General features: G+C 41.0%; 3 protein-coding genes across 3 annotated transcripts; 1 reads left to right on the forward strand and 2 right to left on the reverse strand.

Annotated features, from left to right (window-relative positions):
• Window positions 1-58,518: 58,518 nt before the first annotated feature.
• On the forward strand, window positions 58,519-462,506 carry GMDS (GDP-mannose 4,6-dehydratase). Its single transcript, XM_084282724.1, has 11 exons — window positions 58,519-58,689; window positions 116,151-116,195; window positions 119,844-119,931; window positions 124,644-124,753; window positions 210,716-210,908; window positions 211,786-211,890; window positions 239,545-239,672; window positions 381,753-381,871; window positions 390,982-391,078; window positions 461,144-461,212; window positions 461,620-462,506. Exons 1-11 carry the CDS (start codon window positions 58,624-58,626, stop codon window positions 461,680-461,682), a joined length of 1,083 nt encoding a protein of 360 aa, XP_084138850.1. The 5' UTR covers window positions 58,519-58,623; the 3' UTR covers window positions 461,683-462,506.
• An 8,296-nt stretch (window positions 462,507-470,802) lies between these two features.
• On the reverse strand, window positions 470,803-473,188 carry FOXC1 (forkhead box C1; the record flags this gene model as incomplete). Its single annotated transcript, XM_084281916.1, is given in 2 exon segments — window positions 470,803-471,366; window positions 471,368-473,188. Coding segments are annotated over 2 exon segments (1,800 nt in total). The 5' UTR covers window positions 472,604-473,188.
• An 85,466-nt stretch (window positions 473,189-558,654) lies between these two features.
• Window positions 558,655-563,487, reverse strand: FOXF2 (forkhead box F2; the record flags this gene model as incomplete). The annotated part of the gene is made up of 2 exons (XM_084306928.1): window positions 562,375-563,487; window positions 558,655-558,821 (listed from the first exon to the last, which is right to left on the reverse strand). The coding sequence occupies exons 1-2, from the start codon at window positions 563,390-563,392 to the stop codon at window positions 558,655-558,657; spliced, it is 1,185 nt and encodes a 394-aa protein (XP_084163054.1). The 5' UTR covers window positions 563,393-563,487.
• Between the last annotated feature and the right edge of the window lie 13,229 nt (window positions 563,488-576,716).

A 576,716-nucleotide genomic window follows, 5' to 3' on the forward strand; every position in this document is an offset into this window, starting at 1 on the left:
TCTACACAGAACTCCCCTGGGACTGGGGCTGGGTATTTTTTCATTTTGCTCTTTATTGCCTTGCACTGTGCAGTTGCGTGTATTTCTGCCTGAAACAGGAATCATGCAAAATATCCTCGCAGTCCTTTGCAGGCTCTTGGCATTAGAAACAACCCTTCCCCTCTGCCTCTCCCAGCCAAGTGATGTGTGCAGCAAAGCTCAGAGCGGGGAAGGGAAGGGAGAGGAAGAGGAAGTCATTCACCCCACCCTTCCAACCAGAAGCAGGAGCCTAAAGCAGTCGCTCAGATGGAAGAAGGTCACATTAAAAAGAGGAAAAAAATAAATTAAAAAAAAAGACAAAAGGTGTTCCCTCCTCCCACCCCATTAGGATCATTGTGGCTGGGTGTAACCTGCACACAGACACCAGCGACCCTTGCCAGAAGCACATTGGATGGTGTTGATAAGCTGATACCACCGTGAGAGGTGGAGTAGTCCCTGACATGCTTGTGGTTTTCTCTGGGAAGGTGCCCTGACATCCTTCCCACCAAATCCAATTTGCTTAAAGCTGTTCACTGGTTCTCAAAACTCCTCTCATCATAAAGTAAGCTGGACCCAAGTATTTCTAGTCCAGTCAGGGCCAATGCCCTGTCTCCAGCTATTTTTCGGAAGGTTGGTGTGAAGGACTGAGCAACAGGAGGTGCATATTTGTTCCCCAAAAAGGGGAAGGGTCATTAAACTGGAACATCTAGTATGCTTTTGGAGGAATTACATTACATCAGAAGGAGCCAGAAATAAGATACCATTTGTTAACTTTACTAATCCATTAAAAATACATTGGGCAACCGAGCTATTATTTGTAACTCTCTGCAATCTCTCCTACAGCGAGGAAACAATGTCTGACTGCGTTTAGGTGTGGTGTGTTCTCAGAGCACATAAAGCTTTCAGCAGCTTTGTATGAGGCTGATTTTGATTTTAGGTAACAGCACATATTGAATCAGCTGGGGAAAGAAAGTCCCCAACCAGAAATCTACTAGTAGTAAATTACCTGAAATTTCAAATGACCCATGGATATATTTATCATATTATCCCTATATTTATGAATTTGTGTGTGGGAGGGGAGGAGGTGCTCGAAGCTGCAAATTGTCAATCCACATCCAGTACTTCAAACTGAGCCAAATCATTCTCACCTTTTCTTTTAAGCTGGACATAACTAGAAAATAATTGAGTGGTTGAAATGAAAGATTTTACCTTGGGTAGTACTTTATTGTACTCAGTTCTCCTGTGTTGGTAAGAACAAGTTAACTGCCTTGTTCTCCATCACTACAATGAACTAAAGGGAGGATTGAAACGAACTGAGAAAATTATTCTTCTATTTTAATCTTATTAATCTTTTTTTCCTCTGTTCCAGTTAAAACAAAAGCAAGAGCTGCAGAGGCAGATTGACCCTGTAGCAGCAAAAGCATGATTCAGTGAATCTTTACATCTGAGAGTGGGTTTTTCTTGTTCTGTAGCTCTAAAAATTAGGATGGTTTTCCTAGCTTTCAGCAGAACAGGTTTGTACTCTGAAGATGAACATGTACTTCTGAATGGAAAAATGTAATTTTGTTTAGGATTCTTTTTAAAACACCAGGCTGTTTGACAGCAGAAATCATATTATAGGCATCTCTTGCCATCAATCAAGGACAAAAAATATCCTGAAAGGATTAAACTTGCCTGAAAGGACAAAAAAGGGACAAACTGCCTGAAAGGCAACCGGAGGCAGGACTGTACACATAGTAGTGAAAAACCCATGGCTTGACAAAACCCCGCCTTGCTGAGAGTTCAGGTTCTAAATTTAGGGCTCTAAATAAGTGATCTGATGTGTGAAGGGTCTACACTGCCAGCCAGAATCAAGAGGAAGAGCTGCTGCCTTCATGCCTTTCCAAATCAGGACATTTAAGTCTAAGGCACACTCTGAAAAGCCAGGCTTTATTTCTTGGCTTCAGTTCCCCCAGCAGTCAGATAAGGCTGATGTTCACAAAGGAGCAAGCGAGGGGTGAGCCTCACAGCCCCACCTCTATCAAAAGCAGGTCCCAGCCCTCAGCTGCGATCTGCTCCAGAGGGACTCCGTGCCCCAGCTGAGACCGACAGGATCCACACGGACCAGCCCAGCCCTGGGCACCTGGCCCAGGGAAACATGCTTTTAGGTGCTTACATGAAAAATGATCGCCCCGTTGCCTTTAGGGTAAAGCCTGCCTGCCTTCGGCTGAAATATTACTTCTGCCTGGTGAGACGCTGCTTTCACGGCTGATGCGTCTCTGGGTGAGAACTGGCTCAGAGGCCAGTGGCAGGTTTTGTGGCAGGATTTTGAGCAGACAGGGTTTCTGGCTGCGTTAAGCAATCAACAAGTGAATGTGCTGTGTAGGTAAGTGCGTGCTGGGCCAGCAAACCTGAGACTGCTATCACTCCTTTGCCTCTGGACACAGCTGATAGGAGCCAGAGGGCAGAAAGGAGGCTAACAGAAGAGAGGGTGGGCCTCCAGCGCTGTGGCCACTTCATTGCTGACTAACAAATTTTTTTTTTTTTTTTTGAAAACTGTCCTAAACTATGACGAGATTACAACAGCAAAGCACTTATCTGCCAGCACGCCTCGCCAGCTGTTCTTTAATAAGCTGCAGAGGGAAGAGGGGCCTGGTCTTTAAAAATGGCTGCAGTTTCCTCCTCGCCAGCAAAGGCTCTGCTTGAGTGTGCTGGGACAGGCGAGGTGCCAGAGGCAGCTGGTGCATCGAGTGCTGCAGGAGCAGTGATGTTGAAGGAGGGATTGAGGCCAGTCCTGAGGCCCTCACGCCATGTACTGCCTGCTCTCATCGTTAGCACGGTACCTGCAATGCTGCCAGACAGCCTTCGTATTTAAAATGCAGAGCAGTGGTACAAGGTCTTCCTGCCAGATCTGATCTGGGCAGGTGCCTTCCATCCAAACGTCCCTCTGTGGCAATGATACCCAGTTCTGGAAGTTCTTATTCCAACAAAGCTCCTCAGGTTCTGGTTCTTCTCTTACAAGACCCGTTGCAAGTGCCCAGCCCACCACATTTCACAGAATCACAGAATTTCTAGGTTGGAAGAGACCTCAAGATCATCGAGTCCAACCTCTGACCTAACGCTAGCAGTCCCCACTAAACCATATCCCTAAGCTTTACATCTAAACGTCTTTTGAAGACTTCCAGGGATGGTGACTCCACCACTTCCCTGGGCAGCCTGTTCCAATGTCTCACAACCCTTTCAGTAAAGAAGTTTCACTTCTTTTCACCCTGCCTCCCAAAGTAGCTCTTCAACGCCTTTCCCTAGTCTTGTGCATAGAGACTTGGAGCTTTCTTTTTGAGAAAAAGAAACTGGGGATTTTACTTTTATGGGACATATGAAGAAGTTACAGGGAAATGCATTCATGTTTTTGCCTTGCCCTTTTTTTCCTGGCACTTTGGTCTGTGCTTCAAGTCAGATGCTATGAGGTATGACTGCCACACTGCCGCCCCATGTTTGAAAAAACAGCATGTCTCCACTTCTCTCAAAAAAAATCATAACCAGAGGAAGCCCTACCTGTGTGGTGAGCAGTTTTTGCAAGAATCAGAAGCAACGTCTCCTCAGAGCTATGACTTCAGCAGGAACATGAAGTCTCTACCTCTCCCAGGAGCAAGATAGCTCCAACCCTCTGACAAAGCCACTTAATACCCTGAGAACTGTATCCTTATTCTTTGGATGGATAGCTACAGAGACGAGGATTTTGTAATCACAGTGTTTGCCTGTTCTTCCCAATCTAAATTGCTTTCAAATCTATTGCACATTCCCTAACCAATGTAGCAGAGGGGTAGGAATTTCACAGACAGGAAGTTCAGGAAAACTGGCAGCTGGATGGGGAAGAGTGCTCCCCTGCTCCCAACCCAGACACCCAAAGGGAAAGCATTTTCTACTTAGCCATTATCTATTTTCTTTGGTTGCAGCCAGCTGGTGGTTCACAACATGCATTACTACTAGCTGGCCACAGTAAATGCTGTTTATTTCTGATCTGGCAGTCATGGGGAATATGAGCAAGTTTTGGAGGTGATAGGCAGAGGAACAAGGGCCATCCTGTGGGAGGCTAAGCTTCGTTCGTTCTATCATTCAAGGGACAACTTGGTATTTTCTTAATTTTGAATATGACCAATGTTCTGTTTTTCTCTTTGGTTATGTAGTCGAGTCTCATGGAAATGAAAAGCTATTGCAAAATGGGAAGGAAAACTTGGTCCATCTGGTGTGTGTTTGAGCACTGCCAGGCAGGTGAGATAATCAAGAGCTGTAAGAATATAATAACCAGGGAAAACAGAAGAACTTATATGGAAATGTTATCATTCCAAGGGAAAAAAAAATAAGTAATAATAATAAAAAAAATGTTTTCCTGTGTGATTCTGACTTTTTTCTCCCTTTACAAGACTTCAGTTATCTGCTCTAAAGGACTGGCTCTTTGTGAGTGGCTGGAAATGGCTTAAGGAGTTCAAAGAAAGTAGGAGATACTAGGGACTTGGGGATAAGAGTCTTGCAAGTAAATTTCAAGGAAAATATTACAGCTTTAACAGCTACCAGGAGGCAGAAATCCACTGTCTAGGAGAGTGCACTGAGGTGTTGCCAAGAGCAAGCTGCTGATAATGGTTGCAAATATATTTGCTGATGAAATGTTAAGTTGCTTGATAGAGCTTTTTGGTTTTCAAAGTGACACTTTTCCATGAAAATTTACATCATAAGAATTTGAGGTGGGGCAAAATTGGAACCATGTGTTGTCTAAATCTGGCAATTGGTTAAAAAGGAGTGCAGAAACAAAGTGTCCATGCTTACAAATTGCAGCGTTAAAAGCTAACAAGATGTCTCCTAATCCAACTCGAACAGAAATAAGTTCCTGACCATGAGCGTCTCCCTACAGACTCAGGGTCAAGGTTGCTAAACAAACTATAGTCCATTACCCCTGTATCTGTCAGGAACAAAAAATACAGCACAAGATATTTTCAGTCCACCAAAATCCCTGGCAAAATCCAGCTGACAACAAAAGGAACAGCCATTAGACCCAATAAAATCTTTGTTTCTTGGGACCAAATTGTGGAATTTCTCCTCTTTCTTGCAACCTCTTTCGTCTGTTGTGCCTTCTGCCTTTCCTGTCAACTCATCTGCACAGGAAAAAGAGAAAGGAAGATAAATGTAGCCTAAGAAGAATAATTAAATAAATAAATAAAAAGTGTATGTCCATTTTGTATTCATCATAAACAACACCCAAAATCAATCCCTCCTATGAGGAGGGATTCTGGTCACACAGACCCTGTTGGCAAAACTCCTGTTGATTTTAGTGGGTGTGGATTTTGTCCTCTGCTATAGACTCTCTCTAAAGAGTGTAGCAAGTCTGCATGCAGACCTAAGGGACTTGGAAGTTGTTAAGTAAGGTGTGTGATCTAATTGCGAAAATAGCAGCTCTGGGAGTTTTCCTGACCACAGCTTTACTCATTCCCACCCAGTAACTTCTTTGGTCCTAAACCTGCAAGAGGCTCCACACATGGTTAATGTTAAGGGTGTGTGTAGTCCCATATCCATGAAGTCAGTGTGAATATTCATTTGTTCACAGCTAAAAGCGTGTAGATGTTGGAATGGTTGGGACCTTGGACAGTTTCAGTATTATGAATGGTGCTCGATGTAGTTATCTATCTAGCAGAACACCCTTTAGTATGACTCTTTAGAGCAAAGATTTTAAGTTGTAGACAAAGTAAAGGATAGGAAATTGGTACTTCAGAGAACTAGCTGAACAAGAGGCTGATCTCCTAAACTCTGCCTTAAGTGAACACACTTAATTAAGTTATCCTATATTAAACATGACTTCATCTTTAACAGCTTCTAAACATTATGATTGTAAATGACAGCAACTTAAGAAAGCAGCATGCTACTGACTATCTGAAACAAAGCTTACTTTTCTATTATAGAAGAGTTTATGTATAAAAGCTTAAATTCAAGAAAAAGGAAGCCCTCAAACTCTACCTTACTGCAGAGTTAGTGTAACCTAAAGTCATGTGTAAAATAAAGTAAATACTTAAATGCTTTCCTGAATAAGGGTCTAAAGGAATAATTTTTGCTGAATAAGCACTGAAGGGCCATAGGACTCTAAACAACTAACTATAACTATTACCAGTAAATATTTTCATTGTACCTTGTGTATCACTGCCAGCTATGATGGGCTGAAGCCAGATTCTTGCAGAGAGGAAAATGAATACACAGCAGTACAGAAAAGTGATCTCTGTTGTCTTGCCTTTTTGTCTGTAGGACTAAAAAAAAAAAAAAAATCACCACCAAAAAAGCATTTTGGCATTCGTATGCACAAATCCACAAACTGTGTGTTAAAAGATTATATTTTAAGTTTGTATACAAATTAATCATTTAAAAAATTACAACTCAGCAGTTGTTTATATCACATGACCAGACTATCAATCATAATAATAATAAAATGGGAGATTTTTAAGCTAGTACACTTCTGAGTATTCAACCAAAATGGAGAAAAATGGAGAAAACACATAATATATCTTCAGGGCAGTAATGTCCTGTTATTGTTAAAAAACTGCTGGGACCTCATTAGTGACTATGAAAACATCATCTGTGAATACTGTGAGGCAATAAATCTACAGTGTCCAAGGAAGAGAGTGCAGGGGGGAGGGGAGGGGCGAGGGAAGAGAGCAAGCACAACGTGTGTATTTGCCATTTTTTCTTACCCAGCTGTGAGTTAGTAATTTCCATATCTGCTTGCCAAACAGCTTCCAGAAACTATTACCGATTATGTGAATTCAATAGTCTGCTAATGAACGATAAGATAATGGGTCTGTGTTCAAGACTGCAGGAGACAAATACTTGTTTACATGTCAGAAATTCCTTTTCCATTTGGGTCATTGTACACAAATACACACGGCTCATGAGGCCATGGCTCATAGCAGTATAGCTCCCAGCCAGGGCTGCTGATGCCCCAGGTATGGACGTTCAGTCTCCAAACCAAATGCTAGTTGTTGAAGCACTCCTCCAATGATCAATTTTCCATAGCTTTAAATAAAGCAGGCAGTGTTTTAAAAATGAATGAAGAGTTTTGTGAAAAGAAAGAAGGAAAGAAGGGAGGTAAATAGCTTAACGATAAGTCCTGAGACATATTTGTGTAAATACATAGTATTTTGGAAGTGTCTGCATGAGACATTTAGGCTTGTGATAAAATTTACCTATCATAGCTGTTTTAGTAATGTTTTATAATGCTTTTCACCTCGGATGATTTTATCATCTGCCTGCCACATAGCACCATAGTGCAATGAGACATAAATCCATTGGTATCACATAGATGCAGCTGTGCTACAGTGAAATTTGGCTCTATATTTGAGGAAGTCATGTCACCTGTCACTGAAATGGGGCTACTTGTAGAGAGGAAAAGCACCACTGCCAGCAAGACTGTTTTTAGCAGAGGAAGCAAAGGGTAATATAGCCAACTAAAATGGCTTGAGAGAGTAGGTAGGAGGACCAAAAGTAAGCACTTGAGTCAGAGTTTCTTCAGGACACCAGGTCTCATGTATGCCTGAGAAATTAAGGGCTCTTCATGGCCATGAGTTTAACACCAACTGAACAAGTGGATACTACTTGCTGCCACAAAAATTACAGACTGGTTTACTGATTTTGCACAGGACTCCTGCCCCCCAAGTCATCCCCTGCACCCCACTTTTTTTCCTTTCACTCTAAATCCATTTCTTCCACTTGATTTCACAGCACTGGATCCTTGGTAGGTCATGGTCTTCGACTGGAGAGCTCTTTTGTACACTGAATCTGTAAAGACACTGAGAAAGCACAGAACTTGATTTACCTCCCAGGAAATTGGGTACCTTACCTCTGTATGTGAAAATTAAGTCACTGGGAAGTAAATATCACCAAAAAAGGACCTCACATTACCAGCATCACTTTTGTAAATCTTCAAAATTGGCAGATGCCTAACATAGTGGCCTGCCAGGGTTAGTAAAACAGCTGTTTTCCATATTTTGTTTATGCAAGGGCGTTGGACAATGAGACTTACGGCAGTGGGAGGACCAGAGTTTAGGTGGTATTGGACCCCAAGGAACAGCTAAGACCTCTGTCTCTAACTACAGACTCTAGTTTTACAGGATTGTTTTGGACTTACCCCATGCTATAGCAATTGGAATAGGACACTATAGAAGAAAATTGAAATGCTGCAGTTATTTCCAGAGATCTTGAGCACCTTTACCTCCAAGGGCTTCTGGAAGATGGAAATCAGGCACAGCTGAAAATCGGGTGTTCACATTGTAGAGCTTGAGTCGTTCTTGTGTATCAGCTTTTCTTACTCTTCTCTGAAAGCTACTTCTTCCACCTTTACCACCTGAGACCATACCCTTTTGCATGGTGTCTCCTCTTTGCTCTGCAGTGGAAACAACCCATAGAAGCACCAGAGGAAAGCATTTTCTGCAGAAGCTAGCAGCAATGTTGATTCTTGCTGCAGACAGAGCCAACAACAGCAAAAGTCAAAACAAAGATCTGGCCATGCCCAATCAAAGGTCATCTCCCGTATCACATCCCATTAGTCAAAAGGCAGAAAGGACCAGTTATGATTTAGAGTAATCTGAAATAAAGCACTAGTGCTTGGCTTGGAAGGAATTCCAGGTTTTGTAATGGATCTAGCAGAACTATATGTTAATGTGGTCTGCATTAATTTATGTTTTGTAAATGTAGAAAAGCTGATGGGAAAGCAATAGGCCCCTGCTGAGCTATATCTCTTGGAAGAAAAGTGACATGAAATAGGATTGGACCTTATAAAATCTCAAAGGTAGCAGGGAAAAGAGCATGCTGTTATTCATTCACAAGAGTTAGTATCTTCTTCCTTCTGGGCAGTGTGTGTACAATCACAAAAGGTCAATTCAGGCATATACATGATGTAAGCACAATGATTGGCAGCCACTGTAGTACATGCGTAGGGTATAGGCAAAAGACTTTCACAGGCAGATAAGGAAATAGCTATTAATCCAGGCAAAAGTTAGAATTGCTTGGTCAGACATACATGTGAGCAGTCTTGCCACTGTAACAGGGATTCATTCTTGAGACTGAATTTTCTGTGCTCTGCAGTATCTTGCTGTAGTTTAAAATCAGATCAGAAGTGATGTTTTCATTGGCTTCTTGGTCTACAAAGTCAGAAAGAAATGGTAAATGGGAAGAAAATATATGCCAGTTCTGTGTATATATCAACATTTTACTTCTGATTGCCTAATTGTATATTAATCCTGGACTGGCCAGTATAGTATATGAGGTGAAAGAAGAATTTGTATGTCTACGGTATTCAGAAGAAGAAAAAAAAATACTGTTTCTGATACTCCCCTTTCTTAATAACTGCATATACATTGTATTACACTACAATGTGAGCTGCTTGGCCTGTCAGGGTAGAGGAGTACTCTGCAGGATTTTCAACCCCATTGGGGGAAATTCAAACATTTAGCTAAAAAAAAAAAAAAAAAAAAAAAAAAGTCCCAGGAATGTGCATGAACATCACTTAAGAAGCTTCAAAAATCACAACTTTCATATGTGATGTTCTGCAGTATAAGCATTAGATGAATGTATGCCAGTACTGGTCTGAGATTCAAATTTTCCCCTCTCCTGGCCTCACTAACTTGGTTTACTAGATTGAAATTTCGTAATTTTATTCTCTTTATTCTCTTTATTTTCTCTTCCTCTCTCTTGAGACAGTTTGTTCTCTTCTCAATACATTGACACTTTTTCTGCTGCAACATTTGCCTTCTGTTGTTTTGATTTCATCTCCTCTTCATTCAAGAAGGATGATTGACCCAAATGCTCCATTATACTCACATCTCTTTAGCTACGAACTGCACTCTCAGTTAAGTCATCAACAATATAATAACTAATAGAAACAGTTATCTCTTTTTCAGAGGAAACATATCCTAAATGTTGAAAGACGTTGCCCGAAATCTGTTAAAAAATAAATAAAAATCATAGTGGAGCTAAAAAAATCAGTCCAAAGCTGGAGTGTATTAATTAGACTCCCATGCCAGTTGTTAACTCATCAACAACTCATGGCTCTTGGAGCTAAGGAGCACTCCTGAAGCCTGCCAGAGCTTTTAGTCCACTCCCTGGTTATGCATGGATGCATTTATCCCGCCAGACCTCCAACTCTGCCATTTTGGCCCCAGGTTCAAAGGCCTTCAGACATTTCTGGAAGGGTAGTTATTCTTGTTTTAGACCATTGACAATGCTAATGGTAAGAGCAGATTTTGATCTCACATTTTGCAAGTCTGATTTTTTTTTCTTTTTTCTGAAGTTAGTGCAAAAGGAGCAGAGGCAAGTCTAGAGTTCAGATTGAAGGCCACTGAGTGAAGCCTGGAGTTCCACTTGTTGCCAAAGGTGATGAGAATGATTCACAAAAAGTGTTAATTTCTGTGGAGATTACCACTGTGGAAACCAAAGAGGTGACCCAGGAGAAATACATGGTTTCAGTATAGACAGGTGAAAATTGTCTCCAAATCCCATGAAAGAGCAAACTGAGCTAATAACAATGCTTCATGGTCCTAGCTGCATGCACTGAATTAGTAGATAGACAACTGTTTTATCCTTATCGCATATTTCTGTTGTGTTACTGGAGGCAAGGTGGTGTTTATCGGTGACTGAAGTTTCATACTAGGATCTGCTGTGTCCAGGCAGCTCCTGAGCTTGTGTGAAGTGCCATGCAGACTTCCCCTCTCCTCCTTCCAGGGGTGAAAATCAACAGAGAAAGAAATCTAAGTGAGCTGGCTGCAAAACAAAAAACATGCACAATCAAGTTTTGTCCATGTTTATTGAATATTAATACACTAATTTAGACACAGAAGAACATAAAGCTCAGCCATTTTTATCCATTATTGACCCCAAAGTCTTTCTTTTTGAAAGAGTTATGCATGGATTATGAAAGGAATGCATGGAACATGGATTACTGTGAAACTCCAGACAACATTGCTGAAGAGAAGGCAAATATTGCAAATAATGTGCATAAGCATCCACATCAATAAAATTCAGGAAAATAAGATAAATAGAACTCCTTTTCTGTTTGCTTTTAAATAAACATTTATGAATATATTTGTTAGTAGAAATTTGATAGGGGGAAGCTCACATAATTTATCTGAGCCACATCAGATGCTTTTAGATGTCCATTTTGAAAGCTCTGGGTTTGTTAGCTTTAAGAGTTGATTAACTGAGGGACCCTCCTGGACAGTGACTACGACCTAGCTGAGTATGACTACCTGCAAGTATCGCCCGAAATTAAGGAACTCTTTGAGTACATCAGGAGGTATGCTCCAAAAACGATAAACATTGAGCACAAGCTGCAGCATTTTATTCCAGACTTTATTCCAGAAAATCAGACAACCAAAAAAAGTTGTACTAAGAGGAATTTCCAAGCATAGTTCATCAAAAATAAGCAGGAACTTGCATTAAAATACAATACCAGCATATCGATCAATTTCTCAAAAGTACTATGAACTCTGATTTTGCTATTATTTCTCATTCGTCTCCAAAGTTTACTGGTGCCAATGTTGTCAATGTTGTCAGTTTCTAACCCTCAGTAAACTAAAATACTTACATGATTTCATTATTTATTTTCTCCTTTTTTTTTTTTTTTTTTTTTTTCTTTTTCATTTCCACAATTGCACAAGTATGGAAGGTACCTCATACTACTATGTGCTAATGCTCTAAAGTATGATGTTAAATGTCATTGCCTTTGATGGGACACAATCTCGTGCTTATTTGAACTTAACTGATCTGTTGATCTTGGAGCCTTAGTTTTTGCAACATTTGCTATAAATTGCACAAAACTTTTCCACTTTCAATTGCAATTCACATTACCCACCAAAGATGAGTCACTGGAAGCACAAGAATGCGTCACTACTTTAGGCCAACTCTATCACTATCACATACTGTACATGACATCTTCTATTTTCTTCCTCTTTTAATTAAAAAAATATATCAGGAGAAGAAAAATCACCATTTTTTTCTCCCACTCATTTCCTGTCTTCCATACTTCTGACTCAAAAATCCAGTGAAGCACCTGTGTGTTGAAGCACTAATATTAACTTCATCTTAAACGTTTCCATTCAAAAAGCCCAGTTTTAGTTAGTTATTATTTTCATAAACTTTAGCCTTTTTGGCTGAACTTATTCCGTTGCTGTTCTCTTTCCAAAAGTGACTATTTTTGGAAAGTTTGAGCAAGAATCAAGTAAAAACAAAACTTAACAGAAATACACTTTTCCCACCATTTCCCCCAAATATTTGGAACAGATATAATGACCAAACCTTTTCAGATAAAAATCTGGTATTTGGCTGGGGACAGTCTGTAAAACAGAGAGATATCTTCCAACATTGTTCTGAAAACAGTCGGAGGCATCTGGAATCATCATTTCTGTTTCTTCAAACAAAGAAACTGAGGCATATGAATTGTAACCAAAACTAACTTCCTATTTCTTTGCTTGGCGTTCTCCCCATTTATTTCTAAGCTAATTAACAATAATCTCCTATGCTCTAAATAGCAGTGTTATGTGTTCCTTGTACAGATAACGTTGTGCAAAGAAGAGAGACAAGGTGGTGGTAACAGCTGGATGTGCAGTCTAGGTGTACACCAGGTAACTGTGACAAGCACAAAGGCACCCACTTATTGAACGGTTAGTTCATGACCAAGTGAGTGCTGAATGCACTTGAACAAATAACATTGTTTTCTGTTCTTCTAGGTCATGGCAAAGAAATATTTCATGGCTGCCTCTTTCAGTTAACAGCATCAGATCTGACCACTGAATCATAGGGTATTGGCATGGAATTGAAAATTCTATCTAGGGTCTCAATACAGCATTGGTTTTTGGTTGGTTGGTTGCTTGCTTGCTTCTTTTTTTTTTTTTTTCTTTTTCTTTTTTTTTTTTTTTAAAAAGGGTTTTAAAAAGATTTTTGGGGAGTCAGATGCCCACAAAGCAAGCAGGGTTCTCAGCCCTTCTGCATCAGGCTCCTTTGAATATTCCACCCACATAATATATGTATCATTAATTGTAAACACATGAGCAGTTCCACTGAAGCCTGAAGTTAAGTATGTGTTTAGGTACTTTGTTGGATGCTTTCTGTTTATGCTCCATAACAGAAAAAGTCCATGTGGTGGGGGGGAAAAAAAGAAAAAATTAAAAAAAAAAAAAAAAAAAAGGAACTTTTCAGCCAAGCTCAAGTCCTCGAGGAAAATGCACACATTAAAAAAATAATAATAATAATTGTACACTGAGACAAAATTGGGAACTGTGAATGCTTGGCTTGTATTCCCAATCCCTTTTAATGAAGGGGTTCATAGCTCAGGTGCTCTCGCCTCTGCAGAAGACAAAATTTTTTGCAAGCTGCTGTCCCTGTCATGCATCATTTGAGAAAACATGCCTTCTTGGTCTGTATTCTTTGTTCTGAAGAGACTACCAGGTTCAACACATTAAGTCAGTTTTAAGCAGTCTTCATCAAACACTACATATTTACATCAACAAACAGGTTGCCTTTAATGAGGTACTTGCATGCAGATTTTCTTTCCTGGATTTGTTGTACAAGGTAACCCCTGCAAACAAATAGATACTAACTGTGCAGCAAACAAGGCTGTTGTTTTCTGAAGAAGATAGAGGGTTTATACCTTGAGAAGAAAGGGGATAAAGGAAGAGGACAGCTTCACTAGAACTAGGCAATCATTGAGCAGTTATTTTACAATGCAACTATATGTGGGAACCCCCACACAGTGCTACATTACTTACTGTTGACCTATTTCCTGTGTTTCTATTCCCCTCTGAAAATTGAGGATGACTTCTTTTACCTTCAGGACTGGACTGAGTAAATGCAATGGCATATTCTATAAATATCTCACATTCTAAATTAGTGCGTTAGTGTGATATATGGCAGGGACAGTGGCACAGATCTGCACCCAAGGAGACTCAAATGTGTGTTGTTTTTTTTTTTCTTGTGGGTTTCATTAAAATTTGCTAACAAGTGAAGGATTTACCAGGAATCTTGGGTTGCAGCCCATTCTTTGGATGATGTAGATTGCATAGCCCATTTCTGCACATCATTCTCCTCTTCATTTCCCCTAACCTCCTTTTCTTAGACCAGCTACTTCTGCCTTGATCTTCCCAGGGTTTCCCTTTTCCAGAACTTGATTAATCAAAGATAGGGCTCTATTCAAGCACATTTAAGTTTCGATGCTTCCGAAGACCAGGCTTGCTAGATGGCAGCTTTGTCCCTGGATGAATCCCCTGTGATGACCCTAGCTGTCCTCTTCTTGGCAAAGATGTCTCACAGACTCCTCCTAAGTCTGCAAAACTCTTGGCAACAGTTCCACTGCCTCAGGTCAAACTATGACTCATTTATTATGCGTAGACAATAAAAGCTGTACCCCCTAGGTAGGTTTGCTCTGGTATATGCCCAAAACATGGTCTGTTGTTTTGCTGTCCATCTTCCTTTTTCTCCTTGACTCCTGTTCCCCACCACTCACTCCTTAACAAGTCTGATCAGAATACTTGGACCATTCTCTTCAAAAAAAAAAGAGACAAGTAATTTATTGACAAAATACATTGTTTGGTGCTTGGCATTTACCACATTTAGTGTTCTGTCACTCTTCTTTAGAAAAAGAAAGCAAAAAGTCTGTGTCTAATACAAAAAAGCTCCTGGTCCTACCCTCTACTGCCATAACACAAGAGTCAGATCACTGGCCCAGCAATGATCTCCTCATGATCTTCACAGTTGCCTTGACAAGCTCCCAGGAGAAGCCAGAAGATGTGTGGAAAAGAATGGAGGTAGAATGAGCTCCTTATAAATCCTATATATAACCCCGATCTGAACACACAGCTCCTGTGTCCTTTCTCCCTATTCAGCATGACTTTTTCCAATTCAGGCTCTGTTCAGCCTTGGCTGTGTAAGGTCTTGCCTAATAAATGTAATCCTTCGTAGCAGGGCTGAGACTTAGAAAAGAGAGAATTGGCACTTTGCGTGCCATACCTGTTCAGTGGAGAGACCACTTTGATCTCTGTGGCTACCCATCTAACAGCTCCCACAGCAGTAAGTTCATACACATTTTTTTTCTCTCTTTTTAAAATATATCTGCCAAGAAAGAAAAAAGTGAAAGGAAAAAAGCAGCAATTCCAGGAAGAAGCTGAAGTCCATAAAGTGATCTTTCATTCTCTTTTGCAAAGCTATTGCCTGTCAGCACCACCACGAATCTATCAGAGTATTTTCAGTAACAAGCTTTTGAAAAGCAGAATTTAAAATAAGAAGTGGGAAGTGGGGAGGGAGGCAGGGGGAGTATCTTCAAACCAAATGCCACAACTGCTCACAAGGCACTCTATAATTCAAAACTGGGTACCCTCAGGCACGCTGCGCATACATTTATATTTTCAAGGGAACAGTCCCACAATGCAAACACTGTGAGTGGTTTTGCCTTAAGGATCCTGTAGGATTTATACACACGAGGGCTCTTGTCGCTTGTAAGTAGAGGTCAGGAACCTGCCTGGGTGGAGAAGGCAGAGTCAGTGCTTTCCTGAAATCCCTCCTTGTGCCAGGAAATAATCACCACACCCACAGCTACTACATTTGAGCCAAGGTGTTCCAGGGACACAGTCTGTCATATAGGGCACGCCTGTGGAAAAAAGTTTTATAAACCATATCCCGTTTCTTTAATCTTCCATTCCTTGTTGCTGAAAGAAATGAAAAAAAAAAAAAATCAAGGTAGTTGCTTATGAGGGAAAAGAAAAGGCGTTTCTGTTCAATATCCAAAAGTAAAAGATCAAAAAGCAAACTTCTGATTTTTCACATATTCCAGATTGCTCAAGACAGGGTTTATTTCCACTGGGTTAAATAGCAGGTAATGAAGTTTTGACCATGGTGGCATAAATCAACTCTTTTGATGGAGTAAAGGGGTAAGGTAGAGAACAAAGAACAGGCAGAGAGGCTACAATACCAAATGTTACTTGTTAAAATATAGAGCTGGTATTTGTTCCTGGTAGGCATCTTAATCTGTGATTTATTGTTGATTCAAAAACTACCAGTTTTTTATTACAGCTGAATGGATTTGAAACTACCATTGCTACATAAAATGGCTAATTGTGTTTTACTGCTTCATTTCAAGTACATTGGTGCCAAATATCAGACTAAGAAAAATGACACACTTTATTGAAAATAATTGCAGTGAAAAAACATGTAGGTTTCTTTTGGCTGTGATTATATTACTGACTTATTTTTATTTTATTTTATTTTATTTTATTTTATTTTATTTTATTTTATTTTATTTTATTTTTTAATAATGAAAATCCTGAATAATTGTTTCTTGTCAATATCATCTGTCTTGTATCTACTTAGCTCAGAAAATATCCAGATATGTTCCATTTTATAGCCAATAAATTTTCCTGAGTTCTTTGACTTATTATTTTTCTCAGATGCATTTTGAAATCGTAAGTCTGATGGTTTTCTCATACATACTTAAACATCACATCACCCATTTTACTTGGAGGCAAGTGGTGTCTGAGAATGAGTAGGCAAAACAGATGCACAGAGATGTCCTCAGAGCCAGCGTGAAGCAGTGTGTGCAGATCACACCAGCAATTCTTTAACTGCAAATTGCAGGCATATCAATATGCTACAATCTCAAATACTCTCTAAACAAAACCACCGGCATTCAATGAGCTAAATATAGAGAGCTGAGAATAGATTTTTACTTTAGAAAACACCTGGGCTTGCTGCTTGGTGGCATGGCTACATGTGGGGAGAGCAGTAGGACATCTCTCATCCGCTCTGCTACTTAGCTGGGACAACTCCAGTCAGTCACCACACAGTAGGTGCTTTGCCAAGGGCAGAGCTGAGAAGGCTCAGAGGATGCTGTGGGGCCATAAAACTACTCAAACATCAGAGCTGGGGCACTCGGCTTTCATACCAATGTGCCCATGTGCTGCAGACCTGGCTTATTCCAACCCCTTCCTGCGATGCCAAGTCTTACAGCTTGAAATCCTGCCCTGCCTTCCTTGTCCCATGTGGCAGGTGTGTGTGATGCTGCTCTCCAGTGCCTCACCTACAGGATATAGGTCCTGACATTTACAAGGCATTTCCTAACCTCGGGCACTGGAGGCTGTTGTTCCAGACCTGTCAGTCTCACTGAGTTTTCTGATTATATTAATTTTAAGGTGTTGTGATAGGTGGAAGAAAAAGTCAGTAAGACAACACCATTGACAGCCCCCGCTCCTGGCTCTGCTTGTCAGACGTGGCAAGTCGCTCAGCAGAGCAAGCACTGCACCTCCATGGAATGCAGGTAACAACAGAGGATACTTCAGGTTCACTCTCATTTGTAAAATATTTTGAAGTCCCTTGATGACAAGATACTGCATAAATCACTATATTTTATTTGCAAATGTGCTGGTTTGGACAGCAGGTTTTATAGGTAATATATATTTTGCTCTGTTGCCTGGAAAACTCAAACTCTGCTGCAAAACAGTAGTTTAGTGAAATAGCAGTGAAGCCAGAACTCATGTATTTCTGCTGCTATTCTTCTTATAAAAGTATGTAACTACAACTAAGAATGTCGTTCTTTTAAACAGATGGAAGCAATTGTCTTCTGGGTAGATGTTACCTTGACTGTTCAGCTATTCCTAAAACTAGGTAGCACCATTTCTGAATTTGTGTGCGATGCACAATGTTGGTAGTGTTTGAGTGTGCGACTGTAACGTGAGGTGTGAAGCACAGAGACAGCTCCAAAATCCACTGAACTTAATCTGAGTCTTTTAGTTTACTTCACCGGCTATTGAATAACACCTATAAAATGTAGTTTATTGTATACAGTACATTTTGAACATATTCTGAGTTATCGTCAGTGGCAGTAATGGCAAACAGCTGAGGTAACTTCTGTTCTGGGGGAACTGCTTTCCAGCTATTCCTTGAAAATAGCTTTCACCATTTTTCATTGGACTTTATATGTGTAAGAACAAAAGTGTTAGGGACATATTATATTGCCAGAATCTAGTGAACTAATTTTTCAGGCACTGATACAGAAAGATCATATGGTTTTATTTTAGACTAATAAAATTATGTGGGGGAGTTAGTGTTTATGTCTTTGGCTTGCAAGATGCTGTCCACTTGACATGTCATATGAAGGAAAATAATTTGATGCTGTTTCTCTCAGATGATCAGTTAGCTGGAAGGGTGGAGTGGGGTGGGGGTATCTGTTTTTTCAAAAAACGTTAATTGGCTACCAACTGACTGATAAAAATCTGGTGTCCTAAAACAGGGACTTGAAAACAGAGTAGTGCATCGCATCCTGAAAATCCACTTTCTAGAAAATATCCGCTCCAGTTCAGACACTTTTCGACACTGTCAGATTTTCCACAAGATTTATAATAAGAGCTCTGTAAAACTCTGGCACCTAAGCTGAATACTAAGCATTTACAAAGCTCTCCCTGAGGATTTTTTTTGGACAGCCTTAGGGCCCAGGAGTACAAGGTCTTAACTGAAGAACCTGTGCTGCTCTGGGCTCTGTGCTGCACTGTGCACAGTGACTTAATCTGATCACGACTAAAATGTCTGTGCATCTTGCAGAATGGGGCCACAAAAGGAAAACATGGGATAAAATAAAGCCTTGGGTTTGAAACATTGGTTTAACACTGGTTTTCAACCCTTCTCAGGCTACCACCTGTTCAGGCACATTGTCTCAGTAGAGTTACGTGGGTACATCTCAGACCAGCATTTGGCCTCTGTGGACTCATTTCACTCGAGCTAAAGCCTTCATCAGTTCCACAGGGTGGATCCCAGCAAAGTGGCAGAAGCAAAGACTTACCTTGGCTGCCATGCAAAAATGCTGGATGTTTCCATATTTCAAAGAGTGCTTTGCATCGGCTACACACTGCGTCTGTGCTGTGGCAAAGCAATCTCCGGGAGGGCAGTGTCCTGGCCGCGACGGGGATATTGCTAGCCAATTCTTCACTACACTACTGGAGCTTCTGCTTGTCCTAACACATCCTGAAATTAAAGCCAGATGAGAGGCAAAATTTATTCCACCTTTTAGGTGAGTAAAAATGGGCACTGAAACCTTTTGAGCATCAGAGGTGACTGGGAGTGTGCTGGGTCTGTCTGGGATGGAGTTTCCCTGAAACAGCCCATATAGTGCTGTGCTCTGCACTTGTAGCTAGAACAACACTGGTATCATACCAGTGTTGTATTTACATTCTGAGCAGTGTTGGCACAGTATCAGGACTCCCTCCAGACCCCCCCAGAGCCAGCAGGCTGGGGGTGGGCAGGAGGTGGGGAGGGGACATCACCAGGGCAGCTGACCTAAACCAACCAAAGGGATATTCCATACCGCGTGGTGTCACACTCAGCAGTAAAAGGTGGGAAATGGCAAGGAGAAGGGGGATCTGGTTATGAAAACATTTGTCCTCCCAAGCAACTGCTACGTCTGTTGAGGCCTTGCTTCCTGGGATGTGGATGATCCCTGGCAAATTAAAAATATTTAACAGACATTGCTTTCTTCCAGAATGTTTCCTAAAATTTAAAGGAATTACGCTGGCAGTGTTTTGAAGCCAGCAGCCTTTGAAAGTGATCAAAAGCTTAGAGGAATAAAATCAGAAATATGGACAGATGAGTAATGATCAGGCTTCTTTGCCCTGCTTTCAGACATCATCTAAGAGAAAATGCATAAACCTGTCCCTGGCTACATGAAAAGGGCACATGTTCTGCTCCAGTTGCATCAGACATCAGAGGCACCTGTCACTGAGCTGCTCCATGCCCTCCACACTGCGTGGCAGCTCAGTGCTGGCTTTCCGCAGCCAGAAAACATCCGTGACAAGCAGGTTGTCTGGGTGCATGCAGATAGCTTCAAACTGTGCAGGGTCTGGTGTTTTCTTGTTACCACAGAACTGATTTCCTGAGTCCAAATCATTATCCCAGGACCCAGTCAAAGCAGTTAGTTTGCATTTTTGTAGGAGGTTGCCTGGGAGCAGAATCAACACAAACTCTTCTTGCCATAGGTCTGAATTAACATGCTTAAATTATAAGAACACTTAATTTCTCTCTGACTAAGGAGGCACTAAAGTTTCTCTGACTAATTTCAGTGGGTGGTGGGCACATCTGTAAATATTTTTAATATCCTAATTTTGGGATCTGTCTACTCCTATTCCCTGTGTAGTCAAGAGAGAGAGAGGGACAAATAGAGAGAAAACCCAAAACACACGCTCAAGCATACTTCTCCACAGAGCGATCCAAGGGAGCAGCCTCTCTGAAGTTTATATAGCTGTAAATGTCAGACCTCCGAGGCATTTTTTTTCATACTGTGGTTGCAATTAAATATATATATATTTCTGCATAATAATATGACAATATTGTACTGTCTGTACTGTTTCTCCCTCCACATGCAGAGAAGTTATGAAAAAAAAAAAAAAAAGAAAAAAAAAGAGCATTTGTTCAGGAGGAAAAAAAAAAAAAACACAGTAGGGGTAGGGAAGCATCAAATTGTCATAGGTTCAAGAGCTGAACTTCTATCTGTGCTTATAAAATTTGCCTGAAAACCCCCTGCCCTCTAGTCAGTATCCGTTTTTAGTAAAGCCTGTTTTACATCCTTTCAGATAAGATAATGTTTTGCCTAACTAAGGGGGAATTTTGTGACATAACATAGCCATGATGACATGGTGTGCTATAAAGCAGCTACTGATAGGAATCTGGAACTCATAATTCACTAAATTATGAGTTATGACTTACAATAGTCTTCTCAAAACAATGATTCAGGCAAACTCATAGGTTAGCTGGGAGTAGATATCTCATTCTATGCACAATGTTGTCCCAAACCTCCTCTTTCGTGCTGCAGCACACAAAATGATTCAGTAGTGATGCTGAGAGAGGAAGGATGTCTCCTAGTGGTCCCTTGAGTATAGTCCTTGGAAAAGACTCAAGCATCTCAGCTGGACAGTGTGCCTGGAAGGAAGCAACACTGCATTCCTCCTTCCTCTCTATCGCACGGCTCCAGAGGTGTAGCCCATACATTCTGATGAACATCAGAAATGCAGCTCTGCCCTGTCCTGACATCAGCTGTGCTAAATCTCCCTGTACCTCATGAGAGGCAGGCAGACTTTATTCCTGCATGACAAGGCTCGGCGTTTCACCTCAGATATTTCTACCTAAAAATGCCTAGTTTAAATGGCACAAGTTTGTTAGGGCCTTGGCATTCCTCATGCCAGCCTGTACTAGTTCTCTTCAGAAGGAGAACATTTCAGACCTTCACCATCACTCTAATTTGGATTAGGTCTAGGCATAAACAGCAAAGATTAAAAATAATCATTCTTACTGTTATCTTTAGTTATCACTCATAACAGGGGACCTTGTTAAGTATCCAGACACTTTCATGCTCAGCGTTCTCCAATACCCTTTCCCTCAAATTCTGAGGTGCAGCAAGCCAAGCAGAAAAAACAACAATTTCAATCACTTTTCCATTTTTTTTTTTTTGGCAGAGTAGAAGCTAAAGATTGAGACTTGGTATTATGTGTGACATTGGGTAACTCTATCAGATATATTTTTCATGTATGGTCTTGTTCTCAAGGATAGCTGTGTAAAAATGATTCTTCATAACCCAGTGGTCTGCTCAAGGTGAATTTTCAGCCCCATCCAGCCAACTTTTATTTTATTTTATTTTATTTTATTTTATTTTATTTTATTTTTATTTTATTTTATTTTATATTTTATTATTTATTTTCTGTGTGAGCTGTGAGAGCTGTGGACACTTCTTTTGTTTTTTCATTGATAGAATGATTTGCTAAGATCCATCACCATACTTTGGTATGGTTAATGCCACTTAAATAAATAAGTTGGACAGACCATTTTTAGTATTTCATTAGCGTACATGTGATCTCTCTAAATATAAAAATATGTGAATAAATATGTAGACAGACCAAAAAATATATATGCTTTTTAAAGATTATTATTACGATATTTACTACTTGTGTCTTTGTTCCATATTTCCAGAATTTGCCATTCTGTACAGGCACAGAATGTGTATCAAGATCCACACCAATACAGAAAAGTCAGGAAAAAACTAAGATAGGGAGACAGAATGATAGAGTCATGAAAGTTGTGAAGGTGAATTACCACAGAAAGGAATTATTCACTTCTTGATATAGGTTGAAAAACAACTACTTAAAATTTAAATTCTTTGGAGTCAGAGGTCCAGAAAAAAACTGTAACTTCTTTCCTAAGTAAAGGTACAAGTAGGAGGAGACCTTGTAGGAAGGAACTGAATAAAAATCTACCTCAAAAAATCACATAGATAATAACAGAGAGCCTAAAAAGAATTAGAAGAAAGATTAATCAGCAAAGAAAGCAGCATCATGGAGGTCAAAGTGCAGAAATAAGGAAAGAATTGCCAAAAGTCAAGCTGTGTTAGATCTTACAAAGGAAATAAAACTAATACCAAAAGAAAAAAAAAAAAAAAAAGTCAGCCATGTAAATAGGAACTGAACACAAAAGAAGAAAAGGGAACTGCCATGCAGTAGTGGAGATTATGACTTTCCTACTTTCCTAAAACTGACATACCATGCTTTTTTTTTTTTTTTTAATTTTTTCTTTTTTTCTTTATGCACAAAGACATTGACAATGGGGGGAGAGACAATATGGCCAGAATCTTATGGTGATAAAAGCAGAACTCAAAAGTGCTACACCAAACTTATTTTGGAAGGAACAGGTTTATCTCCACACCAGAAATCCTGGGGAAGTGGCAGATGAAATCACCAGTTCATTACAAATCCCCTCTCCTGGACATTCACGATAGAGGAAATGACTGAAGAAGAGAAAACATCATATCCATCTTTCAAAATGGGATAACAAGGGAGAACGTGCTCTGGATAGCTTGGGGTCATTTAGCTTGCAACAACATGCAAGTCTGTAGAACAAATTTTGTATGAAAAAAAAAAAATAGAGATAAGCAGTAAAGTGTAAAATGCCATTTTCAGTCTGGTTTGGTCATAGTCTGGTCATGCCAGACTAACATAATAGTTTTCTTTAACATGACTGTTTTCTCTAGACAAAGGAAATACAGTGTTCTGGACTTCAGTGAAACAGTTGGTTTGGTGCCATGTGACAAAGTGTCTGCTTAGCTAAGGAAAAGGAGGATTAGTAGAGAAACTGTGGGATGGGTAGAAAACTGGTTAAAGCAGAGATGACAGCAGACTGTTGAGAGAGGAAGTATTGGGCTGGAGATAGGCTATTAATGGAGTTCCTCAAGGGCTGGTTTTGGCTCAAAAAGTAGGAGTGGGCTTATGAAATGTGTTGATGACACAAAGTTGGAAGGCCCTGTCAATTCAGAGGAGGACTAGAATACCATGCAGAGAGAATTGGATGGCCCTGAGGACAGAAGTAATGGAAATGGAATGAAAGTGAATAGCACAAAGTGCAAAATCCAGCCCTTCAGGATGAATAACAAGAATTTCTGATTGAGAAACACATCTGGAAACAATGGAGGAGAAGGAGGTATACCCGGATATACCAGTCAATTGTAGAATGACTGTGATCTCCAAGCTCAGTGTGATTGGGATCTTAGGATGCACCTGGTGAAATATTTCTGTGACAGGTGTAAGACAATTTCAAGGCTTCACCTGAAGTGCAATATATGGTTCCAATTACCTGTGTTCAAGTAAGATATATTTAAGCTGGCAAAGGTTTACATAAGAGGAGGTAGAAAGACAAGGAGGTAGAGAACCTATTTCAAAAGAAGAATTTTAGACACAAATAAAAATTGTGGCAGAAATGCCCAGAGTGGCCTAGTCCAAGAACTGAATCCTGTGCAGTCACATCAACAGAAAGGTGGCATAGCTGGACTCAATTGCTAGAGTGAAATGCAGCTTTATTTCTTCCAGGGCTCCAGCTAGTGGTGACATGGTGTGGCTCTGCTCCCTAGAGGCCAAACAGCCCAAATTAAGCTGATCTGCTAACTACAGTAACTGATGTACTAGAAGCAGTTATGTTGTTTCTTCATGTATAAGTGAGTAGAGAACTAGTTAGGCAGAAGAGGTATGTCGTGAGAAGCTGTGGAAATAATATGGATATGACATCCATGAATTTAGGCTGAAATAAGATTTCTAACAATCAAGACAGTCAGATACTAGAGTAATGGGAGGGGGGGGGGTGGGGGGGAAGAGGGGGGGAACAGACAAACAAAAAAACAAACCAACAAAAAAATCCCACAGTCTTCCTAGACATTTAGACTGCTTGTTAAAATGGAGAGACTGCAAAAGAGCATGTATGATATCATAGTGCCCACACTGTCCTGTTGCAGGTGCCTCTCTCCTCGGAGCTTCTTCTGCCAGGTGATGGTGCTGTTGTTATTCTTGTCCCTATTGGCTGGGAAGACCTTGTCCATCTTTTATTAGGAGGACTATCTAATCATCTTGATGGACAGAAAGGTAAGCTAGCTCTGAAGCATTTTGTCCCCTGTGATTCTGTAAACAGCACCTATATCCTGTGCTGGCACCTCCCATAGGAGTACCCTTCACCACCGAGAAAAGGCTTATCTGTTGTATGTGTGTTTGGATTACACTGTGTTTTGTGGCAAGATGCTTTCTTCGTATTTCATCTGTGGTGAAACCACGAGGAGTTACTAACTGAACACAGACTTTTTCATACCCAGTTATTTTCTCATGCCGGGACTTTATAGTTCAGTTTCCAAAGGGCAACACATGCTAGGAGAATTGGCACTGACTTCAGACAATAGCTGGATGTCAGAATTTACAGTTAATTATACAGACTCTGTTCCTGATCTATCTATTAATGAAATGGTTACTAACAATTAAATTATGGTTGACATCATATTGCTGACCAGTGATTTCATTGTTTCATTAATTGCGAGCATCTGAGATAACTGAAACAGTGCTGAGGGGGGAAGAGAACAGCTCCAGTCTATACTCAGGACATGATCCTTGCTAAAGGCATCAGTATCTATCCAGAAGTGCAATTATTGCTCTCCAGGATTTGTTCTAGCAATACTTCTCCATGAGCGAGATGTTGAAGTTTTGTTCTGCCATTCTCTACAAATAGAAATGACAATCCTGAAAGCTCAGTTCTGCAGAGAAACAGGCTATCGGATCAAAACCAGTCTCTGCCTGGCTTTCACGCTCTTTCTTAGATCTTATGCCTTATCTGATATAGATCCAAGTTTCATGGTATCTGTTTGGAAAATAACATTTCAGTCAGAGTAGTGGTAGCACAACTGCAACACTGTATGTTAAGACATGGGGAAAAAACTTCAAGAACTAAGTAGAGCCTGCAAGCCTCCAGCTGACACCTTGTTCCCATTATGCAGTATTTATGTGTAGCATTTATGATGGGAGACAGCGTTTTGGCTTTGGGAAAAAAAGTTAGAATTTGTGCCACAAAATAAATGCTTGGAGCTGATTTTCAATTTGCCTTTTAACATGGTGCAGATTTTATATATTACGTGCCTGTGGAGCTGTACAGTGAGTAATGGTATCACAGTGTCATATCAATTGTAAATCACTGTGAGGTACATCCAAATGCCAAAAGAAGTCCATTCAAAGTGTTCAGACCTTGACCAGCCAGAAATTATCAGTCCGAGCAAATACTGTACCACACCACATCCTCAATTTAACTTTTGTTCAGGCTGCGAATGTATGTTCTGCTTCTTGTAACACTGCACTGACAGATCTTTTTTCACCTGTATGGTGTTTCACAGAGCCTTGAGACATAGCAGGGAAAGCCATGTGCTCAGCCTCTCTTCTGCCCAGGCTAAATTTCTTCAGACAGATGTCCCTTTCCTTTCAGGAGAACCTGGAGTCTAACAACAAGAGAAGGAGAAAATAAATGGGCCGGAAAAAACTTAGTATTTAGTTTAGTAATTCATTGTGGATTGGTTGCATATGCAGTAAACTGAGCACTCAGTTGTAACCTTAAAATATTTTCATATGGATGAAGTCTCACTTTGAAGGGGCTTGAATATCTCGCTATGACATGGCTGGGGTGTTCCAATCTGCTGCCTCCTTGGCAGGGGCAGAAGTCCCTGGCAGTGGGGCAAGGCTGGCAGCTGGACATTGTGGGGTCTTAAATTGCCTTAGGACCATTAACATGAACTCTTCTTTGTTGGATCCATGAGGCAGCACTTCTGTACAAGGAAGAGTCTTCTGCTGGATTAAATAAATGCAAGTAGCATCTCCTTAACTCATCCGAAGTTTATATGCAGTATATATAAAATGAACTGGGCAAGGAGGACTTTTGCTCTGATGATAGAAAGTGCCTTGTCATGTTGTATCCTAATGCAATTCAGAGGAGATTTAAAGCAGCCATGAGGCTGTTCTGAGCTACCCATTCTGTGTCCTGTTTACAGAACCAGGAGCTGAAAGGCTAGAGGAGGCAACTCCATCCTCCTGCTCCTTCATGAGCAAGTCTTCTTCCTAGAATTGTCTCATTTACAAACATCCCATTTGCATGGTTCAAGGGATGATGGTACTGGTCCTGTTGTCTTTACCAGTTCCGAGGGTCTCCCAGATCTTGCCAATCCACCATTCTCTTGTTTGAACAGCTGGCAGAAGGGAGGGGGTGGTTTAGAGGAAAGGGATATTTTCAGTTTGACAGCCAGTGAGTATAAGTGATGCAAGTACAGTATAAATTAGCAACTGTTGTTGATCTATATTCTGAGCATCCAGAAGTTCAAAGGACATGAGCCAAGGCCTTTAGTTCTGATCTTTCAAGTTACTGTGAAAGACTCATTTCATAAGGCGATCTGGATCTGAACATATATCATAAATATAACCAGTTTGGGAGGGTGGAAAATATACTGGGCTAATTCCTGCCGATGTTGAATCTGATGTTAGCCACTGATTTCAGGATGCCTCGGGTCAGGGTGATCTTGGATAGAGTTTCAGATCAATCCAGGACTGGCCAGGATTCATTGGTGTTCCTGATGCAACATTCACTGTAGTGGAGAAGAGCAGTTTGGAGCCCAGAGTTTAAAGTTTTGACTGCTAAAGTAATTGAACCACTTCAAAAAATTTTAGCTGCATTCTTCTTCACACAACTAGCTCCAGGGAACATTTCCTAATGCATCCCCAAGCCTTTTTTATTTTAATCTTTTTGATTTCATGCACTCTATAGAAAGTCCTTCCATAACTGATTACAAGGCTCCTAAAATTGTCATGCTTTTGTTGTAACCTGTCACTGTTTGGTTTAGTGAGTATGTATTGTGGTACTGCAATGCATTGCATTGTCATGATCCTCTGGTGAAAACAGCTGAGGAATTTGTCTCTGATGACCATTAGTTGGTAATACATTACAAATAAATAAACATACAAATAGGCAGTTCTGCAGTTCCTCACCCTCAACACTGGCTATTTTAGCCTTCTTTTTCTTAAATGACTCCTCTTAGCTGTTACATGGGTGGGTGGACAGATGTTTGCAATTATGTCCATATATGTGGTCCACAGGTATGCCAGAGCTGAGGAATCTGGCGCTTTGTTAAATATTTTCAAGTAACCAGCTGCCGCATTTCTCCGTGCAGCCAAACCACACCAAATGGAAATGTACTAAAAGAGATGGGTAAAGTGAAGTACTTTTTTAAAAACAGAAGAATGACTCATGCTCATAAAACATAATTACTGTAGTAATTCTTTAAATATACTGACCAATGATTGGGGGAAATTTCAATTGACCGTTCATTGGAGTAATTTTTTTTCCCTCAGCAAGGTTCTACATCCATAATTGATGCAGCCTACCAGCAGGCTGGAACTGGAAAAGAAGATGAGAAAGACCTACACATCTGTGAATGAGGGGACCCCAACCTGCAGCAGAACACCTCAGGTACACTCTACCTGCTGCCATGTCATGCACTGAGTTGGCAATCATCTGTGAGCAATGGAAGGCTGGGACTGAACTTTCTTTCACTAAATACTCTTCAGCAAGCCGTGGTGTTTAACATTCAGTCATGAGGTTCTCAGAAAGACAAATATGTTATGAAATAAGGAAAGTGGAAATTCCCGGATTTTATAAATATCTACTAAGTATACACTGATGACATGCTTTCAGTTTTGCTGGCATCACAAACCGCTATGTAATTTTTTTCCAGTATCTTGTAATGGTTCATAGTCCCCTGAGCTATTTTGGGGAAACTACCTAAGAAGACATGGGACATCAGCCCTCTATACTGAAATGTAACCTAGTTATTTTTCACTATTCTAGGCATCATTAGCCATCACAGTGTGCTTTTTGTCTCCCCCATTTACTTGAGCATACAGCAGGTACAAAGCAAGTGTAGAAAATGCAACTAGACAGAGAGGCAAAGACATACAATGAAGTGGAAGTAAGCAATGGGAGTTGAGATACTTTCACGTCCTACACATGTGTACACGTACATGAGCACACACGTGCTGCCTGTTTTCTGCCAGGTTTTTGAAAGAGAACAGAGTCCAATAGTTGTTACCCAGCCTCCAGGGAGCAAGATGTGTGCATTTGTGGTTGTATTTGAGAAGTGCAGACAGAGAAGAGTCTGTATGTGTTATATTTCTTGCTATGAGAAATTATAGTTGTAGAGCACTGTCTATTCAATAAATAGTTCCAGAACAAAACGTCAGCTTGTCAGACACTGGGTGACAGATCTGTTTTCTTCCTTTTTAGAATAAGCCATTAGGAAACTGCTTTCTTCTTGGGCACTTTAGAATCACAGAATTATAGAATATCCCAAGTTGGAAGGGACCCATAAGGATCATTGAGTCCAACTCCTGGCCCCACACAAGTCTACCCAAAAATTCAGACCATATGACTAAGAGAAGTCCAAACTCTTCTTAAACTCCGACAGGCTTGGTGCCATGACTATGTCCCTGGGGAGCCTGTTCCAGTTTAAATAATGTACATAATTTAATATCAAGATGCAATGCTAGTGCATAAGATTGATAGATCCAGAAGAGGAAGGCTAGTGTTCTGCGTTTGGTTTCCTGTGCCTGTACTCTTAGAGAGCAACAGACATAGGTATCCAGAAAGCCACAGCCTGAAGATTTACAGTCTGTATACCTAGCTGAAGCAAGATCTGTTGATTATTTTATTTTATTTTATTTTATTTTATTTTATTTTATTTTATTTTATTTTATTTTATTTTATTTGTTAACCAGGACTGGCTTTATTGGGTGCCCAAATTCATGGTCTCAGCTCCCTAGTTGAGCTCAATTTATTGAACTTTCATTCCTAAGCCATGACATTTTGTGTAGGAGTCTCTGGACTATTTCCATAAATGGTGTCATTCTCAATAGCACGATTGAGCTGTTTCAGGTGACTCTGAAAAGTGTTTGGGGATCTAAATTTGCACCACCAACACTAGCAGGAATTTTTTGAAGTGACTTTAACAGCAGGAAAACTACTCCCATTCTGATTTTATATAATAAAATGGGATTTTATCTTATTGTGAGGTATAGGGCTTTGTAATTAGACAGATAATATATAATATAATATAATATAATATAATATAATATAATATAATATAATATAATATAATATAATATAATATAATATAATATAATATAATAATTCATATAATAATATAATTCTTATAATTCATAAATAATTCAAATTAATATTTAATTAAATCTGGTAAGAGACTAATGAAATAATCCAGATTTACAAAGCTTTTTAAATTTAGATTCTGCATTATAAATGTTCCATGGAGGGCAATGTCTAGTGAATTTGTGTGTCCTCCGAGTGACTTGACCTTCAGAGTATTGAGACAGAATGGTCTCTTAAAACTGAACCTTGTTATGTTCTCTGGCCAGTTACCTGAATGTCGCTACTCTCTAAGACCTGAGCCAAATGTACTTTAACTACAAATTAAAAAATAAAAACATCAAAAATACATAATCTCTAACGATATCATAAATCTTTGGGAAGCAACCTGTGTTGCCTTTAAGCTGCTCGTATCATTACAGGAGACATCTGAAAGTATTTGGGATGCAACAATGCAAAACGAATAGTATTACTTACTTTCATTTAAATCCTGGTATGAATACAAAATTTCTGTTGAATAGTCCAGAACTTGTAGAAACCACAGATGGTGCAAATAGGGCTTGAGGGAAAATGCTTTGCAATGAAACAATGACAAAATGACAAACAACACGCCCACGCCGCAGAACTATAATAAAATGATTTGACGGTGTGTGCTGATGAAGCTGACATTTTGTGGCAAAGCAGAACAGCTATGCTCCACACTTGCTGGCACGTTGTTTTTTTTTCTTTTTTTCTTTTTCTTTTTTTTTTTTTTTTTTTGAGTGTAGCTGTGTGGGAAGAAATTCTCTTTGGTTCCAATTATTAAACCAGTGTAACTTTAATAAACATAACAGAACCAAGTAAACACCAGAGCTATTCAAAAGTTGTCTCGTGAGACCAGCATTGATATGTTATAAATACCTAGCAGACACACCATGTTGCAGGAAATGCCGTGTCTTTAGAGCATGTACCAAGTTGCATGTTCTTCACTGCCTACAGTAAGGGCAGCCTTTATACCCTGTCAGAAAACTCTCAGCAGTTTTGTTTCATTTGGGGTTCTCTAACAAGACTAAGCATTGATATACTTTCAACTGCCATGTGAGATGTAAAGCCAAACAACAAATAATTGCATTTTATTTTCCTAATTTCCAGCCGCATTAAATTATTTGCACAAACTCCTAAATGTACTCTGCTTAAAAAGAACAAACAAAAACTGAGTAATGGAAGCCATATCAAAGAACTGTCCTCTAAAATATTTCCATTTGGCATTCCTTCTGAAAGCAAAATCACTTTTATTTGTGGTAGTGTGGGCCTGTTTTTTCCACACATTCCAGGAATGGTGCTTGAGGTTGCCTTACCGCACTCGTGTTATACCCGAGAGGAAGGTCTGATCCACATGCAACCTCGTGAGTACCAAGAGGTCTGTGTTCACTCCTGGGTGACCACAGGCACTGTGACGATGGGATGCACATGCATGTGGCTGTACCCAGCACCTCAGTGCCCTGCCCATAAAATGGGAACCTCTCAATGTGGGAGAGGTGATGTGAGGATAAGAATCCACTGGCATTCCTGGGGTGGTAGTGAGAGAAGACATGTTAACCATTAAAGAATACTGTCGTTGAAGTCACCGAACAACTTAAATAAGCTGCTACTGAGTTTTCTGGAACAGGTGAAATCTCTCTTACTACACAGTCAAAGGCATGGGTGAATTTTGTAGGGACCACTTAAAACCACCCCTCCACAGAGACTCACTTGGGTAGAAGATCCCATCCCACTTTTATGGATCTTGGTTATCACATGACGAAATGATTTCACATCTCAGAGCAGTTGCAGTTTCAAATAGCATTGCCTGCGTGTCATGTTTTCACTTGTTTATTTTCTCAAATGTTTGAGAAATGTTGGTAGACCTGCCATCTTAGAAGAAACTTTTCTGCATTGCCAGTATCTTGGTAGAGGGACAAATTCAGCTGCTACAATATTAAAGGAAAAAAGAAGGGTGGAAGAGAATTTTACACAGGGAAAAAAAAAAAAAAAAAAAGAGGATCCCAGAAGAAAAAGGTGAGCAAAAGCCCAGCTATTCCAAATTGGACCATCCAGCTCTGCACTCTAGTCACTGCCTCTGGGAGCCGCTTACCCTCTTGGCAAATATCTCCCTGGCCTGGGTCAACTGGGCGAGGAAAAACATACGCTAAGATGGCTGAGACCCCTTTGCAAAAGGAGAAAAAAAAACCACACACCTCCTTTTTGGACAGCTTTTTGGAAAGCCATAAAATCAAATGCAGTTCATAATACATGCTGTGTGATCAAGCAGAGCTTCCCCTCACTTGCCAGAACTCTGCCCAGGGACCAAGAGGTCTTTTAAAAGCTGCCTGTGGTATTCTAATGTTTGCTTTCATACACATTGGAATAGATTATTCCAAGGAAATGAACCCCAAACATGTATGTGTTTTCATGTATCGTATTCCTGATTACTGGTATTTACACTAGATTTCCAAGAAGATTCTGCTCCCCTTGCCCCTTCTATTTATCAGACGCTTTATTAAAAATCCTGCATTTTTTCGATGACCTGTTTCCTCAGCAAAACCTTGAAAGTCTCAGATGATTACAGCATCCCCACCTTCTCAGACAAAGCTGTCTGCCAGCACAGCAATTAATTAACCTCGTTGAACAGCCATGCCCTTTTAAATATTTCTTCCATTCAAAAACTATATATAAAACAAACAGCTGATAATATGTTGTGCAAATGGAAATTTGTATTATTGCTTGCTTTAGTCAGCAACTTTTAAGCCTTACTGGTTTACTTACGTGGCTAAGCAATAAAACAAATACAAGCTCATATCTTAATAAATAAATCATCCTTGTGCTTGCCAGGTAGTTAGTAGTGGCAATGAGGGTCATTTGGTTAACTAATTGATGCCTTTTCCACAAGGAGCACTTCCTCTGGTAGAACATCCTGTCCAGACAGCAAATACAATGGGAAAACAAGACCACTGTAAAAGATGCAGAGGCTCAGGAAAACTCAAGTCTAATATGTCCATGAGCAAAGACATCTGACCTGTACTGCCCTGACAAGAAAGTGTTGTGATAAATATAGCTCTGCTCCAGGGTCCACCGTCGATTATTATTCAGTCTGATCTATGATTGTTTACAATACAAGTGAACCTGCTTACTTGGGTGACTGACCTTGGAAGGCATCCTGCCATGAGAGCCAGAGAAAGAGGTTTAGAAGGTCATTAAAACCTTTTACACCTTAGTCAATTTGATGAATGAGCCCTCGCAGACGCCCACATGCATAAAACTTGACATATCCTGTCTAGAAGTAATACCCACCATGCTTGTTTACTGAAAACTGATGGACATCCTTGTCAGATTCAAGACTAAACAATTTCATACGTGTCAGTTCCACCAATTAACTTCACTGGCTCTAGTCTATCCTACTTAACATTTTTAAAATATATGCAATCAAGAATGCTGTTTTCAGAACTGGGCAGATTTTAAAAAAAGAATAATATTTCAAATGTTTGTTTGCCTTATTTATTTATTTATTTATTTATTTATTTTTTATCCAGGTTGTTAGCATTTAAATAACTGACCTGCTATCTCAAGATAGCCCCAGTAGTTTTCTCTAAAACCTATAAGAAAAAACATAGTAATTTAGATTCACTGAAACCGGGAGGGTTATGAAAAAAAAAAAAAAAAAAAAAAAAAGTATGTCTTTAAAAATGGTTATATTTCATCTAGAACCGCAAATATGGTAGAGCATCAATTATTTGAAAAAGTCAATGAAAGACTAAGTTAAGGTTGTTTGTGACCTATATCTGTGCGTGCTTATAAAGTCTGGATTTCCTTGAACCAGGAAACTTTTTCCTGGGCTTTGGCAGTTAAATGCAAAAAAAAAAAAAAACTTGTGGTTTCACAAAGAAAGGTTTGCAGCGGAATACACACATCTCAACATATATTTCTTTTTCAATGTACTGAACTAAAAGCCTGCTGTACAGCAGAAGAGTAGGGAGGCCAAGTGTACAGCAATAGTCCATGCTAAGGACTTCTATTGTGTTTCCTTGAATGAGGGAACAGTGGTGGACAAGTGTCTTTCCGTTGAAAAGTGCCAGAGTTTCCCTTTCAGTTGAACTACCAGAGATAGCAGATGAACTACATGAGATGGGCCAGAAAGATTGTAGTTTTTCACAACAACAACAACAACAATAATAATAATAAAGGTGATGATGTTGGGCTTCAAATTTCTACAAAGGAAATTTCTGGTTAAGAAATGTGTATTTCTAGGGGGTTGTCTGGTTCAAAAAAAGTGCTCTGATATGAATTTGGATTGACAGCATGACTGATTTCTCTTCATTTTCTTGCACAATAAACCTAAGTTTGGAATCAATCTCACCATGATAAATCTTATATGTATAAACATTTCTAACCAGTATTTTATTAATGCAGCTGGAGGACTATCCAATAAAACAAAATATTTTGCCTTTAAGATATCTTTCATCCTGGAGAGCTTTACAACCCATATGTTATTTCTACAACTTTCCTGTTCTTGGGTGTGCTCAACAGACTGAACCCACAGCCCCTGGTTGGGATGCGGTTACATCCAATGCATATGCATCAGTGGAGTTAGAGACACCAACAGAGGTAAGGAAAGTTTTGTTTGTTGACAAGGTTGAAGACTTTTATTTTGCTGGTTATTTTAATGTTTACCAAGGTTAGGGATTTTGGCGGGGACAGTTGAACTTGCTATTGGTCTTTGAAAGACTGGTATCCAAATGGTTATTAAAAGCAGCAGGGATCTTAAAGAACAACTCATGTCACTGTTGCACCTAAACAAAACTAGCACTTCTGCAAGAAGAAGCCAGAATATCACAGTATATGCGATGGTGGGCTGATATCTCTCTCCTTGTAGAAGTAGGAACTAGAGGGTAAGTCCACGTGAGTATGACATTGTACATGTACAGGCATTGTCACCTAGTGCACTTTGCATTTAGACAAGAAGCACTGGAGCCTATGAACTGCTGAGCACTTCTTCTATGGCGTGCATGTCTTCAGCTCCCACGGATGGCAGTGTGAAACAAGGACACCATATCCTACACACAATGTTTATTCAGGTTTTTAAAACCCAGACCAGGACCTTTGGTGGAGATAGGAGCAGAGCAGTCTTCCTGATCCATCTGAGTCAGCGTGTAACAGGATTGTTCGACAGGAAATAAAATGGTTAGAAAATGGGCATTGCAGCATTTCAAAGCATGTCAGAACAGCCCCCACACAGCAAATTGTAGATGACATAACCTTGCCAAAATAGGGATCTTCACAACTCTAGCAGAGTCAAAGCTAACATTGAGGGCAGCCACAAGGTAAAGGAGATGAGGAGGTATGCAGGAGCACAGTGGCCCCACCATCCCCTGGCACAGGATGTGAAGCACACTTGCAGTATGGAAATCCCCTTTTCATGTCTTTTCCCTGCAAAAACTTTAGTCTCTGCATAAGGCAAAGACTGTGAAAAGTACCAAGCTGCTCAAACCTGCAGAATGAAAATCCCAGAGGAGTGAAACAGGGAGGTACTTCTGAAAATCCCAGTCAATGGTCTTTTGTGCATGTAGAGTCTTAAAGGACAGTGGAAATCTGTCTTTTAGTGGATTACGCCACCTTCACCAGGCAGGTAAGTATTCAAAATGAAACAGTTTATTAGGCATCAGCACTAAGCTCTGAGCGTGTTCGTTAACCAAAACACGGCTGGTTTCACGCAAGCAGCTATTAAGGCCTATGGTAAATACATGGAAATGTGCTTCTTGGCTGGGAGGGGAGCAGCATGGTCTAAGGGTTAGGACAGGAGTCTGAAACAGAGCTGTGGGTTCTGACTCTGGTTTGGCTGTGGCTGCAGCGCAAATCTGGGCAAGTCATTTCATCCCCTTGTGCTTCCTGGTTGGAGCCCATAGGCACTAATGTAACAAGAATAATAACAGGGAGCAATTTATAGTAGTTATTATTAAATTATGAACAAATGATTAGTTTTTGTTGTTGTTGTTGTTGTTTTGTTTAAACCTTGTTTCTATTTCTCCTCTCACTTCTCTAAAAATAATCTGTTATGTTGTAAATGGGGAATAAATGAGTGAAAATAGTTGAAATGCTTAGAGGTAAAATACTGTGTTTCTCTCTTGTAAAGAGAATCTCAGTATTTTTACTGGCTTTCAGACCAAAATTTTAAAAAATCAAAACACAGAAGAATTACTGTATGCAAAAAATAAGAACTGTACCTAAGGTTTGTGAGAGATATCCTGCATATGCAAGTATTAGTTAGCAAAATGGATTTCTGCTGAGTTGAGCTTCTTAGTAAGAATTATTCATCGTCTTTCATCAGGGACAACTAGCAACATCATGAATGTGCACCTATTTGTAACAGATGGTTTTGAAGTAATTGAAGCAAATAATTTCTGAGGGTCTTACATCTTTTATAGTCCATGTTTACATGGGATGTACCTACTTGCAAGAGAAAACGAAGTCACTGGGGTCAACTAAGGGGTCAAATAAGTAAATAAGATTGTTTGGGGTCTGTGCTCTGCCAGCCTTCCTCAGGCAGAGTGGGTTATTCAAATTTGCAAACAAGCCTTAGGAATAAATGAGAGCCACAGTGGAACCACGAATTAGAAAGCATGGGACATCCTGACTGCCACTGAACAAATAATAAACATGTTCCTCAAATTATATTGTTTACCTTCCTTACAGTGAATAGCAAGCAGAATTTTCAGTATAGTGAGCAATTTTGAAAAAACAAACAAACAAACAAAAACAACAACAACAACAACAAAAGCCAAAGAATGATGTATCTTATTTTGAAGACATTATCAGTTCTGTGTTATTACTTGTTTTTATCAGAATGCAATGATTGGATAAAAGTTGTTCCACTCAGAACACTCACAATGGGAAGTCACCTGTAAGCTATCTCACTGTTGTCAGAAAATAAAAAATACATGATTGTGAGGATGTGCATTTTCCAATACTATGTTTTTTGCTGGAGCAGTTACTTTTACTTGTTTGAATCTGCAGAACCTTTGAAGGAAAACAGGAACATCAACCTCAAAATAGAAAGGAAAAAAAAAAAAAAAAAAGGAAAGGAAAACAAAAAGAGAAAATAAAAAACAGGAAAAGAAACTGGAAAAGGGAAAGAGCAAGAGCAAGGGAAAAGAGCAAAGGAAAACAAAGAAAAAAAAAGTAAAATTAAAAGGAAAAATGAAGAGGAGAAGAAAAGAAGAAAGAGAAAGAGAGAAAGAAAGAGAGAAAGAAAAAGAAAAAGAAAAAGAAAAAGAAAAAGAAAAAGAAAAAGAAAAAGAAAAAGAAAAAGAAAAAGAAAAAGAAAAAGAAAAAGAAAAAGAAAAAGAAAAAGAAAAAGAAAAAGAAAAAAGAAAAAAAAAAAAAGAGAAAAAAACTTTCTTAGATGAGACCAGTAGGTGGGAGTATTGACTTTGTCCCAGAGCATTCACAACCTTAACATGAACTTTCCTTTTCTGTGAAAGGGCAATTCCCAAGAAATGAGCAAATTAATCTTATCTGTGTTTTGCTACTTTTAAAGATATTGTCATTTGTATCACATACCGAAGTGAGTCCTCTTTCAAAAGTACTGCATTGTTCATCTATTGTTTTTGGCACCATGTCTTGTTTGGGAGATAAAGGAAATTCTGATTTGTCAAGTTTTTGTTAACCCAAGTTCGATACTCACCACTCCCATAGGTGACTGGGAAACCACTGTTGGGCCTGGCAAATGCACTTCTATTTCACAAAAAATCAGAACAGTGGGAGAAAGGAGAAAAACATGAAAACATCTGCATTTTCATAGTGGAATTTGGGGGCAGTGAGAAATGGCAGCTTTATAAGTAATTATGTTAGTATTGGTTTTGAAACTTGGATATATTTTTTTGGAAGATCAGGTTCATTTGAAATGGCAGAAAGGGAAATAAGTGAAGAAATAAGGGAAGGAGAGCTATTTCTGTGCTAGAATGGAAAAGCTGTGCTGAGTAATCTGTAATGCCAGTGCCTCTAGCTCACCCTTCCTTTGGGCAAGAAGACACCTAGCACAAAGGTTCTCCACTGTGCCATTAATTTGGAATACCTGTGTTTGGGATGCTCGTGTTTATCTAGCTGTGAGTGTTAGCTGTTGTGGGATCACATAATAATTGAATCCATCCTGCTGTGATTCTGTGAGCTGGAATTTAGCCACTACCCTATGTTGCAAAACACAGCATCGCTGAGTGTATCTGAGCTCTGTATCTCTGCAGGGCCCCAAGGGCACTAAAAGCCCTGACCAGCCTCACGGGGGGCCTCCCCCTGTACCTTGCCCATGGCAGAGGCACCCTGTTCCATCTCAGGACTGGACACCCATATCCTGCCTGAGCAGCATCACAGGTGTGTCTGTCTCCAGTCCTGCTTCTGGCTTCCTCCAGGCTGGACCTCAGGCCTTTGCTATAGGCACTTTACCTTCCACATGGACCTTTCAGGCATGAACTGTAGGTCATCTCCAGCCCTGTCTCTGGTCCTGTCTCCTGCTGCTTCTGACTGAATGGACAGATTTCTCCCTGTGGAGGGACCCAAGATCTGATTCATCACCTTGCTGGGAATGTTGTTGATGGACTCTTGTTTCCAGCAGGCAAATGAAAGGTGCCCTCCACACTGCTGGGATCTCTGTCAGCAATGAGGGGCTGGAGTATCAGAGATAAAGCAGGAACAGGCAGTGGACCTCCACCAAAATGTTCCTTTTCTGGACCATGGGAGCTCCCAGGTCAGATATAGGCAGTGAGAGCAAATCTTTGTTCAGCAAGTAAAACACACAAAAGAAATACAAACAAATAAGCTTGAAATACCACCTTAAATAACTCCACATTAGCAGATGTTTCAATAGCTCTGGCTTTAGCCTAATTCTTTTTCTTTTTTTTTTCTTTGAAGTTGCTCAACAGTACAGAGGAGACATACTTAAGGTACTAGTGCCACAAATGAGAACTGAAAGAAACTATAAAATGGTAATTTATACTGCTGAGAGAGAGAAGGGTTCTGCCACCCCAATAGGGGTACAAGTTTCACACCAAAATATAGGAAAACCTTTTCCTACTGTCAGAGCAGTTCAGGTATTGCCTTCTGTAATGGGTAATTACCATGGGTAATTATAATGGGTCTACTTCTGAGAGCAAAGGACCTATTGTTTGGCATGATGGCGTTAATGCGCCCATACACCTCTTTGTCTCCTGTTTGCTGAGGGGGACAAGCTCTTCCTTGGCAATTGTGCTTTGCAGCTTTGCCTCCCCCTGGCATGGCTGATTGGTGCAGTGCCTGCAGGGAGCAGTGCCACGGAGCAAAAAAAAAAAAAAAAAAAAAAAAAAAAAAAAAAAAAAAACAGAATTCCTGAAGAGCAGAAAGAGGAATATTCTGGCTACACTGCAATTTCATTCTCATCTTTGGCATTGCTCTAGCAGTAAACTTGAAATAACATGATTTAGAGCATAACATTTACATTTGCACTTAAGGCACAGAGAGAAAGGAATATGAATATTTGTGGGGCAGGAAAAGTAGAGAGAATAGAAGCGAGAAGTTCTGCACACAATGACCCATAGTGTTACTTTTGTACAATAAACAACACAAGTCTTCAAAGGCCTACTTTCTTCCTCTGGAAGCCTCCAACTAGTAAGGACAATCCAGCTGCTTGTTGAAATCTAGCCCCTCTACCCCTTCAAAGAAGCAGACCTCAGCATTTCCACAGGCATTCATTAGTGCATGGTTTCCTGAAAAGCCTGTGTGTTAGATGCCCACCTCCCACTGCAATTTTAAGCAAGCTGGGAACTGGTAACATCTTTGTCCACCGTTAAAGATTTACTCTTCATTAAGACTAAGGACAAGAGTTACAGTAACAGAAATCTGCCAATGTCCTCTGCATAAAATGGTTTGTATCTTTGCTACAAATCACCCGAGAGAAATATTATGTACTTCACAGTAAGCCTTTTAGACAAAACATGAAGTAGAAATATTTCAGTATGTAAGAAAAACTGCTCTTATTCCAAAAGAAAATAGGTCTGGTACTTCTTCTTGTCTATCTTTCCTTAAGCGTTTGTTTAGGCTCATGTCTATTTATGTTTTAAATAAGTGTGGAGTACTTTTTTAAAGTCTCTAAGTTATTTCCATTTGCAAAGTCACTTCGGACTTTAAGACCTTACAACTGCTAGCCTCACAGGGTGCTACTTTACTGTAGAAAATTGAGCATATGCTCCTAATTCACTTACACCATTCAGAAGATGCTTACACAGAGTCTCTCCATCTAGGTTAAGGCTCTACTCCACACTGGTCACCACAGCATCTCAATAATACTTCCCAATTAGCCCACTTAATAGAAAGAGGACTGGTGGAGCCTTCAGGTGAAAATCTCCTGTCCAATCCAGATGGACCATCTGTTGTTTTTGCTTTGTTTTTCTGTGTTTTTTGTTTGTTTGTTTGTTTGATTGTTTGTTTGCTTTCAGTCTTTCCAGTGCAGCTTACTTCTTTGACACCCCCAAAAATATTAATCCAGATTTCATGCCTGCATCTGCAATATTATTTCACTTTTCTACATCATTCATTTAGTGCTTTTCAAACTGTCTGTGGATGAAAAATTGGAAAATTGTAAGGGCTGATATTCCTCTAAAATAGCTCTTATATTCTCATATTCTGAAGGGAAAAAAAAAATCTATTTACTGAGATTTTAAGTTCAACACATTGTTTTGTAATGAAATCCCGATTCAAACAGAATATTTTACCTCAGTAATATTTTCAGGGGTGAATAGAAGGGATTATGAACAACATGTGCTTTTTAAATTAAGGATAAAACACATTTCTGCACATATACCAAAAGCTATTTTGTAACACACATAGAAGCTGTTACATATTTCTTCTAAATGTTACCGTTACTATTCATGACTAACTACACGGGGAGTTTGACTTTTAGCAGAATACAGATTTTTTATATTCACATATTTTTCAGTCTGAGTTAGTTGTGATCTTGAAAACCAGATCTCTGAGTTATCCTCTGAGCAAGCTTAAAAAAAATGAAATCATTAGTCACGCATTATTTATCCATATTGCAAATTACAGATATGCTATTTCTTGTAGATCAGTAACCCACAAACCTCAGTGATCCTTTGGGACTTCACAACAACCTGACCAAACAGCTACTGAAGTTAAACTGGTATTCATTTAAATTTCTAATGTATTTTCAGTTAGCTTTGAAGACTGGTCAATCGTGGCACTTTCTTGAAATTAGAGACAAGTTTTGCTTTTGGAGTAGAAGTAAAATTAAGGTTTTCTTAAATCTAGACTACTAATCTTTGCAAGTCTAGCATGGGAAGTTCACTAATACAAAACTACACTTGGAGAGTAGTTTTCAGTAGCTGACTGTCAAAACTAGAATGCTGTGCTGACTGGGTTCTGACAGGGATCAGCCCTGGAACCAGAACTATTCGATATAATCCTAAACAATCTGCAAGTTTAAAAAGTATGTGTTCAAGTGAAATCAGGGTACAGGGTGAGGGTAGGCGATGTTCACTACTGGGGAGGTTAAAAATTCAAAGCAATTTCAACAAAATGCAGAAATGGTCTAGAAAAAAAAAGGGGGGGGGGAGGGATGATATTCGGTGGAGCAAGTGCAAGATGTGGCATTCAGGGAGAATTCATCAGACACAAATGCAGGACAAAGAGCAAATGACAAGGGACATTTCTGTAGAAAATGGGTGGAGACTACCTGTTCAAGATAAACCATGTGAAAATCAATATTTCATGGTGTTGTAAAGCAGAAAAACATGGTGACAGGTTGCAGAAATACTGGTACAATTTGTAATATACACAAAGTAATACTTTGCTCTGCCCATCATTAGGAAAGCATGGTGACAGTTCTGTAAGTGATACTACAATGTGGTTTTTGCCAGTTGTTTTTTCCTGAACCATCTCTAGTGAAAATCTTCAATGGTGTAAAGTATGACATGTATGAAAATCTTGAAATAATTGGGGTTGTTAAGCCTAAAATAGGGAAAACACAATAACAATCAGAACATAACAAGTTGCTGTAATGAAGAAGGGAATAATCTGTTCCCTCCATCTTTGTAGATTAGCATGGGAAGCACCTTGCCTGAACAGCAGCAAGGAGCATTCAGGTTAGACATTAGGAAATCTTCTCTTTTGACAGGGGTAGAGTAGCACGAGACCACAGCACAAAAAGGAACACAGGTCCTCCATCTACAAACAGGTGAGACAGTCACAGCAGGAATTATGTATCTGCCCTGGGGGTGAAGGATGGATATAATGAATAAATAAACGTCCATCCCAAGCAGTACTGTAAGTCAGATTTTCTCACAAAGAATAGGGATTTGTGTTCACTTCCCAGAGGAACTGCAAATATGGGTGTTGCAACTGAGAAGGCTGCAGGACAAGGTAGGAGCCATTCATGACATGGGAGGAAGAGTGGAGAGATGGAGGAGTGCCAGTTGCTTGAATGGAAGGAGATAATCAGTGCAAGAAGGAAGCCTGGGGGTGAAAATCAGGGAATGGAAGGATGTTACCTACTTGCTGCTATTCAGTGATAGCAGTAAAGGAGATAACAGACTGGCTTGCACCCAACTTTGCATGCCAATAATTCACCAAAGATTCAAGACAATTTCAAGATTATTCACCAAATGGTATGCTGCAACCAGAATGGAAACATGTACACACCCTACTAATTTTCCCCAGTGGTAGAAATTTTTAAGCTTCCAAAACTGTAACTTTGTTTTGCCATGGCTTCCAGCTTTTTTCTTTATAATATTATAATACAACTTTAATAATACGACTTTATAATATTACTCAGAATACTGAAAGCTTTGGTGCTTTGTCAATGTTAAAAACTGCAGCTGACTTATCTCTCTGACAGGTCTTGTATGTTTTACAATTACTCTTTGTTTCCACCTGAAAAAAAAAAAAAAAAAAAAAAAAAAGAGGAAAAAAAGAAAAAGAAAAAAAAAAAAAAAGGAAAAAAAGGCAGAATAAATGGAAGATAATCTGTTTGAATTACAAGACTCAGTCCTGAAGGGAGCAAAATATGACCTGACACCGATTTTAGGATGAAGTCCACCCTGAAGGAAGTGTTGGGTGTTGTGTATTATAGCCTTGGTATGACATGATGGTAGTTCTAACACAGAAGTTTTCAGAACAGAGTATTCAGTAGAGGACATGTATCAGCTGGAGCAACAGTAGTCTTTAAACATTGGATTTGTCACAAATGAACTGACCCATGAGTATGGTATCCCATTAACTTTTGAGCAGGCTTTTCATCAAGTCTGCCTTTTGGCCAAATTAGGCACAATTAATGACTGTCACATAGTTCTCAATCTTTGAGCAAAGAATTGGAAATGAGATTTCAAGAGCTTATTCCAAGGCAAGAAGCTGAGTTCTGATGGCTACTTAAAAGGCCAAGTTCATTATTGCCAGGGCTTTTGCTGTGTCAGTTGGACCTGGAAGCTACATTTGGGACTAATATAGTCTGTATTTCAGTATCTGTTTTGATCTGTTTTCATGTTCTTCTCTTCAGGGGTCTTCTCTGAAACTTCTCTCACTCCTGAGTCAGCATGTGAGAAATTAAGCAACAGCTACCTGAAAATACTTATTAACTTTCTTAACTGGAGGTATTGAGTTAGATTAACATCCCGAAGAGGTTTTGGATGTATCTTGCATGCTCCTTAAGTACCGTGCTCTTTGGTTAGTGAAGGGCCTTGCCCATGAAGCCAGGAGTTCTCAAGTCGAATCCCAGTTTTTATTTGTTTCAGCAGAAGGAAGGAGAGGAAGTGGAAACTAATCCTGGGCCAATTTGTATTTGGACGGGATGTTCAGCCACTTCAAAAACGAAGCCAAATACAATGCAGAAGGGCAGTCTTTTACCCAACGAAAATACAGCCATCCGTCCATCCACACCTACGCACGGCTGAAGTTAGATAGGCCCCTCCAGTCTCACCAATGTTCTAATTAAAAAAAATATGCAGGGCTTAAATTCCATTTAGGATTGTAGAACTGGAGGCCAAAAGGGACTAGATTGTATGGTGTAACCTGTAAGTTACAGGCCATTAAATTTTACTCACTTGCCCTTTTGAGCTCAATAATTTTTATTTGACTAAAGCACGGTTTGTGTTTTGGCTTCCAGTAAGGCAAACAATCCTTGTTTGAATGATAAAGAGGCAGAAAACTGTTATTTTGTTTATGTGACTGAATGCATATGTTGGTACATGTATGCTCTATTTTACTATCTGAGAACTGGGCTTTAGTTTGGAGGATACAGTCCTGCAAGAGAGTAAGTGTAACCCACCATGCAGCTGACAAGACTCACAACATGATCAGTGTGGTGCTGGAGAGAAGAGTAGGGGCAAGATGAGGTGGAGGAATGCATGCAAACACCCACCAGTCCTAGTTCAGCTCTGTCTCACGCACACACGCGCCTTTCAAGGTTTCCATTAAAAACAAAACAAAACAAAATAATGGGTCTTGTTATTAATCCCCCTATTAATCCCATCTGAGGAATTTGTACAAATACCTCAGATATGTAATGTTTTCCAAACCACAGTTTAAAGGCTCACATAATTAACCCAGCAATATCAATCACTGCTATTCTAGCTGAAAAAAAAAGGAGATGGCTGGTGTTAAAATGAGATTCAAAAGCAAGAGACTTTCACTAGAGTGAATCACTCACACACATTGCATAAGTTGATTTGGATGTTTTGTTTTTTATTAACATAAGTGCATGCCAATTAATAAATTAACTAAAAATAAGTTATAATTGCTGATATATAGATTCAAAAGTATAAAAAACATCTTTTTGGTAAGCCAATTGACTAACTACTCTTTAAACAAAAACAAAAACAACAAAGCTGTTGCTTTTATCAGAAGTGGGATGCCTTGTGCTTTATACCTTTTACATCAAATCTTTTTAGAAATCCAGCTGTAATTTGCTATTTTACTAATACCCCCCCCCTAGGCTTTGTAACACCTTATGAAGCATGCAGAACCTCCATGCAGAGCATTATGAATAAGCACAGTTGAACAGCCACTGAAGAGCAGTCTTAAAGCTACAGTTAAGCAAACTGGTCATACTTCAGCTATATGCCAACAAATTCTTAACTCAAGCCATATTTCAATTGCCCATATTTATGAATCCTCTGCTGATTTGGATAGCTATTGTCTTCTAGGTTCCCTTCCTAATAGCTTGAGTAGACTAAAATATCTCCAGAACTTCTGGAGGAAACTTTCTAGAGCTCCATCCAGTAAAAGCTTGATACAAAGCCATTTAGTTTAATGAAAGTCTTTCCATTGACTGAAGTAGTTTGCTTCCAACCTCATGGTTCACAGGCTCACTGTTTAAATGACTACACTGAAGTTTTGGTTGGTGAAATTAGGTGCCTATGATGTTTATTCCTTTTTATTCAGTGGGCCAAGAAGTGTTTTGTTTACTGTAACTTTTGTTGATTATTTCTCTGATGAACTTGACAGACAATCTCCTTCAAAGATCATGGAGCTCAGGAAGGGTTAATTCTGGACCACTGTGTTTGCTGCACCATGTCTGGTGTGGAGTCCAGGGCTGCAATCCCTTCTTAAGTATGTACAGGTGCCTCCAGTTCTAAAAACCCAAAGTGCAAGCCTGTTCATGCCAGTTGTGCTGAGGACTGAGACACCTAGAGAATTAATTTAAAGGAATATACCAACCTTTCTCTCTTATGAAAAAGGCAATACAGATAAATTATTCATAGCCACAGATCTCCTGATATTTAAATGTTTCCCTGGGTGAAGTTTGCACCTGCCAGAAATTTGCCAGAAGAAAACCATGGCTAAAATGAGGGTGAAAAGTCCTGCTTGGAAATACGGGGACACCCAAAATTTCTATATACCCCTTTTTGTTAAGATCCTGTCCTGTGCACTGTACATTGCTGGCCATCCCTTCCTTGTCAGTGGGAAGTTTTGTTGGTGTCAGGATTAGGCCTTTACTAGAAGAATAATGCAGGCTAGCAGTACAAGTCCAACAGCTTAGAAATACAATAACAATTTGGTTAAAAGTGCCAGGAGTCTCCTATGGGCTTTTGTCAGACCTCTGTGGTTTCTGTTTAAAATTACAGCAGATTTTTTCCAGTGAAGCATAGCAGCCGAATGTGCTAGCCCCGCGTGCAGAGTGGGAGGTTTCTCACATTTCCACCTTGCAGTCAAAAAGTTTTCTGGCAGCAAGAAGTGCTAATTTAACAAATTTCTTTCCAGTGCCTTTTTGCCAGCAGGCAACCAGAAACATCCCCAGGTATTCAAAGCAGAGGTGATGTCGGGAATGGAAAAAGGCAAACTTTACCCCAAGCAGCTTGAGGCCACTCCAGAGACTTTGTCCTGGGAGCCCCTGAAGGATTCTGCACAAAGCCAGTACATGGCCTGGTACAGGTATGCATCTAAATGAATGTCAGTTCAGCTTCCATCATGGAGAATAAAGTGTATGTACCATTTTGGGTGAGACCCTTGCATGTGCGACACAGAAAACACACCTTGCTTAATCCATTTTGTCCTGTATATATGCTTCCTTTTTGTTCTTTCTGTCCCTCAGTTCTTATTCTCCCAATAGCCAAAATAGTGCTCATACCAGAGTGGTGGCAGGAACCTTCTGTGAGTCTGATGAAATATATTTCCCTGATTGACTCATTTAGTATCCTTGTTTGAAAGTCAGGGCACGACTGCAAAAGCATTTCCTTATCCATGAGCCATAAGGATTTCCGTACAAACTGACCACTGCCATTTGCTTACCCAGAAAAGACAGCTCTTCCAAAACATCCCTGAAGGAAAGGAAAAGAGGCTGGACTATGAGCAGGGTGGGATTCAAAGAGATTAACCACCAGAATTAGGCAGATGCTTCTGCTAACCATCTGGCTTAGCCACCTCAATGGACAAACTGATCCAGAAAGCAGAGACACTACCTCATAGTCTATAATGCATGAGTCAGTGAAAGCATCTGACAAAGATGATCAAGTAATTATAGTCTCCAAAACTGTCAGATTTGCTGGTAGGGTCAGTGGTGTGACAGGCTTAGCTGATGCTGTCACTTCCTTGCACACATGGGCCAATTGTGTCACCAAGGCTATAGTCAAACACTTCAGCATGACGGCTCAAGTACTGCCAAATACATTTTTCCTCACAGTTAACTACAAAAAAATGTTGGTTTCAATAGTCATCTAGAGATTATAAAACACAGATTAAAATACTGAACATTTGGGACCAGATTCTCTGGTGGTCCACTGCTGATGGACAGCCTGATGATGGGCAAGGGGCTGCTATGAAAGCTGGTACAATCTTAGTTGTACTCAGAGAGGTTATGGGTGTAGCACTGGAGACTACAGTAGAGAAAACATGTCAGAAATAGAGTTGTGGTTAGCAAATCTGGTCTCTGGAGCCTACAGATGCAAGAAATGAGGGCATCAGAAATCTCACAGCTATCTCACAGCTGTCCTTTAAGACAAAACCCAACAAACCATCATTTCTTATGGTCATAGCTTTGAGATTATTAGCTAGTTAAAACCAGTCACTGTGATTGGAAATATGTGTTTTTTTTTTTATTTATTTATTTTTCCTAAGGCTGTGGCTTATCAGTAGCTTTTATTACATCAGCATGTGGCTATCCTTTAAAATCCAAAATCGGTCTGTGATTCTGGGGGAGTGCTCAGGAATTTGCTCTTTTGGTTCTGCACTGCCCTCCCCAGGGGTCTGGCTAGCTTGGATTTGGTGCCATTGCAGGATCTTAGATCACTGCTGTGGAAAGAGATGGGTGAGAAAAAGCTGTGAGAAGCAAGGGCCTCGTCTCCTTTGCTTTGTGCTCTGTTCAAGCTAAGGCATTCATCCTTGGTAGTTCCTTGAGCTACAATGCAGATGTGCCTATGCCTGGCCACGTGCCTCATTGACAGTGGCTCTGACTTGAAAACATGGCATCCTGGCTTGATCTCAGCTCTGCCTCACTGCGACAGACTTCTCTGGTGATCTGGACTTGGCCAACCCTAGTTACTGCCACAGGACCTGCTCCCCTCTTTGTTTTTGGGTACTGTAGTATTGGATGACTTCCTTGTCAGTGAGGCCACTGCCCTGGCAGCCTGGCTGTCACCCTCAGCTCCCACCCTCACCCCAGCTGCTACCTGAAACTGGGATTGTCATGTGTGTTTGTCCAGCTGTCAAATTTATTGCTGAAAAAACAAAGTAGTCTCAAGCAGTACGGATGTGGCACAATGGGTGAGGCAAAAGCAATTTATAGGACCCAGCCTCCTATTATCTGATTGCAGCTCTGCTACCTATGCGTAATATATTTACCCAAAATAAAAAGACTTGTCTCAGAGCAGAAGAAACTTTTGGTTGCAGTAGGATTAGCAACTGCTGTTTATGAGAGCTTGTCTGGCACTGGAAGAGTTGCAGGGAGTCAGTGGGACTCTTCAGCATTGACTTTGGGGAGGTCAAGATCCCACTCCTATCAAAATACTGTAGGGCTGGAGGCAATCTTGAAGCACCGGGTATGACACTGCTTATCCAGGGCACGGTGAGCTGTAGCAGGTTGTTCCTGACGGAACAACCTAGTCTATAAATCATAAATCATATTATCTAGTCTATAAATCAGAGAATTAAGATATGCCACAACCTGCCTATGGAAATCTGTTCCAGTGCTGTAAATCTCTATCTTTAAAATGATTTTCCTCGTGTTTAAAGCTACTGTGTCATGCACTATCCATAAGCAATACAGAGAATAGATCACTCTAATTCTTCATAGCAGCCTTTTATATATTAAAAGGCTGTCCTGGTTCTTTCTTTCTGGATGATATCACCCTTTCTCATGCTAAAAGAGCCCACTTTTTTCCCACCTTTCCTTCCATGTCATGTTTTTGAAAATTCTGGTAATTTTCATGGGTCTCAACATCCAGCACCAAAAGCAGGGCTGCTGTTGAGACCCTAACAGCAAATAAAGAACCAGGAGTACTTGATGCATTGTCAGATTATATATATACATGTATATCTATACTGCACTTGCCTATTTCAACAACAATATGCTGTTGTTGACTCCATTACAAACTTTATACTCCTTTCTATAACAGTGTTCCTTAACCTGTTCATTTGAAATTGCTAAGTCCCCCACAAGTGCAGTATTTTGCATTTGTCTCTGTTAATTTCATCTGATTTCCCCCCCCTTCTTCCCCCCCCCCCCCCCCCCCCCGACAATTTATTTATTTTACCCAGATCATCTCTGGCGATCATTTTCACTTCTAAGCTAGCTTATTTGCATTCCCCCTCAGCTTCATGGAGATCTCTATTCCATTTTCTAATTTGTTAAAGAAAACACTTCCTTGTCCATACACACTATGGACTCTGAACACTTGACAATATTTGTTCTTCCATTTTGATAGTGACCTCATGCTGTCTCAGTACGACTTTCCAGTTGGTTTTGCACCCATTTGTTATTAGATTCATTCAGCCTTAGTTTCTTTGGTTTGTTAATTTCAAAGAGTCTGTGTCAACAGCTTTGAGAACATGCAACAAGATCTTGTTGCCAGTGTGAGAACACAGCATATAACACTTACTGGTTTTCTTTTGATTCACAGGTCCATTAACAGCCAAAACAAAGAAAACAAATTAGATATTGACAAACCCATGGATTTAGTCAAAAATCCATGTGCGCTCTTTTTCTTCTCTCGTGATGCTTACAAATTGTCACAAATAATCATGTTTTACTATTTTCTCCTAAACTCCGAATAACTGAGTTAAATTGTTTAGTCAATAATTCTTTGGTTTTGTCATCCTCCTTTTCAGGGCAAGTCATGTTTGTTTTTATCTGCTTTTGAGTACCTCACCCATAAATCATATGTTCCCTAAGACCACCATAAATGGCCGTGAGAGTAGATCACACTATTCCTGAAGTACTCTAGGATTAAAGTTAGTTCTTTAGCCTCAACCAATTTGAAAATACAAAGCAAATCAAAGTGTTCTCTAACCTGTTCTTTCTCTGTGTGGGGGTCAGATTATTCCTTTTGCTATGGATCTTAGTTGTGGAAGCCAATTTTTAGGGAATGTTGATTAAAAAAAAGCATTAAATATGTTGTCCAGCCTTCCCCTTCAATTTACAAGTTGACTAACCCTGTTTTTACTACTATTTATGCATTGTTCAAATGCTTTCCGTAGCCAGGATTTCTAGGAATAACATCTCATTTTCTGCTTTGGCCTCTCCGATGTTGTTTCTGCGTGCTGCTGAAGATCTATCTTTAGTACTTCAATATAGTTTCTACTTCCTGTATAATTTCCTCTAATGTTTGGGATCAAAGTGACCTAAACAAGCTGATCACTTACTCTACTTCCTGCCCATCTTCAGCAACTGGAAAGTTTGAAGTTGCACCTTTAATAACATTTATTTAGAGTTATATAGTTTCGTTTGATTTCCCTCTTTACCTTGGATCAGCCTTCCAGGAAATCTTACCTAACAGTCCCCTGGATAACTGAAATCTGTCCTCCTGAAATCCTGTTGCTTTTACTGCAGCGTTGCCTCTTTCCAGTCCCAAGGAGATGTGAATTCTGTCATTTCCCCATCATGGGCACCCAAGTTACTCTTTGACCAGTCCCACTATGCGCCTCTGTTTGTTGGTTTGAATCCAGCACTCCTCTGTGGCAAACCAAAAGAAAGGCTGCAGGGGTCTGACTCTGTCAGCACCTAGCAAACAGTTAATGCATTGTAATAAGGGTAATAAAGAAGTAATTTTATGTATCGTTCTTCTGGTTTTGGTCACAACTAATCACAGAATGCTTTATCCCAGGCACACAAGCCTGGGAGAAAGCTTTTACCCACTTGAAATATGCATGTTAAAAATAACAGCATTAATTCTTACCTTACCGCTTTGCCACAAATAAATGTAAAGGAATATATAAAGAGTGTGAATAGCATCCATCTAGCCAAATACATGTATTGCTACAAAAAACTTAGTTTCAGCAATGTTAAGAGTCCCCTCTGGTCCATATCTTTGGTTTCTCTTACGTTCTGCTACTGATTTGTTCAGTGACTGTAGAGACAATTTAGAAAAGCAACCACTGGCATTTTGACCCACCTTCTAAGAGAATAATCCAGACTAGGGGACAGCGAAGTGATTTTTTTTTATTTCTCTGCTAGAATTTTTTATAACTTTCTTCTTGCTCTGCCCTCTGTTATGGTGCTGAGTTAAGTGACAAGGAACAGATGCTCCCTTACTGCTTCGTTGCAGTTAATTCTTTGAATAGCTAATGCTTGCTTAATGCGGACTTTCTTAACAGACACCACACCACTCTGTGACTGCATTGTTCTTTTCCCAAGGTGGTCTTTTTAATACTGTGAGAAATACAGTGTTGTTTTCTTTTCTGATTAGAAGCATTTTGGACAAGATTTACACAAGGACTTGTGTGTATACTGGACTATAGTTCTGCAAGGCCAGACGAAAGAAGAGAACCCCTGTACTATATTTTGATGACTTTCCAGACCAACAGGCTTTGATGTCCTCATTCTTGTTAGAGAGTAGAATAAATAGTTTTCTGAAATAGCCTTACCTGGGATTAACAGTGTGTGTAAACCCTGGCTTGTTCAAACTTACCCCCCATAAGGAAAAATGTCAGTGATAAAAAGATGACATTTGGCATCAGGGCTACAGATGGAGATACACAAGTGCATCTGTGTATATATAATGCAAATAGTGGTGGTTGTGAAAAAGCTGGCCTTCCAGTAGCTACTCATTTCTCTCTTTGGGCAGACTTTTAAGGCTTCCAGCATAGCAACTTTTAGTTCATTCTCTGCTATCCTCTTTAAAAATAAGATTTTAGCCAGACACATTTTTATGCTTTTCAAATGCATTTATTTCATTTCCACAGCATTCGTCGTATGAGGTATGTTTCTGTATCACTGCTATCCTGCTGGAAGCATTGCATCTATAGACCCACATGTGGAGGTAGATGTTTGTGATGGCTTCACGGTTGGGAACATCCTTTGAAACACACAAAGACACTTGTCAGTGCTAACAATATTATGCTTTTACAGTTTTCTCAACTTTGACCACTGGACTTCTCAAAGAACTTTCAAAATGTCCCCTGAAAGTCCTATGACTCCTTGTACATACAGAAATAATAATGCCAGCTGAATGTTTCTAGTCAGTCATGCACGGAGATTTCTCCTTCTCTTCCTGCCAGGAACCTGTCTTCCCTAAGGTGTTTAGCTGCATTGGCTCCACCCAGATGGCACCAGGCTGAGGGACAACTGTACATGCTCACAAGCTGCTGGGCTTGACCCGTTTTGTGGTCATGGCTCTTTGCCCTCTCCTGCGAATGAGAAGGGACACCTATCTCATGTTTCTGACAGAAACAATACCCATAATTAGGTACTTCCAGCTCATGCTGAGGTACAAAGGAGCAATTGTTAATTATTTCCGTGTGCTGCAGGAACACGTTGCAATGAATTAGCTCACTTACAGACCACAAGCAGTGCAACACTAGACTGTCACTACCACACACTTTTCAAACAAAACTGTTTTTCTTTTTGAGCCAGGGCTTGGCTTGTGTTCCTGGCTGCTATGTCCAAGCCCTGAGGACACCCATAGGCCTCATTTTTGCCAACCACCCCTGGGGCTCCCCCACAGGCCAGGCCCCTACATCAGCCCAGGGGCTGTCAGCCCCTGCCCCATAGAAGCCACAGCAGGGCCGGGCTCCACATCCCCCCTGCCTGGCCCTGCCTGGCCATGGGCCCCAGCATGGCAGCAGCAATTTGCCCACTGCAAAGGCACACTGAGGTATCAGGCAATGATACCTCGGCAGTAAGAGGCACCACAAGGTGCCAGCACAGACAGGCAGGTTGCATCTCATCAGATTCATGGAGTAATGAGACATTTCAGATGCCAGAGGAAGTTAAGGCATGTTTCTGTGGAAAGGGGAACATTCAGTCACACCCAAAGTACTAAAATCCATGAGAAGCAAGGGGGAAGTGTAATGTAATGGCTGGGTTTTTGTAGGGACCTTTTCTCCTCTGTGAACCTCATAGAACAGGGAATGAGCTGCTGGCCTTGAAAAAAAAACAAAACAAAACAAAAAAAAAAAACTGCTTTCAGATTACACGACTTTGAATGTAAAATCTGATGTGGTGACAGCTGTCAGGCCAGATCACACCCCTGTGCTGCAGCGTGTGTATCTGAGGCTACAAGGCCATTTTAAAGCTCCTCTTGACCACAGGAAATGTAAGCAAAGCTGAAAGGAGTTCTTCCCCAGCCTTCCTTCACAAAAGGGTGAACACAGGCAAGTTCCTTCCCATGTGCTGGGCTGGAAAGTGGCTTTTTTTGGAAGTCTAGAGGCACCAAGCCTGCACAGGAACAGCTTTGCCAATATCCCCATGTCTTCACACGCAATCTGCTTCTGCACCAAGTAAGAGAGGGATCGAGAGTCCTGTGCCCAGTTACGGCCCTGTACCAGTCTTGAGTAAAATTTCCAGAAGCAAGCCTGTAGGATAGAAAGAAAGAGTGGCAAAAAAAGATCAGCCTGGATCCTGCTCTTGCATTAGTTTTACTGCAGCATAGCATCATTTCACTGTAGTGCTGAGGATACTGTGAGGGTAGAATGGGGTACTGGCACTGTCTTTGCCTTTGAGACACCACACTACCCAGGGCGCTGAAATCACATCACAACACCGGTAACAGGAACTTGGCCTCTGCCTTTCAAAGGATGGATGCCTGCCAAGGGGTTAGCAAACACGGCCAATATTAACCACCCCTTCAAAAATAAGCAGCCAAGTTTTTGCAAAGAGGAAAGAGGGCTGCAAGTTCTTTGTGGGCTGGGCACAGGCGACAAATGCTGAATACAAGGAGCTCCAGCTGGGAGTGCCAGGATTCCCCTCAACTCCCAGCTTTGTAATGCTGAGTTGCAGCATAGATCTCTCAGCTTCTCATGGCTCTGCTATTTAGAAGGTCACCCTGGAAAGACATATGACAGCCTGTGGGGAGAGGTCTGCAATGCCAGATGTGTCAGAGGCATAAGAATCACCTGAGAGGCAAGGGTGGCCACAGCGCCGCTTACCTCCAGGCCTTGGTCTCAAGACTCACAGCCCAGTATGATCTCCTGAGCCCTCATGTTTCTGCTCCAGTGCCATTGCCACATCAGAGCACCAGGAGTAGGTCACTCCACGTGCCCTCAAATGTTCAAGCCAACAGTTCAAAAAAATATTTACAGGAACAGACTTCTCACAACTTCCCACTCTTCATTTTTTATTTCCCATGAGATCTGTCTCTCTGTCCTCTGTGACTGGTTACTCTCTAACACCTGCACCTTCTTTCACATTATGCTAGATCTCCCATGGGCTCTCCATTCCCTCCTCTTTCACATCCCTTTCCAGATCTACTCAGCTCTGTGAGTACTATTGTTTTCTGTTATTCCTTTAAAATAGCAAAGGAGAAAAGAACCTTTTGTGTATTACTTTCTTCTAGGCCTACTACAGCTCCCTCACTTGCTGCCAAGTGAAAAGGGAAAAAAAAAGAAAGAAAGGGACAAGCTGCCAGTTTTTCCCTATATCGCACTGAGTGATGCAGAGGCAGAGGACTATACTTGGTCCGATGACAACTTCTAACTCCTGTACGGAGCAGGATATACTGTTAACATGTCATCTTTCAGCAGAGCAGAATATATCAAAGTAATGTGGAAAAAGTATTTCTAGTATGAATAACACAATTAATGAAATAATACTAGGGATGCTTTCATTCCACAATGAATAAAAAGTTTGTTTTAAATCAGTAATTTCTACTTCTGGAGTTAAAGCATGGTTACTTTATTTCTCTAAGTACTAACAAGGGATTCATAAGAGATTCTTAAACCTCACATAACTACCTTTTCAAATCCCAGTCAGCAATATGGACAAATCCCCATACAAATAGCGAGGTCCTCAGGATTGCAATGTACGTGGTATTCAAGCATAACAAAATTTCAGTGTGTCTATGTTCTCCCTCCTTTTCCCTTTCCCTTAACACTTACAGTGGTGTTTTTTTGCAATCTAATATACTTCAGCCTTTTCCTCCTATTATTCCTTTCTTCCTTATTCTCGGCAACATTTATTTTCTCTTTAATTTTCCTTCCCTGCTTCCTTTTAGCTCATTTTCCATTATTTCCTACTTTGGTCAATTTGACATCAATCAGCAGTGCTTTCCATCCTTCTTTCTCTGTGATACATAATTTTATCCACAACCAAAAAGCAAATTTATCTGCATCTGTTCTCTCTCTTTCTCCCCAGTTCCTGGGGTGGCAGCTTTCATGTTAACACCATACAGGCTATGGCACATGCTTTTACTTTTATTTTTATTTTTTATTTTTATTTTTATTTTGGCCTCTTCAGAGATTTTCAGTTTATTCTCTGGGCTTAAAATTTACTTGACGCAATCTTCTCCTCTTACAGGGATTCAAGGGGACTGAGGGTGCGTGTGTATGTCTATCTGCTGTCTCCTCTTCAGTTAGGGCCTTGCCAATTTTAGAGGCCAGGAGGCCAGAGCCAGGTCTACAGACGCATGAAAAAGTGATTATGGTGTGGGCAGACATAGCTTTAAGTTAGGTAGCACATGTAATGGTACAGGTGCTGGAGACAGCAAGAAAGACATCAGTGCAGGCTAGCGCCCAGAGTACATATTAACCCCCAGATCCCTGGGGTAGTCCAGTTTTCAGCCTATCCTGAAAAATGCTGCAGTCTGTCATAAAATGCTGTCAACACCAGAGCAACTTAGGTAAAACCTAGTACCTGTGCCACAATCGAGCCTTCAGTCTCCTCTGTAAACAATGTACCTTGGAAGATTTTGGTGACAGAACGGTCTTTGTGCATTAAACCTGGAATGTGCCCCAGTGCATGCCAGGGGCAGATTTAACAGGATTATGGTAGCTGGCTAACAGTATCTGTAACTACCAGTGCCAGACTTATAAATGGAACAGAAATTTAAACAGGTTCAAGACATTTTTTGCTTCAGTCAGCTGGAACCTGAACTGAGCTACATCCTGTCTGGCTTCATCTGCCTGTTTCTAGTATTAGCATTGACTAAAAATACCAGTCTAAGCCCTGCAAAAGTGATCTCAGCACAGTCTGACTGAGATGTTCTCCTTGCATAAGTGACACAGATTGCAGTCTTTTGTTCTGAATCTCCCCACTCAGTGGGGAGTGCAGATGCTGAGTAGAAAGGAAGGCAATTGCTCTGAATCTGGGGAGAGCCCACAGTACTTGTCACCTGAGAGAGTACAGTCATAGGACAAGGCAGCCTTTCAGTTGATATAATTGATTAATCATCTGAGTTAGGGAAGGTGTGAGCAGGCTCCCTCCTTTGGTGAAATGCTTTGGAGAGTTAGTCAAGAAAAATGCTATATTTGAAAAAGAGTTCCAGTGGGTTATTGGACAAACAGGGGTAGACAAAATTCTGTTTGGAGGGTGACCAAAAAAAGCCTCTTAATTGCACATGGAAGCCCAGTGATGGGGGCTCTTAATCTAGTCCAGCTTCAGCCCTTGCACTGTCAGCACCTCTCTTTGCTTTCTTGAGCAGAACACAGAAAGAAAGCCAGCTTTACTTTGGAGTACATTTAAGAGACTGCCAGCAAAAGCTAGAAAAGATGAGCTTTTCTTGCCAGAAAAAAGATATTTCTTCATGCATCTGATGCATTGCTTTATGCAGGTCTGATCTATCAGGAGCATGAATTATCTATATAAACAAGTACATAAAGAAAGCGCGTTCTTCATTTTCTCTAGTGCTAATCCTAAGCTTTTAAATAAAAATAAGTTTTGTGCCTCATTCCTAGCATAAGGAGTCCTGCAGTTCTCAGAACTGTGTGTCTTTTTAAGTCTCCAGTGTTCTTTTAAAGCTGAGAAGGCAGAATTCATACTATTTGATCTTTCAGATCTGAGGTTGTACACCTATATTCAGAAATCATTACTGGAATGAAATCAGTTTGCAGAAGTAGTAGGCAATATTGTCAACTTTATAAAACTGCCTGTGTCTAGGAAAATTCATCTCCTGAACAGATATTATGACCATGTAATTCCTGAGAACAGCCAGCGTAATGCGTGGAAGAGACAACAGTCTGATTTTTGGTTTATTGCAGAATTCTCTCAGAAGCCTTTTTAATATTCTTCTTTAGTCTTTTTCTTTCTTGTCACAAGTAAGATCAGTGCTGTTTTGTTTCACATGAGGTATAACAAAAACATTTTCTGGCAAGTGAACACTGTGTCTTAGTGACAAGAGTCCAATTTGGTCTCAGTTTCTTTGGTAAATGCTCTAGGGAAATCTTGTAAGTTAACCAGGCAGAAGTGTGCTATAAGAAGTTGGTTTTCATGTTTGCAAAGGGACTTTATCAGCTAAGTTGGTAGGCTAGAGAAGAAACAAACACTTAGCATAAAACTACATGCATAAAGCTGATCTCTCATTCCACTGCACTCTTCCACCACCTCCACAAAAGCTTCTCTTTCTGTTCTTTTATAGACACCATGGCAGCCAACTCCCCTTCTTACCAGATACTGGCAAGGATAGCAAATAATGCTTGAAATGGCTAAATAGCGTTATATCATCTAAGTTGGCCAATCCTCTTAAAATGATGGGCTTCTTGTAAAATTTCCTGATGCCGCAGAAATGGTGTCACCGTTGAGTTACTCAAAACTTTGTTCCCAATTCTGGGAATGGCAAAGATAGAACATGGGGTGTGCTATCAAGCTAAAGATCTACTGGTATGTTAGTCCTGAAAAATAACTTAAAACTGTCAGGTCTTGCCTCACCCCGGAAAGCTTTGGAAACAAGATGCTGGAATGATACTGTTGGGATGAAATCTTACAACTGATTAACCATTCAGGGCAAGACAACATAGTGCAGGTACTTCACTCCATCCTAGATTACTAAATTGAGACTGAAGCAACAAGGAGATGTAAACTGGGAGTATGTAGGGACAGCGTGCAAAAAAGCTTTAAGGATTTCAGAGTATAGTTCCACTTGAAGAGGCTTTCAAAGATGCTGAATAATTTTTGACCATGCACAGTAATGACCCATAAAGAAACAATAATAATACACAAAACTCCAATTATTTGGGTATGTAGAGGTCCTGCCATCCAATCAAGTAATATGGAAATCTCTTTCTGACAGGCTTTGGAGATGAATAGTGAAAGACAAACAGGCCTCTTTTTATCGTTTATTACTTTTTAGATACAGGAAAGTAATACCTCAATAAAAGAGGGTACGTGTTCAGTGTTTCATCAGAATAAATGTGTATTATAAGCCCCATTTCCAAGAGCTCGCTCGCTCCAGGAAGGGTCATTTACAAACAAGCGTTTCCACAGGTAGGAAAGCTGATGGGGACCAGTTTTGCACAGCTTTATTTCTCTGGTGCCTGGATGCTCCCGTGCCTGATACGGAAGAGTTTAGATCTGGAGCTTCCTTCCGCAGCCGTGAGGCACTCACTGGCGCTTCTCTAAATGTAATTCTCTAAATATAACGTGCGCAGCCCTTCCTCCAGCGAAAGCTGAGGTTTTGTGGTGGCATATATGTGGCTGCCCAGTCTCACGAGATATGGAATTGCAGATTACTGATTGAAAAATTAGGGAGGCGGATAGGATGAGCGAGAAAACGCTAAAAAAAAAAAAAACGCTTCCTCAGCGCGGTGGACACCGCTCCTCCACACCACAGGGGGCGCTGTGACGCGACCACCCCCCCCCCCCCATAGGCACGACACGCGGCCAGGAAGCCGGCACCTCCTCCGCTGGGTCCCTTTAAGGAAGCGCCGCTGGCCGCCGATTGGCTGCGAGGCCGAGGGGGGCGGGGCGAGGCTAGAGGAGGGGGGAGGACAGCAGGGCGCGCTCCCGCGGCCGCTACTCCCTCCCTCTCTCCTTCCCCCCCCCCCCCCGCGCGGGAGCGCGCCTGGCGGGGCTGCACCTGCGGGCGGGGCGGGGCGGGGCGGGGCGGGAGCCGCGAAATGGCGGCGGGGAGGCGGGCGAGCTGGTAGCCCCGGCCGGTAGCCACAGCCCATGTGCAGGAGCTGCGCCTCCCCCGGGCTGCCCCTGCTCCTTTCCCTCGGCGATCAGCCATGGCACGGGCAGGAGAGGAGGGGTGCGGCAGGAAGGTGGCTCTCATCACCGGCATCACCGGGCAGGTACGGGTGGTCCGTGGGGGATGCAGCCAGCCTGCGGGCTGAATGGGTTTGGGGTGTGCTGTGCTGCAAGGGGGTGTGAGGGGGGTCCCCGCGGAGCTTGCGGCTGTGTTTCCTAGGGAATCGTCAGCACAGGTGAGTGCTGAGCTTTATCAGAAGGCAGCTGCACCTGCTGGAGGCTGGTGGAGCTCTTCTAGCTGGAGCTGCCAGCGTGGTGCTGCAGGGCAGCCTGCCTCCTGGGTTGCGCCTTTGCTCCCTATCACCTATCCCTAGCCATCCTTGCAGTCAGCATCGCCTTTCCACCCAGGATGCATGATGCAAACAGCTCCCGAGGCTGCTTGTTTTGCCTTCCTGCAGGTCCGTCGCAGTCCCTGCTTAATTTTTGGTTGGGTTAATCATAGGGATAGCAGTGAGCTCAGCGAGGGAAAGGTGGCGTGAAAATGAAAGCGTTTGCCTTGCAGCATCTCCTGCTCTGTGAAAAAGGATGTGCCAGTGGTGAGTTTTAACCTTGGGAGACCTGCAGGACTGTTCGTGCACAGCATCTGCAGCTCTCACTGCCGTCAGGCAGCCTGGATGTTTGGTTGGACTGTGTGTCCACGCGGAGCCTGACACTGCTGCATCTTTGCTGCCAAGTGGATGCTAAATGAAAGTTGCCCTGGACTTCCTTAATCAACCTTACTTTGCAACATAGATGCTGCCCGCTATGTGGAAAAACAGCTCTGCTTGCACACTATTTCTTAGAACATGCTGAGTGACTTTTGCTTGTAGGATGTATCTTTTGTGATGGGTAGAACCTGTTAAGTAGGTAACACGGAACAGCAAGCATTGTTACTTGTATTAGAATCAGTGGATCAGCTTTCTTTCCCTTATGGTTTATGTTTAACCAATGACACATTCATACGTGGAAGAACTTCTTCCCCTTCAATGGTGACATCTCCTGTAATGCTCAAAGATCCATCTGTGGGGTACTGGCGTGAATTGTTTGGCCTGTGGAAAAGTGCATGTGAAAACAAGCGTGTTAATCCTTTACTCTGCTATGATGTTAGTCAATGCTTCTGTCTTTTGTAATGGTCCTGACCTTTGAGGGAATAAATCAAGTGACAGTACAGTGTCATAGCAGTTTTTGTGTCTTATCAAAAGGAACCTGGACTGTACTTTGAATTTTCATCAGCTGTTTTTGTTTTAGCTTGTTATACCTGTTCTCATGTGTTCTTGAAACATATCTTGGAGTCACCTTTTCTGATGGGTTAGTGACTGTCTGCCAAGAGCAGGTTAAGAAATCCTACCAAATGGCTGTTTGACAAGGAGATACAACTGAGTCTGAGAAGGACAAAAAGATAACCTATATACACTAACATTTTTACTTGGTGATTGTTTTTAGCAAGAGTACAGACAGAGCTTTCCAAACAACTACTTAGATGAATAGTCTTCTGGTTCATTGACAGAAGTTATGTTTCTCTTATTAAAAAGTAAGAGGCCTCTAGCCATAGTGGTATTATTTTTTAGCGTAGTGTTCTGTGTGCTACCTTTTCTTATTTTCAGTGCAGCTCTTCCATCTTAGTTTAGCCTATGTCAGGCATATTTTTTTTAATGTTGAAACATGCAGGGATTCAGAGCTAGTAAAGGCCTGAAATACCTAAAAGGTAGCCAAAGAGGTTGGGTGCCTTAGTGATGAGACTGCCAGCTCTTGGCCTAGGATGAAAGCTTTATGCTGAGAGCAACCTCTTTCTGGGTCCTATAGTTTCTCATTATTTTGAGATCTACCACTAGGAATAATGGTCTGTCGTCTGTTCGTAGGTGAAATTTAAAGAAAAGTTGCTCTAGTAGTTGTTCCTTGCCCTTTTTCTTACCTGTCATTATTTACACTTAATGACTTTTTTTGTTTGGAGAGGCCTTACCCGGAAATGGGAGACTTGGATTCTGTTTCTTCCTTATCTGAGAATGGGCAAAGTTGTGTGTCCTACCTTCCGGGAGAATGTTTTTAAGCTTAATTATCATGCATAAAATGCACAGACACATGAAAGTGGAAACGAGCTCAGGCTTTGTCTTTTCTAGACAGTCACTTTAATTACTGGGCTAAACGGAGTTGGTCTCTCTCTGCATTCTTGCTTGGAATTGGAACTCTTTCAGGGTGCAGAAATAAAGGCCTGGATCCCTTCAGGCTGAGGAAAGCACAGAACAGCATTGGATAGTAAATTAATCTTATTCAAACTAGGGCCCTTCTGCTGCAGGATTCTTTTTCTTTTGAAAAGTGAGTTGGCATGGTTGTGTTATGTAAGGAGCCCGGCTTTTGTTTGCGTGTGGCCAGCGTGCTCCGAGACTGTTTGCTGAACCAAGGCCCCACAGAGCCTGGTTCCTGGAACAAGGGTAGGTGGGAGATAATACTGAGCCAAGTGGACCGTGACAGTTTTAGGTGAATGTAGAGTTTCTCTTTTGTGTTAAGAGGTTAAATGAAGTGCTGCTTGAACTGCAGTGGCACCTCCTGAGTCAAGATGATGCCACAGTGGGCATACTTGATCATAAACATTGAGATCAAACGCCTCATTACGTTTCTGAGAACTTCCAAGTAGTCATGAACATCTCAATTATCCTTCTCTTCCGCTGACAAAAGAGGGATTTTCATCCTGTTATGATGAAGAAGGAACTGAGCCCAGGTATGACCGTATTTTCATGATACAGGAATTGTCCTGTGGTGCAGCATTTAATTGAAGTATGCCATGGAGACATGGCACAGCTGCATCTTATAAGTTACTCCCTTCTAATGGGACTCACAAGGCTTTGGAGGATGCCAGAAGAGGGTGGGCTATCTGCACATCTTCCTCTGTATAGTCAATGGAAGCTTGTGTCATATGCCTCCTTACCTGCACCAGTCCATTAAAAATGGTTCATGCAGCTTACTTCCTTCATCTTGTACCTAAAAGAAGTACAGGCTCTGCAGGGTTCAATGCCTAACTGATAGGAAGGAGGCTGTGACTTTGCTCCAGATAGCAAAAGGAGGTTGCAACAACTCCCTCTGTATAGTGAATGGAAGTTTGTCATGTGCCTGCTTACCTGCACCAGTTGGTTAAAAACTCATCATGAGGATAACAGGATGAAGGAAGTACCTAAAAGAAGTACTGGCGCTGCAGGGTTCAATGTGTAACTGATAGGAAAGAGGTTGTGACCTCTGGCGAGATAGCAAAAGGAGGTAGCAACATGGGTGGTAAAGCCATAAGTGAAAACCAATTCTATAGTTGGCACCAGAATTCCTGATCATGCAAGAGCTGGACCGTAGTCTCTGTGAAATTATAGTATATAAACGAATCTCTATAAATCCTGCATTTACCAGCGGGGTTGGGGTGAAATCAGTGTCCTTCTACCACTTGTGTTACTGATAAAAGACTCTAGTATGTAACCAGTGGTGTCATATACTCCCATTGCAGCATTGAGATTTCCCTTATCTCCCTTCTCACACCACAGCAGTGGGGCAAACTGCAGTTTGCTGTTTTGCTAAAGTGACCTCTGGTCTGAGTAACTGCTGTATTTGGATGGATAAAGTGCTTCTGAAGTTTCACGTAGGTACTGGTCTGCTGGTAGGTTACTTCTGAGTAATGTTTAGCACTTCTTTTCATGTAACAAAAAAAATAACGTTGTTGAAACATGCCTCTTGTGTGTATTAAAACTTTTTTTTTTTTTAACAAACTGTGATTTTTTTTTTTTTAAGATGGATTTTTCCACAGTGCGAAATGTGGAAAAATGCTGGATTTCTCAAACTTTAGTACTTTGAAGAGCTATTATGAAGAACTATTATATGAAAATGAGATTTTTGTGACTCAAATAGCAGCTTAAATAACACTTACTACTGAATATCCAGATCTTTACCTCCTGTCTTGTCTCTTGTTTGGGGAAACTGCTGAAGCAGTGCTTTCTGACAGCTTTGTTTTCTAGGCACTATGACTAAATATCTGTTAGAGTTGCATTTAAATAACTCTGGAAAGTCTGACTGCACTGCAGTCAGTCTGATTGTCTTTCTGTATACTGATGCTTTTAAGAATACTTAGATGTTTAATTTCTTGGAGAAATGCCAAAAAATATTCTGGCCGAATCCAACAACTGGGTTATATTGATGTTCCCCCCCGCCCCCCTTCTGTCACTGGATTGTGAGCTGTGAATAGTGTCTATCTTGTATCTGGTGCTATCCTGCTTTACCTGGAGAGATGGTAAGATAAGAGTTTGTAGACCAATAGGATGATCATTTAACTCATAAAGCTAAGCTATGAATCACAGAATCATTTAGGCTGGAAGAGACCTCCAAGATCACCTAGTCCAGCCTCTGACCTAACAGTAACCAGTCCTCCACTAAACCATATCACTAAGCTCTATCCCTAAGCTCTACATCTAAACGTCTTTTAAAGATCTCCAGGGATGGTGACTCCACCACTTCCCTGGGCAGCCCATTCCAATGCCTCACAACCCTTTCAGTAAAGAAGTTCTTCCTAACATCCAACCTAAAACTCCCCTGGCTCAACTTAAGCCCATTCCCCCTCGTCCTGTCACCAGGCACGTGGGAGAACAGACCAACCCCCACCTCGCTACAGCCTCCCTTGAGGTACCTGTAGAGAGCAATAAGGTCACCCCTGAGCCTCCTCTTCTCCAGGCTGAACAAGCCCAGCTCCCTCAGCCGCTCCTCGTAGGACTTGTTCTCCAGGCCCCTCACCAGCTTCGTCGCCCTTCTCTGCACCCGCTCAAGCACCTCGATGTCCTTCTTGTAGCGAGGGGCCCAAAACTGAACACAGTACTCAAGGTGCGGCCTCACCAGAGCCGAGTACAGGGGGACAATCACTTCCCTAGTCCTGCTGGCCGCACTGCTTCTGATCCAAGCCAGGATGCTTCTTGGCCACCTGAGCATGCCCGTATTCAGCTATCAACCAATACTCCCATGTCTTTCTATGCCAGGCAGCTTCCTAACCACTCATCTCCCAGCCTGTAGCTCTGCTTGGGATTGTTGTGCTCCAGGTGCAGGACCCGGCACTTGGCCTTGTAGAACCTCAGCCCATTGGTCCAGCCTATCCAGATCCTCCTGCAGAGCCTTGCTGCCCTCGAGCAGATTGACACACGCACCTAAGCTGGTGTCATTCTCAAAGTTACTGAGGGTACACTCGATCTCCTTATCCAGATCATCGATAAAGGCCCTAGGACTGAGCCCTGGGGGACTCCACTAGTGACCAGCCTCCAACTGGATTTAACTCCATTCACCATGACTCTTTGTGTCTGGCTGTCCAGCCAGTTTTGATGAAGTAATACACTAGAACTCATGTCAATACAAGGCCAGAGGCTTTTGCAAATTGTAGACAGTGAAATCAGTTGTGTTTCTGCTTTGTAAATGAGAGCTCATGTAGTAGCCCTACTAGCAGCAGCTTCTATGCAGGTGCCTTCATTTCTGTCAAATGCATAGGCTACATGTAAAGCTATGGATAAGCAGTTCTGCCTCTTTATTAATACAGGCATTGTCTGGGTTGAAACTAGGTGCTCTCTATTTCAGCGGCTGTCTTTGAATAGCCAAGAGTTGTCTTGAGTGAGGCTTTCAGATGTGCTGAACATCCTTATCTTAGTTTGAGGCTGCGGAGAAGGAGGAACAGTAATTTCGGCTCAAATTGAAATATAAATTGATCTTGAGACAGATGCTTGTGTGTATGCTTGTATTTTAAATGGTGAGAGTGGTCCACCCTTGAAACAGATGGCCTAGAGAGGATGTCTATCATGGTCTATCCATGGAGGTATCCAAAATGAAACTGGATATGGCCCTGAGCAACCTGCTTTAGCTCATCCTGGCTTGTTCATGGATCTAGGACTGTGTGATCTAGAGGTCTGTTCCTTCTGATATCAACTTAAGTGATTGAGTAAAACCACCATAGTATCAGAAGCTGAACACCCACAATCAGACAAGGAGGTGGTGTAAGTGCCTAGTTAAGTTTTGCAGCACATGAATAATGGCTGTGGGGTGAAACCCAAGCTTACCTAAACTGTAATTCCAGGTCTTTCATTTTACGGAGTATAAAGTATTGCCATCATGTTTCACCCAAAACTCTAGAGAAAATGGTATTGGAAAATGTCAAAGAGTGAAACGGGAGGCTAGAATACTATCTGAAAGCACAGGCCCTAATTTAGAAAATATGCCATAATTTCTTTCTCTCAGCTCTTCCTTTGAAGGGAGGAGAACTACCAGTTGCTCTAATTCACTTAATGCATTGACTTGTTATCCAAGGCAATTACAATTAAATGGTCTTCTGTTTTACTGCCTTTCAGCTGTTTCATGTTCCACAACTCTATGCAGACTGGCAGGACTTTAATCTTCTCCAGGAGCTGAGAGTCCAGGCCATGCTGTCTGTGCCTGCTCAGAGGAGCCCAGCTGGGGCTGGTGGGGGGGTGTTTGAGCACAGGTGAGCTACAACACATTCATGATAAAGTGCAGCTGATACAAGGTTAGTCCATACACCTGTCTTGAGGTGTTAACTTCCTTTTTTTTTTTTCTTTCCATCCTTGTGCAACTTTGCTCAGTGTTTATGGCTGCTAGAAAGTCTATTCTCAGGCTGATTACTGGAAAGGGAAGTCATGGTATAGCAGCACAGATAACAGGTGTTGACTCAAGGATCAGTGGAGGCAATCCAGTTCCTTGTGCTTGAACAAGATGCCCACAGGATGTGGGCTGTAAAACATTGTCAACAGCAAGTGAATTATAAGATACTGCATACAGTGATATGTACCTGGTATAGAAGTAGATAAACTTTCTGGAGTGTGTTCAGTACTTTACAGTGTTAAGGTATATTCTAACAGTGCGAAGATATGAGAAAGACAGAGGCATAGTACCCAATAGTACCCAATCTGTGTTCGGGAAGCTGACTTGTGCTAAGCAAGCATGCTAAATAAAGCATGAAGGTTTATGATGTGGATTGCCATGGGGAGCTATTGCCACTGCTGCCCAGACTGACAAGGGGAGCATTACCAGCAGCATATGAATTTCTTAGTTTTGTTGTTTATTTCATTTTTTAAAACGAAGACTGGTGACCATCAGTGTAAACAGTTCCTGTATTTCTGTATTCTCTAAAATGTTACGGTTTGAGCATCTTTCTCTCTATATACCTACAGCCAATCCAAACTGAAGAGATAATTCCCTTCTTCTTGTGCTATAATGCTCTCTCACTAAGCTTTGGTCTTGTTTCTCCTCTGACCGCCTCTTTCACATTATTTTAGCTGTTGAGTTTTGTGCAGAAGGGAGTCTATTTCCTAGAAAACAGGTAGCTATGCAGGAGGACAAGGAAAATGGAGTACTGCCTGCTGTGGTGGACTGTGTGAAGAACAGAAAAGTTACTGCTCTTATTCCTGTAATCCAAGAAAGCTGCATCAAAGGTTTTTTCAGTGCAGTTATGATACTGGTGTTCATCCTATTGTTAATTCTGTTTTCCACATCTTATTTCTCTGAAGAGTGCCGTGACTGAGTCTGAGTTTCCTTGTGCTTACCTGTGCTTTTATTTGTTCTGTTGGTGAGGCATGAAATACTTTCTCTCTTGACAGTTTCTCACACCTTTAGCCCAGCTTCTTTAGGCATTTGAGTCTGGACTTGAATCCTGATTAAGTTATTTGTTCTTACAAACTTGTCAGCTCTGCTTCCCTTTCTATGCTGTTGCATTATAGCTCAGGCTTGTTTTAGAAAGCATCATTCCTTTGAACCAGAAAGTGAACAATGGTGTGAGAGAAAGTCGACGTAATGGTAGGTGTCTTAACTTTCTCTCACAGGTACATGTTATCTTGCTCTAAATCTCTTCTTGCTAATTTGCTTTTTAGCCAAATGAGCAAAATAAAAGCTTTTTCTTATTGTTTCTCACCTCCTGTCATATGAATTCTCTTTTTTCAGTACCTCAGTCAAGGAATTCCTTTGGGTTCTGTATGTGTCTGAGCCCATTCTGTCTAAAATACTCAACGAAGGAAAGCTATTGGATGGCGAGGTGAAAGAGTGGAATTCTCTCCTATCTGCCTTCTGTTATTAAAGTTCCTACTGTGCTTTTTTGTTTGTTTCTAGGGTGTGCACAGTTTTCACAATCTAAATCCATAATGAAGCCTGACAAACAACTTGATGTAAGCTGTATTGTCTCTTGTCACCTATTCCTTTTATGCGTCCTTAAGCAATTAAACTTCTTCACATGCAATACAAATCTTGTAACAACTTCTGTTTGTTCACATATGCACGCAAGTAGTATACCTAAGTCAGGCTTTCTTTAAGAGTTTTTGTCCACTTTTTTAAGATATCAAAAAAAAAAAAAGAATGGGAAACAGTTTTGCTTTGCAACTTGAATTTCATCTGACAGCAAGCAAATTGTCTAAGGATGTGTCCGACTTTTATCTGGTTGGAATCTGTTCAGGTTCCACTGAATAGCATTTCTCACTACCAGGAGACAACTCGGTTGCATTGAGTAATGGTGCAGCTTGCATCAGACAGTCAAATCGGTCAGATAAAAGTTGATGGTATCACACCAGCTTTGTACTGATGATCAGTAAAATACAGTGATCCAACAAGTATGTCAGCTACAAAAATTACTTGCCTTGGGTGTGGGATGCTGCGGATCTTTGTTTTTTTGGAAAGTTTCCTAGAAGATAAACTAGTTGGTGCTATGATTACTATAATTGAACACATTTGAAATAATAGGAAGAAAATATGCTTGATCTGGAAAAAGCTGACTCTTAAATGTGGTAAGATAGTTACCTTTCTATGAAAGCTTTCTGGTTTTAGCTGTCATTTGACCCAGTTATTGCTGCTTGAGAATTCCTCTCTACGGGGAATTCCTATGGTCTGTCATAAAATTTTGTCTGTTTGCAGGGGGGAATTGTCTTTTTGAAAGTCTGTTCAGGTGCTTTTGCTGTAATGAAAAGATACTGTGTCTGCTTCGTATCTGACACCTGCATAACTGTTAAAGACCTGCATCTCGGCTTTCTCATCGTTCACTTTAGAGGAGATATCCTTTTGTATGTGAGGTACATAATGCTCAATCTGTAAACTTCCACCTTTCAGGATGGTGCAAAAGCATGTGGCTGAGAGATGCACTGCCAGGTCTACTGTCTGTTCGTCTGTTCTTGGGTATTTGAAAGTATTTTGAGGTGGTATGTCACCAAACTGTATGGGAAACCTCAAGAACATACAGCCAAAACAAACCAAAAACCACAAACACAAAAAGCAAAGTCACAAATAAAAAACAAACAAACAAAAAAACCAACAAACTAGCAACTTGAAAATAGGAGATTCCTACTCAGACTTAATGTATAGACCTATGCCAGAAGTAGCTTGAACACATTTCCCACTCATGAAATGGTAAATGAGCCTTTCCTAAGGTGTATAGAACAATATGTACGTGTAGAAGAGAAGGAAGTCAGAAACACTCCCTGCCTGATTTGGGGCTGTTCCTATGTAGGCACACTGTTAATGACTTTTGTTTCCAGTCTGATACATTGCAAATCCTTCTGACTGCTCCTCTCGTCCCTCTCTGTAAGTGGCTGGTGCTATTCTGAATCCGGGACACACCACCGGGCTGTTTAGGCTGCTACTTGTCAAATTGCAGGCATCCTATGGTAGGAAGTAGGTGTGCCTCTTTTTCTAAACACTTTGTGCATGCGGGATCTCCGTAGATGCATTAGGTGTGTCAGGCTTCATCAGTGATGCCAGTGGTGATCCATAACATCATTTTAGTTTCAATTTCCTTTTTTAGAAGGGTGAACAGCTATTTTTTTCTGGTATACTTGATATTTTTGTGATAGATACAGTTCTCTAAAAGCATAAACATCTATGTGGAGAAAGCTGTTTTTTCAGATGCTGAAATTTCTGGCAAAGTTTTCTGGATTTTGTACAGCTAAATAATTGTGGTTTTCATGTCAGTGTAATTTTTCCCATGATTATATGGTAGTCTTCTGTCAAAATATTCATGCCAAAACTTAGCATGCTGTTTGCTTCTGAAATGAGAATATCATTACAACTCCATAGGATGTGCGGTATAAAAGGGACACACAAGTCTTCATTCAGATTTGCATACAGAAGTCTATATTCCTTCATCTTATAGATGGTGTGCCCGTACCAGTAGCTTTGTGAGATGTGTTTCGTGGGAATGCTTAAGAAGACATGGCCAAGAAGCCTCTCTACTGAAGCTGAACTGGCTGTTCCTGATCAAATGTTGTTCAGCTGAGCCCCAAGCCTGGTCTGCACTGGTGGAACTTGGCAATCTCTGTTGCTTACAAGCTGATATTTTTTTTTATCGTGTCCTCACCTCCTCCCACTGTGCTTGCAGTGATACTAGAGAGGGAAAGAGCAGTTTCGGAATGACTGGCCTTTGAACAGCTTCAGAGGCTCTGCTGTTGTAGATCTGCAGACTCAGTAGCACCTGTCCTTTCATTACTGAAGCTGAAATAGTTGCAGAACTCTTCTTGAAGATGAGAAGGCAAGGAAGTCACAAAGACTAAGAGCTAAACTTCAGTTTATGCCCTTTCCAGCCCATTTTAGGGGAGTAGTCATACTCATAGCTGTTCCTGCATCTGTGGCCGTGTGGTTTTGCTTCATGTATTTGATTTCTGTTTAATGCTTATCAGCTCATTGTAGGAAATTTAAGAAGTTTACTTTCCCATGTTCTTATTGCAGCCTTTTCTATTATGAAACAGTGCAACTGTTTCAATCCTTTTTCTCATTTTGAAACTTAAGGAAACTTACGATTAGAATGAGAAAGTAAGACTCCTATTTCATTCTTTAATAATGAAAAATCAGTGAAAAAATTCCTATCTAATATTTGCTGCGCTTTTATTAATATTCTTGTACTTTTGCAGAATGTCATGGTGTAAAAAAACACCATTGCAGAAACATTATGGTATGATTCTTTAATTTAGGAAGGTTGGATAGAATTTCAAATCATCACACTGTCTATTGTGCTGCTTTTTAAACAGTATGAAAAACAGGACTTTCTTTAAATTGGGAGGTAACACTTAAATGGGAGGATGCTGACTGCTTATTCCTCTTGCAGTCCAGTTCAGCTTTGCCACACGCATGCTGACAGTCCTTATCACCTCCAGTGTATCACAGCTATCTGTTACCTTCATCAGTTAAAGGGAAGCATAACACGGATTTGGCAAACAGAAGGCATCCGGAGCCTTTACAGTACCAAAATTCCCTGAGCAATAACACTGTATTTGTATTAACACTGTATTTATTTTGATAAAACTGAAAACTGTAAAATAATGGTTTAAGTTATTGCTGATTCATAAATATTTTTCTTAACATGGTGTCTAAAGAGTGAAATGTGAGAGAGTCCACGTGCATTTGAAATAATAGACAACCTCCCAATCATTAAATGTTGTAGCTGGCATTTGCAGAGGCAGACGTGCAGCTTACTTTTGACACCAGTTAAGTAGGCTGAGTTTCTGTTGGAAATACTTTGTGTGATTTACAGAAATGCGATGGTGAACTTGCACTAATTAATTGAAGCTGTTTCATTTCTTTCTTCGTACGAGCTTGTGTTACTAGTGGATGGATTCTGTCACTTCAAGTGGGAACCTCCTTACTCACGTGTCTACATCTCAGCAAGTTTCTAGGCAGCTGCTTAGGTGGGTGAGAGTTATCTAGCTGATTAAGTTCAGAGTGCAGGCTTGTTTGATCAAGTGCATGTTCCTACCTCAGGATAAGAAGAGTTGTGCTGTAACCTGTGTTGGCTACGCGGATGTTTGCTCTGCTGACTGTGGAAGGTGCTCAGGGTGACCAGCTGGTGGTACTTATGCAAATATTGCCCCACGTGGTGCTTCATTCTGTAATGAGGAAGCATTTATTTTATTTGAAGCTATCTATAGGATAGGCAAATGTGAGTTTGACTTGTAGTCTCTTTCCTTGTAGTAAGGAGAGCTTACATTACCTGGCCTCATTGATGTCTCATGTTACTCTATCACGTGTACTGTAACTTTCATCTTAAACCATGTGCATAGCCAAAAATATAATGGTTTTGCTTCCAAAACCCTCTGGAGAATTCAGGCATTTCTGTCTATTGGTTTACTGAGCCTGTGGCATTTCAATGTAAGCTAAAGTCTGTCCATATTCCCCTCGTAAAATGTTCCTATAACTACTTACAAATATTGGCATCTACCATATGGCCTGTGTGTGTTGAAGGACAGGATGGGGCCGATTTATAGCCCTAGATGGTAGGAAAAGGGAAAGGGTGGCCAAAAATCAATTAGACGTTCCTTCTGAAGGAAGTACAAGCCCACCTCCTTCAGGAAGGTCTAAAATCTTTTGAGTGATTCAGTATGCTGAGCAAAATAATATTGGTTTGATCCTGACCAGTTCTTGAGTTTCAATGACAGTGGTTTTGATGGATTTCTAATTGCTCTCATTAAAAGGATTTGATCTTATAGGAGTGTAATTGGCTAGTTATCAACACTTGCCTCTCAATATGGCTTAGAGAAAGGCTTAAGATTTTTAGTTCAGAAAGTTTTTAGTTTAGTTCAGTATTTTGTACCTTCAGCTTTCCCTCTAGTATGTCTTGGACTCTGAGGGACAGATGGGTGAGAGAGAGGCTTGTAAATCTATGGAATGAAGTGCATTGCCTTTAAATCTTCCTAGTTCCCTGTCTTCCTCTGAGAAGAAGCTTCATTTTAATATGGGAAAAGGGAAGAGAGATACAAAAGACCTGGAGGAAAAACTACTCTATTGTTCTTACCTTTGCAGTAAGACTATACTGTATTTAGCATTATGCAGTTAAGTTTAAAACATAGCTCTGGTATGTGTTTGTATACAATGAGAGGCAGGTAGGAAATCACATTATTAAAATTCAGTGTTTAATTAAGTAAATTGCTATATTACTGAACATAGCTAAGACATTACTGCTTTTCCTCACAGTTAGCCGTGTTAACCTTCTAAGGTAGTATTTAATGTTCATCATAATTAAACTTGGCTATTAAGTAGAATAAAATCCCAAATTCTTGTAATATGCCCGATGCATCAAACTATACTAGGAAAAAGCCTTTATGGAGTCTAGTTTCATTCATTGTGAATTTCTCAGGACCTTTTTATTTAAAAGAAGGTGCTCTTTCATTGCAGAATCTCTTCAGCAATATATCCCTGATGGGGTAATTGAAAAACTCCACTTTTTCATTCCTGTGTACAACAGACAAGTCCAGTGCCAGCCTGAGTGGTGCTTTTGACTTTGCACAGGACTAGTCACTCAGTGCTTACTACTTACACATTTCCTTGCTTGAAGAATCTCAAGTGATGTCTTAAAAATAAATGTTATTGCTGTTCTGCATTAAAACACACAGTGTCCAATTTACAAAGATCTATAGCTGTGAATTCTGTATTAGCACACGGTTTCTTTGGTATGCCTCTAATTCTTGAGGTACGTATGCCAAAATAGGAAATCACACATTCTTATTTCCCCACTTCTTGCACTCCACCGTGTTTGCCTTGCAGTATTTACCAAACTGTCCTTTTAAGGTATAGTCCCGTTTGGCAATGATTATATCCAAAAACAACTTGCAAATTTTGGGTCTTATTATCCAGAGATTATGTATTAAAATTGACCCTTGCATTTTTACCCAGTGAAAACAGAAATGTTGCTCCCCATGGATAGAGGCGTAATATGCTTGGTTCTACCGAAGGCAGTTTTCACAGCTGGGTGTTAAAGTCATGAAAATCAAACTGCTGACACAACCTGAATCATAGTGCCACAAGTAGCACTTCTTTGTTTTTGTGTGACAGTTTCATTGGTGCTATTAATAGTTGGCTCCTTACAGGTGTTCACGTATAATAATTCTTAGAAGACAACACTTGGTAAGTTTTCAAATGAATCATGTTAATTCCAGGATTAATTTTTGCAGAGAGGCCTTCTGACTCTTTCTTCCTTTTGGGGTTTTTAGTCATAAAAATCCATATGTTGAAAATCTTCGTTACTTTTAATTCCTGAAGTGCAGCTTTCTGGTAGGGAAGAGTAGAAAACCTGGCTTGCTTGTGATAATGGGCAGCCTCACTTGATCTGATGTTTCCATTGTCAATCTCCTTGGAAAAATGCTGATTTCTCTAGTTTTACTGGTGTGCCATTGATACTCAGTTGGCAGGAGATCTTGAGAGTTAGCTACAGTATTACCAGAACTGAGGGAACAGCAGATCTGAGGGAAAAAGCCTATGTTTCTAACACCAGCAAGGGAAATTGAACTGAATACAGTAGTAAAGATTTTTCTCAGCTATTGCTGGGCATATATACTGACAATGTCATGCGCTTTTAACAGAATGGATGACTGAATGCAGAAGCAGAGTTCCTGTTGCAAGGCTTTCTATTGCTCCCTCTTGGTTCTAGTTTATGTAGTGGTGTTGGGAGAACAAAGGAGTGACTGTGTACGTAGCTTGGATTTGGAATAATTTAGGTGGCTATAGTCATTCCTCAGACAGCTTGGTGAAATGCTCTCTATAAAACAAACTAGAAAACTGTGCTTACTCCTCTGGTTATCAATGAGCCTGAATTGAAATTAATTGAGCATTGGTGCATTGCCTCTTTCAGGTAGGGCTGATTAATGCAATAATGCACAGTTATCCTGACCCCTGGAGAAACTGAAGTAAGTTACTTGTTTGAGAACTGAGCAACTTTCTGTGTGGCTCCTGGCATCTATAAAGCAAACAAATCTTTGTTCAACTCTCGTTATAACCTCCTTGGGACTGCTGTTGAAACATGGCTAGCAGAAGTGGTATGGTACCAATACATTTCCTTTTCTCCTCAGTCTGTGCCTGAGCTTGCTGACATCTGTAAAACACATGTGAGGCTTATTTGCAAATGATAATGCTTTACTATGGATTTCAAAGATGTGTTGGATACTGTAGCATGCATGGGTATATAGTTGCACCTTTAAACAGTTTGGGTAATGAATTATTTGAACTCCATCTAGCTGAAAGTTGTTAGATTTTTAAGAGACTTTATAGGAGGAATGGCTTAATTAGCATGGAGACCAGACTTGCAGAATTAACACTCTTAGCATACTGCCATCTTTGTTAATACATTTAGCCACACTTAGTTCATTAATTACGTGGAAAAAGGCTGACTAATTCAATGGAAAAATGATGTTGGGGTGGGAACAAGAGAAAGAGAAGGAAAAACTGTAAAGGTGAAGTTTCTGGTCTTGCTGCCTTCCAGTTCACGTTGTTCTGATGGCTCTAGCAACATTACTGCTGCCTAGCCCAGCAAAGACCAACTCCTCTGCTGTCAAGAGACAGAAGACTGAAATTTAAAGATGTGATGATCCATTTCAATGGGAGAGTAAAATTCTGTACTTCAAAGATTTTAGTTTTTTCAAGCAAGCTTGCTCCTGAGTTTAAATTAATTTATTTGCTTAAATAATAAGGGGGGGGGGGAGAGGAAGGAGCATGAATAAACTTACTAATCCTGAAATAATGGTTAAAGGTGAGAAATAACAGGTTGCTTGAAGGTATCAGTGGCTGTTTAAACAAATTCTGACTTGATTCTCGATTTAGTTGATTTGGTTGTCATTCTCAGTACTTCAACTGTACCTGATCTTTCTTTAAGCTTTTACCTTTCAGCTATTTCCTGTGAATTCCTCATGACAAGATACAAACACTAGGTGAAAAGTCTAGTGATTAATATTATTGCTTTAGGTAAGTAATGGGACCTTACATAGACAGAAGGTGCTTCAGGTATCCTAAGCGTTATCAAGGAGTGCTGCTCTTCCGGACATCTGTGAAAGGTGTTCAGACCTCTTGGGAGCAAAACTCGAACAGGACTAAGTCAGCTCTATACTTTCTCTGTTATTTAAAACTGCCATCAAACACATTGAAGTTTGAGATGGGCATAGAAATTGTTGTCTGCTTTGTCTGATCCTGGTGATTAGTGAAGAAAGTGTGTGCGTGTGTGGCGATATGAGCAAGGAGATGAACTGTTGTTGAGATGGAGGAAAGCAGAATGGTTTAGGGAAATGAAGAAAGCCCAAGCTCAAAATCTGAAAACAGCACTGTTCTGAACAGAACATAGTGTTGCTCCCCTTGTTTCCCTGAATGGATGATCAGGATGCTTGCGACCTAGAAGTCCCCTAAAGGCTGTTCTGCTGGGTAGAATTTCATTTCTATGCTGGTGTTGCCTCCACTCGCGTGTGGTGATTTTTCTCTGCTGCGTGGACCAACGTGGACGCTTAATGGAGAAGTATACCCTGACAGACTGACCCTGCAGTAGTAGCTCTCCCCCTCCTATCCCAGCTGCAGCATGTGGGGCTGTGCAGCAGTGGCAGAGGAAAGCTCCCCACCTAGAGGGAGAGGCAGAGACTGCCTGCCTGTAGGCACTAGAGCAAGGCTGGCTGACCTGGTGGAAGAAGGGAAGTGGTGGAGTCACCATCCCTGTAAATCTTTAAAAGACATTTAGATATAGAGCTTAAGGATATGGTTTAGTGGGGATTGTTAGCGTTAGGTCAGAGGTTGGACTTGATGATCTTGAGGTCTCTTCCAACCTAGAAATTCTGTGATTCTGTGTGAGATCTGCACTTTCTCCAAGGGAAAGAGTGGCATGGTGGTTTACTAATAAAAGAGAATCAAGTAGCTATGAACTTGTTTATTAGTTGATTTCATCCACCAAAAACCAAAGCCCTAGTCAATGAGAAATAATATAATATGCTTGGAAAGAAATTGTTTGCTCAGTGATTTTTCTTTTGTCTGCTCCTTGATTTGAGAGCGGGCTTCTAAAGAGCAGCTGCGCTCCTTGCTCTAGCTGAAGGCACTACTCTGATAAATGCATTTCCCAACGTGCTCTCTGGATGCATGGCTGCACTTGCAGAATGGTGTTGGTTATGCCTAAACCTGAGATTTTTGTCATAGGTGGAAGGACGCATGTGTAAGCAGTAAGAAATTGTCTTTCTGGTGTCTTAACTTTCTCCACTTTATTCTTGGGTCTCTTTTTCCCATTGGCTCTTTTGTATTTTGAGCTTTATTACACGACCATTAGCTGCCCACCTCCTGTGCTGTTGATTTTAGATTATTAGGAAAATCCCTTGCAGAATTGCTGTCACTGGCAGCTACAGCTGCCGCTGTTTTTCCCCCCACCCTTTTCAAGCTTTCAAACTGATGGTTGACTTTAGAGCTGATGTCAGCACCTTAATTTCCCAAATTTGAGTGGGAAGGGAGAAAAATTCCTCAATGAGCAGTGTTCTGTCCAGATACAGAATTATGAAGCATGCGTCTTCCTGAACAGTGTTTCACTGTGTCACAGCTGGCGTGCTGTGATGTAGTGCTGGGTAATGAGCAAAGTAATTCATGGTACTTCTATCTGTCCTTCTCAGGGACTTGAGAAATTGCCAGTTTGTTCCCAGAGTTAAGTTTTTCATATGCATGAAAAAAGCCACAAAGTTGGCAAACAGCAGCTTTATTCTTTTTTACTTCGGACTTAGTGTTGTCCAGATGTTTCTTCTTCCACGCAGAAGAAACTGTAGAACTGTTGCATCAAAAGGTAACTTGAGGAGGTGCTAATATTTTTATCCGATCAAAATTATCTTGAAAGACTATTTAAAGTCAGTTTCTGAATATTTCCTTTGAAAACTTTATGCATAAGCTTGTTCATTGGGATACAAAATAAGTTGCTGCAGAAGGAATGTATTGCTTTGGCTTAGTGGCAGCCTTTTTTAAGAATCTTGGATGCTGATGAAGAATACAAGTATGTGTTTCTGTTTTTTGGCAAAAAGTATATTCGCTTTGGGTCCTGCGGAAAATATATGTTAAAGATTCTTGTTCTGTTGTCTTGACAAAGATCTTGGTTTCATTCCTTGTTTTTTTGAGAAGGAAGTCAACTTTAATAGGAATAGGATGGAATCCTTGTGTTTTTACACATGTCTGGGAGTGTTTTTACTTAAGCATTTATTTCATGTTTTGTAGTAGCAGCATATATACTTTCAGATTTCTTATAACCTGAGCTGGTTTTCTGTTCCAGTGTCAGTGAGAAAGCTTTGCTTATGGGTAACTGGCAGGACAACCAAGGATAGGGAAAACAAGGTAAACTAGTACTTCGACTACTTCATAGGCTTGCAGAAACTTCCTCCTGAAGACCAGTGTTTTGCCGCCTTTGTATCCTGCCAGGTTTCTCTGGTTGATCCTAAAATTTCCTACAGCCATCTGTTCCATAACTTTTCAGTCCAAATGAGCCAACTGTAATGAAAAATCAAGTGTGAGGAGGAGGGAGGAAGTTTTAAAGGGTTGCATGATCTTACCACTTTGGGGTAGGGTCAGTAGTTTGGAGCATGATCTCAAATTCTTTTTTGAGATAAGGGCTTTTGTCTCTGGGCTATGCTAATAAAATCTTTTGAAAATGACTCTTCTTGGAGTCAAATAGGGACTTCGTGGTGTTGCCTGTCCGACTTCTGAGGTTTTTCTTCATTCTGGCCATGTTCCAGTCCTTACAGCTTTTTCTTTTGCTAGACTCAGCATCCCTGTGGGCTTGTGAAGTATTTTCCAGACTGTTGTATCTGAGGCTTGAGGGGGCTTTTCTTCTTCAGTGAGCTAAGATGAGGCTGGGAAACCAGACAGAAATCTGACAGTACCTCTCTTTTGCTTTGTGTTCTAGGTAGTTTGGATCAAGAGGCAGAAGAACTGTGCTGTAATCCTAAGTGACGACTGTTAGGAGTGGGTCAGCATTGTACAGGAGAAGAGAAACAGGGACTGGAAGCCTTGAAATAGACCTGAGGCAGGGGTTATCTGCTGAAGTGGCTGATTAAAATTGTGCTGAGCATTTAGCTGAACAAGCGGCTGGACAAGAAGCAGTCAGGAGATGTGGGGCAGTACGGCTGATTTGGGCTGAGCAATGGGGTTGTAGTAAGAGTTTGGGAAAGGGATGGATGGTGTCAGAGGTGGGTGAAGGGCTTGTAAGGGGAAACTGGAAACGGGCATGTGAAGGAAGTAAGCCTGGGAGACTGGGAACAGGTTTGGAGCTGGGGAGCATCCTGCAGCTGAGATTTAGGTAAGCAGTAAGAGGGGGGCCTGGACAGGGAGGAAGCTGTGAGGGTAAGGCCTTGAGGAATCTTGCAGAGGGAAGGTGGATCAGCAAACTGATAAAAAAAAAAAAAAAAAAAAGCTAGCAGAGAGAAAGATCAGCTCAACAGTCCAGTGGCAACCTGACTTGCCTTTTAGTCACATGCCTTCTTGCATGGGATGCAGAAGGAGAGCAGAGGGCAGCCCTTTTGTGTCAAGTGTGGCTCTATGTTGAGGTTTTTGAACCTCAGTCAACAGAAGTTAATAGATTCCACATGTTTTTGTTTTTTTGTTTGTTTTTGAAGATGCTTAATACACTAAGAGCAAGGTTCCTTTAGCTGTTGCTTTGGCATGTTCAGAATCTTAACAAGTTAGGGGTGTCCCTGAAGCTCTCACCTAATACCTTTGGAAAATGAGGAAGGCATCATTAATGACTGTCCAAGTCTTGTATGTGATGTGTCCAGCATAGAAATGCCATGGCAGAGATGAGGACTCCTTGTTGGAAAGGATGTGATATTTCCCTGCATTTCACACCCAGGTCCTTAGCATCCAGTGCTTCAGTTTCCCTACGTTGCTGTAGGGGGAAAACAGTTGAGCAAAAAAAACTACAGCCATTTTTACTGAAATGTTTTAAAGCATTTTGTCCTTAAATACAAACTTCCTACAACACTTATTGCAATGTAATCTGTTCCCTTAATTCAACCCTGAGCGCTTTATACAGTACGCCTGGTAAATCTGTTGTCCAGTGCTAAATAGCACAATAGATGGTCCTTTTATTTGTTTTAACTGCCTGTTTTGATGCTGTTGATCTGAGGTCCCAGAGCATGAGATGTCAGTAGAGCTGTGGGTATTGGTGAGGGAGATGGGGCAGCACTTTGCTCTTGACCTGCCATGATTGACTGCAGCTATTCAGTGCTCTGTTTTGACCATAGTTAAAAATGTTGCAATCAAAGCTGCCTGGGACAGGCTGTTCATAGGACTCCTTGATTTCTGAGTAACAGCTCTTGATATCTTTTAATTGCTGAAAACAACGACTGCTATTTCTATGCTTGAAAAAGAAACAGCTTGTGTACTTCAGCTGTGACAAACAACACCTCTGTAAATGCCACATGCTATGATGATAACCTTCTGTTTTGTGTCAATGTATTATGCCAAACATGGTCTTTGTGCTGCAGTACAATGACAGCCTTATGTTTTGGGGCTCTTAGTAGTGACCTTCTCAGTTTTGAACAGAAATGTGAAGGAAATACTGGATTTCTCCCACGTACATTGTGTGTGCTGCTGTTCCTGTAGGTCTTCTGTTAATATTTTTCAACTTGGAGAATACAAAATCAACTATTGCATATTGTCAACATGGAGCATAGTCTTTGGTTTAAATGTAATTCAATTTGGAACTGACCCTTGAGAAATAAAGTATTTGCTGAACAGGCAATCAGGTGCTATTCTTCAAAGGTGTTTATACAAAATTATAAAAAATTCTGTGCAAAATAACAGACCTCTGTACTGTGTTTAATGGGCTGCTGCATCTCATGTGGTGTGTGGGCCAGATTTGGTTCTCTAACTTCTGTCCATCCCATTCCTCTGTGAGAGAAGGAAACGTGGAAGAACCAGGTCAGAGGGTGAAGCAGCAGGAACACTGCAGGGGTGCTGCAACTGCTATACTTGGTACTGGTTGTGGATGAGCAGCTCAGCAGGAGCTCTTTAGGAAGAAGTGTGAGCAATGTAATTAGTAGAAAGATGCTGCAATTCCCTTTCTTTATCTGTTTCCAGAGGTTGAGGACCTTTTCTGACTGCCTGCAGCTGAGTTAGAAAGGGAAAGAGGAAGGAAGGACTTTCTCAATAAGGTGGATATTGAATCCAGCTGAGGCTCTTTCCCTCAGCTTGCTGGTTTCTTTGTTCTTCTTTCTGTCAGCAATGAGGCAGGCATTTAATGTGCCTTGGTGCATGTGCTTTCCTCTCATTCATTTTCTGAGGAATAAACATACCTTCTGGCAAACTTTTCTTTAAGATGCCTGGAGAGCTCTAGTTAGAGAAGCAGTCCTGATTTTTGAGGATGATCTGAAAAGCTCTTTCTCCCTTGAATGTTGTCATCTGGTGTCTCTTCCCCCTTGGGGTTGTAGGACACAGTGGTGTTGGATTAAAGAGATGGTGATCCGCTCCAGTGCACTGAAGAGACAAATGTCCGCTGCAAAAGCTTGTCAAAAAACTTTCCTTGTCAGAAGTGTATGTGTTGCTCTATTTTGGCTACTCTCTCAATGGAAAGTGAGAGGCTGGGGGAGGTACAGACCTTGGTGTCCTTATTGGTGATACCAACATCTGGTTCAAGTGGCAACTTGTCAGCTTAGCGATAAAATGAAGTCTTACTTTTAATGATTAAATTTGGTGTATGTGGTTTGTTATTTCACTGTTAGCGTGGAGATGGAGGCTGAGGTTTGAGCCCTTCTCTGTGATAGTTGCAGATGGACAAAAGCGCACCAGAGATCTCGTACTCTAATCAGAATGATGTCAGTCAAAAGCTTTGTTTTAAGTGCAGACTTTAGCCACAAATACTTAAGAGCTCTGAACTGCTACAGGCATTTCTACACTAAATGAAATGAGGTGTGTGTATAGGTGTCTAATCAGTTCTGATGGTGTTCAGAAACTGCCTGTAGATTTATAATGTTGAATCAAGTGACTGCAGTATGTTGGATGTGAATAAGACTTTGTTTAACCACAGAAAAGACCGTCACTCTAATCTTGATTCTCAATTTGAGATTGAAAACTCTCCACTAAACTAAAACTTCAACAGCCTGTTCATAGGAAATGATCTCAGTACTTTAACTGTAATTAAAAGATGACATCTTAAAATCCCAAATTTCTGTTTATAAAAATATCTTTCACTTTTAGTAGGAATCGAACCTTTATGTATTTCGGTTCATAGCAAACTTTTTTGTACAAGCAGAGCTTCACGTGAAGGCTTTCTTAATTTAAGCCTGAAGTGATTCTTACACATGCAGTGCACAATCAGTGACTTATGTGTTAGTGCTCCCTCAACAATACTTATTCTTTCTATGAATGCTAGCAGATTTCATCACAGGATTTCTCTCAGAAGCAACAACCTTATGAACTGCGTGAAAATGCAGTTAAGGGTTAAAAGGGAGTAAGAGCATTATAGAGATGAAATGTGTTTTTTAAAGTAATTTCTTCAGGTTAATGAAAAACTGACTCTTCAGTTTCTAACTTGAAAAACTAACAACTTTCAACATTAAATATGTTCAAGGTAGTGTGGTAACCTGTGCTAGGTACGTGGTGCTCCAACCATGAGAACTTGTAGAGCTGCATCTTCAGTAAGTTAACGTTGAGGGAGAGTTTATATCTTTAACAAAGAAATAAGAGTTTTTACTAAAAAACACACAAATGCAAACTTTTAACCTTCTCTGGACTTCTCCACCAGCTGTTATTTAAACTCGTGTGCTCCTGCCTCATTAGGCTGCACAGCTGAGACTACTGTACTAGCCGGAAACCAGGGCATTTATGATTGAGTTCCTGTTATTGACTTGCTCTAGAGAAATGCCAAATTCCACTAGGCAAAGTACAGTAGGGCCACTGTGGGAGACTTGTGCAAATGCTGCTTTGACATTTTCAGACCAGGATTTTTATTTTTCTATTTCCAGGGTTATTTTCTTTACTTTTTTTTTTTTCCAAGATTTGTAAGTCTTGCAAGCAAAAGTGACCAACATTAAACAATTTGTTAGCTGACCTGGGTAAATGGAACTAGAAAAGCATCAGCAAATCTTTTTGTAATTATTTGAGCTCTCATCTTTTTCATACTTTAACACTTAATGTTTCAGATAAATGACTTATTGAGGGGTTTTTGAAACACTGATTTAAAAAGTGATCTGCGGTGTAATCAAAACAATAGAAATGTGAAGTAAGTTTGCTACAGCTTTGTTACATTTATTATGCAGTAATCATTTAATCTGTACTTATTATACAGTAATCTGTATTTATTATATAGTAATCATTTAAACTGTAGCTGTAATCGTTTAAACTTTCACCCTTTCACCCATTCATGAATGGGTGAAAGTTTAAAGTACACTTAATTTTTCAAGACAATCTGTGGCTTTCCAGAAAGTGGTGAAGGCTTCCTTCATTTTAATACTTCTCCCACAACATAGCATTAATTCTAGCTTAATGTACTTTTTTCCTTTATCATGTGTTACGTAGCTCATTATGCACAGTGTTCAGTTTTTTCCTTTGAGTGCTATGCTGAAATCCCTTAGAACTGAATTTGTTCCTGAATGATTTAAATGTTTCTTTCCTTCAAAGCTTTTCCGTGTGAAAATAACTTAGTTGTGGTGGACAACGGTTCCTATTATTGGGCAAAAGTAGCTTTGTTTATGGATTTACTTTCTTACAAATAAACATGTACAGATCTTGTTCTGTCTGTACACTTCCTTCTGATATGAATGGTAGATGTCTTAGGGAAATCAGAATCTCTGTTCCTTAAAAAGTGGAGTGCATATTGAGCCAAACCAGTTGCAATCATACAATGAAAGGCTCTTGATTTTTGTCAAATTCTTCATCTTGACTTTTTTGTATTCCCATACTTCTTGAGAAAATGAGTTAATTAGCAAAGCCTGTACAGGAAAAAAACCCTGTTTATGTATGTGGTTTGTGTACATGTATTTATACAGTGCTGTGAACTAGTAATTTTCTGCTTGTCTACTCCATGATAATATTTTCCTGTGACTTGAGCCAACCTGGACTAAATTAAAATTAAAAACCAACAATTGGAAATCCTTTTACGTACAGCAATTTTAACTCTCCTGAGGGGAGAGGAGTGAAGATGTGGTTTCCAGCTCAGGATCTCCAACTGAAAGCAGAAAGGAAAGGTACTGCCTATCTGGTGATCACCACTGTTTTTAAGTGTGGTGGGCAGGGGGGGACTTCTTCCATAGCCTGCTTCACTGCCTACAGCAGCGGTGGCTTTATGGTGTTCCAAGTGGAAATGTTCCCTCCAGAAAGTGACTGCAGGTCTCTTATTCCAATTTTAGATTGGAAAACTTGTTTTTCTTCCAAGTGTTCTGTTCAGAGCCACCCTGAGCTCTTAAAGAACTTGTTATTGAATTTAACAAGTCACGTTCAGGTGAAGAAAATATTCTTTGTGCACCTGCTGAAGAGGCTGCTGTTGCAAAGGAATTCAATAAAGCTGTCCTAGGTGTCCAGCTTCCAGCTTCCTTGAGTTCAAAGGCTCTTTGCCACCTTTCAAATATGTGGCAATCACTAGTCTGTTATTTGTGAACTTAAGTCTGCTATAATTAAACTAATTTTTAAGAGCTTCACCTGTATTGAACTGTATAATTGTTTAGAAACAGGGCATTTGTATTTAAATTATATCAAAATCCATTTAAAAAATGCCTACAGGAGGCTGTAGCAAGGTGGGGGTTGGTCTATTTTCCCATGTGCCTGGTGACAGGACGAGGGGGAATGGGCTAAAGTTGTGCCAGGGGAGGTTTAGGTTGGATATTAGGAAGAACTTCTTTACTGAAAGGGTTTAGGCATTGGAATTGGCTGCCCAGGGAAGTGGTGGAGTCACCATCCCTGGAAGTCTTTAAAAGACGTTTAGATGTAGAGCTTAGGGATATGGTTTAGTGGAGGACTGGTTAGTGTTAGGTCAGAGGTTGGACTTCTGGATTTTGGAGGTCTCTTCCAACCTAGATGATTCTGTGATTCTGTGACTTGTTCTCCAGACCTCTCATCAGCTTCGTTGCCCTTCTCTGGACTCTCACTAGTACCTCGATGTCCTTCCTGTAGCGAGGGGCCCAAAACTGAACACAGTACTCGAGGTGTGGCCTCACCAGAGCCAAGTACAGGGGGACAATCACTTCCCTAGCCCTGCTGGCCACACTGCTTCTGATACAAGCCAGGATGCTGTTGGCGGCCTTCTCGGCCACCTGAGCACACTGCTGGCCCATATTCAGCTGACTATCAACCAATACTCCCATGTCTTTCTATGCCAGGCAGCTTCCTAACCACTCATCTCCCAGCCTGTAGCTCTGCTTGGGGTTGTTGTGCTCCAGGTGCAGGACCCGGCACTTGGCCTTGTTGAACCTCAGCCCATTGGTCCAGCCTATCCAGATCCTCCTGCAGACCTTTCCTGCCCTCGAGCAGATCAACACACACACATAACTTGATGTCATCTGCAAACTTACTGAGGGTGCACTTGATCCCCTCATCCAGATCATCAATAAAGATATTAAAGAGAACTGGCCCTAGGATTGAGCCCCGGGGGACTCCACTAGTGACCGGCCTCCAACTGGATTTGACTCCATTAACTAGAACTCTTTGGGCCTGGCTATCCAAACAGCTTTTAACCCATTAAAGCATATGCCAGTCTAAGCCACAAGCAGCCAGTTTCTTCAGGATAGTACTGTAAGAAATTGTGTCAAAAGCTTTACTGAAATCAAGGTAGACCGTGTCTACAGCCTTTCCCTTATCCACTAAGTGCATCACTTTGTCATAGAAGGAGAGTTTAGGCTCATCAAGCAGGACCTGCCCTTCATAAACCCATGCTGACTAGGCCTGATTGCCTGGTTGCACTACATGTGCTGTGTGACGACACTCAAGAAAATCTGCTCCATGAGCTTCCCCGGTACTGAAGTCAAGCTAACAGGCCAAAAAAATGGAACACTTCACGAATTTGCACATCATACACTGGATTGTGGATTTCTTGTCACAAAGTAACACATAGTCTTGCTCATGTCCTGATGTAGCCTGTATGGAGCCTTCAAATTGAAAAACTTTATTGGATAACGAAGTTTTGGGGAGTAAACTAGTGTTATTTGTATGAACTAAGTCTATATATGTATTTGGAGTTGGGGGGGGGAAATAATTTTAATCTGCTGATTAAAGTGCTTAGCTGTGCTGTTATGGGTGATAGTTTCTATTAATTCGGATCATGTATGTACACTTTAGTAATTCCAACTAATAAATAAAAAGTTGTGAAACTTACTCTAGCACAGCAGATAACCTGTGACTGGTTGTCACCTGCTAAAGGCTCAGATCTGAGCACTGCCTTGAACCATGAAACTAAGACCCTTGTACTCAAAAACCCACAACATTTTTTTTCCAGTGAAAGTTCTCTAGTATGTTCCCATGAAAACGTAGTTGGAATTTTCTGTGTAAGAAACCCTTCTGCATTGTCAGAGAACTCCTAATAAGCTCATGAGTGGAGCTCTTCCTATGCCAGATGATAATCCCACTAGTAATAGAGTGACTATGCTAAATGGTACTTGTCCATAGAAGCAGAAAATCACTTTTGCCATTTTAAAAATACCTGAATTTCTCTAACTGAATAGAATAACCTATCAAGCTAAATTACATCAAGGCTGTAAGCTGTAGAAAGTTTCAGTTAAGAAACGCTGCTTTTTCTATGCAGTTCTCTGCCAATAAATGACTGCTATTGTCAGTATTGTTGCTTTATACAGCTATTAAATATTTATACAGCTATTAAATATAGGACGAGGCTGGACACCTCTTACAACCAATTTTTCTAAACTTTTTGGTTTTTAGAAGTATACACTACTAAAACATCTGAGTCAGACTCCAAAAAGATGATGATACAAGCACTTTGAGATATTTGATATGCGAGTGAAAGGTCCAGCGAATAAGGAGATAGAACAATTTTTCTAACATTTGCTCTATGATGTGATGGCTGTGACTTTCCTCATGTTACTAATTTTCTGTGTTCATACCAGCAGATAATACCTTAAATTTTATACAATGCTGAAGATATCCAGATCTGCGGCCAGAATGTTAGTCTTGAATTGCTACCTTTCGTTCTTATAACAGGGACACTACTAAATTGTCATTTTTAATGGTCTGTGAGCTGTTAACAAGTTAGCTGTTATGTCTTGAAGATGTTTATCAGGTAAACATTCTGTTTCAGTGTTTCAGCAGTGCATCAGACACTACATAACGTGGAGCTCAAGCACGGTCTTAATAATAAAATGACTAGTTTAAAATGTCATGTATAACTTCAGAAACAGCTAAGATGCTTTAAAAAAATAGTTGCATGTTTGACGGGTCCCTTGTGTGCAGATTTCACTTTGCTAAAAAGTACCCTACATTTTATAAAACAGCTTATCTCTGATTTGAGCTGTCTCTATCAGATTTTTTTGGCAAAGAATTTTTATGAATACAATTGTTGTAGTAAACGTACTCTTGAGATGTTCTCAAATTCTCTGACTTGGGAGTATACCAATGCTCCGTCACTGAGTTGTCTTTGGATAGTGCATCAAAGGGAAAACATGTTTCTAGATTTCTGTATTCTTTACTACAGAATAAAAATACCTTTCCTTGTTAAAACACTTCAATTGAAAGTAAATCTGTATTGCCAACCTAGATGGCTCTCGGGTTACACTTGAAAGGAGAAATTGGAAATACTTTTAACTTTGTGTTAATTCAGTTGTTATGTTAAAATGGAAAGTGGTAGTGGAGTATTAAAAGCTTAAATCTGATGCTGGAATATTCTCTAAAATTTGATCTGTATTTACAATCTAGCACAGTGGATTATCTCAGTTGACTTATAAATCAGCGTATTACTCTGGCTCAGTTATTAGTGTTCCTTTTCTAATGTCTATTGCTGATATGTCACACCCTTACTTCTGTGCTTTTTTTTTTTTAAAAAAAAAAAAAAATTATTTTAATATTTAAAAAAAAAAAAAAGCCTGCACGTGCCTAGCTTCCCCCATTTCTCTGAGTTCAGTGACTGAATCATAATCTTGATCAAATTGCTGAACGTTAATGAATGTCATTACCAAATAGACTTTTATTGGCATGGGAATACATAGTCCAGAATACTTTCAGACTATAGATTTTCTGGTTTGTTCCTTTCTGTAAAAACAAATCGAAGTAGTCTTGCAGGGAATTTAAGTTTGAAATGTTCTTCATAAAATCATAAATTTCCAACAAACAGGTTCTAGGAAAATCTCAATTACAGAACAAAAGTAATATTTGTAGGTAATGTGTAAAATACTTAACATCACAGTATACTAAACAGGGTAAATATTTATATAACTGTGAAAAGCAAAAGCCTACAATATGGTATTGTGTCACTTTTACATGAAACAAGTCATTAAATTTACCGAACTGTCACAGTGAAGGAGAAAATAAATAGTTGGCTTGTATTTACTGTTTTGCTTTCATGAATAAAACTACTGTATGAGTTTCAAAAAAAAAAAAAAAAAAGTTAGATAAAAGAATTTACTGGTACATGTGTTCTTTAATCGAAATTGAAAAAGTGTTGTACTCTTTTTTAAATTGGATGTCTAGACATGGGAGATGTATTTCCTTTTGCTGAAGAGAGCTGAATATTCTCTGAAGCTAGATTAGAGACTTTACAGTCAGATCAGATGCGGATCAGCTGCTTTGGAAAAGTTAACAGGGGTTTTTGTGCTGCCTAATTCCTTGTGTATAGAGACTCTGTATATATAAGCCCTTTCCTGAGTGCTAATACTATCTGAATTACAGATTTAAAGGCAAATTTCTTGCTTTGCCTGAAAGCAGCCTTCACAATGTTTGCCTGTGTTTTTGGTGATGGGAAGTGTTGATATGATTGGAAGAAGACAGTTAACCATCACCACAAAATAAGATTAAGTTTACGTACGTGACCGTACTTTGATTGAATCCTGGTATGGTATTCAAAATCTGTCTTCCAAAGTTTTAATTTAGGGCAGTCTACCAGCATTTTAGGGTTTTCTTTTTCTGTATTACTATTGACTATTCCTTACTCCTTTTTGACAGACATCATGCTATGCAATTCATACAATTACTTCAGTAGTTAACTGAAGGATAGGAGTCCTTTGAAAATAGCGAGTGATTTTAGTGTTAGATCACTAGACTATTTTTATTCTATATACATTTTCCTTCAGTATTAATTGATTTTTTTAATTATTATTTTTGGAGCAAGACTAGTACAGAATCCCATGCTAATATATTATGCAGTGTTTACATAACATTCGTTGCTATTTTTGAAATGTTCATGACGTGATAATTTAGACATTCTTAAATATCAGCATAAAGTTTTCAAAGTTTTTTGTTCCTCTAAGAATTAGCAGCTTCAGCTTTAACTTAGCCAACTTCAGGTTTTAATGCTTAACTATTGTAATGTCACTGCAGCTTTGCAAACCTTGAATATTTAACACCATCTCTAAACTTATTCACTGCTTACACTATACGGGATCCTGCTTGTTCAAAGCTTATGTTGTTGGCACTGAGGCATTTAATTTTATTAAAATTGAAACGATTGCATTAGAATTAAGGGTAGTCCTTACCCAGAATCCATATAAGCGTATGTGATGTTTCATGAAATACAGCAGACAGCTAGCCAAGGTAAGATTTACTGTTATTGTGATTTATTATTTGCATCTAATTGATGCAGTATGTCACTACTCAAATTATTTTTATTATTTTATCAATTACTTTATCATTTTATGTAAATCAAAAGCCAAAAAGTGAGGTTTTTCTCCCACCACTAGTGTGCATTTTGCCAAGTTTCCTCAGGACAAATTGTCCGAGCCTGGTGATTGGGATGTAAAATGTCCATGACACCCTCTACCTCTCTACCCGCAGAACCTTTGAGAGAAGGTAAGGTGCAAATTTATCTTCTTAAGGAAACCTTTTTTAAAATTGTAATTATGTGGGTATTGCTGTGGATACCTGGCATATAAACTAAGAGGGAGATAGTGCATCTGTTAGTGAATGCATAAATGGCAATGCTTAGGCATTTATTGTTAAAACCACCCTGATAAAAGATATTGAAAATAATCAGCATGGTACAGGTTGAAAATACAGGAGCATGCATTTTCTAGCATTAGGAAAAAGCAATTTTTTGATATTAGCATTAAAGCCTTTGTCCACAGAAATGCTACAGATGCTCTCCTCTTACTGACACAGTGTAACACTTAACTCTCTTCTTGGATTTGTTCCCAAGTGGTTTCATCCTGAATTTAGGCAGCTTTATTGGTAGAGGGGGAAATGTTTTTTTTTCCCCAAACTGGTTGACCTAAGTAAGGATGTTTTGGAGAATTTCACTGTTGTAAATTGAGTTTATGAAAGGCTTTTGGAATCACGGAGGCAGTATCTGGATAAGATTGAGACTGAGGGGTGTCAGGGACTTCTCAAGCCCACCTAAAGACCTGTCCCTATTTTTAACTGTTGTTCACTTCAAAGCTTTCAAACAGTCAAACATGAGAGAATAATTTTTCTTTTGATTGAGCTAGTTCATTTCAGTTGCGTGCTTTGAGCAAATGTGCGCTTTAGCTTTCAGCTGGTGCTGCTCTGCCAAAGTCAGGAAGGCTGAAACTGTAAAAAGGGTCTGGGGAGATTTCTGGTGAGGGGTGGTTGCAGGAAATGGATGGGAGGCTGTGTCAGTATTGCTCTGTATTCATCCTGTATTTTTCTTTCAAATTCAGATTTTTTTTCTAAGTCAGATTTTGGGGATGGAAGTTAATGTTATGCGTCTTCAGTGTTTCTCAAGGCTATGTGGGAACTGGAGTCAGGATTACATCTTGTGGTTTCATAAAGATAGTGTGGAAAACAAGGCAGTAATTTTTGTTGCTCTGTCAACTGTAGTATAGGTATTCCAGGGAAGGATTTGATGTGTCTTATCCTAATGATGCTAGTTATTAGTACTTTAAATTTCTGTGAAAAGGCTATAAAACCAGGTAAGGCATTGTAAATCTTCATTACTCCAAAACTTTTGGGGCTGATGGAAAGCATATGGCTTGCTGGTAATGTGTGGAAGCTGTCTATTTCGTTTGTCTAGAAGTTGAGTGTGTCCTTCCAGGATCTTGCCTGGCAGATCTGATTTTTTTCCTGTGTTTTGAGGCTTGGAACTCATTTTAGCATGTCCGGCATGGTTTGTAGTTAGCATGATGATGTTTCCATCTCCCTCATGTTATATTCGTGATCAGTATGTGTCATATACAGCAATAAGCAAGGATCTAAATGTCTCTACGTGTGAGGCTTTTTTTTTAATGGCTGCTGGCTGTTTGTGATATTGGAGGGGGCAACGACAAACTATAATCATTCCAAAAAGGAGATTCTGCTGAAGTAATGGTTACAGTGCAGTGGGTGAGAAGATTACAAAGTGGACACTATATGAATAGTGACAGGGTATAGAAACACCCTTGTCTTTTGGGTACTGTCTTAAAATTTAGAAGTGGAAAATCAGTCACTAGAATAATAGGTAACCATGTGATGGCTCACCTGCAATAACCAATACTTTGCCTGCCCTAGCAATAAACCAGTTAATAACCCCATGTGTGCAGAGTTCGGAGAGTTTGTATGTATTCCCCCCAGGTTCACTAGTTCCTAGTGGTTCTGTTTAGTAGCAATGCTACTCTTACTATTTTTTGTTGTCTCTGCTTTTTGTTACATTCTGTTAAGCCAGTGATTTCACAGCTAACCTTCAATCATAGGACTTAATTTCAAAGATAGCGTATGAGAGTATGAAAACTCTTGGATGTGAAAATCTCTTGGTCTTCCAAAAATGTAAGAATGCCTCTTCTTAATTCTTTTGGGGAGGAATTTATTAATCTGTATTTTCCCATATGATCAAGAGACTAGTTGTTTCATCCATAAGGAGTTCTGTATGTACAGCTGAAGTTATGCTGTTAAGAACTTGTTCCTCACAAAGTAATCTGCTGTGCATTTGGCTGGAATTACCAAGTATTCAAATAATGACTGAGAGTAGGAGTCGAATAGTTTTATGTAGTTTAGCTTCCAAAACTCATGTTTTTCTTACCAAAGGAGTATTGCTTCATGAGCATGCAGCGTTTCAGCTTTCTACTTTCTTTCTATGGGTTTTGTTGCCTGAATTTGATCAGTGAAACACTGTGACTTGCTAGGTAGCATTGTAATGCAACAAATATGCCACAAGGTGGCTCAACAATATAGTGCCTTAAGCATTTCTTAAATGTTTTTGGTTCACTTCGTGGCACAGTATTTCACTGCAGCTCAGCACTAATGTAAAAACACTTGTTCTGCCTCGTGCTGCAACCTGCTATCAAGTTTCAAGGAATTCACAGTTCAGTGCATCACTGCACATTGTTGCACAAGTGCAGAGAGCAAGGTGTTCCTGTACGTACTCCTATAGGGTGGTATTACAGCAGATTTGTATTTTAGTCACTTCTTGAAATTAGTGAGTGGGGTTTGGGTTACTGTTTGTAGGGGGAGAGAAAAGGAAGTACTGATATTTTTATGATGCTGAAATGTGAGCTATTTCTAAAGAAGATTAAATAAAAATGACCATGTAGCTACAGAAAATAAAAACATATTTGGGATCCTAATTTTCTCAATATGGTTAAGACTAAAAACTTACTGTAAAAGCATCATCTGGTTTTGAAACAGAAATGGGAGGTTCTCAGAGAACAGGTTTTCTGTCTGCCCCATTCCCCGTTTGACTTGATATATTTTTTTCATTTTAGCTTGGATACCAACATGAATTTTAAGACAGAAATTGGGGGTGCTTGAGCTAGAATATGCAGGAAGCTAATGCATGGAGGTGGGGGAGTGAGGTTTTCCACTGAGGTAGGGAAGAGAGGATATTGAAGATTCAGGCAAAACTGAATGTTTTCCTATTAAGATGGAGCTCTTACAGGTAGCGTGAAAATACAGCCTTATCCTGAGTTATCCTGGGAAGCCCTGGATTCCCTTATGTCTGCTGTTTGTCTAGGATGTCTAGTCACCTCCTGTCAGCGGATGAGTAAGTATGACGATCTGACTGTCACCAGCTGCTGATCTTTTTGGGACTGGAAAGACACGCCAGAACAAGCCTGACTGGAGGAGGCTGATATTATACAATTACCCGCTAAATCTGGAAGTATTCTGAATTGTAGTCAGCTTTTTTAGTCTTCACAGCTGGTAAAAAATGAAGCTAACTTTTTTTTTTCCTGTAGCAATGGATAATGGCCAGTGTAATCAAGTGATTGTGTCTTGTATCAGTTACCATATTAAGGGCTAAAACCATGTGATTAAATTCGAGAAGAAAAACGGGGTCTTGAATACTGAAAGTGTTGTGCTGTTATCCCAACATGCAGTGATGATTAACATGTTTCACTGATATCATGCTGACATGGCATGCTAGGAGTTGACTCAGAAGCAAGTGCTTACTAATCTGTTTTAACTGTGGTACTAAATGCACATGTAGTGTATATGTGGAGTTCATTGTGAATACATCGTGAGGAATATTTTTAAATAGAAGTCTTCCTGAGGTAGTCAAAACTTAAGTAACATAGGGTTCACTTAGCACTTCTAGTTCAGTTTTATACCTGGAAATAAATAACAGTTGTTGAACTCTGAGAAGCTTACAAATACAGGGAAGACTGCACAGAAAAAGGCAGAGCTTCCATAGCCCTGTACCAGCTTGTTGGCAGGTAGCTCAAGTACGTGCAGCTTGGAAATTCAGAATAATTCTTGACAGCAGTCTCTAGAAGGTGTTCCTCGTGCCACTAAGGTTTTGTCCGGCACATTGTCATTATTTGAAGAATGATTGCGGTGCCTCGGTCAATGGCAGAATACAAAAACCACTTTGGCACACCTGATGTTTGAATGGCCAAGAAGCAGTGGTGGGCCGTATAGGAAACTGAAGCTGGGAACAGAGCTGGAGCCCCTGAGGTGGAAACTTGTTTAGGTTAACAGTGATCTGAAGTAGCAGGTCCCTGTTGGAGCAGGTGGATTCAGGATGCTTAGTTTTGCCTTTCCAAACATAGACAAAACCTCAAAGGGAAATCTGGCCAACACCAAACTGTACCATAGCTTATTTGCTTGTAGGTTTGTTCTGAGAACAAATTTCCCAGAAAGCTAGCAGATTTTTCCCTTCACAGCCCTGTGCTCTGGAATCTCCTCTGCGTAGCATACTCACTAAAAGATCTTTGCTGGAAGTAGGACCATACTAAAGGAAAGGGGAAATGCTGTGTCTAGACTAAACCACAGCTCTTCTCCGTCTGACGTGGCTAGTTCTACCCAACCCAAGTTTGTAACGGAGGGACTGGCGAGATGGTTGAAGGCTCAGGCTATTTTAGATGCTCACTCAGGATGCAGGCAAGGCCAGACAAGTCTTGTACTTGCTCCTGTGTAATCACGTGCTTGTCCCACAAATGAGTGGGTCTTGTGTTACCTGCCCAGGCAAGAGCAAAATATAGACTCTAATGGAGGTAAATGGAAGTGGTCTCTCAACCTAAGTTTACAAGGTTGGCAAGAAGTTTCAACTGAAAAATTGTTTTATTTTTGTATCTGTTATGGTAGAAAGTGTTTCCTTTCCCCACTCATCTCGTATGAGGGTGGGGGAAAAGATTCATTCTCTTCAGAGGAATGTTGCTTGGCATTACTAACAGTTAAACATCCAACGAAGCCACAAATTGCTATTTCTTCCTATTAGAATACATAAGAGCAATTTCTAATATGGCTTTATTCCATGTAATTTAAACTCAAGTCATCCTTCTCTTTTCCCTCCCTCCATTCCTTTTTTTTTTTTTTTTTGGCTAGTAGACACTCTGGTCTCTGTACAATCCTTGAACAGACTCATGCTAGGCAAACTACTTGAAATCTATCACAGGGTTGGATGAAAGTGTTAATGATGTTATAGTATCAATTTAACTAATTTAATCGTTACTTGAGGATTTTGGATTTGGAACAGATTTGGGCTTTTGATAGCAATGAGACTTCTATTTGTTTTAAAGCGTACCGCTTTCTGTAAGAATGAAATTCTGAGCTTGGAACAGCAAATAGAGTTTCAAGAGCCCGAACTTCTGAGCACACCAGAGAATTCAGCTGTAGGCCACTGATATCTCCAGGTAAAAGGCAGCAGTGCTGTGGCGGTGTTTTCTTGTGAGACATCCCCCTCCCCAGCCCCTTACTGGGAAACATGCAAACATCTCCTCCCGTGTTGCAGACAGCATGTCTCAGAACTGTGGTTAGATACAACCCCTTCCAAGGTTGGAAGTGGGATGGACAGAAGATAATACTCCAGTAAATAGACTGATATTTTGTTTTTATGCCATTTATGCAGAATAGCCTTTGGTCAGTGATTACAGAGCATCTGTCTCCTTTGGCGCCTTCTGTAAATCCTTGCACCTTACTCACTGTGTTTTCATAACAAGTGGAAACACTCTTATTCGAAATACTTTTTTTCTCACACTTGAGCAAGGCATGCATCTATTATTAGTAGTACTGTCAGGCTTTTTTCAGATGAGTTGTGTATGTGTGCAGATGTTTAGGCATATAAATATGTGCGCTATTTTGCCGTTCTTCTGAATCAAAAACTTAAGTTTGAGGGCAAGTGGTGTTAGCAAGGAGTGCCTAGTTTGTGCACTGGCTCCTGGAACTAGAAAGGAAATGCTTGAAGTATTCTGGAGAAGCTATTTTTAAATGACTTCAGCTTCTTGCGTAACCACAGCCTTACGCTTGTGTTCTATATTATAATAGAAAAACTACCTTTCCTCTGTCAGCTTTAAAGAGAAAATAGAAATGCTCTCTCATGCACAGGCAACTGCTTAATCATGCCTTCCTGCCTTGTTAAGAACACCTGAAGATTTTAATGACCAGTTGAGCCATTTCTTACCATCTGAGTGTGGGTGTCCTGTGCTGTTTTCTGTTGTTGTAGATGAAAGACCAAGAGTAGTGGCATGCATGGTTGGAAACTATTCCAAAACTAATGTTGCCCTATTTGGTTTTTAGTTTACTCCAGCTGTGTTAGATTTGCTTTGTTTTGATGCCCCTAAACAATTCTGATGGGCTAAAAGCTAATACAAGTGTGGTAAGTATGCATTGTTGCACTTGAGTATGTAGGAAGGAATAATTTTCCAGCCTCTACTGTCTGCTAAAGGAGGAGAAACCTTTTGGCAAAAAGAGAAAGGAAAAACTTTAATTGAAAAGAGCCACTATTAAAATCATGAGACTTGAAAGAAATCTGTAGGAAAAGCTGAAATGAGGGAGGAAATGGGGTTCCCTCCTTCCCCTCCTACAAGGAAATTACTACTGTTCAGTAATGAAGGTGTCCCTCTCATTTTGGATAAGCAGGTTGGCCATTGTACTCTGTTAGGGGGTACTATCGGAATAAAATTCCCCTTTCACACTGAAGTGTTGTATTTTTCTATACGATATTAACTTACATCGTTGCTGGGATGTGCCCATTGCCAAGTAAGAGATGTCAGTAGTCACTGTGCCTTATTGAGAGGTGGGAAGAAGAGCAGAAGTTAAGACAAGTACAGTTTCATTGCCTAGAATGTGGTCTTATTAAAAACTAGCTTGTTGCCACATTCCCTGAAGAGTATCTATTACTGGGTAAATATTTGTATGTTCTGATACAGCAATGACTTGTTATATCTTTTTCTAGTCCTGTGAAATAGTGTTCTTCTATTAGTATGTGTTTAAAAAAAAAAAATGCAGAGAAGTGTTGCAGGGATCCGGTGGCTCTGTCTAGTCTATCTCTAAAGGTAAACTAAGCATCCTTTCGTGTTTCAGAATAACACTATAGATACATGTATGAAGCAGTTAACCTTGCAAGCAAAACATTTTTGCTTTACTGCTCCTGTTTGCAAGGAGGATTGGCTATTGAAAGCTACTAAAAAAAAAAGTAAAGTATACGTTAAGTATGAATTTCTCTGCCAAGAACTTTAAGTAACCAGACTTCAGTTTTGACAAGGATGTATTTCTTTAATGAAATGTTTAACTTTTATTCATCGGAATCCCATGGAAAACTCATACTCTGTAGCTGCCAATTTTCTTAAGCTTTGTATCGGGCTGTGGACATCAACTCAGACCTTGACAAGTCTGACATGTGACACTCTGCTCATGAGCACCGTGGATCTTGGAGAGGGAGTCTTCTGCTTTTTTTCCGTATGGACTTCTTGCTAGGGTGGATGTTCTTTTGTGCTCGAAACCTTTAAACGGTATCAGGTGTAATCTTTTTGTTTTTTTCCAAACTGTTTCACTACGCTGTATCCTCACCTATCTAAAAGATGTGAGATGAAAATGGACTTAACAGGGCTTGCAACTGGTTCTCTATTCTTAAATTTATTGAAAGGTTGGTCAATGCAATGAAATATTATGGGTGTAGTTTGTTGGAACCTAAATCTGTCTTGTGTGCTAGACTTGGATTAAGTTAGTCTTTTTGGCTTGGCTTCTTTAATGACGGAGGAAGAGAATGATGACCTTAGGTACACTTAAGTAAGACACTGTATAGTTACCTACTGGAAAAAGCACATCTTTAGCATACTTTCAGATGAAAAGGTAAAGTTGATAAACTGTATTTGCATCACTAACAAAGTGATGCCTGCAAACTACTCTTCATGATAGTAGTGGAAAGTTGCCTTTTTCTTAAAACGCTATTGTTACAAATCTCAAAATCATTCATCTCAAATCAGGTCAGTTAACAAGTGAGTAATGATTGTAAATGCTAACTGTTGCTTACGCTTCTTCCATGTAGTTTTTTCCAGTAAAAAATAGTTGGGTTGAACTGTAATAGAGTATCTTCTGACTGGCATTACTTTGTCTGGCATCTGTGGTTGTCAAGAAGTAGCATACATGTATGCCACACTAGTGTTTCTAAATCTAAATTTGTCTGCCGTGGTGACTTTGCATTTAAATGCAACCATATCCTTTACATCTAGTCCAGTATGAAAGCTGAAATCTAGTCTGTTTGGCTTCTGGCTTATTCTCAAGAATCCCTATTTTGCTTTGAAGGAACTAAACCTGGGCTTCTAGGTAGCTCTTAGCTTCTGCCCAACTGTTGCCTTATTTATTTTTTATTTTTATTTTTATTTTTTTTAAACCTTCTGCTTCTCTTGTTCATCTTAACTTTCTAAGCATCAGGCCCGGAATTGCCTTGCTCTTTCTGCAGCCTTAAAGCACAGAGGTTCAGAGCACTCCTGGTGTTTTTGTTTGGCATCAGAGAAGACACAGAAGAAGGAAGCTGAACTTAGTGTGTGATGCATGGTCAAAAAACTTTATGCTTTCTTCTCTATCATGTTGGATTGCTCTTGAATCTGCATATATATCTGCATATATATGTATATACACACATGCAATTTCGGTTCCTATTTCAGTATCTTTGAAGTCTTTGAGGATGGATTAACACACTTTGTTTAGGACACCAAAGCTCTCCAGTCTTTATAGTAGTACTTGATTTTCGATAGTAAGTTCCTGTTACTCTTCTTTGATCTTATTCCTTCGTAGGAGGGAGAGAGTGGGTTTTCTTTACCTTACAAGCTATTAAACGCATAATTATGCCACTCTCTGCCATAGTGATTAATAAGCATAGAATGATTTGCTGTTTGTTCTTTCTGGAAGTCAAGTGCTTTGAGCAGTGTTTGTTAATACATCGTAAGATGTTTTAAGCTGCCATTCACCAAGTGAATTTGATATTTACTTACAACATAGGCAAAAAAGTGCGCCAATGTTTCTGCAAACTAACCCATAAAAGGCACACTAGTCAGTAAGGCACGCTGTCTGAATCTCGCACGTAAAGCAAGCATGTTCTGGTTGCTTGTTTGGAACAGGAGAAACTTGACGGTGTGATGTGACTTGCCGGTCTTGGAAGGGCCTTAAAGACCATTCAGTTCCAACACAGGCAGAAACACCTCCCACCAGACCAGGTTGCCCAAAGCCCCATCCAACCTGGTCTTGAACACCTCCAGGGATGGGGCATCCACAGCTTCTCCGGGCAACATGTGCCAGTGCCTCAGCTCCCTCAGTGTAAAGGATTTCATCCTTATATCCACCTACCCTTTAATTTAAAATAGTTACCCCATGTCCTATCGCTACACTCCCTGATACTTTCCCCCTCTTTCTAGTAGAGGCCCCCTTTAAGTACTAGAAGAACTTCAGAGGAGTATTGGAAAAAACTTTTCTGAAAGGTTATGGGGTGCGATGGCCTAATTTCAGGTAGAGCCAATGTCAAATCAGTTAATCAAATTTTGAGTACTCAACTCTGTGTTTTCTCTTAAATTTCCATGCTCAACAAGCAGACTAAAGCTTTAAGGAATATTGCGGAAATTGCCAATCTTCTATTTTGTGGTAAACTACTTTCAGGGAGCAGTATTGTTCTTCACATTTCTTTACTAGATCTTATTCCCTAAATTATTGTTAACGTTGGCCAAGGGCAGATTTGTAAATACTAACTTCCCTTCAGAAGGATTTGTTTAATACCATAAGAATAATTGCTGCATCGCTTTATTAAGTATGCTGCACTGGTGTGTGGCTAAGCAGTAGAGCAAGTGATTTCAGTCTTGTCTTGTTTTTTTAAACAGTGTATGAAGAAAAGCAGTAATTGCCTAATAGGTAAATTTCTTAGCATATACTTTAACACAACCATTAGCTTGTTTGCTTGTAACAAAGTGGTTTCTGTAATGGACCTATTTTATAAGAATTATTTCTTTCTTAATTCTAGTTAGCATTTTATATCATTAGTTTGGCATGACTGGTTGGATTTTTTTTTGGCTGTAGTATTTTTGTTGTCTCCCCATCTTTCCGTTTGTCCCTGCCTTTTATTTCTGTCATGCAACTGGATATTAAGTCTGTTTTCTTGTGCTTTAGTTATCTGAGGAACCTCCAGAGTTCAAGTGCATTGCAAGAACACTAGTGGCTTGTCTTCTAAATAAACCTGAGTGGTTTTCTTTGTTTGTTTGTTTGTGTTTTTTTTTTTTTTTTTTTTAAATACTGATGTTAAGCTGTATACGCTATGGATGTAGACCACATCCTAAAGAGGATGGCCTGGACAGTTGAAATAACTGTGGGCTTTCTTGCAGAAATGGTAAGAGGATGTTGTAGTTGGGTAATCCTGATCAGTAGGCTAAATTGAATGATTAAAACTGATCTAGCACCCCTAGTTTGCAGAAGTCCAACAGCTCTTACCAAGAGGTGGTATGTTTTGGCTTTAGCATGTTAACAATTTAATCTCATTTACAGCAAGTCATTGGATCCTAGTGTGATCGAGATTTGATTTTTCTTGGAAGCAAAACCCCAAAATGAGGAAGACTATAATTATGCTATCTGAAGTCTGTGGCCAGAGACCATTTTTGTTCTGCTACTGATTTTTAGCTTTCTGAAGCATGACAGCTTTGTGAGACTGACATGGCTGTCTCTTTTGTAACTAGGAGTCATCAGGGCACTACTGAACCTGATAAATCTAATTCTGAAATTGCTGCCATGTGAGAGTGAGAAGAGACATGTATGTGAGCTTTTAGTTTGGGAAAGAGGCTGACAGTGAAATAAGGAATGTGGAAATGCAGAAATCCTGAACTGTTGTGACCCTCTTCTAGAGAAAAATAGAAGTTTTTGAATAGTTCTGGTGTCTCTGGAATTAAAAAAAAAAAAAAAAAAAAAAAAAAAAGTAACTAAAAGCTGTTTTAATATGCTTGGTAATCTTTCCTATTTGTATGATTTTTATAATAAATGATTTGAGACTGATAATCTTGTTCTTCTGCACTGTGTGAATGTGCATTGAGCCATACAGTAGAGTGGAAGTTGAAAATTGTATGAGTTTCTTTCTGTTTTAATCTTACACAGATTAGCACCAGAGAGCCATGGCACGATCTAAGGTCTTGGAAAGTTTTAAAAGGAAGACACTGTTGACTTAGGGGCTGTGAACCTTTGTCTTTAAACATAGCTTGTTTCCTTTGGAATTTGTCTTCCTTAAATCTTAAAATCTTTAAATGTAGGAATTGAAGGAGTTTTTGTGAACACATTCTTCTAGTGAATGCCAGTGACAGAAACGTGAGCAATTTTTCATCACCCTCCCTCTTCCCTTTGTGGAAAGGGAATGTTTTAAGTTCTGCTGATGCTTCGTTCAGGGGTAGGGGGATGAAAAGAAGTCCCCATGCAACGCAATTTGAATTACAATAACCAGAAGGTTATTTTTAATGTAGTAAAAATGATAGCTAAGTGAAACTGCTTATTCACAAGAACTGAAAATAATTTACCCTATTAAGGTTAAAGGGAGCATTTGGTATGACATGTACTCCATTAACACCTCATTTTTCTTAAGGACGGATTGTCCCTGAGGTGGTATGTTAATTGAAAAACCAGTGGTATTGCACAGGGTTTTTGTAATTAAAAAAAAAAAAGTTGCTGTGAGACCAGTCTCTGCTGTCAGTTTGGATTCAGGTAGGTTGAAATATCACTCAGTCTTCTGTTGGAATTGAGGAAATAAGAGGCTTCCTCTTAGCTGCTGAGGGAGTTGTTTATGAGGAATGTCCAGAAGGGGCTGTGAGCTCCTTGTCACTGTTTTCTAACAGGACATCCACCCCGCATTTAATTACTCTCGGCTACAAAATGTGGAAGTTCAGTTCTCTTTGGAACCAATCCAGTATTTTGATTTTCTTGATCAATTGCCAAATTAGTGAAAAAGTTTCACACCAGGTTAGAGTTCCTTAGTTCCTCCACTTTTCCTGTGTCATAATGTAGCTGGAGCAGAACAGCATCAAAGCTTTCAGCCATATTCTGTTATACAAGTTTGATTTCTTTATATTTATATACATGTCAACACAACCAAACGTGTACAAAAGGTTTAAGAGCATAATCAGCTTCCAGCACAGTGACAGTATGTAAGTTTTCCTGTGCAAAAGTGGTATTTCAGTCTGCAGGGAAGGGAAGAAGTTTGTCCTTTCTCCAACATCTGTGTTGGTATATTTGCAGGTGTGAGATGTCTGCAAGAGTAGATTAGATGGTGTCGCTTTTTAAAATATTTTTTATTAAAGTGATAATTTATAGCTAAACTTTGACTTGTGTGTTGGTTTTCTGTGATTTCAAATGATGACTGAAAATGTTGTGCTGCCCCAAAACCGAAGGTGTTGCATCAAGTTGTAGCCATGCAGTTCCTGCTCTGGGGACACGTGAGTGAAGAATTACTGTTTCTCGTGATGGAGTGATACCTCTTTCAGCCCTTGCTCTACCACAGATGAAGAAGCTTAAAATCCCAAACACTTACCACATGAGATGAGAGAATATACAGCGGACTGATTATTTGCAGTTGAATCACCCTGTTGGTGATTATTCCATTAATCCCAAGTACAGAGAAAGAAGTGTAGAACAGTATAGGGGTTGGCTTGTTAAGGCTGGATCTTAAAGTTTCTCTTGTATGAGAATGATGCGATGTGGCCTTCATTTGCATCTTTTACATGAGAACATCTTTATTTAATGCAGTGGATAATCTGGGAAGTGTTTTTAGGGGTCTGTGAACTGACACTGGTTCTAAAATCTGTATTAGTCTCCCTGGTATGTGAGATAATCTGTTGTCAAGTCTGTTCAAGTTTTAAAATAGGCTAACAGCTTCAGATGTCTTGATGAAAGCCTTGCAGGAAGATACTTGCAGCCTCTGTTACAGACCTGTTAAGCTGTGCTGTGATCTGTAATTCCATCACTGGGTCTTCAGGATGCCTGTGAGGATAGCCAAGGCTGTACTCTACTATTCAGCTGCGAGAAGTGGTGTTTGTGTTTTAATTCTAGATTATTTTGGAGGTGGAACCCCACATCTGTATAAATAATTCAGCCTAACATAGTATTGAAGGATTCAGCGTTATCTTAGAATTGCCTTATACTTCGAAACACGGAGGAAAGATTCAATTACTTGATCTGAACGCATTTGTTCTGCATGGGGTACTCACATGTTGTGAGTGTTTTGCCTTAAGCAGGCAGACCAATGACCAAGATTTCCCCTGTAATCTGAGGGAATTTATTCACCTTGAGCTAGACATTAATAGATAACATTTTACCTAACATGGACTGAAATGTTTTCAGGGAATTATGAAGTAATGTGCTAATATTACCTACTAAACAAAGCACAAGCTCCCCTTCCTTTTTTTCCCTGCTCTGTTAGTTTTTTCTCAGCTGTTCTTTTCATGAATAGGAAAGTTAGTAACCTTCAGACAGCCCACTGATTTGCACCATTTTGGAATACTGTTAACCAGTTTACATTTCAAGCTGTTATTTGTGTAACAGCAATTGGGAAGGTTAAAATACTTGCACTTAGTTGATGGAAATGTATATATTAGTCTTAGAATGGCTATCTAATGCGTACACAGACCTCCTGCTTCAAGCAATTTGAGTATATTTTTCAGTAGTGCAGATGTTCTGCATAGCTAATATACTCAAATCATTTTCAGTGGCAGAGATCAGATTTATTCATCTGCAGTTCACAGATCAGTAAACTTGGTGTGGTTCTAGAATTTGGTAATACTATAGTAATGCTATAGCATTCTAGAGATTTAATTCTTCTACCCTTCAGCAAATTCCATCTTCAGGAGGCATAACTGAAATAAAGCACCTGAGATAAATTCTCCCACTTTGGGAAAGGAAACTGTGACTGGGCTATATAGCCTTCCTTTTCTGAAAGCCATGCAAAGGACATCCATGGATCCGGGTTTCTAGAATTTTTTAAGTCAGTTTAGGATATTTTTATTAAAGAAACAAGTATCATTCATTTAATATGCATTCTAAAATCTCTAATTACTTGTGTTGTTTATCTCTAATTACTTGTGTTGTTTTTTCTTGTAAATTGTATGGCGTAAAGAAATCATAGAAGAAATCAATAGTTCATACCATAACATTTTTTTCCATAATTCACTGTAAAATACTACAAAACTTTATGTGAACACCAAGTGACACACTGAAGTTTGGGAAGTTAAAAACAATTCTAAGAATAAGGCATTGCAGTTTAGCATCTATTGTACTTGAACTTCTGTACTTTCCCCTTTTGTAATAACTTGTAGCATTTTTTTTGCATGATAAAATAAACTCACTAAGGGCCTCATTTTCTCAGGAACAATATGTACAGTGGCATATGTAGCAGAAGAGTTATGTAAATTGTAGCTGGTAAGCTTTAATAAAATATTCCCAATTCGTGTGTATTGACAAATTGCTCATAAGCAAAAAAAAAAAAAAAAGTTTTTAAGAGTTAAAAAGAATCTTCTTGTAAGAAATAATGATGAAAAGCCTAGAGAAATGTTGCAATATTTCTTGTATAGGCTTGAATTTCATATGGAAAAAAGATGTGGGAGGATTGCTTTAGACAGCAAGCTTAATTTTTTAGCCTAGTTATTGTGCATCTGGTGATATCAGGAGGAAATAATTTTATAAAGAGAAGGCCAGAGAAAGAAGCGATGAGATGCAATAGAGCTTCTTGCCAACTATTCTACAATGTACTCAATGGTTGTTGACAGGGAAGCTGAAGGCTTCTTTCTGAGCCTTTCAGTTGATTTAGTACTGCTCTCTGACTAGGTTACCCACAGGTCTGTCTTTGTTTTCATGTTCTATCTATAAAGTATTACTATTGTCAGTAGAATAATCCATTAAGACTGTGAGTTAATTAAAACTCTTCACATAAAACGCTGTCAAGGGTCAGTTAGCAGTCTTTGAATGAGTCAGTCAGTGGATCCCATAGAGGCTGGTGACATTTATATTACCTTAATAGTCTTTCCATTTTTCAGTGAAGCTTTTCTTCTGAATTTCAGTCAAATCCTGTGCAATTTGAAATGACTTGGTGCAGTGCCTGTTGCTTCCACTAATTTTAACATCAGTTCATTCTTGTTCTGTAACAATAGATTTGAATATGTCATTTAATGTTTCATGCAGGAAAAAAGAAGTCTTCCCTCATTTCATTCTGATGCTGTGAGTTTGCCTGAGTTTCTTCTGAAAAAAAATGACTTGTATACAAATGTTAATGAATTTTAATTCCTGAATGTTTATGAGTTTTAATTCCGGATGTGTTTTCAGGGCTGTTTGCATACATTACTATAGTATGTGGGGGTGTTTTATAACCAATCATTTTACACTTACAGGGGAAAAAAGCTTAAAAACAAAATCAGCCTGCTTGGAGGAGATCAAGTCATGCCAGAGGCAAAAGTCAAGGCACATGAGGCTGTTCTTTGCATGTTTTATACTAAGAATGTCAGTACAGCTAAGTCTTTGCCTTTTGTTATGACATCTTCAGAGCTTTAGTTCTTTTCAGCAGAATGACACAAAAAAACTCATCAAATTACTTTGCAATTTGTACTTCAACTGCATGGCATAAACAAGACAAATTTGTTTTACTTAGACACACTGTGTTAAAAGGGGGGGAGGGTAGATTGCTTTTAGTATCTTGCATTACATGTTAAGCAAGTTGCACTGTACGATGCATTTTTGTCAATCTGTAAATAAACACAAGCAAAATGAAATATTGTGAAAGTGTTATTAACCTTGTTATTAGCATCTAAGAAATTTGGGTGAGCATGAATAAATAAACTATTTTATAAGAATGGTATCTCTTCTTAGCAATGTGAAATGCTTTTGAGTGACCAGATAGGGGCCTCATATTCTGTATGTATGTGTGGGTATATCAAGAAAAACATATTAAGTACAAGGAAATATCTGAAACCACATATGAAATACCTATTTTCTATGGAAAGTAGCAGAGAAAAATGAAACTGTGACAATAGTAGTAACATGGTATTCCTCACAGGAACAGATGTACAAAAACTTTCACAGAAACCAACACGTTTACCTCTCCTGCGTGTCAACAGGCATGCAATGAGCTCAACCTTTGCTGGTCCTGTGCCAGTAACTTTGGAGAAATTCTTACATTGCATTTCAGCATGATGGGCACCCCTCCTTGTTTGCCTGTGCATCCAGGTGGTAGTTAGCCCTCTCCCTGGCACCAATGCTGGTTACTTTCTGATGCAAACATCGCTCACCTGATGGTTAAATTAGTTTGCCAGGCTCAGATTGCACTATAGAAGTACATGTGAATACCTGGAAACACTTTTCAAATTTGGATCTGAACCTGTTTTCATGTAAACCTGTCATGAGTAAAGTAGAAATACCTGGAAAAACTGAATATTCACCCTGTGGGTCTAGGACTGTTGTCACTTCTAATTTTCTCAGAACTAGAAGAGTTCATATTCCTGCCACAAGCCATGCAGATATGCTGAGTGCTTGACCTAAATGATGCGCAGGCATCCAGCTGAAAGGAGATTCTGGGAATTTTGCACCAGCTAATGCTGTTCTAGTCCTTCAACTTGTTGAGCTTCTCTTGAAGCAGCAAAGCCATATTGACAAACAGAATCACAGAATCACAGAATCACAGAATTTCTAGGTTGGAAGAGACCTCAAGGTCATCGAGTCCAACCTCCAACCTAACGCTAACAGCCCTCCACTAAACCATATCCCTAAGCTCTACATCTAAACGTCTTTTGAAGACTTCCAGGGATGGTGACTCCACCACTTCCCTGGGCAGCCTGTTCCAGTGCCTCACAACCCTTTCAGTGAAGAAGTTCTTCCTAACATCTAACCTAAAACTCCCCTGGCTCAACTTAAGCCCATTCCCTCTTGTCCTGTCACCAGGCACATGGGAGAACAGGCCAACCCCCACCTCGCTACAGCCTCCCTTGAGGTACCTAAAAAGAGCGATAAGGTCACCCCTGAGCCTCCTCTTCTCCAGGCTGAACAAGCCCAGCTCCCTCAGCCGCTCCTCGTAGGACTTGTTCTCCAGGCCCCTCACCAGCTTCGTCGCCCTTCTCTGCACCCGCTCAAGCACCTCGATGTCCTTCTTATAGCGAGGGGCCCAAAACTGAACACAGTACTCGAGGTGCGGCCTCACCAGAGCTGAGTACAGGGGCAAGACGTCCAAAAACCTGAAGCTGTGGTTTTTTGTTTGGATTTCTGCCACAGAAGCAGAATGGAAAGCTGGATGGCTGCCTGTATTTGTGGATGGTCTGCACACAGCAGATCGCACAGATGGTTGCAGTGCTAATCACAACTCTGGATGAATGAATGAGGCAGTGTTGTCAGATGGGCGGTGTGATCAGCCTCAGCGAGGGGAAAAAGGGAGGTAGCTGTGGTGCCTTCGATCCTGAAGGATGATTTTTATTTTTTTTTAACCACTATCTCAGAGCAGTTTGTGTAGGATTCTTTCTGAGTTGTCATAAATCAAGTAACTTCCTACAAAAATCCTGCTGGTGTTAACCTTCATTTTCTTTGAGGGTGGAGTAAAGTTAAACCTAGCTGTCTGCTTGTATACACCTATTAGTTGTCAGCATATTTGCTGATGCTTCTGTTGAGACAAATCCTTCAGTGTATTTCCAGATGCCCAAATTCGATGCAGTCAGCCCCTAAATAGTAAGGATGCTCATCTAGGCAATCCCAGGTAGTACAGTTTGAGGGCACGGGCAATCTGTAATCTGGTGTTTAAGTCACATTTCTGTTACAGTGCCTCTTGAAACATTTCAAGTAATGGATAGTCCTCAAGGGTAGTGATGGGAGGAAAATGGATCATGCCCTTTCTCTTGGAATAAGGTAGAAGGGTAAGACGAATGTTTGATGCAGAGTAGCCTAGTTGGTGTGGAAATGACAAACCTTTAAAATTAGTTTTCCTTGTGTGATCTAGTTCAGTGAAAACTTCCTTTTTCTGACTACTTTTCACATGTTTTGATTTGAGGAATAAGCATTCAAGAAGTTTCATAAGATACAAGACGCTATTTCTTGATGATGTTGTCCTGAACTGCTGGAAGGTGTTGTCTTAGCACAGGCAAAAGCCAGGTAGCAGCTGAATCTGCAAATATGAAGCATAAAAACTAATCTAAATAGCCATCTGCATGGTAGTGTTAATCTGTCATTCTTAATAGTGTTAAAAGGATGACCCTGGTACTTTATTTTAGGAACTTCTTTTAAAAAATTATGTTTTCCTGGGGTGCTTGGTATCCTGTTCAGAGGAAATTGTCATATTGAATCCCCATTTCTGAACATCTTGGGAACGCTTCTTGTACTATGTTTTATGTGCATGTGATACATATATTTAACAAAACCAGTGGAGTTTGTTTCCTGTGAATGATATGGAAATTCTAAATTTCTTTAAAAAACATAGTAATAAACTAGATACCAGTTTCTTCATGCTTTACTTCTTTGCAAACTGCTTTATTTGTTCAGTTAGTGTGCCTTCATGTCACTTGGCAACTAAACTAAGGAATTTTTTTGAAGATTTAAGCTGGTAATGCTTGTGATGCTGAATTGCTCGGCTTTGGTATGCCGTTATGAACTCAACCAGGAATAAATGTAACAGAACAGCTTACAAAGAAAGTTAGACAGGGAGGTTTCCGTAGTATTTCCTGTAGTTTCTAGGGCGCAAAGTGATTCAAACGAACTGCTAAGAAACCTTGAGATTAGAGGAAATTGCTATGAATACAGACAAAAATGACTAAAATGTGTCCTATGTACTCAGTCTCTCCACAGCTTGTAAAGTCAGTTAAATTTAACTAGTTTCAGGTTTTGTGGAACAGCAAATGAAAGAAGTTAAAGAAATGTTTGTGACAAGCTCTTTAAAGCAATTTGTTTTGATGCTTCTTAAAGACTTCTTTGTAGAAGTTTTAAATAGTTCTTCTGTTTTCAGAGATCTGTGTGAAATTGCATAATTCATCGGAGTAAAACCGAACTGGAAATACTTAGACTTTACGGTTGCTTTACCCTGATTATAGCTCTGCCCTAATCGTAATTAGGAAGCCATTCATAACGCAGCTGCAGACCAGCTAGCTGAAAATTCTTCTGATAATTGTACTCGAACCTGATACTAGGGGGCGATGTGCGAACTCGGACTACAGGTGACTTTTAGTATTTTATGAATTGAATAGGTATTCTGTTGGCAATGTTGTAGTTGCCTATTCCAGATCCTGCTCATGACAGATAGGATAAACAGACGTGATTGCTCACTTTCCTTCTCTAAGTTCCCCTTAGACAAAAACCTTGGCAATTGGTGGAACTGCATGTTTTTTTTTCCCCTTTCTAAGCTGACAGGGGAAAACTGAAGTTGGGTACGCAAGGCATTGTACAGGATCTGTAAATAAAAGATGACCTTCGCCAACCTTCTCTGAAAAAACATTGCATCCCTTTGCAGTCTATCGCCTAGATAATTCTTATCCTGCTCGGCCTGCCTGGCTCCTTGCCACCAGGAAGCTCAGTTCATGGGGAATCTGAGCACTTGATTAACAAGAGCTAGTCCACGTGGCCCTGTGGAAGAGAGGTGTCAGGTCTAATGTCCACTTTCAATCAATCTATTTTAATAAATATCAGTGCTCTTATTATATAATTAGGCATCTTCATCAGTGGCTGTCAGCACTTCCAGAGGAAGGCATGCACTGTCTGAATCGGTAGTTGCATTCATTGGTAAATTATGTACCTAATCAAGATGTACCAGCCATGTATTTCTTTATTTACAATTGGACTATAGAACATAACTGCAAAAAAATAAAATAAAAAAAAAATCCTAGACTATATAAAAGCAAACAAAAAAACTTTTTGAAGTATATTCAGCCTCTTGTCCAAAAATATCTGACAGTGCAGCTTCTGAGCATAATAAAAACGTGTGGCAAAACATGGATTTCAGAGTGTTGTCTTTGGAAAAACAGTTTAAAAGCATTCTATTCAAGTATTTGTAGAGTGTGTTCCTTTGACTTGCCTAATTGTTCCCAAGATTTTGTGAGGATGATCTTTCAGAAGGCATAGGAAGGGCTTTTCATCTCAGGAGTCCTATCATTTGTGTGTCTTTTTCATTGTTTTGAAGCATAGCTTTATGTATTTAAGACTCAAAATACTTACCGTGCCCCTGTTTCAGGTAATAAAAACACCTGTAGAGTAGAGATTAAGGAACAACTCCTAATCTTGGTCACTGAAATATTTACAACAGTGTGGATAGTGTTGGGGGTCACCTTTTAAACATCTTGCTCACGCTTTCTGATCTTTACTAATAATCCTGAAATGAAGAGAGAGGAATTACACAAACAAGCAGGGTTCTTGAAAAACTGTTTGTGCTTCAGAGGACGTCAGACCAGTGAATGCTGGGCTTCCACCATGCTGAATGGGAGAAGTAATGCCTGAGAGCGGATGATCAGCTCCAGCACAAGGGGTCTTATCCTAGGGTTTCAGATGTCCAGGAAACACTGGTTGCTCCTATGACTTGCAGACTGTATCACTGCTCTGCCAGACCACCCCGACTATGCTGCTGTATCAGTTTGGTGCTGCATGTATCAGTGCTGTCACTCAACCCAAGCAAATACTGCAAGACTGAGAGCTGTTGAAGCTCAGAAATACCAGCTGAGCATTCCTGGCTGCATTTTCAAACTTATAACCATGGAAACACTGAAGAAAAATGAAGTTGGCTTACTGCACATTGCTTCTCTATTGCAAATGTTACATGCTTTCCTACTGTTCTTCTTCATCTGTAAATAAATGAAGTTTCAGACTAAATTCCTGTGTTCATATTTAAAGCTGATGAGTACAGAAGATTGAATTCAGACCCTTTTTCTCCTATGTACATTCATTTACATCTCCCTCATTATGTTTGGTCTCATGCGATTCAGATAGCAAGTTTTATGTTTGTGTTGTTTGTCTGAAATAATATACCTTGCAATCCTTTATTTAAAAAAAAACAAAGTGTGGGGACAGTCAGAGGAGAAGAGGTCTTAGGATAAAGTTAAAGTAATATATGCTCAGGCAGTGAACATCGGTGTGAGAAAGCCTACTGGATTATCAGCAGGGGACTCTGGTGATGTGATGGTGAAAGCAGCTCTAACCCCAGCAGCTGTCGTAGGAGGAAAAAAGCTCCATCTGGGAACAAAGTGGGTTCTCATCTGGTATGACACATACTGAGCTATGCTCATGGGTTCAGGTGGCCTTGCCAGTTGCAGTAATAGCAAAGTTAACTGCTTTTGCTTTGATGTCTCCAGGTTGTTCATGGTAAAGATGCCATGTGAAGATTATGGCTAAGACTTCGTCTTTTCCTCCTTGTGTCAGTTCACAAAATTACTTACGTGCTGTGATCATAACAGATGCCGTGTTTCTTCCAAAACTCTTTCTGGACTTTATGGCGTTTTTTCATTACAGCAATGAATCCTGACTCTTTCAAAATGTGAGGCTAAGATCCTTCTTTTCAGAAGCTGCCCTGCAGTTTAGTTCTGAGTTCACTGATTTCTTTGCTCTGTGCAACCAGGTCTGCTTGTCTGGATTTCCACCAAGCAGTGTTTGGTCTTAGTTATTTTGCATTTGTTTGCAGATCAAGAGGTTTCAGCAGTAAGGTCTGGTGGATTAGTCTGGGTGCTAGAGGATGGGCATATCCAGAAAGCTCGTGGCTGCTGCTAGTGGGAATTGCTGCTACTGCTTTGGAAAGGTGAAGGACCATGAGGGTGGACAAAACCATCATCTTGTGGCTGTTAAGTGCTGCAGGTTTCCATTGCAAACACTACGTAGAAATTTTAATTTTCTCGTGGACTGTCATCCATATGATTTGTGTTGCTGTGTTTATAGAGCTGTTTGACACATTCTTACAATCCCTGTGGTTTCACTAGTGAGACAGAAAAATATAGCTAGGTTTTTCTCAAATTTAGAGTTCGTAATTGGTTTACTTTAGTATACTGCCCACATTCATATCAGAAGAAAGATGTAATGTATTATGGCTTATTACATGAATTTGGGAAAGGCTTGTTCTTTAAAATCTTTAAAGCTGCTTTACTGATACTTTTCCTTTTTACAAAAATAGTTCTTTGGACACATCTGAAAACTAGCAGTTATTTTTGGGTACCTCAATGTTTGAGTGTTTAGAGGGGCATGATTTAAAAAAAAAAAAAAAAAAAAAAAAAAAGCCTGTCAAGCATCTGACTGTCTTCATTGGGAAATTTGTGGTAAGCATATTTGGAAATAACACATTAGGTATCAGATTTTCTTACAATCATTAAAAAACAAACAAACAAACAAAAAAACATACGCATGTTAGTGTAATCAGTTTGGTGTAATTCATTTTATCCAAACTAAGTTTTGTGTTTTTTTTTTTTTTCTTTTTGTATGGCAGCTGCAGGCTGTTGGATATCGTAGAATCTGACTTAGACTGCTTTGATACTCAAAAATGTCTCACTTTTAATTAAACAATGTTTTTATTCTGTTTGTATTGGCTCTAGAAAGGCACAGTAAGTTTTTTAAGACAAGTGTCTATGCCCAGATTCGCAGTAAAATAGCTATAAATATTGATGATGTGGGTAACATTGTTCTGGATAAAGATAACTGCGAAGGGAGGAAGGAAGAAAAACTTTTTGCTGTTGTATGTAACAGCACTTGCAGTTCTTAATATAACTTAATAGTTTACCAGTGGAATAGCGTTGGAAGTCAGAAGGAGCTCAGACTCGGAAATAACATGGTGATTCACTTTTCCAAAGCAACTTCGCTTTTCTTTTAAATGACTCTTAATTGAAAAAGGACAGAGTAATGTAATTAGAATGCCTCTGATGTTGCTAATAGTTCTTCCTCATGCCTAGTTTTTTGTTGTACTGCATTTAATGCATTACAAAAACCTGCAATTGTGAGGAATGTTTAAAAAAAAAAATAAATACAATTTTTAACATTTATTACCTTTTGACTTTTTCTTTTTTGAGAACAAAAGGACACTTGTTTTCCTATTCTTACTTGGCCAGAATACGAATCTGAACAGCAAAATAGCTACTGCATTTGTAGGGTGGCAGCTTTAATAAATCAGTTAAAAACTTCAGAGTTCATAATTCTTCCTTTTTTCAGTATGGAGGATTTTTTTTAATGCATGCTTTAATGCTTTACCTCAAATGCTGCCTTGAAGACTTGAGACAAAGTCCAGCACTGTTCTGTTTATAGTAGCTACAAAAAATACTTATTTCCTCCATAAATCATTGAAAACGATTAGAAGTATGCATTTTTCAGCAAAAATAACATTACACTGTATTACTCTTTCAGATTTCTTTTTTTTTTTTGAAAGAAGGCCGTTATGTCATGCTATAAATAAATGAATAGTTTTTATTATGGATTGTTATTAAAATCATTTAGATGTTGCTTTAGAATGGTATACGTTCACTGCTCCAAAGAATCTGTCACCGCAGTCCAACTTAAGTCACTGAAGTAGCATTAGTCTATAGTTATATGAAAGTTTAAAATGTGATGAAGCAACTATTTATTGTGGAAGGCTACTAGTGCCACCAGTTCTATGTATCTTAATGGAAGTATATATTATTCCTTTAAATCAGGATAAAGGAACATTGAGATGGTGCAACGTTGGTGGAAAAAAATCCTTTAATTAAGAAATAAAAACCCATGTCCTGTGTCTGAATTTGTACCTCTTCTCTTCATGTTCCTTCCCCTGAACAGGCTAATTAAACCTATCAAAATTTGACTTTAGAGCACAATTCAAATTCTGGAATTCAAAAGGAGTTTAGGACTGTTATGAATGACTTTGATAATTGACACCATCTATATTTTGAACGGCCACGAACTCACCTTTGTAGCCTTATTCTTAAGGGTATGTCATTAGCCTTTTTCAACTGTGAACTTTGTAAGTATAACTATCATTGGCCTTTGTTGGAAAATTATGGCATTTTTTCCCAAAAGGAAGTCTGAAAACCTGGTAGAGGAGCTGCAGAAAGTACAGAGCGGGTCTATTAAGCATGTGACGTGGATAGATATTTCATCATACCCACTTTAATAATATGATAATTTTTAAAAAGATATAAACCTTCCTCAAACACTGCATCTGACTGAAGTTGTTGTGTTTTATGTTTTCAGGCTCTACTGCCAATATATTTGCAGATGGGCAGGCATTAGGAGCAAGGAAGACAGCGCAGTACTCAGACTCTCTCCCCTGTTATGTTACCCAATGATGTGATGCTTTTTCTATGGCTCTCTCTCTTCTGGGCTGGAGCCGGGTTTTGCAGGTTCTGGTTGATACCTACTCTGTTTTAGAAACAAGTAGAGATCTGGGCTGTTGGTGGACAGTTTCGTTAGGATCTTCAGCAAGATTTCTCAGTAATTTGTATGGCTTTGTTATAAAATTGCATGTTTGTGTGGGATGTCATCTTCACCACAGTACTGTGGAGATGTTTCCTCTAAGATGTTCATACCCCCACCCCAATCCTCTTCTTTGAGAGTCCTTTCTTCTTTGTGTAATGGTTATAGTACATCTGCATCACTTGCATTAGGTTTTTAATTCCTTATCCTCCTTCTGTAAAAACAACAAAAAACATCTGTGTTCTTTCCCACAGAATTCGAGGAATTGTAATGAGAACTCTATATCCTACTCCTGATCTCTCTTCACTTGTTTGTCTGGTGCTTTCTGCTTCTCTTTCTTTAGTGGAAAGGAGCTGTAGGGAAGGAGGATTCTTCTCTAAATTACAAACCTTCAGGTAGGATGTGTAGCTTAGTTCTTGATTCCAGGAACTCTGTGGGAGGTTATTGGAACTGGTTACATCAAAGGAAGATGTCTTGCATTTGGGATTGCTTTTTCAGCCTTATCTGAATGTGTCAGTATGTTTGAAATTAGTCCATGGGTACGAGTGTGACTTCCCTGTGAAGAACAGTACAAAATAGAGGAGACGTGGATAGTTAAACAGGCTATTTAATTCCCCTTACTTTCAGTTTTCTGTATAAATGATCCTATTCTTTGCTCATAGATCAAGTCAAATGTTACTTTTATTTTAGATGTTTGTGGTAAGGCTCTAACTCTTGTATATGTCTCAATTTCTTTGCTCTGTTGGAAGGGGTTTTCTTTGATAGCACGTCAAAGTTTATTGAAGTTCTTGACATTAACTACTGTATTAAATATAAAATATTGCATCCTAAGGTTGTCTCACTCTAGTTTATATGACTGTTTTCTTTTGTCTGGGAATTTTACAGACATGTTGTAAGACAGCTGCAGTTGGAAGCCTGCTGCTGTGTATTGGAAGCCAGCTAAGTATCATTCTTTGCATATGCTTTCAAGCTTCTTTGGCTGAAGGTGGCGAAGTGATTCTTCAAGTCTGATATGTCAGTGTGCTGATGAAGAACTGCTTTAACTGAGGCGGTTTATGTAACCAGTCTTGTCAAACTGTTTTGACTGTTCAAAATGGTCTGGAGCCAGGTCTCTCTACGATTCTACCTGAAGTAGTTTATAGCCTATTGTCTTTTATTAAAATGGATGTTTTTTTTCCACAAAAGGAAGTACTTCTGTCTTCTGAGGCTTTGTGACTCGAAGCAAAAGCTGCTACCTCTAACAAAAATTGAACTTTCTTGCTAATTACCACGTTCCCTTAATGCTCCTTTCCTGGTTTAGTGATCCTGGAACGCTGAAAGCTCTGTAGTATAAGTCAAAATACATAGCTTCAGTACTAGAATTTATATGCATAACGTAGGCTTAAACCACTTAACAGAGCTTGCTTAATAATTCATAGCTCCTTGATCCTGTTAGGAAAAGATTGAAGCTGCTGTCCTTACAAGCTGCAAACTTAGGCACTTTGCTGTTCTGATTACCATTCTTACTGACAGCTGCTATACTGAAAAGAAAAGGAAGGGAAATGTGAAAGTTGGGGGCTTTCTGTGATAATGTGTCATAGTGCAGGACAGCTCGAATCTGCATTGTGTGCGATTAGCAGACAGTAAATCAGCTGTGCCGTGCTACAGCCAGAAACCAGTAGCTTTCACACTTGCTGCCTGTTTCCCACTCATTGTGAAGCCCTGCCCTATCACTTGATAGACCTGGAAAGGAAGCACAGAGGAAGCAAATGCCACTGCTGGTTCAAAATGTTCCAGTGCGATTGGAAAGTCTGAGCAATGGCCTGGGTGAGAAGAACAAGACCTTATTGACAGGGTTCAATCCTAGTCGAGTCTGTTTCACGTCAACTTCCTAAGCAATCACAGCCTTTCTTTCTTCATCTCCTTTGCACTCCCTGGGTTTCCCACTTTCACCTCCTTTTTGTTTAGTTTGGTCGAATGCATAACCAAGGGGTCTTAGGGAGTTTTCCCCGATCCACCTCTGCTAAATCCTGGGGGATTTACTAAGAGAGACAACTACTTGAAAGGCTTTTGGGCCCAACCACATATTTCTCCAGAGTTTCCATTGCCCTTTCTTTGCTTCTCCCTTCAATGGGATCTTGTTCTGTGTGACGTCCAGGAGCACATACTGTTCCACTGATGCCATGGCACACATGGCTTGTTTTGCTCCAGATCAACCAGTGCCATGGTCTGTTCTGGTTACAGGCACTGGGAAGTTGCGAGTAGGAAGCTGTGAGCACATGCACATTGTACGTACATTGGGAGGAGTACGTGTAAGCTGAGACTTCTGTGGTTTTAGGCTCTTCTAGGCTGTGTAAGACTTCGAAGCATTTGCACCATCAAGGCTTTAATTTCAGCAATGCTGGAGTTTTAAACACACAGTAGTACCCTGCACCCTGCCATGGTGTGTAGATTTAAGCATCATTTTGCCATCAATGTACTACCCTCCATAGGCCATCCTGCTGCTTTAGGGCCTCCTGGTGCTTCTCAAATTTCTTTCTTCATTATGTTATTATCCTTAGGCAGTCTGAGATGAGAAAAGTTCATTTAATCTTAGGTGAGAGGTTGCTCTCTAGAAAGATGGTTTAAAAAAAAAAAGAAAAAAAAAAAGAGGACCAAAGAGCTGTGTGTTCAGTTTTGTACTTTGGTGTCTCTGGCCAGGATCATGTCAGGGCGGATGCACATAACAGAGCTTAAGCATGTGAGCAAAGGTGGTATTCCATGTTTTTATGGTGTTCCTGAGGCAAGGCAATTGACTCTGGAATGCTCTCACATTATTAGAGGAAACAATTAATTCAAGAAAGCAAAAGAAACAGACTATGGGCACGACTGATATTCACTGCATTGGTTAGCCCTCATTCCAGAGGGGTGAACTTTGCTGGATTTGTGATGGTACATATAAATTTGAGGATAATGTGACTTTCTGTATTTTGAAATCCTGGCAATAGTGATGCCAGGAAAATCACTTTCTTTCAGGAAAACACGTGCTTTGAAGCATTTGCTATTGGGGAGTTTTGTAATTTTTTTTGACAGGCATTCAAAAGGGAGAGGAGAGAGGGGGAACACCTCTCTACCCTCAATGATATACAAATTATGGTAGTGGCCTGTATTCAGTAATACAAATATGAAGTGTGCTAGGGATGTTTTTTGAAAAACTCAGTAGGTCAGGCAGAATGATTGCTCTTTAGACTGCTTATGGAAGGAGTGTGAGCACAGAGATGTGTATGACATGGTGCTACAGAAATCTATTGGTGCATTGTCAGTGCACTAAACTTTAGAATGTTTTTCCTTCCCTATCTCCAAAATAGTTCAAATTCAGTAACTGCTGCGGTTAGGATATTTTGGAAAGATGTCCCCAGACACTTTATAATGGAACTTGGGAAGAGATTCAAGAGACAGGAGTTCTCAACCAGCATTTGTAAGCAAGTTATTTTAAAATATACTGCTTATTAATCTAAAATTAACCAAAAAGCATCCCTAGCATTCTAGGTCAGTGCATAAATCTAGGGAAGTCAAAGTATATGTTTTCTATTCAGTCAACTCATTGCAAAATTTTTCTTCCCTTTTTTTGAGAGACTAACCAGTCCAAATCTCCCAGGCCCATTCACTGTGTTTCTAACACTTTCCTATATCTTTTTCTTCCCAGGATGGATCGTACTTGGCTGAGTTCCTGCTGGAAAAAGGCTACGAGGTGAGTGACTCGGTGACCAACTGCAGGCTGATGGAATCACTTGGATGCCGCTGCTCTAGCTTCCTTTGCTTCTGTCCTCTGTGTATGTTTTCCACTCAACCCTAGATAACAAATCAAAACTCCAGAGAGGAATGTGCAACACGGCCTGTAATCATGCCAGCTTATTGTACTATTTATCATCTAATGTCCACTGGTGGATTCCCTCTCCTCCTCAGGGTATAGCTGCTTTGCATGTTTCCCGCCAACTCAGATAAGCAGTAACCTGTGTGAGCCAAAACCGTAAGGAATTAGGGAATAATTTATGATGCAATGCACCACATAAAGGAATAAGGATCTCTTGTTCTTTTTGTCTCTCTCGACACTAATGGCCCTCTTATTTCAGCAGCTGTACTTTAATGAAAACCTTGCATTTTGCTTTTGTTATATTCTTGCTTAGCAAATGATTTTATTGACCTTTCCCTTAAAATAAAGGGAATCGGATTATTTCCTACCGTGTAACTTAACCTGCCAATCACACTTTTTTTTTTTTTTTTTTTTTTTCCTGTGGACCACCAGTGTAACAATCACATAATTATGGAATGATTCAGTGGGTTTGAACTGTTGTGGACATATGTCTGAGAATGCTAGCCAAATTAGTCATGAAAGATGCTTCCAGAGGTATGATAGTAGAAGAGAAAGGAAGAAAAGGGATGGTCAAATTAATCTCTTCACAATGAAGTATTTTCTGGGTCAGTAAAAGTTTAGTGCTCACTAATATTGGCTAATTATGTCTGTTGTAACATTGCTTTGTTGCTTAGTAAGAAGACTTCTCAGCAGGTCAGCACTTGGCGTGCTTTCGCACATGGTTACTCTTGCCTTGCTCATTACATTCTTTCTGCTGCTTTTGTTGATTGATCCAATTACTGTTTTTTTAGTGTTGTAAATAGATTATTTTTACTATTTCTCCATTCCACTTGGGGATGAGAAGTATCATTGTGGTAGCTTCTGCTGTCTTACAGATAAAAGCATGTGCTCTTTTCCTAGTCCATGATGAAATGAGAACTGCTAACTGCAACTAAAATGAAATATTAATTGACCCCATATGGAAATATGTGGATCTTTTTCATAGTAGCAAGATTACAGTAAGAGGGTAGAGGGTTTTTCCTTTTTGTTCCTCAAATCTCCATCTATTTGTTGAAATTCTTTATTGTGTTCCTAGCTGGAAACCTCAGTTCCTGAATAACTCAGTGCTGGGGTAAATGTGATAACTGATTGATTGCCTCCCTAACCAAGGTCATTTGTTTTACTGTTCATTTTTTTAATTGTGATCTATCTAAAAATCAAGCCCTATTGAGGGAAAATCCACCGGTCTTACATTCTTAACTAGATTAACCTGTTTGCACACATTTTGGCTTGTCACAAAGTTTGCATTTCACCTGTCCCATGCAGACAAAGGTACCTTTCATCATTTTTTACAGTAATATTGCTGTAATGGATTAAGCATTTGGCAGGCTTTCTTTCTCTTGTATGTGCATACCAGAAAAAGGAGTGGGAGGTTAAAAAAAAAAAAAAAAAAAAAAAAGCTGGGGTTGTTTTCTTGTAATTGCTGGATGCAAGAGGCTCCCTGGATTTGTTTGAAGCATTTTGAAGTCCTGGGGTGATTGCATTTAACACATCTCATTGGTCAAATGTTGGTATCGCAGTCATTCAGCTGACTCAAAGCTCTTGCAAGTGCAATCTTTCATCAAGTGTTGAGCTGGCAAGGTTTGACTTATTGGTCAATCATTTGTGTGAACTTGATTTTCAGCATGATTTAATTCAGAGAGAATTGAGAGATCAGAGGCCTCATCTGGATTTTAGGCTAAAATGTCTGATTTTGCTAGGACAGTTGAAGTATTTCGGTTAACTTCCTTCTGAATAACTTGATACTGTAAAATGGTGAAGTCTGTTTTGCTCAGCAAAACAAGATGTGCATTTCAGTAATCAAAGCATTGCCAGCATCTTTTGCAAAAGTGAAGTTGTTATGGAGGTGTCATGTTTGAAAACATTTCTCTATAAACCATATGTCCCTATAAATCGTCCACACATTCCATAAATTATCTTGATGGGGGTTTTAACTACAGAACTTAAAATGTACATTGATACATTCATTGTTTGGGAAACAATTTTTCATTTTTTTGTGGCCATGTGTCTTAAGTTCCCTGTTGATCTTCAAGAAATAGGTATTCTGCTTGGTTGCAGGATGTTTAGCGTTTGAATGCAGGAACAAGTTATATTATGAGCCTGTTGTGTATCTGGGCAATAGAAATTTAATGCAAGGAAATCGCATCATAGATTTGATGTGCTAGTTGTAAAGATGAATCTGTTCAGCTATAATTACAGACCTTGTCACTGAAATGTCATTCATAAAGCAGCAAGCTGGTCTCACTCTGAGGTTGTAAATACCTTTTATTTTTTTCAGTTAAATTTCAGACTTAAGATGGAATAAAGTGTGCTCTGTGTAAATAACTGTAGCTTGTGCCATGTGTAAAACAAAAACAAAACACAAAACCAAAACAGCGCACCAGCTCTTCCTGCTGGTGTATTCTTACCAGCAGGAAAGTAGTTAGCATGAAGTGAGCCTGAAGTGGTGGACCAACTTAACCAAGCTTTGAATGCCTCAAATTGTAAAAGGATCACCCTCTGAAATGAAGGATGGTGAGAAGTGGAGGACGGTAAGATGTTGAAGCTTGGTTTCACTTGTGCAAACACAATTCCTACAGCAGGTAACCTAAGCTAACGTGAATTTGGCAGCAAGCATGGGGCTATCTTACATAAGGAGGAACAGGATCTGTGTTAGAACAATTTCTCTAATGTATTAGGCACAAACGGGCTTTTCTTTTAACATTAGTCAGAAGTGCTGCTTTTTTACCAACTTATTTATCGTGGCTGGTTAAAGGAAATTCCCAACCTGTGTTGCAGTCTTAGACTTGCCTGTGTGTCTTGTAACCCATCTGAGAACACTGACTCATGAGGTGCAAAAAATAGGACTGACTGTTCTGTCTGTTCTTCCAAGACACCAGAGAGTGAATAACAGCTGTTTTCTAAAATATATTTGGGCCTTGCTGCTGCTGCACTTTCTTCCTTATTTTCTTCCCTCCTCTCCTCTCTGCCCACCTTTTTCCTTTTCCTAGTTACAACTCCTGCTTTTTCCATGCCTGTCACCTTTGGCTCCAGAAAGGCTTTTCTGTAAGCAGGTAGAAGTAGTTATCTTGGGATCCACACGTTGCTTCTCCAACTCTACTGATGTTGGCGAGTTCAGCTCACTAGGAGACACGGTGCTCCTGGGCAATTCAGTGGGTTTTCTGTACTGTTTGTGATGCTTGGGCTGCTAGTGGTGTCAACAAGGGAGAAGGTGAAACCGCTCAAGGGTACTAAAATAAATGACATCATCAGAACACATCTCAAAGTATTTTGTTAAGATTTGGACTGTAAAGGTCTGCCGTTAGGAATGGAGGCGAACTGATTACCTGATCAAAGGGCAAGGTACATCTGTCTGAAGGGAGAGATGATGGGTCTCCTGTTCTTAACATACCACAAAAATATAAACATAAAAGTTTTAAAGTTTAAATCATTTACCCCTCTTATGTTTACTACTTCCTTTTATATTTTTCCTTGTTTAACCCCCAGGTGCATGGAATCGTTCGTCGATCCAGTTCCTTTAATACAGGCCGGATTGAACATCTCTATAAGAATCCGCGGGCTCACACTGAAGGAAGTAAGACTGTGTTTTTATATTTAATGCTTTTTTAGTCTGCTTGTTTGATGAAGAAAGGTTCCCAGATGCAGGAAGGGAATCCCAGTTTCCTCTGACTGAATTGAATTAACGAGTAGTTATTTTTAAGCCATGCTTCATATAGGATTTGTTGTTTGAAAAAAAACAAAAAACAGCAAACAAACAACAAAAAAACACTTAATAGCTAAGCCTCCTGTTATGTTAGCTTCTATCTCAGGAAAGTAATTATTTTTCTATGATCAAAATGTGGCGAAGTATATACGTTTGTGTCAGTGTATTACCAAGAGGGGAAAACATGAAGGGCACAGGAAGACACTTTCTGTTATACAGAAATACTGATGTGGTTCTTGCATAAATTGTAGCAATTACAAAGTGGCTGGCCCTCCAAAGAGCTATAGAAGTTTGAAAACATCGAGATATTGGAACGCTAAAATGTTTGAGGCAGGTATCTTAAACATTTTACCTAAAAATCATTTATCAATATGTTACTGATGTAGCTAAATAGGCTTTTGCATCACTGACAGCATGAAATCTCATGTTTAAATAGGTGTTCGTTTAATTGCTAGTTTTCTTTTAGTTTTGTGGTCTCCCTTCATAGTTTCTGGGCCATATTTTGACAGATGGATTTTGACTTCACAATGGAGCTAGTCCCACTCACACAGTACAAAATATTGTACAGTAAGAGAGACAGTAAGAGAATAACATGATATGTTAGTGGGCTCTCCTCAGAACTATTTCTAGAACAACTTGTATCAATAAGATGCATTTATTTGGTTCTTCAGTTCACCCAGCAACCTCCTATTTATTACATGAACCTTCTTGGAGGGGTAAAATGTTATTGATGTTCTTCACCCCACTTCTGTTTCATCATGAGCTTCTTGGTATCTGATGGAAGTCTGAGGACAGCCTTATGTGACATAAATAAATAAAATGTGATCAGTTCTTCCTGATGACAGAAAGAATGAATGCTCAAACCTTCAAAATGTCACCATCCAAGGAAAGGAGTACCCATTTTTCCTGATGGAAAAGCATTACTCTTAGAAATTTGCTGAAAATAATTTACTGTGTACTTTGCTGATAATTTGGAGATCAGAAAGGATTACACTTTAGTGCACACTTGATTGTTTCAAGGTATTTTACTGTAAGGAGAGGTTAACTCTTTGTTTAATGAGGAGAAAAATTATTGCATGGTTCCGGTTCAGCAGACGTTTGGAGGACTGAGCTTTTGAATGAAAATGTAGTTCTTCATGCTATGCACATTTTGTAAAGTTGTGCATGCTGACATTGCCTTAAAGAAAGCCTTCCCATTTGAGGTGTTATTGCTAAATATCTCTGTGCCATAAGCAAATCTCATGTCTTTTGAAGTCTGCTTCCCACCGTGGTCCAACAGAACATAATTTAACAAATTACAACAAATAATGCAGCTTTTAGATTTGACTTGATTCTTTGCATGTCTCCTTAAAAAAAAAAAAAAATGTTTTGGACATGACTTCAGTGGAATTCACTGTGAATAGTTACTACTTACTGTACATTGCTGCTTAAAATATCTTCATGAAGAATACTGAACCCTGTGTTTCCAACAAGAGAAACATAAGAACTGTATCCCATGACTTAAATTTATGGCTTACAAGGTAAAATCAGGCTAAACAAGTAAATAAATGAATAAAAGAGCCTATATATTGTGAGGACCATCTTGTGAGTATGAAAAGTGATTTGAGAAGAAAATGCATATCACAAATAGTATGCATACAAACATTTAAGGAAAGGGATAGAAGAAGGGAACAAAGAAAGCAGACCTGAAGTGTTTCACCCCACTTATCTCATTTTCCTTTAACTGAAGAATGTAGCCATGTGAATTGAAAGAGGAGGAATTGCATTTGGAATCTCAGGAAAGGCTGCTCCATGGCAACTGGCTTGAAACAATGAGTTTCCAGGCAGTAGCAGAGGAAGCAAAGAAGCAATAGTAGTTGATGTGAACAAACTCTAAACTTGTTTGCCATGTGTTCTTCCCATGAAGAACTGATTACACATTGCAGGGGGTAGATGATCTTCATAGACAGTGATTCTCTTCATCCCAAAAAAGCAGGAAAAACACGAAGGAAAACAAGGTTCCCAGAAGCAAGCCCTGCAGCTACTGCTTGATGAGGAGGCTTTTAGAACGGACAACTTTGTTAACAACTTTATTAATGCCTACCACTGCTTACCCAAAGGTGTTGACGTTTAATCTGTATTTATAAGTCTTTGCACCCAGTAAACCCCATTTCTAGTAGGCCTTCCCACTTAGCATATTACTCTTGAAAGACCTCTTTTTCTCATGGGTCAGAAAATGAACGAGACCTACCCTTCAAAAAAGGCATTCAACCAAGAAACTTTGAGGATGGTGGTAGACCAAAATAGGCACACAGTAAGAGCTTTAAATATAAATTAACCATGGGAGAGCATCTCTGCTTAGCTCAACCCAGCTGGCAGCCCCCCTTCCCTTTGGGAAGCTCCAAGACTGCTCTCTGGCCTGGGGATGATGGCAGAAGTGGATGTCCTTAGCATATGAAGAGGGAGCTCTTCTGTGGCACCTCTTTTTTGCTCTGCTGCTGCTGAGCCTGGGGAGGAAGCCACTTTTTCAGATCTGGAGCCTCTTCTTGTAATGGCATCTTTCTCCAAAGCCTTCTCTCCAGAAGGCTGGTCCAGCACTCGGGGAGATTGCATTTAACTCCCAGATGAAATAAGTAGAGGAAAACAGGACTGCCCCTGTTGCTTAGGGGAAGCTTTCTTTTCTGGTGCATTTCAATTCTTCACTGCTCTCACCAGCCCATGGAGTTGTCTTGAAAAAAGTAGCAACTTCCATCGGAGAAACCACTTAAGTAATGCTTGCTAGTGGTCTCTATTCAGTGTTGCAAGAAAAAAAAAATACAGCAGTCCTTACAGTGATCTGAACACCAACAGTTTTGAGGATTACAGATTAACACCAATATCCAAATGTTTTTGTTTTACAACTGTTTGGGATTTTGTGGATGCTACAGTCCATGGGCAGAACTTGAATTTCATTTTGGAAGTAGAAGAGTTGAATTCCCTGCGAGGGGAAATATGGTGGGGTTCTTTCACGTAGAATTAGTGGCAGTAATGAAGGTAGTCCACATTGTGGTTAATGGTCTCTGTGTATACAGAGAGCTTCTTGCCATCCCTCAAATGTAGTCAGTTATTTTTTAAGAGAATGATAATGTGTCTTACTTGTTAGCCACAGTTTCAACTGGGTCTGAAGTCTTTTTCAGAACTATACTTTTTTCAAGCAATGCAGACGTACAAGCAGATTTCAGGAATATATTGTGGCCTGTTGGACTCTGACTTTATCAACTTGAGGAGCCTTAATCACCTGTTGAAACAGGAGGAATGTACAAAACCGAACACCTGAGAACTGTGACCTGTTACTTGCCTTCTTAAACTATTTGAAAGAAAAAGCACCAGCTTAAAAACGCAACTGGCATTTCTGAACAGTGTTTTAAAAATGGTAGTCTCTCATAACAAACCTGGTGTTTTAGTTTGGGGGTTGAAAGATGGTTACATCTATGGATGATACTGCCCCCAAAAAGGTGATCATCGTCAAGTGAGAAGATAGCTGAATTGTACTGAAATATGATGGCCTTATCTCCAAGATAAAAAGGAAATGTGAACATGAATTGAATACAGTCAAAAACATTATCAAATGAAAATAAATGTAAATTTGGCATCTAAGTGTAAAGGCTAATTCATCTATAGTTGCAACATTTTTCTTTTTTTGAATAAATATATGAGTAGCAGTGTGGTGATATAATTTGTTTGCTTGTTTTTAAAGAAGAAAGTAAGATCTATTTTTATCAGAGTGAATTTCACTTTTGGATGAGGTCTTGACAGGTTAGTATGAAACCAAGGCCAAGTTAATAAGCCATTGCAACGCCCTGTATTAATTTTTACAGGGGGTATACTCATGTTCTTATGCACTTTTTCACACACAAATTAGAAACTCAATCAGGAAAGATCTAAACAATGGCTGTCTGACTAACCACATTTGAGACTTGTGTGTAATGCTATGAAGAATGTTTTATTGATAGTTACAGTTTTTTGTGAAATAACTTTCTACTGTGTATCGAGATCTGTAAAATACAAAATCAGTTGTCGTGCACTGAATTGTACATTAATGTCACTGTAATTGTACATTAATGTTACCTAAATGTTCACCTTACAGGAAGCCTAGGCATTTTTGTACCTTTTTTTTGTAGCTGTGTTTTGAAATTATTTTCAGTGAAGGGGCTTAAACATGGATATCATTTTGGAAAGGAGGAGAGAGCTGTCGTGTATGCTTAAGTTCATAAAAATGTCTGCAAAAGAAAGATTGGAAGCCCCAAACTGAAATTCAGTATGACATTGATCAAATTTATTTAACTTGGGTTAATGAAGTGTAAGCTATTGAAGAGATGATGTAAATGTTGCTAGGTAAATCATATTATTCAAAAGATAATCTAAAATGATATTTATTACTCCTGCAGGGATATCAATACTGTGCCTAAAGAAGAAGAAAAGCAAAGTTTTACTTATCCAATGCTCTCTTAACTTTTACCGATAAGTGTTTATTTGGACTTTAAACTTGGAATAGGGTCTGGACCAAGAATTCTGTATTGTTTTGGCATTAAAGTGTATTAATGGTGTGTTCTTAAACTCTGAAGACATGAAACTGCACTATGGTGACCTCACGGACAGCACCTGCCTGGTGAAGATCATTAATGAAGTCAAACCCACTGAGATATACAACCTGGGAGCTCAGAGCCATGTTAAGGTAAATAATGTCTAGCACTGAAAATCAAGAATGTTCATTACTGCCACTGGTGGTATACTGCTTTGATTGTTTTGGCCTGCAGCATTTGTAACAATTTTAACAACACTTTTACATTTTAAATATTGCCTTAAATCAAGATAGTTGTGTTTTATGTGGTGCTGAATTATTGCGTGAGTTTTGGTACAGAATATATAATAAAATATCAGAATTGGTGGGGTTAAATTACCACTATCAACAAAATCTCTACGTTTAGAAGTCTGATTTTTCTACTATTTGAAACAACTTCTGCTGCACAGCATGCCACAGATCAACCCTAGTGGAAAAGTTGTACAATATATAGCTAGGTCAGACTATGGTTAGAACCACATTGTTCTATTTGCATTAAAATTGATGCATATATCTGTCACTTGCAAAAATGCTTCACGTATACCAATTATCAAGCACATGGCATTTTTTGAAAGACTGATCTATAAAAAGAGAAAACAGCTTTGCTACCACTTATGGCATTATTACTACTTCTGGTTGGAAAGTCAAGTTATGTAAACTGAAACAAAAAGTACGTGACCAGGGCAAATACTGCTGTATCACAATTTAGTATAAACAGTAGAGCAAAAAACTTCCATTTACATTTTGCATGTGTTAGGCTATATTACTTTGTTTTCAACTCATTTCACTAATGGGTAAACTTGCAAAACCTCATTCAGACTCCATGTTGTGATTACAAACTAAAACTGATGGCCAAGTAGCAAATTGTTATGCTTACATCCTTCCTAAATGTGTGCAATAAGAAAGCATCCTGGTTTCAGCTGGGATAGAATTAATTTTCTTCCTAGTAGCTGGTATGGTGCTGTGTTTTGGATTTGGGATGAGAATAATACTGATAACAACCAATGTTTTAGTTGTTTCTGAGTAGTACTTACACTGAGTAAAGTACTTTCCAGCTTCTCACGCTGCCCTGCCAGGAGGAGGCTGGAGCTACATAAGAAGCTGTGGGAGAAGGGAACCAGTTCAGCTGACTTAAACTGGCCAAGGGGATGTCCTGCACTGTGTGGTGTCATGATGAGCAATAAAACTGGGGGGAGTTGGATGGGAAGGGGGCTGCTGCTGCTTCAGGATTGGCTGGGCATTGGTCAACAGGTGATGGGCAAGTGCATTGTGCATCTCTTGCTTTGTGTATTCTATTATTATTATTAATTTCCCATCCTTTTCTGTCCTATTAAACTGTCTTTATCTCAACTGACAAGTTTTACCTTTTTGCAGATTCTCTCACCCATCCCACCTGGGGGAAGTGAGTGTATGGCTGTGTGGTGCTTAGCTGCCTGTTGGGTTAAACCACAACAGAATGTATTCTTAAGCAGTAAAATTCCCTAGCCTCTCTTGAGGGGAAAACTGAAGGAGCATTTAGCTTTATGAAAATGAGTTTGGCTTCGGTTTTGTAAGTCAGCCTTCCTACAAAAAGCAATGTGTTGCTCTTATCAATCTGCAAGCCTGGAAACCCATGAGGAAATCATGCTGAAAGACTCCAGTTATTGACAAGGCACACGGCAGAATATAGAGATGAAATGGGAATAATCTTGCTTTCAAATTGCTTGCATGATTGAATTATCCAGTTTGCTCTGTGCTACACATGGGTCTGGTTAGGTTTATTAGCTTGGGTACAGCATTGTAGGAACAAGGCTACATGACTCCAAGGGCAGCTCTGGTCCAGAAGACAGTTTATCTGCTGCTTTGCAGAATGAAACCTGAACCAGCAAACCTTGCAAGTTATTTGCAGCCTATGGTTGGGTGTTCCAGCACTTTGCTTCTTAAACCAGCGCGTTGGTTAACAATCTCTGTGGAATTGGCTTTTGCCCCTAGGGGTTGTTAACATGGTTCTGATGTTCTAGACCCAAACTGTATCCATATGCTTGCTGCATCTGCCAGCAGCTCAAATCACAGCACTGGGAGGTAGCAAAGGGGTGGTGGTGGTTATGCAGCAGTAGGTTCTTGCATAACACTGCCATGGGCTCTGGGAAAGTTGATTCCTCAAGTATTTCACTGGATGAACTTTCTGAGCCCGTGTGGATCTGGCGCTGAGTCTTGGTTTTTAGAGATCCAAAGTGCCTTGGAGCACAGTGAAGGGACATCAAAACAGCTTTTTCAGAAGCTAGCTTGAATGCAGCAGACCAATATTTAAACAATGTTAAGAAGCCCTGCTGCACATAGGTGAAGTCTAGGCAGGGGCTTCTTTAGGGGGTGCTTATCGTGCTTCCTAACATCTCCAGTAATGCTTCTGCTTTTGTAGTTAGGGGAAGAACCTAGGTACCCCAAGCCTGACAGAGCTGACTGGGGGACTGCACTATGGTACTGATAGTACCTAAAAGCTGTCCAACAGTCTTCACAGTTTTAAAACAATTCCCAGTGTTAGAAGAGGAGAGGGGTGAGAACTTGAAAACCTGTTAGAAGTGAATGTCTTCACTCCAAACCGAACATTTCTTGCCCTTAAACTTTGCTTATGTAAATTTACCCATTCTACCTGCATGCATGGTGTTTGGGGAAGGAAGAAAAAGTCTTCTAATCATAGTTTGTTTCACATTCAGGTCACTTTCAACCAGTGACGTCTTCAGTATTTTTTTGGTTGTGTTTATGTTGGCTTGTGTTTATGTAGAATAAAGTTTTTTTTTTTCTAGTGCTCTCACTTCCAGTTAGCTTTATGTGAGCCCATGCTGAAATGAAGGAAAACAAAATAATAGGAAGTTGGTCTGGTTTCCTGTAGGAAACCAATGAAGATGAAATTGGTTCTTGGAATGAACCCACGGTAGTCTGGGAAATACTGTCAGAGAAGACGTTTTTCTGAATCATAAATAGTGAGGATTATGACTCATAAAGTAGGTCACTGAGAGGCTGATCTGATCTTGTGCATGGGAGAAAGTGAGAGAAGGCTGAAACTTACTCATGATTAAAAACACTAAACTTAACAGAATGATATCATCAGTAGGAACAAATTATCCAGTGTGCATTCCTGTCTGTTTTGATGAGGAATGGGGATTAGCTATCCGTACTGTAACTTCCGCACTGGGTGTTCAGAAAACAGTAGCACATTCACTTCGTAGCTACTAAATAGGCAACTTAGCCTCATGTTCTCCATCCAGTCTTTGTATGTCTTGCTGCTCTCGCTTTTGGTGCTTTGGGAATCCACTGTGCTAATCATGATTTGCTTTCATTGAAGTTTTGTTGGAATAATTGTTTACAGTGTATTGACTCTAAATAATAACAGATTGCCGTGCACAGGTAGCATGCAGATGGCTGAATCTAAATAGTTACCAAAACTCTGCTTGTATCCATCTGTTAAATGCCTTCAAGTTCAATTATCCAAATGCTAGGTTGGCTAAAAAGTCCTTTCTTCATAGTGCTTCAGTAGATGCACACAGATGTAAACTTGAAACTGTTTTTCTCTAAAGGACAAGGATTCTGCCACTGTTGACTATGCTGTAAGATTTGTGCTTTGAGTTGTGTTGTACTGGTGGACTTTTGCTTTCAGCTCTTTAAACTGCACTGAGCAGTTACATATAGGACTGAAGAAACGACTCCAGTTTTGGTGCTGTTGTTATCCCAGTAGCTATGTATTAAATAGTCTAGTCCCATGGGTCTGTAGTGCAGATAGCCACAACTGTTCCATTTACTTTTTTAAACTGCTTTGAGTTAGCAACCTGGATTTTGCCTACTTACTGTTGGGGTTTGTTGGTAGAAATTTCATAGCAAATGTGTTTTATGAGATGAAAACAAGTTGGCTTTTCTGTGGTAGGTGTTCCTTGCACATGCAACATTGAAGGGCAGTATCTTACTTGCACCTAACTATGTTTAAAAAGTCAGTTAATGCTCTGTTCTTTACCTGGCAAGATGTGTACAAGTTTATTTTCTTCATCTTTAGTCTACATTCTGCTCAGTTTTAATTAGTTTTAATTCATTGTAAACATATGGGTGCTAGGAGATGTGCAGGAATTAATTTTCAGCTCACAGTAGTGGGGTTGGATGGAATGGGAGTGGTGGCGTTGGGATGGACTGTTCCTGAGCATGGAAGAGGAGATCTTAGAAAATCACTGAGCTCCCCTAGATCCCTCTTCTTTTGAGGGCTGTATCCAATGGTATCGTACCAAGCAGAACCCTGAACAGTCCAAAATTTGCTCTTCTGAAGTCGAGGATTGTCATCCTGCTTTGTGTCTTGCACCCTCCTCTCAGGATCAATGAACTCCACAGTCTCAGACACTGCAGCCAAGGATGCCAGGATGCCCTGGCTAGTTCTTCCATGTCTGTAAGAATCAGGTCTTTATAGCATTTCCCCTTGTTGGTTATTCAGTCATGTATGTCAGGAACTTATTAATGCACTCAGGAAACCTCTTGGATTGCTTGTGCCCTGCTGCGTTATTCCTACAGCAGATACGAGGATGGTGGAAGTCCTCCATGAGGACCAAAGCCTATGAATGTAAAGTTTCTTCTAGTTAGCTGAAGAAGGCCTTCCTACTACATGTTGTAAAGCCTGCTTGTGTACCTGGACTGCTCCTGGCTTGAGGAACCTTATGGAAGACAGGGCTTCCTCCTTACTTCCCACCACACTCTTAGAGGTTCCATTTTCCTACAGTTGTAACAGTGCTTTTGAACACTGCTGGGAGCATGTGGTGCTGTGTTACTTTATGGTGAGGAAGGCTGTGTTTGGGACACAGCCTCGAAGCTAGCATCCTTCTGTTCAGGGTACAAGTGTATCAAATACTTAGAAATATTGTTGTCTCTCTCCCGCAGGTTTTATCATAGATACTAGGGGGACAGTTTGGTTTCCTCGACCACTTTATATTCATGTAGTTAAATAGTTGAAAATAATTTGAGAAAAATCAATGTAGGAGAGGATGGTGTTACCCTGAAGCAGTCTCATGAAGATGCTGCTTCCACAGTGTGTCTGGTGAGTACTTAGCTATGAGGAAGGTCAAGGCACAACTTTAAATAACATAGCCCAGAAGTAAGGCAGAACTGAGAACCAAAGTCTCCTGATTCCGTTCTGTGATGCTTTCAAGATCTGTAGCCAGGTTGGGAGAACTTGCATTCTGTATAGAACAGCTCTTTGCTAGGACCCTTGTTTTAAAAATCCCTAAACTTGGTTTGGTTTAGCTTTAACCATCTCAGTAACATTGCACTAAAGTAACTTTAAGTTAGGCATTGCCTATTTGGTAGATTAGTTCTGAAAATACTTTTTTTTTTTTTTTTTTTTTTTTGTGCTGGAGAAGTGCTGTTTTAGTATTGTAGTCTGTTAAACAGAAATGTTCCCTGCTACTTTGTAGGGTGGATTTTTATTACCAATCAATACCAATCAGTAATCTTAATGCCACTTATGTGCTCATATTCCAACTGTATATTTAGGCAAATAGTTCTAGTTCTGCAGTGCTGACTTGTGGCAAAAGTTGCTTTTTAGTTTGCAGTCTCACCTGTGTGAAATTGCAGGCCAGGATTGCAATTTTTCTAAAATCCTGCATTAGTAGCAAGGCTTAAATTGTGCATCACATTTTGCATAATGAATGTTTTGTATACTGTACCTCATGGTTCTTACTGTTCAGTATACCATGTTCTGCTGTAGTTTTATTGCGTAGGTTTTGTTATAAATGTCACAGAAGCTCACAGCTGCTTGGAAAACATGGATTTTTTGCATTTTATAAAACAAGTAGTTTGCCTGTTCTGTGTAACAAGATCCAGTCTACCTAATTGAAAAGAATATTAGCAGCACTCTTTTGTAGAGATGTAATACTTATTCATAGGCAAAAGTAGGCCTAATGTACCTTAATTTTATGGAGTTGAAGAATTTTATAGTTGTGCTTTATAGAATATTTTATTGTCTCAAGATGATATCAAATTGCTCCTAATTTAGCATGTATGGCCATTCATGTTATTAGCCAAGAAGTTAGTTCCCCAACCTGATTTGTGGTATGACAAGGCTATAAATAGAGAACCCTTGGCCCCCGGGTACTTCTGCTTAGGATTGCCCCGTGCAGCCCTCTAGCACCATGCTCTGTGGCATGCTTGGGTACATGTCCATCTCCTGTCACCTGTTCATTGGTCGTGGCAGCTTATCACACCAGCCTCACAAACACAGCCTTGCATGAAAATTGTTATGCAAAAGAGCAAATTCCGTGCTTTTACACTGCCTCAAGTGATGGTGTCTTGGTTATTAGCCAGGGCAATTAGTATCTCTGCTGTAAATACAGAGGAATAAGAATTGGCTGGGCTACTTTCTGTCCCCCAGAATGCTTTATGGCGTTTGCTGATGCTGGTAGATACCAAGGATATGATCCTGTCAAGTGCTGAGCAGTCTTAATGTAGCTCAGCACACCCTATAACCACTTTAACTTGAGGCTGCTGGAATTACTCGGGTGTTTTCCTGAGCTCTGTCCGGGATGCTGTGTCCTTGTGGGATGAAGTTGTAGTGCACCAGAGGGCAGAATAAGCCTCCTGAGTGCTGCTTTCTAACGCTTGCATGCAGTGTTCTGTGTGTAGCTTACAAACTCCTTAAGCAATCTGACTCCTTTTAAGCAATCAAATTTTAGCTAGTTTTACACTTGAATTATTCAGTGTGATTTTTTTTTTTAATGTAATATTTACATTACCTGTTCAAACAGATTTTGTGTTTAGCATAGAAAGAAAGGCAATTCCAGTAATAAGTAACAATTGCCATTTTGTATGGTTCTTCATTTGACCCACTAAATATTTATGGCACTTCACACGGTCTTTGTAATTGTGGCCTGTATGGTCAGACTAAATAGATCTAAACCAAAATGTTTAGTAGCTTAGCGCGACTATTAATTTTATTAAGCAGATTAACTTTAATAGCTAAATACAGGCATTATGGCTGCGAATACATGAAAAGAACAATGGAATAACACGCCTGGTGTTACTGGTATGTATTAGAGTTATTAGCAAATATAAGCGTTAACAAATAGCTCCCCAAACCAAGTACTCTTTATGTCAATACCAATGAGAAAATTAGGGCATTAGGTTTATGGGCATGTTTTAACACCACAGAATATCTCATGACTGCTGTGTGTTAGTATTGTCTCTGTGCCCTCCTATTTTACCTCTCTTGCTTTCTCCTTACCTGCCCCTTCCCTCAACAAAAATCTTCTCCCTGCTCATGCTCCCAGGGAATATTACCCCCCCCCCCCCCCCTTTCTCTAGAAAACAGCATGAATTTGTATGCTTTTTTGGATTCCAGTAACCTTTATTTGTGGTTTCTATGATAACTTGTTAGGGTTTTGCTTTTTTGATCTTTGCCTTTGTTTTTTCTTACGGATCACTTCCAGGGTAAATGCAAAGCACATTTTTACTAATAAGTTGCTTTCATATTTTTTTTTTTTTTTACATGATACATGTAAATAATCATGTTTTTGAAAAAACTAAAAAGTATTTCAGATTTTAATCAGATGTCAAAAAGACCAGACTGAGGACTTTTCCACATGGCTTGGAAATTAAATAGCACAATGTCATGGTTCTGTAACTGAAGATTATAGATTTCTTTCAGGTTTCTTTGTGGCTTCAGTGGGTGTCTCTTGCAAATGCAAGTAAGGGACATTTTTTAACTGCTGTTCCTGTGTTGTGCAGTTGCATACAAAGCAGGCTGAACCCTGTGATGAATGAAGTGGTGTTTATCTTTGTGACCCTGATGATGGATAAAGTACCAGCTCCTTCATCTCCTGCTTTGTGTGTGGTTTCTGCTTTAAGGCTCCGTAATTTGACTTCCTGACTGACTTCTGAATTTTGAATCTGGTGTAGTAGCAGGGGGCTGCAATGGAATCCATGTTCATTCGGTGCTGTGGCCCTGATTAGGTCTGGGTAGCTGTTGTTGAAATCAAGCCCTCAGTTAGCTCTGCTGCTACATAAGTATATTTAAAAAAAAAAAAAAAAAAGCTTCAAAACAAATTTCAGAATTGGAATCATGTTTAAGGACATAAATGATGTTAAACTGAATGGTTAATAAATATATGTTCATATAATTTGTGCACCTCTCCTTGAATTGTAGCACTTTCTAAGTGCGAAAATAATTGCTGAACTGATTTCTGAATCTGGGGATGAGCAGGGAGAAGTGATGAAAAGGTCCTTGATAGTTTTTCCTCCAACAGCTGCTGTAGGGGAAGAGAAAGCTGGTGGAAAGGGAAGGCAAACACTTGTGGCATTCATGCAGTTGTATTTTTTCTGTCAAATAGATGGCAGCAGAGTGTTGTATACAATAGGGCAGCCACATCGTGTAATGGGAATGAAAGAGGAATGACACTTCAAGCTGACTTGTATCAACTGCAGCCTTGAACAACTTGTAGTTAGGCATAAAATAGGAAAGAAAGCTACTATTGATAATGCGAGCGCAAAGAGGATGAAGAAGGGTATGAGATGCTATAAAGTACTGAATTTCTGGAATAGTCCCAGGTGGCAAAACTTAATCTTTTAAGGTATGTCATCCACTCATGCAACATGATTGAAATCAGCTAACATAATATGCATGTCAAAATAAAGAGACAGAAAGAAAAAGAAAGTATTCACAAGTTGCAACTGAAAGTAATATACAGCTGCCTTGGGGTACTGTAGGAATTGGCCAGAATGCCTATTTTTTAGTTAAGCAAGTTAGAGAAAGGAAATGTCAGTCCTCAGTCAGGCGAGCATTCTTTGGTAAGGTTTGCTCAAATGTCAGCTTTTTTTTTTTTTTTTTTTTTTTGAAAGAGCTGCAGTCTGTTATGCCCTGATCCCCCAAATTAGATTTGCTGTTAAAATGAGCCAAGGTGCAGATCTGTCTCTAGAAGTGTTTGATTAATAATAGCTGTACAATGCTTGACTTAATATTTATTATGTACGAAATAAATGGCTGCAAAACACGGTCATCTAGGTATTAAAGAGGCTTTTGTATGCTCGTCTGCTTCTAAAATTTTGTAGTAGGGCTTTCTCAAGATAGAGGTAGAATTGTCTATATTGAAGGCTTTGACTTTGATGTCAGTGATTGTTCAAGACCTGGGATTTTAAGATCTTGTAGAAGAATAGAAGCCTTAAAAATGAATATTATAGCGTGACTAGAGTAGTCTAGAGATTATGTCAAGGCTGGAAAAGCCAAGATAGGGTGCTGTCTTAGTCATAAAGCACTTTATTTCTGATATGGCTGTGTGAGTGCTACCATCCTGTGTAAGCATAGCTTCAGTGTTTATTTTTCTGATGTACCTCATTAAAGTTTTACTTTCTATAAGCAGATGCTTTTGTAACCAAATTGACTGAAAAGCTGTTATAACAACAGCTTGGTGATACCTGGCAGGTTTCTATTGATAACTAATGTTTCTTTTTTCTCATACTTGGTGTTTTAGCGATCCGTTCACCTCCTTCAGCAGGCTAATATGAAAAAACAACCTATAGCATAATTTATTTCTAAGAAGTTGGAAGAAAAGCATTTAATTCACTTTGAAGTGTATCAGCTGAAGCTAGCTGCTACAGCATACTGAGATCAGAGGGTAATGCAGGTTTACAGAAGTGTAGGTGACTTTCGGTATCGTTCATTCTCCATAGTTTTATTATATATAGAATAGCTTTGATTTCTGGAGTTTATTCATGATGATTAAATTGTTGTTCATGCAGCTGTAGAGTAAGTCTGCATGTGTTTTGGGTTTTTTCTTTTGTTTTTTTTAAAATTGAAGTGCTTTGACAATTCTAAGAAACTGTTGATTATGTGCAATTATATGCTATGCCTGTTATTTGAACGTTAAGCACTGCTGTTAGAGAATACATGTGATTTTATTTAGATGAGTAATAACATGAAGCTACCTTAATGCATTTACTCTTGTTAAGTATCAAATTAATTTGTTATATCACATTTTAAAATCCTTATTGTGCCTCGTAGCACACTTCAATTGTTGTACATTAAATTATTGGAATTAAAAATATACTTGTTCTTATATATTTAGAAACCATTAACTAAGTTGCACTGTAAATGAAATTCTGTGAAATACCTGTGAATACATGATAGTACATGTATTGCATTGGTTATTCAGATAAACTAGGTTGGAAAAACAGATGTTATATTTTTAAAATAAGCAGTTCCGAAGTTTGTTCCCCAGTTCTTCTTGGGGTTAAGTGCTGCAGGATCCTATTTAAGCAAAACACCATTAAAATGAGTGCTTGGGGGGGGGGGGGGGTTGGTGTCTCTTGCCTCCTTTCCATTGAGGTAGGGATGTTAGCTTGAATGACATCATTTAATTTTCTCAATTTCTGAAATGATGTATTTGCATAACAAAGCAGTATTTTTTCCCTTTAGGATCATTAGTACTGCTGGGATGTATGTGTGCGTGCATGTTTCTGTTCTTCTTGCTGAGTAATGCTAGATTTGTTCTTTGTTCTGTGTAAGCTTGGCTTTGTGGTTTATGCAGTTTTAAAAACGTATGTTCATCCTCTCAACTTCCCTCATCAGTGGAAGAAATGCAATGTGCATCTTAAAGCTACTTGGTGTGTTTTATGGGCATGCACAATGAAATAAACTATTTTGTTGTAGAAATGGTTTGGCTTTTTTACAGCATAAAGCAGCACAGAGAACGTAAAGCACACAGTGATTTTGTTAAAGAATTGTTGCAGTGAGATGTACACACTTAAAATCACAGAACCTATGATTAAGAAATTCTGTGTGGTCAGTAATGACAGCGTGCATTTACATTAGGAGGGATTAATTTCACTGTTACTGCAGTCTGTGGACACAAGTTTCTATTTTTCCTGTAACATTTTGGAAATTGAAGATGAAACAACTTATATTCTTTAACTGAAATGAAACTTCTTGTTGCTTCACGAGTTTCAGTAAATTTTGGGAATGTTAAGAACAGACATCATTGTTCAACATAGTGATGTTTTAAAACAAAGGCAAAAAGTAAATTGTCATTTTGGGATGTTTAGGATCATTTACATCCTCCTGTTTTTAGCAAAATTCTATACAGATTCCCTCAAGGTCCTTGCTTTTTAACTGTTTCTCTTCCATAAATTTGATAACTGTTTACTTCATGTGTGTTTACTTTGTAAACAGTGTCCACTTGGTATTTATTCATAGTCTGTCCAAATCAGGAATCAGATTGTTTAGTGTTGCTACAGTTATATTTTATTCTGATGCTGCTGTGTTACGCTTTAGCAGACGGAAAAACATTATTCAGGAAATGGATTGGTTCTCCTCAGAAATGAAGAACTATGTATTAGGAACACTTGGGTCTGGGGAAAATCTTGATCAATGTTTGTGCCCTAACGTGCAGCTTGTTTTGCCAGAGGAGTTAGGTGTTTTTCTGAACAATAAGCTATCACGCAAAATACCTCTTTAAACTCATTGTGTTAAGAACTCTTCAACTTCTTTTAGTTTTTTCTTTGACATTTTTTGATGTATAGCTGTATCGAGCATCTTTGGCAACAGACTGACTCCAGAGTGTAATTAGCAAAAGGAGGAGCAGTCTGGTGGCTTTTCTTGCTATACAACTATCCATACTAGCTTTCCATTACTTTATTTTTTCATTAAGCATTTACTGAATATATTGACTTGAATAATTGCATTGTGAATGCCTAAACTGCATTTTTGCTATAACTGTGATGCAAAGAAATAGCATTTTAATTTTAGCCAGACATTCTTGCATAATGTTGCTTCGTGGTGATGCAATTTCACTGGCATAGCATCAGAACAAAGAACACAGCATCAAACAGGAATATAAAAACAAATTAAAGGATGCTAGAAGTTTGAAGCATTGCTTTAAAGATTTTAATATGCTTAATATTCTAGATTTTTAAAAGCTTTTTCTGTGTTTATGTAATAAGTGAGTTCTGTGGAGCATTTCTAATTTTATGCTGGTGTAATACTTTCTTCCTTTGACTTGTCTCTAAAACTGCATTGTGGCAAAGAACATCCTCTAGAAATGATGTATTTTAATTACAAGGCATATATATGCGACCTATGTATTTAGTTAGCTGGGTAGTAAAATTTAATTGCAAAGCTTGAAGAAAAAAAAAAGTTCCTGAAAACACTGTATACATTCAGCACACTGAGTGTATGGAGCTAGTAAAAGATTGTTTACTAAAACCATGTTATCTAAAATACCAATTCCACCAAAAATAGACTAAGAATTGCATTGAGTAGAGGATAATATAAGATGCTAATTATTTATGATACTGATCTCTTCTACACTGTAATCTCTTCAATGTATAAACTTCAATTATAGTAGCAGTTCTTGTCAGTTTTATCTGAAATAAAATGGTATATAATTCTTCCTGCTGATTTCAAAAAGTCCAACTTAATTGAAACAATATGGTATGTAAATAGCTGATAAACGAGAATTCTTTTCAAATGTACTACGCAATTCTGTAACAAAAAAAAAACAAAACAAAACAAAACAAAAAAAAATCACCTTTCAGGTCTTTTGGAAAACTAGATTTTTTTCTGAAGGTGGTGGCAGTAATTCTACTTGAAAGAGAATAGAGGTAATTGATTTGTCATGAGGTATGATCCAAAGGCCACTGAAGTCAATGGAGGGGACTCTGTGTACAGTGCTTGGGAGTATTTCTAACTTGTGTTGTTTTTTTTTGTTACTGCTCTGTTCTGTGCCTAATACTTTGGTTTTGTTCAGATGCTAGTATTTCTAGGTAGTGTGAATTTTTCTCTTGTCAAATTTAGATGCTTCAGTATTGTTATTTAATGTATGAAATTAGCAAGTATTTACATGCTACAATGTTACTATATTTGCTGCAATATTTTTATTAAATAGCTTGGTGATGAGAAATATGCATTAGGAAGTTGGACTCTAAACACTGGATGCTAAGTAAGATTTAAAACAATGCCATACAAGTCAGATGAAGACCAAAACTTCAGGTAGTTTTTGAGAATTGCATACTGTTAACCTTGTTTAAATTGTATGAGTACTCTATTACTTAGAATTCATTGCCTTATATTTGTGGTTAAGGTACTGAACTAGAATTCCTCTATAAATATTAGTGTAGGGTATTCTTTATTTATACTAAAAAAAAAATCAAAGCAAATGAATTGAACTTTCTTTTCAGTGCTTCAACTTAAAATAAATAATTGGAAATCTGATGATTAGCATCAAGTCATGTTGAAGACAAAATTTCACAATAATGACATGCAACTGATCAATATAAATAACTTATGATAGTGTCAGTGTATATTTAGTAATCTAAGAACAGTAATACTTTTGCAATTTAATGGTTGAAAATGCATGTAACACTATCTAACATGAAAACCTGTCCTCATTCAAAGGGTGATTTTGCCATTGGTTCTGAGGTTCCATATTAAAGTTGAATTATTTTTTTTAATCCAAGAATGCTTTGCTTTAAAACAAAAGAGTAGGTGGGAGGGGAAGCAAAGAAAGTTTAATATGGTGAGACCCGTAGGAAAAGAAAAAAAAATAAAAAAAATTGTCTGCTATATATTATCCTTTCTGTCAGCACGTATAGATTAAAGTTGACTTCTGTAAGCAAATGTTAACTCTCTTTTTTTTTGGGGGGGGGGGTATCTTTCTTAATGACATGTTATGTATGCATATTTACTGTTAGATGTTAACATGTTCACAATGTGTACTGTTAATAAAGCAAAACATGTGGCTTTCTAATGCCATGGAGTATAAATAATTTGAAGACTTAAACGTCACTAGAACAATATCTTGAAAACATAATTACGTTTTAAGACAAGCGGGTAATTGAACCTTAATTTAGATGTAGCTTAAGTTTTAATTTATGTTTGTTTTTTTTGTTTGTTTGTTTGTTTTTAAAGTCGACAGGCACTTTTGTAGGGTGTGGAAGGATGAACACTTAATACTAAATTCCTAAAGAAGAACTGTTTCCGTATTATAATTAAATGTTACGAATAAAGACTTTTCAAATGTTTTCAAGTGGCTTTCATTCACTATATCTATGAGTTTGAAAAGAACTTCCCAAGGTGTATGTGCATGTGTAGAAACCTGGCTATCACTAGAAATTTGCTTAGGTGTGCCATTCAGTTCATTTGTGTGCTCTTCTCTACCTGTTGTGTAGACTATACTGCAAGACTGTCAGCACAGAAGATATTTCTTCTTGTGTCTTCTAAGCTCTAGGAGAGCTCTGGTGTGGCTTATGGCTCTTGGACTGCAGTATGTGATAATAGAGAGGGCTTTAAATGAAGCAGTTGATAAGTAACGATATTTTTGGTCTACTTCCACTAGTGTACTGTTAGATACCTTACTTCAGACTAAGCTTTCTAACATGATTTTTGGTTTTACTTGGACTGCTGTTTGTACAGCATTTTTATTGTATGTCCTTGAACATGAGTTAGTGTTTTTTTTGCTTAGCGTTCAGCCTATGTAAGGTATTTTGTACAACACGATTAGATTTGTATCCAATCAAACTATACTTGTCAAATTAATATAATTTTTCCTTATGCTATAAAATTGTAGTTAAATGTTTGATACCAATGTGGGTGGGTGTATGTTTAAAATGAAGCACCGTTTATTTGTAGGCATAGCCTGTAAATGCAAAGGCGCACTTAGGTACAACCTCTAAATGCAAATCTAAACAGCATAGATCTTTCTGACAGTCTGTACTGGCCTATCTGTACTTTGTTTCTTTAGTAAGATATTTTTTAGTACATGTAATAACGTACTTGTACATTGTCATATAACATTTAGAACCTGTTTTAAAAAATTTTGCTTAAGAAATTGTGATTAAAAATGAGATGGTAATCGGGAAATAGTTATTTTGTAAATGACTAATTTAAAGGATTTATGTAAAATGAAAGATCTGTAGAGTTCTAGTCTCTGTATTTCTCTTACCATAGAAACATATTGCAATTATGATTAAAATAGTGTTGTAAAGTGATAAATTGCTTTCCTGACAGACAGTGAAATCTGGAGGGTGTACTATATGCATTGTTCTTTTTATAACTATTAGATGTATGTTATCTCAATTTCTGTCTTCCTTCTCCCTGTTTTTTATAACAGTGTGTGGGAAACTTTTATAAAAGATGCGTGGAATTACTGACAGAGCAGAAAAGAGTGCTCTAATTGTTTATTAAATTTAGTTACTACACTATGCACATTCAACTGCATTGCTATAATGTTTAGTTGCATTGTGTGGCACAGATGAATTACTTGGAATGCTATCAAAGCTATTTTTTATGCATTAATAATGCTAAAGATTCCAAGTATTTGTCGTGTCATGAGCTAAACGTAATGATAATAGTACAAGTGTAGTAGATTGGGTGTTGCATTACTATTAAAACTTACCAAGTTAAAAGTACAAAAGCCAGACTGAATGAATTAGTCTTTCATCTTTTTTTTTCCTCTTCTTCTGTCACTTTTTGATTTAAGTTTTCTTTTTTGTTAGATGGGTGGTAAGCATGGAGAGTATGTGAAAATGTTACACTTTGGAACTGATTTAAAAGACTTTGACTAGAACCATCTGTTCCCACCTCCTAATCTTCAAGCTCTTGAAAAATAGGCCAAACCTTATCCCAGGGGGTCCAGTGCATACAACTATCTTCAACAATAATAAGATGCAAAAATCCAAAATACACAGATACCAAAAGCTCAGTGATCTGTAGCAACCTACTCTTACTTCTGGGTACTTTTTTGCAGGTCTGGCTTTCTTAGGTGGGAAGGGGAATATAGGATACATATGGGGAAGTGGGGGAAGCCACCTATTTGTCTCCATGTTAAACAGTATGATACTAGCACAATGAAACTTGAAAAAGAAACATCATCACCTTTCCTGCCTACTATGTGCACATGTTTCCACTTTGACAGAGGAACTGATTTTCTATATACTCTCTGCCCTCAAACTGTGTTACCTTGTCCTGGAAAAATGTTCCATTATTTCTTTTTAGGACTAAAAGTGAGTCTGAACCTCACCTTTTAAAATTAATAAAATAAAATAAAATTAATGGATGCACAGTAATTTGTGACTCATCATAAATACACATCCACGTAGTATGCAAAAGCTGAAGCTGGCCTCATTCTCACCAATAAATGCAGTTATGCTGTGACCACATTCACCCTGAGATCTCTCTTTTTGTATGAAGTCCACTCTGAGAATGTGTTGTTTACTAATGGCATATCTGGGCTTTATCCCAGGTGCTGGAGACATGATCCTCACCTTTCACAACATGAGCTCCACAGCAGCTGTGTACCCACAGTTCAGAGGGTTATGATTTCCAAATGCAGGTCTTAGCAGGAGTCAGATCTTAAGCTATAGTATTTCCTCCTGGAAGAAAACGATTCTCCAGGCAACTTTCCGAACCAAATTTCTGTATTAAACTGTTTGAAAATGAATGATATTGTGCACCCCTGTCAAACCTGAAGAAAGGTAGCTGTTGGCTAGTGTGGCCCCCTGATCAAGAAAGTCAAAATTTTACCTGCATAGGTGCCTACATGGAGGGAAAGCAGGGAAGAGAGGCTGTTTGTTTGCTGTATATTAAATACTTTGGATACTATAGGTGCCACAGAGAAATCTTTTTTTAACCATACTAACATTGTTATAGAAGACAATGGAATTATTTTACTTTATGTTTCTCAGGTGTTGCTCAGAAAAGAGAGATCTCCAGCATACAGAAATGTGTGCTGTGGAACTGGTGTTGGTACCTGACTAGATTGCTTCAGTCCCATCTAGGACTTGTAACACAGCCTTTGTGCCCTAATGCTACTGCTATTTTGGTTTCAAATTTTTTAAAAAAAAATTATTACCATGGAGTGTTTTAGGAATGGTATTTTTCTGTTTTTTTTTTTTTTTTTTTTTTTATTATTTTTTTATTTTTTTATTTTATGTTATACATAAAGATGAAAACAAAGCTGGCTGCAAACCAGTTCTAACCTATTCTAACTGCTGTACCTAAGATGCTGCTGTTCCTTGAGCTAGCTCATTTAAAAAAAAAAAAAAAAAAAAGAAAAAAAAAAAAAAAAAAAAAGCAGAGTATCCATCTGCTTCTGTCAGAATTGTCTTTATTTCCACAGTGAAAAATGGCAGCGCATAACCACATCGACTAGTAGGAGGATGTGTTGGTTGTCCATTGGAAGTGTGCTGCTAATATAAATTTCAAGTTACATGCAGCAAGTACTGTAGCTCCTCAGTGTTACCGCCTTTCCTGCAAGGTCTGCTGTTGTGGCAACTGACGTGCATGGCCATGCGTGTTCTACATGAAGTGAAGAAAGCAACAGCTTTCATTTTCTGGCTTCCTACTTCAAAGCAAAGAGCTGTAACATAGCAATTCAAAGATAAGCAATTCTCAGAACTGCTTACGTTTCCCTAGCAGAATGTATGTGTTGTAGTCATTTAGTAGTAGTATTGCCTGGGTCACTTCATACTTGCATATTCTAATGACTAGGTTATGTTTATAAAACCGCTTTGGAAAAATAAATTCTTTAGTTTTGTTTTTAAGTGTTGTGTTCTGTGGGAATAATTCAGACTTCACGATGTGATAACTGTTTTTACTTTGTCAGGCACTATTATTAGCATGCTCCAGACATGACATGATTGTAAGCTAAGCTAATGGAGGTGGCTGATTTTTGTTGTTGTTGTTGTTTGAAAAACACACATTGGATTTTTTTTTAGTTGTTCTTTTATGTTGACTTTCTTTTTGCCTAAGACAACAGGGTACTTTGTCATTTCTTTTGCAGGTGCATATAGCACTTGATGTATCCAGTTAAATCAGCACTCCACTTAATGTTTCTTACCATAGCCAGAACGTGATCCTTTGATAGGAGGAAGAAAACATGATTTCTCCCATCTCCTCTTCCTGCAGGGGCAGTTTCTGTAGGGGAACTGAAATACGTTGCTTGGATAGAAAGCAAGGCGGTAATTTCATTAAATGCACCAAAAAGTGAATGTTCACACTGTTTTGTTCAGTGTACCAATAGTAATGGCTAATTCAGGTAGTCAAGATGATAGTGACTCCTTTCAGGATCAGAAGCATAGGCACAAGGATAGTGGTTATAGCTGTAAACATCTCTAATGCAGATATTGCTTTAGATGTTTGTACTGAGGGATATTATTTCCATTGTATCTTTGACTAATGTGCTAACTAGTGTGCTCTTCAGAAGGAGCTGCTGGTCCCTGTGTTTTAATTATATAATGTTTGGCTATATATGAATCCTATCAAACCCACAAATTACGTCTGTTAGAAACAACGACCGACAAAGCTTAGTGTAACATTGATATTGCAGATTTCGGGAGCTAGTACGTTTCGCTTCCAGTTCTCCTTTTGGTCTAGTGAACTGTTAGGATGTGGGATGGTTCTGTAACTCAGTTTGTCACAATTTATTTCAGGATGTTTTTTGTAGATATATTTTTATTTCAGACTTGAAGTATTTTAAATAAGTGATGATAGCAACATTTTAACACAAAATTATTATTTGGATAATTTTATTTAAAAAAATTGGAACAGGTATGTTTTCCCAACTTGCTTATCATGATAGCCAGTTAGACTGAGGCTTTTCAGAAGAGCAGGATTGTGCCAGTGTTCGTAATAGTTATTCATTGTTACAGTGTACCCAAGGTTGCAATATTCTTGAAAGAAGAAATAAAAATTACTTTTTCTTTTTTTACTATGGAAATGAAGTAATTACAATACACATTTAAGTATTTTTAAGTATTAGACGTGTGTAATAATGCAGTTCTCTAGACCTTCTGTGACCCTGTTGGTTTCTTACAGTTAAATAACAGTAGGTATATTAGATACCGTATGTAATTTCATCAGTATGCATTAAAAGTAGATAGTGATTGCTAAACTTTTTCTTGGTCTTTTGTACAATAAAACAGGAAACAATTTGGTTGGCGACATAGAGGTGGAATGCAGTACGAAAATGAAATAAGATAAAACTCCCTATGGAGAAGCAGTCTGCATGTTACACCCTGAAGGGATGAATGCTGATACTGTGCACGAAGGGCTTCTTTAGAGTCTTGGAATTTCTAAATATTTATTATGGCAGTATAAAATGGTTGAATTACATAATGTGTTGCTGTTTCCTGCTTTCTATATCCTGAAAATACTTGATAATCTTAAGCTTAAATACTTCTTGTAGTTGCATTAGAGTTCTGCAGATAGGAGCCGTGAAATAATCAACATTTTTGAAAAAAATTTAAGAGTGAAAGGGTGATTAGAAGGGCACATATTCTAACGGTTAAAGTACTAGGCTAAAAGTAGGAGTCCAGGGTTTTAACTCTTCTCTCACCAATGACTGTAGGGAAGTGAAGGCAGCCTTAAGTTCTGATATGTGGAGTGGTGTGATGCTCACTTGTTACAATCTTTGCAATTCATTGTGTGAAGTCCTGTATAATTCTATTGTGATTTATTTAGACAGCTGATTTGTTTTGAAGATTTATGATGCAAACAGATGCACCAAAAATTGTTTTCATCTATAAAAACTTCTTCAGGCTTTGAAGAACAGAGCCTCTGTTCTTTTACTTTTCTGTCTCGGAGAATCTTTGAGTATTACTTTTCTTGTTGTTCATCAGCAGCAATGTTACGGTAAAGTACAGATGTCAAGCTGTTCACAAAACTGAACAAAAGGCACACCGGAACAACGTATATGCAGTTATTGAGTTACTAGACCTGATACGTTATGCTGGTTTTACCTTGATGTTAATATATTTACTTAAAGCTTAAAATGTATTGGAGATGGTTGAATTGTTAGCAGAGAAAAAGGGGGAGGAGAATTCTGTCACAAGTAACAGAGGATTTCAGTATTCTGAGTAACTTGAAGGGGAAAAACACAGAGTTGTTTACAGAGTTGAAAAAAGTGATATTTATTAAAGATCTGCATCTGTAGTTAAAAACTTTTGGATGTACTGTGTGCACATCTTTAAGCAGCCATGTCATGCTCTAAAACTGAACTTTAAAAAGGCAAGGAAAAAATGTGTCTTTAACAAGATCCCACTTGGTTTCATATTGTGTCGTTGCCACCAAAACTGACTTTGTCCTCCCAGATGGAGCTCTGAAATTGCTAGAGTAAAAATCTGTTAGCTGCTTCTCAGTCTCGGTCCATCTAGGATTTAGCCCTAGTATTTTTCTGAGAGTGTGCTGCCTGCTCTGGCCGCTGATGTTATCATCGCTTTAGGGGGATAATGTGTGGAATGGTGTGACTGCAGCATGAGGTTTGGAGTGGGTAGCTGCGTGTTGTCACAAGTGGGATTCAACAAATCAACGTGAGTAGATGTACACATCCTACAAGAGGAGCCACCAAGCTGAGTAATGAACTCTGGCTTTTATTCTCCTAAACTTGTGGAAGGGCTTGCGCGACATCAAGCTTCCAGATATGAATTCACACACTTCTTATTGCATAGAGCTTTAAGGAAGAAAACTCGAATATTCTTAAATCTAAAGACAGATTTTAACTGAGCAATGGGAAGTTGCATTGTAGGACTGCAGAGTTGCATTGCTGTTTTGAGCATACTGTTTTGCTTTTTTGTTTGTTTGTTTTTAAGTGGTAACACAGAGCTAAGAACTACTGCAAAAAGTCACAGCTCCTGATTAGTGCCATTACCTTTGTATTAGCTATTCTTGGAAAATGGCCTGTCTCTTTGCTCCAAAGACAATTCCATACTTTTTTAGACTTCTAGAGGAACAAGTTATGCATCCTCATGAGTACAGAAGCTTCTAGATTGTAGATTTTCAGGGGTTGTGACACCAAAATAAAGGTTTATGAATATAGTAGGCAAAACACTCTTAGCAATACCTTCTCAGTTGGCGTTATTAAAATGATGTGCAGGCACTTTCCCACTACTTGAGTGGGCAAACTAGAGTCCATTTTAAAAATAATGCCCCAAGTCTCTTGGGTAGAATGTGATCACTCCAGAGTTTTATGATAGACTGACAGCTATGTCTTGCTGGATATTGATTCAGGCTTCCTGTTGACTCACTGTTCTCTGGCAGAAGGCTAGCACGCTTGGTTTCGTTGGTGAACAGCTAACAGAAGGAAAGGGAGCTTGTTATGACTAGGTCTTGTTAATCTTGTGACTTTTCTTTTTTTACGGTGGCCAATAAAGAGCAGCACCACTCTTCACACATTTCACTGGTTACTATGAGTCAGATGTTCAGCTGGAACTGAAGAAAAGAGACTTTGATGGTATCCAACCATTAGTCTGCTGTACAAGAAACATTCATGTATTACTAAGTTGGTTCGGAAAAGCTACTCCTGGATGTCTGATATAAAGCCAAGTCCTTTCTTAAAAATGAAATGACTAAGAACCTGATGTCAATCTACCAGGTGAAATATATACTGGCATTTATTTTTTCATGGTATCCTTTGCCATCATGCTGGGACAGTGATTCTCACAGTTTCTGTACTGATCGGCTACTGTTTACCCTTTGCCTTTTTTCAGGGAGGACTGTAGGTGATTCTGCTGAGTTTTTAATTTAAAACGTTTGAAGGAGATATGGTTCTGTAGGTCAGAATGTTTGCTTTGAGCTTGTGGACCATCAGAGACAGCGTGTGGAGAACAGTGTGCTGAGGAGTTAACTTAATGTAGCAGAACAGCTACGTTTAATAAGCATCAGTAACAGCTTTGTGTCTCAGCTTCATTTATTGACGATGTAATTACTAAAAGCTTTCTGCGCCCCAGTGCTAACCCTTCTTTTAACTCTAAGGCACGGATTTTCTACAGTTACCCTAAACTGTAAAAACATCAAAAGTCATTTACAGCTTTTCACCAGCAAATACGAAAGCTTCATTAAAAAATTGAGTATATTTTCCTTTGTCTTTAATCAAATATAATGACCTGTTATAATCCCTTAAGATGCAAATTAGAGTACCAATTAATTATGATATTAAGACTACGGTTCTTCCCCCTGAGCTTTTCTATATTGGCTGAAGATGTTAGTACAGTTCACTTCAACTGCAAAAATCAAAACAAAACATTGTTTACTGCTCAAGGAGAAGTCTGGTATGAATAAAATACTTCTTTAGGATTAGATGAGCACATACACCTTCCTTTCATTAGCAGAAAAAAAAAAAAGCATTTTTAGATCTTCGGCTATTACACAGATCATCAGGATGCATTTTTTCTCTACAAATCAGAAGTAAGGTTACGCTACTACTAATGATGTGCTACACAATTTAGTTAAGTGTTTGGCACTTTGAGTGAAACCACAATAGATGCATGGGAAAAGTAAAAACCAAGCAGACAACCAAAAAAGCCCCCAAACAAACACTCCTCTCCCTCTGCTGCCAAATTATATGTATGGGAAGAGGGAATGAAGAGAACCTCTGTGTATATAAAGGGAGATGTGGGAAATTTAAAACAATTTTATGCGTGTGATTTAAAAACAAAACATCACCTTGAGATGTACTGGTGAGTTCATTCATTAAGAAATACGGCCAAGAGGACTAGGAGAGTATCTGGCAGATATTTTGGTTCATGGCAGAAGAACAAGAACATATAAGCTTCTTAACAGGACAGAGCGATACTGAGGCATCAGCCAAAACTGTTGTGTTTAGACAAGTATGATTTTACTATTAACACAGCAGATGGAATGCTGCACTAAAACTTCCCTGTATTTGACATGCAAAGTGAAAGTTACTGATGTTCAAAGATTTTGTATGGAGGCTTTCAGTTTAACACGAGTTAAAGAGTTAGTTTGCCATATAACAAAAGTTTCTTGCTTCTGTTTGGAAGTAACTGTAACTATGTCGTACAAGTACAATTAATGCTTATCTAAATAGGTAAACAGTGTTATACCTGATATTATCTGTTCACAATATATGCAAGTTATTTTTTATATTCCCCTGTCTTTCATTGCTTTTTTCTTTAAGCAGTAACTTATGTTAGTAATAGTTTTCTTCCTTTTCCCTTCCTTTTGTTTTCAGGGGATGGAGGTGTGGGAAAGGGGAAAGGGCACGACGAAGAGAAAAACAGTGTTTTTATAGCTTTTAAATCGTCCTAGCCAGTCACTGAAGTTCACGCCTCACTGAGATAAAATGAGAATGTTGGAGTGCATATTTAGGTGGTAGTAAAACGTGTGGGACAAGATCGATTTCACAGTGTGGTATCCATAGGCTGCTCCCTCAAGGATGGGTAAAAGGCGGCAGTGCCACATCTGCAGAACAGATGCAGGCAGGAGCAAAATCATGCTTCTCTTGGGAGGGCTTGGACAGCACTGGAGAGAGCATTCAGAAATGCATTTCAGGAGGTATCCTGCCCAATGAGGCAAAAATATTTTTCTCCTAGAGAAAACTGGTCAAAATGTCAATACTATTTAAAATGTTTCCTTGTTTTAGATGTATTTTTTGTACATATGTGCACATACATACTCATGCAGCTAGTCAACTTGCCTGTGCCTTACTCAAGTGGAACTGCTAACTGTGGTAGACTTTTCTCCTTGTACCATATCTTCCTGTTGATATATATGTAAAACAGAATTTAACCATTCTGGCAACCCAGTGCTCGTGCGAGTGAGCACCTCTTCTGCTTTGTAAGTACTCCTGCAGGGGCTGCTAGAATTTAGTCTATGTATAGTTTTCCTGGTATCATCAATACAGCTACTCAAAATTGTGTGGTTTTAGTCATAGTTATATTTTCTCTTGTATTTAAGACCTTAGTGTATTTGTTCTTTCCCCCAAAAAAGCTTCTCTGCAGTCTTAAGGAGTAGTCATATTTTTCTTGTAATGAAACATTTCCTTTTTTTTTTTTTTCTTTATTACAGAAATGCAGGAGCTGGGGTGTTTATAAAGCACTAGGCTGTCTCCCCATTCTCTTGCACTTGTCCCCTCATTTATGCAAAAGAATTCAGCGGTGGTGACCTTGCATGAAAATTCGGTAGGGAAGACCAATTGGCTTCTGGTTTTGAGATGTTTCAGTAATGCTCTTCTGCAGGCTATCAGATAAAACCCTAAGTTTTGTCAAACCGAGGTGATGTTCCACTCACTGTAATGGTAAAAGGAATTAATCTTTTATAAAGACTGCTAAACTCTTAACAGATGTCCTATGTATAGTCTAATTTAGTTCTCCACTGCTGGAACACCTTTTTTCCATATATCATGGCATCTTTAAAAAGAACCATGTTCACAGATACACGATGATTGTTTTGTTCGACAAAAATGCTAAGAATGAAATTCTAATTTGTTGAAATGTATTTTGCCTTACTCTTCTGTGCAAAAACACCTGTTGAGCTTTCCCCTGGTTCTCACAAACAGCTGACTGGAGACCGGTCACGAAAGTTTGTCCTTGACAGAAAAATACTGAGAGGTTTTATTGTCAGATGAAAAAAGTAACTGGCCGCAGCTCTGGTCCTAATTAAACTTTATTGAGCAATTTGTATTACAACTGAAATAATAAAAAAAGGAAAAAAAAAAAAGAAAAAAAATTAGTTGTCTGTTTTAGCATCTAATTTTCATCTGATATCCATTAGTTTGCTGAAGTTGTTTTATTTGTATTTTCTGGTTATTCAGTTAATTACAGAAGCAAATGACGTATGGGCTCAGAATGCTGAGAAAAGGAGAGCTGGCCTATCTAGACTAAGAAACAGGAAAGAGAAAGGCACTTGTTTTGTCAGTCATAGGCAAGTCATGGTAATTCTTCAGTGAAAGTACATTTCTTGACATCTTCAATGCCAAAATAGGTCTGTAACTGAAAACTACGTTTCCTTTTTCTTAATTCACTTTCAAGGAAGAAATTGAGTAAAAAACTTACACCATTAGAGTTTGTGGCATAAAACAGGTTTGCAGCTTCCATTTTCTGATCTCTCATATTTTAGTCTTTAACAAAGACTTTAAGTTGTTTTAGAATGGACAGTTCCATGCTCTGGAGCATCATGAAGCTGACAGAGGAAAGGGAAACAGCAAATTGCAAGTATAAATTATTGGGGAAAATGTTATAACTATGACTGAATGAAACTTTGAAGACTTTCATTAGAAACACTTTTTTTGAGTAATTTTGAGCATCTTTTTGCCATGAGCTGGAATTTTAAGGACAGGAATAAACCCAGAGGCTTTGCTAACCTATAACTCTTCCTAGAAATGAACAGAATGATGTTCTGCGATCAGGTGAGATTTCAGACCCTGTTATGACGTACACATTCCTTAATATTTTGGGGGTCCTGTTGTCCTTTGTTTCTTTGACCAGTGCATGGTTCTACCAGAGGCATTGCGAAATTTCTGTGCGCTGCAGCCAGAAATCAGTTTTGTCACAGCAAACAAGAGTGGGAGATGCCTGCATCTCCTGTCAGAGCTGGGAAAAGCTGCTGACTCTTTCTGACCTCTCCTTTTGGGGCTGCAGCAGCTTACGGGCATGAACACCCTCACTTGGGATTGTTTTGCTGCTCCCCAGCAATCTGCACCTCTAGACTACTGAGTCTTTTGCCTGCGTGTAAAACCAGCCATGGTTTTGCCCCACTGGGATGCTGCGGAGACCAAATGTAACTGGAGATGTTTGGAGAGAGGCCTCCTGGGAGAGACCAGAGCTGTTCTTGTGAATCCAGCATGCAGGTGGCATGTGCGTATATTAACATCACTGGCTGCAGGTGGGAGTTGTATTAATTTTCTCTCTGCACTGACAGACTAATACAAACATTGCAGTGTAAAATCAAAGCTGTTAGCTAATATTTCAATGTAAGGGTCAGTGAGCCTCTGAAACTAAAAATACCTTTTGAAAACCAACAAAATTTTGGGAAGGCTCAAGTAAAATATTAAAAAGACCAAGGAACACTTCAGTTTTCACCTAGCTGAGATAGGTAGGTGTTCACTAGCCACCTTCTTTTCTTTTCTCGTAAAAGGTCTTTGTGAGGTGGAGGGAAGTAGATTTAACTTGATGAGAGAAGAGCAAAGTGAAAATTTTGCTCTCTTCAGCAACTTTTTTTTTTCAGATATTTCAATCTGTTTTCATTTGCAAAATCCTGATGGAATGATCTTGAAAGAGTTATGCCTGTTGATCTTGGCATTTCGTGATCTTACTCCATGCAGTGTGAAGGACCTGCTGCTTGTCTCAGAAATTATGAAATTGAATGGAGATTGATCTTGGATGTGTTCCAGTATCATTCCTTAAACCTTACATTTTATGAGCTCTCCCCATTTTCCTCAGATTCACCCCCCCCCCCCCCCCACACACACACACACACTTGCAGTGACCTTTGTAGGACCAAGGATTTCACTTTCACCACTGTAAAACATGAGAATGTATAGTTTGATATAGACATCAAGACACACATGGTTCATAAAATAGTATTAAAATGCTTTTAAACTCTTGTTGTTAACTACTGTATCCCAACTTAAGCAGGATATCTGTATGTTATTCCCTTATTTATTTATTTTTTTGGGGGGGAAAAATGTGGTCTGCTGCAGTGACCACAACACTGGATTCCTGTTGGGTTTATGACCCTTCTAATTAAAGACCATGTGCTTAAATAAGTATACAAATATACATGTGACAGTTTAATTTAAAAGAGAAAAAAAAAAAAAGTATAACTCATCTTTCCATAGGAATTTCTACTGATTTGAAGTCCCAGTACCAGAATGGCTGAACTTCCCTTCTTGTTGAGACCCTCGTGAGTTGAATTCCACAAAGGCTGCCCTGCCCTGGATAGGAATTACTCTTTGTATCAGTCTGTCAAGATCTTCTAAATCTTGGTAATTTTCTTTTTGAATGGAGTGAATGCTTTGACTTCCCTTATGAGATAATTGATGATTTCATTCATTCCTAATACCTTTCATTTTCTAATACCTAGGTTAGCAATATCAGTTAGCTTCCTACTGATCTTAAACAGTGATTAAGTAAAACAACCACAAATTTAGCTCCTGTGCAGCAGTTGGGATATCAGTGACCTCTGGTTCTGGTTTTGAGGTTTTTGAATAGCGCCTTTTTTTTTTTTTTTTTCCAAATGGGTGAAAGCATTTTGAATCGCTTTTTTTTGCCTCCCACTGAATGTAGCTGTCCTGTTGACTTTCACATGCCTCCCTTTCACAGGAGGTGAAGTCATTGGATCAAGTATTCGTCACCGAGTTGTTTCCAGAAGCTTTCTGCTGGTTTCCAATGTTCTGAAAATATTCTAGGCAAAACATCCAGCTAAAAAGGTTAAAGGATTTAGTTTGTTACTTAGCAGTATTATTGAATGTATGCTTTCTTATATAATATTACATAGTATATTTCACATCGTATTTTACTCTCCGGTGTCCAGGTGTAGCTGCTTTAAGAACGTGCCTAGTCTGTGCTCAGTTACTGAACTAAAGATTTTTTTCTTCTCAAATTGACACTTTTCTGTGTATGGCTGTCTTCTTACTTAGGGATCTATGATTCTGTCCTTTTTACGGCATTTTTATTTTCTCTAACACCTTAAGTAGGCAATCGGAGGTAATGTTAAATGCTATAGTAGGTTTTACTTCTCAGTTTTCTGTTGAGTAAAGTCAGTATTCCCAAGTTCATTTCAGTAGTTATTCTTGTATTTTTTGATTTCTACAAATAGATTACATCTTTCTCTGACTTTCTCTGAATCTCATACTCTGAATCTTGTTCCCAGTATTGAAAGGCACCCAAAAGTGACAGGAACAGCCACAGAAAGAACTAAAATAAAATTCTTAGAGTAGCCTCCTAGAGAGGGAAGTGGATCTAAGAACTCAAGTAGGAGACTGGAAAGGTTATGGGTCTGATTAAGCGAGTTAGCCTGTTACAAAGGTGCTTAACGCCTTGAGACCTTGCAGAGACTGCAGATAACATTTCCGTGGTAAATTTACAGAAGTAGTAAACCAGATGAAGAATAGTTGAAGATAGCTGCTTCAAAGATGAGAGACGTTCCTCAGGCATGACTTAAGCTGCTCAGGGAACCTGCTTACACTGCACATTTTTGCAGCCTTATATGCACCAGTGTGATATAGGACCTCTGTAGCTGTGCAGGTAGCTCCTCTGCCTGGTCTCACAGAGGGCTTCTTGGACAGGGAGCTGTTAGTGCTTCTTCTGGCTCCTCTGACAGGGGGGCTTCAGGCTCAGCTGAAGCTGCAAATCTCCTCAGGCTAATCTGGGAATTTATACTTGAGATAAAGAAGAGCAACTGCAGGATGCTTGCAGGCCATATGTGCTCAGATCTCTGGGGATAACCTCAACAGAGTAAACCTTAGGTAATCTTAAATGTGTTCTTGTAACTAAATATTCTTTTATATTTTCCACTTTTTTTTTCCCATATTGTAAATTAATGCAATTAATTTGGGAAGCGGATTGCTTTTATTTTCTTACTAGTACTGACCATCATCATTAAATATTGCTTGTCTTCCACAATGAGGCTTATTTCAGATCCGTAAAGTGTTTTGACATCCAGAGACAGAATGGTAATGTATTACCGTCTATCTTTCCATTTATGTTTTCCAACTCTGATTTTTCTTGCCCACCAAACCACGTAGTCTGACAGCCTAAGCACTCTGGAATAAAGTAATTATTGTCATTGCTAGAGACTGTACAAAACCAAGGATTTTAAAACCAATGACAGATTGCCTGCTTCCTTAGTAAGGCACCTCATCTTGTATTGAGACAGAAGTGATCTCTTAGATCACTTTTTGTCCAAGTTCAACATTTCTGTTTAAAATAAATGGAACAGATGACTTAAATAAAATAGAATCTTTAAAAAAATCTGTTTTTGTGAAATTTTATCAGGTAACCAAGAGGCGACACTAAATCATGTTGTCCGCCTTCTTTCTCTGCCTCCCTCCTCTCCTGCCATAGAAAAAAATAGAAAAAAATAAATCAGCACACAAGTCCTAGAGAAATGGAAAACATGAGGTATTACAATGCAGATATTTATCTTTAGATCCCATTTGTAAATTGCAGATAATTTTTCAAGTTGTGGGGTATGTTCCACCCTGTTATCTTCCGTGCATCAATGATGTCTAAATTTGCTCGTTACATGTGTTTATAACTATATTTGTAACATCTGGCTAACAAAAACACTATTTTTGAACATAAACACAAAGGTGGCAAGCATGACTGTTATTTATTGGTTGGGTTTTTAACCTCTCAGAACTGTCTCTACTCTCCATAAGCTTTTCTCTTTTTTTTCCCTTTTGCTCACAGCACATTTGACACACAAACAAAAGTGACTTTTGTCTTTTAATGGAAACATGCCAAGCTGCTTGACATAATGACAGGTGGGATATTATTTAGTGCTGCTGAAATTTGGGTTGTATGGGTGCTTTGTTCCTCCTAGATTGTGTTTTGACTTGCATGTTTCTGGCTGCCATTGTAGCATTAACCTTCTTTATTGGACTTGGAACATGCCTGCAAGAGTTAGCCTTATAAATGGCATCAAGTTTTTTCCTCAATTGTGAATGTGTTTCTGAAACAAATTGTACAATAGGAGTAAAAAGTTTTTTCTCTTGTATATTTTTCCATAGTAAATGACTTGTTAGATTTAGACATGCTTTTTTTTTTTTTTTTTTTTTTTACATTTCACGCTGAGGTTGGACTATGCTCATAAATAAATTTAAGTTCTGTTTTCTTCAGCAGCATCTATTAAAACTGCTGTCCAACAGTAGGGAGGAGAGATGAAATTATGCAACTTCCACTTCTGGTTGTCACATATTTGGAGAAGTCTTCTCTTTTTGTTGGGGTGGGGTTTGGTACTGGCAGAGTGCATGTTTGTTACCTCTGTGCCAGAATAGCTCAGCAGGAAACAAGCTATGATGTCACGCTTACAACAGTAGACACTTGTTGGCCATCAGGATATTAAGCAAATATGCCATTTTTATGCATTGTGTGTTTGTTTAGACTGTGTGTATTGTTGTAGTGAGTTCTCTTGCATGTAATGGTTGGAAAGGTATGTTGAAGGGATGGTCTTCTGCAAGTCAGTAATGCCAAATATAAGGGACTGGGTTACTTATTTTTTCCTGAGGGCTGGGACCGCAGCTCCAAAGGACCTCAGTGTGCTGTGAGCTGACTGGCTGAGGTACCTTTGGGCTTGTGCAGATGTCTGGCATGCTGTGGTGCTATAGCAGGTCTGGCTGTAGCACTCTAGGAACTTCTTCTCAACCTTAGTTTTGCTTAAATGAAAATTTGTACTAAGGCTGGGCTCTTCCATTCCTTTGTCTTAGCTTTGCATTAAGCACTGCCTTCAATTGCTTTTTTTTGATAGCCTCAAGTTCTCAGGCAGGTAAAATATGTAGCATAAAGCAAAGAAAATTATCTGGATAGTTGTGGGTATATTGAAACCCACAAGATAACTGGGGACAGAAAGGGATGAAAATTAGAACCTAGTTTTCTGATAAAATGAAAAAAAAAAAAAGAAGTTTTAAATTCAGCAATATACAGAGGTGTAAATAACTTAGGCTGCCTTGTGTTCAGGTTATTTTAGACTGTGTTGTAATGTTATAACCTTAAAAAAAACATTGGGAAAAAAAATGTTATCAGATGCTGGACCAGAAGGAGTGATGAGGAGCAGCCTGAGGAGTCAGGTGGATATTAGACCCCTAGACTATAGAAGACTTCTTGGTTTGAATTTAGCTCTTTCAGTGAGTCAGCCTTTAAGCAAAAAAAAAGGTAAGAACCCTTGACAAAGTTGTCAGTGAGCTAAGGAAAAGGCCAGAGCAGGTAGGGCCATCTAGAAACTTCTTGATTTACCACACAGGGAGCAGACATTAATATAGAAACAGGAAACCTGGTGTCTTCTGAATCTGGGAACATCGGGACCAAATACTGTGTAATGTTCGTACTGCAGACTTAATCCAGGGTTTGGAATTCATTGCTGTATCTGCAACATGAAGTAAATTAATAAATACATCACTGATTTAGCAAGGAATCAGAAAGAAGTCCAGGCCAGGTGGGTCCCTGAATTAAAAAGGAATTGGCAGTGAGTGAACTAGTGACTTCCCAAGCCTAGTGTGGTGTCAAGAATCTTTATATGAATTGCTGCTGACAAATTTGTCTTCTTTGAAGTTGTCTAATCCCTTTTCAATCTATTTCTACTGTTGTCTCACATATGCCTTGTATAGTTTATTTTCGACACTTGCTGGCTAGGATACATCTTGTGTTGGCTTTGTTATACTTTAGTTTTAGCATGGTCATTCGGTGAACCATTTAATAAATCCTGTTTCTGTAAGATTTCAGACTAAATTTAGATAGACATTTTAGTTATGGAGTTTCAATTGCTAAGTTTGTAAATACCTTTAAATATCTTGAAATATATGAATGTTAGCAGGTTGTATGAGTTGGTGTTCTCCTTTCAAGATAAATGTAAAAAAATAAAAATAAAAAAATCCCAAAAATTTACATTCAGAGGTTTACTATAAAGTTATTCAAAACTATATAGCTTTTCAAAGTATATCAAAGTAGATTTCAAGTATTCAAAGTAACTTCTGTAATCTGTTAGTAGTAATGCAACCTTTATAATTTAATGGTCCTTATCTTGTTATAGTGAATGGAAAAAAAAGCAAAAAAAGCTTCACCTAAAGCTGAAATCTGCCATAATGTTTAAAAGGTAGATTTGTTTCACTGTTCCTCTGCTGAACACTTCATTCTAACCCATCACTGTTAGCATTTACTGTTCTGAAAATCCACAGAACAGAAGAACACTGTAAGTGCTTTTCAGGATGATTACAGCAAATATTCATAAACTACATCTGTTGGTCTTCATTCTTGATTACCTTCACTTTTACGTGTGTTCTTTTGTAAGTCTTTCTTACAAAGATGTAGGCAGATGAATGAATTATCATGTGATAAGCCGGTGCTTGAACTTAACATGCATTTAACTGCTGTATGTGCCTTTATATGATTTTGAGTTGCTTGAACTGGTGTGGCATGGAATGAATTGGAAATGAGCTGTAGGTATGTGCAAGGAACTATGAAGGACCTGATGCAGTAGAAATTTGTGCTTGGTTTTTACCATTGTAACTTGCTTACATTCTTTGTAAACTGGTTAAAGATCTTGGCATATTGCTACTGCACTGGCTGGCAGAGAAATCTTTTCTGGCTTTCACTGAAATAAATTCAATAAATAAATAGTTGATTATAATGTGAAGTGAAATACAGAATCTAGTGGAAAAATTGGCCAATGAAGCTGAATTTTAGGCAAAATTATTACAAATACAGTAGTGGAATAAAGCAGCTGGGGTGTCTCAGTTTGCTCTTTGATGCGATCTATGACAAGGGTGTAGTACTGTATGCTTACATATGTGGTATATATGCTAGCAATCAAAAGAGCACTCAGAGTTACCATACTAATATGAAAATCACACAGCAAAAAGAGAAACATACAAAGATGATCATATAAATCTGAAAAAATAAATTATTTCCCTGTGTCAGCAAACGTGTCGAATTGATTCTACACAGTGCGTAAAACACTGATAAATAATAAGTTGGAATGTAAGAGTACATGCCAATCATAAGGAATAGAAATTTAACCTTCATGTTGGCAAACATACAAGGCTTCACTATTCGGTTAAATGCAAGAAAAGATAGACTGACTTATACCTAGAGTAAAATGTGAAAACCAGGTCTAAAAGCTTTCCCTAAAAACAATTAGGAAATGTGTTCTAACATTTCTTTTACAGATTATTTCAATGATAACTATATATTTAATTTTGGCAACCTATTTGAGGCAGGAAAATTGACTTGGAAAGGCCATCATAACTGAGTAGGTGGAAGTAACTGTTGAGGAGAAATATTTATGTATTTTAATATGTTGGAAACAAGAAAATGACAGCTATTAAAAATGTTAGAACTGCTCTTATATCATCTCAATGAGTGTGAAAGTGTTTTGTGAATCAGGAGAAGTAGATTGCAAATACCATTATGAGGCAAACGAGCAAAGAAAATTAAATTTTATTAAATTGTGCCCAGTGACAATTTTTCTATTAATTTTAAATTGGTGAATTTCTCCAAGCTAAGATCCCAGGCATTGTTTAATATGCCTGTAACACTTCTAACATGATTCTTTCCTTAGCAGTGAGCTTTTTAAAGAACATCTAATGCAGCATCTATACTTCTTGAGTATATCAATGTGAGGGCAAGAGCAACACAGTTATTTTCATGATTTCATGAGATAGTTATGAAAATGCGGCTTCCAGACCAAAGCAGTGTCAAAATGACTAGTTTTAGAAATTTGACATTTCAAAACTTTGTGGCCATGGTTTAGAAGCAGAGGCAGTCACCCATATAGGCCTTTGCAACACTGAGTAAGAGCACTAGGCAGCTTAACAAAATAATGGCAATTCTAAATCCTGGACAACAGAGTAGTTGGAACTGAAACGGTATCTGTATTACGGCCTTTGTGATTTAAGTAGCCTGAAATGAACTTAAGCAGTGATAACTGCAAGCAGTAAACACTGAATAATATGTCCTGTTGAAAAATTAAACCTGACATCGATTTGCATGTTTGAAATGTTCCTGTTAATATAGATTTTAATTATATAAAAAAAAGTCCCATTCAATTAGTTCAGTAGAAAAACTCTAGTGGGGCATTACTTTCAAAATTAGCCTTAAATCGTTCAGATGTTTACTTTGTTTACTTTAGAAAATCTGTTCAAAGTGTTTTTTTCTTGGATTCACATTGCAATGGTTTCTTGAGAGTTAATTATGGGAAGAAGAAGCCACATTGTTTTAGACATCTAGCCTGAGAGCGAATCAAAGGATGCTCACTGGGGACCCGAGCTCAATGTATATCCAGTGAAGAAGGAAAAACACCTGTCAGGAAGCTAGAGAGAATTTGGGGTGCCATGCTTAAAAGGTTGAGGCAGTGCCATCTCAATGGTGGAACCACCATCTCTGGAGAACTTCAGCCTACTCTGCTGACATCCATTCCACTCATTTTTATTCATTTTTTATTTTATTTTTTTTTTGTCTGAGGGAGAACCATTTCTTGGTATGCAGCGTGGTTTGGCTATATTAGGCTCTGGAGCTTTAGGCTCTTTAATTTACAACTGTTGATTTATCATCAATAATCTAGTAAATAGATTAATTTCCAAAGGATAAATTGGAACTTTGGAAAGTTTAACTATGACTATCTTCTTGAAAGAAAGGAACATATTAAAATCAGTTGGGTGTAAGCATGGATTCAAAATGCTCAGACTTCTGTCAGCCTCATCTTTTTTTCTTGTAATTTGCCAGAAAAGACAGTTGTCTCATTTTATTACCCATATTTTTGCCTTGATCACGTTCTGTTGTGAAAACGAACTGCCATGTTGTGGGATAGATGACATAGTGTACTCTCTTTGGTAAGGGTAACTTGTTTTATTGAAGCTAAAGTCAAAAAGGGAGTGGAATACTTGGCAGACCTTGGAATTTCAGTCTCAAATGTCTTATGTTAGAAATTAATACTTATAGTTAATTGCTTCTTTTCCTTTTTCTCCTTTTCTTCTGATTAGGCTTCTCCCCCTCTGGAACAGACCAAGTACTAGTAGAGATATAAATGTTTTACAGTCCTCGAGGCTTTAGGACAAAGTATTTTTTAAGAATTGCTTTGTGTGCTTGATACTTTCTTTTTTCACAGGTTTTCATGAAATCTCTTGAAGGTGATTCGAGCTTCAAAAGGTTTTTATGAAATCTTCCTATTTAGTAAGAATATGTAAAGCAATAATTTACTCATTAGTTGAAAATTAGTTAAGATCTAAAACTTTCATGTATTTTGGTTCAGTAATACTGGTCTACTACTAGTCTAGTCTGCACCTCCACCTCTGTAGCAGTGTTTTGGCCAAATGTGAATTGGGACCATGAACTTGCTCGTAAAAGGCTCTTAGGTTTTCCAGCATAGTTCTTTTTTTTCGACAAGATAGTTGTGCTTGAAGATCTTTTCTGTTGCTCTTGGATAAAAAAATGTATTTTATTTGATGCTAGAGTTAAAATGAATATTGTTTCATACTAAAAATTTATTTGCTTTTTCCCCTCTTTCTTGTGTGTTTAATTTCCTTGGCTGACTTGCCTTGTCATTAAACTGTTTAACTGTGGAGCTTAAGCCAATGGAGAAACGAAGTGTGAATAGAAGACGAACCAATCACTAAAAGTTAAAATCACATAGTAGCCTATTGCTTCTAAGCATAAAACCATACCTTTTCAAATGATTCCCAGTAGAATTTGAGGAAAACATTTTAGAAATGATGACTAAAAGCATATTTTAATATTTTAAGTGACTGGCTTTTCACCAAGTCTGGCCCTGCAAATGTGATAGATCAGTTCTGAAACACCTGTATCCAAGTGAACCAATGATACCTTTCAACACCTCCAACAACTAGCCCGGTCCTGCAGCTCAGGCAGGGGCTGTAACCAAAGGTCACGATGTCGTCACTCTGCCGTGGAGGTGCCTGGATTAAAATGTCCTCCGGTCGAGGGGAGAGAGGAAGGAGGAGGGGGGACCTGTCATCCTGGAGGCAGGATTTTGAACAGTGCAAATACCACAGTCACTATACCCAGACATGACAGCATGCAGCAAGATCGTTACATGAAATCAGACGTACAATGCACAGTGGACTGCGTGACAATAAGGTAATTGTTGTACACTGAGAAACTAAGGAATGGACTTCTTGTGCTAAATACCTTCAAAAATTGCTTGTGAAAGAGGCACGCATAAAGGCAACATTATATACTAGATTACAGGTTATTACACTAAGTGCTGTGATTTTTTTTTTTTTTTTTCTTCCCAATGTGCTAGAATGGAGGCTTACTGCTCTCTGTGTCCTTTTTGGCACTGCACGTGAGCTGAATTTCCCTGCTGTCCATATTGGTCATCATCTTCCAGAATTTCAGCTAGGGTGGGTCTTCAGTTTTGTAGCTGCTGGTTTTGAATTGGATGTCCTTCTCTGGTACCATATGCAATGTGGATTTGCTGTTAGCTTGTACATGTCTATAGGTGGAGGCTTGTATAAACTAGTGTTAGAGGAAATCTTGACCTTTAAAGGGAAGCAAATTGGGAAGGGGAAGAAGTTGTCATCTGTCGGGTAATTACTGAATTTTGAAGTTCATAATATGCAGAGGATGACAGAAAACAGCATGTTTCGCTTTTTTTTTCTAGATTGTATGATATGACACTTGGGATTATGAATTTCCAATAGAAATATTATACATCTATAATTCCTAATAAAAACTTCATGCTGATTGTCCTTGAAAAGAAGTCTGTCCTACTCTGTCAAACTCTGCAAGTCATGCTTTTACACAGTTCTAACTAAACATATGCATGTATGTTCCAAAACTCAAAATACATTTTGCCTGAAATTAAGTAGTTTAACTTGATTAGTTATTTCTTTAACTGAATGGTACTGCTTTGTGATACTACTGAAGATACTACTAATTGCATTAAGACACTTTATGAGCAAAATGAGTCTTTGTTCACTAGATGTGGCCTTTCTGATGTTGTATGATACCACTTGGGTTTGGTAGCAAAGATCGTGGCTGGCTTTAAGAGAGCATAGTCTATTGTTACGGTAAGCCTGTGTGTTATTCTTGTGTATGGAGTCATTTCTGATTTCAGCTACTTCAGCATAATTCCAGTGACTAAATTCTAAATAACTTTTTTTCACTGATATTGCACTAATCTATCAGTGCTGCGGATTCCATACCATTCTTTTTACTTTAGCATTTTTATAAAGGAGCTGTAGAATTATCAGTACCAATGTATCAAAAATGTTTTCTTCAGAAGAGCTATCTTTTACAATACCTTAGTGTTGTAGGAGTCATTATTGTTAAAAATCTATTAACATAACCTATTTTTTTCAATTTGACCAACCTGTGGTAAGGATTATCTAGTTATAAGGTGAGTATTTGAGAATCCATGCTATGATTTATAGGTCAACTATAGACATGTGAATGAAACAAGCATTCAGCTGAAATGAGCCCTTCTCATATTTAAATTCACCAGCCAGAAAACAACACTTTTTTTTTTTCCTTTTAACTCCTTCTTCTTGCTCAAAGGTACATTGAGAGCAGAGTGGAGATGCTTTAGCTTGCTATGACCTTTTCTTCCAAAGGATTACTTCTAAATACTGTGTGGCTTGAAACAACTTTAAAAGATTTTTTTTTACCCTTTGCATAAAGTCATTCTGCTGTATAGCTTGGAAATTGGATATCTGCTTGATATTACAAGTTGGAATTGTTTTGATATGTAAAAATATAGCTGGCCTCCTGCCAAGAGGAAGATTCCCCATCAGCTGGTGACCTCTCTTTTATCTCTGTGTTTGTTTTGATATGCTTTTGGCGTATGCCTATGTAAATGTTTTATTGTATGACTACCATGTTTTTAATTAGCTGGGTACAACAACAAATATGGATATCACCATGAATATCCCAAGTCATGATTTTCCCTTTTCTTGGTCTTCTCTATCCTGGAGGAGCAGAAAGAGAAATGCTAAAAATGCCTGTTTTGTCTTTAAAGCTTGACATGGGGGTTCACACATTCAAAACTCTGGGCCTTTAATTATGTTTATATTTCCTGAGGAAGCTTTCAAAAATCTGTTTTTCTCCAAGTAAACCCACATGAAGCAAATTTTTACTTTCCAATAAAAATTGTGGTTCCCATTAATATGATTTTTTGGAATACTAACAGTGTTATTGAATGATGCCTTTTGCATCAAATCACGCTATCAAATCATGTTGTTTTCTTCTGTGTCTAATTTTTTCAGCATAATGAAGTAACTTTGAAAGCACTAGTCATATATATAAAATTATCTGAAATAATGGTTAATAATTGTATGTATTACTGTTGGCAGTAAAATTTCATCTTCTGCAATATGATTCAGAAATCATGTAAAATGAAGTGCAATAGATACATTTTTGATGTCTTGGATATACTGTAGGTAGTCTTTTTTTTTTTTTTTCATGTTGCAGGGTTGTATTTAAAACAACAGGGCAGATATCTTGCAAATACATTCCATAGCTGTCAAAAAAGTCTGTGAGATGTAGTGTAAAAATTCAATATATTATTGTCAGCATAATTTGTATATTTCAGTTTTGGTAATAATCTCTCACTGGAAGAAAATCAGTGAGCAGATGTGCAGACTTCAAAGGAACTGAATCTTCCATTTACTACTCTGTGTTTAATTAGAAAGGTTTCTTAGTTTAGTACTAGTAAAAAAAAAGACCACATTTTTAAAGTCACACTTACTCTTAAGGTATTGTTTTGTGCAAGTGGTGGATAAAAGAAGTCTGCTGTTGTTCTTCTATCTGCCTTATAAATATATATAAGGTGTATATGTATACATATATACATATATATATATAAACCATTTCACTAGCCCTACAGTAGATTTCATAATATCCTATGTATGAAAAAGGGGGTTGAAAATACTGCTATACTGATTTTCTGCAGAGGTATTCTCACATTGGTATGCAGAACATTGTTCTGCCTGTAAGAATAAAGGCATAGTTTTCAAATTGAACAGAGCAAATTTTAGAGCATGGAGCCAAGAGATGTTTTTTTTATGGACACTGGCCAATGTCAATTGCATAAGGGCAGCAATCTGGGGTGTGACTTGGGTATCAGTTTTGTTACACATTCAAACTACTTCTGAATTTCTTTTTTTTTTTTTTTTTTTTTTCAATCTTTGGAATTTTTCCAAATGTAACAAAAACAAGCAATTCATACTCTTTCTGTGGCATGCCTTGCCAGTAACTGAGGCACGTATGTATCAGAATTAAAAGGCTGGTATAAACCTAATTATCTACCCCTCCCCCCACCCCCCCCCCCCCCCCCCCAAAAAAAAAAGGGGGGGGGGGAAAATCTGAAAGACAAAGGAAATATATTTAATACTTTGGAAATAGTGCAGACAATCCATATTGGTGTTTGTTGGAAAAGCATCTCCCTGCAGTGAACAACAATTAGATTTAAACTGCAGAGGAGCTAAAGGTCACTGTAAAGTGGCAGTCTAATACCGTTATACCCAGCAGATGCTTTCTTTTCAAGACTGAAAATGATAATTTCAGGGCTGTGACCCCTTTGCATTTATTTTTCCAACAGGAAATTCTGTTATCTTAACTGAGATAATTACCCATGCTCCTTTTCTGAAATTACAGGATTCCAGTTTTTACAGGCATTTAATAAAACTTCAAGGTTTTAAGTTCTGAAAAGTATAGAATAGTAGATTGTAAGCAGAAATTTTATTATTTTCACTGACTTTTAGCCTTGTGAAAGGTGCTCCATTTTTCTCCATGGTGCTATTTTCTGTGTAATACCAATTGATTGGGGAAGTTTAAATCAGCTCCTGTATGTATGATAAAAGAAGAGGCAAAAGAACCTTTATATTGTGATGACACAAAACAAAAAGTTGGCAAAAGCAGACCAGACTTCTTTCCTAGCAATCATAAGTCAGTCCCTTACATTATCTACATTCCTACTGTGTTCCTCTCTTCCAGTACAGGGCAATAAATAATGTTCACATTTCTCCCCTTCACTCTGTATGCTGTGACCAGCGGAAGGTGGGAGCACAGGAGATGGTGGTGATGCTGGAATTCTTTCAGAGCAGTGGCAACCGGCTTTTGGAAAGCTAAAGGTTGAATGTAGACTTTAATGGACCATGGGAAGGAAGTGGCTGCTTTGAAATGGAGGCAGCAGAAATTGGGCGCAGGTATGCTGTGCTCCATGGAAGACCCCTGTGTCAGCTGGTCAACAATAGGGGCTGGGGAAGAGTGTATGTGCAAAGATGTCATGATGTTATGTGCCGTGCTCTGGATGTCTTCAGCTGATCCTGCATAGTCATGTGTGATCGGCTAAGGATATACGCCAGGTAAGTTTCTCCTGCTAAGGTTCTGCTCAAAGCATCACTTCTAATAACGTCTTTTTCCGTAATCCTAGGGAAGTGTTTCTATCTCTGAGGTTTGAATGTTTCAGGGACTGCCACTCAAATAGCTTGAGATAGGGACAGGGAGAGTGGGATCTCAGTCATCTTTCATGTGAGGAGAGGTATAAAGAAGCTGGTCTGGTTCTGACAAGTTATACTGTCAGCAGGTCTTTCTGCCTTGGTTATTCTATCGGCTTCAACATCTCAACATCTGTGCTGATTGGAGTATGCTGTCACCTGCAACTTAGGTCTGATGCTTGAGTTTGGACTCAATTTAATTAGGAGTATTCTTCTGGGCCAATGAAATACTTGAGTCTTGCTAGTTGTAAGCAGGTGATGGTATTATGGAAGATTGACAACTCTGCAACATCTGAACTTATTTTCATAGCAAATCCACATTTCTGAACTATATCCCACCTCATCGTAACTTGCACTCCTACCTGAAATCTCATAAGCAGGGTAGCTCTTCTGTGAAATGGCTGTATTTTAGGTTTTTAAAAACATTGGCAAAAAACAACAACAACAAAAAACAACCCGTGTATTCCTAGCTTTGATTTTGCAAAAAATCCTGAACCGTATTTTTGGGTGTAGTTGGAAAAAAAGAAACAATAAGAAAACAACTCAGCCTTAGGCAGAATGCAAATATGGAAAATAGTGGCTTCATGAATAGTTAATGTTCTGGCAAAGACCATCTGAAAACAAAACCTTACAGTGGAGCATACTAGGCAATCTTGAGACAGGGCATGCCTGTCCCTCTAAATGAATGAGAGCACACTGGTGGTACGATATGAGAAGGTGTGATTTCAAGCTAGTTTCTGAATTTTAGCAGCTAAGACTCAGTTTCAGTTGGAAGTGCTTTTCCTTGGGGCCACATTTGTGTCATGACCTTATTTCCATAGATGTATGAGTCCTGTGGCGAACATAGGATCTGGATCTAGACATTTGAGTAATGAAGTCAGTAATTATGATAGGTTGTAACAGCATTATTTGAGATGAAAGAGTATATTTTTTCTTAATCTTCAATCTTTTTCTGGCAAGTAATAAGTTTAAGATTTTTTTTTTCCTCCTGTCTTTTGGCTCCCATTTATCCCTGTGAGAAGTGATGTAAAACCATTGCCTTGGTAGCATTTTCTGCTTGTTTTGGGTTCAGTGTGTAGGACACAATGTTTATTCGACCCGCAGTTCTGAAGCTTCAGAGGAGTTTGTGACAGGCACGTTGGGGGACAAAGTGTTGATATTCATCAGACTGCAAAGTCAGTATTGAGTGTCTTGGAACTAACCTGGCATCACTGCAAACAGCCATGCTTTTGTGTTTTATAGGCACGTATTTCTCCCTTTGTATCTTTCTCCAAATCTTTCTCCAGTTCTCATAAAGATGTACCTCCATTACACGAATGCTCTATCTCTGTAGATATTCAGAACTCAACTGGACAAGGCCAGCTGAGATTTTATACATGAACGTGTGTGTGCCCTTAGTTCTGCACAAAGGATTAAGCATGTTACAAAGAGTTTAATCATTAATTGGATTAAGAAATAGTCAAAGTGTGGGCAGCAGGCTTACTCTATAGTGTACTGCAATGGATCAGACATGCTTGAAATGAGGAGATCTTGGTTCTGCTGGCCTCATTTTTTCTAAATAAGCTTAAAAAGAACAAATTTGTAAAAAATAAATAAAAATAACAATTTAAGTGAATGAGTTTAAAGTTGGTCAGAGACAGAAATAATGCACTACTGTGAAGTTAGAAAATTGTTTAATATCATCATATTTGACATAAATTCCTTGGATATTCAGTCTACATTGTGTTTTGTGGACTGAATGAGCTTTCTGTTGCTCCTTTCACATTGTGTGCTCCCTTCTGCATAAGATCCAGAAGAGATAACAAGGTCATTTTTCAAAGTAAGTTTTTCAGACATTTCATTTTACTGCAATTATATGTAGTATAATGTAGTATATGTATATTTGAGGCTATATTATAGGTAGTATATGTATATTTGAGGCTGCATTTTACAAGTAACCTGACTGTTTTTATGTTGATTAAGAGCATGTGATTTTTTTCCTATGTCTTAATTCTAGAAAGCCCTGCAGACATCGTGACAGTTATGTCGTGATCCTGGCACAGAATTTGTTTAAAGTGTTTCTGGTTAGGTCCTTATAGCTTTTAAGACAATCTGTGCACACTGTTCTTAAAAGAAAGGGTTTCTGTTTTCGTCTGAATATGTGTAAAGCTGTGACAATTTCCTGCCACAAAGTTGCTGTGATAAAATGGACTGAAATACTTCTAACACATTTGGATTTTAATACATCTTCTGTAAATATTGCAACACCAAAACTTTTTCTTGCCAGAATAAGTAGGCAAGTAGCTTTTCTCTTGCCCTGGCTGTTGGAAAAGAAAGGTGAGGTTGGTGGTAGAGAGGCTTGTTTTTCAAGATGATGTGGAGAGGGCAGGTTTCACACCCAAGCATAATACTGTAATACTGTCATCAATGAAAACTTGTCTTGTAACTTCAGAACTAGCAGCTGAAAGATGTGTACTTCAGTAGTGTAATGGAAAACTTGCTTTGTAGTATGCCTTACTTTTTTTTTATAACACAATACAGGTTGAGATAACTATCATAATATGTTTTTCCAGAGGTATTTTGCCTCTGAAAGATGAAACTTTGGTTGGTTGGTTGGTTTGTCTCTCAAAATTTATTAGATACTGAGACAGAAAAATGTTTAAAGATGCACTTTCTCCTTCATATTTTCCTCAACTAGTTACCATTTGTGTTAGGAGTTACGTTGAGAAGAAAAAAAACATATTGCAGTTAATTTTTTAAAATGTCTGATGGCATACCAGTTAAAGAATTACATGTACTCTTCTAGTTCTGAGTTATTACCTTTTTTAATAATGAAGTGATCACTTGCATCTTCTGCTAAAGGAAAACTAAACTTACATTGGCTAGCTCATTTGTTCCACCATTCAGCTCTGTGGAAGGAGCTGAATCCGTTTGATAGCAAATAGACCAGGTGAGACTTCACAACAAAGCTGCCTAATAAGGAAAACACCTAATGCCAGGGAAGAGTGTTGCTGGTTACCCTGAGCAGTGCTCCACGGGTGCTGCCTTTTCAATCTGTAAGTGTCCTCTACCTGTAGCGTAAATGTAGGGCCATGTTTGTCATACAATATAATCCTTGAAGATGTAAGTTCATGCTTAGTCTGCTTCTCGTAAAGTGCCCAGGCAACTTCCTGCCAGTAATTTGCAAGTTAAGTACTAAAATATTCCCCCAAATCATAATGTGCTGTGACTAATCAATACATTGAAGCCCACCCCGATGTCTTGGTGAATGTATGCCTTTGTACAGTGACCTCATCAAGGGAGATCTAATTTGGATCTTCTGGCACTTTTGTAGGCACTTAACATCTTTGCATTCGTAAGAAATGGAAACAGTCTGTTTTCTGGTTTTGGTCCTGCAATTGTTATGTTAAAAACAAAAAATTTCCACTGTCAACAGTAGTTTGATGTGAGTAATTCAGGAGGCTGCAGGCAAAATTGGCTCATAGGGGCTAGAGAGTAGTCCCTACAGAAAAAGTTTGGTTTTGACATTAGTTCTTTGTCCTTTCTTTGTGTTTCCACAACAAACAACAAGCTTCGAGTCTTCCTCCATTTTCAAATCATTCATTTAAACCTTGGGAGTTTGCAATGAATTATTTATTGCACTTTAAAAAGATAGTAATGTTCTGGTGAACAAGACTTCAGTCACTATTAGCAGCAGAAAATCTAATGTAAATTAATTTTTTTTTGCACCATGCATCTGGAGAAACCTTTTTTTAATCTACAAATGTGTCTTATTCCACATCTAGGCTATTGTGCAAATAGACATGAAGCCAGTAACTGCATGTTAAGTTACAGCAATAACGTGGCTCTCTTGGGGTCAAGCAACAATTGCTAGGTAACTTTTCTTCCACTTTCAAAGAGGTGGGGAGACAGTAGTACAGAGACATCAAGACCAGAACATTGTGGAAGGTGAATACTCAGTGCATTGGTATATATCTCCATTGCAGTAGACTTAAGTACAAGTAATGGTTTTGCTGGTTTTTGTGTTGGTGGTGGTGTGTTTATTTTGTTATTGTTCTTTTTGGTTTGGTTTTGGATAGGTTTTTAGTACACCTGTGTCCCACTGAACTGCAATTTTACCATATTGTTTTGGAAGGATGGAAACTCTTACATAATTTTGTATGCACATGAATGTTTTAAACAACTTAGGTTACATGGTAAGACAAAAAATTATCTGTATTAGTAGTTTTTAAATAAGTACAACTTGTGGACATATTTCTAAACTGTAAGATTTCTGAAAAGTAGTATAGGTTTTTCATACATGTCTATGTGACATCTGTATTTGATTTACAAGTTTATTTCCAAAAGTGCTTAGTTGAAGCTCAGAAATTAATCCCAAGAAATCTTTTTTTCTTTGAATTACTTTTTGTTAATATAGAAAAGAAAAAGGAAAAAAAAAAAAAAAAAAAAAGCCCATGTGTTTCTTGCTTGTGGTTAGCCCAGACTCGCTTTTTCCAATATAGACCTTTTTAAATGCTATACCACTAGTAACATTTTGAATTGTGGAAAACACTTTTATAAAAATGTTGCAGTGAGGGAGACTTTTTAGAGATTTTTGTTTTTATTTCCCATATGTACAGGATATTGCTTTGACATATCAAAGAATCAGTTCTGCTACAAACAGAAAGAACAAGCATGTACTAAAAGTAACCGAGGATGGGTGGGTAAAAAACAACAACTGGAGAGCACTGTGCAAGAGATTCAGGTTGCTTCTACCAAACAAGTCTTACATTCATTCCTGAAAATCTCAGCCCTGGCTCTTTTGCTAGCTTTCACCAGTATGGCCTGCTTATCAAAGCACTTTATCAGTGGGGAAGGGATGTGGGTTAACCACTTCACTCAACTTTAACTTCCCAGCTAGCAGTCTGTCACCCAACAGCTGTTTTTCAATATGTACACTATGTGCTGCAGAGCTGGTTCAGAGCTCATGACAAGAACAGCATTGTATTACGGGGCTTGTTCGAGTTTGGGGTTAGTTTCCTATAATCTTTAAGGGTAAAGAATTCAAGCGCGGCTCCAAGTTTTTACTTTATTATTTTTAAAAGGTATTCTCTTCAACGCAATTAAATATAAGTGTATGTGTATATATTTAAAATATGCAAAGACCAAACTGCGGATCTCCAAGCACTGGTATTGGGATATTTTGCTTTCTGGTAAACCCCCATTCCTTGCCATTTCAGCCTTCTGGAAGGTGTCAGCATGTCTATTTCGAGTGCTAATGTAGCAGGCCAGATCAATCACTACATCTGTGGAGTGTTATGTCCTTAATATAGATACAGGGTGCAAATGTGTGCCTATAATTATATTTATTTCCATTCTATTTTTTCTCTGTATATATAAAAAAATAAAAATAGATTCAAAGGTAGACGGAGTTTGAATAACTTTAGAAGGGCAGGTTCAGAGCATGTTTAGAGTGGGGGAAATAATTCACCAGTTCTTCAGTGTTTGCTTTTATACTTAAAAACCAAACACGGGTTATATATCCGGCCTTCATGAGGGTGAACCTAACCCTCTGAAAATGAAGAGATTTAATGCGGTTTCAGGCAAGCAATGGAGAAAAGGTTAACACCACCACGCCTGCTCTTCAGAGTCCAGACATGACTGAAACTGGTGAGCCATGGGCAGTGTCATGGGTTGACACTCGGAGCTATTCCTGGGCCTGGAGAACCCAGAAAACAGAGGTTCAGTGTGGGGAAGGGAGGAGATTAGCAGAGCAAACCCAAGCCCCATCCCCTGCAGTGGCTGTGGGGTGGCAATGTAGAATAACAGACCACCCAGTAGTTTAGAGGGTCTAGGGTGGTTTTAAAAACAGAGGAATGGCAAGTTGCTTTTTTTCCCCACTTCTGTGCCAGAGGGAGGTATGTGGAATGGGTTTGGGCACTGGATAGTTACTAATCACCTCCCATATTAGCCAGAAATGAATACAGAAGAGCTGTTTCTGAGCAAAGTTCATATAGCTTGCTGAAAATACCTTCTTCATTCCCAGCAGGTGTCTGCAGCACCAGGGTTCTTCGCTATAATAAAGATGTGGGTGTTGCCTGGGCACCTGCTGCTCTGTGCCTCCTCCTTCCCCCTTACCTTACGTGCCAGCCTCTAGCTCTTAGATGTGTTATATTAACATAAATGTTAATAACTGAAGCACGCAAGTGGCTGGAAAGGAATGCCATCCTGCCAGCACAAATCCCCCCAGAGCATTGGTGTGGCCAGCTTGGGCTCCAGTGTCTCCCTGAAGCTTGGCAGGCAATTCTACATCTCCCAGCTGGGTGAAGTACACTGATAATCTGCTGATTTTTGGCGGGCTACAGCATTAATGCTTCACCTTGCAGACCACAGGGGCACCTCAAAAGAAGGTTATCCCTGCGCCACTGTGAACGTGTTGAACCTCAGGGTGCTGCAGTCTTCTGAATGCCTTCTCTTTGGTTGTCTTGGTGGCAAAACCTATCCTCAGGCTACGGTTCACTGTTCCTCCTGGAACAGTTTTACAATGACTTTCTGCAAATGCCTTTCTATATGAGGAGTATTTGTCATCAGAAGGCCTTACCTAGGGATAGAGTAGGAGGAGGGGGTGTTAAATATTCTACTTGTTCTGAATTTCAGCATTCGCATGGGATACAAGTGAAGTCTAGAAACGGTTTACCTCGGTCACTTTGACAGAACTATGACAAGTCCTGTTAATGAGTTATATATCAGTCTTTGAACTTGGGCAAATGAGTTCTGTAACCAGACCGTGTTTTCATTCCTTTCCTTGAACATAACAAATGAGTAAGAAATGTGGAAGAATGAAGAACTTAATAGTACTGCTTATTTAATCCACTTCCTTATACGCATAATAAATAACATTCTTTTAACTTCATGGATCCAGAAGACTCTCAAAAAACGTTCTACAGTATTCATTTTAGATTCATTCAGGCAGCTTATCAGAATGATTTAATCTGGCTCTTTATGGAAGTTACATTCTACAGAATGTGGAAGAATGTGCAAATATGCTTACAACAGCTTGAAAGAGAGATTGAGGATATCCGCAGTGAATTAAATCCAGACAGGTTGAACTTACACAGCTTACAATCGAAATGCTCTGCTAGGCCTTTACTGAGGATACAGTGCTATGCAGCCTGTACCCCAAAAAGGGCCCTGGCATCTATCATCATACCTCCTACCTGAAAGATGTTATTTCTGCTGACAAATTGCTAGCGAGAGATTTCATTCAGTACTGATTATTTTGCCCATTGCAATGTTTATGGAAAACATCCTCCCATCGTTCCCCATCCAGCTACTGGCTTGGCATAGCTGTTGTAGAAGATGAGATTAAACAGCCTTTGCAAGGAAGTGGCCTGAGAAGCGTTTGAAAGCAGTTGTGCTGTAGAACTTTTTTTGCTATCTCCATGGCTGATTTAAAGGACTTGATGAGTGCTGTTGGTGATCATACTAATTTAGGATGCTTTTATATTTCTGATGGAGGTGTTAGATTTAGTTCCTATAAATGACATGGACCTTCTTTCAAGTCCAAGAGAAACAGTTACCCAGGATGAAACAGTCCTCCCAAAGAAAGGAGGCCACTGGATTGATATACTGTTCTTTATTTTGGATGCTCAAAGTACTTTGCTAATGTGAATCATGCCTCAAAGGTAGGAGGACATAAACGTGAGGCATATAAGTATCATTGGTTCTGAGAAGCAGAGTGTAATTGAATTTCAGAGGTTAGCAAAAAATAGGCAGAACATATTTTTTGGGGTACTTTTTCTAATCCACATGGTTCAATGCTGAAGTTGGATTTTGCTGGTGTTCTTTCACCATTGTACTTCCCAAAATTACTTCTGACACAATGTGTGTTTTGATGGTCAGTGCATTTGATGAGCTTCTGATAGACAAAGTCTAGTTTTTGATCTTAATAAAAATTTAGTTTAGTACGTTCGGTTTGTGCATAAAAACAAACAAACACACAAACTGACAGATATTCCAAAATTTGAAATAGAACCATAAAGGAAGATATCCTAGTTGGTCACCAGATGGGGAGTCTAGGGTGGCCCAGATAAAAGATATTAAGATGGGACTCACCTGAATATTCCTGACAGTCTTTACTCCTTATTGTGAGTCAGGAAATCAGAAGCAAGAGGAGCAAGGAAAAAAGGGGTCACCGATTTGTTTTTTAACAAATAGTTGTTTGACTAACAACTATTACTGTTCAATAATGTGAGAAAGCAATAGTTCTCTTTCAGCAAAAGAAATCAAGCAGGACTTTTCTTCTGAGGATCAGATTGGCATAGACCCATCAGGCATTTTGGAGAAATGGAAACTGTGTCAGAAAGGCAAATGTGCTTTCAGTTGTTAAGAAGGGATAGCAACAATTCCCAGTGTTCAAGGGTCTTGAGTATTTAGATGGCCAAGGGCCAACCTTGGGAAGGAAACTGTGGTAGCAGGTTGGTACACCTTGAGCCATGGCCACTTCAGAAAATACAGCAATGTGACTTGGTAAACTCTGAGTTTATCTAGTGGTTTATTAACGCCTTGTTATTAGAGCTGCACAGAAAAGTTTGTGCTTTTTTTTTTTTTGTTTGCTTTTGCTTTAGAAAGGAAACTATTTTTAATTTTGTTCTGCTGAATTTTATTATTGGCAACTTGTTGAGACACGGAGGCTGAACTGAAATGTTCTACACCCAGAAACATGCCCATTAGATTTCTTTTAAAAAGCTTGTAAAAATAGAACAGCCTAATCTTTATTTTTGCAGGACAAATGCATGAAAAAAACACAACCTTGTGGAACCCCCAATGCACATCACCTGTTGTAGTTTATTATAAAAAGACTGATTTTAGCTGCAGAAACATTGCCCTACTGTGTAAAGAAATTGTTAACTTTTTTTTGATGTGAAAGTAGAGACAAAATTCTGTTATATTCTGTTGGATGTCAAAGGTGAGATTTGAATGCTGCTGAAGGAAGTCAAGATTGAATACAGAATTTCCTTTGTATCTAGAGCAGCGAACAAATGATGATTTGTCCAGGGCTATTGTTTCAAGAATTATTGTAAACTTCAGAAACAAAGGGTTGCCATGTGCCCTTTGGAGAATCTTGTTCATTTTATCATTCCTACAGATATGAAAGAAATTCTTCATTCATTACCTTTTTGAAAATGGTAATGATACAAACTTTGCCACCTTCCCTTTAGGAAGTGGTCTCCAAACAGTCAAAGGGAAACAGAAGAACGTTTTTGCTGCTGTGACTAAATGTAGGTCTTGTTCAAGTATTTGGCTTGCTTTGGTATCTATCCCCTCCTCACCCGATTGTGAAGGTTTACCTGGGCTGCAGGACAAAAATAACATAATTTCTTGCCAACCACTGCAGCCTTTCTTGTAACTACCTACTTTTGATCAAAATTAGAGCTCTCCTTGAAGCGGAGGCTCCGAGGCTTGATCACCTCTGCTCTTTACATATAATCTTCAAGCACATCATCTGTCCCTGATACAGTCCATCTCTTGATCCATTAGTGCTATTTCAGTTCTTCTTAAATTTACCTGACCGATTCATCCTGTCAGTTCCAAAGCCTTTTTTTTTTTTTTTTTTTTTTTTTTTTTTGCAACTTGGTTAATTTTAAATCATATTTCCCAGTAACATCATGACTAGATTGTATTTGTCCCTATGTGAAAACAAGAGATGTTACATGGTGCTTCATTTGTGTCATCAGGGGACATTCAGGTCATTGGATAACATAATTTAAAATAAACAAAATTACCTCTTGAGTTTAAAATGCTCCCCCAAAAATGCATGCTCAAAATAGAGCTGATACATTAGAGTACTTCTTTAAGTGGGTTTTGGTGTTACACTTAAACTCAGTGTGCTTGTTGTTCAACTGTGTTTCACAGTTTGTGAGGCTTCTAGTAGAGACAAAGATTATTCTGCAGAATCTCTGATTCTGAAATGTGGGACGTCTCTTCCCCATCTGTCCTTTTTTTTTTTTTTTTTTTTTTGTATGTGTGGGCCTTTCATCTTTCCCTTCCTCCTTGCCTTTTGTCTTTGCCATTAGCTTCTTCCCCTTCAATTTTTGTTGTTGTTGTTCCTTCCTCCTTGGTGCTGTCTGCACCATGTCTCTGTTATCTCCCCTTCCCAAGCATTGGGATCACTGTTCATCATTTCCCAACATCACCAGGTTAATTCTTACGCTTTTGATCGGTGCTTTCCTCCTTTGCTCACATGCTTCAGGCTGAGTGGGGGGAAAGTGTGAGGAGATCAGACAGTCCAGAGACAACAGACGCGTGATGTGAGAGCAGCGTCCTGGGATGTGGTCAGGAAAATGGCTTAATAACAGGATGTCCCATGAAACGCAGTACACTTGAGAAATGTGACAGCTTTTAGAGCCCCAAAAGGTTGTAACATCTGCAGTTACTTTTTGCAGCTGCTGAAACTGTGATACTGCTTTGATTGTCCGAATACAGTGTTTGATTTTTGACAGGTATTTCAGCCAGCTGACAAATTATGTTCAGAAAAGGGGGAAGATGACTTATCCGTACTAACTTAGCATTTTGCATTTTGTTATTAACTTCTGTAAGCCCTTTTTTGTTGTTCAATGACTTCTAGTAATCTTGCAAATATGTACAATATTTAAGGTTATATCTCTATACATCTTTCAGTCAGCATTTAAGTGCGTTATTTGTTCAGTTAAACATGTATTTTGCTTTGTAAATGTACTATTTATCTGATAAATCCTGTTGGTTTATTTGGAACCTTCACAGCTTGAAGGGCAAACACATATTTTGGCACGGCAGTAGTTTAGAAAACATGTATTATTTACCTATCAGAAAGTAATGGGTCCTAAGGAGCCATTATGGTCCAGCTTGTAAATCCTTCTCAGTTTGCATATTATTGACCCAATAGACAGTAACAGCTCTTGGGACCTGTTGTGGTCTATCCATATTCATTTGGTTACCATACACGTGCGTAAAGTCTGCTTGCTGAAAATCCCTACAAATGCTTGATTGAAAAAAAATATATACAGAAAGTTATACTTATAAATGAAATTGGTTGGTTTTAATTTCCCTCTTTCCTTCTTTCCCATAAATACCTAGAGACACTTTTGAGGAAAATTGTTTGTTTTGGAATTGCACAAGCACCCAGAAGAGCTTTATCCCAGTAATTATTATTTTTTTTTTTTGAAGGTGCACTTATGTAATATAATAAACAGTCTTGACTTTCGATGAATTTTAAAAAAATGTTTTTATGCCAGGTTTCAGGTTAACAGCAATTTTCTTTACAGTGGAATAATAAACATTGAACACATCACTGTTTAATGGAAACGTTGACACCTCCAAGGTTATTTGAACAAATAATTCTTGTGTAATGAGACTTCTGCTTTTTAGAATTAGATGTTCTGAAGTTTTCTTCAAATTATTTCCTGAAAAATAAAACCCTTTCAGATTGCATGCATGCTGCGTGTGATCCAAGGAAAGGTGTTGCAGAACTGTCAGGCTCTAGCACCTGAGAAAAAGCTAGCAGTATTGGGTGCTTCTCTGTCTACACATTTCTTGCACTTGTTTCTGCAGCATGGTAGAAGGGGATAAATAAGGATTACAGCCACTTTGGTATGTAGCTGTTCCTAACTCCATGCCACAACAATTTCCTTGTGCAGCTTATTATTGCTTGGAAGACTGGCTGGGGATTTTGCTCTAAAAGCATAACAAAGGCAACCGACGAAATCAAATGGCTGGCTTTTTGTGGTGTGTGGAGCCTTGTTCTAGCCAATCATGCAGAGATAAATTTCTGTTTTAACGAGGTCCATTGATGTTCAACTTGGAAACAGCACGTGGCATTTGTTAAGGATCTTACTTGGCTCTGAGCTTGGGTGTACGGAGTACCTTGCAGAGAAGAAAGCAAGCACCACCAAAAATGCAGCCCTGCTGGATGTGATGGTCCAAGCTGTGGTGAACTAGTGTGCCTGCTTCTTTCAATCAGTTATAAGCCAATACAGTGCAACGTCTGTTCAGTGTTTTAGGCCAGCCAGAATTTGTGGTCATCTTAAATACTCTAGGGGGAGGAGAAAAATCCGTCTTTGAAACCCAACATGTTTTATGGAGTAATAATAATAATGTAAGGGAACACTGAATCCTGGAATTGTTGAAGGGCAATGGGGAAACTTGATTGTGTGCATTAATCATGATTTTTTAGGCAATGAATGCCTTTTGAGCTTACCCTCGTGTCTGAATCGGAATGTGCACATAAATATATTTGCATATTTATTTAAAGAATGTATGTGTGCATCTGTATGTCTATTTTAAACTGATTACATAATTATTACGGATTTCTGTACATTGTTACTTAAGTTCCCTATCCAGTCTTAAATCAATTTATCAGGGACTATGTATCATATGCATTCACTTGATCTTCAGTGGTCAAATACGTACTCACAGAGGAGGGAAATGAGACTATAACAAAACAGTCTATGCCTTTATATTTAAAATTTGTCAGATGCTCAATCCTTGCTGCAAAGCGGAATCCATTTTTTTTTTTTTTACATCTGTAAATGAATGACCAATTTATTTTTTTTTTAAAGTAAAATAATCACTTTGTGATGGTTTATTAAGCTTAAAGAGAGAAATTTACAAATCCTTAGAAGAACTTAAGTCTGGTTAGTTTCTTTAGTTAGGAAGTTTAACGTGAACAAGAAAATGTTGAGAACTACAACCAGTTGTTTTTGCTGCCCCATACCACTGCTGTCATCTCTGGCCTACATGCAAAATCATCAGCCAGTAATTATATCTCTTACAGTAGAGTATAGTAATCAACGTCTGTTAATTCCCATTATTCATACATAAATCAGCTTAAAAAAAAAAAAAAAAAAAAGAGGACAATTATTTGCAGTCTGTTTATTTTAAAGTTTTTTACAGGTAATCCACAAGAAGACAACTTCTGCCAAAGCTGAAGAAGTCTATTGCTTTTTCTGTAGACTTTGCTTATCATTAATAGAAAGCAGCATGTGTACATCCTGCAAACTCATTTCCTTATTTAAAGTGGGCATCCTTCCTTTACTGAGATAGGCTTCCTCTTTCAATACAGGAGTGAGGATGAAGCCTTTGTAAGTCCTTAAAGGCACATCCCTTCCAAATGACCTTTTGTCCTGTGCTAGTAAGATGCATTGTTTAGGCGGCTCCATGTTCGGTGTAGCTCCATAAGATGTCTTTGGAAATGAGAAAAAAAATAAAAATAAAAAATGGGGGGCTAATTAAATTTGGAAACACGTCATTTTCCGATTATAAAGCACAAATGAAAGCTCAGGAGCCTGTGTTGGCAGTCTGTTGTGGAACTGAATTCCACGGAGTAACTCGGTGGGGTTTATTCATTCAGCTCTGAGGACAGTTGCTACATTTGGGCAGAACTTTGCCTTATGGTTCTCTAAATCTTCATACAAATAAAATATGTACTTATTTTCTTTAGATAAGTGTGACCAAAAGTTGTCCAAGTATACGGGTAACTACATACAAAATTACAGGTCTATATACCTTTCCTATAGCAGCAACATATAGCGAGGTACCAGCACTACAACACTTCTCTTGCAAGTTCAAATGCATCTTCCAGTTTACATTTATTTGTCTAGGTTTTCTTTTTCCGTACTTACTGCTTTTGATTAGATTTAAGTTCAAAATGGTGTTCTTTCTGTGCTTAGTTTTCCTGACAGTGTCACAGATCAGATGCTGTGGAACAGATATTAATTGCAGGTGCTGGGTTATATGACATTAAATTAATTGGATAGGGAAAGTTAGATTTTAGGCAATTTCATGGCAGATACGGTATTCACTAATCAGAGATGAGGAGAAAGAAGAAACATGAAAAATTTTGCTCTTGAATACTTTGAGCATTATAACAAGATAGGAGCTCAATTGCTCTCTCCTGTTTTTACAATGACAAATGGTAACTTAAAAGGGAATGGTGTTTTCTGTACTGCCTATTTGATTTGGCTGTATGAATTTCAGAAGCCTTTCTTCATTGTCTCCTCCGTGTCCCTCCATTTACCCGCCCAAGAAACAGCCAGGATAACACTCGTGATTAAAAAACACTCATCATCTATGGTCAGTCACATTTCCAGTTCTCTTCTCCGTTAATAATAATTACATCAGCAAACTTATCTCCATTGATCCATTTTCCATAAATTTACTGGACTGCCACTGGTATTTTGTAGATTCTATTGCTTTGTGTTTTGTTTTGTTTTTTTTTCTTTTCCGTTGTTGTTTAAGGTTTCCATCCTCTGTTAATCCTATGGAGCGTATCTGTAGGAAACTGGTAAATTCTTCCCTTAAAAGGCTTTTTAAATGGTTCCTCTTGAACTGAGTCAGCTAACATTGGCATCTGTACTCAGACCAAGTCTTGTGGAGTTGCCTGGGACTTGCAGAGGTTTCCTCTATAAGATGATGATCCTTCCCATTCAGTATTTGTTGGGATACGTGTATTTGTTTATCGTGAATGGCACTGTTAATTTCCAGGGGGACTTCACACCTGTGAAACATCAGAAGGTGATTAACATGAATTGGTAAATATCTTACTGATTTCACCCCAGACAGTGGGATCTCCATAGGTACCTTATTAGTTACCTGTGAAGAGAGAGAGTTTGCCCTAGAGGGTGAATCGTAAGAAGAGCTCAACCCCCTTCTTCCACAGCTTATTTTATTGACTATACAGCCTCTTCGTTTAAAAACCTGGTTGAAGTAGTCTTCTGCTTTTCTGTATGAAGCCTTGTGCTTAAACCACTTGCTCCAGAAGTGGGAAACCTTCATGTTAAAGCTTCTCCATCCTAAAGGTCTTCAAACCCACATTGCCCATCCTTTGCAGGAAACTCCCTAGCTGTGAGGGTATACCAAGATGCGACCCACTCTCTCCGGTGTGTGCCATCCAGCAGCTGTTTGTTGCAGTGACCAAGGTGCTACAAGTGAGAAGGATGGAGGGTATAAACAGGAAGAAAATGAAATACAATATGGTTTCGATCAAACATGCAGAGGAAAGAATAGCTGGGGGAAAAATAAAGAACAGACACCTTCTATGTGCTGAGTTTGGAGGGGACCTTTATGACCAGGTGCTCACTGGGATTAAGTTGAGGGTGAGATCCTTGCTTGCTTGCAGGTAGTGCAGATTTGCTTTTTGGAGAAACAGGGCTGTTTCTTTAACGAGTTTGAGTGACTGTTTGTTCTGGAGTTAATTAAGATGCTAGCAGCAAAGGAAATTCATGTGCCCTTCTGTCCTTTCTTCACCCTGAAGAAAGATGTTGAGACAGCTATCTTATTAGATCCTGTTTGACTAACGAGCCTATGTGTGTGAGGCAAAAACCAAGTGGCTAATGACCTTAACACTTCTGGTGTCCTTTGCTCTGGTAGAAAAGGGGAAGAGGAAAAGAAGGGAGGGGAAGATTTTTTTTTTTTTTTTTCAATTCTTAAGGCTGTCAAGTGGGGTCCTTTTTTTTTCTTAAAGTTCTTTAGAATTTCATATCTTCCATCATATATTCAGGGGGATTTTAAAAAATATTTTAATCAAACAAGTTGCTGTGATTTCTGAAGCTGTATGCTAATAATTTTGCCTTTTAGATCTAATGTATAGCTTTTTTTTTTTTTTTTCTTTCTGTTATAGAAGGAAAGAGTCAACTCAGACCAGCTGCTAGCTTGCATGAGTAAAGACTATTAAATCTGACTTAGTCCTTATTGTAGGCAGTTTGTTCAGTATGGAAAAAGCTAAGGCGTAGAATGATGAGGTACTTGGATCTTTTGTTGTGTATATTTATAAAAGTAATGTTGATTTGTGAACAACGCAACGTTACCATATGCACTTAGCTGTAAGCACATGAGGGTTTTGGAGGGACAGTTCACAGATTTAAAGATAACATGAGTGTTTTTAGAATACGTATCCTTCCTTGAAAGAAATGTTACTTGGGCTTGTGTAGCTAAGACTGCTAGTCCTTGAATTATACACTTGAGTTCTTAGAGGCTTGTTCTATGACTGAGAAGTGTTGCTTGGCACTCAGTGTTTTATTTCAGTGAATTAGAATACAAGAGAGCTTTTCCCATTTAGGTCAGGATAGCAGAGTAGTTGTTCTTGCTGCTGCTTGAGGAACAGGTTCACAGAAACAGAGGAGCCCTGCTGGAGAGTGTATGTGGAGTTGCACCCATACATGAGACTTGAACTTGACCTAGACCTACAAAAATCATCACTTTTAGTTCTAAATGTTTTCAGAGCCCTTGTAAGCAATTAGTTGAATGCTCTGGGAAATAAAAGTGCAGTCAGATGATTGTCTTGGCTCGCAGAGGCCATACAGTTTGGCAAAACAGATTTCTAAAAAATAGTACATTTATGGAATTATGTATTTATTTACCAAGTGGATTGTACTGGCTCTGCAGGATATATTGCCTTTGATATATGTCAGTAAATATTTTAATGGTTCATTTAATCATGCAAAGGCTTGGGGAGATATTTTTTTAAGAAATACATACCTGCTTTGATGGTTAAATTATGTGTTTGTTTAAAACCAATAAACAAAACAAAGCAAAAACCACCCAGACCTCTTCTAATATACCTTCTAGGGCAGGAAAGAAACTGAGTAAAAACTCAAAACTTGGAATAGTAAGACCAGTACTTGATCTTAATTGCAATTTGTATTGCTGTGTTAAAAATGTGAAGTAGCAATGTCTTCCCAAATCTTCTACTTTGTTTCAGCCTTCATGGAATTGCTAAGCCCATTACTACCTTCCTCCCATTCTTAAGGCTCAATTCTCCCACCCCACCCCCCAATAAACCAACAAAAAAAAAAACAAACAAAACAAAATAAAAAAAAAAAATGAAGCCTTCCCTCCTCTATTGTATTGAAATTAAGAAATCAAATTTTTCTCAGTTCTTACTCGGAGCTTCAGAATGTCTGTCCTGTGAAGCCTATCAGACACATTTTGAAAGTGAATGGGGAAATAATTTGTATTTAAGCTTTATTTTAATATGTGAAACAGGACAAAAGCTCTTAGTCCCAGGAATTACTTTTAAATATAATCTGGGTATTGTTTTTCTATCAGTGGACTGAAATTGGTTGCAGGTTTTGAGAGGAGGAAGCGTTACTCTTGGAGAAAGCTAAAAGTGCCAAAATGAAATAACCTACTTTATGCAATAAAAATGTAGCATAAACAAGTAAGCTCAAATCCAACCTACATAAAATGAACCTGGTGTTCTGCTGCTGAACAGCACTATGCTTGAACTGAATAAATAGTTACTTTTTTAAAAACAGCAGTGAGTGGCTGTTCAGCTTTCAGTGAAATATGATGGGGGAAAAAAAAAGCACCTTATTTTTTTTTTTTTTGGAATTGTTACTCTCAGCTTCTTTGAAGGTGACTTTTTAATGATTATTTACAGGTGGTCTGCACTGAAGTTTGGTAAAATAATGTTTTTTTAATTTCAGTCTCGATCGGCCACTTGGCAGAATCAGGAACCAATCTTCTTCCTAATGCTAATTTCTTAAAAGAGAGGAGGGGTTGGAAGCATCAATTGTTGGTTATCTTTACCTTTTTCATGTAGCAATTTTAAACCTGTTTTCCCCAACCCCAAATTACCAGTATGTTGTGGATAAAGCACTGGAACAAGACTTTTCTGTACCTCATTTGTTCATGCATGTGAAATGTGGGCAGTGAAGATCCAGGTACTGAAACCCACTTGAGCATTTCTTCAGTGAAAGCCTGCACCATGCTGCTTTCCTCTTTGCCTCATGCTGTATGTGGAACCTTTCTAAATGCAAAGGGCCCAGCTGAGAGCCAACCAGGAGCTAGAGAGCTTTCCAGCTTTTGGACTGGTCATAGTTGTCTCTGTACTGCAACAGCTTTTCAAAAGAAAAGCACTGCAGCCAAGAAATCTTAATCTTTTAACTTCCAAGGGTTTCTAGCTGCTGGCCTTAGCAATACATTTCTTGGGAGCTGTCTTATGAGCTACTGTTGTTTTGGTGAGGGGTGGATGTAATCCTTTTGTCTACCTTCTGTTGTACAAAATTGCATTTCATGGTTGAGATGTCGTTAGTGAACATAAGCGCTAGACTGCAGCAGATGATGATATAGGTACGATTTATGATATAACTGGGCACATCTTGTACCTGGGAGTGGATAAACACTGAAAACAATGTACCTTATAGTAGACTTTCTACGCTGCAATAAATCTGAGTAATATATAAAGGAGATCTTTCCAGCAAATTCTTGTTTTGTAGTAAACCCAGGTTGATTAGTATCCAAGTCAAACTAGGTGGCATGTGATACTGAGATTTCCCTTAATGAGTGTGAGTCCTCACTGAAGAGGAAGTTTTTTATAAATGATAAGGATGATTTTGGAGGCTTATTCCTGAATCTAATGCACTTCTGGCCTGGTCAGCGTCTTGTATTTCTGTATTTTTAAAGTGAGAGAATAGAAGGCAGAAAGAAGGAAGAGGATATCCTGTACATGGGTAGGGTGGAGTGTCATCCCTTCTGTGGCTTGCTTCTCTCAAGAAAAAGTGAAAAGAACAAGTAAAATGCATGTTCCTTCTTTGTACTTGCTATTTTGTAGTGCTGAAAGAAGGAAAATATTCTGGACTTTCAGTTAGAGAAGCAATTATCTTGCCAAGGACGAAGAGATAGTATTTTTAATGTCTCTTTTGCTATCTTCTAACTATTGGCTGATTTAGTAAAGTTAAATGTTTAGAATTACAGGTTTGTTACTGCTAACAGTGTGGGAAAGCAGGCTGTGCTGAGTCAGTTACATTATGACTGCACAGCCTTTGTAAGAAAGCCGTAAAATGAGAAGACAGAGCAAGGCTTTACGATTTTAAGTGAGGTTTGCAAGGTTAAGTCACTCAAATGTTCAAACTGAGATTATTTAGAATAGATATTAAAGAGAAAATCATTAACCTCACAGGTATGACTTAAAACACATTTCTCTATATATTCATTAGCATCTTGCTGGTTATAGATGCCTGCGGCCTTTTATCACTACTTCTGTTCTCCCGTGCCACTGCTGTGACAGGATGGCTCTTTCTGTGTGCTAAAGGAGAAGAAACTGCATTCTGCTGAAACTCCTTAGAGCAGTGGTTATAAATAGACTTGGAAATAGCAACAAGCTGGGTCCACTGCCTCTGTAATGGCCCTTTCCAAATACTTTAAAACAAATGATTCATCAAATAAGGAACACTAAAAGGAGAAATCTGCCAATTTGTAGAATTTGACTCCTCCTAATCAGAGCAAGGCAACAGGATGTTGAGTTCCTGCCCTGCACCTGATTAAAGCCAAATGCACTAAGAACAGCTGGGAATAAGAGGAAGCGCCAAGCTCTTCTCAGTTGGGGGTAGGACAGCAAAAGAATTTTTTTAAATCCCTTCCACCTTTGTTGTTCTGCTTTCCTGACTCTTTGACAGATAAGCACTTATTTCCTCTGGCATTTGGAGTCCTTAGAAACCACGTACCATGTATAGACGATAGGAAAATGCTACGCGTGTATGTGCCTGGCCTAGGCAGAATTAATTGTGGTCACAGTGTTATACAACACTCCTCATCATTGTAGTTTGGCTGAATTGCTGGCTTTACAGACTCTGATCATGCAGGTGCCAAATTCTCCGAGTTCTGCCCACTGACCTTCAGCAAGTCAAGAGCTAGGAGTAGTGTGGAGACCGAGATGCATTCTCCATCTGGATCACTGTCGTAGTTTTCACTGCTGCATGCTCAGGCAGAGCCCTCAATGTACGTGCTTCTCCTACCTTTTTTTAGTAGAAAAGCAGAAAAAATGTGAAATGTTTCATTTGTTTCTTCCTGTGTTCTAGGAAAACATGAAAGATACAGCTTCTCAAAAATTTAGAGTACTTGCATGCCCTCAGATAAGTGTTAAGCAGTTATTTTTCCCTGTGCAGCTGCAGAATGTGTTGTAGAATACAGATGTGCACAAAAAATTAAGTTTCTTGTGGTATATGCTGTAGATACAGTAATGGTGGAATACTGCTTAAAATACAGCAGTTACTTTACTGTCAAAAATCTTCCACAGCCCTTAAGACAAAGCTCCTTCTTTAACATTTCATGGAGCAACTTATGTGATTATCCCCATGACACCGGCCTTTTGCATTCGTATCACAAAGCTACTTTATACACGCGCAGCTTCCTTTCTGTACCTTATGTCAATAGCACAGACTGTTTGCTCATGCAGTCCCTGGGTCTGATCCAACACGCGGTCAGGTCAGGAGCAAAAGGCTCCTCTTGGCTTCCCTCGGCTTTGGATCAGGCCTCCTGCTGCTAGCGCTCAGTGTGGTGGCATCCGTCACTCAGCTCTTTTCGCTCTCAACATCAGTGCTGCTAGGGGATCAGAGTGATGACCATCACTGTTATGCTGCAGAGAAGCACACAATTCAGACAAGGATTTTTTTTAAAAAATGTTCCTGAAACACTTTTCTCGCATCTTGAAACAAAAGGAAAATGTTCCCAAAGTAAATCACAAAGTCTGTCTGCACCCTCTCTCCTCGCTGAAACTTGCCAGACTCTTAACTCCTTTTCCATGACTCCAGTTTTTTCTTTTCATGTTAATGTTGGTACCATTTTGTGAGAACTGTTGTGAGAATTGGAATCAGTTTGCCTGACATAGGAAGAAACATTGAGACTGCTGCTGGTTTGTCATGACATGGTGAGAATAGACGCAGCCAAATTTTATGACCTCCAGAGTTGGGTATTTAAGATCTTAATACATGTCAACCAAAACAGCTTGTCTTTACATCAAGCAAAGCAAAGTGATACTTGCATAAACAGTTGGAAAGCCAAGAGGCTGTGTGGCTGCTGAGAGAACAAAAGGATACTTCCATAAACTTGTGCTGTAAAATAGAAACCTCAGGTACTTTATGATCCTCTTTTGACTGGCTTTGGGATGCAGGTTTTTGACTGAGGCTATGCAGACCTTCACTTCATTCACTTTGTGTCTAACAACCATTGAACAGGTATCTGCCCAGATCTTTGTTTGCACTGTGCTGTGTTATCTTCTGTGGAACTGGAGGGTCTTGCCTGCTGCAGGAGGTGAGCTGGGCTCTGTTAGCAAACGGGCAGACAGGTTTCAGTGTCTAGCAAGTATCTTTCTGTTGTTTATGGCTTTTAGCACCTGTTAGAAAGCAACCAATTAGTTTTTTTCCTTTGATAGTGTGTGTATAGCCTAGCTTGCCTATTAATATGTAATGGGCTTTCCTAATATAGCAAAAGAAACTCTTTATAAATTATTGTTCATGTTACATACAACAATGCAACAAGATTTATTTATATAGGTTAAGTTAAAATACTGGAGCAATTAAACTCCTACTCATCACATAATGTGCTTTTCCTGTCTTGTAGTGCCAAAAAAAGGTGCTCGAAAGCATTGAGAGATGCACTAATTTTCTCTGAGCTAATGGAACTTGCCTGCTGCTATTTTGGAACACACAACCATTATGTATTCTTAGATGTATCTATATTTAAAGCCCAAAGCAGATGTGGGATGTTGAGAGCAGATGTTGGATGTTGAGACAACTTGTGGAAACTTGTATGTCAAGTCTAATTTTTTTTCCCTCTTCAGTTCATTTGTGAAAAGAGATTGCTTTCAGAAGAAAATGCTCTAGAAGTTAGAGGTTAATTGCCCTTCATTTTAAAATTGTATTTTTCAAGAAAGATGTGCAAAATCTGTGAATAAGCATATTGAATTTTTCCATTAGATTATGTTCTTTAAATGGTTTGGTAAATACTCTGTCTTTGCAATGCAAATTATGGCTTGGAACCAGTACCGTTATCAACAAATTTGTATTCCTGTTTAACTTGGGAAAAGATTTTGAAAAATTAATGGATAACACTATTGTAAAATCCTGAGAATAATAGTTAACAGATTCACACAATTCTTTCACTTACGCAGCTGTCAGAATATGACAAGTGAATGTTTGAGTGGTGCTGGTGTGCACATGCATATGCAAATATGGGTGTGTGTGCATGTATACGTCCTCCCTAGGGCTTATTCTGTTACGTACCCCAAAGGTGTTGTGCTGTTGTGTTCAATAAATGAGAGTCAAGGCCTTCTATAGTCATATATATATAAAATAATAACTTTAATGCTTTTTGGCTGCATTACAAGCATTCCAAAGTTTACTTCATTTGTGTTCTCCAAATCCCTTCATGCCAGAGAGATAAAGCCAACAAGGAAAAAACAAATATTTTATGATTTCACTCCTACAATGCCTGGTCCCAAAATGAGCCAAAGGAGTGTTTCTTACGGCTTACTTTCCTTTTCCCAGAAAACCCAGATGGCTGTCTCTGGATTTTTGGGGGCCTTTCTGTTTCCTCCTCCCCCCCCCCCAAGATACTCAGAAAACGAGTACATCTTGTAATACTTTCAAATACCGTTTTTGTCTGTGTATTTCATGAATTTTTTTGTTTTGAAGTTTATCAAAAGTATATCCTGTGATGCTGGCAGAGATGTGGTTATAACAAATCTAATGCAAATGAAAGGAGGAACTTATCAGTACAAGGGAAAGTGCTTTATACTTGGGAAAACCTTTCATTTGCTTTCAAAATATTGTTAGCTTTTTGCACTATGAAAGCACTTCATTAGAAAACTATTTCCTTTGTCATCTTTTCTGCAGATGAAATCAGAATAGATCCAGCGGCATTGATCTGAACTCCAATAAAGTTTGATTCAAACTCCAGGAAAGTTCTTTCTTGCTTAAACAGGATTTGGTAGGGCACACTGAGGGAATGCCAAGACAAATTTCTTGAATTTCATGAGCTTTTGTCCGGTTCGCCTGCTTTTTCTTCCTGCTTGTAGGTGATTGCTTTTCACAATGTGACTCAGGAGGTAAATACAGGAGGACAACTACCACAAGAGTGGGAGGGAGGGTCGTCTTGTCTGCTCGATCTAGGTTTTTTTTTTCCTGTTTTCATTTTGGATCAGACCTAGTGAGGTCTCTAATTTAATAAAGATGCTGACAGAGGTAAACTGTGTTCATCGTTGCAGTTTAATCTGGCAAATGAGCTCCAGAGGTTAGAAAGCGCATCTGCTTGTGAATGGGTGATTAGTTGATGCCAGCAGTCAGAAGGAGAGGTTAGTCTGATGCAGCTGTCTTTAAGCTTTATTCCTGTCCACTTTGCCTTTTTGGGAGGCACAGTGGGGGTAAAGCTATGTCCTGCAGCTTTTGTGTGGCACGGCAGCAAGAAAAGCTCCGGTGCCCACAGTAACATGCCTTCAACTTCTGCTCAAGGCCTACTCCACTGGGCCTCCTGTCTGCAGCTGTGTCTGTCACTGCTGCCACGTTGCACGTTCCTGATATCCTGAGCACAAGACCAATATGCTGAAACTTTCTAGGTACCGGTATAAAGACCTGTCTTTAATACAGAGTTACCATGTAGGAACTGTTTTAAATGGATCAGCTCTGTACACAAATTTAAAAGACAAGTTTCCCAACATACCATTTAATTTAAAAACCACAAGAAAACACTGCTTCCAGTTAGCTAGTTTTTCTTATGGAAATCCCAGAGAAACCACAGGAGAACTTTCTTTAACCAGACCTTCACACTTACCAGACCCATAACCAAAGAGAGCTATAAACTCTTTTTAAAAGGTGAATCTTGAGGAATCATTAGCTATCTGTCTGATGGTTTCTTGATGTCATCAAAACTGCTGTGTCTCGGGAATGAGGCAGAATTCCAACATAGTTTTGAGGCTTTTCCTATTTCTTCTCACGTTCTCTGGTTTTATGTCTTTATGTTCATGTTATCAGGCAAAATATAAATACAGAGGCCCCTGAGAAATCAGTGCAGCAAATGAGTGGCTTGTGCTGGATGTCCGAGAAGTTCAGCAGCCAGGTGGTTGCCCTGTGGAATAGGGGCTGTTGCCTCAGCAGCACAGTGCTCGCCGATGCAGCCTCTGTAGTCAATATTGCCTGTGTAAACTCATAATGCTAAAACACTGCAGCTCTTCTAATTTTCAGTGTGTGTTGACAATTGGAAATGACTTGGAGAAATGATAAAAATGATTTTTTGGGGGACTAGAAAACAAATTCCCCGTAAAAGGCATTAGGAGGCCACTAGAGTTAGCTCATTAAAGTGAACGCAAAGGAGCTATTTGATCCTGTTAACACAGGGAATAAGATGTTTGGTATTACAGGGTCCTTAACCTAGCAGGCAATTATACAGAGATCCAGTGCTGAAAACTAAAGTTAAACAAACTCAAACTGGAGAAGAGGTGCAAATTTTTAAAAGTGAGGACAATTACCACTTTAGAAGCTTACCAAAGGATGTGAAAGATGCTCTATTACTTGCAGTCCTTAAATCAAGATTGGATGCCTGCCTAAAAGAGATAAATAACTACTAGCTATTTATACAGCTTGATAATGAATCACTGAGTAAAGTCATATGGCCTCTATTATGCAGGACTTTTTTAGGAAAGAAAAAGGAAAATTTTTTAAAATATTGGTTATATATGTATAATTGTTACTTATGATGTCCGTAATTGTGACAAAAAAGGAGCTCCTTCTGTTTTAGTAATCATATTATTATTGCGTTTATCTGTGTATCAGTTTGAATAGCTGATGCTTCAATTTTCTCACCTGCAGACTTGTCCCTAAGTACCCATGTGGGAATAAAGTACTTGACATTTTAAGCTACTACTTCTGACAAGGTCTTATGGGACTATACCTCTGTTCTGATAGGATGAGCACAATTTTTAACTAAGACAATGCTTTGAAATTACTACCCATTCCCCATATGTTTTAGGAAGAGGTAGCAGCTGAGTAGAACTGGAGTTTTAAAATGCTGTCTTTTTTACTTGCAGATCTTGCCCAAGGCATCACACCTACAAAGAAAATAAAACTAAAAAACAGGCTTTGCTAAAGCTAGCCATGGAGTTTAAAAGTGATTTGTGCATTCTCAGGATAACTGTATATGAATTCACTCCTTCACCCTTGTACATATTTTTGTCTGGTTCATTTAGTTGTTTTGAAGGGCTTTGTGAATCTCCTCTCCCTTTCTGTAAGCGGTTAGTGTCCTATCCCATAGAAACACATCTATTTTTGTTGGAAAGGTAATATTTGCATGGGGGAGAGTGATTACTTGGAACCTACTTGGGGGTATCTCATGGGCTAGATTGCTAGAAGGCAAGGGTGCTTGTGAGAGCTGGGCAACGTTTAAACAACACTTCTTCCAAGTGTTGTCGAGGAAGGCTAAAGCCTACCTGGAGATGAAGCTGGCAAGGGAGATAAAGGATAATAATAATAATAATAATAGTAATCAAAGTGATAACAAAATAATATTTTTATTATTATTATTATAGAAATAATAATGACCATGCACCAGGGCATGTTGGGGGCTGGCCTGCAGGAAAGCAGCCCTGTGGAGAAGGACCAGGGAGTCCTAGCAGACAACAGGTTAAGTGTGAGCCAGCAAAGGGCCCCTGTGGCCAAGAAGGCCAGTGGGATCCTGGGGTGCACTGGGACGAGTGTTGCCAGCACGGCAGGTGAGGTGATCCTGCCCCTCCACTCAGACCTGCTGAGGCCACGTGTGGAGGGCCGTGTCCAGTGCTAGGCTCCCCAGTGCAAGAGAGACCTGGAGCTCCTGCAGAGAGTCCAGCAGAGGGCTACAAAGATGATTAGGAGAGCCGAGCATCTCTGTTAGGAGGCAGGGCTGAGGGACCTGGGTATGGTTAGCCTGGAGAAGAGCAGGCTGAGAGGGCATCTTCTCCCTCTCTATTGATAAGACTCCTCTTATCCTCTGGACTCTTTTTGGTGGTGCCCAGTCACAAGATGGGAGAGCCACCGCCAGGAAAGGGGCCCTCAGCCCCCCTGACCCTCCTCCTCCTTCCACACGAGGGCCTCTTTCAGGCCACACAAGCCCCCTCCCAACACGGCCACATTGGGCGTGGGTTGTGGGGCGCCATCACAGGGGCATCACCGAGGCTCCCTGATGTCACTGTGGCATCCGTCCCCCGCTGTGTTCCGGGGCCTATAAAAGCCCCTGCGCCTGGCCCACCCCTCGCTGATCTCCCAGGCCCTCTGGCGAATGGCAGCAATGGTTGTCCTTAAGAGGTCCTGGAGTGAAGGCTGCCCCCAGCTTCATGGGAGCAACGCGCGCTGGGTTGTTGAACCCAAGAAGAAGTGGAGGCGGAGGACAGAGAGCGGAGGCGGAGCAGCCGCGGCGGACGGTGTGGAGCCCATGGAGGTGGATCCACCTGCGGAGGAAGAGCTGATGGAGGTGGATCCACCTCCAAGCCCTCTGATGTGGCACAGTGTCATCGTGCCAGGGCTCCCACCTGCGAGACATCACCACCGTCATCGCAGAACCGCCCGGTCTGCTCCGTACTCCCGGCCCTGCCTCCGCCTCCACAGCTAGGGGGGAGAGGCCATCCGTTTACCATCTGGCAGGATTGCCTGCACGATGGCCTCTTCCCCCATCCCCTGCCCCCCATCCCCGCCTCTTGTCCCAAGCCGTGGACAAGAGCGCACTCGGCTTCCTGTGGGCTGCTGCACCAGGGCGACAGGAGAAGCCCTCCAAAGGCCACGCTCGGCGTGGGGCGTCTCGGTCTGAGGACGAGAAGGCTGCACAAGAGGTGCTTGAAGACGAAGCTGCGCCCTGCATGGCAGTGCACAGAGAGGAGCAGCAGATCCCTCAAAATGGTGACGCAGACAGCTGCTCCTCTGAAGAAGCACAAGTCTTCAGGTCTGCCAGGAAGGAGCGCAGGAGTGCAGCGTAAAGTCCGTTCAAGATGTTTGGCCACCAGTTCTTCCCAAGACTGGGCAACAAACTGGTAGAATAATCCTAATAAAAATAAGAAAGAAAGAAAGGCGTTGCAACAAAAACCACAATAAGAATAAAAAACAACTAGTGAAAACACTTTTCTTCTCTTCTTTGGTGTCATTTTGCAACTGTCCCTGGGCTCCGGTGTCCCATTCTGGTCTCCCCCGTAGAGGAAAGATCCTGATGGGCAACATTTAAACAGCGCTTCTTCCAAGCACGGGATCGGTGTATCCTTAGGAAATTGGGGAAGGGGGGGCAGGAGACCTGTGTGGGTGAGCAAGGAGCTCATCAACAAGATCAAAAGGAAGAAGGTGGTCTATGAAATATGGAAAAAGGGCCTGCCCCCTTGGGAGGAGTATAGGAGTGTTGTCATGGCCTGCAGGGATGTGATGAAGAAAGCTAAAGCCCACCTGGAGATTAAGCTGGTAAAGGAGATAGGGTTTTTTAAGTATGTAAACAGTCAAAGGAAGGCTAGGGGTAATGTATTTTTCCTGCTGATCAAGGGATGTGTCTTGGTAACAGGGGATGCTGAGAAGGTGGAGATACTGAATGCCTTCTTTTCTTCAGTCTTTGCTTCAAAGACAACCCCCCCCAGGGACTCCTGGACCCTGAAGGAAGGAGAAAGAGTCTGGGAAATGGAGATCTCCCCTCTGGATTAGGAGGGGGTAGTTCAAGAGCCTCTGAGTGGGATCAATGCACACAAATCCATGGGCCCTGATGGGATGCATCCACGTGTGCTGAGGGAGCTGGCAGAGGTGTTTGCAGAACCTCTCTCTATCATCTCTGTCATCAAGTGTAGAGTCCTGCACCTGGGAAGGAACCACATATATCAGTACAGGCTAGGGGTTGATCTGCTGGAGAGGAGCTCTGCAGAGAAGGACCTGGGGGTCCTGGAGGATGACAGGTTGGCCATGAGTCAGCAGGGTGCCTTGGTGGCCAAAGGAGGCCAGTGGGATCCTGGCGTGCGTTAAAAGCGGCATGGCCTGCATGTCAAGGGAGGCAATCCTCCCCCTCTACTCTGCCCTGGTCAGGCCTCACCTGGTGTACTGTGTCCAGTTCTGGGCTCCCCGGCACAAAGAAAGACAGGGATCTCCTGGAAAGAGTCCAGCAGAGGGCCACAGAGATGTTATGGGGCCTGGAGCATCTTCCCTATGAGGAAAGTCTGAGAGTCTTGGGTCTGTTCAGCCTTGAGAAAAGAAGACTGAGAGGGGATCTTATCGATGTTTATAAATACCTGAAGTGTGGGATACAAAGGGATATGGCCAAACTCTTTTTGGTGGTCTGTGGGGACAGGACAAGGGGCAAAGGCCACAAAATGGATCACAAGAAGTTCCGCACAGACGTGTGAAAGAACTTCTTCACGATGAGGGTGACGGAGCACTGGAACAGGCTGCCCAGCGAGGCTGGGGAGTCTCCTTCTCTGGAGATATTCAAGGCCCGTCTTGACACCTGCCTGGGCAACCTGCTCTAGAGAACCTGCTTTGGCAGGAGGGTTGGGCCTGATGATCTCTTGAGATCCCTTCCAACCCCTAGGGTTCTAAAATTCTGAGATTCTTGCTCTCAAACTACAAAAACATTGAAACCTGATGATAGTCACTTGGTATCATCAGCCTCTTGCAATGGGTATAATAGTTTATTTCAAGAAAAGGTATGCCTCTTGATTGTCACGTGTAATACCAGCTATGTCTTTTTGTTTTAATGTAGATGAAACTAAGTAGTTAATGCTGGTTTTAGTTTTGCTTCCAGATTCTTAAACTAGCATGCTATGTCCTACAACATTTTAATTATTATAAACATTATTCCAATGTTTAACAAAAAAAGGGAAGAATAGTCCCTCATCTTTTTGAAATTAAAAGAAAAATGCAAATATCTCCACATTTTATATGGAAAATCAAATCAAAACTTCTTCTCTGTTTCCTTAAAATATTTTGAAAGTCTGCATTGACTTGACTGTGGTATGTATATTTGATATCTTAGCCTTTGGATTTCATGTGAATCTACACAGAGGCAAACACATCTTTATCTCGTCCTTTAAATAAAGCACAAGATTACCAGGTTTATTGCCATGCAATGGTGATAGAAATCAATGAGAATAACATCGAATTCCTCTGAAACTATAAAAACAGAAAGCCTACAGGTGTCTCACCAGTTTTCAAAACCTGTTCTAATAATTTCAGAATTAGTTACAAAGTAGTCCAGTTTGAAATTTTAAAAGCTAACTTCTTTAAAGACAGACTTTCCAGAAGTAGTTTTCCAAGTCCTATGTGTCTTCAGCCATCTGTAGTAGATTATTTCCTCTTCCTGCATTTCAGAAGAGGGGTGGTGGGAAAGCGTTGGTGACAATGATGCTAATGCAGTAGCCATGATTTTTTTTTCCCTTTTAATTTATTTTGGCAATCTTGCAAGAGGAGGGTAGTAGATCTAAATCAGCTACTGTAGCAGTGCGTGCTGAATGCATTTTGATGTATGTTATGTCTTCTGTATGGTAGTAATCAGGCTGGTAATAAAACGACAATCGTCATGCCCAGCTTTTGATACCTTTCCTTTCCAAAAGGACTGCATTAGGGGTAGCAGACATAGGAAAAGCAAGCAGAAAGTACGTCTGGACAATGGAGCTTGGAAACAATGTGAAGGCAATGGCTTCAGCTATGGGCTGTGAGGCGGGCGGTGTTGCTGGATAGATGATTTGAACCAGTGCCTGCTCGAGTCACAACCAAACACTTCAGCTAATTCATCACAGGACTCTCGAGCACTTCACTTGTGCAAACTTAAAAGGTTAGGGCAGTAAATAGTTTATTGCCACTGAGGCCTGCTGAACATTGATCACCGCTGAATTCCCTCTGTTTAGATATAAGTTCTTTTGAAATATGCTTTGTAGGTTTAGTCTGAGAGCAGGATAATTGCCTTGAGGGCTTAAAATTTGAAAGCAGACACTTCTACAGTCAGAATGCAATAGGCTGCCAAGATGGACTGGTGTGAAACAATACACTGTTATGCTTTTTTTCTTCTCGGGATTTGAATGAAGCAATAGCAAGGGCTGCTCTGTGAGGCATGGATGGGTAAAGTCCTGCGTAGCTTGCCCCTTTCGTGCCTATTAATAAAACCCTTGCTATAGTTCTATTTTCAACCTCTCTGGGGTTTATGCTGCAATTTTGAGCAGCTGATGGTTCTCCTTAGCCTAGTGTTGGGGAGTTGCTTAATCAGCATGCAATTATGTTTTCTCAGTGCATGCATTGATATCGGGAGGTTGCAAACATTCCAGAAAGTACTCCTGCTGTGCATATAGCTTTGCACATTTTCATTAAGGCTTATTTGACGTGTAGGATTTTTTACTCTTACTACTGCGAAGGTCTGCGTTTCTAAAAAGCTGTTGGCAGCATTCAGTCAATGCACGGTGCTGGTTGTGTGCCCAACAAGCTATGTGAACATCAAGGTCTGCCAAAGCATGATCTAATGGCTCCAGGCTTTGGATCCAGATTTACTAATTTTTCTGACTGGCGGGGAGGGGGGGGGTGATAGGTTTGGGAGGGTAGATTACAGTGCTAGTTTAAACGTACAGAACCACCCCAAATGTCTGCTTATGCTTTTTTGATCCTAGGGGATATCACCATAGCATCTGTGATGGTACCACGTATTTGGTGATCACATTCCTCCTTCTTAAAAAGGTGAAGTCTCCTAAACTTTGACCCCAGTCCAACCAACAGCTCCACCAAGATAAATCCCTGTGTCTGTATGGACCTTCTTGACTTTGCTGAATATTATGCATGAGCTTAAGGTTTAAAATCAGCTCTGGTTAAGCCGAGGCTGTGCATATTTATATCATGTATTTGTTTTTCAGTAAAAGCCCTGCTGATACTGACACATGCAGAGTAGGAGACAAGACATTTTTGAGGAATTTGAGCCTGTTATCTATTGTTCTGTAGCATATTACATATGAATGTAAACTTTTAAAGAAGACTTACAGTTTGCACAACACACTGAACAGATCTGGAGCTAGTTACCAAAGATTATATCCGCAGTCCTTTGTTCCAAAAATTGATGTTACTTCAGATTGCAAAGAAAGGGAGCTGAGATGTATTTTTATCCATTATAAATAGAATTTTCTAATAAGTTAAGATAACTGAATTTGTCAAAAAAAAATACTGGAACATCAGTAGTAAATTCAATACTCCAATTTATAATTTATGAATATTGTGATAGCTTTGAAGAAAAGTAGTCCTTTAGAATTCAAATCATAATCCCGAAGAAATCACTTCATAAAAATCAAATTCCTGGACTTAGAGTTTTCTGTAAAGTCCAAGACCAAAACAATAAAGTGGGGGAGAAGGGATGAAAAATCCGGTGAACAGTCAATCACTTTCTCTGTATGTGGCCGTACTCTTTACCGAGAAAACAGTACCTCATACTTGCCAGCTGTGAAATTTTTAGTTCATCTTTACCATGCAGCATGTTACTTTTTTTCCTTTTTTTTTTTTTTTAGACAGAGCTATGAACAGATGATGGATGAACTGTAGACTCATTGTGTTAGAAATACCTTTTTCATTTTAAAAGCTAAGTCCCTTCTTGACAGGGCAGTCATTCCCTCTTGTAACAATAGAGGAAACATCGTGAAGTCATAGTTCAGCTCCAGTGAAAGGCTTCATTCAAGGGTTTGATGAATAGCAGAGGGAAAAGTAAGCAAAATAGCATGACAGCTCAAATCTTTTTGTTATCCCCTCTTTCACTGTCTTAAACTGCAAATTTTCCTATATATTTAATGGTAGGTAAGAATTCCCAATGCAGACAGAATTATTTTCAGCTGAGGGGATTTCAAGGATGAACTTGCAGATTTTTTTTAAAGAGAGACAAAGATTAATCTGAACTAAAGCTTGTACTGTGTGAGACGTGCATTTCAGAACAACTGTTGCATCTGGTCTTAAAATTTCTTCAATTTCACCACTTCTAATGGATCTGAAGAAAATAAACGTTTATAAGACACTTCTGAGGTGCAGGGTAATTGCGCTACATTGTGCTTCAATATCTTTACATGAAATTTGGTGAGCATACCAGTTTTTCAAATACTGAGTATCATATGAATAATCCAGTGGGTGTTTGCATTTAGAATTTTGGAGAAACTTATAATTTCAAAACAGGGTGAGCAGTTGTTAAATGTTGATGAGAACTAATGTCTCGGGGTAGTGTTGGAGAAAACAAGACTCCTGGGATCAGATTGCTATGTAATTTTGGCACGATATCTAATTAGATCTCATACCTGCATATGATGTTCATAAGTTCGTGTTTTAAGGTGTTGTTTCACGGTGTTACTGTCTGCTGGCAGATAGTGAATATTATCAGTTCAGTAAAGTGAATCAAGTAGCTATGCATTCTTTCGCCCGAGGAAGAAAACGTTGTTTATTTTGCTGTTCTATGGAATAAAAATTCCATGTAAATATACTATTTAGGCTGACACAGCATCATACTTTACAAGAGTAGTAGCTGTTTTCTCCGTAAATTTGGCAAGAGAAAACGATCATCTGCATTTCCATACACTGAAGATGTAAGTGGATACCAGTAACTTGAATGGGATGTATATTTGCTCAGTCTGTTTACCTGGAAAGGAGAACTCTCTGTAGACCGTGGCTGGATTAATAGCCGGTGTAGCTCAGAAATTTAAAACTGATTAAATTTCACTTTTTTATACAACACTTCCTAGCATTATCCACTTAATTCTGTAAAAGTCTTCCTAAAAAAAGAGTCAGAATTAAACTTCAGTGCTCTCCAAGTGTATCTTTTACAGCTACACACAGGAATAAAAGGTGTAATTGTTGTTTGTAGGCAGGATTTTCAAATGATATTGCAGATGCGAGGATAGCACAGTTTATCTGAATTTTCTGAGGGTAATAGCCTTTGCAGAATGAGGTTTAATGGGATTTTGCTGCATTTATTAATCCCACGACTGTATTAACTGAGAGCTACTGAGATGTTTGATTTAAACATATGTGTGGTTTGCTTTATCAACTTGTATTTGCTTTAATAGATTTTCTTTCTGCTTTTGCCTGTATGTTACAGACGGGAGACGTGACTTTTTTTTTTTATTATTATTATTCACGCTGCTAATTAGGAAAAAATGAGAACTCCACAGTTTGAGCTTAAATGGGTTCACTAACATAAACTATCAATCTTCTGTTTTTCATTATCAGAAATCCACCTCTTTCCCTTTCCTTTTCCCCCCACCCAACAGAGGAGCAAAAGAGACAGTTCTCAAGGGTGTGGTTATCATGAGATAATTGCAACCCTGAGGGATTTGAGACACTGGGGTGCATTTCATACCTTGTAGCTGTCCAAGGATGAGATTTTCACACGAAGGCTCCACCCCACTGTATTTTATTTTTTACTGCATAAATCAGTCTATGTGCTTAGGGATCATTTATCATTTCCCTAATACTCACCAGGGTACAAACAGTACTGTTCTAGTTTCATTCAACCCCTTATTTCTCCCTCCTTCTCCTGTTCAAAAAAAAAAAAAAAAAAAAATAGTTGGCAAGACTCTAAAATTATATAAAGGCGGTTCTGTATTTAATGCAGAAATCGTACATTACCCTAAAAACCCTTCACCCCTGAGTACTCTTTGTACTTCTGAGAACATGATATACGGCTGAATAGTGCACTTAGCAACCATGACTTCATTTAAATCCTTCAGTTTCTGAGAAAGGGATTACTGCCTAGAACCTAACCAGTATTAAAAATACATATTTTCAGATGCAACTGTAGTTAACATCAGCTTAAATTTGTGTGTGGAGAGAGCACTCTTGCAACATGAGAGGTGTTAAAATCTATAGGAGTGGAAAGTGAAACACTTGCTGAGGTTTTGTTCTCATGCCAGAACTTTTTAATCTTTTACCAATTACAGAATTCTTCATCAACATCGAGTATTTACATTTCTCAGCCTTCCCAGCACAACTTCTTTAGCATATACTAGTCATGCAGGACCGAAAATTAACATTTCCAAACTCCCAAATGACACTTTTGCAATTTCCTCTGCTTCTCTGGCTAACAGACAGCACCGGTATGTTTCTCCCCTTGTTCTTTGCAGTTCCTGACAGAGCTTCTTGCATCCCAGGTGAGGATGCTCAGAGCCCCAAGGCAGCTTGGGGTCAGCACGCTGGAAATTAGCTAAAACTATTACTGCAGCCATGAGTTGTAATGTTCCTAGCTTATGTCAGGGCTGTGTGGAACCGTGGGTCTCAACTTGCGTTATTTTTTCATCCAGCCGTACTTCACAGCTATTCAGCGCGTCTCCCTCATGGACAATCACCTCTCATAATGACCTGTGCAGCACGACTATTTCAGTGCTGCCTACAACTTGTAAAGATTCCCCCCCTTTTTGGATGCACGTTTGCTGGCAAGTTAGTATTATGACCCCCTTCATTTGTGCTTGGGCTTAATACGGTGTAACAAACCTTGTGGGCTGAACTAGACTGGTTTTTGTTCCTGACTGACAGGCTCCAGAAGTACAATTTCCTTAGCTCCAGCTGAATTCTGGTGAACACTGCTTGGAAGGACATGCAAAACTGAGGATGCCGCGATATGGAGGCTTGCAGGCATTCAGAGAGAACATGTTTGGAAAGGAAGACAGGTTGAAAAACTCCTGAGATAGATTTACGTGTTTCCTTCCACATTTATCTCCCTGTGAGATAAGTGCACCCTGTTGGCATGTGATTACGATCCTGCCACTTCTTGACTGAGAGATCCGTGAGTCATTCGGAAAAGAAAAGCGTGATTGAAAAGTGCTAATTGAAATAAAATATTTGCATACAATAGAGACATGGCAACTGCCTGAGCTGTACATTTTTTTTAAATTAAATGCAACCGTACACAGTTTTATAGACTTCACCTGATTTGTGAAATTTGATGTTCCCACTGACAGTGTCCAATGGCTCGTTCACTGCATTTTGGCAACTCGGTCTTGTTGTCACCATTGCCTTTCCAACATATGCCTCATCCTGAGGCTGCAAAATTCACTTAGAAAAAGCTCCACCAGTTTTTAATGTCAGGCAAATTTTTCTCAAAGTGTGTATTTACTGGCACATTGGATACCATGCTCTCATATAGAAGGAATACTGCTTTGTATGTGCTAAGTTGGTCTTGTTTCAGTTCTAGCACTGCAAGGGACAAAAAAAATCTCAATGCTCTCTCAGGGCACAGTCAGGCGGATGAAGGTAGTATAGTATTTGTTGACGTGGGCAAGTGGGGGAAACTCCCAAACTTGTTTTAAGAAATTAGTTGACTACCACATCCCTATTTCCCGAATGGTTTACTCCTATGTTCAAGTGAAGAGCAGCTGCTATTGCTATTCCTTTTCTTGGTGGCTCCAAAAAGGTGAAAAACAAAGCTGATGTTAGTGTTGTGACTTACAATACACAAGTCAATACCAATGTCCTTCTTTGGTTTATTAACACTATGCCTCGTGAGTGTCAAAATTGCCTCTTAAAATCAATGTTTCTACATTATTTTCTAAGAATTGTAACGAACAGGCTTTAGTAGTCAATAATAAACACAAAAAATTAAAGACAAAGGTGATGCCAGCAGAAAATGTGTCAGATTATGATTTGTTTCCTGAGAGAAGCATCCTGCTTGTTCAGGAAAGGGAAGAATAATTGTAAAAGTTTAACCAGTGGTTCTCATCCCTTTAAGCTCTCTGCCCCTTAGCCTTCTCCCCACACCCCCCACATACCTGTCAAGACACACGTTTTTTTCTGACTCATCCCACGAGTTTCTAGCTAGCCACCCACATCCTTTTGAAGCAGATGGGTTGATTAGGTAGAACTTTTTATGAAGGGATCGACTTTGAATTCAGAGGGCTTACTTTCGCATAGAAAACAACAGTCTTCTACCTGAAAGGATGCGACTGAAGAAGTAAGGCTTACGGTGTTTAAGTATAAACACATTAAAATCTGAGTGCTTGCAGTGGTGACAAAAGTGTGTTCCTCTCCTGTAGCTTCCTAAACAGGATGAAGAATTAATCACAGTCCACTCTGAGGTATGTAATTACTGCTATCCACACCTTGCCTGAAAAGGAAAGTTAAAATTAGGTGTTACTACACTGTTACTAAACAGCGAGTTTACTGAAAGCTGTTTCTACAGGTTTATTACATCATTCTCAACAAAACCATCATCAGCTACCTGTATTCATGGATGCTATTAATACTCTGGTTTTAAAATTAATCATATGTAGTGCCTGTACATGCATTACAGGTGAGGGTGTCAGTGCTTATGTACTAGAGTTCACTGGTTTTAGCATTTCAAGGTGAGGTGTCTTTCTTCTGGTTCACTGGTTGTACTTTAAATTTAAAAGACTTCAGTCTTTTTTTTTTTTTCATAGCAAGTATAAATATCAGCCTGTTGTACTTATTTTTAAAATGTTTTTAAATGTCAGCTGTTTTCAAGAACAAGTAAAGGAAAAGGAATGCTGTTGGTTTTATGAAAAAAAAAATAAATAAATATTGATTTTGAACCGTTGTCCTTTTCTGAGTAAAATTTGAAGTAAGATTTTGGAGTAACATTTGGCAGAAGATGACCTTATGCATTGGAAGAAAAGACAATGACTTGCCCTGTTCCAAAAAGAAAGCAAACAAAAAGAAAACTTATTTTTTCGACCTGCTGTTGCAGATTTATGCACTCTTCATTGTTTCTGCTGCACTGGAACTGTACTGGAGCAGGAACTGCAGATGGCAACTGTGAGAGCCTGCCTTTTGCCAGTACATACAGGTCCATCCAAATTTGCCCCATGCAATTAGCCATCACAGTTTAATTCCTCACGCGCACAGTAAAAATGAATAAAAGTCTCAAATTAATTACACAGAAGTCTGTGGTATGCTGATAATGTTCTAGCTAAAGAGGAGTTGGTTTCGGTTTTGGTTGCTTTATGGCAAAACAAAGTAGACCTAGGTCCACAGAGGTGTAACATGAAGACTAAGCGATTGGCACCTGTGAGTGGACTAGGAATAAGTTTGAAGTAATGGCACTCATCTTTTTTTTAGATGTGTTTTTATAGTACTTTTTCTCCAAGGGCGGTATCTTTGTGAAAACCTTGAGTACTTTAAGAATAAACTGAGTGCATGGAGCAGAGGCATGTTGTGTGCCTGCTGAGGTGGAGTACTCGGTGTCTCTGCTGCCCTCATGCAAGCATTGGACTCTCAACCTTCCCAGGTACTTCAGGGCAGAGGATGTTCCTTAGATAGCTCTGCCCAAGACAAAAAGTTACCATGTTTTTCTCTGCGTGCACGCATGCACTTGCTTATTTCCTCAAGGTTTCATGTTCTCATTTGTCTCCCTGAAGTCCTACCTGTTTGGAAAGCTCAGCCACAAGCGAAGCACCACCAGGCAACAAGCTGCAACGTGTGGTCAGAACGGAGGTATCTGTCTGCTCCTAGACTGTGACGAATTAAGTGATTTGATTTTTAGAATAGCTGACAGAAAAAGAGAGCTAAGATAAGTTGCTTTTATCTTGCACTTGCTGTGGTTTAAGAGCGTTCCCCAGGCAGTGTTACCTCAGTTCCACTTGTGTTTGGAAGGAACCAAGCATCATTTTGTAAAAATGTTTTCAATTTTCTAGCAGGTTTTAAGTTTGTACTTACTTGAATTTGAAAAATTTGAAGAACAATTTTGCAAAGGTTCTATATTTGTTCAGTACATTTTATTTCCATGTTAAATACCCTTACAAGAAAGAAAGGTCCTAATCTCCATCCAAACCATATATGCAATATGATTTTAAGTTTATTTTGTCATGGAGGGAGAAACATTTTTGATACTTTGGGTGTACCTGAGAAACGATTGTTCAAACTGTTTTTAAGCTTTCTAAAATGATGTTACTTGGAATGAGGAATTGCAGAGTAGGAAGTAATTTTCTTAGTGATAGATACTAAATGCTGAAAAGGTAGATTTTTTTCTTTGGCTGAAAGGCAAGAATTCCGGTAGTGTCCATAAACCTGTGAGATTTTACCTGATGCATCAGTAGGAGTTAAAAGAGTTTCAGGCAATGAAATTTGCAAATTATTTGGAGAAATTCTAGCTTCTAGGCAATACAGGAGTTTTATCAGTATTAATGAGGGTCCATTGTATTAACTCACGTTTTTGCAGTCCTGTAGGATAGGAAGAAAAAGAGAGGTGAGATTGTTGTCAACAAGGCTGTACCATATTAGATAACTGCTTTAATTCAATATCTCTCTTGCCACCCACTGAAAGTCTATCAAAATCATACAGAAGACAGATTTTGAAAGTTTGTTTTTTAGTGTGCTTTTTTTGTTTTTGCATGTGGTGATGTTTTTTATCACCGCTGTGCACAACATCTAAGTATTTTGAAAAGATTAAGGAAGCGAGGATGGAATTTTTTTAACAAAAACTCAGAAGTAAAATAAATGTATTTTAATAATAGTATAACCTACTTGTCACGTTAGAATTTTAAAATAACCCGTATGCTTTAAATTCATTTCTTTATATGTGAAAGGGAATAAAAAATGGTGATATTTCTTCCAAAATGACTGTGTTCCCTGCACACATTTTATTCATAGCTCTCAATTCCCTTGGTACATATAAAGCAAAATGAATTAGATATCTTTTTACATCTCCCTTTGAATGTTCTCTAGTAACTCTGCAAGTTGCCCCTTTTTGTCTTTCTACTAAATAGCATTTAAAGCTTCTGGCACAGCTGGACTTCAGTATGTAAGAAAGCTTTTAGGGTATTATAATGTCACTAGCCATTGAAGTTGCAAAATTTCAAACATCCAAACCCATCCTGACTTTGCTGCATGCTCCTTGTGCTTAAAAACTTGGGTAAACACGTATATTGTTGAAAGTATCCCTGAAAAAAAACGGTGCTGAAAAGAAGGAAAGAATCGACGCTTCTTTTTAAAAGCTTCTTTTCTAATCTCTGTAATTTGAAACTAAAGACTTTGAACAGTGGGTTGGAGATTGTTCTGCAAGATAAATTCCTTGCATCACATAACCCTGACAACTCCCCAGTTCCATCAAATTAATAACAAATGGATGAGAAGATAAGCAAAACTAATGGCGAGGTTACATTTTTGTGACAAAGGTTTATGGCCATGCTGAATCTCATGTTCTGCAATATCCCTCCTCCTTCTCCTCCTCCACGTTGGTGTTGGACTTTTTTTTTATGATTATCAGATCTGAGCATTCCTGTATCTGAAGCTCTTCTGTGGAAAAGATGAATAGCAAGTTGGACTGTGTGACTTCTAAAAGTTTCTGTGAACAGCTCTCTGCAGCCCCCAGTAGAAATGGCTGGTTTTGTACAAGATCAGGCCTTGTCCTTGCGCATTGTGCATCCGGTTTTACTCATTTGGTGCTATGTATCTGAACATTGAAACACGCTGATGTAATGCAATCTCCCTGTTTTGTTAAAATTGTGGAATAATTTATATAGGAGCAACTTCTGAATGTCATGCGGATCAACTTTCCATAAAGCAGAACAAGCTTTTACAGCATGTGGTTTAGTGGTTTAGGGCCATGTCTGGCTGAGTTTTGAGCATCTCCAAGGGTGGAGATGCCACAACCTCTCTGGACATCCAGTTTCAATGTTAGACTACCCAAACTGTGAATGTTTTTTTCCAAATATCCAATTCTATTTGTTTTTTTTTTTATGTTACAACTTCTGTACGTTGTCTTTTGACCTCTCTCTGGGCAAATATCTTTTAATCCAGGCTGTTAAATTTTCTTAACGCAGTAAATTAGCCCATCAAAGAGTAGAAGGATAAACAATTTACAAATTATATCTATTCAGAGGGCTGTTCCAAAACACACCCTTCAGTCCATAGTCAGTGGCCAAAACAACTGTATGGTCTGTAGGAGACCTTGTTTTACTATAATAGACCTCAGAGGGAATGGATATTTCTAGTTAAGGACTGTAGGATTGAAACCTAAAAATAATAGGTAACTGGTGGTTCTTCAGTGGTCAGGCAGCTATCGGTAGGCTGCTTGAAATGCAAAGGTGAATGTGGTGACCTCGTGAGCTGGATTTACAACTGCACCTGCAGATGGCCAGGGAATGCTGAGGAGCCACTTATTATAGAAGCTGAATAATGAATCCAGCTATCAACTCGTATACTGGTTCAATAAATAAAATTTTAACTACTTAGGGAGTGTTTCTCCTTGCTTTTTCTCTGCTTTGGGTTAAATATTTTCTCTTTCTTTCCCCAAGAAAAAGTAGTAGTTTTTCAGAAGGAAAAATGAAACGTGTTATAATAATGCCAGGATATTTCTCTTTAGAGATTATTTCAGAGAGTTTGCATCAAAACGTGAAATTAATCAGGAGGGAAGTTCTAAGGAGAACTTTCCCAATTCAAACCATCAGAAGCTGCCATATGGGCATGCACTGTGGAGCATGCTAGGGGCCTCTTGCTAAAATCCTTGAGTATTTCAGTTGCACAGGGAAAGCTGCTGCCCCTTTGGGAAAAGTGTGCTAAAGGGTGTTTCAACTGCAAGGTAGCTGGGGGCTCCAGGCAGTCTGATTGCATTTCATGGGGGCAATAGCAGTATGGCTCAGCTGCATGGACCTTTTTAGTGCTTATGGAGCTGGAAGGGGATAGCTGCTTTTGGATTCTACAGTGCCTGACCCTTTGGGACATAATGAAAGATGATACATGCTTTTGCTGCTGTTATCCTGAGTTTTTTATCAGACTTAGAAGTGCACTGTTGCTGTGAGGTTTCTGCTTCCTCTCACCCTTTTCTCCCCATGCTTTTCCATATCAGTTGATCTCCATATCCCTGGAGAAATGAATGGTGGGGAGCCATGGATGACCTGGACTCCTCATCTGTGCCTTTATGTGGGTGCAAAAGTATGTGTGTGTTCGGTGCAATGAACAAGTTTACGTTCAAGCTCCTCTTTTTTTCACGTGATTAAAACCACTTTGGGGTTACATGATAAAGACTGAACTGGTTCCTGAGGGCAGAGTCTGTTGCAGTTTGACCGCTTATCGAACATGAAGACCATGATTTAAGGTCACTAAGCAGTGAATAGCTTAGTTTTGCACCTTGGTTTTGGTCTTCTCATTTAGGAGTGAAAGTGAAATACTATCCCACTGATGTAAAAACCAAACCTCTAGCCACTTCAAGAAGTCTTTCTGGTCATGCAGCCTGCAGCCCAGAGTATGATGTAGCTGCAGTGGAGCTGAACCAATGCACTGGGAATGGCAGAGAACCTGGTCTTCTATCAGTACCACTGGTTATTCCTTTACCTCACCAGTAACTTGAAAATTAGAGTTTGCCAGATCTAAAGTTTCATTAAAACAAACACACACACAAAGTATGAGAATCCCTGTTTTCCCGGAGGATATGAACTCTTTAAGAAATACTGGTAACTCTTTCTTTCTTCACTCATTTGCTGCAACAATCTTGTGAATAGCTTGGGCTAGCATGAATTTTACGAAGAAATGTTGAGTTCTGCATGCATTTGTGAAACATATTCCTTGCTAATTTTTTGCTTATAATCATTGATCTAATTTTATGCAGATCACTTTATTATTTCTGTTTTATTAATAAGAGAATGGGGAAGGAGATAGGAAAGAAGATATATCTACAAAAAAAAACATTCATTTTATCAAAGTTTTCAGTCATTTTTCAGTCCATGTCTATTTTGGTAAGACGTTGAATAGGGCTTTAATATATCAAGAATGTAACCTAACAATAAGTAAATCAGAGCTATTGAATTGGCCATTTTTCTGTAGAACAAAAATATACCAAAATCTCCCAAACTACTATATATATGTGTGTGTGTGTGTGTCTTTCAACTACTACTTTTATTGAGTGAGAGGGCAATGAGTTAAGCACTCATTCATTCTGAGTTAAAGGGTTGGAGGCAGGAGGAGTTGTCATGTTCTCCTGGAAGCTTACCTGATGTTCTTGTAGGTGTATAGGCTGATCCCCATCCTCGTTGACACCCTCCACTTCTCCCCAAATACTTTAGATTTCCTAAAATCGCTAGGACTTTTTCTGTGGTTTTAGGACTTTACAGGAATGCTTGGCCCATACTCTGTGTTAGATTTAGCAACTGGAATGTTATGCTTTAAATGCCTGTTCCTAGGGGTTGAGCAGTTTGTTTACTGAGATGATATAAGTGATCCCAGTGGTTTTTATTGGCAGTGGAAGGCACACTGAATATTCAAAGCAAACAGAATTGATTTTAAAGAATACAAAAAGTAACTGCTATGAAACCTGTAAGGCCTGAACGGTTTCTGAGCGGTTTTTCTTCTTTGTGATTTGCTTTTCAGGTGTAAACCTTTCTCTGTGTTTAAAGATATCTGATATACATCTTCTACTCTGATAAATCTAAAGAAAACTACTGAAAGTTTTTTCAGGAGAGCAAAGATGCTTCATCTAGTGTTATATTTAGGTTAGCCACCTTTGCTTTTACAGTGGAAGAATAACAATTTACATTTATATTATCCTATTTCCTCCTGGGGCTTCTCATAAGCTTCCCTCTTATAACACAGGCCTTCTAGAAATCCCATATTCTCAAACTGAGAAGGCAGTAAGGAGATGAAATTTCAAATTGTTATTTATCTGCCTTAGGTAGAACATTAGAGCATATTCTGCTAGTGCACACTATTTTTTTTTTTTTTTAAGAAAGCAAATAGGTAGTATGATTGTAGCCCATCATTTGTTTTGTTTTAAATGACAAAAGGAGATGAAGTATCTCAAAGCTGAACCTATGTGCATGCTAAATTTATTTTTGTAATATCACCATTGTTAACAATGCATTGGTCAGAAGCAAGTACTGTAAAGTCTGCAGGCTTGCATATATATAGTACTCATACACATGATAGGAATGTGTTCTTGTGGAGGGTAAGCCCCATATGTTTTCATTTAGATAGTTTTCAGTAAGCTTTTAAATCTTGTTAAAGACCTTGCTAAGCTTAGTTTTGAATGATCAGTTGGGAAACATCATATTTAAAACATTGCTCTATTAAATTCAAATCTTGTGTAGAGATCGAATCTGGCAATTATAAAGAAAGACATGGAGAGAAAAAGGAGTTCACATTCAAAATATATTCAAAACTCATTGTCCTTCTCGAAGCTGCGTGATTGAAGAAACACAATGTGGTATTCAGTGTATTCATATTGTGTCCTGTGATTCCAGAAACATTGTAACCAATGAGTCTTTTCTTGAAAATTTTATCATCATATGGGTAAGCCTTGCTGTAGAAATTTATACTTGCCTAAGAATGTATTTAAATCGTACAACAATTAGGGATTAGTCTCGCAGTAAAACCCATACGAACTGAAGATACTCAGTGTATAAAACTCCTGATTGATTTTTAATACTCTGAGCCAATTCTGCAGGGTTTTCAGAACCTGAAAACCTGCAATGAAGCACTTTTAACCAAAAATTTAAATATCTCCATTCTGTTCTGTTCGCTTCTAACGATGGTGTTATCACTGTTTATTGAATGGAGTAACTGCTTAGTGAATGGAATAAGGAGAGGCACGTCATAAGTGTATATATTCACAGCACCTCCCCAGATCAGCTATGACAGCTCCAAAAGCACCGTGTCCTCACGGTACATGGGAAGGCACTTCCACGTTCACTCTGATGTTCCAAGTAGACAATTTCTATTTTGTTGGTATGCCACTGTCCCTTTGTCACAAAGTCTGTCCAAAGAGGGCAAATGAGTATTGGGTACATGCTTTTCTTTTTGAGAAAACTTTCAGTTTGGAAGCTTCTTACAGGCAAAGAAGCTTCATTTTCCTACTCCAGTCATTACAGAAACTCATGGAGTTGTCCTCAAAGTTGTTAGGTACACTGCTTTCTTTATGCAGTTGACAGTAACTGTTAGTTTGGGATTTCTGAGGCTAGGATGGAGCATCTCTCTTAAGGAGGTAAGTTGAAAAACAGTGTGGATATGGTTTTTGCTAAGCATGATCAAGAGCATCTCTTTTAGGTTTTCTGCTGATTTGCCACTGTCTTCAGTGGTGTACACAGAGATGAGCTTCCTAATTCAGGCATTTAAGATAGTTGTCACAAGTTAGGCTGTGTGAAAGCTCTACTCTGTTAGTATTACCTAAGCTCTTTTCTCCACTGGACAAATCTTTAACCTTTCAGAAAGTAAGGCTTGAATTTTAACCTTTATGCACCTGCCCTTACGAACTGTCATTTCCGTGAAGATTTTACTCTTAGGTAAATCTCACTGAACTAAGTACACAAGCAAAGAATCCGATTCCGCAGTTGGTTTCTGTAAGACAACCCCTGTCCTTCTGTATCTTGTACACTTTTGCACATTTCTCTTAATGAGGTCCCTGCGTATTTTATTTTATAACTTCAATCTTCCTGCTGGTCTTGCACAAAATAACGTGTTCAGCAAGAGAAATAATGGGCTAATGGATAACTTAGCACTTTTTCACGATCTGCCCTGCTTCGTTTGTAACTATTTAGTTGACCTGGTGTTTTATAAAACTTTTACATTCTTAACTTTGGATTAGAATCAAATTAAAACCCAGCGTGAAGTTACACCACACAAAATGTCTTAACAGTCCCGTGTTTTTGGAGCTGGAGCTTTTAGTGGATAAAACCATTTTTCATTTTCTTGAATGCCATTCTGGTCTAACCTGCACTCCAAAATGAAATGAGTTTAGCGGTCTGAGTCCTGTCCCTGGTGAACAATAGTCCACATTACAAAAACACCAAACCCGCACAAAGCTGTCGGTTTCTGCTCGGGAACACTCAGGCCCAGCCAGTGTGAAGGCAGAATTACCTCACACCCTAGGGAGTGATTTTTCTAGGTGAAGATTGAGGTCATTCTTAAGGCAATAGGGAAAAGCGGATCTTGTGAAACTGGTCTCTGCAGCAGCCAGCGAGGGCAACCCCTGGTACTGCTACTACAGGCTCTTTGTTCGCCTTGCTGACGAGGCTTTATAATGTGGGATCGCTCATTTAAGACCACCTGAGATGTGCATGTACCATTTGCTGATGTAGTAGAATATGCAAACAAAGCTTGCATTTTGAGGAGATGTTTTTAGCAGGTTATTTTTTGGGGAAGAATATGTTAATATAGGTGAATTCCTGGTTCTCCTACAATTGTTGTTTTGCGTTTTCTTAGAGGGCTGGGATGGCACTGTAAATATTTGAAGGTGAATATGCTAATTCCTGTTCATTAGTGCATAACTGATTGTACGACCCATTCATTAAGATGTTTTCAGAAGAGTTACTCAAACAGTGAAGCTGAGAGGCCTTAAGTGACTCTTATCTTTATGGCAGACGAATTAAAACTAAACAAAACAAAACTGCTCAGCACTTCTTTAGTAGATCAGTGCATAGTTTTAGCTGTGTCATACTAGGTTAACATAGAAAGTATCAAGTTTCTTTTTTTTTCTTTTGGTTAAAAAAAGAGAGTTAAATTTGTTTTCATACCAATAGCTATTTCAGATCAAAGCTATGTGAGAACATTTTTATTTTGGAGAACAGTAATACAATTTAGATTATTTCATACTTGTATTAAAATAACCATAAGTGCAAATGAAAAATAATTTAATTATTTTGATTTCATCTGCTGTGTAAATAAGCCTCAAACCCCCAGTGATTACTGAGCAGAGAAAGCAGCTTAAGAAGAGAAGTGAATACTGGGCTATCTGTCTGAATCTTCAGAGAGCCTGAAAAAATACCTGGCAAGTGTAAAGTTTCCCATTGATTTCTCTGTGATAGCTCAGCCTGTTGGGTGAGGGGCATTTACCATCTCCATCCGTAGCTGCCCTGTCAGTGAACACTGAAGAAGGGGGCATGGTAGGTTTGTACTCTGCTTTTGGTAGTGTCTCGCTAACCTCTGGACTGGATCGTATAACAAGGCTGTAACATTGCCATTGCTGTAGAGCTTGTTTCAGGAAAGTCAATCATTTATCAGCCAGAGAGGTACACCTGAAGTAATTCTTCCTTTTGATGGGGCCACAGAGAAGATTGCTCTAAATGTCCATTCCCTTGTGTGGTTTCATTGTTTGTTTTTTTTTGATGGTGGTATAAACAAGGATTTTTTCATAAATGTTCATGCTATCTTACATACTTTTGGCCAATTTTAACCAATTTCAAGTATGTAAAAGATATTAAGCCCAAGTGAATATTGTGCAAATTGGCAGCTGTGGAAATGACAGAGCACCTGATAACATTCCCACTGTAGGGGAGGCTTACCCCTTACTTCACATGGGAAAATGATCCTGAGAGAGAGAGATCAGGGAACACCAGTCTTTTGATTCTGCTATTTATGGAGCTACTTGTTTATTCTTAGAAATCCTTCGAGGGTACTTCTGTAAACTGAGCATCTACTCTGTACAAAAGTGTCTAGATGGTTTGTGACAAGTGATGTATTGCTTTGTTTGGTTGTACATGATCACTGCATGTTCTGGTTCTCCTAGCATAATTGGTGTTTTTTTCTTTCTCTCCCCCAAGATTTCATTTGACCTAGCAGAATATACTGCTGACGTTGATGGAGTTGGCACTTTACGGCTCCTGGATGCTATTAAGACCTGTGGCCTTATCAACTCTGTGAAGTTCTACCAAGCCTCCACTAGTGAACTTTTTGGAAAAGTGCAAGAAATCCCGCAGAAGGAGACCACCCCTTTTTACCCAAGATCGCCTTATGGTAAGAGCTCGCTGATGCGTGTGTCAGTAGTGTCTGTCTGTCTGTTCTCCCTTCTCATGTCTCAGGGCTGAAGTCATTTGGGTGTGAGATTAGAATGACGATAGAGCTAAAGTGACTAGACATGTTGAGAGGCATACCTTTATGAATTACTATATAAAAAGTATTTGCTGCCATTGCCCGGGGGTTGGAAATTACCATCTCACTTCACAAGACTGTTCATTCAGATCAGAAGTTGAGAGCTCTTGTATGGAGAAGGGGGAAGGGTGGCTCTTCCCTCACAAAGGACTGTAAGATACCACTGAAGTGATAAGGTTTCATGTTTTTTGTTGCCTAAATGAAAAACTCCCAAGAGCTCGTTTCTTCCGTCATGAACTTGCATTAAATTTGAAACACTTATTAAAGCAATGCGCATGGAAGACTTTGGTGATAAAGTTTCAAATCAATTTGAGTGTTAAGGCACCAGATTTTCACTTTTATTTCTCCGAAGTCACTTCTTTTATTAGCAGAGGTCACCACAGTGGTGTATTTCACACGCTCTGGCTGTGTTAATTATATTGTAAAAGAAAAAGTGCTATGCTTGAATGTGCATAAGAAAACAAGTGAGAGAGCGCCCTAACACTTCCTGGCTGGTTCTGGGGCTGTGCAAAAAAGGAGTATTTTCCCCTTCAGCTGCTCTTTATTGGGCTGGATATTCTTTCCATATGAAATGTGACACATCTAGGGAATTAATCGAATTCTAGCGCACTCCGTTGCTGAAACATGGCCTTCACCCTGCATGGAAGAGAGATGCATATATGTGTCTGTGTCTGTCTGTATGTGTGTCTGAGCTGTGCACAAGTGGAGCAGATCTATGTAAAGTCTCAAATTATTTTTGTAGGGGCAGCAAAACTGTATGCCTACTGGATTGTGGTGAACTTCCGAGAGGCCTACAATCTCTTTGCTGTGAATGGCATCCTCTTCAATCATGAAAGTCCCAGGAGAGGTTAGAAAATCCATGTAAAACTGTTCCTGTATTTGTGTGCATCTGACAGGAAAAATGAAACAATGCATCCACAGGTTTCATTTAAACTTGCCAAAATGCTGTGCTTGACGGTGTTTGGCTTGAGGTAGCCAGCAGACTGTGTTTAATGTAGTGCTCATGTGGCAGTCTCAGAGTCTGCAGTATAACAGTTTTCGCCTTCAAGCACCATATTCCATTTTGTAGCCCTCTGGCTCTGAAGGGAGGCTGAGGTGACTGATTTTGTGTATCAGTGCTCTCCAGAGCATTTAGGTGGGCAACTGCATAACAGATGCAATTTCAAGTGTGACTTGTACTCAAGATTTTTATTTGTATATAAACACCAAATTAAGGAGCATAAAGAGTTGACCCTCTAAATTCATTAGAATAATGAGTACAGCCCAGTATATTTTGGAAACTTGTGGATTATTACCCTTACCTTCTGACAAGATGGCTTTCAACACATAGCTTTAAAATACCTTTCTTTTTAATCCTTAATAGCAACACATTTTAAACTCCACTTTATCATCCTTTTTCCTCTTTATGAACAATTAATACTGGTACTTAGTTTGTGAAAAAGTCCACAGTTGATTAAAAGTCCCTTATACAATGACAGCTTTCTTCCGCCCTTAAAATACCGTGACTTAAAAAACACTCTAAAATTAAACTTTAAATTAACACACACAACTGGATTTTCAGTGCAGAAGCCTTTTATTGTGGTCTGTTTTTAACTGAAAAATAAATTCAAACTTTACAGGAATGCAATTATGTAAATTATAGCCTGGCACAAAATATAATAATTTTACTCATACTTACAAATATAAAATAGACCATAATTGCAACTGTTTGGGAAAAAAATATGGAAAAAAGAGTCAATTTCAATAGGATTTAAATAGAGATTTGAGTCTTTGGGAGTCACAGCTGTAAAACCTTATAGTACACTGGGTAGGCAGCATTTACAGTAAGTGATGCATCAAATCTTCATTGGCAAAAGTTGGTGCAGTACTTCTCACTGGAGCAGATGTCAGTATGAGATTACAATTAAAAGAGAATCAAATTCACTAAATTGTTGCATTGAGAAACCCTAATACTTTGCTTTCTTTTAAACAGTTCAATATATTCGTGGTGCACGATGTAAACTAATGTCCGAATTGCTGAGTTATAACGATGCAATAAAAACCACCTGAACAACATAAAAAGGGGGGGGAAATGCAATGGCAAATACTAACCTGGCATGATTTCTTGTCATATTAAAGAGCTATAGGATGAGATGGAAATTACAGGAGCATATATGATTTGTGCCATTTTGAAGGAGAAAAACTTCAGTTTTATTATTAAATTAATAAGTTTTTATTAAATTAAAATATTGTTAAATTAATAAGTTTTTTATTATTAAATTAATAAGTTTTATTATTAAATTAAATATTTCTCTTGTTAGGCTTGTATAAGTTGCTGCATATGAAGCTAAACAGGAAAACAAAGCTCTTCTTACATCATCTTTGAACCATCAGTTAGTGCAAGGGAAATACACAAATAATATCTTTTATCTTTGAACCATGGTTTATCACTGCACCTGCATAATTCTTCACTGGTATGTTTCCCCTCAAATAACATGTAAAAGGTTTGAAAAATACAAGCATAACTACAACATGTAAACCTGGTGCAATACAATGGGAAACTTGGAGGAAGAAAAAAAAAAAAAGTAGAACTGTTAGAAAATAGATTTTCTGCCTTACAGATTTATAGGGGAAACACTTTTTTTATTTGTTTGTTGAACCCATATTCTTCTAAGGGCAGTATAAGAAAAATCAAGCAACACATCTTACTTCAGAATACTGATCCTTCTCTTTAGCTTTCACAATTTTAGTTTGGAAAGGATATCCAGTAGTTAATCTCACGTGTCCTGTATAATATAGGCAAGTCTGTGCAGAGTTCATAAGGGTAGAGAGTGCTTAAGTCTACTATAAGAGGTTTCGTATTTTTGAAATTATGAAGACTGGAGAGAAGTGCTGGCCTTGAGAAGCTTGTTTGATTTTCTACTTTTATCTTGCTTTTATGCCATACAAGAAGAATACAGTATCAGGAGTAGCTCTTAAGATGTGACACTGTACTGCAAATCTAAATGCTTAAGCTCATTGTTTGGGCTTGCTTTTAAGTCCGGTGTTTCTTGTTCTGATATCCCCTGTGACTTAAAAAAAAAAAATAAAAAAAAAAAATCACCAGTGATAAATTCCAGATAGACTGAACCTGCTACTTGAGCCTTGCATCTTAAATTGGGAATAGTACACTGTTACCAAATTGCAGAAATACTTGGATCCATGCTCAAGAGATACATACATATGTAGCAACAGAGGATGTTATCTAAAATCTCATATGGAGTAGAATAAGTGGCAATGTAGTACTTCCCTTGCAAATTTTCTACTTAAGAAATGAGGGGCAGTAGGTATAATAATAGTCACTTTTTTTTTTTTTTTAACAAGTACATGTTTTTCTTCTCACACAAATCAACATTGCTGCACTGAAGTGAACAGGGTCATGTTGATTTGTTCTGGCTGAGCATAGTATTTCAAGTGATGGTCTGGTAACATCAGATGAGTGTAATCTGCCTATTTTGGGGAAAAGACCAGCATTGACAATACACCTTGCTAAAGCTGGTTTCTCGATTGCTGTTATCACTTTTTATTTGGGTATAACTCAATTGTTTCCTGATTTATGGCCATGCCAAGGGATAGTGGGATTTTCCATTTCTGAAGTTTATTTATTGTCTAAACATTATCTGAAAAGCAAAATGCTTTCTACCAGTGCTAGTATGCTACAAGATGGTCTCCGTTTCCAAAATCAAGCATACGAAAGAAACCCTAAAAAGGTCTTCCCAGAAAAATCAGGGAGGTGTACATTAGGATAGAGCTGAACCTCCCTGGTTCTCTTTTGCAGCCAGATGTCATAACCTACTGTAACAGGGTGTTTTTTCTATCGTACTTTAGAGAGCCAGCTCCAAAGTCATGACCTACCAGGCTCCAGTGGGCGATCTTGTACAGAAAGCTTGTACACACGCTGTCAGAAAGTTGGACACACGATATTGTGTGGGGTTTGTTTGGTTTTTTCAACAGCATTATGGAATACCAAATGGGGAAGCTGGTGCCCAGCAAGTTTCTATTGGTGGTTGAATGTGGCTCCCAGTATTACCAGTTTGGAAATATCTACCCTGTAGCAATATTGGAAAGGTATTTCAGTTCAGTGAGATGACAGTTTTGACAGTGGAAGAGTGAGGCAATTAGCAAGTCTAGTTTTCAGGAAAGCTGGGGCTTGATCCAAGCCTTTTTTACACCATTGGAAAGGTTCCTGTTCTTTTGTTGGGCTCTGGATCTCACTAATAACTTTTTTTTTTTTTTTTTTTTTTTTTCTGAGTAAGAAAGCAAACTACTTGTTGACAGTATCATTTGTTTCTTCCCACACAAGCTCTTACTCTTTTGCTCCTTGGTTCTGCGTAGAGTTTTCTCAGGTTTACAAGATGTGCCTTTGGATGTCTGAGATAACTCTCCAATTTGGTTAACCACTTCATTGCTTGCCTCATCTGATCTTTATCTGCCAAGATGTACAAACATGTACTGCATGTTTCCTGACACAATGCAACAGAAGTTTTGTTTTTTTTGTTGTGTGTTGTGTTTTGTTTTTGTTTTTTTCTCTCCAAGTAATAAATACTTTGCCTCCACACATGACATCATGGTGTAGATCATTCAGTAGGGAATTTTTGTTTGTCTGATACCAGCTCTGGTAAAGCAGTTGTCATCAGACCATTGCTGTATAGCCAGAGGGAAAGGATACAACTGCTCATTTCTATGATCTCTTTCAGCCAGGAAGGAAATGGCTAGGTGTTAGATTGCAGGCTGAAGGTTGTCAAAGTACATGTAGCAAGATTAAAATGAAAAGAAATCATGATTGGAAGAGAATGGGGAGTGTTCCTTGCTTTTGTTGTGCAACTGGATCATGCTTTTGCCAGGAAGGAGGGGGTAAGGGGTTTCTTTGCTTGCTGTAAATGTGCTTGGATGTCTTGAATTCTCTTGTTATTACCTTTTTTTTTTTTCTTTTTTTTTTTTTTACAAGCTTTCAGTCTCCCTTTTGCCTCTATTTCATAGAGAGGGCAGTAGCAGATGGTGACATCTGCTACTGACTTTCACAAGAAATCCTTCCGAATCCTGACAGTAACAGCTGCTCTTCTGCATCTCCTATAAAGAGATGTAGCCAACATCTGTCAGATTTCCCTTTCTCAGTTCTGTGATTGAGGTGACTAATTTGCTGGTGTCCTTACAAATATTCTGTGCAAGAGGGACTTGTCAACCTAACACCACTGTAAGTACTAAGGGCCCGCTTTTTATAAGTTTAGAGAAAGATGCAAGTGTATAAAATCTATTTATCTTTCATTTACTATACAAACTTCTAAACCAAACAAGTACATCTGTATAGCAAAAGTCAGCAGAGCGTTGCTTGTGCCTTGATGACTCCTTGCTAGATGAGAAGAATGCAAGCTGGCTGGTTATTGTCAGGGATCGTCTGCCTAGCATATTGAAAACTTGGTGTCAAGGTACCATGGCCAATGTAAGAGGAGTTACTCAGACAGTTGTGTACTGCGTCGCAGCCAAGATCATTTCATGCTTTTTAGTTTGCGTGTTTCAACAGAGAAAGCATGCAGTGTCCTGAAGACATGCATTCTTACTGGCTTTTTCTCCCTGCTGTGAGACTGATCCTGCTAAGTGATCCATGCAGGTGTTTTCTTATCTACACATGCAGTCATACGTCAGTGGGGATAAATACAGGCATTAGGGTCTACTTGTACAGATGGATTTGTGGTAATATTGACCATGATAAGAGAAAATTGCCAGGTAATACCTCTCTGCTATTTTAGCTAGGTGCTTGTGTTTTCCTATGAAAAAGAGCTGACCTTCCAGGATAAGTGAATGCAGTTAATTCTGATTTTGAACCTGATACTGACTGACTAGATAGTACTGATAGGAGCACATCACAGTATGCAGGGATCATTGTGGGTCTGTCTAATTTTTGTGTGGCTAATAAGTCATCTTCATCTTGAGTTCTAGGCAATCCTCATATATGAAGGCAATGTAATCAAACCAAAATATGAGCAGGCTTCCCTCTGTGAGCTTGGGTTTTGGAAGCAGTGCCAGACTTCTGATATGAGAAATGAAGACTATGAACAGTACTGCATGTGCTTGGCTTTGGGCATCCAGGTTGTCCAGGTCAGACCATGGAAATTGAAATAGGAACTAAACAATCATGTAAATGAACTGAATCAGGATAAATATATTTTTTTCTCAAGTGAGTCACTGATAAAGGAAGATGCTGTGTTGAGCTGGACATTTACTGAAATCTTTTTGATTAAGTCTTATGAACAGTAGTTTGTGGAAATCTTTCTCTTTTTTTATTATTATTATTTTTTTTTCTTTCTTTTCCAATACTATAGTGTATCCCTGGTTCTATACTTCTCTATCTGATGTACTTTTCTGGGGTCTGTCACCAGTTTAAATAGTTATGGATATAGCTCTTACAAAATCTAAGTAATTTCTTGCCTGTGGGTTTAGACTTTTGGAACAGCTGCATTCGCAACCCAGATCTCTCCTTAAGCAAATTATTATCTTATCAGATACATCTTCTTGTCATTAAATCATGTGCTCCCTTGTGGCTTATTCCATGTTGAGAAGAAAGTAGATTACACTTTTTGCTGTTTCCCGTGATTGATTTAACTTTTTTGTGTAATCACAAAACAAAAACAAAACAAAAAAAAAGCACCCTCTCAATCTAGAAAACCTTGCCATGTTTCATTTCTCAAGTTATATTAGCTGATAGCAGGGTTACTTTCTTAAACTGAGTGATTGTGGACTTTTTTTTTCCATCTAATGAAATACCAACTTGAAACAAAATGTGGAAGATATAGAAGTCAGCACTGGCAAATGGGGTGGTCAGAGTATGTACCTCATCTGTAGTGTTCTTGTGGCTTCATTAATGCACAAACTAGTAGCAAGGTTATTAATATGGATTACATGCCTGTTTCTCTGTTTTTCTTTTTTTCCAACAGTTTGCAAGTATTTATTGTAATTAAAACTGTTACCATATGTAAGTAGATGTTACCGTAACAGTGTATTTCACTGTGTTCTATCTCATCCCTATAGAATGATAGCTGCTAAAACACAGGGTTGTAGGTCACAGTTAACAGGTTTCCCTCAAAACCCTTCAGGGTTGTTCTTTGGTGTGGGAAAACAAGAGAAACAACAGAAAATATAGTACTGTGTTCCCTCTACTTTCTCATAACTTTTGCCATAGGACATGTGAGTTTGGGAACCACTGCTATAGAAATGCTGCACGATTTTTATTTTTAATGGAAATAATTTAATGACATTAAATGTGAGTAGATTACACATGTAATGAAAGAATTGGCCAGCTAAATAACTCAGACCTCCCAGTGACATCCTTTTTTTCTCATTCATATTAAAAACTTTCCTTAAGAGAGATTAAAAGTGTTTATTACATACATCAATATTAATCAATAGGCTGCTTGAGAAGATTTACAAGAAACTTAAAAAATAAAATGAAATAAAATAAAAATCCTGTGGTAATCCCAAGTCTAGGCAGGGTGAATCTGGAAAATTCAGAGCTCATTTTGGACTTAAAAGAAATCCAGATGAAATGGGAAAAGTATTAGCCACACACAAACATTTTACTTTACCTTTCTTTTAAAATTTCTTGCAACATTTGATTTTAAGTACTAACACTCTTTGTGTTTGTTGTTTTAACACCTTTCTCTTGGCCACCCCACATCTTGCCCATATTCTCAGCTATTGGCAGGCATGTTTATATCCATTAGGGATACTTGAATTGTCTGGCAAGCTATCTATTCTCTTTTACATTGAGTTTCTTTTTGCTATAGACTGTAAAAAAGGATACAAGGTCTTTCGTTAGTTTTATTGCACTTTCTAAACATAAATGAAAATACTGCGTGCCTTCAAAGACCAGGAACAGTCCTTATACCTCCCAAATTCTACATAATTCTTGGAATGCAGTGAATTGAAAATAATTCCTGGATGTAAGTGTTTTGTTGATTAGGGATGGTACCAGTGATACACTTCATTTTACGTATTTATACTGAAGTGCCATTGAATCTTGAGCCAAGCCAATTGCGCAACCATAGTAGGCATTTGAGTTTGTAAATGCTCCTTCTGCTCTGCTTGGTTACATAAATTAGGTGTAAGCTATTGCATATATCTGTAATTGCAAAATAGGCCATTATGGCTAAATTTAACATGTTTTTTCAGTAGGAATATGTCTGTCTTTTCTCAAGTTTTTCCATTCACTTTGATATCCTCTAGGTGTATTGGTGTATTGTAGGAAAGGTGGGAGGTAACAGAGGTTTTCTGTCACTTGTTGGATTGGGAAATGGGATAGTCTAGTGCTGGGAGTGTGTTTTGCTGTCGTGTTCTATTGGAGTAGTCATTGAGGTATCATGGACAAAAGTCTGCCCTTTCTGAGAAACTAGAGAGCATGCTTATACCTTTCTGTTTAGCAGGAAGCTGTGTAGCTATGTTTCCTGGACTGTAATCCTGTTCAGGTATGATTTCCAGGTAGTGGTATGAATCACCCCATCCTGAGGAAGGTGAGGTTTTATTACTTAATTTAAATTAATTTAATCTCCTATTTTCCTCCTAAACATGCTCTAGTAGTGAGTGCTTGAATCCTGAACACATCTGCTACAAATTTCAAAAGAAGTTAGAAGCAAAAATTGCTCTGACTTGTTGAAAATCAAATGGCTGTCATGCATCTGGAGTAGAAGGTGGCTCCATGGGTCTCCTTTGTAGCTGGTGTGTCCTCACAGAAATGCTAGTGAGAGTCTTTCTCTCGTCAGCTTGGCATGGCCTAGCACCGCAGTCTTGGTTCATGGCCTCCGCTTACGACACTCTACAAGCTTCCCTTTTCTAAAAAAGTTTTTATATTCTCCTAGTCTCAAGTCCATTTCTTTAAATCTTACTCAGTGCATCTTCAGGTGAAGATGCTACTGTGACTGATTCTCTTAACTAGTAAAATGAGTAGGTAGTGCAAGTAATATGCATTTTTCTTTAAACCTGTTTGAATCCACGCACATACACAAAAAGGTGTAGCATAGCATATATTATTACAATTCTCCTAGTGTTAGGAGATTTAATGACAAGATTTTGTGTCCCCACAGACCATGCGGTATTTAATAAAAATATTTAAAGGAAGATTGGTGTAACAGTAACTCAGGCTGTGAACCTGAAAGTTTGATTTCATCTAACAATAACAGTAGGCAAATGCTACCTTTGCTGCCTAGTTCTACTTGTGCTTGTGTTACTAAAGAACTGGCAGCAGTTTTTGTCATGTTGTTGAATCCAAGATGAATTGCCAACATAGCGTAAGGAAGCTAACCAGTGAATAACAGGTCTTTATTAAATTTTTACTTGTCTCCTAATGGTGCTTTTCTTAAAAAAAAAGTAAAAATCTTAAACTATACTTAAATGAAAAATAGTCTCTTTATTTTGAAATCATGGAATTAAGCAATTCTGGGTTTGAGTTCATTAGTGTGCTGCAGTTATTGCACAACTTTGGTCTACTTGCAAGTAAGTGAAGTGTCTGCTGTCACTTCAGTTCTACAGGTTCCTTGTGGGTTTGGTGGTGGGGTGACATCATCTGGTTTACCGTCACATTTATAGACAATGATAACCAGGCATCAACACTCAACGGAGGAACCCACAGAGTCATCAGGGAACGTTCATTCATTTTTTCCAAAATTATCTATGTGTGTGAGTATGTGGATGATGCTTGCAAATGGTTGCCTGTACATGAAAGTCTGATGAAAGAATTTGTATGTTAAGTAGAATTTGCTGTAAAAGCAGAATAAGTAGAATAATAAAAAGAATAAAGTGTTCATTGTCCAGAGTGATCACGTACATGAGGATTCATTCAAGCTTTGTTGTTTTTACAAGTTAAAGTCAGGTGGTTTAATATTTAATACAAAAGATTTGGTATTGAAGAAAAAAATCTGAAAGACTTAACACATTTTAAAATATGCTTTTCCTCTAGAGTATTAAGGGAAAACATCAGCTTGGACACTGTTTATTTAATCTTCATTGTAAAAGTAGAAATAATTTGGAATATTGAATTTTTTCTTTAACTGAACTTTTCTGGCTTGGCATAGTATATAGTGGTTGTATTTTCCTGTTGAGGTGGTTTTGTTTGTTTGTTTGTTTTATCCTGATATCTTTTTTGGGTCTTGGTTATTGTAAAAGTTAGGGAACAGTTCCCCATCTAACCAAGTTATGAACAAATCCTTTTTTCAAAAAATCTGAGGCATTGCTCCATTATTCCATGCAAATTTAATTTAATTATAAAATTCTGAATCTAAACATACACTGCGTAAGAACTGTAAAAAAATCAGATTCACATTTGTAGATCAGATTTATGTTTTTTTAACATTTATGTGAATTTTCCTGCAATATGCCTTTCTGTCAAGAAAAGCTTTCATGACTATCTGCTTGTCTGTCTAGAGTACCAGATCTCTACCCTCAGTTTTTTTTGGCAGTCAAGAGTAAGTTTTTGTCATTTGATGGGCTGTCATTTTATTGAGTTTGCTGCTTCTTCACAGTAATCCAGGTAAAAATAAAGGTTTGTTTTCCAAATGCACCTGCCCCAGGAATCCGAAGTTTCTGTTTCTTGACAGTGTTTGAACCAGGCTCCTCTAAATCCAGTATTCCTCTGTGAAACTGCCATATCCCATGCTTTCCACAACACCTTCACTTCCAGTTTTTTTCTTTTTTTTCCCCCATTATCCCATGCTTGAATTGGATTAAGACATTGCCTCTTGTTGCCATCAAGTGAATAATACTGGTCAGATTTTCAAACCTGCTATTTAATACCAAGCATTCAGATTTTTAAAAGGGCTTTGAGGTGTACATATTGAAAGGATGGGTGCTTTAAAGAGTCCTTGCAAGACAGAACCATGATGGTAAGAAATATTTTTCAGAGGACATGATAATTCCATGCTTCTAAAAGCAGAACAAGTCAACTGTGTAATGATGAATGATTTAGGCAGTGGTTACCTGGAAGTGTTTGCTTAGCCTCATTTCCCTTTTACTCTAAAATAATGTTTGTGTGGAAAACTGCTAATTTTAATATATTTCATTTAAAAATGAAAGAAACATTGTGTTTCCTGAAGTGCAAGAACATGGACTTGTTATATTTGAAAAATACCAATAATTGAAAAAAAAACATAACACACACACACACAAAAAAAAAAAAAAGCGAACAAAAAGAAGAGTGAAGAACAGGTTTGGTTCAGATCTGATTTGTATTTGACTCTGATTCGTCAGTTCAGTTTCTTCAGATCAATAATGATTGGTATGTCTGTATCTGTTCAAGCTGGAAAATGTAAAATTTTGAAATGTAGAGTACATATGATAAAGAAACTTCCTCTGGCAGATTTTCTGCTAAACAATTATTCTGATCTGTAATCAGAAGAATTTTGGTTTTGGTTCAATTCTGAATTAGTTCAGCAAAGACTTCAGGTGATGGTGCAGGTTCACTTCCCATTTTAGAAAAAATAGTTTAGAACAATTTTATATTTCAGCTCGGTTTGACTCTGAGGGAAACAAAAAAAAAAAATAGCTTTTCCATACTTGGGCGCTACTTAGCTACATTGCACACTTCACTCTGCTTGGGTAAGCTGCTTTATTGGGCTGTAGTATACCTCCTGGCTGGCATGCAATAGTACAGTGCTGCAGTGTCTGACTAAAGAGCAAAATAGGGGGGGATGTGTTGGTTCGAGGGGATATATCTTACTGGGATTAAAATATGGGAATAATCTGTAAAAGTTTTGGTATTAGGCTGAAGTGGTTTGAAGAATGTTTGTGTTTGTGTTTAAATCCACATGATGATGTGCCTATGAGAAGATCAGGGAAACATGGATGTTAAAAAAAAGAGGGATGATATAAAAATCTGAACCTCAAACCTGAATCTCGGACCTGCATTTTTATAACCTTGTCATCATATAGACAGCATAAAGAGAATGCTTTGTGATGAATAAAATACTGTTTACTGAATTCCATTGAAACTCTTGAGAATAACTTAAGAATTTAACTTCGTTTTAGTAAGCTGATATGCCTATAGTGCTGGCTACTTTTAAATCCCTTTGCAAATATTTTTGTCGTGTTTAAGTTTATTATTCCTGTATAATTGCTCACAATTTGATTGTTTTTTTCTTTTTCAATAACTTAGGGCGTTGTTGTTTTTTATTTGTTTTCTATTGGTGGGTGAGATGTCAGGGGACATGACTGGTTTCTTCAACAGCCTGTTAGGGGCTATGCAGAAACGTGACCAAGAAGCACTTTTTTCTGTCGTGTTACAATTTAACTATTTTAAAAGAAAAAAAAAGAGGATTAAATATTTAATATAATTTTATTCCTGTGTACTTCTAAAGGTGGTGTAAAACTGATTGGTGTTAGCTGATGTGGCACAGTTCAGCTTCATTAAGGATCTGCACGATCATGACACTCAGCAGCTCAGAAAGTTATATTGCAGAGAGCTTACACAGTGCCCTTTTCCAGAACAATGGCAGGGTCACTGTTAGTATTGTGCGGGGGCATAGGAAGAAGAGATTAACAGAAGAGAGAGGGCAGAACCATGCTGCAGCACTGGCAAAAGGACACCGTTGCCCTTGCTGTCTGCAACCCCCTTTTTGGAATCCCACTCAAAGACATCAGACTTGCATGTGAGTTCACAGCACTGAATGCAGTTATTCCAGGGCTCAGTCCTGAAAGACACGAAAAACTTTACATGTTCTAACAAAATATATAAGATTCCGTTTAAGAGTCGTCCGTATGACACCAGTGGGTATATTTCAGAGTACATTTGAAGTCTGAGATAAACCTGAAGTCTGGTGACACAAAGATGTTTGCAGTGACCTCTAAGTAATTCTATTAAGAAATGGGGCCTTCAAAATTTCAGTGATAGACCAGTATCCTAAGTGATTTACAAGGTCAGGCTTTTATGTCCACACAGTCTAATGTGAAAACAAAAAGATGTGAAGCAAGGCCACCAGCTTGACGAAAGAGGTTTAACTATGAGGAATGCCTTTAAATATAACTAGGACACTTCAGCCATGGGGTAGGAGTTAAAATATGGGGTAGGAATTAAAAACATGACCAATCTGAAGTGGTTGGGAGAAGGTGGATGTGAAATGATGCTCCCTCTCATCAGTTCATTTGATAGTCCCTGGTTCTCATCTTGCCAAGTGACAGGTTCAAAGCAAATAAAGAATTTGACTTCACAGTGTGTTTGAGATGTTAACAATTTGTTGCCACAGAATTTTGTAGGTGTCAAAAATTTTTATGGCTTTAAAAAGCAATTGAAGTTTGAGGAAATGTGACAAAAACATACTCAAATCTCTAAAAACCAGAAGAGAATAGCAATAAAGGGTTTCTCAACAGAGGTTAGGGATTTTGTATGTATATTTCTTAAGAATTTGGTGTTGCCAGTTTTTGAGAGAAGGTACCAGACATGGACTTGTGTCATCCTCGCTGAAGCTGTTTTTGTTGTTCTTGCATACATTTTTAAGAAAATGAAATCATGAGGTAAAATTTTATTCTTAATCATTTTTTGCTCCATTGTTTTAAATAATAGAGAACTTACACTTTCTTTTCTGATTTAGTGCCATCTGTCATATTTATTTTTTTTAGCTATTTCTGTGTTACTAAAATTAGATTTTTATCCTAGTTTCCCCTTTGTTTGCCTGCCCCTTCCCTCCCTGCTTTAATAACTGGGAAATGTTCAATATTTGCCATGAAAATAAGTCCTTTATTTTCTAATCTTAATTGTATTTCCTCTTTACTTAAATCTTTGAAGGAGCAAGAACATAGTTTTCTAAGCAGGGTAAGAAGTCATTGTACTAACATTCCTTCTGAGAAAGGAGCAACAGTTGTGACCTAATTGTCACTGAGGATGCTGATGTCCTTTGGGTACGTGGCATCAAGAATCGTTAAGTAATTTAGGTTGGAAGGGACCTCTGAGTTTGTCTCGTTCAGTCTCCCCCTACTCAAAGCAGGGTTAGCTTCAGAGTTGAATGAGGTTGCTCAGATCCTTATCTAGTCGAGTTTCAAGTAACTTCAAGGATGGGGATCCCCAGCCTGTTGTTCACCCATCCCATTCCAGTGCTTAGCCATCTTCACTATAGAAAATATAAGTTGTGTCATATCTGAAGAGGATTTCCTGTGTTGCAAGCTGCCTCTGTTGCCTGTAGCACAGATGTGCAATAGCTACCTCAGAGGAGACTGGCTCCATCTTCTCTACAGCCTCCTGTTAGGCACCTACAAGCAGCAGTCCTGGGCTCCTTAAGGGTGAACAAGTCTCACTCCTTCAGCATCTTCTTTGTGCCCTGTGCTCCAGCCCCTGACCATGCTGGTGGTCCTCCAGAGAGTCCCTCTCCAGTATTTTCAAATTTGTCTTGTAGTGGGTACACCTCAACTTGACCCTGTATTCCAGTGCTGGTGAGATGGGGTCTCACCAGTGTCAAAGAGGAGGAGGAGGAATCACTTCCTTCAACCTGCTGGTGATGCTTTTGGATGCAGATGTGAAAACATGCCTGTCCTTAGCGGCCCTGCTGTTATCGCCTAGTTCTGCCCCTTACTGGCTCCATGGGCTTTAATGTAAACATGTTGGTCATCAAGGAGGAAAGCCTCTGCTTCTTCAAGATTTGGGGAAAACTTTATGAGAAGATCATTTTCACTATTCCTCTAGATTTCTTCTGGGGGGGACACCATGATCAAATCTATTATTTGCCTGAGGCATGTGACATGAAACAACTATGCAGCTGATTAAATTTGAATTTAAAAAAGCTGTGGAAAAGATGGGGAATCTCTCTCTGATGGAATAATATGTATGGTCCAGAAAATCATAAATAGAACAGATTTTTTTTTACTAGATCCATCTTGTATCATAACAATTGCCAAAGTGTTTACTCACAGGCGCAAAATACTTAGAGAGTCTCCTTAATCTACGGTTATTGTTGCCCTCTCGTCTTGACCTTTGTTGAAGTGTTTTATAAACAATTTAAAGAATAAATGAAGTATTAGAAACAGTTATTATAGAGGAGGCAAAGTTATTTGCTTTCCTTGAGTGAAGGGATATAATTTATAAAGGACTGATTATACTAATCTGTTTTCTGGGTAGCCTGTAAGTTTACTTTACCATGGCAAGGGAGAATAACAGAGAAATTGTGTCATGGGAGCCAAGTAAGATATTGTAGCAGTAGGAAATCCAATTGCCTTGTTTTACAGCCATTTGTCTTGTCCGTCGTTTCTGTCAAGTGATCATTTGAATCAAAAGCATTTAAAGAGATTTTCTTCCTTTACAGTAATGAGAACAACAGAGACTTCAGTGCTGCAGGACATTCTTACTAGGTCTTTCCTTCTTTAACATGGCTACCTGCCAGCCCGTGTTGTTATTAAAAGTTGCTTCATTTAGTACATTTTATGAAGTGGCTCTGCCTGGCTTCTTGACTGTCACTGAGGCTATGAGTCAAGAAAGAGAGCAGGAGTGGAGCTCTGATTCAGTGGAGCCCAGCAAAGAAGCAGTTTAAGCTGAGAATATTAATGGGAAGCTTTCTACTTCAAACATTTTCTTTTCAAGGTATGCATTCGTATCAAAAGAAAAACACTGCAAAAAGCAAGTTTGATCTCTTTGCCTTACCGATTTTAACAAATTGCTCCTGCCTTGCCTTTTGTTTACAAAGCTTAGTGCTAGCAAAACTCCCTTGTGACCCATGAAGGTTACACAGACGCGGAGCCTACTACCATGAGGTTGGGGTGGAGATTATTTGATTCCAGGTCTGAGAGAAAAGGGCCATTTCTAGGAGGGGAACGGCTTCAGGATGAGAAGTTCCCCTGGTAAGTCTGCGAGCCGTTCTCACCTCAGCTTTGCACTTCTGTCAAGCAGGGATGAAATGAGACTTACAGGTCCCGGAATCATCAAAACAACGGAGCCTGTTGGCTCCAACACAGCTGGAGCTGGGAGAGAGATGTCTGTTCCTCCTCTCTTATGTGGCTTTTTCTGTCTCTTTTCCGATCTCCCTGTGAGGCAGACAGAGTGGAGGCAGTAGAGCAGCAGGGAAGAAGAAAGGGTGACAGCGGCTGTCTATTCCAAGTCAGAGGACAATTTTGTAGTGTCCCTTTGCAATTACAAGAACATTTGTCAACCCTGACATCTGCCAACCATAGCTCTGCAGCCCCGAGAGAAGCTTATCTTACTGAAGTGCTTTTGACTGTTTTCCCAAGCAGAGATGAGAGAAGGCACTGCCATTTCCAAAATCAGTATCCGAGTGAAGAAATAGGGCGGGATGTTGTTGTAGACACATACAGAATTACATCTTCATTTCTAGTGCTTCTGGCAGGAGCAGAGGGGATGGGGCAAGATACCTTAATAACATGTGGTTGGTGTCAGCATTATTTGATTCTACCTCCCACAGGAATTCTGTATCCTACAGTAACTTTCCTGCAGGTCTAAGACTCTTTTAGAAATATTCCTTGGCTGTTTTGAGACACTACACTATTGCTTAGCAGTTTTGAGACACTACTATTGAGACACTGAATATTCCCTAGCTTTTACAGTCATCATTTTGAAATAGTCAGTAAATTCCACGGGTAAGCATTAGGTACTTTGTCACCGAGAGGGTTGAGGCCCGTGTCCAGAAGTATGTGGTCAGGGGAAGCCAGTTTCTGAAAGCTGATTCTTTGCCTGCTTCATCCAGAGCATATGGGGGTGCTCTGGGGAACAAATGTAGATTTGGCTCTGGCTCAAGGGAGGTCCCTTGTCATGAGATGACATATGAGGGTTATGCATAGAAGTACCAGACCCTCACACTCCCATACTGTGCAGCATTTCACAGCCTGGAGATAAACAGACTGTAGCTGTTTTAAAATAACAGCTATGTTTTCTCTCTGTTTGCTGGGCTATTAAGCCTGAGTCATCTTCCAGGTCCATCTGTCCTGTAAGTAAGATATGATACTTTCTACCATATACCTCTTTTACCTGAAACGCTGGGCATTGTAAACGTTCTTTAAAAAAAAACCTTTCATGAATAATTGCCAAAAGGTGGTAGCTACAGTATCCCCAACAAATGCACGTTATGAATGGTCCTCTTTTTAAGCCCAGAATTCCTTTAAACATGCCTGTTGGGTTTTGAGTACCTGCAGTTAAATGGTGTTGCTTTTGGCAGGGCTTGGTGAGCAAATGAGGCATAATCTCTCTGATCTCAGTAGTCTGGTCAGCCAGCCATGACATTCTCAGTGTCTTTTCTTTCTACACCCTGTCTGAACAGAGCCATAGCCCAGGCAGCTCTCAGTGGGGTTGCCAAAGATTACCATGTGCAGTGAAGCAGCAGATGGCAGGACAGTGGAAAATATGCAGTCCCGATCCCTGGGTTCACGTGGGGTTCAGGGTTAAATTTCAGCAATTTCCCTCCCTGCTCCTCGAGGCCCTCTATAAACTGTCCTTTGAGAGACAAACTTCTCTGTGTACACTTGGGAACTGTTTTAAAATTCATTTTTGTATAGTTTTGAAACTGGGTTCTAGACTGTAGCTGGAAATTTAAGAAAGTGTCTGTGACCACATAAGTTAGTTTTTTTCACCATCCAAAGCCATTTGTGTGAGCATAAGCAATGAGGTAAATATGAACACATCCTGAGGACTATGAAGGGGGAGAAGGGAATATTCCAAGCTTGCTTAGCTCAAAAATTGTGTAATGAGTGAAAAAGGGTGTTTCCACAAACTTAATTCAAACTTGTACCTGTGGGGTCTGATAAGGCTGTTATTTGCACTCCCCAGAAAAGATTAGTGTCTGCATTTATTTTTTGGTTGTTGTTAAGAATAAAACTGAGTGCTTGGTAACCAAGTCCACAGAGGAGTCTGATGCAGCGATTAAATGAGTACGCAGTGAAGTGCTGAGCACCCATTCAGAAACTAAGGTATAAATCATTTTTCCGTAGCAGCATTAATAGATCGAGCTGTGCATCCATAGCTACTTTTTCTGCAGTTCTTTACTTTGCTGAGCTTCAGACTCCGTAGGACTCCTGCTTCATTCCTCACAAGACAGTAGTTTCTGCTCCCAGAGCAAATCCTGCACCTGAACAGGGCACAATCTTATTAGGAAAAAAAATATACAATATATAATTAATCCAGGGTTATTTTGTGAAACTGTATTATGGTGCATTCAAAAAGAACACTGACGCACATAGTGCTAGAATATTTAGTGCTAGAATTTACGGCTTTCTTCCTGAACATGCACAGTGTTTGTATGTGCATGTGAGCGTTTCAGAGAGCATGCACAGCTACCTATGGGGATGCTAAAATTATGTGAAAGGTCCCACTAAAAATACAAAGCCAGGAAATTCAGAATTGGGCTAACTTTCTGTCCTGGTTTCACCCCATTGTGCTTAGGTATTGTAGGCATCTCAGAACAGCAGGTGATCTGACTGCCTCTTCTGTTCCTAGAGGAAGTGTAAACTAACTTAAATGGGAAATATCACAAAAACAGGATAACAATGAATTTCAGGAGTCCACAAAGGAAGACGTGTTCTTAAAAATATTGGTATTAAAAGAGCAGTGAGAATAAAAAGCTGAACTTTGGAAAATGGCCATTTTGTTTAGACACTCTTGTTATTTAATTGCTTTCCAAATGTTTTGTACAGCTGATTTCTGCTCTGTTTTCTGGTTTCTTATGCAAAATTATCATGGTAATTGGACGTGTTAATGGTGGAATATATAAGTTTGGGTTCCTGCTTCTAAACTTCGGTAATCTAATCTCAGTGAAATTGCACTTAGCAGAAGTGCATCTCCTGTATTTACTTCCTCTTAGTAGGAAACTGGGTTCTCTATGTATATAGCTGCATATTTATCTTTAATTTAAGAATTAATTACACTAAAAATACATTATTCCCACATGGAAAGAATGTGCAAGAGTGGGATTCGATTTCAGTGACAAAGTCAGAAAAAGAGAATATTCATTGAAATGCACATGCGTTTTAAACAGCTGCTCTAATGGTACTGTTTTCCTACATTCAAGTAGCTTTCTCAGTTAAAAGGTGTCTTACTTATTCACCTCAGTGTCTTTTTTGATTAAAAATGAAAATTAATTTTATTCCTGGGATTTGTCCCAGAGTGGGGGATCGCTTGCAACAATGGCTTTTATGCAACCTCCTGACGTATCTTCTCATGTGGGAGAGCTGCCCTTCTGCCTGGTCACGTTTTCCATTCAGGTTTTGGATGTGGAAGCTGTGAGCCCTTGCTTAACTCCACAGTCCCCTGAGAGTGATTGTGGCCTGCTCTGAAATACGGACAAAACTTTTTATGGTAAGTTTAGGCAACTGGCAGCAGCTGCAGCTAGGTGAAATGATGTTTTCATTGGCTCTCTGAATGCAGGAGGTCAATGCAGCTTGGCCAAACATGTCCAGGTTTCTCAGGAGCAGAAGGACCGTGCTGTTTTGTTGGCTTTCACTCTCCTGATATCTCGTCAACTTGTCTCTGCACTGCCTTCCCACTCTCTTCTTACCCTGATAGGTTTGGGGGTTACTTTAAGGTATAGGTGTTTTCTCTGCACAACTACTTTGAAGTGCATTTCAAGCAGGTTCATTGTTAAAATCCTGCTTTTGAGGAGTGTTGCTTTGGTTTTGTCCAAGATCATCTCTTTCAGCGCTGTCCTGCTCTGGTGTTCTCAGCACACCACTTGTCCCTGTGCAGAAGCAGAGCTGAGGGAAACAGGGCAGCTGGGGCAGGCAGGGTGAGCTGAAGGCACTGAGAGTCATTCTGGCATTCCTGGCAACACATCTGTTGTGAGTCTGAAGGGGAATCTGTAGCTGGAACAACTCATCCTTGTAATGGTAATTGCAGATGAGCACGATTTATGCATTGAATTCTTGGGATCATCAATGGCGTTAGAGATGTACTTCTCGCTGCACCCTAGCTGAGTGTCCAATTATTCGTAACACAGAAAATGGAAGGAAATATAGTGTCTTGTATTTTATGTGTGCTGTTCAAGTGCTAGGAAAAAAAAATATTTCCTGTATTTGCCAGAGCTTAGATTTCTTTCTCTCCTCCCCTCCAGCTCTCCATAGTCCCTTGTTACTTCTGGGTGAGCTCTTTGCCCATGGCTCTTCACAGCTCCCTGCCAATACAGTTTGACAGTGTTTCAGGATCCCCTCTTGGCTGCTCCAGGACACCTGTAGCAAAGGGTGGTTTACAACAATTGAGATATATTTACTAAATAATGCATTAAGGGCTTTCTACAGGGTGCCTTGAGGACTACCACTGTCACAACGATATTCAGAAGAAAGCCCTAAGGAAAAAAAAAAAAAGAAAAAAAAAAAAAGAAAAAAAAAAAAAGGTTGAGCAACAAAGCTTAAAAGGGGAGTACATAGATTTTGGAATATCTCGAGTTTGTCTAACCCATCCAGGACTGCGTATTAGTTTGTGTGGGAAGCAAAGCTTCAGATAAGTTATTTGTCTGTAGCTAGCCCATTTTTCTCTCTCCACAAAAATACATAAGCACTGACTCAGCAAAGTTACATGACACTGTGATTGGTTTTAAAGCTAGCTCTTATTACAATCTCTTTTATCTTTTGTAGAAGTACATGAAAGTTTTTATTTTTTATCCTTGACTTGAGGTGAAACGACACGTTTTACACTTGGAAATTTGCACATTAAAAGCTGGCACTAATGTGGGTGTACAGAGAGAGACACAAGACCTGTGCAAAACCTTGATTATACAGTAACCCACCATAAGCTAATGTCCCAGCCACCTGGAGAGGCTGAGGGACCAACCAGACTTAGTCTCTCAAAGGTCAGAAGGTCCAAGAAACTGTATTAGTCAGTCATGTGTCACCAGGTAAGATTAAAAGCCTTGCCTGCTTCTTCTCAAGGGAGTGCTAGGGTAAAGGCTGAATGTCGCAGCTTGAGCCATTGAACAACACCTTTTTTGATGTGCTACTGGTTGCTGGGAGCATGGAGGAGGGGAAAGAGAGAAAGGAAGAGAAAGGGTGTTAAATTTAGAGGGCACAGATGTCCGAACTTTGGCTATTTAACAAGCTAAGTTAAAATCAGGTTTTTGTGCAAGCTGCCTTAGACTGCATGATATTCCAGTTTTGTACAAAGGCTGGATTTTCCTTTTGGTTGAAACCATTTCTAGCTATTGTAGCCCCAGATCAGCAAAGAATTTGGTTAACTCCAATTGTTTACACACGCCTAAACAACATAATAGGCCGTGCTGATGGGCAAGCACACTCATGCATGCCCATAGCACATACATGCAAGGGCTTGTCGAATTCTTAGACAGCTTAAATGAATGGGTTAATTCAAAAATATTAGCTGTACAATTTAAAAGATACACGTTAAATGAGTGAATAAGTGAGAATGGCTAAATGCACTTACCTTTGTTTTAAGATGTAGTGCGTATAAACTGTGATTAAGAAATCAAAGTGAATAGTTTGGAGCTAAAGGTTAAGTTTTCTGTAAGCAAAACGCTGCTCTGTTTATGTAAGTGCCATTAGGAGCATAAACTTGGGAACAGAAATAACACTTTTACATATTGTTTTCAGTATTAATGTTTGGTTTTTCCTTTATAAGAATCTTTGATGCCTCACCTTTTCCTGTTCAGTGAACAGTTCCTGAGGGGAAAATATTTTAATTTAAGAAAAATTATATGGAGGAAATATACTAAAATAACACTTCTGTGCCCAGCTATTATTGCTGGTTTGTCACCATATCCTTTTAACAAGCCCATGTGATAGATCTGATGCATGTATTTAATCCCTGAATAAGGTCACTTTTAATGTGAAATCTAATAGCTTTGTGTTCCACATTACACATGCAAATTGACTGCTAATTAAATGTCATTTTTTCATAGTCACTGCAGAAAACTGCTGTGAAGTCATAGGAATCATCCTGTCATTGTTCTGTGCAGAGGTGGAAACATATATCTGTTTGTATGCAAAACAGTTGTGGAGACTTTAAAGCTCTGCTGACAGATCGCAGCATGGACGGTTGGCTGTACTAAATCACTGAGGAATGTAGCTTTTGCTGTGGGGAGACCTAGTGACAAACGTTATGCCTGACTCTCATCCTTTCATGGCCATCGGTACATCTCTTGCCCCATGTCCTTGCCCCTCTGTTATAGTGCCTGCTAGTTGTCCCCTCCAGGCAGGCTTCACGCTATATTTCTGCCCTCTGGGAAAAAGGAAAGTCTTCTCTTCTTTCTGTGTTCCCTCCCAGTTTCTGTACTTTGTCCTTCCACGCAAGATAAATGACTCTTATTTTCTCCTCTGATTATGAAAACCATTAATTTCTGTTGCCTCCATGCCAAGTTCATATGACCCCCTGTTGCCCTCATCAGTCCAAATGTCCTGAGTGCGCTCTTGGGTTGGAAGAGCAGGGCCTCCCTGTGTGTTGCACTCCTGCTGCTGATGCTTCCTGCCTGGGCACACCTTTACTTTTCTGCCTCAGTCTCCCATTTTTTTAGATAATGGTAGGACATCTGCCATTGTGCAAGAAATTCCAGTTGAACAAGGATGGTGCAAATGGGAAGTAGGGTCAAACTCTCTTTCCTATATTAGCACATTTTATTTATGGCATTGGAAAGTTAAAAAATGTCTATTGATATATTAAAGAATGTCTTTGTTCCCAAATTTAATAGAATGAGTGCTACTTCATTTTCTGGAAATCACACATACTAAAGTAATACCAAATGAGAATCGCTTGATAAGGAGGAACAATATTGTTATTGTACAGTTGCTTTCAAAATGTGATCTGTGAATTTTATTGTTACATGATTATTCCCAGGAGGACAGATAAAGAATAACTTGTAAAAACAAGCCTATTATCAGTAACTTTTTTTCCTTATTTAGAGATCCTGTGTGTGCATTGAAAAATAGTTAGGGGTATGTATACTGAAAATGTGTGAAATATGCTACTTTTTATATATGTATTAAAAATCTGAGAAATGCACTATCATAAGAAGATATTACAATTTTAAAGGACAGAGAAGGAGATTAGAGAAGTTATGATGAAGCATATTTCCAGCTATGCTATACAGGATTAAAATGTTGGGATTAAAGTTCTATATCTCATGTTTCAGGAAATAAAATGATTTATCACTCAGATCAGGAAGATGTTTCCCATGCAGTGCATGACTTTACAATGAGTTGCTTATGAATCATTTTGCCCTCATTTCATATATATTTCATTTTGCAAAAATCTGATTGCAGACTTTCTGGCAAGCTCATCCAAATGCAGCCAAGTTTGCTGTGTAGAATTAGTAGGATATTAGCTGGGAAGGAAAAAATAACCATCAACGTTGATGTTTCCTTTATTTCCAAACAGTGATTTTTAACTTAGTATAGTTTTTGTTGGGAGATGAACAATTTGCTATTGTAAATTGAGAGTGGATTGATAATTCAAATGCTTTAGTTTGTGTTTAACATCTACTAAGCAGCTGCTTTACTCTATCAGTTGTTTCAATTAAGATACAGTTGAAAATTCCATTTAAACCTCAAAACTAGAAGGTTAATTTAAAGATCTGTAATTTGATTTTTCGTCTGGTTTACATTAACATAACTCCATTGATTACAGAATAGTTTGTGCTGATTTTCATCAGTACAAACTAAAGGAGTCTCTGGACTTCTTTTCTGAGAAAAACTGGGTGCTGCTTTGCTTTTTAATTTCAGCTTGCCACAAAAAAAATGGAAAAGCTTCTAATAGAATGGAAATTATGAGCAGTGTGGATTTTCAGGCAATCAAAACATTTTAATGATCTCATTAAATGTATCATTTACAACATATATGCTAAAAGAAATATGTTCCTCTGGGTTAGTAGAAGCACCAGGTACACAATGTGTTTGAACATGTTGGGCTCCCACTAGAGTCTATGCCAGAACTGTAGAAACTAGGAGAGGAAAAAAAAAATCCCCTTTTTCTTGTGCCAGCACTTTAGAGGCAGAAAACTTTAATATTTTTATGCAAAATGAAGAAAAAGATGTTATGGAAACTTGATGAACTGTTCTAGTACTGCGTCTCAGCTGATAAATATTGCTATTAAATGTTATTAGATTGTTATTGCATGACATGGATTAATTATGGATATTTCTTACACATGGTATAACCAGTGTTACACACAGCAGTCTTTCACAGACAGTAGTTTGTCATCTGTTGAATTTTGTATTAAGCTTTGAGAGATGGGAAAGTTATGGTTGTTGGAGAAACAAGCAAAACAGCAACAGTTACTGTAACAGCAGCTCTTCAAGCTGATTCATCCATTTGCCTGCTTCTTGTAAACCTCTCAATCTTGAGGAAAACATCAGTTCCCTGATAAATACAGGAAGGGTGAAATTCCAGTGCTGATAAAGGGAATGAGGTGTACTGGTGCAGAGAGGTGGATTATTTTTTTTTTCTCTTGGGGCACCCAGCTTTGGAATTGTAGGTGCACCGAGATTGTGCTTCCTAAAGCATTGGTTTTAAATGTGTGCCCAGCTTTCAAAACTGTGACTTTGCCAGGTGTAATCAGCATCCATCTTAGAGGGATGAGCAAACCTGAGCCAGGTGGGTGACAGGCGTGAGCTGGAGAGCCCAAGCTATTGCATTATACTTCTGCTATTTCTTCTTATTGCAGTATTGTTCTTATAATGGTTTGCTGACAGGGTATGTGTTTTACAGATCAGGTCTGCTTAATGAGGAATCCTTGCTTAGAATCATGCCTAGGATAAATAGAGTCTGTAAATCAGACCTTATGCTTCCTATTGGGATGCTAATGGTCTCAGAGGGAGGGCTTGGGTTTTGAAAACAAACCTCAGCTAATGCCCAAGGTTCTTGAAAAGCTGTTAATATCATGAAAACTCATGTTTAAGGCCTCTTTAAAACGTAAAATCTTGTAAGGCAGTCTTCAACTGAGGAACTGCCAAAATGTGAGGACATACCAAAGAGACCTTTGCCATGCCTGGCCAGACCTCTGCCGCAGCACTCCAGTAATTCCAGTGCTGTCAGTAGCAGTGTGACACAACACAATTTGGCCCATCATGGTTTGGATATATTTTCTGCCTAGGTAACAAGGATAGCTGTGCAAGGCAACTTATCCCTAGTGGGGGAGCAGGCATGACTCTTGTCTTGGTTACTGTAGGGTAGCAAATTCCCAGAGCAGTGCCAGCCTCACACACTTTGAGGACGTATTTGAGCAAGTCAAAATGCATCATGCATTTAATAGAGATGTGAAAGTTTATTCCTGTGAGGTGTGAGCAGTGAATACAAAGCCTCTCTGAACTGAGGAAGTGGTACAAAGCCAGGGGACAAACGTGGGACTCTGATCTCTCTCTTTATGGGACTCTGGTCTCTCTCTTCACCACCAGTAGAAGTTAGTTTTCTCACTAAGTGATGCTGGTAGTAGCATACGAATGTAGGCCTTACACAGCTGTAACTATGTTACAGCTACGTTACAGCTGATATGTCATCCAGAGCTGATGAAAATCAGACTGAAGGATAAAGTGATTGACACAGCAGCAGCTCTCTTGATCCTCTAAGTGGTACCAACTTGCCATTCTGTGGAGGAAAATGTTCATGTAGGTTCAACATTTCAGTTAAATCTTCAATACCTCCTGAGAAGGAAAATAACCATTTCAGTGTCTCAAAAGGTACTTTGTATTCAGTTATATAAGGATATCTGTAGAAATTCACACAGATCTTTTGATAGTCATTCCCGAGGATAGAGACATTACGTCTGCCAAGTTTCAGGCCAAAGCAAGATTTTATAGCCTGATTGCAAACCCCTACGAGAGGGCTTTATAATGGAAATGCTGACACAGCCTTAACTATTTTGTATGCCTCCAGTGGGCATCAGCTGAAGTTCTAGGCATGATGTTCATTTAATGGCATGGGATCAAACATGAAGTGTAATAGGATATTTTAAGATACTGTGTTTGAAGAGAATCGGTATTTAAACTGTATTTATGAACCATAAAATTTAAATGTTTTTTGAAATGTGCCATTCGGTCCTTGGTTGCAAGAAAAAATCACGTTTCAAAATGAACAGTAGTAGAGTTTTCTTCCACAGCTTTAATGCTAAAGCACTTCCAAGAACCCTTACTGGAACATTTCTGGAAAATAAGGGTTTTCATTTTTTCACTCTTGATGCTCTGTCTTAAATTCTGCATTTTGAGGTGTATCCTGATTTTGCTTGGAGAGGATCTTTAAGGATAGTTTCTCTCCATTTATCAGTGACTCTGTGAGAAGACCGCAGTTTTTAGTATTTGTTGCACATGCTCTTTTTCCCTGCACAGCATCATTTTTACTTTTATACATTTCAAGTTAAGTTGATTTCATAGTTCCCTCACACATTACCTAATATACTTCTTTTTTGTGTTCAGCAAGTGACTGCTCCAAAATGGAAGCTGATGTTCATTATTTGTGGAGGTTGACAGTAAAAAACTTGCTTTAATGCAGATGATGATTAGAACTCTCACTGCTTTTGCTGCAAATGGGAATGTAGCGTTGAAAGCTGATAGGTTTGCTTGTTACTTGGTTGCAGTCTGGAACATCAAGCCACATACTTTATCCAAGAAAAAAAAAAAAAAAAGCTTTTCCCATTGTTTAATATTAATAATAACTGAAATTATTTCAGTGCAGAAGGTTAAGAAACTTCAGAGCTACTGTGAATCAGTTTGTGTAATAGGTTGAATCTATTTTAAATTGATTAGTAATAATCTGTATGAAGATCTTAAAACACTTTGATAACATAAAAAAAAAAAAAAAAATTGAGGAAAAAATCTTTGGAGAAGTGCCAGCTAGACTAACCAAAGAGATTCTTTCACTGGGTTGCTCTTCAGCCAGAATTCCACTCCTGCTGCAAGCTTGTCCAGCCAGGAAAATGGGAACTTTCTTTCAGGAATTTCAATAGCAGAATCGTAGTATTGGTCCTGTGGTTTACACTGGTTTATCTCTGGGATAATTATATTTCTCCTACTGAGTATGCAGAATGCAGCCAGAAAGAATGTCGGGCTTTTATCCTTCCAGATGACTCTCATTTGTCCAATTATTGAGAAACATTGATTTAAAAAAGACTCCCAGTAATATTTTTATTTATGAACTTGTGCAAATCACTCTATTTTGTAAACTTCCTTTTATATAAACACTGTTTCAGGGAATATGTTTTTTTTTATTTTCATCCTTTAAAAGACAAGCGCAAAACGATGATTGATTCCAAATGCGTAATTATCAGAAGTCCAATTAGTTCAACAGTTGACAGAAAATTAAAATAGTATCTTAATCCTGTGATAAATTCTGAATTTATTAATTGCTTCATTGAATATGATGTTGACAGGTATACTCTTTTTTTTTTTTTTACATTTAGCAGGGTCAAATGATGAAAAATGCACTGTAATACTTTTAAGCAAATACTTATAAGCAAAACTTAGAGCCTGAAACACACACTTCACGTTATTTAATAATTTTGCAGCAGCTTGCATTTCTTTGACAGAAAACATTCAGATGCGTATTTCAAGAGCAGAGTTCCCATAAGGAAAAAAAAAAATACACATGCATTGAATGCACAAGCTGCACTACTTGGGGCTTTTTAAGTTTGCTAAGAGCATTTTACAAGTGCAGTCATTTTCACTAACTTTTCTGCTTTCCATTTGGATGAGGTATCATCTGTCACCACTCAATCATATTTTTTAGCTATTAAAAAGGCATGTAATTTTAATTTTTGTGGCCCATTAGTGTGCAAATGCCATTGGGCTTGTTTAGCCTGCACTCATGGTCTAAATTTAAATCCTTCTGCTTTTGAGGAAACTGTTGACCATATTTTAGAAAAAGAGCAGTCATAATCCAAAATTCAGGATATGAAAATAACTAAAAGCAAGTACAATTTAAAACAACTCTAGAGGGAGCAGAAATAGGTGCACAAACTTCCACTGAAAGATAGTGAATGAATAAATAATAAAAAATATTATTAAAATAATAATAAAAATATTATACAGCCTTTGATAAAGGTAAAATCACAGTTTCATAATCTCATTGAAACCAGTGGATGAAGAACCTCAAATAACTGGAAAAGTAGAGCATGATTAACTGCTACAGTTTTTTGGATAGACTTACTTTTTTAATTAATAAACTAATATATTTAGAAGTATGCATTCCTTAAAATAAAATGGGAAAAAAAAGAAATGGCAACAAAAAAACATGAGGGTGGTCTAAGATGTCTGTCTTCTTTATGTAACCTTTTGCATTTTGTGTTTAAGAACTGACATTCCAAATGATTTTCTTTGGCTTTATGCCTGGACTGAACACTGAGGCAGCAAATTAGGAATGCTTAGAAGTCCCACAAAGAAAGATGTTTGCTGTGAAAGTGAAGCTAATATGACACTTGCACTGGAAGCGTCTTAGCCCACTCAAACGATAAATGATGGCATGGGTCTAGGCAGTATGAGGGGAATGAATGAAGACTGAAAGAAAATGCGATGGGCAGAGCAACAAGGTGTTTCTTGTGGCTAGTTTTTCAAAGTGCAATTATGCTGATGCTATCTTGTATTCCTGTTCCAGGAGCTAACTTCGTTACTCGAAAAATTAGCCGATCAGTGGCAAAGATTCACCTTGGACAGCTGGATTGTTTCAGCCTGGGTAATCTAGATGCTAAGAGAGACTGGGGCCATGCCAGGGACTACGTTGAGGTAAGCTGTGGGCCACATGCCTTGTTCTGAATCATCTTTGTGGTGGGGATAATGCTGTTACCTCAGTTCATGATCCATGGAGGGCTATCTCAGGATTTTTTTGCCTACAAAGGCCTGTTAACTTTGTGTAACTCTTGACTTCAGTCTAGGGGGCTTAGTTACATAGCAGTCTACCCCAGGCATGACCTGAACAGAAAAATAAATCTTTGGGTTTACATTCCCGTACTGAATTCCTTGGGGGAGGGGACTGACTATAAACTGTATCTATTTTAGAGTATTTCTCCTATTGTTTTGACAATTTGTATAACCAATATTAAGATTGCAGCAAGATGCAATATGACCTGAAGTCAAAGATCCTGCAGGAGGTTGGTAGCCTTTTATTATAATGCAGCAAGAATGGTGTTTATATTAATGATCAAAGGTCTATCTCGTTATGAATTTTTTTTAAAAAATATCATGGCATACTAGTGATGTCAGTATTGCCGTGCATGTACCTGCATACCTGCATCTAGCATTTGAAATGTTTTTGTAGTCAGGAGTTGTTTCTAATTTTATTCTGTGCATCTGCTTAAGCAGACAAACAGACAATACCGCTGTATTGTATTACAAGGAGACATGAATGACCATGTAGGAAATATTGTCTTTTCCCCAGGAGACTTTTGTCCCCATTTTGGTGCTTAAAGATTTCCTGTGGTCATTAGACTATTTCTGTCTTTTAATAATTCCTTGCTGGGAAACCGGATCTGGCTTCAACATTCATTGATGTAGTTTAAAAAGACGATGACTGTTTGTTTTGTTTTTCTATTTTACAAAGTATGAAGTACTATAGAAGGAAGAAAAGTCTGAGTTTTATCATAATTTGAGATTTAAAAGGTCAAGTAAAAGCTGAATTTCCAAAACTTGTTTATGGTCAAGAAGAAACAGCAAGAAAATGAAATGGCGATACCACAACATAAATTTTTGTTCTGTGTGATATTAAAAAAAAACTAAGTAGCCATATTTCCTTTGCCTCAAAAGAAATATGTCAAATAAGCTAAGAAGGTGAGTTTCAGTAGCTGGCTGTAAACTTGGCTTTTGTTTCTGCACTGCATTTACGTGTAAGATGGTACATATTGGTACTATATGTACCAAGAGAACCACAAATGTCCTGACTACATTTCCATGAAAATTGCTTTATATTTGTGGATTCAACAGTATTTGAAGTAGTTAATCCAGTAAACTATCCCAATCATCTTTTAATTGATAAAACTATAACTGAGTCCTCACAAAGTCATTTACCAAGGTTCAGCTGAAAGGAAGCTACAGATGAGCCAAACAAAATGATCAGTTGCAACCACATCATCATAACTTTCTAAAATGCATAGGATATTCCATAATCTATCTCAAACTACCGCATTTAAAGATGGCTTGCACCGGATCATAAATCGTGAGATGAAATCTAGTGACCTCGTTCATATGGGAAACTCAGAATATGACACTCTTGTGCGTAGTGGGTCAGACCCTTGTCTTGTGTCCAAAACTTTAAAAACAAAGAAAATAAGAACAAGTCTATTCAGAAAAATGACTAGCTTTCAAAGTCTTTGGCCTCCGTAAGGAATGTAGTTGTCCGAGGTCTACAACGCGAACACATGTTTGTTGTGTAAGTAGCATTCCAGACCTTTCAGTTAACATGTTTTGGGCCTGTCCCAAAACCTTCTGGAAAGAATTCCTCACTAAAATATAGTTCATCTTGAGTATTCCTCTTCCCAGAGAGATACCCCTTCGGATAATGGGAGAGTTATTATCAATTCTCTAATTCCCCAAATATCATGGAAATGTGCTTACAGACATCCTTCTAATGGCTAAAAAAGAGAGTAACTTTAAACTGGAAATAAACAATTATTTGAGGCTTTAATGGGCTGGAAAGTAGGGCTTAGAGATTTAACGTTGTTCAAATAAATACGTAGTATGTTAGAAAGCATGATCGTATTTACAAGCATTTGGGGAACTTCCTTAAGCATATGGCTGAACACATAGGGATATATCTTATCCTCTCCATATGTATTTTTAAATCCCATTGATATTAATACAAGTAACACATGTGCATATAGACTGGACCATATACTGTCTTTCCTTTCTCTATATTTTCTTAGTTGGGATAATAATAAAACCATAAATACATTCCTTTTTGTTGTTTTATAAAACATGATGGGTCAGTTCCTGATCCCATGAAAGCTGATGACCAAACTCTCATTAACATCGTGCAGAGATCATATCCTGTATGTATTGGTGTGGAGAAAGTCCGGTGATTAAAAAGCAGAAGCAGAAGTTCGGAATTAAAAGTAGGTTCATATTAGGGGAGAAGCGTTGAGTTTGATTAGGTTTATGAACTGGTACTTAAACTGCCATATTTAGTAACTGAGAATCAGGTACAGTGGCATTGTGCTGCTGAATAAAAAATGGTGTTTTTTATAAAACACTCAAGAAAGGTTTCCGTTCAGCGTTTGAAAAAAGCAAAACACAACCGAGCAGACAGTGAACATTTGGGCAGCTTATTGGTTTTATCCTAAAATTCTGTTAGTAACTCCTAACATATCTGAAGAAATTGCTGCTGCCTCTTACTTCCCCTTTCTCCATTTTTACTTAAACGTGATCCAGCACAAGTCCCATGGGGTAGTGTTATAGATGACGATCAATGCCACTGAATTGGAAGAGGAAAAACAATGTATCAGCACTTAAGATATATTAATCTTCTGAGTGCTGTTTTGTTTGGTGAGGGTAATTTATACCTTTTATTTGTTGCAGAAAGTTCCAGTAAACCATCTGCTAGGTATTTTCAAATGCTAGTACAGCATCAAGCCTTAACAGTCTGACTCATTTCTATGGCATTTACAAAACACAAGGCATCATACTCTTTTCCTCAGATATTCACCTAGGAGTCTTTCATATAGGTGTAGGTTCTCACAAACATTTAACTTGGATCATTAAAAAAATGTGCATTAATCCATCACTGATTGTTTGTGTTTTATCTCCTACATGCTAAGTACTGTAATTGCTAGGGTTCTGAAAGTGTATCTGCAACTGCAACCCTAAGATGTTGTTGGGGAAGCAGTAGGTGCATTTATTTGCAAGATTGTAAGGGAATAGCCAAAAAATAGGACATAGCTACATTGGAAAGTGGTTTTGGGAGAAGAGCATGTCCGTCTTCATTAGAGTTCAACAGGTGAGGCCTTTTTTTCTTCAGTCTCCTCATTTTGTCATCTGCTGATGCTCAGGTTGTCATCCGCCATTGCACTGCCCACACCTCTACGTTGTCCAGCGAGCAGAAAAACTATGAAGAGAACTGCTGTCCCACTGCAGTTTTAGCTGTTTTTAGTTTTTGATCCCAACAAATCACCAGTATATTGGCATAGTATATGCTTATTAATTATTGCAGGATGTCATAGATGTAGCACTGATGAATACTATAGGTATATCTATCAATATATATTTCACAGAAGTATTTTCTAAAAGAAGGCAAAGGTAATAGTTTTAATAGCCTTTAAGCATTGGTACAGATCAGAAATGTTTTCTTTTTCCTTCAATAGAAATTTGGCACTGTTTCAAGCAGTAATTAAAGAGGACTCGTAATTGGCTCATAATTGGCTCCAGTTCATTTACTTAGCGGTTTACTCAAATGCTTAAAATTAAGCATGGGCTTAAATTCATTGTGAAGTCAGGAACCATTTGATATTCCAAATACATGGCAATCAGCTTTCATTAATTTATATTTAAATCATTAAAAAAAGCATTCAGAGAATAGTTCATAAGTAAGGTGGTAAGTTATTTCTGTACAGTCCAACCAAGAACATTAAGTAAATGTTCAAACAGAGCCTTTCTATCCTATTTATATTTTTTATTGGTACTGGTTGGTACTTTTATTTATGATCAAAATGCACAAGACACTGCACAGTCATTTTTACTGCTTAAGCCATTTTGTGCATGTTCAGATTAAGACAGTAAAATCTAATCATCTGCACTGTGATGTCATCTGTGTTCAAATCTCCAATTTGCATCAACTGGTTGCTCTTTCAAGATTGTTCTCTTCACTATTCTAATACATAGAGGTCGACCCTTGGAGGCAGTCGTTACCATTTCTGTTGTAGAGAATTCCTTGTGTGTTTGTAAGTACGTTTAAAGATAAAAGTTTATGCATAAGAGTAAAGTAAAATTCGGAATAGTTTAAATAATTTTAAAATCTCCTTTGTTTTTCAATGCTGGACTTTTCTGAGCATGAGGGATAAAGATTTTTGAGCCATCCAAGTAGTTAAGAGTATTTTTTGTGTGTCAAAATGAGAATGTTTTCTTTCCATCAGCTTGGTTGAGCTGGGATAATTAATAGCTCTATTAAGCCAAATCGATTTTAAAAAGATATCCAGTCTGCTCTGATTGATGTGACGATCCACTGCACTGATTATCTTATCAGTGCCATCTAGGTGAAGTAATTGTGAGAGTGGGGCTTGTATGAACATTTAGTAGAAAAGCTTGATAGATTGTGCTCCTTTGTCTGGAACAACTATTCAACATTCATAACATTCTTGACAGATACTTGCTGAAGCATCATCTTTTCTAGAGGTGTATGTATCAGAGACAATGACTATCCCAGCTTGTTTTTTTCCTGCCACTCTTTTAGTTCTCTGGGTCTAGTTATGAACTCGGTTGGCAAACTCAAGACTTGAAATATTTTCTCAAAGGCTATTGCTGAGCAGTACCAAAATGAACTGTCACAAATGATTAGCTGATAGTGAACTTCTCCTCTGTGTACATTTCTTCTCCATTGTCCCATGCAAATAGAGAAAGAGTTGATATTTAAATGATGATTCCGTACCAGCAAAATGTAGATATAACTCTCAAACAGCTTTCAGATTTTGCAAATATGGGCAAAGCCTCTCTTATGAAGAGAAAGTATGTTTTAGAACAACTGATAGTGATAGTTTTGCTTTTTTGGTGACAAATAAAGGCTTATATTTTGGTAACTAAGGATGCACAACAAGAGAGCGTATAATACATTTCTTTCAGCACATGTAGTTTAGATTTGACTTCTTGACTTGGAAATAGTTGCAATTCCCAGCAGACTAACGCACTATCAGCTTAATTTCAGTTATGTAGAGGATGTCTGCTCTACAGAAAAACAAAACCAAAACAAGTCCTTTATGGGTTTTGGTTATAAGCCTCCTGAAGTACTGATGTCTGTAAAAATAATGTGATTCTAAATAACTACAGCATAAGTGAGAAAATTCAAACATGCTTTACACACACACACAACTTATATGTATTTGTGTGAATGTGTGTTTCTGCGTATGGGTGATTTTGGAACCAGACAAATTCAAATCTCCATGTTAAAGGAAATTATTTTCAATTTCCACAAATGTATTTTGTGGAAATGTTTCCATCCATGTATTTTAAGAGGTGCATGGATGTGATATTTTTCTCTTTCGGTTTGGTATGATTGCTCATAAGAGCTTAAACAAGAAAGACCATAGTTTACTACAGTAGACGTGAATGGTCTCCATATTTAAAGAATAAAAATGAGGAGAGGGTTTTAATTACAGTACGTAGGTGTTCTGTCTAACACACGTCATATGGTGTTGATTTCCAGCAGCAGTGCCTACTGTAAGTGTTGCTGCTAGACCTTTTCCTTTCAGAAAACTACCCTGATCTGTTTCAGAACTCCAACACCATTTTCCCCTTTTTACTTTCTTGCGGCCATTCTTTATGTGAGGGGAATATAACTGTAAAAAGATTTTTTTTTCTTATTTACATAAATTTTCCTTTAACTTTCTTTTTCACCACTTTTGTGTTTGACCTATTAGTGTTCTTAGGCTTTACAAAGCCAAAAAAGAGCTTTCTTCAGCAAAACCATCTGGTTTAGTTTCCTGTGCCTCAACAATGATATGTGTATTATTATCAAGGCCACCCCTGTGGTTTTTCTAAGTGGTCTTGTTACAGTGGTGGTCTTACAATTCAATTGGAGTGATGGAAAGGTTAGACTAAGGCTTCTTTCAAGTATAAGGTTTCCAGATTGATAAATTATGTATTGTTGTCATATTTTTGAGGCTGACCTGTTATGCCATTCTTAGCTTGAGTGCAGCATCTCTTTAAGTAACACAACTAATGTAGTCCTCCTGACAAATTGTGCTTTTGCAGCACGTTCGTCTCTTAGACTACCAAATTCAGGCACTTTTCAGAGGTAACTTTAAATGCATGCTGTGCTACCATGATTTTAGTTTTCTGCTATGGCTGGCAATCTGTGGAAGAACAAGATTTCCTATTTTTGTGGCAGGACTGGAAGAAAAACGTATGGAGACTGGCAAAGAGACTATGTAATATACGGTATATATACTGTCATGGTGTTTACTCATTAGCAGTGGCAATATAACATTGGGATGAAAACAAAAAGTTCAAAAATGGGGTGTTCCACCTTCCAGACAGTCTCGTAGTGGTTTTCACTTGGGGCAGCTGTGGATGAGACTGTGGGAAAGAGGTGAATCTCACGAGGCAGGTGGGATTGCCTGGGCTGGGGAGCAAGGATACCAGGCAGCCTGCTTGAGGTTGTGGCTGCACCTGGAGGGAAACCACTGCCCCATCACTGGATGCAGCATGCTCGTGTGAAGTTGGTTTTCACAAACTTTAGCAGCAAAAGTCTCACAAGTCTCTCCTGAGTGTATGTAAATCATGGGTATTTTTTCCCCCTTTTTAATCTACATGAGGTTTATGAATTGGACAAGTTTGGGGCAAATTTCATGGAAATGTTCACATAAACATCCCTGGTCCTCTGCATGCAGAATTTCAAGTGCTTGCTGTAAAGCAAGGAAATCCTGAATTCATGGAAAAATAAATTATTGAGGTTTATGGGGGAGTTAATACAAATGAAACATATCCTTTAATCAGCTGAGTCACTTCAGCTGAGATTTTTCCTTTCTTTCTTTGCTCTATCTCCTATCATGAGTGGGGAGGGGAAATTTATTAAAAAAAAAAAAAAAAAAAAACAACCAGGTGTGTCTACCTTTGAACTTTACTTTTTTAATTGATTCAGATGGTATTTGGCAACATTCTAAAGAACTGAAAGCATCATCTTTTACTGGGAAATGCTTGGCAACGTTAATAACAGGTACTGCTACCAGCCCCACCTATAATAATCCAGATAGTTTCTCTTTATTAACTGATCTGCAATTTGCAGATTTATTTGAATCTTAGAGTAATGCACCACACTGAGAAAGCTATGTAGTGTAGTTGGTTTTAATTTTAATAGTGGGGAAAAAATCCCTTAAAACAGATCATTAAAATTTAATGAGGACATTTTTAAAACCCCATAATGGTTGAATTTACACTGGAAGTCAAAAATAGTTAATGGTGTTATGTCTGTGTGGTAACATCCTCGCTACACTATAATTGTTTTCATTTGAAATCAAGCCAGTAAAACATTGTGGGCAGTGCATTCCCAGAACCAAAGATTTCAGCCCTCCAATAATATTGGGTCATTCCACTGAAAGAAGAAATATTTCCGAGGATAAATTAAAACGTCAGGGCTCACTTTTATTGTACTCTAGCTGTTAATATTCTGTATATTATTAAGAAAATGGTTGATTATCAGCAGAGTGACTGCTCATTCCTTGTCTAGGTATGGAAAAAATAGGATTTTTATTTTTTTTTGTCGTCGTTTGACTGGGAAACATTCCCCAAACCCACAGGGTGCACTTAATATGCCACTTTTAGTTTTAGCAGAAACGCTTGAGTTTTAGCTGTAGGTGTTTTCGGATGAAGCCTTGACCTAACGACCAGCATTAATGGCCCAAAGATAGAGCAGCTGAACGCTCCCCTTGGCCTTCTGTGGCTGACATTAGGCTTTCCCCGGGGAGGGCTAACTTAGTTACCAGGTTAAGCATGCGAAGAAAGCTTATTGCTGTCATGTGCGTGACTCCTCTCTTCCTCTGAAAACCCATGCGATTTCTACAACAAAACCAATTGTTGGCTTCCTCGGGAATATGAAGAATGGCGCGTTTGCAAAGCAGATGAGCAGCCTTAGCATTTTCTTTTTCCCTGTCCCCAGTCAGCTCAGCAGTGTGGCTGGGATGGATTGCCTGCAGCCCTGGAAGAGGAGAATTAAGTAGACAGTGATCCCCAAAGTTGTCCTGGGCCCGCAGCTTACAGGAGAGCTGTGTATAAAACAGCTGGTGCTTCCCTCAAGTGCTCTCGGTGCTTCCTCCTTCCTGCACGTGGAGGCTCGCTGGTGCCGTGGAGCCCAGCAGCTGCCCCTTGCCAGAGGAACAACACCTGTGGCCAGCAAACTTGCTCGCCATTTCATTGCTTTTAGCAAAATCAGTGGTGCAATACCAAAGTTGGTGGGCTGGATATATGTTTTCTTCATTTTCTGCCATGCGGTGGGATTAAAGGATGCTGGTGCTGGATTTGAGGAAGCAAAATTTACGGGGGAACCCCATCAGCTGTATGAAATGTTACCCCTTTCTGCAAGGAAAAATGTAGATAAATGCTGTTTTTGTTTGTTTGTTTGTTTGTTTGTTTATGTAGAGTTGAATGCACTTATCACATTTTCTTTTTTTTTCTCAATCTTTTCTTTGTGCTTAAATGGCAGGGCAAATTCAATCATTTGACACCTCAAATAACCAGGACCTCCAATTGGGAACCTCTAATTAGTTACCTATAAGTAACATATCACAAACATGTAAGTGTCATGTCAGAGACTGCTGTGCCAGTGGTTGGCTATGGGAGCACTGAACAAACTTCTTGCTCCACTGACATTACTTACATGCGTGCAGTTCTTCTATAAAAAGAACAGGCACTGTCATGGAAGATACGTTCACTCTCAAACTTTCCTCTTAATAGCAAGCTTTGTACTTTTTAGAAGCTGATCTTTCTAATGCAAGTTGTGTGTTATTTCTTCTTGATCTGCAAATGGGTTAGATTTTTTTTTTTAATACCAAAAGATGTGTCTTTTTTTTTCTTCCGTGCACACTTTACAGATTTCGTTAAGCCATGGCAATTGCATTAGTAGAGCATTAATTCTTCTGCCTTAACCTCTAACATGTGAGATGTACTCTACACTCTGTTTGTCCAGGCAACGTTAATGCTCTAATACCAAGCATGTTGCTTTTGACATAAGGAAAAGTTGTTACAAGTCATATAATCGTGCTGTGCTGTGTGTTATTTTGCAAGAAAAAGTAATGCATTGTGTTGCTAATGCTGTATTTTCTCCTTATGTAATACAGGCATATTTTCCACCTCACCATTAATTTGTTTTGCTGCACTTATTTCCAGACAAACCTTACTTTTCAGTATCTGGTGGCAATTTCTCTCTTCCTCTGAGGTGTTTTAAATTCAAGAAGCATAAGGCTTTTAATAGATCATATTCATGCTAATGGAGAAAAAATTGACAAGGGAAAAATATGCAAGTTCCCTTTTCATTTCATTGCCAATATCATTATTGATATCCAGGGCAGATGTATATTAAAAATACTACCAGTTGAAAACTGTTCATCTCTCCGGTTGTAAGTGAATACCAGGTTGTTGGCAAGAGGCATGGGAGAGGGTGGTCATTATGTGACAAGTGTGCGTGCAGGTGTGACAGGTCTGTCTTCCAACAAGGGGAGGCTCAAAAAGTGCTGGGCACCGTGCCTTGTAACAGCATAATCCTCTGGTTGCTGGCAGCTGCCGAGAGCAGGTCGGGTTTTAATTCGGACCGCAGCTGGGAAATTGCCACTGCTCCTATCCATGTGCATTCCATCTATGCATTTGTAATGTTTTATTTTGGCCCACGATACCATGTAAACCTTTCCAGTGACTTCTGTGCCATAACGGTGGAGAGGGGCCTTCTGAATCGGTCATGCTGCTAGCAGAAATCACCCTGATTTGCAAGGACAAGTCTGCCACGGGGCAGGCCTGGCCCTGCACTCGTCCTGGGATGCGAACATGGAGCGTGGGGTTTGCCTTGTGAGACACTTTCCCAGACTCAGTGCACTATCTGGTGTCTCATCTCCAGGAGAGTCTTTTTTTCTTTCTAAAGCAATTCAAGACTAGATGAGTATCGATTAAAAACCATTGTTGGTCAGAGGTTTGTGCAAGTTTTGATGGTATGAGCATATTTAACAAAATACTTCATGCAAAATTTTAATGGAGTTTTACAAATGGGGGTGCTAAGAAAATATTTTCAAAACCAGGCTGTTGGATCCAGACAGTGATAAAAGGTGAGAGCACATCCTTGAAGTGTTGGTTTGCCATGGGGGAGCTGGATTCACCAGGCGTGAGTCTCACGAGGATTGTAGGCCTGTGTGTCCCTTCCCTGCCCTCCTGGCAAGCCCGAGGACCGAGTGTTCTGCAAGCTGACTGCTGGAACTGGTCTGGAATGAAATCTTGCGCTAATAATATGATTATTGACTTCAGTGGGATTGACTTCATGCGTCCCCACATTTATACGTGGGGAGGCGGAGGCTGGCAGAAGAGAAAGAGCCTCTGTGCCCGCACTGGGTTACTCAGTACACCTGTGATAGGGACAGCCAGTATTTGGTTCTAAAAGTGACCTCAGGAGACATTAAAATTCCATGTAATGTGTTACCAGTGTAAACAGGAAGCGCAATAAAGAGTTTTCACCTGGCCTGTTCCCTGCCAGTTTTCAGCCTCAAGTATGACAGAATGATGAAATTGGTGCGCAACTGCCCACTCCTTGTAATTAAGCAAATTATACTTTCCTCAAAGAAAGCTTTTTTGTTGCTGATTTTCATAAGGTCACATCTAAAGAAGGGCAGCGTAAAAACAACAGGCACATGTGTAAAAGTGTAGCTGGCTGAAGAACAAGTCTGAGTAAAAAGTCCAACCAAAAGTAAATTAAATTAATCATTGTTACCACATTCATTTTGGGGATGATTACAGAAAATAGTGTTAAATAATAATAGAATCACACGCATGTCATTTGCTTTTAAAATACACTATATGGTGGGGAAAGAAAAGCCTCAGTTACCTCGGTTGAATTTATTCATATGAGGTTTCTAAACAAATTGTGTAATGAAATTGCATACTGACGATAGGCATTTAGTTGCACTGATTTGTAGCAGTCAGATCATTTAAATACAATGTGTCATAAATATTTCAAGCTGGGGAAAAAATCCAAATTCTGAAAACACTGTTTTAACAGTGCCTTGAATAGTTGTTTATGCTCTGTAGTTGCTTGTAAAACAGCTGACTCCAACCTAAGTTGATAGTTTTATTAGTAGTATCTTAAAGTGATCCTTTTTGCCTAGATGGGGGTTTTCACTGGGATGCTGGTTCATATAAAGTCTGTTTCACTGAAATAGTCCACTAACTTGTCACTACAAATTTTGGCTGTGTTAGTATTAGAAAGTACTTCTGGACCTTACAGTGTTATTACACTTTCTTGGAGGGAAGAATAACACAAACTTTTATACTTCATGAAGGCAGATAAAAGCTGGAAAATAAAACTGCCTGTAAACAGGAGTGTTCAAGCACAGGATGAAAACTTGCATCTGGAATCCCACCCAGAACCAGCTCTGCAGAAGCTAGAAGGAGCACTTGGCTGGCAGAGCAAAGGAAATTTACACTCAGGAGGAGCATAGCTGACACTTGTCTCAGGGGAAAATACAGGAGAAGGTTTAAGACCCTGTTGGTAAGCAAGCACTGCGGTCTTGTCACCTGCTCTTATACTCCCGTGGGGAAGAGGGAACCATCACCTGCTATTGGGCTTGATTATGCCTGTGGAAGGAGGCCAACATTCTCCAAAGTGGGACACACAATGAGAACACACAAAAAACCAGCAAATATTTACATTGTTTTGACAATTTATTTTCTTAAGAAGTCATGAGATGTGAGAGAAGGGTGTGTTCAGCAGAACGCTTTGACTTGAGAATTTCCTTTAACAGTAATTTGACTTCTGAAGCTCAAAGGGACTGGCTCTGCAGGAGATCCTTTAGTAACACGGGAATATTCTGCATTTCTGCAAAACTACTGATTTTGTGTTGGTCATGGAGAGCCAGCTCAGACATTCTCTGTGGTACTCACCCAGTAGGGGGAACAAGACAAAGAACACAAGTTCCCTGTGTAGCCCACCAGCAAAAACAGGCCTACCAGCTACCACTGTTAAAAAACAAAGGCATCTTTTTTTTTATAGATAATAAAACTAGCTGATGTGGCATGGATCAGGCTGAGAACACAAGGTAATTGCTTCTCAATTAGCAGAAGCTATGAGTAATGGTCAGCCAGACGGCCATCTCAATCCTACTGCTTACCTATGTGATGGTAAAGGCCACAGCTGGCCCATGGCTTTCACTTGCACATGTATCTCACCAAGTACAGTAGACATTTCTACCAGATATCACAGTGAAATTTAAAAATGAGCACACAGACGTTGTAATGTTTTAATGTTTTTAAAGATGATGTACATATATATTTCCTCCTTATGTGTCATCTTCTGCTCTATAGCACTTGCAGGTGCCTTAGAGCAAGCCTGCATGCTGATGTTGCTGGTTTTTTCACCTTGTGTTGTGGAGAATGACAAGAGTGCATAGATTTGTCCCCCCTGGCTTTGCACGGGGACTGCAGAGGTAACATCCGAGGTGTTACTGAAATTTTAATAGGTGTGGGTGCCAAGTTTTTAACAAAAACATCCTTTTTGTTAGCAGTCCAGTAGGCAGTATAGCCTTACAGGTGTCAACAAATAAAAAGTGCCAGGCTTTGTTTAGGCTAAAAGAGTTTTGCTTTTCAGTTGCTGAAACCTCACCCTTTCCTTTCTTTTGCCATAAATTCTCTAGTTCACGCAGTTTGAAGGAAAAATAATAAAAACAGTTTCTGTTGGTAAAAAACAAGTACAAGGGAGGGAGAAATCAGACTATTTGAATTAGTAATTAAAAATACTTAAAGGAAAACAATAAAGTTACTTGTTTTCATTAGAGTTTCTAAGTGATTGAGTTTATTTACCTGTGCACACAAGATTATTAACCAGAAGTATCTGCAGTAGTATTCAGAATAAGCTTGCCAAGTCATCTGTACAACAGAATTTGGATTAAAAAAAACAAGAAAGTGAAGAGGGCCTGAGTAAGAGAGTAAGCTTGCCCATAGAAACATTAAACCTTTATACTTGGGCAGACTGGATTTGTTTTTCAGTAGCTTGTGTTGTTATGATGTTTGTTGCTTTATTTAGATGAACAGTTTGGCTCTGGTTGCCTTTGTTCTCAGCACACAGAAGACTTGGCACATTGCATACTGTGCATGGTACGGTTAGAGAGGGAGACCTGCAAAAGGACATCCACCCGAGGCGGATTGGCAGACAATAGCAGAACATCCTTTTCATTGAAAGCAACTCATCAGGAAAGCATTGGTCCTGCCTCTCTGTATTTAGCTGAATGCAGATGAGAGGCATGATTAACACTAATGAGTGTCCGGGGATTTATTGTTTACTTAGAGATAAGGCATGGGCTTCCTTCGTTGGCACTTTCTGCCAAATAGTTTGATCCTAGTCCACTAAGCCTTTTATTATTTGTTGTTGCTTTTTTTGGTAGTGGTGGTTGTTGCTTTAAGTGATTTCTTCCACCAAAATCTTTTCATCACTTGGGCTTTTTTATTTTTATTGCAAATTGTCTGAGCTGTTTGTCATTTGGGCCGCAGAAGTCTGGAGGTCCTTTACATGCATCACATGTTTCTGCATCCAACAGTGCTTTTTCTGTTCAGTGCTTGCCCTCCTCCCCAAAGCTGAAATAAATCAAAGTAGGTTGAGACTCAGTCGCAATAAATCAAGACCTGTCCAGAACTGGAGCCTGCCCAGTCAAAATGTCATAGCTTGGCTTTCACTGAGGATTAATTAAAGGCCTGATATAAAGCCCAGATGTGCTTCAGGAGAGTAGCAAACTGCCTGGTGGTGGCTGCACTAAAAATCAAGTCTCCCCATGAATCTGCCCACCCAAGAATATGGAGGAGGATAAGGCTGAGGAAAGGGAAGAAGGGAGGGGAGGGAAGAAGTAAACTGAATCAAGCATGATTTTATAGCATCTATGTTGGCAGAAAACAAGACAAGCTCTATGCTAGAACACCTCTGAAAAAATACAAAGCAGACGTGTGTATATTTCTAACAGCAGTGAAGAACATAATTGTTAAAATGTTCAGCATTAATCGGGAGTGGGAGAAAACTAACACAGCGAGTGAACTTTTGCACTTTTTGTGTTTAAAATATATATATATGTGGCATGCCCAACGACTTGAATTTGCTCAATGCCTGTTTTACATTAAAGTCCTGAAAGTCATCTCAACTAAAATTAGCTGAAGATTCCCAAAGCTCTGACAGAGACAGATACAAAAGTGTGCATGTATCTAAATTCAATATATTTATATGTAATTATATGAAACTCCTTTAAATGACATGTTGCTTGCCTTACTGCCTTTGTAGAACCTTTTTCAATAGTTAAATTAATAGCGTGCACAGATTAACTCCTTTTAAAAAAGTGGCAAGCACCGAGAGTGCTGCAACTTGGTTTTGACACCTGGTGTATGGGTACACTCTCTCTCTTTTGCAGGCACAGAATTATGAGGTTTTTGCAAAAAGAAGTTTTCAAAATAACAGTATCTGTTTAGATCAAAATGAAATGCTTTCCTTGAAAAAGATTCATTCAATGATAATTGTCCTGTTTTCAGTTTCTTTGATTTTATTGTATGTAAGTTGTGAGTATGCATACATGCTCTGATGAGACGTGGTGTTAAAATTTCCTAAAACTGAATGCGTGGTTCTGGGATGGTGGGAGTGATCTGCAGGACTGTCCTGGCCTGTTCAGTCTGGGCCACTATTTACATGGCAGTCAGCTGTGATACTCGAGATATTCTTAGGCATGGAATGTTCCTATGTGTGTATATGTATATGCTTTTGTATTCATATGTATCTTTGTATAGCTTTTCAGTAAGACCAATCTGTAAGTCACTAACAACTCAGAGTAGTATGCTCTTTGAGACCTGATAGCCTGTCCGATCTCTCCTCTACCCAGAATAAATGAGAGCCATTTTACAAAGCTTGCAGAAAAGGAGGAGGTAAGGAACTGGAGGAGAGTGGTAGATTAAGGCCTTATTTCTGAAAAAAGGTGAACCAAGAGTATATAGGTCTTTGTTAAGGACCCAAGGAGGATTGATGGAAGCTGAGATGTGAGAGTAGTTCAACGGGAGTTTTCAAAGTCCTGGTGTCTCTGTGGCTTGTCCTTGTTGCACATGGTAGATGTGTATTTGTGCCAGCTTGGCAAAGTGGATTGTGACAAGCCCTGGCTAATATCTACATCAGATGGCTAGGAAGTAACAGGCATTGCTCTTTAGCAGTTTATTCTATGCAGCAAGGGTAAAGCCTGTGATCCTGATACTTTTCCTCATGAGGGTCAAGGTGTCTCAGAAACTTGCAACACTCATAGAGTTAAGGTTGGAAAAGACCTCCAAGATCATCTGGTCCAACTATCCCCCTACCACCAATGTCACCCACTAAACCATGTCCATAAGCACCACGTCCAACCTTTCCTTGCACACCCCCAGGGATGATGACTACACCACTTCCCTGGGCAACCCGTTCCAATGCCTGGCTGCTCTTTCTGAGAAGAAATGTCTCCTCATTTCCAACCTAAACCTCCCCTGGCGCAACTTGAGGCCATTCCTTCTAGTCCCCTCACTAGTTATCTGCAAGAAGAGGCTGACCTGCTGCTCTCCACGCCTTCCTTTCAGGTATCTGTAGAGAGCAATAAGGTCTCCCCTGAGCCTCCTCTTCTTCAGACTGAACAACCCCAGTTCCCTCAGCCACTCCTCACTGGACTTGTGCTCCAGGCCCTTCATCACCAGCTTTGTAGCCCTTCTCTGGGCACGCTTCAGGGCCTCAATGTCCTTCTTGTAGTGAGGGGCCCAAAACTGAATGCAGTACTCGAGGCACGGCCTCACCAGAGCAGAGTGCAGGGACACAATCACCTCCCTTGTCATAAAAGAAGCCCGCAAAGCATCCCAGGACGGAGCTCAAACCTGCGACCCCGGTGTGCAGTGAGGTGGGAGGCGAGTGGTGCAACCACTAGGGTACCACCAGCCCCTTACTTCGCCAAAAAGCAGCATATGTTAGGTTGCCTCACACATGGTCCTGTCTCCAAAGGAGCACTTCAACATTATTCTAGCCACCTGTAAGCTCCCTCCTTGCATCTCAGACTTTTGGCAGTTTCTTTGTGTTTTCTACACAGTCGTGGTAGTGAGATGTTCTCCCTTTCCTCCATCAGACTTCCCCAACACTGTCTTCTTCACATCCTACTTTCAATAACATTTCCTTATTTTAATTCTGGTTTCTCCTGTGCTCCTAGATGAATGTCTCTTCATATCTGCCATGTGTTTATCCTGTTTTAGATGACAGACTCTTCATGCATTTTATTGCTATTGCTCCTACTACTGCCACAAATAACAGGTGTTAAAAGACCATTTGTCCAGGAAAGACTTGTAACTGGCTTCTTCTCAGGTGCTGGAGAGTGCTGAAGAGAAGGTCCCTGTCACATTACAATGGTTGCTGGTGTCAGGGAGCAGCAGAAGTGGGGCTGCTCCATGAGGGGGATGAACGACCCCAGCACAGGCCATGCCCTCACCAGTCAGGGCACAGTCCTGCAGCATCTGTGCTGGATGGGTAGAACTAGGTGTGGGTAACAGGGTCTCATCAGCAGCCCCAGCCAAGTTGAGGTGATGAATCTAATCTGGGGTCCACTCATTCATGAGCAATAGGAGATGGGGCTGGAGGCAGTGCTGGAGACCTTCCAGCAGAACCAGTGAGTGAGCCAGGGCAGCAGGTGACAGCCCTGGGCCAAGGTAAACCTACAACACAGCTCAGACAAGGTCTGGGTGTCCAGGGCTGGATAGAATTGGAACTGTGGATAGAACGAGCTCTGACAGGTGCAAGAAGGGAGAGAAGGTGACTTCTTGGGGACCACTTGTGCAGAAATGGGAAGGAACCACCATCAGAGTAAATTTTTTTCAGTTAAATAATAATAAAATGTAATTGGAGTTAGAACGGGAAGAGTCTGGAGTTTCTTTTTAATTAAAGTGGGGAGTTTACCTAGTTAACACCAAATTACAGTGTTTCTGTGCCCCAGAATATTGGGCAGTGGAGAATAAGCCCCATGCAAACGTTCCCCCTGGAGATGTGGAGCCTGTGCTCCTTGTGTGGCTGCAGTGTAACTTGCCTCTGGAAACAATAGGTGGCTTTCAGGCAGCTGGCCTGGCTAACTCGCCTCTTATAGAGGCTGCTGTACATGTTTGGGAATATGTAACTGTGCCGGGGAAAGCCTGGACCAGAGAGCACTGGGGGAGAGACACTTAGTGTTTGAGCAGGGACCTAGGTGTTGTGACACCAATACTGCAGAGCTTTGTGACAGCAAAGCATGTACAAGAAGCACCGCTGTGGTCCTTCTTTACGACTCTATCGTTTTCAGTCTATAATTTCCTATAAAAATTTCGCCATGGGTTTAAATTTAGCAAAGCCCATCAAAGTCTGGGAACTTCTTAACATTTTTGTTTGTAAGAAAATTTAACAAAGTTCAGCCTTTGAGCCAGGATTAGAAAACACTGAGAAGGCTGTGCTAAATTTAAAAACCTGCTTTAGTTTTAAATGTCTTTGCAAGCTGTTACTTCTGAATGTGAACTATGCCTTTGCTGTGTGTGTGTGTAAGGAAAAAAAAAAGATTTAAAAGGCTAAGTGGTTAAAATTTAACAATTAGCTACTGTACAGGCTCAGGAGCTTCCCCAGCTTTCCCTTCAACTCATGTTTTCTTTATCTCCTGGGTGGTCCCTAACATCTCTGTCAGTTCTTCTAAGACCCCCCCTCTTCTCCTCTTCTTTGCTCTCCCTGTAAAGGAGGCCCTCTCCCAGTCACCGTCCTTCCTGCTGGGAGCCCTCTGGGATCCATCCAGTGATGGTCTTTGTTTTATACTCGTGGAACCAAAGAGAGATGAGTGGTACAGAAGATAAAAAACATTTTTTTTTTAGTGGGGGAAATAATGTTGAATCTTGATCCTCCTGAATCTGGGCCCAGATGAATAGCACAAGGAGTGCATCCTGGCTGTCAGGGATGCCGGGTGATTTTTCCCGGGCAATAGTGGAAAAAAATGTTTCCTCTCTTCCTTTGAGAATCAACTATTCAGGTGATGCAAATCAGCGGTTCCCAATCAAAACAGCAGTATTATGCTAATTTATAATGGCTGGGTAGCTCTCTAGTGTAAGGTGTAATTCCACGGACACAAAACCATTAAGTTATGGGTGGACATTTTTCCTATGCTTTTTGGGTGGTAGAAAGCTTATTAGTCCGTACAGTGTACCTCTGGGCCAGGCTGAGAGCAGAGAGACAGGGAAGCACCATGTAGTGTGCAAGCAGATTGATATTAATGGTGGGTCTCTGAAAGCAACCGGAGCTTTGGATCAAGCTGTCTCTACTCTAGAGAGCTGCATCACTTAATTGGATTAATTACAGTAATAGAGTATTTCTTCCCTTCAGCTTGGAGGCAGTTAGGTTTGTGTGAAAGCGATGATAGCAGATCCTGTCCTGTGTGTATGCAGGCCAGACTCCTTGGGAGATGCATTATAGACTTTGTTCACCAAGGAAGCATTTTGCAGTGCTGGAAGAAGAAATAAATTCTCCTCAGTCTCTTTTCAGGGTCTTGATGACATCTTGCCCAGCAGTTCCTGTTGACTTGAAAAACTACTGAAAGGCATTACCTGAATCATCTTGTCAGTTAGGATAGTAAGAATGTGATCTTTGGAAGGTGTAAGTAGTACCTATATTGTGGAAATTGTTCGGTGTAGTAAATCACACTCACCTAGAAATAACACGAGTCTCGACTCTGTCAGTTCAGTAACAGTTTCTGGAGACTATTTTTATCTTTGCTTCAGAACTTTGCTGTGTAGAATTCATCAATTCATAAGCATCTTCAACATAACTTTCCCTTTCTTTCCCTTAACTTGAAATTAATGTACTTGAAAATCTCTAAGACTGTTTCCCAATTTGATTGGTATAGAACATGATACTGCTGTCAAATGCTTGTAACTGTGGTGTGATTAAGGAATTAACAACTTAAAGGACTTTAACATATCGTGTTCAGTCACCTGGCCTGTGATGCCTCTGAACTTTTCACTATGTAAGATGTTGTACTGTATTTTCTTAATGCAATTATGGAATAATCCTTGGTCCAGTTTCCTGGAACGATACAAATAGCCTTTTCTTCTCTCCATGTGTTCCTGGTTTACAGCCTAACTTGGAAGGGAACTGTGTTTGTGAACTTTTGTTTCTCTTCACACTGAGGTCCAATTCCAACATACTTCTTACTCAATTTTGTTTTGAAAATGTTTGTGCTCCATTGTCAACCCAATGTATGTTTTTGCTGAAATCTCGTCCTAGGGTTTTATCTAACAGAATACAGACTGGAAGGAATATTCATTTTATTAGATTAAAATATTAATAGTGTTGTGTTTATTTTCTCCATTTTCGTTTAATCTCTTCATCCAGGTAGAAGATTTCATGTATCCTCAATCTCAAATTACTTCCTTATTTGTTGAAGTTTGAACAAAACCAAACTTCTGCATCAACCAGCCCATCTTCAAAGCAGTTCAGGCTGGATCAGATCTTTGTAGTTAGTTTCTATCTCCTGTTGAAGAAGACGGGGTAAATTTCTAGTTAAGAAAACTGATTCTGGCACCTCATAATTTTCTCTTCCATTGAAACAGATTAAACTGTGAAGGGGAAGGAACAGGAGAAGGGGATTGTCTGAAGGTATTTTTTGAACTTAAATTTGAACTTAAATGTAATTTAAAGTTTTTATATTTGAAAAGTATTACTTCCATGAAAGTACAAGGATTCTACTAATGTTTTTATGGGCTGGATATATTTTGAAAAAACAAAGTAATTGGAAAATGTTGGATCTGCTGTAACCACCATCTGCCCCTGCCTTAAAAAATGTGCATGGTTCCATACACACATTTTAAATGATCCATCATATATCATCACTTACTACAGTACTTCATTCATGTAGGTGTTAGTTTTTGTGTGCAAAAGGTCAAATCTTTTCAAGCTTAATTCTGAACGCCTGCGTTTTATAAAAACCTAACTTTTCTTTGAAGTTAGAATATATATTTTTAATATACTTATTCATCATTAGCTAGAGGGGAGAAGTAGAAAAAAACACCAGCACGTTCCTACTTCAGATCAAGTTGACAAAGGTCTTTTGGTTGATTGTTCATAACTCTAACATTGGAATTCCATAGTATGGATGATACATATTAGTATTTGTAGAAATGAGGTTACTCTGCACTCTCAGAATGTTTCTGCCCTAAAGAAAAGACAGAGCACTTTCAAGTTGAAAGTTGGAGGAAAAGCATAGTTAGTGAATTATTTGTCTTATATGCTATGTTTTAAAAAATTAATATAAGCCTGAAGTTTACACTTGGCATCTCTTGAGCTAATTCTTCATAAATCCCTTTAAAATGCACACTAGACCTGGAACATTTATTTAGGGCCAAAGAGTATCAGTGTAAAATTAGAAAAACAATGTCTTTGAGTTTTCTTGGCTTCTGGGAGCTGAGTGGGTGGTGAGGAGTCCCTTCCTTGTAATAATGTTTTTACAAATAGAAATTTTGCAACAGTTTAAGGAAGGTAACTGAGTTGGAAAAAGAAGAACATGTCAGTGATTTTCATTTGATTATAATTGCATTTTATTTTTGAAAAACTCTTTCAGAATAGAGAATTAATAAAGAAAATGATCATGGGTGAAATAATGAAATGTAGGGATTAGAAAAATATACAAGGAGATCTGTTAACTTTGTTTAGACTTAGTAACTGGGCTTTTTAAACGTGTTTCAGAAATTTTACACAGTGCTGCCTGTTCGTGTCATTATAATTAGGAGTCTCTTGGTATTTCCATTACAAGAGAATGTTTTCTTGACTTTTTTTTTTTTTTTAACCTAACATTTAAAACAGGGGAAAAAAAAAATCCCTGGGTCATTTTTTGATATGCAGCGTCTGAGCACAGGCATAAGGTTTTATACTGAATTTAATTTGTGTTTGTATTAGGTTTGCAATGTGCAATGCAGTTTTTCACCATGTTTATTATTATTACAAGTGCTTATTGTTCAATATACAGTCAAGATCCTCTGCCGTGCCCAGATTTTGCTCATTTTTTTTAAGGAGGTGGCACAACCATCATTCTGTTCTTGGCAGCAGTACCTTCGGGCTGGCTAAGGACTTCACTATCCTTCAGAATGAGCCCTTCAGGACTCATTCCAGTAGCTAGACGATAGGGGAAATCAGGCATGGCTTGCACACACCTCCATCCCGGCCAGGCACCATGCCTCTTCCAGGAGCTGGTGAGGACGGTGATGCTGCTCAAGGGTCTCTGTGATGCTGGCAGGCTTCCCCGTTTCTGTTTTCAGATCAGCTTAGCAGTTTTTCTGCCAGATATGCAACACTGTGGAAGATTACCCCCATATATGCTTGTCATGTGGTAATTTTTTTATAAACTGATAAAAGTAGCTTGAGTGAAATACCAATTTACGGCTGGCACAGAAGGTCTGGTAGCTAGTCTGTCAATGAGCAACCAGATAGAGGTTCCTCACTGGATAAAAGCTAGGCAGGCAGGCCAAACTTTCTCCCTTGGAAAAGTAGCACGTCCCTTTCCAAAAACCAGAGGGGCAGGCCAAGCTGAGCATTTGTGCACTGCTCTTTGGGCCATGGCACACATGCTGGTGGTACGCATTGCTGAGGGCCAAGCATACAGTTGTTGCAGTTTTGGAAAATTTTGCTTTTGGCTCAGGATACTATGAACTCCATTTCTTTTAGCTGCAATTTACTCAGGGGAAGGAAAATTGAAATTCACAACATGAAAACATTGAGGAACTTCAGCTGTGGTTAGCACAAGCTCCCAAGGCTAATTTATACAGTCCTGCAAAAGAGCTCAACTGATTTCAGTTCCGCAGTGCCCACAACACATAATGTACGCTGAAAGCCTAATTGAAAGAAATGTGCAGTGGGTCCCTTTGGGCTCTCCACGTTGGGGTGTATTTGAAGTGGGCAGGGATTCTCTTAGGACTCCAGCCACAAATTCTGGATCACGATGGTGAGCTGAACGGGCCAAAAGCTTTGTCCCGATCTGTTTCCTTCTCATCTCAGGATCAGGATCTGCGGCCTTCAGGAGGCAACGTAAACTGCCTGCCTACCTCAGCATCCTCCTAGACAGCGGGGTTACCAGCTATACAAGAGACTACATCAGGGCATCCTCAGATACGCCAATGCCTGCCAGGAATTCTCCATTGTTCTAAGGAATTTGAATGAAAACATTGGAACTGAATTTGAGGCAGGGAAGAAGGTAACATTTAGAAGTATTTGTTGCCAACAAGAGCTGGGTCATAGTGACTGTAGGAACCAGTCAATAGAGTAAATACAAGTTAGTGTCTAAGTCTCTTAGAAACTATCTTCTTTTTCCTTCCTGTCCACCATTAAAACCCAGGCAGTAATTTCATGTACAAAGAACGCATCTCCACTAAGAGGCAATGAAATTAAGATATTTCAAGTTTTACACATTCTTATTTACAGTGTGTTTACACGTGCAGTAAGAGCCAATTTATTTGATTAGATTTTTGCAGTCTGAAACCTGGAGTCATAACATCTATGAAGTTATACATTCCTTTAAACATTTTAAGACCTGATGTGATCATATGCAGAGAGACTGGCTGGCTGCTGATGGGACTCAGGATGCCTGCCACTCCATCAGCTCCCTGTGCCCCTAGCAAATCTTCAGCTGGTATAGCTGGAAAGATGTCACTACACAGGCACAGAAAGTATATTGTTATTTTCAGATGTACTGTAGGTACCTCTGTTGTGACTGGCTTTGGAGGAACTGACTCTCCTGTGGCTAGAATTGGGGCTGGGAGAATGATGAATAATACCAAGGTCAAGATTACAGTGGAGTGATGGAAAATCTGATTTCTCCCATCATCGAGCTCATAATATTATGACTCATAGCTGGAAGGAGGTGGCGGGGGGAAGGTGGCACCTCTTGGCAAGAAGAGAGCAGAAATAGGCAAACCATCACCCCACCCTGAAAAGCACTCACACTTGGGAAAAAATGGCACAAAATACTGGTATCTCTGGAAGTTTCCCTCAACAAACGTGACTTAGTATATCTGGCCCCTGAGCATGTTTTTCAGTAAAGGTTTTGTATTTTTGAGATGCCGTGGGCACCAAAGGCAGTGCTGTGCAGATAAGGTGTCAGAAATGGACGAGCAAGGTTTCCTTGAAACATCTTTCTCGGTTTTTACACCTGTAACATGAGCACAGTGTGGATGCCTCACAGCTATATAGCTATAAAGCCAAGTTCGCTAAGAACCATAGTTCAGCTGTACGGTGTCACATGAGTAGGTATTATTAAAGGTCTTATTAAAGGTATTTGTCAATATCATTATTCTGGATGTACATAGGAGTCTGTAGGACTTCAGAAAAAGTAGTTGCCCTTGTCGTAGATATAAGAAATACAATATTGGTTGTGGTCCCGAGGGAAACTTTGTGACAACCAAGTGGCTTTTGTTGTGGATTTATCTATATCAGTGTAGTGGCTCCAGCTCTTCAGGAGCATGCAATTTGACTATTTCGTTGTGCTGTAAGGAAGGAAAAAAAAAAAAAAAAAAAAAGGGGTGTGGGGGAAAAAAAAAAGGGGGGGGGGGAACAAATCATTTCAAGGTAATTTGGTCTTCCACTTCTGCATTCAGCCACTTAAAGGTCCTCCATATAGTCATATAGCGTTTCTTTCATTGGAACAGGTCCTAGACTAGAGTGTGAGTAAAATATTTTTCTAAATAATTATGATATTAATATTTACAAGGTTAATCAGTAGTCTTTCCAAAACAGGCTACACTATGATTTCTTTTTATTTCAGCGGAGAGAATTTTGGCAACTAGGATGAAAGGGCATGTATGCTTTTTCTCTAGGTATCTGCTGATTAGTTAATTAAATATTTTCATCAGGCACAATGACCTCTGTATTTGGACTGCGTATTGGTTTACACTAGATTTCCCATAGCAGAGACTTAGTGCTGCATTGCCTTCAGGTTACAGAAATAAAGTCTGCCCCATCCATTGTCAGCCTGGTTTCTTATCAGGCTGAGTACTCATGAGCATCCTCTGAAATCTGTACCTTTGGCAGGGAAATGAAACTGAGCTGAGCTGGTCCTGCTAGCCCAAAGTTCCTGCTTTGTTAAAAGGTTCAGAGCAGGTCAGGTATTTTTCAGTATATTTTTAAAAGCGTGGTTGAGCTAATTTAATTTCTGTTCATTAATTCCTCCCCCCACGCCCCCCTTCAGAATAAACGGCCCTTCACACGAATCCAATTTAGCTTCAATATACCTTATTCACACTGCCTTTTATTGCAAGCCACAGTTCAGCCAGCTGTAAGATTGCCCAGCTGCCTCAGGTTTCCCAATTTAGCCCTGGAAATGATTTCAGCATGGCTGAAACTTTTCACTGGCCAATTTGGAAAGGGGATTCAACTTGTGAAAAATGTCCCAAAATGGCCACTGAAAGCAAAAGAAAACAAAACAACAAAAAACACATGCAAAGAAAGGTGGGGTGTAAGGATATCTGCTTGGGGATTTTTTCCTAGGGCAAAAGGATGTATAGGGGTGAGGGAGCAGAAGTTGAAAATCAATTCGTAGCCTTGCACTTCTGCTACCCTCTGAGGGACTTCTCTTCTTGGCCTGGGCTTAATTGCAGCACTGATATAAACAAGGGGCTTAGTGTGAAACTCTGTACAGGCAGCTGGAGGTGAACTGGCAGTGAAGACCAGGATTGAGTTTAGTATGGAGGCAAAATAGCTTGGTTTTATCTGGGAGCAATAGCAGGAAGGGAAAAAAGGTTTGCAGCTGTGTGGTGAGAATGCATGTCTAATCAAAGAAGTCCAGGGCATCAAATGTTCATATTTACATGGCTAAGGGGAAAAAATAGTAACACTTCCATTTCTTAAACGCCGTTGAACTCGAAGCTGTGAGCAGAGGTCCTGCCATTAGATTTGAGCTGTATTTTACAGTGTCCGTGTGTGTGCAGCTCAACAAAGGGTTGATTAAGCATGGATTTATTGTTGCACTTTTACAGAAAACCTTAGCATGTCTTGCAGTTTCTAGAGATGGACATGTTAATGAAAGCCCTTTGGCAAACCTAGAATTCCAAAATAGGCAATACGCAGAAAGTCTGGTCTTGCAGCTAGGAAGAAAAGTATGCGTATACACTGTGATTATGTAAATACTTTTTGATCCTGTGTATAGATCATCATAATTAGGGGGCAGAATGCAAGACTTACTTGCCCATGAAACACTTTGACCCACAGACCATCTCTGTATTTAAGATCAAGGGGGTCTTTCCTGATAGATCTGGTAGAATCCTATTAAAAAAAAAAAAAAATGTTTTTTTTTTTTTAGATGTGGTATTAGTTATAACCCATTTACAAACAACTTAGTGGAGGTAAGGAGAGGCATACATCTTTTGGGTCTCATGGAAGTCAAAAAGAAGCCGTCAGGAGGGAGGGGGAGAAAAGCACAGCTTTCCATACAAGCATCCTCAGATGCATTTGTAGGTTTTTAGGGGTGGAATTTTTTCCCCAACACTTTGCAAATCTTGGTGGGATTAGAAAGTTCTGAAAGGAAAGTCTGGTCCATTGGATATTTTTAGGTAGGAACTGTTATTTGATTTCGAAAGGAAGGGAAATGCCTGCTAATGATGATTTAACTAACAGCTTCAAGTGTATGTCTGCATGCATCATTACCTTTACCACGTACATATTTTTGTCCTTCTCTGTCTTCTAAAGCTTAAGTTCCCCCTCAAATCTTGGATACCACCATTTTAGGAGGTATTCCATTAGACTCAAAAGAGTCTAAAAGTCCTGGCTGCACAAACTGAAGTTCATGGTCATAACAATTATGTGTTGGTATCTATATACAGGGAGGGAGGGGATTAAAAATATGACCACCTGGTAGTAGATGAGCATTTCCAGTGAAATGAATTTATACCTTTGCCTAACATTAATAACATGCTTTTTTTTTTTTTTTTTTTTTTTTCCTCAATCAAAAAAAAAAGCCTTTTTAGAAGTATAGAACTTCATGGTAAAGGATGATGGTAGTGGCTTAAATTGCTATTTCTAAAATAAAGCAGGGCAAAAAATAAAATTCCTTTTCTGTCGTGTTTAGGTTTTAACAAATTAACGTGGGGATATGTGATATGTTACAGCAAGACAATCTTAAATATTTCTGGAGTTTTATTTCCTTGGAATTATGTATGGAACTATTATGTAGGCAAACAGTACTTACACTGGTTATTGCACCTAGGGAGAAGAGCCTCTGCTTGTTGTGTTGTGTGGATTTTCATTTTTATTATAGTGTGAAGGATTTTGATCATTTCCCCATTCGGTGAAAAAAATGTGATTTTGCAAAAATGTCTACTGCAGTGATCACAGAGTTGTTTTCCATGTAATCTCGATTATATGGACATCTAGTACTTAGTTGCAAAAGTGCTGGGGCATCTGACACTCTGGAGCAGCTGACTCATGCTGGTTGTTAACTTCGGTGTCATCTCTGTGAAGCTGACCCACGCAGCTCCTCTGTGGGAATTGACGTCTTTAAAATTACTTGCAGATAGTCTGCACTTTTTCAGGGAGGGAGAAGCACTGTGGACAGGTTTTCAGAAGTGCTCATCATCCCGTTGTGTCCCCAGAAGTTGTAGAGATCTCATCACTCACCAGGCTCTCGGTGCAAGCTACCTACTACTGAAGTATGACTGCGTGTGGGAAGCAATGACTGATTGTGCAAATGCTTTAGATCACGAAATAGATTGTTTATTTTATGGGCTGCCCAGACCGAGATCAGAGCCCCAGTCCAGCAGGTACTCCTCAAGGAGATCGTGGCAAGCCCTGTCTGGAAGGGGTTTGCACTTTTACACAAGCCAGGCTGAGCAGCATGAACATCGTGAGGCTTTTAACTGGATGTGGGAAATGAGAGGGAGTGCAAAGACAGGAGGGTAAGAAAATCCGACGTGAAAAAGTAGAAAATGGCAGACATGGAATAAGGCTGCTGTGTAGATGCTGAGGGAGGAGTGGGAGGGGACCTCTGGAAACAGCTATTCATCATGGGGAAAGAATGTGAGAGCTGGTTTGCTGGTTGCTTTGCTTTTTTTTTTCGTTTTTCTGTTTTGTAAGAAGAAAAAATTTGGACACTGATGACGACATTGTTGTCCCAAGGTTCCTTTTTCAGCATGGGTCTTGCCAGCTCAATTTTTGGCTTTTTTCTCTCAGCAGCTTTTCTTCCTCATGTTCACATGGCCAAAGGAAATGAGGAGGCTGCTTTACCTGTGATGCTTCCGAAATGGGATCTCCAGTGAACTTGTCTCAGTTATACATTGTGTAATGTTTCATTGAATGTTAGTGATGTCTTGATGCAGAAACAAACCATTATGGGTTTTGTGTTTTTTTTTTCCTTTCTTCTTTTTTTTTTTTTTTAACTCAAGATGGGTAGCTATACACTGCAAAACGTTATTCTATCCTCACACTGTCTCTTTCAGAATAAAATCATGTTCAGTTATGAACATTTTAAAATCTAGCTGTAAAAGGAGGCTTCTTAACTGTGTTTCTTTTTTCTGAAAAAAAAAAAGGTTAGAGTAAAGGTATAACTATATATTTTATTTAAGAATTACACGTTCTTGGCTTTATATACTTTGCCACAGCCTTGTTTGCCTTTGAATGCTGTTTTAGTTTTGTTAATAAAAAAATACTCGTAATGCTTTTGCTCTTGAATGCCTTGTAGTTTCGATTGCAGATCCTTGAAACTGCTTGTGCCAAAAGGTGCTGAATGAATATACATATTTCAGAAATTCTATGCAGAATACTGCTGAAATGCCCTTCTCTCTTTCTTTCTTTCTTTCTTTCTTTCTTTCTTTCTTTCTTTCTTTCTTTCTTTCTTTCTTTCTTTCTTTCTTTCTTTCTTTCTTTCTTTCTTTCTTTCTAGATCTGCATTTTAAAAGTGCATAAAGCTCTGGACTTCTTTTCTATGTTTAAGCACACCACGATGAAAGAGAATTTGGGTTTTCTATTCCAGTTGTTGAGGTTTGTGTCTGTTTTCCCATTTGCCTTCTTTCTTCAAAGTTAGCTGTGATATGTGATGGGAAAATGGGGGAAGAGGAAATGCAAGGATCACCAAATTTTGTGGGCAAATGCCCTTTCCTATCTTCCTTATAGAACGTCAAAACACTGACTTCAAAGCAGTGCTATACTTTTTTTTTCCCCTCTCCTTAGGCACACATACCCTTTTTTGTTATCTATGATGTATGGTTATGTTCTAGAAATGTTTTGGATAGTGAGTGGAGCCAAAGATTAATAAGAAAAGCAATTTACAAGTCTGTATACAGAATGTAAGTGATCATTTGATTTAATTTCTTAAGCATTAAGCAGATTTTCTTAAATATAATTGCTAACATAGATTAAGAAGATAACTATGAAAAAGCCAATTGGCATATTTGATGGGAAACCAATTCATACACTTTTTTATTCCAGAGAGAAAGAAGGATGTTGTGCTGGTAATTATTTATTAAAATCAAAGCCTGGTTCAGACTGTCACAACTAAATTTTAGACAGACTGTTGAAGCATTCAAGTCTACTCTCTCACTTAAGAAATCAGGCAGTTACCTCTTCCATGGGAATGTTGTTCTCTGCTTTTTAGTTGAATGTGTTGATTGCATATTAAAATAAATACCATGAATTTGGGGGGGAGACGAGGAAGGAGAGAAAGGTAGCAATGACTCCTGAATAAGTACTTCTTGATTAAATTGAGCAAAGCTGGAAGTGTCTGACAAAATGCAAGTATTTTTCTCCTATTAGATCCAAGAAACTATTGGCTTAATCTGAGGGTGATTAGATTATTTTTTTTTCTGAAATTCCAGTTTTACAGTGATCTCTGTTTTTCTTTTTAAGATGTTATTTTCATGTGAATGTGTACCCAACTCATTTTTTTAATAATTTTTAATGCTTCTTGAAATATCTAGACTTCACATTGCAAAAATAATTCTATGCTGACAGTTCCTGTTTTATCTGCATAGTGCCATGTGATAGAACTATGTGATATGGATGAATCCAGTCTTTGCAGGCATTCACAGCTTGTTTGGAAGCTCCACTGAAATTAAATAAAATGCTGCTTTCGGAAAGATGCAGTAACTGTAATTTCAGGGTGTTTTTCCTTTTTTTTCATTTTCCATTGAACATCTCACTCACTGAGGTTATTGTTTTATTGATGGTCAGAAGTGAATCATATACTCGTAGAGACAGCAGGAAAGTGCACCTCTTCCTGACTTACAGGAACAAAATAGTTGAGGCATGAAGAGTTCTGTTGTCTGTACAGACATCCAGATTTGTGTTGTTTGGTTTTTTTAAGTCACTGTATGTCCATAGAAGTAGTGAAAATCCCTTTCCTGGGCTTGAAACAGATTGCATCTTGGAAACATGCATGCTGACTTTCAGTGGTCTTATGAAGGCATAGATGGAATATAGTTATTCACCTCTATTGAGAACATGAATTGAACAAACTTTTACAATTTATTTTTATTTTGAAAGAGACTAGTGCTGTAGAGCTTGAACACTTCCATTTTGGTATGTGGACTCAGTCTACCTATTGAAAAAGTGAGGACCATTCAGTTCAGGAAATCAAATTCCTTTACGGTATTTGAAGTTGAGCATTCAGGAGCTAAGGTGCCTAGAGTAATAGGCTGCTTTGGAAAATGCAGAGCTGATGTTTGCTTCTTTACCTTACTGCTTTTAAATAAAATTTAAAAAATAAGAGTAAAATTCCAGGCAGATGCTGGGCTTCTAACATGCAATGAAGGGGCTGATGTATCTGGCGACTTAATTGTTGGCTTCAGGATTTGCTCTTAAGGTTTCTTCAATTCTAGTGCTTCAGTGAGTGGCATAATTAATTGGGTCTAGCAGTGTGGTACGTAGCTAGAAAAAATGGATTTTGCTGATTTATGAGGATATTTTGTGTTGGGCCTGAGATATGCTCAGACCTCTTTCAGGTGTGGAGTTCTGTCTGATCTGGGTATGGAGGGGGCACTGGCTCATGAAATATATCAAACTATGAAGGTATTAATATCTTCGGGCTCTTCAGGCACTCGTGCTGAGCTGCTGTATTTCAGCTGCAGTTGTCTGCCATGACTGGTCTGTAATGCTCTCCCTGCAGCTAATGCTTCATTTGGCCAGAAATTAGAATGGAGAGTTTGCGCTGCTGCGTAGGTCTTTCTTTGGGGTTGTGTCTTTCTTTTAGTTGCATTTTACTCTTGCCTACATCACTGTTCAGCCTCGATAAGAAAGGAACAAAGTCCGTTGTGAAGAGCGTTAGGGGAATAATTTTATGGTCTCTACGGCATTGCTTTAGGATCCAGTCCAGCAAAGCGCTGGAGTCCTCCTGCAGCTGCTCTCTCTCCATAAAAAAGCAGTGTTTAAGAAAGCACAACAGGTTTTCTGTAAGGTCACTGTCATTTTTTATATTCTTTCTTTGTCTTTTGTATTTATTTATTTTTTTATGTACTTCCTAAAAATATCCTGATGTCAACTACAGAGTTTGTTGAAGTCCAGGTTTGGGGTTTTGTTTATAGCTTTTTTTTTCCTTTTTTTTTTTTTTTTTTTTAACCTTCCTGTTTCTTATATCTTTTTGAATACGGGTTTAAATTAAAAATTGTAGCTCTTTACTGGGATGTGTGGACACATTAAGCTGATATATGTGCTAGATAAAGGTGTAGTTAAAAGTGCGGGAGGACTTCATTTTTCCTAGGGTAACTCTTCTTTTTTGTCTTTAAAATGAGAAGTAATTGCACTTATCTCTGTAGCATAAAGCTTATCTCCACCATAATTTAATTTTTGTCTGGTGTATTCTAATAAATTATAGACCCTTATTATTTTTCCAACACAGATGGCCGTCATGACATTTCTAGGTCAGATGACTTCAGATCTCAGACTGTTCTTTAAAAATTACTGTGCTGGTTCTACTTTACCCATTAGGTATCCAGAGCATCCTTTTAGCTTCTCGGAGGGGAGGTGCCAAATTATTTAAGTATTTAATGTTTTCATCATGCAGTTATGTTCGTTTTTTGTTGACATCGGCAGTTTCCCCACACTTCTCTGTTAGGTCAGTATTTTGAAAGTTAACATTTGGTGGGGAGTTTATGGATGAATGATAAAACCTTGCAGCCTGTAAAGATAAATCTTGAGTAGCTGCCAGTAGGTAAATGACTAACTTCAATTCAAGCAATTTAACAGCAATCAGTGTGAGGTCAAGTAACTCTGGACAGTGTAGTGTAATGTATCATCTTTTTTTCCTTTTCTTTCTTTACAAGTAAACCACTGCTGGCTTCTGCTCTCAGAAGTTAACTTTTTTTTTAGTACATTTCCTGTAGATTGTGTCCCTCAGAAGTCAAGTGAGGTACTGCCAGGATTCGGAGGGGACATCAACAAATGGAAATGACGCTAATGTGAACCAATGGATTATTTGCATTCCAGTGCTTAAGTTATCACTTAATAGTTATAGGCTCTGGTGGCAAGGCTGGGCTGTGTTATGTTAGACTCAGGAACAAATGCTAATATCTCCAATGTTTTCAAATTCCCAACCATATTTGGTAAATTGTGCTAGTGTCGACCCTTGGAGGCTGCCAAGAGTCTCGTTGGCAAAAATGCCACTTTGGTGAAGAAATAACTTCTACCACAGCTTTATTTGAAGGCTCTCCTCATTTAAAGGGGTATCATCTCTCTTTTCATGACTCAGGTTTTCTCTTTTTTTTTTAATTAAATGCATTCAACTCCTTAATAATGGGTTTAACGTAAATTACTCTCATGTATTATATGCTTTTCCCTACTTTGAATGTTTTAATCTTTATATAATCCTTTCAGCAGTAAAGAATCCAGTTAATCTGCTCTGCAAACTGTTGTAAATTGTCGTACAAATCCTTCTGACCTGCATGTGTGTGCTGACACTCTGTAAGAACAGAGCAAAATTAAAAGTTCCTTTGCATTGCTGAGTGCAGCAGGTCTGACCCAGACGTTTGAAGGGACAAATTCCTGTACATTTAAATATAGGATACGCTGTACCAGCCCAGCCGTAGTTCAGTCCAGTTCTGTCTCTGACGGCCGCCAGCTCATCGCGCCTACCAAGAAAGGACGAGAAACTTGGAGCGGGCAGTTGTGGAATAAATGCGTCATGGGGGAAACTTCTTCATCTTTCGCTCTTTTAGAGTTGCATTTATGCCCTGAAGCATAAGGAGTCCAACCCAAGTTCTTGTGGATTTCTTTTAATTGTGTGTTTTTAAATACAGCTAGTGTTGATCAGGCATTATAAGGGGTATTGGCTGTTCTGTGTTTACACAAGTAACATACATTTAAAAAAATAAATATAGAACGTCTGGGTGTGAATAGTGTTGACATGATAGAGTAAAATAACCTAAATCCCTTTTCCTTTAAAAAATTTAAGGAATTGGGTTTCATGTGTACAAGCAGAACTGTAAATCCAGTGTTTAAGAAGATTTGAGAATGTAGTCCTGTGTTGCTGCACTTGCAGACATCAGGTGGAAAACTGCCATTCCTGTGGTTATTCCATGTCAACCCAGAGGTTTGGTTAAATGTATACAAGTCTTCAGGATTGGAAACCCAATGGAAATTATTTTTGAAAGGTCTTGAAATAACCCATTTCCTTTTTTACTTTGTTAAGAATTGAATCCCCACGCAAATGGTGTCTCAGACTCCTTGCTGCTGCTGCAGAGATTTTGCAAGAAAGTCACAACTCTCATCCCCTAAAAGATATCACGTGCCCTTGTTGGAGCCACTTGTTGGATCACTGCACAGGGAGTGATACCTTGATATTCACAGTGAGACCAAAAAGGTTACCATTAGCCTTCAAAGGGCCAATGCAATAGCAGCATACATGTGCTAAAAGAGAAAAGGAATGTTATATTATAGCAAAATGAATCCTGTGATTCTCTGGCAAATGGAAAATTTTCACATTTGTTTTCCAATAGTGTCCTGGTCAGTAGCTGAAGTTGCTTTCTTCAGGTTGGGGTACATTTCGGGGTGTTTGCTGCGTTTATGCTCTCCACCTGTCAGTGGACCTCCTTATTTTAAAACGCAAGCAAGGGTACGAAAAACTGTTCAAAAGAAAATTGAGTAACTCAGGACTTAGCCCAGTAGTTGTGCAGCTGGGAGAGTCTGCACATTGTGCCGCCAAACCATAAAGTCCCCGAGTAAATTTTTTTAAAGCAGTTCTTCCACTTAACCGCATTGCAAACAATCCTGCATTTCTGTGAGATTTTTACAGTTAAAGTTACAGTTAAAATAAATCAACACTGATTTGATTTCTTTATTTTTGTTTTGTCTTACACTTTCTTCCATGTACAGAACTGGAATATGCTTTGTGTGCTTTTGTGTACACACATACACATATACACTGCAGAGTCTTTCATTAAAAAAAGCAAGCAGGAAAGCAAAGAAGCAAAACCAAAGGAGCTGATGCTGTTTTGCCTCCATTCCCACTAGAGTGCTCACTGTGCCATGCTAGCTGCTGATTCACTTTTCAGATCGTGAATGATGACTCTTGCCTTGTCCCTGCTGTGCCTGAGATGAAAGCAGATGCCCTTGATCATATGGTGTAATCTGAATCCTCAGATTTCAGTTTGACCTGGCAGGATTTCTTATGAAGACTGTCTATATTATACCCAGAGCTGTTAAAGAGGGAAAAAAAAAAAAAAAATACGAACACCACAGAAGCATTGCGTATGGGTTTGTGTTAGGTTTGTAAGTTTATGTCACTGATATCAGTGTGTTATGACTTCAGACGGTCACTGCTGTAGCTAGGATGCTTCACCTCAGTAATTTTAAAATTCAGACTGTGTGCACTGAGTGCTGAGCCATGTTCAAAACCTGTGGAAGTTTCTTCAGCAACTTTTTGTGATGTTCTCTGCCATTTTTTCTCTGCCCATTAGAACATGAGATTACCGTGTACAGCCTTTCATTTCAGCACCAGCTCCTGGTAAGCATGGTTTCCTTCTTGTGACTGACAGCTGCCTTCAGCAAGAGTTGTGCTCACCAGAGAGATGCAGACCCTGCCCCATCTGGGCCATGTAAGGCAGGAAGCAAACTCCTGTTCAGCCACTGCACATCTCACTGCTCTAATTTTGTCACCTGACTGGTTTCTGCACAGCGTTTAGGCAGGGAAGCTGATGTTTTCTGTGGCTGACTGTCCTGAAATATTTGGAAGAAGGCAGTAGAGTAGAGCAGCTGTATCTGATGACAGAAAGAAGGGAACACAGCTCTATGATGCATCTAGCTAGAAGGTAGCTGACCCATTCAAACACGAGCCAACGGGCTAACCAGAGGCTTTGTTTGGTCTAAATACTGTCTGTGTTGAGCAGAGTGACTAATATTTTGCCCTTTCAGTTTGCTGAATCGCTTTCTGTTACAGCAGTTCCAGAAGAAACGCTGCCTACACCGTCCTGAGGATTTTCAGGTTCTCAGAATTCTCTCACAGGGGTAGGCTTTGACTAGATACTGTCCTTAACATCATTTAACAATGCTTTCCAAATAATTGTTGTGTCTCCTTACCCTGATCTTCAAGGTATGCATGTTCTATATGCACATAACATCTTCCTATGATAGTTATCCACTGAACATGCCAGTCCAGTAATTTGAGACAGGCGGGCTAGGAAAAGCAGCAGAGTGGAAGGGAGATTGGTAGGCATTAGATAAAGACATTGCACTTCAGGAACATCTGGAGTGAAAAAATAGCTAAAGGGTTACTGAAAGATGCAGACTCAATTCGATCAGAATAATGCAGCTGGAAAGGAACAGATATGGTTGCGTGAGGTGTTCGCAGTCAGGACTGGCCTTTTTTTTGTTGTTTTTAAATGTTCAAATGGAAATAGAAATAAAAGAAAGAGTGGAGTAGGGAAAGGAAGAAAGTCACTTCAACAAAAGGTCAGAAAGGATTTGTAAGATATAAGTAATAAAAATCTCATTGCATTCAAATAAAGACAACTGGTTTTGATAGGAGAAGAAAGGCAATAGACAGGCTACTCCTCAGGATCACGAGGAATAGCCTGCTGACTACACCCAGTGCTTCTCCTTGGACTACTGGCAAGGACAGACACCTTAATCACAAGGGAGAGGCCTTATTCTGTTCTCGTTCATGTGCTCATTGGGAATTGTGACCTTATAATATCATTACTGGTGGTTTGGAGCAGCTGAAGCTTATTTCAGAAGACCAGGACTCCAGTGAACTTAAGGAATAATTTTGTGTATTTTCAATTGCTTTCTGCTGCTAACTGTAAATCCTACGGTTTGGGCTATCATCTCTGAAAATTTGCCCCTTGCACCTTGGCTGAAAAGGCTTCAACCACAGTCTTGTTTTGTGGCAGCTTTTAATCTATGCATTACCTCTTAGTTCACAGGGTAATAGTTGGTTACTGGCTCCTACAGTTTCTAATAAATAGCTGTGGACACAATCAAACACCTGCAAAATAGAGGTGGCAAAATACAAAGTGTAAATTCAGAATAATGTAATCATCTATTTAAATTACCATTCCTTTCATCAAAGGCATGGTCATCTGCCCTTCCCCCAAAGCCCTGCTTTCTTCAGCTCACTTTTCTGTGAATAATTTTTAAGTTCTGCTTTCAAAGTATGAACAGCTCAAAAGCAAAGTTCAGAGATTAGTTTTGCCCACCTCTGAAATGTGTTTTGGATGCATTTGTCTAAGTTGTGGCTGTTTGTCAGAAAATAGGAGAGCCTGAAGGATTTCTGCACTAGTGAGTAGTATTCAAATAATATTTTGGCTGTTACTGAATAGGCACCATTGTACCATTAGTCCTTTTTTCCCCCAGATCAGACAAGGATCACAAAAGAAGGCTGTTTTGTTTTCCTTGATTACTCTGAGATTGGATGTTGGGAAAAAGCAGTCATGATGATTCAAGAAAAGGTGTTTAAAAATATGACTAAATTTTATGAGTCTCACTGGAAATAATTATCCTGATGAAAAGTACCTGTAAGGAGTATGAGGTTGCCCAAGATATTATGACCTGTTACATTCATGGTGGATTCCTTCACAGTGTTAAAATAAATTAATAAAAGTGAAGTGGATCCTGAAAATGAAGAGATTAAAAAAGCTCATGATTTATTTAACCTAAAAAGAGTAAGTATCAATTTTCCAGGGTATACTTGAGTTTTGCTTTTAAACTTTCCCTTGAAACTAGAGAGACTTTGTTTTGCTTTGGTTTTGTTTGTTTTCAATTATTTTAAAAAGAAAGCTAAGAAGCCTCTGCAGTCTTACATCACTGGGAGGAAGAGTTCTAAGGAAAGCACCAAAGATCGCAAGCAACAAAAATCACAGCTCTGTGTTTATGCTGCAGAACATGAAGTCTGTTTTCTGCCGTCGGTGGCTTCTTGTCAAACGGCTGAACTTGTAACTGGTTAGTTTTAGAAATACCACTTTAAGAAAAACTCCCTGACCACTTCTCTTTTCTACTTAGCCATTCTTCTGCCTAATGTGAGCTGGAGTCTTCCCCGACCCCAACCTAGCTTGTCTAGAAATCCTTTCCCTTCAGAGGATAGCTGTTTTTATAAGTTAGAACAGCAGCATAAGTCATTCATAGACATCCACAATTTGATTGATGAGTTATTACATCAATGCAGTAAAATGATCTTTAGCACAGTGTTCGGATAGTTCTACTTTGCAGCTTCTGAAATGCTAAGCAGCATGGCATAAATGCATGGGAAGAAAAGCAAACCTTGACAAAGATGAAGTGATACCAGAAGAAAAAAAAAAAAAAAAAAAAAAAAGAGGGGGAAAAAAGGACAAGGTGCCCAAAGATTGATGAAACGTCAGGTTATTAAGGAACACAGTGAAAATTGGCAAAAAAAAAAAAAAAAAAAAAGCCAGCAACAACAACAATGAATAACTGTATTACTGGAAGATTGCTGTATGATTATATGAAGACCTTAATGTGTTGTCTTTTATTTCCCAAGCAACTGGAAAGTACCTATAAAACACTTTTAGAAAACACATTGTTATGCTACAGCGATTTATAATGGTATTCATGTCATTCAAACTCCACACCTTAAAATAATTTTGAACTCATATTTCCCACATTTTAAAGCAATGTCTATATGCAAATTCAGGGTTGGAAATAGAAGCTTTTGCTTACAGATGAAACATTTGCACTTCTGTACTTGGTTTGTATTGATTTTACAGCAAAGAGGAGTCCAGCACTTTAGCACAGTGCACTAAATTAAGCTTTTCCATCGAAAGTCTGATGTTGTGTCAAAAGCACAAGTTAAATCTCGTGGATGATGTCACTGTGCAATTAAAGGCAGAGGTTAGCACTCCTCTGTGCAGGTACCTTCCCCTCAAGCTATCTGCAATAACAGAGTTGCTATAATACAGCTGTGGCTGCTGAGGAATGCTGAAGCACAGTCAGAGACTCGCTGCGTTTTAAAGAAGAATGTGTGTGGCAGAGAGAGGTTTAATTGCTCCTGCTACACATCTTCTGGTGTGGGGGAGCCTTTCCTTGGATGGCTCCGAGTGACTGCCTTCGACTTGTGAGTCTGACATCTGCTTTTTCGCCCTCTTCTCCTCTCCTGAAATAGTGCAGTTGTGGCTGATTGTGGCAGCACGTTGTGTTTTTTCAGTGTCACCCATTCATTCCCATTGATTAATTCTGTCTTTCAGCAGGCAGAGCTATGCAGTGCCCTCAGAGCTGCAGGTACAGCCGTGAGGATAATGGCTGGTCCTTAAGTAGGAGGTATTGCTCTCCTCATCTTTTTGACCTTAGCTTTATCACCTGGCAGTTCTGCAAAGTAATGGTTTAATCATCCCTTCCCCGAGTTCCCTCTTCCACCACTCCTACCCTCCCCACTCCCCAGTATAGCGTATCTGCTAATCATCACCAGGTTTCTTAACCCACGTTATTTTTTATTTCTGCTCTGATCATACACCATCACTGTGTTCACTCGAATAGGAACGCCCAAGTGATCTTCACTTCTGCATTGGCCCATAATTGACAGAGGTACATAGATTGGGTACAGCTGGGAAGTTGTTTTAACCGAATGTCCCTGGAAATGTAGAAGAGGACTCATGAGGAGACAGGAATACACTTACTTTTCAATGGGGTGCAAAGAAGGAAATGCAAATAGCCCCCAGCTGCAGTATTTTGTTACAGAAAGCCAGGGGCTGAGTGCTAGAAGCTGGTCAGAACCCCAGAGCCTGGGGTCCAGTCCTGAACATTCCCAGACCCTGACTAAACTCAAACTGAGAAGTTTGGTTTTCTGTGAAGAATAGTCAGAATAACTTTTACAGAGAATAATCTAGAAGCAAACTGGAAAAGGATTCCAATTTCCTTGTATGAGGGTCAGCTCATTTCCAGGTGCAACCAGCAGATTTTAGCTGTGGTATCACTGCCAACTAACAATCATACAGCTCTCCGAGCTTCTTGTAGGCCTGAAGACTTATCCACAGAGCAGCCTTGAACTGCACTTGCCCTGTTGAAATGTGATGCAAGTGCCTCGCTCTCCATACTTCCAGCGACGTGCAACTTGCAGGAGAAATGAAAACTGCAAACATGTAAACAGCTGTTGGGTGAAGGGGAGGAAGCCTCGTGTAACAGAATAGGCTGCCAAATTCATCGCTGCCATGTGTGCTGTGTAATGCTTGTCATCTCAAGTGAGTCATTAAGAGGTTCCCCCCTAATGGTACTTTGAAGTGCTGTGACAGCTTGAGAGCATCTATAAATTGCCACAAACAGCCCTCATACTGCGTTAGCTAATTGCTTGCTCTTTGACTTATTAGGAGTCACTGAGTTAAATAATTTGTCACATGTGTGGCTCATAATAAATAATGTGACTAGCCAGTTTGTGAGCTGTTTTGGTGATATATAGTGCCCTTTTTGAATGTTGTCACAAGCAGCTAACAAATATGACCCTCTGATTGTCAGAACTTTGTGAAAATAATAAGGCCTGATAGGGTAGCAGGTTTAAAACAAAATGCCTCCTGAGATATAATGGAAATTGTGTGCATTTCTTCCTTAAGTTTTCAATATGACATGATTATCATTTTACTTTCTTCTAGCCAATTAAAAGTGAGTAGAATTTTATAGCAGAATATCTTTATTTAGATTTATGTAGGAAGGACTCTGAAAGAAAAGGGGGTTGCTCTTTTCCTAGTCACTGAAAATGCCCTGCATCCTCTGATGAAGTCTGCAGTATCCTCTCTACAGACTATGAGTAGCTTCTGAAATATGTTGGTTTTGTTCGTTTGTTTGTTTTCTTGATAAATCTTACCACTTTCTCAGCAGCTTATCTAGATGTTTTTTTCTGAGCATCAGCCTCGGTCCTGATTGCTTGCTTCATACCCATGCCTTTTGGAAGCCATGCTGCTTAATTTGTGAGCACAAACATGGTACTATTGCAAGCAATTGTGCTCAAGTAATGTTAGAGATGCCCTTAGAAAGAATGTGGTAGAGCATTGACGTGTGTATTAACGTGCTCTTGGCATCTTCAGTTAAATGGGAGTTTTGTCTGGCTTCTGCGTGGGAGGAGAGTCCCCAACATTTTGCCCAAGAAGCAAATGTGGTTTCTCTCACAGCTAAAGGGTGATTTCTTCCCGAGGGACAGGACTTGTCATGCACACTTGACTCCTGGTGTAGACTGGATCACTGGGCTATAAAACCTTCTTTTCCCACCATTGTGCCAAAAGAGGAGTGATGAGTGATGTTTAGTAAACCTTACCAGTTCCTTACAAGCCTGTTCCTGCAGTGACCCCTGCTATTGCATTCCTCTTACTTGAACTTTGAGGTGTTCGTGCTGTTAAACTGGTTCCCAGTTTGGCAGTCACTTTGTTTTTGGTCATGTTGATTCAGCAGAGCCCACTTGCATTTGTTTCATGTAGAATACTCCCCTTCAGCTGTCCCTGCAGAGCAGCTCAGAGGTCCCATAGCTCTTTCTGAAAGTCCACTTTCTCAAAGGTCACCAACAAAAGACCTCCAAGCTAGGGGCTTGCTTACAGGTTTTTCTTTTTTTTTTTTTATCCTTTTGCCTCTCCCATCGTGTAGGTGTTTTCTGACCGGTTTGGTGAGAAGTTCTTCAGATGTGTTGTTTCATCAAAAGAGAGGGCAAGTTGGTGATGGATTGTGCCTATCAGTTTTGGCAAGGATAAGGAATGGTGGTCAATGTATAAAAGGGGCCGATGTTTACCATCCTCAGGCTTAATTAATGAGGTGGTGGTTGTGCTACTTAGGCAGAGTTAGGTTGGAGCCTCTAGGGACTTGCACCTCTGTCTTTGGCATTCCCAGGGAGCCTCTGAGCCCACAGAGCTGCTGGCTATTTCACTTTGCCTTTTATCTCTTTCCCATGGAAAACTGGGAAAGGTGTTTTGTTTGTTTTGATGTGCAAGGCCTTGGAGAATTAATCTGAGAATTTTCTGTGGGATCCTTTCTGCCAGGCCAGGATTTTATCGAATTTTTTAGAGCTTTGAGTGCATAGTGCTATTTTGAGATAAGGCTCCGAGCAGCCCTGATGACAACTAATGGGTACGTCTCTTCCAATGACAGCCTTAGTCATGTTTTTTTTCCTTGGGAACTTACAAAGCTTGAATAAGAGATATATATGCATGCCTTCTTCTTGTTAAAGGCACTTCTAATCATCTCCACTCGAGCAAAGAAACTGAGGCTGCATTTTTAATTTTGCAGTGAACAGAATAACGAAAATATGTTTCTTCACATCATTAATGGACAGACTCATTATGTAGGAGTGAAATGCTAGGGCCCCTGAAGTCAGTGAGATCAGAATTTCTTCCTATGTGGCCTGGGTTTATTTCAGGCTTTGCTTTTATTTTATCTTCTTTTAGTTTGGCAAGAAGCCCACTTTCGAGCATTCCAAACTTGTTTATGTTTGTGAAAGAATTTTCCATAATTTCATTAGTTGAGCAAGTAAACAAATATAACCATAGTTAATATTCTAGCTCATTGATATTTGCAAAGCTCTATGTCCAAAGTCTGTAATTTTGACAAGAATCTCTCCATCCTTCTTCCATAGACTTTTGTGAGATCTACGGTAACATCTGGCTCTAAACAAGAGACATTTTAACCAAACCCTAACATTTCCAGGTTTCGTTATTATTCTCATTCGTTAGGAGTGTGTGTGCTTTCTTTGTTTTTCGTAAAGCGTTAGCACTGGAGTTGAGCGATTTCATGAAAATCCCAGTTGCCATGTGGAAAAAAAGGAGGGGAGAGCTGCTGGCACTCAGGGTTATCGAGCAACTCCTGAGAGCACAAAAATGAGAGGAAAAAGGGGGGAAAAAAAAGAAAAAAAAAAAGGAGGGGAGAACCTACAACCAAACAAAAAAGCATAATGTATATTCACTTTGTCAAATGACCAGGGTGGGCTAGAAAAGCTTAAAGCACTGATTTCTTTGAATGCTTGCTCTTACAAATATTAAAGTTCCCTTTAGGCTTTCCAGGAATATTATATTAGTAGCTTATTTACTAACTTCTAAAACCTTCTAGTTTATTAGAAAATGACTGATGTGTATCAGTTACTTCAATCTGCTGCTTTTTATGTGGCTCTTACCCCCCCACCCCCACCCCTCAGTTTAATATATCTGCATGCTTACATATTATCACTGGGATAACAGGCAATAAAAATGCCAGAAAGTCTAAAGGAGTGAAACAGAGAAGTCACAAACAGCTCCCAGCTGCTATAGACTTGACTTGTTCATAAGTTTGGCTTTTTTTTTTTTTTTTTTGGTGGTTCTCCCACCCCTCAGGACCGCACTCTTACCTCACTACGGTTTGGATGGCTGCAGTAATTAAGTGCCTGTTCAAATTACCTCTCTTGTGTGAAGAGTGATTTCTCCGTTTAAACCTCAGGATTGTACTTAATCCAGCGGAGCTGACTGCAGATGAGGCGAGATAGGAAGCATTTGCCCAGGGTGGAGAAGAGGAGTATACCTATTAATCCAGAGATCTGCATTTGCTTTAATGTGTTCTGTCATATTTGTTAGCTTAACAGGACTAGGTTAGTCCCTTCCTGCTCTCTGACCTGGGAAACTGCACCAAGTGCATTCTTAGGGAATTTAGCACAGGGTCGATTTGAGTGGCCTTTTGTGCTGTGTCCCCTTTTTATTAAACCTCAGCAGTTTGGTAGGTAGAGGCATGCTTATGGCACTCAATTAATACTAAATAACGTTTCAGTTCTGAACTACGTATTCTGCAGCTGAATTTTTTGTGCTTACACAAAACTTATAAATTTGACACTGGTTACCAGTCATACATCCTACCTTAAGACACACATGTAGATTTCATCTGTATGTCTTCAACAAAATACCTGAAGTTTAATTTGCTACACTATTTGCTAAAATAAAATGGCTTTCAGGCAGAAGAATTAAAATTAGAGATGTTCTTCAATAAAAAAAGCTCATATATTTCATCTGAGTGTATGCAAAATTCAAGATCTCAGGAAATCTTTGCATGTGCTTGTCCTGTTTACATCTGCCTCTAATCCACACCTAACAGTATGATGTTCTTCAGTGATAAGCTCACTAGAACTCATTCTTTATTTGGGCTTTTTCTTTTTTCACAGTCCTATTACTATGAGAGGCACAGGTAAAAGAAAAACAACAAGATCCTCTAATTCTGTGCAAGATATTTATATAAAGAAAATCTTTATTACAGTGTTGATGCAGACTAGCAGTTTACTTTATTGAAGAATAACAATAATGCTTCAGTTTTGCCCTTTAGTTGAAAAAGACTATACAAGAGTGGTAACAAGTTTCATTTTTTGCTAAAATAAACTACATTTCTCTGCTATTCTGTTTCTAAGTGGATGCATAGTACACTGCTCTTCTACAGTTGTGCTTTCTGCAAAGATGCACATTGCTGCATGACCAGAATACTTGAATAGCTGGATTATTCTAGATTAGTTATTCAATCAAGACATTGGATTGACTTTGAAGTTGTTCTACTTTGAACTGCGTGTTGGACCAGATGACCTCAGTAGGTTCCCTTCTGTCTCAGTCTGTGATTCCGTGCACTGTAACACTGGTTTGAGACTTTGATCTGCAGCACCTTTTCCTTGGATCCAGTTACTGATGTTCTCTGCAGTTCTGAGGGCAATGTGAAAGCCAGAAGTGGGTCAGGATTATTGTGATGTGCCATTCCTTTCTGCTTGCCTCCTTTTCTGCTCACTGCATTGTGGAAGGGATGGAATGATGCTTGCTCTTCTCAAAATTTGAAATAGGACGTAATTCTGCTACTTGCATTTTAATTTGCAATTTTGTGGCTTTGATTTAAGGTTTTTTAATTCTTACATATATTATTATTGCCCTGAGAAGGACCACTACACTCAGTTGCACACACTCTGCTACAACTGCATATCTACTTCACATGTATACAAAGTGTGCACTACTGCAAGGTGAGCTGCATTGTCTTAAAAACAAGAACAATCCTGTTTCTCTGAGCAAGCAGCCAGGACTGTTTTGTGACTGTGTACTGTTGCACACAGGAGTCAGATTAGGAATTTACAGTAATCCTTTAGCAAACCTGTTCTTTTTGAACATGAGTACTCACACATGCTGTCCTCTGAGTAGTTCAATGTGCCATCTGGAAAGTGCTAGACACTGCAAGATGTATACTGCTTCTGTGAGAGTCACTGTAGGGTGTTCAGCACCAGCAATTATATCCAAAAATAATTAAGAAACAAGCTTTGAAGATCTTTGCTACATGTGATTTGTCCTGGTCCTTTCCTGTTCTGCTAGGTGGTGAGTGGGCTGAGAGCACGTTGCTGGAGATTGCTCTGAATCCCATGCAGGGTTTATGGAGCTTTATGCCCTTACTAAATCAGGAGCAAGGTCAAGCCATGCAGCAGGTAGCAGCTTCAAAAAACAAAACAAAACCAAACAAACAAAAAACAGTACTGGCTGAAGCCTCCTTCTTTAAAGAGACTGGGAGTGCTACCAATGCAAAAGAGCCTGGCTCCAAGCATGGGTTAAATAGGCTGATGATTTGGTTCACTGAAGCATATGTTTTCAGTCTTGCATACGGGCTATTGATTTAAACTTGAGAACATCGTTAGCTGCTGTTCTGATTTGGAGCTACAAATAATAAAACCTCCTAAAACACATCTAAGGATGTGCTCCTTAGCAGCGGTTTAGTTCCAGCATGGCAAGCCTACTAGTTTACCGGCTTTCTAGGTTTAGTTGAGCACTATAACATCCCAAATGACACAATTAAAAAAATCTTTTACTGTTCAGATGCTTCTGATTATAAAGCTATGAACCTTATATGAAGCAAAGTTAATTGAATTGTATTTGATTACTTCAAATAAATGAAATTATATAATTAGCATAATTGGTGTGAATTCAGTAGACAGACATGATTCAGCTATTCCTATGGCTCATTATGACTGTAAAGACGATGCTTCCAACCTCCGTGGTACAGTGTGCCACAAGTTGAGAGGCAGGAAAACATCTTTTAAAAGAACCTTACAGGAGGTACGGGTAGAGCTTCATTCAAATTGCAACAGAATGCAAGTAGAGCTTCCTTATACATTAAAAAAAAAAAATCAACACAAATTCATTAAGCTGTTTATTAACTTGGTCAAACATATTTTTAAACTGGACAGATATTAAGGAAAAGACAGTCTGTCTCGATTTTCTTGAAAATAGTCCTTTCACTAGGGCTTCTTTTTAACCTCTTATTATTGCACTGTGTCTGGCCTTTTTATTTTGTGTATATTTTTGCATAAGGAAAAATTCAGCTATAAAGAGTTCTTCATTTATTTGTGTATGTATACGTGTACCTATATATATATAATTTTTGTGTGTATAAACATACAAATTATATTTTTGTGTGTAGTTATATGTACAAAGGTATATACATAAAGTATATATATATATATAAACACCTTGGTGCACTCCAGCCTAATACATTTTATTACAGGTTCAGCAAGTCTAAATCATGCAAGCGTCATCACGTGTGCCTACTATAGAATAGCGATGGACCATACATAGCTGTCTCTGCCAACAGCCATAATTATAGGCCATACAAGTGACCTGGCTCTAAATTGTCTTCAGTAATTCTTCCTACTGACCTACTGCTAGCATCTTTTACAAATGTGTGTAATGTTATTTATAGCAAAGCCTAAATGTGACATGGCTTAGGCTTCTTAAAACTGTACGTTTCAGTACTCTTAGGTAGCCCGCTACAGTAAAATCTTTGTTCCTCCCAGAATGCGTGCATGTGTACAGTACGTATTTATCTGGTCTGGAATAAGCATTAATCTTTAATTACTGAATAAACATATTAAACAGGTGTGGAATAACTGCACTTTCAACTGCGCAGTGTTTACCCGCTAACGCGGTGGATCCGTCGGCTCCGCCGGTGGAGAGGTTTCACCTCGCGGTGCCCAGGCCTGAGCGAAGGCGGGAGGGAGGCCACGCGAACGCCCCGAATCCCACATAAATCAGAAATTTCCAGTTATAAATTATGCTCCATCATAACATCCCGTTAGCGCAGCCAGCGAGCCGGGACTGGAGCGCTGGGTAGTTTATAGCGGAAAAATGGCTTTTCAATGGGGAGCACACCCTCGGACTCCTTCTCCTCCTCAGCGCGGGGCCTGTGGTGTGAGGAGATATAAAGCAGCATTTTTCTCGCTGCCGGGGGAAACAATGGAGGCTCTGTTAGCACCAGCCCAAACTTCTGTAGCCCCTGCCTCACAAGGTTGGAATGACTGCTTAAACCCAGGTTCAAAGCCCTTGGCCTCCAAGTGCTTTAATTTAGCACTATTTTTGCTTCTCTAGCCTCTGTTTTTTCTGCTTAAACCATCTAAGGTCTCCTTGTTTTGCAGGGAACTAAGCAGCTCCTTTTTATAATTAGATTAAAGATAATCAAATGAAGGCTTGGATATTTTTTAATGTCATTTAATCTTTTTTTCTTTTTTTTTTTTTTTTTTAAACTTGTGCAAAATTGCTTTTTATCACCGTTGCCTAGCTTCTTGTAAATTTACACCTTTTTTTTTTTTTTTTTTTTTTTATAGCTGTATTTCAAGCTTCTGGTTTTCTTTTCTTTTTTTTTTTTTTTTTTTTTTTAAATATCATTTGACGGGTATTTTTCAGCATTTTTATTTGATGCCATAAAATAAACCTTTACCAGGTGTTTTTAGGTACAATTCACAACACTTTCATTCTTTTGCTGTCAGTTTTCCAAAGCTGACCAGTATGAGAGTTACACAGAATCCAAAAAGAAGTAAGAAAAGATGCAAAGACATAGATGAAGTAGAAAAAAGAAAAAAAACCACCACCAACAACAACAAAAGATATAGAGTAAAAGGGTAGGGAGGTGCACAACACTGCAGCTAAAATATTGGCTGCATTTTAGTAACAGTAACAACTAAGTGCTGGTGCAATTTGATTAGATTTTTAAAATCTAAAAACCTGATTCCCAAACGTAGATGTTACTCAGGTAGCAGCCACAATCTCAACCAATCTCAAAACTCTGTTAAAAACACCACTTAGCATTAAAGCTGTGAAGAATACAATAGTTGATCTCAAGTTCCTAAAAGAAAAATTGCTTCAAATCTTTGAAAATTTTTATAAAGTGTTTCAGATCTTTCCAATTCCTCCATACTGCATGGTTAATGTGAACATATTTGAAGTAGGAGCTAAAAATGTGACTTAGTACCAAAGAGTCAGTTCAAAAATATGATGTTAGAACACAAAGACGCTGCATATGAATAACCACATTTAAAATAAAAAAATGGGGGAGAGGGAAGAGTGGGGTGAACAAAAGATCATCTGAATTTCCCACATATAGGTATCTCTGTTCTCTTTGTCTAGTCAAACAACATTGTGCTGGAAAAGACAACAGGAGATTCTCTCCCTGGGTCTTGACAAGAATCTCTTTTACAGACAATACAGTGGAGGTAGAGATTAATTTTCCCGTTGATTAGATCAGTGGGTCCAGAGGTTCTGGTTTATAAATCCTCTTCTTATCTTAAAGGAGGTGCTAAAAATCCTAATATTTGCTCTTCCCGCTTTTTTTGTAATAGGATCATCACCAGTTTTTTGTTCTACTTTGTGATTTTAACTCATTTTATTTTTTTTACAGTTGTGATTGTGTAATGCATTATAATGTGTAGACGTTTTGCCTTTTTTTTTTCCTTCCTTATTGCAGTCTTGTGTTGTATCCCGGTTGAACTATAAGTAAGCTTTCAGAAGCAGACACCTTCAGATCTGGTACATACTAGATATTCTAAAAAAAAAGTATAGTGAAGAGTTTATGTTTGTTGTTATTATTTAAACAGCACCACTTATATGTATTAAATAAAACAGCCGCCCAGTCCAATAATTCTCATTCCTGAGGATAGTTTTATGCTCAAGAACAGGGTTCATAACTCCAGTGGGACTGTGGGTGAAAATGCCTGAAGTAGAAATAGAGATTTGCAGGGCCAGATCCTGCAAATCTGTATGGTTTATTTTGAGTGTGTTACAGAGTATTATGTTTACTGCTTATAATACAACATCAGGTTTGTTTTCCCTCTTTGCTCTGAAGCCCTGTTAACCTTTTTCATACAAGACACCTGGTGCTGAATTTTGGTGTATGGGTGTGTCCAGTGTCTCGTGATTGAGATTTCATGAGGCTCCCTGTGGTGAACAATACAGCAGTTAAAAGAAGAAATCTGAATGATCCCTGCCACAAATAAGTATACTATGATCTGTCTTTTTTTTTTTTTTTTTATAGTTGTGAAAAATATTCTGAATATGGGTTGTAAACATCAAAATTTACTCATTCCATTTTTTTTTAAATAGTGCTTTGTATAAACATACCTGTAAAAAGACACGAGTAAGGGCAAAGCTCATTCAGCGTGGTGATATGATTTCACTTTGTTTTTTGAGTTTCAAGTTGAGCACATTTTTCTTACAAGATTTGATTATTCCAAATGGATTTTTTTTATCATTATTACTGTGCTCTGAAAGGTATCTTTTTTCCTTTTGAGAACTCATCAGAATGTTGGACTCCTCCAAATATGACTCAATTCAGATGGTTTCATTATTGACTCACATATTCTTACGACCAGAAAAATCAGAGAGACATGGCAACATTTGGTCTGTGTTTTCAGACCTAAATATATCTCCTTAAAAACAAAATGCCTGCAATGACCATTTGAAATTCCTGATTGCAAAAACAGTTATCACAGCCTGTTTCTTTGACATTTAGTAAAGGTGAACTGTATTTTGACCAGTAATTTCATAAAGAAAGTGTCAAATTAAAGAACATGAACAGATGTTGAAGGTGTTTGCAAATCACAGTAGCCATTTATGTGAGGAGAGGTTGCAGTTGCGGCTTTTCCTGTGAAGGAGCCCATCAGGTTTTAATAGGGGATGCACGCATGTAAGAAACTATGTTTCACAGTGATAAGTGTACAAAAAAATGGGAGGGGGAAATGAGAAATTATTAGAACTAGAAAAAAAAAAAAAAAAAAAGAGGGATTACTTTCCAGAATTTGTCGTGACAATATTATGCTAGAAATGGCAAGACACTGAAAGCAGGGGTGAGAATACAGTTTTCTAGCCTCTAAGGCTACTACTATGCATTTTCACAAATCAAAATAATGGCAATTCATCTGTATCTTAACATATTCTAAAATTCCAGAAAACTTATACAACTGTGACTTGAGGGAAAAATAAAGTGAATGCTATCTTAAAAGCTGGGTTAAGTATGCTTGATTTCTGAGATCACAAGGAATTTTTAGCCAGCTGGAGCCTTCAGGTTATTCAACAATTCTGAGTAGAAATATAGATGACTAATGAAATAAATAGTTGTCTTCCTCTTAATTTTTCATTTATAGGGCCAACAGTTTTTACATTTCCTGAGGCACTCTGCATATATTATTGAGGTAGTATGTTAAAATGATCTCGCCTCATTTATCCTCCCCCACAAAATAGTTGAGATGTAACTCTCCAAAGAAAACATCTGAAACATTTAATTTTACCTGTCACTTTTTTTCATTTTCCCTGTTAAGAGTAAAACACTAGGCTGTACGTTTCTAACGGAGGGTTTTCATGTGAAGGGTAGAATAAACAAAAGTATGATTTAACATCCAGAGACCAAAAAATGACTAATGGGCCACTCTAATTCATTTTCCAGGTCCTAGGTACACATAGTTGAAAGCTATAAAGGTAACAAAGGTTATCAAGACTTAGAGATAAGAATTAGAAGTTGTTAAGTTTAGTGTCTAAAATCAGTGTTTCCTCATTTTTCTTTCTACTGTGTGAAGTAGTAATTCCTTGGTTTTATGTTATTCACGCTGTCAAGTTAATACTACGTTGTGGTTTATCTTTTTCAAGGAATAGATATTTCTATTAATTAATTTGGTTCATCTAGGAGTATTTTGTGTTACTGTCTGTCTAGACACAGTTCATTATTTTGCAGAACTGTGTTTGAACGTGTTCTCTATTATATTGATGAATTTTGAAATCTGGAATAGGCAATTTTCTGGATTTTATTTTTTTTTTTTGTAGATTGTATTGGTTTAATGTTGTGTACTAGTCTCTAGAAAAGTCCTGTCCACTTAGCTGCATTCAAATTGTAGATCACTCTGTTAGTTAATACCACTTTACGTTACAGCCACTGTGTTTCTGCTATAGGCAAATGCTACCCTATCAGAATCTATTCCAGTCAATTTTTCTGTTCAGTGCATATTAGACATGCATCCTTAACAGATTGACTTGCCTTTACTTGGGGCTAATGTCAAGCAAGCAGAAATAGTGATCAAGCTCTGCTAATCACAAGTTAAAGTTAGGTTTACTAAGTCCCAAGTAGACTTGGGACTTAAGACCTTATACTGACTTCCCAATACCTCAAGGGGGGCCTACAGGAAATCTGGAGAGGGAGTCATATCAGGGAGTGTAGTGGTAGGACAAGGGGCTTTGAAAGTAAAAGAGGGCAGATTTAGGTTAGGCATTAGGAAAAAATAAATTACTCAGAGGGTGGTGAGGCACTGGCACAGGTTTCCCAGAGAAGCTGTGGATGCCCCATCCCTGGAAGTGCTCAAGGCCAGGTTGGATGGGGCTTTGGGCAACCTGGCCTGGTGGGAGATGTCCCTGCCCATGGTGGGGGGTTTGGAACAAGATGATCTTTAAGGTCCCTTCCAACCCAAACCTGTCTATGATTCTGTGAAAATGATTTCATGGTTAAGATGAGCTAAGCTTTAAAATGCATTATGCACATTAAGTCCCTACTGAAATTGTTTGCCATATCTCTTCCTATTACTTTTTGCTATATAGTGAAGGAACCACTGAACTACACATTTCTTTTTTCACTCACTAACACATTACAGTCATAGCAATACTGTCAAGTAAGACGGAGCTTGTTCAATGAATGGATGTACTTTCAATCATCAAATGCAACACTGTTTTCACTGGTTTGACTTACGGAGAGTGAATATTTCTTAAGATTTGTCTTTCATCTTGTCATCACTGTCTTTTTCCTCCTCAGTTATTTTGTGAAGTCCTGACGCAACTCCTGTTGAAATCAGTTGGGAACTTTAGGCTGTATATTGAAAATTTTCTACTGCACCTTGCCTAAGGTGAAATAGGCTTAAAGTTTCCAAATGTAACTACATTTTTATCCCCTGTGGAAAAATCCTACCTCTAGGAACAGATAGGCAGAGGAAAATAGTTTGGAAAAACATATTGACCTTTGCTGTATTTGTGTGCCTGGCTGTATATGGCCAAATGAGTCTGCCACTTCCCTGGCCAAATGTAGGGAATACATCTTCAGCCAAACCAATGAGTTGTACTAGAGACTCAGTTGATTCATTCATGCCCTCCGTGCCTGTTTGTTTACCATGTATAGGTTGGATTTGGGGTTACTTTTATTGTGGAGATAGTGGGATCCTTCCCCACCATGGACCTCAGTAACTTCCTTTGTCATTCTTCGTAGCGATGTGCAGGGGTGGTGTAACACCAGGGAGATTGAGGAGGGCAGTATCAGTCAAACTAAAACCAGCCTAGGTTATTCATTACAGTTCAATACGTTCAGTGCTGACAAAGTAAGACTACTTAGTTGTTACTCATTGGAAAATGGAAAAAATGCCCGTTGCTTTCTAAAGGACCTCGTCACTTTCTGCATGCTGCTTTTCACCCTCTGCCTGAATAAGTTGGGGCATAGCCAGCAAAATCCCCAAATTATAACAAGTTGCAACATGCAAGAGCTATTTACAACAGGCAAAAAATTTCCATAAATGATTTTGTTGTTTAGCTAAAGCCTGGGCATGCTACAGAGTTCTCATGTGTTTGTGTGCCTGCACAGTAGCCCTAGTAGGGATTTCAGTGTCTAGGGAATATTGTGCTTCATGTTTAAATTTTGTCCAATGTCTTTTGATCACAGTTTGGTTTCTGAACATTTTAAAGTTCCAACAGCAGCAGAAGACATGAAGATATTTTATCTGCGAAATAGTATGTGTCATCAAACTACACAAATTATTTTTGGCTTTGCAAAGTTGATTAGAAGCAGCGCCTGTAATATTCTCCTTAGAGAGAACTGACTTCTCAACTTTGTTTTTTGCCTCAATCTACGCTCCATAAGTTCGCAATCCACTGACCTCAATGCCTGCTTATGGATTGAGACTTTCTCTGATAGACATCGTTCATTTGTGGGTAAGGCATGGCTGAGTAAGAGCCTGCTTTCATCTTTACTTTTCTTATTGGTTTCTAGTTTGGAACAATGAGAATTTGCATCATTTTTGTGTGGTGTAGGGATTTTTGGTTTTGATTCATGGAAATAATGACTAGAGTTTGGGATAGCCACGTCTTTTCTTCTGAGAGACAGTTTAAATCTAATTTAATGGACCGGTTTCTGTGCTTTTAGCTTTCCAAATGTGCAATTATCCCATTAGAACTCCACCAGAGTCAAGGCTAGTCAGAGAGCAACAATCTCATTTCAAGGGAGGGGAGAGGAGCTTTGGGACTTGTGTTCATTTTGATGCTGAACTCTTTCTCACACCCACTACAAATTCCAGCCTGAATATTTTCACTGAAACAGATACATTTCCATGAAATATTGCTGTTTAAAAGAAAAGGTATTCTAAAGAAAAAAAGCTTCTTCGAGTGTATTTTTTTTAATCTCCTCTATGTAGACTTTTATTAAGCAAAGACTGCAAGCTGAAATGGTTTCTGGACCGTAGGAATATATTTTTGTATGACTACAGCACTGAACAGTGTGTAAGTGGGAATGAAGGATTCCATTTCCAGCGATGCCGATTCACTTGAAACCCAGGGCGAAGGACGATGATCAGTCTTGCCAGAAGTTCTTCTCAATAATATCTGAGATCTATGGTATGTTTGTCACTATGTAAGCTTTGCTAGCCTTAAAAATGAATAAACGAATAGTAAATAAATATTTCACAGCCATCACGGAAGGCTTGCAATGTAAAGTCTCAGCACACTAAACTTTGCATTTTGAATTGCTAGCAGCCTTGAGCTAAACAAACTGGTCCATGTTAATCCTAATACAAATGTTATTCCCCTTTTTTACCTGTATACTTCTGATCAAGTCGGCATGGGTCTGGGACGTATCCCCTGTGCACTAGTACCCGTTTGCTAATTGGAGTGAAAGTCCTACCTCAACTTCCAGACTGACGAACAGCTCTTGGCACTGATCGTGGTGGTAGCTTTTCCTACTGCTAGTTTTCACTTGGAAAACAAGGCAAACTTGGAAGAGTTGCACTGTTTTGCCACCTTTTATTTTATCGTTCTTTCATTTCCTCCGATGTCATGGTACAACACTGTACTTAATGACAGGATGTTGTGTTGTGACTTGACATTGCCCAGCTCCTTCACTTCTCTGCCAACAACATTGCTGTGGAGCAGATTTGGTACCCAAAGAACAGGGCAGCTGATGGATTTTTATAACAAATATGTATATATTATGGGAATATTTTTATAGATTTATAATCCAATTGAGTTAAAGCACTAATAATGTATTTAAACTTGTTGGCTTTTTTTTTTTTTAAAGAAACATCTGGTTTTAATCAGGGTTCTTCTTGAATAACACAGCTATCTCTTTATAATGAAAAATGGCTATAGCATAGTGTAGCAAAATGAAGTGTTTCTTATATGCTTAAAGTATAGCAGTTGACCAGTAATCTAAAAAGCATCTCTTTTGAACCTGGGTAGAAGCTGGTACATTCAGAAATGTATTATACAAATTCTGCACAAAAATGTATCGACAATCATGTTTTGGTACTGGGCAAAAGTAATACAAAATTTCAAAGCATAATGGGGAGCGCATTTTCCCGTTCCTGCACTGTTGATAGCAGCTGTCTTGCTAGTTTGTACTTAGTCTTTTATTTTACTGAAGAGCCTGATTTGCTTAGAGACATTTCAGCCTGAAACAGTTTTTCCTTATTGTTCTTACTACACAGATTTATTTGTTATTATCCATCTTGAAATCCATTTTTAAGTAATTATTAAATTGACACCAATTTATCCTGGCTGAGGGTTCAAGAGAAGCCATTTCTGCCACCAGAGCTGAAAATAGCCTTAAAGAGTTCGTGATGCTGAGCTCTGTGATGCAGTATCAATATCCACTTGCGATTTCCTAGGTGAGGTCTGTGTCTAGATGTCAGAATGGATCATGTGAAACTATGTCGGTCAATTAATCACTGCCAATGAGCCATGGCGTGCCAAAGCTCCATTTCATAACGGCCTCCTTGTTAAGTTCACAAAATCTAAATCCGCAAGCCAGACCTCCTCCTCTAAGACCTCCAATACAGGCTACAGAAATGTTTGCAGGGAAATACATTTACTGCAAGAAATTAATGTTGCAGGCTTATAGAGCTGAATTGGAGGGAGGGGGAGAAGGGGAGGTGAAAAATGTGGGATTACCTTGATAACTAGTTGAGTGGAATTGATTATGCCGGGTAGATCTAGAAAAAGTCTTCTAACATGAATATAAAATCCATACTGAGTAGTACATAAAGTGTAATTCAAAATAAGTTGGAATCTGAATTTTATGGATAATAGCAACGACTGCTCTAAGGCAGCAAGTGTCATTCAAGTTTAATTCTTCTCCTTCCTTATCTGTTTCTTCAGCCTGATCTTGACAGATGCAAGAAAAGTAGGGTAAGAGAGGTAAGGAAAATCAGAAGTGAATAGTAGCCTGACATGGTACAAAAATAAATTAAATTCCCGTGACAAGTAAGTCATTGTTACGGGGGGAGGGTGTGAGGGGGGGAAGGGAGACCGTCTTTTACTTCACTGGCCCATTTAGGAAGTTTGGTCACTGGTATGAAGCCATACAGCTGCACACAATATAAAGTAAGTTTAACAGCATATTTGGTGAGTTTATAACTTCCCCAGGGCATTTTAACATTAAAAATAGTGATTGTTAACCTGGTCCATCTGAACTTAAATATGAGCTTACTTTGCAAGAAATGAGGGGTAACGTCTCAAGTACTTTTCTTTGTGTTTTATTATTGCTTAAGGGCTTACATTGCTTTATAGCTGCATTTTGTCTGTTTTTTGCATTTTGTACTCAACAGGGATATTCAAATCCATGGTCTCAGTAAGGATGGCAATCCCAGTGCTGGATTAGAAATACCTTCTTTTATAGTTATGCACGAATATTCAAAAGTAACCAGACTATGATAAAACGGCAGTTGTGTATGACTTTGACGTTAGTAGTAAGTGCAATACATGTGTGGTATCTGGTGACTTTCACAAGAGGCAAAAACTCTTTTTAAAGCACTGGTGTCTCAGATTGGCAGCCAAAATAAGACCAAAAAGTATTGAAAGGCACGCGAGAAATCATTGTGTGCTGAAAAGAATTACCATTGCCTTCTAGGCTGAAGTAGACTGCAGGATATTAAAATGAGGTCCCATGTAGAAAAGCATATTCCTGAATGCTGGGCTGTCTTTCAACTTCACAATGGGAAACACCCAAGTCTGCAAAGCCATGAGTCAGAATCAAAAAAAATCATTATAATGGCTCAAAGACAATTCATATCACTTAGGGTCATCGTCTTGTTGGTTCATAAGACTTTAGGGTTCATAGCATCAGGCATTTTTCTGCAAATAGGAAACCTCATTGATTGTTTATTTATGAAAATGAAGAGTCTTGTGCACTGGAATTGAGCTTTGAAAAAAAAATAAACCAGTTATTGCTAGAAATTGGGAGCATTGTGGAGGTGCAAGACCTGGCTGGACCCCCAAGTTGTATTGCATTCTTCTGTGTAGTGCTTGCAGAAAGGGGGCTTCTCCTTGCCAGCGTGGTCCCAATCAGTCCCCAGCGTGAGGTACTCCTAGTGCTGTTTCCAGGGTGCAGTCATTGCCTCCATTTCAGTTTTCTTGCTCTACCATTTCATCATGTTAAGAAGCAGATTTCTAAAAGACATATTTATATTTTTGGGCCATGAATAAATTCTCTCCTCCCGCTTTATCAGTTTCCGTTGCTCCTCTTTCAGATGGAAGCAAAATCATGCTGGAGTTCCTTGCATATATAATGTATATATAAAATATATATATGTATATATATCTACATATATATATATATATATATATATACAGTTCAAAGCTGGTTTGAATGGGTAGTGCGTAATTTATCGAAGTAACAATCCTTGGTTTTGTTTTTGACTGGCTGTTATCAGCTGAGGATTGGGATGTCAGTTCCTAAAGCTGTCTGCTTAAAAAGAAGAAATATAAATTCCGCTCCATGTGGATGGTAAGAAAATAAACATATACATTTATTGTATATGCACATCAGTATCTTGACTGTGTGCCATAAAACATGATTATAGTCCTAGACTTCAAGTAAAGCAGGATCAAATTTTGGATGACACTGCATTGCTTATAGATTCTTTTTGGGGAAAGATCCTGTAATGTTACAAGCGTAACAAACAACTCATCTGAAAAATGTTGCAGCATTGCTGGTATACGATAAGAATTATAATCTACATAGTGACATTTGGTGCAAACAAAGAGTTTATTGAGTAACTTTTTAAGAATTGTTCTAATTATATGGAATACCCAAGCAATTTGAATTTAACTATGGAGTATTTTATTCTGTTTTCCTGATCACTGGTAGCTGAAATGAACATGGACAGAGCCTAGTGTTTTCTTGTATTTGACATAAACTGAAGAAGTTTAGGCAAACACTTGTCTTAACTGATGTATTTCCCTTGAAATAATTGGAACAACCTTTTTATTATTTTTTTTTATTTATTTATTTTATTTTGAAATCTCAAAATGCAACAGAATCCTGTTTTGGAAACAAACAATTAAACTGGTGGATCTGAAGGAAACGTTTGGCCTGGGCGGAAAAGGAAGGGGAGGAATGATGAGCGTTGAGCATTCAGATCAGCAACAGCCAGAGCCGTTTATCCTACTGCACCCTCTGGCATCTATCCAGGATTTACAGTCTCAGGGTGTATCTCTGCAGACCTAATGTAATTTGTTCTCAGTGCACAGGCAGCAGGGTGGATACAGAAGCAATGCACATGATGCTTTTCAGTGGTCAGGTGAGTTATAACAAAAATATGCACATGCACACAAGCATGAATGGCAGTGAACAGAACTGGCAATTCATCAATAATAAGTTAGTGTCCACACCTGAAGGAGGAAGCTGAAAATCTGACAAGAAAATTAATGTGAATGTCAAACCTTTACCATACCTAACTACATGGATCTATCACAGGGGTGTTTTGAAGGAAAAATGCTGTGAAAGTTGGTGTGGAGAAGTCAGGCAAGACTACAATCCTCTCCCTAGTACTGGAGGCAGAGAAATACAGCCTTTGTGTTCCTAAGAAGCTTTCAAGCCTAAGAAATGCACACAGAGAGATGCACTGGGTTAAGTCCATGTTTTGCTGAGTCTCTGTGCTTAGTGTCTTAAAGAGATGCTCATCTACTTTTCTCATTCAGGCTGTCATCAATTCACATCTTAAGTGAGGCAGCATCCTTTTCCCTGGGCTTGGTGAATGTGATACACAAAACTGCTTACGTTTGCTCAGAACATTTCTGGGAAGATGTTTCCCTCACTTGCTGCTTTCAACATGTCACATGTGTCTTTGTTGGCTCATTTTCCTCTATCACATCAAGCCAGCATTACTTGTCTTCACTTCACATGCCTTTCATGTCCTGTATTCACGCTGTCATCTCTCATTCACTATCAGGTGGCCAACTCCTGCCTGCAGCCAGCTTCTGACACCTGTATTCAGCACCCACTTCCTTAATTTTCAGACCTTTTCAGACCTCCTTCTCCCATGCTACTGCTCAAACCTGGGAGGAACCTGCTGTGAATACTCTCCAATTTATTTAATACTGTTCTTTAAATCTATGCCTAAAACCTTTGTTCTGTGATACCAAGAGCGATACCATCTTCTGAATGGTTATACATCTGATGTACTACAAATGTTGTCTGTCGTGACAAACTTTTTTTTATGTCCTTTTTCCAGCATTGCTGTTTGAATGAAACGCTGTCTGTATCCATATCATCTCTCTGAGACCTTTTGTTTTATGTGTATGCTACTGCAATGTGAACTACTTTGGCAAAGGTAGTAGCCTGCCCAGGCCGTTGTTGTCATGCTACAATAATGCAATGAATAATTTGGGGGATTGCATTGGGGTTCAGTCTCAATATCAAGAATGACTACAATTACTCCTACGTCTAATTAGCCTGTTGGATAATGAGTCTGTTGCCTCATTGACCGTTGCCTGATGCCAGCCCAAAGGTTCCTCATGAAACTGTCTGCATGTCAGCACTGCTTGCTGGACTCTCAGGATTGAGGAGCCTCGTGTATTTGTCCCTAGTCAGACAGAAAAGATAGGAGAGACACATACTCAAGTGTGGAACTACTAACTAACTGTTAAAGCACTGCCCTGTGGAACACAGAGGATAAAGACTTGCACATTATTTACAGCATCCAGTCCAACTGGCAAGGCTCATCAGTTATTTCCTTATTTTCCCTCCCTGCTTTATGGAAAAACAGTGACTATCAATCCAGAAAGTGACTTAAAACATTGAATCAGACACCTGATCTGATTCATCCACTTGACTGTAGATGAAAGTTGGAGAGATGAAACTGAGGTGTTTTAACTTGGGAAATATGAATAACCTTAGCACTGAGCATGGTATTTCCAAGACAGGAGTATAGAGTAATAAATAGTGGGACATGCCATGATGGCTCTTGTGAACTTGTGCACTAGTTCATCCTCCACGTTGCAGCATATTAGAGAGCAGGACCAGAAAGTCTGTGGAGGAGGGTTAATAGAGAACAAGAAAGTCGTGTCCACGACCCAAAAAAAAGTTTTGACTGTTGTGTCGGGATGGTGCATTCCCATTCCCATTGGTGTATTTAAAAAAGTGGAGTCAGAGGGTCATTCATGTTGAAAGGGACCTCAGGAGGTCTCAGCCCAACCTCAAGCTCAGGGCAGGGTCAGCACTGACTTCAGTCCCAGTTGCTGAGTGCTCTGTCCAGCTGAGAGGTTTTCACTCCAAGGACAGTGATTGCAAAACCCCCTTGGTTAACCTGTTCCACTGCTTGTCTTGCCTCATCATGATTTATTTTGCCAGCTCCAGCTGACCATCTTGGCAGCCCTTCACTGGACTTATTCCAGTTTTTCAACATCTTTATATTCCAGATTTTCAACATCTTTATTGTGCTGTTGGCCCCAAAACTGGACATAGCATTACAGATGCAGTACGATGAGTGCTGAGTAAAGGGGAATTGTCACTTCCTTTGATCTGTAGGACTCTTAAAATAGCCTAGGGTGTTGTTAGCCGTCAACACTGCCAGGGTGCAGTGCTGGCTAATGTTCAGCCTACTGGCTACCAGGACCCGGGGTCTGTTTCAGCAGAGTTGGCACCCATGCTCTACTTCAGCAGTTGATTAGCCTGTCCCATTAGCATCTGTCCTTGCTGAATTTCCTCCAGCCTGTCCAGATCCCTCTGATAGGCAAAACGTATAAATTACTGCCCCCAGCTTGGTGCTGTCTTCAAATTTGATGAGGGAGCACCCCACCTCTTCCTCCAGGCCACTGATAAAGATAATTATCAGTGGCATGGGTGTCATGCAGTGTTGGCTTATTGCCCTCTTTGTGAATTTTTAAAAGTTCTGTAAATTATGCATTTTAGAAAACCAGATCATGGGAGACAGAAGGCAAAGTTGTACAGTAGGAACCCTTTGATCAAATAAGTTCACATTGCCACGAACTGTCCCAAGCCTGGACTTGACCTCACAATTTTCAAATCACACTGTGTGTCTGAATGTTACAGAGGAGACAGAATTCCACTTTAAGCTGAAACCATCCTGCACCCTTAATTACAGTCTCATTATAGCTTACCCTTAATAGATATATTGACTTACATGTGTGTTGTTAAGTTTTCCTGAAAGAATGTGTCTTAATGGCTGGAACCCTCTGTGCTGAGTTTCTAAATGGAGTGAGCTTTTCCAGCAGTTACTGACCTCTGAAACAGGGTTTCTATCATGAAAATGCTGACATAACCTTTAACTGTAGAGCCATGAACAGCTTTGTTATATTACTTGTTCCTAGCTTATGTCCTTGCTCTGGGAACAGTGGTGGCATTGTCTGCTGCTAATCGTGTTAAGGGGTCAGGGAGAATTGGCACTTGATATCAGAAGGGAAAAATAATTTAAAATTAAAAATTCACCTTACGTGAGTCATAGAAACTTGGAGGATTTTTAAATGAATGGCTTTAGTTGGATCTATGTATATGATACTCTAATTTTTGTACTCTGTAGATATATCAGATTGATAAAGAATATTTACTACATCTAATATATTTTGAGTATTTTAAGCCCCCTTACGTTTATAAATCTGGCTGGTAGATCTAATCACCTTTTTTATGTGTTGTTTTTCCTCAGTACTCCATGTAAAGAGAAACCAAAGCCTCACACAGCGTTTCCAGCTCTCCTGATTTTAGTGTGAGTCTTGTAATATCTAGTGTTTTCTTAAAGCCCCAGCTCCTGGAACTAGATGATTACCTCGAGATCTCAGCTTTTTTGCTTTGTAGCCCTTGAGATTTCTCAGAAAAGACCAAAAATCTGAACGTTAAAAGATCAAAAGCAACAGGCAAGCAAAAAGAACCTAGAAACTGCAGTTTTGAATGTTTTTATGACTTTTGCAGAGGACTTGTTTTTTAAAGCCTTGTGGTGGCAATACTTTGAATACAATCAATTTGAATAAAACTGCTTGGAATGGAAATTGCCTCCAGCACTTCATTTGTTAGTGCTGTCGCCTAGAGGTGTTCAAAGCAGAGTCCTATGCCTAATTATTCCTGAGTTTTACACTCCGAGATGGATAGGAATCCTGCTTTGGGATTTATCTACTCTAGATTGTCCCAACCTAAAACCTTAGATCAGAATCATCTTGAAAGCTCAGACCATGACCCAAGTTTTGTTTTTTGTTAATTTATTTCAAAAAAACATTTAAGGGTAATTTGTAAAATCCTTATAGTAGGGGAAAATGGAGGAAAATAGCTAAAAAGGTGGTTTTGGTGGTGTTTTTGTTGTTTTTATTTTTCGTATGATCTTTTAAGCATTATGAGGAGAACAGAAGAAAGTGGTGCCACCAGTGGTCATCTACTACAGATAAAGTAGCACAGCAGCTGACACTGCCTTGCCATTAGCATTGCAATCAGTTCTAGGAGGAGTCAGAAAGATCCATAACACTCTCCTGTAAAGGCTTCTGTTGAGCAGACGGTCAATATTTTCTTTCCAGAGGTGCTAATTTCCAGAGATAAAGAGCTGATTGCTCCTAGTGAGAAATGCAAAGGAGCTTGCAAAAGCTATTAGGGGTAGAAAATTAACAAACATGGGAAGCAAATGGCTGATAAATAGATGAGTTTCAGCCAATTAACTTTTTACCAAACAAAACCTTCAGTAGTTCCCATCTATTCCAGCTGTTGTGTGTTTGGTGTCAAGCTCAGTGTAACTTAATTTTGGCCCCTGGGAGGGCAGGAGAAACTTTGTCAGCTTTGCAGCAGTTATCTTTCTGAGGATGAATTAACCACGCAGAAAGGGTCAGCTGTTTTATTGGGATGGGAAGACAGGTAGGTAGAAGTAGTCTTTAATGTATGACCCTACGAGGCTTCCAAGGAGTTAAGACGAGGGTTATGCCTTCCATGTGTTTCACAGTCTCTGCACTTTCTTTCTGTCTGTAGCCATACAGTTCTAATATATTCTGAAGTCTTGCGTAACCTGATCACTGGATGAGATGATATTCTTAATGACATCAATAGCCAGCTACTGAAAAGGTTTGCCATCATAAAAGTGCTCCTTTCTGGTTTTGCTCAATAAATACATTAATCATAATTCAGTAGGGAGAAAAAGCCAATCAATTACAGTAAAACCATCTGCCCCTTATTTCTTTTGTTCAAAGAAGACATAAACTTGAAGTTCCTTTAATTTTTTCCATGATATGTGTTTCTCTGCTTTCCTTTTCTAGTTTCTCTAATTTGCATGAATGAGACTTTGATTGATTGAAACCCCCTAGTAAATCTCAAAGTCCTTAACCACTTACTGCTTGCTTGATATAGCATTTGCTGTTGTTTATAGTCTGCTATCCATGGGATTGGTTTTCGGTGTAATAAAGTACTAAAAATCTCATAGAGTTGGATCAACTTGGGTGTTCTGCGGTTAGCATGGTGGTTGTTATGCCTAATTCCCACAGCAGAGCGGGGGAATTAGGGGGAGCATCATAAAGAACAAAAGTTAGTGGATTGCCAGCTGAGTAAAGCCCTCACTGTGAACAGGTTTGGGTAATAGCAATATTTCTAAAGGGGAGGGTAATGACACTTAAGTGAGGTTGGTCTTAGTAAGCAGTTGCAGGTCTGGATCCAATAATGTATCATTTACTGCGTCTGGAATAGATCGCTTGAATAAATTAAGTGAACTCTTACCCTGCTGTGAGCTTTCTTGCTGTGTGCTCTGTGCTTATTAGCCTCCTAGCCCCTAGTTTGACCCTGTTCCTTTCTTAAATTAATGCATCTCCAATTCCCTAATCTAGACGTTTCTTTTTTTTTTTTTTCTTTCTTAATCTCATGTTTCTTTGTTTCCACCCAACTTGAGGAAATAGCTGAGGAGTTTTCAACTGTTTACCCAGAGGCAAAATTAACAGGTGCATTCGGGGTTATTGTAAGGCTCATCAGATGCACTGGGGGCTTGGCTCGGCTCCAACTCTGATAAACAAAACAGTATTGTAAATTAATTGAAAACTGACCAAGATGAAAGTATCACTTGACACATAGGCATAGTACTGACTTTTTTTTTTTTTTTTTTTTGATTTTTACAATCACAGAGGGGCAATAAAAAGGGGGCATTTCACCATGTCGGGATCCAACTCCCAGTAGTGAAGACAGAAAACATTAGTGACTTTCCATCCAGATTTGATAGAGGGGTGCTACTAAAAAAAAAAAAAAAAAAAAAAAAAAAAAGCATTTAGAGATTTTCATTATCAGCCTAGCTGACAATACAACAGTCAGGGAAGACATTTCAGCTTTAGAGAGGTTCCTCCATTATTTAAAATGGACAACAGTCTCAACACAGGAATATTCTTAGCGTTGTATATACTGATTTTTGACAGACATTCTTCATATATGATACAGTTGAAAGGATATAAAAGTACATTTCCTGCCACTTGCCTGTTTTGGAAGAATTTAGCAAGACAACAACGCATAGAGAAGATGGAAGGGTTAAGAAGAAATGCATTATAATATGTGCTATGGCTTCATCCAGAGATCACTTACAGGAGATTCTAGCCAGCTCCACTTTATATTCAGAGGCTTTGCAGTAGGGACAAAAGCTCTTTAAGATTCAGCTTCCTCATTGTGAAAACTAAATCTCATATTTTTTGGAGAGTGCTGTCTCCCTCCAAGCACTTCTAGCACTAAAGACAAAAGGCCTTGAAACGTTCTTTGTTGAAGGGAGTTTTGCAATCACGCATGTGTCACAATATGTGAAGGCAGCCTAGTTTATAAAATACCAGGAAGTTCATGATGAGCCGTTTAGTGACCTTGTAATAATCTGTCATTTCAGTTAGATTCTGTGGCATCAGATCATTTTAGTAGTCATTTAGAAAACTGAAATCAGTAAGACCAGAAAATAATTCCTGGTCTGTTTGGCAGATAAGGATATGTTGGAAGATGCAAGAATTTGGGACAATTTCCTTATGATGTCTTGGAGACAACAAATTTTGCGAAGAATTATAAAATGCTCGGCATGTAACAGCAGCACCAATTCCCAAAACTGTTTTTCCTTGCTAGTGTTTGTTGACTGGCTTTTAGTTTTGCAGGGGGGAATGGGTAGGATTGCACTGTGGTATCTAGAGCTCTGGATTCATTTGCAGTGTGGAAAATGGAACAGGACTGGAACACCAAGATGATGGTGATGCCTCTGTGGTGAAATGCTGAGTGGTGCAATATGCTGTATTTAGCATGCAGCCTTGATCCCCACACTTGCACTCTGCCCGGTGGTCTCTTCCTCAAGGCAGTTAGGTGTTCCAGATGTCAGAGTGGGTTTCTAAAACTAATCATTAGAAGAAGTGGTTGTGGACATTGTCCCCTGACCTTTCCTACCTTGAATACATTGAGTGAATTCAGAGCCTACACAGGGAGAACGCACATTTCATAAGACAAACAACACACCAGAGCAGCTGAGGACACCTCTCCTCCTCCCCATTTCTCTATTTGGGCTAATCCTTGCAGGTCTGAGCTGATTTTGAGACCTGTGTTTCCCTGCAGGATCCTGTGGCAACACAGGTTGCGCTGAAACTTGAGGGAGAACAAGGTGTTTTAGGTTGGCTGAAGATGAACAGGACATGTCCTCACTCATGATTTCTCCACTCCTTATACCGCCATTGACGGGTTTCTCACATAACATCTTTTCTGTGGCCTTGTTTCCTCTAAGTTTTGCACCTCTAATAAAACTTCCATTGGTTTAACTCCTATTTAGACTGTTCAGAGATAATGTGAGGGGCCTACAACATTCCTACTAAAAGAAGAGGAAAAGAAAAAGACTACGCAAAGAAGGGCTTCCTCTGCTCAAATTCTGTCGTTTAGGTGGTGAGCATGATCAAAGACCAGACTTGATTAACTCATTAAGATAGGCGAGCAATGACAGAGAGGTCCAGGTGTATTTATGAAGGCTGGAACAATATTTTTCCTTACAGATCAGGTCAGACTGGAGGGAAGGATGTGGTATTCTTCCAATGGCACAGATTTTCAGAGTGCTGGCATAAGAGACTGTTTTTCTCTTCAAGTTACTAATTCTGCAGTTTTTACAACACAGCTGCACGTTTCCACCAGGTTTGCAGACCTTGGTTTGCTGTTAATGCTCTTGTTCTTAATGAAGTTTGATGGATCAGTGTGTTTCTCTTGGCATCCTTGTGTCACTAAAGGTGCTGTGTAGGACTATGATTGTTTCAGAGTTGGCTTCATCTTTGAGATAAGCATGAAGAGGTAAGAGCCTCTCAATTGTCCATCTCCTAAACGCTAGAATGAAATCCTATTCAAAGAGTATCTCTGTTGGAGACCCCGTGACTTCGTTCGTGCTTTTGATCACCATGAAGTAATTCATTTAGATGTCAGAAAGGTTAATTAATATATCACTGAAATTAACATGGACACTTTTCTGTTGCAGAGCTATTGCTCTGTGTACTATCCAGACTCAGGCCTTGCTATAATGTTTACTTTTGCTCTCAGTCAAGAATTTCTTCCATCTGTAAAGAACAAAACATAGTATGGTTTACATTTTTATAATTGAAGTTTGAATGCACAGCTATAGCTATGAGGGTTTAGGAACATTATTTACAAAAATTTATGGACAAACTGATATGTATTTGAGAGTTTTGTTGTTGTTGTTTTGTTTTGTTTTTTAACTCATCAATATATTTCTCTCATACACTGGAGATTTACTTAGGTTACACCTATTTATAAAGTATCTTATGCTAGAAATGCAAAACGCTTTGCAGAACTGGTGAATTTTACCTGTGTTAGAAGCAAGGGTAAGGTGAAACAAGGTAAATCAAAGTAGTGCTTAAGTATTGCAATGGCTTAGGCCATGTGAGCATTCTCCTCTAGGTAATAAGTCATGCTGAGTAAAATTGAGGGTAATGGTTATTTTTTTTCAGGCTCAGATCCGCTGCATGTCATTAGGTTTTCTTCCTCAAACTTCTGCATAATTCTCTTGCAGAACAATACTGGGATGGAGACTGTTCACCAAACAGCTAAGCTATCTCTGAAACATCTGTGGTTTAGCACATTGAGAGCCACTATAATCTTGGCAAATGAAAGTCATGTACTCTGGGAGCTATCCTTCTGCAAGAAGGTTGCCAATAATTCATTCTCCTACAGTCATTAATAAGACTACACCCACATTGGGGGAAGGAAAAGAAACATTGGAACATGTTTTTGAATATGAACAGTTCAATACATAAATTTATATAGAGAATTCAGAAACTGCAGGACAAACAGAGTATACTTCATCAGAATCTGTATTCCTGCATCTGAAGCATCTCTTAGACTTCCAGAAAAACATCATCACATTGTAAATTATTCTGAGAAGTGTAAAATACACTTCAGAAAATTCATGTAGCTCAGATAATTTCAAGAGAACCAACAGGAACAAGCAGCAAGGAGGATATAAGAAAGAATGCTTGAATAGCAAGTATGACTAGATCCATGTGGATTTGATGAGTTTGCAAGGTCAATGACCACCTCAATTATTCTATAATTCCCTGATCATTATATGAGCTGGATGGTATTTTTTTGGTTAAAAGAGATGAGTGCCATGTATTAGATATCTTAATTTTCAGCTTCTTATAGGGCTGTTTCTCTAAAAAGGGAAGTTCTATACCAGCACAAAAAAAAAAAAAGATTTTAGCTAGTTTTCTCGATGGTTTTTAGTTTGCTCAATACTTGAATATAGAAGTGTGTTATGTATTCACTTTAGGCGTACACCTTTTCTACTCTCCCACACAGACAGTAATCTCATATGTATCAGTGCCCACTATTCATTTTAGAAACTGGGGATAAAGGATTAAATTCCTTCCTCTTTCCTTCCCTTTGTAACTCACACTTATAAACATGCATTGGATTGACAAACACAATATGAATTAGGATGCTTTGGGTCGGGTTTTTTGTTTGTTTTTTTGTTGATATCTGAAGAGAGAAGGATGTATTTTTAGTTAAAATCAGAGAAGTCTAAAAGAAGTAAGTTCATTAGTTTGACGTTAGTTTTTCCCATAGATACAAGGAGTGTCATTCACATGGTGAATTCTTGTACACTGAAAAGAAAATGAAGTGTAACAAAAGCTTTTTGTTTTGGTTTGTTGTTTTTTTTTTGGGGGGGGGAAGTTGTGAAGTACACCTTGCAATTTTAGTTAGAATGAACCTTGTCTTAACAGTGAAGTTACCCTGTAGCAGCAAAAAAAGAGGACAGATTGACTTAAGCCATGCTACACTACTCTAGTGGCATGCCAAATTTGCTATTTTTTCTTTCTGTTGGTCTTGTTAGGCCACCTACCATTGAGGTGGAATAAAGTAATTGCTTGAGGACTTCCCTGAGTATTTTTCTCTAGTATTTTCATGGTTTTGTCTGAGGCTCCGTCCTATGACTTCTTGCTCTGAGTGAGGCATATGTTAGCATTTGCAGCAAGTCCAGTTCACAGTGAAGAATTTGATCCTATAAATGCTTGTAATTTCTTAACTATGTACATGGAACCTGCATGTCCTTTTCTACTTCACAAACTATAGAATGCAGGATCAAATCCCAGAACAATACCTTAAAATACCTCTGAAAAGACATACAGTGTACATTTTGTCAGTTGAGAGTCCTAATACTTCCTTGTGCATGGTAAAAACATGATATTAAATAAATTAGACTTTCTTTGAAGCCAAAGGAAGAAATAAAAATAATGCTAAATCGGTAGAGTAACAGTCATTTTGTTCTATAGCTTTTTAGTTTTCACTCTGGATTTCAGAAATAGCTTGAGGGAGGAATGAATAATCGCTCTCAACAGAGAATCTCTGAGTTTGAATTCTGTGGTACATTCCAGTGATGTTGAATAATCATTTTTGTTTTCCTTTTGTGCGTGTGTGTGCACATGCATGTGTGTGTTTGAAGGCCACGAGGCATTTCATTTACCTATTAGCAGTGAGCATTGTGTATTTATTTATGAGACAAGTGAAAAATTAGATTAAAACGTTTTTGATTTAGGAGATGCTCTCTTTAGAAGTGCATATTACTTGTATGCATTATCTAGACTAGCACGCTTTTTTAAATACATTGTACAGAGTGCAAATTACTTTACAACATTCTTTTTAAATTAAACCCTTTTGGAAGTAAGATAGCTACATTGAAATAATTACTTAACTTGCAAACTTCTGAATATGTGTTTGTGGAGTGGTTTCTTTTTTGTGGGGAAAGCAACAGGGTTTGATTGTACTCTTTTTTGAGCCAAAGTGCTGATCAGCTATGGTAAAGGAATATTGTGAAGCTCATCCATCTGCTGAGTGCTACTTGTAAATCATTTTGTGTGTCAGTGGCTCTGCTCCTACCAAGACTTGTATATATGCTTAATGCTGTGCTGTGTGAGCGTTTCCCTCGAGGTAATAACTCATACTGAGTAAAATGAAGGGTAATGGTAAATCTTTTCAGGCTTAGATCCTGTTTGTGAAGCTGTGTATGTGCATGTACATACCTGAACACTGCAAACTGCCATGTGTTATGCCTTAAAAATCCCTGTTTACTCTTCAGCAGTATTTCCCTGTGCTGTTGGGTAGGTTCTTCAAATTTAGATTGGGCTATGGCAGCACTGGTAGTAGAGGAGTAAGTCTGTGTGTCTTAAACAAGGTTGCCTGCTTCTAAAGAAGGAAGATTGTAGATTACCTAGGAACCAACTGTTCATCTTGGCTAAAGCAAAGGTCATGTTGTACTCTCAAAAACCTTTTGGGGGAAGCACAACATACCATGCCATTGTGTAGGATTTTACTGTACCAAATTTTCTCTCTCCAGCCCTGCACAGAACCTGGAGGTTTCAGGGGCCACAGAAAGGCCCTAGGTGTCTCCTCGAAATGCTGCTCCCAAACCTGGAGTCCTTGCAGGCAGACTTTGACTCTAGGAGGATGCATGTTACTCCTTCTGCCTGCATGGGAAGCTTTTTGAGGGCCATCAGCTGCCTCTTCCCCGTAGGCTACAGAGAGGCATCTGGAGGAGTTAATGCAACTTAAAGAAGCATTGACTCTGTGAAGCTATTTGTGTTGTTTGAAGTATGGCTACTCCCTGGTACTGTCATCTTCTCACCCATGGGAACTTGACCTCACGGAAGAGCTTGTGTGGGCTCGGCATCATCACTTAAGCATGTCAGAGATTGTTGTTCTTCACCCTGCACTCTACTCTTGTTACCGGAGAGGAACGCTGAGCCCATAATCGGTAACAGAAATCTTGTTTGATGCTCCTGTTAATAAATGTTGCACACAACTGAGTTTATTGTCCCTCTGATACAAGTCGTCCTCTAATGCAGTAAAAGTGCAGTTAGCAGATGCTGACCATATCTCAATTCAGTTCAACGGTATATATTTTTTTTATTTTTAGAGTGGAAATTAAATATTCCCTTTTCATTGGGAAGGAGAAGATGTATCTGATTTAGAATGACTGGAGTAGTAAGTCATGGGCAGGATGATGGATCTGAGATATACTTGAAGGGATAATTGTACACAACCAGTAAAGCTGGTAAATATTTAAGGGTCATGGGTTAAATGTCAGAGCCACAGTACTTGAGCTCAACTCCATAAAGTATCAAGAATGACTGGTAATTAAATCCAGGGTATATTTCACCAAAGGGAAATAAATTTGACAGCTAACAACCAATACTGGATTACCACCTCTCAGAGGTTAGGGATCATGCTAGTAATTGTAGGTGGTTTACAGTTGTTAACATAATAGTAATAGGTAGAATGATTGCTTACTCATAGACATCACAATACCAACCAAAGCTAAATCTTCTGTGTGTTAAAGAGAAAAAGAGCCCACTAATCATTAGAGTGACTTCATTTTACTTCACTCAGCATTTTACTGTTTAAAATAAACATCCTTAGGCTGTTACTGCTTGAACCTCAAAAGCGAATGTAATCATGATACACTCTCCTCACCTCTTTCTTGCCGCTGAATGTCATGTAAAAGTGGCTTTGTAATATCTTTTTCCATGTTGTATTATATCTAGAAAGCAACAGAACATAGATGTGTCTACATCTAATGATTGTGACAAACTTCTTTCCCTGTCCCTACTCCCAAGCAGATTTTTATAACTGAATGATCTTCTCTTAGTAAGTGCTGCTTGTTAATCTGCTAATAACTTATTGAACATGCTTTAGCCAAAATTTTCCATATACATATAAAACCATGATTAATAATTAGCAAAATTTTCACATACTGGTAGCTGATGCATTTCATTCTTGTTAGTGAAGTGAAATATATCTAATTTAGATTTATTAATTAGAAAGATTCCTGTTTCGCATTTTAGGTGTTGAATTTGGACACCAGTTTTTTCCTCAGCAGGATTCACTGATCATTAACTGGATTCTATTTGTCTGCAGAACAAGGTGTTTAGCACAAGATGTGGCTGGAACAAAGATTCAGTTGCAAGATTTGAGTGCAGAGGTGGGAACTTTGCTCTGTTCCAATATTAAATAAAGTTTTGAATTGTTTAATTGAGTGGTATGGTAGCTTCACAAAACTGCTTCACATCCTGTCTTCAGCAAGTGATTTCTGTAGTTAAGAAGCATTATTTTGAGAAGTTTTAAAAAGCAACTTTTCTGCTCCTGCCTGCTATCCCATTCATTTCAGACAATTTAGTGGTTTAAGTCACCAAAGGTTTGTTGTAATCACATTCAGCTTGCATAGGATAATTTGGCTGGAAATGCAAATGCCTTTTCACATGTACAGCAAATGTGATTTTTTTAATGAGCATCAAGCAGGATTTATTAATTTGGGGTTTGAAAGAAAGAACATAAACTAAGCTGAATTTGTGTGATTGTGAGAAATTGTCATGAATAAATAAGTGCACAGGTACCTATGTATAGTGTTTGGCAAATAGGCATAGGCTGTTCATGTACCAGGTAACAGTGATGGCAGAGATAGGGGGGGTGACTCAAAAGCATCCCAGCTTACAAGACAGAAGGGTGCAGTTGGTCTTTCTGCTGATCCTGCTCCTTCTGGCAGCTTGCACTGCATGCAGGTGGACAGCTCTGGCTCGGGCTGGGCTAATTTAACTGGAGTGGTAGTGCTTTATGTGAACGGTAACGTAAGCGGCAGAAAAGACAAAGCAACTTACTGTCAGCATGAATAAGTTTAACTAAATCCCAGCGTGCTTGCAGGTCTCTCTACAGTTTTTGGCAGAATCCTCCCGCTTAGTGCAATAAAGAGGACACAGTTCGTACTTTCAGGCTATCGCTTGCCTCGGAGTCCCAGAGGTAAAACTCTGAGGAAAACAACCTTGACTCAAGTGTGTAAAATGAGGTGATTCGTAACAAACTTGAGAAGCGTTATTTATTTGTTTAGGGGCTTTTTGTTAGTTTTGAGGGTTCTTGGGTTTTTTAATCCTTTCCTGTATCGGCACGCTTCCTGCTGGGACGGGACGTTCCCTCAGGTTCCTCGGGGGAAGAGCAGGGTTGCACGAGCGGCCTCCAAGTGGCAGCTACCTGTGGTTGACATCAGTGCTGCCCTTGCTCCCCTCTTCTCTTCCTCCGTGTTTCTCTCACTCCCCCTGCCCCCCTTTTTCCCCTGTGAGGCCGTGGGCAGTCATAATGCATGGCACGGCCCCTGGTTTGTCTTTCAGGTCCTCCTGTTTCCTCCTTGTGAGGCCCAGAGTTTCCAGCGTCTGCGGCGGTTTTGGGTCTTCCTTTCAGAAAGGCAAAAGCCGCTGTGGAGATCCTGTCCAGACCTGTGGGAAAGTGTAGCAAAGCAATAGCTATTAATACTGTTCCTTTCCCACTCCTTCTGAGAGGAACTCCCAACAGGAAGGTTTCGGCGGTCTGCACAACTTAGCGGCTTCGCTTTAACTCTTTGGCTCCTACATCATTAGGCTGCCTCAACAAAGCCGCCTCATTTTTTGCCAAGCGTTCATTGTCTCTCAAAATAATTGCTAGCAGAGGTTTGCCATTAAGAGTCTTTACAAGAGCATTTTCCCACTTCTCCCCAGGGGGATGTTAGTAGTGCCTGATTCAGAGATTATTGATGTCGACTTCAGTATTTGGAAATACATCTGACTGTCATCAAGGTTAATAAAACTGCTTTTAAAGGGTAGCATCAGCAGGTTAGTTTGGCTTACCAGTAAATGGTCACAATGTGTGAAGGAGTTTGCAGGCTAACCTTTTTGGACTGTGGTTTACTCTGTTCCTCGGGGGTCTGCTCTCCCTCAGCCTTCATGTTGAACTCGAGTGAGATATTGCAAGGGCAGAACAGGGCTTCTCGTGGCTCCGCGGTGATAGCTAGCAGCCTGTCCAGGTTTTTTGACCTGTAAGATAGATATCTGCCTCTTCTGGCCTGTCTTATAGGAGCTATAAATTAAAAAATGTGGAGGAGATGTATATAATTATCACTGCAACATAGGTTAAGCCACTAAAAACAAGGTGGTTTATTTTAAATACATTTCAAAGTCCTGGCTATTCATGACACAATTGTTGAAACAGTAACACTGCAAGTTTTCTTTAGGGCTATGTGCTACAGTTTTTGCTCTGTGTTTTTGCTGGTTTTCCCCTCTTGGAAATAAAAGTAGTGTAGTCAGTTTCGCTTTTGTTTCCAGTCCGATTCTAATCAAGGTCATCCTCGTTTTTGTGGCAGGGTACCATATTACCACATTTTCACCTTAACATGAAAAGAAAATACTTCAGCTGTGAAACTGCAACCCTCAGCCAGGTTTTTGTTTCTTATCTCCTTATAACATTTATGCTTCTTTTTCAGACGTTTTTAAAACTTCTCTCTAGTGTTGTGGAAAAATCAGTTTTGGAACGTCATTGTCAATGAAGTTCTTGGTAAAATATCTTTCAGTGGCACAGTCTCAGTGACCATTGCACAAACAGTGAGAAGTAATAAGCGTAATGATAGCCACATTCCTGGCATTTTTAATTTAGCGTGGATTGACCCTTTTTAAAAATGTAAGGAAAGCTATAGGACTGTAGCAGTGTCACATACAGTGTTATGATTAGAGCATCCCAAAAACAAAACTGCAAATTGTACTGTGCTTTTTGTAATTCTGATGGTGTGTTTAAGCTACTTCATTCTTCCACAATCCCTTACTTTAAATCTCCCAACAAAAATAAAAAAAAAGCTGCCTAAAAACATGTACCTAAAATGCACATCTTAAAATGCTGCTTCTCTTTTTTATTAAAAAAGAACAAAAGGCACACATACACATTCTTTTTGGAAAACTACATTATGTAAGAAAATAAATGCTACTTAAGAGGAAATGTAACAGATGAAGTATAAAGAGTTTTACTTCCTGTATTTTGATTTTTAACCTTTCCCAAACTTTCTCTATTGTAAAGTTAAAACAAAGTCTTATCAGCAAGTGCCATATAGCAGCAGCTGGATAGCATTAGAGCCCTCTGCACAAGCTATTCTTCTTCATTACCTTTTTCATGACAGCTTTTACTTTGCACAGAAAATGTTACTTTGTATTGGAGATTTATGTAATTCAGGTGTCTTCCATTCTGAATTGAAGCATGGCCGCAGTGGAAATGAGTGGTTTACAAGTAGAGTCAATAGAAATTTATGGGAGAAAAAGATAAAATTTACAAAGTTCAGTGGAAAAACATGAGCTTATACGAGGATGTTAATGACTACCCTTTCTCTTCCCCCACCTCAAGTCATCCTGCCTCCCATGTGGGGGCATTTCACATCAGTGAAAGCAGAACATTATTTTGGTTGTTTTGGCAAGGGTGTTCAATGGCAAATCTGCTTCTGGTTTCTATGTGCGTTTAAGCTAAATAATCTGATGGGTGCATTCCTGATAGAGCAAAAATGGCACACACTCTTAACCTTTATCAGGTTAATTACCTGATAAAGTAATGTGGTCAATCTCTAACTCCTGATGTTTATTTTTAAAATCTCTAATTTATTTTAACAGCAATTTAAATTTGGAGCCAGCAGAGTGGTCTGCTACTAGTACAGCACTCAGCCTGGGAGGAGTCAAATTGCATCTTGGACTTGTTCCTCTAAGACTGCCCTAAAGATCATGAGAGTGCTGGAAAAGTGTTACCTCTTATTCCCTAGAGCAAAAAGGCTCTAGGTTTTTGTTATGGTTTCCAGTGACTAGATTGGCTTAGGATCTCTCTGATTAAATATTTTATCACAGAGGGGGGAAAAAAAAAAAAAAATGTTAAAATCAAATATTTGCAGAAGCATACCAATTTCAGTAAAATTACTGAGAAATGCATGTTCAGCTCTAGGACAGAGAAGACAGACCTGTCTCACAATAACTACAAGGCCAGAAGCCTTGTAGTAGCCTTGGAGGTCAAAAACACAGGTTCAAGCCATCATTTCTTCTATCATTACTGCCCAGTTTAGACTAATGACCTTCAAGTTCAATCCCACATTACAGCAGAACATTTTACCTTATCACTGGGTACTCTAAAATGGATATTTACAGATCTCTTCAGGGGAATTTTTTTTGCAAGCAGTGATTCGACAGTGGTCTCCCACTGCCACCTAAAACTTTTGGTGTCTGCTCTGTAGAGCCATATGCCTGTTGGTCTAGAAATATGAAAATATTTATACAAAGGTGTCACAGCTCCAACAAAAAAGATGCATGGGGACCACCTGAAAATAGCCACTCAGATGTTTAAAGTATGCATCTGAGGTGTTATGTTTCAAGCCCCCACCGTGTTTCCATTGGACTAGGGATTTGAGGCAGGGGTAAGCGCTCTCTGCTTGTTGAGCCACAAGTGGTTACGGGATAGGTCTCTCCTGGAACAGCTGTTTTGTTTTGTCTTCCCTCGTTTAACTTCAAAAGGCTTGGGTTCACACCGGTGTAAAGTGGGAAAGTTGCAAACCTTGTGAAAAGGTTATGAGGAGCAAGATAGTGATTTCCCACCCAGATCTGCCCGTAACCTTCCGGCTGTTTTGAAAGGGCATTCCCTTACTGTAGCTGTGCTCTCAGGAAGACCTTTTTGCAGAACACAGAGGTATTGATGTTAGTCAAAGAGGCTCAGAACAGTAGTGATGTTTTAAGGGGAAAACCTTCCTGGCAGTGAACTTCTTTATACTCCCCTGTTTCCACGCAAGTATTAAGTTAGCTGATTAAGGGAACAGAGCAGAGGAAGCCTACGGTTGGTGTTTCTCATTTGAATGTGTGTTTAGGCCAGTTTCCTAAGGCAACAAAGCTTAGGCAGTCACACTTCTTCTGTGCCTTCCACTTCCCTGGGGGGTTTTGAACCTGCTAGACAATCTCAAATAGGGGTCTCACAGGTAATTAATTTTCTCGAAGTCTGAAAATCAGTGGCTGGGGAAGGGAGAGGGACTGAAATGAATGTCCCTCTGAGGGAATGGCAAGTACAATTTTGCTGTTGTCCATTCTGTTTAACTGGAGTTGCCTGGTTGGATGGCATACGCGGATGCACTTGCCTGTCTCTAGCATAGGCTCTGTCTTACCTGGGGAGGTGCTATAGGGAATATAAGAAGAACAGGAGCAGCTGAGAGCTTCTGTAGGAGCCCAGACAATACCAGACAGAGCAGTTGTATTTCCTGTGATTACATTCTTTTGAGGATGGCAAAAAAAGACCCTTTTTGAAGACACATCCACCAGCTAGAGCTCTTTTGTGTCTCCTCTCATATCTACACCTGTGCTTTTCATTCCTCATTGTTGAGTCTGGGGTAATGCTCTAACTCAGGCAGGATGATTGACAGCTGTCTGTATCTGCCAGTGCTGTCACTTCGTAATCCAGAGAGCCTATGCTTCCAGCTCTGTGCGCCTGCAAACAATAAACTGTCACCATTATAGCGTAATTACTTTTATTTTTTAACATGCTTTAAAATATGTAATAGCATTTGTATAGCTCATAAACTTAAAATACATAATACTGTCATCATGTAGGGGCCAGATGATCAGTACTGCATTAACTTTGCTTTTTTTCCACACTACCATTTTTACATTTGAAAACTTTTCTCAACAGATGGAGCATATGTTATGGTCTGATGGCTGCCAAACTCCAGCTGCAAATTTCTTGAGGCCAAGACCCTCTTCTAAAACCCTTTGTCATTTCAACCTCAGACACATATTCAAGGACAGTTCTCCAATCTTTAAAGGTCTTCAGGGACAAAACGCAGAAAGTTAGGAAAGAGCAATCAGACCCAAAAAGAGACTGTGAAGTCTGAAAATGTTTCGGTGCATGTCCGTCTTGTTCTTATTTGAAAAATAATTATGTAATTTTAGAATTGCTTGTTTCCTTCTGTCAGGATGTCAATCCTGCAATCCATAACACTTCAATCTCTCTATTTGGATTGTCTGTATTTTGTTAGGTTTCCTATTTATCACAGACCTTCCTTGCATACCACTCCTTTTTGTTGTTTCAGGGTTCTTAATTCCTCTATAGAAGTGGAATGGAGAGCCTGGCAACTGAGTTTGGGTCCTTACCATTGCTGGGAACAGGTTTGGGACTTTGGGACAGCAGATGCCCTAAACTGCCCAAAGCAGCACTAAGTTTCAACAGTTGTTGAGCTAGGACTCTGAATCTATACTCATCAGCCAGGTTTTTGTGCTCTGCCCTGCTATCTCTTCCTGGTCCTGGCACAACAGCTGAGAAGGTTGGGAAGTTCTTACTAAAGACATTAACTTGAAATAGGAAGGAAATGCAAAGAGTCAGAGAGACAGTTTGTTCTAAACTGAGAGGTAGGAACAAGAATCAGTGCACAGAAAGACATTTAGCTTCCAAACCATTCTTCTGGAAACCTGCATCAGCCCTATGCTTGAACAAAGACCAGCAGAGTGACCGATGTGAAGTGCCAATGCTTTCCTAGCCAGAGGGAAAACAGAGAGAGATGAACCAAAACAGTCAGCAAAAGTTTTCTGTGCAAGTCAGTTTATATATACATTAAAGAAACATCAGACCAGGGATATATCAGGTTAAAATTCCAGCTGGTCTACAGATGGAGCAAGGAGGATTAGAGAAATGTGCCATCACAGAGGATTACAAGGAAATGTTGAGAGTAATTAGTATGAAAATACTGAACTTTCAACAGTGTATTAACTATTCATAGGCACTGCCATGGTGGCTCAAACCAGAATTTCATCTTGCTAAACACCCTGTCACTGTGATTGGCCAATAATAAAAGCTTGGGAAAAGCATATAGAAACAAGGGGGGATTACAAGTGATCCTTTCCAGCTTCCACAATGAATAAGGTGTTCAACACCTGTGAATTTTTCAGGGCCTGATTTTGTTTCAGCACTTACGTATGGAATTATATTTCTAAATATCTGTGAGATTACTTGAAAACATTGACATAATTGTTTGTAGCCAAGATCTTGGAAGATTATCTGACTGGGTCAGATAAGATATTCTATTTCTCTGAGTGATACGGCAGTAGAGCTGAAAGTAGATGTAGTACACAACTTGGAGAACATTTGGAGAACAACAATTGCTGAATATGAGCAATTCTTTTTTTTTGAACAGTAATGAGCACCATAGAGCACCCTAAGCTCTTCTGCTGCTCAGTGAACCAAAGAAAGGTATGATTCAATCCCAACTCTCCCCAGTCCTACATTGCCTCAAAACCAGTATTTTCTTGTCAATAAAACATTCCTGCTTCTACTAATGTGTTCAAAGTAGAATCTCAGCGTGCTTTAGTATTCGGATTTTGTAAGTGGGTGGGAGTTACATGTAGGTCTGGCTTCACATTAAATTTCTGTTAGATTTGGGCAAGACAGAGGCTTGTTTGATATTTGGAATTGCTTGGACAGCAGAAGTAAGAAGTAATCCTGAATTTGTAGCTGGAGAAGTGAGCATGTTGAGGGCACAGGAAGAGCTTTTTTTCCATTTGTGGTTCTCCTATTTTTCTGTGAAAATTTAGTGCTTTAAATGTGTAATTTGTCATTTTGTGATGACTTCTTCTGATTTTCAGATGTCACTAAATGACTTAATTCCTGAGTTAATCAAATATGTATGTGGAATATTAATGCGTTGCTATTGGCTCATCAGGTCTTGTCAGGCAGATATATTTCTGCTTTGACCCATTAAATTTTGCGTAGTACTGTTGGAGGTCTTACCTTTATTAGTACATTCGAAAACTTAATCAGACAAGTAATGCTAATTAACAGATATTTGTAGAGAGTTAATGTATCCGCACAGCTATACTTCCATATTTATAAAAAACAAAATAGATTATTTTTTCTCAGAAGTCTGTATATTTACACAGGGTTTGGTGGTTTGCTTATTCCCCCAAGGAGACATGCAGCGGATGCTACCATGTTTGTTTCATTCCATCTTTTTTGTTATATTCCTTTAATAATTAAAAGATCATTCGTGGGTAGCAGTTTGCAGCATACTTTTCCGGTTTAAGTCTTTTGGATTCCTCCTTAAGAGTACAGGTCAACAAAAATACATGTGAGTGCATGGGTAACTTTCATAAAGCAGGTGTGTCAGGAGCATAATCATTTCTGCTTTCGTTTCAAGAAATTTACAGTTTAATTACAACACTCTCAGCTCTCTTGGGGGGGGGAGGAGAAAAAACTTGAGAAAAGACAAAAAAGGCTTTGTAATCCTGTGCTGTGTTCAGGGTTTAGATCTCACCTTGTAAAAGTTTTTATTGCAGCCTCCTCCTCCACTTGTGCCATGAAACAGTGAATCACTCCTCCTTGTCTCTAAGTACAACTGCAGCTCTCATGTTTTATCCTGACACCTCCTAGATGAGCTTTCCATACCAGGGAAAGGGAGGACATTTGATGCTTCTAATATTATTCTGACGCCTCCCCTTCTCTGAGGAGTCAACCTTGCTGGCTGCGTTGGCTGTGAATCCCAGCATGAGACCCCATTCAGGGTGATTAATGTATGCGGGGGCTCAAACCACCCCTCGGCTCCTTCCAGTGCATTCATTTTCGTGGCATAACGTTTCGTGTGTTCAGCTGTAGGATGACCTGGGCAGAGGCCCAGTGGCGCCGATAATTTTCCGTCCTTTGTACGAGTATCCAGAGAAACCAGTCCAAACCAACTGCTGGTGGCCTCCCTTATTGCTGCTAATGATCTTCAGTAGCTGAAGACTTCCTTCCTTGTGTGGTCGTAACACCTTGATGTGTGAATGTGCAAGCTTGATCCTGGCTGTGAAGGCCAAAAATGCTAACTCTTCTTCCTTAGAAAATGATAACTCCTCTCGTCTTTTGGTTTTACTTGGTTTGTTGTTTTTTTTTTTTACCCACATATAATGTTTTTCCAAATTATTTTTTTCTCAGGAGCTCATCAAATGGTTTATTACAGAAGCTATTCAGCAGGTTTTACATTAGCTTTCCCTTTGGTGCTCTACTGTGTTTGACTTTGGCTAAATACAAAAATCTAATTTAGCAAAGTCCTTTTTTTCCCCCTCCTTCCTTTTAGTACTTATGTGACAGCCAATACTACAGTTAAAACATTGTCTTTTAATAACCTGCTTGTTTTAAGAAAATATACTGACTTTCAGTTGAACAAGAACATTTCTGTAATAACATAATAGTCAGCTCAAATAATGTGGACACAATTGTGCCCATAGGATGAGATACATTACTGAGAGAGATTTCCCCTGTTACTTTGCACGTGGCTGTTTCAGATTACCTTAATAACAGGGCAATGCACACAATAAGAAATGCACAATAAGAAGGTATCTTATCCAAAGCAAATAATGGCTGCATGCTCCTCAGAAGCTGCAAAAGAGGCAAATGTATAATGATGTGTAGGACAAAACATGAGGGAATAGCTTGTAACCTAAACGATCAGCTAAGTTTAGACAAGGATTGTATTTAACGATAAGCATTTCTGAAGCACCCTTGTACAGATGAAAGCCACAGAAAAGGTTTTGATCATGTTTTAACATTTCTTCCTACTTCCCTGGTCTGTAGAAGGTAGGTGCAAAGAGTAAGTCTTGGATCTCCAGCTAGCTGATTTGTGGAAGCTTGAAGAAAAGCCAGGCCTGAACGTCTCCATGAAGTTCACAGTTTGTCTTGAAAACTCATGATGTAGCATCCTTCCCAAGAAGCACCTGAGAGCTGCCTCCTTGAATTTAGGCAGGTGAGGCCTGTGCGGTTTTTGGCAGTAGAGCCCGGGTTGTGCCAGGGGACACGATGCCCTCGTTGAACAGCCAGAAAGCCTTCATGGTGTCCACAGCTATCTCTGGTCCCTTTACCCCAGTGTGGTTTCAATCCCTGCAGAGAACTATTAAAGTTTTTGAGATGATCGCTCTGAGGTGATGAGATCAATGACAAGTCCCTTGGTTTCCTAACCCCATGAGGAGGTAGAGAGAAAAACTGAGACGGTATCAGAAAACACAATATATATCATGAACACAAACTTATTCCCAAATGTGAGAGAAAGGGTGCCTTAGGTTTCCTGCTTTCCATCGCTGCTATATCCTCTTTTCATCTTAGTAAAGATGGACTCTTCTTTGCCTGAAAGCAGCTCTAAAGGTGGCTGATGTTATACATAAAATAATTTCTCAGGATTTTTTTCCTAGGTCAGGCCCAGGCAGCTTCAATGGAAAACTGAAAGGTGTTGCTCTATTTCCAGCCGGGTATTTGCACATAGTTCTGAATTCAGCGTACTTCAGAATCCCTCAGTCTCTCTGAAGTTTCATGGGGTTACCTCAAATCAAACTACAGACGTTGAACATTCCCAGGAAAGCAAAAAACTGCCTGCATTTCTCTTTCCCAAGGAGAAGCTCCCCTGAGTTAAAATCTGTGGCCCAGAGAGCCCATGGGAGCACTCTGCATGCAGGCCTTTCATGTAGAGCCAGATGCTCGCAGCCCTTTAGCAAGCAAGTGGCCTTTGATTTCACTAGGAATATTATGACTTGACGTGATCAGCTCCAGAGAGCACAACTCGTATTTAGGAAATAGAAGTAGATATGCCATAAAATACCGCAAAAAGTCTTGTGCTGAAAATTAGTTTAAACTGTTTACTACTGGGAGGTGGGAGGGGGAATAGCAGATATGGTATCAGATGCAGAGTCCTCATCTCTGATACCAGTAAAGCTTTTTCTTGCTCCCGTTTATAGGATTAGAACTGAAACTTCATTGTCTTTTTTTTTTTCTTATTTTTTTTTTTAATTTTCTCTTCAAGGATGATGAAGGTAATATACAGAGTGCATCACATCCCTACACTGGATTTAGATATTCAAAAAGTAAAGTAAAAGATTAAAAAATAGGCAAATATATACAGTTTGAAATGCAAGAAGACACAAGTATTAACTTCTTACCTATTAAACCTTTCTGTCTTGAAAAGACGGGCTTTTGCAGACTTCCTGCAAATTTTGAAAAACTACAGGAAACTTTATAGAGATTTTATGTGTCTGTGAGGACAAGCCTGTTATTTGGAGCAACAAAAATAGGCCAATGTGCTCAGCTTTGAGATGGCACATCCTAGTGAATCAAGGTTTTGTCTCCTAATTTATAGAAATTCCAATTAATAAATGTGTTTACAGTAACTTTTTAATGTTATTCTCTGTACCTTGATGCACCAAACTTGCAAACATTTATACATGTGAAGTCATTCAGGCTGGAGTTCTTGGGATTATTCATAGTCATCAAAGTATTATCTGCCCTTTGCTGACATTTTCTAACAGCATTTTGTATGCTGTTTTATATTCTCATCCTTATATCTTTGTCTTTACAATGTTTTAAAATATTTCAGCTACTTCTATTGTAGGCTCCTCCCTTAGAAAATGTGTGTAAGAAAAATATATTTTTTTTTCCTTTGTGTTTTTTTACTTACAGGTAAAATGGGATCCTCTTCCCAAACTGAATTTGCAACTCTGAGGCAGTAAAGATTTGAACCCAATGATATATGACAGACAAAGTTATAAAGTCATTTTTAAATATGTTTTTTCCACTTTTCAGTAATTTAAGTATTTTAATTAAAAGCTTTCAAAAACTGGCACACTGCTAGTAGCATGTAATTTAGTAAACATTTGCATATAAAGAAGTGTTCTTTAATTAAGTGCTTTAAGAATAAATTAACAGTTGTGTTTCTTAAGAAAATAAAGACATAAAAATGTTCCTGCATATGACTGTAATACAGCAGATCCAAGTGATGAATAGTTAAAGGTGCATATGATTAAAAGACAAAGCAATAAAACATTTCCAGAAACGTGTAATTTTATCACTGCCAGAAATGTAGAAGTTTCTTTTTTCTGAATACCTTTAGTAGCTAGAAATACTCTGTCTGTTTCAGCTTCAGTAGGCAGTTTTCCCTTACATCCGTATTACTATAGGGGTTTTGAGTGCCTTAGTGAGTTTTAAACTCTTGTGATGAATGAAATATGGAATCAGACTGTTCAGTTCCTTAGAAGCTAATGGCTGGCGTTGTTGTTGTTGTATCAATTAAAAAGAACAAGCAAGGAAAAAGTAGATTTTGGAACAGTCTGTTTTATGGTAGTTCTTGCAGCCGAACAGAAATCTGAGAACAAGACTTGAAGGAAAACAAAGAGCTTTACAGTATTTTTTTTTTCTTTTCAGGAAAACACACAGAAGCTAATTTTAGCTTCTTGATCAAATTGACCCAGTCTTTAACCCTGGCAAACGTTACCACAACACACTTCCAATAGACAATAGTTTGCATACCAGCATCGCACTGGAAACAGATGTGCTTGCAGGACTGGCTTTTTTGGGAGCCTCTCTGAGAATTCCACTACAGTGAAAGCCTGAGAGTGCTTTCTTCCTAATTGGGTTATAAAACTGGGTCTTCTTTCAAACCCAGACTGTGATCTTTTCAGCGTCGCTTGTGCTCTTTAAAAATTTATTATGTCACAGCTATGTTTTGACCAGACTTTCAAAATATCATTCACTCGGAGAAAAGTTGCTGGCACGAAGCTTGATTATTATCTTGGAAAAAAAAAAAAATTGTTAACAGCTGGGCTATTCATGGGCAATGGTTGCACAGTTTATATATCAAAATGTTTGGAATGTGAATAATTACCTCTTTTACTTTCTTACAAAGTCTCTTATAGTTTATAAAGTCTGGATTTTGTTGTTTGTTACCAAAAATATGTAGTTCATTCCCGGCTGCATCTTCTCTGTGCCCCTCTCTTCTCCCCCTACTGCCCCATCCATTTTCCTAGCCTGATCATTGAAGTTTCCATTACAGCTGCTGCTACCAACCTCATCACAGTCATCTCTTATATACTGCATTGTCACAGTAGGTAAATTTTGCTTCTACTGGGGGCAACGTAATATTGGTGGTCCCCTAAGATACGTATTTTTGAACAACAAGGCTTAGAAGGGATTCTCCTATTCAGATTTTTTATTCTTCTGTAAATTACGAACTTATTAATTTTCAAAGTATTTAGTATAGATTTTTTTTTTTCCTGCAAAGCCTGAATAATCCTTAAACTGTAGGACACATAGTTGAGAGATGGGCTGCATCTTGGACGTGCAGATAATGTTTTTGAGATCACTATTATTGTCAATAGTTTTTGTTTGTTTGTTTTTTCCCTAAGTAGTACTGGCAACCCATTCCTGGACCAGGATTTAATTATTTAAACTGCTAAACACTGCAAAAGTATAAACTCACTCCAGAAAGTTTACAAGCAAGAAGTAAAAATACAAGTAGATGCAGACAGGCAGTGGAAGGAGGACAAAGGGACATAACAGCAGTTACAGGACTACCATCAACAGTATTTGCAACATCTCTGCAAAGAATAGTAATAAGGCAGGTTTTTAGATGGTTACTAAAAGCACTCTTCATCCATTGAGACCTATATGGAAGGAAATAAAGGTTCATAATTTCGTAAGGCTGAATAATTTCAATAAAGGTTCAATAATTTAATCTGAACAGACTTTCTTCTTCCATTGCTTGTTGATAAAATGAAGATCAAGAGTCTTGCATTTTTATTTGTACAACCTCTGTGCCTATCTCTGCCCCAGCTCAAGCAGAGTATTTAAAATTTAAATTCTTAAATAACAGGTACTTTTTCTTCCTAATTCTATTGAATATTGTGTAGAATAGTATATATATATATATATATATATATATGAAGATTTCTTTTAATTTTAAAGTCATTAATATCTACTACAAGTATTAATGGATCATGTGACATGAGAGAATTAAGGCTGGGCTTTGGCGTGCTAAGTGAGGATTTTCTCTTCCACTTTTACTTTTGTTAAATATTAACAGACCAAGAAAAATACATATATTGAATTTAGCTATTAATTCAATATGAACCCAGTTTGCAAATAAATTTGAAGGAATTAAAATTGCATGTTTGCGTTATGCATAGAATATTTGCTAGAAGTAACTGATGAATCTCTACCTTGGGTGTTGATGGTGCAACTCATAACCAGTAAGGTTGCACAGGATACAATACCTGGAGCGGAGGCGGTCAGAGAACACTTTCTTAGGCAAAGATACATTTTGTGAAAAGCAAGACAATTTGGACCACTTTGATCAGCTGACAGTGTGTTTTGCTTCTCTCTCTCATATGTTAATTTAGCCTGCTATTTGCCTGTGAAGTTATATCCTTGTCTGTATTTGAGAATTAGTCTGTCTTACAGGACAGGAAAAAGTGGCATTGAGTATAAGCAGTATTTAAAAGGTAACATTGATCCAGCATTGCACTGATTGAAATCCAAAAATGTGCACAAACTTCAGAGGTTATCACATTTAGGAAAGCACTGTAGAAAAGTCACTTAATGCAGGAAAGCCCTGAGAACTGGCAGAAATGAAATGTTACATCTAGACAGACAAATGATGTTATTTGCCAATACGTCTTTGTTCATCTCTGCAGTAAAGGGTGGCTGCAGTTTATCACTAAATTTGATCAGAAGTTAATTTCCGTTCCAAGGTATACCTATTTCTGTTTTTAGCTTTAAGGGAAAGAATGCTAGATATAGGCATTTAGTCATCCCCTGTCCTTCCAGCATTTCTTTAAAAGTCAGTCGGGCTTGCATCAGAGAATTGGCATGTTAGTGTTGTCTTACGTTTGGAATGCGTGATAGCGACATTTTTATTCAGCCTATTAAGGGTACATTGGTGAGCGTGAAGGCAGATTCTGACTTGGAGTCAGACGCCCTGAGAAGGGGGAAGTGTTTGGTATGCTGCCTTTCTTCCAGCTTTACTGCAGGCATTCCTTTAAACCTCTTTACTTGTGCCTTCTCTACAGCCTGATGTACGTTCATGCAAGCATTTGTTACCTTCACAGTAAACATCTTCCACAGTGTCTGTCTAGGACAAATGTCCTTCATCACTCGGTGCCAGGCTTGAACCTCTGGCTTGCTGTAAAAGGCTGGAAGCATCCCCTGGCCGGGCAAGTAATCTCCTTCAGACACAAAGCTGACAGCACAGCTGAGAAGGAATGTCAATGAGGTGTGCCTGCTGGTGCTATTGGTAAATGCTGGCTCAGAGGGCCTTAATCCCAAAGCAAGCAGAAAAATTTATGCAGTTTGCCCCACTACAAGTAAAGTGCCTGCAGTGAACTTCCATTTGTAATTATTGTGTTTGTTCTAGATGTTTCAATTACAGGTGTCAGGAGTAAACTTCTCTCTGAAGCTTGTTGCCTATTTCAGGGAGTTCATTCTGTACTCAAGGAGCGTTATCCAAATGCAGCTATTTTATGTTGAATTCAGAAGTGAAATATCTTGTGAAATATTTAATTACTATAACTTTGGAAATGAAATGACAAAAATGATTGCTTTAAGGAAGGACATGAAAATTAGCAACTTATTTTTTCATCCCTGGCAAGTGCAATGGCAGCTTGGCTCAGGTGACTGGAATAACAAGTCATTATCCTAGGTAGGGGAGTCTTCCTTTTGTAAAGCTGTGCAGTGTATTTTGTGGTGAAAGAGGAGAAAACATATCTTTATTTCTTAAGCTGCTTTGGCTCAAAGTATTAAGTATTGCAAAGAAGCAGATTGTTCAGACCATCTCTCTTTGAAGAAATCCAGACCTATTTGAACTAAGCAGAGAAGTGTATTCCAGATGATTGATTTAGGAAACTGGCTTGGATCTTAATTATAACTATTAATATTATCATTACTACTTGTCAAGGAAATACTGAAAAGAATGTGTGAACCCTTAGTGGATAATGAACTTTTAAGTCGTATTTTTGATCCAAGTAGCAGCACAATTGCGCCAGAAGAGTAACTTTCGCTAGGAATGGCTGACGTGTAGTCATTGTGACAACAAATAGCTCATGGTTTCTGCGGCACTGAGCATCCTTGGGGCTGTGTTGCTAAACCCTGAAGCTTTCGTATGGTGGTCTCTTGGCCATCTTGGTCATCTGATTCACAAGGCTTGGCTGGCTCAGATGCCCAGGTAGCCAGCTTCTGCATTTGCAGCGGTGTAGATCAGGGCAAATGCAGGTGAAGGCAGTCTGTGTGCTTCTAATTTGGGGCAATGCAGAGTTTACTCATTTCTCATGGGGTAGCTTACCCGCTTTCTATTTACAACAACATCTGGGCTTGTACTTAAATGCCTGTCTGAAGACTTGCTTGAATCGGAGCCAGGGCAGGTCATGCTGGAACGGTTTTCTCACGTGAACAATACTATTTATTTATTTATTTATTTATTTCCATTAATTGCAATTTCTCACTACGGTTCTGAAATTTGCACTGCAACTTGTATAAGTAAGGGTCTGGAAATAACACTGAATATTTTTGTGTTTAGAGAAGATACCTGTTGGCAGAGTAATTCTTTAGAAGGAAGTACCAGCTACGTCTGCTGTGAGTTTAGATAGGCTAAGATCAATCCCAGCTTGTTAAGTAAGGTACAGGAAATTAAAAATAAATAAATAAAAATTGTAACAAGCATGAATAGTGCTGATTTTCCAGTATTTTCTGTCCTGATGGTATAAAAGTTTTCCCATTAGACTGCCAAAATAACTTACCAGTTAAATGCTTGCCTGATTTCATTTGAAAATTTTTACATTAACATATGAAAATGAGCTGAGTTTAATGTTGCTAAAGAAAAACAAAGAAATTTGCTATTTGTGGAGACTTTATCCATATAAGCATGGGGAAAAAATTGCAAGAACAAGGTAAATTTTTCTAGTTAATAGGTCTTTAAGTCAAATATTAAATAAAAAAAAAAATATATATATATATATATATAAAAAAGCTGTATTTCTGGCCATCTTACTTCATGAAAAAAGGCAAACGGTGCATTCTTTTCTTTTTTTTTTTTTTCTTCTGTGAGAGGAAAACATGGCAACTGTTGGACTTGAGGATACTTCTGGGCTCTGATCCTCCAGACAGTGAATTCAAAGGATAATATGACTCATGTGACATTATTCCTGAGCATAAAATTACTCACATATGAAAGTAATGGAATGTGTTTGAAGTTTTGGGCCAAGGTTTTGGTCACTCAGCAGGTGGTTAACTTGTAACCTGGAAAATCTTTGTTGGTGGTGGATGTTTGGACAAGGGAATAATTATTAAAGATAGTAGAAAGGCCTGCACATCGGATGAAGCGGCCAGTGACTTAGCAGTGGTGTGCACGGGGAGGGAAAGGTGCTCTGCATAACCAAACAGTGCCAGACACTCAAAGGAAAGGACCATGATGACTTCCTTGTGCCACAGCATGCTCTTTTCTGCAAGTATGCCCGTGAGCTTGCTGGCACCATTTGCTGGGTTAAGTCCTGCTTAAATGAAAAATAACCTGGCACCGCATATGCCTTTTATGTCTCTTTTGTAAATCTCACCACTGCAAGGGAGTTATGAGGTGATTTCTGCTCGTTTGGAGTGAACAAGGCTCGTTGGGGATGAAATCATCCCCATCGGTTTCAGCTGGAAGCGTGAGCAAGTCTGTCATTTAGTAAAGGGTGTGAAGGGTCTGGACTCTCTACCTTGCCTCAGTGGCAGGTGAGGCTGGCGGTGGCACCTTCCTCCCCTGCTCTCTGGCCCCAGGTCTCACCTTCTAATGCAGCCAGAGCAGCAGGAACCGACCTGAATCCACACTGCTGGTGTCAGGACAAAGCTCGCCCTCGCCAGAGCAGAGTCATAGGTAACAGAGCGCTGATGCAGCACATCTCTTCAAGTCTGTGCCTCCCTCCTCTGGTCCACGCACCAGCTGTTTCATTTAGGTCTTTGCTTTAGGCACGGGGCGAATGAACTCCTGTTTTAGAAACAATTTAAGTAGAAGCAGATTTGGGCATAAATCTTCTCTTGAAATATTTGCTTTAATATCAGCTGAATTTCTGCCGAGTGATGAATATTAGTGTTCTACTAAATGTACATGCAAACAGCTTGAGTACATGCGTAGACATTCCTACATCTCTGTTTCAAGCTGTGGGGAAGTATCTCCAAAGCAGTCCTGCTCATTTGTTATTCTAAGATTTCATTCCATAACACACCTTTTAGGAATTTGGATTCGAGGAGTTTGGCCCTGCTTCTCCTGTGTCTCTTTCCATCCTGTGAGCTTTTCTGCCAGAGCATTTTCTGAGACAGAAGTCTGGAAGAAAAAGTCTGGAAGTTAAAAAAATAAAATAAAAAAAAAATAAAATAAAATAAAAAAACAGCAGTTTGAGAGCAGTGCAAGGTGTAGCGTGAGCGGTGACCAAGTAAGCACATACACCTGCAGCCCTTAAAATTAGGTGCTCATATTCTGATGTCTTTGTGCCTTCTCACGTGTTAAGGGATGATTGGGGGTCCACCTAATATAACGCCAGCACACAAGGTACTCTTACGCCCATGCAGCACTTCACAAGAAAGTCGTGCCAGTGCCAATGTGGTGCCATTCCAGCAAAGCATTTAAGCACAAGAGCAGTCCACTGAGTTCAAAGGACCTATGGGAGACCTTAAAGAGAAGGGCAAGCAGAAATGCTTTGCAGGTGGAGGGGGACGATGTTGCTAAACAGGTTTAGAGCTGCACAACTCACACTGCAGCAGTGGTCTTGCTTAAAATAGTGTAAGACCTCGTGGAAATTTAGAAAAAGGCTCCTTGAGCCAGCCATCGGAGCTTCCTGCCCTCGGTGGAGACAGCTGCCTTTGATTGATGGGTGCCCCCCCTTCCCTTCTCACCACGTATGCACGGCAAGGGTGTGAGATTTCCCCAGTTACTCTTGCTCTGAGGTTGGAGCAGATGTGCTGCCTTGCTTCCTTCAAAGAGAAAAATGTCCATTTCTTTGCTCTGAAAAAATTCAATTGCTGGGACAACAGGTCCTCTAATTCTTCTTGCAATTTATCATCTGTCTGTTCCTCTGACTGCATGGCCTGTGGCCTGCAAAGGGAAAGTGATGACAAGGCCAGCTGGCAGTAAGCACTCATTGCAGTTTAGCCCAGGTGGCCACAGTGCTTAATGGACAAGTCAGCTCGCAAGATGCATTGCTGGTGGTGAGGACTTCTGATTTCATTTTTGCCTGCTCAGTCAGCTTTAGACTTCAGCTAATTGTCTGGTTAATGCAGTTTTCTGCTCTGTCGTAAGACCTTTTGCCAAAAAGCGAATTAACATGAAGAAGAGGAAATGTGGGGTGCCTCCAGAAAGCCAAAGCTGTTGGCTCCTCGTACGAAATTGTGACGAGCAGACATTAGCTGAAGCTGGATACAGCTCCCTCCCTGCTGAACAGTGGATTGGGCCGTGAATCTGAGGAATCAAGCATCCTTCTCAATGGGACACACGTGTCTCGGAGGGGCTGGCTTCAGTCTTCACACAGATGCGTGAGCCCTCTTTTCCAGGCTACTACTACCAGATGTCTTCTGATAGCTATAGGAAATGCAAACTCCCAGTCAGTACTTGGTGATTTTTTTCCCCTGGTTTAGTTCTCCCTCCTGAGAAATCCAGAAGCTTAAGTTTTGAAAGAAAAAGGATAAATAAAAGAGAAACTGAACTTAATTGGTTTGCTGTCCTTCAGATTTTCCTCTACTACAAAAAATTAACAAACAGAAAAATATTTCTTCAGCAGAGATAAACCTGCTCTTTGGCCTCCTCGAGCTCAAATAAGAGTTTGTTTTGATAAATTGATTGATGGAGCAAATTCTGCATTCAGTACTTTTCACCTTTATCCTGCCACTGTGTCCATGCAGACTGATCCATGGGCCCATGGGGACTCCTTTTGTGAGGATTCCACCTTTGCAGATGTCACCAGAAGGAGAAGGAGATCTTCATTGCTTTTTAAAATCAATTAGAAGCAGCTGTGAGAAGAATTAATCATTTTCTCCCTCAAAATGACAATAACCAACAGTACCAGGTTAAGAAGAAAATCACATTTTTAAACACTTCTATTAATGTAAGGCAGCCTTAGTACTTCCAAAACAGTTCTAATATGCAAATATTCTGGCATATTTCTAAACTTGAAAAACTTGCTGGGGAATTGGAGATGGAAAATCTGTTGTCTGAAACAGTGTTCTAGGTGTTTCATCCTTTAAAGCTTGGTGGCAATCCTTTACGCAAGAGCTTTCCCGAACAGACAAGCATATTTGAAAAAGAATGGGTGGGGGAAGTAAATGCAGGTTGACAGTGTAGACAGATTATTCAATCAAAGAGAGGACAAAATGGGTTGGATGAATAAAATTAGTGGTTCTTTCTCACTGGGCTCCATATCTTTAACCAGAGAACTAGTTACAAATCTTTGTGTTATCTCTGCCCGGTAAAGCACTGTGCACGGAGACTGACTTCACTGGTAGACAGCTGATTCCTCAGAGGAAAGCTTAATGCAGTGGTGTCTAGACCAGTGATATGTTATGACTCATGCATGCACAGCCTATAACCAATTCCACACTGTCTTCCTGAGTCTGCAAATTGCCTGAAGCTATAGCTCAAAAAGACCTATATATATATGTGTGTGTGTGTGTCTTTCATATGGGATTTGTTATACAACTGCTGATTTTTGTAATCATTTATTATTTATTCTATTCCAATTATTTTAGATGATGGGAGATGGTTAATGAGGGCGAAGCTATCCGGAAAGCAGAGGAAGAAGTAGAAAGATAATAGGGCGGAAAAGCCTTGACAAAGGCTTGGCAAAGAATGAAGTTGGAGAATTAAAAGGGAAAAAGATCTTGGTGGGAGCAGTGATGGAAGTAGACTGAAGGTGGTACATATCCAGATCTACATAATTTTAAAATTTTAAAAGCATAATTAAAAAAAAAAAAAAAAGGTGACCATGCTGATGGAAATACTTTTATATTTCTGGCCTAGACCATTCCCCAACATTTAAACAAACAAACAAACAAAAAAATCCTTCAGAAAATAATTGTCAGTAAAGTCCTTGGTAGGACAATCAGCAAGTTAGCATTCTTCCAAAAGGATAATAGGACTCAGCTATGTAGAGCAATAAAATGGCATCAAGCATTCAGGTTTACGTCAGAGCGTAATGTGGGTTCTGCCATAGCTGGAGAGAAAAGGAGCAAGCTAATAAAAGCAATGTGCATTTGCATACAAGGGAAACCAAGCCACCGAACTGACTGGTGGAGCAGCCAGGCCACACTCCCAAGGGAACAGCAGCTTAACCAACAGCTGTTTGCTCAAACAGCAAACATGTGGAATCTTCTGGTGATGGATTTATTCAAATCCAGGTGGCCAGAAGCCAGTAATATGAAAAGGGAACAGGGTAAAAAAATATATTTATAGCTGTTTACTGGCCCAGTAGATTACAATTCTCATGAATGAGAGAGATGTCAGTTAGCAAGCTCTACAAGGTCCTGATTTTTCAAGGTCTTACAGTGACAGGACACAATTCCTTCAGACATGGAAAAAATGTTAGTTGACTAGGAGGTGGCAAAATTCATTCTTCAGAAATGCCCTTGACTCATGCTGCTGCCCTTGACTCAGCTGGGATTCATGACATCCGTGGAAGCATAGGAAATATCCCAGCTCACACCAGATCTTTGGCCAATTTTTTTTTTTCCTTAGAATAAATCTATCGTACTTTCTCCATGAACTCCCTTGTCAGATAATCTCCAGCTTTCTAAACTTCTTTAGATAACTGTTGTAGCTCACCGGGAATTCAAATGCTTGTGTGTCTACTTTTAAGGTGAGGCAAAGCTGATTTAGTTCCCCAACCACGTGCGTATGGGCAAGAATGGTGGTTGATATTTGACTATTAAATCTTCTCTGTTTCTTTTTATGTTGAGGTAATACTTTGGAGCCTGTCTCCTAGACCAGGACCTCTGGTCTATAGGTACAACATGCACACAGCAGGATAAACTGTTCTCAAAAGATTAGATCTAAGAGACAACAGATGGAAACGGCAGCCAACAAAGAGTACATGGTAACATTGGAACAGAACTGCTCAAATCCAAACAGACTGGCTATATCCCATTTTCATAGTTTGGAGTCCCACTATGCAAATTTATAAGCAATAAAAGTCTCCTGAGAAGGGCTCCCATTTATTCTGCCATAAAGTTGGTTTATTCTCAATTAAGAGGATAGAAAAATGACCACTGGAGAGTTCAGAGAGTTTTAATGAGGGCCTTCAGAATTAGGTAAAAGCTGTATTTCATGAAGCAAACCAACATTTAATGACTCTTCATTTCAGACAGACCACTTTGAGCTCTGCGTTAACTTGTGGTTTCCATCTGTTTGATGTATCTCTCTGTTGTCTCTTTCCTGAGATTGTAAAGTCCCAGAGGAAGAAGCTGCATTTTTAGTTGTGTGTTTGCACAGTGCTAAAAGCAGATTGGGATTCCTTTGTGTTAGGCACTACACAAAAAAATGTAGGAAGAGAGTGGATTTTGTCTCAAAGGACCTTCAATCTGTTATAGACAGGCCAGATAAAGGATGAAAGAGGGAATAGTTAGAAAAATACCAAAGGTCAAATCATGGCAGGGCTACACGTCTCAGTCTGGTATACTGCCACTGGACTACATTGCTGCTGTGATTGGCCTGGGAGCACTTTTCCTGCACTATGTTAATTTATTGAGGGAAATGTTAACTGTTATGAAGCATCTTGCCCTTATTTGTGAAGAGAAAGTATAATTGTTTGAAACCTTGCAGGTGACGTATAGTTTGTGAGGAAGATGTAGTACTGAAGTAATTCAAGACCTAGAAGAAGGCTTTTGTGTAAAAATATTAGGTGGATTTTCTTTTTTTCCAAACTATATTGTTTGGCATGGTAAATTCTAGAGCTTCTCCCTAAAAACCTTACCTTGCTTCATTCCTGTACCACCACTACAGCTGTGATAACGTTAGTCAATGAAGGCTTTTGTTGTGAAGGTGGTTGTCACAACATCTTCCAATCTTCTACCATGGCTTTTGTCCAAAGAATTGGCACATTTCTCAGTAGAGAGATGTTTATTAGATACTGAATGAAGCAGCAGAATGTAACCCCCAAGATGTTCAGGTGCTTGTTCATTGCATAGCACTGGGGATGTGGAATCATTTGTCCAGGACATGCAAGATTCAGCCCAAGCAAAGACAGCTTTGAAGCAGTCCAGACAGAGCAGACAAAACCTCTTTTTTGAATGTCTCCATGAGAAGCATGGAACACAGTGTGGTTCCTGCTCTGGGCATCTTTGCATTTCACTAAGCCAATTTACTATCTAGTGAGAACCAACCAAACCAGCCTCAGTGCTTGATACTGCAAGCCACTGATGCAGAATCCCAGTCCTGTTGAACTTCATGGATATAAATAACCCTACCAACGGAACTCTGGCCAGGTATGAGAGAATGACCACGGGCTGAGGACTTTTTCTTGGGAGCTGAGAGGATGCTAGCCTGTGTAAAGCACACAGAATTTCACAAGATTACATCCAGTGATGTAGCAGAACTGGTGAGCGGTATCCTCTGGATATTAATGTCACTCGAAGAGAATGAAATATGCAGTGAAGGAAAAGCCTCTCTGCTTGAGTTCCAAATGCTAAAAGGAAATGCTGTGAAGAATTTTGCAAGTCTGTATTGGGCAGTTTCAATGTATTTTTTTCATATGCTGATGAAGTATGTAAATGCATAATACAAAAGCATCATTATGTGTGTCTTTAAGAAAAAAAAAATAAATTAGTTTATTTAAAAAGAAATAAGGAATTTGTTTAATTTTCTGGGAACATTGTCCAGTGAAACATTTATCTTCCCTATGGTCCACTAAAATTATTGTAGAGCTGCCAAAACTCATCTTGAAAAGTAAATAGAAAATCCTGCAACTTTGGCTCATCTAAATGAGAATAGCTATTCTATAATGCTTTTCCAGGTTTAATTAATCTTACTTTGGACATTAAAGTTACTTGAAATGGAATCGATTTTAAGATTTTTATGTACTACCAGGCACAGTTAACTTATCTGTCTTCAGCAGAGAGGTCTATTAGTGTTTTTTCCATCAGCGTAAACCACTTTTTGCTGTAGTTAATCCTTATCCGTCTATCTTTATGATTTCAGTATTGTTTCATGTAGTCCCACACTTTGCCCGAACTCTTAATTTACACATTTGGCTTGGCTGGGTCCCTTTCACCCTGCCTACAAATTTATCCCATGTCATCTCCTCATAGCAATTTATAACCTCTATAAAATGTCATGTAGAGTCACTTTTTATGTTTCTGAGTAATGGTTAGAAAGAATTGCACAGGGAATCAAAAATCTAATGAGTTGTACATTATTTTACTATTTATAACCAGAGAGCAGCCATTGACAATATTTGGCAATTTTACAGCTAAGAGCCCGGACTATTGTGCTTTTGAATGTAATTTATTAAGCAAATAAAACTCTTATTGGTAGCGGGCCCTGTTAAACCTGTGGCACCGCATGAGTTCCAGGCCCATACAGCTGTGGACGTTTCATAGTACCTGCATACATCTTGCGTGTCTGGACACTAATATTTTACACTTACTTCATAGTTTTATTTATTCAATTGCTTTTATGCTCTTGATTGGGCTGTAAGCAGCCATTTATAGCAGAAACCTTGGGTGGGGAGGGAGGGGGCAGCACAAGAAATAAAATGCATTTATTCTGGGAAGATTTAAATCCCTGTTTTATGAGGCATGGTATTTAGTAAGTCCAGGCAGTGGAGAAAATGTCCGAAATCTTAGTGGTTTACACTGGCCTAAAAATAATCTCAGAAAATGGCACTGAGGGGAGAGAAAAAAAAAAAAAAAAAAGAGAGAGAGAGAGGGAGAAAAGAAAAAGACCAGTGCAAAATCACCCTGCAATAAGAGAGAATAAATTCAGGCCTGTTCCAGAACTGCCTGTGGAAGCTTAATTCTTTTCTCTCCCTGACTAAATTCTCCTAATGAAGTTGTTTGACTCACTAGAAGGAAGCCTTGTAACACTGTAGGGAATTAATATAATCTCATTGCATGAATCCGCAGTTATGTGTAGGTAAATAAGTTTGGCTTTATTTCTCTCTCAGTGATTTGTATCTAACAGGAAAAGCTTTTCTGTTTGTTATTTTTTAATGCTTAAATGATTGTGGTTCTTGTTGCCCTCCTGACACATAAATCAGGATTATTTCCCCTTCAATTAGTGAGATTACACCAGTATAAAATGAGCGTAACCAAGGCCCACCTGTATCATACATGTTAAAGAGGAGCAAGAGCAAAGGCTGTTCTGTTATTCATGTGGCTAACGTGCTTGCCATTGATTAGATCTTGCTATTTGCATAATGCCTTAACCAATTAAAAGAACAAGGTGATGTGGTGCTTGCATAAACATTTGCTCTGGGAATTAAAAGCAGTTATTAAAAACCTTATCTCCTCAACGTCTGCCTTAATCTGCAGTAATTTAACAGAGGCCGAGGGGCGACAAAGTAGGGGATATCGGAACAGCGTGGCCTGTGTTCATCGTGTTAAAATGGATGCTTTGCATTGCTATGTACTGCTGGCTGTTGTTTAGCATCGATCGCCTTTACGTTCTCCAGGGGCTGGCCTTGTGTTGGAGAAGCAGAGGAAGGGCTGGCATAGGCCTTAATGTTTGTTGTGGCTTGTTTCCCTGCTTTTTTTTCTGTCACTTACAATGGCCGGTTGTCTGTGAGCTCCTCCACGTTCTGGAACCAGATTTTGGAATACTTTTTGTCATCGTTACTGCTTTTAGCAGCATGCGCTTCAGCGTGCAGATCTGCCCGGAGGCCTCACGGCCTTGGAAACACGCATGGCACGGGGCACCCTGTGAGGGACTACAAGTTTGTAATGCCATGCTCCCTCCTTTTGTGGCAGCTTTTGCCTTTACAGTCCTTTCTGCCTCATCCCCACACACGCCCCTGAGAAGGAAAGAGTGCCTTAACCTGGTTCAGAAGGCACCAGTGGGTTGAAGAGTCTGTGAGAATGAGCAAGCCTTCTTCCCACATTAGTATTAACCAGGATATCCTGTTCCTTGATCACTGCCTCAAGGATGAGGGACTTTTTATGTACGGTATACCTTGGTTCGTAGCTGAGAAAAGAAGAGGCTTCATCCATTTTAGGAATCTTGAAGGGGGTGGCCATGGCAGGGGGGAGGACAAGTTAATAGGAAACAGATTTAGAAAAATATTGTATCTGTCCTTCTGGGTGAATAAATCAGCGACCGAAACAGCTTGATAGCTGTAACCATAACCTACAATGCTCCACAGAAATAAATATTCCCTTTAGGTCACTGTCTACATACCGTATCGTATCTGTGCACTTGGCAACAAGTTCCTGCAGCACACAGCAAACAGTTGTGAGAGTGCAGACGGGACGGCACGGCACAGCTCGGTGTTTTGAGCAAAAATAATTGGGAAAGTATCATTGCTGGATATTAGTAACGCATCACTTAGGTTTCACTGTGCCGTGTTTGTATGCTGTGTGCCTGGGATATAATTTGATTGCCTGTGCAAACATACAGTTAAGCCCTACCTGAAAGATCAGGTAGCTGTGCTTTCTTCACTAGCATGAGTAATTTTATACGTGGATCAATTCTCTTCTCAGCTACGTTTGTTTCACTATTTACACCCACATAAACAGCAGGAGAAGCTAGCTGTTCTGATGTCCTCCACATTGCTAGCTTGAATTATTATTATTTATTTTTTTTCTACACCCAAAGTCATTCTCTCATCTCTGGGAAATATTTTCAAATTCACTTGAAAACAAAGCTGGCAAAGGTCTCTGGATTTTTTTTTAATTGACTAGTTCCTGCATTTTTTCCATCCTACCCTGTAAAACAAAATACCTATGCTTTGCATTTCACACCTAGCAAGCTGCTTTTCTTCTTCATTAACTTCTTCCCCTGCCAACCCCCTCCACATATCTGAAGTGTGGCAGCCACTGTAGTACCGAACAACTGTGTTACCTTCAAGTTCTCATTTTTACTGACACAAGAGTGCTAGAGAGGGGGAGTGTTGCCCATCGCCTCTGCAGTGTTTCTCTAATTATTGAACTAGTATCTCTAGGGTCTAGTAAAGCTTTGCACTATTAGTTAGTAATAAAGTAACCAAACTACTTTTTTTTTTTTTTTTTTTTGCCTTCTTTGGTACCTTCTGGCCTTCCTAAAGGGAGCCCCCACCTACTGCAGTAAATTGTAGCTGTAGCCTTGATAATACAGTGCTTGGACAATAAGGTCTCCAGGGGTGCTTACTGAAAGAGATTAAACTGTAATTAAACTGCCCTATGAGTAAGAAGGAAAGGGGAAAAAAAAGATTTGTGGTTTTCATAAAGCAGAGAAAAATACATTCACTGGTGTTTACAGCCCAGAGCCTTTTTTCCTTTTGCCGTCTTGACTACAAAACAATCTTATTTTTAGCTGAGCAGGGTTTGCAGCAGTGCCATATCAATCCCACAATCCTCCTCCTTGAAATAATTGTGCCGGGTTAGTCCCCAGTCAGCACTAACTGACTGCAAAGCAGGAAAGAAGCATTTAACACACATGCATGGAAGTGGATGAAATTTACCATAAAAGTATGAATTTATGTAAGCGGTTTGCAATTCTGCATATATACATGTTTTTAAATGGGGCCTTAATTGACCACACAGCTATATAATATCCTTTTGTTTAGGCTTAAAGTTTTGTTGGGTGGGTTTAGGGGACGTTTGTTTTTTGTTTTTTGTTTCTTTTTTTGGGGGGTGGGGGGGTTGGTTAACCCCTCCTCTTATCAGCTCAGCTATTAAATATTGTGGCTTTCCAGCTATCAGTCTCCGATCAGCACAGTTAGTGCATTTTACCTTCCAAGGAAGTGCACTTTGAGCCAGCTGGAGCACGAAAAATGTAGGAGCTGGAGAAAGTCATAATTGAAACAGGCGACTGCTCCAGTACAGACAGGAAATAAAAGGAAGACGGGGCCCTTCAATGGATTAAATTAGATGTTTCAAATTCAGACAGTATCAGGAAAAAGAAGACTTATGCTAGAAAAAAAAGGTAACAGTAAGTTCATTCAGCTGAACACCCAGCCCTCCCTTCTCCCCCCCTCCTTAACATGTGTTTTTGCTGGAATCTTGCTCTGATGCTCTGAAGGGTAGAAACTACACAGACCCCTCTGCTTGCCAAACAACAGAGTAGCAGGTCCCTGTACTGATGTTATGCTATCCGTATTTTCTACCCCTTCAGACAGTCTTAGGGTATTCTCTTTCTGTAAATTAAGCATGAAATTACATTGGACTGAGGAAACAAGATTTCAGCTGCTTGGTAGTTAGAAAGAAAAGTATGCTGCACCTAAAGCAAAAATTTTAAATGTATGCATTTCCTGTGCATTAGTTTGAGATATGCCAATTACACCTCTTTATACCTAGTCTATGCTTGCATCCATCGATTATAATGTGAATTTCTTGCATTCAGGCTAGTTTCTTCTTGCTGTGCAGCCACCATCTAGTGTTGCAGACTTGCATGGTTTATTATGCCTGCAGAGATTTCTCCTTAGTCATTTGCGTGTGAATATATACAGTACGTGATGACAAACTGTGAAGACTTCTGTTCACTCAGAGTTTAAAATGGACATATTATTCCTGAGTGAGCTCCACACATGAGCTTTGTGGCCATTCCAAGCAAGCGCCACCAAAAATCCAGTGCGGTTCTATGCCATCAAGCAGTCAGTGAATCTGTGACTTACATTTTTTGTATGTAGCTGGTTTTCTTTGATTTTTACCATTCACTAGCAAATTACTTGAGCTAATATTTGTACTCTTCATCCTTGATTTAAGATATTTCAAGCTTTGGAAGCATCTAGAAAAACTTCAGGCAATGACTTAACATTAGAGCTGGACAAGATTTTTTAAAATCAAAATGTAATTTTCTTTTTGATGAAAAAGCACTTTTCAGATAATAATCGAAAAGATGGCTTGCATATCAACAACTGAAGTTATTCCTTGGCAGACTAAAATCTTTACATTTTAAAACATGAAGCAAAACACCCACCAAGGTGGGCCAGCATCTGTTACAGTCTGACCAACGGGATACATCTTGCTGTGCACCTTCAAGCTTCCCAAACTTGGCACTTTGGGAAAAATGAAATCTTTGACTCAGAACAATTAGGGTTTACAAAGTGTGTAAATTACATCAGGAATGCCTCTAATCACTCATTTACCTTTTAAAATGCCTCAAGGGTTTTGGATTAGAAGAGAACCATCACAAAGATTAAGAAGTATCTTATAAAGGAATGGATATAGAGAAATGTATTTTTTCCCAGTGTTTGGGGTTTTTTTCTTCATCATAAAAAACAGTTTTGCGGCATGTGGCCTGTAAACAGAAAGCTTTTTCTTGGAACAGGACTTTCAAAAAGTGAAACAGGTACATGGAAGCCTGATAAGAAAGCTGGAGGAGTAGAAGAGAGAAACTAGACAAGCCATGAGATGAAGTAAACTCCCTAGCTGTGCTATGTTTCTGTGTGGACTTTGGTTCTCACCAAATTTCTAGAGTTGATCCAAGGTAAAGAACTGATTTGAAATACTTTCTTCGTTTGAGCTATGTAGATTGTTCCCTCTTTCTGTCTTTTGTCAGCTTACATGCACGCTACCCTTTGTATACCCACACAAGAGCTAATTAGATCCCAGAAGAATCAAAGGATGAGGAGGTAACATTTGGTAGAATGATATTGTGCATTCTTACAGGGTCAGGTGAGGAGGTGTTAGAAAAATCTGAGTCGAAGAAATTATTTGGAATGAGGGAACAGTTGGTTAAATAAAGGTGTATCTGCACCTCAGTTTGCAAATGCCTTTGTGTATCTTCTAGATTCCTAAAGTATTATCATTTCTCAGGGTTTTGGGGTAACCTTATCAATGTTTTTACAGCACTACAGCACAATTTTTGTGAGGAGTCTGTCATTGCAACTGGTTTTGTAGTTTGCCCAAATGTGAGGCAGGAAGGAAACAGATGAGTAACAAAAAGGTGTGTAACTAGACAGGACTAAAACTCACTTGTTAAGCTTAGGAGTTCTGGAAAGTTGCCTAGACATGGAGTAAAACCAGAATGTTTGGTTGAATTCTTGCTGCTGAACACTGGGGACAAACAATATTTAAAGTTAGATGGCTTGGGTTCTTTTTTTTTTATATGTAAACAAAAATACGTAATATACATAATGTATATATATGTATGAGATAGATGGGAGATGAAAAAGGCCTTTTTTCAGCTTTATTTTACCTAGATGTGATTCCATATACATGCATGTTTGTGTAATTATGTAATTCAAGAGATTTCTGTGTTACACATTTCCCTATCCAGCCATCTCTTATTTATCTCAAAAATATAGGACATCACACTATCTGCTTTTGCTGCTAAAATTGATCTCAGGAAGCATCCCTAAAATTGGACTTGAAAACATGTGACTGTGCTAAAGGATACCCCATGTTATGAAGATGCCTAAATAATCCTTGTTTACATTTTTGAACAGCAGTCATCCAGTGGAAGTATTTTCAAAATAGGTATTTCAGGAGACATTTCTGGTGCTTCAGTTCAAAACTGGCTCTTTGCAGGAAAAGTGTATGGTGCCAGAAAGTAGGCTTCTGGGAAGTTATTATGGCAGAACCTATGGGGGAAAAAAAAAATGACATTTTCTCTTGATATTGTGAGCAAAACAGTTCTGTGGAGTGAGAGCCATGCCTGTGTGCTGTGAGATGTAGGAGACGTTTTCAGGGCTCTGCCAAGGCCCAGGGCACAGCAATAGATGTGTTTCTTCAGGCCCTTGGGTCTCTGAAGAGAACCTCAGAACAAAACCACGCCGAAGCCAGGATTCCCGAGGACTTAGGGAGCACTTGTAGCTTTGTGTGGGCATAGCTAAACTGGCTTCTTGGTAGGTCTTTGAGGAAGTGAAATGCTGCCTCTGAGGCAGCCCTGGTTTCAGCCACAGAGTATTTCCTTGAAGAGGCAGAACCTCAGTAGCTGTGTAGGTGTGAGAGCAGGCAATCAATACAAACATTTTCGTCTGGGAGTTGTTAATTGTGCTGTAAGCTAGTGGCATTTAAGTACTGTGCCAACAAGAATATTTGCAGGTGTAGACACGGGGTGCATCGTGATTAGCGCGGTCTCCAAGTCAATGGTAGGTCTAACGCCTGAATTCGGAGCTGCGTCCCCACTAGGAGGAGGAATGCAAGCAAAACAGCAGGCCTGGTCAAAGCAGCGCCTGGTGGGTGCTTCCATTTGGGCCTGCAGATCATTCATCTGGAGAAATTCTCAGGCTCATCGCTTACTGATAGGTGAGAGGTGTGACCTTCTGCGCTGTTGACAGACGGCTGACTGCAATGTAGTGATAAGGCCTTGTAATCGACGAGATGTGCAGCACCAGTCCACCAACAAGGAAAAGGTCTGGGTATAGCTCACAAAGCTGCGGAACTGAACATGCTTGAGCACTGACAACATCCTCCATTTGTCCAATAGTCCTGCTACGTCTGAAAAATAAATTTGAGTTCAGTCTGGTTTCAATGCTAACTTCCTTAAAAGATTAATCTGAGGTCACTCAACTAAGGGTGTTACTGGGATCCTGCTCTTTTTTTTCTTTTTTCTTTTTTTTTTTTTCCCCTCAATTCCCCGGTGTTCTACATTACTTTATAGTCAGGAATGTGAACTTTAAAAAGTAGTTAAAAATTAGTAGGTTTTTTTCAGTCAAGGATAAGGCACGTTTGCGCCTCACAGGTACTGCTCCCATTTACATCACTTTAAATAGTTTTTCTGCCACAGTCAGCGTAAAAGTTTTTTGCCAGATTCACAGAAACCAGAATTTGAGCCCACAGCTTGCATAGACATTTGTGCAATTCCCTAATAGTTTCTTATACGCCTACAGCGGAAGAATGAATCAAGAATTAATTAGCACATCAGGAGATTCTCACCCTAGCTTCCTGTCTTTCTTTTGTATTTCATTATTATCCCTGCCTTCCAAATTGGTGTTCCAAGGCATGTAACAATATGCAGCTTTTGCCTGCAGAGGTTGGTAGGAAATACTCTTTGAGTTACTGTCTTGCATTTTTTGTTTGATTTCAGAGGTTTGGTGCCAAAATGCCAACAATTGCACAGCTTCAGGAAGAAACACAACTAGAGTTGGTTGTTGTTTGGTGTTTTTTTTTTTTTTTGTCCGTCTTTTTTTTTTTTCCTTGCCTGCCTTTCTTTCTTTCTTTCTTTCTTTCTTTCTTTCTTTCTTTCTTTCTTTCTTTCTTTCTTTCTTTCTTTCTTTCTTTCTATTTTGTAACTTGTACCTGATGTCATAATTTGCCGTAAGCATGCAGAAAGGTACATAGATCTTTGTGAACCTTTTGGCAAACTTGGCGTGAAATTCGTATTTGTAGAGAAGCTGAAATCCAGAGAATATTTGTAAGTTCACTGTGAAAAGTTCTCACCTCTCCGTGGGCATGTTGGCTGCAGCGGATGCCAGCTGGATTGCCTGTTCTTCAGCCTCCTCTTCACAGGCACTTACAGAGCCAGTTTGGGGAGATGTTCAGCAGCACATGTAGGAGCAAGGAGCTGGTAGTCAGTGGAAACCAGGCACCTGCTTGCCCTTTTACCTTAGAAAACTTCCCTCATAAATTTTGAGTCACGGTGAAGACCTGGAAGGGAGAACTATTAAGTTGAGTGAGCTTGGGTGGAAAAAAGGCACAAAGCATCCATAACTGGGCAGAGCAAAAGCATATTCTCATGCCTCAGCTTGCTAACACAAGGAAAAACTGTTTGGGGAAAACACCAGTCCTGGATACAGAACGCGTTACCAGAAAATACCCAAGGCATTTCAGCTGCTCCCTGGTAAATGCCTCTATGTATTTTGTTTTGTTTTGTTGTATTTTATTTTATTATTTTATTTTATTTATTTTATTTCTCTTATGCACTATAACATTTTCTGCACATGTGCTGCTACCAAGGTGCCATTGACATGCCATGAAGCCATGCCCTCATTTACCCTCAGAGTAATTTGTTCCCGTGTCTCCCTTCCTACGTACTGGACTTCACCAGTCTGGGCATAGCTCCTCTCAGATCTCTTTTGCTCAGCTCTGGTGGGTTGTGTCCTCCAAGAAACAAGTATTGCAGTGAAGTCCTGCTTTCAGCTCAGTGGCATCTCTCGTAGCACCTGGTCTTCTTCTGATATGAAGTTCTTCTTGACCAGCACACCAGCTTTGTGTCAAGGGAACGGTGCTCCTAGAGTTGTCATTTTTTTCTATGATGTATAAATAGCATTTTCTGACTGCTCGTCATCTGATGACCTTTTGTGAAATGTCAGGCCAGTTTTGTTTCTGCAGCTGCAGCTGTAGATATGTATGGTCTCCCATTCCTTACATCCTTCTCGCTGGACTTCCCCATGCGTCTGAAAGGTCGTCCTACTATTTCTTTTCTCTTGCCATAATGTGCTTTCTGACATGGCCATACCTTTTCAAACCTGGCTGTGCTCGCTCTGGTCCAGTGGCGTTTCAGCTGTGCTTTTTGTGGTCCTTTGTTATGCGTTCCTGTGTACAAAACAATTCTCAGTGCTTTAAAGAGTTGGGATAGTAACAATATTGATAATCTGCCTCAAAAATGAGAAGGAGAAAAGGAGCTGTGGCTGACTGCATTCTCAAGGGTAGAGTAGGTAAAAGGCACAGAGAAGCCTCAAGCTGAGACTGAAGGGCCACCTTGTTTAAAAGGCAAACAAAAAAACAAACACAAAACACCCCCCCAAAAAAGGCTATATAGTGAAATAGAGTTCTCTACTACTCAAAATGATTGCTACTTTCCTTCTGAGCTGGAGTGATTCTTCAGGATCTGGTTACGGTCTGCTTAAACTCAGCAGTGTTTAAATCAAGGTGATATTTAGTTTCTGTGAGCCAGAGTCTCCTTTCAGACTGATAACCATCTAAAGTAACCACAGATTTACACCTAGGTAAAGCAGTGTGTTCTGGGGGGCAATTTTGGACTTACACCACTCTAAGTGCGAAAAGAATGTGGCAATAAACGACAACAATAAAAATGCTTTATTAAGCTGATATGAGTGCACTAAAGTCATAATAAGCACATCTATTTACATTAGCATCCATTAAAACGTAGCACACACATTATCTAATAAAAAATGAAGTTTAATGCGGATGCCAGGCTGCAACATTGTTGAACTCTTGAATTTTATCAGCTCAGTGAAATAGGTCCCATTTTAAAGAGCTCTGCCTCCCGTGTCTTGAGTGGTAAGCAGGAACTACTAACAAGTTATCTCTCCTCATTTTCCTGTTCTAAGTTGTACTAAGAAATGCTCGGTATGTACAGAGGTTGTGATAGCAAGACCCAGAGTCTCGCTATGATACATTGGCATGGAAGACCAAATCATGCCTATCACAAATCAACCTTGCAATTTCTCCTCCTCATTATTTATTACAACACGAACACACTGGCAGTGCTTGAATAATCATGATGAAACTACAGGAATGAGTCAGGTGATTGGGATTTGGAATTTAGATGTTGCCCCAGATGATTTGACTTCAGAAGTGCTCTACCAGGCTCGAAGTTACTCTTCCATTTCCAGTACGTGAATTTTACCAAAGTTCTCACTTAGTATAATCACTATTTTATATCATTGCACAGTAATAACTGTCTAATATACTGTAAATTATTGTAGCTCTCTTCCTCTAATTTGTTTGCTAAGAGGAAACAGGCCATTTTTATGAGAGAGAAATGAAGCGGCATTTCTCAGAAAGCAAAGCATGCAGATGACCATCTTATTATTAGAAAAAAGGAAACATCAAAAGATGTGAGCCGTTTGTTTAATCATCCCAAGCTACCGTGGTCACCCTTTCAGCGAACCTCCTTCAGTTTTCCCACCCCTTCCCTCCACGTCTCCTTTGTACAGTCTGCAGTTGTTCACCATACAGACCCTGAGAAAAATGCAAAGAGTATTGTGCCCCATCCTGGCAAAAATGTCTGTGTGTCCCCCAGCGTGAAGATGCTGAGAGCATCAAGTGGGGGCTGCTCCCAAGTCAAAGCAGAGCTGCCTTGGAAATAACTCCAGGGGCAGGAGGGCTGCAGCTGTAGCTTATCTCAGGTTGTGGCTGAGAAACATGAATTTGGAACAGCACCTGGATTTTTTTTTGTTATTTTATTTTTTTGTATTTCTACAAATAGCTGGACTCTTTTTTTTTTTTTCTTTTTTTTTTGCCTGGTTCATTCACCCCTGCATGTCCAGTGTGCTTCACTTTGCATGTCCCCGACGACTCTCCGGGTCTGGATTTCTTTGTGACCACATGGGACCTAGTCACATATGCACTCACCTCCAGCCCAGGCTGTCACATTCTTTCTTGACTACTTATGTGTGCAAAGTCTAGTGTTTTAAAAAGTCTGCCATTTGTACATGTGTTTTTTTTAAACGCTTACGCTGTAATGATTTTAAAGCTTTTGCTTTTTAGAGAGTAAATCTGGCACTGTGAACGATTATTAAAAGTAGTTTCAGCTTGTGTTACAGATACTTGATGTAGGTCTCCAGAGAAAGGCTTACAGACTCTATGAGTAATAATTAAGTTTTCCTTTAAGAACATTGCAAAGAGATTAAAAATGTTCAAGCCTAAAACCACTGCATACTGCTTTAATACACGGTGTTGTCCATATAATTGTATAGATAAAATTAAGGGTTGTTTTTATTTATTTTATACTTTTATTTTGTTCTGAAATAGGCACTCACTAATAGTCAATATTCCCTTTCAAAAATGGTTTTATCACAGCTAAGCATTTAATAGAATAGGTTTTACAAAACCTCCATTTAAACTGGGAGGAAAGTATCTCCTCATTTCTCCAGTTTTAAAAATTTTATTTTGAACCATCCAAGAGTACAAAAAACTGTTAGAGAGGAGACAGAGTGATGGAGAGACAGCAACACAAGTTTGGAAGCATTTCCATGAAAAATATCAGAATAAATTATTTATTACTTTTTTTAGAGGGGGACAAAGTAAGTAACAATTTTTTGCTAATTAACCAGCAAGTAAACTGTTTCTTTTGCCACACTCCAGTTCATAGGGTCTGAACTACACTTCTCCTCCTTTTCCTCCTCCCCATGCAGGGAAATACTTGTTTGTGCTGTGGAACCACCACCACCTGCTGCAGTAAGAGTTATGGAGCAGCTGCACTGAGCAGGATTTTCTTGGTGTAAAATTGCTGGAGAAAGACAAAAGTTGAGGGCCCTTAGTATTTTTCTAGGGATTGGACCCTTAAGACAAATGCAAGAAATTTTACATAAAAAATTGGAATAACTGAAATACAGGGGGGAAAAAAAAAAAAAAAAAGTGCCATTGCTGCATTAAAGCAACACAGAAACTTGCTGTGTAGTGAAGCCCCAGGATCAGTACCATACCCTGTACAGGGTTAAATAAAATTAGGTGTTTTTTTCCATAAATCTAAAGGTTGTTCATTCACACAGCTCACACGTTATAATCAAATGGGAGCCCAGGAAAAATGGTCCACGGGATCTATTCTGACTTTAGTTTGTCTGTAACTCCCGGTGAGGTGGATGGAAGTCAGGATCACACCGTGGCAGGAGAATAGAAGCCCTTGTGTTCTGAGATGGACTTATCACATGGTTAGCAGCTGGAATTTATGTGAAGTCTTATTAAATAAAACAGCAGTAACCAGTCACCTCCTGCTGCAATATAGTTGAAGGTACAGTACCTGAATGTTTTCAGAAGCACTTGACCTCTCTGTTTCTTTAGCATCTCTGTATTTTCTCTTGCTTGCACTTGACAGTTTTGGACGTCATAGTGAAGTTTTATTATTGTTTTTATTACAATTTAGGATCATGATAATTTAAGGGTTCGAGTTATATGATTGCAAGTTCATTAAAAGAAGATTAAGACATGCCCAGAGAACCTCTATTAAACGTTAGTGTTTAATGTTAGTTTTTATTTTATTAAGTTGATTTTTATGCACATATACATTTGTTTATATACATTTGAATTTAAACATGTATGTGTGTGTATATTTCTTTTTTTTTTTTTCCTAAACAATATCTTGAGATGGTAGGTAGAACATCTGGAATAATTGTGTAGAACAGAAGTGTGAATGGAAACAATACTGTATTTACATAATAGCACAGGATATTTCATTAAAACAATTCCGGTAATATTTATAGTTGGCAAATTACAACACTTAAAGATCTGATCTCCATATGGGAGCACTTAGACCTTTGAAATATTATATTGTTTTTAATTGTCTCTCATTCAGTGAAGGGATTATAATTTTGAGGGTGGTGGGTCACAGTGCACCAAGCCACTACACTGCCAACAGAGAAATCCGTGGATTATTGATGTATCCCCTGGTAATGGTAATTTTGGTGTTTTATAAAGTTTATCCCTCCTTCATTGCCCTTACAGGATTTCAAACACACACACCCTTCTTTTTTGTTTGCGCTGAGACACCTTGCAGAGGTGTGAGTTGTGGAGTGAAGTAGGCTTCTTGTGAAACCTGGGGACTTCTCCAGAAGGATGTCTCAAAGCTCAGGTTATTTAAAACAACTGGAAAGCAAGGTGGTAATTAATACTGTCAACCTGATCTGGAACATGATATGAAAAAGAAAAGGGGGAAGAAAAAGGGGGAAAAAAAGACTGGCACATCAGACAGTCCATGTAGTGTCATTTGCTTGCATGGAGTTTGTCTGCAACGTGTTTCCTGTGGCTCCCAGCAGGTCAAGGCACTGATGGGGAGGGCAGGTCCTCTCAGGCAGGCAAATGACAAAATCAGCATTTTCGTGTGTGCATACAAATGCACAGCAACTGCGAAAAGCTGATTCACCTGCATAAGTGTGCCTTGAACTTATTCACAGTGATCAAGTCAGCAGGAGAGGATAAGTTATATTGAGTGAATGACAAGCGATGAAAGAGCAGAGTGGCACAAAATACTGGTTTCTTGCTCCTGGCTTCTTCTGGCTTTATCTCAGTGTCTGCTATGAAGTGAGTGGATTAAAAGCCCATTGGAAGAGTATGTCACATCACAGTAAAAGGCTGGTGAAATTGCTAGACAGGATGCCCAACCCACGTCCCTGGAGGAGCCCGTTGACGATCTCACACTCTCCCTCTCATTCTCTCTAACTTTTAGAATAAATGCGGCCAAGCCTCTGCTGATTATGCTGAGGAAAGCCAAAGAAAGGCTCAGAAGGCAATTTGTGCTTTACCTCATGTTGTCGGATTTCAGGGCAGTGGAGTTGGGGAAAGTGTATTGTTCGTACCCTGCGCTCTGCTCCCAGCAGGCAGCTCCGATAAGCTGTGCCTGCCCCTAAGAGAATGTTATCTAAACAGCAAGCAGTTTACTTCTCTGTAAATAAGGAAAGGGACTGATACAGACCTGCTGAAGTAAATGACTATTGTTAGAATAGATGTTTTTTTCTCTTTAGGGGAAAAGTAGGCATCCCCTTTCTGGCATCGCAGAATAAGCACTGCAGGAAGTTTAAGTTAGCATGTCACTACCCACCAGTGGGTCTGCTCCTGCTTGACATGCCTGGGTAACTCGTACCTTCTGTTTTCAAATTTCCTGTCCAGTTCAGATTTTTCAATAAGTGACTGCATACTAACCCCATGTCTCATGTCACAGTCTTCTACTTATTTCAGAAGCCCTTTAAAGGGACTGTTGTGAAAAAGAAAGAAGGCAGCAGCCCTTAGTTTTTCTCAGTGAAAATCTAACTCCGTGCGTCAGAGGTTTTTTCTATTGCTCTCACTGTTTCCTTCAGTGGGAATTAACTTTGTCCCCTGTCAGAGATTTTCTCATCATTCACATGGCATATCCAAGCCAGGGGTAGGTTGCCATTTTTTTTTTTAAGCTCTGTGAATATTAACCTCATGAAGAACAGCAGGAAAGATGACTTCATTATAATCTGTATATTAAAAACTTGAAAGTCTCAAGTGCTCACTTAAACTGCTAATTGATCTTTCTCCTTGCAAGCCACCCTTTAATCAGAGAGTTTAGCTATTGACGTAAGTATATTTGGTTCTTTCTCTGAAATGTGACATTTCACTCTCCTTCCTTCCTCTTCTCCCAGTCACCATAGCCCCCAAACCTATAAGATGCCACAAAATAACTTGACAGAAAACTTGGCTTCAGATGTTCCCTTCTGCATGTCCCATTCACATTTCTTCTCCTGACTTCTTTAAACCTCAAAGCAAACCCTCCTTTCACAGCTGCATTTGTGTATCCTGGCTTCTGGGTTCCCTGTTCACGTAAGGATCATGGGAGGCAGACAGGGAAGAAGCTCTCTAGGGCATATGTGCGGTAAGGTTTTAAGGATCAGAATGAGAAGGGAAACCTATTGTGTCACGTGAACTAATGCCAAATGTTAAACTGTCGTGCCAAAGTTAAGCTGGGATGCTGTTCCGGATGTGTTTCTCTGTTCCCATGTCTGGTTTTTGTATGATGAAACATTGGAGAGGTGTCAGGGTGCCTGTGTTGTTTGTGATGATGATGATGGCTGAGAAGTCTTGTGGTGAGGGTTAAGAATCATCTGAGTCAGGCATGCATCTTTTTCCTGTGTAGTTATGGTAGTAGTTTAGCACAAAAACAGCATATAAATGGTTCATCAGAAAAAAAAAGAAAAAAAAAAGAGAAAGGAAGAAATTGTGGAGTGTTGACATACTGTCTAAAAACAAACTGAATGCTGCTTTGTCTTCAATCCTTTTTCATTTTTAATAAATACAGCATGTTTTTAGTTTAGGAATCAGCTTCTAAGTTTGTTTTTAATCACACAGGCTGTGAAGCTTCAGTTTTGTGTTCAGTAACATAGCTACAGCCTGCAAAATTATTCTTTCCAGGAAAAAAAAATCAAAAATCAAAGACAAATGGTACAGGAAAAAAACATCATGTTTTTCAATGATGTTGTATGTATAAGAAAATGAGAAATTTTCTGAGCAGCTCTAAACACCTTGTTCTAGGTGGTTCCTTGCAATAAGTTCACTTTTGACTTTAGGTACTTACCATCCAAATTATTGTAAAGTCTTTTTTGACGTCTAAGCTTTAATATCCTCCCCTTTTTTTTCTTTTTTTCTTTTTTTTTTTTTTTCACTTACTGCAATGTAAATGGTAATGAGAACACAAATTAAAAAGAAAAAAGAAAAAAAAAAAGAAAAAGAAAAACCTCCTGGCACCATGACAGTTGGTATTAAACGAAGCCCAACAGCATTAAAATAATTATTGGGAAAGAATTCTCCCAGTCTGCTACCTAAGGCAAAAGCCCCTTTTACCTTTCCATTGTCTGCAAAATCTCCTTCAGAGCTGCATTAAGCAATTCACAGCATACTCAGCAAACACTCAAATATGAGGCTATTTTAAGTTGACATCTGGTGACTTAAATCCCCATGAGTGATTTTTAGAATTTTGCCAGCTTACAGAGTAGACTTATCAACTTCTTCACTGATAAAGATCTATTTGATTGTTGTTTATTCCCATCTTTCAAGCTATGGGAGTTAGTTGGAGATGGGATAACGTTAGGAATTGGTTTCTATTATGCAGAATGTCTCCATTTTCCTGCTGGCTTTCAGCACTTGGTCTGTCTCAGTTGTATTGGCTGTTTCTGCAGATGTGTTTGCTGTTCCAAAGTTACCTATTCGAGCTGGATTTTGTATACAACAGATCATGTTCCTCTTTCATTCTTAATTAAACAGCAGATATTTTTCTCCATTTAAAACACTCAAGGGTTCATTTTCTTCCTTACTCATCCACACACCCTGAATTCCCAGGTTTCTGGTTCACCACTACTCCAGATTTTCTTCCCCTTACTCTACAGAGATTTCTTTTCCACAGTCTCCGCTGAATCTCTTTAAAGACCCCTTCAGGTGTTTGTTTTTTGATAGACCACTAAAAGATTTACAGTGATTTGGAACTGTCTGCATGAGATTTGCTCCTCTGGAAGGGATCTTCTGGTCCTCTGTAGAGAAGCAGCCACGGGCTCTTGGGGCAGAGCTTGCTCAACACGGCCTGTGCTGTGCAGGCAGGCAGGCATTGACCAGCAGCTCCTTGCCAACATCCACACCATGCAGAGGAGCTGTAGGAACCAACACCAGCCAAAAAGCCAACGCTCAGAGGTAGCTCCTGTGGGCCCTTGCTGAAGATGCCTGCAGCATGAGGAGCATCCCTCTTGAGTTGTACGGATAGGAGCTAAGGTTGTAAGGAGGCAGAATCTAACATTGAGGAAAAAAAAATAGTACTACCAGATGTTACATTTGTCCCTGAGAGAACCAGCCAAGTCCAGGGTTTTACGAGCTTCTTGCACACCGCGTTTCTCCAGGACAGTAGTTGCCTTTTCAGAACAGGCAGTGAGGTAGGATGGCCATGGTAAAGGCAGCTGCACCATGTCAGAGCACCGCCAACTCTCACCCTTTGCAAAATCCCTGCTCACCTCTTCTGTACGTGAGGTATTTGTCTCACTGGTACAGGAATGTTCAGTTCGCAGTTTTTTGTGTGTGTACTAACAAATCAGTTGCCCTCATACCTAGTTTTTCTATTCATTCAGCAGTGGCATTTCTTTTAAGAGATCTGTGTAGTCTTAACTGTCACTTTCCACATCTTACCTGGTGGATGTTACTCACTCGTCGTGCACAGACCTGCTCTTGAAGGCTCGATTATGTTGTACAAGCAGCCTCAGAACAAGAATCCTCTGTGGGACTTGTATAGAATGAAACTGCATGGTACTTTCCGGAGGGCTCTGTGCTGTTTTACAGTAGTAATCAGTTCCTGTAATTTATGAGAATTCAGGCCCATGTTTAACAGTTAGCACAGCTTATGCAAATTTGAAATGTCCAGCGTCTCTCATCACAGCTGGGCTTAGGAACAAGCTTTGCTTGGGGATGCCTTGCCAAGACAGCAGTGTGGATCCCTCGTGTGTAGGGGGCCCTGCCTTCCGTTTTTGGGCCTCCACAAAACTTGCACTGGATCTCTGTGCTGGAAACCTTTGTGCATCCCTCTCAGTGTGCCAGCACCCAAATGTGGGACAGAGAGAGAAAATACATTTGCATGGGAACTGAAAACACTGTGGGATTTATTCCTTTAAGTCTGTGTCTCTTTCTCTAAGCTCAGCTTGTAGAAGTTTTTTAGGTGGCTCTTTTTTTTTTTTTTTTCCCTTGCCATGAAGGGTTTTCAATAGCAAAAGCACAGAGGTAGCAAATTTTCAAGGAAGATGAATAGCTTTGAGACTGAAAGGAGGGCCATTCCTGAAATGTGGAACATTTGAGAGGTATGCTCCCTGCAGAAGTTAAATGCAGTGGAAAAGAAAATACATCATATTTGGAGTAAGAGCTAATTTATCCCCACACTGGAAGAGATCCCAATAATCTTTTAAGCACTGAAGACTTCAATGAGTTTAAGAGATCTCTCATCGCAGGCGGATGGTCTTTTGTCATATAGGAGGATCGTGAAGGTTTTGGCAGCTGCAGGAAAAGGATGCCTCCTCTTTCTCTCTGTTGGCCTGCACACAGTGATTCATCTTGTCTGAGGGAAAGGAAAACCAAAGCAGTAGGGTTCTAGTCAGAAATTAGTCACTGTGAGACACCGTTCAATCAGTGGCCCAGGGTTGGGATTTTTTTGTTTTGTTTTCTTACCCGAAGTCATGTGACTTACTCTCCTTCCTTGTTGTTCCTGCCTTGGGTGCTTCTGGTGGGACACTTGGGTTCTTAATAGCTTGGTTTGGTTTAAGCCTTCACCTTGCAGCTGAGGGGGTTTCGTTGTGGATTTGAAGCTCCTGATCAGCATCAAGGCTGCTCTTCCCGTAGCTGGCGATAGCGCAGAAGAGGTAGCACCGTTCCCATCAAAACAGTTGCAGATGAGAACCAACCATGAACTCCTCCTGTGGTTTGGTCGTTCACCTTTCCCTGGCTTGCATAATGAATACAAATAAATAGGAACACTGCGGTATGCCAGTAGAAGAAAAGAAAAAGAGTGTACTACTGCATTTATAATCATTACAGATGGAACTCTTTACAGTGGTAGATTCGTGCTAAAATATGAGGTTACTATCTTTGCCAGATACCACCTTCCCCACAGCAGCTAGATGAACATTAATCTCCCAAATAAGTAATGATCTGTATACACTGTGCTAGCCAAACCGGGTGCTAGCCCTTAGCAGTACACTTGTACAGCGTTCTGGTCCCCTTGAAGGTGTTGTGGTTTCATATTTTCATTTCCTTAGCAGCCTGTTGTGTTCTAACATATTCTCTTGATGACAGGGATCCAGACATGCCTTATTCCTTCTCTTTACAAGATCCGTGTTCACAAAGAGACTGCAGAGAAAGAGCCAGCAAAGTCCTCACATTCTGCTCTCAGAGAGAGTGGGGAGAGGCTTTTATTTAGTTTTGTGGGTCTTTTTTTGCAGAAGATTCCCTGAATCCTTTTCATCTCACTTAAGTGGAAGATCTTCTAGTAACATTTTTTGCTGTGGCATACTTTTGATGTGAATATTAATTTCCAGATCACCTTAGCAGTGCTCCACTGTTCATGGAGAAGGGTTTCTTAGTGCTCATTCGTCTGATACTGCATGAAGATGGACCTTTCATACGATATGGAAACTTTTTTGGCACATCCGAGGTGGACTTTGTAGGTGTTGGGACATTAGCTGTCTGCCTCTGGGGAGGACAATTCCTAAGCATATTGCTCCCTCAAAGCATTGTAGATGTTGATGTGCTTTCATGCAGTGACTAGTGACTGACCTCTTGTTGGACTGTGAACCTGAAGAAGGAACAGTTGTGCTTTCCTCTTAAAAATGCCTTTTCCGAACCCAAACCATATTCTGTCATTATGTGTTTAGAGGAGGAAGGAAAGGTATCATTCTTTTGCTGGGCATAAGAAGTAGCATGAAACCAAAGTGAGGAATGAGCCTGCCAATTATCACACCACCCAAAAGAAACGCAGAGCAAAGTAACTGAGCTAGCCACATGTGCACAAAATTCAAGAGGTTTTATGGGCAAAATTCAGTTCTTTAAAAATTCTCTGAACCACGGTGCCCCTCCACAGTAGTGGCTTGATTGGTGTTTCTCCTGTGCTTGGAATTAGAAACACAAATGTCAAGGCTGGTTTTCTTTATTTGTGTAGCAATGGAGGAAAGTTCACTCCAGAGACAGAAGAAAGAACGAGTCTGGAACATGAGGCACAGACAAGGGCTATAATGGAAATTAATTGGGTAGCATGTTAAATAATATTACTTTAATCCTGCAGCTTTGGGCAGTTGAGCTGAATTTCTATTTTATGGCATGTTTTACAAACTAAAATATTTTAGGGCTTGGAAACTGCTCAGCTTTAGTAGTTCAGCTCAGGAAATATGCTTCCCTGCTATCAAACGCCACAGTCTGTACTCTGCATTATTAGCCATGGCATGGTGCGTGCAGACAGTTCTCCTCGTTTGCTATCTCTGCTGAACCTTTCACATCAGCTCATTTATCTTTCAGGTGTTATAATAATTGACCCTCAATCAGTATTCCATTATCCTAAACAGGCAATTATCCACATTGTCACTTTTGCATTTGCTCTTTTGACCCAGAGGTCACGGAGGCCTAGTGTAACTGAATCCAACAAAATTATTCCCTTACCTGTCATATAAATAGTCATCCTAGCAAAATGAGACCCATGGGGGCTTTTGCTGAGGTGTTGAGAAGGCCAGTCTAACTCAATCCTTTATTCTACTCTTTAAGGAATGCAGTACTGTTTTGGCACTCTATCAAAATAAAACAAAGTTCCATTTTTTAGCCTTCTTTTTTTTTTTTCTTCTTCTTCTTCTTCTCTCTCTCTCTCTTTTTTTTTTTTCTTTTTTTTTTTTTTAAGTGAGCACCCGTGTGCTTACAAACGCTTCTTTGTGGCCTACTTTATTGAAATTTCCATTCAGCTCTTCCATCTGTTAGCTGTGTTTACCACTATTCCTGGGGAAAGAATTCTGCATTTCACCTTCATTTGGGGGTGTAAGGTCATAAAACTGTCTGGATTATTTCAGCTATATTTATACCTAAGTTAATATTACTTCTTTAACAGGTTTAAAGCTTTTAATTCCCTAGTTCATTATTCACGGTGAGTGAACTGAAGTGAACGAAGTTTTTGTTTTACGAAGAGGAAAACTTTCGGTATTCAGAAACTGGTCTGCAAATGTGAATTGTAACCACTTCACCTCAGCTCCCCAGTTCCGATTAGGCTCGTGTTTCACACCCTCTCTCTGCCGCTCATGGCCACCAAATGTTTTATTTCACTAGCTTCTGTGACTAGTTATGTGGACACACACTAGGGTTACCTTTACAGAAGCGATTTTGTGTCCCGTCTTGGTAAAGCTGGCAGAGAGGCAGGGTGCATTGACGTGAAGAGCATGCATGCAGCTCACCTCATTTATAGGGCTTTGTTGGATTGGTGCTTGGCCATCTCAGAGCCTTTGGTACACCAGTGAAGGGGCGATAATTCCTGTCTCATTGGAAGAAAACTACATTTGAGAGAGATGGAGTGACCTTCCTGAGGTTGCAGGGGGCAAAGGAGGGAAGTGAGCCTTGGTTAAGCAGCATACGGTGCAAGGTATGAACCAAGTGCACCGTGGTTCCCTCCAGCTGCTCTGTTTGTATGCACACATTCTGAAATCCAAGGTAGGCAAACTGGAAAGGGAGAGGAGAGAAAAGAGTTTTGCTCTGATGCAGGCCTTGTGTTTACATCTAGCTGCCGAGTCCCAGCCTCTCTCCCTGTTCCATCTGTTCTGGTTTGCTAGGAGGAGATAGTCAGCACCTTGAAATGTTGGCCTGGCACTACTCCAGCGAGAAACTGGGAGTTGAAGTGAGAACACAAATGCAATTTATTTTTCTTTGTTGAAATGTGCGTATTTTCCCAGTGGCAACACGACTCAATAGTTGAAATAATGTTATTGAGAGTAGAGAGTGGAGTCCCAGTGTGAATACTCTGCACACAGGCCCTCAAGTTTAAGCCAGCAAATGTCTGGGTAATATTTAACTTGCTTTTTCCTAAAAAAAAAAAAAAAAAAAAAAAAAAAAAAAAAAAAAAAAAAAAAAAGTGAGGATATTTTGGGACTTTCTTTTCATACTGGTATAGGAAAACAATTGCTCTTGCACTCTTGCATCTGTTATTGTATTGCCTGGTAGAAACACATATTTTCTGCTTAGTCACTTGGGCTTCTCATTTTTGTAACATCCTTTCCCAACACCTTCAGTGTTAGAGGCAATGCTTTATTTTCCATTAGATCCAAAAGCCTGATCCAGGCATAAGAGGACAAGACTTGCCTACCCTCTACAGTGTCTACAGACCACAAGAATGTACAAGTGGCTGAGACGTTATCAGTGTTGTGGGAAACACAATGATGCCTCTACAGTTGTTTTTTTTGTTTAAAAAGACCCAAGAAAACAGTGGATGTCTGTATCATACCTGCTGTATATCAAACTCCATATTTATCCTAAGAAGGAGTTATCTGAAATTTAACCCACACTTAGTTTCTCAGATAATTAGCAGCAGCTTAAAACTATATTAAAAACAAATAAATAAAAATAATAATATTAAAAAAAGACTTTTACCAAGAAAACTTGTTTAAAAAAAATAAAGAAGAAAAAGAAGAAATGACAAAACAATGATCAGGAGAGTATCTCAGAGGCAAAAATATTTCAAGGTGAAAAGTAAGCCAAATTATTAGGAGGCTCAGCCAAAAATCTTTAAGCAATTAAGTAACTTGTATAGAAACATGCTGCTTCTGCATGTTCTTCTGTCTGAAGCAGGCTTTGTTAGAATGACGTTGCTGGCTTTTTGGAAACAGCAAGTTCGAGTTTGTTGTGGCACTTGTTGACATCAATACTGCAGTTTGCTGAGTCTCAAGCAAAAAGCCACCATGGGGGGAAACAATTGGCCCCTCTTCTCCTCCCCATCTGCTCACACTGGCAGCAATAAGGTGAGGGGGAATTGAGCTGGCCCTTGAGTGGCTGGTTTTATGCCAGAAATTGCATTTGCTGGATTCGCAGAGTATTTTAACTTGCAGTGAGACCCTCGCAGTGACAGCTGACGCCTAGCAAAGCTCTGTCGTTTCTGGATGCTCACTGTTGGAAGGCAGCAGGCAAGCCCTGAAGAATCCTTTCAGGATTTCCTTCAGCGTAGAGCTGGACCTACAACCCAGCTCGTCAGCCAGAAAGCCTAGCGCTGTTCCCAGTCTTTTCCATATTAATGCATTAATGTCAGCAATGTCCTCAGCACACGATTATCGGTTCAGTCACTCAATCACTGTCTGTGTCTATCTGAGAGCATAGAGTCTCAACCCGACTGGAACTATTCTGAATGACAGGAATCAAACAGTATAATATATAATATAATTATTATTGCAATTATCTTTTTATTATTACAATTATAATATAATAATTGATATAATAAACAGTATAATAAATAATGCTGGGCTAGAGCTCTGATAACATGCACAGGAGTTCGTCTTTAGGAAAAAAGAAATTGAGTCAATTCTATATATGCAGAAGCAAGCATTAGTGTAATTTTTCTTTCATTGTAAGGCACATTTTGAAGGGTTAGTAAAAATGCATGTGACAATATGGCCTTGGAAACAGACCTGTATGCTGGGGTCTACAAGTGCTGGAGTTTCACTGTGACTGCAGCCGTGAACCATTGACTATCTCTGAATGAGTTCTTTTGCTTTCCATTCTCTTACTTTCTTCATCAATGAAACAATAATAGATACTTCATTTTCTTGTGCTATTTTGGGATGTACTGGTAAAAACATTGCAGAAGTAGAGGGCATTTTTGTATTGCTTATTACAGCTAGACATGAATATGAACTTATATTGAAAGAGGTGATAATACCAGAAATGTTGGCTAGGGGAACCAAGACTGTCCCCTGTGTTTGGATACCAAATTGGTGAACGCATAAAGACTGAAGTAGCTCTCCACAATACTTATGACAGTCTATCTCTAACTTAAATACTTTACCTATCATAATATATTCAGTCTGTTGTTTGTTTTTTTAAATGACACATGCTACCAAGATGTAGTCACTTCTTATTTCATACAAGAATATACCAAGCTAGTGAAGTTACGCTCTGCATATGCTAGTGTAGTGGAATGAAAGAGACAGGCATTTTATTTTATTTTATTTTTATTTTATTTTATTTTATTTTATTTTATTTTATTTTATTTTATTTTATTTATTTTATTTTATTTTTTTATTTTATTTTATTTTATTTTAATGTATTTTAATGTATTTTAATGTATTTTATTTTAATGTATTTTAAGTTTTCCATTTTATATGTGTAAAGCCATCTACATTCACACAGTTATACAGTGGGAACAAAAAACCTGTATATGCACCCCACACACAGTAAACAAATTGTGCAGCTCCATTCGCACCCTTACTGGGGGCTCACAATGTCTCACTATCCACTGCAATAGCACAGCAACTGATTTTGTAGTACTTCATCTTACAAAGCACAAGAGCTTTGAGCATCTGTGAAGTCATGGGATGCATAATTTAGCTGAGACTTTCATCCCACCCTTCCTCTCTCTTTCTCTGACTTAGCCGATTTTTTGTGTTTGGTATCAACTTGCCCATGTGTCCTTTAGGCTTACAGACAACCAGCAGGATAGTGTGTAATGAAACACAGAAGCAGGGCAGGAGTGCAGGTTACGTTCAGTAATGTGTGAGTAGCAAAGCCAGAAACTGAGATAAAACCATGTATCTCTTTGTTATAAATGCAGAGTAGTATGCACATATTACAATTAAAAAAAAAAAAAAAAAAAAAAAAGGCACAATAAACCAAAACGCTGCTGTGTGCACACACAGCTCTCCCCTTGGGGAGAGGATGAGAGAGAACAAAGAAACCACAAATGAGGGAGGTTAGTCATGTTGCTTAATGAACTACTGGAAGCTTTTCAGATACTATGGTGATGAGGGAAATGTGCATACAACAGTAGAATGTTCCTCAGCTGATACTATCTAGGAGTTCAAAAGAAGAAACACAGTAAAGCATCTCTCTGGTATATTATTAAAAGGAATCTTGAGTTTTCCTGCTTGACAGATATTTCTTGTTTTAGGTTACACTTCTACTTCCATTATTTAAACCCAAGGTAACAAAGTAATAATTGCTACTGACTAGTTAACAAAATGGATTTATGCAAATCAATTGTTTTATGGTAGAGGCAGCTTGTTAATGATATACCTCTGGCAATTAAGTCCTCATAAATGACACTACTCCTTATTTATCTGTTCTCGGTTTTGTGATTTTATTTCTGTAATTTCCTACTGTTTTGTACAACAAACAGTCAGTCACCTCATGTTGTGAGTGCTTGACTGGAAGGAAAATATGCATTTTTGTTTTCGGATACTAAAGCAGAAAATTGCTATATTTGCTCCTCAATGTAATATAGCTTTTTTGTGTGTGTGTGTTTTCTGTCAAGCTGACTAAACTAATGGGAATAATGTGTGTCATCTCAGAAGTCATTTTTTTGCAACTTGCTATTTTTTACACTCTTCTGTTGATTAGATTGCCCGTAAGGCTGCTTCAGTAGTTCCAGCCCTCTGAAATCTCAATGAAGCCTCTTTTGCATCTAAATTTAGCATATCTCTGCAGGGTCCCTTGTTATATAAAGAGTAGTAGGAAATTCTGATGAAAATCTTCCTTGCTGAGAACAAAAGTTCATGATCGGTAAGGTAACTGGATGTCAATACTGGAGACATGTTCTTCTGGAAGAGCCCAATGAGTGTCACTGGAGTATCATGTCAGTAAATCCTCCTTTCTTCTTTAAAGCCACTCTGAAATTTTGGAAAAGTTTTGATATCCAGACTTTGCTATTGCAACAGCTTGGTGTTTTACATCGATACATGTAATTAAAGATATGTATGAATCACGTTTCCTGTTATGAAAAAATGTGGAAACTAGATGAAGTGTGAGCTGAAATTTAAGGCATGACAGTAGTATTACACAAGACTATCAATAGAGAGTGAAATACATGCGATGTAGTCAGAACTGCAGAGAGGACAGGGCCAAGTGTGGCTACGGGAGTGGATGGCGCATTGGGGAACTACACACAGTGGATCCTGTGTACTCGAATGTCTGAGATGTGCAACTCAGTTAGCTCAGATAATTCAGAGTCCCTTGGTGCCTTGTCATCACTCAAATCAAGGCAGGTTCCTTGAATATTCCATCTCTTACTTTGAAGAGTGAGTTAGTGAATTTATGTGAGATCATCAATTATTTTATGAAGCTAAGCTTGAGGCTAATCCAAGAGGCAAGAATTTCTGTTAGTACAATCTGCCCTATTTGTGGTTCATCTTTGTCTTTGCAGTCCCACTCTCCCAATGCCAAGTAGCCAATTATTTAACCCAGGTACTACTTGACTGGGAGCTGCTCCCTTTCTTCTCACGAAAAGTATGGTGAGATCTCTCATGATTTCCCAGAGAGAGGGGCTGAGCTTTAGGTCTCATCCAGAACGCTGTACCTCTGGTGGCATGCTGTTTCAAGCCTGACACTCTGCAGGAACCCTCACCTATATGGTGGCCCAGCAGAAACCTGGCAAAGGTTGTTGTGCTTCATAAATTGTTTTTGTTATTGCTAAACTCATTCTTTTGATTTTCAAATCATTCCTGTAACATCAATTTAAGTTACCTACATGACTTGTATTATGTCTGCGACCTACTTATGCTAACATAATATGTCTTTTAAGTGTGTTTTAAAAGTGGGGTTAAGTGTAATGTCAGCAATTAATTTTAAACAGTCAATGTCTCTTACCAAAAAAAAAGGAAGAAGTCAGGTTCAGGGGATTTTTTTTTCTTTTATTCATTCTGTAACCCATGTCTAGCTACTTTTACCAGAGAAAAAACGTGGTGTGTGATCCTTTTTCCCTTTCATTCTCCTGCTCAGAAATATATCCCAATTTAAACATTAGCAAAATCAAACATTAACATGGGAGTTAATGTTTTAAAATAATGACCTCCTGCCGGAAGCCTGTTGGTCCTGACATGCTGCCAACTACAAAATCTAAATGAAGTTAGAAACCAGAAGAAAATAAACTTATTCTATTTTCATTCTCCACTAACATCTTTTGCACTATCTGAAAACTTGATCACTGTATTTTATGGTACTGAGTTCGTCTTTCAGTAATGGATTGCAGGTGCCACATTTCTGCTAAACAATATTTAGGCTGCTTAGTTTTATTGTTTGGTTTAATTTCTTGAGTGAGTGATTTCACCAGGTCATCAAAGTTTCTAATTCCTGTTCTTGCAAATAACAGTGAAGGGAATTGAGACCACTCAGTATGAACCTTGGAGAGATGGTAGGTTTTACAAATCCATGTAAAAGAGAAGTTAGTACCAAACCATTTAAAATATTTTCATGCATCTATGAAGACACTGTCCAGAAATGCACAACAAGTAATTGCAGTGATAACTTCCTGGGAATTGAAGAGTCACTCTTTATTTTCATAACAGCATTGTAGATTGAAGTTCCTGTCGTCATCGTATAGAATATAGTATATAAAAGTGAATTAGAGGGCTTGTGATAAAACAAGCTTGGGAATTAGCAGCAGATAATTCCAAGCTACTCAGTATCCAAGAGTCTGACCACCCCATAGACATAAATGATGACCCTGAGCACAATTTTTAAAAAAGAGCAGATGATATTTGGCCTTTGGAGCAGAACTTGGACAGCCTATAGTAAGTACATCAGTGGTACACATAGCACAGCAGTGGGTTGTTTTATTCCAGAGAACACTTTATAATGATGTAAGAGGTAATAAGCAGGATTATGAATGCAACTGGGAGACATTACTCTGAATTTTAATTTTGGGTTTACTTGGCCTTTGGCACATGATTTCATTTCCCATAGACAATCTAAACTCACCATAAAGACTGTCGTGGGACCTGGATGCATTCACTAATGTAGGGTGTGGCAATTTCCTGTCTGTCTGATTTGAAATTACAATTAGTATCTTGTTCTTCTATGGAGATTGCTTCACTGGTCATTCTTTTTAAAAGAAAATTGTTAAGAAGACCTAATACAGTATGTATTTAGTAAAATTGGCACCAAACCATTTGAAGTATATCCATAGGTCCGTAAAGACAGTGTCCCGAAATGTCACAAGTAACTGCATAAGAAGCACAATATTACGATCTACAACAGTCTTTCTCTCTGTTCTCCCAGGACTAATTCACAAGGAAAAGAGTTTGCTTTTTGTAGTTTGAATAGCTAGTTATCAGACTTGATACAAATGTGAGATTTTTTACATTGGAGATGGATAATATAAAATAGAGGTAAAAGCATTTTGTATCATATTTATGGGTGATGTTGTAGGCTTTAAATACCTAATGCATACAGAGCATGTAAAAATACAAAATAGTATTTCATGTTAAGATGGTAATCGGTATAGGCTCTCAGGTTTTCATTCAGTGCTTCCTGTTTCAAAGCACTATACTTCACAGGCCTCAGTTCAGGAAAGAACTTCAGTCTGGATGTAAATCTTAATAAAATCAACAGATTTAAACCCCTCCAAGCAACAAGCATGTACTTAAGTCTTTTGCTTAATTGTGGTGGAGTAAGATATGTTGAAAAATAAGCACATGCACAGCTACTTTGATGAGCTGGAGATTTATCTTGGAGCATCAAACCTACTATGGAAAATTCATAAAGCGAGGATTGCCTCCTAATTATTATGCTCATTTCAGCAAGTGCTGTAATCATAAGAACAAATTTACATAGTATTTACCAAGAGGCAAGAACATCTGTATACTTTTACTGGCATGGAGTTGTAAACTGAATGCACACAGACAACATCTGAAGAAAAATACTTCTGATCCTATTTGTGAAATTGTTATGTAGGGATGATGGCATAATGATTTTCATAGGACCAATATAACTTACTGCTCCAAACAGCTATAAATGCTTTATGTTCACAGTGTTGATGTATGGTATTATATAGTGTCTAATTGTAAAAAAAAAATCAAAGGGATTTTGGTAGATACCACAAACTGATATAAAACAAAAGATCTACCAGCTGTATGTTGCCATGAGGACTGGACATAATATCAGATGTTTCTTTGTGTCTAACCGCCTGCTCAATAGCCCACGGGAATCTGGGCGGATTAGCAAGTGTTTGTGCTGCGCTGCATCCTTCCTCTTCCTCAGTGGCATTCCCAGATCAGAACTATGACTGAAGACATGTTTAGAAAGGGCTACGTTGGGATCGCACCAGGAAAGAAGGGGTCCATTTAGAGACTTGCAGATACGGACATTTGTTACTTCAATTAAGAGATGAAATGCCTTAGCACACATACAAAGAATTTATGTTCCAGTTCAGTAGCTATGCCTGCTGGTGAGATCAGGGCTGATCCAAGGCAAGTGCCTTGATGACAGCTTATCTGGGACTTTGGCAGATATTTATTCTCTCCTCGTGGTTGAAGAATGTTGTAGGCTCCTGTTGTCCAGCAGAGTAGTCATGGTCAGAGCCACAAGTGCAAGCTGTAGGACTGTCTTGTCACTGAGGGCTTTCTGTTCATCTGGGGTGAGGTGGGGATGGGGTACAAGGGAAATAGGCTCTCTGAACCCATTTTGTTGGAGAGTGCTAGGAAAGGAAAAATAGTTTGAACCGTCTACATTGTATTGCTTACCTGTTCCCATGTCCTTGATCAAACTAACTTCTATGTGTCAGCGTACTTAGAAAAGCACTGAACTGGGTGCCCCCTTCATGTTGTATTTGGGGCTACACCGTTGATGTCCAGTTCTGCCTTGAATTAGGATGAGCAAAGGGATGCTGTCAGCAGACAGCAGACCTGGGCATGAACTGCAGTGCTAAACCAGCAGCATGTTTCCCAGTTTAACCCTTGCTCCTGGCAGGAAGCAATTTGCTGTTGTTGTGGCCCTCCGGCCTAGCTGCCAGACCATTCTCTTTGGGACACCAGAACAGCTTTATCCAGCTGACTGGAAGGGCCAAAGGGTTTCCTTGCCAGCATCCCCTGCACTGGCCTTGGTAGGATGGGAGCAGCTGTCGGGAAACTCTCACAAAGCCTCAAACTGCTGCTCAGGTACATTGAGCAAACCTCTGCCTGTCTCTTTGTAATGATTATGTGTTAGTTGTTACACAGGCCAACAGCGTTTAAAATGAAACAAAAATACAGACTATGTTCATATGTAATAAATTTCTCACTAAAGCTGGCAAGTCCAAACTTCACTTTTTTTGAAGACAAGCAAGCCATTTGCTCTAGAGCACATGGTTGGGTCTCTGGTATCTAATGAGCTGCAAACCCCACGTGAGGTTTCCCGTGAGCTATGAGCGTTTGTAATATTCCATGCATTTGGAGCACTGTTCCTGGGTTCATCCTCTGGTACCTGGTGAACCTTCAGGCTTGGCCTTTCCCTCAGTGGTCTGATCTCTCCCCGTGACACCTCCTACAACTACCCGAAAGGAGGTTGTGTGGAGCTGGGGGTTGGCCTCTTCTTGCAGAAAACTAGTGAGAGGACAACAGGGAATGGGCTCAAGTTGTGCCAGGGGAGGTTCAGGTTGGAAATTAAGAGACATTTCTTCTCAGAGAGAGCAGTCAGGCTTTGGAACGGGTTGCTCAGGGAAGTGGTGAAGTCACCGTCCCTGGGGGTGTTCAAGGAAAGGTTGGACGTGGTGCTTAGGGACGTGGTTTAGTGGATGACATCGGTGATTGGGGAACTGTTGGTCAAAATCAGCTCAGGGTCTTTTCCAACTTTAATGTTTCTCTGATTCTATTTCAACAAGACTTGTAGTCGTTTCATATTTTTGCTGTTATGTCTCTCTCAAGTTTTGATTGAAATGGGCCTGTATGTAAGCAGGAGTAATTGTACACACAAACATGTGCAGGTAAAGTGCGTAAGCTTTGTTCCAGAAGTAAACACGACTGAAAGTCTAGTGAGATGTGTCTGTTTTACACCTAATATGTAAAAGGAGAGGAAAAGTTTTCTGTTGCAGACTTGGTTGACTGAACAGTAGAGGTGACTCAGGGAAGTTCATGGTTTGAAGTTATTTATCCTCTTGCTTTCAAAATTGTCGTGCTCAAATGGCATGGAAAGTGTTAAATCTGACCTGGATAATAAACCAATAGATTACTTTTACCTTACAGAATGAGTTTTTGATTACAACATACAGTCTTAAGTGTGACTTGTGAGCTGGTTTATTTCTAGCAGCTACTATTTTGATTTCCACATTAGTGCTATTGGGATGTCCCTAAACAGGACAGATTAACCTTTGTAAATTTACTGATTAACAACAGGAGTTTTCCATAATACATTTTCAGTTGTTGAGCTCTATGTTTTCCATATATATCATTTAACAAGATTACTATAAAATTCTTGAGTCGTACAATTGTTAAACACAGGCTTCCTTTTGAAGATGTACAATGCATGCCTGTAATGTAGGGCTACATGATTATTATTATTGCTATTATTACTACTACCCCTACTAATACTAAGAATTTTCCATTTAGTCCATATTTTAATTTACTGAATAAGTTGTTCGTTCTGTGTTTTTTATCAAGACTTTTACACAGTTAGGGTATCTGTATTTCTTTGTCACTGATGCAGACAACGGACTTGACTCTGCTTTCTGTTACAGTAGTGCAAATCTTAAGTAATTGAATTGCCAATGTAACAGTGCCAATGAAAGAGCAAATTTAGGTCTGATGCATGGTTGCCAATGACCTTAAGAATTAGCTTACTCGCTTCTAAGTGATTCCATTCATAAATGATGTGTCATTTTAGCGACCGTAATTGCGTTCTGAAACAATGTTTTCTGTTGTTTTTCTAGGGATTTCCCAAAGTTGGGAGGAGTGTTTTGTTTTTGTTTAAGAAAATGAAGCACAGTTTTAAAGCTGGGTCAGATGCCAGAAAACGTTCTCCTGTTCTCCTCCCCCTCCCTCTTCTTTTGCCTTTTGCTTTGAGCCCCATATCAGCTCTCTTATTTAGCTGCAGAGCCTGAACTTCCTCATTAAGGGTCTGATTTTGCAGAAGCTCCTGGCCTTGCCTCTGGCCAGAGCACTTCAGTTCACCAGTAATCCCATTTGGTATACACCCTGCGTTTCAAAGTATTTGCAAACCCAAGGCCTGTGCTTGACTCTACTAGACGTTTTGGATGGGGTTAAAAAAAAAAAAAAAAAAAAAAAAGAGGCAGAAGAACAGGCACTCTTAGTGGTGAGTTACACATGCAAGTTATTGTGGCTTAGCAAACTGCCATGTGCAGCTGAGCCAGAATAACTGATTCTCTGTGTGCTCTTAACCCATCACAAGTACAAGATAAAATGCTTTCACTACAGCTCTCCAACAGGGTTTTTACATGATACTTTTTACACTGACTTTACAATAGACAAACCAAAAAAACCTAACTGACCAGCTGTCATGATTCGGTGCCATGTGGTGTCTCCATGTGGTGTTGGTAAAACAAGCACATCTATTTCACCCACATATATCTGCATGAGACCCCTAAATTTAAATGTGTGTGTAATCCATTCAGGATCAGGTTGTCAGCTGTGTTCTCATGTCCCTGATGTTCTCACATCTTTAATCTTAAAAAATAAAAATTCCTCTTGGATGTCTGGTTAATTTGCTTCCTATTCTTTTAATGACTTTTTTTCTCCAAAGTAGAGGGAATAAGCTTTTGCTGAACTCCATTCTGATAATTGGTTAGAAGAGTTTCAGAGCTACCTTTAGAACTAGTACTAGGAAAGTCAGCATTTTCCTTCTGTGTGATATTTTTCTCTATGCATGAGACATAGGTTTGTTCCACATCTGCCAAGTTTAATTTTTTTAGAAGGTTAAATATTTTTTATAAGTTTAAATTCAAAGAGCAAGAATGTTAATATGCCAAAAAACAAAGTGTTTCATAAGGTTGAAGCAATACATAAATCATATCTTAAACAGAGTTATATCTTACTTGCTCAATACAGCAATTATGTTGTTTTGATTTTGTGTGGACAACTGGAAACTTTAACTTGGCAACTTTTCTATCCATTCTAATAACAAGCTGACTCCTGAGGTTTCTGAAAGTCGACTCTTCCTCCTCGATTTGTATGGTTTGGGGGTAGAGGGTGTAAAAAGAGAGAGACAGAGAGAGAGAGAACTGGCTTAAGGGCTTCTTCCAGCAGTAGGTACTACAGTCCATAAGCAATTCTTCTGCTGAGCTGGCAGCTGCTTCCATAAGTTCAGAGAGGTCACCATGCTTTCTTTCCTGTTGCTCCTCCAGGCATTGAATTGCTGGGGGAGCTGGAAAAAAGGCATCTTCCTTTCTTGTCCTGCAACAAAATCCTTTCTCACTATGTGGGTTTGTTCTGGTAAGGCATATAAAAGCTTGGGTATTGTGAAAACAATTCAAGTTTATGTTGTACCTTTACCCAGAAATATCTGAAAGCTTATTAAGGACTAATTGACATATCCGGATATGTAATGATATATGAGGATGGATACATAGTGTCATATGTGTCCTTTCATGCTGTATTTGAAAATTCAAGGAATTTCTTCACCACTGACTTTCTGCTTTCTCAGGAGACAAAACAGATCATTTGGTAAATACTTCAAAATACTGTTGTTCATCATTTAGGATGATAAAGATTATTGTATCCAGTTAAGATTCAGGGAGGAGAAGCTAGTTTTTTCATGAAGCAGAAAAAAAGGTGAACTTCCCTTAGAATAAAACAAAAGAAAGAAAATTCAGTGCTGATTGTAATACCTGACTGTTATTCACCATGGGCATTGTATTGTTTTTCACATCAGCCTACTACACTGTGTCTGTCCATGGGTCCAGGAAAATCAGCCTGAACTAAATTGTAATCAGTTCAGTTACATTAAACATGAATGCGGGCTTGTATTCAAGACTGAAGTGTACTGAATTTAGGTAGGTAAAAGGTAGGACTCTTATTCTGACAAAGGATGCGTGAGTTTAATGCCGTTACAAGTAGAGTTGTTGAGATCACACCTTTAGTTTATTTGAATTAATTTTCCTATTTGCACCTTTCCAGGAAGCCCTGCAATAAAGACAAGTCTTTAGCTGAAAATGTAGGTCTTCCTCCTTGTGGTTCTCATTCAAATATTTGAAGTTAGCTTGATTATTTTTTGGACACAAATATGAATTATTGTTTCTTGTTTTGGCATTAAAGAGAGGCAAGAATCTTATTTAGCCATGTTCGTCTGCCAGCTTATCATATAGTTCACATGCATGTTTTTTCCTAATTATTCACTTACCAGACTATAGCAGCTCTGAACTGTTTATATATAAAGTCTGGTGTTTGAAAGAAAGTAACTTATATTTAAAATTTCCTTCTCTTTTTTTTTTTTAAGTACATAAACTTTTTAAAGTACATAAACTCACATGCAGTGCCAAATGTGCCCTTCCAGTATATAATAATAGGGATCTAATTGCACTAGTTTCCCGAGGGGCATAAAAGTAGAAAAGCAGAGCCTGTATGGAAAACACCCTTTTTTTCCCCTTTGGCCGTGACAGGTTCCTGCACTAGGAATGAAATTCCATCCTCGCAGAAGTCTATGGCAAAGATTTGAGTGACTCCAGGGGGCTAGGATTTGGGCCCACATGCCTGATTTCAGGGTATGATTTCAGTGACAAAATAGGCTTTAGGGAGGGGTAAGGAGTATTCGCTGAGGAAGGAAGAGCTGATTTTCATGCATTTTCTCCAGTCTTGGTCCCATGCAGAAATAACTCCCTCCTTTGGTCTACCTAATCTTCTTTCTGAGGAAGACTAGAAAACGTACCTACAGCACAGATACCCAGCTCTTCTGGAAAAGCTCAGTGGAGAAGATTGTGTTGATTTTTTGACTGTGCATGTACAAACTCTCCTCCACAAAGCAGCAGAGGTTCTTTGAAAGGAGACAATTATGACAAGAGTAAGAAATCTAGGAGAGCCTGTTGGTGCCCCAAGATCTGTTGACTTGAAATCATGTTTCCCAACAGACTGTTGCCCTCAGAGTGTTGCTTAGAGGCCATGCTAATATTTCCTTCCTGAAGGGAGAGCACATTGGGTTGTCCTTAACATGAACTGCATGAACTTTTGTGCCTTTTCTTCTTGCCTTCTCAGAGGCAGAAGTATTTGTCCCAAAATATCCAAAACATGCTGTTATGCTGTATTGACTTATAAACAGCATTTAATAAAGTACAATTTCACTTTTTAAGTTCAGGTTTATATGAATAATATGGTTTTCATTAATATTGCACTGTTAGGTGGTCTCAGTTTATAATACATTTAATAATACTTTGAAGTGTGAATTTCTGAGTCTCACCAACCCAGCTTTTCCAAAAGATCTGGCTCAGGCAACAAGTTTTCTCTGTGCATTTTTATTTCATCTTCTGTTTCCCCAGAGTCAGCTGTTATAACCTCAGCCTGAACAAAAACGTTCTCATTCACTCCACATCCTGTTTGTATACAAAGCACCAAACCCTTGTTTCAGAGGTATTTGCTGTGGTATTTGCTACAAGTCTATCACTGGTGGAAGATGAGGTGGGATATTGCTGGCTGTTGAGCTACCTTTGTGTCCTACCCTGCCCTTGGGTTGCCTTGGAAACATGCTATGGCAAAAGGGTATGCAGATGTCAGTGCTCACTCTCACTCTAAATCTTCTTTTTCTTTCTATGTCCTGAGGTAGCTTTTTTCCTTCCTCCTCTGAGGGAACCTAAACAAAACTTTGTGTACAGAAGTCTGAAAAAATGCAAGTCTGGAACTGGGTAGTGTTTGCTTTGCTAATAAGTACTAAACCTATATGCGTATATGTATGAATTATAATTCTGTTGCATGCTAGAGTTCATGTTTCCTGATTAAAAAAACGCGCATACAGACTGAAGTACATCAGTGTTTATCTTTTACCATTTACTTAGTGCCCTACGTAGTAACACATCAACAGGCAAAACAGCTACTAATCAAACCTTTTAGAGCCGCCAAACCCACTTTTTGTCTTTAGTATGAAACTAAGATTTGGTCAACTGAGGTCAAGTTGTGCACTTAACACAGCTTCCATTATAGTCGGTGAACTCTGTAACAGAGAGTAAAGTCAAAATATAAACAGAGAGCATTTCTGCAGCAGCTCTGGGCTGGGATTAACTTGGATCACCTAGTCTTCTGCTTTTAATGAAATTCTCTCCCTTGTATTTTCTTGTTTGGAAGAGAGTCCAAAGTTATCTCATGCTAATTTAGTTAGGCAGTGCCCTCCAGGGATGTCACAGGCCTCTGTGACCTCTCCAGAGAGACTCAGTAAAGGGATGAGGAGAATTAAACATTCCTGAGAAATTGCAAAGCAGCAGCCCCCAGAGATTTCGCATAGAAACGAGCTCCAGACTAGCTGCCAGAGACCCAAGTCACCTTTTCAGCACTTCCTTGACATGTCTCCGCCAGTCCCATCTGGCTTGATTCAGGGGGTCAGCGTGGGGACTGAGGAGAGGTGGCAGCTCGAAAGAGCAGGGTTTGAGGGAGGTCCAACTGCGGCGGTCCTGGGCTTTAGATGTGCCCATGGGATGTGCAGCTAGATGGTTTTATTTCCTTCTCTCCCCGTCTCTTCAAGTTCTTCTGTCTTTTTCTTTGTGCTGGAAAGGGGAGGAATGCTAAGTGACGAGGTTTAATAAGAAGTTTAGTAATTGCTTCACCATTTGATGCAACGGTTCATTTTGTGCCTGGGTTTACAGCCACCACTTGGGCCTGATCCTGAAAGTACTGTGATGTCAGAGAGCTCCTTACGTTGCTATGTACTGTGGGCCCCATTTTTTCCTCTTCTGCATCTACAGTCAGGCTGTAGAAATCCATTAAATGATTCTCATGTGAAGTCAGAAACGGACACGGTTGGCAGGACGAAGCTCATTTCTATGGGAAAAGATTCAAAGAGTTTATTTTCAGGATTCCATCAATTATTGGGCAAAAGGGAAAAAAAAAAATGTTAAATTTGCTGAAGGTTAGGCAAGAGAGAAAAAGACAATAAACCACTGTAACTTGCTTATTAGTATCTTGATCTCCTGAGTAGTTATCTCACTTATCTCTTGCATCACAATGGAAATGTGCAGTATCTCAAGAAATGGCTATTTCATTGAGTTTTGGAATGTGTAATCTAATAATCATTTCCATGCTTTCTCATCCTTAGGTTTCCTTGCTCCTTTTTTTCAGTTTCTAATTAGTCCAGAGCTAGCCAGTATTATGAAAGGATGTTTGGATTCCAACCTTTAGAAGGAAAAAATAAAAAGTTGTTGTTGTTTTGTTTTGTTTATTATGAACTGTGGATATAGGCATCTAATTCTATAACAAATAATGCAGTTCCTTGTAAAATTCCTGTGCTACCTTCAACTGACTTACAGCACTCTGGTCACAGAAATATCATCACACTAACCTCACAGGCAGCAAAATTTAGGAGGTGAGATTAAATACTTTAGTCGGAGCCATAAGAACTAGTCATTGTCACTGCTGAGGTTAGGTTGTCACTAGAGATGGTGTCTTGCTCATCATTTGCTTTGACCAAACTTGAACTAACAGGCTGGACCCGTACACTTAGAATATAGCTTGTGGTGCAGCTATTAAATACGTATATATATTCGGAGTAGAAAATAGTGTTCATTTTCCGCTCCAGCCTGAAATATGTTTCAACAGTTATGTTATAAATCTCTGAGAAGAGAGAAAAAAAAAAAAAAAAAAAAGAAAAAAAAAAAAAGCAAAGGGAGACTTGCCCATGGAAACAGGCACATAACGGATGATAATGTCGTTGTGGTGATAAATCTGTTGCGTTCTGTAATGATTCATGCATGTGCCACTGTTATTTGCCCAAGAACAGACTTCTGGCCCTTGCCAAGTAATGCTTGTGGGAATGTTGTTTCTGGTGTCTGGCCTGCGGAGGTTATTCCAGCCTTAACGGCAGCATACCTAGCGAGGAGTCTCCTTCACATCCATTGAGGAGGGAGGGCCCTTACTCTGTCTGGATGCGATATGAGTGATGACTTCTGACGTGCCTCTAGCAGAGATTTATTGCAAGCAAAAGCTGAAGTGGGATAATGCTACTGGGGTATTCTGTAATAATATGGTAAAACACTTGTCAGCACTTCATCTCAGGCAGTGAAAGTCAATTGTATATGCTACACAGAGACAGATAAAAAACATAAGTATACTTAAAACTTCATATGGTTTGCATTTTTAGTAACAGCTCTCCTGACTCTCATATAAGACAGGTTTTAATTTTGTTTTGGGTAAGTGGATGTGCTTACAGTCTCACACCCACAATTCCATGGCTTTAAATAGAATCGCTCCCAGGGTGCATGAAAGAACACATGCTGTTATGTGGAGGATTTATCCAGGATGCCAGGACTGTATTTATTGCTGGGAACAAACTGAATAAAATTTTCTATTCCATTTTGACACTGGCCCGCGGAGAGCAGCCATATCTCCAGTTTTAACACAGACCCTTTCCGCTGCCTGACTTAGGATTCGGTGTGATTAACAGCCGCTGCAGAAGCAGCAATTACTGCTAATGGTGGAATTAGAATGACCAGAATAAGCCAAGGGAAGGTCAATGCGAAGTGCCCTGCGAATGTATTTTGAGCATGCTCGAATAAAAACTTCCTGTTGTCTTTCCACATCTGCGCTGCACAGCCAGACTTCTAAAATACATTCCTTGGTTTCTGGGATCATTTTACCATTGACTTTTTCTAGCTGAAATTCCCATGCCCCAGTTGAGATGGCACCGACCATGTGCCAGTATTCAAGCCCTTGCAGTGAGCAATTTGGTCCTCGTGAGAGCAGCGGTAACAGTACCACCGTGGCCACAAATCTGCAAAGCGCCTTTCTCTGTCCTAGGGGTTGGGTTAAAACCACCAGACTTTTTGTATAAGCTGCTGAATCACATGGTGGCGAGCTTGGGTACTGTTGGCCTAAAACTGAACTTGTGACATGAGGTAAAAATAAAAAGAAAGAAAAGAAGTCTCTCTGTATTGCATTACCATATCCCTGAGGCATCAAGGTTGTGCTCTTGACTCTGTATTCAACCAGGAGAATTTAGCATCAAATTCCATAATGTTGTCACCTGAAATGTTCTGTTAAAGAAAAAGAAAAACTCCACGAAATCGGGAGTGAGATTACTTTAGCATCTTGACACTTTTTGAGGTTTATTTAGTGCTTTTCATAGTTAATAAAACACTGTTGCATGTATATTTTTACCACTGCCTCATGTTTAATGATGACTTAAATATGAAAAATTTCTACTTCCAACTCTGGTGGACTGAAAACTGGAGTAAAATCAGAAGGTAGAAAATTTCAGTGATGTGTTAAAGGCAGCACCCTCTTTATTTACATGGATTATTCAGACAATGACAACTCATTTTATAAGAACCCACTGAATAGCAAGCTTTTTCCTCAGCATGAGTAAATTAGCATTTCAAGTTAACCATTGTAGAGTGTTATTCAGGAGTGTAACATCATTAGGATACTGGGTCTGAGGAGAAAACGCCTTACTATTCAAAAGCATTAAATGAGAGTTCTGGAAATTGGGAGGAAATGTAAGTTATAAAATAGAAACCAGGTTAGTAATTTCTGTTATTAACTCTTTCACTCTATCTCCCTTTCTTTTTTTTTTTTTTTTTTTCCTTTTTTTAAATCTCACTAGTTTTGCTTTGTTACTTATGCTGCCATAAAGACTTGTTCTCCTTCCCTCCCAATTATACCCTCAAATATGTGTAAACATTGTGAAGTACCAATTTATTACCTCTAAACCTATCTGGCCATGCTCTGGCAGTTCCCTGCGGCTCTAAGCACTTCTCCACCGTAATTCAAGTGGTTTCACCCACGCCAGGGCCCTGCTCTGATAGACACCATGCAGATCCCTGCAGGCCTCCAAGCCTCAAGGAGAGAGGCCAGCGAGGGAGGGAAGGAAATGGAGGTTGGGAGAGAGAAAGTCATTGCCCGAATTATGCTACAGATCAACAGCATTTTCAGGTGTGTTGAGATCAGTAGCACTCAGATCCACAGATGGTGCTGCTCCTCTGACCTCCACCAAAGGAAGCACATCAGCTTATGCCTGAAAGTGTCTGAGCAATCCAAAAAAGCAACAGGGGACAAACAGGTGTCACAAGCATGGGCTGGGGGTCTTTTCATAGTCCAGTGTTGCCCTGTAAGCATTCTGTGATCGATATCTACACGGTGATCATTATTTTGGGGCTGATCATTTGGCTACAGTAAACATGCTGGTGCTTGACTTGAAAGCCTCGTCTGTTTTCTTGTGGTTGGATCGTGGCCCCAACCAGTCCTCCTTGGCACAGATCCCTAAGACTTCTCTACCCTCACCGCAACCTGGGTACAACCCTTTACTTTAGTGGTGAGTAATCCTGTCAAATGGGAGTCTGCTCCTTTGTGAAGAGGTATTTTGTCTTTCATTCAGATAAAAATAGCAGGGAAAATTAATTCTGGAAGGAAAAAAGGGAGGGGGAACTGGGTCAAATATCTTTGAGAATTGTCTGCTAGGTGGAGCCTGGGAAATGTGTACTTGTTCTATAGTTTTGTCTAGGTAATGCAAACTTGAGTACTTAAAACTCACATGTACTTTCTGTAATTTAAATTTATCTAATTTTTCTCTCTTCAATTTTGAATTTCTTTCTTTTTTAATTAGATAGAAATTAAAGCACCCATTTTCTAGCAATTGTGACAATATCCTCCCAAAGTAAAACGAAAGAAACAGAGCATATATGCATCCTTTCTGTATCTTTTCATTTAAATTACTTTGTGTCATGCATGTCACTTTCAATTTAACCATTTGAAGAATAAACAAACCATTGTGGACCTAAAAAATCTGTTCAAAATTTTTTGGCAGGAAAAGAAGACTATATTAATTTTCATTGTTGGTGAGGTTTCCCAACACGCAGCTTTACTGTTTCTTTTTGCCTCCAGCTAACAACTAAAGATCGGCTATAAAACTGTATACAAATGCTTCCATGTATTGAAAGAACAATATTTTGACACTGAGTGACACAAGAAAAAAAAATAGCAGTAATTTAGTTTTTGATAACACAGTAAGAACTTTTGTTCAACTGCTCACCTGAGGTACCTATGAGAAACATTGTGTTGTGCTAACAGGGAAGGGCGACCGTTAAAGTTTATCTGGATTATAATTCTTCTGGTCTTTATTAATAAAACTGCCTACTAAAGTTTCATGAGTCCTCACTGGGATCTGTAAAACAATTGAGCTATCTGCTTACAAGAGAAAAGTTAGACAGTATTTCCTAGTATTTCCTACAGATGTGAGGGCTTTTGTTTCAGAAGACATTGATATTGTTTTCATTCAAGATGCTCCACAAAGATTATCAGGTGTTTTATTATTTTAGTAACTTTATAATTGTTGGATTATTATCTTTAAATATATCAACCATACCCTTTTAACTTGAAAGAAAAAAGTCAAGGAACGGAGCACAGCTCAGCTCCGAACAAGTTCATTTCTAAAGCCAAACCATATAATTTGACTATATCAGCAAGTGTGCTTCAGACGGCTTCTGGGGCAATTTATCAATTGTGACTTCAAAAGTCTGTGAGAAAGTTTATAAAATGAGTTGCAATGTATTATCTCTGTGACTATAGCCTAGGAGACTTCTAACGTATATATCAGTAAAAGAGACGTCTGTTGTTTGTTTACTGTCTTGGGATTCTTAAAGTAAATTTCTCATTGTTTTTGATCAGTTGAGGTGTTTTTACTCTTATAGGAAAATGGGTTCATCTTGAGTCCGTTCTCATTTTATACCTTTTAGTCAGTGATGTAACTGTCTATGGTTTCCAAACATCTCTTTTCTGAATGGAAGCAGCTGCCATGTCATAAGCACTCAATGTCTCCTCTTCATGAGTAAAAAGGACAACACTGAAGGAAAGCTTTGTACACAAACCTTGGAGTCCTTATGTTCAGCATTACACTGTTAAGGAAGAAGCATATCAAAATGTATTTATCCTGATGTGATCTGATAGATACTTAAATGGTGTTCAGAGGGGCTTTTTCATGAATGGAGGTTCCCTGAGCAGCAGATCTTGCACTGATGCTGTGATTATTGGCGACCTGAGCAGAATGATTACTCTTCAGGAAAAGGAAGAGGCATGTATCCCACACCTCTTGGTCAGTATTTCTCTTGCTGTGGGTTTTTGGAGAGGGCTGAGGTTATGAAAAGCATCACCCTTGTTGCAATGATGGGCATTGACCTTTCTTCTTTCAAATGCAAACTGTTAACAGCGTAGTAAGGTTCTTATTGGGTGTGCACCTTTATTTTTTGGTTAACTGAATGAAAAGGATTGTATTTCAGGAAAAGGAGCATAGGAATACATTGATTATGCATGCTCCCATATTCCTGCTGTCACTGGCTTCTTGAGACTATCAGCATGCCTGGCAGCACATCCCTGTGGTTTTCTTTGGCAGGAGTCTCCCTGCCGTGCTTGCCTTATAACATTGTCAGAAACAAGTACTAAAGCAATAGTCATTACTTAGACTGAACTCCCATTGCGGTAGGGAGCATGGGATCATGCCCAATGGTTTTGGGCTGGCTTTCAGGCAGAAGCTTTTTCCTTTACTCTGATCAGAACACTTTTTTTTTTTTATTGCTGCTGCACTTGAGCTTCGTTAGTGTTTTTCAGCCATGCGTGCCATTCCCCTATTGTGTAGCAAATATGTGTAAGGATATTCTTTGCAGTCTGTTGTGTACTGTGTGTACGTATCACCATCTCTTTATATAATCTTATATAACACGCTCTCATGCCTACTGGGTACACCCAGTACACACCTACGCTTTTAACAGTTGCAGAAGTCAATCAGATACGGGTGACTCAGCCAGTGTAGCACCACTTCTTCCTTCCCTGCCCCTCCAAAGGTAAATAAATAGATAAACTGGAAGTCAGCTAGGGTTCAGAGACCTGAGTTGCTGTCCCCAGTCTCACTTCTCTAAGGCGCAGTCCTCAATAGTGGTCATTTTTGTAGCAGCGTGAGAAACCACAGCCAGTCAGCTGGGTTGTGTCAGGAGGAGCCGGGCGATGGCATCTGGAACTGCTTCTCATCCAGGCAGGCAGGAAGCATGTGGGCACGACATCTCCCCACGTCGCACAGCGCGGAAGATGCCGAGCAGCCCCGCTCCATGCCAGTGCAATTGAGCTGGGACAATGCAGCGAGGGAGGTGATAAAATAGCCTTGTCTTTTGTGGCGCAAAGGGAGTAGTCCCTCATGATGCATGCAGGAACAGCAGTCATGCCAGGCCTTTGTGCTTGCCATATGGGGAGAAGGTTCTCCTTGCTGCCACGTCCGTGTAAAGGCTCATCATGCTTTGGCCCAAACTGCTCAATTCTCCTTCTCAGTGGTGACCCCAGCAGGATAGCTAGGTTTGGGATCACTAGAGAGTACCATGTCCAACCCACTGAATTCCTCTGCCCACTTCTAGACAATAGAGTATGGAATACTGTAAAGAGAGAATTTCTATAAATGGTGATAATGTACTCTTGGGTCTCTCTGGGTGGTAATGTTTTCTGACTTAGTCAGAAATTGCTCCCTAATTGTTGACAGCCTTGAGGTAACCCATGCCCTCTGCAAGTGATAAGTAAGTAGAGCTAGACATTCACCAGTCGCTGCTCCTTTGTCTCTGCAGCACACGGACAATGCACCCTGCATCAGGCTGCGACTATCTGTTCCGTCTCCTAAAGTAAACGTTACTGATTTGGTTTAATTTTGTGTGTGTGTGTGTGTGTGTGTGTGTGAAATACACAGGAAGTCTCTCTGCATAGTACTTAGAAGTACGTATGAAATATTTTTTTACATTATAGGACTTGGAAAAAATGCTCAGTAGCAGTGTGAGGCAATAGTAATAGTACCAACAGGAATATTTTCCATTTATCACATTGTGAGTCTCCAAATGTGTATCACATTCAGTCATATCTGTTTTGGGTCTGGCATCAGATGAGACATAAGAAAAAGCTTTACTCATTCTCTTGAAAATTCAACTTTTATTTCGAGAGCAGAAATCATCGGTTGTGCTTTAAAACCTCAGAAAGTTGGATTCATATTTGTTTTTTCTCTTAAATACAGATATCTGATTACTGATCCCATTTTAACAATATACAGTATTAGAGTGGACAGTGAAAGAAAAGTATCAAATAGAGTTAAACATAACCTCAGCTATCGAGTCTTTGTTATCCATGGATGACAGCCCAGTTAATAAATGTTTTCTCACTGCGATGCTGGACTGGAAGTTAATGGTGAAACACAGCTTCAACATACTCCAGATGCTCAAGACAAGCAGACACATCACAACCATAATGGCAGTGGCATGCACAGAATGTATCTATAGGGGGTCTGTATTAGTCCAGATTGGGTTTTCCCCTTTTCTAGCCCAGGTGCAAATGCTGTGTAAGCTAAGAAATTTGGGCAGGGAAAAGACTGGTTCGTGTTTTGGATACGTTGCTTGAAAATGGTGCTTAATGCTGGCAGGGGTTTATATACAGAAGAGGGAAAGATGAAAGAGGAAAGATTTTGGCAGAAGCTATAGTTCAGGCATGCAGAATAGATATCCTAGTCCACATAATCATAAAAGTGTGTCCGCTTGCTAGACTTGCTACGTATCTCTCTCCAGTTGGGTTTCTGTCTTTAAATGTAAATGGCATAGTATTGCCTTTAGACTTTGTGAGTCACTAGACTAGAGCCAAAAAGAGTTCAAATATGAAAAATATGTTTTGTTACATTTGCCATTAAAGGAGCAGTGTTATTTTAAGAGAGATGAAGACTGAATTGTTTCCATAGTACTTTTCTCCTCCTTTTCAGCATTTGCTCGCGTTTTGTTAACAGGATCAAGCTAAAAATTAGGGAGCGGGTGGCAGGAGTAATTTCTTGACTTGCTGTCAGCCCATCCACAACAGCCTTTACAGAGAAGGATAGGAAAATCCATGATTCTCCATTGCACTGCAAGAATTCCTGAAATATGTACAACCTGATGACGGTTAAAAGATAGCCCAGCCGAAGCTGGGCAATGTTTTTATCCCAGTTCAGCCATGTCATGGGTCATGTGGTTCAGCATGTGAACAGGAAGGTGAGAATGGGTGAACTTTTGCCTCAGTCGTGCAGTCCATCAGAGAATAAATGGACCAAATCACTCCGCAGCTGTATCAGGAGGTGAACGGCTGAATACCTCTCACACAGAGGCCTTTGTGTTCTGGACATGATCTAGCATTATGATGGGACGCACTAGGCTGGGGCTCTGTAGCAATTACTAACCCATTATCACGCTAGAACATGAGATCATTTATCTTCTAATTCAGAGTGTCACCTGTTCTTCATTTACCAGTCAATAACCATTAATTACTTTCAGTGGAAATTTAAACAAAGCTTTTCCCCTCTGTTAAAACCAGTAAGCCATTCAGTAATGACAAATAAACCTGGAGCTGTATCTCCCCCCTTTCCTCTCGTTCTCAGCCTGGAGTCTGGTACAATATGAACTCTTGGAGGAAATGCCTAGGAATTGATAGGTCAAGGGCCTTTATTAGTCTGATGGGGGGGAAGCACATTCCTGGCACTTACTGTAGGGAAAGCGTGTAGCTACCGCGTGCGCATAGTTTTCACATTGGTTCCACAGACTCTACCTGTGGAAATGAAGATCCGAATGTGGAGTGTGGTCAAAAATTTTCTATCCTCTGGCTTGCCTTTGCATTCTTTTACGGGCTGTTCGTGCAGACCCATTCAAAGCGAGAGCATTTGGTCACCTTCCTCAAAGCAAAACAGAACTATCGCTTACATTGTTTGTAATTTTAAGCATGTTGATTTTGTTCATACCTGATTTGATTGAGATAATTGTAAGTTCCAACAATTGTGAATGCCAGAAAAAATAAAAGAACCAGCAGCAATAGATTCTCAAGTAATCATTAATCTAAACATTCTTTCCTGGTAGGAGTTGAAGCAAAAATTGCTTTTAGCAACTGTATCTGCACTGTTTGGCTGTTGCTAAGCTGGTCCTCTAGAAATTTACTGTAGTTAAAGTTGTATTTCTAGAACAGTGATTGCTTGCTCTTTGAAATGGTAGACAGGAGTCAGTACATCCAAACATGTAAAACCTGTTGGGGCCAATTGTTAAAAGCTGTTTTCTGTTAGTATTTTGTAGCTGTCACCTTCAATGCAATACATGTTTTAAAGTAAAGAAGGATGACGTTACAACACTTTTATATTAATAGACAAAATCAGTGTAGAAATATTTGAAATACTCACTGGATTGTAGAAAGTCTCAGCATAAGAGCCTGCACTAAGATTATGTCAATGAGTCCCAATATTGAGGTGTTTAAAAGTGGAAGGATGGCAAAAAATATCATAAGTCTGATCCTGATTTTACTTAGGCATATTAATACTGCTTTACAGAAGTGCATAGTGAATAGCAGATCCTTGTGCTAATATAGCATATTAGGTCAACCTACGTGGCATCTGAGGCAGGGGTATTTTTACCAATAAATGAGGTTTGGTCATTACATCTCTGCCAGCTGTGCTGTGTGCAATTCCAACAAAAACGGGGGCAGACCTCGGATTCATTAGGTACAGCAAATATCCAATAAAGTCAGGAAGAGAACCACTATAATTGTCGACTGACTGACTGGTTGTCTAATCCTGGAAATCCTTTTTCACTCAAATAGTGCCTTTGCATGTGAGGAGGCTTCTTATTTTCAGGGCTGCTTAATGTAAAATGGTCTGTGAAATAAGGGATTAGGTTAGGAGAACCAGAACTATCAATTACTTATTTAAAATTTTACCTTCCCGTGAGGTTGTTACCACTGAGAATCCTGCAAGTTTGTCCAGTCATGAAGAAACAGGCTTTGGCAATTTACCGCGACCTCTCAAATCAGCAGGGAAATGCCAATGTTCCAAGAAAGCTAATACAAGAGATACGAGTTAAGACATCTCCTCCCCACAAGAGGAGTTTCATCAGCCAGTTGGATATTTCTGCGTCATTGGCTAGGATGTTCAACCCTGGAAAGGAAAAATAAAGTTGCTGCCATTGTCCTGCCCAGCAGGTCGTATCCCTAAAGCACAATTAATGTCAAGGACTTACACAGCAGTTGCCCAAAACCCAGCTTGCCATGCACGTTCAAGAAGCAAAAAGGTTCAAAAGGAACATGTTAATAAAATCTTGTCAAAACTTTGGAAGATGCATAAAATAATAACCGGGAAGAAGAATGACTTGCAAATAGAACCATTTAAGCAGAACGCATTGCCTTGCTATGCTGGACACTGATTTATTAAGAAGGGGGGTGGGGGGATTGAGTATTTCAGGTGGTATGTACCAAGAGAAACTGAGCTGTCCCAAAGCTTTTATTAATCTGATTTGCAGAGTATCCACTACCATCAAGGGACCTACTAAAGTTGTTTTCTTTAAGGCTGATGTGAAAAGGTCAATGCAAATAGTGCTGTGGATTACACTGTGAGAAGATGACAGTCCTTTTTACCATATGGAGAGAAAGTTGAATTATTTTGTTTTCCTTTTCTGGTTATTTATTAAATGAGGATCATACTGTACAGGTATTCCCTTTTCCTTTCTAAAGGAAATGAAGTGTTTACATCATTTTGATTGATCTAAAGTAATAATTATTCTGTCCACCTATAGCTCCTAGGCAGTATTCTAGTGGCTAGAGCAGTGTCTTAGGCAGCATAAAACTGAAACGTACCTGCCGTGATACCTCAAACAAGTCACACGTGTCTTTCTGCACCTCTATTTTCATCTGCTTTCCTGCTTTCTTGTTGATTTAGCTGGTCACCTAAATAATGGTGCTCATCTGTCCCTGTGTTTGTGGGAAGGGACTCTGAAAGATACTGCTGTGGGAAGTTAGCGTGCCCCCCCGAAATGCAAAAATGTTGGTAGTCCTATCAAGTTGTGCTTCAAAACCTGTTGTGATCTTTGTCACTGCTGCCCAAATGGTTCTCTGAAAGAGAAATGTTAATGGGTGTCGCACTTTTCTACGAGTATTTTCTGTGTTCTTGTGTCAAAAGAAAAAGTTTCTGCTGCAGTGTTGTAATACGTAATATTCAGTGCATATTCAGCAGGGAAAAAAAAAAAAAAAGATAAATTTGGTCAAATACACCGTTAACTATTCTTAGTTATGTTTAAATTACGTGTTCATAATTAAAATCCCTATTTAGCCAAGACAAACACGACAGAAGAAAGAACCAAAAGGACCTATATTTTCATGATTTAGTGTTTGCCATCATTCTATGACAAACAGACAATAGTGCTCTGGATGGAAACGTTACAAAATGCTGTTTACTTTCCCATATCTATGTCAATTCATGCGGTGTTTAAGTAAGTGAATCCATGCTTTTGAGGGCTAAACCAAGTCTCAGTGTTCAAAAGTAAACATATTGAAGTCTCCCCTGCAGAAATCCCTGCTGTGAAACAAATTGAATATCAAATACAGCATTGTTTTCCATAATAAGCAATAATTGAACTCTTGTCAAAGTTGCACTGAACTGGTTAATAGCCACCATGTTAGGAAAGTGCTAACTTCCCTAGCTAGGGGTGTGTGTGTATGTGTTATCTCCAAATCTAAAATGCAGCAATATAATATCATGTACCAGAGAGGCCACTTACATATGCACTGAATCTGACTTTGTTTGTCTTCCCGCAGGCCATGTGGCTGATGCTGCAAACGGATGAGCCAGAGGACTTTGTCATAGCCACTGGGGAGGTCCACAGCGTCCGTGAATTTGTGGAGAAGTCATTTAAGCACATTGGGAAAACCATTGTGTAAGTATGAATGTGAGACAGTAGCCACAGGTTGAACACTTCTAGCCTTTTGCATTTGCTGTGTTACAGAGCACTGTTTATCTGTACTCCTCTTTTTTTTTTTTTCCCTCACTTTCTGTTCTGTAGCGTGAGGGTTTCAGGACATAAATGACTGCCACAGTGAATATATCCAGTACCTAAGGGAAAGTTGTAGGAGGGTACATCTTCATTTTTGATTCCAAAACTTCATTTGCTGTTCTCCCATCTTGGGGGCAGATGCCTGTTCAAAGATGTTAGTAACAGGGTGCTTTTCATTACCCTACTGCAAATGGGGTTTTCTGCCCAATTCTGCATTTTGTGCCCCCAGATCCCAGATATCCCCACAGTTCTGCTCCCATCCTCTGCGGTCTCAAGAAATGACACCTGCCAACCCTGTTCTTTCCACATGACAGCCCATCAGCCATTCCACAAGGATTATGTAGCAACTCACCCTGCATTCCTGCTAGCTCTTCTCCTACCAAGCCATAAAAATGTTGAGCAGTGGGTGCAGAATGTTTACAATGCATATTCCACATAGTTTGATTGAAAATACAGAATTCCTTCTCAAGGCCATATAATAAAACCAGGATGGCTTGGTGAGCGCTTTCCGTAATTTATATTTTTATTGTTTATTATTTTTTCAATTTCCCTCCTTCTGTATCTTCTCTGGGCCCCATGCATCAACATACCGATCTCAGCTGGAAAAGGGAGAGGAAAGCCACAGGCTCTTCCATGACGCTAGCGCCAGGGCTGTTCCTCAGGCCATCAAAGTCACTTGTGCAGCTGGTGAACTTTTGACAGGGCCAATAAGTTTTACTTGGGAACAAAAACTTGACAAATTCAATAAATATGCAGAAGTGCACAGATATATACAATATTATTTGAACAGCCAGTGGGTGGCTGGGGAGGTAATAACATTTTCTCCTCAATGAGTTTTTAGTCTGGTTTCAATTTTTGGCATCAACTTCCAGAAAAAAAAATGATAGCGAGAAAGAGAGACTATATAAATAGAATTTCTAGCCCAAATGCTCAATTTTGGGAATAAGTTTCTCTCCATATTTTTAACATCTCTTCACTGTGAGATGTCCCTTTGTGATCACTCATTCTCCCATATGCCTTAACAGTAGTGAGGTAGGACAGGGCAAAAGGGAGGGAGCAGGAGCTCTACTATGCTTTCCCTTTCTTCTTTTTCCCCTTTTTCTATACTTTTGCTTCTCATGTTTATAATCTAATTCTTCCTAATAAGCATTGAAATTGATATGTTGCAGATTCACTTGTTCCATATAAATAAGAATTCTTGTGATATCAAGAACTTTTTTCCCTATCCAGTGTTATTTGCAAAAGGAAGAATGAATATTTGGTGGTGGTGGTTTGTGTTTTTGTTGTTGTTGTTGTTGTTTGTTTGTTTTTGTTTGTTTGTTTGTTTTTGTTTTTGTTTTTGTTTTTATTACATAAAATTAGAAACCAAGATGTATCGGTCAGTGTCTAGCTGAATGCCTTTTTTTGCAGATGTTCTCATCACTGCAGTTTCTTTTGACATCAATACATTTAACTGTTAGCTCAAAATTAAGCTCCCTGCTCTGGTATTAGCCAAAGAAATCTCAGGGTGTCCCAAGGCTTACAAATCAACATGTATTTTTCAGAGAGTAAATTAAACTCTCGAGAAAAACAGAAGAAAACAACAACAATTACCCAAATGCAAGTGAAAGTATTTATGAATAGCTTTGGTTATAGACAGGAACCTAAACGCTTATTTTAGATTTAGTTGGTCCAAATACACATTTTTTTTTTGTCTCTTTTAAATTTTTTTTTACTCATATATGTTTTCATGTGGTGGACTGTGTATCATTCATGGTGGTGATCAGTGCATTCAGTGTTTGTACTGAATCAATCACTCTTAAGTTTCACTCTTGGGGAAACTTTAGAGTATTACTCCAGCTGATGAGGTAGGGCAGGTATTCTGTGTGTGCAAAGGCATATTCACATTTTTTTAAATTAAAAAAAAAATAATTTTCAAAAATTGTGTAGGAATTTGCATGACATCTAGTGTCATGGATTTTTAGGAGCCTGAGTCTCCAAACCACTTTAGAAACAGGGCTTAGGCTGGTAATCATCATGGTTCTTTTGAAATTTTTCTTCACTGTGAATATGTTATTAACTTCTTAAGCCATTTATGGGTGTTGTGTAAATAGCTGTACATATTTGTACAGCTGAGGTGACACTTCAGGCTGTTTATTTCCCCTGCTCCTTGGATGGGAGTAGTGTCACAACTGACCTACTACCATCCTACAGCCATCGGTCATCTTTCAAGTTGTGTTAGATGTAGAGCATTTTTAAGGATTTGGAAAGTTTCATTAAGAACCTCCATAATTTTTGTAGATGTCGGCCTGGCCCATGCTTTACACACTCCTTACCCTCACTGTCTTCTTGGCTGGGCAGCTGGTAACCTTTCACATTCCTTGAAATCCCCAAGGGCTTTCTACTCCCACCTCCTCCCATTTGGATATATCTTCTTCAGGGAGTAACCTGGCAGCAAAATCCTCCCCTTTAGTGTTGTGGGACCCCACTGGCGAGTCCCATTGATTTGTTTCTTTACAATTTATGACGAGGCACCTAAGGACATTGCACCAGAGTTGCTAAATGAGTTCATGCAAGAATGGCTGCTTTCCTTCTATCTCCCATCCTGAAAGTTTGGATGTGATCTCTTCGGGTTGTTGCTTTTTTTGCAAGCGTTAGGAACTTTTGTAATCCCAAAAATTTGTCTGGGAAATTTCCAGCAGTTTTTTCCACTTTTGTAAGTGATGGCACAGCTTCCCAGTATGGCAGTACAGTACACCTTTCAAAATCAACAGAATGATGGAGAAAATGCCCAGAAAAGATGTAGGGGCAAGCAGCAATTGACAGAGCTCATCACACACCTGCAAACACTGGGCACATGTGCAGGGACTTACCAACCCTACTTTGTGCTTTAGCAGGAAATGTTGCAAATGTAACAGCATCTTAGCTGTCACATCTTGATATTGCAATAGAAAATGGGAAGAAAAGCAATCCTGACTGCCCCACCAACCAAGTAAAAATATATTTTTTTAAAGTTTTTTTTTTTTTTTTTTCTTCCAAACAATTCACATTAACTTCTACAGCTGAACTTCCAGGGCAGCCTAAAAAGTCTTTCCAAAAAGATAACATAATACTCTGTCAAAGCTAGTCATTAGCACATGTCAGGACTATATCTTCTTGCCAAAATGAAAGACAGAGAAACTTTACTACATTTTTGTAAGTAATGAAACGTACAGCTGCAATAAGACTGACTGATTCCCCTCTGAAATTGACTGTGAAATGTACACAGAGGTTTCTGTACACTGTACGTTTTTACCCTCTAACACTTCTTTTTCGAGGGAGAAATTTGAAATTATATTTATATAATCCTCTGAATCATTCAAATCCAGCCCTTTGTACTAACAGGAAAGCCTCAGAGCTACAAATATTTTCCCCCTGTAAGGATTACACTTTTTTTTTCTTTTACTTTCCCTGCTACTTATTACTAATTAAGTAGTACTTGGGGGAAACACTTCCCGCCTATAATTTGAACTACAGCAGGGTAAACGAAACAGGCAAACGCTTGTCTTGACTAATTTTCTGTCATTAATCTTATTAAATTAGAACAGGATTGCGAAGATAGCCCGAAACCACTACAGCACTCAGAGTTCTTCGCAGAGTGCTACAGAGACTGCTGTCTGCAATGTCAAAAAAAAAAAAAAAAAGAAAAAAGTTCTAGCATTGGAAAGATTTATTGTGTTTTTTATTAAAATAAAAATACATGCACATTTGTTACAGAAATATTCATTGCTTCCAGGATCAGAATTAATTTGGGGAAAAGTGAATATTTTACTCCAGTCTTTTGGCTGTACACACAAATTTTATCTTAACTAGCATGCATGTTGGTCTTCAAAAAAAAAAAAAAAGAACCCCAAAAAGGAGAAGTTTGCAGATAAGTTGTGAGGTCTAATGGGGTGAACTACTGGCAGAACTGGAGCAGTGGCCTCTTCGGTGACTGTGAATGTTGATCTTAGCGAGAAGTTTTTGTTTCATTTTTTCTTTCTTCCTTGAGATGGAAGTCGGGGTCACAGACACACGTGAGATTTGAAGGACTTCTGTAAGAAAGTAAAGCCAACAATGTGTTGGTAACGGTGCTGCTGGGAGGTGAAAGAGGAGCCATCAAAAGTCATCATCTAAACAGCTGCTGTCCTCAGGTCTGGCTTTTGCCCACCAAACATTGCTGTCTGGCAGTGCTGTGTGTTGTATTTAACAGCTCAGGAAAATCAGAAGCATTCAAATGAGGAAGAAGGGAAGAGAATCTCATAAGTAAATTAGAGATATTTGGACAAGTGAGTGACATAAGGAGCCAGCCAGGCCAGTGAAGAATGCACAAGGCAAAGCCCTCACTAGGGACTGTACCCCTTTTTACACTCTTCTTATTGTAGACTATCTGTTTTGGGGAGGCATTAAACCTGATTCAGACAGAGAATTAACTCTCAACATCTGAGATTACTTTTTTACGTTCTTATTGATTTAAGCTTTTATCTTTGGCAGATCTAATAACTGTTTCAGAACTCAAGTTGGAAGACTGTAACAATTTAATATCTGATTTTGTACGTTGTGAAGTATGAGAGTTTCTCCTATATGAAGGCAGGTTGAAAATTAAATATGATGTTTCATATTCCATATTTTTTCCCCCATATGGGATGAAATTAGTTCTCACAAATGCAGTTTGGAAAAACATCTGATTTCAGGTCAGCTGTAATGTTTTGTTTCTGTTCAAAAGTCCTGTTAAAGAAAGAATAATGTAAAAATATTTTTAATGCCATTCCAGAAGGAAAAACATTCTGAAAATTTCAAAGCTTCATTTCTAGATCTTATTAATAGATTTTTCTTGCAAATTGACAGTAATGTAACTTATTTGAAACTAAAACTTTTCTTTCCAGAGCATTTTGATTTTCACAGAAGCATTAATTTCTTGGAGAAAAAAAAATCTTGTGAACAAAAATCTTGTTAAAAAGGGAGCATTATCAACTGCTTTCCAGCAAAGGGGGAAGAACTTGAAAAGATTTCCAACACACTGGAAAAAAAAAAATAGGCCACGTAGCAAGTATTCTTTCCCAAAGATTCCGAATCTGGGGATTCACAATTTGGGTTTTTGAAACTTGAGCTTGGCAATGCTGGGAACTTAATACCAATGTTTTAACTGTGTTCCTTGAGCGAACAGCCACTGAGGACCAGAATCGTAAGAGCACAAGAGCAAATGTTTAAGTACATGCCTGCATGGTAGCATACTTGTTCTTAGATCTAAGCACAAGGTATCAGTTAAGCAGTCTCTGTGCCCTTCAATGCTTTGTTGCATCAGAGCTTGAGTTGGTAGCAAAGGAACTTCCAGAGAGTCATATTGAAAATTTCTCTACAAGCGATTACTTGCAAGAGACATCAGTGGTCTGTTGTATGGTGCCAGTTTTGCTGTTTATAAAGCAACAGGACAGATGGACTGCTCTGTAATCATGTGTATTGGCCTTCAGGTCACAAATATGCAAAGCCCACACAAATAGTATTGACATTAGCTGTGGAGAATGAGCAAAGCTTTCCTAAGTAGTCATTTTTAAGTAATTTATTGTTTGGTTTCAAATGTGAAAATATTTTATATTGGCATATATTTGATTTTTAAGGTGTGATAGTTGTTTTTGTTTGTTTGTTTGTTTGTTTGTTTGTTTTCCCATATAAAGGCTAGGAGTCTTTAGCTGCTAATGATTCTGAATACTTTGTGAAATGTTCTTAGTTGTGCCACTCTGTAAAGATTGTGACAGGATGAAATGCACACGCAAGTTGCATCTCTGTGCTTTTTGAAAGGTTTCATTTGCAGTTGATTTTGTGGCCACTTCATCAAAAATGCACACACTTTGCCTTGTTTGCTATTCAATCCCAGCCATTTGGACCTTTTGGTCCTTTGCAGTGCTATTCCTGCCACCCACTGATTAACCTGGCTCCCCTGGGTCACTCCCTGCCCTCCTCACATCCCACCGAGTGCCCCAGCTCTTCATCCTCAGAAAGTCCTCTGTCGCTGTTGATGTTTTTATAGCTTGAAGTTTGCTGTCTTACAGGATAGTTGTAGGAAATGGAAAATAATTGACATCTCCCAGAATCAAAGAGGAAAAGGAGCATTCATCACAGCTGGTAATAAGTATTAAAACAGTAGTAATTTGCGGATATGAAATTAGCTTTGAATTAAATGCAGTCCATTCCTCTAGAGAGTGTAGAAGTTCTTGAGGTGAAGAACCTTTTACACAAGTGAATTTGTGCATGCACTTGAAATATGAACTTCTTAGTTCTATGGAAATATGAACTTCATCGTTCTATGGCACTGCTTTTCATCCTAAGCAATCCCAGAGCACCCATCTCCAACAGTGAGGTGCTCACTGTAGCAGCGTGGATGTAGATGGCATCAAGCTCCCTTGGCAGTAGCAGGGAGAATGGTCTCGTGCATCCTCCTCTGGGTACAGAGCAGTCAGGCATGTGGTCAGTGCCATCAGCTTTGAGAGCAAACCCATCCTTTGCTTCAGTGAGAGCGTGCAGCTCCCCAGCATGGGGCAGGTGATGTAGAGGCGAATTACCTGCAGGCTCCAGGACCAACCTTTGGTCAAAAGCCTACACTATGCCATTCTCCTTGAATTTAGCCCAGTCCCAATTAGTCAAAATTTCTTTAGCCAGGGTCCCGTTACATTTTCCCCAAGGTATACAAAGCTCTTTTCTTGCCCACTTGGGCCCTAGGGAGCAGAAAACCCACTAGTCCTTGTGGCTGGAGCTATCTAAAACCACAACAACGTGAGGATTCCCCATGCCTCTTCGACCACGCTCGTGCTTCAGGATAGTCTGGCATTACATTCTCCAGTAAACAATTCTGACTGCAGTTTGACTACAAATTAAGGGGTTTGTTGGTGCTTTTGGTGGGATTTTTTTCCCCTTCTTTGTTGTTAAAAGAAGAGGGGAGAGGGAGTTGGTTAGCTAATTGGATGCCTTGCTCCTGGTGTCGGGTTGGCCCCAGCACAATCCCTTTTATCAGCAGTATGGTGTCCCCAGCTGGGAGCGCAGAGGTGCCAGGAATAATTAAAAGTGCTGCTATCAAGTTCTACTGTGTTCACAATGAGAATTACTTTTTTCCTTGTGAACTTTTCACATTGCCGGGCTGAGCAGAACGGGTGGAGCTTTCTTCTTAAGTTATTTCTATTGTTATATAACTTCGATGGTGACATTAAGTGAGTCTTTACTGGCTGGGTCGAGCCTTCTGGAGACTGTTGGGTGTTAAATGGGGTTCTCTGCTCAGTGACCTCCAACAACAACTGACGTCTCCTGATCTAAGCACTTCCTGTTGTTTTACTGGTGACGGTTAGTTTTCTATTAAGCTCATTTGAGTCCTGCACATTTTTACCCTCTGCCCTTTAAAGGGAGGGACTAATGTTGGTTTTGGCTTCTGAATGGAAACTTTACAGTGCAGGCTTCAAACAGAGCAACTGTGAAAGAGAAAGGAAGAAAATTTAAGTTATAAATCATCTTTAGCATCATGTCATGACTATCTACAGCTGACTTCATCATGGCTATTATCTGTTGGAAATTATTTCAATGTGAAGTGTTCCCAGTATCAAGCATCCTACAGGCTTTGCTAGTCATCCAAAAGTCATGAGTTTTGCTTAAAAAAGAACATGGGATTTAAAAACTAGTAATAATACATATTTGGTACTTCCTTCTGCTTTTTGGTGTTTTAACCTTCATGGGTACACAGAGGTCACATTTTCAAATTTTCCTCCATAGCCCTTGGGGCTAGAAACCCAAAAATGAAGGCTGAAATTGTCAAAGAATTAAATTCTTCTGAAAGCCTGGGGGGGAGGGCAGGGGAGCAAAGAAAAATCAAATCTGTGGCAAAATCCCAAGAACTGGCGGTACAATTAGTAAGTGGGAGGCAAGGGGCAGTTTTCTTTCATTGCTGATGACTGAGGCTAAATAGTCTAAATCACAGCGCTGATTTAAATTACATAGATTTTACTTGAACAGAAAAAAGTAAAGGATTTCATCACCGTGTTTTTGTGCCAAGCTGGTTCAGAGCCCCATGATATACTTAGAAGCAAAAAGCAAGGAGCGGATAGGGTTTCAATCATAACTCTGGATTTTGTACGTTCGGTGAATTAGTTTTGAGACATCAATGTATGTTCCTAAACGTTTCATCCGAAACATTTGTTTTGAGAGGGAGCATTGTCCTCAGGCTTCCTGGCTGCAGTCTGCCCCTTGCAAAGGCAGAGCCACTCACCCATCAAACTGTGCCTGTTCAGCTGCCATACTCAGCCCAAAAATTTTGACCAGGACAGATGCTAAGCAAGTAGTCCAGGGCAGAACCAGATCACATAAATTACAGCAAATTGAAGGCTGTTCAACACATATGAAACTAATTTAGACAAAGGAGCTGACTGTAAGCTTGCAGGTAGTGAGTATTGTTTACAGTCCATGTATGTGAAGTGCCATGTCAAGCTAGGACTGAAAATTCAAGAACTGTTTTTGTTTTGTTTTTCCTGGTTAAGCACAAATTAGATTATGCAGCTTAATGCTATTCAAACAGAGCTTCACTTCCATAAAATTAACAGATTAAAGTGTTCCTGAAACTATTGGCTAAAATACAAGAATTAAAAATATTTTAAGAACCATTTTAAACAACTTTGACCCAATCCACAAATGAAAAGGTTCACTGTCATATTTATTTGAAGATACATGAAACATTCTGAAATCGGGATTTTTTATTTTCCCCTCACATTATGTGTTTAATTTGGAAGTCCTGTATTTTAGACCTTCCACTGAATCAAAAACCAAAACAAAGAGACTTCAAAAGCCATTGTTGCTCCATTCAAGTCTGAACTCTGCCTTTGTTCCTATAGCTAATGAGTTTATACTGTCCTGCAGGGAGAATTGACACCAGCCTCAAGTAAATGAAAGCAGGCCAAATGTTGGTAAGATCAGAGCACTAAAGTAATTATGGGTTGATTAAATGTTTATCTTCTTTACAGGTGGGAAGGGAAGAATGAAAATGAAGTAGGGCGATGCAAAGAGACTGGCAAGATTCATGTGACAGTCAATCACAAGTACTACAGGCCAACTGAAGTGGTAAGAAAATGCCCTCTCTTAGCTTTGCAAATGAATAATCCAATCACTCAGCCAATAAATTGCTGCATTTGGCTAGCAGTCTGTGAAAACGGCTTAATTGCACTCCTGCTGCCAGCTTTTAGAGCTCTAAATTAGCCTGCTTGATGGCCCCTTTGCAGCCAGCTACCTGGGAACTAGCAAACAGCACTGCCCAGGAGGAGCGGGTCTGTCTGCCCTGCTGGGGAGATGCTGCTGTGCCTCGTCACCCTCTCTGAATTGCAGAGGGGAGGCTTGGAGGAGTGAAATGTCACCCTGTGGGTAACAAAGTGAAGTATAAAACAACTTATGATGCCTTCTGGTCCTGAATTGGTTCGTGGTCATCTTTTCTCCAGATGCAAGAAGGAAAAGTAGAGGAAGATGGGCACTAATAGGCTTGATTTTTGAAGTCCTCCTTCTGTGTCTTTGTAGCAGTGTTTCAGTTCCATTCAGTGAGTATCGCCTGTTCAGCTTAGATTTTTGCAACAGGGAGCATCACAAAATGCCCATTTTAGAAGTGCAAGCATGCTTGTGGATTTTGTTTTCTCAGGCGTTTTGTGAGATCCCATTTAGAAAATGCTCATTTGCAGAGCGTGTCTTCGCTCCCAGGAGTGAAGTCTGCCAGACGCTCGCACTGCTGGCAGGCCAGGCCTCTAACCCTGTGCTCAAATCATCTAGTGAGCATGCTAGGAGACAAAAAAAGCAATGCTCCCAAGTCAGGCAGGATGGTGGCAGTGCACGGAGATGGCACAGGATGGAGCCTGGTTTCTGGACACGGGGAACAATAGGCCTTATTGTGCGGAGTGAGAGAGGGTGTGCCCAGGAGAGGATGTTCTCCTCTCCTGGGGAGGGTGACACCAGCCCCGCTGGCTGCTGACACAGCATCGGCTGTCAGTCAGCTCGTTCAGAAGTGCTGGCTTCAGCTTCCCGATATAAGCAAGGTGTGACGAGCACATTTGTCTTGACACAGGTTGCAGGGCGTGAGTGGGGAGCTGCGTGTGTGTAAGCGAACATCGGTTCTAAAGTGGAAGTTCAGAGGGGAATAAGAGGCTTTCATGGTATGCGAAAAAGGGCTGGGCCCGTGTACCAGAATCAAATGCTAGGAAGTCATTAAGAGATGTCCGTCATTCTATGCTTTGGTAAGGTGTCAGGATGATAAGGAGGACACAGAGACAAAAGGACTTGCCAAACAGGAAAAGGACACTTGACCCAACAAGTCTGCGCTTTGTGAGACCCGCTTTCCTGCTTTGTCATACTTCTTACTAATGAGTACATATTCCTCAGCATCCACTGGTTGCCCTCGCTAGAGCTTCACCTTATTTGTGTGCCCAGACATTTTCTGCTGAAATAGTTTTGTCCACCATCTTCTCTTCATCTTTATTGGTCTATTTTGGGAACACGATTTCTGGATTTTAAATTCAGCTCATGACATGCTTGTCCATTTTGGGACGGTGTGTAAACAGAAGTTCTTCAGGAATGCTCATGCAATTGATGTTGAGTCCACACATGAAAACAGTGATGTATCAAATACAGAGCACAATGTGCCTTTCAAATAGCACTGCAGATAGAGATCAGTAGAGATCTTTATCTGAAATTATCTGGTCTGCCCTAGACAACCTATTTTTCCCTTGGGCTCTCTTCCGCTGCCCCCATCTTGCCTTGCATTTAACATGCTCCTTACTCGGTTCCCATGGAATCCAGGAAGGCTGTGAAAGCTGCTTGAGCACAAGCAGGGGTCGAAGCACCAAATGGGAATCACATTTGTGAGATTCCAAAAGGCCAGACCAAAACCTAATCCATTGCCAGAAAGCGAGGAAAAGCAATGAGAGAACTGAAATAGACTGACGGCGCGTGTCCCCTCCTGCTACCCTCACCAAGATCGCTGAGGGCAAGGACGCCTCAGGTTGACATTTTTGCAAGAGGCTTAGCCAGATCGGTTAATGGGAATTCTGCTGTTGAATCCTAGCTGACACACAAAATCCAGTGCTCAGATTCTCATGTCTTACTTGGAAATGTTTCTGTCTGTCTCTCTAAAATTTAACATGGTATTCTGAAAAGTGAAAATAAATAACATTTAATCTTGTATACAGTCAGTTCTGACAGTGCCAATACATTCATTTGAAAACACATTTGTTTTCTTCAGTCAGTGATCCCTGGGGTCAAGGCCTCCCATTGAAAAGCTTAGCTGTACTGAAGAAGAAACCTTGAAATGTGAGACTGTCTTCTGGTCAAACTAAGTAGACTCTTTGAATGCCTCGACTCTAAATCTCTTCACTCTGCTTTTTGACTGCTTTGGGGCCCCCTGATATTTACTGGCCTTGGGAATTGTTCCTGCTAATGCTTCTAATGCCTGTCTTTCTCCTTCAATTCTTGTGCCTTGCTAACGACAAACCTATTGCTATCATTTCTTTTGGCTAGTATCCTCTCAGTATCCTTTTTGACCCTTCTTTTAAATTGTGTTTGGAGACTGTAACCTGCTGTATGGTTTGGAGAAAAATGATTACTTCTGCCTTTCTTAAAATCAGCAATTTTCACAAGAGCTCCATCACAAGCTTGCTTTTTATACTGAAATTGATACAGCAATAAAGATGCTTTCATGCATTTTGCAGTCTTTTTTAGCACATGGCTGGTAAGGGTGTATGTTACATTCATTTGCTGCTCTAGGTATGAAAAGATAAGTTTCCACTGCAGTTTACTCACCTGTAGAATTTAGAAATGATCTCACTAGTCTTTTCAATTATTGCTACAATCAGAATGCAGGTAGGCAACTTAGTCTATCCTTGGATTTGAATAATCCACTTGACTTAAAAAATATATATATTTTAAAAATTCAAAACACGATTCTGTGAGCCAGCTCGTTCAGTTGGAAACAAGCAACCCTGCAGCAGAGGATATTGGAACCATCACATCTCTCAGACCCTGAAGTGGGGTAATTTTTATAGAATTTGGTCCTGTCTTTAATTTTCTTATCTTTCAGCAAGATATTAACTCACTGTCATTTCTTGCAATATATTTACATATATTAGGAAAAATGGAATAATCCTAAAATTAACAACAGAACAATGGTATCTGAAGAAATCAAGTGAGATAGTCAAGCAGGTATTTCCCTCCAAGAGTTCCACAATCATTGCTTCTAATCAAGTTAAATATGTTTAAGTGTTTGAGTAAAATTGCTTCTAGTATTTTTGCATGGCAAATATTAAGCTAACAGTTCTTCTTGGTGTTTGCATCATTTAATTGTGCTTTCTCACAACAATGAAAATCAACCTCAGGTCTCATTGGTCTGACCCGTCACCAGAGAACTTAAGATGTGTATTTTTCAGTTAAGAATTTAATAAATTCTATCTTAATATTTCTTTTAAAGAAAAAAAGAATGAAGGGGAGAAACATTTCAACCATGTGGAAGTGTTGTGTATGTTACAGGGAATCCTTCTGCTTCATCCCACCTGTTTCTGTAGGTGTCCCACAGCTTTTTTAGATTAGGAGCTGCAGGTTGAATTCATGCATTGCATTTGTTATGGACTGGCATGGCTGTAACTCTGAGGATGTACATAGATCAATGCAAATTTCCTTCCCTCATGCAAGCCCTAGAACCTCTGTCACAATGTGATGCTAATGTTTAAGCACACATAAGGCCTCTTATTATTCTTCTTCAAAGAAAAAAGGGTATGCTAACTTCTTCCTTTTGTTATATGCCTTAAGCAGTTAAGCATTTTTCTCCCTGTACTTTCTAGCACTGATATAAATGAAACTCCATGCCATAGTTAGCAGAAAAATTCACAGCAGCACAGTGTCCAAGGATACTTTGTCCTCCTGGAATTATTTCTCTCAAGCTGCTCTAACTTCTAAGAAGTTCCATATCCCTCTGCACCAGCTTGGTTACTTTTCAAAGGATTGCTTGTCGAATCTAAATATCTACAGAAATATATGAAAAAAGAAATTTTCCAGGTTTTCTACATGTTGCTTACACTAAACTTTACATCTTTACTTAACTACATGTGGCCTCAGTTGCCCTTTTTCTTCTTTGGAATTAAGCAGGACGGCTTTAAATTTCAGTCTCTTCAGATGTTTTTTAAAAATTCAGCTCTATGTTTCCCATGTTTCGTAGGATTCCAGTAAAAAATTCCTTGGGGCATATCACATTCTCCCAAAGTCAGCTTTCTTAAAGTCAAAAACATTTGTGAACTCCTCTAAGTGTTCCTGCCATAAAGACCATTTAGACTCTAATGAAACCATGGTCACAAAACCCTGACTGCCTTGTGCTTCCACTTCAGTTTCCATGCAAGCTTCATTTCCCACTCTTAAGTTTGGAGCAGCCTGTGCTTGTAAACTGTTTAGATGTCTGTATGAGGAAACACGTGCTTCCCTTCCTTAAGGATCTTTATGCTCATCAATGTCAACGTGCGACCTGTATTAATAGTCACGAAAATGAAATGAGAGCATTCAAGGAAGAATAATCTTCAGATAGTTTTCCTGTCTATTTTCCTCACTGGCAGCCAGGTGAAGAAGTTGCATGTTGTCATAACTCTGGCAGTCTTCTCCTGTCTTTTTGTTTTGTTTTGTTTTTTATTTTATTTTATTTTATTTCTTGTTTTGAAAACACATGTCAACATCTGAAAACTACTGCGTTGGTAAATGATTGCCTCTGTTGTCCTTAATTCTCCTCCAAGCTGGCTTTGCTGCTGTGTCAGCCAAAATATTTATATCATTCCTTACTTAAGACTCCACATTATCTCTGCATTCCTTTGCCACCCTCTTCCTTTTCTTTGTCTCTCCTGCTAGTAAAACCTGCAGTAGATTTTTTTCATTTTAGTTACAGGCCTTACGTATCAGGCGTTTCAGAAGCGTCTCTGAAAACATACATGTCAAATTCAGCCAAGTAAAATAATGATCAATAATAACTTGTCACTATGTGCCATCCACAAGGCACTGAGCACTTTAAGCGTTTCTCTACGAGCATGTGGAAGAGGTAAAAAGCAATATCAGCACGTTTCAGCTCATGAAACACGTGTATGGCAGAGCAGAGGGACTGTGCTGCGTGAGGGAGGCCATGAGGTGGTAGAGGTAGGAGGAGGAGGGCTGAGGGCACTGCGCTCTGTTCCTCCACAGGTAGCACTCTGCTTTGTCTCATCCTGACTTCGCTTGCGTTAGCAGTTCCTTGAAAGATAGGAAGATCATTTTTACTCACAGGTTTTCCCCTCTCAGGTTTGAGGTCATTAAACCTGAGAATCTTCAGCAGGTTCATGTCTAGCGTGTCTCCCTGTCCTGTTTAATCCTCCTCACAGGCTTGGCGGGAGCCCTAGCTTACCTCCTTTTTTATGGGAGCAGCTACCTAATACGTACCCCTCCAACACTCCCACACACATTTCTGACTTTTCGCTTCATAACTAGCTCATTACATCAGTATTAGACAGCCGCATCCAGTAAAGGAATCCCTCTGGACACTGCTGTTTGCAGTCCTCATATGCTGTGCTTTACTCAGTTGCTTCTCTTTGCGTCATCCTGCTCCTCCTCTGCTGTGCCTCCAACAAAATATGTCTCTGGCAACTTCTGCAACTGGCTCTGTTCCCCCTCTTCCTTCACCACCTCTTTCCCTGCTGTCATTCCTGAGGTTTTGAAGCCAGCCATGTGTCATCTGTGACCTTCACATCTTCACTGATCTTCCTGAGAACATCAGCCTGTCTCTCTGAGCCTGCTCTCTGATCCCCTAATACCACAACTATCCGACAAGAGTAGCCAGAGGAAGAGGATGTCCCAGCCTCCTGGGGTGTAAGTTGGAGTGACTTTGCACCCTGACTGTTGCACCATATGTTCATATGTTACAAGATCCGTAGTTTTTTTATTCAGTAATGTTAGACTGGCTGAAGAAATTTATGACTAACTTTGGGCAAAGCTATTTTCCACTGGGGGTAGGTAAAGAGATTGCAAGCCCACTGAAAAGCTCATGTAAAGATAAAGCTGTCATCCAAGCAGAAGGGTTGGTGGTTTTAATTCATTGCTCATTTTTCTAAATGATGCTGACACGTAGCAATTAGTGGCAATCTTAGATGTGACAGATCCAGGCTCAACTCCTGAAAACAGATTTTTAAATTAAACTTAGGTGACTGGAGGATTAAGACTGAGGGAGAGGTGAATGAGGACAGAAGGCTGTTTAGCTCCGTAATTAGGCCCTGATTCAGCCAAGCATCCAAGCAAGTGCTTCACTTCAAGGGCATGAATACTTAATAGGGACAGTTTCCATACTCGGAGCTATGGACATGCTTACGTGCATTGCTGCATCATAATGTGAAGTAAAGCAATTCATCTGTGATGGATGGGAACTAGATGGTCAGCCCAAACTCTTGTGGGAACTCAGGAGGTGCCAGCTGACTATTCTTGTTTGCATGCTCAGAATGTGTGCTCACATGTATGTGAGCACAGTATGCAGGAGAGGAGATGCTGAAATACAGTTTCTTTACCCAGGTTGTCCTAGGATGGTTTTGCAGGCAAAAAGGGATTAGACCAAGTTCATGCAGTCTTTAGTTTTCATCAGCTGCTCCTGCAGTGACATTTCCTGTCCGTAATTCTTCTCCGCCTTCCTGGTGGTAAGAAGTCTTACTGCCACCTCTTCACTTATTCATGTTTATTCATGCACAGAAAGCCTTTCTTTATCTCACCTCTTATCCCTCTGCCTCCCCCTTCTCTTGGCTTGCCATTTGGCCTCCTCCCGCCTGTTATCTCTGTCTGTTGTCTCGCCTTGTTTTCTTATCACCGCCTGTCCCACACAAACACTCCCTGTGCTTCAGCAGCTGTGGTGGGAAATGCAAAGCCCCTGCAGGGAGGTCACAAGGGTGGGAGAAAGCCTGGAATGGGCTAAAGCCACAACCGAAGTCCAGGCACAGGCAGCACCAAAGACACATTCATCACAACTGCCAAGCATTGCTTCCCATCAAGGGTTCCCACTACCTACAGCCTTTTACCTACAGCCCTTCCCCATTTCCTTCATGAGATCAGGTGTTCAAAAGAGCTGAACTATGGTTCAGACCACATTTTGGAGTGCCTAGTGACTTGGGTGAGACTGGAGACCTGGTGGAGCACTCAGCGTGAAGCTGTTCCCACCAGGGCTTTCCAAAGACCTCGTTGTCAGAGGTAGTGGAGGTCACTTACTGACCTGATTGCTTATTTGCGTTCAAAAGTGTGAGCATTTCTGAAGATCTGTCTCCCTTTTGGAGCCTGTTTCTTTTATTTTACAGTAGGATTTTAAAAGCAAAAGTCAAGCAGTATGTTAATAATACTGTTCATTGTGACTGTGGTTCCCACCATGTTATAACCTCTTAAATATGCTGTGCCAACACAACATTTGCTATGGTTTTAGAGTGGCAGCACAGAACCATAAAATACATGATTTATATGACAATAAAAGTCGCTTTTGAATACTGAGGATATGAGACAGAGGTGAGGTTTTCTTCAGCAAATCTGGATTAAACTCCTCTCTTGCTAATTTCTCCAGCATTTTCAAGAGCTTGCCTGACTTCTACTGTATTTTATTTTATGGGTGAGTGGGTGCATAAAGGAAGAGGCTGTTAGTGTGTTTCATCTGAGGAACCAGAAGATGGTTTTAGTGCTGTTTTAAAAGCAGCTTCTGCTGGGTTTGGGTCAGCAGATGTCTTGACATCAGCCTTTTCAATATTGAGTCAGTGGCTGTCTGGGGGTGCAGCTGTCCCTAGACTGGATATGCTGTGACAACTAATATTATTCCTGTTTGAAGGATGGTACTTCAAGCTACCAATTCTCAAAATCACATCCCTCCTCCTACATGTCTAAGTGTTACTTTCTTGTTGTTGATGATGTTGATGTTGTATCAGAGTGAGTTCAGTTGTCCCTCTGAGGGACACCTCAGAGCAGTGAGAAAGGGCCATATGGACAAAGCCGAGGAGAAATACATAAACACGCAGCCAGTTCTGAGGAAGGAGGAGGGTTTGGGGGTTGGTCTCCAAGAGCTTTCGTTTTGTGTTTTTCAAGTTTTTCACAGTTCAGAAATGACAGTAGGTTTCTTTCGCTTTCTTGTTCTGTATCTTTAGTTATTAAAAGTTTATTCCTCTAAAAAGTGTGGAAAGTTTTGACTTTACGTTGGAGATGGAGAAATATTCAAGAAGCATTCTGCTCAGAAGGAAAAAAAAAAAAAAAAAGAGAGAGAGAGAGAGAGAGACAGAGGGAGACCAAAAGACCAAAACTGCTTTTTCACTTTTTCTAATGAAAGCCTAATTTGCAAGAGGGAGTACCTTTTTGGTGGTACTCAGGCTTGCTTTCAGATTGATCATAGAGGTCCTCTGTCTCCCCCAAAAACATCCACAAGAAGTTTTTTTTCAGACTCATATCTTTATCCTTCACTATTAGCAATTTCTTTTGAAGAGGCAAATGGTTGAAAGGAAGTGGAGGTTTGGAACTGGTCGTTTGCAAAATAAACAAACCGTCACTCTTCCCTTCTTCCACTTTTAGAGTCATAATTTGTAAATTAACAAATTTGTGATGGAGGTAAAATGAGGTGGGACCTTTGTTATTGTTGCCACCCTGTGATGATGATGCCAATTAGTGTTTAACCACCTTCCATATCTTCATGTCTCATCTTTGTGTTCCACTATAAGCCTGTAGTGATGATACTTGCATTATCAAAACTTTAAGCATTTTATTTATTATTTAGTATCCTTAATACTTCTCTAGTGTTGCAGGAGAGCTTCTGTGGCTGAGTTGCAGGAGAAACTGAGCCTTGTCAGTCTAAGCAACTTTTTAAAAGTTTGTTGTTGTATAAAACCACAGAAAATGATCTTTGTGGCACAAGCATCAATAGTACTTATCATGAACCAGGAAATGGATCTTTGTGCCCATCTTGGAAGCTCCCCAAACTGTCTGATGTCCCAGCTGGATGGGTGAAAGGGGAGACAGTATTTATCTGCAAGGCAGGAAAGACTTAAACATTAAAGAGCTTTATGCCTAGGATCAGCTGGAATTTTTGCTCATTCCTCACATATAGAGTCTGAGCTCACCAAAGCAGACAATATAAAAAATATTAACAGGATTCAAGAAGACATTAGTAATAGATTAAGAGTGTAGGCCTCCCTTGAAAGACTTTTTTTCTTGATTTTTTTTTTCCCTTTCAGCCTGGAAAGTCTGAAGGTGAGTAGGTGAAGTCAATTTTAATAATTCACAGACAATAATACATCTATTCCTCACTTGACAGAGCTAGTGTTTAAACTATTAGCATTGCCTGGCATGACATAAAACAGGATCAGTCACTCATCCCTTTGAAACATCTAACCTGGCTTGATTTAAATGTCTTCCTTCCAGCCTTGCCAGTGCATTTTAATAGTCTTGGTAGAGCTCTCAGCTGACTTGTGACTTCAGACTTTATCTGCTGGGCTGTGGTTAGGAATGGAGTACGACAGCACCATTCCTCCTCAGCTCTTTCTGTATGCAATGACACAGAAACCTCAGTGCTGCAGATAGCCATTGAAATTCAAAACAGACCACTTGACTGCTGAACAGAAATGTCTTTTTAAATCAGATTTTCTTTTTGGAACATTGTTCTGTAATTTTGGAAAACTCTTTTTTTTTTTTTTTTTTTTTATTCCTCCAGACTGCTGAACCGGTACTGCTCTGCAGTCATGCTTCGTATCGAATAGCTGTAAGGGGAAAGGTGGATTAACAATAATGAAAACAAAAAATGTGTTTTAAAATAGGACGCCTGCCTGGTTTTTTTTACAGTAATCTGTGACAAGTTCATGTTTATAATTCACTACATCTGTTACTGAGTTAGTGCTTTGCAGACCTTACTTTTACAAATTTCCAGATTGGGTGACTAGGAGTTGAATTGCTTTTGTTTTTATTTTTTCTTCTGATTGACCCATAAAATACTACACTTCCACCTTCTGATTTAGAAAGCAAAAACATATATATTAAAGCTTCTTTACAATAACAAAGACTTCTGACTAAAGCAATTGGCTCCCACTGTAGTTTTCCCTTAGATAACAGTTGTAAATTCCCAAACCTCTAATCTTTGGCAGCATTTCCCCCTTGATCCTAGTTTCTGTTTCCATGTGTTGGGAGAGATTAAAAAGTTGGTTGTGAAGGTGAAATTGGAAACAGAAGAAATGTGAGGTTTTAGGAAAAGCGCAGGTGAGTGATATGACCAAGTTTGTTCTGTGCACTGTTTTCTTAACTAGGAAACAAAGCCTACCAGGGCCTTTTCTTATACTGCAGTGTCACCACTGATCACATGTTGTGACATTCACTCCTCACTCTAAACAATTCTTCTGTAGTGCTAATCCTATATGGTTACCACAGTCTTTTATCCCTCACGTAGTTGGCTTAAAGGGCTTGCAGATGAGTACCCAAGGTAATATTTAGGTGTTTTTCCTGACCTTTCTTTCTCTGTCTCCTCCCCAAGGTGCTTATTGGTATTATCTGCATTTCACGTATTTGTCAGAGGCCTTCTGCAAGGCTTCTAAGCTTCAAATAAAAAACAAAATTAGTCTTGACTGAAGAAGTGAATCCAGAAGAGCCAGACAGCTCTGGCACTGTAAACAGAAAGTTGGCATGATTAGAATCTGACTAGCCCTAAAGGTAAGCCACCCACCTGTATAATAACTCAATAGCTGTGTGCCGCAGTGAACGCAAGAGAAAGGTGGACATGGGAGTGAGAACAGAAATACAGGAAAGCACATCATTCACTACAGTGGAGATTCACACCAATGAAGACTTATGTGCACTTGAAGAACAGCCAAAGGGAGTTGGTGATGGATGATAGGCAGTTTGCGTGCCAGAATACTCACAAGAAGTATTCTTATTTTTGTCTTCTAGTATTAGTGACCACAATTAGTTCTGCTTTGGCTTAGCTGCTGGATGGAGTTTTTTAAAAAAAGACTTAATTAAGTTCTTAAATGTGGCTTTGTGAAGGATTTCCTACTCCAGACTAATGCCTGGAACAATAATCTTTGATACTCTTGATAGCAGAGCTTGCTATGACTGAGAATAGCCTGGATGCAGGCATCTACATCCAGCAGCCACTTCAGCTAGCGATTTGCTTGCAGAAGAAGCAGGTGTTGAGGCATGACTGCTAGGAGGGAACTTCTGGGAGAAACCATCCGTGTGCACAACTGTGAGAGGTGGCAGCTGATGTGTTCGCAGTGTTTTTTGTCAGGATCAGCATTTATGTACCAGAATTCATCAAATGGGTATTTCATACAGACATACAGACAACTGACTGGAAAGTTTTGCGATAGCACTGGGAGAACACAGCTGCCATTCATATATCTGGGTATAAGTTATCACAGCTTTGAGCTGGGAGGGATGTGATGAAGTGGTTGGAGTCACCGTTGCTTTTGTCAGGGTCTGTCAAGGCTTGTCCCATCTGTGGCGGTAAGAGGAAAGGGTTTGCTGAAGGAGTATGCCCTGTGGTCAGAGAAGTTTAATCAACAACTAATTTTCCACGCACCAGTGAATGCCAGTGACTGCTGGAGACAGAAGCTAAATATGTTAGAAGTAAATGCATCCTCGATTTGTGTGTCAGCTTTTCCCTTGTTGCTGACTGCTTTTTTTTTTTTTTTTTTTTTTTCTGTAAAGCCTGAGGAAGTTGGGTTGTCCCTCAGGCCTCCCAGTGATGTTTTTTTAATTGCCAAGAACTCAGCTTGACTCTGCTTGCAGTTGCCTATGAGCAGAACTTAACAAGACATAGTACAGCCAGTGTGCCCTCAAACATTTGGTGATGTGAAGACTTTCTCAAGGGTCATGTGTAGCCTAGCAAGGACAGTTCAAGACACTGGCATGCTCCAGCAAATGTATCATACCTGTGTCTCTTTTCCAAAAGCCTTGAGAATGTTGTTGAAACAGGGTAATGAACTTTTTATCAAGTTCTTATACAGGAAAATGTTAATTTTGGATCAGGATTCTGAGTGAATGAATATCCAGTTATTTATTTTTTTTTTCCTTTATTTTGTTTCCCTTTCATTCATTGTTATCACCTGGCTAAATTTTGATCTTCTCAAAATCAGTACCGTCTAAACATTTATGGAGATCTCTGCAGAGCAGCACCTTGAAAAGAGACATTCTGTTGCTATAAATTATTTTATTGTGGGCTGTAGATCTATTAGAGAGATGGAAAAGGAAAGGGAGGTTTAGACTTTTCTGTAAGGATACCAATTTGAATTGTAATACGAATGGGAAGAGATGACTTGACAATGCACTGGTGGAGGTAAACAGACTCATTTCTGTGGAAGGGGTGTTGACAAGCAGTGATTTTTGGGAAGCCTCCAGACAGAGTCCAGACACTGACTTTGGGGATTTAGGCAATATAAAAATGATTATTAAAAAAAAAAAAAAAGACATTTACATCATCTGTGCCTATCTTTTTTTCTTTTTCTTTTTTTTTTTTTCCACAGACTTTTGTTCTATTAAACATTTCCAGAAACACTTGTACAGTTAAGCCTAGCACTGTGAAAAGAACTAATATACTTTTTTTGATAGACTCTTCCTGTGTTGCTTTTGTTTCTTCAAATTGAATGTGTTTCAGCTGCAAGTTTACATTTAGGCTGCTTAAAAAAATAAAAAATAAAAAAAAAAGAATATATAAGGCCTTGAGCATGATAAAACTATAGAATTCACATAGACGTGAACTAAAATGATTGCTTTGAATATTGTGGTGGTAAGTGACCTTGCACATTCACATGGCCTTAAGCGTAGATATAGAGATGGCTTCCTCCAAAGCTAAGTTCCAGGCATGCTGAGAAAATCATTTGCTCATGTCCCAAATATTGTCTGTTCTCATCCCCCTAATTCATTGTAGTTTGGCCTAATAAGGTGATGATGTATTAGAGAGGGGGGCTTGCAAGTGTGTTCTACTGTTTTGCTGCTTCTTTTTTACCTCCTATACAAAGCATCCCATTGATTGCTGATTCAAAGCAAGCAGATTCCTCACTATGTACCCTCAGATCCCTCCTGAAAATTCTTCTCTTTGATGCCCACAGAAATAATTATCCTACTGATACGCTGTGACTTACTGTGTGTTGTGATGACCACTTTTGTTTTATGGTGCTGTCTCCTCTTACTACCCTATATCTCGATTAATTTTGTCCCCCATTTCACATATTGAGGGTATGCTGAGTAAGGGAAGCAAGCAGGGTAAATTAGCTCATCTGAAACCTTGTTTTTGTCACAGTAGCAGTAAGGCTTCATGTTGCTGGCTAACTGAGCCATATGCAGCATGACCTCAGATTATGAGTTTTTGTGCAGAAAAAGTCATTTTTGTCCACATTTGCAGCAGTTAGAGCAGGAAGATCCTTACTGATGGCAGAGGTTTTTAGAGACAAACTGTAATAATCACTGTGATTTCTCTGCTTAGTTGAGAGGAATGTCTGCAGGAACCTGCTTATTACGCCTACTAAGGTTCAGACCCATAAATGCAGACTTCCATCTTCATGAAAAGCTGAAGTAAGCAAACCTGATTCATTGGCTGGGTAACAGGACAGCTTTTGAGAGTTCTTAGACCCAAAGAGCTCATGGTCTTACTGGAAATTCCTTGGATACCATCTTTAAACGTTTTGCAGTATTTTTATTAGTACTTTCCACTCCTTGGTGGATCAATGGAAGCCTGTTCTGAAATTTTAAGCCCCTCTTTCTTTGCATTAGAGTTTCAAATTAATGGTCTGCAACTGTAAACGCACATATTTGCACTGACACATTTTTTTTGGGGTCTCGTGTGCCTGCAATTTAAGGGAGATCCAAAGAAAATGAAAGTATCTGACATGGGACCATGATCTCCTATTGCTATCAGCTCATTAGACAAATTTTACAAATATAATCGGGAAAAAAAAAATGCAATAGTGGCTTGTTGGCTATATCATACAAGTGTTATACTGGTAACTGTGTTGCTATAAATGTCAAAACAGTGCACATTTTTGGCAGTTGCAAAGAATCTTCAGAAGTGTTCCTGGAGGCATACTTTAAAAGGTGTATTTTATATTCAAAACAACAAAAGTATTGTAGGATATAAATGTTGTTTCATCTAGCCCTTATAAGAGTTTTATGGCATCTGTTTTTTTCTCTTTCAGAAAGATGCAGCTGGTATCTAATAGATAGAAATAAATCTGTCCCATCCATTTTCCATTAAAAAAAAAAAAAAAAAAAGAAAAAGAGTTAGGGGTCAAATAGTTTAATGTTACAGATTCGGTGCGTCCCCTGAGGTGTGTTATCTACACTTTCTGATGCTAAAGAATCAGAAAGTTTTGTGTGGAGAGTTTGGGAACACATTTCATTTATACTGTGACCTGGTTCTACGTACCATCTCTACATTAAAATGTGTCTTACAGTGGAAGATTGTTACTACCTGAGTACGCTCACGTATCAGCTTAATTCTGCTACTGGTGCATGTCATGTGGGCAGTGTAGAGGTTTTTTGCAGGGCTAAGGCTTGTCTCCTGTCCTCTTTCCTTTCACCATGTGCTTGTGCACAGCGTGAATATACATCTCTATTGACATACATTGTCTTGATATTGATTTCTTTCCCCAGCTGTCCACTTTAACTGTCTGTACTGTGATCTTCTAATCACCACTTTCCTGTATGACCATTAGTCATTCCAATATTTTCCTTCTTCTTTCCCCACAGTTGCCCGTTTTCCCTTAGTTCTGCTTTTTGAAACTTAGTCCCTGTATTTTTACACAGGTTTGGGTGCGTTGCTTGCTTGCTTGCTTTTAAAGAAATCTGGGACCCTTTCCCCAGAACTCAAATTCCCCAAATCCAGCATTGCTCAATCCTTCCCTGACCAGTCCTTGTTCTTTCCCTGTTTCTGCCTGCCCCACTGATGAGTCTGCTGGAGTGAGTCCCACTGATCCCCAGCACCAACTGCTACTTTCTGCTTTTGCTGCCCAACTAGCTGAACACACAAGTTTCTTAGTATTTTAGTAGAAACAAAACTATGGGCCTTATTCTAGAAAATGCCCTTTAAAAAGGACCCTCAAGAATCCCAACTCTTGCTCACCGAGAATAAAAGCAAAAAAAACTCAGCCTGGAAGTATTCTACATACAAAAAGGAAGGAGGGAGTCCAACATTTTTTGTCTTTTTTTTTTTTTTTTTTTTTTTTTTCCCCTCCCCAGATATTGATAAGTGAAACAGAATTTCATTTAGTGTTCATTCTTGATAAGACGCATGTGCCGCACGCATACATGTGCTTTCTCTCTCTTTCTTCTCTGTTTAAATCCCATTTAAACAGTGCTCAGATACTGCTGGGAGTTGTAATCCATGTGCAGCTCTGTCAGGAGGCAAACACCAGCTGGAGGGACGGCTCTGCAGGACGCTTTGCAACCAGTTGGGTTGCTGAGGAGTTATAAAAGAGGGGAAAAGCGGTTCACGAGGACTCAGCCAATGCCTTTTGGAAAGCATTTGTTACACTCTCTTATGAGCTACAAAATCTGTGTCTTGTACAGTTTCTTACGCGTAGTGAGGGGCAAGATTGCGAAACACAAAATGACAGAACTTCACAGCCAAATTGGTACTTTCTCAGATTTGTTTGACAGTTTATTGCATACAGCTTCAGAGTAGGCTGAGAGCACCTATAAAAAACTGCTGTTTAGTGCATAGATGGACATTCAAAATAATTTGTTCTTTATTGAAGTATTTTTCCCCTGCCAGAATCACCAGCAATGTGAGCATTTCTTGTTAGCTCTCTCTTTCTGATACGTCTTTCCATTACCCATCTCTAAAGTCCTTGTCTGGCTATATTTCCAGAAGGGTATCTGAAGCAGCACAGATGTTTGGAAGTTTACCATTCTTCTAATTAAACAGTGTATTAAGATGCATTTATAGCTTTGCCAATTCAGAGCTCTAGGTTAACATTCCTGTACTCCAGTACTAATTGAGTAGTTGCCCAGAGCATTATCCTAACACTTCTGTAAAACAAAGTGCTAGGGACTGTTAGCATATAAAACCATAGAATTTTATAGAAGAATCTTAATAGGAAGCACTATTAAAAATAAATACCTGTGTTTATGAGTATTGGTCATTATTGGTTAATGAGTGGAATGCTAAAAAGATGCTAAGCAGTTACAGCTTCAGCAACAGAGAAGATAAATGACAATAGATAATTTTATGTAGTGAATATATCATAGTTATTACTTTCTTCCTGCACTGGATTCCTTGGTGTTCTGCTCAAAAATAACAAAGTAATGGGGAACTGTGTTATAGCAGAACAGATCTAGGGAATGTTTGATGATGCTCTGAGTTACAGCCTAGCTACAAGGGTCTTTGGGCTTTGGTATCTTTGAATTAAGTATACCCCATTATTTCCCCTTCCTGCTTGTAGCCATTCGCCAAAGGAAGCGAGCTCAAAGGTTAGTGAAATGAGAGTCTTGAGAACTGTTGTTAATGGAAAATGGGAAGAGGCAGCCTTACTGATAGTGTATGTCCTCTTAGGAAACTGCATTGAACTGACACAATTGTAAGCTGTGGGATGTGAAACAAATCTTCTTCACATTCAAATACAAAACAAATGGGGCCGTTGGTTGTTGAGATGGAGTTGATTTTAATGTCAGTGAAATGGATGGGTTACAGTACAGCATACAGTGACCAAAGTGGACAAGTATGGAAATGATCGCCGTCCAGCCGAGACTGAAATGGTGGGCACGGCCTTCAGGGGAACCCCAGCCGCACTTGCGTGGTGTGTGTTTGCAACAGGAATCCTACTGCTGGAAAGTGAATGCTCTCAGCAGAAGGCTTCAGACCCTGCAGTCAGGGTTGTCAGTGGGGTGACTGTGAGACAGAGGGGAATGGGAATTACAGCCTGCTTTCTTTTATTAAGGCAAGTTCCAAAAACTGCCCGCACACGCTGTCCTGTCCTGTCAATTTGTAAACCTTTGCCACTGTCTTTCCCTCTGCTTTTTTTCTAATGAAATGCTGTAACTAGAATGCTTATGAGTATCACTGTACAGCTGCTCTGAAGCGTTGGTATAAAGAAAAAAAAAAAAAAAAGAGAGAGTTTATAAAACTCTTCCCCTCTGTCTGACTACAACAGTGTTATAGCCTCAGTGCTATTCAGATTCTTTCACTTACTTGTGTGAGCAACTGAAAGGCCACTTTGATGCAAAACAGTAAATCATTCCACATTTAATTCGCTCCCAAGCTCAGTCCCACATGAAGAGCTGGCAGTAATCATCCTAATATTAGAGTTGATGCTTAGAGGGACACTGGGCCACGTAGCTGCGGACAGATCCCCAGGATCTTGAGTGCTGCTTCAGGGGGGATTTATGAGCTAGGCATCCCCTCCGAGGTTACTCGCAGAGGAAGCAAGGGGGCGGCTGGTGTCTTGGCCCTTAGGGTTGCAATGCTTGCCAGCAAAGCTGGAGCACTCTGAAAAGGTCTGCAGTTCAGCAGGGTTGTGGTATAAATACTCCCCTGCAGCTAGGATTGGTGGAAAGACAGAGACACACAGGGAAGGCTTGCTTTAGCTGTAAATCTTCATCCTTGGGAAAATAAGTATTTTATTTCACCAGTCTTACCCTACTCAGAGGCTCGTGATATAAACATGTCAGAAGTGACCTTGGTTTTCCAAATCAGTTAATACCGACTGCTGGCACTGTAGACATGATAAAGGAAAGCAGTAGATTTACTGCAAGTAACCTTACCCAAGCATGACTGTCTTCAGAAGTGGCTAAGGTGGCCACTAAGTGTTTTCTGTTGATCACCTTATTCAATTTCCCTTGCATAAAATGCTGCTGTTTTATTTAGGGGTGCGATGAGCTGAGAATAGTAAATCCTGCTTACGTGACATGGAAAAGTACAAGTACAAATGACATGCAAAAGTACAAGTACAAATGCATCTGTGACAATTCTGACCTTGGGCTGGAGAAATGTGACATCTGTGCAAACAAGCAGACGAGAGACATTGTACATCTTCAGAGTTAAATGGACTGAAGTTTTTCAGTGTCCCAGTTACTTACATTTTGAGGTGAAAAGGGATATTATTTCTCCAAAATCAAAATGTTCCTTGGGAAAGCAAAACAATAATTATTGCTTCAGCCAGATTTTCAAAGCAAGAAGCTTTTAGTGACTTCAGAGTTCTCCATGTTTCCAGTCCTAACCTCACAATCTAGGATTTAGGACTGGTGTAACAACACATACATTATGCTTGGCTTTTTAAACTTTTTTTTTTTTTTAATTTATTATGTTCTTTGCAACCTTGGAAGCATTTTAATTCTTACTTTACATTTGTGCGTTTACAGCTATCTCTGTGTGCGATGCAAACACTGTCTGTAAAATAAGCATGTAAACACCTCCCTGCAATTAAGAAAGGAGGTGGTTTCCTCAGTGGAAATAATCTGCATTGGCCGTAGCAAGAGCTGCAATTCAATTCAAGCATCTCATTTAACACTTCAAATTGTCTTTGCATATATGGGCAAGAGTCCAACAGCATTAGGAAATCCTTGGTGGATAGTAATCTGGAACACAAAAAGCAGCAGTCATACTTCAACACAATTGATAGCCTCTACTTACTAGCAGTCTTCAGGCTAAATTATCATGGAGATGCAATTAACTGTCTTTACAGAGAGGGTGGGTCCTTCCGGATGTAGGAGAAGAGGTCACAGATGGGGCAGTGTGGCTGTGTGGTTAAGCGTAATTTGACTTGCTCAGAAAGGGGTCCAGACCCTGGGATCTTAGCCTTGACACACTGTGAAGTCAGGCTGTAAGAAATGCCATACACCAGCAGCCCACCATGTCTGCCACCAGACGCAACCCATCCAGACTGCAGATTCAGGCTATTTTTTTCTTTCCCCTTATGTTTTGTGTCGAGCAAGTGGCTTTGATTGCATCCCTGAGTCGCCCTGAGGAAAGGAACACAATCAAGTGGGTAGTCTTGAGTCTTTTTGACCCTATGCAGGAGAGATGGATTATAATCTTTGCTCCATGTATTTGTTCTGCTGAATTCCCTCTATGGGTCCTGAGTATTTTATTATGCATTTCATGGGCCTCCTAAGCTTGACCTCAAGCTAAAAGCTCCAAAGTGCAGTGGAGTTTCATTATCAAAGCTGTGATTAGTGCCATGTCCAAAATGTGAAATAATCAAGTTAATAATTTGTTTGTTTACTTTATCCCAGGACAAAGCAAATAGAGGGTGTCATTTCTTGCTGAGAAAACACACTTTCTTGGCACAGCTTCACACTGATGTTTCCAGCAGAATCTTCTCTCTTTTGAGTCTGTCTAGTGTAGGAAGACTAGTGTTGGCTTCCTAGTTCAGTTCAAGATTTGACAATGCCCAAGGGAAGGGATGCGTCAGTTTTAAGGAATCCCCCACACCCCACAAAACTTGGAAATTTTACATTTATAACATCATGTCTGCCTTGAGGAGGCAAAACGTTGTTATCAGGATTAGCCTTTAGCTGTTTTTTGTATTATTTTGTCTTTTCAGAAGACTGCATTTGACTAAAGTCCGCCCAACTACCACTCTGTGTAAATTCTCAGTATTATGTGGACAGAAGCATTTATATATCATCATAGCCATAAATACGCAAGGTGCAATGACGCTTTGAAGAGGTCTGAGAGCTGAAACTTTAGCTGGTATTCATTGTTGTTCCTTCCTTGATTTTTGTTGTTTTTCAGTGCAGTTTTAAAGGCAGGTACAAGGATTTGGGATACAGTTTTATTTTTACAATCTATTCAGAGTTTCTTTTCCTGGAGAATGTCCATAGGCTGAGAGGGATTCATGAACCATGTTGTGAAACACGTCATCTCAGTTGCACCGATGTTAGTGTCACTTGGTTTTATTGGATGGGCTCTCCTTGCAAGAGTTTAGACATCAATTTCTTCCATATTTATTAATATATTATTTCCCTTATTATTTTCTGCAGGGGAATCAGACTAGTGTATTTGGGATCTGAAGTAGCTGTGTGATGACAGAGATTGACATAGCTGCAGAGACTTTTACTTTCCATCCTTTCTGAAGCAGGTTCTGAGCACGGCAATCAGTCTGTCCCTGATTCACTTCACCCGTTATGTCCCAGGAGTACCTTCCTTCAGTCCTGGCCTGCAGAGATGAATGCCGAGCTGTATGCTCCCGATGCATGCTCTGATTTTTCCTTGGACTAGGCGTTCCCAAGAAAAAGGCAGTCCAAGGAGTGACACAAAGTCCCAAGTGGGACTGACATGGAGTCTCAGTGAAGGTGCAGTGCTCATATTCTGCAGAGATGAGGTTCTCCCAATGCTGGGTTGAGGACCAAGAAGAACTTGCAGAAGTGGAAGATTCAACAAAAATCTTCCCTGGTGTCAAGAGAAAAAAGAACAGAGAGCAATAGGGTTTGTGTTTGTTTGGGTTAAAAGGAAGAGCTGGAATAGCTTTAACTCCACTCTTGTCCTTCAATAGCCATTGTAGAGTACGTGATACAGGCAATAGAGACTTGCAGAGGTTAAAAGTGTTTTTGAGGGCAAGGAGGAGAGCAGTATTGCTATTATTTGATTCTAGAGGAACATATTCTCAGCATCCCTAGATGTAGAAAATTCCTTGAAAAATCCCAGTAGATTAATATTTTCCTGTCTGGTGAATCTGGCACAAAAACTAAGATCTGGGAATTAGGATCAGTTTTAAAATTTTACAGATCATGAGAAATCAAACCATCGGAATGTCACTAATTCATTTCATGAGGTGTTCATCTCTGCACTGCCAGGAGAATAACTGCTATATTTAACTAAGCAACAGCTCTTCAGCCAAAAACAGCGGATAGCCCCAACTCATTAGTTAGCTAAGCTTCATTTCTCACTCCCACTCCCTTCCATCATATCTCTGGTGGCGCAAAGCCCGTTGTAAAATTGAAAGTTGCCTCTCATATGGATTAGCTGTGCACACTAAAGGAGCAGCATTAAATGCCTGTCACACATTCTGCTTTTGTCACTAAGATTTATTAAAAGGGCAGACTATTTCCATCACTGCTAGCCCTTGCTGCTTTTATCCATTAATTTAATTAATATTCAGATATTAATTTTAATTAATTCCCTTAATTGTGCTAATGTCAGATTTCCAGTTTTCAGACTGAAACAAGTTAATCAAGTCACCATTGTAAAATGACAGTGTTTGAGAGGTATCTATCCACGTTTTCAGCCTTGAGTGACATGCTGTGCAGGGGTCAGCATGAACCTCAGCAACCAATGTTAAGGCTATCCTCTATTTGAATTGTGGTGTGCTGATAAATTCGGATGTGACTGAGGCAGACTGTGAGGGTTGTGTTTAATGCACATCCAGCCTTTGGAAGGTACAACCAAACCTGCCTGCCCGAGAGCCCTTTTTGCCACAGATCTTCCACATATGTGTGCCATTCATTTCTCCCATACCTTTACCAGGATTTTAAATACAATGTGGCCTTTATACTGGAAGAACTGCAGGGATTGAAAGGGGCAAGGTGGCTCAGAACTGCGATTTACAGCTAAAACACTCCTCTCCTCAGTACTGTGTGCGGCTTGTGGTGGTAACATAAACAAACTGGATAACCATGTGCAGCGAAGTTTTGCCATAGTAGTTCACCTGTGTAGAATAATGGAGAAAAGCTGTTGTATAACAAGGTAGAAGAAAACAGATCCAGCCAGTGGATAGAAGGAAGGCATCAATCACTGCTGGTGCTCATCACTGAAGTTCATGTTAGTCAAGGAGCTGCCTGAGGTTACACCCTCAGAAAGTCTGTCCCCAAATGCTGTGAGGAAGTAATCTGCATCAGGCCAAGTTCAGATTTCAGAGGCCCGCAGAAACAAGGTCACAGACATAAAAATTCTGTGGAAAATACGAAGGGGCAGCAGTTTTTGGAATCAGGGATTTTCACGGGTGGCGAGGATCGGTGTGAAAACACAGGTTTCACTCCCAGATATGGCAGCAGCCTCATGTCTTGGTGCTTAAGCCAACACACATCCATTGAAGTGAGCATACTGTTCCAGGATGAAATAGGTGCTTGGGTAGATCGATATCTCACTGAGCAGCTGGACTCAGGGCTACATCTAGAGAAACTGGAAGCACAGTGACCAGTTTCTGAGAAGAAGCTGTTCTGAAAGATTGATAGATCTGGGCTTTGGGTATACCAGTGCATTTGATGCCGTTCAGTTCACATGCTCTCAGATTATGTGTCTACCTCCTACTGAAATTATTATGCATGGGTAGGTATTTGACCTACAGAAAAAAAAAGAAAAAAAAAAAAAGCCATTTTTTCATAGAAGTGCTTCATGTGCTATTTACCCCTGAGGAATCCTAGTTACATTGCACATTGCAAAGTCAGAGGAACCTCAGCTGTTTTATAGACTTGTGTTGCATTTGTTCATACTAAAGAACATTTGTTCACCATAACCTCTTCATTCTTTCATCAGTACCTTTCCATGATATTTTGTGTGTGTGTGTGTGTGTCCTTCACAGCTTTTCTACATTTGCTGGTCCTAGCAGAGAATTACTCTTGGTATATGAAGTTTCTCTTTCCAACAGGTTTGCTCGCATGGTTTCTTTGGCTCACTTCTTGATAAGTCTTAGAATTTGAGGCACTTAAAGGCTTTAACTTCCCTGCTTCCAACTTGTTTGTATCCACCTAAAACAGGACGTGATCAAACTCCACCTACTTCTCACTTTTCTGACTCACTGGTATATATTTACACATGAGTTTTTTGGTAGATTTAAAATAACAGCTTTTATTTACGTACATCCCGTCCTTCCCTTTTTCTGTGCCAAAATGATGCAATAGTAAGAATTGGCAGTTTTAGCATTTCCCTCGTATGAAGGCTTCTGGTTTGTTTGTGTCTTCTAAGCACCAGCATACATGCATTGTATGGATCCATTTAGTTTTCAGGTGAAACTAATTTGCTCTGGTAATCAGCAGATGTCACACAAATCTGAAGTACAACCCCTTCACAGCTGACAACTATACATGCATGACTGCATATGTGCATGTATTTTTATACAGGCACCCTGCTAATGAATTCACATTTCCTAGCAAGGGCGTTTTTTTACAGGAGCTTTATTATTGCTTTACCATGCACTAGGTAAGGGCTGATAGTGTCCCACTGACTCTTCTACTGGTCTCAGTCTACTAAAGTGTTTTTTTATGATCTGCAGAATTTTATCACTTTCTTTTTAATTTGCCCTTGCTAAATGTGTCTGACCAAACCAGACCAAATTTAAACTTAAAGTGGGTCATCAGGTGAACCACATTTACCAATACGATCGTCCCCTCAGGGAAATTTGGTAAATATCGCAATGCCTCAAGAAGTGGTTACAAGCAAAGCACCACACAACATCTTCAGGGTCTGTCCTGCGTACTTCAGACACAGCTGATGGGGCATCCCAAAAAATGCAGTCTGTTGCTTTGGCTGCCATAGGTCTGTGAGCCTTTTGGGCTTTATGACAGTCTCAGTACAGCTCACACGAGGCAGAGGAAGGAACAGTACTAGCAAGAGTGGCCACGATCGGCCAGGTGGGAGCCACAGCGCTGCAACAGGAGCTGAGCCCAGTGTCCTCTGTGGGAGGGAGGCAGAGATTTCAGAGAGTGTTTGTGTCCATCTAGTTGCAGAGGAGGCAGGGGGCAGCTGCTGAAGTCCAATTCTATATCTGCTTGGGCTCAAATTTACTAGTATTTTCCCACCCGGGGACTATTTCCTCTCTGCAAAAAGATTTCTTACATATCATATTTATAAATGTGTATAAACACAATATGTGTATCAGCAGAGAGAGAGAGATATAAATGTATACATATGTGTGTGTGCCTATATATGTAAATATATGTATGTATAATACACACAAAACTTAAGTATACATTAACCAAGATAAGCTGTGTTTGCCAGTGCTTTAATCTCAGTGGGAGACTGTTATTGCTGGAGTCAGACTCTTGAGCACCAGCTGAGGATAGGAAACGAGATTCTGGCATGCAGGGTGTGGGAGGAATATCTCTTTGTCTACCCCCCTTATTTTGTTTCAGAGTACATACACAAATAACATTCACATGTGGCCGTGAGTGATGTAATGCATGCAACTGACTCCAGAAGAAGCTTTTCTTGTGAGCATGTATCATTTTATACTACTAGTAAATAATACCTTGCCACTCCACAAGGTAATAGAGATCGTTTCAGAATGCAAAGTGCTTTTTCTGTGGGAAGCTGGAAATCTATTTTCATTTCTGTCACCTATCTCTATATATAGAAAGAGCCTAGGTTTGTATACGTATGTCTGCATATGTACATACAGAGGGAGATACATGAGACGGATTTCTTCTGGCTTGCCAGACCTTTATGTTTGAATCTGTTTTTGTTGCCTTTACCTTTTACTTAGAATAGCAGGAATCCTGTGGCACACAGATGCTTGTGTGTGTAGCTGGATTGCCAGGTTCATTCTGTAATTTGAATTTGCTGTATCAGGAGTCTGCGGCTGCAAGGAACCCAAAGCACTCAAAAGCCAGTTTCCTTGTAAACATGCTTGTGCTCCGGCACAGTCCCCACAGCATAGACCCATGTCCAGTTGTTTAAATTAAATACCACAGAGGCAAAATTTGCCTGAATTGCCTGTGTACTGGGTGGGAGGCGCAATAGTAGGAAAATGACAAATTTCTTCTGGCCCCAAGGGGAACACAGAGCCAGTGTTTGGAAAGTAATCAAAAAAACTGCAGCATCTGTTATTAAAATATGTATAAAGTCATACAAGGTTTGTACACATTGGTTCAAGAAACAATAGTTCAAATTTTCTCTGGCTCATGGAGGGTCACTGGGAGAAGGCTCTATATGAAGTGCAACTGTACTGAAGACAACACTTACATCAGTGTGAAACGGGGCATGTAAATCAAATTCAGAGCCAGCATGAAAACCCTCTTAGCAAAGGCGGTTTTAACACACATGGAAGGTATTAGCACAGTCCCTCCCCAGATAGCACAGATAGTGTCAGAAAAAAAAAATGGCTTTCCTGGATCAAGTATAGATTGCCAGGGCTTAAATTGCATGATAATGAGCCTGTATTGCTGCTATTTATTTTAAGTACTGGCAATATATTTGGCACCACACAAGGCAAAAGTAAAGAATGTCTTCATCCTAAAGAACTTACAGTATGAAAGCAGACAAAGGTAACATGACATATGAAGGGACATACAGGAAGTATTGTAGTCAAACGTAAATTACATTCCTTTACAGTAAAATTACACTCTGTGTGAATAAGTTCTCTGTGGCCCCAGATAGATTTCAGCTCCCAATAATCTAATGCTGTAATACGTTCTAATTGGTTTCAAAATACAAATGCAATATTTTATCTTTAAAAGAGAAAAAATACTTGGAAGGGCTGGATGTCAAATACAAACTTAAAAGACTGCCTCGCTCAGACTCAGCAACCTAAAGAGAAAAAAAATCACCCAATGCATTCTCTTTATTTCTTTTTTTTTTTTTTTTCCCAGCAATTCAAATAAAAATCCTTTATTATCTTTACTTTCCAAGTAATTAAATGACTATAAAAAGTACTGGAAACCATAAGACCCCAAGGACCCTCATGACTTGTACAGTTTGCTGCTGGAAAGCAGCTTGCACTTGGATTTTGCTCTCCTTCCCTTGCAACATACCCTTTCTAATTGCTGCAGGTGGAGTTAGAGCTGGTCTTTAACACACAGCCAGCCTTGTTCTTTCAATTTGGAATGAAATGTGAAAATTAAAGGTAGCTTTACAGGGCTCTGTGAACTTCAGTCTCAGGTCAGTGGAAACCCTACCATTATCTTCAGTGGGCACAGGAAGAGATCTTTAATGCTAAACACATTATTTTGGGGTTATCAGTGTATGTGCCTCAACTTGAGATGTATGTGCCTCAACCTGAGACAGTTGTTTGAAGAGAAGTGATGGTGGCAAGAGAGGATCTGTGAAGCACTGCTTGTTTGTTTGCTACTCTGGAAGACAGGGTGCATGAACAGTGTACGTCTCTGGGCTCGGCCAGGAGCCAAATCTAGTGGGCTGTTCCTGAGAATCACACCCTGGTGTCAATTATCTGTATATAAAGGATAGTTGTGGGCAAGAGCTGTGCTTTTGTACTATTTTGTTGACTTAGCTTTCAACCCTGCACAGGAATGTTCTCTATCCAGAAAAAATAAATCCCATGTCTTTTTGCCAGAATCTGTTTTTTGGTTGACTAACTGGCATCCTGACTCATTTGTGATGGGGCAAGGGTGTAGGTTCGAAGAAGGTTTACTGAAGAAGTTGTATTATCTTAAAGCAGATCTATGCAATGAAATATTTCGGCATTACTCTGCATTTTTATAGAATTTCAGCCTAAGCCAAGTTTCAAATGGGTTTTCATGGAAGTGTTTTCAGTATTTTTGTGGCGATGGGACTGGCAACATTTGTTGAATCTGAAGTGTGTTAGATGGGATTAATTTAACACTCAAGACAGGAAAGCCACCTGATACCAAGCTGGAAGGAAAGACTCACAGTTCAAAGTGGTCTTGACCATTGCAGAAATGCTCTGACATGAATAGGGTATGATTGAATGAGAACACATGCGAGCGCTTAAGTAAAGAGTAGTTTACTTAACGAAGAGATATCAAATCAATCGGGATAGGATGAAAAACAAGCTAAAAAGCCATTTCCCAGAAAAGGGTTTACGAATGTCATAGGGGATTGCCATCTAAAAACTTATCAGTGTTGTAGCACTGTTGTGGAAAAGCAGATGTACTGTGAGATATGATGAACAGGATCACTGTGTCTCAAACTTGTCAAGTGATCCTCTACTTGGTGCTGGCAAGGCGTCCAACAGGAAGATGGAGTCTGGTTTTGCACACCACATTGCAGACGAACATAGGCTGATTAAATCAGGGAAAATCTGCAAAAATTACTGAAAATTTAGAAAGAAAAAAAAACTTTAAAGAAAGTTAGGGGTTACTGGTTTGGTTAGTACAGAGAGGAAGCATGATAAAAGTCTTTGAACAGGTAGGATACTATAATGAGGAAGTGTGTAGGCTATTCTCTAGGTTCACTGTGAATGGGACAAAAACACCAGCTTAAATCACCACAGAAAATGATTTACTTAAATATGAAAATATGTTTCCCTCTGCAAGCTTGCCTGGCAAATTAAGGGAACCCAGTTCTCCCATGTCTTGTGTTATGATGTTGTAACTGCTCAACTGTAGCACAAAAACTGAATATTATCTCTTGTGGCCTCAGGAATTGCTTTGTGCTGGTTTCAAGTTGGTCATCATGTGCTCAAGGTGTGTGTAAGCCGCAGGCATGAGGCCTTTGTGTTTAGGTACCTCCCTATCTTAAATGATGATGGAGTTTCATTGTGAGTTAGCCACATTCCAGCCCACAGAAATGCAACCATGCACATGTCCGCCCACGTTGGCCTGGCTGAATCTAGGACACTGGAAAATTGACATCCTGAATCATTGTTTGAGTTATTATTGCCAACAAGAAATAGTCTGAATCTTGTCTTCAACAGAGGCAGCAAAGTACCCAAACAATGAGGTAATCATAAAACCATAGAGTTACTTAATCAATAATGTTACACTTCTGAATTGCCAGTGAGAGGTAATCAGAAACTGAGGTACTAGTGATCTGGTTATACTGCAAGGCAGAGTCACGAAGAATAATGTATTTGTGCACAAGCTGTTAATTTTGTGCTTCTTTTTATATAAGGAAGAGTTGGATCAACAACTCCTGTTTTTGAAGTGTTTTGTGTTACCATAGTATGTTATTTTTCCCATAATATGATCCAGATGTATATTAAGTAAATTACTGAGATATTGCTAGAACTTTAGGGGAAATGTATTTATAGCTATCATGAGAACAAGTAATCTATTTTGGAAAACCAAAATCTGTTCCCCAAACATGACAAACTGTAGGCCAGTTAAGGTGAACTATTTCCACCCATTCCTCCCCACTTTTTTTTTTTTTTTTCTCCCCTAACAGTGATAGAATATGAATTAAGAGCACAAAGCTCTTAGGCACTTTAGATTAAAGCTAAAACATAGTAATGATAGCTTGATGATTGAATGACGTCTGCCAAACTTCCTCGGGGACTTCAATAATATGAGGGTAATAGATCATTAGAAGTGTTGAACACTGTGTCTGACATGTTTAAATTTATGTATCACATTCCTCTAAAATAATAACTAGTAAAAGGTTAAAAGCTTTGGAGGGATGTGGGATATACATGCTAAACCACAGAATAGGTGATAGTTTGAACCGGTGGTGCCAGTTAAGTAGCTCAAGATTACCAACTAGCATATTTTAAATATGTTAAAGGGGAACGTAATTATAACATCATTAACTATGTTTTCTTTATTTTTTATTTGTATTTTTTGAATATGTAAGTGGTTTATGTGAATTTATCTCAGTTAGGAACTGATATGAGCCAGGATTGTGAGCAGAAATGGGAATGCTAGATGCTAGTGGATAGTAACCCATGAACTATTGTAAATCCATCATTTTGGATCATGTCCTTATAGACCTCTATAGTAAGAAAATGTATAATAACTTGGTTAGTTTATGACAGCTAAAAGATTGTCAATAGTCTTAGCATTGGATGCTAAGAATATTACAGTTCATCCTCTGATGTTTAAAGGAAAAGACACCTCAAAGGGAAATGTAGCTTTGTTTCCAACAGGATGACCACCTTGCCTGCTGTTTTAGGTGCAGCAGGTCTCTGCAGAAACAGTGCCAACTGCTGTAAGGGAATCCTGAGTTAAACAGGAGCATCTCTTGATGAAAATACAGAAGGGTAGTTCTTGCATTTTTCCCTCACTGAACTGGGAAAGTCAATAATGAAGTTATTGAATGGCTTGTGGAGCAAAGATTAAAAATGCCAAGTAAAAGAGCTCTGTAAAATAACTGAGTTGACATGTATATCATATCTTATGAAAAAGTGCATAAATATACAACCATGTTGGGCTGTTGATGTTTCTAATGAACTGCTTTAAAATGCATTTCATGCTTGACACACAAAGCAGCTAGTGGACTCAGTAAGACCACTACAGCCAAAGAGAAGAAGCATAATTGCAATAATTCACACTAATGAGAAAGTCAGTCAGGTGCACTGTTGCTCATGCCCTTGCGTTGTGTATTCATGTACCATTAATGCTGTAACAGATTATGTCCATGTGGTTTCACGTTGCTGGTCCAAGGAGCTGGCTGTGTTTCTGACAGACTGATGGTAGGTGGGCCCTGATCTCTTTGGCCCTGAAGAATCCTTTTCTTCTCCTCCCCAAACTCATCAAATCTCCTCTTTCCTTCTTGTGACAGGCCTGCCACCCGCTCTCTCTCTGTGATACCCTTGATGGTTGATATATGGCATAGCTCAGCCACAGTCATGACACTGCCATATATCTGAAACTGGGATGGAATGACATCAGGCCAGACTGGCTGGCCTTTGCTGTGGGTGTTTTCTGGGAATATCATTTGCTTTGGACTTCCAGCTTGCAAGCAAAGCTCAAAAGCCTTTGGGAATCCCAGCATTTCTACTCTTCATAGAATAGAAGGGTGGATATTACCTAGACTTGTGCTCGTATTTCACATGAACTATGTGGTATGAATCCTCCTCAGGTTACTTTTTGGCCATGGAACTCCATAGTACTAATAGATGTACATGTATGTGATGCCGTACATCACTCCAAAAAATGTATCAAAACTTTGAGTTTGGTTTCTGTGAGACTGTTTTCATAGTGCAGTATCATGTAACTTCATTTAACATCTAAGTATCATAAAGTACATGTGGCTTAGGTTTCTTTTTTATGTAACTTTGGTTATAGCATAGTCATTATATTGGAAAATTATACTGAGAGACAGAGGACAGAGAAATAATAATGGCTTTGGAAAAGTAAGGATTTCAGGAAATACTGCTGACATAGTTGCTACTACTCTTATTAACTAACTTCAGTGTGACTAGGACTGGGACCTTGAGATTAATTAGAACTATTCATATTTATACAAATGTCTGTTAGTTTGCTCAATGATGATTAGAGTGGGATTTTTATTTAAAAGGGAATCTTAACCTATGTCTCTTCATACTGAAGTCTTCTTTTCCCCTTTTTCCTTCTTTTTATATGTACAAATTCATGACAGAAGCAAATGATGGCCTGTTTCTCCTTCCTTGTCCTCACGTTGATCTTTACACCGTGGGTGGGAGGCGTGCCCAGCGTTGGTAGCAGCCGGCCATCTGACTGTGTAAATGTGGCCCCGGAGCTGGGAGCGGTGGGCGGCTGCATACCTCGGGGTAGCTCTCTGGCAGGAGGCCTCCTCCTGCTTCACACGGACATGTCAGGACAGCAACTTGAAATGCTTTGTGGAAATATAAAATGAAATGAAAAGCTGCTCCCATGGCTTTTCAAACGCTGCAGCATAGATGTCTCCAAAAGGTGGTACTAAGAATTACCCCAGCACCACTGAAGTTGGGCAAGGGGTGCCGGCGTATTCCCTTGGCAGCTGTGTAGATATTCCAGAGCTTCGCATCCTACACAGCAGAAAAAATAATATCTCATTAGGACTACTACCTTAATGAAAGTCAACAATGAAGTTAGAAGGCCACATAGAAGAAGGGAGGTGGATTTTCTAATTCCTGGATGTTTTATCAAAGATTCTGTGGCATGCAACAGTGGTAGAAGGTTTACCGTAATTTTGAAAGAAAGCCTGTCCGTATCTAACACAGTGGAACAATGAGTTATGGGGTAATATTGTTAACATAATCTCTGTCAGAACAATGATTGTTTGAGTTATCCATGGCAAAAGATGAACCTCTCCAGAGACAACCATGGGAATTGTTAAATTCTCCTTTACTTCCTTCACATAAGGAGGTCACCAAAGTCAATAGTTCATTGCACAAACAAAGGGAGCAGAATTTGTCTTTTGTTGAGGAAACTCAAAACTAAAAATGAGTCTCGTATTCTTGAATAACAGGGGCCTTCTTGATGAAGTATGAAGTCCTTGTTTTACTTTTTTTTTTAGTTTATTTTATTTCTAAGAAACACAGCCAATTAATTGCAAGGAGACACATTCCTTTTTTCTTTCTTTCTTTCTTTTTTTTTTTTTAATTGAACATAAAGCTACTGTGTATTTCTCTAAAATTTCCCCTTTTCTTCCTTCTGAGCTGAGAGATACAAAGTCATTCCAACCTTTGGGTTCAGTAATCAACATGAAGCATTATCTCTGAGAATGAAATCACTGGATAGAGGAGTAGATGTTTTTGTTCTCAAATGAAAGAAGAGATTCTCAATAATATTCATCATGTTTAATGTTTATTAAATGAGAGTTGAGTTAATTAAAAATGTAATTCTTTTGCAAATCTCCATCACAGAGCATATCTGCTGACTTAAAGATATCCTGATAAATATTTGCATTTAGAAACCTCATACGAATTTGAGGCATGGATAGTGAAATGTCAGATCAATGAAATTTTTAGTTTATGTTGGTAGCTGGCAAGAGGGAAAATCATTTACATACTTCTTGACTAATGAGAAGTAGTTATATTTGTGTTTTGTTTCAGACAGCTCTCTGAAAATTCAATGAATAACAAAAGTTTCCCATGGCATTAAAAAAAAAAAAAAAAAAAAAAAAAAAAAGAACAGTGCTGTATAAGAATTGAGATGAGATCCCATTTTGGAACTAGTATGTGAGATAGTGAATAAGATGAAAAGGCTGTGGAAGCGGTTACAGCATACATGAAGGAAAGCTACTTTGACAGTGGAGATTCTATTGCACAGATCAGGTGCTTGCTCCAGAAGAAGAGCAAATGATGTGCTTTTTGCTTCATTTATGTATTCTTCATATGCCACAGAATATTGTAGTCATACCTGCTTTCTTTTGAAGTTTTGAGGTATTGTCATGACAGCAATTGTGCATTGCTTGAGAATCTTACTAAGACCCTATCTAATGTATGTTTTACTTTGGTGTCTGATTAATCCTAGGATATGCCATTAGGTTAATTTTGGTGTTGTTTTTGTAGTTTCTCACTTTGAGGAGTTAGGTTCCAGCTCTAAGACATGCCATGAAAGTGCCTGTTTTTCTCTCCTATGTAGCTTTGTGAGTGTTCTCTTACTCTCTGACTCCAAAGTGATTGTTTCAGGAGACCTAATCCAGAGGAATCTCCATCTCTTACTTATTCTACACTGGCCTTTTTATGTGTCAAAGAAAGACATTGATAAACATTGTACACCCTTGAGTATGCATGTGCATAGAGAGAGGATGAAAAAGTTCTTCCTATTTAAATGCCCCTTATGCTTTTGAAATCGATAGGACCCAAAATACTTTTGGACTGTCTGCCTTCACAGGGATGAATTTCATCCATGGAGGACTCTTAGCAACTCAGGAGTTAAATGCTGTGCTTTCCCAGAGAGTAGAATTTCCTCCTCCCTCAAGTCTAATTGAAGGGTTTGTATCTATGATCTACTCTGAACAGATTTTGCATTCACTGCACCCAATGTAATATGTCAGATTAAAGACTAATTGATATTAATTGTCAGTTTGACAGGTATTTACGTAATACACCTGTGATTTGTCCATGCTGCAACATCAAAGAACAATGTAGTCCATTGTCAGTCTTGTTGGTGTTTTTTTTTTTTTTTTTTTTTTTTTTTCCGTCTGGAAGACCAATTCATTGTTCAAGAGCAAATACGAGGTATCTTTCAGCAGGTTTGAATTGGCATGTTTCCTGCCCAATTATCATCTGACTAACAATAGAACCTACGCTGATTTTGTAATGGCAATTCCAAAATGATCAGGAATCACTTTGAAGCACGTATTTTCTGATAAGCAAGTTCCAAACCCTCATCATCCTGCTATGAAACGGTCCTGTTACATTTTGTAGCACATGGGATCTGATTCACCTTTGCAATATACTCTTTTATCTCAATGTAACCCCCATTGACTTAATTACACTGGCATAAAGACAGTGGTTTGTGGGTGAATCACACCCACAAACAAGTCCACCGTGAAAATACGGGAGTTGTCCCTTTGTCTTTAAGGAGGTTTCTCAGATGGACTACTCACCAGAATGGGGTGACTCTGCTAGACAGTGTCAGCTATGCTTTGCTATTTTTAGCAACTTGAAAGAAAACAGCGATGTATTCACCCAACCGTATCTCACAGTGCAAAAAGAAGATATACATCAGAAGTCTATATGCATAGAAAGTACTAGAAATGGGAAAATACAAAGTAGGAATCTGATCTAGTTGATAAGGCAGGGCATGGTCTTTCAGTGAAAGACAGTATTGAATGTAATTCTGACATCAGTTTTGGCCAACGTGCAGCCTATGCAGTGTACTGGCACCTGTAGAAGCGATGAGGAAGAGAGACAGTCTGAATGGTAGCTTAGGGCCACACTAAAATACAATGGAGAGCATGCAAAAATTAATGTACTTTAACCATCTCAGCACTAGGATAAACTACAGTCCCTGTACTGCAGAGGATACTAGATATGAGGCTTCAGAAAGATTTGGGATTTTGGCATTCTTGAAGCTGCAGGGGCTGCAGCATGAATTCAGCAGAAGAGTGCAGCAGAGAGTATGAATTAACCAGCCCTGGGATCTCTGAGGGGTGTTGGGAGGCCCGGGTTTCCTCTGAGACATGTAACATGATGCCCCATACCCCAAGCTATGTCTAGCAGGCAGGATTTAACCTTTAACTGGCATGATTTCAGCTCTATCAACAAAAGATCTCGGTCTTCTGCCACAAACAAACAACTCTAAATTATCTGGTCTGAATAATTGAACGGGGTTTTGTTTGTTTGTTTATTTCAATTACTGTTTGTGGTAGCAGTGGGTGTAAATGAAATCTTGCCACTGCTTTCTGCCTTCTATCAGATTTGTAGCATTGTATGTCTCTGAGCCTTTGTTTTGCATGTCATTATTCATCATATTTATCCACTACTTCTTGAGTCTCCCTTTATTTTTCATTCCTTAGTAGCTAGTGTATCCCTAAGAACACTGTTGTTTTCTTCAAATCATCTTTTTCATATCTTCTGTGAGAGCATTATTTTTTCTCCTAGCATTTCCTTTATTAGTTAATTCTATTTCTTATTTTTAAAAATCTTTTATATTCCTCTGAATGATTTTTTTGCAGGCAATGTCTTCTCCAGTTTTCTTATTTCAGCATCGTGGCCTCTAACGCTATTGGCATATCAGTGGTGCCTGGTTTTTTGGTCTCAAGATGTCCTTTGTTTAGATGTCCTCTGATTTTCTTGAAGCGTTACTTTTACCTGTACTGTTGTGACGACAACTGTCTTTTATTTTAAATGTCATTGCTACCATGTGAGAATCATTATAATTAAGTGTCATGTGAGCTCTGCTTTTCTTCATGCAAAAAATATTATAATAAATGTCATCTGAGCCTGGATCTTCTTCAATTTAGCTTGCCATGCAACTTTTCTGGGGTTTACTGTTAGGTCCAATGGCATCAGTGTCAGATACTTGTTCATTTGCTTTGCCCTCTCACTTTACATAAACAAGTGATTGCTGTATATTTTTAATTCCAGCATTACTTCTGTGAGCACATGCCTACTAGAATGCCCTCTGCTCCGTGCTCTTGTGCATGTTTTATTTACGCTGCAAGGCCAACACACTGTTCCCAGTTCTGCTTGTTGTTGCACAGATGCAGATGCCCTCCTTCCGCCTCCTTCCTCGTTCCTAAGTAATGAATGCAGCCCTCGTTTACATAGGTAACAACTGAGCTTTGAGCCTCTGTTCCACTTTCTATTCTTAATTTGGTTTCTGTGACCTAGTATTCGTGCCACGGTTAGCCATCACCTCATGGCTGTAGAGCTAAGCAGCACAGCATGATCCAGCTTGACTCGCGGGCATTTTCCCAGTGTTCAGTATAGCTGCTGAGGTTTTATTTTGAATGTCATTTCACTGGTACCATGAAGCAGGGAGGCAGCCAAGCCAGCTGCCTGTAAAACACCTGCCTAGATGATGCCTGTGGTACAAAAATGCTTCCTTGACCCTGCCTCGTCCAAGGCTGCCACTGTGTGCATGTGTCCACCTGAGAAGATGGACTATTTATTTAACTATTGGTGCAGCATGTGTGTGTCCACCTGAGAAGGCAAACCAAGTCTGTTAAACACTGTTTCATCAGCTCTTGTTGGCTGAAAGTGTGAATATGCCTTGTTTAAGATGAGTGTCCAGGCTGTTTACTTTGGGTTTTGAACTACAGCCAGATTATATTTCTAAGGAGGTAAGGAGGTTGCTATTGCTTTTTAAAGATGTAACCCCCTATCTTTGTTCATCAGCTCAAAGGTATTTCCTAATCATTGTCTGTGTCTGGAAAAAGAACAGCAAGTAAAATAGGAGCTTTGTATTTCACCCGGTCTTGGTAAACATGTATATTAAAATGCAACATCCTTTTATTTGAACAATATTCATAAGAGAAAATATTAATTATTATTAATGTTAGAATGTTATTATTTTGCTTTATGCCTTAGGAGATGGCAGTCTCTGCGGTAGCATTAATTAATATGTAGCTTGGGTGTGTAGGCAGAAAGCAAATCATCTCCTAGCAGATTATTCAGCATTAGCATGTAGTCTTCCATCTCCTACTGCACTTTCAAAGCGATTCTCATCCACTGTACTGCAACCTTGAACTAACATTATGTTAACAAATTTATAACTTGGAAATTATTCTGCTGACATCAGTGGTGTTACACCATGCAAAACCTGTTTAAAATTAGATCCACGGTATTTTCATTTTTTAAATTTTAAAATGCTGTGTTATAAGTAGTATTCGCACGCTTCAGTAATTGATGGTTTGGAACTACTTTTCTTTTTCATGTTCTAAAATTAAAGTTTCTAAAGGCTTTTTTGTCTGTTTTCGCCTCTCTCCTCTCTGTGATTGCTCCCTCAGGCAAAATCACTGATATCCTATCTTTTCCTTGCAATCAGTCAGTTATATTATGAACCAAAAGAATGAATTGTATGCTAGTTCATTCTTGAATATGGATTATTTTCAATGTGATGAGCATGCAGGAATCTCCCAGTTTAAAAAAGAGAATCTGCCTGCCTGTCAATCTGTCTAGGCACACATAGTATTATAAACTATAAAAAAATACGGAAACCACACACAAGTTGAAGAACATTATTAAGGTAAAAGCCACTTATCTATGAGCTAGGTAATGCAGACATTGTAGGACATTAATTTGGCCTGATTGCTTTGTCTAGGCAATGTGCAGAGCCTGTGAGATGTCTGAGGGAGGTTGGACTGTCCAGAAATTTTAGTTTTATCAGGTCCTGTTGGGTCTCTGTGGGGCACGTGCAGACCAATGCATTTCTTTTTTCCAAAGGCACATAAGTTGGCCAGACTTGGGTGAACTTTCACAGGGATGGCAGAACACATACACCTGGCAAAGCTGCCAAATCCCTGCTTTATTTTGAGTCCCGGCTGCAAAATATGGGAGAGTTAGGGCTTTCTAAACATTCCTCAGCTTTCATCTGGCAGCAGCTGAGGCCTTATGGAGAAATACAGCCCCAAGGGAAGTGCCTGGGGGCCCTGGGACAGAGCCACACGCGGGTCCCATTGTTCTTCTGCTCCATCCAGGCTGGTACGAAAAGGGGCCAGGGGGCAAGAGGGACATTTCCGACGCAGGTCGTGGGACACAGCTTTTCTCCCAGTGCCCTGGGAGCGAGAGACCAAGGAGGCATGGATGGGCATGTGTCCTCCAGTGGGTGGCCTTGGCCAGAGGCTGGATGAGGCCTTGCAGCCCCGTGATGGGAGACAGTAACCAGTGACCAACAAGGCAGTGTTAGGTGGCCTGTGAAAGGAGGCACAGTGTCTTTGCTAGTGTCTTCACACCGAATTTTTCTGTCGTGTTAGAGGGATGAACACAGAGAGTTTATTTTCTTGCTGTTTCTTTTTTTTGTTGTTGTTAATTATTCCTGAATATGTCATCTTTGTGCATTCCAAAAATAAGGCGAGCCCACCTCCAGCCCAAAACGAGCACACGTTTTTCTTGTAAGAGGGGCTTCTTAGTAATCTGCTGAGTGACACGCCAGTTCGTACTGTCCTTACGAGCCTCTCACCAACCACTGCTGCTTACAAGGGAGCCCATGTCAGATACTTAGCAAGAGCCGATGGCCCGGAGTCATCTCAGAAGTGTGCGTTCCTTGGGAGGAGAGCCTCATGGAAACGAGTGAGCTCGTCTAAAGTTTCCCAGAGCCCCGCGGCCGTGCTGTGACAGTCAGGCTGTCGAGCAAAGTCAGCCTTGGGAGCGCGGGAGAGATGAGGAGGAAGTGGGAAGGGGGAGAGGGGAGGCAGCAGGGGGGCTCGAATAACAACCGCTGGTGGAAATCCAACCCACACAGGTTGTGTGTGTAGCCGGTGTGAAGATACATTTTTTTTAATTGTATGAGTAACACCTCAGGCAGTGGTGTGACCTGCGGATGACTTCTTCATTTGGAGCTATGGAATGCAGAATAAAGGAGGGGGGGAGAAAAAAGCTGTGGAGGAGACACAGATAAAATGATCATCTGTGACTAGTTCAGCTGTCCTGTAGAGAAACTTTCATTCCTTCCAATTAAAAGGGAAATTTCCTTATTTGGCGTATCTTTAGTAAGTTATTTCCAAGTTTTGCATGGCATTGGATCCTTCTTATCATGATTTCAGATTGTTCTGAACATTCAAGTATGCCGAGCTTTTACTGTAAACTCTTCAAGAAGAGTTTTCTTTCTTGTTTTTTGCTGCTCATTTTGCATCTTCCAGAACAACAGACCTCGAGCCTACGACAGCTAGTCATTTGCCCGTTGTTTCAGGTGTTCCCGGTAATGGTAGTCCTCTCTCTTCAGTTTCTAAATGTTACTTCTGTTTTGTAGCAGTAAAGAATCACAATTGTCCTGGGATTTCTTTTTACAGAGAACTGACTTGACTTTAATAACCTTTTTTTACTTATATCTGATAACGGGATGACCAATGTGTTGTCCTGACTGTTTGCCAAAGTCAAGCAGAATCTAATGGTGCTAGCTTTTAACTCTTAAACTACTGCTCTCATAAGCTCACAGCCTTCTTTGCAGTCACTTCTGGTGAAAGACAGCCACCTACAACAAATCTTAGTGATGTCTGATTTTTACTCCTACTCCTACTATATGTCATGGCATCACTGAAAAAAAAATAATTTCTCATTTTTTTATCAATACAAAGAACTTGAAACAATCCCAAAGACAAGGAAGCATAGATTATTCTGATCATAAGCCAAGTTCACAGTTTTGAAGGCTTACATTTGATAGCTAGCCAACCCTTTTTATATGGCCCGCAAAGGTCTGTCCCAGTTTTGTTTTTTCATGCATAAAGATATTGTGTTGCAGGGAAGGTAACCTGCCATTGTGCCACCCTTTGAAAGATCCTGCACTATTCTCTGTAAGTTAGAGAGATTCATTTGATCAAGTCCTAATGACTCTCCCAAGATAACATTCCCTGAAGAAGTTAGGGAATTCCCTAAAATAAGATGTGTTTGCAACATTACACACAGCAAAATTACTTTTGTGGGATGTAGAACCGTGAATGAGGGAAATATTTTTGCTGTCATTCTACTAGGATTGCTGCACCTTGGTCCCTCCATGACATCAACATCAGAACTCCTGCCTGGAGAAGAAAATAGGAAATACAGAGTGCTTACATTTTTCCAGTGAAAATAATTTCTTCCCCAAAAGACCACTTTGGTCTTCCCCATTAGAAAATGTAAACACTTCTTTATAGTTTGAGTATAACCACACTTTAAACAGCTGCTGCCTCTCACCTGTGCTGCAGCTCAATTTCTGCAGTGAATGAAGCACTCTCCTCACAGACTGCACATCAATTGCAATTTTTAAGTGCTCTGGGATCCTTTGGGATGAAAAGCATGATATAAATTTAAGATATTAAATCATTAAGAGGAATAAGAACATTGCCAGATGCTGATGCTCATGTAATGACCATGCTGCTAACAGCAAGTCAGAGCTGGAAGAGTCCTAAACTGATGCAGGAATATCATGAAACCCTTTTCATTAATTGCACATAAAAAGTCATGAGGATGCTTAATCCCATCAAATCCAAATGTGTAGCAGTCTAGAACCTTCCTGATCTTATAGTTAGGAATTTTCTTCTATTCTCCCACCATACTGGTGCTTTTGGCAAACTTATATTCATCTGGTCTTATACCATTCACTGGTCTTCACTTAAATAGTTCTTTCCTTGGGTGATGTAACTTCTTCTTCCAAGTGATTATATAGCATGTAGTCATATTGTCTCTCAAGTTTTAGTATGGTTGACTAAACAAACAAAATTCTTCCCTGTGTTTTTATAAGAACACATCTCCTTGACCATCCTTATAAGTTTTCTCTGTATCTGCTCCAGTTCCAGTTTGTTTTCTTTCAACAGCACTACCAAGAGTATACACAGTCTTTGAAGAAGACATATCAGTATATCTCATATGCTAGCAGTAATACTTCCCATCTTTAGCTGGAAACACCTTACGCTATGCATGTTAAGATTTTGTTTCCCTTCATGGTTGCATCACACTGATGATTCAGTCACCTGTGATGAACTGGTACCTCCAGGTTTTTATTTACATGAGTTATTTCCAAATACAGTGAGCCTTTTGTTTCTAGTCTCTATATAAATTACCTCAAGCTTTTGCCTCCTGATTTTCAATTCCTTTTTATGACAGCAGCCTGCATATTGAGCCAGTTCTTTCTTCCTGATAACCAGAGCCACCCCTGTACTGATATTTCTCAAATTTAGCCCTTACCAAATTTCTTCAGCTTGTTTGTAGCATTTCTGACTTAATAGAAAGTGCCTGTAATGATTCTTGAGACTGATAATGATAGACCCCACCAGTAATCTCATGCCTGCCTAAGACTTCCCCTTTTGTGACCTGTTGTCAACACCCTTTATACATTTTATTATCACTCTGCTGTACCTCATTGTCTCCAGCTCAGCTGTTACTGTAGTTCTTGTAAGGATTAATTGTTGTGCCTTATCATGTCGCTGCTAGACCACTCTTCATAGCAAATGTAGTGTGAAAGTTAGCTCAGATGTTTCCACATTGTGCTGCAAGCTTTGTGACAGAAGTATCTTGTGTAGTGATAAGGCATGGCTATGTAAATCAGCTTCAAAAAATGTGGATGGAAAAGCTGATAGTTTTTCATATTTTTCCCCTTCTCTCTGCATGGATATTTATAGTCAGGGTCACTGGGTCTGTTCAGTCTCATCTGATCCCAAAAGGAAAGAAACTAACAGAGATGCTTTCTGCAAGGCAAGCTATTTGTGCAAGTCTTCTTTTAACATTGGTTTTAGTTTTCATAATTCAGACATGTGCTTTACTTACATGCTAAAAAGGATTCTGCTTTAATTTGAATCACGGCAGAACTCAGTATCAAGTTCTAGATTACTTACTTCTTCTGTATTGTGTAAAATTATGCACCAGATTTTTTTTGCTATTACTCGTGTTTTCTTCCCACACTGGAATACCGGCATTTGTTTAATTTAACAGAAGTAAGATGGTGTTGCTGCTAAGTGTAACTGGGATAGCAACTCAGGTAAATTAGATCTTGAAAAAAATTCTCCACCAATATTTAAGTAGCTATAGTTTTTGGCTGGGTTGTTTTTTTGTGTGTGTGTGTTTTTTTTTTTTTTTGTTTCTTTCTTTCTTATATCCATGTTCTTGCTTTGTTAGATTTCAAAAGAGTAAAACAAGTTGGTATTTTTTGTTATTTTTATGTGCTTTATGTTTCCGTGCTCTGAGTCATGTACTGCGTGAATATCCTTAAGTCTGAAATCATTACATTTTGCTTAATGCACTTCCTCTTTGTACTTCTAGCAGCAGCTCTGTTGGCTGGCCTGTTAATGATAGCATAACCAACATAGGGCACGAAGCTTCTGTTCTAAAGTGAGGGCCTCTCAATGAAGAGAAGTTGTGGATGCCCCATCAGTGAAAGTGTTCGAGGCCAGATTGGATGGGGCTTTGAGCAATCTGGTCTAGTGGAAGGGGTTCCTGCCCATGACAGGGAGATCAGACTAGGTCATTGTTAAGGTCCCTTCCAACCCGAACTGTTTTATTCTATGATTCTGTGACTCTATGATTTCTTTAATTTTTCTTGTTTTCTAATTCTGGGCCAGAGATTTGATCTTACAGAGTATTGACTACTTCTGCTAGAATTAGCAAGAATACTCATTTGCTTAACTTCTAGTGTGGTTTTCTGCATCAGAGCATTTGCAACCTGGCAAGGTGAAGATCAAGATCCTTGCTGCTTTATCTCCCATTGTTTTACCAATATCTGTAGTACCAAACTGGTATTTTATCATTCTATAGGAGACAATGCAGCTTTCTAAAGCATGATACCACTTTTATTCTTATGCTTATAGTTAATAAGTATGTCCCTCTTTCTTCAGGCTAGCCAAGGCTTGTTGGCCATATGCTATACCATATGCTCATGTGCTGCTACACAGTAACTTTTGATAGGATTAACTGAATTATTCTGAATATGAAAGAGACCAAGCTTTATTAAAAATATATCTGAAATGGCAGGGTAAAGATGCTCTGTGTTTTATGGGAAATCTCATATGAGTTTTATAGCCGACAGGGCTTTGAGTCATGGAGTGCTGGAGTTCTTTTTACTTAGCAGTGAATTAAGTTGGGGAGATTTTTTCTTTATTTTGTCTTTTAACTCTAAATCTCGGTATTTGGGAGCAACTGTGTGAAACAAACACAAATCTGTTGCATTTTTAAAAACTATTTTCATTCTGTTTCCAACTCCTCTTGTGCTGACATTCTACAAACTGGTTTTCTAAAAGGACTGTCACCATCAATTTTGCTTTTTTAAAGGACTTTAATTCTTTCAGCATGTTCATATGGTTTTATAAAGCCCCAGATACATGGCAAATCCCCTTGGTGTTGTAAGACAAGATTGCTGTTAAAAAATGTTTAGGCTTAGTCAGCTTCTTCTCACTACTGAAGTCATGAGGGACTCTGGGAAATGGTGTTTATACTAAGCTTAAATTGATAGGGCAAGTTTAATGCAATCGGGTCAAAGGTACAACTGCTTAGCTAGTCTCATCAACCACTCGGGTTTCAGCATCAGTTTATAAGAAAAAGCCTGTAATGATAACATCTGGCTGCTAGCGCATGGGCTACATTCTCTGTGCAGTGATTGAATGTAATTTAATGGTGGGGAGGAGCAAACTGAAGGGCAGCTTCGTTCCTGAATTATGATCCCAGATAGATAAGGTACAACTGCCAGACTTTGATCACCCCTGTTATCAATTCACTTGATGAAGAGCCTTTCTCCAGCAGAACCGGGATAGAGACGTCTTCCTCAAATGAAGGAGTGCACTCTATTACAAGGGTTTGGGGGCCGGGGGGAGGATGTCAGGTCCAGAACAGAGCTGCATGATTTCCTAGCGTGTACTTGTGAAGCTGAGTGGTGGTCAGGTACTGTTATCAGTGAGTAACACGTGACCTGGGATATCATCGAGGAAATGTGCTAGACAGAATAGTGAATTATGCTGCTCTTCGAGTGTGAGAAAGCATAATGTTTAACCATACATTTCTTGTCTTGTACCATCCAGGTTGGTGTGTGGCAACCTACATTTTCAAGACTACTGCCAGGCAGGCCCCAAAATATACCCTTGTTAGGAGACAGTAGGTGCCCAAGATGCCCTGAGGGATTTTAGTCATAGGCAAGCCTGGTCTGTTGATCTCAAATCAGGCCTGAAGAAGGGCTTATGCATTCAGAATATGTCTGGTTTTGCCAGCCAAATCAGACTGTCAGCAGAAAGGTGTTGCCTTTCTGTTGTTTGTGTTATGCAGAATTTCCCATCGTATCATTTTGATTTATTTTCCCAGAAAGTTTCTAGATTTTGGCCCACACTGGCCGAAATGTTCTGTGTTAGATGTCTGCACCAGCTCAAGAATTTGGGAAATTTCAGCCAAAATCATTTCCAGTAATTGTTAATCTGTAATGTCCTGCTTTGGAGGGGGGTGGGGAGGCCAAGTTTGGCAGTGCTGTGGCTTATATGTCATTGACATGCATTGTTTTATTTTCCTGTGCATGTTTTTCATAACTGCATGTTACGAAATTTCAAAAGAAATCACAGTTTATATACTCTTAGCAAAAAGTCTTTAATTTTGCCAGGTAAAACCTCGGAATGTTTAATTCCTCTTGAATGCATTCAGTCTTCTGAGGATGCTAAATGAGATGTGTTATTTCTGATGATCAAGTATGCTCCCTCCAACCAACAAACACTGTCAGGTTGAGTTCAAGTGATAAGACAAGCTCAGTTGATCTAAGACAAGGAGTTCTGTTGTTAGATGGAACAATTGATACAGAAGATCAGCACCATCTCTTTTCCCAAGTGTATTGCCTACACTGAAGAAACACAGACCTTAAAGCCTAGTAGGATGGTGATTATCTGACCTAAGTGTTTACAGAAAAGGTCCCGTGAAAATTTTCTTTGCTTGCGTACAAAATGGAGTAGCAGGTTCACAATTGCATGTCAAAGAAGGAGTATACTCTCCTTTGTCTCTAAGAGCACATATGGGTGGATTCTCTGTGAGTAACAACATTAAGAAGATCCATAAAAGTCAATATGGGACACAGATGTTAAATATACCCGGGACACTTTACATGTCTCAATCACATATGGCACAAGCTTTACTCTGGTTGTGGGTGTACATTCTTACATTTTTTCTGTAAGGTAGCACATGCACGTGGACTGTTTCCATGTTTGTGTAAGGATGTTCTTTATGATGCATGTATGTTGGTTTTGCTGCTATTCAATGTGTGTTCAGTAAGGGATGCCTTTCATTTCTGTCAAATGGAAATAGGGTAGTTCAGGGTAGTTCTTGCCAGTCAGCAGATCTCTGTGCTTTTGAGACTTTCATGAAGTAAGAAACTTCTGCATACACGCTAGGTTGGTACAGTTTACCAGTGCTTTCGAGGAACCAAAACCCAGGTAGGACTGGACGATTTGCCCACAGATCAATGTCACGACAGACTGGTGGGACCCAACTCCAGGCTCTGCTGTCTAATCAGAAGGTAGCGTAGTCCTGCTCCTGGTCTGAGGCACACCTCGTTGTAAGATCAGCTCTTATGCTTAACAGTGGGTAGCATTTCAAACTCTTTTGTCTTGATGAGGATATGTTGCTGTGCATAATTATAAATCATGTACTAAAACAGTTTCTAATGGCACAGAATGCAGTTAGCCAAAGCTCGGCTCACAGTTTTTCCACAGCTTTGAATTGTCTCAGTAGTTTTCGGTACTTAGCTTAGCACGTGTCATGTGTTGTCTCAGGCAGATGGGATACCTACTTGAAGCAGTAGTGATCATTTCATCATACTTCTAAATGTCTAAATTTCTTTTGAACATACTAGAAAAGCTAAAATGCCGACTGTTACAACAATGAATCATACTTTGTAAGGGAGTGTTTTTATATATAATATATAAAATCCAACTGTATATGCATAGGGAGGGTGAATATTTACACATCACATGTGTAAGATATAAATGGTCCCAAAGAACATGACTGAAGTAAATTATGTTAATGCTCCAGTTAGAACTATTTCTGCATTAGTTTCAAAATGTTTTTATTATACTGTAGTTTCAATGTCAGGAAGATGAAGGAATCTGGGCTTTTAACTGCAACCTCCACACTGCCGTGTGACTCTATGGGGGATGTTCAAAATTAAACATTTGGTTTAAGCATTAAACACCAAAGTTTTCTTTTTAATTCCTAAGCCTGTATGAAAGTAGATAGGGAAACGGTTTACAATACTTCCTACTGGGGGCTTCCACACTGACAATGTCAGAAATGACATCACTTTTCTGCTATTTGCTTTTTTATTGAGATTTAAAAGAAAGATGCTTTGGCCCCACCCCCAAGTTAGTTGACTTAATCAAGAGAAGTCACCATCCTTGCCCAAATCTTGCCAGTCCTGAAGGATGTGGAAGTATTCATCACTAGAGGGAGTCATTGCGTATTCAGTTACCCTTCTTCTTAGCTTGTGATGGATGGTTTTACAACTGGTCCAGTGGTGGATGGTCCCATTCAACTATCAGCAGGAAGGATGGTCTAACCCAATCTGGCAGCTCTGAGTATGGAGACCCTATTGACACTTTTCTTATGTCTGTGCTTCCCTGGTGACCAAACAAGGCGAGAAGGCAGCCTTCATGTTCCCTCTGCCTCCACTGGGTTTAGGCCTTGTGCTGAAGGCTTTGCAGCTGGGAGAGGCAGTAGCTAGCATGTGGTCTTCCTATAGAAGGGTGATGGGATAAAAGCCAAAGTGAGAGGAGAAATCTCAGTGGACAAGGGAAAGTGAAGAAACCCTTCAGAGAAATGGGAAAGGGAAGAATGGGCATAAGTCTGCAAGTACCGGTAGGAGTAATGAAATAGATAGCAAAAGAAAGGCATATAAGGGAAAGAGGGTAGAAAGAAGGTGATTTGCAGGGGAATATGGCAAGTGGAAAAAAGCTGTGCAATGTATGAAACAAAAAAAGGCAAGGGAAAATGAGGAGAGATCACAAAATTTTAAAAGGAAGATAAATGAAGATATTAGAGAAAGGAATAAGAACGTTTTTAAGAGTATCTGTGTCATTGAAATAGAATGCTACATTAATCAAAAATGTTCAGTATCCATTAGCGAGAGCTGAAGTGCCAGACTTACACTGATTTTTATATAGCAAACTGAGGAATGCACTAACTGAGGACAAAATGGAGTTTGGAGGACCAGCTTGAAAACAGATGGACGAAAGATACAATACGGGAAATAAGCCATCTAGGTTTCATCTTGTTTAAAGTAGACTCTGCCTGCCACTGGATGGAGTAGCCAAGTATACCCAGCAATGGCTAGGTAGAAAACAAAATCTACAAGGGTTGCTTAATACAGCTTTATGTCCCCCTCAGTCCAAGCTCGGCATGTTGACTAAGGCTGCTCTAAAGCACAGCTCTTTCCAAAGTGGCATGAGGTGCACCAGAGGTTGACGGATGCTTTTTCTCTTTGGGCCAAGCCCCTGCATACCCTTCCCTGGTCTCCAGGCTCTTGGAGAGGTACCGCTACTCTAGGACACTCCTCTCATTTTCACCTACTTGAGCATACTGCAGCCTGCACCCTCTGTATTTAGTCTGCTGGAGTGTTTCCGTGCATGTAAATTATATGGGAAATGTCAAAAAGCATGTGGATTTGGTACAGGCCTATTCATATTTTTAAATAGAATGTAATTTGCTATTGGCAAATTAATCTCACTTATCCTAGTTTTATTTGTTTAAACCACGTGAGTAGAGTTATTCATGTGCAAAGAAGTTGGCAAATGCTGCCAAATCCGCTAATACATCTGGCTGCTGAGCATAGCTTTTGGAAATGGAGTTATTTGCCATCCTCATTCTGTAGTATGCTAATTTCCATGACAACCCACTGTGATATCAGAGAACTCTGTGGCTTTTCTTGGAGAAAAACAAACAGAAATTTTTAGCCTACCATATCACATTGGGACTACCAGCATGCTATACTGAGCAAGACAGATTTGCAGGACTTGGAGCTTTTTGTCAGTGGTGGAAGTAGTCCCACTAACCTGTTTCACAATATAGTTAAAATCCAATTCCAGGTCCTTCTATTTATCTTTTCTTTTCTTTTTTTTTTTTTTTTCAATTTTCACTCAGGAGAAAATATTGACACAGCTCCAGCTCTTTTGTGCCTATGTGCATGTGGCTGCAATAAATATACAAATCTTAATCATACTTAAGGGCTCCAAGTTTAGGGGATCCCACATGCTGCAGGTGACACTAAAGTGGCTGCAGCATTTTGATGGATTTCTCTAGAATATCATAGCAGTGCTGTCTTCACAAGATTGCTGTGGGCTGCCCTTAACAGTTTGCCAGAAGCCCCATGGCTGTATCAAATTTACATGAAATGGAGCGTATTGCCACCCTTGGCATTACCGCAAAGGTGTGTCCTAAAAACCATGCAGGTCCCAACATGTGATGAGCCATCTTAATCCAAGCAGACAGGCCAGGAGCTGTGTGTTTTCTGCAGCCCATGTACCTGTCTGCCTGCGAGTGTGACAGCAAGCCTCATTCCAGCTGCGCTATTTGTATGCTAAGCAAACAGGTAAAACAAAGCAACAGTGCAGCCAGTGTAATTATCTTTTATCTCACAAGAGTTCAAAAGGAGGGCTTTCCCACTGCAACTCTATTTTCATAGCTGTCTGCTCCAGAACCATTTTGGCTGGTGGTGTTTTATGTGGAAAATTAAAGGGGGAAGGACTGTCATAACTTCCTAATGACATCTTGGGGTTATTTTATATGCTAAGTCATTCATATCTTTTACAATTTAAAAGCATGCTGACGTCATACACATAATAGTCATACAAGACTGCCCGCATGTTTGCAAATAAATGTTAGAATTCATGGTTATCATTTTTTCTCATGCTAAAGAAGGCTAAATGATTCACATCCATTTTCTTCAAGCACTTTTTCTGTAAACGGAAATGCCTCCATCTCCTGAATGTTAATAGGCAAAAGTCTGCAGACAACTATATTTTGCAAGCTTTTATTTATTAACAAATGACAATTGGAGAATAATAAAAGTCATTGTTATGAAAAATCAATATCTATCAACTGTACACACTTGCAGATAATAAGTAACATTTCAACTCTGCCTAGGGTCTGTTTTATGAAGAACAGTATTGAACTAATTACAACTTCAGGTCAATAACGTATCTTTTCTTGGTACCACTTAATCAGTATTGCCCGCTGTCTTTTGCTGTTGTGATACTTTGGCTCTTTGGCTTGTTGATATACTCTAAGTATATGCATTTCACACACTCCATGCATTTCACACACTCCAATGGCTTTGTATCACCATAGCATATTTCATTAGCTAATGAAGACAGAAGCCAGGCAATTTATTTTCATTATGTATGCAGTTAATGTTCAGTCAACCTGAAAAGTGAAACAGAAATATGCTAAAACATGCTTGTATCATTTTATTACTTTGATTATATCTCTGTGCATGTCTGTATCCTCATGTGACTCTGATTGAGGGTGTATTTCTTCTTTCTCTCATGTAAATGTACCTGTAGTCTGCTAAACGGAAGACCTGTTGATCTGTGATTTATTTTTATTTTTTTAATCTGACAAGAAATTATATCAATATAAACCATTTTAAGGACTTTTAAAAGCTAATCTGTATCACGAAGTATCTTTACATGTAATTTTGAATCAGTTTTAGAGAAGCAAGTTGGTACAGTGATTAACTGCTACAGCTCATGAAACTGTAAGATCAGACTACAATTTATCTGAAACACATGGAAGTCCTACAAATCGTATTCTCATATCTGAAATCACACCAGCACCTAGACCTGTTGTGGTCATGCTGTTCAGCTCCAGATCTGCAGCACGCCATGTCAGACCCACCTGGCTGTGTGAGGGTGACAAAGCAAAATCCACTTGTCTTGTATGTGCTTGACTTTGGAGAAAGATGTAAAGAGGCGTGTCTTACAAGCAAGTCGTGTCAGCAAAACAAAGCTGGGTCCTCACATTCTTAAAAGCCTAATTTTAAAATCACACTTAAACAGACATCTTAGCATTTACTTTTATTAGGTGTACTTGTGGTGTTTGATGAAACATTTATTCCCTGTCCATGACTGGTTGTGTCATGTCTTGCTGTATCAGATAACAATGCTATTCACAGCAACGGGGACTTCATGCTGTGTGCCTCTCCAAGGATTTAGCAGTGGACACCCACGATGAAGCTGCAGTTTTCTCTCCAGACCATGTGCAATATTCCATTAGCATAGTAGGTGTTCTTTGTAATGATTTCAGCAAATGCAAGGTGCGGTCAGAATTGTCCTTGCACCAGCATGGAGAACGCAATCCCCAGTTGCTAGCAGATGAAATACGACTCTCTTAATCAAAGAGATCCACTGCACATCTATTTCAAATCTGACATATAATTTAAAGCTGTGCATCTGCTGTTTGTGACCACAGTGCCATTTGGCATGTTTGGGTTTCAACACAATAAAACGGCTTCAATCGAAAGGGAAGTGTTTCTTTTCCACTTCACATGGAAGCAGTGATGCCATGGATATCCTTCAGCCTAGTAGAAAACAGGCCCGATTTATCTAAAACAACTCAAGATAAAATACAGCCAGTTGGCATCGCATGTCATATCTTCCCAAGCACAATAAGTTTTAAAGAGAATAGGCCAGATTCCTTCCTCGTGTAGCTCCATAGAAACCCGCTGGTTTGGTTCGGCAGATAGCCAAATATAAACACTGTTACAGAAAAGGTTCATTTGGAATCAAACGTGGAAAACTTTGGAGTTAGGAAGATATCTGAAAATATTTGCTCAGTGGAATTAAGACATTTAAAATACTTGGCTAGATTCACCTTCGGGTTTATACTATTTCCAGTGTAAACCTTGCGGTAGATCAGAGCCACAGATACCCAGATGGTGCAAGTGACAAAGGGGAAAAGGGACCATAGTCCAGTTTGCTTCAGAGATCTGCCTGAAGATGACCCCCAAAGCTGGGCACACTCACTAGGAAGATGAAGAGACTGTGGGGTGAGCCTTTCCTTCAGGAGATGCCACCTTTTGGAAAATGCCTTCTCACCTTGACTGAGAATTAAAGCTTCAGTGATCAGAGCCTCTCTTCCACCAGCTTCCATCTACTAGTAATTCCTCCCTGAAAATAGGTTTCCTTAAAGGTTTTGGGTGTCTATTTTATTCCAGTTCATATTTGAATGATGCAATGGCAGGAGACACCCTAGGGTGTTACCATACTTTGCGAGGTGACTTCAAGGCCAGCAACACTCCCTGCATGCAACACTATCTTGCAGCATTGTCTCATACCTTTGTTCTCTATTGCTTAAATATTTGGAGGGGCCTGTCATGCTTTGTCATTGCACTTCAGCCTTCTGGAGAGCGTGGAAGGCAGATTTCTAGTGCTGAGTGGAATAGTTCAGAACTTGACAGCGTTTCAAAAAATTTTCACCCGTGATTTGTCCAGACCAAGGCATTTAGCGGGACGTACTAAAAGCTCCGCACACTTTTCGTAACCAATTATGTTGTACCTCCCCATAATGTATGATTTATTTGGATTCGTCGCTGGTTCAAACTGCATTTTAGGAACTCAGGGAAGCAGATGCTAATTTTTAGACCAATATAAACCACTAGGAGCTCTCTTAAAGGAAGAGCTGCCAAAAATTATGATCAGGTTCCTATGGTTCTTGGCATAGAGAAAGCTGCTCAGATTTGGTTCCCATTAGTTATTTAGCATTTTAGTACTTTTGTTGCTTCTGTTGCTTCATTCAACTAATTGCCAGGATCTTGAAAACTTATTCCATGGGGACAAATACTATATTATTTTTTTCAAGCACTGTTAAATCAGTGGGAGTTAATTGTACGCAATGCTATAATAGCAGTTGAAGTAATGTGATATTATGTTTATGCCTCAGTTAAAAATATGCCAGTGGCCAAGCTATGTCAAAATGATACCGTGATTCTTCAGTCACCAGTGAGAAAGTAATCATAGGCTCCAATTTGTTTGAGCATTGTTCCCACACACACACTCCCCCACTCATCAGTGCTACTTATTAAACGCTGCCTTCTTTTTGGCTGCTAGCAGTGAAAAGTAGAAATGCCTCCTCACATGGGTGCCCATTTCAAACACTTCCTTGGCCTAAGTATTTCAGATGTTTGCAGATCCTTTTTTGTAAACTCTATCAGTCATAATGCATAAGCACAGCAACAATCTTGGTGATAGCCAAAGCATGCTTTTTCAGGTCTAGGCCTTAACAAAAGTGTAGTAAGCTATAAAAACGCACACTGACCTTTCAGTATCATGAATAATAGCAAGCCAGCTGTGAAGCAGAGGGGTCAGCAGCCATATATTCATTACCTTTGACTTCAAACTGCTTTGCAGAGATGTATCACCAAGCCTCTCACTCAGCTCTTCGCTGCTGTGCAACATCTACACTAAAATTTTAAATTTCCATTATATAAATTTTAACAGAAACCAGTGTTCTCTTACAACAGGGTTGAAATCCCTGAGACCTGGCATAAGAATGGATTTTTCTCCGAGGTTCAGAGTAACCCCTGAGTCATGCAGCAGATGGATCCAGTTAGCTCCAATTAAAATATGAGGAGAACATTGGGCTGGCTTGGCAGACAGATACTGCTGCAGGGGTGGGAAGAGGGCCTTCAAGGAGAAAGAGTAGGAGTAAACCCCAGCACAGAATCTCATTGTACTGAAATGTATGTTTTGTTATTGAAACTAACCATCGTGGAAAAAAGATTTTGAATTTTGTGCTAAGAGAAACATGAGTGGCCCTCCCCAGCTGCAGGTATCAGGTAATTGCCTGATTTAAAAAAGATACAAATCTATTTCCATTTGCTTGGGGGTTGTTAGAGAGTACCCCCACTTATATAATGCATTTCTTGATCTTGTACGTTTAGATCTGTTTTTCAGAGGTTAACTTTACAATTATGAATTTTTAAATGGAAATATTTCTTAACTTGAAATAGCAATGCCTCATCCACAGGACAAAATAGCAGCCCTATTAGATAACCTGAAGATTTTAGAAACACAGAAGGAACATTTGCATGCATTTTACTTATTTTCTGTGGTTACAGGTGAGATATTCGTTGCTTTTTTTTTTTTTTTTTTTTCAAAACAGGGAAAGGAAGTTGTTTCACTTGTTTTCTCTATTTTATTCTTCAGTTTAGGCCCTACTTTATCCCCCTAGTGTGTTTGTTTCCATCTAACAAGTACTTTATAGCATGATCTAGGTCTTGATGATGGGGATAGTGTTTACACACAATCAAGCAGGTGTTAAAGCTCCTTTCATCACACTAATGACACATAAGCATCTAAAGGATCTTCAGTGAGAACACCTATCCAGCAACAAGGAGCCATCCCATTTGTTTTGTAAGTGCAGTCCCTATTCCTGCATATTTTATTTTTATGGATCCAAACCACAGCACCTCATCATTTCATTTTTGTTTCTCTTCCTCTGTGCTGTTCCCCAATATCTGTACAAGGGCAAGATGCCAAAGAAAAAGGCTCAGCACCTTTATTTCCATTTCTTGCTCCTCAGCATAAAATAGTTTGGTGATTTAGCAGACACATAGGCACAAATGACTTTGCAGACAAGAAATCTGCCACCTAGGAGTACCCTTAGGAGCTGGCTGTATTTACCAGAATCATTAGAAAAGACAAAATACATTTGTGCAACTGAGCAAAATGCAGTGGGAGTTTGGTGCTCAGCCAAGGGTGCATGAGATCACCAGCCTCATCGACGGCCAGCCTGGACCCCCATCAGCCTGGGCAGAAGGAAGGTTATAGGTGCAGGCTACGCAGTTCTTCTCAGCTGCCAGTTGGGAGGAAGGGTGAGATTTGGGGTGAAGGCCTGGTCAGACTGCCGTAACTGCAGTGGGGGAGGTCTGGATGTAAAATAAGATACTTAAGGGTCTGTTCTCATGGTGCATTAAGAAAGTGGGAGCTTGACACGGCCTGATGAATTTGAGCTGGCAAAACACATTTCTTTATAACTCTCCTACCCCAGGCTGGTCCACTCATAATTTTCTGAAGTAATTGTTGTTTATACTGAAGTCTTCCATGTTTGGTCTTTCTCCAAAGGAAAATTTCATTGTCAGGTTTTAGCAGAAACCCTGCTGCTGCTGCTTCTCCTTGGGTGGGCACATGTAGGGAAGAAGGACCTTTATAAAACATCTGAATTTTATCATCCACTTAAAAAAAAAAAATCTGAAGTCTGGTGCTTGGAATGAATGAAAGCCTTCACTAGTACCAAGCACAATTGAGCTTTTCCAGGGCAATGTGAGGTATATATTGCTTTAACCCATTTCATCAAGGTCAAGAATGAAGTAACTCAATGTCCTGGCTGGTTACAGAAATTCTGTTCCTCCACACAGAACTGATTTGAATATTGAGCTATGGTTCAGTGTTGTTGATTTCAACATGTGATGGATCAACCCCACAATTTAGGAGCAACCTCAAGTGTCCAGAGAACTTGCAAGCCCTCCTGGCAGAGTTGTGCAAGAGCAGAGGGTTAGTTTGTTTTGCTTTGTTTAATGGGGTTGTAACCTTGCCAAGCAAAGAGGCAAACTACACGTCAATAAGCATGACTTTTTTGAATTGTAGGGCTCTACTGAGATCACAACAATCTTCAAGAACAGATCTCTTTAAAATTTTCTTTGGGTAATGTGTCTTTTTGGGGTGTTGAATTACAACATAGCTCATATTTCCATTATATAGTCTTAGATAAATCAGGAATTTGACTTGAGGCTTGCTCTGCAACTTTGGAAAAAAAAAAAAAGAAATCACCTTTTTGCCTGCCTTTAAGAGGACAAGAATTAGAAATGGCCTGACAACAAATACTATGCAAAGATAAGAAATTACTGTTGTTACTACAGAAAGATGGAACTATATGAGTTATTACAAATACTTATTTTTATTGCTATTATTATTGAATTAGTAGTTGTGGAGATCTGTAACGTTAGAGGAAATAGAGGACTGAAAAGGAAGAGGAAGGTGTCAGACAATTAAGCATCTTTATGGCCCAGTCCAAGAAAAATATTCTATAAAGTCATATTGGTGGTGGTATGGTAATCTTCCTGGTAGCAAAACTGGAGGTAATTCTGCTATCATTTCTCGTTCTTATTAGTATCTACTATTGCATAAATAGCAATCCAAAAGTGCCCTGAGTCAGTTCATACCCAAAGCAAACATGAGTATCCTTCTTGAAAGCATTCCAGATGTAACCAGGGTCGTAAAACAAAATAGAAAGTTGATGGTTTTATTGTGATGCACGTTACAGTCAAGTAGTTATCTGATGGATCATCTGCTTTTTATGATCTGTGATGAGAAATATAGCTGTCATATGAGGAATAGATTTCTCATCATAAAACTTACCTCTGTAATTTCAGCACCTGAATAAGTGCTGCCTCAGGTGCTGATTGTGCTAGTAAACACTGTCTGAAGAGTGATTTCCCCATCTGTTTCTCCTCCTTCCATTCAAATGTGAAGTTTGGCAACAAGTGTTTTTCTGCAGTTTCCTTTCCTTCAGCAGCTGCTGCTCTTAGAGATCTCATGAGGAGGCTGCCATTGGGTAGCTGGTGATGCAGGAGTTCAGCTGGGGAAAGAGAAGGCTTTGAAAGGTATGTAGGTCAGTATTTCTGTAGATAGCAGGTAAAGCAATCTCTCTTCGGGAAGTTGCCACTCTGGTGGAGCAAAGTATCTCAAGTCACTGCTGCCATTGGAAGGGGCAGAATTCAAGCACATCACAATAATGCGGCTTTCCAGTGTAATTAGTGAGAGAGGAGCTCCTAGCTTGTATAGATTTTGTATCTCTGCCTTGGTTAGGCTCTTAACTCGGCATCTCGGTTAGAATTCTAAAATTACAGCTTTCAAAGCCCTAGTGCCATATTTATATACACCGTTTTCTTCATGGGAGAATATAAGGTACACATTTGAGGGCAGAGATCAAAACATTAGGTCCCCAGAAAGCTGCAGTGGTTTCACCACTGTCCGTAAGATTTCTTCTGTATAAATTGCTTGGATGTTAAAAGCAAGGAAACCTCCTCACCTAACGTGATGATTGAACCACGGGAACAAATTTTCCTCTCGGATTTGTGTTGCAGACCCCCTATGTTTGGGAGAGGTTATACATTCAGAGTGCTGACAGACACTATTACACGTTAAGCTTTATTCACCCTGGTTCTGCTGGCCACCAAAAGCTCCGTGCGTCTCTGAATCCCTCCGCCTTTGGCGCTCCTGCTGGTGAGACTCCCAGCTGGGGTGCGGTTCAGCTAAAATGGGTGCTTTTCACCAAAATAATAAATTATGCCTATACTACTGTCTGAAGAGTGTGGATCTGGAGCCAATTTAGTGAGCATAAGTTACAATTGACTTTGGAAGTAATAACTTACACTTTGAGCTTCCTTAGATGTATAGCCAAGGAGCTGTCTGACTGCAAGTGTTTTTACACATCTTTCAGCTAAATTAGAAATCCAAGTGCAAAACTTAATGCTCAGAGATATCTTGGAGATCTGTGACCGTCCCAGAAAGACTTGGGTCCATAAACCAGCCAGAGGGTCTCCTGCTTTCATATACATTCTTCCCCACATGTGGCATATTGGTAAATAGTAAAAGGAGTTTATTATAGCTGAATTAATGAATCTGAGGATAATTTGCCCCCAGTTCTGGCAAGCAAACTATGCTGGAAAGCTTGAGAGTGGAAGGAGCCAACTTAACTGAACACCGTCTCCAGAGATGGGACCAGAGATTGAAGTATATATATTCATGTGTGAGAAAGGTAGAAAAGCCTTAGGAGAGAAGAAAACAGGGTTTTCAGTGGGCTGGGGAGTGGGAAGGCAAGGGTGAAGCCTTCAAGGCTGGAGAAGAAAGCAATGGTGAGAAAGGAAAAAGGTGTAGTAGAAAAAAATCAAAGGGAAGATTTAAAGAGTCATGAACTGCAGATGCTGAGAATATCAAGGAATACAGTCCAAGGAGGAATGAAGCTTCGTAGGCCTCTCATGTTATATGTTCATGCTGAGAAAGAAGAGCTTAATCCAAACCTTGACGTAAAGGAGAGAACCTGCTGTTGTGTTTAGTGATCTTTACATTAAGCTAGTGAAAACAAGAGTGAATAATGGAAGTATTATGAAGAACAGGAAAAAGGGCAGGTTTAGACTGCTAAATTCATTTCTTGCTATTATCGAATTTGTGAGTTTATCCTGTCAGGATGGTACCAGCAGTGATGATGGACATTACAAAGCTTGGGTGTATTTAGCCCACTCAGCCACTGCTTGGCCAGGATCCTGTTGATTTCAGTGAGAGTTTACCTGAGAACATGGAAGTGCCTCCTCACCAGAAATAGAAATCCCAAGCCATGGTGTTCTGCTAGATAGCTTCAGCAGGTGTATTGAACTGCTGGCATGCTTTTAGTACGCCTATCGTACATCTTTAGTACATCTCTGACACAGTAAGCTCAACACTTTCTATCTTAAATATAGAAAGTGAAGCATTAGATTTATGGGATAAGAGCTTTATTTCAGAGAGGTGCTGAAGCTTGCGTGAAAACACAGAGCTTAAGGCACTCACCTGAGCAAAAATTACCCAATGAGAACAAGAACCACCTCTAAATGTGCTTTTAATATGTGGATTTGAATGTATTAAACATTAGGTATGATGTTGCTCTTATTTTTCTTCTTATGTAGACAGGCACGAGTCTTCCCTACATAGTATTCATTATACTTTGTCTAATTCATTTCCATGCAAAACAGACCAAGTAAGGGTAAATTGAGTTGGTTGCACCTTTTGGTTAGATACATAAATAACTATTCAGGATGCAAAGCAGCTGAAAATTATGCCCTTACCTAATATTTGCATGCCTGCTGAAGGCATGAAGGACGTGAAGGATAACACATTTCACACAGATCCTACAGAATAACAATTGCAGATGGCAAATGCCCCGTTAACTTGTGTAGCTGGTCGTTTTCCTGTGCAATTACAAGAATCCCATGCTCAGTTCCAGTAACCATGTGTACAAAAAAAGGTTTCAGCAAGATGGTTAGGATTTTTAATAGCATAGTCCAACATCTCAGTCTTCTCTGCTGTGTGGTTTTATGCAGTTTTTGTAACAGAACTGAGGTAGGCATGAGCTGGTTGTTGACTATTCTAGCCAAAGCAGGCATACATGCACATGGACAGGTGGGGCTGCAGGACTGCAGAATTTTTGCACTGACCTGCATATGGTTTAAAAACCGAATTTGATGAAGTGAACTAATGTGCCAGAAGTGCAATACTGCACCCATTGACCAGCTGTAGCACGTGGTCTGAGTAAGCAACAAGCAGCTTCTGAAATTTTGCGTTTACAGTACACACATCTAGAATTAGCAATGTCATAGGGAAGAGTGAATCTTTGCCATAGGCGATTAAAAATCAGGCTGCAGTACTTCAGAGAATACTTAATTGGTGTTTCTCTGTTTTGCATATCGCTTTTCTCATCAGTTCTAATACCTTTTTTTTTTTCTTCCTCTATAAACTTCTTTGCCTTAAAGGACTCGTGAAGGAAATAATTAAAAGGTACACAGAGGAAAACTGTCTGAGCAGGAGGGGCAGAAATCCAAGGTGGTTTAGGGAGGTGCCCCAAACACTCTTTTGGATTATTATTAATTTTTTTCTTACTATTATTTTATGATGTTGCTTATGTTTAATTACTCGTGTTTTCCTAACCCGTGTGACAGGCATAATTTGAAAAGCAATAGTAATGATCAAGCTGAGGAAGTGCCAGCTGCTGCCTACGTGCTCAAGCAAGCATAGAGCAGGCAGTGTCAGGAGATGGTGCCGTCTCTTGATTAGATCTGAACTTCTTTTTCATGTTGATGAAAATGATCCTGACTGTTATTATTTAAATACAAATGATGCCAAAAGGTGCTAGAAAAAGTCAGAGCTCTCTCTGTTCGCTGCCTGCAAGGAATAGTAAGTTCATGGGACTTTGCTGCCGTATACTCTATTAAAACATGTAATGTTTAGTATAAAAAGGTACAGTTGGTTTATTTGGGTCTTCTTAGTGGAAACTGCTAGGCAGCCCATCTAGATCAATATCATCCTTCCTTTATATCAGTGAACAATGTCAGTCTTTACATTTTCAAAACAAACCTTGAGGCCACAGAAATAAATAGCTTTCCTGCCAAACACTGTGTGCCAGGGTATTGCAAGTCTCATTTAGAATCCGTAGTATCATTTTGGTTTGGGATTTTCTGGTTACTAAAGCTTGCGGTTGTTTCCTGTTTCAGTTGCATGGTAAAGCAGCAAGATGCTGGAGGCAACACTGCTGAACAGGATGTCATCAGAATGTGAAGTCTTTTTGGGTAGTTCTAATAGTACACAGAGAACACGTTATTAATTTGTGTAAATCTTGGTAATAGTTTGTAAAGTGTTGAGCATCTGCCGTGATATGTTTGAAGGCTTTCATACTTCTTTTTCAAAAATTGCATTGGATGATGCATTTCTAAAAGGTTTTTGATGGCCTGATGTCTTTTGGAGTGAAAATGGAATCAGGAAAAATGGAAAAAATACTGCTGTAGGCTGTGGCACCAGTGTGCTGCAGGGTCCTGCCTTGCAAGTCAGAGTGAATCCTTGAATGACAGTGAAGTAAAATGAATTTTTGTTTATTCTCTGTTGCCAAACTTTGCAGTCCTGTCATGAATATTATATTACCCTTTTTTTGTTTGTTTTCATAGAACAGGAAGTTCTGGTGTCCCATGATTGCACAGAGATCTCAGCTTTTTGACATGTTAAGTTTTTGCTCTGATGTAGTATGTGAAGAGAAAATATTTTGGAAAGCTATTTCTATTTAGTCTTTAGAGCACAGAAGGCAAGTAAACCAGTAAACTCTTGAGTCCTGTTACACCCAGGTCAGTTATAGAGGCCTAGAGGGGCCTCCAAGGTGTTGGGTCAGGTCCCCAAATCTTAATGCCTCCCAGCTTTGTAAAGGGGGAGGTAACAGTGCTTTCTCGCCATTGTAATGTCATTACTATTGTTTAATTGTATAAAATCTGCATCTTTCTTCTCTGGAGGTCCTTCGTAGTCATTGTAGTGCTGCTGTAAAACAGTTCTATTTTGTCTTAATGGTGTTATGTCCACTTGAAGTCTTGCTCAGGTTACAAGTGGAGTGAAGCTGCCAAGATGTTTACCTGGCTTTCTTCAGCTGCTTTTAAGATTCTCAATAGGTACATGACAATTCTGTCATTCCTGGCTTTATATATTCATATATATTGCCTGTTATGTTGGAATATATCAAAGTAAACCCAGCCCCAAGGTTTATCTTAACCTACGCTGAGAAAGAGCTGTGTGCTGCAGAAGAATTCTAACAGAATATTCAAGGAGGCAGAGTTTGACTTTGATAGATTTTCAGAGAAAGGACTGCCATTTTTGTGTTTGTGCAACGTATAATGGGACCCTTACCTGGCGTCCCTGTGCTGCCAAAACGTGAATGAAAAATAGGATTGCTTGTCTGAGGTACAGCTCTGTCTTTCGTATTGAAAGTTGGCAATAGACTATTACTGTGTGAATGGTCTCAAGAGACGCTTTCCTTGTAAGGGAATCAAGTGATGGATGAGGCATCTCACATTTTAAACATTACACAGGTGAAAGCACTGGAGTATTCCAGGCCCATGCCCGTTACTGTGTGTCTCTGAGTAGTCTGCTTGTTCTTTAGCAGTGGAACTAATGGGCATTTGGCAAGTAGGGCAGGACCACTAGAAAATGTTAAGTTTTTCACTTCTGTAATGCTCTCTCATATTTGATTGCTGCGGGGCGAAATAATGAAGAATTTTTTGGTAACAGATCAAAAATTCCTTTCTTGTTTAATTGAAGGTGTTTAAGCTAAGAAGGTCATTGAGAGGACAGATTTAAAGAAGTGGTATTTGCATTTAGTGATGCTTTGGAAAGAAACAGAGCATATTATGCATGCTTTTCAAGTGTATATGGTGAATGCACTGCCAAATCTGTGTAAGTTTATAGGCAACTACTGTGAACTGCAATAGCAATAAACGAATCTGCTTTTTTACCCCTTCTGAAGCTGTCACTGTAAGCTTTAGGAGATCTTTGTGCTTTTTAAAACTTATTTCAACAAAGTTTCTGCTCTGTCAGCAAGCGTCAGCTGTGCTAGTGGTGATATAAATTGTCTTCCAAATCCTGCAGTCTCACTGGGAGGTGATGTATCTTGAGAGTGAAGGAGAGGTGGTGAAGTAAAGCCAGGTTTAAGAAGATGTTTGTGTGGAACAGGAGAATAATCCTCAAAAGAGAAATGGGAGGAGATTGAATGAGAAAAGTTGTAAGAGACACCGAATTAGGATAGAATATCATTCTAAAATGAGAGGAGAAAAATGGGATTTTGCAGAAATATAAAGTAGCCCAAAATGTGAAAGGTTTAAACAACAAGCAAAATGAGAGAAATTAAATGGCCAAGGAAAGGGAAGGACAAAAGAGAACAAAAATGCTTGGCTTATCTCTAAAAGAAGAAAAAAAAATATCTGTATTTATTTTATTTATTTCTTGGAAGATTTTGTGATAGGTTGAATGTTTGTTTTGAGAGAAAGTCAAAGATAGAATAGGAAAAAGTATGATTTTTTTTCTAGGCTTTCGTGTGCAGGAAATGTAATAGGAAGTTATTTTTATTAACCAAGATCAGAGAACATGCAACAACAAACTACAAAGAATGTTGTGGAAAAGCTGGTTATTTTTCAAGTCAGACCAGAAGAACCTGTGGCCATTGACCAGTAGGAGCCTAAGGCTCAGATTATTAAGCAGCAAGATCAGTGAGCTGAATGACTATTGGAGACTATGCACCCACTGACTTATATTACAGACAAAAAAAAATCCTGACCACCAAGTAGCTGATGGTTGTAGCCATTCATTAATCACTTGATGGTCTGTTTTGTCTATGTAATCAACACAAAAAGTGGACTTGTTTGATTTTATTTGTGTGAGACCAATTGATTTTATGAAGATACATCCCTCATTGGAGTTGAGCAGGATTTTTCCAACAAGATAGTCAGGTGACACTGGCCACTATGGAGCCAGAACAGTGAGAGCCTTGTATAGACAGAGGCAAGTGTCTTTGGCAAAGTGTTTTGGGGTTTGTCAGGTGCAGTGTACCCCCTCACTTCAGCATCACCATGATGCTGAGTGTCTTGGGAGGGCTTTGCTACGTTCAGGTTTTGATTTTCAGGTGAATTTTCAAAAGCTGTGAGATGCTATGCTGATACTCAGCCTGCATCCCTAACATACCTGTAAGGGACTGTGAGACAGGGCAGTGGGGAACACAGCATCTGTATTTGCAGCAATAGTGTATTTTGCATCTGTTAAGGAAATATTCACCTGGCTACTTTGCTTGGACTTACCAGTGGCCAGAAATACATTTGTTTATGGACGGGAAGTGCATAAGCCTTTTAATGGGTAAAGAGCGAGTTTGAAGCATTAAATGTGACCTGCTGTGTTGTGCGCCAGTACCTGCAAAGGGTTATTCTTTGTAGTGTCCTACTTGGACTCAGGCACTAAAGCTTTCATCAAAGTAAATCTGATTATTTTGCACGTGGTTTTCCTGAAAGGATGTTATGATTTTCTAGATGTTTGGTGGCTGGTGATAAATTAGGCTTTTATGATGTCATGTGAAAGGCCACCGCTTGGACTTCCTTCTCCATCAAGCACACTGGAGAATACATTTGGGACATACTCTGAATCAGAAATTATCCTACCTTGTTTTATTTTAACCCTTTTGTGGGTCATTGCTTGCTTTGTAACTAGAGGTGCTTGAGCAAAGATAGCTTCACTTTTGCAGACAGGAGCCCCGTGGTATCCTGTCTCTTTCCTTGGGTAACAAAGCCTTGGCTCATGAGTTGCCTTTAAACCTTTCAAGGCTTAAATTCTTCCCATATATCGTGTCTTCAAACGGGTTTTCAAATCTGGTGGGTGTTTTAGTGAGAAATTGGAATGTGGTGAGGGGTGGTGGGAAGGTGATGTGCCCCATAAATTAGGTCAGGTTTATGACCATGCAGAGGGAGGCTGTTTCTAGAAAAACAACCAGCAGTAAAGGGCAGTGTGTTGCTGCTTTGCCCAGAGAAGTGACAGCTGCCTTCTTCATCCCTCTTACTGCAAGGGAGGGAGTGTTTACAGCTGGTTTTCAAACAGTGAGAAATGACTAACCATTCTCCACGCTAACTCTTTTGTCCTCGTTAATCCATACTAGGGAGGAAGACAGGAAGTGACAGGTATCCATCCCCTCTCTGTCCTTTTCACCTATAGCCTTACCACAGGCAGCAGGGTGACAGAGGTTCAAACATCAATACAACATGCCAGGGAGGGAGTGTCATCTCTCCTGCCCACCCTGAGTCACAGCCAAGCCTTGAGAGTGGTGAGATGAGCACTGAACATAGGTCAAAGAAAGCAACTGGAAATTAGAGGTGGGTTAGAGTTTTCTGATGACATGCTCTTTAGATGAAAGATGACCTTTTGAGGAAATTAATATTATTATTTGGGGAAAAAAATAATGGCACACCCTTCCAACATTCTTAACATTACAATTTTAATGTTAACAAAGGCCTTGATTTTTTCAGAGATATGAATGTTCTTAGGGTTCGTAAAATCACTAATTTGTCATCTGCAAGATAGAGAAATTCATCCTATGCAGTAGTGATATCCTGCTAATCATAAACCTGCATTCACTAAATTGCTGCTTAATGCTCTAAAGGTACATAGATAAATATCTAGAGGTAGAATAGAAGTCTGCTGTCCTAATGTTTATTGGTTTGTTGCTTATCTTTTGGTATCCAGCTGGCAGTGATCACTAAACCTACTAACAACATATCCAATGTAATTTGTTATAAACGAAGTATTTTTTACTGGAAGCAGAGGAGAGACTAAGCAGCCTTGCAGCATGAATCTGTGGGGTTATCAGTCTTCCTGTTCATCTTGACATGCCTGTCAGTGAAGACAGCTAACCCTAGGGGCCATATTCCATTTCCAGTCAGAAAGGCAGCCGTTACTGCACAATAAACCCAGATGAAGTCTAACAGCTACACGGAGTGATTTCCTGATGTTTGCAGAAAATGCAAAAGTAGGGAGTGATGAGAAAAACAGAGTTGATTAATGAAACTGTGAGAGTTGCATTCATTAATTTGAAAAGGTACCGTGCTTTGGCTTAAACAATAAGAATTGTGTGTAGCAATAAAACCATGTGTGATGAAGGCATGATTATTTTACTCTTCCTCCCAAAAGCATTGTTGGAGTAGAGAACAGGCCGCAGTGAAGCAAGAGGCACCACACTGCAGTTAAACAGAGAACAAAATCAGGGCTCAGAGGTACCAGGAAGAGAAGGAAGCCGTTCTTTTCCTATGCTGCGGCTGATCTCTACCCTCACAGGGTCTTATTTTTACTGATATGAAGGTGATGGACTGACATTCTCTCTGGCCAGGCAGCCGGAAGAAACATGCTCGTATGCAACTTCACCAACACCTCTGCTGGGAAGAGAAAATGTGCAAATGTTTCTAAGCCATGTTGTGCAAAATGCCAGTTATTCGGACAGCTCTTTATCCGTAGGTTAGTCGAAAGCAGTTTGCAGCAGCAGGGTTTTCTCTGCTCTGGGGGAGCACCCCCTGACCTGCCCCATGGGGCCGGTCCTGAAAAACACCCAGAGCCTGGCTTGAGGGATGCCATGGAGCTGCTGATCCCCAGCCGAGCGAGCTCCGCTCTTGATTCAAAGAGAGTTAAATTCAGCACTGGCTTGTGGGGGATATCAGTCTGTAATTCGGGAGGAATTTTATCTGGCTCAAGGGACAGCACTGGCCGAGACGCTTTCTCAGGCTTCACTTGGCAAACGGATAGGCTTGAAGGAGGACTCGGCCCTGCTCGGGGTTTTGGCCGTGCAGCTCCGCACCGAGGCGCGAGGCCCGCACGTGCTCTCCGCGGGCCGCCTGCCGCGGCCCCACGGCCATCAAAGCCACCGGGCCCTGGCCACGAGGCCTCAGCCCCAGGGCCAGCTTGGCTCCATGCGACGCCTTATCGGTGGCCACGGCCCCAGCAGAGCCCAAGCTGGTGGAGCCGAGCGGGGCGTTGCTGCCGGCCGCCTCCCGGCCCCGCCGAGGAACGATGCCGCCGGTTCCCCGCTTCCTGAGCAGGCCAGACGGCTTGCTGTTTTCTTCTCGTCTCTTATCGCCCCCCTGTCATTGCCAGAGAGGTCTGGCTTCGCCGCTGCAGTTCGTGCTGATAGGCAGCACTGAAGTGGAAAAGGCGCGGGAGGGAGGGGAGGAAGGGGGCGTAGAGGAGGAGGAGGAGGGAGACATCTCCACCGCCGTTCTTATTGCCCTAATGTTTATTGCCACTCCGAGCTCATTTGCCTTAACCCTTTGGAAGCAGGTCCCATTAAAGATCATCAAACGATGATAAGATAAAGCTGCTGCTCTAACACCTGTGATTCCTGGTGGAAAAGCAAGGACTGTGCCCGGGTTTTGTTGGCCGTGCTGCTTGTGGTGGCTCCTTATGCGGGCGTGCAGAGGGTCCCGAGGTAAGACCTTACCCCGAAGGTGCCCGGTGCTTGCAGCCTGCTGAGGTCCCTCAGAAGTGCAGGTGCTCAGCGCCTCGCAGTGTCAGCCTGGTCCTCTGGTTTTTCCTCTCCCCTCCCTTCCCCCTCGACACGGTTTTATTAAAAACCGGGGCTTTCTGAATAGGGAGGGGATTTGCACATGAAAACACGCTGGGGAGAAAGCATGCCTCTTATTTTAAGTGACATTTTGTTATATGTGAGTTTCAACCTATTGGTTGCTTTTGCCTTTTGCCTTTTCCTGTGGTTCTTTGCAAACAATACTGTCTTTCTGTTAAAGACTGCTGACCCAAGAGTGGAAAGCAGTCTGTTCATGCTGCATTAAAACAAATTTAGATCAGAAACCAAATTCACTGGCATTCCTCTATTCCCCTGGTACCCTGACTGCTCCACAACTTTGCTTTTCTAAGAACAGAGGAAAGAAAAAATGAAAACGGAGCGACACATTATGGCTCTTCTGAAATTCCTGAAGATGTTTACTGTGTTCCTCGTTAGACTCGGGCTTTGCTCATCGATGTGTTTTATCTCCAGTCTCCTCATATTTACTGCGGTGATAGGAGTCACTTGCTTTATAATTACACTGTTTTTTCCTGTTACTATAGATATTATACCAAACACTGCACTTCGCAAAGAAATCGAGCCAGTGCTCTCTGCGCTTGCAGAGTAGGGCCCGCAGCCCAGCAGACACAGTGCTTGTTTCTGGGACTCCTCCTGGGTTTCGGTGCTTGCTCAGCTGAGCCCCGCATCGGATTTTGCACCAGCGAGATGCACGTTTACAGGCTCTACAGCTCCTGTCTAGTGAGGTCTTGCTACTTTTCCTGAGTGCACTGGGAATAGCTCAGCTGAAGTCACAGCAAATGCCCTCCAGCTTTGCATCTGCGCTGGGACACAGCGTCCCGGGGCCTGGTGGCAAGGACGGGTGGATGCTGGGGGACAGGGGATAAGGGTGACAGCAACAGAGCTACGTAGGGAGCAGGGCATGCAGTCTCTTGTTGGCAGTGAACGCTGCAGCAAGGCTGTTTCCTGAGCAAGGAGCTGCAGCAAATACCCAAGAATACATATTGACGTTGTTACTGAGGTGTGCTATGGCAGCCCTCATTAAAATTTCCTACCAAAAATGCTCCAAAAGGTGCTTGAAAGAGGGTACTGATCAAATAAAGCTTGATATATGAATTATTGAGATATAATGGTGGAAATGCAATGCTGTAAGCTGATGTCTGATTAAATAGCTATGTTTATTAATTTTTCTGTTAGCAAGACAAGTTAAAGTTTAAAGGCAAGGGTCATAAGAAAGAGACAAGGAAAATAAAAGACAGACGGGGTTTGCAGGAGACTTTGGCCCCTAGACTCTTGAAATCCTTCTTGACAAAACTCCTTGAGCAAGAGTGCAAGACTAAACACGTAACCCAGAGCCTCCGCTGAGCTGGGTCTGTGCTCCTTACTTGTGGGAGCTCTGCTGTAACAAATCATCTTCCAAGCAGTCTTGCTGATTGTGAATGTAACCCTGGCCACTTTTCAGATGCAGTAAAACTGTTGTGTGCTTAGATCAAGTCTGTTTATTTTTAGAGGTAAAGCCTTGTCTCTGCCGCAGCGAATGGAGCTGGGCACGATTCCATCGCAGGTGTTTTACTGAGGACTTGGTCTGCATTTTATTCTGGTGTAACAGCGAGCAAAGTCTGGCTCTCGGTGCTGGCTAAAAGGAAGGACTATTTTAAAGGCTATCAGCTGAGCTGTAGTAATTAAGGAAACCTTGGATTTCTTTCAGGCCACATTATCTCCTTTTTCTCACATTGTCTTGAGGCTTTACATTTTCAGTTAAAGTTAATTGAATGAGACAGTGATGCATTGCACAGTGAAACCAGATCAATCACTGCACGAGTCAAAATAGAAGTAGTGATGACACTCAGAACAAGAGCTTGGGAAATGTGATATTTACATTAAAATATTCTACATTTTTGTCTCAGGGCTTCAAAACCTAATTTTAAAATACCCTATCACATTATGTAACAAATTTCTCCCTGCTTACCTGCATGTATTTGTTTTTGTGCATTTGGACAATGAAACTGAATTGTCATAAAATCAGATTTAATAATAATGGGGTATTTTCTACACAGTTAATCAGCCTAACTTACAGAAAAGGTAGAAGAGAAGATAAAATCATGTTGAACAAGCTCATTCTTTTCTCTGAGAGACAGTTATAGTGACAGTGGAGTGGATATAAAGCTGTAGGAGAGTTTACTGTCGTATTCATTGGCAACAGAGAATTTGACTGCTGTCTTTTCCAACTTCCTTCCCTTTAAATATTTACCTGGATGTTTTTTCCAACTCTCAGCTTCCAGGCAAAATTCATCATTAGTATTCACTTATGTTAACTGTATTTGCATGGAAAATAAGGGATTGTTCCTCCTGAAATCGTTCACTAAGAGCAAAGACTTAATTTTATGTTTGTGACCTGAGTACAATAAAAACAACAGAAAGCCTTAATCAGTGTTTTCAGGTTTGCAAACTCTCAGCACAGTATCTAAATCCTTCATGAAGTCAAAGGGCTTTGTTCTCCTATCAGTACATAAAGCACAATGCTAAGGAAAAAGAAGTTGTCCTGCAGGGATACCAAACACGAAGTGGTGCCGTTTCATCAGGTGCCGTTCCCTCGGACACAGGGATCCCGGGCAGCCTGGATTCAGCAGCAGCCAGCTGTCTTTCAAGAACAGCCCCCACCCCCCAGAAATCCAGATTTTCTCCAGCAGAAGCTTACCTCTTCTTTCTTTGCGCTCTGATCTGGTTGTACCTCCAGAAACTGAAGCCCTGACACTGAAGAACCAAGGCACTTTACGGATCAGCATGCCAGAGGTTTTCTGGTGTGTGTGTTTCTTTCTTTTTTTTTTTTTTTTTTCCTTTTTTCTTTTTTTTGGAAGCCTGACAGATGCATCTCTGGTTTCAGTGAAAGACTTGAATAATATAAACAAGCAGTCATTCTGTTCCAAGAGGAGCTTTTTTTAATATTTTATTGTAATTACCTTATTGTTTTCATATTATGAGCTACTTGTAGAAAAATACAGGAAACATGACTGCAATACAATCCTTTAATCAGGAATAGCTTTGTTCCAGTCTTCATTTCCATTCAGTGCTGAAACTTTGCCTCAAAAGAATACAACTCAACCTTGAATTTAGATGAAATACGGTGTTAATACTGTGGTATTATACATCATTTTATCTCTGCACTTAGTAACTTCCATAAGAGAACCTTTTAAAAAGTGCATAGGGGTTATTTTGTCCATAATGCTATTTTCAAGTGAATCTTACTACGAAGCAGTGTTTCCCAAAAGTACATAAACTTCTGCAGGAGAGCCACTTAAAAATCTTTTAACCTGAGTCAGATGGGGAATTTGTATTACCATATATATTAAATCTGGTATCTTTTTTTTTTTTTCTTTTACTCACAAATTATGCCAGAATGCATTTTACTGCATCACTCTTAAAGCATGTGAATTTTTTAAGGAAGAACTCCAAAAAAAAAAAAACATTTTTAATACAGAAATGGATTTAATACACTAGTTGTTTGTGTTATCTCTGTGTATAATCCAGCACTGCAAACAACTTTATTACTGATTTGAAATCTCCCCCCAACCTGATTTGCCCCATTCAGCAGCTGAGTGTTTATGTTTTTGAACGAAGGGCTGGAATTAGGTAAAGCCTTTTTTTTTTTTTTTTTTTTTTTGATACTGTTTTAACAAAAAGCATTTGTCCAAGAAAGCTAAAAGACTGCTCCCAAGCTGTTTGAAAGCAGAATGCAGCTATGTACAGCGGGCAACACAGCATTTCATTCAACGCAGCTCCTGGTCCACTTCTCAGATGGGAAACCAGCATCCTAGATAGGCTCAGTTTTCAAGAATGTTTTTGGTATGGAGATGGTGGACGTAAAATTATTGCTTACACAGCATTTCTAAAAGTGAAGCTAAGTTTTATGATAGGGCTTTTATGTCTTAAAATGAGGCGGTATTAAAACACAACTTCTAGCTAATGGCTCGAATTAGAACTGAATAAAAGGCAATTGTTTTTTATGCTGAAATTTATTTTAAGAGGGATTTCCTTGTTTCCAGGCACGTACACACACACGGATTTAATGTGAATTTAAGCGAACTCCAGATAAAAGGCATGCCTCCATGAGTACCTCAGGGCCCGATCCAAATTTTATCAAAGTTAGTGGGAGCCTTTCCCATTTCAACTCAGAATTTGCAATCCATATTCACACGACCCTCAGGGGGATCCCTCAGGCTGATGCGGTTTTGCATGCCTTGCCCTCAAATGTCTGCTGCAGTTTCTAAAAACCCATTACAGGGCTGCAGTAGGAAATCATTTAGTCTAATTTAAGGAAATCGCGGCGTTTTTATTTTCACATCATTTTGTTCCGACCCATCCGTTTACTCTTTTCTGAAGGCGCACTGAAATGTTTTCGGCATAAAGGCTGAAGTATTACAAATGCTGCCTGGAACAGCCTCAGCAGACGTGTTTGTTCCACATCCCCTTCTGCAGTGCAATATTTCCTTTGGTGGATTTCCTCTGCTGCTGGAAGCGAGCTGTCTAGCTTTCTGCAGCACAATTACGAAGAAGAATTTCCTACGTTTTACTGCACAGGATGAGGTGATGTTGGAAGTTAGCACGACCTGAACCGCACACGCACAAAAGATAGCGTCTGAAAAATGGAGGCAGTGGCAGCAGCAGCAGCAGCAGCGCGGTGAAAAACCTGCAGCCACAAAGTGCTCGTCAGCCCCGCCGCCAGTCAGAGGGCGAGGAGGGAGAAGCACGGCCCGGGGATCTTTTAGGAAACCCCGCCGTGCTACCAGCGTCAAGTCGAAGGCAAGAGCAGGATTTGGCCTTAGCTCTGTTGTCCCGTAACAAAGCTTGTGTTGTTTTACTCTAGACACAGGCCAATACATTTTTAGTGTTTACTACTCCGGAGAAGTGAAGCTTGTAAGGAGAGGTGACATTTTATTAAACTGTCACATACAATTGCCAAAGCTAACTGTTAAACCAAAGTACTTGGGTTGTTTCTCAGGAAGATTCGGTCAGTTCCTTTGTTCCTTCAAAGATGCAGAAAAAGGAGTTGTTTTCCTTGCTTAATTTTGTTATTTTTGATGACCGCTTGCAGGATTGTTTTGGTGTGGTAGCACTTTTAAGAATAATTAAACAGTGAGGTGGATATGAACAAGCTCTTGGTCTCTGTAACAGTTTCAAGATAATTTACTTTCATTTATGAGAGATTTAGACTATTCTTTCCATGTGGATGCTCAAAGCACTGAAGAAAAAAGATGCAGGCGTTCAAAAGCTGGCTGTTTACTGCCATTGCGTGTGGTTACCCATATTCACAACAGTCTTTCAGCATCGTCTGTCTGTGATCACATTTTTATTTGGAAGAGATTAGTTGTCATATTTGTTCTGCGATTTACGTTATTTAAAGAAGGGGGAGGGGGGGGAGAGGGAGAATTTGGAACAGCTCGTTCAATAGCATGACTAAGAAACACGACAACTTATTACAAAACGTTCACCACCGCAAGGCAGTGAAGCTGGAGCTCAAACCCCACACACGCAAAAACAAAAGAGTAACTCTTTTGCTCCAAAACAGCCTGGTGAAAGGATGCTGCCTCCTGGTGATTTATAGGCATATGAGCTTCCACTAAAATTGCATCTTAAATATTTTGTCCTCGGAAGGTGGCTGGGCCCGAGAGCCCTTCCAGCCGTGCTCAGCTGGCGGGGATGCACGTGTGGGCACGGCCGTGCCGCACCTTGCCTGATGCCCACCAACCACTGAGCATGATCTGCAAAGGTTTCCCTCATTCTGGAAGCTTTTGCTCGAATTTCATTCCTTGGGACAGGTTATGGCAAAGGGGGGGCTTTGGGCTGGGAACGAGCACCACAGAGGTCAGCCCCGCACAGCGCCAGACAGGGAAGGGGAACGGTTCTCGCAGTGTTTTTCTCTTCTTTTCCACAGGATTTTCTTCAAGGGGATTGTACCAAAGCCAAGCAAAAGCTGAACTGGAAGCCCAGAGTCACATTTGATGTGAGTGGTGTGCTTTGTACCTACCCAGGGGTTCGTGTCCTCCAAGAGCAATCCACTGGGGGGGGGGGAGTTTTGCTTGGGCACACCTAGAAGCCGCGCTGTCGGTGGCCACCCCAGGCTGTTGTTCTTGCTTGGAAGACAGCAGCCACCACAGCAGCGCAGGGCATCCCCCGTGACTCTGCTAACCTGCCCTGGAAAGGGCCCAGCAGGCGTCAGCATTTTAGGAAGGAGTGCGTGCCTCGCGCTGAGGTGCCAGCATGGCAGCACAGGCCGCGACTTGACCCAGCGAGTTTCGGGAGACCCGGCACTCCCACGGTGCAGCAGGGCAAGCATGCGAGCAAACGTGCTCCTTATCCCCTCCTCATCCTGCCGCGGGGACCCTCACCCACTTTTCTTCCTCCTTGCAGGAGCTCGTGAGGGAGATGGTGGACGCCGACGTGGAGCTCATGAGGAACAACCCCAACGCCTGAGCCCTGCCGGGACCCGTGCTGGGGACGCACCCCACGGCCAGCACAGCCACCCACACACACCACCGGGGCCAGCGTGGGTGGCCACCCCCCTCAAGGTGGCCTTATTGCTGGCCTGCCTGTGCGTAAAAGCCCGGTTTTGTCCCCCCTCCACCCTCCTGGTGCCTCTGGCCCCACGAATCATCCCAGGGCAGCCCTGCTCCTCCGCACAGGCTGCCTCTGGCACCCGCTGTTAACCAGGGGGGATCCCCCCAGCACTGTACCTGGAGGAGCCACTGGCTGGCAAGCCCACTGATTTCCTTTTTTTAATTAAAACGCGCCTTTTTATTACCTAGGACCTCCAGCGCCTTTTTAGTACTTTCTCCCATTTTGAATGACAGAAATAAACAAAAGCATCCCCTGCACTGCCCCCCAGCAACAACAGCAGCGACCCTCTGGCGCTAGCATGCGCCCACCATCCCTCTGGCCCTGGCTTCCCCTAGTCTTCCTCTGCTGAACACTCCTTGTTTTTCTTTCCTGCAGCTCACCTCCACCCCAGCGGCCCATTTCCACCACTTGAACTCTGTAAAAAGTTTGGATAACTTGATCTAACTTGCAGTGAAATCGCCTTTTGACCATGCCGAATTAATTCCTAATTGCTGGAATCGCTTTCAAACCAGTCAGAGAGGGCTTGTAAGCATTTTTCAGATCTTCATTTCAGGGTGTGAGTGAGTCACAGAAAGCCTTTTTGTCCAGCACCTTCCTGACCCTGGGGTCTGGGTTTTTCTTTTTTTTTTTTTTCCTTTTTTTTTTTCCCATCAGAATTTCCCCATTCCCCTTCATCCTCTTCCCGCTTACTATAATTAAACCTCGGATGGGAGCTCGAATGATCTCAAAAGATGGCTTAAGAAATAAAAACAAAATAAATAAAAAAGCTTTAAAAAAATATTAGAAACTTCAAGGTGAGTAAATATTTTTGCACTTCTCGTGCCAAGGTACCCGGGTTATCCAGAGGTCGTCGAGCCCATACATTTCCCGTTGGTTTCGGATCTTCCACCCACCAATTACTCCCATCGTTTTAGCTTTATGCCTCGAAAATGAGCGAAGCCGCTGCCTCGCCGGGCACAGCTGAGCAGAGAGAGAGCCCTTTTTTAGAGGGGGCGAGAGGGGGGAGACGCAGGCTCTCCGAGCGCGTCGCTTTGGGAAGGGGGGCCCCTCTCCGACAAGGAAGGGGCGAGGGCAGAGTTTCGTGATGGACGCGGAGCTGGGGAGGGGACGGGGCTGGGGAGCAGGCTGGAGGAAGCGGGCTGCCGCGGAGAGAGGGCTCTTTGTGCGCCGTCGCCAGAGGTGCGGTGGAAAATGTGCGAGCTGGCCGCAGACGGGCACGGCGGAGCGCTGCGGGGCTGGGCAGCCGCAGCAACCCCTTCCTTCTGTTCCTCGGGGCTGGCCCGGCAGGGTTTGGGGCGAAAAAGCGGGGGAAAAGGGAAACGCAGAGCCCCGTCCGTCCGCTTCCTACAGGTGCACCGAGTTTGCGCTCTGGGGCTGTGCTGTGCAAACCCTGCGGGGGTGCTCCCTGCGGTAGGATGCAACTTGGTTGCTGTTGATTTTTTTTTAATACCCCCACTCCATGGCACACGTAATTTAAAAAAATAATAATTTTTCAAAAAAAGCATTAAAAAAGCATAAAGCGCTTTTCTCACCATTTTTTTTTTTGTTATTTTTGTACAGCTGGGAAGTATTTAGTGCTTGCAGTGATTGCCCGGCCGCTTGCCACTACCACTGAGCACCAGTTCGCGCATCTCTGCGGAGGACTGGGAACCTTTCCGCAAGCCGCCGGCTTCCCTTCGACCTCAATGGGTTGTTTTTTTTTTGTTTGTTTGTTTTTGTTTTTTTTTGCCCTGGCACCTCCAGCCGTGGAGCGTTCAAGAGAAGCATTTTTGATCTCCCTTTTCGGTCTCCGTGTTGGAGGACGAAAGAGGAAGGGGCTGGGGAGGGAAAATCAGTTCTAGAGCAAGCGGTCCCTCCGTGGCGACTTTGTGTTGGGTGCCTTTGTGCTTCTTTCGTTAAAAAAAAAAAAATAATAATAATAATAATAATAACTGCTCCTGATGCCGACGGGGACAAACAGCGCAGCTTCCCGCTGCTTTTTTAAAATTTGGGAAAGAGACGAACTGCTTTTCGGTTCCCCCCCTCATCACACACTTTCCTGCGGGATTTTCGGTTCTGCCCACAGCACTGCCCTTCGCAACGAGCACGGAATCGCGTCTTCAAAACGAAATAAAAAATAAAATACGTAAATGAGAAGCCACGCGGCGATTTAAGCGGGTGGTGTCCACCCGTGCCATGACCACACCGCTCTCAGGCTCAAGTTCCCTAATTACAATGCGGGTGTCAAGCGTTTTGTGCGCGCAGGTACAGTAAAAAAGCTCATTCCCTCCCTGCTCGTGCTACGTTTGGCCGCCTGCTCCGGGGTCATTACGGCTCCGTTAATTAAAGAGGGCAGCAGCCAACGCAGCCCGGGCCCAGGGGGGGTTCACACCGGCTGCCTGCAGGGGAAAAACGAAGGGTGTTTTTTTTGGGGGGGAGCTGCACCCGGGGCCGGCAGATAAAGAGGAGCCCGGGTCGCCCCTCGACGGCTCGGACGGCGAAGTGGGGGGCGAGGGGAGTCCCCCCAAGGCGGCTGTCGGGGCCGCGCTCCCCGCGTCCCTTGGTGACCCCCCTTCACCCCCGGTGCTTCGCCGGCGGAGCGTCGCCTGCAGACACAACAAAGCCGGAGCAGCGCCGGAGCAGGCAGAGCTCCAACGTTTTGACGGGTGGAAGAAAAACATCAACAGATACCTCGCAATTAGCCGGCGATGGGGGGCTAGGGGAGGCGGGCGGGGGAGAGGTCGCTTCGCAGCGGCGGACGCTAATTGCAACCTTTGCTTTGCTAATGAGCTCGCCCCGCTCCGTGTCTCCCAACCCCCCCCTCCCCTCCGGAGGTTTTTTTTTGGGGGGGAGGGGGCGTGGGGAGCAAGCCGTCACTTTTGTGCGAGCAGCAATTCGGCTCTGAATCCATCCCGTGGCCGGGAGGCCAGGCTGCAGGCGCTGGCCGGGAGCGCTCCCGTTCCCAAACCGGGGCTGCGGGCGCGCCCCCTGCCCCTGCACGGCCCCCTCGGGCCGAGGGAGCGATGCCATCGGGGCCGGGAACCCTCCCGGTGCCCCACACCCTACAAACGCAGCGCCGGAGACCCCCGCCGAAACCCCAAGGCAGCGCCACTGGATCCGCAGCGGGCGCCCGGCACTGTTTAAACAATCCTCTTTCTGCTTCGGACGGTATTATCAGGACTTTGGCATTATCGGTCAATGGAAAACATTCTTCTTTTCCTTATTTCAAATATTTATTTAAATATATATATTAAACTCGGCCGCTCAAATGTTCTGGCAAGTAAATAAATTCCAGGAACGGGGGCGAGGGGATTGCTATGGCGCTTCTTCTAAACGGAGCACTTGTGCTCCGAGGGCGATATGACCTGTTTATTCATCGATTCCTAATACCTAAATATCCCGAGTGTAATAATTTGCGTCTTTTTTTTTTTTCCCCTTTCCAACGGAGGAAATTCAGCTATTTTAAGAGTTAATGGCTCTAAACGCGTTGGTTTTCCTGCATCCTCCCCAGAGGTGACGGGGGCTGGAAAAGGAGGGGGGATTCCAGTTTGGGGGTTTCGCTGCTGTTGTTTTCGTTCTGCCCAGAGCAGCCCGAAGCCGCTGACCCGAGCGGGGGGCCGTGCTCCGAGCAGCGAGCCCCCTGACACCTAGAGGTCAGGTGAAAGTCCCCAGCAGGTAAGCCGCGGGCCGCCCGGCGCGCTCGCTCCCCGCCCCACAAATTGTTCCCTTCTGCCCACCCAAGTCGCTTCAAGCTGTGTTTATTTAGGGGGCAACACAAAAATTGCCGACCACCCAATTCCCGCTCAAGACAGAGACCTCTCGCCGGTAGCCGGGGCCGCATTCCCCTCCTCACATCCTCACTCCACCACCCCCCCCCTCCCCAAATTTCACCCTCTCCGGGGCTCCGCTTTCCAAATCTCCGCACGCCACCGGGGGAGACCCGGGCAAGCCGTCAAGGGAAGGGGAAGCGTCGGGCTCAAGCCCTTTTGGGACACCCCCCCAAGAAAAACAGGGGTCCCATCCACCATCCTGCAGCCCCCAGGAGCTGCCCTGTGCCCCGGGGGGGGCGCAGCGCCGCGGCGGGCAGTGCCCGGGGTGCGAGGCTGCAGCCCGGCCCCGCAGAGTCGCCCGGAGCCACCACCCCCCCCCCGCCGGCACGGCTATTGTTTCGTTCAATTAGGCTCCGCTTGATAAAAAACAATCGCTCGTTAACCCTCGCCCTCCTCCCTGCCGGCTGGTGTGTTGTGAATGGCGACATCGTCTCCCTTGACCCCCGTCTCCTTTTTCTGTCTTTCTGTCCCCTGAAAAATGATTCCGCGAGCTCTGATTGAATTTTATTCCTTCCTGACCTGGCCCGTTTTTATTGCATGGACACCATCAATCTTGACCTAACGCGACGTTTGTTTATTACTTTGGAAAGAAGCGAATGGCTTTATGAGCCCCGGAGTAATTAAAGCAGGAGGGCCGCATTCACCGCGGCACCGCACCACCTTTGGGGCGGACTCACGACGCAGACGGGGAGGCGAGGGAGAAGGGGAAAAAAAAAAATAGGAAAAAACATAAAGAAAAGGGAAAGGCCGACGGGATGCCGGCGGTTCGCAACTCGCGGGCATCCCAGGGCCCACTTCATGCTCGAGTTCCTCCCGCTAAGCGGGCGCGCAGTGCCTCTTGCGCAGCTCACCGCGCAAATTTGCGCTCGGCGCTGCCCCGCACGCCACCTGCGCCCTCGCGCAGCCCCAGCTCGGCCTCGGCACCCCGTGCGCCCGCTGCGCTGCTCGCGGCCCTCCCAAAATCCCGCGCATCCCAAGGCGACCGAACCATCCGGCCAACGCCGAGGCGGGCAAGTGGGGGGCAAACGGCCCGAGGTTTCAATGGCTTTACGACGGCGTTAATTGGAAGCTAATGTTCAATTAGCGGTCACTCCTACGGCAGAGGACGGGGCCGCGTTGCGCCGAGGCGCGCAGGAGCGCTCCTCTCTCGTTGCGCGCGTCCCGGCGCTCCGGGCTCCTGCCTACGCAATCCAGAGGACGTCATAAGCACGGTGAGCTGGTTGTGACCTCACACTCATCCTCGTGTGGGCGCCCAGACGTGCTCAGCCCCCCGCGGCCCCTCGCATCAGCGCCTGCCCCGGCCTGCGCGGCGGCAGCGCGCAAGCGAAGCCCCCCGGCGCGCAATTTCCAGCTCGCCCCGCTCCGGCTGCGCCGTGTTTTGGGGGGCAGAGGACTGCGCGCTGCCGCGGTGCAGCCGGCTGGGCGATGCGGTGCGACGCCAGGGCTGCCGAGCGGTACAAAGTTGTGCCGGGCTATGAAAATAGACCCGGGTGAACTTTGAGGCTCTTTCCCCGAACTTCGCGACTTTCAGAAAGGGCCCCGGCTACGGTGAAAGGCTCGTTTGCAGCCGTTCCCTGAAGGTCTCCGTCCACGACACAAACAGCCTCCCCGCAAACTGGCGTGTGGAGGTAGGGAAGGGTTCAAAACGTCCTCTTTGCATGCACTTCCCCGCTATTTTTGGTTATGACCTTTCAGGAACAAACCCCGAGCTGTCAGTCACTTCTAGAAAAACTTTTTGCATAGGAAATTTAGGCGGAGGGGCGAACACTGCCCTTCTGCCGGGAAGAATTTCACACTCCACTTTTCCCTCGGTTTCGGGGGCAGATGAGCAAACACGAGTTAGAAACCACCAGAACGGAACGGCCCCTCAAATAATCATTTTTAAAAATATGCTGCGCCTTTTTTTCTTTTTTTTCTTTCTTTTTTTTTTTTTTTTCTTTCCCCCGCGGACGGCGAGCAAGGCGAAAGCCCTGACATCCAACCTCGAGCCACAGACACGCCGCGAAGCTGCGCGCTGACCTGGCACCCAAGGGCGCCGCTCCGCAGGCAGGGCCGGGGCCTCGCAGCCGCACCGTCCCGCCGCCGCCGGCCGCACGTCCCTCGCACCGCCGCGGAGCTCTGCTGGGAGACAACCAGAGATCAGGAGGGACCCTCCGCCTTGCCCCCTGCTCGCCATCCATCATCATCGTCACCACAATAAAATAATAGTAATAACAGCTAGAGTAATAATAATAATAATAATAATAATAATAATAATAATAATAATAATAATAATAATAATACAACTTGCGTGTGATCTCCGCAGGACAGACCCCCCTCCCCAGCCCCCAAAATGTTTCTCGGCCTCCCCGCTTCCAGCCTCCTTCCCCTGCCCCCCGGGCCTCCGCCGCCCGGCGGGGAGCGCAAGTTGCGCGGCCGTGGCACTTGTTCGGGAGCTTCAAACCCCCCCCCCCATTTCTCTCCCCTCCACACACACAGACATCCCCCCGGACGAGCCGAGCTGACTCCTGTTTTCCCTGCTCTTTTATTTTCCCCGCATCACCCCACCGCTGGAAAAAAAAATACTTAAAAAAATAAATAAATAAATACGAAATCCCAAAGAGACCGGCGTCCAACAAGAAAAAAAAAACTAGGCAAACAGCACATGCAGTCGCCGCTCTGCCCTCTCATTTCTTTAATTTTCAGCCCGGTTTTCGATACCGGGAGGGGAGGAGGCGGGCACGGCGTTTCCACACAGCCCCCCCCCCGCCGCCGCTGCCTCCGGGGCTCTGCTTGTCCCGGGGAAAAGAAGCGAAAACGGGAGGCGGCCAAAGGCCCCGGTCACCCTGGGCCGGCAGCGGTGCGAGGGGAGCTGGGACCCCCCCAGGACCCCGCAGCCGACCCGCTCGGCCCCGCTTCGCCCCCGCTTCGGCCCCAGAATAACCGGGCGGCGGGGCGCTGCGCTTTGTCGGACCCGATTCAACCAGCAAACGGCTATAAAGAAGGCCGAGAAACTCTTCAGCAAGAGCCAAATAATTAAAAAAAAAAAAAAAAAAAAAAAAAAAAAAAAAAACATATCTATAATAAAATAAAAGGAGCGAGGTATTTCCACAAACGCGTTTCAAGCCAGCTTTATGCAGCGAGCCCCCGGTTCGGCCGCTCTGCTTAAGGGGTTTTCTAACAGCGGATTATCGCTTTGGAGAGGAAGAGCAGCTCAAAAGCAAGGTAATAAGGTTTAACTGTAAATACCTTCGTATTTATTTACAGTGTAACCCTTAACAATGCAGCGGCAATTACTGCTAAGTGTTGCCTTTAGATAAGAGGCACTGATAGGAAACTGTATTATCTTGAAAGCAAACTTTAGGCCTTAAATATCTCTAATCAAATAATCTTCTTCCCAGGTCTGACTGACAAGGCAGATTCTTTTTAAGTTAATGAATTTATTGCGTTTTTGGTGGTTATTTACAAAAGGGGGAGGTGATCCCCCATCGCCCGTAGGTTCGTAATTGCAAATTGTCCAGAAGGTGAGATTCTCGGTCTGACAAGCAGCACTCATCTGCTCCCCTGGTAACATTTTTTTTTTTTTTTCTACAGGTTTAAGAAAAAGGAGGGAGGGGAGAGGAGGAAAAAAAAAAAAAAAGACTATATAAGAAAAATTCTGCCACACCAACTCTTTCTAAAACAATCTCGGGCAGAGCAATTAGGGCACTCCCAACAGAGCAGAGCGGCAATGTCCCTAAAGGACAGGAGTAAGAGCTACAGAGGTGTAAGGCTAGAGCGCAGAGGCACCCTTTTAATCCAACTTCTTCATCATTATTTTTTTCCTGACATAAAAGAGGACTTTAAAATATATTTCTACATTACAGAAGCGGCTTCACGGGTGTGATGGCGCGCGTTGCCACCAGTTCTACAAAGTAGGCTTACATTATATTTACGAATATCCGTGCTACAGGATAGCTGCCATCCAAAATACACCGTGGAGCTCAGAAACACATGCGACGCGTATATGAAGCCGTGAATAAATAGGCAGTCCTTTTTCCAATACGGCTCCGTATGGAAACCCCAGATATAAACGCGTATGCCCTGCACCCACAGCGATCGCCAGCCCGATGTATGCTCGCAGCCACACACGGGCGCCCACTCGGCGTTGGCGCTTCCCATAGCCTTACAACACGGGCACCTTATTTAAAAAGCCGTGAGCTTGTCCTGCCGCTGCGCACGGCCAAATGTTTCCAGGTCTTGCCCATTAATTGCTAAGAAAACGTGTTTGTTTATTTGCCAACTCAGAGCTGCCATGGGAAAGTATTTTTTTTTTCTTTTTTTTTTTTTTTTTTCCTAGCGGATAAGGCGAGCTGACTAAGTGGAACATATTGCAGAAGAGACCGAAAAGGGATTTTTTTTCGACCTGGCAGATCCTAAATGGTCTCTGGAATTTGCGCGGAGGGGAACGAGCTGTTCCATCGGCAAAGTTAGTTAGGAAATCCCTTTCCCCTCTCTCTGCCTCGCTCTGAACGAAAGTATTAAAATATACAGACGTGTGGAGGAGCATTCCAACTGAATGGTAATTTATTAATAAACAAACAATGCAATACCTTCAGAATATTTTCAACAAAAAAAAAAAAAAGAAAAAATATTGATAGAATAAGATTAATACAGTTTCCCTTTTTTTATATATAGTGAAAAAAAAAAATCAGCGTTTCAGTCAATTTTCAGGGAAGGGGGGAAACACTTTCTGGCGTTTGGTCCGCAACATCCAACTACAAATTAAAAATAAATTACTATGTCGCAATTTACATTTTAAAACAAGTCCTTGTAAAAGAGGAGGGTCCGGGACAGGGGAGAAAGGGGAGAAGCCGGTACTCTACGCTGGGTTTTTCGCCCCCTTTAAACACAGGGCCTGGCGATACCTTAAGGGCCGGGGCGCACGGGGTGGGAGGGTGAGGTCGGAGGGAGTATTTCTCAAAAGCAAGGAGGAAAAAAACAACAACAACAGAAAAAAAAAAAAAACTTACGTGTTATCGGAGTAACACTGTCCTTTAACAAAACCAAGACATGCTTTGGAGCTGTCTCTGTACAAAGGCTTTTCGCCCGCGCTCTCCTCTCCCTCGGGGCGGCCGCGGGGACCCCCGAGCGGCGTCGGAGGGGGTGAGGGGTGGGTGGGCGTCGGGGCCGGAGGGGGGGGGGGCGCTCAGAACTTGCCGCAGTCGTAGACGAAGGCCCCGGAGGTGCGGTAGAGGGGCTGGCTGCCGGGGAAGGCCATCTGACAGCTGCCTCCCCCCGCCCCGCCGCCGCCTCCTCCGCCGCCACCGCCGCCGCCGCCGCCGCCCGGGCCTCCGCCGCTGCCTCCTCCTCCGGGCGAGGCGCTGAGGCCGAGGCGCGGCGCCTCGAAGACCTCCCTGGGGGCGGCGGCGAAGCCTTGCTGCGCCCCCCCGTAGCCCGGCGCGCCCGCCAGCGGGCCCAGCTCCCCCGCCGCCGCCACCGCCGCCGCCGCCGCCGCCGCCGCCGCCGCCTGGTTGAGGTACCAGGAGGCCAGGCGGCCCTGGTGCGGGTGCGGGTGCGGGTGCTGCCCCTCCTGGTGGCCGCCCGCCGCGCCGCCCAGCCCGCCGTGCCCCAGCGCCCCCCCGCCGCCCCCTCCTCCTCCTCCGCCACCTCCTCCGCCGCCGCTGCCCCCCGCTCCGCCGCCCCCCGACGGCAGCGCGTAGTCGGGCAGCGGCTCCTCGGCGGGGCTGGCGGCGGCGGCGGCGGGGGGGGGGCAGGTGGCCGGGGGTCCGCTCGGCGCCGCCCGCCGCCGCGTACAGGCTCATGGCTTGCATGTTGCAGTGGTAGGTGGCCGCCGAGGCGGCGGGCTGGCCGCAGGGCGAGCTGTAGACGGAGCTGTGGCCCGGCGAGTAGCCGCCGAGGGACAGGGCCGGGGGGATGCCGCTGCGGGGGGCGGCGGCGGCGGCGGCGGGGGGCAGCAGGCCGGAGCCCAGCTCGGCCGCCCCCTGCGGGGAGCCGCGCAGCGAGGTCATGATGTTGTCCACGCTGAAGCCCGGCCCGTGGTGGTGGTGGTGGTGGTGGGGAGGCGGCGGCGGCGGCGGCGGGGGCGGCGGCGGCGGCGGCTCGGGGGCTTCGAGGCTGAGCGAGCGGGCGGAGGGGAGGGCGCTGCGGGGGCTGCCGCCGCTCGACAGGCTGCTGCTGCTGTCGGGGCTCTCGATTTTGGGCACGGCGCCCAGCGGCGGAGCGGCGCCGGGGGGGGAGCCGGCGTGCGGCGGCGAGGCCGTGCCGTTCTCCGTCTTGATGTCCTGGATGCGGACGGGGGGCGGCGGCGGCGGCGGCGGGGCGCTGCCCCCCCCGGCGGGGCCGCCCTCGGGCTCGACGGCGGCGGCCGAGGCTGCGGCGGGCGGCGGCGGGCGCGGCGGCGGCGGGGCATGGTCCTTGAGGTGCAGGCGGTCCTTGTCCTCCTTGTCCTTGACGGCGTCCTTCTTCTTGAAGCGGCGGCGGCGGCGGAGGAAGCTGCCGTTCTCGAACATGTTGTAGGAGTCCGGGTCGAGGGTCCAGTAGGAGCCCTTGCCGGGCTTCTTGTCGTCGCGGGGCACCTTGACGAAGCACTCGTTGAGGGAGAGGTTGTGGCGGATGCTGTTCTGCCAGCCCTGCTTGTTGTCCCGGTAGAAAGGGAACCGCTCCATGATGAACTGGTAGATCCCGTTCAAGGTGATCTTCTTATCGGGCGCGTTCTGGATGGCCATGGTGATGAGGGCGATGTAGCTGTAGGGCGGCTTCACCATATCCTTGGGCTGCGGCGGCGGCGTGTAGGGCCCGTAGGCTCGGGCCATGCCGCCCGGGTACTGCTCGTGGGCCGGGTGCGAGTACATGCTCATCGGGGCCGGCATGGCCGCGTAGCCCCCGCCGGCCGCCGCGGCGGCGGCTCGGTAGTAGCTCTGCTCGCCGCCGAGGTACGGCACCACTCCCAGGGAGTTGGGGCTGGACACGGAGTAGCGAGCCTGCATGTCCCCCCGGCAGCTTTCGCCCTGCCTCCCCGCCGGCCCGAGCAGCTCGGCCCTTTCCCCTCCACCCCTCCGCCGCTCCGCCGACCGAGCCGCACCGGGCAGCCCCCGGCGGAGCGCGGGGAAACGGGGCACGGAGCCCGACGGCGGCGCCGGGAGGCTCCGCTCCGTCCTCGGCCGCCAAAGCCCACCGGCCCCGGGGGGGGGAGGAGGGGAAAGTCAGAGCCGGGGGGGGAAGCAGAGCCCGGGCCGGGGGGGGAGGCCGAAAGCGTTTTCTCGCAAGAAACCGGCGGAGGGCGAAAAAAGGAATCGCAGCGGAGAAAGCAGCTTCCCAACGCAGAAAGAGTAGTAAGGAAATAAAACCTTCGCGAAGAGGCTCCCACGCTCCCGGTTCCTCGCTCCACGGGGATCTGCAACAAGTTGTCTGCAAAGGAGGGACAAAAGTAGAGGGATGTGTTTTGTTGGCTTTTTTTTTTTTTTTTTTTTTTCTTAAGCGAGCGGCAGCAGCGGCAAAAAATCCACCTTCCCGGTCTCCCAGTGCAAACTCGCCCTCTCTCTCTCCCTCGCTCGTTTTTCAGTCTCTTTTTCAGTCGCAGGCTGCTTTGCGAAGCATCGGAAAAACTCCTGAACTTTTGAGCATCCGTCACCGCGGCGAGAACTTTTTTACGCACTTACAGTTTTCTCTTTTTTTTTTTTTCCCTCTCTCTCTCCCCTCTCTCGCTCTCTCTCCTTTTTTTTTTTTTCTTTTCCTCCTTTTGCAGGCGGCCCGGCTCCGCCCCGCCGAGCTCGGCCGGCCAATGAGGGCCGGGAGACACCCGGGGCTCTGAATGAGGAGGGAAAAAAAAAGAAAAAAAAAAAAAAAAAAAGAGCGAGCTTAAAAAAAAAAAGAGAGAGAGAGAGGAAAAAAAAAAAAAAAAAAAAGACGGGGAAAAAAAAAATCCCTGCAGCAGCAGCCCTGGGAGTCGCAGCTCTCGGGGACCGGCCACACACGCTCGCCGGCACACGCGGATCTCCGGGGCACGCGTGGACCCCCCTCGGTCCTGCGCGCGTTTTGCGCGCCCACCCCCACGCCCCCCACCCGCGCAACCCGCCCCGGGCGCACGCAGGACGTGCGCGCATCCACATAGCCCCATATTTAACCAGTGCACATACACATGGACGTGCTCCCCCGGAGCGCTTCCCACCCACGCGTGCACCCCACTCGCCGCCGCGCGTGTTCCTCCCCTACTTTTATTTTATTTTATTTTATTTTATTTTATTTTATTTTATTTTATTTTATTTTATTTTATTTTATTTTATTTTATTTTATTTTATTTATTTCATTTTCACTTTTTCATTTACTTTTCCCATTTTTTTTTCATTTATTTTTAATTTCTCTTTCATTTTCTTTTCTTTTTTTTTTTTTTTTTCATTTTACTCTTATTTTTTCCCCCTTCGGACTCGTTCGCCTCCTCTCCCCGCTCCCTCCCGCCGGGCTCTCTCCACCCTTTCCCTCCCGGGGCCGCGGGCAGGCTCCACGCCGCTGCTCCGGCTCGCTCGCTGTTCTCCGAGGGAGGCTCAGCCTCACCTCCCGCGGCATCGGGGACGACAGAGGAAAGTGCGAGGGGGTTGTGCGGGTGCGGGCGATCGGATGCCCCTGTCCCAGCCCCAGCCCTGCCTCCAGCCGGCCGCCTGCCTGCTCCTGACGTTCCCGAAGGGATCGCATTCCTCCAGCTGACCAGCTCCTGCCGAGTCCTCCCTCCACAGCTCCCTTTTATTACTCAGCCATGAAGGGCTTTCCTCTGACGGCCCGCAAAGAAAGCGCCCGCTGCCTCTGCTGTTTATAAACACGGGCGCCTTGCTTTGTGCCGGGTCTTTAGCTCGCTTGTGCAGGTAAATCTCTGCAGACCTTAGGGGATGCGGCAGAGCGAGAGGCTTCTTTATTTACTGGCCGGAGCCGCAGAGAGCGCTCTTTTGTTCCTAATCTCTTTCAGAGTGGACTCCGTGGCATATCAGGTGTGTCAAAAGCGAAAAAAAAAACAAGAATAGGTACAATAAAAGGGATGCTCCTGAAATTGTTTGGCCGGATCTGCCGTAAAGACTTGATTTCTGCGGTTGTTGCCTTTGTTTAAATGTCTAAAAGCGTATTTGGGCTGTCACGAGATGTTTAGAATAACACTTTAACGGGAGCTCAGAGGGAGCGGAGAGTGAGGGCACGGTGATTTCTTTTTTAACCTTCCCTTTTCGGTTGCTATTGCCTCTCAGCGAAGATTTAATTTTTGAGCTTTAAACACGAGGCGAATCGTAGATAGACGTGTCTGCCCAGCGGCGTGTTTCACCAGTTCTTCGGCTATCTGAAATCCAAGCCGGTACTCTTCCTTACCTCCCAGCCTGTACCTCTGCAGCTTCATTAGCGTTAATAATAGATCAGTTAAAGGCAACGAGCTGAAATCTATTTTAAGGGGTGGAATTTGTACGGGAAAGACGTGCCCGCGTGTGTGTGTGTGTGACTGGGAGACGAATTGCCTACCCTGAGCTTGTGACACCACCGATGCGTGAAAAGCCCCTTTTGGATCCCCTGATTTCTCCCCCCCTCCTTTCCCCGCTTTTTACTGTGATCGATTGCTTTGGGGAGTGCGTCTGGGGAGCGTGTTAGAGGTGCATCGTTTGCTAGGTGGTGTTTCCACAGGTCCGTCCTTTGCTCCCAAACACAAACCCGTTGGTTATTCAATATAGACGTATCTATTTTTAAACGAGATGCAAGTAATGCGAAGGAGGTAATTTATACAGCCCCGTATCTGCTCCTTTTCATATTCAAGCATAACGGGTCTCCTTTTGGTAATAAATGTCAGTCCTTTAATGGTGAATACATTATCCCGTTTAGCCTGTTGTATTTCATCGTCTGGAATCTTTCACCTGCTCCTGCCTAATTACACGTTTTCCCCTTTCCTCCCACCGCTGCAGAATTATTAAATGTGCGAGCACTGGACTGCACGTCGATCCCAACACTTCGTGTTTGCAAAAACTCTTTCTCGCTTTGCTGAAAAGCAAGAAAAAAAAAAAAAAAAAAAAAAAAAAAAAAAGGAAACGGGGCACTTCAGCACGTTTCCATGCAGCCCAGGTCATCCGGTTTTCCCACGGCGTTACCTGCAGCCAGAAACACTTTCCACCCGCTCCCCGCTCGCTGCCCCGGAGGCGCAGCAGCCGGCCCCTCGCTGCCTTTGCCGTTTTGGCAGGACGGTGCTCACAGCAGCGGGGCTGCCCTCCCGAGCACGCTGCAGTAAGGGCGAGAAGTTTCAGCGCAGGGCAGGGGAGGGGAGGAAGGGTGGGGGGCATTAATCCGGCGCGGGTTTGCATCTGATGCGTTTTGCAACAGCCCCTCCGATTCCCTAATTGCGACCTGACGCAACGCCTGGTGTGTGTTAAGTTACGTCCCTTACAGCAGCAGGACCCTGCTTTCTCTCCTGGAGGCACAAAAGTCACCATTGTGAGGGTTGTGATTGTGTGTGTGTGTGTGTGTGTGTTTGTTGGGGGGAAAACAGCCGGGGCTGGGGAGGCTGAGGGCTCACTTTTCCCACTGCCTCCTTGGGCTGCCACCCAGAAAGAGCCTTCAGCTTTTGGGTTTCACCCCCCTGCCTGCTCTCCGGCGCTGGGTTTGGGCAGTGCCCTGGCTTTGTCGCACTCGTCGGGGCCTCTACACGGGCGAGGGGCGCGGAACCGGAGCGGAACCGGAGCGGAGCCGGAGCGGAGCCGGAGCCCCGACGGCAGCGGCGGGCCGGGAGAGCTCCGGCAGCGCTCCGGGGCTTGGCTCGTGTGTGGTCATCCGCAGCCTTATTTATGGGGATGTCAGAAAGAGAGATGACATCGGGGCGGTAGGCGGAGGGGCTGCCGTCTGACCTGGGCAAAACCTAGGTGGACCCACGCTGCTCGCTGGGGGTTGTCCTCTCCTCTGCTCTCTTCTCCCAGACCTGGAGGTGAGCTGCTTGCCAGCCTCGGGCTGTTTATGTTTAGACGTAGTCAGAGCTTCGTTTCTCTCTCCTTCTTTTGGCTCCAACATCACAGCAGCATCCCTGTGACTCCTGAAACCAGCCGCCCGGCTCTTTGCAGCTCAGGATGCAGCTTTCCACGTTCCTGCAACAGCGGGCGACACCGCAGGAGAAAACCGCTTAACAAACATCCTTTCGGGGGGCAGGAGACGGTAACAAATCCCTGCCTCACCGGCTGAAAATCCACCCGAAGCCGAAGCCCCCTCTCCGTTTGCAGCCGCTGGCCACCGCTGACAGCCCCCCCCTGCCCTGCAGGAGCACCTCTGCCCCCTCAGCCCCAGCAATTCAGGCGGGCTCTAAACGCAAGGGCTGTTCGCTGCCACTCGGTTAAGCAAACAGGCGTGATTGTTGTTTTGTTAACGTGGGTTAGCAATTTCATAAATAAGCCCGGGTAGTCTTCCAGTCCAGGCTTCTATCTTAAGGCGTAAATAACACAACCCAATACGAAATCGAGCTCTCTGTCCCTTTGGCATCTCCTAGGTTCTCGTTCCTGAACGACAAATAAAGTGCCCTTCGCAGCAAATGCGGCGGCGGTCACGGGCTAAGTGTGGTTCCCAAGCGAAATGCCTTAATGTCACCTTTTGGTATCTAAAAGCGAATTTTGCATTCAATTTACAAGGGAGAACCGAGACCACAAATAGGCTGGAGCCCGCGAGATTCCTCTTCCCACGATAATTATCGCGGTCATACCTATAATTCGTCCCTGTGACACAGGCTGCGTCGCAGAGATGTCACGGCGCCGGGAATAAAAACAAAAACCAGGCTGTGGGAAACTGCTCGTGGTGTTGCTGCAGTTCAGGTAGAGCGGTGCCACACAAGCAAACACAGGCAGAGAAAAAGGAGAAAAAGCCCACAGCAGAGCAAAACCCCTTTAATTTGGCAGATTCTCTAGCTCTGCCATCTCACAGTGAAATACCAACATATGGGGGGCTTGGAGGGGGGTTAAAACTCTCTCCAAAAACGACAAGAAGATAACCAGACATGATTTTTTTTTCCCTTTTACTTTCCAAGGTCCCTTGTCCCTTTTGTGTTCCTTTTCCTCCCTTATTTCCTTCCTTTCCCTGGGAGGGGCAGCGAGGGTGGAGGGGGGCCGAATCCATCGGATTCTCTGGAACCGTGTAAATGAAAACACGCAGGGGGCAACGGCGCTGGGAGCGCGAACCTCTTGCAGCCCGCTCCTGCTCCATCCCCACCTATTGCCTCGGCGAGCCGGGAGGAGAGAGACTTACTTGTACGAAGGCTTTATTTACATTAGAATGAAGCGACAGCTCCTACTCGGGGAAGCGATAAGCACTTGGCAAGTCATTAGGCAGCAGATAGCGATCAGCCCCTGGATACACCACATTCCCCGCGCCCTGCGCGCTCCTTTCAGAGCGCTGGGGGCTTTTTTTCGGGAGGGCGCGCAGCCCCCCGGGCCCTGGGGATGAAAAGGGAGATGGATGCGAAGGGCGAGCAGCCCTTTACCATCCCCAGCTCTTGCGAGGGGGCGCCGGAGCCCGGGGGACCGCGCAGCACCCGCGCAACACCCGCGCAACACCCGCGCAGCGCCCGCACCCGCTGCCGGCGGCCACCTGCGCGGCGCCGAGCGCTGCGCGGGTCTCGGGCGCCCCCTCCCGGCCTTTGCGCGCCTCTGCTGCGCCGCTCCGCGCCCCCCCGCGGGACCTGCGCACCTGCCGGCCGCGCAAATGCCGCTCCCGATGCTGCAAAGGGATCCCCCCCTCTCCCGGCCCCCCTCCCTGCTCGAAGCGGAGCCGAGGTGAGCGCCAGCGCGATGCCAGCTCTGCCGGGGCCGTGATTTCTCGCGCTCTGCCAAGGAATGTCTTTATGGGTTGCCAGGCTGGCCCGTAAAAGTTGCGAGCGAAAAAAAGTGTCGGTTTCCAGGAAAAGTGGGTCTGTTTTTTAACCTCCCCCTCGCTGTCTAATTACTGGCGTGCTCGGCCTCCGAAGAACAGCTTCGTAAAAGTGTCTGCTGAATCCAGAGGCAGAAGCATTTTTTGCGCCTTTTGTACGGCTGGAGAGATGTGTAAATACACACAGGGTCACACATACACGCGTAGCTAGATGCACGCATGGCTTTCACAGTTTTACGAGGCATTTATGTATGTTAAGTACAATCGCACCAAAGAAGCAGCCTCCTTTAAGGCTCCTACGAGCTATGGTAATGCAGGTCATAAAACTTCGGGATCTGCATATGCACTGTTAACGAAGCCACAAACGCTCTCGTTGCACAGTTACTTGCGCACTGCTAGGAGTAGCCCATTAAAGTTGTTTACACGCAGAAAACAATGGCTCACTCTGCAAACGCTACGGTATAATAATCATAAGAGGTGAAGGAATCATTAAAGAGCGGAGCACTCAAGATGTGTCTGCTGTTTACTATGAAATGCAGGGAACGCACCGAAGAGAGGGATTTTTAAACGGTGCTTGCATAATGAGCACAGGGAACTTGCAGCTGCAGGGGTCCCCAGGCAAGACCAGGTTTCTGGTAGGGCTCTGTCCTCAAAACTAAGCAGCGTGGTGCTTAAAGGTACGAGCAGCCCCTGAGCAGCCCCCGAGTATGCCAGCTCCATCTGCAGTTTCCAATCTGCTTGCTCTCTGTTTTTTCCCTGCCTCCACCAGGCCACATGCGGTACCATTCCTGCACATCTACAAACAGGCTGGTAGGCATGGTTTGAAACAGAAAATTTGCACCGAAGTGGAAAAGAGTTTTGGCAGTGTTTACTATGACGTCCCTTCAGAGCTCTTTGTTCTCAAAGACCAACTGAACGCAAAGCTTTCACAGACACGTTTCCGTCATCCCTGTTTGCCCAGGTGACATGAGCCCCCTTCACGCAACCACAGGGCACTGGCCCTGTGGCTCTGGCTTGCTGCCTGCCCTGCTGCACAGCTCCTGCCCTGATTTCTGCCCTGGCGAGGCCGGCTGGCCAACCAGGCTTGGTGGCGTGGTTCATGTTTGTGTGCAAGGATGGCACCCGCCAGGCCAAACAAGGTCAAGTCCCCTGTTTTGCAAAATAGAAGAGGTTGCAAGCCTATATCTGGTGCCTGACGACTGCTTGAGAGGTGCTGCACTTGTTAAACACAAATACGGGTCTTCTAAGATGGTGTGGCATGGAGAAAAAGACACTTGAGGGATTACTTTAAAAAAAAAAAAAGTTTTTTGTTTAACTCAATAACCCCTAAAGTGGAGCCAGGCTTACATTTAAAAACAATTACCTGTGAATAACTGTGGGGTAGAAGTGTGGTTGGTTGGGCAGATAGGCAAATACAACTTTCTTTTAACAAACTCTTTTTTCCTCTTGGTCTTGCGGCTGCTGCAAACAGCAAGTCACGGGCAGCATACTTGTGGTAGGACGCTCTGCTTGGTGGCCTTTCCCCCAGGCTCACCAGGTAGCAGACAACAGCATTTCCCTGCTCAGCCAAGCCTCCGGAGCGCCGCAACCTGCACCCTGCATGACGGGGAGGCCCATGGAGGCAGAGGGAGGCTGTGCATGGGATGGAGGCCGAAGCTACTGTAACCGTCCCTGTGGCAAGAACACCCACAGTAACAGGTAATTTGCCCCTCCCACACCAACTAACAGCCAGAAGCAAAAAATGTTGAAGTAACTTACATCATCGTTTGCCTGTGTCATTACTAAGGAGGAACTGAAAGCTGTTTTATGAGGAGCAGACAGACAAGACTAGCTTGAGCTTGAGACATAAAAAACCCAAACCACTAAGATACCTGAAGGCATCCCAATTAAGTGATATTACCATCCCGATCAAGATGCAGTCATTGTTAGTAAGCATCCCTGATCTTTAAGCGAGATATTCCAATTAGGCAGATTTCCTGATTAGGTGCGCTTAAATTAAGGGGGGAGAACTGCGTGGAGGAAATGTGGACGGCTTCCATACGGGCCGGCATTGGAGGGGGACTTTGTCACCTGCCACAGGACTTAGGTAGTGCTTGGACTGCTAAACCACAAAGGTCAGAGGTGCCTTTTTGCTCGGGGACAAACGACCACCTAACCTTGTAGGCATCCAAGGTTGGTAGATGCCTCCGTCTCTTACCGGCGTGCTCCCCAGGCACCAGTCGCTCTGCTGCTGGGCATGCCCACAACCGCCTGAGTCAGAGCATCTTGGCACCTGTTTTCAGCCTAAATCCCACGGGGATCCAAAAAGTAGGCAGAGTGGCGTCTAAGTACCTGCAGGGGCTGATCCAATAGATAACGGCTCGGGCTTTGGGATAGGTTTGAAAGGAAGGTCCTTATCAGCTCTGCACCTTGTGTCTCTGTTTTTTAGAGGTCTCAACTCTGGTCAAACCCTTGATTTTGAATGGAGGGACCCCAGGTGACATGTTTTGGCAGTAGCACATAGCTTTTCATTCCATTGCCTCTCCTCTTGTTGCTTAGGCCTTGAGCTTGAAGGGCTAAAGCACAGGTTGGGGAGGAAAAAATGTGGACAGCTAGCCTTCCAGACACTGGTTCTTTTGAAAGCCCTGAGCTGAACCTGCCAAGTGAGCTGAGTGAAGAAGGAGAGAAGGGCATTAAGCTTAAGCCCAGCTGTGCTGTCCTCCTTATCTTCCACCATGGGCACAGATGCATCCAAAACAGCTCCTCTGGTTAGGAGGGCTGGGTGAAAGGAGGTGGCAATGGACAGGGATGGCCTCACTGACCCATGGGGAGAGCTTTGTGTTTCTCCACACATCTCTTTCTCTCCAGAGGCTGGGCTCCTCTGGCATCTCCACACTGAATAAGGCAAGGAATGTGAGCCCTCCACCACACCTCTAGCTTTCAACATCTGCTGAGCCTGTTTGTCTATTATTATTATTTTTTTTTTTCCCCTATGACTTCTGAGATTGTAATCTTGGCAGGGTAGGTAGGGACTGCCTCCTGTTCTGCATTTGTACACCGTCTAGCTCCTGATTGTGCCCAGGATCTTGAGCTGATCTGCTAGTAATGAATGAGCATAGTTATCTTGGGGGCCAAACTTTAAGGATTCATCTGAAACCAATGGGACCGGGAATAAAACATGACATTTCCTTTTGAAGAGGAGGGCTTATGGTAACCACTTGATTAAAATGATTGCTCTCTGCAGGGATGAACGCAGAAGTTGTCTTCAGTGGTGTTCATCAGGGATTTGCATACGATGAATAGTACACCGTGTCCCTCTTTCTTTTAAATTTAGGGGATGGCAGCAGCCATCTAAACCTCTTTGAAGAAAAAGATGACACTGAGTTTTCTTGCTGACCTGCAGCAAAGGTGTGCTCTTGAGGTGTGCCTGTTTTTCAATTTGCCTACCCATATACATTTTGAATGTGGTTGTTTCATGCAGTTACTTCATTTCAGAGGTCTTCTGCGCGTGTGTCATCCTGACCTTGCATGGCTACGTGGCATGCCGTAAATCAGCCCAGAAATCCATGTTTGAATCCCTTCTTTTTCATTTTTCTTTTAATATTCTGCTTTTCCTTTCAAACGAGGCCATATCCTTAAGCCACTAAGCTGAATTGCATCAGCTGTGGCTCTGGCTTGGAGAAATTAAAGGCAAGCACCTGTGCCAGCTCAGCATCACCATGGTGAATGAATGTGTGGAAGAAGTTAAATTGCTGGAGAGTGAGCAAGACTTGAGCCTTGGTGATGCTGCAGGACTTGGTGTATGTATGTTACATGCCAGGTAGCACCTTGGGGTGGTAGTAGGGCAAGTGGCCGTTTTGGGCAGCTCTGGTGTTAAGACTGGTTCCTTATTCTGTTCAGGTTGAAGACTGTCCACCGTAAAGTGTAGTGTACAATGGTAGAATAGGGTTATTTTTGTGTGTGTGTTTTTTTGTTTGTTTTGTTTAGTGTGCAGAACTGAGTATACTCATTAAGTCTTCAAAATAATGTTATCTCTTTCAGTACATTTCCCATTGAAGTGAATGGAAATGTTCCCATTGACTTCAAAACACAACTTCCTCCACCTCCTCCTTCTTAAAAGACTTAATCAAGCATGTTTAGTAGAAACCTATGAGAGCTGTCTAATGACTGGCTCACTTTGCCCAGGGAAAAATGTAACCATAAACTGAAACATGATGCTGAAAACTAAGTTTAGTAGAAAGTGTTTAGTCTAGTGCTAGATGAATGATGGAAGCATGTATTTGTGAATAATTTATTTGACAATTGCTGGTGGGGGAAAATGACTAAGTTCTCTGCTCATTTTTCTTTGCCTATCTACGAAACTGGCTGAACAATGCGCAAACAAATAGCTAATATTTATTCAGGAGCAAAAAGGTCAGCTTTTGTCAAAAGCATTTCTAGCAGAGGCTTGGACTAGCACCAGATCAGCTCAATTTTCTTGTGTTCTCTGCATAGTAAACAAAGGAAGTTGTTCTATTCGGTACTAAATCCACTGTGAATATGCATCTTACCAGCAATATTCATTCCCTATTGCAAATCCCACGTTGTGAAGACTGCAAATACTGGAGCTCAGCCCTTGTGCCCATGGACAAACTATTGAGACTTTAGAAACCTGGATGAACTTCATTTATAGCACTTATAAGTGGGATGTACCCAACTTCATCCCCTCAGAGGAGTTGTATGCAGCACTGTAGATGGCACTTAGGTCCAAGACTGAACCAGGAGAAGCTACGCTACTGAAGAAAAGGTGTGCTTTGTGATCAGGAAGGCTGCCATCTCCGTATGTGATGATGCAAACTGTTTCTGATTGCCAGACAGAAGCTGCTTATTAATTATTTTTCCTCTTGGTGAAAGAGGAAATACAGGCAGACAGTGGAGTCTCTGAAGAGCTGGCTTTATTAGCTTGACCTGACAGCAGTGCAGAGTTGTTTTGCTTGGGGACAAAATCTACACTTTGCCTTGCAATTTAGCGAGCTTGTCTGCATCACCTCCTACACTTCCTCCTACAACCTTTCCCTTCTCCTGTGACGCACCCAAGCTTCTCTCTTGCCAGTCCTTCATCCCTTGCCACCTTTGCACCTCCTCCCAGGCCACCAAGTGAGCTAAAAAATGTTGTAAAATTAAGATATGGTTTTTAGTGTTTTTCTGTGCTCCTCACCCCTTTTTGGGGAAAAAAAAAAAAATAGTACAGAGATCTTTTTACACGAATCACTGAAGATACAAAAGCATGACTAATCTCAGTGATCCCAAATTCAGTACTACTGCTGTCAGTAGGCTTCAGATCAGGCAAGGACTTCTGAGGGGATGTCTTCACATAGGTGCTTGTTTCATGTGTGTGTTTTCTATTCAGGTAGGAATAGCCCACCTTTTCTGTGGCTTCACCTCTTCAGGACTGCCTGTGTGCATGTGGCTGTGTCTGGCAGTGGAGGAAATGGGTGGCAGCAACACTTCGTGGGGCATGGGGGCCTACCTGCAGTAAGGCTCAAATTGCTCAGGGTTGTGGCAGGACAAGGGAGGGAGGCTGAGATGTGGCGACAGCAGGTCGTATGATGTCTTGTCAGCCTCAGCTCAAGCCTGGCTGTACGTGCTGTGTCACAGAGCCCAGAGGTGCACAGAAATGTTCTTAACTCTCGCCCACAACCTAAAGCGGCTGCTCACGGCTCTGTCCTCAGACGTGACCCAAATCCGGCACGGCCACGTCTGTGCTTGGCTACAGAAAGTCAGCTGGGTGCCAGCCCAGCTCCTGGCATGATCTGGAGCAGTTTCAAGGCAGTAATGAGGAACAGAGATGTGGACTTCAGGATCTGGTGCTTGTGGGGCTGCTTGTATGCTGCTTGTCTGAGCTGAGTGTATTTCCTTCAGCCCATTTCTTAAAGGATTGAGCCCTGTCGAGCTGCTGGGAGTCACTGCTGCCCCTCCCGCAGCCAGAGGCAGCTCGGAGTAATCAGCACATACAGGATTAAGCTCTGACGGAGGAAGCCCGGTAAGAGCTCAGTTTAATTTCACTGTGGTATGCAGCACTCCAAGAAAACTCCCAGACTCGGTCTTTTTCCTTCAAGCACAACCCCTTATCAAGGTCCTTGGCAGCAATTCACTTACAGAAAGGAGCAGCTGTCATGGCATTCCCACATACAAACATGGAAAAACAACCCCTCCCTACTACCAGTGCAGCAATGTTATGTAGTAAGAATAATTACAATATTTAACACTTGTATCTGCACTTTCAATCTTCAAAGCACTTAACAAGCACTAGCTACAGGTAATTGTAGCTGCAGAGTGATGGGGCTGTTTGCAGAAAGGGGAGAATCGTGTGTGCCACTGCTCCAGTGTCCTGCTCAGGGTCCCTGCCCAGAGGGAGCAGGGTGATAAAGGCTCAGTGACAGGGACCCATCTGGACGCCAGGAATACTTTATTTTTCCTACCACTGGCTGTTGCCCTCCTGCCAAACTGACCCTCTTGGGTCTGCTGGTGGAGTTGCTCACATTGGGGTTTCCCATCCTGTTCCAGTCCTGATGGGCTGGGTTAGGAAAGACTTATATTAAAAGCCATGCTAGCTGACCAGGCTCATTTCCTCTGGGGTAGAGGAGGGCGAGTGGTTCATCAGGCAGACCAGGGAAAGTGGTAACTCCTGGCAGATGGGTAGGGAAGAAGGTGACTGTGGAGAGGCTTGCAGGAGGCTGGCAGCTGTGGCAGCTGGCACAGGAGGTATGTGTCTGAGAAAGAGAGACGAGCCCATGCTGGTTCCTCCTCCTCTGAGTTTGTCTCTCAGTCCTAAGAAACTTGGCATGGACAGCCTTATTGTAAAAGGCGTTATTTTTTTCCTTCTTGTCACATTCATGTAGCTCTTGGCTCACTCTGGAAGGCTAGAAGGGGTAGCAGAGAAACTGATGCTGCTTTCAATGTTGTCGGGTTTTGTTTTTTTTCACCTATGGTCTTGGTGAGGAGGAAGGACCTAAGTCAGCCCTTCAGCCCTACTGCTCTTATGGCCATCTGTTACTGTACCAGTCTGCAGAACTGGCCATTTACTCTTGCACTATTGCCTTCTCTCCTATTTTGCTTCCTTACCCAGTCTGCTCATCTGAAACTGTTCAGGCAAAGTGTCTGCTCTTGCTTAGAGTAAGGCAGGTGAGATTGAAGAGTGTGAAATGTGTCGTTTGAGAGCACCTTGCATTCACAGGCAAAAAACCTTTGTATTTATGAACATAAACTGTTCCCAGGTGAATAAATAATGTCTGTGGTGGATGAGATGATCTTGAGAGGTCCCTGGTCCCTTCCAGCCTCAGTGATTCTGTGTACTAACCATACTGTTTAGGTAACTTTGAGGCCCGTATACCCTGCAATTTGATTTTAAACAAAACAAATCCAAATCTAACTCCTGGAACCCTTGTTTTCACTGGAAATCCCACTCTTATCTGTGCAGTATGAGTAACTGTCCTTCCTGCCGTTTAAGAGGAAAACTAAGGTACTACATATTGTAAGGCAATAACAATGCATTAAGAGGAATTGGTTAATTCAAAGGGGTTAGCTCAGGTTTTGCTTTTATTTTAACTGTTCATGCACATTATCATTTTTCCCCTTGAGGATTGTTTTGGGGAATAAAAGATTGTGAAACTCTGAGCTAGTTCTCTCTTGTGCTGCAGCTTCATTATTACGTACATAACTCCAGAAAATAGAGCCTTTGCTTCATGAAAATATGCCCCATAACAGAGTTGTTTCTGTCCCTTTGATTAGTGGAGTTTAGTCATGTCATTCTTCCAGATTTCATTATTATGAATTGGATGACACTTTTCTTTTAAGAAGCTCCACTCCTGAGATGAATGGATGAGATAAGAATCTTGCTCTTTTCTTAAAATTAAAAAAAAAAAAAAGAGAGAAAAAGGAAAGGGGGGGGGGGGGGGGGCGGGGAGGGAGGGGAGCAAAAAACCTAAATGGGTTCTAGACCTTCTAGTTACAGAGGAAAGCTCAATTCTGAACTTCCCATAGAAATGAAGAAAAAAGCTCAGGAAAGAAACATGAGCGCAAACCAAACTCTGACTCTTAACCTTGTGACTCCTGAGTTCCTCCTCTTTTTCGAGGCCTCATGTGTAGCAATTGGCAGTGCTGTGTGAGGGGTCAGCTCCCCGCACCAGCTGCTTCCATGTGGGCAATGCCCAGGGAGAAGGAGCAAAGCTCTGCTCTCCTCGAAGCTGGGTAACTGAGCTGCTGCCGGCGGAGCTCCGTGAGACCAGGAAAAAGACCTGAAATCCTCTCCCTTCCTCACGCAGTTCCAATTAAGTGCAATCAATTGCTCAATCAATCTTTTGCTCTTAATAAAGTCAGTTATCTTTTCCTTCTAATTCCCCTCCAGGTTTTTGAACAATTGTTCAGACAGACACAACAAGCAGCTTTTGTAAAGGAAGAGTGTAGGCGTTTCCTTTGGCTGTTTTCACTTTCTGCCTATTATGATGTTATGCTCCGCACCCTCCCTGAATCCTAATCATATACAATGAGTGTTTTAGGAGTCCATTTTTTTTTCATCCAACTGGCACGGATTGAGTACCCTAATTTGATAGCAAAATCACGCCAAAATATTTGGGAAGGGGAGGGGGGGAGGAGAATAGACATTTTGTCATCTTTGTGTTGCTGATGAGTCAGAGCATTTAAACTAAGGAAAGGTTTAAGAAAGGGAAGGGAAATGCTCCATGGCCTTATCTACTCCAGCATTAATTTGGGTAGAAGGTAGGAGTGGAGGAAGTCTGAGTAAATTTGTTCCTTGTTCAAGTTGCCTGTAGATGGTTAATGTTGTTTGCGAGCTGAAGGGAGATGAATTACCTTGCTGCCCACTGCTGTGCACTTGTGACAGAGAGGAAGAGTTGCCATGCATGCTTGCCTTGGTTTTGTGCGTGAAAGCCAGGCGTGCTTGATGCACCGATGTAAAAACCATCAGCACTGGCTTCATCTGTACTGCCATAACTACCCTGCATTGCTGGGTGGGAGAATATAGCATATTTGTACCTGAATAAACCCGCCCATGGTGGGGATAGTTCTGTCTAGCTCTGCTGCCTTAAAAGCAAACTGTCCTTACCTGACATGGTCATGCAACTGCTCAGATTATACGTGGGTCAGGCGATGTCTAGAAGCAGGACTGGCTGCTCCCATCCAAAGTGGATGAGATTATTAAATTAAGCTGACACCATATAATTTAAGGGGAAAAAAGTAAAGAGAAGAAGAAGAAGAAAAAAAAAAGTACAGTCAAGATTGGTGCGAGTGACCTGAATGAGAAGAGGCAAGAGGGTGTGGTGCTGCAGAAGGTGCCAAGAGCACAGTCCTTACTTAAACTTTACCTAAGTTTGCCTGTGTGTTGATTTTAATGCAGGGACGGTCAAGTCAGGCCTCTACGTTTAAAGGAAAAGAGAGGGGAAATGTCAAGAGAGTGGAGTCACCTCACTGTGAAATGAAAACAAACCAAGTTAGTGGGAAACTTGGTTTCCTAGGGGGGCTGGTGGAAATCACGTTACATAAGGGCGCACTTGCACTGCAACAGCTCCTGCCCGTGTCAACAAACTCAAGCTAGCCTTATGCTTCCACACAGTCCTGCTCCATTTACATTGCTGTCTGGCCCCAAGGATGCTGATTTGGAGCTAGCTCAGCTGGGCCTGTCCTGGTTGCAGTGGTGCAGACATGCCCTGGGAAGTTTAAAAAATGAGTAAAACCCAGACAATACGCTGAAGGTGATAACATGATAATGAGAGGGAAGTGCTACCCTACCCGAAGGGCTATTTTCAACTCTGTTTTTGAGGCTAGATATGCCAGGAGGTGAGGGAAAAATTTGCTTGTTTATTATCTACCCAGTTCTCCCCATGGTCACAGGCCCCAGCTGAAGGCAAGTCCCCCAGCGTAGCTTGAAGGAAGGCTGCTCTAAAGGATCCCAAATGGCAGTGGCTCCGAGGCGAGGTGCTATTATGGCAGCGGAGACCTGTTGGGTATTGAGATTTCTCATGAATGCCCCTCCGCTTGGCTTTAGGGATGGAGAAGCTGTGCAGGAGCTGCTCCGCTGGTTGCAAGCCAAGAGGCTATCTCCTCGCACTGGGGTGATCCTCCCTTGGCTGGGTCTCCTGGCCTCGGGGCTGTTTGCATTGTGAGGATGGCACAAAGCAGCCTTACTTCAGGGAAGGATTGGGGCCCATGCCTTATCTCGCTTTGATTATATTAAATAATCTATCTGTCTGCCACGTTATTTACATAACTCTTATTTAAATAGTTTTACATCAGACACACTGAATCATGAGACTGAAAGTCTAGACGATGCTTGCTAGGCTCAGCCTGCCTTTAACCCCCCTGCTTTGCCATTTTTCTTGTCCCTCCCTTCAGGATCGCCCTGCTCAGTGCTTGGTCTGGCAGGGCAGAAGTGTCTGGTGGTCCTGGGATTTAAGAGTGAACAAAGTTAACTAGTTGGGGTGAGAGGAGAAATAGGGGAGGACAAGAAGGAGGCTTGGAGGCCTGTCTGAGTTGCTTGTCTGGTTTTACTAGGTCAGCTTTGAGCGAGGCTGCAGGGCAAATGGCTTTGAACAGACAAACTTATGAAAGGACTTCACCCCCTGAGCTTGACTTTCGGCAGGCAATGCCTTGGAAAGCTGCTACAGGAGATATTTCATGTGGGGATGAGCAGAAGGAGGACGTATAGGGTTACCTCATGCTCAGGGGGCTTATAGGTGAGGGTGAAACTCAGGATTTGGGAGGGAACTGATGGAGTAAAAACGCCACTAACCATTTGAGGGGAAAAAAAAGCCAAGAAAACCCATTCATTTTCCCGGCTTCTCCCAAGTGCCTTATGCGCCCCTAATAATCGAAAAGAGCCTTGTGTCGCCGTGCTCTTGACAAGTTCATCCCCCTCTCCACCGCCCCGCCGCATGCAGGTTTGCGTGCAGCCGATGCGCGCTCCCCGCGGCACCGTGCGCGCCGCCGCCTCCCGGCGCGGGTGGAGCAGCAGCGGCACCCGGCGGCTGGTGGGGGCAAGGCGCCAGAAACCCACTTTATTATCATTATTGCTGTTATTCTTATCATTGTTATGATTATCATAATCATTATCATCATCATTGCCATCGCCGTCATCGCATTTATTTGTTTATTTTCAAGTCAATCCGTGGCCTGGGGTCTCTGGAAGGCCGTACGGTTTGTTAGGTCACCAGTTTGGGGTCTCACAGCAGCCAGGTGAGGTGGAAAGGGATTGTGCACGCTCCTAAACCAAAGAGCAGCCGGATGTACTCACCCCTAAATCGAAGAGCATGGGCATGCATGGTGTGCGTTGCATTTGCACATGAGCCCCGAAGTGTTTGGTGAAGGTCAGTGTTTTTATCCTTAGTTTACAGGTTGGGGAAGCAAGGCACGAGGGAGTATGGCTGGTACTTTAACAAACAGCATCTGCCCTAAAGCCTTGCTTCTGGGTGCTGAGTGCGGCTGCGGTTTTCCAGAGCAGTTGAGCAGTTAGCTGGGTTTGGTAAGGATTTAGAGCACATGTGGATCCAGCATGGCAGGATGCAGGTCTGTAAGACCATATAGATAAATAATCTCCACAGTAACAGCAATAGCGTGCATGGGTGTAATGCAACACCAGACACCATGAAAACCAGACCTAGCCTCTCAAGGTGAGCTCTCAAAGCACTGACACCTTTGAGATGCACAGATGCTTCTGCAAAAGACCTAGGGGCTACACTCAGAATAACTCAGTGGGGTTAAATCGTGCCAATCTGCCTGTCGGTAGCAAAAGTCCTATAAATTTCTGAAAGGATGGCCCAGGTTTGCTGTCTTCTTCTGTAAGTGCCAAGCTGTGCTGCATCCTTTCAACAACTGGCTGTTGTGAAAGAGGAACTTGCTGTTCTGCAAGGGCAGTTTCCCAACAGGGAGGCTCAAAGGGTGGAATTGTTATTTTGGAGACTGGGGAATTACACACACACCACAGGCGCACACACATACACATAGACCCCCCCGCCCCGAATTTCTGTGAAGGAAAGTTGTAAGTTCAAAAGTGAGGATCAGAGCAACTGAGGTGATTCTGCCTCGAAACGTCAGGCTGTGATTGACACCTCTGGGCTGATTCAACATCCAGGCATGGGACAAGGTGTGTTGAAGTTATTTTAAGGTGCTGCGGCCTGCCTTAGGGTATCGCAAAATTCTGACACCCTGCCAGATAGATTTGTCTCCCTGGGGGAGGGGGCGATCTGCTGATAGCCACACCTTCCCGATTGGCTGCCTGGGTGCAATTATATATATATAAAAAAGTCTTTATTGACAGAGAAAAATGAATAATTCGTACTGGAGGAACACATGGGTCATTGTTCCTCTTCTGTTGTGTGACTCATCCGGATCAAGCTGTCGGTTTAGTATACCTACTAAGGCAGCAATGTGGGAAAGCCAACCTGTAAGTGCTTCTTTTGTTTCCTAAAAAACAATTGCTGGGTGCCTTTCGATATTTTTCAAATTTTTTTTTTCAGCCTGCCATGTTTTGGAATGAGAAGAGCACAGGCACTTTCTTGGCAAATCTTCCATAACCTCTTCTGTTCCACCCTGAGACAGTGCCCTCTTTTTGGGGCTTGCAACAGAAGTGCTTTACACCTCTGAAGAGAGGGGAAACCTTACTGCCTGCCTGAAGCTGAGCATAACATCGTGCTGGTCAGCATTACATCAGGTCCTGAATACATCCCTGAGGTCCAGACCCTGAGTGTGACCTGCCCTGACCTGGCGTATTGGTGCTCAGCAGTGATCTTCCTGGGCTAGTGGTGGGATATGAGCTTTGCCCCGGGCACCCCCTTCCCTCCTTCTTGGGCTTTTCTGCCCACAGCCCTTCTGCCATCCAGGTGGCCACGGCATTAAGGCTCAGTGCAGGTGGGAGCTGTGTGGGTGCAGATCCACTCCAGCTGCTCTTTTCTGCCCACCCACCCATTGCACAAGGCAGCAGCCCCAAGCAGGGACTTTGCAAGTGTGCTTCGCCTCCCCCAGCTCCCCCCTCGCACAGCTGCCTGTGTCCTGTCCCTTTGGCACAGCCAAATTGTCCCATGTGCTGTGCATCTGGAGAGCGCCCTGCCCGCAAAGGAAGGATGACAGTCATCCCTCAGTGCAGGAACACTTCGGAGAGCTTTTTCTCTCTCTCTCCTCACTCTTCTTTTTTTTTTTTTTTTTTTTTTTTTAAAAAAAAAATTATTTTTTAAGGTGGCTGACTTGTCTCCTACATTCTTTCAGATGATGTATTAATCAGAAGCAGGCTAATATGCAAATCTATATACTACCCCCAATTAGAGAGAGGAAAAAAAAGGGACTTCAGAGAACGCACTTATCTCAATGCTGCTTGGGTAGCTGAAGCAGCTGCAAGAGAACTAATAGCAGGGTTGAAACCAGACTTGCCAGCAATTTCATTCTTGGCCAGACAGTCAATTTTTTCATGCTTTTGTCTGGCTGCCTCTCTGTAGGGCTGCACAAGGAGAGCAGTTTTACTTTCTTTCGTTATTATATGTATATTTTTCTGCTGAATTCATCTATGACTGCCGTAATAACTCAGTGGCACTCTGTTTCCAAGGAAGCTCAAGTGACTGAATAATGAAGATGAATCGGGATTCCAGAAAGAGAGAAAATCCTTCTTTTCCATGCAGCCCAAACCCAGTAACCTGCTTTTGCCAACCTGTCCCTACGAAATAAAAAAGAGGCATTCATTTGTACCTCCTCGTTTTCCTCTGTGTACGGTGAAAGGATTTTTTGTTGCCTTCTGTCACCCTCGTGTGTACTCTCTGAGCAGCCTGTGCCCCCTTCCACTGCAGGCAGCAGGCAGAGCAGTTATTTTTAATAGGAACTTGTTTCACATACCTATGCGTTGCTTTGTAGCAGAGGTCACACTCTCTGGACTTCGATTCGGCTGGGATCCTCCTCTGGACAAAGGTGATGTGTCTTAGAGCGTCTTTGGCTTGGCAGGAACACTTATTAAAATACCACAAGTTCAGACAATGCTGGTTACGAGGAGCACACAGCGCGCTGTATGTGGGAGGACTGGCGCAGAGTTTTCAGTGAAAATGAAGTGACTTAGAAAACTCTTCTTCACCCTGGCACATCCCAGGGAGTGTATTTGGTGTCTGTGTGTCTGAGGGAGCCTGCTCGGTGCGCGGTGTGTGTTTGTACATGTCTCACTGAAAATCTTGGGAATCGCTTAGCTCCTCGCTAGCACACAGCACAGGTTTCAAAGCGTCCCAAAGAGTATTCTTCTGTGTCCAATGAAAGCCTGCCTTGGATTTTAAGCGTAGCAGGGGCCAGGGTTTCAGCTGCTGTAAATCAATAGACTTCCAGGGAAGCTGGTGGGGCTACGCCAACTGGGGAAGGCTGAAAGCTCAGCCCCACATTGCTCCCGATGCCCTGCCTCGGTGGCTCAGGCCGCATGGGCAGAAGGCCCCGCGCAGTGACAGCCTGTGAAGCTGCAGCACACTGCCTGCAGTGAGGCACCTGGCTAATGCAATGAGGTTTCATCAGCTGTCCGGGCAATGTGAGGATGCCAGTGTTGCAAGATGGTCTCAGGCTGTTGCCACAAGCTGTTTTGTGTCTCTTGGAGGCCAGCTCTTCTCAGACCTCCTTGTCAGCCATGAACAAGGAGTCCTCTGCTTAGTCCCTCTTTCTTTGGCCTCCGTGCATTTTGCAGAGAGGAGAATGTTCCCCCCCCCCCCCCCCCCGTGGATTTTCTTGTTTGCTCGGTGCTACCTTTGAGCTCCAGAGAAGCTCGGGGACTTTTTGTGATCCTGGCAGTAGGTCCCAAGCAGCCGATGGGAGGCTTGAGGAAGAACAGCCTCTGAAGGTGGAGGTCAATGGCTTCAGAAGATCAAAGCCACTTTGCACCAGCCAGCTCTCAAGTCCGGCCCTTTTTCAGTAATCCCCTGGGACTTGACTTCGTGGCTGAACCTCTTCAGCTATTGCCCTGTCTGTGTTGTCATCTTTGAACTCACTGTTCAAATGATAGTTCAAAGTGTACGTCCAATTTGTTTTGAGGTAAAAAACAGCAGAAGTAAAAGAAAAAGAGGAAATAATTTTCAGCTTAAAAAAACAAACAAACAGAAAAACCAACCCACTAATGACATAAGATTGCTTTTTAACTTCATAGCCACTTGTAGGTTATCCTGCAATTGGCTCAAGTCTCTTCATATTGTACCTAGTGAAAAGTTAATGGAGCCGTACTCATTTGTATCAGCTGACCCAGTGCCTTGCCATTTGTTTCTCCTGTTTTTGACCCATGAAACCCAAAGTGGGTTGGGATCTGACAGCCTGAAAAAGCACACTTGACTTGTCGAGGCATTTTTTCTGCTGATGGTGCTTGTCTGACAAAGTTAGAGCACTCTGCAGCTCACTGGCACACCTGCCTGTCTGCTGTCCCCTGTATCTGAAATCTAAAAAGAGTTTGTGGGGGCAGAAGACCCATGCCAAGGATTTAGGAAGGTCCAACCCTACCACAGTGAGCCATGACTTCGGTTTAGTCTAGTTCTTCATCTGTGCTCTGGTGCTTGGGTTTTGATAATACTTCCCGCTCTTTTGAGAGGAATGTGAGGTCAAATGTAGTCGTATTTGTGAAATGCTCAGAAGTCAGGGTGGATAGACTGTAGTTATAAAGAATTGTCTGCTTTTGGTGGTGTATTAAGTCTTTGGGTGATTTTTTACCCTCAGTTAAGTGTCCAGTAGCGAGGTACCTGCTCACTGCCACTTTTGCCAGCAGCAAGCAGACAAACCCAAATCTTTCAGTCTGGGCAGTGATCTCACTGATGCCTTGTTAGTCTGAAATACATGTGAATATGACTCTGTTTCAGATACCAAGTTGTCTTTCAGCACCACAAGGTGTTTCATCTTCAACAGGGCTGGAGGATTTTACTGACCAGGAGTACTGTGGGATTTCCCTTTATCCATGTACTCTGGTTATACTGGAGGTAGCAGTGGATAAGGGTGAGAGAATGGGGTCCTGGCACCACAGTTCCTTTCCTCTCCTTTCTGCGTCCTCCCACAGGTGGCACAAAGGTGCAGGAGGTGGCTCTGTCTTCAGTGTGGACTTGGAGAAGGGATCTCTGGAGATCCCTTCCAGCTGAAGTTGCTCCCTGACTTAGATCTTGTTTTTTTTTTTCTACTTGATCTTTGACTGTGAAAATCAAACGCTGAGGATAAATCAGAGTTTGTGTTTGGAGATGGCCAGTAACAATGCACTTTTGTTTGTTTGTTTTTCCCCCCTGAAGATATAACTGGAGGGAATGTACCTAATGCAGTCTGCTTTGTTTTTTAGTGTCCACCTTTGACACAAAGCAAGCCCGCTTTATTCCTTGCTTGGCATATGTTCTAAAGCTGTTGCTCTGTTTTTCATAACTAGGATGCTCTGCAAAGAGTGGCATCTGTTGAAGATGTTGCTATTTTCAACTGCGGTTTGCTATTCACCTTCTGAAGGTCCCTCTCACTCTCCTGGAAGATTTACATAAGCATTTTAGTCAAAATGGATTAGCTCTGCAATTTAAACCATTTTAGAGACTTCGGTGCAATGTGCTAAGGATGGCTGAGGAATTCCTAGAGCTGAGAGGACAATAACTGCTGGCAGTGATGTGTAGGTAAGGGGACTGGAGACTGTACTCTTTGTGGATAGCACAGCTGGAAATGGGTATTCAGCCAGAATGGTTGGTAAAGTCAGACACAGTTATGGACCTACTGTTCCTCCTGTGGTACAAGTTTTATGCTGGCAGACAATCTAACATTGAAAGAATCACTCCTGATTTACAATAAAGTGAGGAGAATCAGAGCAGCCATCCTTATCTGCCATATATTTTATTCTACATGTAACTCTATAGGCCTCAGAGGGAAGACTTTTGCCCTTAAAATGTATATCCAAAGCTGCATTCAAGAGTAGTATCCTTCTAAACTTTGATGTGGACTGGGAAGCATATTCTGAATGTTATTTGTCAAAGCATGTTATTATAAATAATATGTTTATACTGAGAGGTACCTGTGGGTGAAGCACTCTTGAAGAATTCAGAAATAACATTAGGACCAAAGTGATTGCCCTGAAGAAGGTATTCAGGTGTACTTTCCTACCTATCACGAGCAGACTGGATAAAGATAAATACGCTGATCTGGCTCAGCTTGCCATGGGGAGATCAAGTGGGAAGGAAATATCCAGCACGTACCTTTCCACCTTCCTACACAAAGGATGCAATCTGATCCCTTTTTAGCTGTGTGGTTGCCACATTCTGGGACGCTGTTGTATCATTACTCACATGGGAAAAAGACAGATGCTGAGGCTGAGCCTGTACTAGTAAATCCAAGCATGCCTGGCAGCCTTTCTTGGCCCTGGAACATGATTGTCTATGCTAGTAAACTGCGAGCACATTCTCTGGCGTGAGCATGGCCCTTTGCAACTGACACTTGCTCTGAACAATTTTTTGGCCTGTTCTGGCAACTGGAGTGTGCCAGGGACCGTACCCAGTGGGCAGTTTGCTTGCTGCCACCTCGTTTAGGAGACTAGTTCACTAGCAAACTGTGTCCTGCCAGCTGGCCTGGATGCATGTTCCTGATGCAATAATGGCCAAGTTTACTGGTATAGATATGAACTGAACTGAAACCCAGAGCGTGTCATACTGAAATTCAGTATGGTGCATGCTAGCTATGTGGATATGTCAGTAAAAATTCTGGGCTTTCATGCTGTTAGCTTGGAGGAGAGGGAGGTAGGACATGGGGGTCAAATTCTACCATGCTGGGTCTTGGGAACTCACTAATAAGGGGCAGATAGAGGTGCCCAAATCTCCACTGTGTTCAGTTGGCATTTGCTGACCTAAGATTCTTGTAAATGCTGCCTGATTCATGGAATGATGAGAAGGAAAACCACAAAGGGAATGAGTTTTCCATGTGCTCTTTCCTAGAGGTGTTCCTATATGCAATGGCAGAGCTGGAGTATTTTCCTCATGATACCAAGTTGGAGGCTTGACTGCTCCATGACTACTGAAGCACCTTGGGACAGGCTCTTTAGAACACTCACCTGATGAAACTGAGCTCAAGACTTCTGCCCAAAATGTGCTGAGGCATTTGTATCATGTGTTCACCCCCATGGCTGCGCTCAGGTTTTGACGTATTTTTTTATATATTCATCATCTAGTCAGAGTTGCATTGCTATTTTTTATGGTACAGAGTATCTTTGGGGCAGGAAGATAAAGAACACTGTAGTATTGAGAGCTGTGCTGTTTTCCAGGTGGTGCTCAGTTCAGGATGAAGTGAATGCCTGGGACAAGGATCTGAGCATGTTTTGGAGGAAAAGAGGCATTGTCATTTCTTTTGTCTTGTGGCCACAAAGAGCAGAAGGGGTAAGACTAAGGTGTCCACAGGGGGTTGTGCTGGGGCAGGGAATCTGTGAAAGGCTGCAGGAAGAGCAAAGTGAGCTCTTCCTCCAAGAGGAAGGGGAGTGAGCTTGGGACAGGAGCCACTATGGTGTCCACACCATGGTATGTCATCCTTAACCAAGCACCACCTGCAACAGAGGATAAGGAAGCCAGGCTGAGTACAAGGAATAAGCTATGAGCTGGTAGTGGGGAGACAGAAATGAGCAATAGGCTGCAACCAGGGTAAGAACAAGGCTGTGTGTGCAATTTATGGTTCAGACAATTCATCTGAAGTCTGTCTGCTGACCTTCAAGCTGGGTATGGGACAGGGTCCATTTCCTGTGCATGCCAAAGAGTGATGTGCTGGGTTTACCCCAGCTGGGCAGTGACTCACAACAGCTGCAGGTCTCTGGGACCTTGCAACAGCTCACAGTGTTGAGGAAAGCTTTTCCTGCAGGGAGTACTGATCCTGCATCCGGCACCTACGCAGCACAGTCTGTAATTCTTATGGACTCTTCTGTACTAACACTCCTGAGCTATCTTGTCTTGCATAACTGCTCCTTCTTTTCTAGCTCTCTCATCTTCTTTTGCACATGTTTTGTCATTTCACATGTAGACAAATCTGGGTTGCAATAAGCTATACTTTACATATGGCACTTAAGACAGAGCTGCGCAGGTGATCTGTGATCATTAAGTAGCTGAATTTCACTCTTCTCATTGGGTTATGGGGGCAAACTGCACATGCAGCAGTTGTTTGAGTTTTTCTATCATCTCTGTTGTTTTCCTCTTTGGTGGTAGGTCTTTTCTTCTGCTGAGATCTCCATGCCTCTATTAATTTATACAGCATTTAAAATACTGTGTAAAGAATGGATAATCCAATTGGGGGTCCAATATATTACCATTGTTCTTCTGTGCAAAGTATCTTCCATGGTATCACTGGGTTATCCAGATGTGATAAGAAGCCAGTCTGCTTGCTGACATATTGTAATTATAAATTTGCAACATTTAAATAATGCTTGTCTAATTCTCAAATCCTTGTAAACTGATTTACATTTTCCCTGTAAACTTCTAGTTTTCCCTCCCCTTCCCCAGTCTTGGTGTCAAATGTGAACATAATTAATGTTTTTTTCTACTTCTGCTTCTAGATAACTGCTGAAAATGTTAAACAAGCCAGAGCTCTGGCAGGACCCTGCTAGACGCTTCATCCAAACATATCATCTTACAACTCTGATAAAAGGATCTGCTGGATTTTCTTTTGGCTGAGATAATACATTTGTATTCATTGCAACTGATGTTAATGTGAGTAGAAAGCACCAAGATCTACATTAGATAGATAAGTTGTTAAAGTGAGGTTATTTTGGAGAAGGAACAGTATGAAAAATGGAGAGCCAGGAACAATTTGCATTGAGCGTGGACTTTATTTCATGCTGGGTGGTGCTAACACAGTATGTGTTTGCAAGTTATTGAGTAACAGGCAGTAGGAACTGTTGGGCTGTGAAGACTCTTGTATTGTCCTATTTATTGGGAGAGGGCTGGAGAGAATTGCTCTGAGACATCTCCTTCTGGCTCTCTGGTACATGCAGAAGAAAAAGGGGAACGAGAAGAACAATAGATGTGCCCCCACCCCAATTTCTATATGGGCTTTTATTTGGGGTTTCTTTTTGACCCTCCCAAACATCTTCAATTGGCATATTTTCCACTGCCATTTAAAAAATACTGCTTTGTAATAATAAGACTCGTAAAAAGAATAAACAAGACAATAAAATATATATTAAGCAGATAAATCTGACAGATTAAAAAAGCAAGGCAGTGCCCGCGCCCTGTCTTCGCCTCGCAGTTCAAAGCTGCCGCCAAGTGCCTCAGCATGCGGCTCGAGTGGAAGTCACGAAGAACACAGGCTGCTTGGCAGGGCTTCCACTGCAGAGAGACTCATCTCAAAAAGGATTGTAAGCTTGGCCCTCAAACACGGCTTTCTCCTTGTGGGTCTCCCTGTGTTTTGCCTGCTGGCAGGCAAGCTGCCTTTCGTTAGTGCCTCCGTTCCCGTCTAATTGTGTCCCTTGTTTTGGGCCCACTCCAAGGCCAATGGGGAGACTTTCGCTGGCTTCAGTCAGCTTTTGGAGCAGGCTCTTTGAAGGGAAGGGCTGGCAAAAAGGCTGCGTGGAGAGCTATGAAGTGCTCATGCATGTTCTCTCTGAGCTTAATGGCACACTGCTGTCTCTGAAGTGTTGCATGCATGAGTATAGGGAAAAAAAAAAAGAGAAATAAGTGCTAAGCCAGGAGAAAGAGGGCAGGGGAACCTGATCCTGCATGAACTGGAGTGCAGCTGCATAGCCTTGAGCATTAATGTGCATAGTAGCAAAAGTGAGGCCCAAAAGGGGAACGCTTAACTAAGTGCCTCGCCAGCACTACGAGATGCTTGAACGCATGTCTCTTCAGACGTGCCTGCTGCGAGCCTGGGTGGGAGCATTAAGGGATCCTGAGATTTAATGCGTTGTGGTGAAAAGGACCAAAGGACCAATGAGTTTGGCTTGCACCTGCATGCAGTCCCTGCTGGGACTGGCATGAAGACATTCTCAGCACGTGTAATGCCGCGTGGCCGTGGCTTTTTGTGGATTGGTGGGTATTTTCTTGGATAGCAAACTTGGTGTTTCATGACTGGGAGGAGGGTGATAACCTGAATTACACTAAATAAAAATGTAGATAAAGAGAGAATAGGACAAGCTAAAGTCAAATTAGGTGCTAGAAAAAATCTTCCGCTGTACCATCAGCAGTGAATGTGGCCAGCCAGTGAATATTATGGAATGAGTTTTGGTGAACTCTAACATTTTGCATCTTTTCAGAGTAGGAAGAGCAGCTACATACAGATGTAGAAAGAGAATGATGAAACACATCAGGAGGTGGGACCCCTACTTAAACAGGCTCATGTTGTATCTGGATGTGCCAGGGTTGAGCATGGGGTACATCCCCATTAGTTGCTGCCTCCCAGTAAGGAGCAGCTCTCTGACAATATTAACCAGAGCCTCAGTAAAGGACCCAGGAGCAGAAATTTCAAAGAGCATGGCACATCTGAGGGGTAAAAGAAATTTGCCTATGGACAGAACCTAAACTGGAGTTTTCCCGTTCTGGGTTCAAGAAATCCAGCTGGGATGCTTGAAGACAGCTGTTGTGGATGGCAGGAAGAGCAAACTTCCTTTCCCCAGACCCAGGGCTCACATGGTCCTTAGCCCAAGGGTATAATGAAAGCTGGAGAAACTGCACTGACAAATGTGATGATGTGGAAGGTTTCCCTGACTAAGAGACTTTTGACTGTGAAGGAGCTCCACGGGGAACCCTGAGTTAGGCTCCACAGAAAACGAGAGGAAAATCAAGAAAATATGGAAAAGGAGAGGTAAAGAATTAACTAAAAATAACATTTAGAAAAGGGAGGAAAATTGCAGGTATTAAGTTAAGGGGAAGAAATACAAATTAAGGCCTGGGAAGGAAAGAACCCAGAATTAATGGTTGCTCTCAGGTGCTGCTGTTTTATTTAATTTCTAGCCATTTTCAGTCAATTTATTTAAGGATGAACTGGTTGTCTAGTAAAAAATGTACAGCTTTTTGTGACAGTTTTTTGATACTAACCTACGTTTGGAATTTAAATTAAGAGACAAGCATGTTTTGTTGGCTGTCTTATTTGGATGCTTATATTTGACACATTCCTTCAGGCATTGTTTTGTCAGTGGTTATTAGGGTAATGTTTTCATGAAGTGTGTGTGTGTGTGAGCTGGGGAAGAGGAGAAAGTGCAGCTTTTCCCAAATGGAGGTCGTGACCTTCAAGCTTAGTGGGTCAAAGTTGAGAATTTAAAAAAAAAAAAAAAAAAAAAAAAAGAATTTTAATTTCCTTTCTTCCATAGGATGGTGACTGAATGAAAGTGCGACAGGCACACATTCTACTAACTGGCCTTGATTTCCTGTTTTTGGGAGATTATTATTATTATTTTACCATTAATGCTGAAATAAAAATTGTGAATATTGATAGCTCATTACAGCCCAGGTAATGAGGCAAGGATATTCTTCTCAATGCGAAGAGCCTTTATAGGGCAAACAGGCCACTGACACATCCCTCTGAGCTGCTGCTGTGTCCCTGATAGCCCAGTGCCAGCCATATTACCACATCCTTGGTGTGCAGCACAGATGTCTCCATGCTCGCATAGAATGGTCAACTGCTTTCCAGTGAGATAGAGTCCCCCCAGCTTGAGCAGAGGAAGAACCTCTTGGAGCTCTGGTGATTACAAGGGCATTAGGGGCTTCCCAAACCCCAGGAGAGATACACACACATCTGTGAGCCCATCTATCAGCCAGAGGGCAGTTGCCTTATGTGCCCAGCCATTACCTTCCCATTGCTACTTGTTCCAGAAATTTCCGAAGGTTTTAACAAATACAGATTTCATAGTGCTTGAAGTGAGGATTGAATCAAAGTTCTGGGTGCTGGACATTAAAACTGTTGTTGCTTGGATTGCCTAATTAAGGATTTATTTGCTTATTTCTGGCACATTAATAAGCTCGTGGGAGAAAGCTAGCACAATCTTTTAGCCAGGGAGAAGTGATGTGGTGGTTGTTTGTTTGTTCAGAAGTATGTATGTGGCTTCCAAGAAAGCCAGCAGGGCTGCACATGTGTATCTGCAGGGAAGAATTCCCACCTCCTATGTAAAACACATCCTTATTATTATATATTCACTGGGGAGGCAATCCACTGGTCTCTCTCCATCAAAATGCTTTGTGCTAATCTGGTGGGGAACATTCTGATGAGCAGCAGGTGATTTAAACCTCTTGTGGTATCAGTTGAAAAATGGTGGTTATTCAAACCTGGCAGTAGTCCACACTGGATGCTGGTACAGGGCATGAGCATCTGGCTTCTGTAATAAATCTGAAAGGCCCACACAATAGGATGGATGTGACTGGGCATTGGGTCCCATGGCCAAACCTGCAGGTCTAAAGAGCCCTTTTCTGGGCTAGATAATGTGGAAATTGGGTGCAGTGGGTCTGCACCCCTTCACAAGTATATCGAGGAAATTCATACCTCCTCGTGCAAATATATAACTACGTTAGACAGATTCAACAGTGGCTATGTCATTCACTTTGGGAGGGAGGTGCAGAAGTTTTGCCTAAACATTTCTTTTTCTTTTCCTCCAGTATGGATCTGTGTAACTGATACAAACCTCAATGACACCTTGAGTAAGTTTTGAGCAATCACACCTTACTTTGTGTTGCAATGGCCTGGAAGCATTGTATTGCTGTGACTCAGCAGAAGGCAGAGGACCTTTTTGCTCAGGTAACATCCACCTGAGGTGTGCTATCTTTATTATCTGCTCTTGACGGTTCTGTTGAAATCAGTGAAGTGTATTCTTTCAGTTTGAGTAGCTTGTTTAAACTGTTCTTTTTGTTTAAGCTAATTTATGCTAATTTGAAGTAGCCCTATTTCTACCCAAAGTAACACGCGTTTTCCACAGGTTTGATGAAAATGCTTTATGATATCAGACTGTAAGTCAAATTAAAAAACCATGGCAGCAAATACGCACAAACCCAGCAACGACAGTGCCTTGCCTTTCATATCATGATAAAAACATACTCATATTTAAAAAACAATACAAAGCAAATGCCAAAACGCTACAATAAAATGGAAAGCTTCAGGATACAGTGATCTGAAAAACAACTCACGATGCCTCCAAGATTAAATACTTTTATTTCTTTAAATATAAAGGAGAATGAAAATGCTGTATAGCCTTGAGATTATAAATAGCAATCGCAGAAAATTACGACGTATGTGCATTTGTTGGTGTTGACTCAGAGAGGTCTTTTGGCTCTTCAATGGCTCACAGCTGGAAAATGTTTAGAGATAGGGAGCCTTGTTAGCCTGTTATTAGTTTCTCCTATCATGTCTCATGGGTAACATCAAAAATACAATGTGGCTTTATTCCCCTTTGTCACTCCATTAGATTTCCATTTAAACTCCCGTTCTGCCATGAACACTTAAACAGAACCTTGATTTGCATCTTCTCCTGTACTGTAGTAAAAGTCATAAGAAACATTACAAAAATATGAACGGAGGTCTGAATTATGACCACTTTTAGATGATTCAATTAGCTACTAATAGGTGTTCACAGTGGTATGTTGTAATGGGAAGTCAGGTTGTAGTTAATGGTTACCATAAGCTAGGACGGTGTTAAAAACAGCCATCCTGTTTAGCTCAGCCATACAATCAGAGCTCTGTCTTTAGAAGTTAGTGTGGTATACTGAATAGGCAGGAACCTGGGCTTTAGCTGGTAATTTTATTACTTTTCCTCTAGTGCTCAGTCAATATGAATAGGAATGGCTATATAGAACTGTGCAAAGAAGAGCCCTATTAACCCCCAACAATCCTCCTGAGGAATTTTGCATCCCTGTAGGGTGCTTGTTACTGCAATTATGTTTTCCATTATGGATTTTCTCTGGAATGTGCAATCCATGTACAAAAATCAGATAGCCGTGAGTATGACTTAGTTCATCACCAACATGAAGAATGAGCCCGTTGATGGTTTAGGATTTTAAAACACGGGTAGCCACAGTAGAAAGTTAAAAGAAATGGAAGAGACTTGTCATCTGATCTTTCCATCTATGTTACATTTCAAAGATAATTTCATGATTCTGTCCAAACTCGTGCTACTGTGTTACAGAATGTTCTTAGTCAGGATATTAAGTGACATCTGATTATGAAAGAAAAGGATAATACATGAAAAACATAGAGTGCACAGATGAGCCAAATATACAGTGGTATTAACCATTGCAGGCACATTTACGTATCAGCATGTGCAAGCACAGCGGGGGTGTGTCTTGCAATATGTCTGGTATGTGGATCTGCTGATCCTGCTAATCAATATTTATTTTTTATATTACAACAGCATCTAGAGACCTTAATTAAGGCCCCACTGAACATATTGCTGTACACATGTGGCAAAAGATAGGCATTGCTCCGAAGAGCTTCCAGTCTATCCAGGTGGCATAAACGAACAGGGCATGTGGACAGGGGCACAAGTTAAAACCCAGCCAAGGAGTTGCAGGGCTGAAAGCAACTCTTCAGCACCAAGCAAAGTAGCTGAGCTCCACAGATGCTGCACAAAAAGAGCAAGGCACATAAGACAAGGCATGACAGTAGCTAACATGCTAAGCACAGGGCTGTGCCAGCTAGCTTGTAGGAAGTGAGGGAGGTTTAGTCCTTAGACCTTCCCCGTTTACTAGGCAGGGTTCAGAATACAGAGGGCTTTTCTGGAGACAAATACCACACCTCTGTCCCTAGATGTCATCCCCACCCCCTGCCCAGGCTGGGGGGCTGCTGAGTGCCAACCCTGCCACTGCACAAGAACCTCTGAACTTGCATCTCTCAAACAAGCATCTGGCAGTGAGAGGGCTTCTTCTGGAGATGAAAAGAAGTGGGGCTGTCTCTCAGCCCAGCTAGTGCCTTTCACCCAGGACTGTGTTGTGGGGAAGACTTTGAAAACAGGGTCTGGAAGCTCCCCATCCTGCCCCAACTGTGCTCCTTCTCCCTCCAGACACCCTTCCTCCCCCATGTCCCCTTACTGGAGAATGGTCCTTGGGGCAGCCTAGGGAAGGAAAATCGGTGGAGGGCTTTACAAACTGGAAAATATGAATATTGAAATAAAAAGTTAGTGAGTGAATCCGCCAGAGGCAAAGGAGAAAGGCTGAGCAACGTACCTAAGAGGCAACTTAATAGGGAGGGGCTAGGCCTAATTAATCTTTGGGATGAGGAGGTGGGTCAAGCGACAAGTGTACTGCTGAGCATGCCTCAGGCTGAGCCTCTCTTTCAACACCTGCTTTATTAATGCTCTGAAAGCAGTGGCACTGTGAATGGGGAAAGACGGGGTTTGGGGGTGTGGTGGAGCTCTTCTGACTCTCTTCCTTCCTTGAGCAAAGATGTCTCATGCAGGTAGACCATGGTAGTTCTTCTGCTTAAGAGGCAAGGACGGGGTTTCATTTGTTCTGTTTTAGGCCATAAAGTAACCTCCAGAACGTGACTGAGTTAGGTGAGAGAGCTGCTAAAACAATGGAAGACTTAATAGGAGTAAAGAGACAAAACCTCTTGAGCTGTGCTTTGCAGTTATGATACTCAAAGCAGGCAGATAGGTTATATTGCTAATTTTAAGATGGTGAGGCTCTACCACAAAGTAATCTGAGCCAGGTCTGTTTGCTTCCACTGGAAAGAAAAGGTTTGAAATGCATTCTGTTACAAAAGTGCTGACCCTTCTGTAAGGTGCCGTTACAAGTCTATCACAGCTGCAAACTTAACCCTTATTTCTAGGGCCTGACAGTTCTGCTGACTCTGCTTGGCTGGTCAGCATTTTGGGCTGAAACAAGCCATGTGTATGTAGACTTGCTTGCTTTCTGATTAAAACGGGAAGTTGGTCTTGAATATGTTGTATCTCCTCAGGCCATTTGAGTGGCAGGTAGAAATAACAGATGTAAAACTTAAACAGCAGCTGGTAGCCACTGGCTCAAATCAACTGTGAAAGCTTTCACCCACATAAAGAAATGGGAGCAGGGGGAAGATCGTTCTGCTCACTGATCTTGCCATTAGACTGTTTCTTTCTAATTTTATTTTAATGTGGGAATTCAAGATCTTGTTGCTTCATCTTAATGTCACTTAGCATGACTTAGGTCTTAGTGATTTGGAAGTGCTGCTGTAACTTGTAGGTTTGGCCAAAATACAGGGCACTCTGGAAGGATTTCATGAAAACTTTTAGAAGTATTCAGAACAAAACCTAAGGGGGTAGTTTAGTTCTGTGAACATTGAGAGAACCACTTACAGCTCAGCAAGATCCACAACTTGTTTCATGAGGGATGGTAAGAAAAAATAGAGAAGGTCCAGAGGAATGTTATGAAGACAACTGAAAGACTGAAAAGAAACAAACAAACAACAAAACAAAACAAAACAAAACAAACAACAACATCAAAAAACACACCTCAAGATAGCAAAAGATGTGAGGGGAATTCCACTTCTTTTTCCTTCAAACAAGCTGTTTGTCACAGTCTAAAGATACCTAAAGAGGATCTGTAACGCAGTATAAGGGGTTGTGTAGTTCAGTAGACATAGGTGTATTGGTATGTGTTAGCCAGGAGCTGAAGCTACACAGCTTCAGACTGAAACCCAGGTGTACTTTTTTTTAACAGTGAGGGTAATTAACCATTGGAACAACTTACTAAGAACTGTGGTAGATTTTCCATGATTGCGTATTTATTGTGGTTGTTGTTCAACCACAACTATTGTACTTGAAGTATGAATTACCTAGCATAATCTTACAGTCCACGTTGTTCTAGATGTCAGACACAAAGATATCAGTAAGTTCCCCTGGCCTTAACATTGAAACATTTGTGCTAGGATGGGGAAGTTTATTTTCTCCATCCTAGCACAACAGCCACAGGCACTGACATGATTGCTGATGATATTATGGAAAGGGAAGTCTGAGTCTCTAGGCACGCCAGTTCAAATCCAAACAGGCTAAACCAAGACGGAGAGTGGACTGTACCGAGCATGGTGTTGAAACATAGGCTGCATTTAATAATCCTATTCCTGGATGGGTGTGCCACCTGCAAACTGGAGCTGGGTAATCTGGATCTCAGAAGAGACTCTTTGGTCCTTGGAGAATGGGTTTGGAGTGAAGTCCTCAGAACTGAAGTTGGCTTCACATTGTTTGTCCTGTTTCAGTGCTGCTGAAGTGCTGCTTGACTGCTGATAGGAAGGATGGGATAAAGATGATCTTGATTAAAAAATAATAAAATCATTTTTGGTCCTAACCCATTTGGACTTGGTAGCAGAGACAGGAACATCCTTGAAGGAGAACCTTTAGAGCTTCTGACAGCCTTTGAGAAGACTAGAGGGAGACTTGAGGCTGTGGCCCTCGTGCTACCATCTCATTTTACATATACAAGTATCTTCAGGGAGGTGATGTTTGAAAGGATAAATAGCACAAAGTCTTCAAAAGTAAAGCAGTAGAAAGATTGTGTCTTACAGCTCAAATAAGCCTGTGAAGCCAAAAACCTCCAATCCACTAGGGCATAGTACAAGCAGCTTCTGATGTTTTCCTTCAGTCCACCACAGCGTGAAGAGAGAAAGGTTGTGCCCAAGTGAGTACTGCCTGTAAAATTACACTCATGCCAGCCTATATGAGGTAGTGATGGTGGGCGATGCCTTTATCTGTCAGGCTCCCCCGCCTTTTAAGACATCTTGCTCTTAGTGGCAGTCTCGGCATGCTGTAGGGCTGCAGTAACAAAGTGGAGGTTTTTCCTCAGTAAACCAAAGCAAACAAACCCACACATACACGTGGTCAGCACACCGGCTGCCAGGGCTTGAGGGAGAGACCAGCAGACAGTCCGCATGCTGAAGGCTCCCTCCTTTATTCCTCTGTGTTACGTGGAGCCAGGGTCTTAGGGAAGAGTGGGAAAGATCTTCCTAAGGCCATGAGAGGGTAAATGACCAGCTTCTTTACTGGAATTTCTGTGGGTGAATTCTGAAGGATTTTTGTATCTTGGGGTTTGTATCAGAAGTGAGACAGCTGGAAAAGAAATTGGAGTAAAAATATTCTAATCAAAATAGTTGTGCTCCTGAGGATGTTAAATCTTCTTGTAATCATTTATGAAATCAAAGACTGACTTCCTCTCTAAGTGGAAACTTGCTTCCAGCAGATGGGAGTGGGAAACAGGGGACTGAACCTGATTTAAAAGAGATCACTATTAAACGTCATTCTCCAGAAGAGAGACCCACTGAAAATAAAGAGATTTATGTGTGAGATTTAAAGTGTCCATGGTGTAGGAAGACTACACCAGAAGGAAAGTTTTCTTGATAATTACACTGGGAATACAGGAAGGAAAGCCTAATTCCTGTGCCGTAAGGGAGGCACGGGTTGACAAGTAGAGGAGAAATGCAGGGATCTGTGTACAATTATTTATTAAGGAGTCCCATCTAGGTGTGTAGGACTGTGTGTAATGGAGCACAAGAGAAACATGTGGAGATGTTGAGTACAAATTCCCAGTGCCTACAGGGAGGTAGAGAGGAAGACTGATCATGTGCGATTAGACACTGAATGCTGGCTCTCAGGAAACAGGGGGTCAGTTCCTGCCTTGGCTGCAGACTTCCTGGGGCTAGACATTTAATATCTTTGGTCCTGGTTTCCCATCTGTAAAATGGGAATAACACTTCTTCAGGCCTTATTTGTTTGAGAAGACAGGTCTCCCTTCCACTATGTGTGCATGCAGTGCCTAAGATAATGGGGACCCCAACTCTCCTACCTGCTTGGTGGTATGCTGATACCATTGTGAAAAAGAGAAGGGATAGGCTGGGAAGAAAGCTTGGTTATCGAGAAAGTCTTTTCCATCAGCAAGGCAGAAGGCTGTGTCTCACGACAAGGAGAAGTATGGAAGATGAAGGAAGTAGAAGATAGGGAGGAGATAAAAGGATGAGATGAGAAAGTGGCTGAAACTGAAGGCTGGATTTTCTGAGCTCACCAAAGGTTTGTTTTGAGGGAGATTATGAGAATCTGAAGCCAGCACTTGCAGATTAACCTCTGCAATAGCTGTATTGTCACAATTCTTGTGAAGCCTGGGTCACTTACTCAATACTAGCACTAACTGGGCTGGGATCTCACACTATGGGATGCAGGAAAGGTGTGCAGGTGGTGCTGTCCATTAGGAAGGGGCTTGGGTTTTGGTTCAGTGTGGTTGTCCTGCCATGACTCTTCCCCCCACGTGACCCTTGTTGTCACTCACAGTAGTGCTTCAGAGCACCAGGATGATGAGGCAGAGTGAAACGCACAAGGTGCCTGGGATGAGTGACTCTTTCTAACCACATGTAGACCAGAGAAGACTTGTCCTGGTCAGGCATCTTGCACTGTTTCCAGATTAGGTTTGATCTATGTCGTTGCGGAGTTGGCAGACTCAAAGGGGAGTTACGTGATACGCCTGTGTGGAAAGATTGGCGAGGGAGGGATGGAAAGGAAGAGAATTAACAATAGCATTGTTCCTGGCGTGTCTGGACCATGGTTCTAACAGCGTAGGCTTCTCTTGATGCTTGTGGAGGGACAGGACTGTCTGAGAGTCTCACATCATCTGCACAGTCCTAAAAAGTGAGCAACCTGCTTCATTCTCTTCTTCAGACTAGAATCTGAGAAAGCTCAGCCTACTGTGGCTCTGCCCATGTGTATTTTTTTTTTTTTTTTTTTTTTTCTGGCATAGAAGAGAGACCAGTGCCCATTCAAGGGATATTTGCAATTGTTGTTTCTAATTTGTCTAAAAACACATGTATCAAAGGTTCTTCCAGATCTCAATTTGAAATCAAATACACATTTTGCTTGGAGAAAAAAAAATCTTAGGAAAAATAAAAGAGAGAGAGAAAATTTATTGCTTGGATATTCCAGGAGTTGCTTTTTCACCCCCTTTCACCCCCACTCCCCCACCCCAAAGACCTGCCTAGTTATGAGTTTGAGAGTCTCAGGGCTTGTCTACACAGGGAAATTTATCGGCCTAATTATGCCACTATAATTAGACTGATAAATTTGCCTGTGTATACAAGCCTTAATTTTAAAAGCTCCATTGTCTCCGAACGCAAGCCTAGTGAGCAGTTGTATTTTAGGCCCCTGAACTGTGCTTGCCAGCTGTGGGCTGACTGCCTAAGTCTTTGACCGAGTTTCCTGATTTCAAAGCAGTGGGGTTCTTTGGATACTAAAAGTCTGTATTAAATTAAACAGGAAGGTATCAAAGGAGTCATATTTTGCTGAAGCGACTTGCAGTTTCTTGTGAAATGTATCGACGGGGGTATGTAGGTCACCACTGCCTCCTGCTTGGTGGAATGTTAAACCTGCTCGCATCCGTGTCGCTGGTCCCTGGGTTATTTGTGCAACCAGGACCCTTAGCACAGAGTCCCCTTTAAGTAAAAGGTGGAGAATTTGTGGGTTTGAGGGTGAATACCCAGGTATTCGGTCTTCCTATGGCATAGGTGCACAGCAGAGGTGATTTTTAGTCATGGAGATACAGGCAGCACATGCATTTTTGTTTTTAATGTGTGATTGTCTTTGTGCATAACCAGAGTCATTGGACCAGAGGTAGACAAACTCCTCCTGTGAGTTTTTAAGAAGAAAAAATGTATGTAATTGTGAAGATAGTTAGCTCTTTCTCGCTGTGGTTACATAAAAAAATGTCTTGGTTTACATACACAATGAGCTTGACAGATGTGAAACCCGGTATTTACAAAGCAAACACACAGTATGGTCTTATGGCTCAGGCGTGATTGCTTCTCCATAGCCATTTAAGAAAATAAAAACTCAGATGAGTTAGACTGCACTACAAAATGAACTGCCTGAAATAACAGCTTTGCCTTTCCCCAAAATAGGCATTGTCCAAAAAAAAAGGGTCAAGTTAGCTTGTGTGTGCAGAGGTGTTTTGCTAGTGGTTGCTTTGTGAAGGTTTGCACTTCCCTGGGAGAGACATGGGAGAGAGCTCCTCAGGAGCATGGATGGATGGCAGAATAAACAAGGTCCTAGAAAGTGATGAGTGTTTAAAATTATCCTGAGAAAAATGGAGAGGAAGAGCCTGCCAGCAAAGGCCTAATCTGAAAATGAGCCTGAATATGAGAGTGGCAATCTACACACTTGTGTTCAATTTCCATTGTGGGTACTGTTGGGGTGTATTGGTGTGCAGACCGAGTTGGTTGCTGAGAAAATAGGTGTTGATGCCTTGGCTCAATGCAATGCTTGCGCAGAGCTCTGTATCTTCAGTTTGGAGAACTTGTTCTGTCTGCTCCATCTTCTTCCTGCTGGAGATGTCTCCTGAATTCCTGGGGACAGATCTGGATTTAACAGCCAGTCACAAAAACACTTTGCATTTCTAAGCCCATTTAACCTGCTTTTCTTCGTATTTTAGGAAAGCGCTGGGGACTGGTCATAGTGCAGAGAGAACACAATTTTGGGAAGAGTGAGGGGTGCACCTCTTAGTTTCATCTTGTGTCTCCTCCACATAACAGCAGCCAGGCACACGTTGGCTCTCCTTCCCTTTTGCAAGAGTAGGTGTTTTCACATTTTCCAGTGCTGAACAGTGTGGGGTGTCCCTGGAAATGAAAAGTGTCAGCCTGACCTTGTTTTTCCTGTGCCAGTGCTTCAGTTCTCCTTGAAAGCACAGCTCGCCATGTGTAGACCTGGGAGATGTGCTTTGGGGCTGAATTTCTGAAGCTTCACGTGTCGCTTTGCTGGTGCTAATGCTGGAAAGGAGCAGTCAGGCTCCATTTTGTTCATAAAACACGGTGCAGATTGCCCACCAGTCATGCACAGACATGATTTATCATGGAATCAAGCAGCTCCATGAGCTGCAGACCCAGTGAAACCTGGTTTCCTGTGTATTTGTGTCTTTAGGGTATACTCCTGTCTCACGAGAGCCAAGCTGATCCTGCTACCTTTCATGCAGTCACCTTGCCAATTTCCTCTATTCAGATGTCTGTTTTCACAGAGCCTGTGGGAACTTTGTGTCCCAGCATCATTTGCCCCTCTGTCAAACTTGGTTGAAATTGGAAAACAGGTTGAAAAATTATAGGGAGTCACAGACGCACATGCCTTAAACATCCAGCGCGTGCATGATTCATCCCATTAATTTTTATACGTGGTGCTGAAAGATCTCATAGAAGTGCAGATCCAAATAGTTCCCAAATGCCCCAGTGAGCATGGAAGGACAAGTGGAAGATGCGAAAAAACACGTTGCTGTGGCAAGCAGGCACAGGAGGGCTGCTGGGGGCGTCTGCCAGGCTGGAGCTGGGTGCTGTGGGCTGTATGGCCCCATGCATCAGGCACGGGATGGAGCTGGTGAGCAGTCACTGGAGGGGACCCTGGGCAGGCAGGTGGATAGGGCATGGTGTGAAACCCGCTCACCCTCTCCATGAGGGATGCCGACTTTCAGGGAAAGAGGCTTGTCTGCTTGTGGGAGCAAACACTTGCTTTTTGGAGTCCCATTCATCTTCCCAGCATGGGAAACCATTTCGTAAAGGAGAGAGGTTGCCTAATCACGCTCTGGCGTTTTCCTTTGTCCGCTTATCTGACATTTCCTAGCCATTGATGGATAAGTAAAATCTTCCCGTCGTGACGGTGTGAAATCCTACGTACGCAGGCTGGTATGCAGAGCTGACACAACACGAGCTTGCCGTGCTGGGGCGATGTTAATGTGCCTTAATGACAGAAAGCTCCAGCAGCAAGGTGCAGCACAACCTTTTCCACCCATGAAGGTGCTGAATGGAAGTCTAAAGAATTCTCACTGCCATCTAGATCTTCTTTCTCATCTCTTACACACTGATAGTTAAATAAGATCCTGTTAATGACCTTTTGTTAAAACATTTTTATTACAGTCTTCCTTGTCTTCTCTTTCTCTCTCTCTCTCTCTCTTTTTCTTTCTTTCTTTCTTTCTTTCTTTCTTTCTTTCTTTCTTTCTTTCTTTCTTTCTTTCTTTCTTTCTTTCTTTCTTTCTTTCTTTCTTTCTTTCTTTCTCTCTTTCTCTCTTTCTCTCTTTCTCTCTTTCTTTCTTTCTTTCTTTCTTTCTTTCTTTCTTTCTTTCTCTCTTTCTTTCTTTCTTTCTTTCTTTCTTTCTTTCTTTCTTTCTTTCTTTCTTTCTTTCTTTCTTTCTTTCTTTCTTTCTTTCTTTCTTTCTTTCTTTCTTTCTTTCCTTCTTTTCCCATTTAAAACTGTATCTGACTGTGGTCTGTGTGAAGTTGTATAAAATAAGAGTTCTGTAAGGACTGAAGTTTATCTTGTTTACCAACTTCTTATAAACCTAACATATTTAATTTTAATTAAGCTTTTTTTTTTTTTTTTTTTTTTAATCACATTTGTGGAGGAAAAAAAAAGGAAAGGCATGTTTCCAGGTAGAGTAGCAGAATATTTAATATGTATTTGTTCCATAAAACTTTGCTGTGAAATAGAATCACCTCTCAAGGCATTTAGTTAATTGTTGTTGTTTAGCATCCATATTCCTGCACCAGGTAGGTGCCCCAAAGGAGTTGGGCTTCTTTTGTGCTAAGTGCAATACAGATACACAGTGAGAGGCAGATCGAGACACAAACACATTACAGCGTAAGTATCATGTTAGTAATTGGGCATCCATTCTCTGTAATTTTAAAAGCACCTCATCTTATGGTGTTGTGATGGGTTCAGGGACGACCCTTCCCCAAGTAATTCCAGAAGTAAAATGAGAGTTTAGGTGTGTTGGTATTTTACTGGAGAAGTGATTCAAAGCTGTAAGTTAGAGCACCCCAGTAGCATTTCTGTCCCCTTCTGTGTCGGTGCAATGTAGAGTTTTATCCTTCCTCTAGATGCAGTAGCATCTAAGGGTGCTTGCTCTTTGAAAATTGCAGGGGAAAATTAAAGTTTCTGCATTCAGACTGCGTAGTGGTCAAGACTATTCACATTTTTGGGTGAAGAAATTAATTTTGCGAATCTTTTATGTATGGTAACTTATAAACTAGGATCTCATTTTTGATGGTACTTTTTTGCAATGTACTTTTTGCAGTATTAAAAATCATAGGGCATCCCGGGGATTTTACTAAACTTTCTCAAACACTAAGTCCCATGAAAAATTTAATGGATTGTGTGATCTTGTATTTGATAGCATGTCCTGGGACTTTTATAAAGATCTCTACAGCAGTCTAATCATTTAAACTCAATTTCAATAATGTTATATATTTACTTTTCCAAGTGAAATGTGCTGTTCCCTATAAAGTCTCTGTAACAATTTACATCTGTTAATTTGAACTAGTTTAAAGTTACAGTTTTACTCTGATCAGATGATTTTCTAATAATGTGATTATTTCTTAATAATTGCATTTGAAAGACAATTTGAAACAACTAAAACATTGTTCTTAGTAGTCTTCTGGAAAAAGTAATTATAACAAAAAATGGTACATGTACTTTATTGTCTTACACTGTAAAACCTTGCTATTTTTTGCTGCTTTTCCAGTAGTTTGTAGTTGATAGTGTTCCCATCTGAACATTTGCACCCAGCTTCTTCATTATGGACTTTTTTTTTTTTTTAATTTTAATTTATTTTTATTTTGCCTTTGTCAACATGGCTTTTCACAGCAGCCAGTGTGTCACATAACTTCTCTTATGAGCCTCCTGAAGTCCTGGGGGTCAGCCTGCAAAGTGAAAAATGCAGAGATCTAGGAATGGCTCAGCCAGCTGAAAGTTACGGGAAGGGAAAGGCTCCAGTTTCACTGAAGGAAAAAAAAAAAAAAAAAAAAAAAAAAGAGAAGAAGAAGAATGGCTCCTTTCAATGCAGACGGAGGCAGTCTGGCTGAGAGTCAGGGAGGTTTAAAAATCCAAGAGGTCCAATAACTGAAAATCTGTATAGATTCAAAGCAATATTTTAAATACCGCACAAGTGCAGATAAAAAAAAAAAAAAAAAAAAAGAAAAAAAGAAAAAAAATGTGATGGTTTTTCCGTCCTCCTGGTGCACATAGCCAACCACATACCAAAACTAGTCACTATTTCTTCCCCACAAACCCTGAGCGCATGTGGCTAAGGCCAGTCCATGTTGTCAAAGGATGTGGGTGAAGACCTCCTGTTGGAATAACTCTTCTTATCACTTTTCAGTGGTATGATGGCAGATTGTTCCCAACCAAAAACCCACAAGAAGGTCCTCTTATTATTTTGGTGAAATATGAGTGTTGCTGTTGTCCTAGTAGTGGTGCTGAGCTGGTGATCCAGCAGCGATGCTGCCATTCGCATCTCAGGTGGTGTTACTTCTGCTGATGAGGCTCCAGTTCGTGATGCCCATTTCACAACAACAACAAAAAAAAGACACACAAAGCAAGAGCCATCGGTTCTGGAGAACCTGGTTGTGGGTTTATACTGAGAAGCGGCCTCTCCTTCTCCTCCCTCTCCCTCCTTCTCCTTGGGTCTCTTTTTCCCTGTCTGTTTGCCTTCCTTTCTCTCCTTTTACTGCTCCTATTCACTGTTCCAGCTTCTCCCCGTAGTTCCAGACAGGCTCCAAAGTCTTGTATGAAAACACAGGGAGAGGGCAAATGATCAGTGAATAAAGCACTGAGGACTTACCTCTTAGAGCCTGTTATACTGTCAGCTCAAAGTTAAAGCGCAATAAATCTGGCGGTCTCACGTTGGTCCCCTGTGTGCTGCAGTCCACCTCATAAAACTACTACATAATTAAGTACAGTGCAGCACAATTGGCAGTCTCTGCTCAGCGAAGGCCCAGCAGCGAGCGTATAAACCTGCTGCCGGTCCCCAAAGGTGGATGCTCGAGGTGATGGGGAGGTGGGGGAAGGTGCTGCCTGCCAGTGCAGCCCCCCTGCCTTCCTGTGAGGAGGGGGCAGCTCAGCCTTTCCACCGCTGGTACGGCACCTGAGTGTGAGTATTTAAGCAGGGGAGAGGAGAGTAGGCAGCAAAGGTGATGCTGTGGGGGGAGCAAGAGCAGCTGTGCAAAGGTGGCCACAAGGGAGTCAAGGCAGCACCTGCTGCAGAGGCTGGGGCAGCCTGCGGGAGCAGGATGGGGGAGAAATGGGCAGCCCAGAGGAAAAAGAGGCAGACTGGCAACAGGTCTCCATCCTGCATCTTCTTTTGCTTCCTTGGTTGCCTTTCCTGACATCAGGCTGTGAATGTTCTGAATGTCAAATTCTGCTAAGAAAGCAGTTTTCCTGCTCTGTAGGGATGTTGCCCAGATGTAGATGTACAGATGAGATGTATACTGCCCAGACTGCCTGATGTCCCCCTCATGCTCTGCACCTTGGGTATCTAAAGCTTGTGCTGCTCTGTGGAAAGGCAGGGAGCTGCAGAATCTCTCCATTTATGGACTTAGCACCTAACTTTTTAACAGCAGGACACTTGTGACTGCGCAGGGCAGAGATGTGTGTTGCTTATGGTAGTGAGCTAAACCTCCTTTTAAGAAATGAAAAAGAAAAAAAAAAAAAAAAAAAAAAAAAAAAAAGAAGGGGAAAAAGGAAAGAGAAGTGTTTAATCACCAGTTAGGCAGCTAGCTCCAGCAGCAAGACTGGCCCTATCCTGCTGGTGCCCTCTAGTGCTTTGCTCCCCAGCTGCAGGAATGATTTTCGAGCTGTAACTGCACATTTTGGGTCAGCAGAGGCTTGGGAGGAAATCCCCCAGTACAAATAATCCTCAGTTTTCATTTGTGTTCGTGGTACTGCTGGTTTTTCTCTCTGGCATTTTTGCGGCCTGCTGCATGCAGATGTGTACTTTGCCCAGGTCTGTGCACATGTGGTGTTTCTGCTGTTTTGGGGAAGGACTGGTTTTATTTTATGCACTTGCACTGTGTGTGACTGGCTGGTCCTGTTATACCCCATGCCACAGCTGAACTGTATTTTCCAGGCTATAAGCTGAGCTGCCAGTTCTCTCTGCCTCCCTACAAAAAGAAGGTTTAAGATTAGCTTGTCTGCTCTGTGGAAAGCTGCTTGTCACAGTGCCGTCTGTTGGTGTCCCATTAATGTACCCTTTTGGAGAGAAGGTGCCCTACATACAGACCTCATCTGTGTGTGCAGCTGAAATCAAGGAGATTTCTTGTCCTCATGCAATCAGCATGCAATACCTCTAGAAAGTCCTGGAATATCTCTGAGAGCCTTAAATTCCACATGGACAAAATTCCCAGATGAAAAAAGGGGGATGTGTTTGGGTAAATCCAAGAACATACCTAAATAGTAATATCTGGAGGCTCTACAACTTATTTCTTTATTTTTTATTTTTATTTTTTAGAAGTTCCCTCCATGAAAGTCCTCATTTCTTATGGAAGGTCTCATTATCCCAGTGGAGATGGTGTACCTCAGCCAGCTGCAGGCAGAAGAGAGCATGCATGGATGCTGTTTCTCAGAGAAATCTGCTAGGAGAGGTAAGACAAACGTGTGAAGAAAGATGGTACTAAGGTTACATATTTTGGGGATGAGAAATGAAGGCTCAAAACCCTTTGAAGAGAATTTTCCATGATTACTTATGGCACAAAAATTTGTCTAAAGAATCTTGTCCATGAAATTGGCACATGAGGTGGGATTTGTTCTTGCTCCTCTTAGTTATGATGTTGCTTTTAGCCTGTTTTGTTTGTATATGTCCAAACTCTCTACGAAACTAATTTCAATATAACTAGCCCTCTTTTTTTCTTTCTTTTTTAAAAATTTTTTTTAATTTCTTTTTTATTTTATTTTATTTTATTTTATTTTATTTTATTTTATTTTATTTTATTTTATTTTATTTTATTTTATTTTATTTTATTTTATTTTATTTTATTTTATTTTATTTTATTTTATTTTATTTTATTTTATTTCATTTTATTTTATTTTATTTTATTTTATTTTATTTTCATGAAATAAAAGTATGGATAGACCTGAAACACTTCAGAGAGCTTGATCTGTAAATTCTCAGCCCTGTGATGTGAAGTGAATAATTTCAGATCTCCATGCAGACTTCATGGGTGGACCTTATTTCAGTAGATGAAACTGACTTACACCCCAAATATAAAAAGCCCTAATGCTGAGAGGTGCAAGATCTGCACAGAGAGCCAGACCCCAAATGTATGCCAAAATAACAGACAGAAGGTAGGCCATTAGCCTTTTGGTTCTTTCAAGCAGTTTTATTCCTCCAGTTTTTAAAGAAGAAGCAGAAGTTAATGAACTGTTTTTTCCAGAAAGCAAACTTTTTGGTCAAAGTCACTTTGGGTATTTGGGGAAAAGTATTTCGAATGATCCAGTGGTGGATTTCAGCTGTAAAGCTCTCTGAAGTCGTCTTCTGCCAGTTTGTCTGCCAGAAGACAAGTTGCCCAGGTGGTGCTTTGGACAGACTGCCACTCTTTATTTGTAACACCCACCTCTGCTATTATTACTGTCATGAGTTGTGACTGGTGGTTCTTGTCTATTCTTGCAAGCTTTTTTTTTTTTTTTTTTTTTTTTTTTTTGTGAGCTGGAACACAGCTTCTAGTTCTGCTTTGAGTGAGCAGTGGGAGCAAAGGGGCTGGATGGTGTTGGATGCCAGCAGCCCGTGCTCCTTCAGGGTACCACTGACACCACCACAGGTATGAAGTGACAATACTTTTCGAGACTGTGGGCCTCGTTTTGCCCAGCAGGAGGTGCCAGAATGGAAGTACTTTACTGCCAGAGTCCTGGATTTGGTTGGCTGAAAGCAAATGCAGGTGGGGAAGTAAGAGTTTTTCCAGATTGCCCTGAGACAGCATGAAGCCTGATTATGGCTAGCAAGATCACATCACAGTATCAGAGTAGAAGTTTTTCTCTGCCCAATTACGATAGACTCATGGAGTTCTTGGGTGACATATTCAAACTTGGGCTGCTGAAGCAAAGTTACCTGCTATCTGAAGCCACAGCACTTGAAATTTAGGGCTGGAGCTAAGGCTCCTTCTGCTGGCTTCAGGCCCCTTGGGTAGCAAAGAGTAATTTTAGTTCGTGTCAAAGAAAATGAATGACTCTTTGCCCTGCAGAGGTGACAGCTTTGGGGTTTTCTGCACTGCCCCTCTGCCATGTCGCAGAGGGCCTTGCTGTGGGAAAGGACTTATAGCAGAGGGTGCCCCAGGAAATCGGGGGCCAGGTACCCCTTGGCCCCAGGAAACCCTTGCTGCTGGTGTGGGCTGAGCAATAGGCTGTTCTGTTTTGTGTCAGAAGACTGCCCTGGCAGCCACAGTAAAAGTATACACACGTATGTCTGTACCGAGCAACCCAGCCCTTGGTGTCCATCAGGATTTACGCTTCATCTGTGTTATGGATTAAGGTAAAAAAATCAGGCTAAACCATAACATATATTAACTGTATATCCGGGCACTTTAATCTGGGGAGAAAGTTCCTTGTTCTGGGTAGTGCAATCTTCTCTGAGAGTGAATTCCTGAGCTGTTACTCCTGAATAAAACCCTGTGGAGAAGTGCCCTGGAGATAATCAGTTGCAGCTCTCCTGTCACTCATGGGACTGAGAGTCTGTTGTGGATGGATGGAGCTGACTCCACCAGCTTGTAGTTGCCTGTATTAATCACATGTTGGGCCAGAGTATGAGAGCACTGCCTGTAATGGGTCTAAAATGTTACTGGGTGTAGAGCTGAGTTTTTCTGTGATCCAGACCTATTGAAGTTTGACTCTACACAACAACTCAGATACCCATTCACTTCTCCTGCAGCCATTTTATTCCTACTTTTTATAATAATTCCAGGATTTTCTGGAAAATGCCTCCAAAATGGTGGTAATGTCCTACCGAGACAAACAAGAGCCCACTCATTGGAGCGAGATACAGAAGAGGTGAGTATTCTTTTAAAAGCAGGTTTAAAGCCATTCTCCCCCAGCTCCCATTCCCATTCCTCTTGGACAGATGTCCATCTGGCTACCCAATGCATCACAGCCTTTCTTGGCCACAGCAGGAGGCACCCGGGGAGGCTGGGCAGCGCTTGCTGGTGGGGAACCTGCTGTCCGCAAGCCAGTGGTGGAGCCTGACACCTCTGCAGCCATAAAAGCTGGGAATTTTAACCCACAGCCAAGGATTACAGACCCCAGCAGCCAGGCATCGGCAGGACGCCACCTTAATGTTGCCATGCTGGGCACTGGGGTTTTAATGCCTAACTGTGAATTTCCTACCTCGTCTTTCTGCATGCACACACACACTTTTTCTTTTTTGGAGGGGCTCTCTTGCTACATTAGTTTTCTTGCAATGCGTTTTTTGTTGTGTGAATACTGCCGCCCTGTCAGCTCGGCACCGAAATGCCATAAATCTGGTGGTCTCGTGCCTGTCCCCTGTGTACTGCAGTCCACCTCATAAAACTGCTACTTAATTAAGTACGGCGTGGTACAATTGGCAGTCTCTGCTCAGCAGCCAAGGCTCAGGTCTGAGCACACACATGTACGCCTGTCGGGCTTGTGCCGAGAGGTGTGGCGAGGGACCTGCTGCTGTTGGAGTGGGGAGGCGTTTCCAAGTAGAGGTGGCTGAGAAAACTCTTTAAAAGTGTAGAAAATGTCTTATAAATTGTTAAAAGCCTACCCCTCTAATCACAGGCCAGGGTTTCTAGGCCAGCTGGGGAGAGGACACCTTTCTTTGAATAAAAGACTTAATATGCTCAGAAACGCTTAAGAATTAATTACGATTGATTTGGGAAATGAAAATGAAAGAATGTTAATAAATTGTTAGTACTCAGTGAAAGCAATACCTTAAGGTTACCCAGAGGCCTTGCTTCCATCTATCTCACTCAGGATAAGTAAGAGATCGTTAAATTTTCCATTTTAATTGACCATAGAGCCAATATCTGAAGGAACTTCATAGGCTTTAGTGCATTGTTCCTCCTGCTGATCTTATTCTTTCCTTTTTGTTTGTAAAGATGCAAACTGAGTGGTGGAGAAGTTATGTAGCAAGTCATGGGTACAACTTCATTCTCTTGACTCCTAATGACTCTCTAAACTAGAAAAATGCCTTTATTGATGGCCCATAAATTATAAGCACTTTAATTAGAGCATTGACCCTCACCTCCTTTTAACACATTTTACCTTCCATCTCAGTAGTGTGGCCATCGCTGTGATGCCAGGGCTCTCTCTTGTGTTGGCTTATAACAAATCTCTGCAGTCTCTTTTGTAGGCAGAGCCACACTTGCTGCCTCCATGCTCTCCCCATGAGTCAGCCTGGATCCATCCACACACCACTCAGGACAGGCAGGCAGCACACATGCAAGCCCAGCGTAGATTGGGTTGGAGCTTGCAGAATTTGGCTGGCTAGAAACAGTGTTGGAGAGGGTATAGGTCTTTGTGAGTGGCCCTGTTGACTGGGTTCGTGAGCTGGCAAGCGTTGGCATTGACTTCATATGGATATTTAGAAACCCTGCATTTGGAGACCAAATTTGGATCTGCTCCTTTTGACTGAGCACAACCATTATTGCAGTTAAAACATTGCTACTATTAAAATAATAAGCTCTGAATAGTTATAATATTGACTTGTTCTTTCCTTGTTAGTGACGCATGATGACTGAATAACTGATGAAATGTGATGCTCACCACAAGCTTTATTTTTCAGACCCCAAAGTTCCACATCTCCTCAGTCACGAATGCTGTATTGCCAGGGCATGGGCTGTGCCCATCCTGGTAGGCTCAGAGCTGTGGTGGGTTGTGAAAATCAAGAGCAAACAGCGAGGAAAGACAAGTCTTGTCAGTCTGGAGAAGGAGTTGGTTGAACCACCAAGCCCCGGATGTATGGCAGCGGAAGCAACATTGGAATTGTGTCTTGCTGTGAGTTCAGCTTCTTTTCCAGACCCTTTTCCGTTCACATGAAAGCCCTTCAGACTCAATGGGGATTTTGCTCTAACAATAACAACAGACTTATTCCCAAAGTCACTGGCATGGGAATTTTATTTAGTAACAGCTTTATTCTTTGTGAGGTCTCCAAGGAAGGCAATTGTTTTCTTCTGTCTGATGTTGGAGATGGAGATCTAGGGACAGGTGGTGGATTTCCTTCGCCTTCTGGTCTTGGTGGTTGAGGGAAAGATCAAGGCCATTATTTTCCTTTCACTCTAGTGTCAGTGCAAATGCATCCAGAGCTTACTGAGTACACAAAAACTATTAGTTTTCAGTGTTTGTTCAAATGGATGCTATTCAAAACAATCTGTACCAGCAAAAGCAAATAATACCCAGTATGGATATTCTATAAAACCAAAGGAAAAAGAAGAAATCCTCTAATTCACAGAACATGGTTTTGCACATTGTCTGAAAGCTATTATAATTTTACAGTTATTTACGCATAATAAATCTAGAGTTGGAAGAGAAACTCAAGGCCAGCAAGGTATTTGCCATCAGACTAGAGTGCACAGCAGCTCAAGGCAGTTGCTCAGAGCTGTTCACGTTCCCCTTGTGCTGCACTGCACTGGTGCAACGCCAGCGAGAGCACCTTTCCCTCAGATGTTGGAGGAGTGGGGAGGAACAAGGAACAAGTAGCACGTCTGCCAGCACTAAAGAGGTAAACCGACACCGGAACTCAGCCTTTCTGTAAAATAACTCTTGCTAATATCATCATGTGTTACAGAGATTGAAAATCAGATTAAGGTAATTGAGAGTAGTCAGGCAGCATAGCAGTGTGTGCAAAGAGTTTAGTAAAAAAAAAGTTGTAAGGAAAATATGGTTGTTAGGGTTTGGTTTGCCTTTCCATTAGAAAGGAAAAATGAAACTAAAAGGTGGTTTTATGCTATACTCTCCTGTGGGTGTAAGTATACAGGAAACGACCCAGCTGATTAGGCCAGATGGCAAGGATGAAAACCGGTGTGCAGACACTGCAGAGCAAATACTGGAATTATGAAAATGGTGATGCTGTATTTTGCCACATAACGCGCATCCTTCTCAGCTGGACCCCAGGCACCTTGTGCCAGTTACTGTGACGCTGACGAGATGCCAGCACCCCATGCAAGCCAAAAGCCATGGGGCAGGCGTGGGTGCGATGGTTCCTGGGATGGGCAGTCACTCAGGCCTGATCATGCAGGGGGAGGCGCAGAGCCCAGGAGGTGGCTGGTGATGCTCTGCCAGCCAGTTCTGGGCTCTGGGATGGTCACACAAGGAAAATGCCTGTGCTACCTCCTGCGGGCGGTGGCTGAGGGTTTGGCTGGGTTTCAGTGGTGAAGCACTGACATTTGCTGGAAAATATGCTTCTAAATGTGAGACGTTCTCCTAAACTTTCTTCTGGCTTAAGATTTCTGCTGCTTCCAGAAACACTGTTTCTGCCTCAAAAAGGCCTAGCAAATGCTTTGTGAATAGCTCAGATGACAGAATATCATCATCGTTTTCTTTCCCTTCAGTATTGGGCCCTATCATGTGAGGAACTCTGCCAGCATAGAGGTAGGCAGCATCCTTCCCTTGCAATTTGGTTACAAAAATTGGTATCTAATTATGTGGGCCCGGCGTGCCCCATCAGTCTCCAATTTGGCCAAGCTCCCAATGGATGCCTGCCCTAGGTTGGCTGCTCCCACGCGCCCGCCAGTGTGGGTGGATAAATGACTCAGATAAAATTTGACTGACTGGTAGAAACCTGGTCTGGGGGTAATTCAAGACAGGGACTTGGGGGAGTCTGTTGTGTTATCAAACCTGGGCAGATATGGCAAACAGCTTTGTGAGAGTGCTCTTTCACTAGCTTGCTAATATCCTGGCCAGAATTCAGTACTCACTGATCTCATAGTTTGTTACCTGAGATTAATCTTTATTTTGGAAAAAGTCTGTGAAAAAGAAGGTATCTCTTTGTGGCGCTGTATAGGAAAAAAATAATTTAACCTCAGGAGCTAGATCCTCTACTGGCAGATGTCAGCATGAGTCCATTGTCCTAAATCATTATTATTATGACCTGGTATGTCTGAGATATGAAACAAGATTTTGTTGTTAAATGGAAAATGTTGAAGTCAGTGGCAGAAGTCTTGTTGAAAAAAAAAAAAGTCACAACAAAAAAACCCAAAACACATGTTCCAATTTACAGGTCAGTTGATATCCTCCCCCGAGGCTGCCTTAATTTCTAGTTTGGGCATGTCAATAAATCAATGCCACAAGCCATCAGTGAGGCAGTATCCAGCAAAGCAGCTGCCATATGAACACCACGCTCAGAATCCAAGTATGTATATAGCCAAAAATCTCTCAGTACGTTTTCTTACTTCATTAGTTTCTGTTTTGCATAAAAATAGCTGTCATTTCTGCAATGAATAATCATGTCTGCCTTGAGATAGATATGTCTACGTGATAAGTTTGTTAAATAATAATGAGAGGAAATAAGTTCCTGTGTGGAACCTTTAATGCAATTCTGTTATGGTACTTTTTCTTGTTAATAGATGTCCTTTAAGCACTATTTTTTGTGCTTGTTATACGTAGGTGAAGAAGCAGTTGATAAAACAACAACATCGTTAAAAAAAAAAAAAAAAGTGATGACTTCATGCTTACACATCCCAGGATAATATCACAGCTATGATTAATAGAGGGTTGTAACACAAATAAGATTATGGAGACTTTCTGCCTCATGCTGTGTACATTTTTCACTGCTGTGCAGTGGCTATAAAATGCTCTCTTATGGGATCCTTAAGGTTTGATTTTCCTCTACTTTGGGTTATGAGATGAATGCACTTGAGCAGGTGAATTCAAGTCATTACCATGTCTGGACTCCTGCTGTCCATTCAATCTGCAGCGTTGCAAATGACTGCACGATCTGCAAGGCCAGGAGAGCTGTGACTTGGTTATGCTGGAAAGAAGGGAGCTGGGAAAGGATGTTCTCCCAGTGCACCCCAAAGTGCACCCTGAAACCTTGCTCCAAGAAGATAAAAATGTCAGGAAGACAGGAAGATGGGTGACAAAAGCATCAGAATTTCTTCAGCCTTCAAAGACCAGCACAATACCTTCTCAGATCTCTGAAAACATCTGTAACTTTTGAAATCTGAAGTGGTGAGGATCAAAAAAGGTATTATGGGTACTGACTGCCTGAAACCTATCATGCTGGACACTTCCTGCAGAGGTTAAACTAAACAAGTAGTTCCCGGAGCAGAGGAACTAACACCACCCGGTTTCCTCCAACCTGTCTTACAAGATCTCTTCCTCCTCTGGATTCTCTGTCTCAGACAGAAAAAGCACATGGTAAGGCTTGTATCTTAGGGGAGACATAAAGAACAACAAATGATTTCTCTTCCTGGTCACCAAGGTGCAAAAAATAAATCTTGATGTATCGGAGACTGCGACCCTCTCTGTCAAATCTGGCTGAGACGAGTAATGAGAGTTGCCAGTGGGGAACAGAAAGAGACAAACGCAGCATGACTGTATAGACCTTGTTTCCTTAGGAAACTGGGCTCAAAACAAACTGCACAAATCTGGTATATTTATAGTGAAAGAGGTGGGGGGCTTTCCTTTCCAGAGGAAATGGACTGCTTTCCTGGGCCTGATCCTCACATTACTGGAAACTACTTCAGTTCACACTGACTGCAGATCCTGTCCTGCTCTTCCCAATCCAGGAACCTGTGTAAGTTCTGGAAGAAGTTAGCAGTGCCTGTAGCACCACCAGAAGATACCTCAGGTGCTCCAGAGTAACATTTATTTCTGTATTAATACTATGCCTAAGGTATGTATAGGATATTTATGATGTATACAAGAGTCAGTCAACTGAGCTGAAAATCAGGGAAAGAGAAAGGATCATACTGAAGACAAGTTACCTCAGCTCCAGTTCTATCCCATGCTACAACTTAGCAGACAGACTACACTGCCAAGTACAAATTCGTACCTTTTTGGTGGCATGGTGGTAGCTCCCTGCAAGAGTGTTTGGTTCTCCTTGGTGGGAGGAAATGTAGGAAGAGGAGGGCAAGATTGAGGCAAATTCAACCCAAAGTCCCTCTGAGAAAGCAGAGACCAGGCAGACTGTTTCTCCTCTCAGATGTGAAGTTTCCTCCCCAGGGGGAAGGAAGAATTGGGTGAGCTAAAAGAGGCAGTATTGTTAAGCAAGGTAAAACACTTGGAAATCTAGAATTTTTCTGCTCTACCACAAACTTTCCAATCTCTACGTACCGCAGATGCAGCCCAACCTCTCAGGAAGCCAAGACATGTAGATACTGGGATACTGAACACCAAAGACACCTATTAAATCTAGTCTCTGACAATGCAACATTGTTCCCAATTTTAAATTTGTTGGAGTTCCTTTGTATTTTGGGTTCTTGTTTTTAGAATTGGCTGTGGACAGGTTTTCTGCTTTGTACTCAAAATACCCAAACTGGGCTTAAGTTACTAGTTAAACATTATGAAGTGTCTTTTAAAGACCTGTAAAGTACAGAGTTACTTGTTATATAGCAAGGCTTTTGTTATTTGGCCTTTCATCCAGAAGTTTTTGAAAAGCCAAGAACAAAATGTCTTTCCTCATTGATACCCTGATCTTATGTCTACTGATCACAAATGCAGATTAGAGTAAAACTCTCCGCTCTAGCTGGTACTGGGTGTTTCTTGACAGCCCCCTATAGCCAAATACCTAATAGCCTTTTTTTTTTTTTTTTTTTCCTTCTTTTTTCCAGGAGGTGATTCCAAGACTAAAACAAAGCATAGTTTTCAGAGATATTTCTGAATTCAGAGATATTTGTCAGCCTGATTCCTCTATTACTTCTCCATGAATTCTCACAGCCATACTTTTCCGGCCCTTGTGTGGGGCTGTATGTGAGATAATCTTACCTGATCATTTCAGTTAATTCTAAAACGATCCTGAAGCAAGCTTAACCATAAAACAAAACAAAAAAATTTCTTACAGTTTGCTCTTGCATCTTTGCACTGACTCAAATAGCATGTGCAGGCCTGTCTCTGTGTTTAAAGGTAGCCAATACTGTCCAATCACAGTTTTATGCCCAGAACCAATATACCTCCTTAACAATAATTTTTGAGATTTTCTCCACGAGTCTTGTCCAGTATTTGCTGACTTGAGCCATCAACAGCACAAATGTATTGTGGTGTTCAGTGAATGTCTAAGGTGTTAACCCATCATGGGCTCACTATGTATAGTAGCAGACTACAGCAGAGGAGCTCTTTGTGGTTGTGAGCAAAAGTTAATAGAAGGTGTATCTTCCTCTTCTTTTGGTACTCATTGTTCTTCCTGACACCGACTTTTTGTTGCTTTTCATTAGGATCCATTTAAGAATTAGCAGCCTGATTGCCTTTCTTCGTATAATGTCACGTACGTTATGGCTCAGTGGTGAGGCATGCTGTCTTTCAACAGAAGTGCTAACACATTCTGGGAATGGTGTCATGGAGCTAATTGGACAACTTGCTTTCAGTTGTACTGTATTTTTTAAAGTCAGGTCTGAACACATCTCAGTACAACTCTATAATCAGGATTAAAAGCAAAGGCCTCATCCTTTTCTGGCTTCTACTGGACTAAGTGAAGACAGCATTTGGAGTCAGTGTAGCTGTATGAGTGCAAGTGGATTGTAAGACTCAGTACTTTGAGATTTGTATCAAAGGTGTTTTTAATAGCCTGCAGTTTTCTTGGCATGAACTGCTTTCATGACTCAAGACATACATGGTGGGCTGAATTTATGCTGTGTGCAGTTTCATTCAGGTGGGATTTAATGCGAAACTTGTAAACGTTCACATGCGTATGTACTGGCCTATGCTGTGTAACTGCCACCAGAGCCACATACAGGAATTTCTCTGAATCAAGGTGCTATCTAAGAGTATTAGTGTTGGCAAGGCCAAATACAGAAGCCTTGTACAGTCACTTGTGCAACACATGGCTGGAAACATGCCCTCCACAGCACATCCAGCCTCTTCCATTAAATCCATGTCTGAGTGAGGATGTGATGTACTGCAGTGACCATTAGTGCAGACACGTGTGTGTATCTGTACTCAGACTGGGAGTGGGAATAACAACATGTAGACGATAAAGATGGAGTTTCATTCACAGACAATGGATTTGGAGTCCTTCAATAAAACAGAACACCATGGATAAAAAGGGTATTTAGGAAGTTTCTGTGTATACGGTATTTGTGCTTTTGTCGCTGACTTACTTCCAATAAGATAAATAACAAGGAAATTACAGCATTTTTATAACCAGTACGGTGAAATAGTATTTAAAGAACCTTTTATTTCAACATCAAAGCATACATAAAAGAATAATCCATTCCCAATGGAATAACAAGACAAGACAGGACACTTGCTGTCTTTTAAAGCAAGAGGTTTTTCTTGCCAAGAACCTGAAGAAAGTAGATCTGCTTAAAATGACAAACTGATGCTTTTTGGCCTGTTAGCAAACTAATGCCCTCAATATGAAGAAGAGTCAAATCCTTATTTCTAAAAAGGATAAAGATGAGTGAGGTAAATCACATGGGAAAGAACTAGAAATGCTCACTATCATATGTATATTGTAATATATATATATATATATATATATATTTGGAATGCGTAAAGGAATACCAGCATTCAACCAAAGAGGAAACCATAGCAATTTAGGAACCTGGAATAATTTTCCTCATTAAATCAGCTCCAAACCCCACTACAATCAGTGCAGAGGGATCCTTCTATTCCTTTCTCCTTCCTGTCCACCACCACCGTTGCATTAAAGTGGGGGCTTTGGGAGGTCTGTACAAGTGTCTTGCAGGCAGCCTGTTGGTGCCAGCAGATTGTGCAGGGTCTCTTTGCACCCACCTCATGTCTGAAGTGGCTTTGGAAGAGTCTCGGATGTAAGGGACAGAGGAAAGTCTGGTCTGGGGTGCTGCCTGTAAATTGGAGAGCGTGGACGTGGACTGGAGGAGTGAGACTTGCATGCTGTGTGCCTTGCAGCCAGGCCGCAGTCTCAAAGGGCCTTTCCTGCAGCAGCCGGCACGTGCAGAATGTCAGCCCCTGCGCTCCTGCGTGCGCATGTGGGCTTCCATCACGGCCCCGGCGCTTTGAACAGCCACTTTGTAGACAAGCAGGGAAGAGGTAAATCGAGTGCTTGGGAGGGGGAAGGAGGGTGGGGAGGAAGGAAAAGAAATGTGAGAAAGCCTTAGATGTAGTCCAAGCGTCCATCTGGTGGGTCCTTCTGATGTTCCCTTGCCGAAGCCCTCCCACTGAGCATGTCTCAGAAGGATCCCTCCTTTCTTTCTCTCCTGCCAAAAACTGAGTCAGAGGCGGGTTTTGTTAGAAAAGGGGTCATGAAAGCTTTGTTCAGCCTGCCCCCATAGGGTGTGCGTTTGTTTAGGAGGATATTGAGCCTGTCCGAGAGCTGGTGGTTTGTATTCACACAAAGCTGAGCAGCTTCAGCCTGACTGGGACACCAGCGCCTCTGACACTCATCCAGAAGGTGCCATGCCAGATAAAGCCCAGGATTGCCCCAAACCCTAAGTGGACTGATGCATCAGGGAGGGGTTTTGTTGCTGACTAGTGTCACCAGTCATATTTCAGGTTGCTCTTTTATTCTGACTTACCCAGGGAGCGGGGGAAGTGCCTACTGTGGACACAGCAGTCAGGCCTCTGACCCACTGCTGCTCCAGGGGAAGAAAAGGCCTCGCAGCATGCCCACCCATGTCTCAACGGAGCTGGCTGGGGTGGGGAATTCAGGTTTCAGCCCTGCACCTCTTCCTCCTGCTTCCCTAGGGCTCTCTGGAGCCTGCATTTGCAGCTGTGCTGCTCCTGGTCATGTAGGTGGGTTTTGCAAGGTTTTACAAGTGGCTTGAGTGGCTGTCCTTTTTGACCTTTAAAATTTAAAGTTTTTTTGTTTTGTTTTTTGTTTTGTTTTGTTTTGTTTTGTTTTGTTTTGTTTTCTCCAGGGGTGGTGGGGATTACCTTTTGCAGGTGTACATTGGATGGGGTTTTTAATATTTGACACACAGAGGGAAGAATACATGGTGACTTCTAAGGGGACATAGTACAAAAGATAAAAGAAAGAGAAATACCAGAATGAAAGCAACTGATTTCCATAAGACTTTCATGGAAGTTTGGGTCATTTAATAGTCAAATATGGGAATAAGAAATAAAGGAATAAGAACGGAAATTTGCTATTCTACTTGTTTTAACAAATACACACAAAGAAAAAAAGTTTATTTTTTTTTTCCATTTTACTTTCAGTTCAGAACTCTTAGGTTCAAATTAAATTTAAACAGATGTGCACCAGCTACTTAGTTTCAAACTCTTGAAGAAAGACCACGTCTGCATTTCCACTGATATAAAGTGACACTCAACCACTATAAAATGAAAGCCATTGTATGATGGAGCTATTTATCTTGCTCATTTAAGATAGAGAAACATTTCAAATGAAAATGTAAACAGGCCATTAAGCCTCACTGAAGGAGGATGCCAAAAAGGTTACTTTTAAAAACATATGCTTGAAATCAGAAAACAGAAAATGAAAAATGAAGCATCGTAGCAGTTAGGACCTCATCCTGGATGGGAGGCAAAATGCAACGCCAGGATGAAGGGAGATACAATAGGATTTCAAGAGAGTCTTGTGTCCAGTAGTTATTTTAAAGACTTGAAAGAAAATACATGGAATTTTATACTATTGAATTGCTGCTGGGAGGTTTCTTTTATTAATACAGTGCTCAGTTTGCTTCTCAGTGAGGGTCTGGACTCAGAAAAGAAACACATGCTCTTTCCTGCGAGTGATGGGAACACAGGGACAGCTCCTCTGCGCTGCTGTAAGTCAAGAATCTCCAGTGATGTCTGTGGAATTAAGCCAGTTTGTATGAGCTGAAGATCTGGCCTAGGGTTTCCAGCCAACTGAATGGCTGCATTTGGGATCCTTTTTTTTTTTCTTTCTTTTCTTTTTCCAGTGCCTAGCAGTGTGCTTGGGTAACTTTGGTGGGCCCTTAGGACACACAGCTTCTGCCACAGCTCAGGTCCAAAGTGGGGCTGGGTGCTGCTGCTGTGCACAGAAAGAGGAGTGGGAAGGGGCTGCATGCGTGCAACAGTGCAACCAACCATTCCACATATACACATATCTTTCCTTCCTTTAGACATTTTCCAACCTTGTTTTGAACTCTTCTAGGCCTGAACGACTTCCTTGTCTCTCTTTTAACTATGGCATTCCTGCTTCCTCATTATGCCTTCCCTTTAAAGGGAACAGGAACATTTCTAAATGGCTAAGTGAAGTTATTAATTGAGACCTTTCTCTTTCCACTGATCTAAATTGTCTTCTTTATCTCCTTAGTGCTCCAACAGGAATAGCCTCCTTACTGTCCCCTCTGCCAACACTTGAAGCCTTTCTCTGGTCATTTCTTGCTCCAGCTATCACATCTCAGTCTTTAGGCTTGGCCCATTTTGCTCCCAGTCCCTCAGTCTGCTCCAAATCCCTCCGGCAAGCTTGCCACCTCGTGCCATTCATTCCCTGTCTCCCTGGCTCTGTGCTGTCTTCATCTCTTGTTCATGGAGTTATGGAGTTCAAACACCTCTGGAGGTGTTTGAACTCCATAAGCCCTTCACATTTCATACCTTACCTAAAATAGTGCTTTTATTTCTGCTCTGTTCCTTCCTGCCCTTGGTGATCTGCCGTGACTGCTCCTTTTGTCTGCTTCCCCCACTCCTGCCTAGGGGCCCCTTTCCATGCTGCCGTCTGATTAATGTGTGTCAGTGCCCTCCATTTCCTTCTCCAAATCACTTCTTGAAAGCCCACCTATTCCATGAAATGTAACCACCTGAAAGTTACCTCTTTGGGTCTGGCAAGAAGCAATTCCATCTTATTTGATGGCGTGAAGCCATCAAAACCATTACAACCATTGCTTTCACGCTTGATATGATCACTGATCCCTCTTCTGCTGCAATACCAAGCCCTTGCAGTACTGATTTTCACCTGTGCCATATACACCTTCCAAGCCATTGGGAAACAGAAGAAAAATGTCTTGATGGCTTCTCCATTCCCCTAATTTCCTGGGCTTACAGGGGGAGGAGTGGCTGTGGCTGGGTCACTGAGCCTGCTCTGTGCCTTGTAGGCCATCACCCCAACTGCCATCATCTCTTCCCATCCTCTACTTCTCTTCTGGGCGTGCTAGCTGCACTCCATGGTGGACAAGTTTAAAGGGTGTGAAGTCTTTCCACCATGGAGGCTGTGTGCCAAACAGGCATTTCCCTGTTGCGGAGGAATTCTCAGATGGACCAAGATAGGGACTGGGTCTTTGGGCCAAGGTATGGCTTTCGATTTTTGCTAAGTATTGTGTTTCTCTAAGGGCAGCAGGCAAAGTCTCAGTGTTTTATAAACACTGTTAACTCTAATAACTCAGTAATAATAATGCTTTTTTGAATGACTTTATTTTTATGGGTGTAATTATGTTGCACATATTTAATAAATTTAATTTAAAGACATCTCTTTGCAAAACTCCTCAAATTAAGTTGCAATTACCCCTTTTCCTATGCAACGGATTATGAGTGTACATTGGATCTAGTCTTATTTTTTTTTCTTCTCTCTGATCCAGCCAAAGTTTTATAAGCAGTATTTTATTTATATTAAAGCTGTGTCTCATTGATATTATGGGCACTTCAACCTGACAGTGTTTGGGGGTATTTATTTTGGCTGTTGCATCATCACATATTTAGACGAGAGGAAATAGCTATGTGCCTTCTAAATTGCTAACACTAAGGGGAGCACTTAATCTTTAGAATATCTTAACTATAAATCCAACATCAACACGTGTGTCAGAAAACACACATATTCTTTGTGCCTAAATATTCAAGGATCATGATTAATGTTTAATGCAAAACACACACTAAGTGCATGGAAATGGAATGCCAGTTGCTTTAGGTCCCATTAAAGAACTTCAGAACCTACATTTAATGATATTCTTGAAATATCCTCTATATACCTCCTGAGAAATTTGTGATTCGTTACTGCTTGCTTGCTGTAAGCCTCCTAGTGTCAAGCACTGTGCCTTTTCTTCCAGTTTCTGGGCTGTGAGTCAAAATTGCCCCCGAGACAGTGAACATGGGGAGGGAGACCGCAAGTAAAAAGAAAGGATTGTGCCTTGCCTACGGCTCATGCCTAGCTGAATCAATGAAGGGGATGCAAGGGGGGGTACACAAGTGGCAGGAAAAAATGGACCACTATCCTGACCCTTAGATGTGGTAAAAGGTAAGTCAGGGACTTATGGATCCTAATTCATCAGGCTCTTCTTCCTGCAGCTCCCAAGGCCCCCTCAGAAAGGGTGCTCCTTACTGGTTCCTGTGCCTTATAAAGAGCTGAGACTGCATGGGCAGCCCCATTGTGCTGCCAAGAGGCTGGCCTTGAGGCAACCTGTAGCTTACCTCTGCCCCAGGGTTATAGCAATGATGGCTCTTGGACTACAGAAGTTACCAGGTGACATTGCTTTCCCCTGAGCAAAGGGTTTTCTGTAAATGATACTTCAGCAGCTCTTAAAGCTGTACCTTTTTGCATCCAGGAGTATGGCAGTGATTAGTCCTTGAACATGGATGTGCTCCTTAGATTTACTTGTGTTTTGCAATCTTCATTTTCTTCAGGTATCATACATATGTAATATTCTCTAAAATGTGCTATGTACTGAAGGAGAAGTTCTCATCTCATTCCTAAATGCATTTTACTGGGACTGTATGTAACACCTCTTCAAAGAAAATTGTCTTAATTTTACTGCATTTTTCCCTATACCTCTTATTGACTTGGTAAAACAAAAGTTGCGTCTTCTTATAAAAATGAGGAATTGTGAATGTTTGGAGTCTTATTACATACCTATTTTAAAATATGCAGTTTCCATGTGGTTTATTTAACTATTTAGCAGTGCAAGATGAAGATTTATATCATTAGCGAAATGCCCAGAGGTTTCAATGAGATGTGAGTTTAGAAGTCTTTGCTGCCCAAGCAGCACTCAGAGACATGTTGTCTCTTCTGAGCGAAGCAGCATATGTCAGCATCCTGTGGCCATCAACACTGTAACAGGTGTGGGGATGTTTATTCTGTATGAAAATATCTCAGTTTTTTTGGCTTTGTTTTGTTTTGTTAGTGTTGTTATTTTGGCTCCTGAGATAACCTCACCAGAGTATCCTATGGATAAGCAGTTGAACATTTTTACTGAGGAGAATATACCTGCCATGCAATGTGAGCAAATATGTACAGTGCATTGCTTAGGCTGTAGCTTTATCTGTTGATAAATTGGGAAGGTCTTAACTATGAAGCTGCTAATAGATATGGCAGTTCCACACTTCTGTTACCTCTGCAGCGCTCTTTTATAATTCACTATTTCAGGGAAGCTGCATTTTTAGTCCCCTTTAAATTACGGTAGAATTCATGGGCATTTTTGTGGGGATGCTATAGGCAGACCAAGAATAAAGAATCATAAAGAATTGGAGGAAACCATCACCGAATGTCTCTTCAACTCAGGTCAGAAACTCTACAAACATCTTTCCTGGGCTTGGAAGGGAGAGGGCAGTGATGAAATGCAGGCACTATCCTGTTGCAAGCATAAAACTTATGCTCCCTGGCTTTGTCTTTCAGTGCAGTATGCCTATTATTATCCACGATTCACAAAGTGCAAAATCTTTCCTGACCTTGCAAGGAGAATGCTGTGGTTGAGTGGTATGAGAACTATGCGAAGTGAATTAAGAAAATCAGAATTAATTTTGGAAAGGGATGGTGAATATCACCATAAATTAGGACGTTCAGCTACCTGTTTTTACTGTTGCAGTTTAAATACTGATTGCTGTCTTGGTTCAAAGCATTTACCTTGGCAAAAGAGAGTTAATGCTTCAGTTTTCTGCTTTATTGGCAAATGTCTTGCAGTTACCACTGCCTACTGTTGGTAAGTATTATACTGGAAAACAAGCAGAAACATTTTGCTTAAGTGTAGCTATTGCAGCTACAATTTATTTTGATTGTTGTGCACATGTGGACTATTCAAGGAGGAGAGCTGATTTTGGATCCTACCACCACATTATGACTTACTAATGTTATAATTTAGGAACACCAGCTATAGCAACAGTCTTTCTCTCACTCCTCTTGTAGTTTTAGATACTTTCTTGCTTGCTTCCTTGCTTTTTTTTTTCTTCTTTTTTTTTTTTTTTCTTCTTGTTTGTTTGTTTGTTTTTGAGTTATTTGAGTCTCTTTTTTAGTTTTCTTTTTATGATGGAGGCTTGCAATGGTTCAGTTCTACTCCTGAATACTGCCATGTGCAGTTTTATGCAGTGTGAGCCATTCTAGGTCCCATGATGAGAAATAATTCATGGAGCATTTAAATTGTTCATCGACCACAGGCATGTGATGAAGAGTGACTTGAGTGAGAAGGTCCCATCTGGGCTGCTGAGCTACACTGGCTGCATGGTCCTGCTCCAGCATTCAGAGTGGCAGGAAGCCCAGCCACTGTGCAGACAGATGAGAAAAAGGTAAGTCAGGCACCTACAGTGAGTTTGCTTCAGCTGACAAATAAATCCAAACTGTTTCTCTCAGTAAGTATTGGGCTAAATAAAGACTGCTGGAATTTAACTTTATTTGAAAAACATGAGACAAAGCAAAGTGTGAAATAATGGTTTCCCATTCCTTCACTTTGCCATCACATAGTTTGTATAGCCTGGGCAGAGATGTCCAATTTAGAGGAAAGGTTGCATTGCTGGTAATGAGTATACACCTCTTACATCTTTTGGCTGTGGTCCTTCAGTATGTCTTGTGTGTCATGGGACTTGATTATTATGGAGACTCTGCTGCTCCTGTGGGGAAGGACACATGTTTCAATTCAATGTGATCAATACTGCAGAGATTTTCAGTAGACGGGTGCTACTTTAAATAAACAAGCACATGTCTTATATAACATTTACAGAGCCTTTCCTGTTCCCAAGCCTATAGAATCACAGTATGAGAACAGGCATGTCTGTGCTCCCTTGCAATTTCCCTTAGAGCTTCTTTTGTCATGGTGCTCGGATTAAACTTAACCAGAGAACCTTAGAAAAAAAACTAGAAGACCTTCTTTCAAAACAGAGCAGCTTAGCATTACATCTATCCTAAACTATTAGAAACAGTGCTAGCAGTGTGCTTGGTGACAGACTCTTCGTTGACCAAACAAAAGAGCTGTAGTGGGTAGGCAGACTAGATGGGCTACCGGGTATTTGTCTTTATCATTACGCTGTGTTAAAACTGACAAAATGCTTAACAAAACTGGCAAAATTAATACTTTTGCCACTCTAAAATGTGCTGTTGTTGCAGGTTTTTCCGGGCGGTACTGATAAATACAGTTTTTGAGTTAATTTCTCTAGTGTGAGTGTGAATGTTCGGTCTTGGGAAGAGATGCTGTGTGGTTAGCGGGTTTTGCTGTTCAGAATTATGTGGAAAGGCAGCAGTCCAAAGTGGACTATGTAAGTAAAGGAGAGTTTGCTGCTTGCCTGGGTCTCTGATTAGAGGAAGCCCTTGAGGCAGAAATTCTTTGACATTCCTGAAAGAATAATTTACTCACACATTCTATGACCTATGCTGTGCCAAGACTGGCATGGATGGGTAAATAAAATATTTTATGTTTTGAGGCTAGTTAGGTGCAGTATCACTTTCTCTTCTTCTTCTTTTTTTCTCTCTTTTCTCTCTCTCTCTTTTTTCTTTTTTTTTTTCTTTTCTTTTTTTTTTTTTTTTCCTCCAGGAAATCAAATGGTGCTGCCATTCAGTGCCAGAACAGGGCTATCATATGACAGAAGATGTGCACTATCAATTGCATCATTATTGCTTGATGTATAGTGTGTATCTCACAGAACAGAACCTAGCTAGTATGCTAGTCTGATTTCATTATTCCCATCTGATTTTCAGGCCTCAGCATATTCATGCCCTTTTTTTCAGTGGAGGCAGGAGTTGATATTCTAGCCCAGTACAAACAAAGTTGCTCTCACTGAACCACAGCATGCCATATCACCATCTGGAGCGCATTTCTGAGAGAGCAATCAGTGCTGTTGTCTATCACTTTTCTCTACCAGCAGCTGTTTCCTGCCAAGCTCCTTCCCTCCAGCTCTCCACTGCTGCCTGCTCAGTTGGGTCCTCCTAGGCCATACAGGCCACGAGCAGCCACCCTGGGACAGCTGTGTAGCACACAGATAGTTCACTACACAGAGCTGAGCTGTGTATCTGCTCCTGACTTTACCTGGACCCCTGTCACCTGGATTCCAACTTTATTGTATTAAGACTGTAAAATTATTCATGGAAATACACTGTTAGTATTCCATGATTTAGTTTTCCCTTGGGAATTCTGCAGGGGAAAAAAATGGTGATAATCCCTGGTTTGTTAGCACCTAGATGGGTAGCTAATGTCTACATAGCTTATGTTTCCTTATGACTTAGAGCACTAGTGTTGAAAAGTACAGGCTGGGAATGTATCTGTAATTTACATCACCTCCACCCTCAGAAAAATGTTCAGTAGAGATATCCTATTCAAAATGCTAAAATTTTTGAAAAAAAAAAAAAAAAAATCACCATTCCACTTATTTCTGATAAAGTACTAAACAGTTTTACCTGTTACACAGAAGTCTCCATTAAAAGTCATGGTAAAATGAATACTGAAAAGCTTAGTTCTTATACATGCTATGACCATAAGGTGGAGATATTGGGCTACAAAAGAAACTAGGTACTTCATTGCCTTACCGTTTTGGTTACTGTGGGCTTATTTGAAGAAAACAATTACGATTATTATTAGCTAAAATTAGTGTTGTGGTAGGGATTAGAGACCAGCCAAACCAGGATGTCAGAGTGCTAGAAATATGAAATTTTGGTTTCAAGTGCAGTGTTAAATGTGAAAATGTGAGCTGCTATTGTAATATTTTCAACAGTGGATTAGGGTGGTCCTTTGTTTCACAAAAATTGTTGAAACATCATACTTCTAAATAGCAGAAGGCACCCTCCTTTCTGATGAGTAGGAAATTATAATATAGCTCTCAAATGCAGTAAAAATATCTTATGGATAACATGATCCATACATACTGTCTATAACATATATTTATTTTCTAATCATTAAGTACATCATCAAAGTCCAAGGTCTAATCAACAATTCACTCTCTGCTAGAGGCCCCAGGTCTGCAATAACAGAGGAGGAGAATTGCCTATGGCACTGAAGGGGAGGGAGGGAGGCTCAGTAGGGTAAACTGTAGGAGAGGGGTTTCAGCCAGCCACTCTCAAGGTGGATCTCCAACAGGCAACCTTTGCCAACCTCTGGCTCATCATTTTATTGATGAGTGTATGATTTCACCTTGAAAAACATCTTAAAAATTGTTCCTTCTTACTCAGTTGATCCACTTTTCTCTGTGGGTTGTCATGTCTGTAGTTCCCTTCTCAAGCTGTCCCCACTAATGAGGCTGAAAAGCAAGCTGAACCCAGTTCTTAGGCATGTATCCCCCTCAGAAGTGTTTGGAAAGTTTAAACCAGCTGTACTTGGGATGAACTCAGTGCAAGTAGTAGTTGTGCAGAAGCAGAAATGGGAACTTAATTTTTTGATCGGGGAAATGTTCAGTTATTAGCTGTTCGTTAATGGGAGACAGTGATGATTAGATAAAAGGGTGGTTTCTTAAAAGTGAAGATAATTACTTGAAAGATAACTTAACCAAGGGTGTAGTGGATTTCCCATCCCCCCAAATTTACACCCCAGTCCAGACATCCATCTAAAACCGAAGCTTAGTTCAGTTAGCATTTCTGAGTTTGGTGAGGAAGCTGTGAATGAAATTCTGTGGCATGAGATCCAACAAAATGATCTCAAAGGCCACAGAATCACAGAACAGATGAGGTTGGAGGGCAGCTCTGGAGACTGTCAGGACCAAACCCCTGCTCAAAGCATGGTCAGCTACAGCAGATTCCTCAGGGCAATGTTGGGTGTTGAATACCTCTGAGGAAAGAGACTCCACAACTTCTATGGGCAACCTGTACTAGTGTCTGACCGCCCTCACAGTAAAAAGTGTGCGTGTGTATTGTTCTTGTGCTAAATAGATTTTCTTTTGTTTCATTTTGTGCCTGTTTCCTCTTGTCCTGTCACTGGACACCACTGAGGATGGTCTGGCTCCATCTTCCTTACTCCTTCTCTTCAGGTATTTATACTCATTGGTAAGCTTCCCCCCTGAGCCTTCTTTATTCCAGGTTGAGCAGACCCACCCCTCTCAGCCTCTCCTCCTATAAGAGATGCTCCAGTCCCTTCAACATAGTCCAGTATGCCCACATCACTCTGGTACTGGGGATCCCAGATCTGAGCCCACCACTCCCCATGTATCTCACCAGCACTGAGTAGGGGGGAAAGATTATATCCCTCAACCTACTGGTAACACTCTTCCTAGAGAAGCCCAGGACGCTGTTGGCCATCACTGATGTGAGGGGGCATTGATAGCTCATGGGCACACTGGCATCCACCCAATCTCCTTTTCTGCAAAGCTGCTTTCCAGCTGGTCAGCACCCAGCCTGCATTGGTGCATGGGGTGCATTCCTCTCCACATGCAGGACTTCGAATTTCCCTTCCATGACGGTCTTTTTGGTCCATCTCTCCAGCTTGTTGAAGTGCCTCTGAAAGGCAACACAGCTCAGAATGGCATATCAGCTGCTAACCCCAGCTTTATATCATCTGCAGCCTTGCTGAGGGTGTACTCTATCCCATCGTCAAGGTTATTAATGAAGATGTTTACCACTATTGGACCCAGTATTGACCTCTGGGGCACACCATTAGCGACTGGCCTCCAGCTGGACTTTGTGTTGCTGATTACAACCCTTTGAGCCTGGCAGCTCAGCCAGTTTTCACTCTATCTCACTGTCCACTTATCTAGCTTGTACTTCATCAGTTTGTCAATGAGGATGTTATGGGAGATGGTGCCGAAAGCCTTAATAAAGAAAAGATAAACAAAATCCACTGCCCTCCCTGCATCCATTGAGCTAGTCACTTTGTTGTAGAAGGCCATCAGTTTGGTCAAGCATGATTTCCCCTTCATAAACCCATTCTGACTACTCTCAATCACCTTCTTGTCCTTAATGTGTTTGGAAATGATTTACGGGATAATTTGCTCCATTACATTCCCAGGGATTGAGATGAGACTGACCAGTAGTTCCCTGCACTGTCCTTTTTGCTCCTTTTGAAGTTAGCAGTGATACTCTTCTTTTTGCAGTCCTTAGGAATGCCCTCCAGCTGCCACAACCTTTCAGAAATTACCAAGAGTGGCCTCACAATAATGTCAGCCAACTTCCTTAGCTCTCGTGGGTATATGTCATCAGGGCCCATAGTTTTGTGTAGGCCTGATTTGCTTAAATATTCCCTACTCAGATCTTTCTTCACCAAGGGTAAGTCTTTCTTGCTCCAGACTTCCCCATTGGTCTCAGGAATCTGGGACTGCTGAGGCAAAAGCAGTATTCAGTACCTTGGTCTTTTACATGTCTTTTGTCACCAGGTCCACTGCCCTGCCCAGCTCTGGGGCCACATTTTCCTTAGACTTCCTTTTTCTGCTCATGTACTTGTAGAAGACCTTTGTTCTTCACATCCCTCAACAGATTCAACTCCAGGTGGGCTTTGGCTTTCCTTACCCCATCCCTTCACACTAGAACAGTGTCAGTGCGTTCTTCCCGGGTCACCTGGCCCTGCTTCCACTTATTTAACACTTCCTTTCTATGTTTACATTTAGTCAGGATCTCCTTGTTCATCCCTGAAGGGCTCCTGTTGCCTTTGCTTGATTTCCAGCTTGTTGGAATGGGCCACTCTTGAGCTTTGAGGAGGTGATCCTTGAAAATCAAACAGTTGTTCTGGACCCCCTCTCTCTCCACGACCTTATTGTGTTGGCTTTTTCCAAACAGATCCCCCTCTTGGGGGAGATCTGTCTGCTCTCCTGAGGTCCAAGGTTGTGACACTACATTTTGCCTTGTTCCCTTCTCTCAGGACCCTGAACAATATCATCTTGTGATCACTGGAGCATAAGCTGTCCCCAGCCTTCACATCAGTTCTGATCAGGTCAGTTCTTTGTTGCTTGCAAGTAACCGGTCCAGCAAAGCACCTCCCTTCATTGGCCCTTGATCACCTGTGTCAAGAGGTCATTTCTGACCTTAACAATTCGTGACTCCATAGGCATGCAAATTTGGTTTTCAGAGTTCCATTTTTATTTGGATGCCACCAAACGGTGATAGGGAAACACAGAGTTTTACTTCTACATTCATTTTTTTTTTTTTTTTCTGGCTAGAACCACAATTTGTCAGCAGCATTAAAATTTTATTCCCTCTTCTGTGTTAATAGCAGAAACTAGCCAAGGAACTAACTGCATGTGATTATGATTTTAAAGAGAAATTCTCTTGAGGAAGGTCATTGGTTTGCGACAGACTGGAGGGATATTGAATTTAATAGGACCAGCGTGTATGCGTGAAGTTCAGAATAAAATGTTTTTATGAGAAGGCCAAATGGTATAATATTTTTATGTGACTGCTTCTGTAAGTGTAAACTTAAAACTAAATTAGGAGTTATCTAAAAGAATTTTGTTACTTTTGATATAACAGAGGAAGTTGGGGGAATGCAGTTCAATGAAATTTGTAGAATATAACATGTAAGAAAAATATTGGTCTGCTTGGTGTGTGCTTGGTGTGTGCTTAGTGTAGCAAGGTATAGGCAGACAAATATTCACATTTCCTAGGTGAGATAGGTGCCAAAAATGCAAGCACAGTGTCCCTAAACTCTGTATGGAGTCAGTGGGGAAAGACAGGATACCCCCTGGGGAATCCAAATCTATTTGCTCTGGAAAACTGAGTCATGTCATTCAATTTCCTGCATGTGTGTGTGATCACCCAGATTCATTGCAAGCCCCTTTAATCTTCAGCCCTTTCTTCTTGTGATCTGACTTCCATAAAAAAGTAACCTGGGCAGGGAGGAGCAATAGCCTGTTCCAGCAGATGGCCAAACTGGATGCTTGGGGCACTGGGAACATAGGGTCCTCCAAGAACCTGAGTGTGGCTCCTGATGTGAAATTCCTTCAAGCACCCCCCTCTCCTTACACAGACTCTCCAAAGCTGTGCAAGTTTGGCAGCACAAATGTCCAAACAGGTACAGTACCATACAATGGTCTACGGGAGCTTTGTTCTGCAAATCATGGGGCTTACTTCTGCCTGTCGATATGGAAGTAGGTGTCTAGCTGCAGTTACTCCTTTTTTTTTTTTTTTTCTTTTTTTCTTTTTTTTCCCTTCTTTCTGAAGATAAACAGTGCTATTGACATTGGAAATTACTCTTGCCAAAGAGATTTTGAACTTCAGGCAGGCAAGCTGGGGAGTAGTGGTATAAGCAACCCATCTGGAGTTATATGATAGATGGGCAGCACCGCCAGGAAAAGCACCCGGGTGCCCTGACACTGGGCCCGTGCTGCCTCCCCTCTTCAGCCACTGCACTCCTTAAGGTATTTTATTGCTTATGTCTTTCAGGACATGTGAAAAAGGCTTAAAATACACAAGACAAATTATCCAACGTAATTCTCTGGAAAATGTTGTGTATCTTAAATGCAGCCAAAGTGCAGAGTGTATGCCAGTTGTAACAGTAATCACTCATTTTCTGTTTTGACCTAGCTGAGAAATTACAGACTTGGAAAGCAGTAATTTGAATGTAAGAATCTTTGTCGTTTCAAAGGTTTTATTTTATTTTTTAATTTTAATTTTATTTTTTTTTTCCCTTCTGGGAGCAGTATGTACTGTGTGAGCTGTTTCTCCATTTGTTCAGAACACGTTCTACTTATCTGACCCTGCTCCCCAAAAGTAGTTAATTTATTGGAAATACATAATTATATCTCACTTCCTGTGCCATAATTCTTCCTATCAGCTATTCAATGACAAAGCAGAAGTGGAACTGGTAAGGGTTAAATATCAGAAGATCAGTGAACAGCAGAAGAATTTCTCACTGTTTCCAGGTCAAGTATTCATAGGTTGTTTTGTTTTGAGCTGTGGCTTCTAGACTTGGATCATGTCAACATACAGAGCAGGGCTGACACTGAGACATCCATTTAATAAATATTTACTTTTATATGTGTGTGTGAGTGTGTGTGCGTGTATGCTTGCATGTGTAAGTGTGTTCACCATGCTCTCATCCAATATCCATCCTTAGTGGATCCCACTCTTTCAAAAGTGTCTTGCCCACAAAATAAATCCAGTACACATATTTACCAGAAACAATACCCTGGAACGCATTTGTGGTTGTAGAGTGCATTTCATAGTATCCAGCTCTAAACTTGTATTACTATTTCTATTTTTAACAGTAAGGTAGCCGCATCTCTCAACTGTTGGCACAATGAACTGAAATAGAAAAAAATGCTCTTTGCACCACAGTCTCCACCAATACAGTAAGTTGTGTTAAAAATAGTTCCTTACATTTATTGTCTCCTTAGGAATTATTAAACAAACAAACAAACAAAAAACACTTGAAAGGTTTTCATCCTTTGTTTCAAAAAGCTTGTAGTAATGTAACCTAAAAAGAAAAGCTGAGAATTTTTTACAACGTGTACAAAAACTATGGATACATCAGTATGCAATGATCAAAATGACACAAAAAAAGTATAGGCAATAAAAGACAGTTATTTTCATATGAACAAGAAAAATTCATGGTGAGACTTACATTCATATGTTGGGACAGTGTGTTTGTAGCAATGACAGTGTTCAATAGCCTTTGTAAATAACACTTCTTTGAAATAATCTTGTTTCTGAAAATCTGGCCAAATCACTTCAGAATTTTAAGTTAATTTGTCATGCTTATGGTATTTGTATGTTCATTGAATTTCCTGGATCAGACTGTAATATCCTTTTATTTAGTTATTGCAAAATTTAATCTATTGCTCATTGTATTGATAGTCACATTCTAAATTTGAACTCGAGGGTCCAAATGTGAGTATTGAAGTCAGGAAGTGATCTTGCATGTTTTGCAAGGCACAGCTCTTTATAACATGAATTGTTGCTTTGAACAAGCCATTTTTCTTCTATGCACATTTGTCTGCCACTACATGTCCTTTTCTGATCCTTGCCTTTTAATCAGAGCTATATCTCATCTCCTCCCAAGCCACATCCATGGCAGCCAGGCCACAAGGTGTATGGCAATGGAAAATCTGGAGCAACCTGCAACGAGCTGTTTTAACTTCATAGAACTAAACGAGGAAGGTTTCTCTTTCTGCATTATGGTCTCTTGGGTAACTATTTTGTACCACTCTTGCAATAAAGCTGATTGAATCTGATTCTCAGATTCAGCATGTAATTCATCTAACAGCCATTCACTGCTTTGTATATGACAAAACAATAGAATTTTCATCTTGATTATGATCCCTTAATCTAAAACAACCGGCCGTAATGGACGCTAACATTTAAATCTATCCAAACCAGAAAAATGACTCTTCAAAACGTTCATTACTTAGAGAGTTATGATTTTGCTGCAATCATGTGAAGCTGGCAGACTGTTTATAAAGAAAAGTTTCACCTGAATTACTATAGTTAAAATCCTCTCCTCCAGGGAAATGTGACCTAGAGAAATGTTTCATATTATCCCAGGAAAAAGAGCCATGCTGAAAAGATTAGAAAACATCCCATGCACACATGCACACATATGCTTACATGCACGCACACTCTCCCACCCCTAGCAGTACTGCGGGTAGCAGAAGGAACAGTGCACTTTCACAGACTCCTGCCTTGTGCTCAAAGGAAATGCAGCAGACATTTAAATATTTCCAAACCAAACAAGACATCCTGAAGGATTCTCCTCCTGTGGCCTCATTATCTGCTTGCATCTGTGTTTTGAAAAATCAAAAGCAAGGCTGGAGCAGGCAGAGCTACACTAGACAGGAGCATGAAGGGGAAATGGAGAAGAATGGAGAAAAAGGTTAATAACATAACTCAGACTGTCCTCATTTGTTGGAGCTAAATATATATATACATATACACATATATATAAAACTAGAATGAGCATTAAAACAAAGCATCCTTCTTTTTTAAGTTTTCCCTTGGAACTGTACAACTTTTAAATTGGAAGGCTGAAGCTGAAAGACAATGACAAGATCTGTTTGTAAGTACTCAATCACCCCTCTAGAGTTGAGGGAACAATTCTTCCCTGAAGTTGCACCTATGCATTTGCTTTCCAATAGGAGAACTCTGGGGCTCAGCTGTTCTGCCTATATGAACCCCAGAAGCCCAGCAAGGCCCAAGGCTGATGTGATGAGCAAGCCATTGACATGAGTAATGGACTGATTCAGACAAGACTTTTTTTCACTGAGTGCCAAATGTCATTCAACCCCCATCCAAGTCTGAGGAGAACCTTCCAAAGGGTGTTCCTTGCATCATCTACTTTTACAGTGCCTCCACAGTTCGCCTATTTCCACCACTGCCACGAAGCTGTGATGTTGGGACTGGGTGCTTGCAGAGGGAGGGAAGAGAGGGCAGGCATGAGAGAGGCATTTCAGATATGGCTGAGAGTGAGGTGGAGAAAGAAAGAGAGAGAAGAATGAAGTAAAAGAGATGAAAAAGGAGAAAAAGAGGACAAGAATAGCATTCCTGTTCCTCATTCCAGCCATCTTCAGAAATCATACTCCCACTGGTTATATGTTCCTTTTTTTTTTTTTTCACCTCGAGAATGTGGTCATTCTGTAAATAAACTATTTTTATTTTTAAACATAAACAGCATCTCTTACTGTGACATGTCTGTGGGCTTTTGCCTTAGCAAAACCTTGAGCAGCTCTTAGTGACATAATGTCATGGTCTTCCTTCATAGATGTGCATGTATGAGTCAGTCAAGGTAGACTTTTTGGCTGCCTGTATTAAAATTGAACACAGTAAAAGCCCCAGGTACCAGGTTTGGTGTAGTTTTATGTCATAAATCACCTCCCATCCTGCATCTGAATCACCCCGCTGAAGAGACGAGGGCTGCTTCAGGCATGCCAGGCAACAGGCAGAGCAGAGCTAGGGAGAAAGGCATGCAAGTGGCCATGGGCACAAAGACTCAGCTCACCTGGGCTGGAGGGAACACGAGTGGAAAAAGTTGGCCTGGCCCACTGGAAAGCAGACAAGGAGTCAGCCTGAGGGCAGAAGCTGGCTCCTTGCTCTGTGGCCATCCCTCCTGCAACAGCAGCCAAGCCTGGTGGCTCTACTCCAAGCTGCCTACTCCAAGCCATTGGTCTCCTCCAAACTCATCGGCTGGGTACCCCAAGGTTTTCCTCATCCCCAAAACCCTGTGAGTGATCTGTAACAAGCAACCTCCAAGTTTAAGGCAACATACTTCTGGCCCCAGAGCTGGTGTATCTTGCTGATGCAACACACGATTCCCATAGCAAAGGTGTCTTTGGTGTCCTAAATGAAAGCAGAGGTCTGTCTTGCTCTGACCACCCCTCTATGCCACTGCTTGTGCTGCTGATAGCTGTTACCCTGGCGCTAAATCCTAATAGGGATCTTGCACATCTGAGCCTCTTCCTACAGCTGGGAGGCGGGCTCTGAGTTTTGGCTGTCCAGAGGCCACAGATGAGGATTTTTACAGCCTCAAACTAAACACTGCCTCTTTCCTACTAGGAGAGCTGCCATCACTGAAGTCCAGGATCTACTGGCTGCTGACATTTACATGAGGATTTATGACTGTAATAAATTATGCTTCAGATTTACCTTATTTGGAATAATTTTGGAATATCTTTTCCCTGCATTTTTTATAGCAATGTAATAGACTACATTTTAAATGACCAGGAAGACGTTGATGTTACCTTTACTGCATAAAGAGCTTGCATACAAAGCTTTCCAAGAAAGGAGTTTTTGGACAATGCAATGTTATTTATTTACTTAAGCCATTTTATAATATTCTGGCAGCCTAGTCTAATGGTGAGGTTCCAGAGAACTTTGATTTTTTATTTTTTTTTTAAGTTTCTGTGCACAGGATGTACTTATTTCACTGATAAGACCAAGAAAAAAAAAAAAAAAAGGCTTTTCTGAAGAAGCAAATCTATATTCTTTCTCAGTGATTTTATCTCTGCAAGAAGACTACAGGTATAAGGGAAACAGGAATACTGAAGCAGCTAGAAGGGCTAAAGCTCATCTTTGTAGGAATCTGCAAATGTTACCCACGTGTGAGCTAAATTCACTTTCATCTGGTAGCTAAAAATGCTTTTAAGAGGAGATACTATACATTGCAATGTCCCTGTCCTCTCTGCACAGAGAAACCATGTGAATTTCAGTAGCATTCTAATATGTTTGCAGCAACCCTTTTAGCTACCTAGAAATATTTTGGAGAGAATGAAAGAGAATAAAAGAAGACCAGAGGAAAAATAAAAAACAGGAAGTATATGTTCATATATATGATACCATACTTGTAGATATACATCCTCCTCCTCCAGAATAAAGGAAGGATCATTTTCATCCCCATTCAGATTTCTCTTTTTTCCCATTCCCTACTGCCCTTTCATTTTATGCATTTCTGCATTTCCTTTTCTGAACTGAGCTCACAAGGAAAGGTGATGGCTGTTCTCCTTTTACATGTGTACCAAAAGGAAAGGACTTCCCATCTTGAAGGTTAGACATGTTAGCTTCCTTCTTCCATTCATAAAAGGCCTTCCCAGCATCATATTTTCATTCACCCCCTTCATCCTCCTCAACTTCTCTTTGTCTGAGCCCACCCTTTGCCTAAGTCTTTTCCTTTCCTCAGGTTTCCCACCCCATTTTCTCACTGGAGTCTTCCCAACCACCTCTTTTTTTTGTCCCTTTTTATGTACTTTTTATTCATATCTATTTCTGAACCCTGGCCCCACATGATTTCCCCACCTGTAGCTCAAAGCCTTTTTTTTGTAGGCTCACTTTTTGTGAAGCCTTCTTACTAGCCTTGAAGCCTTCTTACTTCTCCAGTCATTTCTTTGGGGTCTCCTCCTTCCAGGACACACCATCCGTGACTCATCCCCTGGGTGTCAGCCCACAGCACCAAGTGGATGTCATGCTTTCCAGGTCCCCAGGCAATACTGGGTTTGCAGACTGTAAACCCACATCCAAAGGCACTCTGTTAGCCAGGATTGGCTCAGCACATTGGGATGTCATGGCACAGAGCTGTGGAAGGAGCCTGTACCCGTCTGTCCATGCCAGCATGGTCCCACCACGGCCAATGTGCCTGCCACCCTCTGTGTACCTCCAGAGCCTGTGTATGGGTTTATCTGGCCTGGTTTGCCTTGGATCTCTGCTGGAAGTCCCCCTCTCGGGAGCTCTGCAACCAGACAATGCATTCAGTGACGCCGTTTGGCCTTTCCAACACAAAGTAGCTACTCAAGAATCAACAGGAACACGGTGCTCCGATAACTGGGTTAAAATAACAAAGGCAGGCCCGCACACGTGAGTATGACTTAAACTTCATTCTTTCCTCTCAAATTTTGTGCAAGTTCTTCTCAGCACTCCCACTCTCTGGCTGGGAGAGACAAGGCACTGCTCGCTGCCATTCTGCTGGGAATGGTTTTAGACAGTGGTGCCCATCAGCTCAGGTCCAGACAGGGTTGGTGACAGACCAACTTGCTCTCCAAACCAGCCAGTGCCTGGATGGATAGCTGCTTCCCACTCCTCCGGGCATTGGTCACTCTCTCATTTGTGGAGACGTCTCACAACCATCCTTATTTCACTTCCTGCATGTTTCCTCCCAGCTGCCTCTTTTGTTTTCCTCTGTACAGTCACAAAGCAAGTCAAGGTGCAGTGACAACTCTCATACCAACATTTTTTTGGTGTGTTTTCTATCGGGTCTTTGTATTTGCTGGTTTTCTTTCTTATTCTTCTCTCTTCTTATCATGCTCTCCACAACACCATTAACTCTCACTATGATTAACAAGTGCATTTAATAACAAAATACTGATACCTGTAAGTGCATAGTCTTCCCAGTGCATTGCACAGGGTGATATTATAAATAAGATTGCTACTGATAACAACAGCTCAGTGTATTTACAATACAGTATCTGATCAGACTGTAAACTCAGAACTTTTGTAACAGGTTTTTCTTGCACTTATGCCAACTCTCATCAAGTAATCAACCAAAAGTAATAAAGCTTTTCCATGTTTGCATCAGTGTAACTAAGACGAGAATATGTTTATTCATGTGCTTGAAATGCACTACATCCACTCTGGGCACCAAGCTTCCAGTTGCATCTAAATATTTCCAACCTGAAATAAATATCTGAAATAATTATCTGAACTCTAGCATCCACCATCCTTACATTAAGAGCTTTTGACAAGGTCCTGTTTAAGTTTGAAGAAAGACCTGAAGAGAATAAATTTATCACATGATGAGATGCCATGAACCAAAAGCTGGCTAAGAGATTGGAGGTAATAAACAAGAATAAATGGCTAATTTCTGTCCCTGAAAAAAGACTGGCAGAGGAGTGCCAAGGTCTGGTATTATTTAACATAGATATTGGCAGCCTGGAAAGGGGAATTGAGCTGTCTAAATACAAACAAAGTTATTTATGTCAGTCAAACCCTGGTACTTCAGTGGGGGAGGCATGTAAGTGGGACTTAGCCAAAGCAGGCAAAGGACCAGTGCAATGGCAAATAGAGCTAAATTGGTGGCACATGCAGAATAAGACATACTGGAGAGGAAGGCAAAATATTTGTGTGACTGGGAGCATTTGAAACTTGTTCCGGAAAAAGACTTAGGGCTTATTGAAGGCAGCTTAAGAGAAACTTCTGCTCTCCGTGCAGCTGTCAGCTGCAGTTGGAGAGTGCTGGGGACTATACAGCATTATGCTAGAAGCCAGCGGAGCACTTTTGTCTATCACATGTTGTACAGGACCTGGCATCCCAGCCAGTGCACATACAGTTAATCTGACTATATTTTCCCATAAGCCCATCACCTGAACATAGTCAATGGAGAGAAATACACATGCTGAGCTTAAGATTCATGTTTTCCTAAAGCAAAGATCTCTAAGAGGATTGCTTTTCCTCTGATGCCAATTTTGACTGTTGTTTTTTTTTTTTTTTTTTTCTTTTTTTTCCTGCAAAAGGAGCTTTTACAATGAGCTTTGATGTCTATGTTACAGAAAACTGTGGTCTGCTTAAGCAGGTTTTGCTTCTTGTGAAGTGGGGGTGGAATCACTGTAAGACTGTAGGGGCCAGAAAGTCTGAAGATGGTGGTTAGCTGCCTCAGGAAGAAGACAGGATGAGATGTGATAAAACCACTTTAAAATGAATTAAAAATAGTTAAGATGAAAGAGGAGCTTCTGTTCTCCCTTGCCTTGGCATTACAGTCAGAAAAAAACATAATGGACAGAAAGAAACCAGTCTTTTATGTGTCTTCTAAGCAGCCTCTGGCACCCTCCAGCACAGGATGCCACAGACCAAGAGCTAAGTTGAAAGCTGAGTGCAGTCTTCACCGTCAGAGTGGTTGGTGTGGATGCAAGTTATCTCATACTTGTCTACAACAAAATTTCTTACATCTTCTGAAGCTCCTAGTGCAGGTGAAATGGGATGAACAGGTGGAAACAATATCTTATTTGGGTGCAGCACTCACCTGTGGGCTTGGAAAAGAAATTCATGCTGAATTGGGTAAGCAGTTCTTCAACTGCCAAGTGAGTATTTTGGGAAATGGATGATTTGGAAAAATTTTAAGCAACAGTTGATCTTCCTAAAACAGTGACTGACATTTGGGATGTAGATCACTCCCTCTGGTGACACTCCACCATGAGCAAGCAGGGGGTGCTAAACCCCTTACCACTTTTTTTGTAAGTCCACCGATTTTCTGCACCCCTTCCCTCAAGCACCGGCTCCTGGACCATGTGAACTTTGAGTCCAGACTGATGAGGAGCTTGCTACATTTCTTAGTGATGTGAGTCCACCTAGGAGAACATGAAAGCATGTGCTTTTTATGGGGCCGATGGTGTTTTTCTAGACCTCTACCTGCTGTCTGTGTCTGTAAGGATGTGGAAAAGCTGCATTGGGTCCTCTTTCTGGAGGAAGGAAGTGACTTTGTCAATGCCAGCTGTGCAGGCAAGAGAGGAATTTATTATTGTCTCCACAGAGCAGGCTATGCAGAACGTATGCTATAAATGGGGGCTTTCCCAGCTCCTCTGTCTGCTCTCCCTGTGCACAAGTCCCTCCTGAGGTACTGAGCTTGGGATTTTTTTTCTAGCTCGATGTTTCTTCTGTTTTTATTTTACTTTGCATTCAAAGAATTAAATAGTGAGAAAGGGTTCTGGCTGTTTCAAACAGTGCACAGGAAATGAACAAGCTGAACGGTGTGTTTGCCAGCACACGGATCTTTTTGGCATATCTGAAGCCTGTCTGGACTATAGATTTGCCTCAATGTTAGCCATTAGTAGCCAACCATCAAAAGCTTTTCCATACAGAAGGAAAGCCATGATTTGCTGTGGAGCATGCTCCTGACTAATAAATATGTCCTGAGATGCCCCTGGATGGGATGGTCTGTTTCATATGAGCATCTGTTTTCTGTTTTTCACCCTCGAAGTGTGGTTCCTGCCTGGGGACCCTGGGGGCACTTACATCCAGAACTGACTATGGGCAGGTGGAAACTGCTTTGATGTCTAATGTCCTTCTGCACTGCTCTCAGAGACGTCCCTGGGGAGGCAGCCAGCCCCCAGGTGAGGGACAGTGGTGGCTGAGGAAGAAGGCAGGGCTCTCCTGGGACAGACAAATGTCAGCTGCTTACTGCCGGTGGTTTTCTACTCACTGAGAGCATGGCCTTTTAATCACATTTCCTTCTGATGCCAAAGGATGGATCCAAGAACGAAGCCGAGAAGGTAATCAATGAATACACTTCTGGCTGGTAGAAGAACTTGCTCATCTCTACTGGACTGAGTACCTGGTTTGTGCTGCTTTTGCTCTTCCCAGTGCCTCCTCTGGGCCTGAATTGCTGAGTTACTATGAGCCTGCCCTCATCTCTTCTGGCTGTCTTTTCTTTTGACCTCTTCCTTCAGCAACCAAGTTGGAGAGCCCATGTTATTTCCTTTGGGCAGTGGGAACTTTGGAGGAGAGAATCAACACACTGCAGTAAAAAGAGGAAGTTTCAGGACTCTTTCTCTTTGGAGTTGAGAAATGAGCATATATGAATATCTTTTCTTTTGCTGAGGGGTGTTTTAAACCCTGGTCATGTAGTAGGGCTGCAGTGTGAGTAATTCATCTGTAACAATAAGGAGGAAATTAGTGAGAATATGTAGAGGAAATGTCAAGAGCTTGCAGAGATCTGTGTATCTGCTTTTATTATATTAGAAGAGAAACAGTGATGTATGAATCATTCGTGGCCACTCCTTGCCCTCATGGTTTTGGTAACAAAGGCCATTGTCTGAAGCAGTACAGGAGCAAGGCTTGTATCCCAGAATTCGAAGAAAATTCACTTGGCAGAGGGAGAAATCTGCTGGGGCAATCAACAGGCATGGAAAGGTGGGAGGGGACAGTAAAAGAAAGATGAAAATACTAGAGGACTAAGGCTAATGCATACCGGGGGAATACCACTCTGCACTCTGTTGGCCAGATTAGGCTCTTGCTGCTGTCATCACCTTCCTGGATGTTCACCACTGTTATCCTCACAACCCTGCTGACATCAGGCACCACTGCTCCAGCTGAGCTCCACCTTTGTCCTCCTTATGCTCTCGCTGAGAGCAAGCACAGGGCTGTGGTCCTTTCCTCTCCTGCGTGGAGGTTCAGGCTTCATCAGCCAGTGTTATCCATGGGGCTGAGCATTCATCATCTTTTGGCAAACCTACAATTGGGAATATCCAGGGATAGAATAGTCATATGAAATACAGGCAGTTGATTGATTTTCACAGAAGAAAAATTGCTTTTAAAAAGAAAAGATACTTGAAAAAAAAGCTACCTGGTCTGTACATGTGTCCATAATGCCAACTCTTAGGAGCTTGAGTAAGGCTGGGCTGCTTCAGACATGCCAGTTTCTCAGACAGATTTCCCCAAACAGCTCCTACTGCTTTCCTGACAGAGCCTCTGAGCCTGCTGAGTAACTTGGCTGAGTCCTGGGCCCTGGTTCTGCTTATTCAGGCTACTTTGGATACTTTCAATGGGAAATCGAGCCAGATTCCTCCGACCCCCTGCTCCTCTGCTGTCCTGCACAAGCCTCTGTTTGTTTACTGGAGGTCGCTTATCTTGAGCTATTGCCTTTTCCCTGTCCACTTCTCCTTGCCACCTCACACTAAGCAAAAGCAATACATTAATGCATTCAAGCATCCCAGTTCCCAGATCAACGTGGGAGTATTTGTGAGTCATTGCAGAGCAGCTCTGTCCTGCCTCAGGAGAGAAAAAGGGGTGCACTGCAGAAAGGGGGGGTTTCATGTGTGAAAACAGGGGTTAGTGCATGATGTGAGAAGTGGAACTTGATGGTTATTTTAAGCAATGCAATTCTGCCTTTCATAGCTACACGGTAGAGCTTCCCACGATGTCTGCACTAGTTACCCTTTCTTGCACGCATTTTATCAATTATTACTCAGGTCTGATAACATTCATATTGCTCACCCTCTTTACTACAGCTCTGCCTGTTCAGTCACCTGGGATCAAAGTACACTTCCTCCAGTGCTTTCCTGCTGCTCCTTGTCCAGTGACAACTCTGTTCTCCATTCCTTAATGGCCAGCCGACCATCCAACCTTACCAGCACTAAGACCATGTCCCAGAGGAGACGTGGCAGAGGCTGGAAACATTTCTGTGCTTCAGCAGTTCTAAAGTCAAAAGCATTTTATCCTTTTTTTTAATGGAGTGAATCATGCTGCTGACTCTCATCTTCACTGCATCTTCCCACTCCCATTTGTTCCTATTCACCCACCGCAAAGGATGAGAAGCACTGTCCTGTAACCAAAGAGCTGACTCTAAGCCACCAGCAAATGCTCTGCAAACCACCAGTGGTCAACAAATCTCTGAGGAGGAAACCTCCAGTTTAAGAAACAAACAAACAAAAAAAAGTCAGTGCAAGAAGGGCCAGAAGCTGACTTTAAAGCCTTGAGTCCGAAAGTAAAATTGTCCAGAAGTTCTCACTATGCTCATGTTTAAGATCCAGTTTCTAATATTTAGTTTTCTTGTGAAGAAAAGTTGCAGCCCTTTAATGTAAGGATTGCACAGTCACAGACATTGTGCTGTTTAATTTCAATAAGCCTTAGGGAGTTGATACCACTTTAAATTTGGTTGTATTGGCATAGCTTGCAGCTGTACTTGTATAAACGAGGGATTACGGTGATGGAGTGCCCATAAACACCCGTTATGCAGTTCGAACTAAATCACACCTTTCATCATATCAGAAAACTGCTGTGCCTGAGACTAAGTCTCAAAGAATAATTTTAATCTACTTTGAACTGTTAAAAAAAAAAAAAAAAAAAAAAAGAAAAAAAGAGTTCTCATAAAGTAAAATGTGTTTGATGTATGTTAATCAGGACAGGCATAAACCAATCCAAAGAGGATCTCTGAAAATGAGATAAGATTGAGTACATGAAGGATTTCAGTAGCTCAGCTGAATCAGTTATAAAACTTCTATTTAAACTAATGCTACCTATATTTGGACAGTGAGAATTAATGGGCTGCAACTCTACTGCAAGGAAAATGTTACCAGTGGAGATCCAGTCCAAGGAATCCATCCGTTATCTGTTCCTCAAAAGCAGCTCAGTCTTTTCAATGTACTCTGAAAACACCAAATTACCTGTGAGCCCGATGGTTCTTTGCACAACACTGCAAATTCATTTTGCAGTGGTTAAAATAACCAATGTGATGCAGTTAACATTTCTCCATAATCTCTCAAATAAATCTAAATCCACTGTCAAATACCTCTAATTCCAGCTGCAGTTTGGTAGTGGTGTCCCAACAAATTTTAAAACCTCCTCCACCTCCCAGAATGTTTCTTTTTAGAAATGACCAATGGAGAAGCCAATAGATTTCTATAAATCACCACTGGATAAAAACAAGCATAAAAAGGAGGCTTGAAGTTGTTTAATATTACAGATGTTTTGGAGCTCTATTCAGTAGTTGGCAAGTCAGATGAAGCTGCACTGAATTCTTTATAATCTAGACACAAAGATCATTGAACTCTGAGAGAACCTCTGGGCTTTTATTCAAAAATATGTTGGCTTCTATTTACCTCTTTCTTCATTTGTATCTATCAAATGGCTCAATATATAAATAAAGCCCGGGTGTTCTTATTAGCTAAGGCAGTATTTCTTGCAGATTAATGCCAGCAGGTTTTGTAAAATACATCTCTATTCAAAGCCAGGGTATGTTTTGAATTAATTTTCGTTCTGTATATGAACCAGGTATATTCTACTCCAGTTCTTATAGAGTGCGCAGCTGCAGCACATCAGAAGAACCTGTACTGTTTGATTCTGATCCCATCGTCCTTCCTCAGCAAAGCACTTCTAACTCCAAGCAGCTGCTCAGTCCCATTGAATTTAATGGGACTACTCACATGCTCAGGTATATTAAAATTATAATTGAAAGCAGTACCTGGCTTTCTCAGGGCCTAACTGAAATACCTACCATTTCTCTGACCAGGCTTATTTAAATATTACCTCATGCATATGTTACGAGCAAGTCTTTCTACTTCAATAAAGTCACTCATATTGTTACTGAGTTTTGTTAAAAAAAGTATTTTCTTTGCCTCCAAATCAGACTAAAATTCTCACACTAAACTGAAAATTTTGTGTTGCTCAAAGCACTTTGCCAGCTGGGACAAAATGCAGCAAGATATTAATCTTGTGTTGGTCTTAATAGAATAATAGGCAAAGGGACTTAATGGGATTAATAAACTGGCTGTTTTAAAAAAACACTTTGGTCAAATGTCAGCGAGAAATTTGATGTTCCGCATAAGATATCTCTGCATTTGGCTAATTTTGTCAACGTTAAATTGATTGTTCAAATGATCCCAGCTTTGGAGTGGTTGAGTGGTTTTTTTCTGTGTAACATAAACACCCTCACAAGCAAAATCCCTCCACTGAGGCAGTAAGACTGTGATGAAACCAGAGAATGGAGAAAATATATATATAAGATTATAGCAGATCACATGCAAACTGTTTGAGGCGCTCCAGCGTGATTTCATTCCCATCCTGCGGAAACTCTGGCTGGTGTGCTCTAATAATGGAAATGTTTGGATTAGCCTACACTCAGTCCATTTGCCTCAGTGCCTCACCAAATGGGAGCTAGGCGATCAGTCGAGATGACTAACTATTTGTAATTTAGTTGTAGCTTTCTTGTAGCCGGGATGGACTGAGGTCATTAGTGAGGCAAGGTTTGCGGGACACACGTTACTGAAGCATTAGACCAACCGATCTTGCTGGAAAACATAACGCAGACTTTTAGATGTGCAATCTAAAAGTCTATCCTATTCTAATCTATTCCTCAGGATAGACTAGAAGCATACCTAGAAATAATATCTTCTCATCCGCCTCTGTGCTCACCTGAAAGGAGAAAGGGTTTGTAGAGGCTGTAGCCCTAGGCTGGAAGCCAGAGGTGAACAGAGGTGACCAATGACTCTGTCAACGGAGTTGGATGCTTGTTGGGTGCTACTTGGATGAAAACACTGTAAAGAAACGAAAGGTGGTACTTAGGTATCTGGCAATCCACATACAGAGGACAAAGCAATTAGGGACTTCAGCTGGCAAAGAATGAGAAGATAATGAATGATAAAGAGGATGAGAAAAGACTCTTCTCATAAAAAAAAGCAACAACTCAGAAAACTGCAGGGATGAAGACCTTCCCATGCTGTGCACCAGCTGATGCTGATTTTAGCATATCAGCTAGAGGTTTCTTCACATTGTGGCTGGCAAATACACACTCATAGTCAGGTGTGTCCTCCTGGGCTCTCTCACGATGCTCAGACTACATCTACACATCTAGATTTCTGGGTTTGTGTTAACACTAGAAATTCCATTTTTCTTTGCTGTTATAGACCTCTGCATCTTTAGTACTATGATTAGAAGGCTCAAGGTGCTGGGTCTCTAACAAAGGTTTTCTTTTTCTAGGATAGTTAGCACTCATGCATGTTCAGTGATCATTTACAAATGTAAAAAGACGCAAAAAGTTTTTAACTGCATGGCTAAAACATAAATACCTTGTCCTCTCCATGGTGTAGCTCTTGGTCTTGGCTCTCATGGGCTCTGCAGCCACTGGAGTTCTTTAGACTAAACAAAAACCGGGTTTCTAGGCTAGAGAGTACTATAATAAAATCAAATATCAAAACAAAATCAGATCAAATTAACTTAAAAATCTGGCTTTTTTTTTTTTTTTTTCCTTCCCCAGCATTTGCTCATCACCCTTAAATTGAGGGGAAAAAATAAAATTAAAAAGAAAAAAAAAAAAAGAAAAGAGGCTGGGTTCATTTTACAGACAGCACCCAGAAACATATCGGTGTCTAGAGGAGTACTGCTTCTGAAACGTCCTTTGTCTGGGAAGCTTTACGGGTGAAAAGGGAACCTTAGTCTGTTAGAGGAGAGAAATCCTTACGGGCGAGCCCAGAAGCCCCAACCCGCAGGATACCCAGCAGATCCTTCCCCTTTCTTAGGAGGACTCAGTCCCCTTCTCTGCCCTGTAATCACGTTCAGGAGCCGGGGGAGGATGGGGGGGGGGACCACAATGCCCAAATTCATATAATCCACGGGGCTGCGAGCCTCCGCCGCGGAGGCTGGGGAAGAGGCCGGGGCTTGCGGGAGGCCGATGCCGGCGTCGTGCCGCTGGAGGGCACTGGCACCCCACGCGAGGCCGCCGGTGAGGCAAAGGCAGTTTTTTTCTCTTTGAGGTCCTGTCATTCCTGTATAAACAAGTTACGTTCGAGTGTTTAGGATATAAATTACGACCATGCAGGCTTGCCTCGGAAAGAATGTAAACACAGCACTGTGGTCGGAGCAAACTCTGAAACTGACTTTATAATTTATCACAGGCCCTGAGAAGCTCAGGGAAGAAAAGGGCATGTTTGAGCATAAATATATATTTGAAAAGATGAAGAATTATATATGTGTGCGCGCCTATATGTCATTACGCATGTATAAGTGCATGTATATAATCGATAGGCATGTGCGTATATCTGCATGCGGGCGTCTACCTGCACAGCTACCTATTTTGCCAAAACTCACTCGCTCTTCAGCCTCTTCGGGCACTATGGTGAGGGGCTGGACCGCCGGGGGTGCCCCGGGTCGGGGGGCGCAGAGGGGGTGCTTCTATCCCCACCGTTTTGTTTTGTTTTGTTTTGTTTTGTTTTATCCACTTTTATTTTTTTCATCTTTATTTTTCCTGGCCAACCTATTCTCGGTTCTCCCCCCGCCCAGCCCCTCGATGCTTATCAAGCCACTCTCTTATCAAGGATCCTTCTCGCCCCCCTTCCTCCCCATGACGCCCCCTCCTGCCTGCAGCCCCCTGGCGAAGCCTCTCCGGGGTGCAGGGGGGCTGCGTGGGCGTGGGGAGGGGGGCACCTGCAAACAGCCCTGAACATTTCGAGGGGCAAGGAGCCCTCGGGGGGAGAAGCAGGAAACCTGGTCCCTGCTGCTTGTGTGTCCGCTGCCCCCGTTATCTTCAAGTCTGCCCACGAGAACAGCCTGGGATCAGGCAGAGCAGCCCCCGACCCTCGGGCACAGGTCCCCCCCCTCTCCTTCTTCGCTCTCGTCCCCCAGAGCCTTCAGTATTTGGGGTTGCAGCTTTAACAACGGGGGATGCAAAGGGAGAGGAAATGTATCAGAAAGGGGCCGAGGGGAAAGAAGTGCCTGCCCAGTGTGTTGTCGTTTATATACATTTTATTGGAAAAAAAAAATTTGTACATCAAAATATTTTGGCAAACTGTAAAAAGTATACATAAGTGCAAATATATTCTCCTTTTAAAGCAATAGTGTGTGAGTATACACGAGATTTATTTAAAATATTTCTTTAAAAATACTGTGGTAGAAAAACAACTTTTGTAAAAATAAAAAACAAAACGTTGTCTTGCTGCAATACTGGAAAAAAAATGAACTTTTCTTAAAGTCTATACACGAAAGGGCTAAACAATACTGTTTTAATAATATCGATCGGTCGGTGCTGGAGTCCATAAAAAGTGTCCTCGGTGGGGCTCGGGGAGAGAAAAAAAAAAAAAAAAAAAAAGGAAAACGGAGGGGGGTGTCCTCGCAGGTGCTGAGCTGGGAGACTGGCTTTTCCTATTCAAAGAGACTTTCTCGTACAAAAAATATTTCGGCTCGTTCACTTTCCCAAAGCTCGGCTCTTTAGGAGACGACAGAAAGGCGTTTTACCACCGGCGCGCTCAGGGACACTCAGTCTCACCTAGCGATGCGCGATTTTGGGGAGCGCTTCGGAGTTACACCGGCTGTACGTGTCGTGTCCTTCAAGGAGTGGAGGGGCCCGAAAACTGCTTCCTTAGGTAATTTTTGCTAAGTGACTCGTGTACTATCAATGCTATCAGAGTGCACATTATATTTCGTCTGCGTGGGTCCGTCTATACCTCGGCGCTGCTCGACGCCACCTGATTGTCTCTGTTGGGGCGCTGCCTTCACATCACGCAGGGCTTGATGTCCTGGCAGACGCTTTGATGGTGGTGGTGGTGGTAGTAAGAGCCGCTAGCCGAAGGGTGAAAGGAAGAAATGCCGTTAAAATTGAGGACAAAATCCTTCCTGTCGCACACCGGGGACGGGTGATGCTGGTAGCGAGGCAATCCCACTGCAAGAGAAGGAGAGAAGAAGAGCTGTTCAGAAACCAGGTAGCTCACCCGCACGGAGGAGAGGCTTTCCCCTGTCTCTGCTCTGTGATGGAGCTTCCCTTCCCGGGGAAGCCTGTCCCGTGTCCCACTTGTAGGGCGCACCACAAGCCGCAGAGCCACGGGCACACGCGTGAGCGCGCCCCGGGCGCATCCCTGCGTATGGCAACGCGGGCACAGCCGGGCATCTGCCCCCTGAGTGTCCCTCAGTCGTGCCCGGGGTCAGGTGAGACTGGGGATGGGAGCAGAGGATGCCACTTGCGTGGTTTTCTGGGTGCGCTGGGGACATGGCAATCGGGTCCTGATCCTCGTTGACTTCCCCTCCCTCGTCCCCAAATCCCACTCCCTGGGGGGAGGTGGGGTGGAGTGTCGGGTGGGACGGGGGGGTTGCTTTTGACTGGGGGGCTGCAGGTTGAATTGCCACCACTCATTTGTGGTCATTCGTTTGTGTGCTGATGATGTGTATGATTTTTTTTTTTTGGGGGGGAGGGGGGGGTGCGAGCTGCACCCCTGTACACGTGTGTGCTCTCGTGAGCCTCGGATACAGGGCAAGGACACCCCACGCCTCGTCAACAGCAGCGAGAGAAGTACATCCGCGGCCCCGACATGTAAATGACCTTTCAAATTCCGATTTTAATTTCCCACAGCCTAAGGAAACCCTTGGGGGGACGGAGCGCAAGAGGCCCCGTGGGAGATCGCCCTCCAGCCCGCGCCGCGAGGGGATCTTTAGCCTGGCAGGGATCCTACAGGACCAGTGGGGAGGGGGGAGATCGCCTGGGCAAGGCCTGCAGGACGGAGCCAGAAAGGGATTTGCTTTGCTTTGCTTTGCTTTGCTTTGCCGTGGGGATGTCAGGCTCGGCTGGTGGGACCCTGTCAAATCTGACCGAGGGTCAAAAAAAAAAAAAAAAAAAAAAAGGAATAAAGAAAGAAAGCAGCATGGAAAGAAAGAGAAGGGATGAAGGGAAAAAAGAGGGAGACGTGCACGGTTTTCCCCAGCGTCACGGAGCCGGCACCTTTCGCGATTTGTGCAGCGAGCCCCGGCGGCGGCGCGCACAGCCCGGCTCCTCCAGCACTGTCCCCTCCTTCACCCCGCAGAGCTCACTTTATAAAAGTGATTATTTCGCTGGATTTCCTCGGCTTTCTAATAACCCTGCTGGTATGCTCACCATAAACCAGGGCACTTTATTACAATCCTGATTCAATCATTTAGCAGGATTTAATAGTGTGCGAAAAAAATCCGTACCACCCCCACCTCCCCAGCTTCAAAATCCTTTTAGCAGAACCGAGCCTCCTGTTTCCAATTTTTTTCCTCTCTTATTCTTGGGTCTGATGCAAATTCAAGGTTTCAAGTCCTCCCCGTCGCTGTCACGAGCAGGAGGTTATTGACCGATCCGCAGCGATTGCCACCGAATTTGCTTTTGCATTTAATTAAAAGAAAGGGAAAAGCGGAATTCACTTGCTGCTGCTTTCGTGGGGAGAGGAGGGGATAGATTATTGCTGGAAATAATTACGAACGAAAGAGCTCAGATCGTTTTTCCCTATCTCCTTTAATTCTACTGAAACAATTGCACCACAGAGATTTTGCGGATCACACACGAACGAGGAGTGGTTCTGCGCAAATAATAATAATAATAATAATAATAATAATAATAATAATAATAATAATAATAATAATAATAATAAAGATTTTATTATTATTATTTTAATCTAATCGAGGAACGGGGACGGTTTGCTCCCAACGGGAATGGTTTGCTCCCAAAGTCCAGGGCCCGGACCCCTACTCCGGAGCAGAGGCTGTGCAAAATAGCCGGAGAAACGCCGTTTCTCAAAGCGGAGGCACTAAATCTGAGCTGCTGGAAGCGGACGCTCTTCGTCGGCATTAAAAAAGCGTCCCTCGGTCTGTCTGTACATCCGTCCTCCAACAGAAAAGAGCCGCACTTAAACCGCCCCAGCCTCGGAAACCGTGGTGGGAGGCTTCGGGGGAACCAGAACCCTTCCCCTCTCTCTATTTCCCTCTCTCTCTCTCTCTGCTTGTTGTTTCCAGAAGCTGCTCGTGAGCTGCCCCGCAATGAACGTTTCTCTTCCAGGAATCGCCTTTGGCACCTCGGGTGCCTGGCAGGAGGAGGGGGGCAGCCGCCACGCAGCCCCTCTCCCTCGCCACGCGTGTCCCCGCGGGGCGGCCGGGCCACCGCCAGAAGTAAAACAAACAAAGAAAAATAAAAACAAAACAAAAGAAAAATCCGAAAGCAAAGCAAACAAACAAACAGATAAAAAAAAGATCCAAGCAACAACAGCGACAGCAACAAAGCCAAGCCGAAGTGGCTAGCGGTGAAGGGAGGCATTTCGGCGGGGCAAGCCCTGGAGAACCCCTCCCGGCCACCAAGCCCCGTGGAAGGAGCGGCTGCACCTCCGAAAAACGGATTGAAAGCGCAGCAGCAGAGCCCCGTGGGCACGGAGCAGCCCTGCGGAGGACGCGCAGCCCGGCGGGTAAGGCACAGCGACCCGCTCCTCTCCCCTGCAGCCACTGCAGGGCTGATTAGTGTTTTGTCACCTTTAATTTTTGACGACGATGATGATGATTGTTGTTATTTAAATAGAGGGAAGGCGGCTCGCTGCTGTGCCGGGCATCCTCTCCGCGCCCCCCGGCTGCCCGCTGCGGGGCTCCCCGCACGCCCGCCCCGCGGGGAGGCCGGGGCAGGGTGCGGGACTCGGAGGGGGACCGGGGGGTGATTGACAGGAGCCCAAGGCGGGGGCAGGAGGGGACCCAGCGCTGGGGGTCGCCTGTATTTGTTACTTGTTGAAATTCCCATAAAATTGAACAAGACCCCGCTCTCATAGGGGTTAAGTCAGGCTAAAATCCTCTTCGGTGTGGTCCAGCCCAGACTGTCTTTGTTTGCTTAACCTCCGGGACCCACGTTTAAAAGGGCTATTTGGAAAATTTCCCCGTAAGAGCCCAACATCTTTTACCCATTTTTGTGCTAGGATTTTTTTCTGAGCAGACATTGTCTGTAATCACCGGCCTGGCAGGGAGGGGGTGAGAAAGGGAGCAGAAGAAACCCTTTTTCCCTCCGCTTGCAGAAATGCACTGGATCTGCTTTAATCTCCTTCGCATTTCTCGAGATTAGCGGTTTTTTTCTTTCGTGTTTTTTTTTTTTTTCCCCTATTTTTTTTTCCTTTTCCCCCGCAGCCCGCAGGGCTTTGGGGATAATATTTAACGCCTTTTCCGATGCCTACCCCTACGAGTCCCCACGGACCGCGGTTTACCGAGGCGTCCCGGGGGGGGGGGGGGAACGAGCTAAAGCCGGGACGGAGCGATGCCCTACGCCCCCAGCCATCCCCCCCGACCCCGAAACAGACCGGCTCCGACCCCCTTGCCACCCTGTCCCTCTGGCAGACCGTGCCCCTCTTTCCCCCCTGCCCCACCGCTGCCGGGGGGTCCCCGCCGAAGCCCCCCGCTACCGGCGGAGACCCGCGGCGGGGGGGCCGGGTCCGGGGCCTCCTCGCAGCCCCCCGTACCTGAGAGGTCGTCGCGGGGGCTCTGGTGCAGGTAGCCCTGCTCCAGGGAGTAGGAGGGCACGCTGGAGTGGATGCCCGAGGAGGCGGCGTTGGCGGCGGGGAGGCCCTGCTGCTTGAGGTAGGGCGAGGCCCCCGAGGCTGTCCAGTGAGCCGAAGGGCTCGTGTAGGGCGAGTGGCACTCGATGGCGCTCGCCATGGCCGGCGAGGAGGGCACGGGGCTGCTGCTGCTGTCGGGGCCGTAGTCCCCGTTGGCAGTCACCGGGCAGCTGGCCATGTAGGTCGAGCCGGGGTTGGGCGACATGTGCGGGACGTGGTGGCCGCCGCTGAGTCCCTCGTAGCCGCTGGCCATGGCGTTGGGCATCATGTCGAGGTTGTAGCCGTTGGAGTGGCAGGCGAGGGAGGCGGGGGGCGCCTGGAAGTCGAAGCCCTGCGGGAGGATGGAGGCGCCGAAGCCCAGCCCGTTCATCATGCGGTACATGGGCTTGAGCGCCTGGCACTTCCTCCTGAAGCCGCGGGGCCGCCGTCGGAAGGAGCCCTCCTCGAACATGAACTCGCTGGCCGGGTCGATGGTCCAGTAGTGGCCCTTGCCCGGGCGGCCCAGCCCCTTGGGCAGCTTGATGAAGCACTCGTTGAGCGAGAGGTTGTGGCGCACCGAGTTCTTCCAGCCCTGGTAAGAGCCGCGGAAGAAAGGGAAGCGGGCCTGCAGGAACTGGTAGATCTCGCTGAGGGTCAGCCGCTTGGAGGGCGAGCTCTGGATGGCCATGACGATCAGGGCGATGTAGGAGTAGGGGGGCTTCTCCGGCCGCCGCAGCCCCGAGCTGGCCTTCTTGCTCTTGGAGGTCGCCGCCGCCGCCGAGGAGGAGGAGGAGGAGGAGGAGGTGGAGGTGGAGGAAGAGGAGGTGGAGGTCTCCAGGGCGGAGGAGGGCGGCCGGCTCATCTGGAGAGCTCCGGGAGCCGGGCTGCAGGAGCGGAGAGGGACGGGGGGCTCCAGCCGCTGCTGGCCGCTGGCGGTGGTCATCTGGCGGAGGGAGGGGAATGGGGCCGGCTGGGGTGAGGCGGGGAGGGAAGGGGGGGAGCCGGGCGGGGTGGGTACCGGGGCGGGGGGTGCCCCGCGGAGGAGGAGGAGGAGGGGGGAGGTTGGGGAGAGCGGGGGGGGGGCTCCGGGAGCCGCTGTCCTGCGGGCACCTCCTCAGCGCGGCGGCGGCGCCCTGCGCATCCCTCCCGGCCGGCCCCTTGCGCCACGGCTCCTCTGCTTTCCGCCGGGGCGGGATGGACCGGCACGGCCCCGGCACGGCCCCGGCCCGGCCCCGGCCCGGCCCCCGCCTTCCCTCCCCGCGCCGCCCGCCGAGGCTCCGCTCAGCGCCGCTCCGCTTCCTCCTCTGCCCCCCACCTGGGCACCGTCCCGCTGCCTAAACCGGCACCGGGAGGAAAAGCAGGAGCCCCCCCGCCCGCCCCCGGCCCCTTTCCGCACCCTCAACCCTTCACAGGCACTTTTTTCCTGCCTTAGAGGCTCGGCCGCCTATCGGGTTCTTCAATCTCGCTCGCTTTTTTTTTTTTTTTTTTTTAATATATTATTATTATGATTTTATTTCTTTCCCTGCAGACCCCCCTTGAATCCGGCTGAGAAATCAGCCGGGCGGCAGAGATAGAGGGGGAGCGAGCGGGAGCGAGAGACCACCCCCTTTCCAGCTGGCCTGTGGCCACTCTTCATCTGGGCAGGAGGCGCTGCTGCTGCTGCTGCTGCCTCCGCTCCTCAAGCCTACCAGACCTCCGTTTTTCCTTTTCCTTTTTCTTTTTTTTTTTCTTTAGGATGGGGGCAGCTTCTCGGTACCCCTTGACACCCCCACCCCTCCGCATATAAAATGAAATGAGGAGCAACCCAGGGGTCGTGTCGGAGCACCAAGGATGCGCCCTCCTTCCCTCCCTCTCTCCTTCCTCTCCTTGGAGATTTTCTCCCGGTGCAACCTCAAATGGGGGGGGGGGGGTTACCCCCTGCTGGGAGCCGCCGTTTGCCGGAGGAAACGGAGCAGGGAGGAGAGGGGCCGTCGGAGGCACAGGGCTGCTCCCAGTTGCCTTGGGAGACTCCAGCATCAAGCTGGAGAAGGGATGAAGAAGGCGGCGGGGAGGGATGCTGCAGCAAAGGCACGGCGGTGGGAAGGACCTGGGCAGAGGGGGACGCCGTGCCTGCAGCCTTCTGTCTGTGTGTGTGTGTGTGTGTGTCCGTGTGTCCGTCTGTCTCTAGCGCAGCTCCGTGCTGGGAGCTCGCTGGTGGGTACGGGCAGGGAGGGGGTGGGGCTGGTCCCAGACAGTGACCTGCAGTTGAGTGGAAGCAGGCTTTTTCCATCAAACTCTGCCTGGATACCACACACAGAGCCCAAGTGTCAGTTTACTGCCCTGAGCCCGGCTCCTTTTCCCTAAGCTCCCCAGTAATTAGACAAAGAAAACCTAAATTAACTGAACAGGCGTCGACAGCTTCCTCCAGATCACCACTGCTACGTACATGGGAATGTGTCCGAAAAGGGCTTGATTGTACCTGAGAATCAGCTAAGAAAAACACTGCGAAGTCCGGCAAAGTTTTCTACACATTTTTAATAGGAAAAAAAAAAAAAAGGCTTCTCTGTCAATAGATCGTGCTCACCTTTCCTGGGGCATCGGTTTAAATTGTTCCCGGTGTAAATTAAGACCAACCCCCCCCCCAAAAATAACACATATCTTTTCTTTTTCTCGGCGGGGCGGGGAGGAGGCCGACGTGCGATTCCCGATCTCGTTGCAACGACCGATGGGGAATATTTTAAGAAAATCCGTGCTTTTGTGCGTAAACATCCTTCCCTGCTGTAGGTCGGCGGGCGAGCGTCCTTTGTCGCCTTTCGCGGCGGGCCGTCCGGCTGCAAATCACGGCTGTCCCACTCGCGGGTGGCATCCCCGGGCCACGCGTGGGTGACATCCCCGAGCCACTGCGGCCAGCAGCGGGAGGCTGAAGGCATTAAATAGAAGCCGGTGCCGGGGGGAAGAGGGCTGAAGATGGCTCTGACCTGGCCACCTCTCACTCAGCTCGCCTTGCTCCGTGCTATAGCGGCGGGGTGGCAAGGGGCATTTAATTCCCAGGCAGATGTCACGGTTTAGGGGGATGTCGGTGTTTTGCCACGGGGTAAACCCGCTCGGACAATGTACCAAAACCCGAGGGAAGAGAGCCGATGTCTGCGGTCATCTCCAAGCAGCCCTGATGAGGGAATCGGGGCTCACAAGCTGGGTCATTTCCCTCCTACCTGCTAGAAACGTCCTCTTCTCCGCAGACGATTGTCTTAAACATAGCATTAAGAAGTCTCCAAGACATGGTACTGAGGCTTTAAAAGATGGTTTGAAGTGCCTCTGATTAAACAGAAGTGCATTTGCTGTTTGGTGGAGATGTTTATTTTGGTTGGTGTATCCATTTCTGAGCTGATCCCAGCTTTGGAGCACAACTGGTTTGTTTTACCAGAGTATACGGAAATTAAACTTTTTGGCAGATTTGGTTACTCAGATGTTGTTCTATAATCATCGTTTTTATTCTAGGAAATCTCTTCATTATTGCGGTTTCAGTTTCATGTTCATAACACTGTCCCCTCTGCATCGTGGGCTAAATGAAATAACGTAGACTAAACCAGTTAAGAAAATGGGAGACAAATATGAAAGATAAATGTTTACGGTTATCTTGGAGTCCTTGCCTTTTTTTTTTTTTTTTTTTTCTTCTTCTGCCCCCCCCCTCCAATTTTATTTTTTTTTAACTGTGTGCTTGAGGCTCTTTCCCTTGCTCTGAGGTCCTGCAGATGAGAAGCGTTTTTCCAATTAAACCCGAGACTGAAACTTAAACAAATCCCCGCAGTATTGTAAAAGTGCCTTTCCTTAAGCCCCGGAGGATTTTCCTCCGACTGTCAGTTTCAGGGTGCCTGGGCTCAGCTCTCGATCCACGGCGGCTGACGGCGATGCGCTGCCGCATGGGGGACATGGGGGCATTTTTTCCCGAGCGGGAGGAGCCCACCGGCCGCAGCCGAGCTCCGGGAACCGGGAACCGGTCCCGGAGGCACCGGGAGCCCTCCCGGGACGGGACCAGCCCCGAGGCGGCGGGAGGACGCCGGGCGGAGGGGACAGAAAGGCCGGGATGGGAAGGGGGCTGGCAGCGGTTCTGCCCCGTCCTTTGTGCTGCTCCCGGGACCTCTTGACTTCTCGGGACCTCTGGCAGTAGCCGTGCGATCCCAGTGTTTGTTTGGAGAGTTTTTTTTCCCCTTGTTTTTCTCCACCCCCCTCCCCTTCTTTGCGTACGCAAAGAGGAGCAGGCGTGACTCTTTTTATAGATGGCTCCCCGCAGGCTGCCGTCGGGACCCTTTTTCCCAGCTCCCGCTGAAGAGCTGGGGGTCTCTCTCCTTTCCGGAGGCTGAAGGAAAAGGGAGAGGGTCTCGGCATCCCATGGTTGGGGTTGAAGCATCCCAGGTCGGGAGAGCACCTCCCGTCCCCAGGGCAGGCGAGGAGCAAAGAGCGGGGGCCTACCTCTCTTTGCGCGAGAAAAAAATAATAAAATAAAATAAATATAAAAGAGCAAATTAACCACAAAACCAGCCTAGCCCTAATAGCATCAGCCCAAGTGTTCAGTGCCCAGAGCGGGCACCGCTCTCAAAGCACTTTGCAGGGGTTACCTGGGGGATCACCACCTAGCTTTGGCTGGCTTCCCATTAAGATACCTTAGGATTTTTTTTTTTTTTAGCAGTGCCTGGGTGTGAGGGGAGCTAAGGCCAAGTCGGGACACCTCCGTGAAAGTAGTGGTCGTGAATTAGTAGGGCACCTTTCTCTTTCCTCCCCGGTCCGGGGCGGCTTTGCTCAGAGCCTGAGGAAGGAGAGAAAGACCAGGCGAGAAATAAAGTTTGGGCGAGAAGCCAGGCGAAGAGCAGCATCTATTCGCCTTTGGGGAAGGGTTTTTTAGGGGGAAAGCCACCTTAGCAGGTGGGAGAAGAGGTCTTCCTCAGTGCACGGGAGCCCTGCAACCCCCCCGGGCAGCCGCCCCTCGGGCTGCAGGCGCCCCTCGTTGCTTTCCCCGAGGTCCCAGCCTTGCTGGAGACATCCAAGAGGCCCCCCAGGCTCCGCTCCGAGGGATAGAGGAGGCAGGTAACGAGGGTGTTGCAAGGGAGAGCTCCGCTCCACCGTCCCGCAAGAACAGCGTCGGGTTTGCAAGTGTCACCCCCGAGTACTTCCACCAAGTGTTTGTGTGGGTAGGCTTGGCTTTTCCTATGCCAGATGAGAACGGTAAAGATTTTATCCCCTCCCAGCTCTGCACAGCTCCCACTGAACTTCCCGGAGCATCAAAATAAACCCCCTACAGTGGTCAGGATATAGGTCACCTCTTTAAAAGGAAACACAACCCTTCCAAAAATATAAAACATCTTTGACGTGGAAAAAGAAAAAAAAAAAAAAAAAAGGCAAAACAAAACTCTTTTGTCTCCGAGCATCCTCTGCGGGTGTAAATAAAACGTGACGGGCGCGGGGTAAAATAAGAAGCGGAAAGTTTGGAGACCGGCGCAGGTATCTGCGTTCCTGCAGGCTGTAGGGAAAGCTGTAGGATCCCGCTCCACGTACCCCACTGACAGCCGCGAGTAAGGGCAAAACAGGGTTTGGCCCGAGATCTGAACGCGCGGTACCTTTTTTTTTTTTTTTTTTGCCTGGCTTCTCACCCGCCCGGGTTTACATTCCGATCAAATGAGATTTCTGACTTTACACATTGTCAATAATTTTCATGCGTGCTCCGACCTTAATTACTTTCCATACCATTTGGAGCAAACTGTTTGGCCGCGGCGGGCGAGCCAGCGGTGCCCCCAGCCTCCTGCATCCCTCCCTACATCCTTCTTCCCGCTCTGTCGCGGACCCCAGCCCCAAAAACGTCCCCATCCCGTCCCCACGTCCCCATCCTGCAGGAACCCGGGGGAGCCGCCGTGCCGTGCCGTGCCAGGGCGGGGGGGCTGGCTGGGAAAAAGGATCCAGCATCGGAGGGTGCTCGCCTATGAATTTCGGGGAAGGCCCTAATCAGGAGCAGGTTTCCCTGCTCGCTCCCGCTCCCCGCCTTCCCTCCACCCCAGCCCCCCTCTTTCGTGAGAGGTTTTCATTAATTTCTAAGTAAAGCCCGTAAAACATAACGACCCACTCAAAGGTAGGGCCGGGTTACCGAGTGCCGGATTATGACATGATTTACGAACAGAGGTTGGAAAAAAGTAATAATCCGAGCTCGCACCTAAGGACCGAGCCTGCCAAGCGCGGGCACGGACTCTGCGGCCACCTCCTCACTCATTAGGGCCACTTCGAGGTGGCGGGGGCAGAAAACCCTAAAGCCCCTTTTACATCCTTTTTTTTTTTTTTTTTTTTTTTTTTGTGTGTATGCTTTTATGGGCTCGATGTGTCCCCTTCTCCCCCCCCCCCCCCCCGCACACACCTCTTTACACCGGTGTCTCCAAAGCCTTGGGTCTGCTAGGGTCCCCCACCGGATCAAAGGGGAAGGGGTGGGGGGGTGATGGTGCCTCCGGGGACCCCCCCGCACAGAGTCCCAGCGCCCTTTTTCTCTCTCTCTCCTCCATCCGGGAGGCTTTTATTGATGAGCTGCCTCCGAGCCCCCGCACGAAATGTCCCTGAAGGGTTTAGACAATTCATCAGCCATCACTTTCGGTATCTGCTTCCTCCCTTTCAAATACAATCCTCGCACACCACGCTAGGAGGGGAGGGGAGCATACTTGGGACCAGAACAGCTACATAATCAACGTCAAAATGATACCACTGACCTTTCGGAAACACGGACTCCGGGCCAAAAAACCCTCCGAATGATTAACTTTTTTTTTTTTTTTTTTTTAATTATTAGTATTATTATTTTTTTTTAAACTTCCACTGACAGAGTGTATACACACCGTTATTGCTTGCTTTCCCAAACTCATTAGGACATTGCGGAACAGCAGATCCATCTCTTCCTCTACAGCAGAGAGGGAGGGGAACACCAAAAAAATAATAATAAAAGGACCCAAATCCATACCCAAATCCATCCATATATATATATATATCTGTATGTAGAGGGAGAGGTTTCTTAACGAAGCCCCTCGCAGGCTGTCCCCTCGCTGCGGGTGGCTCTGGGAGCCGCAGTGCCTCCGGGCGGCAGGGGGGGGCCGGGGCCGCCGGGACCCCCTCCCCGCGGCGGGGAGCCCCCCGTGCCGCCGGCCCGGCCTCTCCGCTGGGTGGCGCTGGGCTCCTGGAAATGGGGGGCCCCGGCACGGCCCCACCTGCCGGGACAGCACGGCCCCGGCACCCCCGCAGCGACCCCTCCCCGGGCTCTCGGCTTCGCCCCCGGCGCGCACCTTGCTGCCACGGGCCGGGAGCCGCTCGCTTGTAAACCCTCGCGGGTTGGTTTTTCGCTCTTGGAAAGGAAGAAGGACCCCCCCTTCCCCGACCTCGATGATTTTCAAGGTCCCCTTGTTTGTCTCTCGGGTCATCCCTGCTGATAAGGTCAGCCATGCCCGCTTCGTGCCACGGAAATTAGTCCCCCGGCAGTCAGGGGCCAGGCAGGGACTGAGCATCCCTAAGCAAAAACTCTCGCCTGGGATTTGTCCCAGGGCTGGGTAACCGCGATGCCTTTGGAACACGAGGTTGACACCACACTTAGGTTATGAGTTCGTATTTATTAAATACTTGGAGGAGAGCTTTTATTGTTTGGAAGAGGAGAGGAAGGCTGAGAGTTGTTCCAGGATCCAGGCCGTGTGGCCCTAAATAACCCCGCTGTTCTCGGGCTGGGGGCTGGAGAGCAGCGCCTGGATTTATCCTTCTCCCAAGGGGAACCGTCTGGGGGCCAAAAATACAGTGCGGACATCCCCTTAGGAGGTGGTCTGACCCACGGAGCCCCCGGTGCCGGCAGCCTCGGAGCCCCCCGGAGCCTCCCCAGTGCAGCCTCTTGAGGGGCACCGGAGAAGATCCAAAGAAGTGTCCGGCACGGGGACGAAAGCGTTTTGCTCCTCCTCTCCCACAGAAACAGCCCGCCGATACGGCTGTGTTACAGATGCAAAGCACAGAATCTCTCCGAGCACTAGATAAGGTTATATCCTTTTCACTTCCTTATTTTCAATTGCCAGAAAAATAAAAATTCAAACAGCAGAATAAAATGGTTTAGAGAAAGAGCTTTCCCTTTCCCTTTCCCTTTCCCTTTCCCTTTCCCTTTCCCTTTCCCTTTCCCTTTCCCTTTCCCTTTCCCTTTCCCTTTCCCTTTCCCTTTCCCTTTCCCTTTCCCTTTCCCTTTCCCTTTCCCTTTCCCTTCCTCTTCCCCTTCCCCTTTCCCTTTTCCCTTTCCTTCTCCCTTCCCCTTTTCTTTTCCTTTCCATTTGCTTTTTTCCCTTTGCCTTTTCACTTTTGCCTTTTCTTCTTTCTTCCTTTAATTCTTTTCTCTTCTCTCCTTATTCTCCATTCTCCTTTCCTTCTCCTTTCTCCTTTCAAGCAAATCCTTGTGCTTCTCCTTGTTCTCCCATGTCCTTCTCCATGCAAAAATATTATCATCTTCTTCCCACCCAGAGAACACTATCCTGCCTTTGCTATTGCACATGAAGAAGTTTGCCTTTCCTTGAGCCAGTGCATGCAGTAGCAGGACAAGACAGCACCCTGCTAGCTCACAATTTAGCAGGTGGGCTGCATTGAGCACTTTTTCTCAGACCTGTCCGTGCCCCACCTTGCAGCAATGCTGGTTAAAGGGGGAGTGATCTGGGTAAGTAGGCACCATGGTGGCACTGCCTGTGGGCTGGGATTTTTGGCTGCTAGGTAAGAAAGGGGTCCAGAAAGGTGTGGAACCCTGCAAGGGCAAGGCACAGTTGCTGGAGCAGGGAGTGATGGTATTGTGAGAGAGAGAATGCCTAGTGTGTGGAGCTGGGATAGTTGTGGGCTCCTCTCTGCAAGTTTCTCCCCTTATTACTGTTTGAGGGTTGCTGGTGGAGACTGCAGAGGATGAAGATGGACCCTCCCAGAAGCAAAGCAGGGTCTATGTCAGAAGGGAGCTGCTGTGGATTCAGACAGGTGTCAAGGAGGACATCCTTAGGTGTGCTGGTTGAGGAATGTATCAGGCTGAGTGGCCAGCAGACCCCAGGGTGGGGGGATGGCTCTCATGGGCAGTCCTGGCCCCATCGACAGCTGTCACCCCAGACACGGCTCTGAAATCCAGTAATATGCATGAAAGATGCTGAGTCAGCACATTAATGTTACGGGAGCTTACAGCTCTTTGGATCTTGTCACAGCACTTCCAAAGCTGTGTCTAAGGACCAAGACAAACGTTCTGTAATCTCTGCATAGAAGGATGCCTTTCCTGCTAGGTGTACTTGCAGCCGCTGAACAGTGAGGCTGGAATGTGCAACAGGGATCTGCAGATGCTCTTGCAGTACAAAAAATAACCAGTGAGGGATATAGTGCAGAGCCTGCGAGCCAGCCACCTCCATCCTGCTGCCCCTTTCCCAGAGGATCTGCATGGGGACTGTGCTGTGTACTTTCACGGGGTGGAGGTGATGTCTGGTAAGACATTAGCTAAAGGGTCAGAGTCCCATCTAATGGGTGGGACAATGTGGTATCCGCCTAATGGAAAATCATGCATCTGATTACCTCCAATGATCAGATGCTGTGGCTTGGAGGCTCTAAAGACACCTGAGAGAGAGCAGAAAAAGAAATGAAACAACAGCCATGGAGTGGGTAAGAGGCAGGGGCTTCCCATGGGGCAAGCAGCAGATCCCCTGTGCCACGTGGTGCATAGGATATCATGTCCTGCATGTAGTCACACAAATCCTACTGTTACTTTAATTAGGCTTCTTTCTCTCCTCCTCTTCCTGTTCTCTTAAGAAAAAGCAAAAAAAAAAAAAAAAAAAAAAAAAAATAATCACGTGGGCCTTAATGGAGAAGGAGCTTATCATTTTAAGAGAAAATGTCACGTCTTTTTGCCTCCAAATTGAGTCTGACTACAAACTTACCCTGAGAAACGCTAGACCCAGGAGGACATGCCCTTTTCTCCAGGATAGAAGAATGCTAGTGGAGCAACTGATTGGAAGATTAAGCTGCTGCCAAAGTTGTCCTGCCAATAACTAATTTATTCTCCAATGGATAAGTTATTCCAACTCCTGAAATCTGCAGCATGAATCCAAAGGGAAATCTGGCTCAAAGGAAGTAGCATGTTCAGCCTCTGAGCTCCACATAAAAAATATGAATCTGATGCTGGGGGTGGAGGCCTTTAGAAGTCTGAGCCCTTGTAGTTCTCTGGACCATTCATCTCTGTGAGACATCTGAGTGTAAAACTGACCAGCAGTGATATCCAGATTATTTGTACATCTGGATTATGTCCCGGTGGCTATCTTTCTTTTCAACCTGTTTCCAGTTTTATCCCAAAGTTATTTCTTCTCTGAGATTGGACCCCGCCTGGTGAAATGGTGTGTTTTGAGCCAAAATTTAGGAAAAGCAGGGTTATTTCCAGCTACTTTGATTCTAAATCAGAAATAATAGGCTTTTTTAATACATATAGGTACAGATATATATGTTTACGCACTTATACATCCTTTGTTTATGTCTCTTTACATATTGACACATATAACAAACACACATGTATGCAACACATATGTAAAATATTTATATAAACTAGTGCTGCATACAATGATTTTTCTTGCCCTGGTGTTTCTTCGCCTGAGGCTTCTTTGGGTCTAGCAGAGTCCATGCACGTTGTATTTCCATCAGTGGTAGTCAAGCTGCATTTTCAGTATCCTGAGGGCCACAGGGTGACAAACACAGATGAAATCTCTGCCAACCCATTTTGAAAATGGTAATTAGGCCTGAGCTAGGTCTAATGTAACTACATTTGTATTGGCAGAATGGATGCATTGGTGATTTCTGTTACAGGTAGAAAGGATGTGGCAGTGTAAGGAGCACTCATGTAAAGCCTATGGTTTACAGGGTCAGAGGCATGTGAGAGGAACTTAACTATGTTTTGTGGTCACATTACCTATGCATACTGCTGCCTTTTGGAATTTCTAATGTGTATTGTGATGGGCACAGGGAAATTTCCAGTTTTGGAGGATTTCTGCCAACTTGATATTTATTATTTGCTGCTGTCTGAGTGGATCGCTATGCACACTATACTGCTGGTGAGTTACTTACTGTCCAGTTAGATCTGGTGAGGAAGCACACACAGAAGAGGAAGGAAGGAGGAGAACATGAAAGACTGAGCTGAGTAAGCTCACCAAAGTGGCTGTAGAGAGAGTAAGGAAAGGTGTAAGAACTTATGTGACAAAAGAAGCCCATGTTAAACCTAAATCTCAGTTCTAAATCCAGAGCAATTTTGCTGGGCAGGATAATAGGATTATTTCTTATCCTGTTGGCCTTGATTTTCCATTCACTTCTGCTGCTATAAACAAGGAGTAATTCAGCTAAGTTAATGAAATTATGTCAGTGTAAGTCTGGTGTACAGAGCTTATTGAAGGCAATGGAACTTTTAGTGTGAACATGAGTAAAAGCAGGAAAAAGGCTTAAAGCTATCCCCCATTTTGCACATTATTTATATAGCAGAATTAATCAGTAGTAATATCTCAGTGCTATTGGAACAATGCAGACGCATTGAAAAAAGTGGAAGTGGTGCAGTTATTTTTGGTCTTGTGCCATTGGGCGCAGTCCATTTCTGCGGCCGTGAGCTGGTTCCCCATGAAACCACAATGAGAGGGTGTTCGATTGGCCTTGCTGTCAGGAGCTGGGGTGGAGTTTGAAGTAGCTGACAAGTGCATTAGAAAAAATAAATAAAACTGGAATGCTTGGGAAGTTAACTCAGTCGGAGCTAGAAAATCGTTCGGGCTGCTGTAAGAAGGAATATTTGAGAAAATGATTCAGTAGGAAAATGCTTGGATTGGCTAGGAATCCCCAACGCTGAGCACATTTTCCTACATTTTTGTAATTATATTATTTCCAGCTACTGTGGGACAAATGACAAACAACACCTGGCCACAAAACCTTTCCAGAGTGATGGAAAAATCACTATAGCAGCAATTAAAATGCTTACAGCTGAAGAATAAAACAGCATGCAGCAATTGAGGGAAACAGAGCACACCGCACTGAACAGATTTTTCCCCAATTTTAAACATAAAATGTCAGTCTCAGTGGTATGGACTGGAGTAACTGCTTTCTTAGGGAGTTCCTGTAGACCTATCCTGACCCAGCAAAGTCAGCAGCATTTTTGTCTCAATTGTTGGCTGGACCTGGATAAAGCATCATGTCTCTGCAATTCTTCTGACAAAAAAAAAAAAAAAAAAAGAAAAAAAAGAAAAAAAACAACAACAAAACAATAGAAAAATTTACATTTCAATAAATATTTCACCATTTTTGACAAAACATCTTTAGATTTAAACAGCTGGAAATATATTTGTTTGTTTTCACTTTTAGTTCTTCACCCCCTGCCTTTTTCTTGATCTTGGGCTAAATGGGAAATGATAATAGGGCAGTGAAAATTGTTTCCAGTTTGTCTTCTGAACACCTTATGCACATGTTTTATTTATAGGTTTACCCAGATAACTCTTGAATAAAACTAAAGACACCACACTTGTCCCTGTGCACATATATAACTCAAGACCCAACACATATGAAGAAACATGGGTGGATATTTACTACTTAAGCCATATGATTTTTTCTTGGTTTACACGGAACCGTTTAAAAGATCTGTTCAATAGCTGAGGTGTATACACCAGTAGAATGATTACCTTTAAACTTTTGAAACCATATTTCAGCAACAATTTCCTTGTCTACAACTTTACAAGGCTGTAAATAGCCCCTGTGTGCATAATGAATTCTGACATCATAGGCCAGGGCTCTTACACACAGCAGGTTTTCCAGAACTTTTATTAGCAAGTTACACCTTGAGGCGAAACTAAACCCCCCAACTTTCTATTATAAATGTTACTATAAAATGTTCCTTTGAGTTTTCCTAGCACTCAGAGTTCCTCCTTTCTTCCCGTTCCAAGTCATTCTTTCTGTAGAGTATACGAATTTGATACAGTCAGATTACACGGAAAGTGTGTTTTGTTGCAGACATATTGGATATTAGGTATTGTTACAAGGCATTTTTTATGGCTAGGCTTGCAGGACCAACATAACAAGGTGATAAAGAACAAGGTTTCTTGCTCTTGCAACACTGTACCAGTGACTCTTGCCATTCCTACGTGTTGATTTTATTTATCCAAGAGTAATGAAACTCCAGGATGTTATCATTGAGGACTGGGAGGACAAAGAGTCAAAAAGACCTTTCTAAAGATACAGGCAGAGATAGACTTGCAATGAAACTGTTCCTCTCTGTGTTTCTTTTTGCCTACTGTTGCTGCCAGCCCACCTCACAGTGCTGCTCCAGGTTCTTACATAAAACAGTACAAAAATGATGCAGCTGCAATGGTCTCTCTCCGCTGCATTCCTACAGTGTGGTATACAGCAAGCCCAGCCTTTGAGAAATACACAAATATTGAGCTGGATAAAACAATGTGTTTACATGTGGTTGGCTTCCAATCACTAGTGTGGTTCCTGGCAGACAGAAGTGAGAGCAAAAGGAGAAAACAAAAGGATGTTGTCAAGCCCTCTGCGTTGCCAGTGGGCAAGTCACTTCAGTACAGATTTCCAGACTGTAGACTAGCTAAGGTGATGGGGATGCTTGTATTAGTCAAGAAATGCATATGTTAGTTTCTAATCAAAGACCTGATGTGTTTTCTGAAGTAGACTAGGTGAAAAAGGAAAAGGGTGGCACATGCTTGCCATGTAACCTCTCCTCACAACTTGCAACAAAGGACACTTTACTGTCTACTAGAATAAGAAACCTAGGCAGGGTGAACATTGTTCTTCCTTTTCTTTGCCTGATAAGGTATTTACACAGACAGCTGCTTACTAAATGTACAATATAAGATATTGTCAAGAAGCCTTGTAGAAAAACTTTTCTTCTGTTTTTAACATTTTTTCCTTCCTTTCCAGTCTGTATATACTTCTATGTTTCTGAGTCTCCCTTGTCTGAATTTCCATATCCCGTGCTGAGAGTGTGTATTTTAAGGTAAAAGGGCTTGATTTGCACACTCCCTTTGTGCCTTTGGGATAAAAAGCTGTGGACAATGTGGAACCACTTTCTTTTTGGACTCCATCTCACCCGAGTCTGTGGAAAAGCAGAACTTTTGGACGAGAGGATTGAGACAAGCGTATGCAGCCCCAAGTCTCAGCGCTAGTGACTGGGCGCCAATGGGGCAGCCAAATTCACTGTGAATCTGTCAGGAAATGGTTTTTCTAGCAAGCTGATACTCTTCTCCTTTTACAGACTC

Source organism: Netta rufina (assembly GCF_964035555.1).
Source record: "Netta rufina genome assembly, chromosome: 2".
In the NCBI taxonomy this organism is placed as follows: Eukaryota; Metazoa; Chordata; class Aves; order Anseriformes; family Anatidae; genus Netta; species Netta rufina.

Coding starts and splice junctions, on each gene's coding strand:
- GMDS (XM_084282724.1), top strand. CDS start 58,624: ATGGCACGGGCAGGAGAGGAGGGGTGCGGCAGGAAGGTGGCTCTCATC. Junction 124,754..210,715: donor GAGCTCAGAGCCATGTTAAG/GTAAATAATGTC, acceptor CTCTCCCCCAAG/ATTTCATTTGACCTAGCAGA. Junction 381,872..390,981: donor CACATTGGGAAAACCATTGT/GTAAGTATGAAT, acceptor TCTTCTTTACAG/GTGGGAAGGGAAGAATGAAA.